A 576716-nucleotide genomic window follows, 5' to 3' on the forward strand; every position below is an offset into this window, starting at 1 on the left:
CAGGAGAGGAAGGAGCTTCAGAGAGAAGCTCCTTGGCTGTAGGAGCTGGTTAGACGGGTCCTGAGGAGAGGGTGTGAGTGCAGACAGGGAGAAGGACACAGAGGGACCAGCCCTCTCCCGGCCGCACTGGGTGGCTGTTCACTGTGGACCGCAGAGGGCAGCTGTGTCTGGCGTTGTCATTGCACCATGCCTTGGAGACTGTCTCAGTCTCAGGGGCTGGCATTTCTCTCTGTGCATCCTTCCACTGTGCATCTTTCCAAGGGGACCCATCTCAGGTCATCCTCACAGCTAGACTTTGGCCAGACGCTCTTGGAGGAGACTCACTCCCCAGACTCACCATCCCTAGCCAGCCACACTCTTGTGGCTTGGCGTAGGCTTGCCTGTAAGTGCACATGCACATGGGCAGTGGCTGAGCTCCTGCGAATGTCTCAACAGTGAAGGTGCCTTGGTCCTCCTGCCCTACAGGGCTCCCAAGAGGGTGGGGAGTCCAGGTGCCCAAAGGCCTGGAGCAGGCCCTTCATCAGCCCAGGGCACCAGCGGTGGATGCTGTCATGCTCTTGGAGAGCATCCCACAGTGCTGTGCACAGGACAGCACCACAGCTCCCTGGGCATCTCTGGGCTGTGGCTGCCTGCGGGGGGCAAGGATGCCTCCCTTGGCCTCTGCCTGCTGGCCCAGCTCCGTCCTAACCCACCCCAGCCCACACTTCCAGAAAGAACAGCCTGGGGCCACTGTGTGCTTAGAGCAAAGAGCACTGGATCTGGATCACGAAACCCAGTGTTTTGCATCTGGGACAATTCTTACCTGTTACCTCCGAGGTTTCACTGGATTTGAAAAAAATCACTCCCCTAGGGGTATGTCTATGGGAATCTTGCTGGAACGAAGGGGGTGGTCCCCCAGGCAGGGTGTGTTTGCTGAAGGGTGGGTATGAGCTAGCTGGTTCAGGGGGTGGCTAGGGAGGGTGGTGCTGCGGGAGTAGCATCCCAGGCAAGGGCCTCAGGTGGGCCAACCCCGAGCAGCATAATTGCACCCCTCCCTGCCCGGTGAGATTCCTCCTCCCCTTGGCAGCCAGTGGCTCATGGGCCCAGCAGAGAGCAGAAGCCTGCAAGGCCAAGAGACCTGGGGCATGACAACCCTGCTTCTCACAAAAAGTGTGATTCAGGCAAATTGTCTAACCGCCAGAGCCTCTGGGTGTTACTCTAGTACACTGAACTCAGACCTTCTCTTTCCCAGTGATCAAGGGGTCTAGTCACAGCAAAACCCCAATGAATGGAGGCTGCTGAAATTTTCTGAAATTCTCCTGGGCTTGGGGACAGTGTCGGGTACATGGAAGAGAAGTTACATTTCTATAAAGGGCCTCACCTCCTTCTATGACACATTCAGAATTTCGGAAGCCAAAAAATGGAAACCAGGGTCATGAAGTGCAAGAAATGAGAAATTCAAGTAGATCTCTTTGCAAAAAATCAGGGAAGGAGACACAGCACCATATTCATATTTCAAAGATGTTTTGGGCTACTTTTTCCATAGAAAATTTGCAATAAGACCCCATGGATTTGAGTGCTTGGTGACAGCTGAGGTCAAAGCTATTGGGACTGGGACTCACCTATGCCCAGCATTCATAGGACACCAGGCTGGCTATCCCAGCAGGTGTAGTATAAATATATCAGATGTGGAGCAGGCTCTCAGGGGGCAAACTCTTTGGTTGATCAGCAAAAAATTCCAACTCCTTTGCCCATAAACCAAGACTCAATGTATATGTCCAATTGGGCAGAAAAAGGCCTGTTAATTGTGGGTGTTTGGTGCCTTAGAGGTTGGGCTATGGGAATGGAAACCATTGCCTAATGCAAGTTCATAACAACTACTTCTATGTTTTCTTCAAGAGTTTTATAGTTTTAGTTCTCTCATTTAGGTTATTGGTCCATTTTATTTTTTGTATATGTATATATTGTACATTCTTCGCATGTGGACATACAGACTTCTCAGCACCATTTGTTGAACAGACTATTATTTCCTCCATTGGATCATCCTGATGCTCTTGTTCAGGGGTGGGAGAACTTTCCATGTTGGAAGCCGCATTGATCTAGCTGTAATGAAATAAGGCCTCATTCAAGAAACTTCAATTAGATATGCTTAAAAATGTATGTTATTTCGTGAAAAATCTACCATGTACTTAATTTCAAAATATGAAAACTATTTGTTCATTTTAAAGTTAAGTAACCTTTTAATGACTTTGTTGTGTCTGCTTTTTGTTGGAAAGCATTTGAATATTTGATTGCAGCATGGAGGTCTGCAGTTTCAGTTGATCCTCTAGATGGGTATCAGTCATCTGTGACCTTAAGGGTGTCTTGATTTGGGTTAGGTCAGAGAATGTAGATTTAAAGCAATAACTGGTTGAAAACCAAGAAAGCATTTTTTGGGCGTGTTGCTGAAGGCCTGGGTATTCTGCATTTTTCCATATTTCAATTGCATCTTTATTAGCATCAAACAATGACTTTAAAATGTCATCTACTGAGAGCTCAATCAATTCCACCTGTAGTTCTTTAGGTGCCTTGGTGATATCAACTAGGTGAGGCTGAAATGCTAATTTGAGTGTGATGTCATGATTTTCAAAGTCAGTGAAACTTTCAATGTATTCACCAATTATTAGGGCTATAACAGCTGCATATTGTTCAAATGATTTGCATATATCATCCTGCTCATCAATGACTTTTGGTAATTAGGGTCAATGTTCATCCAAAATTTCCTTTTAAAGAGGAAGTGTTTTGAAAAAAGACAGCTTTTTTTCTGAAATGCATGGATTTTTTGCCACATAGCATATATAGACTTAGTTTTACCTTGTAAGGAAATATTCAAGTCATTTTGATTTGCCATGATATCACGCAGAAATGCTGCATTCCTATATGAATTTTCTTTCAATAATTCACATTGCTAATTCTGTTCTTCATAAAATTTAATTATCTGTTCTCGAAGAGATAAAATTTTGGCTAACACCTGGCCCTGCCATACCCAACACACTTTAGAATGATACCACAAACCCACACTGAATACCTCATCATTCAACTTTAGCACGTTCTGAAACTGAGGATGCCTGTGTTGCATTTGCACAAATATAGTTAACAGTACTTATAACTTGTTGCAAAATGTCACTTAAAATAGCTTTAGCACAGAGGTTTTGCTGATGCAAGATACAATGAAAACAAATGAGAGCATCTGGATCTGTTAATACCTTTTTTTTCTTTTCTTTCTTTCTTTCTTTTTTTTTTTTTTTTGAGATAGAGTCTCACTCTGTTGCCTGGGCTAGAGTGCTGTGGCCTCAGCCTAGCTCATAGCAACCTCAAACTCCTGGGCTCAAGTGATCCTCCTGCCTCAGCCTCCAAGTAGCTGAGATTACAGGTGCACACAACCATGCCCAGCTAATATTTTTCTATTTTTAATAGAGACAGGGTCTCGCTCTTGCTCAGGCTGGTCTTGAATTCCTGATCTCAAGAGATCCTCCCACCTCAGCCTTCCAGAGTGCTAGGATTACAGGAATGAACCACAGTCCCTGGCCAATATTTTTTTTTTTTAATCTGTGAAATAAATTCTTCATGTTTTCCTGTCATGGAAGGTACAACTTCTACACATAGGCTCACTAAATTTACTAAATTCAGTCCAACTTCATGACATGGAAGATATCTATTCCCTGTATCCTTTTCACAAGAGTGCCCAAAGTGAGTTACTCTTCATAGCAAAGAAAATCTTCTGTTATGATCTGAATGAAGTATAAAACCTGAACTGAGTCAGTAGTATCAGTTGATTCATCCAAAATGATTAAATAATATATATTTTCCTTTTGAAGTATTGCATGAAGTTGTTCTATTAGGTTGAAGGCTAATTCATGCTGCTGGTCAGTTATGGTTTTCCTTAAAAGAGGCAGTTTATTTTATTTTATTTATATGAAGGAAGTGAGGAGGGTGGGTTCAATTTCCTTTTTTTTTTTTTTTTTTTTTTCTTCTCTGGACAAGAGTCTCACTCTGTTGCCCTGGGTATAGTGCAGTGGCATCATCGTAGCTCACTGCACCCTCAGACACCTGGGCTCAAGTGATCTTCCTGCCTCAGCCTCCCAAGTAGCTAGGACTACAGACCCACACTATGATACCCAGCTAATTTTTCTATTTTTAGTAGAGATGGGGTTTCCCTCTTGCTCAGGCCGGTCTCGAGCTCCTGAGCTCAAGCAATCCTCCTGCCTCAGGCTCCCAGAGTGCTAGGATTACAAGTGTGAGCCACCGTGCCTGGCCAGAGGCAGTTGTTTGTACTTTGAAACATTATCAGGGTCTAAGCATCCTGCAACTTCAATGATGCATTCTTTCACAATTTCTACATCACTGAATGGCTTCCCTTCCCACCCACCCCTCCACCCCCAAGTATATAAGCTACTTTATAAGTTGCTTCAGTGACATTTATTTCCAGGTCTTACTGCTGCTTGAAAGAATTGTCTTTCCTCTTGCTTTTCATCTTTTATTAATAATTTCTGCAGTGCAAACTTTTGTGCCTCTCCCTCTAATTTAAAATATTTGTGGTCCTTATGAGTGTTATAATGCTGATGAGCATTGGATTTCTTTAATGTTGATACTGGAGTATCACAAAACAAGCAAATCATCCATCTTTAGCAGAAACAAGATAATACTGCAATTCCCAATCCTCATTAAAAAATCTGTTTTCTTCCTTCAGCGTTCTCTTGGTCTTCTTTGACATGATGGGCTGTTAAGCAGACAAAATTAAAAAATACTGTCGAGCTATGAAACCATTCACAAATTCCACTTCAAACAGAAACACAGTGCATTGCTGTCAAAGCTGATGACACACTGGCAAACTCAACCCCCACTAACTCTCCATCCAGCCTTGTGTTGTAGTGGCACCAGTCAGGTGGGGCAAGTTAGAACTAAATCATGAGCATAGCAGCCATCAATTTAGCCCTTTTGGTTTACTAATGCTCTAATTGTACCAGTCAACCTGGGAAGATTATTTTGTTGAAACTTATTTTATTCTTTGGTATTTTAAATATATTCATTTAAAAAATGAAATAAAAATATAAAAGATTAACAAAAATGTATTAATAAAAATAAAAGAATTTGTTCTGTAAAATTTGGATTCAGTTAAAAGGTCGTACTTTAAGGACCTAGAAGGCCACAGGTTCCCCACCCCTGGGGATTTTGTTAAAAAATCAATTGACTATAAATGTAGGGGTTTATTTCTGAACTCTCAATTAGATAGATTCCATTGATACATGTCTATATGTCTGTCCTTATGCCTTGATTATTGTCTTGATTACTTGATTACTCCAGTTTTGTAAACAGCTTTGAAATTGGGAATTGTGAGTCTTTCAACAATGTTCTTTTTCAAGATTGTTTTTGCTGTTCTGGGTCTTTTGCATCTCCATAAGAATTTTAGGATCAGCTTGTTAATTTCTGCAAAAAAAAAAAACTGGTGAGATATTGACAGTGATTGCTTTATATCTGTAGATCAATTTGGGGATGAGCTATGCATTTGATTGTATTATTGAATGTTGTCAGAAATAAGTTGACTTTTGAAATAACAGATTATCTAATTAGAAACAAGCCTTGTGGAATAAGGAGAAAGGAGTTTGTCGATAATAGTGCATCATTTAGTGGAGGTCTTTGAAAGTCAGACTAAGGAGTTTGAATTTTATTAAAGAGATTTTTATCACTTTTCCCCTCAAAATTGATTTGTCAAAATTTGATTTATATAGATGATTTAATTATTATTTTCAGCACTATTGTATTTTCTACAGCACTAAAGAGGGCTTTTTGTGTTTTCCATACACAAGTGGATGCTTTTACATCAGTCAAAAAGTATTTGAATGCCTTTCCTGATAAGGACTATGGGAAATTCAGAGTGACCACTGCTAAGCACTCTAGGAAAGTAAAAGAACTGTAACACATACACACACACACACACACACACACACACATACACACACACACATTGTAACAGCTGGCTCTTGCTCTCAGGTACCCTAAAGTTTAATGGGGATTATGTGTAAGGAAATGACATCTGTTATTTATCCTTGTTTGCGTAGTAAGGTCTTGAAGAAAAGTACTAAGAGACCAAGATCATGGGTGATTTCTAGAGCAATACCCTGCCAAAGACTTGGCCCTAACTCCAGCTTATTATGTAGAAAAAGTATGTCACACGCAAGTGGGATGGCTGTTTTAGTGCAAATTCACCCATAACCCTCACTTGGGAAAAAATCCAGGGAGAAATGCCTTACTCAATAGTGCCATAGTTTTATTTTGAGAAACTTTATTACCTATAGCACTGTTAACTTTAAAGAAATCTTTCTCTCTTTTTTATTTCAAAATATTACAGGTGTACAAATGTTTTTGGTTACATTGATTGCTTTTGTAATGCTTGAGTCAGGGCTATAAGTGTGCTCATCACCCAGATAGTGTTCATTGTACCCGTTAGGTAGGTTTTTGCTCATCCCCTCCTTCCCTCTCCCCGCTGCTTGATTTCCACTGACTTTTACTTCCCTCTGTGCACATGTGTGCTCATCAGTTAGTTCCAATTTAATAATGAGTACATGTGGTGTTTGTTTTTCCATTCTTTAGCTACTTCGCTTAAGATAATGGTCTCCAGTTCCATCCAGAAATCTTTTTCTTAATTTTTATAATTTTAATGTTTGCAGTAGTATAAATTAAAATTATTTTAAAATTTGGCTCTGGTAACTCTGTGTCCTAGGCAAGGAGCTCCCCATGGATAGTAGTTGTGTGTGTGTATTTTAATGATATGTTTTGAAATAATTTCAACAGGTAAGAAAAGTTGCCAAACAGTGCAAAGTACTCCCATGTTCCCTTCATCCAGATTCCCAAATAGTTAACACTTTATTCCATATGCTCCATTGCTCCCTCTGTGTGTATGTGTGTGTGCATGTAGCCCTTGTTATTAGTCTTCTTTCAGACCTTTTGAGGATTAAGAGAGCAAGCTGGAGAGACAAGGTCTCATCATTCCTAAACAATCCAATGTATGTTTCCCCCCAAATGGGGACACTCTTGTAAATAACAGCAAGCAATCTTCCACATCAGGAAATCAGTATCAGCACAATATTACCATACAATTCACATTTTGTCCATTGCCCCAACAATGTCTTTTTCCTTTCTGGTCCAGAATTGTTATGTATTTTCAGACACCTTTAGTCTGGAACAGTTAGTTCCCAGACTTTCTTGTCCTTAACAGTTTTTAAAGAGTACAGGCCTTAGATTCTATAGGATGGCCCATAACCTGGGTTCCTCTGATGGTAGCAATACCTTAAAAAGGATGCTTTGTTTTTCTCAGTGTGTCTCACCAGGAGGCACACAATGTAGAGTCCTCCCAACACTGGTAATGTTAACCTTGATCACCTGATTGGTTACTTTGATTCACTGTTTTACCCTCTGTAATTGGTTGGTGTTCCATAGGGGAAGTATTTAAAAATCACGCCAACATCCTATTCCTCATCAAATCTCCACCCACCAGACTTAGCATCCATTGAAGACTCCTGCCCACATCATTCACCTCAGTAGCTGCCAAATGATAATTCCCTATTCCCATCATTCACTCTAAACTTCTGGATTGGCATTCTACTGTAAAAATAGAGCTTTCCTTTTTCTCCACTTATTTATATTGTGGGACAAAGTATTAATAGCAAATGTCTGAGCCACATAGTCAGCCCTTGCTGGCTTCACATGGCTGTGAAAAAGCCATTTTTACTCCTTCTGCTTGTCAGCATAACTTCACAAACTCTTGACTCAGTGACTGGGTGCAGCCCTCCAGGAGAATGCCTTGAAGACAATAAGGATAGAACACAAGTTCTCATGTCTCTTGTCTGAATCCGCATTTTTAGAAAAGTTCAGTGATCCTAACCCTTGCCTTTTCCTATACATAAGATGTCTGACAGGACTAATGATTATGCCTCTGTAATCTACAACCAGATGTACTCTCACACCCAAACTTTGATGAAATTTTGCTCTAATGTAACTTCTAATTTTTCTCTAATGTACATGCAGAACCTCCAGCACCTGATATATAAACTGGACTTGGCTTGGCGCAGTGGCTCACATCTGTAATCCTAGCACTCTGGGAGGCTGAGGCCAAGAGGATAGCTTGAGCTCAGGAGTTTGAGACCAGCCTGAGCAAGAGTAAGATCCCATCTCTACTAAAAATAGAAAAAATTAGCTGGGTGTGGTGACGTGTGCTTGTAGTCCCAGCTACTTGGGAGGCTGAGGCAGGAGGATCCTTTGAGCCCAGGAGTTTGAGGTTGCTGTGAGCTAGGCTGAAGCCACGGCACTTTACTCAGGGCGACAGAGACTCTGTCTCAAAAAATAAAAAACAAGCCAAAAAAACTGTGGACTAAAACACTGCTTTGGAGCAGTCTAACAGAAACTCTCTGAAAGACTGTCCTGGGTTGCAATCTTCAGTAAGACTCTGAATGAAACTAACTTCAATTCTTTATAAGACTGATTTTTTTTTCCGTAGTTGACAATATCAATGTGGACTTGCATATCCTCATTTCATTCAATGGACTGTAATCTATTATTGTCATTGTTTGTTTTGATGCTCAAATTGTCCCTGATTTGGCCAATGGGAGTCCTTTCAAGCTGGCTCTTAACAGTGGAACATTTTAAGGTATGTCTATTGCTAAAAATTCATCTATGTTTTGCGTGGCTGTTGTTCATTCATTTTGACTGCTTGTCTTAATAATATGTCTTCTTTATTTTTGAGGGGTCTCATTTTGTTGTCCAGGATACAGTGCAGTGGCCTCATCAGAGCTCACTGCAACCTCAAACTCCTTGACTCAAGCAATCCTCCTGCCTCAGCTCCATCAGTAGCTGGGACTACAGCTACAGGCCTGCTAATTTTTTTTTTTTTAATAGAGATGGTCTCACTCTTGCTCAGGCTAGTCTGGAGCTCCTGGCCTCCAGCGATCCTCCCACCTCAGCCTCCCAAAGTGCTAGGATTACAGGCGTGAACCACCACACCCGGCCCTATTTTGTGAATATGCCACAGTTTATTGATTCATGCTTCTCTTGATGGGCACTTGGGTAGTTTCCCGGTTATTGCTACTGTATTTTGCTATTCTAACTCTTTGATGTTGAATTTTGAATGCATTAAAGAATTGCATTAACATCATGTACTTCAAATCTCTTTATTCTACACATATTGAGAACCTAGAAGCAGCACCATTTTCGGGCTTCCTTTTTTAATACTGTCTTATTTGCATTTTTCACGGAGAAAGATTTAAATGATCTGTTTTCAAATACGTTTAATACAGGCTTTTTTCTTTAAATTCCCTTTAGGTGTTTTTCCCTCCTATTTTTAGAGGAATATTGAAATAAAGGTCGAGAAAGCAAAATCGAAAGGTGGAAACTTCGTACTGAACCCAAACTCTTGCCAAGGTAAAGCAGCATCAGCAGAAAGAGCAGCCACCCGACGCGCACGGTCCGCAAGCTCGCGCGGGCAAACTTCCCGCCCCGCAGCTTCTCCCTGGGCGCAGGCGCAGAAGTTCGCTCGGCGACCGCTCGCTCCTCCTGCCCCGAAAACGTCATCGCGAGTCTGGAGTAAACCCGCCGCAACTGCCAAAAACGAAGTTCTCGCGAGAGGTAATTGGTTGCTATAGTTGCGAGAAACACATCTGTGGCTGCCTGAGGTAAGACGGTTGTTATTCCCCTCGGAGAACCGTTTGTCTTCCCGGCCTCCCTGCCCGGGTTCTGCGGCCGCGCTGCCCGCCGCCACCCCAGTCTGCTCTCTCGGCTAAGGCCAGGCTGGAAACGAGCGCGGGCCCGAACGCCGCGGGCCCCGCTAGCTGCGGACTCCCCGCCAACCCCGGCCCACCCCAGAAAAGCGGCCGTAGCCCTCCCTCAGGCAGCCCTCGCTGCTCCTCTGTCCCCACACCAGAGCCAGTCACCTCGCTCCCTCCGTCTAACCTTTTGCTAATTGGACTCGTCCCTTGCAGCTGCTTCTGAGTAGATGACAAGAAATGCGTGCCTTGGTGGGGACGAGAGCCCCCGCCTAACTGCCCTGACCCTAACTTGTAACTAGTCCGATTTCTTGCATTCATTATTCAAACACAGCGTGACCGCCTTTTGTGTACCAGGCATGGCGCCAGGCTCTCAGGGGCCGTAACTATATGAGTAAGACAGGTTCCTTGTCTTCAAGGGTGTAATCGAACTTTCAGGAAAAGCGGTGCATATTAATAATGCCATTTGTGCAAGTGCTTCATAGCTTAGAGTGTTGCTATTTTAGGGGATGCTCACAACAAATGGGAAACAGTTCAGAAGTTATATTATTCATTTTATAGAAGGTGAAACTGAGGCTCAGAGAAGTTAGGCATTTGCCCAGAGTTACATAGTTATTAAGTAGAAAAAGTCTTTAGGATCCCCATATTCATAAATAAGACAGCTTACATGCCACAAGAAAAGTATAAAGTGCTAAATGAGTTCAAAGGGAAGGCAAATGCTTCTGACTGGGAAGCTTTATGGACTAGGAAGCTTTTTAGCTGGATCTTAAAGGACGAGTAGGATTGCCCATGTAAAGATGGAGTTGGGAGGAAGGGAGCGATCATTCCAGGAGGAAGAAAAAGTGCAGAGGTTCAAAAGTGACTAAGGTCAGGGAATCTTTGAAAGTACTGAGCTAGATGAGGGAAGTTGTCTGGCATTGCTAGATCCTAGAAGGCCTTGAATATAGTGTTCCAGTTTAACTTTCTTTGATAGGTGACAGGGAATAAGACAGTGATATGATCAGATCTGTATCAGATCTGTAACACTTTAATAAGGTATTTATCTCTCTTCAATCTCATTTTCTCCTTATTCTCACACTATGTTCCAAGTGTACTAATCTACTTGACTTGCTGGGCTATGTTTTTGTTTTTATTTTCCTCTGAACCTTTTAAATCTGTTCCCTTTGACTGAAATATCCTTCACTTTATTAAGACATAATTCCAGGTCACCTTTTGCAAGGAGATTTCCCTGGCAAGCACACCTACACGTGTACTCTCAAATACAGCTAGGTTCCAGCTCCAGCACTTCCTTACTATATGACTGCTGGTAAAATAACAAACTTCTCTAAAGCTCAGTTTCCTTTTCACTAAAATGGAGATTTAAGAATAACCTGGAAGCCAGGTGCGATGGCACACGCTTGTAATCCTAACACTCAGGGAGGCCGAGGTGGGTGGATTGCTTGAGCTTAGGAGTTTGAGACCAGCCTGAGCAAGAGGAGACTCTCTCTCTCTACTAAACATAGAAAAATTAGCCGGGTGTCATGGTATACGCCTGTAGTCCCAGCTACTCAGGAGGTGAGGCAGGAGGATCACTTGAGCCCAGGAGTTTGAGGTTGCAGTGAGCTATGATGACCCCACTTCACTCTACCTGGGGCAACAGAGTGAGAATCTGTATCCAAAAAAAAAAAAAAGTCACCTGTAAGGGTGGTAAGCTAACAGATGTAAAGCACACTTAGCACACCGGTGCACAGTAAGCTATAATTAAAAGTTAATTTTCTCCCCCTTCTTCCCTCCTATTGCTCCACCCTTCCCCTCTTTCCTCTAACAGAGCACTCAACACACAGATTATAAAACTCTTGGTCTACTTACATGTCTTTCTTCCTCACTAGATTTTAAATTACTTGAGATTAGGGAGTTCACATCTTATCTCTTGAATGCTCAGCACCTACTGTAGTGCCTATCATAATAAATGTTTGTTCAGTGAACAGTTCTGAGAACAGTTCTGACAGAAGTCGGTTGGATTACAGTAAGAAGAAACTGGAGTCAGACCAATTAGAAGGCTTTTGTAACAGTCTAGCAGAAGGGTAGTGAAGGCCTAATTTATGTTGTATCATTGAAACAAAAGAAGACAACTGGTACAAAAGGGTATTTCCAATGCACACTTGATAAGGAAGTTGTCAGTGCCACTTAGGCCCTAAAAAAGCCCAGAGACATGGTGTTGAACAAGTGATCTGAGGCTTTTAGATGACTGGAAAAATCAGGGAGTGGCCGAGAAGAGGCAAAATAACTATAAAATCTGAAGGCTGAGAGGTGTCATATTCTTTTCTGTATCTCCTCAGTAAATGTTTGAATTGCATAGATTGGTTCTGCTTTGAATTGAGTTAGAAAACACCTTTTTTTAAAGAACAAATATCCAATTTACTTTTGAAATTATTTGTATCCTTAGTGTTGTAAAATAATTGGAAAATATATCTGACTAAATAAGAAATGTGTCAAGACCTGTTCCAATATACTACCATTTTATGTGGCTGCTTTTTTCTTGCTCTCAAAATATATTTTTGTAAAACTGAGAAATAAACTTTGAGAGGAGTTTTGCAGATTAAAATAAAAGTTTTCAAAGAATACTGTGAAGGATGTGGAGGATGGGAGGTGGGGGGGATGGCATTCCTACTCTCTTTGTTTTGTGATAATTTGTGCTTAATGGTTAGTTACATGTATAACAATCTTTTTATCACTAGCCAGGGGAGTCATCCTTCTGACCAGCTCCCTAAAACTGCTTATTCAGGAGCCAAGGTTGGATAGGGGGAACAAAACAATGCTAGACTCTGGCATTTCCTTAGGTTCTTCCCTGGTATTGGTTATGATGTAATGTGGGTACTTGTGCAGCTATGGTATGTGAGGGGACAGGTTTATTCATTCTGTTTACAGAGACCAAAGAAAACGAGGACTTTGCGCAATTGCTGATATGGAGCAGGTGCTATCAACGGGCAGACCCGTGCAGATCACTGTGACAGATGGATATGATTTGGTAAAGTCGTTTTTGGAAATCCAGAAAGTCCCTAGTTTGGAAGCACCGGCAGGAGGAAGGGAGCTTGCATCATTCTGTATCTCCAAACCTCCTCGCTTTACGTAGCAGTGGCCTTCCTCCTCATTGTTTCTTACTGTTAGTCTATAAATAGCAAGTCGCATTACTGTGTATCTAAAATACCTGGCAATCTGAATACTAAATTTAACAGGGGTGAAAGAAGTGGCTTCAGTTTTTTAGACAGCAGTTCCCATATAGTTTGGTTTTTTTTTTTCTTTTTCCTAAAAGGATCTGAATTCTTCCAGTTTCCCTTGTGATTAATTTCACTTGATGAATTTGAATAATAAAACTACATTATGATGGAACTGTTAAAAATTAGAATTCTGAAGCAGCAAAATATTCAGTATTATGAAGTTAAAACAGCTCATTCCAAAAGAGGATATAATGAATGAGCTCCACTTTATTTTAAAATGTATATATAAAAAATATATATGAGGGGGGGCACCAGACGTGTACGTATACTCACAGCAAAACACTAGAAAATATATTCTAAAATGTTAATAGTGCTTACGTGTTAGAGTAAAATTACATGTAATTTATTTTCTTATGTGATTTTCAAATGTTCCACGATATACTTTTATTATCAGGTAAAACACAATAAATGTTATTTTTCAAAACTCCAACATAATGGCATTTAAATGAAATGTTGCATTTAGCTACAAGTAGATTTGTTTAATGATTTTCTACCTACCCCTTTTGTATTTGTGATGTAGCTTGTTAGGAAAAAACTGGAAAATGCTATTTACCCCAAGTCAAAGTGGTTTGCCAGATGTGTAGGAAAATTCTCTATTTGAGTAAAATTATAAAGTGATATGTTTCTGCCAACAGAAAGGTTCTAAAGGAGATACTCCAGTTACCTTTATTCGTGCAGAATTCAATCAAGTGGTTCTGGGAGACTCTGCAAAAATTACTGTTTCTCCGGAAGGAACTGCAAAATACAATTTCACTTGCAGTTTTGAATTTAATCCTGAAGGAGGAATCACTTTAGATGACCTCGCTCGCAAACCTGTGTTCTGTAAGTCCTTATGGTTCTAAAAAATGATAGTTATGTGAGTATGTTATGAGGAGATCCTGAGGTATTTAGTGGCTGCTGTTGGGACAGTTGAACACACCTTGCCTCCTTACTCTAGGAATAATGCAGTACACTTTTGAGTCCTGCCTGCTTCTGGCAGCAGTCACCATGTCCTCCTAATTTTCATCAGTTTGTACCAAACACCTTTTGACATATAACTGAGATTTGCAGCCTTTATCCCCTAAGCTGAGTTGGGAGCTTTTTTTTTTTTTTTCTTCCTGTATTTAGGGTTGCCAGATTTAGAAAAAAATGAAAAAAAAAAAAACATAAAATTTGAGGCATACTAAAAACTTATTTGTTGTTTGCTTGAAATTCAAATTTAACTAGGCTTCCTGTATTTTTATATTTATTTTTGGAGATTGAGGGGGTCTCTTATTGTTGTCTAGCTAGTCTTGAACTCCTCGGCTCAAGTTGTCCTCCCGCCTCAGCCTCCCCAGTAGCTGGGATTATAGTCGTGTGCCACTGTACCTGGCTCTTATATATTGTCTGGCAACTATATCTGTACTTTTGTATAATCACCATACTTTATAGCGATTATTCATTTGCTTCTTCTGCTAGAGAAGGGGCTTCTTGAAATCAGGAATGTATTTTATTTATTTCAGAATTTTTAGTGCTTAGAAATATCTGGGATATATCAGGGGCTCCGAAAGTGTCTGTTGAATAAATGAATGGATGGTTTCTCTATCCACACATTTACAGTTTCTACATACACAGTATTATCCCTAATGTAATTTGTTCCTGCGCCTACATACTAGGCTAAGGCTTTTTTGGGTTTTAATCTATACTCTTTAATTTTTGTTTTCGTGTATTTATTTATTTTCGGACAGGGTCTCACTCTGTTGCCCAGGCTAAAGTGTAGTGGTGTCATCATAGCTCACAGCAACCTCAAACTCCTGGGCTCAAGTGATCCTCCTGCCTCAGCCTCCCGAGTAGCTGGGACTACGACATGTACCACCCCACCCAGCTGATTGTTTTTATAATTTTTTAGTAGCACATTTCCTAGGGTACCTGCCAGAAAAACCACAGAATCCACAGTCTTAAACCCAGACAGGCAGGACCTGGGAATTTATTCAATATTCTAGATTGTATAGTATTCTAGTCCCGTGCCTTTTTTTCTGTAAGAGTCACTTGGGGCTCTGAGATCCAGTTTTGGGGTCCCACCCCATGCCACCAAATTCACAATTGCCAGAGTAGAAGCCTAGGCAATTGTGAACAAGAGTTTGGACCTTGCACCTTGGAACAAGAGTTTCAGATGGCTCCTAGGACACTGCTCCATAATAGTGATTTCTAGCTCCGTCCTGTCTGGGAATTGGTTACCTGTGGAGGCATCTATTTGACTCACACTCTCTTACTACCTCCTTCTTCTTCTCCCTTTTTTGTTCTTTGCTTTTCTGTTACCCAGAATAAGAGGAGTGTATTGATTGTCTTCTTCCCTACAGTGTTGGGTGGGAAAGGCAGAACTGAAACATTATTTTAAACATGATATTGAGGTCATGAGAAAGAAAGGGCAATATCTTTGTTCCCAGAACCAAAGCAGGAACTGAACCCTGGAAATCTTGAACAGCTGCTATTGGTGTATATGTGGTAGTGGTGGTGTGTGGGGAGACGGCAGTACTCCAAAACCTAGGAGCTTGGGTTTTACTGTAGTTCTGCAAAACATTACCATTGGGAAAACTAGGGTACAAGAAAACTCTCTATATTATTTCTCATAACTGCATATGAATCTACAATCATCTCAAAATAAAAAGGTTAATTTAAAAAATTAAATAGATTCTTAAAGGGGAAAAAAGCATCTTTGGTAGGAGTGAGAAAGATCATGAAATCCACCACCACTTGGGTGCTCAGTGCTACAATGCAAGGGCATCACTGTCTGCTTAGGAGGGAAGGAAAGTACACACATTTATGAGTCTATCTAAAGCCACCCCTCCTCTGCATGAAACCTACAAACTAAACTGCAAACTGTGAAAACAGGAAAAAATCTTTCTGGAGACCATGGGTACCCCCTGAAGTGTAGAGTCTGTCATCTTTCCCTTGGTTTCTTCTTGAGATAGACTACTTAATGCAGAGAACTTCTGTTCAATTCATCAAAGATTAAGCTATATAAAAGAAAGGTTACTCTTTGTTAGTAGGATTTTGGTAACAGTGCATAAGTCTTTTGGGATGGTAAAAGAGGGCTCAGACCACCTCATTTTTGAAGCTCTAAGTATATTAAAGAATGAAGACATGCCAAACATGGTTACAAAACTGTGGGGTTTTGTTTGTTTGTTTTTTGAGACAAGGTCTCACTCTGTTGCCCAGGCTAGAGTGCAGTGGCATCATCATAGCTCACTGCAACCTCAAACTCCTGGGCTCAAGTGATCCTCCTACTTCAGCCTCCCCAGTAGCTGGGACTACAGACAGGCATATGCCACCTGGCTAATTTACAAAAATGTTTAATTATAGTATATTTTAAAGGTTCATCTTTAATAAATTGATGCTCTTGACAAACATAAAAAGATTAAAAACAAATGAATTAAACATTCAATTTCAGAAGCTAGAAAAATAGCAGGGTATCTCAAAGAAAGTGTCTTATAATTAAGATGAGAACAAAAATTAATGAAGTGGAAAACAAGCAGTAGAAAGGATCAACAAGGATCAACAGGCACATGCCTGTAGTATTGGGAGCCTGAGGCAGGAGGATTGCTTGAGCCTAGGAGTTTGAGGCCAGACTGGGTAACATAGTGAGATATTCATCTCTAAATAAAGAGAGAAAGAGAGAGAGAAAGAGAAGAGAAAGAGAGAGGAAGGAAGGAAGGAAGGAAAGAGAGAGAGAGAAAGAGAAAGAAAGAGAGGAAGGAAGGAAGGGAGGGAGGGAGGGAAAGAAAGAAGGAAGAAGGAAGGAAGGATGTATCAACAAAACAAAAAACTGCGTTTTTAAAACCTTTATTTAACTTTTGTGCTTTTTATTTTAAAATATTAAGGAGGTACAAATGCTTTAGGTTACATGGATTGTTTTTCTAGTGCTTGAGTCCTGGCTATAGGTGTGCCCATCACCCAAAACCTGTTCATAGTACCCATTAGGATGGTTTATTTCCCTCCCCTCCCCTCCCACCCCCAGTTGCTTTCCACTGCATTTTACTTCCCTCTGTGTACATGTGTGCTCATTAGTTAGTTCCAATTTAATAGTGATTACACGTGTTTTTCCATTCTTGAGATACTTCACTTAGGAGAATGGCCTCCAGTTCCATCTAGGTTGTTGCAAAAGGTGTTAATTCATCATTTTTATGGCTGAGTAGTACTCCATGGTGTACATTTACCACATTTTATTAAATCCACTCATGAACTGATGGGCACTTGGGTTGATTCCACATCTTTGCAATTGTGAATTGTGCTGCAATAAACATTCAAGTGCAGGTGTCTTTTTGATAAAATGACTTCTTTTCCTTTGGGTAAATACCCAGTAGTGGGATTGCTGGATCAAATGGTTCTTTGTGGAATCTCCACACTGTTTTCCATAAGAGTTGTTCTAATTTTCAGTCCCACCAACAGTGTATATGCATTACTTTCTCTCTGGATCCACACCAACATCTATTGTTTTTTGACTTTTTACAAATGCTATTCTAACTGGGATAAGTTGATATCTCATTGTGGTTTTAATTTGCATTTCCCTAATAATTAGTCACATTGAGCATTTTTTATATGTTTATTGGCGATTTGTCTTTCTTCCTTTGAGAAGCTTCTGTTCATGTCTCTCTGTTGCCCAGGCTAGAGTGAGTGCCGTGGCATCATCCTAGCTCACAGCAACCTCAAACTCCTGGACTCAAGCAATCCTTCTGCCTCAGCCTCCCAAGTAGCTGGGACTACAGGCATGTGCCACCATGCCTGGCTAATTTTTTCTATATATATTTTTAGCTGTCCATATAATTTCTTTCTATTTTTAGTAGAGACGGGGTCTTGCTCTTGCTCTTGCTCAGGCTGGTCTCGAACTCTGAGCTCAAACAATCCGCCCACTTCGGCCTCTCAGAGTGCTAGGATTACAGGTGTGAGCCACTGCGCCCGGCCTGTTCATGTCTTTTGCCCACTTTTTAATAGGGTTGTTTGTTTTTTTCTTGCTAATTTGCTTGAGTTCTTTGTAAATTCCGGTTATTAGCCCTTTATCGGATATGTAGCTTGTGAATATTTTCTGCCATTCTCTATGTTCTCTGTTGATTGTTTCCTTAGCTGTGCAGAAGCTTTGTAGTTTAAACAAAGCGCATTTATTAATTTTCGTTGTTGCCATGATTGCCATTGGGGTCTTTTACATCAATTCTTTGCCTAGGCTGTTACCTAAAAGAGTTTTTCCTATATTTTCCTATAGAATTCTTATGGTTTCATGCCTTAGATCTAAGTCTTTTATCCATCTTGAATTAATTTTTGTGAGTGGTGAGAGATAGGGGTCCTGTTTCATTCTTCTGCGTGTGGCTATCCAATTTTGCCAGCACCATTTATTGAATAGGGCTTCTTTTCCCCAGTGTATGTTGTTGTCTGCTTTGTCAAAGATCAGTTGGTTATAGGTAGATGGTTTTATATATGAGTTCTCTCTTTTGTTCCATTGGTCTATGTCTTGATTTTTGTACCAATACTATGCTGTTTTTGTTACTATAACCTTGTAGTATAGTTCGAAGTCTGATAATGAGATGCCTCCATATTTGTTCTTTTTGCTTAAGATTGCTTTGGCTATTCAGGCTCTTCTCTGGGTCCAAATGAAGCATAGAATTATTTTTTCTAGATCTGTGAAGTATGACTTTGGTAACTTGATGGGGATTGCATTGAATTTGTAAATCACTTTGAGTAGTATAGATATTTTAACAACATTGATTCTACCTATCCGTGAGTATGATATGTTTTTCCATTTGTATTCTCTGTAATTTCTTTCCTCAGAGTTGTGTAGTTCTCCTTGTAGAGATCTTTCACCTCCTTGGTTAAGTATATTCCTAGATATTTTATTTCCTTTGTAGCTATTGTGAATGGTATTGTGAGTCTTTGATTTGACTATCTGCTTGACAATTATTAGTGCATGGAAATTCTACTGATTTATGTACATTGATTTTGTATGCTGAGACTTTGCGGAATTTATTTATCAATTCCAGGAGACTCTTGGTGGAATTTTTTCTAAATACCAGATCATATCATCAGCGAAGAGTTATAGTTTGACCTCCTCTTTCCTGACTTGGATACCCTTAATATTCTTTTCTTGCCTGATTGCCCTGGCTAGGACTTCCAGAACTATGTTGAATAGGAGTGGTGACAGTGAGCATACTTGTCTTGTTCTAGTTCTTAAGGCGGAATGCTTTCAACTTTTCCCCATTCAATCTTTTCAACATATTAACAAATAGACAAAACTCTGGCATGATTGAGCCAAAAAAAAAAAAAAAGGAGAAGAATAAGAAGAGGAAAAAAGTGGCACAAACATTGCTAGGAAGAAAATAGACCATAACTACAGATACAGTTTTAAAAATTATAAAAGAATATTCTTTCATTACTTTTGAAAACTTCAATTAATGGATGATTTTTTAGAAAAATGAAAATGGAAATATCGAAAGAGATGGATGGGGGAACCTATAGAGTAAAAGAGACATCAACTCATTACAATATGTGGACCTTATTTGGATTCTAATTCAAACAAAGATCACAGAGTTTGATAATATACTGTGGAGGCAAGAGTCTTATCAAAATGTATTATCTTTGCTTAAAATGCTAAAGGAGAACCTTTTTGTGGGAAACATAGGGATTGAGAAACAAGCACCATGAATGGGGGGTAAAAAGGCAAATCCAGAAAATGTAACATTCTACTGTCCTGGTATCTTCAACAAATCAGTGTCACTGAGAAAAAATATGTGGAAAGGAGGGACTGTTCCGAATGAAAAGAAACATAAGAAACATGACAACCAAATGCAACATGTGGTCTTTGAGTAGATCCTGGCTTGAGCAAACCAGCTGCAAAATAAATTTGGGGATAATTGGGAAATGTTAAATATAGACTGGGCATTAAATGAATTAAGGAATTATTAATATATTTAATGCTATTGTCACATACTTGCTAGATGTGATAAAGTTATTATGGTTTTATGGGAAAATGTCATATTTTGGATTTGCATACTTTGATATTTAGGGATAAAATGCCATGACGTCTGTAATTTATTTTAAAATTCAGCGAACGAAGCAAATATAATGAAAATATTTCAGTAAACAACAATATATATGATGAAGCAAATACAGCAACACATTAATTATTAAATCTCAGTGATGATTATATGGATATTCATTATTCTATTCTTTTTTGTATATTTGAAATTTTCATAGTAATTGTTAAGCACACAAACAGAGTAATGCTACAGTGAAAAACTTTGGACACACTTTGCATGCTATGGGGATCACTCCAAGGTTTGCTAAGCCCTATGTTAGGCAATATGGAAGGATCTAGAACAATGTTTTTCAAAGTTCAGATTATGACTTTTTAGTCATTCCTAAAATCAGTTGAGGAGGATTATGACAAGTAATTTCTATATGAAATAGAATAGAAAATATCTAAGGATTTGATCTAGTGAGGATTACTATTACATGAAACTTTGTTATCATATAATCATATATCAGTTACTTTTATACATATGCATGTAGATGATTATGATGTAAAATCCATTTCTTATTATAACTTTCAGGCAAAAAGTTCAGAAGTCACTGAAGTGGTCCAATATTTTCCACCAGAAGTTACTGCTGTTGGTGCCTTCTCTGGTTTCAAGTTCATTTTTCTTAAATATCTTTGATAATACTTTCTTTGCTTGTTGCACTTCGGTTATCTGATAAATGAATTAGAAACATTCTCATTTTCTTTGTTTTGATTTATCTAGTAACCATGACTGAAGTTTTACCAAAAGAAAGGAAACTAAAAGAGGAGAAGACCTTAATTCTTGGTCAAGCTGTGGTGGACCTTCTTCCCTTATTAGCAGGTCAGGTATATGATTTTCCCAAGAGAAATAGCAAAGCTTATAAAATTTAGCTCCAGAGAAGTACAAAAAATGAGCCTCAATTAATTTGAGGGATTTGAGAGAAAAAATGAGAACATTTATCTCTGCCTCATTTATATCTGTTCTTTTTTTTTTTTGCGACAGAGTCTCACTCTGTTGCCCAGGCTAAAGTGCTGTGGCATCAGCCTAGCTCACAGCAACCTCAAACTCCTGGGCTCAAGCAATCCTAATGCCTCAGCCTCCCGAGTAGCTGGGACTACAGGCATGTGCCACCAGTCCCAACTAATTTTTTCTATATATATTTTTAGTTGTCCAGCTAATTTCTTTCTATTTTTTTTAGTAGAGACGGGGTCTTGCTCTTGCTCAGGCTGGTCTCAAACTCCTGAGCTCAAAGGATCCGCCCACCTTGGCCTCCCAGTGTGTAGAATTACAGGCGTGAGCCACCACGCCTGGCCAATCTGTTAAGTTCTAACTTAACCTCTTCTTTGCCTCAACTTGGCCTTCTTTTTGCAGGAGAGACTTCATTTGAAACAACAGTCCCATTGCATCCTGTGCAGGGCTCACTTTTAGAAACTCCTCGATTAGGTGCTAAGGTAATCTCAACATTTCAGCCTGCCATTCAATCTAACAAGTCTTGCTGTTATTAAGGTTCAGTTCAGTTGAGTCTGATTCATTAAGCACCTTCCTTTCACAGTACACATAGTGTTAGATTCTGAGAAACAAAGATGAATTAGGCAGAGTCCTACCTTTGAAAAGCCTACAATCAACATATCATGGATTATAACTCAGTGTGATTAAATGATGGAGTGGGGTGCATGGGCACAGAGCAGGTATCAGTTACTTTGCCCAAGGGTAGATGTAGGGAAGGCTTAATGGAAATGCCTCTTGATCTATGTCCTGAGCGAGCAAATAGTATATGAAAGCACTTACTATACTTTCCAGCATGGTAGCCTGCCTCTGGCTGAAGACTTATTCAACAATTCCAGCCCAGACCCTTCTCCTGAATCCCAGATTGTCAGACTTTATAAGCACCTACTAGATTTCTCTATAATGATATCCTATAGGCACCTAAAACTCAATGTTCCAAAACTGAACTCAGTATCCTCCCCAAAACCTACTCTTGGTTATATCTTTGTTATTTTGACTAGTGGCATCACTCATCCATGAAAGCACAGACCATAGAACCAAAATTACATCCATGACTGCTTGCTCCCACCCTAGCTACCTCTAATCCCTAAATCCTCCTTTCACCAAATCCAGCCTTTTCTTTCCTCTAAGAGTCTGTAAACCCTTCTTCTTAGCTTCATTCCTATTCTTTATTGCCTCATCCTCACTCACATCCTCACTCACAAGTTGTGACAAGTATCCTCACTCACAAGTTGTTACAAGTATCCTTGTACCTACCCTTGTCTCCCTCCAGTTCAGCCTTCCCACAACTTGCACAGTGACTTAAAAGTGAATTTGATCATACCTCTTCCTCTACTTAGAGTGTGGTTCATGGTTTCACCCACTGCTTACACATTAAGGTCAGATTTCTTAGCAGGCATATAACATCCTTTATAATGAGAGCCTCCTGCTCCAACCTCATTTCCCAGCACTCCTCTTCTTGTACTTTATGTTCTAGAATCCTGAACTACTTACTTATACGTGAACTGAATATACTATACTGTTTTAGTCCTCTTTTACATAAACTGTTCTTTTTATCCATAGTTATTTTCTCTTTCCTTGCTCTGCTTATTCAGGTTGTAAATTTCTATTCATCCTGTAAAAGTGAACTCAGATGTCACCATCTCTTACTCCTTCCCAGCCTAATAATTAATTATTCATTTCCTCCTTGATTGCAGCATTTTGTACAGGTCTCTATTATAGCATTTATCATAAATCATGCGACTGTAACATGAATTCCATGATGAAAGGGACCATGCCTCCTTCATCTTTATATCCCCAGTGCTGTAGTAAAGTGCCTAGCATATAATTAGCAATCAACACACATTTTATATTACTTTATTTATTTATTTATTTATTTTTGAGACAGAGTCTTGCTCTGTCACATAGGCTGGAGTACAGTGGCCTGATCTTAGTTCACTGCAATCTTGAACTCCTGGGCTCAAGCGATCCTCCTGCCTCAGCCTCCCAAAGTGTTGGAATTATAGGCGTGAGCCACTGTGTCCAGCCTAGTACATTTATTTCAAGCCATCCTCCTGCCTCAGCCTCCTGAGTAGCTAGGACTACAGGTGTGTGCCACTACACCTGGCTAATTTTTTTTTTTTTTGTAGAGGCAGGGTCTCACTATGTTGCCCAAGCTGGTTTTGAATTCCTGGCCTCAAGTGATTCTCCCGCCTTGGCCTACAGTACACGTTTTACACCTCCTTTGTATTGTATCCTGTGTGAAAATATCAGTTATACATGTCTATTCCTATTTATACGAATATATACAGATATATTTGAAAAATATTTTCTTATTACAAAGCATTACATTTAAATTACAAAAATAATCACAAAATATAGACAATAAAAGCACCTAATCTCACTTATTCATGTACAACTACTATTGACATTTCAATATAGAATCTTCTAATTCCTCTTCTATATGTATTTGTGTACACACTTTACTTTAGTATGGTGCAGTGGGAAGTATTCTAGTTTAGGGGTAAGGTTTTCTTTTTGGCTCGATCTCCAACTCATGAATAATTAAGCTTCATCTTCTTATCTTAAACAGTGGTATGAGATTCAAATGAGGTAATTCAAAACAAGGAAGGACTTTGGCAATCTTCAAAATGCTGCGTAATTTTATTCTTTTACAGCAGTGCAGTCTTGAAGTTAAAGTATTTGCAGCAGAGCCCTTACTGACCGCAGCCCAGATGTCAGGGGGCAATCTACTGAAGGTCACATTGGAGGCTGCCTACTCTGTGCCTGAATCCTTTGTTCCAGTAGGGACCCTGCAGAACTACATGGTTGGTCTGCAAGTTCCATCGCTTGGAGAGGTACAGCCCTACTGCCAGATTTTATGTAGATTCAAACATGTCTACACTCATATGGCCATCTCTTCCTCACCTGCTAAGATTTCATTCAAAACATTGCTCTGCTAATGGCTGAGATTTATTTTAGGCTTGAAAAATAAAGTTTATTTCTGTTTTATAAATTTTGTTTTATATAAAGATTTTTGTGGCCGGGCGTGGTGGCTCACGCCTGTAATCCTAGCACTCTGGGAGGCTGAGGCAGAAGGATTGCTTGAGCCCAGGAGTTTGATGTTGCTGTGAGCTAGGCTGACACCACGGCACTCTTGCCCGGGCAACAGAGCAAGACTCTGTCTCAAAAAAAAAAAAAGATTTTTGTATTTATAATTTATATATTATATATAATACATTAAGTATAATTTATATTAATAAATGTATATTTATGATAGACAATATGTAAGACATTTAAAATGTCCAGTTTTTGATATGTTTTTACAGAGATTATTTTTATGCATATGCAAAGGGACTTTAAAAAGTTCATGGAATAATAGAATTAAAAGATAAAGATGAAAAATATAAACTTTATTTCTCAACATAGGCTCTATCAGGGTCAAGACAATTTTTTAAGTGATGATAACAGCCATTTAGTCCATCCCTAAAGAACTGAAGGTCCTGGGAATTTAACCATGCCAATACAGTCTTTTTTACTTATTAACTGAAGAAAAATGGGTGCCCTATACAGATTTATTAAGATTAGGAAATGAAGTTAGAAAAAGGAGCCAAATCAGAACTGAAAAGTGGATACCTAATGATTTCCCATCAAAACTGTAACAAAATTGCCCTTGTTTGATGAGAGGAATAAGCAAGAGCATTGCCAGGGTAGAGAAGGACTCTCTGTTGAAGCTCTCCTGGCCTTTTTTCTGCTAAAGCTTTGACTAACTTTCTCAAAACACTCTCGTAATAAGCAGATATTACTGTTCTTTGGCCCTCCAGAAAGTCTACAAGCAAATTGCTTTGGCTGGACCACTTCCAACTCATGGTAGCCATTGCTTTGATTGTGCTTTGTCCTTGGGATTATACTGGTAAAGCCAGGTTTCATCTCCTACTACAATTCTTCAAGAAATGCTTCAGGATCTTGATCCCATTTGTTGAAAGCTCTGCTTTTGTCTACAGCTGCTCTGGGCACAGCAGTTTTGGTACCCATTGGGTGTCAAGTTTGCTCAACTTTAATTTTTCTGTCAGAATTGTGTAAGCTGAACCAATTGAGATGTCTGTGGTATTGACTGTTGGTTCTACTGTTAATCATTGGTTCTTTTCATTTCAGGCACAAAGAGAATTAATTTTTTCCTCAAAACTTGATGTGGATGGTCTGGTGCTATGGGCTTCCTCTTCAACATTGCCTCTTCCCTTCTTTTTTTATTTATTTTGTTTTGTTTTTTAGAGACAGGTTCTCACTCTGCTGCCCAGGCTGGAGTGCAGTAGTATTATCATAGCTCACTGTAACCTCTAACTCCTAGGCTCAAGTGATCCTCCTGCCTCCTGAGTACCTGGAACTATAGGAGCATACCACCACCAAGCCCAGCTAATTTTTCTAGTTTTTTTGTAGAGACAGGGTCTCGCTTTGCTCAAGCTGGTCTCGAACTCCTGACCTTAGACAGTCCTCCCACCTTGGCCTTCCAAAGTGCTAGGGTTATAGGTGTGAGCCATGCAGCACCTGGCCATGTCATCCCTTTTTAAAATGAGTTTACAACTGCTGATTTTTGGGGGGCATTGTCCCCCAAAACTTTTTGTAAGGCATCAATGATTTCACTGTTCTTTCACTCAAGCTTTACCATAAATTTAATGTTTGTTCTTGCTTAAATTTTAGTGGAATTCATGTTGCTCTGATAGGGACTCTTTTCAAACTGATCTCTTATACTTCTTAGTGCCTCAAACTCTAGATACTGTGGAGACATGTTATTACAAGTTAGTATGAGTTTACTTTGATACAAAAAACTTTTGAAATCCATGCATGGTTTTTTCATAATATGCATTTTCCATGAGCTGTTTGAAATAATCCCGTATTTTGTAGATTTTGTACTATGTACTTTACTATACAAAACTTTCTCTTCATTCTAGGTTATTTTTGTAGGCCAAATTTCTAGATACAAGAATGTTCGGATAGGGGTTTTTTTGAGGCTTTTTTTTCTTTTTTTGAGACAGAGTCTCACTCTGTTTTGCCCGGGCTAGAGTGCAGTGGCATCATCATAGTTCACTGTAACCTCAAATTTCTGGGTTTTAAGTGATCCTCCTGCCTCAGCCTCCCAAGTAGGTAGGATTGCAGGCATGTACCACCATATCCAGCTAATTTTTTAAAAAATATTTTCTAGAGGCAGGATTCTATTTTGCCCAGGTTGATCTCAGACTCCTGGCCTCAAGTATTCCTCCCTCCTCAGCTTTCCAAAGTGCTGAGATTACAGGCATGAGCCACCATGCCTAGCCATTTTTTGAGGCTCTGATAGAGATTTCCAAGTTACTTACTAAAGCCTTGTAATCAGTTAACACTCCCACCTGTCATATTTTCAGGGCCACATATGTGAATGACCCCCTAACTTTGTATAGGAACTGTTCAGTTTGCTCTGGACTTAAGAAGTTCCTGGGACACAGGACTTTCAGTACTAAAACTGGGACAGCCCCAGGCAAATTGGGTGGTTGATCACCCTTCCAAAGGACAACCTACATAACTATCACTAGAAGAAAAATTAATAAGTTCGAGCTGGGACACCAGCTTTTTCCTGCCTTCAGACTAGAACTGAAATGTCAGCTTTTTCTGTGCCTCAAGCCTGCTGGTCTTTGCATTGGAATTTATACAATCAGCTCTCCTGGGTCTCCAGCTTACCAACTCACCTTTCAGACTGTGGGACTTGTTAGCTTCCAAAATCACATAAACCAATCCCTTGTAATCTCTCTCTCGCTCTCTCTCTCTCTCTCTCTCAAAAAAAAAAAAATTAGCCAGGTATGCTGGCAAGTGCCTGTAGTCCCAGCTACTAGGAAGGCTGAGGCAAAGAGGATCGCCTAAGCCCAGGAGGTCAAGGTTACAGAGAGCTATGATTGTGCCACTGCACTCCAGCTTGGGTGACAGAGTGAGACCCCATCTTAAAAAAAAAAAAAATAAGGCCAACATCTATGGTTCTTGACTTTTTAATAATGGCCATTCTGGCAGGGGTAAGGTGGTATCCCATTGTGATTTTAATTTGCATTTCTCTGATTAATGATGTTGAGCATTTTTTCATATATTTGTTCATCATTTGTATATCTTCTTTGGAAAAATGTTTGTTCATGTTGTCTACTTTTTATTGGGGTTATTTGGTTTTTTTCTTGCTGAATTGTTTGAGTTCTTGTAGATTCTGTATATTAGTCCTTTGTCAGTTCCACGGTTTATAAATATTTTCTCCCATTCTGTAGGTTGTCTATTTAATTTGTTTATTATTTCTTTTGCTATGCAGTAGCTTTTTAGTTAGGTCCCATTTTTGTTGTTGTTGCTGTTGCATTTGCATTTGGTCTGATTTGTAATTCTTTGCCTAGGCCAATCTACAGGCGCTATAGTAACCAAAACAGCATGGTACTAGTATAAAAGTAGACACATAGATCAGTGGAACAGAATAGAGAACCTGAAATAAAGCCATATACTTACAACCAACTGATCTTTGACAAAACAGACAAAAGCAACAAAAGCATTCACTGGGGAAAGGGCACCCTATTCAATAAATTGTGCTGGGAAAATTGGATAGCCATATGCAGAAGAATGAAGCTGGGTCCCCATCTCTCACCATATACAAAAATTAACTCAAGATAGATTAAAGACTTATATGTAAGACCTGAAATCATAAAAATTCTGGAAGAAGACCGAGTATGTTTTTATTTAAATGTTGGATTTTCTAATTTCCTCTTCTGTAAATTGCCTATTTATATCTTTTATCAATTTTTCATTGTAAATATAGTTTATATAAATTGTAAGATGTGAAAATGGCTATATTTTTATCCCCTTGTGAGATTTTAGTGTTTTTAAAGAATAACTTTTAAACAGGTATAATCATGACTCCATATAAACATAAATGACAGTTTGATCAAAGATTTTATTTAACTAATTAGTGAGGGAATCAGTAAGATATGAAAACCAGTTCAAGGGAGAATCTGAAGAAGTGACCCATATATGGCCATCAAGACTGCTGAAACGAATTTACTAATAATTCGAAACTTGTCATTAGCCCCAGGGCAATAATTGGTTAGATCCTTGTTGGACAAAATATATTTGCATATTTATGAACAATAATAATTTGCATTATTATCAATTTTTTATAAATTACAGGGTTGTAAAATAGCACAAAGACCATCAAGGGCATAGTACCTGCTATAGAATTATATAATCACAGAAGAGTATGTTTTACAACACCCAGCATTCCACTGAAAAGACAATTCAGTAATCTTTTTGTCCTTCACAATTTTTCCTGACATATGGTATTCATTTCTGTAGAAGGACTACCCCATTTTATTCAAGAATGGAACTCTGAAGCTTGGAGGGGAAAGAGAACCTGTTCCCCGGCCAAAAAAATGGCCTATTGCCAACATTCTGGCTCCAGGAGCTAATAACATTCCTGATGCATTCATCGTTGGTGGTCCTTATGAGGAAGAAGAAGGAGAACTCAACCACCCTGAGGTGAGAGAGAGTCTGAATTATGCAGGTTTTTGTGATAAACTCAGTGTACTGACATATGATAAAACATTTTGTGAATTACTAATTTACATACATCTGTCACCTGTCAAAATAAACAATTACTTGGCAAAATAAAATACTTATTCATCTAATTCTGATGAAAATGCCTTTGGACTTCTTAAGCCCAACAAAATAATTTAAATCAAATTTGCTCCTTATTTTATTTTAAATTTATTTATTTATAAATATATAATAATCAGTCACAGTTCAAAATAAAAGATTAAGATACACATGGTGAAAGTCTCCCACCTACCCATGTCTTTCCTTCCTAATTCCTTCCCATTTCATTACCCTAATAGTCACCTTTATTATAGTTTCTTGTGTTTTATTCTAGATATTTTATGCATATAAAAGCAAATATATGAGGGGTGTCTGGAAAGTATCCAGCCATTGTATCCATGTGTCCAGTATCCATAGCTGGATACTTTCCAGATAGCCCTGGTATAAAGCCAAAGGAAGACTCTGAGACAGAAGCATTTAGAAAAGTAAAGAAAAAGTTTCCTTACAAATTGTGAAAGGGAATCAGACTTCAGAAGGACTGACTCACCAAATAAAAACTAACAAGTACAGTCTTCTCTCCATATACTGAGTGGATTGATTCTAGGACCTCCTGCGTATACCAAAATCTGCACATACTCAAGTCCTGCAGTGGGCTCTGCAGAATCCATGTGTACGAAGAATTGGCCTTCTGTAAATGCAGGTTTCACGTCCCACCGATACTGTATTTCTGATACACATTTGGTTTAAAAAAGATCCACCTGTAAGTGGACCTGTGGAGTTCAAACCTGTGTTGTTCAAGGATCAAATATACTTAAAAGACAGCAACACAAAATTACCAAGGTTACCATGTTTACATTAGTCTGTTCATGATGGAAAAGCTGTAGTTTTTTTCATTTGATTCTCAGATTTCAAATGTCATAAAATACCTTCAGACATCAGCATAGTAAAAGTCAGGAATAAAAGTAATTACTTTTATTCCTGACTTTTACTTCACAGGAAGTTTTCAAATCTTTGTTATTTTTAAAACTAGAACCTATCAGGAAGACCCCGCTATTTTTGCTTTATCTTAGGGTATAAAGAATTTTTGTTTTTTGCTTTTTAAACTGAGTATATAAAGTGCTCAATCATACATACACACACTAATACATATATACATATTCTTTTCCCATCATATCTTTCCACAAATTTAAAGGTGTACATACTTGCATACACTGTTATGCAACTTGCTTTGTTTTACTTTATAGTGTGTCTTGGAGATTTTCCACATTACTACATAAATAGCATTCTCATTCTTTTTCTTTATCTGTACTTGCTGTATGATGTGGCATTGTATGGACACACTTTAATGTAATACTTATTATTATTTACTAATTAATATAATTAACCAGTCTCCTTTTGGTGGTTTTTAAAATTACCCTCTTCTTTCTTAAACCTATTTTATTACAACACAAATTTGTCTTTCCTTCCTTCCTTCTTTCCTTCCTTCTTTCCTTTTCCTCCCTTCCCCTCCCTTCCCTTCCCTTTTCAAAGCCAGGTGTGGTGGTACATGCCTGTAGTCCTAGCTACTCAGGAGGCTGAGGCAGGTTTTGAACTTGTCAGGCTGGTTTCGAACTCCTGGCCTCAAGCAATCCTCTGCCTTGGCCTCCCAAAGTGCTAGGATTACAGGTGTGAGCCACCATGCCTGGCAACAACACAAATTTGTGAAGGGCATAGGAAATGGTGTAAATATACTTGGAGATGTTTCTTAAATTAGCTGATAATCATTGGTGGAAACATTCAGTAAAATAATTTGTAAAATGATGGTCGTGAAATTATTTGTCATTGACTCTAAATATTTAAAATAGTACAGGCTAGGTGCGGTGGCTCACGCTTGTAATCCTGACATTTTGGAAGGCCAAGGTGGGAGGATTGCTTGAGCTCAGGAATTCGAGACCAGCCTGAGCAAGAGTGAGACCCCATCTCTATTTAGAAAAATTAAATTTAAAAAAATAAAATAGTATAGATAAGGCTAGCGATATTGGAAAAACACTGTGCAGTATCATTGTGATTAGTGAAAATTCATACTTTCCTTAGATTTATCTTTTAATCAGGGCAGACATTTTATTTTATGTATTTATATTTCATATTTTAGTTTAGATCATTAATTCTCACCCCTGATTGCACATTATAATCACCGAGAAAGCTTTCAAAACAGTAGCAATGGCCATCCCTTAACCCAGATAATTATATAAGAATTTACTTTTAAAAAATGTCAGTGCCCATCTACCTGTGAAATTAATACCTGCAAAAAAATATCAATGCCCAGGTGTTGATTTTTTGAAAGGTCCCAGACGATTTTAATATGCATCAAGGGTTGAGAATCACTGATTGAGGTTACATGAGTGAATATTTGGCACTTAGTACTGGATTGATGTAAGGGTTATATACATAGTTTATCCTGTATACTTTATTAACAAAGTACCTATAGTTTGAAGGTGGTGATAGTAGTTGCAATAGTAGTCATACTTACAGTAGTAATAAAAGTATTGTGATCAAATCTATTAAAAGGATGCCCCTCAGGTTGAACAGGATGAAACCATGGCACACACACAGAATAGAAGTTTCTGTCTTATTATTTTATAGGACAGAGAATTTAGGAACCAAGCAGAGTGCATGAAGAAAAGGATTATTTGGGACTTGGAAAGTCGCTGCTATCTTGATCCTCCTGCAGTGGTCAGGTAGGGAGAGGAAGGGAATGTGTCTAACCAACAAAGGCTGTAGGTGGGAAGAAGTATTACTTTTGTTAATTCTATTTATATTTGAGTTAAGGTGATCTGAGACTTTTTCTTTTACCACAGCTATATCAGACATTGTGTTCATCTGTTAAAATCAGTGACATCAAGCCGGGCATGGTGGCTTATACCTATAATCCCAGATACATAGGAGGATCTCTTGAGGCCAGAAGTTTGAGACCAGCCTGGGCAATATAGCGAGACCCCCAGCCCAAAAAACAAACAAAAAACAGAGGGACCTAGTGATGGTGGCTTAACAAATGTGAATGCTTATTTCTCTTTTATATGAAAGAAGTCCAGAACTGGTTACACAGTGTCATCAGTTGTTAAACAGGCTCAATCTTTCTTTTGGTTCTACCTTCTTTAATACATTCCTTCTTTCTACAAGGTTGTCTCATGATTCAGTGATGGCTGCTGGAGCTCCAGCCTGCATACTCAAATTCCTGGGGGAAATTTGGAAGAGGGGACTGGTTATGGGTAAAAAAGGACACATGATAGCTGTCTTAGCACCTCTTATAGAACCTTCCTGGAAATGGCAACCTCTGTTTACATCTCAGTAGCCATCTCAAGATGCAAGAAAGTCTAGAAAATAAAGCATTTTAGTTGGGGACATGTCACACAGGCTAAATCAGGATTTAATTGCTAAAGTAGACCAGGGCAATGATATTGTGTAGGTAACTATCAGTCTCTGTCACAGTGACCTGCTGATTAGGTAGAGATGACAAACAGGATTATCAATATATGTATAATCTGAATGGATAGCTCTGATTTTTAAAAATTAATAGATTATTTTTTAGAACAGTTCTAGATTTATAGGAAAATTGAGCAGATATTTTAGAGAGTTTTTTATATGCTTGGTCCCCCACTTGGTCATGGTGTGTAATTCTTTTTATACATTGTTGGATTTGATTTGCTAGTATTTTATTAAGGATACGTTATTGCTATTATTACTTTGAACACATAGTTATCTATTAGATCAATTAAGAATAAGAAACACTAAAAAATTATTTTATATTAATTTGTGACTTTTTTTGATGCTCTCTTCCTTTCACTGTGTGGATCTGAGTTTCTGACCCATACCATTTTTCTTCTCTCTGAAGAACTTTTAGCATTTCTTACAAGGTAGGTCTACTGGCCATTTTTGTTTGTCTGAGAAAGTCTATTTCTCCTTCACTTTTGAAAAATAATTCCAGAGGGTACAGAATTTTAGGTTGGTGGGTTTTTTCTTTCAAATCTTTAAATATTTTACTCCACTCTCTTCTTGCTTGTATAGTTTCTGAAAAGAAGTCCAATGTAATTCTTATCTTTGTTACTATAAAGTTAAGGTGTTTTTTTTTCTTTCACATCTTTCAAGATTTTCTCCTTTTTTGTGTGTTTTGTAGTTTGATTATGATATGCCTAGGTATAGACTTTTTTTTTTGTATTTATTTGCGTGGTTTTCTTTGAATTTCTTGGATCTGTACTTTGGTGTCTGCCATTAATTTTGGAAACTTCTCAGCCATTATTTTTTCAAATATTTCTTCTTTTTTTTCTCCTTCTGGTATTCCTGTTAGTCCTAGTTAAACCTTTTGTAATTGTTCCACAGTTCTTGGACATTCTGTTATGATTTTTTTTTTGCCTTTTTTTCTCTTTCCATTTCAGTTTGGGAGGTTTCTATTCATATATGTTCAAGCTCGCTGATTCTTTCTTTCAGCTGTGTCTAGTCTACAAATAAGCCCACCAAATGAATTCTTCATTTTTGTTAATGTTTTTTATTTCTAGCATTTCCTTTTGATTCTTTCTTAGATTTTCCATCTCTCTGCTTACATTACCCACTGTTCTTGCATGTTGACTACTTTTTCCATTAGAGCCCTTAATATATTAATCATAGTTTTTTTAAAATTCCCTATCTGATAATGCCAAAATCTGTGTCATATCTGAGTCTAGTTTGTATGCTAGCTGTATCTCTTTAGACTGTATTTATTCTTGCCTCTTAGCATTCTTTGTAAGTTTTTATTGATAGCTGGACATTATGTATTGGGTGATAGGAATTGAAGTAACTAAGGTTTGTAGTGTGAGGTTTTATGTTAAGCTGGTTAGAAGCTGGGCTATGTTTAATGTTTGCTGTAGCTGTAAGTGCCAAAGGCTTCAGTTTCCTGCCCCCACCCCCTGTTGTCTGTGGGTTTGCCTGAGAACTCCTTCTTTATATAAAGAATCTGTGTTTTGCAGCCTTCTCAGTTGTAATCTGCTGTTTTTATGTTGGAACCCTGTTGATACGGTGGCAAATTGTTGGGGAAGGGAAGTGTTCTATAATCCTAAGATTAAATCTCAGTATTTTAATGGGTTTGAGTCCCCGTGCTGTGACTTTCAGAAGTGTTTCGTAGTCTTTTATTCTTCTTCTCCTTATATGAGACAAGAAGTCTAGAGAGCTGGAGTTGTCTGATTGCCATTCCCTCAGATCAGATAAGGCTCTGGTAAGGTAGTTCTCCATAAAGGTCAGGCCTTTGATATTGTCAACTTAAAATCTTGAGATGTACACATTTAGAAAGGAGAGCTTTATTTCTTATAAAGGATTGCAGAAAGCTTTATTTATTATAAAGGGTTGCAGCCTACAGAGACCAAAAGTAGGCACTTCAAAAGACGAAGAATGAGACAGGAATTTATGCTGAATGGGATAGCTAAGTATACATATCCAACAGATTGTAGGAGGACCTATGAATATTCACAAAGTGGGGCACACGCATGTGTAGGAGGCAAACATGCATGTTCCCTACATCCCATGTTCACTTTGGGGTGCAGATTTAACATCTAAAGGCAGTAAACTTAGGCTATGTGCATCAAAAGGTGAAATGAAGGACACAGAGGCACCCTGCGCGCAGCCTCTGTGCACCAGCCAGACCAGTGTGTGGTTGATGGTCACTTATCAGGAAGGAATACCAGTCAGTTGTTGTGTTGAAACTGCAAAAAGGGAGGGGAGTCTGGCCGCAGTGTCAGGCAGTGGGTTAAAATCAGCAGTGGAGCAAGTCTTTCAAAAGGGCTGGTTTATGTTTAACTCTTAGGAAAGAAAATCTAATGACAGTTATCGAGGGGGCGATATAATAAGGTATGTCCAACCTCTGATCCCATCATGGCTGAGAACTCTGTTTCTTTCTTTCTTTTGTTTTCCACAGACAAGGTTTTGCTCTGTTGCCCAAACTGGAGTCCAGTGGCACAATCATAGCTCACTGCAGCCTCAAACTTTTGGGCTTAGATGATCCTCCTACCTCAGCCTCTAGGCATGTACCACCATGCCCTGCTAATTTTTTTAATTTTTTGTAGAGATGGGGTCTCACTACATTGCCCAGGTTGATCTCAAACTCCTGGCCTCAAGCCATCCTCCTGCCTTTGCCTCCCTAAGTGCTGGGATTATAGGCGTGAGCCATTGCACTCATCCAGAACTCAGTTTTCAAGGTTTCTCTTGTGTCCCCTTGGCCTAGAAGGTATTCCATTCTGTCAGTTGAGGGGCTTAGGATTTTTTTTATTTCACAGTATGGAGAATCCTATGGGCATATTTCAAAATAATTACATTTTCCTTATCCATGCCCAAAACATGAAGGGATATTTCTCTTATCTCCACCACAAGAACCTGGTGGGGCTCCTGGATTTAAAACCCACGAAAGTGTGAGGACCCTTAAGACTGAGCCCCCTGGAGTTTTTAACTCCCTCCTAGTCCACACTCGGCCTCCAGCAATTTGTCAATATTAGCATTAAAGTATTAATATTTCTACCAGTTACCGGCTTCAGTGGCTTCTGCCATCTTTAAGCTGATTGCAGCTGTGATCCTCTGTATTTGTCTGTCTCTCCAAATTTCAGGTTGGCAGTTTGCCCTATGACTTCAATTTTATGATGAATCTAAGAAATGTTGTTGATTTTTTATTTCACCAGCTTTTTTCTTGTTGTGAGAACAGGAGAGACTACTTTAAAGCTGTGTCAGAGTTGAAACTGGAAGTCCCACTCTATTTTCACAGTAGAAATAAACATATTTTATACCATTTGCAAACTTGTCTATTTCTTTAGAATAAATCAATAGAAGTTGAATTTATGGTCAAAGATTATGGAGATTTTTAAGGCTTTTGATTCATGCTGCCAGATTGCTCTCAAAAATGTGCAATTTTCCTCTCCTAGGAGTCAAGTAGTATTATTTTTAGAATTTTATAAATTTTGGAAGGTTTAAAAAACCACCAACCTAATAAAAAATTATATATATAGATGTGTATTCCATTACTTTCTATGAAGAAGACTATTTCCCTTTAACCTAAATTATACTGACCCCAATTTTACATATCACGTTAATGGGCTGATTTTTTGATTTGCAGTTTTCAGAAGCGAATTGTTGATTGCCGGCTTTGGCCTGTAGAGATCACAAGAGTTCCTCTGGTTGTTGTACCCAAAGGGAAAGCTGGCAAATTTGATAAGGTAAATGTGTTCACTCAAAAATATTTGTGTAAGAAATGCAGTATCAAACCCAACCTGTTATTCTGCTTCTAGTTCTGATACCAAAAGAAAATGTGAACTAATATTACTGTTCTTCCTAGAGTGACCAAATCATTTGCCCTAACCCTTTCTGGTTTCAGCTCTGAATGTCTCATGTCCCAAGAAACCCCTCTGTCCTGGGAAAACCAGGATTATTGGCCACCCTAGCTCCCTGTTACTCACTAAAATTTTTTCAGGCTTTATTCCAAGATAATTCTATTTCCCTTTAGTCCTTCATTATAGTTTTACCATAGGTAAAACCATATGAAATAGTCATTTAGGCAAAACTATATGAAATAGTCATTTACCTAGGTCAAAAGTGGTTGAATATTGGCAATATAGTTCAACCCAATACATTTTTCTAAATTTCTTTTAGATTTAGCTACTTAAAATGTTTTTGTCTGTTAATTAATGTAATGGGGTTCATAGACATACTACTATTCTGAAAAGATATAGCTTGGATGAGCCTTGACTATGTTCTCTGTTGTTTCACTTGTGCATGTCTGGTCTTTCCTGCTTGTTTATAAACTCCCTGAGGGCAAGGGTGTTATAGTACTGCTTTGTGTCTTCCACAGTACTAGCATGATGCATGGCACATAGCAAGTACATAACAAGTATCTAAATTAGTTGATTGATTTTTAAAATTGATATTTTTGCCTAGTAAAATTACTACCACCATATAACCATTTCTCCCTTTGTAGTGTATTATATGTATTGGCTAACTTTCTTTAGGTTTCTAGACTGCATAATGTTATCACATGAACATAGGACTTTTTAATCTAGTTTCTAATTATTATCATTGTAGGTGAAATCAAGGAGATTACTTTTAAGCTTGGAATTAAATGTGTTTTCATTCAGCAAATTGATTTTTTCCCTATAAAAATTTTCTGTGGCAAACCATATAACCATTAAAAATGATGTTAAGATATTATTTATTACCATGTTCTTCATCTTTGCAATGAGAATTTAGGTGAGATCCAGTATGGCAAATACATGATTGTAGACTGTCCTTTGTCCTCCTTCATCCATGGTAGATATTGCTAATCAGCCAAAGCGCTCTTTCCTTCTGAGCCCAGACAAAAACCCAGAATCTTTCTCAACAAAGCATTCTGAAGCACCTCCACCAATTGATAAGAATTTAGGCTTAAGTTAAAGTGTATTTTTCATCATTGGTCCAGATAATTTGTAAGGCCTCTTTCATTCTTATGAGTTTGTAAACTAAAGCTAAAAGCCACAACTTCTGATTTCTTTGAAGTTTTTGTTGTTATTGTTTTTTGTAAAGCATTTCTCCTAAGAAGTAACATGGTGAAATAGACCTTTTGTTGCATATATGTATTTGAAATTAATTTGAGTATGTATTGATACCCAACTACTGCCATTATTATTCATTAACACTGTTTATGTGCATTATCTCAGTGATCATGGTATTATTAAACCCATTTTGAAGATAAAGAAACTGAGGCCCAAAATGTCTATGTAACTGCCCCCAAGTCACATAACTAGTTAAGTAGCAGAGTTAGTTTCTAAAACTGGTCTTCAAACTGCTGAGTCAGAGCTCTATACCTTATGGTACAGTACTTTTTAGCACTAACTATTCTCTGATTTTATTCCTTTAGACTGAGGATGAAGGTCAGCTTTCATTTCATGGAGTAGCTTACGTTAATATGGTCCCATTGCTATATCCAGGTGTGAAGAGAATTCGGGGAGCTTTTCATGTTTATCCTTACCTAGACACTATAGTCCATGAAAAGGTAAGAAATATTTGCATAAAAGTTATCATAATTTATCCTTTATATATGTGTATACTTATATCTTTAGCACACACATCTTTGCAGTTCATGTTTAGAACCAGTTGATATACTGTGATATTAAGTGTACAGCTTCCTGTCATTCTACCATTGGATTTTAGAAACTTCAGGGTAATGAAAAGCCAAAAACTGGAAACAACCCAAATTGCCATCAACAGGTGAACAGAAAAATGAATTGTGCAGTACATGTATACAATGGAATACTACTTGGAAATAAAAAGGAATGAACTAATGATACATGCAACAACATGGATGAATCTTGAGATGCATTATGCTAAATGAAAGAAGCCAAACAAAATAGAATATATACTACATGATCCCATTTATATGCAATTCTAGGAAAGTAATCTATACTGACAAAAAGCAGATTAATGGTTGCTTGGGGACAGGGATAGAGGGAGAGATGGATTACAAGCTGCTGAGAGGAAAATATTAGGGAAGATTGAAATGTTGGTTATCTTGATTGTGGTGATGGTTTTGTAGGTATATGCATATGCCAAAATTGATGAAATAGTATACTTTATGTATGGTTTGTTGTCAATTTTGTCATATTGCTTCCCAGGAGAAAGTGAGGCTTTGTAAAACACAACAGGAGCAGCAACAACAACAAAAACATAGTATTATTAGGAGAGCTGTTTTTCAATAATATTATAGATTCATGAAAGCCCAATCATCTATTTGCATACCAACTGAGTAGTAAACTAACTCTATAACAGTATCCTTTGAACCAGAAATCACACTTTTAGGGATTTATCTTAAGGAAATTATTTAATAAGATCAGAAACTTGATACTCAAGGAGACTTTTTGGAATCTACAATAGCAAAAACTAAAAATAAGATTAAATGTATAATATTAGAGAAAGGCCTAGTAAATTATGGTAAATAAACATGATGGAAAGGCTGGACATGGTGGCTCACGCCCCCTACCTTTTCTTTGGTCTGGACTTTTCATTCAGCATAATTTATTTTGACAGTCATCCATGTTGTTTAATTAAAAAATTATTGTAAAATTTCTTTCCAGTCACTTATCTGTTGTTTGAATTTTTCTGTACAAAGGTTTTACTTTGAACTTTAATCTTGCCTTACTCTTCCAGTTGTAACTAATAGGTTAGTAGTAATTAGATAGATACTGTTTCTTGAATAGAAGTGAATTCTACCACTTAAAGTTAATTTGAAATTATGTGTCAAAGATTAAAAGCATTCTGATGATAAGAGTTATGGCACACCAGAATTAAGCCAACTTGTAAAGTCTTTTCTAAATCTAAATAATAGGTCAGGCAGCTAACTTTCTGTGGTGGTTTTACCTGTTCTAGAAGTAGGGGAATACAATGAAGTTTTTCAGGTCCCTTTTCTACCTGCAATTGTAAATGTCGAAATTATCTTTACAACTAAATGATAAAAAAAATAATGTGAATTTCTTTCAAGTATGTCTCATTTGCCTGTGATTCATTTCATTCTTTTGTCTCTTTTCAGACCAAGTGTTTATTTAGCTTATTCCGGGATACTGGCCATCATTTCATTCAAAATAATAAAATAGGAGGAATTCATTCTCCACTTTCCAAACAAGTTGTTTCTAAGAATCTGAGAGAAGATAAAACAGTCAAAGAAAAGGACATAGATGGAAGGCTTAGGCCTGGGGATGTGGTAGGTTGTTGAGAAGGTGATGGTTTTGCCTATTTTATTACATTCCAGAGGCTTACACTGACTTCTAATTTGGTGAATTGTATTAACATAGTTTGCATTTTGATGCAGTATAAGTGTCATTGTTCCTGCCCTTATGAAAACCATGTAAGAATTCAACTTTTGAGGTATGTTCATTTTCTTTCAGCAAGCATCTAGTATAAAATCTCAGAGCTCAGATACACCGTTGGAAGGTGAACCCCCTGTAAGCCATAATCCAGAAGGACAGGTAACTGCATATAGTTTTGCAAAATTGAGTTTAATTTCATAAGACCTGTAATGATCAAGGCAGTTAGAGTGGAAAATGCTCAGGGCAGGATATAAGTTCCCATCCGTATTTGCTCATGACTAGTTTATGACTTTGGACAAAGTTGTCTTGTGAGGATTCTATAAAACGAATTGGTACCAGGTTCACTTTAAGGTCCTTTCCAGCGTTAGAGTTTTATGTCTTTTATTAATTCTACCATGTTAAGCACTATGACAGATGCAAAGATACACCAACTGCAACATTTATTCATCTGTCCTCAGGACACTCAGCCATCTAGTAGGAGAAACATACATAACAAACCATAATACATAATTTTGATGGGTGCCGTAATAGCGGTGCAAATAAAAGTTCTGTGTGGACTCAGATGAAACAAAGATTAATATCTATTAGGATGGGGTAGTCTCAGGGAAGGCTTTTTGGAAGAGGTGGTATCTGAACTAAGTAGTGAAAGATGAAGAGAACTTTTCGCCAGATGAAAATGGAAGGAGAGACAGTTCAGGGCCAGGGAACAGCTTTAGTCAAGGCACAGAGAGAATTTGCAAGGACAGAATTTAGGGTACATCTATTAATTCAGTGTATGGTATATAGAGGAATGAAAAGAAAGGAGAGATTCGAGAAAGAGGTGAGAAAGAGTCAGGTTATAGAAAGACTTGTTAAAAAGCTTGGGCTTTGTTCTGTAGCTGTTGGGGAAACTCTCGAGCCTCTTCTTAGAGACTCACATCAAAGGTTTTTAAGTCACATAGAAATAGGACCTTATATGTACTTCAGGCCAGAATTCTTGAAAGAGTGTTGAAAAAGGAGATTGAAGGTGGAATAGGGCTACAGGTTTTTCTTGTAATACAGATGAGTGTTGATGACAGTTTGATTTAGTGCAAGGGTAAAGAAAGCCAGAAACCTGCAGAAGCTAGGTGTTTGGAATTGTGAAGCTTTGGGTGTATTGATGAAGAAAATTTAAAGATAATTCCACTTTCAAGCCTCACTTTCTGGAAGGATAGCGACTCCATTAAGAGGAAAGTCAGAAGAGAGGTTGATACTGGGAAAATGAGAAGTTCACTTTGGACACATTGTATTTAGGATGCTGGCAAAAATCTGAGTAGAAGTTTCCAGCAATTAAAGTTGGTAGATGGTGGTGAGGAGACTGACTGGGAATGTAAGGTTATAAAGAAAGTATTTTTGCAGGACCCACAAAAGAGGGTTGCTGAAAGAAAGAATGAATTCACTTAAAACAATTCTAAGGACAGTATTATAAACAAGTTAAACAGGGCTTCATCGGAGGTAGAAGTTTCCAAGAATAAAACTGAAAACCCTTTCCTCTAAGAGATAACCACTATTGCGGTATTTATTTCCAGTTATTTTTCTATATAAAAATATTTTAACAGTTGAAATCATACTATATATGTAGTTATATCTGCAATTTTCTTGCATTATGTTGTGAGCATTATCTTATGTTATTAAATTTTTTCATAGTATCTTTTCTCTGGAAATAATAAATGAGAAAAAATGTTTTTACAGCAATATGTAGAAGCAGGGACATACATTGTGTTGGAGATCGAGCTGGACAAAGCCTTGGTTCCAAAACGAAAGCCAGAGGAGCTAGCCAGAAGGTATGTAGCAACGGTTCTCATACTTGTTTTGCATAATTTGGGTATAACTAAGAGGAAGTCAGTTTTTCCCCACAATTGTAATTTTCCCTGGGATAAGCAGCAGTTTACTGGTTTTTTTCCAGATGAAGTTATTGTTGTTGTTGTTACTGTATTTCCTTACTACAAAAGCATTGTATGCTCATTACAAAAAATTTTAGAAAATGGTGATAAGCAAGAAAGTATATAAAAACATCCAAATTTCTACTCACCTAGTGATAACCACTTTTAATAGTTTTATCCTTCTGGAGTTATTTTAAAGCCCCTGTATTACACATACACACAAAAACACACACTCCCATGTCACATATACATATATATAATTATTTAAAACAACTTATATTGTACCATAGTGCTTTATTTGCTTGTGTGTTACTAGGAAGTTGTGCATTTTATCTAAGTTGTCCAATTTGTTGGTATATAATTGTTCATAGTATTCTCTTATAATCATTTCTATCCCTATAAAATCAGTAGTTATGTCCCCACTTTCATTTCTGATTTTTATTTATTTATTTTTTTGAGACAGAGTCTCACTCTGTTGCCTGGGCAAGTGCTGTGGCGTCAGCCTAGCTCACAGCAACCTCAAACTCCTGGGCTCAAGCAATCCTCCTGCCTCAGCCTCCTGAGTAGCTGGGACTACAGGTGTGCACCACCATGCCTGGCTAATTTTTTTCTATATATTTTTAGTTGTCCGTATAATTTCTTTCTATATTTAGTAGAGACGGGGTGTCACTCTTGCTCAGGCTGGTCTTGAACTCCTGAGCTCAAATGATCCACCCACCTTGGCCTCCCAGAGTGCTACGATTACAGGTGTGAGCCCCCGCACCTGGCCTCTGACGTGGTGAGTGCCAGGCGCACTGTCTGGAGAATGGACACACTTGAGGCTCTGACTCAGGAGGATGGGCGGGACACAGACAATGTATATAACCTGAGCTTTTGTACCCCCATGAAGAGCTGAAATAAAAATAAATAAATAAATAAAAATAATAATTTGAGTCCTCTCTCTTTTTTTCTTAGTCAATCTTGCCAGAGGTTGGTAAATGCTGTTGATCTTTTTGAAGAGCCAAATTTTTTATTTTGTTGATTTTCTCTATTGTTTTTCTATCTCTGTTTTATTTGTCTCTATTCTAAGCTTTATTATTTCTTCTGCTAGCTTTGAGCATAATTTGCTTTTCTTTTTCTAGGTCCTTAAGGTGTACAGTTACATTATTTATATGAAAGCTTTTTTCTTCTTTAATGTATGTATTTAGAGCTAAATTTCCCTCTCAGCACTGCTTTCCTGGTATCTCATAAATTTTGGCATGTTGTTTTTTGTTTTCATTTGTTTCAAGGTTTTGCTTTTTCTAAAATTTCCCTTGTGATTTATTCTTTGACTCATTGGTTGTTTGAGTATTGTTTAATTTCTACATATTTGTGACTTTGCCAGTTTTCCTTCTTTTCCTGTTCCTGTTACTAATTTCTAATTTTATTCCATTGGGATCAGAAAAGATATTTCATGTTATTTCAGTCTTTTTAAGTTTATTAAGATTTGTTTTCTGGCCTGACATATGGTCTGTCCTACAGAATGTTCCATGTGCACTTGAGAAGAATGTTCTGTCATTGGGTGGAGTATTCTATATATGTTTGTTCTGTATAATTGGTTTATAAATGTTGTTCAAGTGATTTATTTCTTTATTAATCTCATGTCTGGTTGTTTTATCCATTATTGAAAGTAGGGTCTCTTTTATTACAGAACTGTCAATTTTTCCCTTCAATTCTGTCAATTTTTGCTTCATAAATTTTGGGGCTCTTTTGTATATGTTTATAAATGTTATATTTTATTGCTGTATTGAAGCTTTTATCAATATTTAGTATCCTTTTTGTCTCTTGTAACTTCTTTTGACTTAAAGTTTATTTTATCTGATAATAATATAGCCACCTCAGCTGTTTGATTACTATTGGCATGGAATATCTGATTTTATCCTTCAACTTTTGACCTCTTTGTGTCCTTATATCTAAAAGGAGTGTCTTGTAGACAGAAGATAGATGGATTCTTTGTGGTTTTTAAAAATCTAATCTGTCAATCTCTGCCTTTTAATAGGAAAACTTAAGCCATTTAATGTGATTACTGATAAAGAAGGATTTCTTTCTGCCATTTATTGATTTGTTATCTGCATGTCTTATGTTTCTTTTAATTGACTTTTTATTTTTTTAGAGAGAGGGTCTTGCTCTGTTGCCCAGGCTGGAGCACAGTGGTGTGATCATAGCACACTGTAACCTCAAACTCCTGGGCTCAAGTGATCCTCTTGCCTCAGCCTCCTAAGTAGTTAGACACACACCAACATGTTCACTAATTTCAAAATTTTTTGTATATATGGGGTCTCACTTTGTTGCCCAGGCTGGTCTTGAACTCTTGGGCTCAAGCAATCTTTCCACCTTGGCCTCTGAAAGTACTGAAATTACAGGTGTGAGCCACCACACCCAGCTATATGTTTTTTGTTCTTTTATTACTGCATTTTTGTATTTAGTTGATTTTTTGCAGTGTATCATTTGGATTCCCTTCTTCATTCCTTTTCTGCATATTTTGTAGTTATTTTCTTAGTGATTACCCTGGGGACTACAATTAACATCTTAAACCTGTAAAACTTAGTTTGAATAGTACTAATTTGGTTTCAATCCTGTACACTCTGCTCCTATACATCTCCATCTCTCTCCCTTTATATTGTTACTGTCACAGATTACATCTTTGTACATTGTATGCCCACTAACATGGATTTATAATTATTATTTTATGCATTCATTTTCTGAAAAAAGAGGAGTTACAAACCAAAAGTACAATAATAGTGGCTTTCATGTTTACTGCATTCTTTATTTCTTCATCTGGCTTTGAGTTACTGACTAGTGTCTTTTTATTCCTGCCTGAAGGACTCCCTCTAGCATTTTTGGTAGGATAGGTCCTGGTAACAAACTCTCTTACTTTTGTTTCTATGGGATTGTCTTAATGGTTTGTTCATTCTTGAAGACTAGTTTGCTGGATATAGAATTCTTGGTTGATAGGTTTTTTTTTTCCTTTTAGACTTTAAATATGTCATTGCAGTACCTTCTGACCTTAATGATTTCTGATGAGAATCAGCTTCGATTTTTTTTTTTTTTTTGAGACAGGGTCTCACTCTGTTGCCCAGGGTAAAATGCAATGGTGTCATCGTAGCTCACTGCAACCTCAAACTCCTGGGCTCAAGCAACCCTCCTGCCTCAGCCTCCTGAGTAGCTAGGACTACAGGCGTGTACTACCACACCCAAATATTTTTTATATTTTCTGTAGAGATGGGGTCCTGCTATGTTGGCCAGGCTGGTCTTGAACTCCTAGACTCAAGCGATCCTCCTTCCTCTGTGGAGAGGGACTCTCCCAGCCCTTTGTCCGAGCTTCCAGCAGTGGCCTGGGTAATAACCCAACAATCCACACAGAGATTATCCAACAACGGCTTGGACTGTGACAAACACAGAACAGCTGCATTACAGGCTTGCAGTGCATTTGCCCCTCTCTTGGTGAGTCAATCATCTGGAGTAGGTCACAAAAGCACCGTCTAGGGACCTTTTCTTCTTCTCACTAAGTAGGAGAGTTCCCAGCAAAGGAGAACAGGTGCAGTGGAAACCTGTCTGCCCTGAGCTGAGAGAAGAGGTTTCAGTTGAGAAGAAACCAGAAAAAGAACTCTGACAACATGAAAAAATGAGCTAGTTCAACATGCCAAAAGGATCACAGTAGATCTACAGCGATGGACCCCAACCAAAAGGAAATTGTTCAAACATCAGAAATGGAATTCAGAGTATGGATGGCCAATAAGATGATTGGCATTGAGGATAAAGTTGAAAACCAACACAAAGAAGCCAAAATATATTTCAGGACTTCACAGAAAATAAAAAAGTTGCTAAAGAGCTAGACAACATAAGAAAGGATATAACAGAACTCAAGGAAATGAAAAAGTCATTTAGCAAACTTCAAAAATACAGCAGAAAGCTTCAACAACAGGCTAGCCCATGCAGAAGAATCTCAGAGCTTGAAGACAAGGCTTTTGAACTAACCCAGTCAGTCAAAGATGCAGAGAGAACAATAAAGAAGAATGAACAATGACTCAGAGAAATGTAAGACTACATGAAATGAGCCAGTATGTGAATTATAAGTATCTCTGAAGGAGAAGAAGAAAAAGCAAAAAGCATGGAAAACCTATTGAAGGGAATTACTGAGGAAGACTTCCCTGGTATCACCAGAGGTTCAGATGTCCAGATACAAGATGGTCATCAAACATTAGGAAGATTCATAGCAAATAGGACATCTCCAAGACACATAGTCATCAACCTGGCCAAAGTCAAAAAGAAGGAGAAAATTCTACAAGCTGCAAGATGAAACCAACAACTAACCTACAAAGGAAAACCCATCAGGCTAGCAGCAGACTTCTCAGCTGAGCCTTTGCAAGCCAGAAGGGATTGGGGCCCCATTTTTAGCCTTCTTAAACAGAACAATTGTTAGCCAAGAATTTTGTGTCCTATAAAACTAAGTTTCATAAATGACGGAGAAATAAAGACTTTTCCAGACAAGCAAATACTAAGGGAATTTGTCAATACTAGGCCTGCCCTACAGGAAGTACTCCAAAGTACTTGACTTCAAATTACACTACATGGCTATAATATCTGAAACAGCATGGTACTGGTATAAAAGTAGAGACATAGATCAATGGAACAGAATAGAGAACCCAGAAATAAAACCATATACCTGGCCGGGCGTGGTGGCTCACGCCTGTAATCCTAGCCCTCTGGGAGGCTGAGGCGGGTAGATCGCTCGAGGTCAGGAGTTCGAGACCAGCCTGAGCGAGACCTCGTCTCTACTAAAAATAGAAAGAAATTATCTGGCCAACTAAAAATATATATATAGAAAAAATTAGCCAGGCATGGTGGCGCATGCCTGTAGTCCCAGCTACTCGGGAGGCTGAGGCAGTAGGATCGCTTAAGCCCAGGAGTTTGAGGTTGCTGTGAGCTAGGCTGACGCCACAGCACTCACTCTAGCCTGGGCAACAAAGTGAGACTCTGTCTCAAAAAAAAGAAAAAAAAAAACCATATACCTACAACCAACTGATCTTCGACAAAGCAAACAACAACATACACTGTGGAAAGGAAGCCCTATTCAATAAATGGTGCTGGAAGAACTAGATAGCCACATGCATAAGAATGAAACAGGGCCCCTATATCTCACCACATACAAAGTTAATTCAAGATGGATAAAAGACTTAAATGTAAGGCAGGAAACCATAAAAATCCTAAAAGAAAAAGTAGGGAAAACTCTTCTGGACATCAGCCTAGGCAAAGAATTTATGACTAAGACTCCAAAGGCAAATACAGTAATGACAAAAAGAAATGGGACTTAACTAAATTAAAAAGCTTCTGCATAGCAAAGGAAATAATCAACAGAGTAAACAGACAACCTACAGTATGGGGGAAAATATTTTCAAATTATATATCTGATAAAGGGCTAATAGCCAGACTCTACAAATAACTTAAACAAATCAGCAAGAAAAAAACAAACAACTCCATTAATAAATGGGCAAAAGACATGAACAGAAGATAGACAAATGGCCAAGAAACATATAAAAAATGTTCAACATCATTAATCATCAGGGAAATGTAAATTAAAACCATAATGAGATACCACCTTGGACAGAGATATCACCCCTGTCAGAATCGCCATTATTAAAAAGCCAAAAAACAATTGATGCTGGTGTGGATGTAGAGAGAAAGGAACACTTAAACACTATTGGTGGGACTGCAAATTAGTACAGCCTCTGTGGAAAACAGTATGGATGCTCCTCAAAGAAATAAATGTAGACTTATTATTCGATTCAGCAATCCCACTACTGGGTATCTACCCAAAGGAAAAGAAGTCATTATATCAAAAAGACAACTGCACTTGAATGCTTATCACAGCATAATTCACAATTGCAAAGATGGAGAGTCAATATAAGTGCCCATCAATTCATCAGTGGATAAAGAAAATGTGAAATATATATATATAAAATATATTCCATATATATGCATATATGTTCTACATATATATTCTGTATATATATTCCATATGTATATTCCACATATGTATACATATATATATTTGGAATACTACTTAGCCATAAAAAAGGAATGAAATAATGTCTATTATTGCAACTTGAATGGAACTGGAGGCCATTACACTAAGTGAAGTATCTCAGGAGAAACAAAAACCACATGTATTCACTAATAATTGGGAGCTACACCATGGGCACACACAGGCACAAAGGGATGTAAAGGATAATGGAAACCAAGAAGGGAGTGGTAGAAGGGGAATGAGGAGTAAAAACTATTGGGTACAGTGATCACTATTATGGTGATGGACACACTAAAAGCCCCAACTTAAGTATCCATGTAACAAAAATATTTATACCACCTTAATATTTTGAAATAAAAATAATAATAAAAGAAATTCAAATTAAAACTACCCTGAAATACCTTGTTTTTTAATTGCTGAAGATCAAAAAGCCTTGATAACTAATTGTGTTGTGATGAGGACGTTTGGAAATAGCTCCTCTCATACAAATTGCTGGGAGTGTAAATTGGTACAACTCCATTAGAGGGCAATTTGGTAATAGCTATTTAAATACAAGTTCATGGATCTTTTAATCCTTTACTCAGGTAATTCACTTCCAATAATTTATCTTCAGATAAATGTTCTCATTAAGGTCTCATTTTGACTTGTTATCAGTGTTTACCCAATCTTCCTTGAGGTACTTCTCTTTTCCTGGTATTCAGGACCCTAGACTCTCTTGGTTTTATTCCTCCCTCCCTGGCCTCTCCAGCTTCTAAGTGTTGGAGTCCCCCGGAACTTAGTCCTTCCCTTCTTTTCTATATATACTTACTTTCTTGGTTTCTATCAATTCACATGGCTCTGAACACCATCTATATGCTGATGGCTTGCAAATTTATATTTCAAGCCTGGGCTCCTCTCCTGAACTCCAGATTTTTCTATCTTATTCTCACAAATTCTCTGGTCAGAGCCATAGTAATCTTGCACTGTTCTCCCCGCATCTACCATTCCACCCTTCAGTTTCTTCTCCTTTTTTAAAATAACAGCTTCATCAAGATATAATATAATTGACATATTATATACTTCACCCATAAAGGGTACAATTCTATGGCTTTTAGTATATTCACAGAATTATGCAGCCACCACCATTATCATTACCTCTAAAATTGAAACCCCATATACATTAGAAGTCACTCTCCATTTCCTTCCAACCATCGTGCCAACCCCACCCTTCCCTCCAGACCTAAGCAACCACTTACCCACTTTGGACATTTCATATAAATGGAATCATATGCTATGTGGTGACTGGCTTCTTTCATTTATTACAATGTTACCATGGTTCATTCATATTGTAGCATGTGTCAGCACTTCATTTCTTTATTGCCAAATAATATTTCATTGAGTAAATATACTGCCTTTTGTTTGTCCATTCATCACTTGATGAACATTTGGGCAGTTTTTCCTTAAGACAGCATTCTCAAATGATTGTATTAAAATGGAAGTCAACTCATGTAACTCCTCTGCTCAGAAACTACCAGTGACTCCCCATCACACTCTGAGTAAAAGTCAGACTCTCTACAGTGGCCTACAAGGGCCTACATATTCTGCATATACTTTGCCCTGACTTTTTCATTCCATCCGAACTGGCATCCCTGCTATTCCTCACACATGCCAGGCACATTGTTGCAGCAAGGCCTTTCGCATGCGGTTTTCTTGCCTGAAATGTCCTTATCCCAGATATCTAGATGATTTGCTTCCTCACTTCCCTCAGGTCTTTACTCAAATGTCACCATCTCAGTGAGGACTTTCCTCAGGAAATATGCTCCTACTTTCCACCACCCACAGCCCCCGGCATAGTTTATCTACTCTTCTGCATTATTTTCCTCCGTGGCACCTATTACTAGCATATTTATCCCAATTATGTATATTGTTTATTGTCCTCCTTTTCCTGCTAGAATGTCAGCTCCATGAGGGCAAGAATTTTTGTCTGTTTTGTTTAACGCTGCATCCTCAGACCTGGAAAAGTACCTGATGGACAATAGGCACTCAGTATATATTTTGCGTGAATGAATGAGTGAGTAACACTGTCTCTGGAGAGGAAACGAGCAGGCTGGATAACAAGGTTGAAAGGAGATATATTTTGCTATATTTTGTTTTATACCTTTTAAATTTTGAATCCTATAAATATGTTACCTATTAAAATAAATAAAATTAATGTGAACAGAGGCTTATAATTACATAGGTCTTAGTAAAGAAAAATTGATTTTGTGAGTTTGATTGCAGACTTCAAGGCAGTCCAATATATTTAGCAAGAATCTGAAATTATAAGACAGACAAGCTGTAACTTAATTCCTTCTAGGTTCTTGTAAGGTCTCCTGAAAATGAAAGGTGGTTTTGGCATAAATAGTTTGATAGTGACAAAATGTGTTTTTTTACTCACCTTAAGGTTTGATAGCATTATTGTAATTTAATGCAGTCCTATAAAGTATGGCCAAGATTACATTTTTTGTCCTAGATGGAGGGGAAAGAAAAGCTTTCACTTGTCTATACCACCCAGATTTCCAAATCTTTGTGTTTTCAGAGACTTTACTGAGTGCCCCCAAAATCATGACACCCATTTCTTTCCAAACCCCTCATCAAGCAACAACTTGTGTACAACAAGGTTTAAAACAATGTGTAAAGGTAAAGCCAAATTAGCCAAAAGTACAACTTAGATACTCTCTGAGCAGCTGCTTCCTGGCTTTCCCCCTACCTGGTCCATAGCCGTGCACTGTGCTGGTGTTCACATCTAGGGTTTTACACGAGAGAACAACACAGTGCTCAAGTGCGATGGAGGAATAGACCTCAGATCTCTCCCACCCAGACTCTTTGAAGGTTGGATGTAAGAAAACATAAGTCTGCAGACAATAAAGCGTTTTTTTGGTTTTGTTTTTACTGATATAGGGTCAAGGAAATGATTCCTCCAAGGCCACCTCTTCCGCGTCGGACAGGAGGAGCTCAGAAGGCAAGTGCCAAAGCTAAGGTGAAACTGTTAAGTAGTAAGATGTTGAGTGCACGCATTTTAAAATTGCATGAACTCTTTAATGTGTCTTCCAGTTGGGTGCAAACTTGTTTGAAGCTTTATATATTTTCATGCTGGTTCCATTGTGATCAGTGGCATATAGTGAATACCAGATAATGTTTAATCTTTGGCTGATGGTGTCTGAGCTGGGAAAAAAAGGGCACTTTAGTCTAAAGAATTATTGAACATAAAAACCCAGTCTGGTTTTAGACTTCCAATCCATGGTCTTGACCTCTTTGAGTCCTCTTTACCAAATATTTTATACTTTCCTAGGCAGTGAGTGACTACCACTCACAGATCAAGAACATTTCTAGAGCCATTCTGGATGAGTACCACAGAATGTTTGGAAAACAGGTGGCCAAACTGGGGCATGATATAGATAGTGAAACCCTGGAGGAGCAAAAGTGCCAGCTCAGCTATGAACTTAATTGTTCTGGAAAATACTTTGCTTTCAAAGAACAACTCAAGGTAAAACATTCATTTATTTAATTATTCCATGGGTTTTTATGGAGCGCCTTCTCTACATACCCAGTAAACGTTTTTGGTTTTTTTTTTTTTTCTCTGATTACATTCAGCTGCGCTCTTAACCTTTCTTGCTGTTGGTGCAAAGAGCTATGTTCTCTATGATAGAATGTCAGCAGAAGCTCTGTTCTTGCAGTCTTGGAAGGGTTTAGTATTCATCTGAGTGTGAGCTTTTAAGAAACTAATTCTTCACTTCAGGCTAGGCCAGATTTTGGTCCAGATTTCACTGTTGCTGTAGGAGGCAGAAACTCTGTCTGGTACTAACTCCATAAGTAATTCTCTTTGTCTCCCATTCATATCTCTCTCTCATCCATAGAATCACTAAGATTTGGGAAATAGTTAACGTAATAGTAATTTTTTGAATGATAATGGCTAATATTTACTGAGTGTTTGCTGTATCTAGGCAAATTTGTCAGTGTTTCATATTTTACTAATTGAATCCTTATAGCAACCCTATGAGGTTTCATTTCCCCATCTTACAGATGGGGAAATGAAACATTTGTTGGTTAAGTTATTTGCCCAAGGTCACAGAGATAATAAAGGTCAAAGTCAGGATTCAAACTCAGTAGTCTGGCTTCAGAACTCATACCCTTAATTGCTACACTACACTACCTCTGTATGCACTTTTCCTATGTGTCCTATACTGTGCTAAACAGATACAAAGAAAGAGCGTGGAAGTAATAAAGTGAAAAACAACTGAGACTAATAGAGGCAAGAGTGTATTCTCAGCAGGTGGCGTAGCCATATCTCGGCTTGATTCCTGGTTCTATCTTTACTAGCTGAGTGACCTAAGGCATATAATTTTATCTTTCTGTGCCTCAATTTCTTTATCTAACAGTGAAGGATAATAGTATCACATGGGGTCATTATAAGAATTAAATCATATAATACATGGAAAGTACTTAGTGAAAAATCTGGCAATAATGTTACTTTAGGGAGAAAAAAAAAAAAGCAGCAGCTATCCTGGCCATAGCAATATGCTATGTTTATATTTGTACAGCATTTTAAGCTTCTACATCTGATATTTCTCTTGCTTTCTCAATCATCTTCAGAAATAAGATAATAATACCAGAACTACATATCCACTTTAACAAATGAGGAGACTGAGGTACCAAAGTGTAAAATAATTTATGAGGTTATACAGGGGCAGCATTAGAACTAGAATTCCATTCTCTGGACTCTCAGACCAAGCCTTCCTCCCTTTCTCCCTTAAGCTGTATGGCCACCATGACACAATGCTTAAACCTCATGCTAAGGTTTTCTTCAGCTCTATGGCTCTCTTCACATGGTATGAGTCCTGCATTGCACCTATTAGTGATAATGATGATGTCAAGGCAAGAAGAAGTCATACAGAGTATGTTGATTGGAGGAAAATCAGGGAGCCAATAGTCTAGCAGCCACCAAGGGAGAAATCAATCACCTTCTGAAGTTCTGATCAGCCTTAGACCAGAAGCCCTATAGAGACCTGTGCCGTCAGCCGGCATTAGACTGCTGTCAGATGGACGATCTGTGTTTCTTGCAGCATGCTGTGGTAAAGATTGTAAGAGAGAAATACCTGAAGACAACATCATTTGAAAGCCAGGAGGAACTGCAGACATTTATCAGTGAGCTCTATGTGTTCTTAGTAGATCAGATGCATGTGGCCGTAAACCAGGTTGGTGTCAAGGACTGAGAGCCCTTTCTTTTCTCTGTAGAACACCAGGGACTCCTATGAATGGTTCCTTCCTTCCTTGCTTCCTTTCTTCCTTTATTCAAAAACTATTTATTGAGGTATCTGCTCTGTGTTAGACATTGAAAGCACAAAGATGAATAGTAGAGATTCCCTAAATTATAAGACTTAGGGGGCCGGGCATAGTGGCTCACGCCTGTAATCCTAGCACTCTGGGAGGCCGAGGCGGGCGGGGATTGTTTGAGCTCAGGAGTTCGAGACCACCCTGAGCAAGACCAAGACCCCATCTCTACTAAAAATAGAAAGAAATTATATGGACAGCTAAAAAATATATATAGAAAAATTAGCCGGGCATGGTGGCGCATACCTGTAGTCTCAGCTACTCAGGAGGCTGAGGCAGGAGGATTGCTTGAGCCCAGGAGTTGGAGGTTGCTGTGAGCTAGGCTGACGCCACGGCACTCTAACCACAGCAACAGAGCAACACTCTGTCTCAAAAAAAAAAAAAAAAAGAATTGTCAAAAATAGATTAAATAGGCTATGTAAATTGTGAAATGAAAATTATCATTCAATTTATTCTGAAAACGTGTACGATTCTCAATTCTTTCTTCAAGATAGCAAAAACAAAGAAATACTATGAGTTTTCAGATATTACCACCCACATGATAGTGACACTTGAAACATTCCTTTTCTGTTTGACTGGCAATCTGCTCTCCACTCACTTGTCTTTTTATATCTTTATTTGTACAGCTTGTATCTTGCCTTCATCTGCTTATTTTTGTACAATTTCAGTTGTGATTTATTTGAAAATAATGACAAAATCCATTTTTTTGTCCCCCTGGTAGTCTCTAACTAGCTATGCTTCTCAAAACCTCTATTCTGTTTGCTCTTTCCTTCATTATGGTTTTTCTTCTCTACCACCATCACCATTTCTTTCACTCTGTTCAGGCTTCCTGGAAGAGATAGGAAAGGAGTGTCCAGTATCATGAGTTTAAGAGAACAGTCCTGCCTTGGGCATGGATGATTTGGATGATTTGATTTGGACAACAGTTGAGAGTTGAGCATGAGCAAAGGAAGTTTTAAGTTTTGAGGAAAAACCTCAGTAGCAGCGGGAGCAATAAATTAAATTATTTTATACTGGGGTATAGTACGAATTCAGGCTTAAATTTGCTAAAACACTCTGATAACAGTATGGAGGATGGCTTAGAAGTGGTAAAACTGGTGATGTTAGCTGTAGATGGTTATTGCATAATAAGGAGGAAGAAGAGTCAAAGATTCTTAAGTTTAAGGTTCAGTGACTGGGTAATTGATATTAACATTAACCAGGACATGGAATACATGATTACATTTGTTGGCCAGCAGGTAATGTTGAATTCAGTTTTGGCTCCAGTGGGGTTTTGTTCAAGAGAGAGATCTGAACTAGAGATGGGATTTGGGGAGCCATGACATATGGGTGCTATGATCAGAAATGAGACTGCCTAAGAAAAACATAAGTAAAGAGAGGAAAGCTGGCAGTAGAGCCCTAGGAAACACCAACATTTAAGGGATGAATGAGTGAAAGAGTTGAAGGAGACAAATGGAATTGTTAAAGAGGCAAAAAACCCAGAAGACAGTGGTGTCACAGAAACCAAGGAAAAATAATTTTAAAAAGAAAAGGTGGTCAACCTTGTCAAACACTCCTAGGAATTTAAGAATAAAATCTGAAAAGTTTTCACTGAATTTGGTAATAGGAGATTATTGTTAACTTTTACATAGCAATATCATTGGGCTAATGGTGGGATTCAAATAATAATGAATTGAGGAGTAAATGAGTGATTAGGAAACATATGAATATAAATTCAAGAAGTTGGACAAAGAAGGAAAAAAGTGATCAAGTAATACCTAGAAATTATAGAGATTTTCTTTTTAAGATGGAAAAACCTTGAGTACATCTACAGGTTTGGGAAAAGGAATTAGCAGAGTGGGAGAAGTTGAAAATTGAGGAAAGATAGGAGGGTAATTGATGGTAAACCCAGGATATACAACTGAGGAAGAACCAAGAATTTAAATGGAAGGATTAGCCTTGAAACAGAGAAGGTTGGAATGCCTCTTCCTCTGAGACTGAAAGGAAAGAGATACAATAGATGCAGAAATAAATAATTTAGCTAAGGGATTTAAAAATTGAAGAATTTCTTGCCTGATGATTTCTATTATCTCTGTGAAGTAGGGTCTTTACTGCAAGTGAAGGGGATAAGGGTTGAATGAAAAGCTTAAAGAAAAGAAAATTTGGATACTGCATAACATTATGGAATATGCTGCTGAATAAGGACAAATACATAGATTTCTAAGAGTATTAAAGGTTTTCAACTAAGACTGAATCCAGTAAGAGTCTGGTGGCTTAGATATCTCTGTCTCTGTACAGTTCTCCTTAGGACCAGTGAGTGTTCCTGTTTAAGAATGAAGAAGTCATAGGTAGTAGAGTTTTCAGGACAAGTGCAGGTGAAGGACAAGGATGCCTGAGATTTAAGTATGCTGGTGGGAGAATATTATCAGTGGGTAATCATTAGGTCTGATCCATTATGCTAATCATTAGGCTGATCCATTTGGAAAATAATGGGCTTATTGGATATGAAGAAAATAAAGTCACAGAGCAGTTTTAAATGACTAAGTGACAAAAAGGTGGAAGGCTTGGAATGTTGGTTCTGGGAGTGGGATATTAGAGGTAGGCTGGACGTAGAAGTGTATTGCTGAAGGGATTTAGAGGTCAAGATCATAAAAACTAAAAAAGAACAAAGAACAAAAGCACTAATAAAGTGATTAGAAACTCTCTTTGGCCCATCTCAAATCTGGCTTTACACTCCACATTCCCTAGCATCTGTACTTGTTAAAGTTACTGATATTATTTTTACTTCTAATTAAAGAATTTTGTGGGCTCTTTCTTGGCCATAGCCTCTGACCCAGGATATTACTAATTACACCAGACCTGCTCTCCCAGTCTGGGTGTGTAGGATATATTCTTTTTCTGGTTTACTTCCTACCTTTCCTTCTGTCTCCTTTGTAGGGTCGATCAGTCTATATATCCCCCTAAAACTATAGATCTGGCTTCCAAAGCTTTACCTTTAGTCTCTTGCTTTCTCCATGTTTAAAAACCTTGGCTAGTGCTTGCCAACCTTTTCATGTCATGGTACCTAAAAAATGGAAATATTTGTCCTATACATTAGAGAAAATGAAGGAAGCTGTTTGAGGTCAGAGGTGATCTTCATGGGAACTCTGACTACCCTGAGGGTTGAGGAGAGTTATTTCTGCCTTAAACAATTTTTACTCACTTCCATGAGCTCAGACTGGTGGTATTTAGATACCTGAGCTTCTCTCTCACCCGTGATATTTCTCCCTTGGTTCACTCTTTCTCTTACTGTATTGGCAAGACTGTAAGAAACATCAATATCATTTTAGATGGCATGACTGGGTCTTACATCCAATTTATGCTTATAAAACCTCTCTACCTGTAATTGCTTTCTTTTGTCTGCTTAACATCTTGACGTGGACAAGACCATGCCAGATGATATCCAAGACACTACTTCAACCATTTATAAAAGCAATGAACAGCTTCGACTCTTTGCATTTGAAGCAGAAGTCAATGAGAACTTTGAAATGGCAGCAGTGTATTATGAGGAGGTAATTAAACATCTTCCCAGTGATTGCAATTACTATTATTTTTGAAATATGGGTATAAGTAGTAATTTTTGATAGTTTAAAATCAAACTTTATTGGTGAAAGGATAGACACATAGATCAATAAAACAGAGAGTCTAAAAATAGGACCACATAAATTAGGTCATTTGATTTTTGACGAAAGTGCACAAAAAAGTCCAATGGACAAAGGACAATCTTTTCAATAATGTTAGAACAATTGGTTATCCATTTGCAAAAAGAAATGAACCTCAATATAAACCTTAAACATTTTACAAATATCAATTCCAAATGATTCTTATATTTAAATGTAAAATATAATACTATAAAACCTTTAGAAGAAACATAGGAGAAAATCTTCTTGACTGGAGTTAAAGAGTTCTTAAACATGATACCAAAGCACAATTGACCAAAGAAAAATATGGTAGATGAAACTTCATAAAAGTTAAAAACCTTTATGGAAGACATAAGAGAAAGAAAAAGTACAGATTAGGAGAAGATATTTGCAAAAAATATATCTGACAAAGGGTTTGTATCCGGAATATAAAGAACTCTCAAAACTCTAAAATGTTTATACATAAACATTTATTTCAGTACCTGTTTTTAATTATTTTGGGTATATACCTAAGAATGAAATTACTGAGATATATGGTAATTCTATATTTAACTTTTTGAAGATTTTGAGAGTTTTCACTGGGATTTTGATTGGGATTGCAGTATATCTAGATTGCTTTGGGTAGTATTGACATTGTAACAATATTGTCTTCCAATCCATGAACATGGGATATCTTTCCATTTATTTATGTCCTCTTTAATTTCTTTAAGCAATTTTTGTAGTTTTCACTCATCATAAGGTGTTTTTTTTTTCAAATTTTTAGATTAACATATTTGCCATTTCAAGATTATGGCAGAAATTATTATAAATCGTTGATATACCATAAAATGAATCTTTAGGTTCCCCAATTATTAGATGAGTTTAGAGTAACCAGAATACTGACACTAGGAAGAAATGGCTTGATGATTCAGTTTTTAAATTAGTTCATCAAGTGTTTTTTGACCACCTACTAAAAGCAAGAACAGTGATTATGCTAGCCATTTGGGATTCAGTGGTAAGCAAAAAAGAAGTCATGGCGTTAGCTTTCATAGAACTTACAGTATTTATAGAATGTTTACTGTGTGATGTTATATGCATAAAAAATAGTACATAGTGTCACAATAACCTTGGCCTTCCTGATGCTTTATGTGCCTAGAGGTTGGTTCGTGACCCACAGAACCTTGATCACTGGCTGGACTATGGTGCCTTCTGCCTTCTAACTGAAGACAACGTCAAAGCACAAGAATGTTTTCGGAAAGCCCTTTCCCTCAACCAGAGTCATATCCACAGGTATAGGTGGAAGGGAGATGAGGATGAGTAGGAACAGATAAGCTTCTACATGAAATTGTCTTGGTTTTATGAATGTTCCATGCAATCATGTTGTTAACCATGTTAGTGGTCTCTTTTCAGCTTACTGCTGTGTGGTGTCCTGGCTATTCTGTTGGAGAACTATGAGCAAGCAGAAATTTTCTTTCAAGATGCCACTTGCTTAGAACCAACCAATGTTGTAGCCTGGACTTTACTTGGTATGGTATTTTCCTGTGATCTGAATGTGGAGGGTTTTTTTTCCCCATTGTAAGAGTCTCTCTTTTCCGTTCTACTCTTCAATGACTCATCAGGTAGTTCTTAAACTTCGTAGAAACATGGGACAAATAAGTGAAATGTTACAATTCTTCAGTATATTATGGTGGGAAATTAGTCATATTTCAACATCTTTCTTTCCTTAGGTTTGTACTACGAAATTCAAAACAATGACATTCGAATGGAAATGGCATTTCATGAGGCAGCCAAACAGCTTCAGGCACAAGCAACAAAGCAAAAGAGCACTGACAGCATACAGTATGTTGAAGAAAAAGGGAAAATAGGATCCAGTTTAGGCCCTTGGGGACCCACAGGTGGTTCTTCTACAATAGCAATCAAGGCAGAAGCCTCAGCAGGTAGGGCCAGGGAATGGAGAAGATGAATGACTATGGGGAAAATTACTGGCCTTAAGAATGGGAGCTGGCACATAGTGAGCACTCAGTAAATATTTGTTAAGTGAGTGCGTACGTGGACTTTGAGTTATTTTAGGGATACCAGGAAAGACTCCTTACTTCTGAATATTTTCTCTTTTGTACAATTGGCAGTCTACAGCTTCTACTGTTGAGATTCAGTTTTTTTAATCTTAGGGAATTTACTGTCTTTATAAATATTCCTAAAAGGGGCACGTCTCTTGGATAAATACCTAGGAGTTGAATGGCTGGGACCATGGATTATTTAGCTGTGTGCATTTTATTTTCTGAATATTTGGGGATTTTTCCAGATATCTCTGCTTTTGATTTCTAATTTAATTTCATTGTGGTTAGAAAATGTACTTTGCATGATTTGAATCCTTTTAAATTCATTGAGACTTGTTTCATGGCCCAGCATATGGTCTACCTTGGTAAATATTCTGTCTATACTTGCAAGGGATATATATTCTGCTATTGTTGAATGGAAAGTTCTATAGATGTCAGTTAGGTCTAGTTAGTTGATTGTGTTCAATTCTACTATATCCTTTGTAGTTTTGTCTTAGAAGCTCTTTCTATCTCAAGTCACATTTTCTTCGATTAATTTGATAACAATTTCACATTTATATCTTTAACCTATAAGGATTACATCTTTGAATGTGATGCTAGGTGGGCATCCAGTTTGACTTTTCTCCATATAGGGATCTAGTTTTCTCAGCGTCATCTATTAAACAATCATTGTTATTTCCCCTTTGATTTAAGGCATATAACCTTAAATTGAGTTGTTTTCAATACTTAGCTTGATTGGCTATTATTGATGTAAAAGATACTTCCCAAAGATAGGTAGATCCATGTGTTAAAGCAGTAAAGAAAGATAAAAATAAAAAAGAACAATAAACCAAAGGTAGATACAGCCAAATGGAAGAAATGAATCATGATGTTCAGTTTTCAAACTAATCGACCAATTATGCAAAAGTTTTTGTGGAAATGCATCTGATAGATTTATTTATTCCTGATGCTAGTTGTTCCAACAAACTAGTTGGAAGGTGTTACATTTAAAAATTATTAACAGGCTGGGCGTGGTGGCTCACGCCTGTAATCCTAGCACTCTGGGAGGCCGAGGCGAGTGGATCGCTCAAGGTCAGGAGTTCGAGACCAGCCTGAGCAAGAGCGAGACCCCATCTCTACTAAAAATAGAAAGAAATTATCTGGATAACTAAAATATATATATAAAAAAAATTAGCCGGGCATGGTGACGCATGCCTGTAGTCCCAGCTACTCGGGAGGCTGAGGCAGTAGGATCGCTTAAGCCCAGGAGTTTGAGGTTGCTGTGAGTTAGGCTGACGCCATGGCACTCAGTCTAGCCAGGGCAACAAAGTGACACTCTGTCTCAAAAAAAAAAAAAAAAAAAAAAATTATTAACAAATGAGTTCAAAACTCACTGAAATTCTTCTTTCAAAGATTTTCAAATAGTGAGAAAAGCGTACTTCTAAGTTTTTAAATGGTCAGATCTGGGCATGTAAAAAGTAGCCTACTGACTTCATTTTTTATTATAAAATTACATGATCACATTACCAAATATTAATAAATACTCATCTTCAAAATGCTCTCTCTATATTATAAGTTCCTGTCACAAAGCAACTACTTTCTGTCATTGCTGGTGTCACCACAACCTTGAAGCAACAAAATATTAATACACGTGTTTATTGTTTTTAAAATATGTTTTAGGGAGCGTACTTTTTTTAATGCCTGGCTGTTTTTAAAACTTTTTTATAGAGACAGGATCTCACTATGTTGCCCAGGCTGGTCTTGAACTCCTGGCCTTGAGTGATCCTCTGCTTCAGCATCCCAAAGTGCTAGGATTACAGGCGTGAGCTACCATGCCCAGCCAGGGAACACACTTCTAAGGGGACTTGTCCTCACTGATAAAAGAGTAGAATGTTCAGAGCCCTTCTCCTTTTTATAAAAGGAAATTGCTCAACTTGTTTTAAAGTTTAAGTGTTCTGCAACAAGAGAATAAAAAAATCTCTGTGTGGTATAAAGGATGTTTGTAGTCACTACACATCTCATTCAGACTACTGTTAAGATTCTACTGTGTTTTTATAGCCTTGTTTTTATTAAAATTACCAAATTGGTGATATCTTTTAGCCCCGAGGATACTTCTAGCTTCAACAGCATTGATGAAAACTTGGCTTTTTAATAATTTAATGAACTCATTTCATCTAAAGTATTACCTATATAACCTTACCTGTGAATGCCCTTTTGTGTATTATTCAAAGCAACCACTCCATTAATGATTACATTTACACAACTCTTCCTAAAATCTTTGAGTTTATTAAGAATCCACCCACTGTTGAAAATAAATCTTCTTTGTGTGGGTTTTCCTTTATTAACTCAAAATCATTTCTTTAGGTATTCCTGTTTGAAGTTTCCAACCATAATTATGTGTTTGTCTAGCCCTTCTTTCTATTCCATCAGTATTTGCTTTATGTATTTTGAAACTCTTTTATTAGGTACATATGTATTTAGGATTGTTATTGTCCTCTTAATGTATTGGCCCCTTTATCATTATTTAATATCCCTCTTTATAACTGGTAATATTTCTTGGTCTGAAGTCTACTTTTTGTGTTACTGAATTTAGCCACTCTACCTTTTTATAAATTACTGCTTTCATGGTATATCTCCTCCCATCTTTTTACTTTTCACCTATCTATGTCTTCATATTTAAAGTACGATTTTTTTGTGGATAACATAGCCAGTCCTGCTTTTCTTTCCAATCAGTCTTTTATTTAGAATATTTAGATATTTGCATTTAATGTGATTATAAATATGGTTGGATTTAAATCTACCACCTGATAATTTGTCCCATTTGTACTTTGTTCTTTTTTCACTTTTCCTGCTTTTTTGGATTAATTAGGTTCTTTTTATAATTCTATTTTATCTCTACTACTAGCTTAATAGTTACACTTCTTTGTTTTACTTTTTAGTGATTACTCTAGAGTTTACAATATACAGCCTCAAATATTATACCTCTTGAAGAATAGTGGTAGAACCTTATCACAGTATATTTCCATATCCTCCTTCCCATCTTTAGTGGTATTATTGTCATACATTTTAATTCTATGTATGCTTTACCCACCTCCCCTACAAAGCATGCATGTTTCCCTTTCCTCTCCAGCAGCAGTTGGCTTTTACTTCTGCTCCTATCCCAGAGATGGTAGCTCTGTGCCCAGGACCAGGGAGCAGGAGAATTGCTTATCTCCTGTGTCCCCAGAAGCATAGGACTTTTGATTCCTATGAAAGAAGAACCTGTGAAGCAAGTGGAGTCCACACCTGTGTGCTACAGAAGGGAGAGCTCTCCTGGGTCCCCAATCTTTTTCATGAGCACTTGGTGGAGGCTCATACAAAAGAGCTGGGGACTGAGTATGGGATCCCCTTGGGTCTGGAGTTTCAAGGGATTCTAAATTGTCATACTAGAACCACATTTGACCCTTAAGAATTCATTAAAATTTCAGAAATTTCCTCCCTACCTGCTTTTTTGGGCAACCTCTTCTTTCCCCCATATGCTACCAAAGGTGAAAACAGTTCATGTGTCTTGTTGCTGATCAGACAAACTTCTCATTCCCTGGAATTTAATTAACCTAAATATGTTGATTTGAGACTTCAGCTCTCTAATGGAGTCAAAAATATTTAATGACTTTTTAAAAATCTTTAGGCAGCTTTTTCTCATTACTTAGGGAGGCAGCAATGAGCTCTTGTGGCTTTCAATATTCTAAAAAGAAGGGAAATTTTTGTGGTATTTCTTTATTGAAATAAAATTTAGGAATTATCATAAGCTGAAACATGTTAGACATCTATACTTCCATCCAACTATATAAAACACCTCTTACACTGAGCAAGTCCTTACAATAATTCTTGCTTCAAATCTTAAGCAGTATTTTCTAAGCATCATTCAACAATTTTCAGTGTTCTTTTCCTGACAAATGAATGCATCTTAGTATTTTTTCCATACTGTTTTCTATGTATTTCATCCAAGAAGTCAGAAAGTATTTCCCATGGTCAGGAAGTATTTCCCAATAGTGTATGGCTTTTTGTCTTTTACTATTACATAAGAAACCCCAAAAGAACTATTATTGCATATGTATCATTAAATTTAATAAAATTTCCTAACAAATAGGATTGATTTTTCATGACTTTAAACATTGCTGAAAAACTGGAGAGACCTGTCTTCATGTTCTGGATGCTTATTTTTTTAAATACATTGATAAATGTGACAGTTTTATAACCACTAGCTAGAATCGAAAAGTATGATATACATTTAGAGGGAGGTTCACCTTAATGATTGTGGATGTAAATTCATATTCCAAATAGTCTTCTTTACCAGCTTTCCCTCTCTTTTTTTTAACCAACTTGTAGTCAGATCTGATTTGATTGTTATTGTTCTTGTGACATGGCTGCCTAATACATCTTATTCTGGGAACAGAATTATCCTCCTACTATTTATGTGTGTGTGTGTGTGTGTGTGTGTGTGTGTGTGTGTGTGTGTGTGTGGTTTGCTTGTATTTTACATTTCAGTATTATTTTCAACCCATGGCTTCTTTTTAAGCTACTTGTCTACTTTGTGAGGATTATTTTGTAATCCATAAATCCATTAATATTTATTATGGTTTGTCTCAATATGTTAAAAATGAATGAACAGAAGCCTAAGGGTACCATTGTTAGCTTTCTGTGTGGTTGTAACATCCATTCTGCCCTCAAGATACATCACATCGGGCATGAAGGTGCTAGTTTCCATTAAATATTAATAAAATTAATATTTTGCTTATTTTGTGAATTGGAAACTAAATATAAGTCCAAGTATGTTCTTCCTGCTCCCCAATGGGTCATCCTTAGGGATCTCACACCCCATGTAAGAGAGCATTAGTGTAAGAAAAATAGTGGATGCTTCATACTTAGTTGGTCTTAATTAATGCAAATTCTCCCTCCTGGGAGATACATGCTTGGAGAAAACATTGGGATATCATTGTAGGGGAGAAAACCTAATTTCTCCCCCTCCATTTTAGGTTTTCAGTCGAGAAACTTCTGAAAACAAAAGTCCAATTAACAAAAGAAAAAACAAGCAAAAGCTTATTAATGTGTGCTGTACCCATCACATGGGAGAAGCCTCAGTTTAAAAATATTTCTCTCTCAAGGCAATGGCTTAGGGGCCTTGCTTAAATAGCATTTTAACAAAGTGCCATAAATCCTATAGGAATACAGAGCAGTTCTAGTCTTCTAAAGGACAGGAAAATGTGGGAAGATAGTAAAATCTGTTCCAGATCCCTCTGGTGCCTGCTGGTGCCTTCTCTGTGCTGATAAGCAAGTGCTGTCTTCAGTAAGGAAGGATTTATGTCCTACCATCAGGCAGAGAGAGGCTAAGGCAGAGTGTTCCTCTGCATTTTCAGTGTCTTTAACTTAACAATCCTCAATATTTGGGGGAGAAAAATTTTGTTTTCCTTCATCATCCAGTCCTCACCTCTCTGGTGGATCTCAGAGGTTTATTCCTATAGGCAGAAGACTCAGGGAAGAACAAGGAAAGGGACCGACTCAGGGGGACATTTGGGAACCTGTGAGACTGGACAAGCTTTGTGTTATATGAGTATGAGGGCCAAGGGATGGGAGTTCCTCACAAGGCCGTAAGTGTGGGGATTACCATCAGCAGAATCAGCTCACCCAAGTGTTCTTGAAGGCAGACTCTCCTGAAAAGGAGGGAAGAGGATTCTGATGAGAGGGCCCAGGCTTCCACCCAGGACAGTCTGACCCTAATAACAGCTATCTTTAGCTGACAGGAGCCATGCCAGTCCCATGCAGCCATGGGCATCTGTTAGATTCCCAGCAACATACAGTGACCTTTACTCTAAAAATACTGCTGTCCTCTTTTCTAAGTGTTCTCTTAAAAACGAAGTTATTAGAGATACTGCAGCCAAAGCCACTGGCCTGGTACTTCTGCATCCCTAGATGTGACAATGAATATTGCTTGTCTTGCCTGTGACTTCTGGGATCTGGATAAACTCCATGGGCTTCCTCCTCTATCCTCTTCCTTACAGAGGGGATGGAAATGAGCCCTGTGGTGCTTCCAAGGGGAAGCCTGACAGAGAATCTCTGTGCCCACACAGGAACAACTCTGTGGATCCAGTTGCTGGTCTGTGTCCTTTGATAAAGCCACCCAGGGAAAACCTCTTTCAGGCAACAAGCGTCACCCGCAGAGCTTTTATTGGCCCTAGCAGTCCTATGATGTGTAGGTCGCTGCCTCCTCCCTCCACCCCACTTAAGAGGCATAACTGAAATAATGGCTTTCATGTTATACCCCAAAGTGAGCCAAAGTTTGGAAGCTCCTGCTCTTATGATATGACTTTCCTCCTGTTTTGAATGGTCTCCTTTGACTAACCATAAACCAAGCTACCAATCAACAAAAATTTAGTGAGCTCTAACTATTTCATTTTATCTCAACAAACAGGTTTTTTTTTCAGAAATTTTTTAAATTTCAGAATATTATGGGGGTACAAACATTTTGGTTACATATAATGCCTTTCTTTGCCTTGCCCAAGCCAGGGCTGCAAGCATGACCTTCCCCCATACAGTGCACTCCACATCCATTAGTTGTGAATTTACCCACCCCCACCATCCCCCTCCTACCTGACCGGCACCCAGTGAATATTACTTCCATGTGACCACCTTAGTGTTGATCAGTTAGTACCAATTTAATGGTAAGTACATGTGGTGCTTGTTTTTCCTTTCTTGTGATACCTCACTTCAAAGGATGGTTCTCAAGCTCCATCCAGGATAATATAAGAGGTGCTAGTTCACCATTGCTTTTTGTAGTTGAGAAATATTCCATGGTATAAATATACCACATTTTATTAATCCACTCATATATTGATGGGCAGTTGGGTTGTTTCCACATCTTTGCAATTGTGAATTGTGCTGTCACAAACATTCGAGTGCAGATATCTTTATTATAGAATGTCTTTTTTTCCTGTTGGGTAGATGCCTAGTAGTGGGATTCCTGGATTAAATGGTATTTCTATTTTTAGCTCTTTGAGATATCTCCAAATTACTTTCCACAGGGGTTGTACTAATTTGCAGTCCCACCAGCAGTGTAAGAGTGTTTCTATCTCTCCACATCCACGCCAGCATCTCAGTGAGATGGATAATCTGGATGGTCTCATACCAATGAATGAAATTGAATTTATAGTTTAAAACCTTCTGAAAAAGAAATATCCAGGCCCAGATGCCTTCACTAGAGAATTCTACCCAACATTTTAAGAAATAACACAAATTTTACACAATGCCTTCTTGAAAAAAAGAAGAGAAAGGAACACTTCCTGATTCATTTTATGAAGCCCACATTACCCTGATACCAAAACCAAACAAGTGTATCACAAAAAAGAAAACTGTAAACCTATATACTTCATAAACATAGACAAAGATATCCTCAACAAAAAAATTAGTAAATAGAATCCAGTAATATCTAAAAAGAATTATAGACCACAACCCAGTGGGACTTATTGTAGGCATATAAGACTTGTTCAATATTTGAAAATTTATCAGTGGATTCTGCTGTATAAACAATCTGAAGACTAAGAATCACATGATCATATCAACTGAGGCAAAAAAAATTTGATAAAAGTGAACACCTATTTACAAATAAAAACTCAACAAAGTAGAAATAGAGTGGAACTTTCGTAAATGCCCCTAAAGGACAGGATATAAAAGTGTATTAATCTTCTCATCTGTCCAGGCGCAGTGGCTCACGCCTGTAATCCTAGCACTCTGGGAGGCCGAGGCAGGAGGATCGCTCAAGGTCAGGAGTTCGAGACCAGCCTGAGCAAGAGCAACACCCTGTCTCTATTAAAAATAGAAAGAAATGACCTGGACAGCTAAATATATATATAGAAAAAAATTAGCTGGGCATGGTGGCACATGCCTGTAGTCCCAGCTACTCGGAGCCTGAGGCAGGAGAATTGCTTAGGCCCAGGAGTTTGAGGTTGCTGTGAGCTAGGCTGATGCCACAGCACTCTAACCTGGGCAACAGAGTAAGACTCTCAAAAAAAAAAAAAAAAAGAATCTTCTTATCTGGATTCTTGAGATTCTGGATTTATTAAGTGACTTTTAAAATAGGGATCTATTTGATATTGTCATGACTTGGACTAGCATCAAGGTTGTACTGGGAGGTAACAGTGATGGAAACTGTACTGTCAGTTTAGCTAGTATTCTTTAAATTATGCAGAAATACTAACAAGTCTACTAAACAAATCTGTCCTTCGTGCAATATTTGAGGAATATGTTTCTTAGGCTTTGCAAATAATCTTTTAGTACCCAATATAGGAAGGATTTTTTTCATTAAAATTTAATCTATTTAACCAGGAGCTGCATTATCCATTCTAGATGACTTTCTTGACGAATCTTCCAAACTTCAGTCTGATTCACGAGAACCCATTTTGACTACAGAATCTCAAGATCCAAGTATGGGCCCAAAACTATCTAACATGTTTCTCAAGGAAATACCAGCAAAAAAAGCTAACCAGAAATAAAAATTTTCACTTGGAGGAGGGGCATAAACAAACTAGACAAGGATGAAAACTCTTATGGTTATAAAAGTGGCCATCCTGATTTGTTTGAAGTTGATTAGTTTATCTGTCATATTGCCCAAATTCCTTCATATTAGACTCGGCTCTGAAATCCAGACTCAGTGCTGTAACTCTTTCAACATGCAAGCAGTGTATATTTAGCTCACAGAAGTAGCCAACTACAGACCTATGGTTTTCTAACAATTCTTCATTTTTAAAATATCCACAGTTGTGTTTCACATTAAAGGAGATCTGAATATTTTTTAAAAACCCTTTTATTTGGTTGTGACTTGCATTTGGAACCACTAGTAGATTCACCTGAAGAACATTTAAGTTCTTCTCTTTGGGGACCATTGCTAAAGAGCAGTCTGTTTCTTTTCAGATTATGATCCTCTCATGTATTAGATCAGAATACTCTCCCTGCCATGCTAGTGTGTCTGAACTTCTGACATTTTTTCTATTACATCTAATCTATCCTTTTTTTTTTTTCCAGAAGCATCAAAATGTCAAGATTCAGCAGATTTCCTGCATCCTGTCTATTATGGTGCTTCCCAAACTCCTCCTACCACTATCTTCATGGAGACCATACGTTTCTTGATGAAAGTTAATGCTGTGCAGGTCAGAATATTTGGAAAAGGGCAAGTAGATGGAAAGACTTTAGCGGACTGCTTATTCTATCCATAATGGTATTTATGCAAGTTTAGATACATGTGAAGTAGAAATCAAATATGCTTTTAAGAGCACACCTGAAGCCCAGTAGGAAGAACCTCCAAACATAAATCACTCTCTGCAGATGGCATCAGAAGACCTCACTGCAAGTCTGCTCCCTGTAGAATATCAGCAAAGTCAGATTCTAAGTCATATGTTGCCTGATGTTACTTTGTTATGGGAATTCATATTATCGGTTGTGGGTTCACGGGAGCGTAAACATTCCCTTCTTCCCTTCCAGGTTCCAAACCAATTGGAAACATACACAGTGCTATATTGGGGGGAGGGATAAAAATATTAAAACTGGCCAAAGAATGTAACTGGCCCCACATTTGACTTACCCATGCAGTAGTAACAGGTAGAGCAACTGAAGAATTGAAGCCTCCTCCCATAGAAGAAGAGCATCCTGTGAGGTCTTCCTACCACATGAGAAACAAGAAGCATATCCAAGAGCAAGCAGTAGGAGAGAGAGCAAGGTTCAGGAGCTAAGAGTGTTGGCTCTGATTGTACAGAGCGCTTGCCCCATTTGAGGGCAGGCTAGCTCAGGAAAGGGTACTAATTACAAAATGAGTGGGATTAGGCCACATTAAACAAGAGCCTTTAACACATTAACCCTTCCCCATAGAGAAACAGGCTTCTCACTACCTCCCAGGTAAATAAGTCATTAATTATCCCCCCAGGTCAGAGAGCCGGAGGCAGGCAGAGAAAACAGCTGCAGCTACATTTGTTCCCTCTAGTATTTTCCTAAGAAGGCGTAAGTGTTAGTGCAAGTATCTATATTTAGGCTGAGATGGAAACAGAGGGAAAAGAAAAGAAGGATTTCCCTCAGCTTAGCAAGTACATCTGACTTTGTGAAATTTGTGAGTAAAACAAAAGTTGGCCCAAAGTATAAAACTTGTAAACAAATGTTTGGAGGTTCATCAGAAACAGACCTTTATGTTTCCAAGATCCTAAGTCTAGAATTTTAGAAGGATAGTTTTGCCTCACTGTAAGTTTCCTTACAATGATAGTTGCCTGAAAATATTACCTCATGTGTAAATGGGGTGGTTGATGATGTGCCTTTGTCTGCTGCATAATACAGTCTAACATTCACCTAGTGTGATGACCAGCAAGACCAAAATTGTGAGATACTGCAGGTTATTCACTTGGAAATGTCTTCATTTGGTGACTAAGTGAATAGCTAGTAATGGAACCATGAAGTGCTGAATGTTTGTAAGTCACTCCTAACCTTTTGAAGTTAAGGACAGTCATTTCACTCGATAATATGTTCCTTACTATTTATTGTCAGAGACAGAATCCTTCAACTTTGAAAGCCATGGGACTGACACAGTCTAGCCCTTTACATGTTCCTTATAATCTGATTTTCCTTGCAGTATGTGCACAGAGTGCTTGCACATGAGCTGTTATACCCTCAAGGCGGCCCCAGCTGTGAGTATTACTTGGTGCTGGCCCAGACACACCTTCTCAAGAAGGACTTTGCCAAGACAGAGGAATACCTTCAACAAGCAGCCCAGATGGACCACCTGGTAATGACTTTTGCTAGAGCCTCTTGAGTCCGGAGAAGGGGCGAGCAGTCTTTATTAAAGGTGGTGATGCCATATTCCTGGCAGATTTATGGTCACCAGCAGTGGGGGTCTTCAGCTGTCAGTAGACTCATCTGTTCCATTTGTTTTTCTTAAGTAATCATGAGTTTTGCAAAGGGCAGAGAAAAGAATAAGGACAGCTTTTTAGCAGATAGTGTTTATCTATTTTAAGTTTTCTAGACTTCTGGTTTCTCATTGTGAACACTATTATGGTTATGCTTGGAGCTTTTTTTTTTTTTAATATTTACCCCAAAGGCAAAATGGCTTTGAAGAATGCAAGAAATAAATGAGAGAGCAGACCTAGAAAAATATTTCCCAGTGCAATTAAATGGTTCTCTTTCTAACTGAGTGCTATTAGAAAAAGAAAATGGATTTGATCTAAATTTAAATGTTAAACAAAGGTCATTAATGTATTTTAAGTATCACGTCATCCCACATACTACTTGTTCTTCATGTTCTCAGAACCCTAATGTCTGGGGTTTGAAGGGCCATCTCTATTTCCTAAGTGGAAATCATGCTGAGGCCAAGGCGTGCTATGAGCGAACCGTTAGTTTTGTAGTAGATGCTTCTGGGATGCACTTCATCTTCCTGCGACTGGGGCTTCTCTATCTGGAAGAGAAAGAGGTAAGGGATAGAGAATGGGGAGTATCCATGTTAATCAAGCTATGGTCTGGGACCTAATTGTAGTTCAAGCATTAACATCTATCTGTGTGTATGGACTAAAAATAGTAATATGACAATGACAATTTTACATCTGAAGAAAAAGTGACTTGCCCAGCATCAGATAACCAGTAAGTCATGGAAGCAGGATTCAAACCCAGGTAGTCTAAAATCAAGAGTGTGTGGTTTTAACCATTATGCTACTAAAAAGTTATTAAGAACTCAGTAAATTAGTTCTATTTTAGCTACTAAATTTTAGCTGAAATTTTATTTTATCAGCAGTAGTAGAAACTTTATTTTCAATAGTAGAAACATTCTTAGCTTGACTTAACTAACAAAGTGTCATGGGCTTCAAAACGACTTCTCCAAACTTCCTACTCAACAGGAAGGGTTATATTTAATCTAGCTGAGGCTAACCTCATCTCGTAGGGCACTCTGACCTGGCTATAGAAGCAATCCCTCCATATATTTTGGGAAATATGCCAAGGCCTTTGAAAAAAAACCTTTCTCTTATAGAAAATTTCAAATAAATACAAAGTAGACAGAATAGTAGAATGAACCACCATGGACCCACCCTCTCACTATAACAATTATCTACATTCTACCTAAGACCTTTTGACTCCCTGCTTTTGTTTTGACTTTATTCCATTTTTCCCCTCAGAACACCCAACTCTCTTTTTATTTAATATAAAAACAACAACAGCAGGCCAGACATGGTGGCTCATGCCTGTAATCCTAGCACTCTGGGAGGCCGAGGCGGGAGGATCACTCAAGGTCAGGAGTTCGAGACCAGCCTGAGCAAGAGTGAGACCCCGTCTCTACTAAAAATAGAAAGAAATTAGCTGAACAACTAAAAATATATAGAAAAAAATTAGCTGGGCATGGTGGCACATGCCTCTAGTCCCAGCTCCTAGAGAGGCTGAGACAGAAGGATTGCTTGAGCCCAGGAGTTAGAGGTTGCTGTGAGCTAGGCTGACGCCATGGCACTCTAGCCTGGACAATGAAGTTAGACTCTGTCTCAAAAAAAACACAAAACAACAGCAGTAAGAAGTTACAATGCCTTATAACGTAAGTGGGAAGGCTCACATAGGCTTAAGAGAAATCACTATCCCATTGCAGTGAAGTACATAAGGAAAAGTTTTCTTTCTATTGTCATTATAAGCTGCATCTTCAGAGTGCTGTTGCCTTAAGGACTCACTAGGTAAGTAGTTCTTAGGCTGTTTGCTGAGGCAGAGCTATAGATCCATTTCTCACATTGGAGAGACAAGACAATAAATGGCCCCTTCAGGGCTACTTCTTTTGCAAATTTGCTTTTTGAGTTTTTCTAAAATTCTAAGACCTTTTACAACAAAGGAACAGATTCTCAGAATGATAAGGCTATATCAAGTATACCTCTTAATCCAGAGATTGTCTGTCATCCTACTACATGGTAACACATTGAAGCAAAAGAGGGCAGTCCATAAAGTCTAGGTGGGATTCAGATAATCATTGTGGTCACCCAGAGTGTTCAATGTAACTCCTTGCCTCAACTCTTACAGAGACTATAAATGTCTTTGGAATTGCTTCCAGGTAAAACTCTGCCCTTTCATTTGATCTATTCATCTCCCCTCAACCAGGCTTCTTGTGATAGCTCCCTTAAAGTAAACATGACAATTCAAGGACTCACTTAACTTAGGTTGTTCTGGAGTGCACCTATGAAGAGGTCCCATGATCATCCTAGCAATACAGTGTTTGAAGCTTCCAGAACAGTAGCTTAGTGGTGCTTTCTTTCTACAGTATGACAAGGCAAAGAAAATCTACCTGCAAGCTTGTAAGAGATCGCCTTCATGTCTTACCTGGCTAGGACTGGGAATCGCCTGTTACCGGGTAAGAGGAGGAAGGTTTGAGACTAGGCCTGTGCATACAGCTGACCTTGATTCCTTAGTCTTGCAAGAACCCTGGGGTATTTTGGTGACCAGGGAAGTCTGCTCTAATAAAAAGTTGCTCTTCAGGCTGGGCATGGTGGCTCACATCTAGCATTTTGGGAGGCTGAGGCAGGGGGACTGGTTGAGGCCAAGAGTTCAAGACCAGCCTGGGTAACAGAGCGAGACCCTGTCTCTATAAAAGAATAGAAAAATTAGCCAGGCGTGGTGGCGCACACCTGTAGTCCTAGCTATTTGGGAGGCTAAGGCAGGAGGATCGCTTGAGCCCGTGAGGTTGCAGTGAGGATAATGATGCCACCCAGGCAATGATGCTAGCCTGGGCAATAGAGGAAAATAGAGCACCCTAGAGTCTTTGAATACTGTATTGATTGCTCAGGATTGGGCTGATAGTAACTGATATTAGGGGAACAAAACTTTCTAGACAATAGTATTTTGACAGGCAAATCGGACTTTAACCTCAAGAAAGGAATGTACACATACTTTGGTTTCTCTTCAGATCATATAAATTTTTTGCCTTTTACTGAAGATTTCCATGGAAAAGAAAGGGATGAACAACGTAAAGAAAAAACCTAGAAATGTATCTGACAGACCACTGTATATGGAGAAACTGCTGAATGATGTACACATGGTGGGCATTCCTAAGGATTTCCAATCCTGGTACCTGGAGCTCCATGGTTTATAGATGCCCTGATGAGACTGCTGTAGAGGGAAAGAGGAGGAGAGGGGTATAAGCTGGGAACTTATTGGGCAGGGCTCCAGATTCCTCTGCTTGGATTTTTAATCAGAGATGTTCCACTTTTAATTGGTTCACATATTGAACGACCACATAAGATTTTGTTTGAAGAAACAGTTGTGATGCCAAAAATATAAAAACCATTGGTATAGGTCACATATATCAATATTACTTGAACATAGTGGTTTCAGCTAAGCCTACTCTAGCTGGCTAAAGTGAAAACTGCTTTGACTTACAACTCACACGTGTCATGTGTCTCTTTTCTGTCAAGCTGGAGGAGCTCACAGAGGCTGAGCATGCTCTCTCTGAAGCCAACGCATTAAACAACTACAATGCTGAAGTATGGGCATATCTGGCTCTGGTCTGCCTGAAAGTGAGTGTTTATTATCCTTACACATTGCCCTTTTAGGCCACAGAGGTGGGTATTAAGTAAGCCAGAAACAGCAGATTGCTATTAATGCATAGTAGTTGAAGTTTCATGAGCTCTAGATTTGGTCATTATACTGATGACAAAGGAGAGGTCAAGTCTGGGGAGCCTCTACTTGGCATGTGTTTAAAAATCGTATAGGTCTGTTTTTCTGGAAAGGAAGTTCTAAAAGTTGGAGCAATATTGTACCAGAACATAAACCAAGTCAAGGATTAGTGAAGATGCTTCACTAGTCTTTCTGCATCATTTCTTCCTGTTGTAATGCTGGCTGAGGGTGCTTGTCCTTGATTGAAATGGGAAATTGGGTGGAGGTATATTGTGGGAGTTCATGATAGGTACCTGTTTTTACCTATTAAAAATAACTCTCCCATAGTTAGACTTGAATAACTTGCATATCAGTCTAAGATCAAACTGGAAATAATGAGAGTGGCCCTCAGTTTTACATTGGCCAACATGACCCCAAATTGACAAAGGAACTATTATTATTATGAGAGAAATGAACAAAATAAAAATTACTGGATTTTCTCTTTGAAGTAAATATCCCAAATGTCAATAGGAGAAATACCTGAGTTCATAGCCCAGCTCTGCTCCATTGAGCTGTGGGATCTGGAGCAAGTCACTTAACTTTACTGGGCCCAGTTTCTTCATCTAAACTAAAAGAGTCAATAGGGAAGATCTTACTATATTAATACTTCTCTCAGAAACTGATAGACCAAATAGGAAAAGAATAAGGATATATACAGATGTATATAACCCAATTAAAAGGCTTGAGTTCAAACACCAATGTAGAACTTTGCACTTAATAATTAGAGGACACATATTCTTTTCGAGAACAAATGAGTTATTCATAAAAGTTGACCATGTGCTAGAACACAAAGAGAGGTTCAACAAATACATACAGATCACACTGTAGTGAAATTATAAATCAATAACTAAAATATAGACCAAAAGACTCATATACATTTGGAAACTTAAAACATTCTTGTAATTAATTCATAGGTCAAAGAGGAAATCAAATATGAGGTATTATGCTAGGTAGAATTCTGAAGATGGCCCCCCTCCCCTAAGATTATTCCATCAAACACTAATCTAGGTACTGCTGTGAAGGGATTTTGCAGATGTAAATAAAGTGCCAAATTAGTTTACCTTTAAATACAGAGATTACTGAATGGGCCTGACCCAATCAGGCAAATCTAAAAGCAGCGAGTTTTCTCTGGTGGGGGGCAGAAAGGAAGTCAGAGAGATTTGAAGCACAGGAAGCATCCAACACACCATTGCTGGCTTGAAGATGGAGAAGGACCACATGTCAAGGAATGTGGGTGGCATTGGGAAGCTAACAGCAATCCTTGCCAAGAGCCAGAAAGGAAATAGGGACCTTCATCCTACAAGTACAAAGAACTGAATTCTACCAACAACTTGAAGGAGCTTGGAAGTAGATTCTTCTCCAGAGCCTCCAGATAAGAACCCAGCCCGAATGACACCTTGCCTGTGGTATTATGAGACCCTAAGCAGAGAACCAGTGGAATAATGTCGGACTTCTGACCCATGGAAACGTGATATGATAAATGAGTATTGTTTTAAGTCACTAAATTGGTGGTAATTTGTTATATAGCAATAGAAACCAATACAGGCCTTATAGATTTTTATAGTAATGGCCTCCACTTTCATGTCTACACTCTTTGCAATGTGATGTTGCCACTCACTCCCATCAAGAGATGGCGTCTCTTTCTTATTTCTCCATCCCCTTGAATCTAAGCTGAACTTGTGACTTTCTTTGACCAATGGAATATGGCGGAAGGGACATTGTGTGAATTGTCAGAGGCTAGACCTTTAGAAGCCCTGAGCTACTGCTCTTGCTCTCTTGAAATTCTGGGACCACCATGCTGTGAAGAAGCCCATTTTAGCCAAAGGAGGCTTGAAGTGAACGTGGAAGAGAAGCAAATAACGTCAGTCAACAGCCAACATCAACTTCTATTTGAGTAAGGCTATCTTGGACCTCTAGCCCTAGATCAGATGACTACAGATGCATCAGTAACCTCAGGAAAGACCAGCAGAAGAACAGACCAAACTGCCCAGAGAATTTTGGAGCAATGATATATTATGTTTTAAGCCAGTAAGTTTTGAGTTGGTTTATTATACTTCAATAGATAACTGAAATGAAACTGAATAAAAACAAAGCCATTATATATTAGAACTACTGGATCAAATTAAAGCAATAAATAGAGGATAATTTATATCCTTAAATACACATATTAGGAAAAAAAGATTGAAAATCAATGAATTAACTATTTAAACCAAGAAAGTAGTAAAGGGAAATCAAGGAAACTCAAAGAAATGATATTTGAGAAAATTAAAAGGAGTAGAAATAAATGAAATTTTTAAAAGGACATAACACAGAAGATTAACAAAATCATAAGCTGGTCTTTTAAAAAGACTAGCAAATAGCCAAACTTCTTGCAGGACTAAGAATTTTTTTAAAAAAAGAAGGCACACAGTGGAGAGCAAAAGAAAAAAGAAGGCACAAAAAATATTAGCAAAATGGAGACAATGAAAATCATTGGCTACAATTCAATACCCATTCAAAATGATACTGAAGATTTATCTTCCAAAATCCATACCATTAGATGAAATGGTGAAAAGTTAGAGGCATTCCTTTTGAATTCAGGAACAAAAGTACCTGTTATCATCACTTCTATTCAACACTATACTGGAGGTTCCTCAAGGCAGTAACACATGTACATACATACATAAAAGAAATTGGAGGTAAAGGATTAGGTAGGATCCCAAACAAATCAACAAACTGAAAGATGTAATAAAAAGGTTCAATACTGAATGGGTAGACAAAAATGAATGATGATTACTAATCAAGGCAGGGGTTAGGGAATGGGGTGTATAGGGAGAGCTGTGGAAGCAAAACTTCTTGAGGTATACCTTATTATATCCTTTTGATTTTTGAATCATATAAATATATTCAATAAAGAGTAACACAAAGAAATGGAACAACCAATTTGAAAGTCTAATTTTAAAAATCCCATTCAAGACCTGTGTGGAGAAAATCAGAAAACTATATTGTAAAGAAGGTCTAATAGTTAGAGAGGTAACCCATCATGTCCATGGGCAGGAAGTTTTGATAACATAAATATGAAAATTTTTCCTAAATTACTATCTAAATTTAATGCAATTCCAATAAAAATTATAACATAGTTTTTAAGGAACTAAATGGGATTGAGGTGAATCCTAAAACTCAATTGGCTGAATAAAGGCCAAAAAAAAAAAATTAGTTATCACAATATGGAAAGAGGAATAAGGAGGGAAGTCTTTCCTATTAAACATCAAGCCTTATTATGAAGCTCTAACAATGAAAACTAAGTGATATTAGTATAGAAATAGATAAGTGGAACAGACTTGACAGACAGGAATAGACAGACCCACCCATATATATAGCTACTTAGGTTTTGATTACATAGTATTTAAAAATAATTGGATTTTTCTAGGAATGTACCCTGAAGCCCTTCCTCCAACAATTCAAAAATGGGTGTCAAAATTAATAATTGCAGCATTATTATTGCAATTTCAAAGTAATGGAAACAACCTAAATGTCCCTACATAGGTGAATGTTTAAACTATGGTATATGGAATACTATACACCTGAAAAAATGATGAGGAAGATCTCTATGAACTGATGTAAAATGATTTCAAGAATATATTATTAAGTGAAAAAGTAAAGTACAATATTTTAGCACCTTTAAAAAGGACAGATTTCTCAACTGAAACTTTACAAGCAAGAAGAAGTTGGGGCCCCATTCTCACTCTTCTGAAACAGAATAATGCCCAGCCTAGAATCTTGTACCCAGCTAAGCTAAGTTTTCTATACGAAGGAGAAATTAAGACATTCTCAGATAAACAAGGACTGAGGGAATTCACCAAGACAAGACCAGCCCTCCAAGAAGTACTCAAAAGAGAGTTACACACGGATCAGCATAACAAAGACCCACGAATGTAAAACCACGCAAGAGCTAAAGATCAAATTCCAGCCACCACAATGGCTCAAGAGAGAAAACATAGCAATGAAGTTCTACCCAACAAGATGAACAGAAATCTGTCCCACTTATCAGTTCTCTCACTAAATGTCAATGGCCTGAATTCCCCACTCAAGAGACATAGACGGGGCCAATGGATAAAAAAACAAACCAAGTATCTGCTGTCTTCAGGAAACTCACCTAACCTGCAAAGATGCATTTAGACTGAAAATAAAAGGATGGAAATTGATATTTCAAGCAAACGGTAGCCAAAAGAAAGCTGATGTGGCAGTTTTAATTTCCAATAACTTAGTCTTTAAACCAACAAAAGTAATAAAAGACAAAGGCGGTTACTACATACTGGCGAAAGGCACAATTCAACAAGAAGACATAACCATACTTAATATATATGCTCCCAACCTAGGCACACCCAGATTCATAAAGCAAACCCTACTTGATCTGAACCAAATGATAGACAACAGTACTGTAATAGCTGGAGACTTTAACACCCCACTGACAGCACAGGACAGATCCTCCAAACAGAAAATAAGCAAAGAAATAGTAGATTTAAACAGAATGCTAGAACAAATGGGCCTGACTGACATCTACAGGACATTCTACCCGAAATCCACTGAATATACATTCTTCTCATCAGCTCACGGGACATTCTCTAAGATTGACCATATCCTAGGGCATAAAGCATGTCTTAAAAAATTTTAAAAAATAGAAAGCATACCATCCATCCTCTCAGATCACAGTGGAATAAAAGTAATAATGAACCCTAACAGAAATTCTCATTCCTACTCAAAGTCATGGAAGCTAAACAACCTTCTCCTGAACAACTATTTTGTAAAGGAAGAAATGAAGTCAGAAATCAAAACATTCTTTGAATTAAATGACAAAGGAGACACAACTTATCAAAATCTATGGGACACAGCTAAAGCAGTCCTGAGAGGAAAATTCATTTCCATAAATGCCTATTTCAAAAAGACAGAAAACTTACAAATAGACAACTTAATGAATAGACTCAAAGAGCTGGAGAAAGAAGAACAGACTGACCCCAAACCCAGCAGAAGGCAGAGAAATTATTAAGATCAAATCAGAATTAAATGAAAAGGACAACAAAAATACTATAAAGGAAATTAATACAACAAAAAGTTGGTTCTTTGAAAAGATAAACAAAATAGACACACCACTGGCTAGACTAACCAAGAGCAGAAAAGAAAAATCTTTAATAACTTCCATCAGGAACATGAAAGGAGAAATCATGACCGATGCCACAGAGATACATGACATCATCTATGAATTTTACAAAAATCTTTATGCACACAAATTGGAAAATGAGGAGGAAATGAACAAATTTTTAGAAACACACAGCCTTCCCAAGCTCAATCAGGAAGAAATAGAATTCCTGAAAAAATATATATGAATCTTCTCTTTTGTGCAAAAAGAAGCACAGGAAGGATAAACCAGAGATTAATGAGAGTAGATTGTACTGGACATGAGTGGGCATGGGTAGAAGGAGGGAGGAGATGGGGGGGTGACATTCTGTGATTTTGCCTTTTTATAGAGGGACCATGCTAATGTTTCATTTAAAAACAAACAATCAGTAAAAAATGGGGAAAGCACATAGTTGAATATAAATAAAACTATTTCAAATGAGTGACATACTGACAGGGGAAAAACAACTAACTCAGGATACTTTTGAAAACATTCTTTGAAAAAATATAGATATACATATATATATTATGTATCAGGCTAAAGAGAAAAGAAAAACCTTTATAAAAATTTTGGAATCTTGTAGGCTTCTTTTTTGCAGAGGCATGAGTTAGCATTTCTGAAATTACTAAGTATTCTGTAACTTACTTATTAGTAATTATATTATGGATAATGGAAGCCACATTTTTCACTGTCAGAAAAGGAAGTTACAAATATGGAAATGAGAAGGGTAAAATGACCTTGTACTGGTAGATTAGAACTGGAGATATTGATACAAGCTCATGGTTTGATAAAGTCAATAGACACAGACATAGATAGATACATAGAAATATACACACATATATAGAAATACATACCTATGTCTGTATATATCTATATATAAAAAATGAATGAGGGGGAGCCATGAGCACATCTGGTGCTCAAGTCTTGAATTGTAAATCCATTATAAGGAACTAATGGATTTGTCCAGTTTAGAGGGGAAAGAGGTGGGGGAAAGACAAGAGGCTTCTTGGAAAATGGCTGACAATTCCAAAACTGGTGCAAAGAAAGTAAAAGATGAGTCTGGAATGTCTTATTGAGTCAAAAAGTAAAAAATGTTAAAAGAAAGATTGGGACATGTCAAAAAGACATGGGGAAAAAATTAAAGACATAGAAACTAGCTCAAAGGGAGCTCCCACTGGCCAAATCTGGAATAATTTGGGCATCCAAATAAATAAATATAGAAAAGGATTACAAATAAGAATCTATGATCCAGGCTGGGTATGGTGGCTCACTCCTGTAATCCTAGCATTCTGGGAGGCTGAGACGGGAGGATCACTTGAGCTCAGGAGTTGAAACCAGCCTGAGCCAAGAGTGAGACCCCGACTCTACTAAAAATAGAAAAAATTAGCCAGGCGTGGTGATGTGCGCCTGTAGTCCCAGCTTCTCGGGAGACTGAGGCAGGAGGATCACTTGAGCCCAGGAGTCTGAGGTTGCAGTGAGCTAGGCTGATGCCATGGCACTCTAGCCTAGGTGACAGAGTAAGACTCCATCTCAAAAAAAAAAAGAAAGAAAGAAAGAAAGAAAAAGAAAAAAAGAAAAGAAAAGAAAAGAAATATATAAAGAATGATGGAATTAGAAAAATCACAATTTGGAAACCATCATAAGTGATTCAGTGAATAGTCATTAATGTATGTTAAAATTATGGGTGAAACTTTAAGGAGTAAGAGAATATTTACACAGTCTCAAAGTATCTCTTATTAATCTACTTATTAATTACAAAGGGGAAAATGCTAACATTGTAATAGAGAAACCTGACAGATAACAATCTAAATAAATGATCAAAGTTAACATCACCAGTATTGGGATAAACAGTTTGTGCTTCCTGATATGATGCACTGAGAACACATCATTTTGTGATATTCCTGCCAAAAGTTTATAACATGATATGACCATGGGGAAACATCAGACAAACACAAATTGAGGAATATTTTATAAAATAACTGTTCTGTACTTTTAAGAAATACCAATGCCATGAAACACAAAGACTCAGGAACTATTCCAGTTTAAAGACATAAATAATGAATACAATGCATGATCCTGGATTTTATTTTGCTTTAAAGGACATTATTAGAACAATTGGAAAAATCTGAATAAGGTCTATAGATTCGTTAATAGTATTCTATCTATATTAATTTCCTGATTTTGATGGTTGTACTGTGGTTAAATGAGAGAATATCCTTGATTTTAGAAAACACACACTGAGATATTAAAATTGCATCATGTCTACAATTTACTCTCAAATGTTCAGGAAAAGTTAAAGTATGCATGTATATGTGTGTGTGTGTTTATATATACAGTAGTGCCCCCTCTTCCCCTGGGGATACATTCCAAGACCTCGAGTAGATGCTTGAAACCAAGGATAGCACTGAACCATAGATACACTATGCACAAATTTCTTTTTCCTTCTTCACAATTTCACAGAAGATTCGTTCCTTAACATAGATTTTAGCAACCTCAGCATACGATTTTTTTCTTTCCTTATTAAGTCAAGAACTTTCACCTTTTCACATAAAGGAAACACTTTATGGCTTCTCTTTGGCATAACCCAATTGCCAGCATTGGTACTCTTGTGCTTTGGGGACATTATTAAGTAAAATAAGGGTTACTTGAACACGAGCACAATAATACCATGACAGTTGATCTATATATAACCCAGAGGCCTACTAGGTTACTAGCTGATGTGTAGTGCCTACAGCACGGAAACACTGGACAAAGGCATGATTCACGTCCCAGGCAGAACAGTGGAAGATTTCATCATGGTACTCAGAACGGCCATGTGCAATTTAAAACTTATGGATTATTTCTGGGATTTTCCATTTAATAATTTCAGACTGTGGTGGACCAAGGTTGAGTCAAACTGCAGAAAGCGAAACCACAGATAAGGAGGACTACCGTATACATTGGCATATGTATGTGTATGGGGAGAGAGAGAGAGAGAGAGAGAGAGAGAGAGAGAGGGAGGGAGGGAGGGAGGGAGGATAGAACTGCTATTGTAACTTTAATCTGAAATTATGTCAAAAACATTTTTAAAGATACCTCATCAAGATAATGCAAAGTGACACTATGCTAACACAGCTACTAGAATAGCTCAAATCAAAAATAAAATATGCTGTTAAAATTAACTCCATCTGTTTCTTTTCACCTTTTTAATGTGGCTAAGAGAACATTTAAAATTGCTACGTGGCTCCCACTATTAGACAGTGCTGATTGAGCCCAATACTCTTTTATTACAAATGAAGAAACTGAGGCAGAGAAGCACGATGGCAGCTCTTTGGGGATGAATTCCCTCTTCCAGTGTTAGGCTTTTCTTGTTGCCATAAACCATCCTGTTAAAAAAAAAAAAGGATAGCTTAAATCAAAAAGACAGACAATACAAGGATGTGGATAAACTAGAACTTTCATACACTATTAGTAGGGTTGTAAATTGGTACAATCACTTTGGAAAACAGTTTGGCAGATTCTAAAAGAACTAAACATATATTTACCGTATGTCCCAGCAATTCCACCTCTCCATATCTAGCCAAGAAAAATGAAAACATAGGTCCACACAAAGATTTGCATGTGAACTTTAATCACAGCATTTAGTAATAGCCCCAAACTGGAAACATTGAATGGGTAAACAAAATGAGGTATTTTTACACAGTGGAGTGCTACTTAGTAGTTAAAATGAAATTCTGATTCATGTAACAATATGGATGAACCTCAAAAACATCATCCTAAGTTAAAGCAGCAAGGCACAAAATACTATATTTCTATTATATGATCCCATGTATTTGAAATAAAGAAAACTATAGAGACAGAAAATAGATAAATGGTTGCCTAGAGCCAAGGGTGGGAATGGGGACTGACTGCAAACAGGCATGAAAGAACTGTTTGGGGTAGTAGAAGTCTTCTAAAACTGAATTGAGGAGATGATTACACAACTGAACCCCCAAATTAGTGGATTTTGTGGCATGTAAATTATACCTTAATATAGCTATTTTAAAAAGACAACATAACATCCTCCTAAATGAGGAACAAATGGGACTATTCAATAAATAGTGATGAGGGGGGCCGGGCGCGGTGGCTCACGCCTGTAATCCTAGCACTCTGGGAGGCTGAGTTCGAGACCAGTCTGAGCAAGAGCGAGACCCCTGTCTCTACCAAAAATAGAAAGAAATTATCTGGACAACTAAAAATATATACAGAAAAAATTAGCCAGGCATGGTGGCACATGCCTGTAGTCCCAGCTACTCGGGAGGCTGAGGCAGAAGGATTGCTTGAGCCTGGGAGTTTGAGGTTGCTGTGAGCTAGGCTGACGCCACGGCACTCTAGCCCAGGCAACAGAGCGAGACTCTGTCTCAAAAATAAAACAAAATAAAATATCAGTAAATTAACTATGTAAAAGTTAGAAACTCATGGATAAAAAGGACACTAATATAAAGCTTAAGGCCTTTATTATAAATATTTGCAACATTTGTAACTAGTAAACAATTAGCATCCAGGTTATATACATAGTCCCTATAATAAGGGAAAAAACTCTAGGAACAACCTGATTTAAAAATGAGCAGAGGATAGAAAAATGCAGTTTGCTGCTGTGGAAGTTATAAAAGTCAATACATGTATGAAAAGAAGATCTGTGTCACTAGTAAGCATGAGCAATTTAATGACGTGGCAGAAATTGACTGCCATTAGATTGGCAACAATTAAAGCATGGTATTACCGACATCGATGAGGAGTCTCATAATTGATAGTGGATGTAAATTGGTACAACAACTTTTAAGTGCAATGTGGCATTATGTAGTCACATTGATATCTATAATTTGGCAATGTCATATCTAGATATAATCCTAAGAAAAATTCAGGAAGACATGTACGAGGATTGTTTACGGCAGCAATGTATATAATAGCAACAAATTATTATTTTTCAAAATTGTTTTGGCTATTCTGGATCCTCACATCATTTGGGCCACTGCCTCCTTATGGCAGGAGGGAAACAAAGGTGGTGGTGGTAGGAAGGGAATGTGTGCTGGAAAATGCCCCTGGCAATTCAGTGAACTTCATACCATAATGTTTGTGACAAGTCATCATCACCAGCTGCTGTACTTTTTTCAGGCTGGACGGCAACTGGAAGCTGAACAGGCCTACAAGTATACAATGAAGGTATGACACAGACACCTCTATCATTTGTGTGCACCATACTGAGGTTGGGAAACTGGGAGGAAGGTACTGGCTTAATTCAGGACTTCAGAGCATTGCATGACGCGAGTATTTTTCTTGAAGCTTTTCTTAACCATCTTTGCCCTTATCACAGAATTGCTGGGTTTGTAATAATAACCTACATAGTCCATGGGTGATCTTTCTTCCAGCTCTTTAGAGAGACTATGGTTTAAGAGAAAGACAGATAGCCTGAATCAGTTGACCTGAATTATGGTTCTGGTTTTGCCATTAACTTACTGTGTTAACCTTTCTGGGCTTCATTTTCCTCATGTGTAAAATGTAGGGGGTTGGTCTAGTCCAGGGGTCAGCTATCTTTTTCTGTAAAGGGCAAAATAGGAAATTGTTTAGAGTTTGCAGGCCAAAGTCTCGGTTGCAACTACGAAATTCTGCACTTTTAAGTGCAAAAGCAGCAATAGATAATACATAAATGATTGGCTATGTTTCAATACAGTTTTACTTATAAAAAACAGGTGGTGGGCAGCATTTGGCTCATGAACAACCCCTGGTCTATTTATTAGATATGAATTGCAAGTAATTGGACCTGACAAGTAATAAGACAATGGCTTAAACAAATTTATTTTTTTCTTACCTAGTGAAAAGTCCAGGGTTGGTACCACAGCTCCACAGTGTCATCAGGGACCTAACCTCTATCTTTCTGCTCTGCCAATTGTAGCACGCAGTTTTCATCCCTTATAGTTGCAAGATAGCTAATGTAGCTCCACCTACCAAGCCCATGTTTCAGGAAAAATAAAGGGAAAAGGAAAAGGGGGCCATGCTATAGCTATTTCACTTCCCTTTATTTTATTTTATTTATTTTTTTGGACCCCAGCTCTGTGCCCAGGCATAAGAGACAAAGGCCCTCACTTCCCTTTAAAGGGCTTTTCCCAGGTGTCCCATCCAGTGACTTTAGCTTACATTTCATTGGGCCACAGTTGGTCGTATGACTACCAATAGATGCAAGGGAGGCAGAAAAATGTGACTTTTTAACTGATTGCATTGCTGTCCTGAAAAAAAATCAAGATTTTGTTAATAAGAGAGAATGGGTATTCAGTAGGCTACTAGATGTCTCTACTACACATCTAGATTCTAAAATTAAATCGAGATCTAATAAAAGCCTGTGATTCCTGTGTCTTTGATTACTTGCTGTCACTTGCCAAATGAGAATACTACACATTAGCCTAGAGACGTTGGTGATAATATGAACACTTTAAAAAATAAACATTAATAAAGTTATTTTACCAAAAAATGTATAAATCATGAGTGTTCACATTGCTTGATGAATTCTCACAAAGGAACCATATCCATGTAACCAGCACAATGTTCTAAGGTCTTTTAATGGAGCTTTCATGAAATAGGGAATATAGGAAGAACCAATTCCATCCCAAGGAACTATGTTCTGTAGCTGTGGTCCCACAAATGAAGGGTCTTCAAAGCCACATAGGTACATCAGGTATGACATGTCCTTCCCTTCCTTCCTCTCTCATGTAGCTGAAATTGAAAGATGAGGCTCTGCTTGCAGAGATCCGCATGGTACAGGAAATGGTTGGCTTTGGAAATCCATCTTTCTGACATCCTTCCAGCTGAAGAATTTCCTGTGTGGGACTCTGAGCTGCTTTCCTTCCCAGAGAAAGTTTCACCATATGAAGCCTGGAGCTGGAAAACAAAAGAATCTTCACCATAAACAGAAACCCATTCATTTATTTCCATCGGCTATGTTACTAGATGTTTTACTGGTTGACAGTAAACTAGATCACAATAAAAAATTGAAGTAAGAGACTCAAAATTCATCAGTGTGGTTCTGAAGTTAATTAATGTATACTGAGTATATGTAATTTTATATATATTAAAAATTATATATAGTATAGCTACTCTATACATTGGGGTCACTATTAGGCTTTCTGATGAAAGCTTATCAGATCACTCCTGGAGGAAGTCAGCTGCTAAGTGAACCCTAGCCAGGTCCACCTAACTGAAACTTGGGAATTAAGGCATCATTTTCAAAGGTGGGCCTATGGAAGACAGCTAGACTTGGTCACTGTATTAGGGCAAAGAGCATACTATTAAATAGTTGTGGCCAGCCCCTTTGGAACCAACAGTGAACAAAAATGCTGAACAGAGAGGTCTTTGCTGAAGGTGGAGGTATTGACTCCCTCTAACCAAGCACAGGTATCTTCACAGATATAAACTACAAGGGCTCCATGAAGACACCACTACCCTATAATATAGTTGTAAAAGCTTTCACCACTGAGGCCGTATTCTAGGGTTAGAGATAACAAGTCATTATTTCACCCCTGCCCTCCTGGATCACAGCACCGCAAAAGCAGGAGTAAAGATTCCTTGTGCTTTATTTTTTAAGGCTTGAATACCACTTTGGGGGTGGGAGAATAGGTGGGAAGGTGAGAGGCAAATTAGTTACCAGAGAAGGAAAAAGTAAACTCTACAGTCATTTATAATCCTTCCCCCAGGCCCGGCCCTAACGCTACCTGCTTTGTGAAGTTTTCCCGAGGAAGTGTCAAGCGTGCCCAGCCCCCGCACTGTGTACAGGCCGCCCTAGCTCCTCTGGTCCAGCCTCACCGTCTCCCCACCAGACTGAGCACCACTGGGGCAGGAACAGCGCCCTTTCATGGCTGCGTTCTCAGTTCTGCGCCTCGGCCCTAATGGGTGCTCAAAAAACGTTTGCAGGATGCATGGATTCATAGAGAATTCAGCACTTCTCTTGGCGCGCCTCGGATTCCACCAGGGCTCCTCACTCCAGCAGGAACTCAGCCCAGTGAGGGACGGCACCGAAATTCCCACGGGACACCAATCGGAACGCGCCCCTTTTGCGGCAGTTTAAGGCCCATCAGTCGTCACCGCGTTGCATTATGGGAAGTGTAGGCGCGGAAAGCGGAAAAGGCGGGGCGAGCGGACAACCCGCTTCCGGAACTGAGGCTTTCAGGCTGGGGTGGTCCCGCGGTGAGGTCCACTGGTGGGCTGCGTCGGGCGTTTGGGTTCGGATCCTCGCCCCGCCAAGGCCGTGGGGCCGGTCAGTGCAGGCAGCGGGAAGCCCCGGGGAGCCGCTCGCCGGCCGCACCATGGTGCACCTCAGTGAGTCATCGGGACCCCGCGAGTCCTTCCGGGCGTTCGTGGGGGCTTGGGCATTCGGGACCGGGTGGAGCGGCGCTCCAAGGCGTGCCGGAGGCAACCTGAACCTGAAAGAGACACACTGCCTCACGTTTGATCTTTGTTTTAGTTTTTCTCCCACTTAATTGTCGCTGAAATTCTCATTTCATTTTACAGATGAGGCAACGGAGTCTTCAGCACAAGGTCATAAGAGCTAGTAAACGGCAGGTCTATGCGGAGTAGACCTGGATGAGGAGGAGGGCATTTCTGGCAGTAGATAAAGAGGGGTTTCACAAAGAAGACGATATCTAAGATAGATTAACAAGGATAGATTAGAAGTGAGGATATTTAAGTGGAAAAAGGGAATTGTTCCGTCTACCTCATTTTGCCCGTTTTGCGTCCTTATTTCTTGTGCACTAACCAGCGATTTTTCTACAGCTACCGTCTTCTGCAAGGCCTACCACGGGGGCCACTTAACCATCCGCCTTGCTCTGGGTGGCTGCACCAACCGGCCTTTCTACCGCATCGTGGCTGCTCACAACAAGTGTCCCAGGGATGGCCGTTTCGTAGAGCAGTTGGGTTCCTATGATCCACTGCCCAACACCCATGGAGAAAAACTCGTTGCCCTTAACCTGGACAGGATCCGGTATTGGATTGGCTGTGGGGCCCACCTCTCTAAGCCTATGGAAAAGCTTCTGGGTAACTCAGCTCTGGTCTTACCTCATTGAGGGGTTTTAAACTGAAATCAGCTCAAGGATAATGAGAATGAAGAATGATTTTCATTCCTTCCAGGCTGCTCAGGACTTGAATGGGAGCTTAAGTTGTGATCTAATTGCCATTTTGAATCTGGAGGCCCTTTAATAGACTCCTTTGTGAGACTTTTTGGGTGACTAGAACTTTTTGCTAAAAATGGGAATAGTGTGTATTGATTGGCCATCTTGTCACTTTAACTTTTTTTCAAGTCAGGAGAATAGTGTTAGTAAGTAGACATCATCCACTGTCTCCTTGCAGTAAATCAGGGGGAGAAGAGGAGGTAGTACAGAGTTTGGCAAGTGAGCATGGTTTACCTTCATGCTCTGGGTCAGGTCTCAGACCTCAGTTCTGTGAGGCAGAGTTCCCAAGGAGACTGGCTTGTACTGTGTTATAATAAATGAAAGTTCTTTTGCTTTTAGGTCTTTCTGGCTTTTTCCCTTTGCATCCTATGATTATCACAAATGCTGAGAGACTGCGAAGGAAACGTGCACGGGAAGTCCTCTTAGCTTCTCAGAAAACAAATACAGAAACTTCAGCAACAGAAACAAGCTGACTGCCGTGAGCATAGCCGTGGGAATAAGGTCAAGGTCCTCTTAAAACACTTGTGCAAAGATCTTAAAATTGTTCAGTTTGGAGGTCAATAAATGGAGTTCTTTGAGTCATCTATTCTCTTCTGACCTGGTCTGAGCAAGGCCCAGGGAGAGATTTGTTCATGTATGACATAGAGCTGAGTCTAGGTACTAAATAACTTTTCAGCCTTTGTCTTGGGAAAGACAGTGACTGTGGGAGTATTGGACTTTGGGTTAGGCCCTGGGTCTCTTGGACAGCTTTACGATCTGCTGCCTTCCAAGATCTCCTGCTTCAAAGCCCTCAGCCAAAATGTTCATGGCATATTCAAATCGTTCTTTAATCATTTATGATCAACCCATAAGTGTAAGAACAGTTAGGTTGCTTATTGATTTTGTAATTAGGAGATTTATATTGTTTTGCTTAACACATATTCTCAAATTTGCAAAGGTAGATTCATTATGGAAATCGCTTTTGGGCTGTAATAACCTGCCTTTTAAGAATGAGAAACTGGGTCGGGCCTGGTGGCTCACACCTGTAATCCTAGCACTCTGGGAGGCTGAGGCTGGAGGATCATTTGAGGTCAGGAGTTTGAGACCAGCCTGAGCAAGAGTGAGACCCTGTCTCTACTAAAAATAGAAAAAATTAACCAGGTGTGGTGGTGCATATGGCTGAGGCAGGAGAATCTCTTGAGCCCAGGAGTTTTAGGTTGCTGTGAGCTAGGCTAACACCAGGGCACTCTAGCCTGGGTGACAGAGCGAGACTCTGTCTCAAAAAAAAAAAAAAAAAAAAAACTAGAAGAAAGCTAATATTGTAAAATACCTGTGTATATCCTAGACCATTTACATGCAAGGTTGTTCTGGAAGATTATAAGATATCATGAAGGAAGGTAGGACTGTCTCCATTTTACATATGGGGAAGCTGAGGCTTAGAGGTGGAAACTTGCCCAATGATATAGGATTCAGACTCCAGTATGCCTAGCTGGAAGTCCCTTTCCAACATATGTTGTCTGGAGGGTGGAAAAATGAGCAAAGATTTAGGCATTTTTAAGAGTCCAATTAGAAAGTCAGTCATAGAATCATATTTAGGTATCATGAGTTTGATAATATAAATTGATTGGTTATGCCAAAACAAAATATCACATTGCTCCACCAAAACTGCAGGATTTTACAACCATAATTGTGATTTAGATGGTCTTAGTGTACACTCTGGATAATGTAGACTTCAAATTCTGGCATAAGACTAAGATACAGGACATTTATAGAGGTTATAAAGCCCTATCGATGTACCAGCTTATTTTATTCTCCAGGTTTTATGTTCTGAGAACAATTACTAGCCACCCCAAATTCCAGGGTCATCAAGGCTCCTCTGGAGTTGTTGGTGACTGGCCTCCACTTGCTTTGAGGATACTTTGAAGCCAGGAAAGGTCTACAGGAATTGACTGAGTTTGATCTTGGATCTGGCAAAGAGAAATGCTTTGAAAACCATGACAACTCTTGGAGGTTTAAAGATGTTACTATACCCTGGAGAGTTTGAGGCTTTGCAGAAACTTACTGGCAGAGCAGAATGATTCTCAAAAGTTAAGATCAGTGAAGGGAATTGATGTGAAATGGGTTAATGTAAAAAGTTATTTTGAGCCACTAAATTTATGCCAACCCAGGTAATCACTTTGCATTCTGGTTTATCCTTTGTCTATGATCTATATAAACGTATTTCCTGGGTGAGCTTATCCTCTCCCTGATTTCCAAAGTTTTCTCCAGCCTTAGTCTTGCTTTGGATCTCTAGGCTGAAGTTTCTCACCATGTATGTCTTGGATGTTTGCTCCAGCTGACACTGTTACCACTTCAGATACAACATGCTCAAACCCAGCAATGAACTTAACAAAGCATTAAAAGAAAGCCTTTGCTTCAGCAGCTTGTTTATTAAGATGAGGGTTTGGGTCATGTTATCTCCACCAATGTGTAAGGTGACTCGGGAGCAGGAAGGTGCGTGAAGATGATTCTGTAATAAACGTCAAATCCATAAGCCCTGTCAAGAGTTTATAGAAGACTGGTGTTTTGTGGGTTTTGTTCAATGTAGCCTTTTTCCTGCAGAACTCGAAGGAAAGTACCCCAGCAGTCCCCCAGCAAAATTATCTGGGTGTACGGCTCTACCTATTGCTTTCAGGATCATCGTTGGAAAAACAAATCTGTTAGGTTGAACCATGTGAAATTGCCGAATGGTGATGTTTGGCCGTTTTCTACTTTTTTTAAAAAGCCAGCAATTTATAAAAGCCAATATATGGACGTTTCATATATATTATTGAGTAAGCTTTCTGCCCTGGGATACTGGGGGTAAAACAACTGGTGAGATGCCAGGTTGTCAGCATTAGGGGAGGGCCGCACAGGAGATGGTGTTGTGGGACCGAGCGAAGCTCCGCCGCAAGTAAGGTGTCCCCGGGCGGGCGCCAGCCTGGCCACGCCCTGTCTGCGCGGCCGCCGTAAAGCGCGGCTGCGGAGCGTAGCCCCGCCCCTTCCGCCCCTCTTGTGACGCGGGTGCTGTGGGCTATTTGAGCGGGAAAAAGCCGACCGGAGCTCTAGTCCGTGAGTCTGTGACCTGCTGTTTTCGTGGAGGTTCCCCGAAGCCTAGCATGGGGCTGCTGGAGCTATGCGAGGAAGTGTTCGGTACCGTCGACCTTTACCGGGTGCTAGGCGTGCGGCGCGAGGCGTCGGACGGCGAGGTCCGACGGGGCTACCACAAAGTATCCCTGCAGGTGCACCCGGACAGGGTGGGCGAGGGCGACAAGGAGGACGCCACACGCCGCTTCCAGGTATGCAGGTCGCCGCCCCAAAGCGGACCGTCCTCCCTGGCCTCTCCCGGTCTTCTAGACACCTACCCCCGCTGCGGGGAGTGTGCTCACTTTGGCTTGGCGCTTTCTCTTTTTCTCGAGGCGCGGTTTCAGTGGGGTCGGGGGTGCCGGGGTGACTTTTGGATACTCTTTTCCCGCAGATTCTGGGGAAAGTCTATTCCGTTTTAAGTGACAAAGAACAGAGAGCAGTGTACGATGAACAGGGAACAGTGGACGAGGATTCTGCTATGCTCACTCAAGACCGGGATTGGGAGGCATATTGGAGATTGCTCTTTAAAAAGGTAGGAAACTTTGGAGGTTTCTTTGTGACTTACTATTATTCAGTCAACAAACGTTTATTCAGTGCCTTTGAGGCCTTGCATTTTTGTGTTAATTTGTATGAATGAGAAATTTGACTTTGGTCTTGAAATATAAAACAGGCACATTTATTGAAACAGCCTTTGTTTTCCTGTTGATATAGTGAGATTGTTACAGTGAAAAGGGAGGATTTATTTTTTTACAGGATGTCCTTTATTTTACATATCTAAACGTAAGTCTTGAATGTTTATCTCTGTCTCTTCCCTACTTTGGAAACTTTAATTGCCCTTCCCTGGTCCCTAGTTTAGCAGTTGTGAGGTTGGACCAGGGAGAACTCTGGAATAGCTTAGGCATAGAAAATTTGGTTCCTTGCAACAATATCTACTCAAGCAACTGTTGTATATGGGGAGAAACATTTCAATTTCTGAGTCTCTAGTTTTACTAGTGTACTTCACTTCTTATTTAAAATAAAATTTTCAAAGTATCTCTCTCTTATCAGATATCTCTAGAGGACATTCAAGCTTTTGAAAAGACATACAAAGGTTCTGAAGAAGAGCTGGCTGATATTAAACAGGCATATCTGGATTTCAAGGGTGACATGGATCGGATCATGGAGTCTGTGCTTTGTGTGCAGTACACAGAGGAACCCAGGATAAGGAATATTATTCAGCAAGCTATTGACACCGGAGAGGTCCCATCCTATAATGCCTTTGTCAGAGAATCGAAACAAAAGATGAATGCAAGGAAAAGGAGGGTAAGATCTGGAATGCTATTGATTATTCATGTCTTGACTGATTCCGAAGAGGATTTGAGGGTATTTATAACAATGGAAGTATACACAAAATACTGAAGTGAGGATCAGGGTTAATTTCATCTATATCTCTCATCTAATAAAATGGGTATACCAGTTCATCAAGAGAAACCCTTTTTTCTAGTATGTTGTGCTCAAGATGATTTTACAGAATGGATTGTTTAAATAATATCATCTTAAAGTAACACTAAAATATTTTTCATATAGGCCAATTCTTGTAGCTTTGCAGAGGCATTCCTCAGCATATAAAGTAATGGAGTCTGGGAACATAAGACAGACAGTGGTCTTCACTCAGTTGAAGGATGGGGTGAAGACAGCAGATACTGTCTTGTTAAAAGTGTAGATTCTTGAGCCTTTGCCCAGAGATTGATTCTTGGGTTGGATCCAGAATATATTCTTTAAACAAACATTTTAGCTCATTCTGATAAAGGTGTCTTTCTGACTACACTTTGAGGAAGGAATACTTTCTTGATTGTCAAGAATCGAGGATTATGGCCTGTTTGTTCTTTACACCCATATTAAACTGGGGGAGTGAGGGAGTGACTGTAGCCCAGAAGGCTGGCTGACTCATTAACAGGACTCAATACCATCCCAGGTGTAAAACAGGTTCTTCTGCCCACCCATTTTACACTCCTGATTTCAAGACCAAATAAAATTGGGAGAGTGGGTTCCCATATTCACACTCTTGGAACCCTGTTTCCTAGCCCTCTCTAACATTTCTAATTAAAAAATGGTTAAATTCCTGGAAAGAAAAACAAAGTAGGAGTCCAGAAGCCTTGGATTTTAATCCCTGCCTCAATTAATGCTTTGCTATGTAGCCTTAGGTAATCCACAGGAAACTCTACAGGCTTGTTATTTCAGCTACATAATACAAATATGAGAATAAAGGAGAATATCTGAAAAAAATAAACTGGGGAGTAGGGAAGGGTGGGGTGATGGCAAAGGAAAGGTGCTTAAGACAGAGTTCAGGGAAGGAGTGTATTCAAGGTAGTAAACATTTGTGTCTCTGGTCTTTTGGGAAAGTTGTCTTGGACTTGCACCAAAGTAACCATTACCTCAACGTGGCTTTCATAATAAGAGCTCCAAGGAGAGAAGACAATTTAAAATTTTGCATCTCTGGTGTGTATTTGAGGTGCCTTAATTTTATGTGGCTGAACTGGGGGGTGGGGAGAAGTCTCCAAGTTTTAGGTAAATGAGGCACATACAGAGTAAACTGGCCTTTTTGGTTTGGTGAAAATTTAAATGGACCTGTTTTTCCTAGAAGGCCATGCCATCTCTGTGTTGAGCTGTGGGGAGAAGTGGAATGCATACAAGATCATCATTTTGGTTCATAGGCTACATCTGCTTAGACTCAAACTGACAGTTTTTCCTAAGTTGTTAATCATTTTCTCAGGTGAAACTGAGCACAGCTGCATTCAACAATAGGCTATTAGCTTGAGAAACTTCTCTAGAGTTTGAGGGAGAAATGGCATAGTTTTGAGAGACTGGCAAACTTAGAAGGGATGCTAAATTTAGAGAGATAATTTGAATACAAGGAAACTGTGTCTCTTTATTAGTATAAAGAAGTCCTAATGTATCATCATTCCCAGAATTATTTGTATACTTTGCCACTTAGAAAATTCACAAGGGGTTAGGACCTCTTATAGTTGTTGCCCTAAGGTATTGTATTTTGGAAACAATGCCCTAGGAAAATTCAGCAAATGAAAGTGGCTTTGAAATCAGGTAAAGAGAGGTTAAAAGTGAATTTATTACTGTTGTTTCTTCTGCCTACTCAGGAGAAATCATTTTAAGCCAGGGTTGATCACAAGACTGCCATGAGTCCCATGTAGTAAATTCAGTTTCCAGAGGAGGAATCTGAAGTGCCTGGAGAACATCCTTGGTTAAGTGACCTTTCCTAGCTCTCCTAGCACATTTTTCTTTTCTGTCACCATGTCGTTTATGAGTGCCAAAGTACTTGCTATCTCTAGCAACTAGACATGGGGATAAAACAGAATTGCTTATTGGAATCAGAGGATCTATTGCTTGCTCACAGGAATGTTGCCCTTTAATGAATGACATGATTTATGTAATTTTATTCATTTAAAAAAATTTATTCATCTTGTCTATTTGTTTAATCTTCAAATTGAAATGTCTTATCACAAATTTGTTTTTAGGAAAGAGGATGTATTTTAAGCATTTACTAGTTGCCATGGAGTCTCATGTGAGTCTCTGTTTCAGGCTCTGGAAGAGGCTAGAGAAGCAGAAATGAGCAGGAAAGAGTTGGGGCTTGACGAAGGAGTACATAACTTGAAAGCAGTCATTCAGGTAAACTTGGCAGGTTGTCACTACTTATGTTCTGATTCCTACTGCTAATATTTTCTTTGGAGTGTATGTGTGGTAGTATGGGTATTTTGTTTTCTTTTAAGATGTAACTTATATACCATCTGTCCTTTTAAAGTGGTTTAAATTCAATGGTTTTTAATATATTCACAGCCATCAACACTAATTCTAGAACATTTCACCACTTGAGAAAGAAACCTCATACCCATCAGTAGTCATGCTCTATTCTTCCCTTCTCCCAGCCCCTGGCAACCACTAAGTACTTCCTGTTTCTATGGTTTGAAAGCTTATGTTTTAACTTCTCAAACAGAGCAGACAAAAGGATCGGCAAAAGGAAATGGACAATTTTCTGGCACAGATGGAAGCAAAGTACTGCAAAACTTCCAAAGGAAGAGGGAAAAAAACAGCTCCCAAGAAATAAAAGAAATAATGGAATTTTTCTCTTCAAAGGACCTTAGGTGTTAATTGGTGTCATTGTAGGCAAGGTGTGGGCAAAAGTCAACCCAACCCTTAGAGGAGTTGTCTTTTCAGCCTAAATTATTCCAGTTGACTAAACCAAGAAGAATCTCTCAACTTAATTTTAGTATTTCCCAGAAATCACCTGACATTGTGTGAGTCTCCTATGAAGGAATTTGGTGATGATAGTTGGAAAGGCAGTATAATTCGTGACAGCACTTGCTTCCTTGGATCTTCTGTACATGGAACTCTGTCTGGAACGGGGTCTCTCCATACTGTTTTCTGTGATGTGCATATCTATTAGAATTGGTACTCTGCCTAGCAAGAACACTTTCAAAAAACACTTTGCTGAACAGCTGTCTTCCAAATAACTGCCAATTTACATTTGGTCTTAATGATCCTAAATAGATCCTTTCTTTTTGTTTTATTCAGTCAGGTTCTGTACTCTATGCTTGAAGTATAGGAAAAATAGGTGTTCAGATTACTTCAAGCATTTTTCTAAGACTTGTATATGATTAAATAAGTATAAAATGACGTTAAGTCTGGGAGCTTTTTAAATGATCCCAGTGATCATTTAAAATGTGATCTAGAAAAACAATATGTTCTTTAGGATAGAGAAGGGAAAAAAATAGTCCTAGTCAGTGTTATAATAGACAGCCCAGTTTAAATAGCATAAAGAGATGTGTGTTATAGTCTTGCCTCTAACTGCTGAATTTCCTTGGTCAGGTCACTGAGCTTGCCTGAAGTTGTTTCTTCATTTATAAAAATGAGTGAGATCTAAACTCATCAGATCGTATACCTTAAATATGTCCAGTTTTTTTGTAAACGAAAAAATTTGCACTCACTTTGAATGAATACACACACACAAAGGGTGAGGGGATTAGGCTAAATGGCTTCTTAGAGGCCCCTTTCTGACTCTTTAATTTTGAAAGGCAAACCATACTGATCCAATCATTTGTTAAATTACACTTACCGTATTGGTTTGCGAGAACAATACAGAGATTTTCACTTATATTTCGATGAGGTGGTATGTGTTCTTTAGAATATACAGAATTTTTTTAGGGACTGTTCAACTTAAAATCTCTGATTTGTGGACTAATATATTCAACATACTATATGCATAAAACAAGCCTTCTCTTGCTATTGAGCTTTATGTATCATAATTTATCTAAGGTAAGCAAGCACATGACACATTTTCAGTTTGTGATTACAAACAGGTTAAAAAATACTCTTTAATTGTATTAAAAATATAATTTAACGTGGGTTGTCTGAAGCATCTGTCTTTGTATGATAACATTAGAACAGCTTGGTATGATAAAAAGTTATCCCAATTTATGATCATTTGAATTTATCCACTCTGAAAATTAACAATTACATTTAAAACTGATATGATAAAAGATTAGTGTTCAGTGAAATTTAAATAAAATAAAGCCATAGTTCAAACCATTGCTGCATTCATGAGTGCCCTCAGGAAAAGGCCTGTGGTAAAATAAGAATGCTGAACCTCTAATTCTGCTGCTCTTAGGACATGTTTGTGCTGGACTGCCAGGGTTTCATAAATTTTTAAGGAATTGTACCTTGGTGGCTCACTAATAGACCCTACAAATTATTTTTTAATTGACTTTCTTAGAGCTATAGGAGAAAATATGGCAAGGTGAGTTTAATATTCGGAAAAAAAAAATATGACCAGTAATTTATAGAGAAAATAAGCATAACCTGATATCAGACAGGCATTGTAAGGTTCAGTTGTCCTATCTGAAAAAAAAATATGCAATATGATTTATTACATAAGTTATTTTACACCAGTGTTTAATATTTATGTCTTTAATTACTCACCCCTTACATTTTTATCTGCTGATAGGATTGGACATGTAAAGAGAAAGCTATGGAATGACATCTGTTGATGAGTAGGTTGGATTTTTGACAGCACCGTCTCTTAAAAATGACTTAGAACTTAGTTACAGCTTTCCAGAAATTAATACATGCAGAAGTATTCTAAAGCCAATAATATTGTTATCAAACAGTCATTTGCTGCTTTTCATGTATGTGTAATCTCCTAGAAACCTATAATAATTGAACTGGTCATTGTTTAACAGACAACATGAGCAGTGATTTGGGTATTTTCCATTGTTACATTTTTGGATACAAACTTTACTGTCCAGTGGAATGGGTTAATTTATGCTGCAAGAAGACAGTAACTGGATATAGAAACAGTATCCGTGTAATCTTTGGCGGATACTTTGTTGTGTTTTTCACAGTCAGTTGTACCAAAATAACTCTTCATGAAGATGGTTTCAAGTTGATCTTGTATACAAGTTCTACATCACTCCATGACTGAACACTGATTCATGAATTCTTCCCACGTGTTCCGTGCAGCCTGATGCGTTCTTCTCATTTCCCTATCGTCCCTGCCTGTTTCTAGAGACTGGTCCACCTCTGCTTTGAGATTTTGTAGACCCATGTAACTGAGGACCTGTCAGACACAGATGACATCATACAGTAACATTAGTAGACAGCCTAGGTTTGGTAACCCCAAGTTCATATCTCAGGGCTTTTTTGCTCCAGTTATCTGTTATACTTTAAATTTGGAAACTGGGACTAAGTAGTACAGTATATATTTACCAAGGCAATAGAAAACATGTTTATATATTTTATCCTGTAGAAATAAAAAACTTATATTCTGTAGATATGACAGCATAACCTAGTGTTGGAGAAGAACCCACTAACTAAAAAGGACTAAGGGCCAGGTGTGGCTCACACTTGTAATCCTAGCACTTTGGGAGGCCGAGATGGGAGGATTGCTTGAGGCCAGGAGTTCAAAATTAGCCTGGGTAACATAGCAAGACCTCATTTCTACAAAAAATGGAAAAATTAGCTGGCCACGTGGAGTCCCAACTACTTGGGGATGTTGAGGCAGGAGGATCACTTGAACTCCGGAGTTTGAGGTTGCCGTGAGCTATGACTGCACCACTACTCTAGCCCAGGCGACAGAGTGAGACCCTGTCTGAAAAAAAAAGGACTAAGATGTTTCACTCACCTAAATGTTAACATTGGTTACACCTGACTGTCAGTGTGGCTGAAACTGTAGCTCAGAGGCAGTAATGCTTCTCTATGAGGACTGAGCCAAAAGCAGAATCTGGTGAAAGCATTTAAAAACTACCAGCCAGTGCTACTAGGAACTGAACTAAGAAATCACTAGGACTACAACGATGGCTTGGGCAGATTAGTTTTTTCTGTATTGCTGATTAATCCTACCATTAACAGGAAACACTTCAGCTGCCCAGTACTTGCAAATTTGCCTACAAAATAGTAAGAATGACTCTGATGGTGGTGAGAAGACTGTCATAGGAAGAATTAAGACAGCCCTAAATTTTCTTCCATCACTCCTTTTTTAATATATCTACAGAGTGTAATTTAGAGATAAAAAGTTAATGGGCTAGAGTCAGACTCAGCATATCCTGACATTTAAGAGTTTTCCTTACCTTGGCCTAACAGGTTAACTGACCAAAGCAGTTCAATCCATAGGAGTATCAATTTTTGCCTACATTGTAAAATCCATGCCATGTTCTTAAAGACTATTTCAAATGTTATGAAAATTATTTATTTGGCTTAATTTTTTTAGATTCAAAAATAGTAGTTTACCTCAGTAGTGAGAGGTTAATTTATATGGTATAAAAACAGCAGAAATCTGTAACTTTTTGGCTCTGAGCAATAGAACTCTTCTTTTTATTATACCTCATGTCCCAAAATGAATTTGAGGTGATTTACAAAGATGTGTGAAAACAAAATAAATATAAGAATATCTGGAAGAAAGGAAAATAAGTGTAGGAAAAAAAAAAAAAAAAGACAAAACAAAGGTAGGGTCTTAACATATCCACCCGTGGTAAAATAAGGGCCATGGCCCGACGTGTACCTGCAGATCCCCTACCAGGTCGGGCCTGATGAGGATACTCGGCTGCACGTGAACGATGCTGCTGCGTGTCCAGCTAAAACAGAAGAGATGAGATACAGCTTTAAATGCAACTTCTCCCAAAGGGTAATACTTGCTTTACAAAGTTCACGGAGGAAAACCTTCAAATTGACAGCAATGTAAAAGGCATAGTCTACCGACCTGAGGGGACAGTTGACTGAGTGTGCTGTGCTGAATTCCAAGTAGAAAAATCCCAAGCCAGATGCTGACAAAGCCCTTTGTTAACTCGTAAAAATTACAAATTCTACAACTTTATTAATATGCTTTTGAGAAAATCTTACCATTTATAAATAATCCATACAGCTTAATATTTCAGTTAGATTCCAAGGGAGTGTTGTCTGATTTCTATTCACTGCCTACTGACTAAAACAGAACCAGCCTTTTCAGCAACAGTGAAATACCCATAGTGAAATAGTGAAATATAACTCTACATTTACTTTTCAGTGCCTTTTTTTTTTTTTAGACAGTCTCACTCTATTGCCTGGGCTAGACTGCAGTGGCATATTATAGCTCACTGCAGTCTGAAACTCCTGGGCTCCAGTGCTCCTCCTGCCTCAGCCTCCCAAGTAGCTGAGAGTATAAGCACAAGTCACCATGCCTGGCTAATTTTTCTATTTTTTGTAGAGATGAGATCTTGCTATGTTGCCCAGGGTGGCCTCGAACTCCACGCCTCAAGCAATCTTCCCACCTTGGCCTCCCAAAGTGCTAGCATTATAGGCATGAGCCACTATGCCCAGCCTACTTTTCAGCTTTATGAAACTCAAACATTTCAGAATTACCTCAAGGAATTTAAAGATGTAAAGATATGACTAAAATGTTAAATTGCAAATATCCAAGGCTAGGCACAGAGGCTGCAGTGAGCTATGATTGTGCCACTGCACTCCAGCCTGGACAACAGAGTGAGACCTTGTCTCTTAAAAAAAAAAAAAAAATACAAATATCCAATAAAAAGCTATGTATGCTATCCTGTTGGGGCTTCTGAATAAAAACATCCCTCAGTTCCCTGTCAGCACTCAAATTGAGAGATTTAAGGAATGTTTTTTTTCTAGTGAAGCCCCGATATTCCAGAGATCAGGGGTCAGCAAACTTATTTTTTGTAAAGGGCCAGGTAGTTATTAGGTTTTGTGAACCATATGGTTGTTGTGAGTACTCAACTTTGCTGTTGTTGTATGAAAGTAGCCATAGACAGACAGTACATAAACAAATGAGCTTGGTGGCTCTGCTCCAATAAAACTTTATTTACAAAAACAGGCAACAGGCTGGGTAGCCCATGAATTGTAGTTTACTGACCTTTATTGTAGATGAAAACACCAAGGAGCAGAGTGGTGCCAGGACTCAGCCAGCACTCTTAGATTGAGCTACTAGGTATCTCCCTTTTTATGACAGCAAATAGGGAGAAAAATGGCTATGGTAAGTAATTTTTACCATTTTTAATTGTTATTGTTATAAACTTATGAAAAATGGAAACTTTGAAATGTTTTATGCGTTTACTAAGGCAACGAAAAATAAAATGTTAGGAGAGAGTGCAGCTATAGAATATAATCAAGCACTGCTTAACAAATATCCTGGATTGGATTATGAGAAGACAAATTCAATAGAAGTTCTCAAACTTTCCAGGATTCACATGCTAAACTCCAAGAATCAGAAATGCTCACACATTTCCTTTTTGCCCTTATTTTTGGTGAGTTTCCCCCTAAATCAAGCTTTGTGAGGTCTGCTGTGTTGAATAGTCTTCCCCGCAAAATTCATGTCCAGTTTGAACCTGTGAATGTGACCATATTTGGAAATAGGGTCTTTGCAGATGTAATCAAGTTAAGGTGAAGTCATACTGGATTAGGGTGGGCCCTACAGTCAATAAGTAGTGTCTTTGTAAGAGGGAAACATGAACGCAGATGTACAGGACAGAAGGCCATGTGATCAGAGGCAGAAATTGGAATGATACAGCTGCAAGCCAAGAAACACCAAGGATTGCAGGCAACCACCAGAAGCTAGGAAGAGGCAATATTTCCCTAGAGACGGCAAAGGGAGATGGCTCTGCTGACACCTTGATTTTGGGCTTTTACCGTCCGGAACTATGAGAGAATAAATTTCTGTTGTTTTAAGCCACCCAGTTGTTGGTCATTTTTTATGGCAGCCCTAGGCAACTAACACAAAGCCCCGTTCATTTGTTCTCACCACTCTTCTAGTAGAAGAAAGATTGTACAGTGCTTTAGGCTGATTTGGTTCAAGGTTCATGAGTTGGGATAAGAGAGTTGCAAACACTAACTAATACCCTGAAAACTGGTGCAGGATCAGGGGCCCTAGTCAATTCCTGAGGCTCTCCAAGCCCTCTTGCCACAAAGCAGATGAGGTGGGATTGAGCTGCTGGCCTATATATAAATGGGGAAGGGTGAGTGCATGATGTCCAGTCTCCCAACCAGGTTTGGCTTAAAAGTAAAAGGGCTAGTAAATGGGAAGGCAGTGTCCAAATTTAAAACACCAGTGGGAAAAGTCCTAAACTGGGTGTCCTGGTGCATACCTGTATTCCCGGCTCCTCAATAGGCTGAGGCAGGGGGATTGCTTGAGCCCAGGAGTTTGAATCCAGCCTGGGCAACGCAGCAAGACCCCATCTCTAAAAAAAATTAAAGTTCTAACTCATTCATCACCAGTCCTTATAATCTGATACCACTTTTGATGCAATTCCATAAGAGCAGGGTTAGACAGTGAAGTTATGCTGATCTGATATGCATGGGAGTTTAACATTTTTGCTTGAACTGAGAAATATCTAAACTTAAATTGTTTAGAATTTGTGATTTCTGTGTAAGGCATTTTACTGACAAAAGAATGAGTGGCAGGGACATTCTACATTTTGTAGCATTTCAACAAAGTGTACTTATAACACTTTTTATTGTTAGTACCTCAACTTTTATATTTAGAGTTGATTAAACCACCAGATAAAGTCTTAAGTCTGCTAAAGTAGTAATTTTTTTTCCCTTTTCATTCCCCAACTATCAGGACCATATTAGGAGGTATGTCACTCTACCAAAAATGACTGCGTTGTGTTGGGCCTGGAGAAAAAGTCAGGTAAAAGGAGCCTCTCTTGGGGGTGCTGATAGTTGGGTTCATCCACCACTGCACTTCGAGCTCGACTGGAATCACTATGGGGTTTCTGCAGAGGAGATAAAAATTATAGAAACAATTAAACTATTAGTAGTGGGAGCTGCATATGTCCTACATCAACCCTGGTAGGTGTGGTACTGCAGGCCAAGCAGCTCCAATTTCACCGTTATCATTTAGCACTCAGTTTGTACTTTTGTGGACAAAATACAGTATAAATCAAGACCAGAGTACAAATCCTACAGAATCACTGCCCACGAAGTATCACAGTAAGCACATGGAAAGGCAATATGAAAGAGACATACCGTTTGCTTTTGTGGCCCCACAGTGCTCAGATGTTCAGCTTCAACTGTGCCAATAGGTGGCAGCAGATTATTTCGACTCAGGGGCATCGGTGAGGGGGAGGAGAGTGAGTCGGCTGCCACTGGGCTGCAGATCCCACCAGAGAACACCAAGGTATGAAAGCATGAAGTTAATACCAGCAAACTGATTAGAAACCAAATAAATGAAGCAAATGAGTTGAGCAGTATTTTCTGATTTTTAAAAAGCTCTGTCTTGGGCACACAAGAGAAGTTGGCCCTTTCACAGAACTGGATGGTAAAACAACTTTCTCTGTCAATCTTGGATTTGTAAATTCACATCTGATGGAATTCTCCACATTTCTGGGCCTTCTGGTTGTCCTTTCCCTAATAACTGTAATTCTCAGGTAGAATTCCTAAACTTTCATTCCCTTCAATGGGATTTGGAACAGCTTTCAGTGTTACTTATACCTAAGACAGTAATTGAAATGGAATGAGATTTTCATGTTCTAGAAATAACAAAGCAACTTATTTTTCAACTTAGGAAAAATGTACTGTCAGAAAGAATGAGAGATTAATTATACCTCAAGACCACTCATCCCCAAATGAATGAATCTATAGCTCTGTTGGTATAGATATAGCTATAGCCACATAATAAAATAGCTGAGCAGGCGAGAAGAACGTTGGTGGCCTGACAAAGATTTTTGGTGGTTTGGGACATCCTTTTTTGTGAGTCTGTTGGGAAAAATTATAACAAGAAACTAAAAAATCAAGATCAAGAAACAGCATGTTGGGAGAGAAGTATGATGACTCATGCTTAACCTAGAAGCTGAATTCAATACACTGTTGTGTACTGTAATAATATTTTATACCCTTGGTTATAGTCTTAGAAATTGATTATCCTAAGATATTTTGTGAATCAATAACTAAAAGAATTCTATGTTAAAAATTAGGCCGGGCACGGTGGCTCACGCCTGTAATCCTAGCATTCTGGGAGGCCGAGGCGGGCAGATCGCTCGAGGTCAGGAGTTCGAGACCAGCCTGAGCGAGACCCCGTCTCTACTAAAAATAGAAATAAAAATTATCTGGCCAACTAAAAATATATATAGAAAAAATTAGCCAGGTATGGTGGCGCATGCCTGTAGTCCCAGCTACTGGGGAGGCTGAGGCAGTAGGATCGCTTAAGCCCAGGAGTTTGAGGTTGCTGTGAGCTAGGCTGACGCCACGGCACTCACTCTAGCCAGGGCAACAGAGTGAGACTCTGTCTCAAAAAAAAAAAAAAAAAAAAAAAATTGGCTTCTGGGTATTTTTTGCACAATGAAGCTCAGAGTGTTTAGTGAATGGAGGGTGAGAAAAGGAAAGATTATTTTTAGTGTTACCTAAGTGTTTCCTAAGAAGTTCTAAGGAATATTTTTCCTGGTATATAAGCAACTATTATAATACTCATCTGAGGTTTATAAAGTTTTCCTTGTCAATGGAAGAAGCAGATCCCAATGGTACAGAAAAACATTAAAGGAGAATTAACTATTATTTGGGGATGAATTTCACTCAACATGTTCCCACTAAGGAAAATGTGTAATACAATACACATATCCTTTCCTTTCATAAATCCCACTACAGTATTCTAACCAATATTTTATTTTTAGAAATGGGAATCTTTAGCCAAATCAACAGAAAGATTCAGTATTTACATTTCATTAAAATTTAACCCCATTTAAAAATTTTATATTGGATACAAACTCCATGGGTCATCCATCATAAGAATGATCATTAGTTTCCAGGCATAAATTTCAATCTTATATTTAATTCTCTATGTAAAATTTATTAGTTTTACCATAGTTTCCAGAAATTCTGCTTTTGAAACCTACATTCGGGATCCTCTGAGGAGCTCTTCCACAGGTCTTGGCGTTCCAGCACGTGAATGGCTTGTGCTAATGGGATGAAGGGTACGCGGCAGGGGATTGCGTCTCCTTGCGGACTGCACTGTATATGACAGACACGATGTGCTAAACTCCATGGCTCGATTTAGCCAATTTCGGGTTGAAAGGATGGTACTTGACCCAGGCCTCATAAGTAGCTTGTCATCAAGATCTCTAGTGGCTCAATCAGAAAACCACAATGAAAAAAATATCACTATGTACAGGAAGACAAGACTCATGGGGTAAAAAGCTTTAGACTATAAACTACATTCAGAGGAGGAAAAAATAAAAATAAAACCTTTGAGTAATTAATCAACTTTCCAGAAGGTAATCTAGCTCAGGCATGAGAATCTGCTCTTAAAAGTAGGGCTCCATTTCAATCATAATTTGCTAGAATGGAGATTTGAGAAAGCCAAGTCCATCACCTGCCATCACGGTCACTTGTTCAGTGAAAAGTGAAGGTAAGCCTGAAGAGACCTACTCCAAAGTGCTTTCCAAAAGCCTGCCACTGGGGCTGAGATTCGTATTGTATTTGAGGCATTCTTTTGTGCTGAAGAACTGTCACCAGAAAGACAATTGGAAGGCAAATATTGGTGTTTAGGAGCAGTTGTGGCACCAGTGTGGCTCCCACTGCAGAGATTCAAGTGTTGAGCTAGCTGGAGCCTGCAAAGGTAGGAGTGCAGGTTTGGGTTCCTTGGAAAGCTAGGAGTAGGCCTTGTGCTGCCCGGGACAGTGGGACCACAGTAGCCCAATTAGCATAAACAACTGAAACACAACCCTTTTCTTTTAGTCCTCTGATAAAGAAAATACCACACCTAAACAGTTCAGTAGGTTTAACACACTATGCTACAGATTCAGGGGGGGTTTATTTTTGTTTTTTTAAAGCAGATGAGAGTCCAGAGCTCCTGGGGGAAAAATAAAAAATAAATCAGATGAGAGGATGTTTGACTATTGTAAGACATCTAAGAGACAGTATTTGCAGAATGAAATGGAGGGGAAGTGAAAGAATAGAGCAGCTAAGTAAGCTCTGCCACTTGCTTCTATGCAGATTCCTCAACCTTTCAGGCCACTTTGGTGCTTTTAGTGCAAAACATGCCTCAGTGTTTGGAGGACTCTGAAGGGAAGATGCCCATCAAGGAATAGGACTAAACCTTGAGAATTACAAGAGATATTTCTGATTTTCCTACCTTCTTAACCATTCACCTTTTTTTGCATGCCCTAATTGCTTTCTAATTATAAAAGATTTAGGCATTAGCTGCCCTGTGTTCATCTTTATTTTTTCTGTAAACTTCTCATTCATAATTCTGGATTCGATTATCATCTCTAGCCAGATAACCTTTAGATCAGTCTCCAGATCTGACCTCTTCCACATTTCCAGCGAGATGGCCCATCAATGTAAACTTAACATACCCCCAAAGAAACTCATCTTTTCCCCCAAACAAGCTTCCCTTGAGCTTGAAATCTCAGAGCTGACTTTTATGTCTCTATTTCTATATCGTTTCATTTCTTTTACAGTAACTCCTAAAATAGTTCGTTCTTTTCTTACCCTGTGCTACAGCTTAAGTACAGACCCTGAGCAGCTCATGCTGGAACTCCTGCATTAGACCCCTTACCTTCAGTTCCTCCTTTAATCTAATCTATGGTCCACTACTATGAAATTGATATTTCAAATTCCTGATTTAAACATATGTGCTCCCCAATTGAAACTCATACATTGCTTATAGAAGTGTAAAATGGTACAACTACTTTAGGAAATTGAATGAGGGGTCTCCAAAAAGTTTATGGAAAATACATATTTAAAAATTATACATGGATTTCAATTTTTTTTGTACCAAAATAAACTTGTACTAACTTGTTATAACATGTCTCAATAGGATTTAGTTTGAGGCACTAAGAGATCGGTTTGAAAAAATGTATCAGAGTGGCCGGGCGCGGTGGCTCACGCCTGTAATCCTAGCCCTCTGGGAGGCCGAGGCGGGTGGATTGCTCGAGGTCAGGAGTTGGAGACCAGCCTGAGCGAGACCCCGTCTCTACTAAAAATGGAAAGAAATTATCTGGCCAACTAAAAATATATATAGAAAAAATTAGCCGGGCATGGTGGCGCATGCCTGTAGTCCCAGCTACTGGGGAGGCTGAGGCAGTAGGATCGCTTAAGCCCAGGAGTTTGAGGTTGCTGTGAGCTAGGCTGACGCCACAGCACTCTAGCCCGGGCAACAAAGTGAGACTCTGTCTCAAAAAAAAAAAAAAAAAAAAGGTATCAGAGAAACAGAATTCTGCTAAAATTGAAGCAAGAACAAATGTCAAATTTATGATGAAGCTTGGGTGGAAGAATGATGAAATCAATGGTGCTTTTTGAAAAGCTGAAAAGCAATGCCCCAAAGAAGTCAGCAGCTTACAAATGGATAGCTCGTTTTAAGAAGGGTCGAGATAATGTTGAAAATGAAGCCTGCAGCAGCAGACCATCCACATCAATTTTCGAGGGAAAAATCTTGTTCTTGTCCTAATTGAAGAGGACAGATAATCAACAGCAGCAATAATAGCCAACACCATAAACATCTCAATTGGTTCAGCTTACATAATTCTGACTAAAAAATTAAAGTTGAGCCAATGTTCCACTCAGTGGGTGCCAAACCATTGCACCCAGATCAACTGCAGACAAGGGTAGAGCTTGCAATGGAAATTTTAAACAAGTGAGATCAAGATCCTGAAGCATTTCATTGTAGAATTGTAACAGGAGATGAAACATTATACTGGCTTTACCAGTATAATCCTGAAGACAAAGCACAATCAAAGCAATGGCTACCAAGAAGTGGACCAGTCAAGAACCAAGGTCATGGCAACAGTTTTGGGCAATGCTCAAGGCATTTTGCTTTTGACTTTTTGGAGAGAATAACATATGCTTGAGAGTGTTCTGAGAAAGTTGGCCGAAGCTTTAGCACAAAAAAATCTTCACCAGAAAGCCCTTCTCTACCTCAGCAATGCTCCTGTTCATTCTTCTCATCAAACAATGACACTTTTGCGAGAGTTTTAATGGAAAATCATTAGGCATCCACCTTATAGTCCTGATTTGGCTCCTTCAGACTTCTTTTTGTTTTCTAGTCTTAAAAACTATTTAAAGGGCACCCATTTTTTTCTCAGTTAAGTAAAAACTGCACTGGCATGGTTAAATTCTCAGGACCCTCATTTCTTTAGGGATGGACTAAATGGCTGGTATCATCATTCACAAAAGTGTCTTGAACATGATGGAGCTTGTGTTGAGAAATAGTTTACATTTTTTATTTTTATCTTTTGTTTTTGAGACGAGGGTCTTGATAAATTACCCAAGCTGGTGTCAAACTCCTGGGCCCAAGGGATCCTCCCACCTCAGCCTCCCAAGTAGCTGGAATTACAAGCTCAAACCATTGCACCTGGTTTATTATTTTTATCTTTTAAATCCATTTTTTCCACAAACTTTTTGAAGTTCCCTCATACATGCACACTGATGAACTGATTTTACTTTCCCTTTATTTCTCAGTGATCTACTTACACTCTATAGTCTATTAAAATTTTATACTTCTTACAGGAGCTTGTCCATTAGAGAGAGATTTCTTGGCTGGAGAGGCATCCCATGAACCAAGAGACCATTCACATTTGGCTGATGACCACTTGCTTGACAGAGATTCATCTACATGTGAAAAGAAGATGTTAATCATTACTGGTTGGTGAAGATAACTGGTTTCCCAGCTTTGCTAAAAGTTAATATTTCCAATTTGGTCATCTATATATTTTCTCCCTGTATCTTAACTTTTATAACATCTTGGCCAGTAGCCCTGGCAGGGACCCCATGACCCAACTGTCAAGATGACAGAGTGCTTTCCTCCATTTGTAAATGACAGCAGGTGGGGGAAGGCTGATCAACCTGGATGACAGTAATTAACAGCCACTCTCTTAGGGGAGAGAGGACCTTTATTATTATTATTTACAATAGAAAAGAAAACCTAAGAAAGAAAATTCACAAAATATGGAACAATAATAGAAAAAATAAGGGTAAACTCTAACAATCTCTTTTTTCATCACATAATCCTGTAATCTGCACAAACTAATCTTTTCTCTTTCACTACCCATGGAGTAGTCAGCTCTCAGTGATAACCTGCATCCTGAAGATTATTGACTAGGAGTTAATCTTCCTTGTTCTAATGTTAGCAGGATTTAATCTTACTTGGATTGGTATTGCCACTTGAGAGACCTGCTTATTTTCTCTCTCAGGTCATCAGCCTTTCTGACCATCTCCTCTGCCACAGAATGTAGTTTCCTTCCTCTTTCTTTCAAGAATGTTTGAATTAACTCCTCCTTCCTTTGGTCACTAACAACCAGAACCATCTAGTTAACTGTTCAGAGCTTAGGCTACCTTAACCACAGCCAGAGCAGTTCAACATGCAGAAGTGTTTTATTACCACCAAAGGAACAGGAGTTTATCTGGTTCATCCCTGACGTGGTATGTTATGAACCTTGGTGATTTTATTTTTAAATATCCCTTTTGTAAATCCAGCTGTACAATATTTGGCCATATACCAACAAAGCTTATGACTAGATCTGGTAGCAAAACCCAGGGTTGATGAGCATGGCCCCAGGATTACAATCCTTTTTCTCTTTCTTTTGTCCCCCTCCTTTTTTTTTTTTTTTTGGGCCACAGTAACATTAGGAAACTATCATGTAGGTCCTGAGACTACGTAAATCATTACACAGGCATGAGACCACGCTCACCAGCCTCCTGCAACAAATGCTATCTTTGTGCTTGTTCAGACTAACTTGAGACAGGTTTTCTCTTTGCTTTGGTTTTATTTTCTACCTGATTTTTGAGTACTAAACATCCAAAAGGCAAAGAAAAAAAAAAAAGTCAACAAATTCAAATATTAAAAAAAGGCTGAGTGTGGTGGCTCACACCTGCAATCCGGCACTTTGGAAAACCAAGGTGTGAAGATCGCTTGAGGCCAGGAGTTTGAGACCAGTCTAGGCAACAGAGTGAGACCCTGTCTACAAAAAATAGAAAAATTAGCTGGGCAGCGTGATGCGAGCCTGTAGTCCCAGCTACTCGGGAGGCTGAGGAAGGAGGATTGCTTGAGCCCAGGAGTTTGAGGTTGCTGTGAGATACAATGATGCTGCTGCACAGTAACCCAGACAATAGAGCAAGACCCTGTTTAAAAAACAAAACAAAACAAAAAAAACAACAACAAAAAACCAGGGCAGGCCAAATTAAGAGAAAAAAAATAAGAAGTTAAAAAGGAGTTCAAAGGATAATGTTAAGACCATAGAAAATCTGAGATTAGTCCCTATTTTCATCATAAAGGTATCCTCCATTCCTCCCAAAACAGACTTAGACTGACCACATAGTTGATTCTAGATTGCACAATTTATGGATGCCTCTTCAAAAGAGTTGATTGAGAATTATTTATCAACCCTAATTTGCTATTAATTTTTTAAACTGAAATGGATCAATGCAAAGAGTCACTGGATTATAATAAATACATAACTACTGAAAAATATTATGTCAAACATAATACAATTAAGGCAAACAGCTCTGAGCAAATTTCCTCTGGCAAGAACAGCCCTAGGGCCTCCAATTGATCCCTTCTGGGGCTTACCGGATTTGAGGTGATGGACAGCACCTTAGACTGTGGCACTCTTGGCAACACCAAAGGGTGTGGTTCACTCAGCACACAGGGACTCTCTGAATCTGGCCTGGTGATTGCAACATTACCCTCTTCATCTGGGCAAAGGAATAGAGTCTATTATCCATGGATATCTTCTAATGCACAGCAACAGTACTGTGAAAAAAAATCTCCCTTAAGAATTCATAATCTCTTAGCCGGGCACGGTGGCTCACACCTATAATCCCAGCACTCTGGGAGGCTGAGGCGGGAGGATCGCTCGAGGTCAAGAGTTCGAGACCAGCCTGAGCAAGAGCGAGACTCCATCTCTACTAAAAAAATAGAAATTAACTGCACAACTAAAAATAAATAGAAAAAATTAGCCGGGCATGGTGGCACATGCCTGTAGTCCCAGGTACTCGGGAAGCTGAGGCAGTAGGATTGCTTGAGCCCAAGAGTTTGAGGTTGCTATGAGCTAGGCTGATGCCACAGCACTCTAGCCCGGGCAACAGAGTGAGACTGTCTCAAAAACAAAAAAAAAAAGAATTCATAATCTCAAGGCTTCACTCATTTTTGCAGCCCAATTTCATACCATCTGCATGGTTCAAAACACCCCTCAAACCAAGAGTAGTTGAAAGTAGTTTCCCAGATTGGTGATGCCTGAAGGTACCTGGCAGAAGGAAAAGGAAAGATTTCTAGAGCAAAGCTGTCTGACAGAACCTTTGGAATTGATGGAAATGTTTTACATCTGTGCTGTCAAATGGGGTAGCTGCTAGCCACATGTAGCTATAGAGCACACTTAAAATGTGAGTAGTGACTGAGGAACTGAATTTTTAATTTTACTTAATTTTAATTTTAACATAAATCGCTATCCATGCTAGTGACTATTCTATTGGATGTTGTATCTCCACAGGAACCATCAGATCATTAATCCAGATCTCAATTCCCACAGGTAAAGTTAGTTATGAGATTAGAAGCCACTATTAAAAATCACACAATCCACGAATAAACAAGGCACCTTGAAAAAGTGCAAGCAGAAACAAAATAATCAGATCAGCAAATACTGTAGAAATTGGAACAGATGCAGAATGCAAAACAAAAGAAGTGATTGAAAATATAAGAGCAAGACATAAAAAATGACCAAGCAGATTTGAAAAAGAACAAAATAAAACTACAAAAGAGAATTAAAATTACCTAAAATTAAAAACTCAGCAGTAGGTTAAAAGCTGAAATTAGAGGAAAAAATATGAAGAAATTATCCTGAATTCAGAGAAACAAGGAGATGGAAAATATGAACTGAACATTTTTAAAAGGATAAATTTTACTGTATGTAAATTGCACCTTAATAAATTTATACCTTACATACAGAAATTAAGAAAATGAGGAAATTAAACCACAAGAAAACACCCTTTGACACAATGACAAAAAAATTAAATATTGAAGAACAACAGTGAGTATTGAAACTATAAGCACAGGAACTTGTATACTGTTAGTGGGCATATAAACTAGTACAATCCCTTTGAACAATTTGGTAAAATTGATTGGAGACCAGCCTGGGCAACATAGCAAGACCATGTCTCTACAAAAATAAACACAAAAAAAATGAGCCAGGCATGGTGGCATGTGCCTTTAGTCCCAGCTACTAGGGAGTCTGAGGTGAGAGGATTGCATGAGCCCAGGAGTTTGAGGCACTCTAGCCTAGGTGACAGAGTGAGACCCTGTCCTAAAACAAAAAAAGAAAAAGATTATAAAAATAAGTTATTAATAAATGAGTACATTTACTCAGAGTTTTATACTTTGGGGCTACAATTCACAACCTTAAAATGTCCCAAGTTATCATGTAGCCCTATTGCATATATTGCACTCTAGCATGCAGTTTGGCTTTCTTCCTCACACAGAGGTAGAGAAAGTTGCTCTAGTGGTAGAGATAGGTTTGTACCAGCACCTGTCAGTTTGCTCCAGCAACAAACAACTAACCAACTGGTTCATGCCAAAGCTAAAAATGCAAAAGTTCTCTTTCCATACTTCCAAGTATTATAGTTTAACTAAAAAGTAATGATAATAGCTAACATTTATTGAGCTCTTATATATTCCAAGAACTGTACTATCTATATACTTTCATTCTTAACTCTGTGGAATAGATATTAGTGTTTTTATCATTTTATAAAGAAACTGAGGGACAGAGAGGTGGTGTCAGAGCCAGTGCTCGAACCCAGGTTGTCTGGCTTTTAACCATTATACTACACTACTTCTTGAAGGAATAGCATTTTAGAGCAGGGGTTAGCAAACTGGCCCATGGGCCCTTCTGGCCTGCTACCTGTTTTTTACTTATTTTGGTAAAATACACATAAGACTTACCATTTTACCACTTTAAAGTACAGTCATGTGTCACTTATCGAGAGGGATGTATTCTGAGAAATGCATTGTTAGGTGATTTCATCATTGTGCAAACATCATTAAGTCTACTTATACAAGCGTAAATGGTACAGCTTACTATACTCCTAGGCTACATGGTTTAGCTTATTGTTCCTGGGCTACAAACCTATATAGCATGATACTGTACTGAATACTGTAGACAACTGTAACACAATGGTAAGTGTGTATCTAAACATAGAAAAGGTACAGTAAAAATACGGTATAGGCTGGGTGCAGTGGTGGTTCATGACTGTAATTTCAGTACTTTTGAGAGGCTGAGGAAGGAGGATCACTAGAGGCCAGGAGTTTGATGCTGAGACAAGGATTGCTTGAGTCTGAGATATGCACCTGTATAGGGCACTTACCATGAATGGAGCTCCAGGACTGGATGTTGCTCTGGGTGAGTCACTGAGTAGTGAGTGAATGTGAAGGCCTAGGACGTTACTGTACACTACTGTAGACTTTAAGCACTGTATACTTACACTATACTAAATTATTAAAAAAAAAATTTTCATCAACAAATTAACCTTAGCTTACTATTACTTTTTTACCTTCTAAATTTTGTAATTTTTGTCTTTTTTACTCTTTTGTAATAACACTTAGCTTAAAACACACCTTATATAGCTGTACAGCTGTATAAAAATATTTTTTCTTTATATCCTTATTTTATAAGCATTTTCCTATTTTTTAATTTTTTTTTTAACCTTTAAACTTTTTTGTTAAAAACTAAGATACAAACACACACATTAGCCTAGGCCTACAGGGAGTTAATATCACTGTCTTCCACCTCCACATTTTGTCCCACTGGAAGGTCTTCATGGGCAATAACACCCATAGAGCTGTCATCTCCTATAATAGCAATGCCTCCTTCTGGAATGCTTCCTAAAGGACCTGCCTGAGCCTGTTTTACAGTTACCTTTTTTTTTTTTAATAAGTAGAAGAAGTACACTCTAAAATAATAATAAAAAGTATAGTATAGTAAATACATATTCCAGTAACATAGTCATTTATTATTATCAAGTATTATATACTCTCCATAATTATATGTACTGTACTTTTATATGACTGGCAGCACAGTAGGCTTGTTTACACCAACATCACCATAAACAATAATGAGTTGTGCTATAATTTTATGAGAGTTGTAACATCACTAGGTGATAGGAATTTTTGAGCTCCATTATAATCTTATGAGACCACCTCCATGCATATGTGGTCCAACATTGACTGAAACGTCATTATGCTGCACGTGACTGTATACAATTCAGTGGCATTAATTACATTCATGATGTGTGCAACCATTACCACTATCTAATTCCAGAACTTTTTCATCACCCCCAAGAGAAACCCTGAACCTGTTACCACTGCCTGTTTTTGTAAATAAAGTTGTAATAATAGTTTGTATATTCTTATTGCTGTATAGTATTCCACTGTATGAAAATATCACATGCTACTGTTGATGGACATTTGGGTAGTTTCCAGTTTATGTTTTCCAGCATATGGTGATATTAAGAACATTCTTGCATATGTCTTTTGGTAAACCTATTTAATGAGTATATAGTAGCATACATGGCAACACGCATCTATTTACGTATTGTTTACAGCTGCTTTCAGGCTAGAAGGGCAGAGTTGAGTAGTTGCAACAGAGACTGGATGCCTATCAAAGGCTAAAATATTTACTAGCTGGCTCTGTATAGACAAGGTTTGCTGACTCCTGTTTTAGGATATTTCAGTCAATCCACTGAACCAGTTAAGAGATCCTCCAGCTCCATTTCATAATCAGTGTCTTTTTTAGACTTTAAGCACTGAAAATTATAGTTATAATACAATGAAATGACCTAAATTTACGAATGCACAGAAAAATAAAAGGATATTCACAGCCCAACACTGGTAAATTGTGAAAGGTGAAATAAAGTTTTCTCTGATATCAGTGGTTAATACTGAACCCTGAAGGAGTTCCTTTACTTATTACCAGGGTTTGTTATGATAGGAGTTTGGATATGACTCTGGACTTTAATTATCATGTGTCCTCTTTCTCCAAAAACTTAACCTCACATAATATAAACCAATTCATTTTAAAGAGAGTGTTAGTCCTATTCTCTAATATAAGCTTTAAAAGAGAACTTAATACACATGCAATAGAGTGGCTTAAGAATAAAACAAACCCATAAAGACAGTAACAAGTGTGTCAAACATATGGAGCAACTGGAACTCTCTCACAGTACTGGAAATAGTGTAAGTAGGTACAACCTCTTTAGAAAACTTTTTGGCAGTATCCACTGAAGTTAGAATAGCATATCCTATGACCTAGCAATTCCAACCTTATGTATCCAATACATGTGTTCACCAAAGACATATCCAACAATGTTCATAACAGCATTATGTTTTGGAAACTACCCAAATGTCCATCAGCAGTAGGGTGTGATATATTCATAAAATGGAATACTATACAGCAACAAGAATAAACAAACTATTGTTACAAGCAAAACATAACTGAATATAACAAACATAATGTTGAGTAAAAAAAGCCAGATGCACAAAGGTATATACTATATGAATCTATTGTTACAAAGGTTTTTTTTTTAAATGAGCGTGACATTGTGAACATAATTACACAGTTTTAGAAGAGGGAAAATCTGTGACGTCAGAAATCAGGGTGGTGTTACTCTTGGAGGGGGAGAGGTTAAGTAACTGGCTGAGGGAAAGCATTTGAAGGGCTTCTGGAGTGCTGGTAGTGTTCTGTTTTTGATCTGAGTGCTGGTCATATATATATATTCAGTTTTTTAAAATTCCTCAGGCTTACTTGATGTAAACTTACTTTGTAATTTTCTACCTGTGTGTTATACTTTAATGAAAAGTTTAAAAAATGTATTTGCTGGACTTCTGCTCCCAACCAAGACGGAGTAACAAGTATTTACCCTCTTGCTTATAACCACCCATAAAACCATAAAACAATGGCTTTCAAGACACTGTACATCAGATAATGAAAGATAGTGAATTCTGAGATGATAAACAAATGAGACTAGCCCTACAACTGCCTTGAAAGAGTTTACAAGATACGGCACAAGGAGGGGAACTGAGGCAGAGCCTGGTGGACTCCCTGAATTGAGAGTCCAGAGAGACCAAGGCAGCTAGGATTCCTAGGATAGAGTACCAGAGAGGAGGAAAATGCACAGAAAGAGAACCCAGGATATCTGCAGAGGGTGAGGTATTCCTTGAGTATTCAAAGAGTACTGATTAGTGCATGTGTGAGAAGAAACTACCTAAGGCTAGGAAAAAGAACCAACTGAAAGAATTAGAGGGGAAAGTGCCTGCTGTTCACATGGGACCAAGAATAGTGCCTGTTCCCACCAGCCAGACCAGAAAAAGTGCATGGGGCTCTGGGCAGAGTAAGATCTTGCCTCAGTAGGTGAGGAATAATTAGCTCTAGGCTGAGCATTGCTCCAGACCTGTCTAACAAATCATAAAAGTACAACCAGAAAGGATCAAACTCTTTCCAAGTAATTTAACTGCTTTTCAGAACAAAGCTCAAGAAGATATACAAGAATAAAAAGAAAATGAAAAAAGAAATTCAGCCCTTAAAGTAAAACTATATCTGAAACCTAATCAAAGATTACCAGGCAGGAAATTACAACCCATAATGAGGAAAATTTCAATAATTGAAACCAACCTAGAATTAACACAGATGTTCAAGTTATTCCACATTTTCAAAGAATTAGAGACATGGAAGATATAAAAGTCACCAAAATCATATTTTAAGATGAAAATGACAATGTCTAAGATGAAAATTACACTGGATGAGCTTAACAGCAGATTTAATATTGCAGAAGATTAATGAACTTGAAGGCACAATAGAAATGATCCAGAATGAAATACAGAGAAAAAAGAATACTGAAGAAAATTTTAAAGCATCAGTTATCTGAGGAATTAGTGATTAAATGGACTAATATATGGAGGTAACTGGAGTCCCAAAAGACGATGGGAGACAGAAAATGTATCCAAAGAAATAATGACTGGAAACTTTCCAACCAATGAAAACAATAAACCCACAGATCCATGAAGCTCAACAAACTCCAGGCAGAAGAAACATGAAGAAAACTACATTAAGGCACATCATAATCAAATTGCTCAAAACCAGTGATAAAGAAAAAATCTTAACAGCAGCCAGAGAGAAAAAATATATATATATATACACAGGAACAAAGATAAGGATGACATCAGATTTCTTTTCAGGAACAGAGCAAGCAAGAAGAAAATGAACATCTTTAAAGTACTAGGAGACAAACTGTCAACATAGAATGCATAAAATTATCTTGCAAAAATGAATGCAAAATAAAGGAATTCTCATACCTATAAAATAAATAATTCATCACCAGCAGACCCATGTATAATATAAGAAATGTTAAAGGACACTCTTCAGGCTGAAAGAATTTCAAAAACTTTTTAATAAGATTCATGTAACATAAAATTCACCATTTTAACCATTTCAAAGTGTACAATTCAGTGGTTTTGGTATATTCACAATGTTGTACAATCATCACCACTATATAATTTCAGAAAATTTCCATCATTCCAAAAAGAAATGCTCTACCTCCCAATTTCCCTCTTCTTCCATCCCCTGGCAACCATTAAACTACTTTCTGTCTCTATGGCTCTGCCTATTCTGGATATTTCTTTTTTTTTTTTTTTTTTTGAGACAGTCTTGCTGTGTTGCCCGGGCTAGAGTGAGTGCTGTGGCGTCAGCCTAGCTCACAGCAACCTCAAACTCCTGGGCTTAAGCAATCCTACTGCTTCAGCCTCCCCAGTAGCTGGGACTACAGGTATGCGCCACCATGCCCGGCTAATTTTTTCTATATATATTTTTTAGTTGACCAGATAATTTCTTTCTATTTTTAGTAGAGACAGGGTCTCGCTCTTGCTGAGGCTGGTCTTGAACTCCTGACCTCGAGCAATCCACCCGCCTCGGCCTCCCAGAGTGCTAGGATTACAGGCGTGAGCCACTGCGCTGGGCCTGGATATTTCATATGAATGGAATCATATAATATGTGGCCCTTTGTGTCTGGCTTCTTTCATGTAGCATTATTTTCAACGTTCATCCATGTTGTAATATGTATCAGTACTTAATTCCTTTTTATGGCTGAATAATACTCCATTGTGTGGTATATTAGTCTGCTAGGGCTACCATAACAAAATAGCACAGACTGGGTGGCTTATATAACAGACATTTATTTTCTCACAGTTCTGGAGGGTAGAAGTCCAACATCAAGGTGCCATCAGGGTTGGTTTCTGGTGAGGACTCTGTCCTGGCTTGTAGGTGGCCACCTTCTTGTGTTCTTACATGGCCTCTTCTCTGTGCATGCGTGGAAAGAAAGATCTCTGATGTCTCTTTCTCTTATAAGGACACAAGCCCTACTGGGTGAGGGCCCCACTCTTATGACTTCACTTAACTTTAATTACCTCCCTGCTCTGTCTCCAAATACAGTCACATCAATGGTAAGGGGTTCAACGTATGAATTTTGGCAGGAGACAATTCAGCCCGTAACACATGGCCACACCAAATTTTGTTTTATCCATTCATCAGCTGATGGACATTTGGGTTGTTTCCACTTTTGGGCTATTATCAATAATGTTGCTATGAATATTCAAGTGCAAGTATTCTTTGTGTGGACATGTTTTCAGTTCTCTTGGTTATATACCTATAACCAAGTGGAATTTTCTGGGTCATATGGTAATTTTATGTTTAACATTTTGAGGAATTGCCCATCTACTAACTAAATGGGGAAGAAAAAAATTTAAAACTAAAATAAATTTTTAAAAAACCACCACATTTTGAGGAACTGCCAAACTGGTTCCACAGCGGCTGCACAATTTTTCATTCCCACCAGCAATGTATGAGGGTTCCAATTTCTCCACATCCTTACTTGTTATTTTCCCTTTAAAAAATAAAATTTAATTTAAAAAATATATACATATAACCATGTGGTTCTGATTTGCATTTTTCTAATGAGTGATGATGTACAGCATCTTTTCATGTGCTTACTGGCCATTTGTATATCATCTTTGACGAAATAACCACCCAAGTCATTTACTCTTTTATTTCCACTCTCCATCCCCGCCAGAGACTGGGTCTCACTATGTTGCCCAGAATGGTCTTGAACTCCTGGTCTCAAGCAATCCTCCTGACTCAGCCTCCTGAGTAGCTGGGACCACAGGCACAGGCCACCATACCTGGCTTATTGCCCATTTTTTAATTGGGTTGTTTGTCCTTTTATTATTGAGTTGCAGTTCTCTACTCTGGATACTAGACTTTTATTTTAAGACAAGGTCTCGCTCTGTTGCACTGGCTGGAGTGCAGTGGCATCATGATAGCTAAGTGCAACCTCAAATTCCTGGGCTCAAGTGATCCCTCTGCCTCAGCCTCCCAAGTAGCTGAGCTGGGACTACTGGTGCATGCCATCATGCCCAGCTAAATTTTTTTTCTATTTTTTGTAGAGATGGGGTCTTGCTCTTGCTCAGGCTAGTCTCGAACTTTTGGCCTCAAGTGATCCTCCTGCCTCAGCCTCCCAAAGTGCTAGGATTACAGGTATGAGCCACCACACCTGGCATCTGTATTCTTTTTATGTATATGATTTGTAAGTATTTTCTCCCATTTTGTAAGTTGTCTTTCACTTCTTTGATAATGTCCTTTATAGCATAAAATTTTTAATTTTGATGCAGTCCAATTTATGTTTTTTTCTTTTGTTGCTTGTATTCTTGGTGTCATATCCAAGAATCTGTTATCAAATCCAAGGTCATGAAGAGTTATTCCTATGTTTTCTTCTAAGAGTTTTATAATTTTAGCACTTAAGTTTAGGTCTTTGATCCAGTTTGAGTTCATTTTTGTATATGGTGTGAGGTAAGGGTCAAACTTCATTCTTTTCCATGTAGATATCCAGTTGTTCCAGCACCATTTGTTGAAGAAACTATTCTTTCCTCATTGAATCATCTTGACACTCTTATTGAAATTCAATTGGCCATAGATGTATGGGCTGATTCGGGACTTTTAATTGTATTTCATTGATCTATTTGTCTGTCCTTATGCCAGTTCCACACAGTTTTGACTACAGTTAGCTTTGTAGTAAGTTTTGAAATCAGGAAATATGAGTCCTCTAACTTTGTTTTTTTTTAAATATTATTTGGGTTATCCAGGGTTCCTTATATTTCCGTATGAATTTCAGGATCCGCTTGCCCATTTCTGCCAAAAAAAAAAAAAAAAAACGCAGGTGGAATTTTGATAGGGTTTGCACTGAACCTGTAGATCTATTTTGGGAGTATTATCGTCTTAACAATATTAAGTCTTCCAGTCCATGAACATGAGTCTTTCCATTTCTTTAGGTCTTCCCTAATTTCTTTCTACAATGTTTTGTAGTTTTTCAGCATACAAGTCTTATACTTCCTTGGTTAAATTTATTCCTAAGCATTTTATTCTTCTTAATGCTATTGTAAATGAAATTATTTTCTTAATTTCTCTTTTTGGGGTTTTGTTTTGCTTTGTTTTCTTTTTTTGAGACAGAGTCTCACTATGTTGCTCAGACTGGAGTATAGTAGCATGATCGTAGCTCACCACAGCCTCAAATTTCTGGGCTCAAGGGATCCTCCTGCCTCAGCCTCCTGAGTAGCTAGGACTACCAGCTACTAAATACCATTCCTGGCTATTTTTTTTTTTATTTTTGGTATAGATGGGGTCTTGCTAAGTTGCCTAGGCTGGTCTCAAACTCCTGGCCTCAAGCAATCCTCCCACCTTGGCCTCCCAAAGTGCTAGGATTACAGGTGTGAGCCACCACACCTGGCCTTATTTTCTTAATTTTATTTGCAGTTATTCATTACAGAGGCTGGAAGAATTTTGAGAAGCATGATAGAGAAGGCATAAATTGCCTTGAACAGACTGATAGTAGAAATCTAGACTTGGAGGATGCTGCAGGGGAGGGCTCAGAAGAAAATGAGGAACCTGTTATTGGCAACTAGAGGAAGGGAGATGCTTGTTACTCAGTGGCAGAAAGTTTAGTGAAATGGTCTCCTGTGGTTATACAGAAAGTATAACTTGTAAATGATGATCTTCCAATCCATGTGTTGAAAATGAAGCCTAATTTTTCTTGCTGCTTATAAAAAAATGCAAGATGAGAAAGAGAAATTGAGGGAAAAACTATAAAACAAAAAGAAACCAAGACTTGATCATTATGAAAATTCTCAGTATCTCTACAGGGCAAAAGATGCTAATATTAGACAGTGATCTAGAGAAAAAGAGTGTAACTATACAACTTTTTACTCATACCGCATAAAGATCAAAAGGTTATTCACTCACACAAAGAGCCCTTTCAAGAGATTAAGGTTATATCTCAAAGATGCTCTTAATCAAACCACAGAGCCTTTAGAAAGCTTAAGGGCACTGTGCCTCAGTCAGCCAAGTAGGAGCTCAAGATAGAGAAGAGATTACGCGAAAAGATCTATAGATGTGGGTTTTGTCTATGTGGTGAATCCCGCTGATATTCATAGGAGAGCCACAAAGTTTTTAAGAAAATTATTTCAGCAGAAACACTGCCAACTTCGACTAAGGGGACAGACTGAGTACAAAATGAAAAAAGGTTGTCAGATCCCCAAAATTCTACAGGCAAGACACAGCCTGATAAAACTAATTAGCTGCAAATACATGCTTTCCTGAAAAAAGGAAGCATGATTAAGAGGATGAAACCAGGAGCCTGGAGGATAGAGCAGTGAGCTAGAGAGGATTATTCCCAGGTCTTGAAACTTAATCAAGGAACTCCCAATATTTACCTAGCTGGATTTCAGAATTGCTGTGAACTCTTTTTTTTTTTTTTCAAACCTTCCATCCTCCTCCCTTTTAACTGTAATGTCTATAACTTATCCTTTGTTTGTCCTGCTATCGTATGTTGGGTGTATTGGGGTCAGACAACTTGTCTCTTCAGTTTCACAAGTCTACAGATAGAGAAAAATTGTGCCCCATGAGCTGTACTAAATGGATTACATCTAGGAACATAATCCACACCAGGACCCAATTTAGATGATAAGATTTTGGACTTTTGAGCTGATGCTATAATGGGATGACACTCTAGGAAACCTTAGGAGGGAGGAGAATGTATTTTGCATGCGGGAGAACATGTGTGGCAGACAGACTCTAAGATGGTCCCTGCATGATTCCCACCTCTTTGTGTTCATGCCTTTGTGTAATGCCCTCCCTTTGAGTGTGAACAGGACTGTGACTTGCTTTAGACCAATAGATAACAGTAGAGGTGATGGGATGTCACCCCATGATCATGTTGTTATATAAGCTTCTGTCTTGCTAGTTGACTAGCTCGTAGTCTTTCTTGCTGGCTTTGAACAATGAAGCTTCCATGAATACTACAGCTACAAAGAACTGTATGCTTCCAAGCATACACAAAAGGAGAAGTTCCCTAGTTGAGCCTCCACATGAGAACCCAGCCTGGGCCAACACCTTTATGGCAGCCTTGTGAAACCCTAAGCAGAAGACTAGCTAAGCTGTTCCTGACTTCTGACTCACAAATGTCTGAGGTAATAAATGTGTACTGTTTGAAGCCACTGTGATAATTTGTTGAGCAGCATAGTTAAATATATATCTAACCATATAACTCAGCCATTCCACCACTAGGAATTTACTCAAGAGAAAAAAATATATGCCCCCAAATTCTTTTACACTGGTATACATAATAGCTTTTCATATGATATCCCAAAGCTGAAAACAATCCAAATGCCCATTCACAGATAAACAAATTATGGTACAATGGAATACTTCTCAGCAATAAAAAGGAATAAATTATTGATATTATTATTGACACAGATAAATCTCAAAATCATTATTGAGTGAAAGCAGCCAGACACAAAGAGTACATATTGTATGATTATGTTCACATGAAACTGTACAAAATGCCAACTAATCTATAGTGATGGAAAGCAGGTAACTCTTTTTGGTCACTTTGGGGATGGGGGGCCAGGCAAAGGCAGGAGTGAGGGATTACCAAGGGCCAACTTTTGTAGGTGATGGTTATGTTCACCATATTGACTGTCATAATGGTTAATATATAAGTAATATATATAAGTAATATAAGTCAGAGCTTGTCAAATTGTACACTTTAAATGTGTCATTTATCACATATCAATCTTTAATAAAGCAGTTTTAAAAATGTACATGCCACTTGCACGTTTTTCCTCATAAGTCATTATATTCAAAGAAAGCGCAAGCTCTGACTGATCATCATAGACTAGACCTTATTGTTCATCCACTCTTCTCAAATATTTACTAAATACCTGTTAGTTTCTATGGGAAATACAAACATGAATCAGACCCACTAATATTGTGATATAATAATAAATATATATTTGGTCTCTGCCCCTGGCTCCTGGCACACAGGGTTTTAACTTGGAATATCCAAAGTGATAAGTGTCTTTTTGTATACTAATGAGATAACTGGTGGTTGAGGGATCCTGGATAGTCTCAGGATGGGGTGAGGTGGGTAATTGCCAGGGGAACCAACCATGTAATTAGAAAGTTAGAACTTTTTCATCCCTATCCTTTGACCTTTGACCTCTGGAGAGAGGAGAGGAGCGGAAGGTTGAGTTGATCAGCGTTGGCCAATGATTTGATCAATCAAGCCTACAAAATGAAGCCTCCATAAAAACCCAAAAGAACTGGGTTCAGAGAGCCCTAATTTATAGTTGGTTGGTCAAAAGCATAGGTCACAAAAAAAAAAAAAAGGAGGAAGAAGAAAGAAGAAGATGAGAAGTAGCACCGGTCACAAGTTGGGGCTTGCAACTGGCATCTGAAGTCAGGGAGTGGAGGCAGTCTTGTGGGACTGAGCCTTCAACCTGTGGGACCCGATGCTATCTCTAGGTAGATAGTGTTGGAATTGAATTGGATTAGAGAACACCCAGCTGGTATCCACTAGAGACTCTGGTGTCAGAATTGTTTGTTGTGTGGGGATAAAACCCTACACACTGGTGTCAGACATGTGGTGTGTGAGAATAGGAAAAAACACTTGTGGTTTTCCTTTTTCATATCCACCTTTTACACTAATGAAGCATATAATCTAACAGACTGGTTAGGGTTTGGAAATCACAAACAATTACTTTTTACATTGTCTTCACAAAGATCCTTACCAGAAGCAAAACCCTCCCAATGACTGCGTGTCAACTGTTCCATACAGCCCACAGCCTTGCTCCAGACAATGTCAAACACATAAGCAAGGACATCCTCTTTCATGCAGTAAAATGGAACAATGGGAGGATACCCTAATTTCTGTTTCTCTGTATCTGCTTCTGATTTCTCTCCATGAAACTCCTCTTCCCTGTAACAGAAACAAGAGGAAAAGACTTCATGATTATTCTTTGCTAAGTCTCCACCACTGTCCTTTGTACTTCTTAGGAGTGTGATTGTTGCCCCACCACCACAAGCCTCCTCGTTACTCAGCAGATGCAGCACATGTATGAAGCTGCCTTGTGAACTAAGGGAGTTCTAACAGAGGAGACTGCATTTTCCTTTTTACCTCCACCCCATCCCACTACTCTGCCAAAACATAAAGTGAGCAAAAGAAATCTCAGAATTATTCTACATTTTTTAGCTTTAAACAGATGAACATTGTCAGTTGAGCAATCAGCTATGACAATTAAACATACAGAAATAATCTTTTTGTCATAATTGGATAAAATTTAGATTAATATTAATGTGACATATTTAACAATGTATATCGAACTGTGATTATGCTGCATAATTATTTGAGGCAATGATTCATTAGAAAAACATTCCACATAAATTATTAAAATTAGTATACTTTTACTAAGGCAAATAAGCATTTGGTAAAAGGCTGGAAAGGAAAAAGAAGAAAATTAAACAGCACAGAAGCTCCTGTTTCTGTAACCAAGAAACTCTCAGTTAGCCAAGTGCTTCTCTGGCAAACAGCCAATAGTCCTAGGGTTCTGTGGGAAAAAAAATCTGATGGATAGATGTGTTTACTTATAATAGATATGTAAACTAAGACAAAGTAAATTCTGCAACTGGCTTGGGATAGGGAGAAATATCTCCAGACCTCTACGGTGAAAGTTACTCCTGGGCAGCAAAGATCTCAAGAACTAAATAGGAAACTGTAGGCAAGAAAGAAGGGTGAAAAGAGTCTCAGAAAAGCAAATGTTGAGAGAACTTGTCACCACTAGATGAGCCCTATAGGAAATGCTCAAAGATGTCTTATACATGGAAACAAAAGGTCAGTATTCATCATCATGAAACCGATTGAAAATGGAAAACTCAAAGATCTGATAAAATAATCACATAAAGGAGGAAGAGAAAGGGATTAAATGGCAACATGACAGAAGTTCAGCAAACCACAAAGATAAAAAGACAGGAAAAACAAAGAAAAAAATTATAAAACAACTAGAAATCAACTAACAATATGACAAGAACAAAGCTTCACATATCAATATTAATCCTAAATGTATATGGATTAAATCAGTGGTCCCCAACCTTTTTGGCACCACAGACCAGTTTCATGAAAGACAATTTTTCCATGGACTGGAGGGGTGGAGGTGATGGTTTGGGGATGATTCAAGTGCATTACATTTATTGTGCTGTCAAACCTCTCTGTTTAATGATAATCTGTATTTGCAGCCACTCCCCAGCGCTAGCATCACCACCTCAGCTCCACCTCAGATCATCCGGCATGAGATTCTCATAAGGAGGGTGCAACCTAGATCCCTCGCATGCATAGCAGGGTTCTCACTGCTATGAGAATCTAATGCTGCCACTGAACTGACAGGAGGCGGAGCTTATGTGGTGATGCAAGCAATGGGGAGTGGCTGTAAATACAGATGAAGCTTCGCTTGCTACCTTGCTGTTCATCTCCTACTGTGCGGCCCCAGTTCCTAACAGGCCACGGGACCATGCTCCACTTAAAAGATACAGATTGGAAGAATGAATTTAAAAAAACATGATCCAACTATATCCTGCTCACAAGAAACTGACCTCATAAAGACACATAAAAGACATACAGACTGAAACTAAAGGGGTGGAAAAAGATATTCCATGCAAATAGAAACTAAAAGCAAGGAGGAGTGCTATACTTATAGTAAAAAAAGACAAAGAAGATCATTATATAATGATAAAGGGATCAATTTAGCAAAAGGATATAATGATCCTAAAAATATAAGCACCCAACATTGGAGCACCCAGATTCACAAAACAAATATTGCGAGACCTAAACAAAGAGATAGACAGCAACACAATAAAAACAAAGAATTTTAATACCCCACTCACAGCACTAGACAGATCAAGACAGAAAATTAGCAAAGAAACATTGGACTTAAATTGGACTTTAGACCAAATGGACTTAACAGACATTTACAGAACATTCCACCGAACAGCTACAGAATATACATTCTTTTCATCAGCACATGGAACATTCTTTAAGAGAGGCCACATTTTAGGCCACAAAATGAGTCTTAACAAATTTCTAAAAATTGAAATCATATCAAGTATCTTCTCAGACCAGAGTAGAATAAAGCTAGAAGCCAATACAAAGAGGAACTTCAAAAACTACACAAATACATGGAAATTAAACAGCATACTTCTGAATGGATCACTGGGTCAACTAAGACATAAAGACAGAAATTAAAATTTTTCTTGAAATGAATTAAAATGAAAACACAACATACCAAAACCTGTGGGATATGGCAAAAATAGTGCTGAGGGAAATTTATACCATGAAATGCCTGCATCAAAAAAGTACAAAGATCACAAATTAACAATCTAACATTGTACCTCAAGGAACTAGAAAAACAAGAACAAACCAAACCCTAAGTTAGCAGAAGAAAAGAAATAACAAAGATCAGAGCAGAACTAAATGGAGACTAAAAAAACAATATAAAGGGATCAACAAAACTAAAAGTTGGTTCTTTGAAAATATAAACAAAATTGATAAACTATTAGCTAGCCTAAGAAGGGAAAAGATCCAAATAAACACAATCAGAAGTGAAAAAAGAGATATTACAGCTGACACCACAGAAATAAAAAAGATCATCATAAACTATTATGCTATTGTTAACAACTATATGCTCACAAACTAGAAAACCTAAAAGAAATGAATGAATTCCTGAAAACATACAACCTCCCAAGATTGAACCAGTAATAAACAGAACTCCTGAATAGACCAATAACAAGTCATGAGATTGAATCAGTAATAAATCTCACAAGAAAAAAAGCTCAGGAACAAATGGATTCACAGCCAAATCTTACCAGATGTAAAAAGAACTGGTGCCAATGCTACTGAAACTGATCCATAGATCAAGAAGGAACGAATCCTCCCTAACTCATTCTACAAAGCCAGGATCACCCTGATACAAAGCCAGAAAACGATGTCACAAAAAAAGAAACCTATCAACCACTATCTCTAAAGAACATAGATGTAAAAATCCTGAACAAAATACTGGCAAACCAAATCCCACAACAGCACCTCAAAAAGACAATTCACCACAATCAGGTGGTTTTTATCCCAAAGATGCAAGAATGGTTCAACATACACAAGTCAATAAATGTTAGTCACTACATAAACAGAATTAAAAACAAAAGCCATATGATCATCTCAATAGATACAGAAAAAGCATTCAGTAAAATCCAGCATCCCTTCATGATAAAAACCCTCAAAAATTTGGCATAGAAGGAACATACCTCAAAATAATAAAAGGCTATATATGACAAACCCACAGCCAACATCATACTGAATGGGGAAAAGTTGAAAGCATCCCCCCACAATACTAGAATGAGACACGGATGCACACTTTTGCCACTCCTATTCAACAAAGCACAGGAAGTCCTAGCCAGAACAATCAGGCAAAAGAAAGAAAAGGCATCCAAATTGGAAAAGAAGAAGCCAAGTTATCTCTTTTTGCTGATGATATGATCTTTTATCTAGAAAACCCTAATGACTCCTCCAAAACACTCCTAGATTTGATAAATAAATTCAGTTAAGTCTCAGGTTATAAAATCAATGTACAAAAATCAACAGGATTTCTGTACACAATGATCAAGCTGAGAACGAAATCAAGAACACAATCCCATTTACAATAGCTGTAAAAAAAAAAATTACCTAGGAATAAATATAACCAAGAAGGTGAAAGATCTCTACAAGGAGAACTACAAATCACTGATGAAGGAAATCACAGACAATACAAACAAATAGAAAACCATCCCATGCTTATGGATTGGAAGAATCAATATTGTTAAAATGTCCATTCTGCACTAGCTCAGACAACAGAGCAATACCCTGTCACAAAAAAAAAGTGGGCAAATGACATGAACAGGCATTTTTCAAAACAAGATATACAAACGGCCAAAAAAATACGAAAAAATGCTCAACATCACAAATCATCATAGAAATGCAAATTAAAACCACAATGAAATATCATCTTATTCCATTTAGAATGGCCATTATTAAAAAGTCAAAAAAACAATAGATGATGTCATGGATGTGGTGAAAGGGAACACTTATACACTGTTGGTGGGAATGTAAATTAGCATAGCCTCTATGGAAATCAGTAGGGAGATTTCTCCAAGAACTAAACGTAGATCTACCATTTGATCCCACAATCCTACCACTGGGTATCTACCTAGAGGAAAATAAATCGTTATATCAAAAAGACACCTCGGCTGGGCGTGGTAGCTCACACCTGTAATCCTAGCAGTTTGGGAAGCTGAGGCAGGAGGATCACTAGAGGCCAGAAGTTTGAGACCAGCCTGAACAACATACCAAGACCCCGTCTCTACAAAAAGTAAAAAAAAATTAGCCGGGCATGGTGTCATGCTACAGCTACTTGGAAGGCTGAAGCAGGAGGATTGCTTAAGCCCAGGAGTTTGAAGTTGCAGTGAGCTATGATAATGCCACTGCACTCTAACCTAGGCAACAGAGTGAGATCCTGTTTCAAAAAAATAAAAATAAAGACACCTGTACCTGTATGTTTATTGTAGCACAATTCACAATCGCAAAGATATGGAATCAACCGAAATGCCCATCAACCGATGAGTGGATTAAGAAAATGTGGTATGTATTAAATATATACCATAGAGTACTACTCAGCCATAAGAAAGAATGAAATAATGCCTTTTGCAGCAACTTGGATGGAACTGGAGGTTATCATCCTAAGGGAAGTAACTCAGGAACAAAAAAATAAATGCCTCATGTTCTCACTTCTAAGTGGAAGCTAAACTATAGCTATATAAGGGCAAACAGAGTGGTATAATGGACATTGGTGACTCACAAGGGGGGAGGTGGAACAGGGGTAAAGGATGAAAAATTACCTATGGGGGTACCTCAGTAGAGTACAATGTACACTACTCAGATGATGGGTACACCAAAAGCCCAGACTTCGCCACTATGCAATATATTCATGTAATGGAATTCAACTTGTACCCCCTAAATCCATTAGAATAAAAAACAAATTAATTAAATACAATTTAAAAAAGAAGGGTGCAAAGAGGCTTATGCAGGACAGCTACACTCTCTTCTCTGCCTTCCCAAGGAATACTTGGCCTGGCATTAAGTGGAGGAGTAAGCTGACTAATATTAATGGTATTTAAATTTATATTTCTTTTTAGAAGAGATACATTCATGTGATGAAAAAAATTCAAATTGTACAGGATGTTTAGTGAACAAGAAGTCTCCTACATCTCTATCCCCCATTACCAGAAGCAAATATTATACATTGTTCTAGAGAAATAGTTGCATTATATAGTATATTGCACCTTGTTCTTTATTTAACAATGTATCTTGGCCTTGATCCCTATCAATACATATCAGTCTGCCTCTTAAAAAAATTAGCTGCTGAGTATTCCATTTGATATACCATATGTCTAACTAGTCCCTTATTGATCAACCAATATTTTGCTCTTACAGTTAATACTGCAATTAATATCCTTGTTCTTTGGCTTCATAGGTGATTATGTCTGTAGGATAAATTCCTATAAATAGACTTATTAAGTTAATGGGCATATGCATTTCAATTTGAAAGATATTGCCCAATTTCCTCTAAAGAGATTATATGGCCCAATGATCAAAGAATATGCCTGTTTACCCACTTAAAGAAGTATCAAACTTCTGGATGGGCATGGTGGCTCACACTTATAATCCTAGCACTCTGGGAGGCTGAGGCAAGAGGATCCCTTGAGCTCAGGAGTTTGAGACCAGCCTGAGCAAGAGCAAGACCCCATCTCTGCTAAAAATAAAAAAAATTAGCTGGATGTGGTGGTCCACACCTGTAGTCCCAGCTACTTGGGAGGCTGAGGCAAGAGGATCACTTGAGCCTAGGAATTTGAGGTTGCAATGAACTATGATGATGCCACTGCACTCTACCCAGGGCAACACAGGAAGACTCTCTCAGGAAAAGAAAAAAAAAAAAAGAATTATCAAACTTCTTTAATCTTTTGTTCTCTGCCAATCTGACAAAGTAGCACGTTATAGTTTTAATATGCATCTTTAAATTGCAAATGAGGTTGAGTTTTATTTCATATGTTTAAAATCCATTTTCTATTTATGTGAACTGTTCGTGTCCTTTGCCTGTTTTTTCCTTAGTCTTTTCCTTATTGATGTACATATTAAGGAAAGTAACTCTTTGTCTATGAATAAATTGCAAATATCTTTGCCTAGTTTGTCATTTATTTTTTGACTTTATGAGTTTTTTCTATGTAGAAATTTCATCTTAGGTAGTTATTTAAGAATTTCTTATATGACGTGTAGGTTTTGTTTTATGGTTTAAAAGGTCTTCTCCATTCCCAAATTATAATTTTTTGAAAAAGTCTTCCATTTTTATTTTCTTCTAAACTTATATGATTTCATTTGTCCCATTTAAATCTTTTATACCTGTGAAATTTTTTTTTTTTTTTACTTTTCTTTTTTTGAGACAGAGTCTCACTCCATTGCCCAGTCTAGAGTGCAGTGGTGTGATCATAGTTCACTGTAGCCTTGAACTCCTGGGATAAAACAATCCTCCTGTCTCAGGTTCCCCAGTAGGTGGGACTACAGACATGTGCCACCACACCCAGCTAACTTTTTAAAAATTTTTTTGAAGGGACAGTGTTGACCAGACTGGTTTTGAACTCCTGGCCTCAAGCAATCCTCCCCCCTTGGCCTCCCAAAGTGCTGGGATTATAGGTGTGAAGCACCATGTGGTGGCCTGAAATTTATTTTTATGAAAATAATAAGTTAGGAACCTTATTTTTTTTCCAGATTTCTTTTCATTTGCACCAAAATCATTTGCTGAAATTATTGTATACCCTAATTTGCTAGAAGTCCTTTGGTTTATTTCTCAACCTTCAATCTTTTCAAGTACGAACATTTTAAAGGTCCAATTAGTCTGTCATTTTACAAGGTATCTTGGTAATATCTCTAAAGGGAAGGCTGCCTCCCTTCATTCCTTTCTTTCTCTTTCTCTCTCTCTCTCTCTTCCTCCCTCTTTCTCTGTCTCTCTCTTTCTTTCTTAGAGACAGTGTCTTGCTCTGTTGCCCAGACTGGAGTACAGTGGCGTGATCACAGTTCACCGTAGCCTTGAACTCCTGGGCTCAAGTGATCCCCATGCCTCAGCCTCCTGAGTTGCTGGAACTATAGGTTTGAGCCACCAAACCTTTCTAAAAATCTTCCCTGTATTACCTGAAAATTCATTTGGATTGACTATCAGAAAAAGGGAAAGAAATGCCCTGGGGATACCTGTCAGCCATTTTAAATTAGTTAAATCAGCTTTATTTTTTATAAACTGAAACCAAGGGAGAAGATGTTTGATTTGAGGAAAAAGAAAAGATAGAAAAATTTTGACATAGGCCAGAAGTGAAGGGGAATGGGGGCAGTCTTTGGAAAACCAGAAGAACCTACTTACCGTTCTAGCTCAGTAGTGTGATGTATGCAAACCTGGCTTGTGTTTAGCTTGCACTAGGGCTGTGTGCATTTGAGTGAACATGGCTCAGCAAGAAATGTAATGGGAAAAAGAGAAGTCCAGAATCATGTGACACAATGCTAACTAGACCTAACTACAGCCTCACAGCCTAAAATGAAATTCTCATTTTCAGATATGCTGCTGTGATTTTCAATTCTGGAACTTTTAATAGCTTAGAAGAGTATGCTCTATTTTAGACAAATCATTTAATCACTCTGATTCTCACCTATCCTATAAAGAAGATAAGTAATATCTATGTCATAGGACTACTGTTAGAATACAATAAGAATAGATATAAACAATAATTACAAAGTCTGTGCCAAGCGTAAGGTTTTAAATAAACTGCATATGCCTTTTGCAAACAGGATTTATGTAAACAGACTTCACACCTCTTCAAATGCTATTTTTAAAGGTTTCAGAGTTTCCACTCATGGTAATTTGCAAAAGGGTAAAATCAAACTATGTGGAAAAAAATTAACTCATTTTAGTTGGCGTGGATGCAGAGAGACAGGAACACTCACACACTGCTGGTGGGAATGCAAACTAGTGCAACCCCTATGGAAAGCAATATGGAGATACCTTCAACAGATTCAAGTAGACCTACCATTTGATCCAGCAATCCCATTATTGGGCATATACCCAGAAGAACAAAAGTCATTCTTTAACAAAGACACCTGTACCCGAATGTTTATAGCAGCACAATTTACAATCGCAAAGATGTGGAAACAACCCAAGTGCCCATCGATCCACGAATGGATTAGTAAACTGTGGTATATGTATACCATGGAGTACTACTCAGCTATAAGAAATAACGATGATACGACATCTCTTTGGTTCTCCTGGAGAGAGCTGGAACCCATTATACTAAGTGAAGTATCCAAAGAATGGAAAAACAAGCATCACATGTACTCACCAGAAAACTGGTTTCCCTGATCATCACCTAAATGTACATCAGGGAAGGATACCAACTGGATATCAGACTGGGATGGGGGGTGGGGGGAGGGGATGGGTGTATGCCTACATGATGAGTGCGTTGCACACCCTCTGGGGAATGGTCATGCTTGAAGGTGCAGACCCGGGGAGGTGGGGGGGGGAGGGGATGGAGGTATGACTACATGATGAGTGCCAGGCGCACTGTCTGGAGAATGAGAACGGACGCACTTGGGACTCTGACTCGGGGGGAATGGGTGGGACATGGACAATGTATATGACCTGAACTTATGTACCCCCATAATGAGCTGAAATAAAAAAAAAATTAACTCATTTTAAAATCTCTGATCTCAGGAAGAGGTAAATGATGTGTGAAACAATCAAATACACAAGGAAGTGTGGTATATGGGAGCAATAACTAAGAATATGAACTCTGGATACCTGAAGAGTAAATACCTGAAAATAAATAACAGAAATTGGCATAGATCTAATTATCGATAATACTGGTAGCATAGTTTACAAAAAACAGATATTTGTACATAAAATAGAAAGGGAGTAAAAAGCTTAAAAGACATAATACTAACATATCTGTGTGGTCGAATGCTAGGTATTCCTCAATTATTCCTTCCGAGATTATACAGTCTTCCTCTTCTCTTTCCATAGAACATAAGCTGGGGGATTTGGCAATGGAATATGCTTTATGAGCATAAGAAGATGAAAAGTGTAACTTCTTTCCTCTTATACCAAATCTGGGAGAGGAAAAAAGAAGCAAACATTAATTATATATAATATAAGCTGTTTTCACAGCAACAGTCACATGAGTTTTGGCTCAAACCCCCCTTGCCCTGACAACACCTGCCTGGACTATTCTAAGCCTTTAATAACCTACCATTCCTCAGAACAGGAAGATTAGATTCTGGCCATACACCTATTTTACCTAGGTGCATTATGCTATCTGATGCTGCTTGTTATCTTTTCAGATGCAAACAGCTATAACTATAAAATAAGTTTTTAAAAATCACATTCATAATTACATCTTTAAGGTACCTCAGGAGATTATATGCTTATTTCAGCAACTCCATCATTGCTCAAAATGCATGCTTCTTAAAGGCAGAAATCTTATTAATATTTAAATTCCTCTTCCTACCCAGGCATTCAATAAATATATGATGACTCATTCATTTCAGCAGGTTTACTTTGAAGAAAGTCAATCAAATCTGAGCAATATAATTTTTTAAAATGGCTCTCAGTTTAACCAAATATTAAATATAACCAGTTTATGCTTTGTATTATTCTTTATACTTTTTATGCCTTAAGTATTTTTTTAATGAGGAAAAAAGAATAAACCCATAGTACTTTTCAACAAAGCCAGTGGGAAAAGCTTATTCAAAGGCATTTGGAAAATATGTACTAAAAGCCTTAAATATACCTTTTGATTCAATGGTTTCATTTGTAGAGATTTCCTTTAAGGATATGACCTATAAGATTTAGCTATAAGAATTATCATCACAGAATTGTTTATAATTGCCAAAAATAAAAACTAGCCAAACTGTTTCAAAATAGAGAATTTGAGGATGGGTTGCTTAAATCATGCTATATTCAAGCAAGGTAATACTATGAGGTCATTAAATTAATGTTAGAGACAATAGAAGATGTCCACAATAAAATGTTAGGTATAAAAAGATTACAAAATGTTTAATTTCACAAAACCGTATACATAAGTAGCAGAGAATGCTAGATGCCCCTCAATATCCATTGTCCCCTTCTTTCCTAGTAAAATCATTCCAATTTGATTCTGGAACATAATAAACCCACCTCAAAGACTACATTTCCTAGCTATATTACAGCCAGATATAGTCAATGAGATATGAGTGGAATTACTACATGGGACTCTGGGAAGGCCGTTTAAAGGGAACTGGCTTGGCTACAAGAGGTACCTTTCTGCCCTTCGGCCTTTCCTCCTTTCTGCTACCTAGAAAATGAATGTCATATTTGGAGCTCTATCAGCCATCTTAGACCATGAAGAAAACTTCAGAGAAAGCATGGGCCAGCATGGTAGAGCAGAAAGATGAAAGGAGTCTCGGTCTCCGAAAACACCATGCTACCACTTTACATTGCTTTCCTCCAGACTTGTTTTCCATAAAAAGAAATAAACTTCTCTCTATTTAAGCCATTAAACAAAGTGTAAGGGTCATAGGATGTGGCTGGAAAGCTACAGTGAGGCCAGACTATGAAGTACTCCATGTATTAACTTGGCTAATTTACAGCAATGGAAAGTTTTAAAGAAGAGGAATGGTAAGATCCTTGCTTTGGGTAGTGAAGAGGATAATGTGGTTAGGAGACTTCTGCAAAAGATGGAGCAAGAGCTGGTAAGCAAAAGCTATAATTTGTAATGAGTGACATGGGGGAGGCGGACTTAGGACAAACATTAGCAGCCATACAATATCACTTTAATGACTTTTTAAAAATCGGGGTGAAAAACATATAACATTCAATTTGTCATCTTAACCAGTTTTAAGTGTACAGTTCATATTCACAGTGTTGTGCAACAGATCTCTGTAACTTTTTCATCTTGCAAAACTAAAGCTAACACCCATTAACACACTGACTGCCACACTAGAAAAAAAAATTCTTTTCCTTGGGGACAGGGTGTTTTATTACAAAAATAGAAAAAAACTTTGAAAACAAAAAGGTCCTTTCTAACTTAATGAAAAATTTGTTATTTTTATTGTTTTCTGTGCATGAGTTACATGCAACTTGAAAAATAGTTATTGCAGCTCTCAAGGTAAAAAGACATGTGAGTTATATATGCTTCATGAGTCCCCAGGCTCAAAACTAGCATGAGTTAAATACAACTCACATGGCAGTTAATGTGTTAAACTCTAACTTTCCCTCTACCCAGTCCTTGACAACCAACTTTCTACTTCCTGTTTCTCTGATTTTGACTACTTTAGATGCTTTATTTGAGTGGAATCATACAGTACTTTTCCTTTTGTAACTGCTTGTTTTTCTTAGCATAATGTCTTTGAGGTCATCCATGTTGCAGCATGCAGTAGGATTTCCTTCTTTTATGGCTGCATAATATGCCATTGTATGTATATACCACATTTTCTTTATCCGTTCATCTGTCAGTAGACATCTGGGTTGCTTTCACCTCTTGGCTATTCTGAATGATGCTGCAATAAACTTGGGTGTTCAAGGGTCTCTTTTTGAGACCCTGCTTTCAATTCTTCTGGATATATCCAGAAGAGGGATTGCTGGATCACATGGTATTCTATTTTTAGTTTTTTGAGGAGTCTCCATACTGTTTTCTATAATGGCTGCACCACTTTACATTCCCATGAACAATGCACAGGGTTCCAGTTTCTCTGCATCCTGTCAACACTTATTTTCTATTTCTTTGAGAGTGGCCATCCTGAGGGAAGTGAGGTGTGGTATTATGGTTTTGATTTGTATTTCTCTTATGAATAATGATGCTGAGCATCTTTGCATATGCTTGTTGGCTATTTGTATATCTCTGGAGAACTGTCTACTCAAGTTCTTTGTCCATTTTTCAATTGGGTTACTTATTTTTTTGTTGTACAACTGTAGAAGTTTCTTATATATTCTGGATGTTAATCCCTTCTCAGACATAATTTGCAAATATTTTCTCCTATTCCATATGTTGCCTTTTCATTTTTTTGATTGTTTCTTTTGATGTGCAGAAGAGTTTACATTTGCGGCAGTCCCATTTGTCTTTTTTTGCTTTTGCTATCTGTGCTTTTATTGTTATATCCAAGAAATCAGTGCCAAATGCAATGTCCTAAAACTCTTTCCCTATGTTTTATTCTAGGACTTTTATAATTTGAGGTCTTACGTTTAGGACTTTAATCCATTTGGAGTTAATTTTTGTATATAGCGTAAGGTAAGGGTCGAACTTCAGTCTTCTGCATGTGGGTATCCAGTTTTCCCAACACCATTTGTTGAAGGACTATCCTTTCCTCATGTGTATTCTTGGCATTATTGTTGAAAATCATTTGGCCATATTTAATTATTTTTAAGGATTACAATTTTGCATATAGTCATGTACTTTAGCAACTTATTAGATCTTATAATTAGTTTTTTGTTGAGAGATGTATTTAATTGTAGACAAGCCCTTTAAGCCAACTTCAAACAGCAGAATTCATAGTTTTTTTCAAGTGAAAATGTCCTCAGACTCATCCTCTTTTGGCCTATGTTTCATCCATATGCTGTCACCATCTTCTATTGTGTGTGGTTTTTTCTTTTTTTTTTTTTTTCACAGAGACAGGGTCTTGCTATGTTGCCCAGGCTGGTCTCAAACTCCTGGGTTCAAGTGATCCTCCTGCCTTAGCCTTCCAAAATGATACGATTACAGGCATGAGCCACTGTACTCAGCCCATCTTCTGTTGTTTTAAGTTCTTGGAATTTCATTTTGACCTACACACTAATATTTGTTTTGATTGAGAACTCTGTTTTGCAACCATAATTTCAATTTATATATTAATTCATTTTGTGTATCACGTAAATATGGTATGCTTTTATTTAGTAAAAAAGAAAAGAAAAAAGAAAGTTGAATGCTAACCATGTTCCAGGCACTGTGCTAGCTATTAAAGATACAAAGGGGAAGATACTATATTATTGTGTTGATTATTGTACCTCCTTCCTCTGGCCCAAGAACTGAACCAAATACCTAGTTTAGTAGGTATTTGAGATCTGAAAGAAAGCCAGTGTTGGGAGAATTAATGAATGAGGGAAAGAATGACAGATAATAGAGAAGTAGGCAGGGGCCAGCTGATAATATAATTTTAGATTTTTATCTTAAATTCAATGAGAATCTACTGAAAGGTTTTAAGTGGGACACAGAAAGGATCAACACTGAATTTTTTTTTCTTTTCTTTTTTTTTTTTTGAGACAGGGTCTTGCTCTGTCACCCCAACTAGAGTGCAGTGGCATCATCACAGCTCACTGCAGCCTCAAATTCCTGGGCTCAAGCAATCTCCCTGCCTCAGCCACCCAAGTAGCTGAGACTACAGGAGCACGCCACCATGCCCAGCTAATTTTTCTATTTTTTTGTAGCGACGGCAACTCACTCTTGCTCAAGCTGGTCTTGAACTCCTGGCCTCAAGCAGTCCTCCTGCCTTGGCCTCCCAAAGTGCTAGGATTATAGGCATGAGCCACTGTGCCTGGCCTGAATTTTTTTAAAAATTTGATTTAATGTGGAGAACTGAGGTGGGACCTTTAGGAGGTGACTGGATCATGGGGGCTCTGCCCTCATGAATAGATAAATCCATTTATTGATTAATGGATTAATGGGTTATCATGGGAGAGGAATTGGTATCTTTATAAGAGGAAAAGAGACCTGAGTTAACACATTAGTCCCAAAACAATAAATGCTGGCATGGGTGCGGAGAGACAGGAACACTTATACACTACTGGTGGGACTGCAAACTAATACAACCTCTGTGGAAAGTAGTATGGAGATATCTCGAAGAGCTAAAAGTAGAACTACCATTTGATCCAGCAATCCCATCACTGGGCATCTACCCAAAGGGAAAAAAGACATTCTATAAAAAGGACATCTACACTTGAATGTTTATAGCAGCACAATTCACAATTGCAAAGATGTAGAAACAACCCAAGTGCCCATCAGTACATGAGTGGATTAATAAAATGTGGTATATTTATACCATGGAGTTCTACTCAGCCACAAAAAACAGTGGTAATCTAGCACCTCTTGTATTATCCTGGATAGAGCTGGAGCCCATTCTACTAAGTGAAGTATCATAAGAATGGAAACACAAGCACCACATGTACTCACCATCAAATTGGTATTAACTGATCAACACTTATGTGCACATATAGTAGTAACATTTATTGGGTGTCGGGCAGGTGGGGGGAAGAGGGGATGGGTATATTCACACCTAATGGGTGCAGTGTGCACCGTCTGGGGGATGGACACACTTGAGGCTCTGGCTCAGGTGGGGCAAAGGCAATATGTGTAACCTAAACATTTGTACCCCAGTAATATACTGAAATAAAAAATAAAAAAATTAAAAATTAAAAAAAAACCACTAGCACTCTCAGCCCCTTGCCATGTGATCTTCTGCGTGGCCAGCAAGACAGCCCTCACCAGACATTGCCCCTCAACTTCAGACTTCTCAGCCTCTAGAACTGTAAGAAATAAATTCCTTTTACTTATAAATTACCCAGTTTCAGGTACTGTAAGCAACAGAAAACAGACTAATACACTTGAGGAAATGTCTTACTTTTTTGAACAAAAAAATTATATAAAATTTTTTCAATATACACAAAGACTACGGCCATTCTTACAGAATTTTCTGTGCTTTACTAAATACCAATTAAGTTAGAAGTATTTTAATCCCTTAATAAAACTGATAGGATATAATATTCACATATTAGGATACTAAAATACATCACAGAATACTTACATAGTAGAATCTCTTTCTTGAGACAGGGTTGCTTCGTATGAAGCTGAAACAGAAGGGGATCTAGGATACAATCCATAATCTTCACTTGGAGCAATTATCTGCCTACCTCGAATCCTTCAAAATAATAAAACAGAGATACAATTTAGCACCTTCACCTGGCATACATACAAAATCTAGATATTTTTGGACTAAATTTTATGGCTCTATATAGAAGTTCTGTACACACTTGGACTGATAACTGATTAAGAATGATTCTTGAACTACTGCCGATATGATCAAGAGGAAAACTGAGGAGATTTGCCAGACTTTTAGTATCAAAAACAACTTTACTAAAGGGGAGGAAGCCCAGGGAACAAAGAGAACCACTGGTGTAAAGAGAAGTCAAATGTTGTGCCTGACACTGTGATACTGTAACACTCTAAGGTTGTTCCAAATACTAGTTGCAATGCACTGTTTATAAGTGCTAATATTAGACAAACAGTAGAACAATGTAGAAGCAAATCAATTGCATTAGTAGAATGTAGTCATCATTGCATGTGTACTTTGAGTACAGATCCCAAACCTACAGCTGACTTTCCTCTAGTATGATCAAATGTTTCTTTTTTATTTGCTCTGAATAAAACCGAACTGTGGGTTCTCTATGAAAAAAAAGAGAGAGAGAATGATTCTTGAGAAAAAATATGAATCCAGAGCCTTACTATAGGTATATCTCTCTTCCACAGAGTGGAGATGGAAAAGATAAAGCTATAGCCCAGGAGTTTAAAAAAAAATCCAAGGAAACTGAGCAAATGTTTATAATTTGCCTTTCATCCTCTATCATAATCCTCATTAAATCAGCCAAAATAGAATGAAGGCCCAGGCAAATTAGTGAAAACTATGAATTGTATTCTTAAGAACATGAAGCTTTATGAATTTTAAGGAAGTGGTATACTATTGTGGTTTCTGAGGGAAGCTCCTGAATAGCCTATGTCTGCTTTCAAGTATATGTAAGAATTTAATTGTAGACAACAGTGCAAACAAATACATTTTTTGACCATCTTGTTCAAAAGAAGGGGTCTTTGGACAACCAGGATATCTAGACCTCAGCTACTGGTATAGAAATATTTTGCTCAATTAGGATGACATATTGTAACTTATGGAAACCCTAAGAAACTCACCAACTTGAGGTTTCTCTCAGCTGAGGATTTACACCACATGATTCATTAAAACCATGCCCACAAAAGTTTCAGAATGCAATATTTTTGGAAATCCACTTTTTAAATTTTAGTATTGGTCATGAATATAAGTCAACTGTAGGGCTTCACTACCTGAGGTGAGGAAAGCTAGTTGTCCACTGTTGGCACTCTACTTGTAGAATCTTTGTATGCACACTCAACTTCTGCTCATATAAGAGCTCATCAATGGCTGTGAACATTGCCTGGACTTTTTCAGTGGCAGTTTGATCAAGTTCCTAGAAGAAAATATCCCCCAAAAAATATTTAGGTGAGTTTCAATCTCTGTTAAAAATTAGAAAGACTGAAAGCAATAATTTTTTTTTTTTTTTTTTTTTTTTTTTTTTTGAGGCAGAGTCCTGCTCTGTCACCCTGGCTAGAGTGCCGTGGCATCAGCCTAGCTCACAGCAACCTCAAACTCCTGGGTTCAAGCGAACCTCCTGCCTCAGCCTCCTGAGTAGCTGGAACTACAGGCATGTGCCACCATGCCCGGCTAATTTTTTCTATATATTTTTAGTTTTCCAGCTAATTTCTTTCTATTTTTTAGTAGAAACGGGGTCTCGCTCTTGCTCAGGCTGGTCTCGAACTCCTGAGCTCAAACGATCCACCCTCCTCGGCCTCCCAGAGTGCTAGGATTACAGGCGTGAGCCACTGTGCCCGGCCAATAAGATCTTTTTTGTTTTAAGTATTTAGTCCATTTAAAATACTGTTGTGTTTCCATGAAAGAAAAGTTAGTGAGATTTCATATCTCAGAATTTTCAGATGTCCTCTCTATTCGTATTTCAAGAAAATTTACAGACATATCTATTTTTGAAAAGTAACATTTTCTTCATCATATAAATATTGTGTTTATTGTAAACATTTTGAAAAATACAGAAGAGTATAAAGAAAAAAATTAAAATTACCTATAATTCAACCAAAGATAATAACTGCTAATTTTAGTAGATAGTTGCTTGGTTCCAGTACTTTTTGGAGCAAAAGGTAGACATTCTTTTATATGTTACTTTGTATTCTACATCTTTCCCTTAACAATCTGTGTTATGTCCTTGTCCTCTATAATCCATCCTTTAAGAGCAGTCAGAGGGATGGCTATACAATGCAAATCTGACCATGTTATCCAATTCCCTGCTTCCATACTGTATCTATATTTACATACTCCTTTACAGTCCAGTGGAAGAAAGGTGATACCTTCTTTTAAAAGTGTAAGATGAAAACTACGTATTTTCACTCTAAGAATGAAACTCAGCCTCTAGCCAGTAAAAGTTATATCTACCTATATAGGAATGTTTTTTAAAAAAATTTGTCCAAAGCTGGGCACAGTGACATGACTTTGAGTAGTCCCAGCTACTGGGGAGGCTGAGGCAGGAGAATCACTGGAGCTCAGGGGTTCAAGACTGTAGCACATTACAATCGCACCTGTAAATAGCCACTGCACTTCAGCCTGGGCAACATCACAAGACCCTGTCTCAAAAAAAAAAAAAAAAATTGTCCTTCACTTGATATACTTTTTCAACATGTCTGTCTTCAACTTTAAAAAAAAAAATGGAAATCACTGATCATTTCTGTGAATATTGCCTCTTTCCCATTCTCTTTCTAAAACTTCTTTTAGAAATACATTACAGTTTCTTAATCCATCTTCCATGTCTCCTAACTGCTCCTCACATTCTGTCTTTAGCTCTCTGGTTGTAGGTGATTTTCTTAGTTCTATCATTCAATTCTCTAGTATTCTATTTCACTGGGTCCAGTTTACCCTATCTATTGAGGTATTTCAAATGCTATTCATTTCCAAGATTTGTAACTGGTTCTTCATATCTGCCTGTTCTTAAATTAAAATCTTTACTTACTTTGTTTTAAAACCTCTAATAATTTTAATGGATGCTATCTTGTCCTATAACTCCTTTAGTATTTTAATTTTTTTAATCAACTAATAATTTACATAAAAGACACATTTTCAGTGTACAGCACAATGAGATTTTGACAAATGTATTCACCTAAGTAACTACCATTCCCTTCCAGATATAGAACATTTCTCCTCACACCCCTTGATAATTCACTGTTTTGGCCAAGAGTATAAGAAAACAGGCCCTTCCATACATCCCTGGTGGGACTGCAGATTGGAATAACTTCTCCAGAGGTCAGTTTAGCAACAGCTTTCGAAATTACAAAAACACATATCTTTTGACCAGTGAGTCCACCCTACAAATTTATACTTCCATATACTCATATTTGTGTAAAATAATATATGTGCAGGGTTAAAAATGCAGCATTCCTTTTGTATTAGCAATGACTATATAGTCATTAAAAAACAAGTTTTTATAATGTGGATATTCTTCAAAATATATCGTTAAGTGAAAATAATGGCACTGAACAGGGTGTATAATGACAACCTTTAAACATAATATAAATAAAATGTACAAAGTTAGCAAAGGAATCAATTAAATTTGCTAATATAAAATTCCTATATGGTTCCTATTTTGATTTTAATACTTTTTAGTATTTTGCAATTTAAACTGATATTTGCTATTTAATTGGTAAATAGTCTTCATCAAACTTCAAGGGTTTCCTTCTCCTACCTGATTCAGAATTTTGATAAGAAATGGTACTTTATCAAATACCTTATCAGCATCTCTTGGTTTGATCATATGTTTCCTTTAATTCACTGATATTAATTAATAAATTTGCAGATATTGATCCAGCTTTGTATTCATAGAATAAATCTTACTTGATTATTAAAAAAACAAAAACAAAATCAACCCAAAGTATATAAAATTAAAATAGGACAAAATTAGATCAGCTATTTTTATTGTTGGCTGTAAAATTTAAATAATAGATATATAAATAGAATAAAAAGGAAAGAGTTCCTTCACACCATTATGTTAACTTTAAATTTAAAATAATATTTTGAAAGAAATAAACCTAAGGATATAAACCCAGAATGATTATAAATAATAAATATATTTAGCAAAGTAGTAGGCCATTAATTAAATTGAGAGGAGACTAATTCCTATATACCAGTGATAATACAAAAACACTAAGTTCAAAAATAAGTAAAATGTATAATTAAATTCAGTTTTAACACCTATTTAACTCCCTTGTTACAGTAAATAATAAAATGATAATGAGGACTAAAGTAAGATCTGAATAAATGAAGACTACTTCTAACTAGAATTCTAAGGTCGGTTAAGATTAAAAAATGATTAAAACTTGTATATAAAGTGCTTAGCACAATAACTGGCATTATCCTCTACGCTTTTCTTTCTTTCTTTATTTATTTTTTTAGAAACAAGGTCTTGATCTGTTACCAGGGCTTGAGGGCTAGAGTGCAGTGGTGTCATCATAGCTCACTGCAACCTCAAACTCCCGGGCTCAAGTGATCCTCCTGCCTCAGCCTCCCGAGTAGCTGGTACTACACAGCTGCCCCACCATGCCTGGCTAATTTTTTTTATTTTTTGTAGAGCTGGGGTCTCACTATGTTGCTCAGGCTGGTCTCAAACTCCTGGCCTTAAGTGATTCTCCCACCTTAGCCTCCCAAAATGTTAGGACTATAGGCATGAGCCACTGCACCAGGTGAGATTATTATATTTGAATATTAAAAAAAAAAATCTGTTAGACAATAAATACCAAAAAGAAAGCAAGGGAATGGAAATATCTGTATGACATTTATAACTTATAAAGAGATGCTAATCACAATTTAGATGGAAATCTATAGTTAGTACACTGAATCGTCCTGATAAGGCATCAAATTAATTAATTAATTCCCTTAAAATAAAACATAAATTCTTTTTCTTTTCCTTTTTACTGATGGACAGTTTGCATAAAAATATAAATTCTCTACCATGGCCTACAAGGCCCTACATGATTTAGTCCTGCCTACCTCTCCATTCCCATTTGTGTTTTTTGCCCCTGGTTCACCATCCTCCGACCTCCCTGACCTTTTTTCAGTACCAAGAACACACCCCACTTTCCCTTAGAAACATGAAACTCTTCTCCTCCTAGGGGCTTTTGCATATGCTGCTGGTTACCTGTCTGGAAAGCTCTTTTCCTCACTCCTCACATGGATAGCTCTTCAATCTTCAAGTCTCAAATCTACCCTACCTGCTAACCCTATCTAAAGTAAATCCCCTATAATGTTCTATTTCAGCACCTTGTCATCTTCCTTAGAGCACGTTTATATCCTTTTGTATTTTATTTGCTTTTGTCAATCTCCCTCAATCTCCCACTAGACTACTGAATCATTTAAGGCTCATTCACCCCATATTTCCAGGGCCAAGTACAGTAACAACAAACATGTTCAATAAATATTTGTTGAATGAATGAAAAAAAAGTGAAAACTCAACTATTAGATAATAAGGGAAAGCTCCAAATATTAACCCAGGAAATATATAACTATTCAGATTGACAGGAATGGAGGTAGTAAAAGAAAATGTCTATATGCAATAATGGTAAATGAAAAAAGTAGACCACAAAATAGTATGTCCATGTATCATACAACTATGTAAGTATATATACATTTCAAAATGATTGGAAAATAAGTCATGTAATAATAAAAGGTTTTAACAATCAGCAGGGTTTCAGTAAAGAAATCAGGTGCTAATAATAATATTGTATAAAGTCAGAATTGTGGAAAAGTGCTTATAAAATGATATTAAGTAAAAAATAGAGCATAATATTGTATGTACACCATGATTATAACTAGGCCAAATTAAATACAGATTGAAAAAAGATATAGAAATAAAAATACCTATTGCATCAAGGTGGTAAAATTATGAATAAGACTTGTCCTTTAATTTTTTTAAGATTGTTAGTCTTGGCCGGGTGCTGTGGGTCACACCTGTAATCCAAGCACTCTGGGGGCCGAGGTGGGAGGGTCGCTTGAGCTCAGGAGTTCCAGACCAGCTTGAGCAAGAGTGAGATCACTGTCTCTACTAAAAATAGAAAAATTAGCTGGGTGTCATGGCATGCACCTGTAGTCCCAGCTACATGGGAGGCTGAGGAAAGAGGATCACTTGAGCCCAGGAGTTTGAGGTTGCAGTGAGCTACAATGCCACTGCACTCTACCCAGGGTGACAGAGCAAGACTCTGTCTCAAAAAAAAAAGATTGTTGGTTTTTTAAAAATAGTATTTTATAATGGGAGATAGCCAAAAATAAATAAATAAGTAAAAATCACTATATTATCACCTAATAAATAATGACCAAATAACATTTTGGGTAAATATCCTCAGTCCTTTTTCCATATATGTGTGTGTGTGTGTGACACACAAATATGCAAAATATATGTAAAACAAAAATATATGTAAAACAAAATTAGAATGATACTATACATACCATTTTTAACTTGCTTGTTTTCATTTAACAATATATCATAAACATTTTTCCAGCCTATAATGGCTTAACACTAAACTTTCAAAAACATTTTGAACAGCAAGGTAACATTAGTGGTGGAGACGCACATTAGTGGACTGAGAATGACAAAAGGAATAAATCCAGAGACCAGATCCATGCTAACCTGCAACTGTAAATTGAACACAAGCATCTTTAAGCCTCAACTATTTAATACTATATCCATAAAACAAAGCAAATACTGAAAGAAGATGATGATTGATGCTTCTTTACAACTATTATAAAGTGTAGTAAATGTAAGCATTAAAATGTAAAGCAACAATGCAGGGAAGTGAAGGAATGAAATATACTGACAAATCCTAACTCCCAGAATAGTCTCCCAAGCATTCCATCAGACCAATAACATACAACTCACACCATATCCCAAGGAGAAGTCCGAGCTGCCTTCAGTAGAAATCCCTGTGCCTGTAAAACTTGGAAAAGCAGACCTTGATTTCCCGGTGTTGGCTGATGTAAAAGGTGATTCTTGAGTGATGTCAGATTCACTAAATGCACGGTTTGGGAGGAGGAGAGAAAACAGAAAAATTCTCATATTTCCTCAAGGTTCTGCAGCATTAACTGCTCAGCAACTTACCAGGTGATAACCATGTATATAAATATATCCACAGAGGCAAAAATAAATGAAGAACTTGAAATTCAAGCATCACGAAAGAGTCCTATCTAATTCCTATAGAATTAGTAGCAAGCAGTCCAAATAATTCTAGTCATAGTTTACAATGAATACTTTAACATCCCACCTATAACTATACTCTTGACAAATAAAGATATTACAGAAATATTAACAGTAATATCTGAACTTATATGGCACTTTTATAGTTTACCAACCATTTTTAAAGATATTAATCTCATTTTATCTTTGTAACAACCTGGTAATGTAGAATACAATTAACTCCATTTAAAAAACAAAGAATCTGAGGTTTAGTTTCAGGTTTTAAAAATAGGTTTTATGATTATGTAATTTTTCTATGATAATACCTTGATTCTCAGAACCCTCTTTGAAGCTCTGTGAGACTGAAGAACAGTCTTCTCTCTTCTATTTCTTAAAATAATAACTGCAGCTATTATTTACTCAGCATTTACTATATACTAAGCATTGTGCCAAGTTTTATATACTTTATCTCATTAATATTCACAACCCCTTATAAGAGATACTATTATCAGGTGAGTAACTTGCCAATGTTACTCAGCTAATAAGTGACAGCACCAGGATTAAAAATCAGATGTTGGACTCTTCCTGAGTCCCTGTTCTTAACTACTTCATAATACTATTTCTCAGAGGTTATAAAAATAAGTATGATGTTGTTGCCATTAGCTGCTTCTGCATGAAAACTGAATGGTGCTGAAACGTGATTAAAAAATTCTTATTTTGTTTCACTAGCCACAGGCTTAATACCAATCCTAAACCAAAAACCAAAACCTCTGCCATTAGCAAATGCAACAAGCAAACAAGAATACTTTGTGTTATTACCTTTGAGAACTTGTGTCTTTTTCATGGTTGTCACTGGTAGAGGAAATTTCATCCAGCTGCTCTGGAGGGGGATGATGATTAAGACCATGTTTTGTTATTCTTTTCCTGTGAAAGATAAGACAAAGTTATATCTCCTATAAAGAAAATATATACCTTTCAGTAACTAGATCTAGAAGATAGTCACCTATTAATACTTCCTGCTGCTTTGGAACTTCACTGTTATGGTAGCCACTAGCAGTTAAAATGTGGCTAGCAGCTGAGCGCAGTGGCTCACCCCAGTAATCCCAGCACTTTGGGAGGCCAAGGAGGAAGGACTGCTTGAGGACAGGAGTTGGAAACCAGCCTGGGCAACATTGCTCAGACCCAGTCTCTAAAAAATAAAAAAAATTAGCTGGGCTTGGTGGCACAAACCTATAGTCCCAGCTACCCAGGAGGCTGGGGCAGGAGGATCACTTGAGCCCAGGAGTTCGTTGTTACTGTCAGGCATGATGGTGCCACTGCACTCCAGTCTGGGCAACAGAGTGAAACCCTAACTCAAAACTAAAGTGTCCACATTACAAAAAAAAAAAAACAATATGGCTAATAGGAATTGATTCTGTTTTAAGTGTAAAATACACCAGATTTCAAAGTCTTAGTACAAGAAGAATGTGTAATATCTCATTAATTATATTATCCTGACCACATATTAAAATGATAATATTTTGTATATATTGGGTTAAACAAAATATATTATTAAAAGTAGTTTCACTGCAAATTGAAAATACAGTAAGACATCACTACACACCTATTAGAATAGCTAAAATAAGAAATAGAGCTGCGCTGGGCGTGGTGGCTCACACCTGTAATCCTAGTACTCTGGGAAGCCGAGGCTGGAAGATCGATTGAGCTCAGGAGTTTGAGACCAACCTGAGCAAGAGTGAGACCCCATCTTTACTAAAAATAGAAAATATTAGCCAGACGTGGTGGTGCACACCTATAGTACCAGCTACTTGGGAGGCTGAGACAGGAGGATCACTTGAGCCCAGGAGTCTGAGGTTGCTATGAGTTAGGTTGATGCCACGGCACTCTAGCCTAGGTGGGCAACAGAGAGAGACTCTGTCTCAAAAAGAATAAAAAATTTAAAAATAATAGTAACGCTAACACGAAATGCAGCCAAGGATGTGAAGAAACTGGAAGTCTCAAACATTGCTGGTGGGAATGTCAAATGGTATAGCCACTGTGAAATAATTTGTCAGTTTCTAATAAAACTAAACACATGCATTTACCCAAACATCTAGCAGTTGCACTGTTGGGCACTGAGCCTAGAGAAATGAAAACTTATGTTCACACAAAAATCTGTACACAAATGTTCTTAGCAGCTTTATTTATAATTGAAAAAGAACTGAAAACAACTCAACTGTCCTTCAATGTGTGAATGGCTAAATTCTGGTATATCCACACAATAGAATATTATTCAGCAATAAAAAGAAATGAATGGTTGATATATGCAACAACTTAGATGTATCTCAAGAGCATCATGCTCAGAGAAAAAAGCCAAAGCCAATCAAAAAAGATTAAATACTACAGTTGACCCTTGAACAACACAAATTTGAACTGCGCAGGTCTGCTTATGCATGAGTTTTTTTTCAGTAAATATATTGGCAAATTTTTTGGAGATTTACAACAATTTGAAAAAACTCACAGATGAACCACGTAGCCTAGAAATATTGAAAAAATTAAGAAAAAGTTAAGTATGCCATGAATGCATGAAATATATATTGATACTAGTCTATTTATGTGTTAATGCACATTTTATGTTATTGGTAAGGCTTCCAGTCAACAGTAGACTATTAGTAGTTAGTTAAGTTTTGGGGGAGTCAAAAGTTACACATGGAATTTTGACTATACGGGGGTTGGTGTCCCTAATTCCTGCATTGTTCAAGGTCAACTATACATGATTCCATTTATATAACATTCAATAATGACAAAACTATACAGGTGAAGAACAGATTAGTAGTCGCCAGGGGATGGAGACAGGAGAGGATATTAACTGTAAAGGGATACACACAGGGGCCAGGCGGTGGCTCACGCCTGTAATCCTAGCACTCTGAGAGGCCGAGGCAGGAGGATTGCTCGAGGTCAGGAGTTCAAGACCAGCCTGAGCAAGAGCAAGACCTTGTCTCTACTAAAAATAGAAAGAAATGATTTGGACAGCTAAAAATATATATAGAAAAAAATTAGCCGGGCATTGTGGCACATGCCTGTAGTCCCAGCTACTCGGGAGGCTGAGGCAGGAGGATTGCTTAGGCCCAGGAGATTGAGGTTGATGTGAGCTAGGCTAATGCCACAGCACTCTAGTCCAGGCAACAGAACGACACTCTGTCTCAAAAAAAAAGAATAACAATATTAAAAAAAAAAGGGATATACACGGAAGTTCCTTGGTGGTAATAAAACAGCTATCTTGATAATACTGGTAGTTACACCAATCTACAAATGCAACCAAATCATACAGAACTATGTACATACATACACACACAGGAGGGGATATAAAAACTGGTAAAAACTAAGGTATGTAGTCTAGTAAACAGTTATCATACCAATGTCAGTTTCCTGGCTCTGAAATTATACCACAGTTACCTGAGATGTCATCATTGAGGGAAGTTGGGTAAAAGGTTCATAAGACTCTATGTACTATTTCTGCAACTTCCTGTGAGTCTATAATTATTTCAAAATAAAAAGGTAAAAATATAATTTCACCTGTTTTTTATATGGCCAGCTGAAAATTTAAAATTACATATGTGGCTTATATCATATTTCCCTTGAACACTGCTGCTCTGGAGAGTTCAACATGTGCACTGGAATAAACTATGGGGTCAATTATTACATGTTCCAGTCCTTGAACATCTACAATAGACTTTCCTCTCCCACAAAAACCTGTATTCAAATAAATTTAAGAAACACGATAGGTTAAACAAATTTACACAGGTTTCTTTACAAGAGGTCTTCCCAGGCCCTTTAATATGCAAATGTATATCATAAATCTCTAATACTCTTATTTCACAGGAAAGGAAACTGAGGCATGGAGGGATTAAGTATACTAGTTAAGGTCATATGGTTAGTAAGTGATGGAGCCAGGATTCAAATCTAAGTAGTCTGGCTGTCCGAGGAAATCAAGAGTTTGAGATTTTGGTGAATTGTATCATTTTTGAACATAAAGATAAACCAAACAGCCTTGTCAGGGGGGCTTACACTTTATTTTTCTAATGCTGGAGACGGACTTGGGCAGAGCTATCTGTACTTCTCTCATTCAGTGATCCTACAACAAAGAGCTTGTCTTTAAGAAAGTGGTAGGGATAAGAAATACGTATCCCAGCCATAAAATAGAGACTTAAAATATTTTTTAGTCTGGCAGGGAAATCTGACTATGAAGTGACAATTAGATAACAAAGAAATATTATTAAATTTGATAATAGCCTTGTGATTACATAAGAAAATGTCATTAATTTGTAGAGATGCATAATGACAGATGTAGGGGGAAAATGATAGTGTCTCGGGTTTTGCTTTCCTTCTTTTTTTTTTTTTTTTTTCTTTTTTTTTGACAGGGTCTCACTCTGCTGCCTGGGCTAGAGTGCAGTGGCATGATCATAGCTCGCTGCAACCTCAGACTCCTAGGTTCAAGCGATCCTCCTGCCTCAGCTTCCCACGTAGCTAAGACTACAGACACACACCACCATGCCCAGCTAATTTTTCTATTTTTTGTAGAGATGGAGTCTCACTATGTTGCCCAGGTTGGTCTTGAACTCCTGGCCTCAAGTGATCCTCCCACCTCAGCCTCCCAAAGTGCTAGGATTACTGGCATAAGCCACCATGCCTGGCCTGCTTTCCTTATTTCAGAGAGGCACAGAAAGGACAAGAAAAAAAAAAATAAAGAAGACAGATGAAGCAAATATATTAAAACTTTGGTTACTGTTGAATGTGGGGCGATGGGTAGTTCATTATACTATTCTCTATAGGTTTATGGTTAAGAATTTTCATTAAAAAATGTTAAGCTAAATGGTATAAATTGCTCTTTTTCCAAACTCTTTTCAGCATCTATAATTTACAATTGTTAGGGAGAAAACTGAAGTTACCATTTCAGAGTAGATGTTTATTGTACCAAGTAAAAGTGGGAACAAAGAAAACACCACTTACTGAGGACCTACTATGTGTCAAGCCCTATGCCATCACTTTAGATATGCTTTTAGATAAGGTCTTATTCATATATTACAGAAATGAAGGCTCTGAGACTTAGTAATTTGCCTAAAAGTCATATGACTGGAAAAGAGCCTAGCCAGAAACCCCAGTGTGACTCAAAATATCATGCTTACTATTACCATGTATAGTTAATATTTAATTAATAAATATATGTTTGCTAAAATTACATAGCTCAGTGAAGGCAAATAAAACCCTGGGATTTGGTTTCAAAAACCCCAAGCTCAAATCCTGACTGTATTGGCTATTTAATCTTAAAATATGTAACATTTCTGATATAATTTCATCTTCTCAAAGACTGAAGATAATCATACTCATCTTACAGTTGTTATAATGATCAAAAAGTGAAAGTCCTTTTGAAAGTATAAAGCATTAATAAATCTAAGACATTATCATTAACTTGCTAAATTACAACACTTCACTAGGAGTGAGGAGGTGGTATTTCCTTTCTAAATCTCAAAAGCAAAACTGGTCCTCATGGATTCTGATGCTTAATTGCAGAGGTGGGGAGGCAGGGTGTGTAATGGTTATGACCACAGGCTTCAGAATCAGATGGACACCAGGTTTGTACCTCTCAGTCCCACCACCTTCTGGGAATGTGATCTTTGGCATGCTACAATCTTTAAATTTGAAATCTTTATCTGTAGAATGTGCAAAATAGTAGGATAGCTTTGCGCAGTGTGGCACTAGATGTATTCAACTTTATTGTAGCACTCTGCTATTAATAACTTCTCTAGTTGTTAATGGCCATTGGCAGTGGGGCCTGAAGTACTGCGCAAACTATAAACGCTCTAAGAGACCCCGTCCCTGAGTTCAGGAATTACAGCCCAAGAGGCTAAGTCCCAGGATAGCACAGGTGACATGCCCTCAGCTGGAGATGGAGGGACAAGGGGCAGGGCCGAGAGGAGTGAATTCCGAGGAAACATTTCTCTTCCCAACCCTGGTAAAGAAAAGGAGCGAAGGACTGGTCAAAGAGGGTCCCCAGAGAGCCCGCGGCCCGCCTCCGCCTCCCCCGGCCCGGCTGGGGTGGCTGAGCGCTCCACTCACAGCTCCGAGCTCTGCGGCACGGCCTTTCGAGTGTATCTGGAGATCATGCTCCTCCTCCTCCTCGGCCGCGGCCGGGGACCGTACGCCAGGGTGGGAGCCTCCGGGCCTGGCCCTCCCGCCGGCTCCGGCCCGGCCCCCTCCCGCCACCTACCGGCCCCGTCTCGCCCCGTCGCGCCCCGTCGCCTAGACTCCGGACCGCCACCGCCCCAGGACCCCGCCTCCCCAGGCCTCCGACCTCCCAGCTTCCCCGCAGGGACGGAAGTGACGAAGGCATTTGGGCACCCGCCAGATGCACCCGCCGACACGCAGCAGTGACGATACCCAAGGTTCCGGGGACTGAGCAGGTTTCAGACTTTCTCCCAGGGCTTCCGCAGGCCTCAGGTCCCAGGCGGGCGTTGGGACAGAGCCTGACCCAGGCTTTGGCGGCTGGTGGCAGCTCTCAACCGGCTGAGAGGGGCGGCTGAGGAGAAGTGTAACAGCAGAGACGCGCAGGAGAGCCCGTAGGATCGTAAGAGGAACTTGCTTAGTTTTGTCAGATGGAAGGAGGGAGCCTGGTCTGAGTAAAGAGCACTAGACTCCAAGTCAGGCCCCTGCTGCTTGGTCCCTTCTCTTTCTGTGCTCTCAATTGCCTCATTTGTAGTGTGGTGTTAGCCTAAGGAATCTCAAAGTCCCTTCCAGTTCTGACACTATAAATTCTGCATGATGAGGTGTGTTTGGCGTTTGGGGGTGGGTGGGTAGAATTATTGTCTGTACCTCTGGGTTGAAGGGCAAAATGATGATTTGGATATTAGTCTGTTAGAAAGCCGAGTAAGCTTGAGAAAAGAATGCTGAGTTAGGGTGGCTAACCATTGTAGTGCCTTCCTTTACCAAGCATCACCTGACAGCAATAGCAAACTCGTACTCTTATTTGTAAGGAAAACCTTTAGGAAATAAAGAGATATCTACCACCTGTGAGTACATCACAGGTGTATAACTGTGACCTGAAAACGGAGCAAATTTAGGAGAAATAATGGTGGGATCAAGCACTGTGGGCCGATTATTTTGTGATAAGATGATAGGACATGAATGTTTTGTAGTTTTGAATTCCCCTATGCCATGCAAAGTTTGTAAAAGAGGGAGATTTAAATTCTGCAGAGCAAGAGAGGTTGCTCTTTAGAGTGTTTAAATAACAAAATTTTAAAGCTGGGAGGGATTTTAGAGATATTAGGGTAACACTCATTTTAAAATTAAGGAAAAACCCCAGAAAGAGAAAGTGAAGTGCCTCAAATGGCACAACTAATTAGTGGCAGAACTAGGACTTTTGATAGTATTTAAACAGTGGATGTTAGTGCAGTGTTTCTCAAAGTGTGTTACACACACCACTTCTAGTACAAGGGCAAATGCTTAAAATTTTTTACATAGTTAATTTGGGAATGTGATACTGGATTTCCATTCACTGTATATCAAGGTTTCCTTTTAACATAATTTTAAATGTAAAGAGCATAGTTTTAAGTATAAAATATTAAAAGAATAATATTAAATGTTACTATAGGTGGTACATAGTCAAGGCAAAAACCAGAAGAATGTGGATAACTGAATTTTTGAAAACTCAGTGTTAATAGAGTCACCTAGAAGAGTGCAGGGAATGGGATGTAACTTCTACATTGTTCTATGTGGTTTATATTTTGAAACATTTAAATGTAGTTTTCAAAGAAGAATGGAGGAAACTATGAAGCTTGCTACAGTGGAAGACACTGTGGAGTACCACCTGTTCCTGATACCAGATGAATCAAGGGACTCAGAAGAACACAAAGAGATTCTTCAGAAATATATTGAGAGAATAATGAGCCAGTTTGCACATATGTTGGCCCCCTATATCTGGCAGAATCAGCCTTTTAATCTGAAATATAAACCTGGGAAAGGTAAGGCTCTTTTACTTATTTTGATTAGTGTGACTTAATGTTATTCTGACAACAGTGATGTGTAATAGTCTTTACATCATTCAGTGTTGTTAGGAAGAGATTATATCCTCAACTTTTTAGATTAGTGATGTTTATCTATATTCAGTTAAGCCTTCAACTTAAAAAAATTTTTTTAATTCATATTAATGAAAACTTTCTAATATTCATTACCTTAGGAACTAGCATATACTAAGCATTATTAAATGCGTGGCTATTCTTTTGAATTTTAGTTACTGTCCTATGCCATAATGTATCTAAGTACCTACACTAAACAGGTTCAGGCATCTGGCTTCCTTAATCAAAGTTCCTTTTGCTGTTACTCAATGTTCTTTATCTTGGTGATGTGTTTAGTATTCTGCCTTGTTTCACATAGTTGTTTGGGTGAGGATCCAAGAGTGGCTCTGCTTGGCTTATGAAGAGAAATAATTGGGCTTTATGACTATTACTTGCCACTCAAAAGCATTTTGAGGTTCCTTCACCGCTTCCCTGTGTTGTCAGTGCTTGAGATCTGATCTCTGGAAAAATGTGGCACTCTGTCCTGTCATTTCTTGTAGCTTTACAAAAATGAGTCATGGATAGGTGACCAAGGCTCTACTCACATAGAGATTTATGTGGAGTCTTGTTAGGATCAGGAGCATGGTATCTTGGGATGGTATCACAAGTATATGCCACAAGTATACATTGCCACGATACTCTCAATTTGGTGCTTATCTGTTATCTTTTGGCTAGCAAGTGCTAAATGTCTTCCATACTGTTAATTTTATTGAGCTCTTATTCTCTGATAAACGTGATATTTTTTGGCAAGAACACTGTCATATTAGTGCAGCACATCCAAAACCAACCCTTTATCTCCCCTCCTGAAAGTTATTTTTACCACGTTTTCTCACCTTACTTAATGGGATTGCCATACACCTAATTACCCAAGCTACTTAGTAATTCAGAATCCTACTCAACTCTTCACATCACCGTGTTCACTTAGGCATTAAATCCTAATTACTTCTAAAATATGACCTCTTCTCTACATCTGTTTGGCTTCAGTGCAGGCCTTCTTTATTTCTTCATCTGGAAAACTACAATAGCCTCCTAACCCAACTCTTTGGTTCTAGTCTCTCCACTTCCTCATACTGTTGCCAGTTACCTTTGCAAAACACAAATTTGTTCATGTCACTCTTCCACTCTCCTGCTTCACATCCTTCAACAGTTCCCCATTGCTTCAGATGAAGTTTAAATTGCAGTCTAATATATGAGGTAAATAAAAATAGATACTCTTTTTTTTTTCTTTTAAAGAGAGAGGGTCTTGTTCTGTTGCCCAGGCTGGAGTGCAGTGGCATGATCACAGCTCACTGTAGCCTATAACTCCTAGGCTTAAGTGATCCTCCCAGCTCAGCCTCCTGAGCCTAAGGCTACAGCCTGGCTAATTTTTTTATTTTTTATGTTTTTTAGAGACAGGGTCTCACTGTATTGCCCAGGCTGGTCTCGAACTCCTGACCTCAAGTGATCTTCCTGCCTTGGTCTCCCAAAGCACTGGAGTTACAGACATGAGCCACCATGCCCCGACAAAAATAGATACTCTAATTGGAGTTCTCTAGGTGAAGAAACTTGCAAGATCTGGGGAGGGGAGAAGAGTTGAGTGGGCTGTTCTTCTTACCTGTTTTTTGCCGTGGTAGCTCTTGAGACACTTTGAGATATGTTTGACCTTCATTCTGCTAATATGGTATATTACTGTGCATTGATTTTCTCATGTTGAACCATCCTTGAATTCCAGGAATAAATCTCACTTGGTCATGGTGTATAATCCTTTTAATTGCTGTTGAATTTGGTTTGCTAATATTTTGCTGAGGATTTCTGCATCAATATTCATCAGGGATATAGTGGTCTTCAGTTTTCTTTTCTTGTGTTGTCCTTGTCTGGCTTTGGTATCAGCGTAATGCTAATGTCATAGAATGAGTTTGGGAATGTTCCCTCCCCTTCATTTCTCTGGAACACATTGAGGAGGATTGGTATCAAATTCTTCTTTAAATGTTTGATACAGTTCTCCAGTGAAACCAACTGCTCCTGGGCTTTTCTTTTAATTACTGATTTAATCTCCTTATTAGTTATTGGTCTGTTCAGATTTTCTATTTCTTCATGATCCAGTCTTGATAGGTTGAATGTTTTTAGGAATTTATCCATTTCTTCTAGGGTATCCAATTTGTTGGGATACCATTATTTGTAATATCCTCCTGTAATTCTTTTTATTTCTGTGGCATAGGTTGCAATGTTCCCTCTTTCATTTCCAATTTTAGTTATTTGAGTCTTTCTTATTCCTAGTTAATTTAGTTAATAGTTTGGCAATCTTTTAAAAAAAACTCATTTTTGTTGTTTTTTCTATTCTCTAGTTTATTTATCTCTGCTTTAATCTTTTTTTCTCTTTTTAAGATAGTCTCACTCTATCATCGAAGCTAGAGTGCAGTGGCCTCATCACAGCTCTCTGCAAACACACACTGCTGGGCTCAAACCATTCTCCTGGCCTCAGCCTCCTGAGTAGCTGGAACTATAGGCGTGTGCCAACACACCCGGGCTAATTTTTTTTTTCTATTTTTTATAGAGATGGGTCTCACTCTTGCTTAGGCTGGTCTCAAACTCCTAGCCTTAAGCGATCCTCCTACCTCGGCCTCCCAGAGTGCTAGGCTTACAGACTTGAGGCATAACACCCAGACTCTGCTTTAATCTTTATTATTTCCTTCCTTCTTCTAACTTTGAGTTTGGTTTGTTCTTTTTCTAGTCCTTTGAGGTGTGAAGTTAGGTTGTTGATTTGAGATCTTTCACAACTATAAACTTCTCGCTTAGCACTACTTTTGCTGAACCCTTTAAGTTTTGGTATGTTGTACGTGCATTTTCATGTGTCTCAAGATATTTTCCAATTTCACTTGTGATTTCTTCTTTGATTCATTGATTGTTTAAAAGTATATCATTTAATTTCCACATATTTATAGACAGTGCACTTTTTTGAAAATTTCTGCTTCATCCAAATCTGGCTTCCTGGTGTTTCCAGAATATTGTCTGTCAAGCCTCTGTGCCTTTGCACATGCTGTTCCCTCTTTCTGCTGAGCCCACCTCTGGTCATTCTTCCAGATAAGCATAGCTCAGATATCATCTCCTTATGCTCACATAGCCTTTAGTGCATATCTCTGACCTAGAGTTCATCTCGTTTTGAGAAGGTTTGGTTGTCTATCTCTTATTTTAGCCCAGGAGGTCAGGGGCTAAAACATCTTGTTTAGGATTGCAATCTCAGCTCCCATTATAGTATTAAATACCTGGAGCATAGTCAATGAATGTTTATTCAATTGAATGATGACATGTATTTTTATTTGCCATGACAAATTTATTTGGTTACATGGTTGCTTTTCTCTTGTTTCTAGGAGGTGTTCCTGCTCATATGTTTGGCATGACAAAATTTGGGGATAACATTGAGGATGAATGGTTTATTGTTTATATAATAAAGCAGATTACAAAGGAATTTCCAGAGTTAGTAGCAAGGTATTGTAGTTATTTTAATTATTCTAAAGGAATTTAATTATTGAAACTAAGTAACTAGATTTTTATCCTTTTAGTAATTTTTTTCCTGTACTCTGATGGAAATTGTACAAATCTGGGACAGATTTAAAAAGTGACTGTGTTTTCTTTCTCTTCTCTTATGACTTCGTTTTCTGGAAAAAGAATTAAAGTTGGAGAGTTCAACTTCCAAAAGATTTCAAACCTACTTATTTTAGGTTTTATTTTTTAATATTCTAATTATGAAAGAACAAGTAAATATGGTAAACAAAATTCAAACAATACAAAAGGTTGCACTGCTCTGGCTTCCCAGAAGTAATCACCATTAAATTTTTTACGGATCTTTGGGGAAAAAATATTCATTCATATACATATGTACATATTTCAAAGATTTCTTTTATATGTCTTCCTCTACTAGACAATAGCTATATTTTTTGAGAAATCACACACAGAAGCAATTGAAAGAGAAGTCAGTGAACAATTGTATAGAAAGCAAAGTAGGTATCACTGCATTGTAATTGTTTTAAAAAACAGAAACTGATCGTTCTCTGCAATTACCAAGTATTACCAGAAGAGGGCGTTTTACCCACTTATTATATTTTGTCCTAGCTTTCCTAGTCAGAACCCAAATTCTGATCTTTTTCTGTCCATGCAACCTCTTTCTCAGCAGAAAGAAAAGAGAAGTGTAAAAAAAAGAAATCTCTGAAAACGTATTATTTAAATTTTAAACATTAACCCACACATACCTATCACCCAGCTTCAACAATTATCAACTTATGGTCATTATTTCATCTATACCATTCCCCTACTTATTATGCCATTTGATCCTTAAATATTTCAGGATGTAAATCTAAGAGATAAGAACTCATTTTATTCTTATTTTAAAATAAGTTTATTTAAAAAAATTTTTTTTTAATTTTTATTTATTTATTAATTTTTTCAGAGATGAGGTCTCACTATGTTTCCCAGGCTGAACTTGAACTCCTGGGTCCAAGTGATCCTCCTGCCCTAGCTGCCCAAGTATCTGGGACTACAGGCACAAGCCACTGCAGCCTGTTTATTTTTTTAATTGACAAATAAAAATTACATATATTTATCATGTATAACATGTTGTTTTAAAATATGCATACATTGTAGAATGGCTAAATTGAGCTCATAACATGCAATACTTCATGTACTTATTTTTTTGTGTGTGATGAGAATATTTAAAATCTCAGCAATTTTTAAGAATACAGTACATTGTTATTAACTATATTGTACAATAAGGAAATCTTATTTTAAATACTATTACCACACATAATAATTATCAATAATATTTTCAATAAATAATAGATTTATAAATGAACACATATAAAAATATTAGTTTAGATCTTTATAGAGATAATAAAGAGAGGGCAATACCTTTTGTGTGCAGATTCTGATATTCATAAAATGATGGTTCATACTTACACACCATGTCTATAAAGCTCTTTAAATCCTAGGCATCCATTGCCTTGTCAGGTTTTTTTTTTAAACATTCAAAAAGACAGAAGCATTTCTCCTGTAACCCAACCAGGTTAGATAAGATTAATCTTCCTAAAGCAGAGCTGTAACCATTTGACTACCCTGCTCTAAAACCTTTAATTCCTTTTCTTTGCCTGTGAAATTAAGCATATTCTCATTGATTCTGCCAACACTTAATGTTCTTCACAAAAATGATATAACTGTGCCTTTTTAGTCTTGTTGTTTACTAGGTATCATCCTCTAAATAGCCACTTTAGTTGCTACCTCCGTGGTTTTGCTTATGCTGTTCCCTCCCAAGAACATCTCTCCTTTCTCCTTATAGACACTACCCATTAAAAGTACTGAGCTAGATGGTATATAATGGCATATAGAATATGCTACCTTTTGTATAAAAAAAGGGAGGAAATAAGAATATATTTTCCTGTTAGCTAGATTATGCATAAGCAAGTTCTAGAACGATGTATAAGAAACAGCAGTGAGGCCGGGTGCGGTGGCTCACGCCTGTAATCCTAGCACTCTGGGAGGCCGAGGCGGGTGGATCGCTCGAGGTCAGGAGTTCAAGACCAGCCTGAGCAAGAACGAGACCCCGTCTCTACTAAAAATAGAAAGAAATTATGTGGACAACTAAAATATATATAGAAAAAATTAGCCGGGCATGGTGGCGCATGCCTGTAGTCCCAGCTACTCGGGAGGCTGAGGCAGGAGGATTGCTGTGAGCTAGGCTGACGCCACAGCACTCACTCTAGCCCGGGGAACAGAGCGAGACTCTGTCTCAAAAAAAAAAAAAAAAGAAACAGCAGTGAGGGGGGTAGGAATTGGGCAGATAGGAACAAAAGCAGGAGGAAGACTTTTTATTCTGTAACTTTTTATATATTTTTTAAAAATTTTAACCATGTGAATGTATTACCTATTCAAAAATTTAAAGAAAGTGATGCAATTGAGGCAAAAATAATTATCTTTTAACACCCAGTAACATCTCCTGCATAAAGGCTTTCCTAATCTTGACTATATATGATTTTTTTTCTTCTTTTAGAACCGTATATTACTTTGTATATTTTCATATTTTGGTCTAATATTATTTATTTATGTGCATTTCTTATTTTCTCTTCTTATCATCTCCCTTTAACTCCTGCATACAATCTTATAGTCTCCTTCAGTGCTTAATGGTATCTTAATTATTTTGCTTTCTCAAAGCCATCTGCACATAGTACATACTCAAATATTTACTAAGATGAAGAGGAAAATGTATTAGAATAAAACTGCTTTGATTACTAGCAAATATATGCTTGTTAAATGCAAAATTGGAACTTTTCTTACATTAGGATTGAAGACAATGATGGTGAATTCTTGTTAATAGAAGCTGCTGACTTTCTCCCTAAATGGTTAGATCCTGACAATAGCACCAACAGGGTAAGTATACCCAAGTTTTGAAAATTGACAGAGATGAAATCATGCTGCATTATTTTTATATGTATTAGAGTTTGCCAGTGCTCACAGTGAAAATTAAAATGTACCATTTGCAGGTGTTTTTCCACCGTGGGGAATTGTGCATTATCCCTGCACCAAGGAAACCTGGAGCAGTATCTTGGTTACCTGCCACACCCCCAACAATCCCACAAGCATTGAACATAATCTCAACACACCCAGAAAAAATTGTGGCTTCAGAATCTATACAAGCTGCTGTGAATAGGCGCATCAAAGGGTAATAAAAATATCACTTTCATTGCTAGTTGAGGAGTCTTTTGGTTTAGTGCTGCTTGTCTTTCATTGATTATAAAATGTCTTGCACCTAGAGTAATGCTAATTTTTCATTTGGTCTGCATCAAAATTACTAATAAATTTATGGATTTTAAAATTCAGAAACATACCTTTTAATTCCAATTCAAAAGTGTTATAATCTAGTATCAATATTTTTGCATTTGTTTACCTTAGATATTGTGGCTAAGTATTATCTATCTTCATGGATAAAAAAATATGACACCTTTAAAAGGGAAACCTAAGGGAACACAATGTGCTCAGGTTTTTTCTGTGGTTCTGGGGCTAGACATAGTATTCTTTGATCTATGTGGAACACTTTAGGTTTTATTTAGAAGAAAAGGTCTTGGCCTACTAACATATTAGTTCAGCCATTCAAATAGAGTACCTGTTAATGTGTAGCACCATTCAGTTCTTAACAATATAAAAATCTCTTTTAGCTTTGTTTCAGTACACTTTGTACCATTTTTTCAGAAGAATAAACTGATTTTATCTTTATTCCAAAGTATAATGGATTTTTCTGGTTTTTTTTTGAGACAGAGTCTTGCTTTATTGCCCAGGCTAGAATGAGTGCCGTGGCATCAGCCTAGCTCACAGCAACCTCAGACTCCTCAGCTTAAGGGATTATACTGTCTCAGCCTCCCAGGTAGCTGGGACTACAGGCATGCGCCACCACGCCCGGCTGATTTTTTCTATATATATTTTTAGTTGTCCAGATAATTTATTTCTATTTTTAGTAGAGACGGGGTCTCGCTCAGGCTGGTCTCAAACTCCTGACCTCGAGTGATCCACCCGCCTCGGCCTCCCAGAGGGCTAGGATTACAGGCATGAGCCACCGCACCCGGCCTTTTGTTTTGTTTTTATTGAGCTACCATAATCCCTTTTATTTTTCATTTCTTTTCACTTTCTCTTTTTCCCTATTATCTTCCCTGCAGTTGCAAGTGTATATTGTATCTTTTTTCATCTCTCCTGTCGCTCTACACCTTGCTCTTGATGAACCAAGACAAGATGTTAAAGGGAAAGTGAATGGTATAAGAATTCTAGATACTTCTGTACAAAATCCCACAGAAAAAATATTTTTTAAAAAGAAAAAAAAGAATTCTAGATATTTATATACCATAAAATAAAAGTAATTATGTTAACTGTCATAGGTACCCAGAAAAAATTCAGGCCTCCCTTCATCGAGCACACTGCTTCCTTCCAGCTGGCATTGTAGCAGTGCTAAAGCATCGCCCTAGATTGGTGGCTGCAGCAGTCCAGGCATTTTATCTGCGAGACCCCATTGACCTTCGATCCTGTCGTATTTTCAAGACATTCTTGCCTGAAACACGAATAATGACATCGGTAAGATATCTCTCTTGGTCATTTAGTTTCTTTCTCTAGAAAAGGAGTTGAGACATTATTGTAATTGTTCTCTAGAAAAAATTGGAAATATTCTGTTTTCTTACAGCATGTTAATACAGGTTGATTATCCCTTATCTGATATGCTTGGGACCAGAAGTATTTCAGATTTCATATTTTTTTGGATTTTAGAATATTTGCATGATACTTGTTAAATATCTCAAATCTGAATATCTGAAATCCTGAAATGCTCCAATGAGCATTTCTGAGCTCCTCTTGGCACTGAAAAAATCTTAGATTTTGAAAGATTTTGGATTTTCATATTTGGAGTGCTCAACCTGTACACATTTTTTTCTTTTGTCATTTCTCCTACCCAGTGGAGGAAAGTTTCAATAGACCTGACCCTGTATTTTATATCTTAATGTTTTCTAGCTATTTTTGACCATATTTTCCCTATTTTTATAATTCTTTCTATTTTTTTTTTTTTTTTAAGACAGGGTCTTACTCTGTCGCCCTGGGTAGAGTGCAGTGGCATCATCAGAGCTCGCTGCAACCTCAAATTCCTGGGCTCAAGTGATGCTCCTGCCTCAGACTCCTGAGTAACTGGGACTACAGGCATGTGCCACCATGCCTGGCTAATTTTTCTATTTTTTGTAGAGATGGGATCTCACTCTTGCTCAGGCTAGTCTTAAACTCCTGACCTCAAGAGATCCTCCCACCTCAACTTCCCAGAGTGCTAGGATTATAGGCATGAGCCACTGCGCCCGGCCAATTATTTCTTTCTTAACAATAAAACATTTCTTCTCTTCCAGAGAATTAAGAATTAGGTGTGGTGGCTTGAACCTGTAATCCCAGCTACTTGGGAGAGAGGAGGATCTCTTTAGACCAGGAGCTCAAGACCAGCCTGGACAATATAGCAAAACCCCATCTAAAATTTTAAAAATTTATTCTTTATCTTCTATCACCCAAACTGCCATATAATGAATGTAACTAATGATAAGAATTCCACGAGTGATAACTAAAAAGTAGGCAGTAAGGTGAATTTTATGGTATGTGAGTTATATCTCAATAAAGCTGTTATTGAAAACAAGTAGACAGTGAATAGGTTGGATCTTCTTTACATTTCATATGAACATGAAGCTCATAGTGGACTTATTATTATATTTAACTATGAAATGATATTCAAAATTTTAATTGCATGTATTTTGGGTCTGTGTGCCTAGGTGACTTTCACTAAATGTCTGTATGCACAGTTGGTGCAACAAAGGTTTGTGCCAGACCGGCGCAGTGGATACAGGCTTCCTCCTCCATCTCATCCCCAGTATCGAGCCCATGAACTGGGCATGAAGCTGGTAATGTTGAGCAGAAAATTTTATTTTCTTTCTTTATGTAAAAGGACTCTTAACAGAATAATGGCACAGCACAGGAAGTCTAGAAATATACCTTATTTATGTGAGAATGTAGTAAAATGTGGCATTTCAAATGAGAGGAAAAAATGAATTATTCAGTAAATGATAATAGGACAACTATGATGCCATCCTAAAAATTAAAGTTGATTCCCTCACACCTATACTAATATAAATTCCAGTTGGATCAAATATTTACATGTAAAAATTGAAACTATAAAATTTGAAAAAAAAAAAACATAGGAGAACTTTTTATAATCTGAGTAGGAAAAGCCTTTCTAAGCATGACTTGAAACCAGAAGCTATAAAAGAAAAGATTGATAAATTCTATTGTGTAAAAATTAAGCATTTCTGCATGGGAAAGAAAATCCATAAAATCAAAAGATAGCAAATGTGGAGAAAGTGCTATATTTTAATCTAGATGAAAAAGAGCTGATTTGTCTTTTAAAGTGTTCCTTTAAGTCAATATGAAAAAGATAATACTAACCAATTAATTTAAAATGTTCAGAAACTATAAGCAGATGGTCCATAGAAAAGAAACTACAAATGACCTTTAATTTAAACATATGAAAAATGTTGACCCTTGCTCATAATAAAAGAAATGCAATGTAAAGCTACAAAATAGTGTTTTTCACCATTAGATTGGCAAGAACCAAAAAGTTTGACAATATATACTGGGTTGGTCAAAATGTATAGAGAAAAAAATACTCTCAAACCTTTTTGATAGGAATATAAATTGTTTCAATCTCTTAGGAAAACACTCTGGCAATACAGATGCTTCTCGGTTTATGATGGGGTTACCTCCTGATAAATTCATCCTCTGTATATATCATAAGTCCAAAATGCAGTTAATGCATTTAATCTACGAAACATTATAACTTAGCCTGGCCTACCTTAAACAGGCTCAAAATACTTACATTAGCATATGTTGGGCAAAATCATCTAACACAAGCCTATTTTATAATAAAGTGTTGAACATCTCCTGTAATTTATTGAATACACTGTAAAGTACTGTATGTATTCTACATGATCATGTGGCTGACTGGGAACTGCAGCTTGCCGCCATTGCCCAGCATAACAAGAGAATATCATACTGCATATCACCAGCCCAGGACAGATCAAAATTTGAAGCAAGGTACTGAATGCATATTGCTTTTACTCCATGGTAAAGTTGAAAAATCATTAAGTTGAACCATCATAACTCGCGAACTGTCTGTATGCATCAACATTTAAAATGCTCAACCCTTCTGCTCAGCACTTTGACTTCTAGAAATTTATTCTCTCAATATTTTACATGTGCTCAAAGACGTATATACAAGCATACTCATGACAGCATTGTTTATAGTAGCAAAAGCTTGGAAACTACTTAAGTGTCCAGTTGGGGCAATGCTAGATAAATTATGGTCTATCCATGAAGTGAGGTGGATAAATTTGTATGTGCTCATATGAAATGATCTCCAAGGTATATGATTAAGTGTGAAAAGCATAGTGTGCACGCTGCCATTGAATGACAAAAGGGGTGGAGTAGGAAGCTATACATACACAGACACACATGTCTGCTTGAGTGCATAGATTATTTCTAAAAGGATGTGCAAGAAATCAGTAGCAGGCTCCCCTAGAGGAATCAGCGAAGCTCCCTGTTTGAATTATTTTTCAATGTGCATCATTATATTTTTTAATCAAAGGACTCTTAAAATGAAGTAATTCTCTCCCTTTGCTATGTCTAAGATCATGCTCAATTTATTTATATTTCTTGTTAGACAAGAAACCTTTTATAAACCTTTTCATAATCAAGAAATAAATTTAAGTTTCTGGTTTTGTAATCAGCAGTAAACAGTATCTTTTTGAAGAGAATCTTTTCTTTACCTTTATGATTTTTAGCATGCTATAGAGATTGAGAAACTTGAAAATAAATCAAAATTTTCATAAAATTCAAAAAGTGTTATAAAGGTCCACATGCCCATGTGTCCAGTCAGCTAGTTCTTGAGTGTAACTAAATGGAAAGAAAACATAATAAAATGATACTGAAAAAAGCAACTTAATAAGAATTCTGCCTATCTCATCTAGGCTCATGGATTTGAGATCTTATGTTCCAAATGTGGCCCACATTTTTCTGACTCCAAGAAATCCCTTGTGACTACCTCACCACTCTGGGCCAGCTTCCTTGAAAGTCTGAAAAAGAATGATTACTTTAAGGTAGGACTTAAATGTTTTTGTTTTTTGTTTTGGGGGGATTTTTTGGTTTTATTATTTGGAGACAGAGTCTCACTCTGTTGCCCCGGCTAGAGTGCGGTGACATCATCATAGCTCACTGCAATGTCCAACTCCTGGGCTCCACTGATCCTCCTGCCTCAGGCTCCCGAGTAGCCCAGACTATAGGTGTGTGCCACCACGCCTGGCTAATTTTTTCTATTTTTGGTAGAGACCAGATCTTGCTCTTGCTCAGGCTGGTCTCAAACTCCTGAGCTCAAATTGTTCCTCCCGCCTCAGCCTCCCAGAGTGCTAGGATTACAGGCGTGACCCTCCATGCCTGGCCTTGCAATGTATTTTTTAAGTGTATATTCCAGGGAAAATCAAGCCAGTGATTTAAAGTCCTATGGTCCATATTTGCATGTGTAGAAGCTGGAGTTAAAGGAGACCTTTCTAGTTCTGTGACACTCAAGGTCTTGGAAGATGGTAATGAAAGGGTGTTTATGAACTGTTTCCAGTATTAGAGAAAAACTAGTACTATTTGTATTAAGTGATAAAAATTATTATTTGTATCAGATGAACAACTTGCAAAACTTGATAAAGCAAATATGAGACACCAGATAGGAAAATTAGCAAATGTGGATGAAACAATTACAAAAAGGCAACTAATAAATTTCTCTTAAAATATTCAGCTTCACAAATAGTAAAGATATACATATGAACACAATAATGAAGACTATTGTTATTGTCTGTATAAAAGGATATGAATGATATTCTGTGCTGTTAAGAGTATGGTAAAATTAATACTCCTGTACATTGCTAATAATACTGTAAATTGGTAGAGAACCTTAACTAGAAAATAATTTGGTTGTGTCTTCCAAGGGTTATACAGCGGTTCAAACTCAGAACCTTTACTTCAAATATTCTTTTTAAGGAAATGTCCAAGAATTAGAAAAGTCCATAGAAATATGATTAGTATAAAGACTGTGCAGCAACATGAAAAAGTGCTTATGATATTATAGTTTATTTTAAAAGAATATAAAATGTTTTTAAAATGTTAAATATGATTACCACTTATAAATATGCATATAGAAAACAGAAATGAGGCTGGGTGTGGTGGCTCACGCCTGTAATCCCAGCACTTTGGGAGGCTGAGGTGGGAAGATCACTTGACGCCAGGAGTTTGAGACCAGCCTGGGCAACATAGTGAGACCTCATCTCTACAAAAAAAAAAAAATTAGCTGGGCATGGTTGTGAGTGCCTGTAGTCCCAGCTACTCAGGAAGCTGAGGCAGGAGGATGGCTTGAGCCCAGAAATTCAAGGTTACAGTGAGCTATGATTGCACCACTGTACTCCAGCCTGGGCAACAGAGCAAGACCCTATCTCAAAAACAAAAACAAAAAAGCAGAAATGATAGTTATAGTGGGATTATGCCATTTTGAGTTCTATTTGGTAAACTTTCTGTACTTTGTTTTATGAATTACTAATCAGTTTTGGGTTTTTTTTTTTTTCTATTTTTAGAGACACATCTCACTCTGTCCCTCAGGCTGGAGTGCAATGCACACTCATAGCTCACTATAACCTCAAACTCCTGGGCTCAAGGGGTCCTCCCACTGCAGCCACCCTAGTGGCTAGGACCTCAGGCGTATGCCACCACACCTGGCTAATTTTTTAAAAATTTTTTTGTAAAGATGAGGATCTCACTGTATTGCTCAGGCTGATCTCAAACTCCTGACCTCAAGTGATCCTCCCGCTTTGGCCTTTCAAAGCGCTGGGATTATAGGTGTGAGCCACTACACCCAGCCATCGGTGATATCTTAATAAGTAATTAAATAATAGAAAATGGTAAAAAAAAAAAAACTCAAAACTGGAAATATGTTCTTAATGGTGAAAAGGATTAGGAACCACTACATCTAGCCTAGTCCCTGCATTTGAAGAAACTGGAGCTCAAACAGGTACATTAATGACAAAATAGGGACTAGGACTTGGGCCTCTTGATTCCTGAGCAGTACATTGTATCATACACCGCCTCCCTGAGAGTTGCTGGGGAACAGGTTATTTTAATGACACCATGTAAGTAATGTTCTGATAGACTATTTTTTTTTAAGGGACTGAGAGAAGGTTCTGCTCAGTACCAGGAAAGGCTAGAAATGGCAAAGAACTATTTCCAACTCTCAGTAAACCGGCCAGAAAGGTGAGTTATAGTTAAGACGTCTACCACAAAGTAAGATAGATTGGTAATTGGGTAGTTCTTTATAAATAATAAAGTTTGTTTTTTGTTGTTATGAAAATAATATATTCATTCAGTGTTACAAATACAGAAGATGTGAGAAGGAAAAAATTTATATCAGAGAGACAAATACTATTTATCATTTTGATTTATTGCCTTTCAGGGGTTTTTTCCACTTGATTTTTTTATATTTATAAAAATTTGAGGCTGGGCTCAGTGGCTCACGCTTATAATCCTAGCACCCTGGGAGTCCGAACCAGGAAGATTGCTTGAGCTCAGGAGTTTGAGATCAAAAAATGGAATCATACTAAACATGTTGTTTAGCAATTTTTTTACTTTGTATGACTTGAAAAGCTTTCTAAGTCATTACAAAATAGATTTGCTGCATTAAAAAATAATACAGCTAAATTGTATTCCCAGAATATGCTGTAATTTAATTAATCACTTCTTTTATTTTGCCTTTTGTTATGATTATTTGGGTATTTCTTTTCTCTCTCCTAATAATATTTACACAGTATGGAGTAGGGACAATTTCCCATCACCCATATGATTTTGCAAGGGATGCAAACATTTATTAAATTAATGTCAGTCCTTTACACAACTAGATTTTCTCCATTCTTAATTGTTCAGATGGAGTTCCATCAATTTATGTAATAAGTCATGTCACTATCATAGAATAACTCACTCATCATATAAATAATCTCTGTGCATATCTCTTCATCATTTTATAGTAGAAGCAGCACAAAATAGCAGGAGACTTGATTTCAAGCCTTTGCTCTGCCCAACTAATGACCTTGCAGAATTTATAGAACTTCTCTGGACTCTGGTTTTCTCATCTGTAAAACAAGCTTACTATTACCTTCTCTTAATAGTATTAATAATTAGAGGAATAAATAAGAAAATGTATTTAAAATGCTAGCATAGAATATAATATATGCTAGATTAATTTTGATTCATACTTTCCTTCTGGGTCTTCTTTTCCTCATATGAAAAATATGTATAAATTGAAAGAGTTGTACTGGGTCAGTAGTTTCATAAGGGTGTTCCATAGAGCCTGCTGCAGAGCCAAAGGGGAAGGCAAATTGGTAGATCTCTGAGTCTGCATCCTCCATTTTAATCAAAGCCATTTTTCTTGGAACTGTTCTATATTTTAAAGTTCCTGATAGAATTTTATTTGAAAAAAAGGGGCTGCAACCTAAAAAAATGTTTAAAAACAAATTAGAGCTGGGCACAGTGGCACGTGCCTATAGTCCCAGCCACTCAGGAAGCTGCAGCCGGAAGATTGGTTGAGCCCAGGAGTTTGACACCAGCCTGGGCAACATAGCTAGACCTTGTCTCTAAACAAAAAACCGAATTAGATTAGCTAAAATGCTATGTTTTTATGATTACTATTCTGGGTTCTTTTATAAAGAAATAATCATGTCTTTTATTTTTTTATAGTTTTCTTGCCATGAGCCCAGGTGAAGAAATCTTAACCTTATTACAGACAATACCACTTGACATAGAAGAGCTTAAGAAAGAAGAGGCTAATCTTTCCCCAGAGGATGGTAAGTGAGGGACCAAGAAAGAGCAGAAAGATTAAAAAGAATTAAAACATTCCACTAAGTCTCACAGGGTCCTTTCCCAAGAGTACCTATCGTGTGACTGTAGAACGGCAATATCATACTTTCTCCTTTTTCAGACGACCGGTGGTTAGATCTCTCACCAGATCAGCTGGACCAGCTACTACAGGAAGCTGCTGGCAAAAAAGAATCAGAGCCCATTTCCAAGGAAGAGAAGGAGCAGAACTATGATTTAACTCAAGTCTCAGAGAGCATGAAAGCTTTCATATCCAAAGTCTCAACTCACAAGGGAGCAGAGCTGCCTAGGTAATTTGTGTTAAAGTATAAATATATAGTTAGAACCCACATGTTGAGGTCGTCTGTCATTGCATTTCCACTCATTTTTTTTTCTTTTGAATAAATGATTTTTACTGCGTTCTCTTTTTTTTGTGCCTAGTATGGTGATAACTGACTTATCCAAAGTCAGATTTCTAGTAGGCTGATCCTTTGCGATCCATGAAGTAAGCCAGAAACAATACTCAACAGACCTAAAAGCCACCATCTAGAACCATGCAGGGAAACCCTGTACTTTACTCTTTAGATTTTTACTCAGAGCCTTACGTGCTCAACGTTAGCTTTCAACAAGCTCAGACTTTTGGTCTCCACCCCGCCACAAGAAGATTGGAAACTTCAAACTCAAAAGAAGAGGATAAAAGGATTCATCAGAGGCAGAAATAATAACAGAAGAATGTGAAGTTACATTTGGCAAGTAACAGGAAAAGAAGGTAGAATTGTTACTTGCACAGCAAATACATTTATTAGTGTTAATCTTCTAGAGCCTAATGAAAAGAGTAAAATTTATGTTTGGTTATCTCTTTAAGAAAGCAGGGATAAGGGAAAGTATGTCTTATTTATTTTTTAAGCTTTAGTTCTTTAAAGTATAAGCTTTATTTAAATTAACTCAGATAAATAACTTTTTGCTAATGCTGGATATATCTTGAAGGGTAGAGAGTAGGTAGGTCCCTAAATCAGCCTCAGTTAACTGTGCATAAACAAGGTATGGTTTTTACTTTTTTTGCATCAAACTGTCTAATTTCTATTGCCCTTCACAGCCAGTAAGCACAGGATTTTTAAAATTGAAACTATAATTTTCCATGTTGTGCCTTCTTTGAGATTGTATCTTTGGTAGTTTTCCTAAGAATGGTACCATTTTTGCATACAGGATAAATTGTCTTTTTCCTTTAATCTTACAGAGAACCTTCTGAGGCTCCAATCACTTTTGATGCAGATTCTTTTCTTAATTATTTTGATAAGATTTTAGGTAAGTTACAACGTGATGTTTACTTTCATTTTGAAACTGTAGGTAGTATAGCTGTTGCTAAAGCATTGGAACATTAGATAACTCAGAAGCCAAAATATTTGCTTTGTCTTCATGGTTTTGAGTTGCTTTCAACCATGAATTACTGCCCTATTGAATGATTTTGTAAAGGCTGCCTAGCTCAGTGCTTGACATAGTAGCTATTCATTAAATATTTGTTGAGTAAATGAATGTTGTGTTTAGATAGGGTTTTAACTTGGCTCCTATATTACATTTTTTTTCTTTTTGAGACTTAGTGTACTTATAAGTCAATAAGAAAAAGACAAATAGCCCAGTTAAAAAAGTCATATATATGTACAGAACTGCAGAGATAAAGTTCTGGATACCCATCAAACTGTTAAAAGATGCTTACCTGTGGTGAGAGAGTAAGACAATGAGACAATACTTCTGTATGGCTTGAATGTTTACATCAAAATATATTCATATATTATGTAGTTTTTTAATTTTTTAAGAAAAATATTTTAATTAATTTACTTTTTTTAAACCTAAATCTTTTGGCTCAGACTGTGCACTTTTCCACAAATATCTGCCAGCATTACCATTTGTAGAAGGGATTTTTGTGAAGTAGATTGATTATGTATATTAGTCCTTTTCTGTGGGTAACATTCTAATTCTTTTGAGACATGTAGTCACTCAAAAAAAAATGTACCAAGTGGCTCTTTCTTGTTGGGGTCTGTGTAGGGCCAAGGCCTTCTGAGTCAGGCTCTGATGATCTGGATGAGGAAGACTTTGAATGTTTAGACAGTGATGATGACTTGGACCTAGAAATGCAGGACTCTGGCAAAGAGGCTTCTCTGAAGGGAACTCTTAATAATCTCAAGTCATACATGGCCCAGATGGACCAGGAACTGGCACACACCAGCATTGGCAAAAGTTTCACCACCCGGAAGCAAGTGGTATGTATGTTTTTAACCTTTTTCCCTTTCTGATTCTATTATATTGGATAGCTAAAACCATATTTTATCATAGTTTTTTTTCTTTTTTTTTTGATGTATGAGATTTAAAATAAGAATGCTAATGTTTTCCTAACTCTAGTAGGATGAAGAATTATAAAGTTAATTTTCCTAAACATAAGCTATATTATATTACTTGTGCAATGTTATCTATCAGGATTTTAAATAAAAATTCATGTAATGTGCTCAAATTAGTATGTGGTTGCATACTACTACTACTAACAGCTTACTTAATGAATTTTTAAAAAGAGAGAGATCTTAAATATCCAAATAACTTTCAAATCTTAATAGTTTTATATATTTATATTTCTCTAATTTAGAGCCAAATTTAGAATTCATCTTCCACTTGTTTTCATGCTAGTTTTTATGCCACTACTGTCTAACCCTAGACAGAGCCATTATGGAAAGGGCATGGACCCTAGAGTCTTATGGGTTGGGGTTTGAAATCCAGCTCAGCCATGCACTGTGAATGTATCTATTAACCAGTAATCCTCATGTCGTAGAATTAACATAAGAACCAAATGAGACAACAGTAAAACCTTAATGTTAATTGCCCTTCCTTTGATTGTCTAAACCACATTTGAAACTATATTCAATTTCAGTATTGCCAAATGTAATAGAAACCATACATTAGATTTATCTAAAGCAGTATTTCTTAAATTTTAATGTGATTATAAACCACCTAGGATCTTGTTACAATATAGATTCTGATTAAGCAGGTCTAGGATAAACCTGAGATTTTCTATTTCTAGCAAGCCCCAAGTGATGCAGCTCCTGCTGGTCCATGAACTACATTTTGAGTAGCAAGGATGTAAAATTCCGTAGATCAAGCTGTAATCTTCCAAATCCTTTCCCAGCCTGTGATATCAGAGGCCAAAGTAGCAATTCAGACTCTTTGTGGTTGGATCCACAAAGCCTCATGTTTTTACTTTAAGCTTTTTTGGGAGGCAAAAAAAGAAATCTAGCTTCTTTCATTTAGAGGAAAATTTAGATTCTTATGTCTTTTTATGTTCATTTTTATATTTCTTTTAAAACTCTCAGCAAGTTATAAATGTTCCTTCGTAATTCTGGTTATCTCCTTTGGGCTAGTTCAAAATAGAGACAAAATCCATTCAATTTCTAGAAATTTTTCTTGGAAAGAAGCGTGTTATAATCTGTAGAACCAAGTTTTAATATGTGTGTTAAATCACATAGTTTATTAGACTGCATTTCCACTCTATATTTCAAAGGATAAGAAATTTCCTTTTTAATTTGGAATTCAAATTTACATTGTTGCTTAGTTAGCTTTTTACTGTAACCACCATCCAACCTAATGGTAATTATCCCCTGATCTTTTCCTTCCATTAATAAGGAACGTGTATCCCAGACTACCAATAACAATTCAGATGAGGAAGATTCTGGTACAGGAGAATCTGTTATGGCACCAGTGGATGTCGACCTGAACCTGGTTTCAAATATATTGGAATCCTACAGCTCCCAAGCTGGACTGCCAGGACCTGCTTCCAACCTTTTACAAAGCATGGGAGTGCAACTGCCTGATGACACCGATCACAGACCCAAAAGTAAGCCAACGAAAGATTAACCAGCACATCCAGCTTCTCTTTTTTTCTTTTTAAATAAATATTGAGTCTGATTCTGTTCATTTCCAGTTAGTGAAAATGTTTCTTCATTACAAGTTTCACAGGCTGACTTCTCCTCCATGAGCCCCAACTGTTGCCCTCTCTGCACAAGTCTTTGTGATCTGAACTCCAGAGTGCACAAAGAATGGTTTTGAAGTCAGCAGGGTATAATCTAGCCCCTAGACAGCTTCTGAGATGAGAGTTATACACTCCACGTTAACAACATAGCCTGCCACTACACCCTTGGTGTAATTCCGGAAGTTTAATTTCTTCCTTACCTCTATTCATTCTTCGGTCAAAATTCCAAGTTGGCAAATTTGGATTTGATAACTTATTTGCTTTTTCTTTCTAATTTTTAATGAGGAATAACATCCGTATAGTTAAAGTACACAAATCTTAACTGTACAGTGAATTTTTGCATGCATGTGCCTAAACCAAGATATAGAACTTATTTACTTTTTTAATAACAGCTATTTTTTTTGTTTTGTTTGGTAGAGACAGGGTCATGCTATGTTGCCTAGGCTGGTCTTGAAGTCCTGGCCTCAAGCAATCCTCCCACCTTGGCCTCCCAAAGTGCTAGGATTACCACACCTGGCCAATAACAGTTATTTTGAGATATAATTCACGTACCAAAAAAATTTACTCTTTTAAGGTATATAATTCAGCGGGGATTTTTTAGTATATTTATAAAATTATGCAACCATTACCACTAATTCCAAAATATTTTCATCACTCCACAAAGAAACCTTATAGTCATTAATAGCTTCTCATTCTCTCCTCCTCTCAGCCCCTAGAAATCACTACTCTACTTTCTGTCTCTATGGATTTGCCTATTTTGGACACTTCATACATCAATACTGTACTTAATTATTTTAATTAATTAGTTGAGGTTTGATATTTAATATAACTGATGTATTACTAAGATGAAATATGTTTTTTTCTTAAAATTATTCTCATATTCCTCCTAAAATGAATCAAGTCTTATCTATAAACAGCTCCATATGCTGACCATGTTTTTATAATCTAGGTCTCTTGTTTTTCCTTTACCGTGACTGTATGCAGCAGAGAGAGGCCCTTACTGTATCTTACACTATGAAAATAAGGACAGTGGAAGTGATTCCGTACTTCCCCCTCTCCAGGGACCAAGGGAGGACTTGGGAGAATGGTATAATAGAGTTCCTATTTGGGAACCTACTATCACAAACTGATAAAAACTAAATATGCTCTACCGCCACTCCAGTCCTTCCTCTTCTTACTTTTACCGTGATGTTCACTGAAATGAGCTAAGGAAGAGGGAAAGTGTTACACACTGGTTAAAGAAATGCATAGGGCAACATTTTAAATAATGTTAATTTAAATGTTTTAAATATATACATTCTTATTATTTGTTTTGAAGCTATATTTCACATGTTAAAAATGAGGTTCCAGAATGCTATCCCAACTTGACTATGAGAAAAAGTTTTCCCCACAATGTATTTGTGGTACATTAAGTTTATCTTCACTGAGAAGTAAATGTTGGGTAGAGAAAGGGCAGTACACGGGCAAAAATAAGAAATGAATGAGTTGTTTTTTTATTCCAGTTACCAGGGTAACTGACCTTCAGTCAGGCTCGCTCTGGTGACAAATTTGTTTTACGATTTTACCTGTTTTTGCTATTCTGCATCATGGACCCAGCTGGGTTCTATTTATCCTTAGCACCTTCATAATTCATTGCCACATATATATTCTTCAGCCACGTAAGCCCTGTACCAAAGTTTCGGTTATGTATTTGCCATTTTCAGTACCCCAACCCTGGCCTCTCCTGCCTCAACTTTCAAATATCCTTGTAGTTCTACAGCAAATCCCTCTTCCCACTCACTGCTGGAAAACAAAGTTCAGTGTTGTAGCTCCTCGTATCCTCTCATCTTTTCTTTCCCAGAAAAACACATTAATCAAAAAGCAAACAGTTACTCCATGGTAAGTTTGAGAAACTCATAACCAGGAATCCTGCACACTCCCCTATCAGTATTTTCAGATTGGGGATGTGTACACATGTGCTCACAAACACACCCACATAGAGACAGAAAAGATTGGGAGATGGTAACACTCATGGACCCTGAACTGTTTTCTTCTAACTGCAAGATATGAAGAAATCTCAGGACCTCTCTTTCGAGAGTGCTTTTTTCGTCTGCATACTAGGTTCAGCCCAGGTAAAGGCAAGCTGCCAATCTAACAAGACAGTCCAGTCCCATCACATATTATCTCTCAGCAATTCCCAATGGAGGCTCATCAATTTCCCCAAAGCAATGATGGTTTGCTGGCCCCTTTGGGGTCAAAAGGAAATTCAGTGCTTTAACTTTTCTAGTTCTAGTATCTTTTTTGCTTAGTCCTATGAGACTTTGATGTGTGAATAACCTAGGATCTCTGGGGCTTGTGTCTTTAATCACAAATTAGTGCACAGAATCTTCTGAAGGTAGGATTCTTTCCCCAGCCATTCCTCTTTTTAACCAGACCTCTAACAGTAATTCCTCTGCACATTACTTCAGTCGTTCACAGACTAGGAACCTGGACTTACATGTTTAATTGTCATACTAGATAAAGAGATCCCCTCCCCCACCCCGAAGTTCTCACTTTCTAAAATTTTCTCCATTCATAGGACAGAAAAATACGTCCAAACAAAGGTGTGGAAACATATTTATTTCCCCCAGATAAACTCTTCTCCCTTATGACAAGGTATAGAATGGCATATGTGAATGATGGAAAATCCTAAATTTACTTTATCCCATAAAGTTGAAGAAATAGCTCAGATTTGGCATTTGCTTATCTTCACTAATCCCTTTGTTACAGTTAATCAACACTTAGTGGGCGTGCAAATACCAGCAACTGTTTAATGTTTGGGAAAAACAGGCATGAGGAAGTGATAGTCTTTTCCCTAAGTCACAAACTGGGTAAGTAACAGAGCTGAAAATAGCAAAAAAGATTTCCCATCTTGAGTCCCACTGGAATTCAACTCCCTCAACAGAGCCTCATTGCATCTGACTCATTACACAGTATTCTGAGGTAGACCTTAGCTCTCACTTTCCTTATTCCTTCCAATGACTTAAATATGACCTTTATTTAACTACCACGTACAAGAATGTACCTGTGCATGAATTCAAAACTGTTATATTGTGCTATTTGTCTTAATTCTGTGAGGATGAAAAGTAACTTAGTAGTGACTTGAAATTTGCTGTACATTTTCAATAACAACGGCCTACATCCAAACTAATGCTTTACCCTTCTCTCTGATTTATTTTTATTTTTTTATTTTTATTTTTTTATTTTTTGATAGAAAGCATCTCACTCTGCTGCCCAGGCTAGAGTGCAGTGTTGTCATCATAGCTCACTGCAACCTCAAACTCATAAGCTCAAGCGATCCTCCTGCCTCAGTCTCCCAAAGTGCTAGGATTACAGGCATGAGCCACCATACCCGGCCTTCCCTCTAATTGTGATGGTTGACATCTCATCAGTTTTTCTTCTCACACTGGCATTTTTGATTGCTCATTAGTAGGAACTTCTTTCATTGACACTACTGATAGAAGTGTCCCACTGTAGGCTCACCTTCTGCTCTGCCTTATGAGGTTGGCCTGGAGCTGGCCTTTGGCACTTCCCCTTTGTCAGTCGATCTCTGGTATGCCCCTCAGGCATACCGAGGAGAGGATCTAGGTGACTTGATCTGGGCTAAGCAGGCAGAGAAGAACGGGTCTGTTTTTCTACCCACTCCTTAATCAGTTGGTGGGCAATGGCTAATTTGGGGGGCAGCCAGAATGGGAAAGTCTCATTCTGTTGCTCAGTATACGGGCCTTTCCTCCTTAGGGCTGTGGCCACCTCGTCATGACTAAACCAGGCAGCTGCCTCTAATTCTCTCAAGTTCACGTGGATCTGAAAGACATAAGGAAGAAAAGGATGTAAGATTAGGAGCTACAAAATTTAGAATACTATTATGACCAAAGGTGACATACTAACGGTAGTATACTAATATGACCAAGGGTGACAAATGGCTCCAGAATTAATCAATCTTAGAAGATAATACCTGGCATCTACAGGCTAGGTAAAAATCTGTTCTAGATATTGCCCAGAAGCAAAAGAGACATAATTAAGAGATAAGAATTGGCTGGGCTCGGTGGCTCATGCTTGTAATCCTAGCACTCTGGGAGGCTGAGGCGGGTGGATGGCTCAAGGTCAGGAGTTCGAGACCAGCCTGAGCAAGAGTGAGACCCTGTCTCTACTAAAAAAATAGAAAGAAATTATCTGGCCAACTAAAATATATATAGAAAAAATTAGCCGGGCATGTGCGGGAGGCTGAGGCAGTAGGATCGCTGAAGCCCAGGAGTTTGAGGTTGCTGTGAGCTAGGCTGAAGCCACAGCACTCACTCTAGCCTGGGCAACAGAATGAAACTCTGTCTCAAAAACAAAAAAAAATAAGAATTAAATATATTTTTAAAATAGTAAAAAAAAAAATGTAAGATACATTAAAAAATCCTGGAAGTACAAATACTAAAATATTAAGTGGTTAACATTAAGGGGTAAATTATATATCATATCTATTTTTCTTTGTGCCTCTATTGATTATATAAATCTTTCAATTAAAAAAGAATGTACAAAAAAGAATGAAATCCTGCCATTCGCAACAATATGGATGGAACTGGATAACATTATGTTAAGTGAAATTAAGCCAAGCACAGAAAGACAAATCTCGCATGTTCTGACTCATATGTGATGGGAGCTAAATAATAATCAATTGATCTCATGGAGACAGAGAGTAGAATGATGGTTACCAGAGGCTGGTAAGGGTAACCAGGGGTAGGGGGATAAAGTGGGAATGGTTAATGGGTGCAAAATATAGTTAGATAGAATGAACAATATTTGGTAACACAATAAAGTGATTATAATCAATAAGTTAGGGTATACTTTAAAATGACTAAAAGTGGAATCGCCATGTTCCTAACCCAAAAAAATGATAAATGCCTGAGGTAATAGATACCCCAATTATCCTGATTTGACTAATTCACATTGTGTGCCTGTATCAAAACATCACATGTCCCTATAAAGATATACAACTATTATGTACTACAATAATTAAAAAGAATATGTAAATTTGCCTCTTTTTTTTAAAGGATAGGAGTTAACAATAATCAAAAGTATAGCATCTTTTTTGCAAAGAGTTAAGTCATGCAAACTTTGTCCACAGGAAGCTGAGACAGATTAGATATTCTATAAAAACCAAAGCACATGACAGGCAGACTTTGTCAGGCAGGGACCATCTGTCAGGGATGCTACAGAAGTGCAAGATGAGGTTGGATATCTAAGTCTCTTTCAGCCAGTTCCTATAATTTTATATCATTAGTCTTCAACATCCTGACCAGCTTGACATCCTGAAATCAATCATTGAATTTGATGTATTTATCGTGTGCCTACTGTATGTAAGATACTCTTAAGTCTTGACAATAAAAGATAAATTGTATCACATAAACAGTGTTGGGAAAATTGATATTCACATGCAAAAGAATGAAATTTGATCCTTATCTCATACTATGTACAAAAATGAACTCAAAATAGATTAAAGACTTAAATGTAAAGCCTGAAACAATAAAACTTTTAGAAGAAAACATAGGGAATAAACTTCTAGACAATAGACTGGGCAGTGATCTCTTAGATATGACACAAAAAGCGTAGGCAGCAAAAGCAAACATAGACAAGTAGGATTATATCAAACTAAAAAGCTGCACAGCCAAGGAATCAATCAACAGAGTGAAAAGACAACCACAGAATGGGAGAAAATATTTGCAGACCATATATCTGATAAGGGGCTAATATTCAAAATTTATATTGAACTCCTACAACTCAATACCAAAAAACAAATAATCCAATTAAAAATGGGCAACTGAGCCAAGCGCAGTGGCATACGCCTACAATCCTAGCACTCTGGGAGGCCGAGGTGAGAGGATTCCTTGAGATTAGGAGTCAGAGACCAGCCTGAGCAAGAGTGAGACCCCATCTCTACAAAAAAAAAAAAAAAATAGAAAAATTAGCCAGGTGTGGTGGTGTGCCCCTCAGCTACTCAGGAGGCTGAAGCAGGAGAATTGCTTGAGCCCAGGACTTTGAGGTTGCAGTGAGCTATATACCACTGCACTCTATACAGGGTGACAGAGCGAGATTCTGTCTCAAAAAAAAAAAAAAATAGGCAGCAGATCTAAATAGACATTTCTCCAAAGAAGACATACAAATGGCCAACAGGTATATGAAAAGGTGCTCAATATCACTAATCAGGGAAATGCAAATCAAAACCACAATCAGATATTACTTCATACCTGCTGGGATGACTATTATCAAAAATATAAAGGACAAGTATTGGCAAGGATGTGGAGAAAAGGGGACCCTTGTATACTGGGTTGGAAAGAATGTAAACTGGCGCAGCCACTATGGAAAACAGTATGGAGGTTCTTTGAAAACTTAAAAATAGAATTACCATTTGATCCAGCAATCTCACTTTTGGGTATATATCCAGAAGAATTGAAATCTGGATCTTGAAGAGATATCTGTACTCCCATGTTCACTGCAGCATTACTCACAATGGGCAAGATATGGAAACAACCAAAATGTCTATCAGTGGATGAATGGATAAAGAAAATGTGGTATATCCATACAATGGAATATTATTCAGCCTTGAAGAAGAAGGAAATCCTGCATTTTGCACAAGATGGATGGACCTAAAGGACATGCTAAGTGCACTAAGCCAGACACAGACAGATAAATACTGCATGATCTCATTTATATGTGGGATCTAAAATAGTCAAACACATAGAAGCAGAGAGTAGAATGGTGATTGCCAGGGGCTGAAGGGAGGGCAGGTGTTAGTCAAAGGGTACAAAGTTTCAGTTATGCAAAGTAAGTTCTGGGGATCTGTATACTACAGTGCTTATCATTAACAATACTGTATTATTTACATAAAAATTTGATAAGAGGATAGATCTTAGGTGCTCTTACCACAAAAGAAAAAATAAAAAAGGGGGTGAAAGGAAACTTTTGGAGGTGATAGGTAAGTTTATGGCATTGATAGTGGTGATGATTTGATGGTTTCAAGGGTATATACTTCTCTCCAAATGCATCAAGTTGTATATATTAAATATCTACAGTGTTGTTTACATCAGTCATACTTTAATACAGCAGTTTTTTTTAAAAAAGAAACATTGTCTCATGATTGAGATACATGCAAGGGAGAATGATGATTATTTGTTTCCTTTACTAGATTGCAAATTCCCTGAAGGTATAAATCATATTTTACACATCTTTGTATAATCTAAACAGTGCTGGACTAGACAAGTGCTTAATAAGTACTTGCTGACCAGCAGATTGGATGAAGCAAAAGAAACATCACAGCATAAGGGAAATAAGAACTTACCTCTGTCTGCCCTGGTTTCACAGTTGCATGACAAGCAATCATGAGTGAGCTATTGGGAAAGGGCCAGTGCTGGGATGCAGAGTACTGCAGACTTTCCACCTCCAATCCCACCTCTTCTGCAACTTCCCGCCGGACAGTCTCTTCCAGACTTTCACCTACAAGCACTCAGGTTAATTCAGGAAAGCCCTGTAGCAGGAAGGGTACACAGATAGCCCATGTGTGAAAGGAGCCCAAAACTGGCTCCAAAGTTTCAATGAAACACTCTTGGGAGTGTCCTAAAATTCTGAGTCTTTGCAACAATAGGACTCAGGTCCAGAGTTGGATGTTGAACTGCAGTGCTTTAAGCTTACTAGGTTAGTTATAATGCAAAGTAAGGGTGGTGGTGGGAGAGAGGATAGGTGCCCTCAAGCTTTAACAAAACTCCACTTTTTACCAATTGCAAATTTTACCCCAAAAGACTGAAAAAAGAAAGCAACTTGGGAATAAATATTGAATTCTAGCTAATGTTATGTGTGTTGAATATTTAGAGTAAAGTGTACTAATTAGGGTCTGGGTGCAGTGGCTCACACCTGTAATCCTAGCACTTTGGGAGTCCAAGGTAGGAGGATCACTTGAGGTCAGGAGTTCTGAGACCACCCTGAGCAAGAGTAAAACCCCCCTTTCTACAAAAAATACAAAAATTAGCTGGGCACAGTGGTGAGTACCTGTAGTCCCAGCTACTTGGGAGGCTGAGGCAGGAGGATCACCTGAGCCCAAAAGTGTGAGGTTGCAGTGATCACACCACTACTCTATCCCAGGCACCAGGCAACAGAGCAAGACCCTGTCTCAAAAAAAAAAGATGGATTAATGGATGGATAGACGAATAGCTAGATGAACAGATATGTGATAAAGTAAACATAGTAAAAAATCATAGAATTTAGGGGTGTGCTCAGAGCACGGGGCCTGAAGAATGGCTTCTCTGTTTATAACACACCCAACAGGAATCTGGGGTCACTATGATGAGGGACACAAAACTTGTGGCCTCCCTACGAACAAATGCCCTACATGTGAAGAAGAAAAACAGTATATAATCTAGGTGGTTGGTGTATGGGTGATCACTGTATAATTCTTTCAACTATATTGCATGTTTGACAAATTGCTTAATAAAATATTAGAAAATTATAATGCCAGAAGGCAGTTTTCTGGGCATGATAGGAAAGAGTTTAGTTGAGATTCAAAGCACTATGGCAATAAGATAGAGAAATACCTATGATTAGTAAAATTTTATATCCTCCAATGTTACCTGTAAGTTCCCAAAGTTCCTTACCTATATCACAAAAACCTGCCAAGGCAGAATACATTCCCTTGGGAAAGGAGCTCTGACGGACAAGCAGGCATCGGGTCCCATCTGACACCAGAGTGATCACCACAGGAGCCACCTAGGAAAGGAGGATGGAAACTGAGATGCTGGCACTTTGGGGCCTGCTATTTTAGCTAAGGAATAGATAATTGAGGAAAGCCTTCCCCAGGACAGAGTAGTTGGTGCACAGTCTTCTCAGAGTACTGTCCTCTTAAAGCAGTGCTTACCTGTGGGTAATAGATGATATTATTGGAAGGGCACACACGCTTGCTGCCAGCCGTGTTCTTCTTGGTGGGCTGCCCACTTCTGCTGCAGAACTGGTGTGTATGATGCCAATGGAGAAGAGCCTGAGCCTTGGAATACAAAGATGGGCCTGGTTTTGTTTGGAAAGAATGCAGGGTTCACCTTTACCGGCACTGAGCAACTCACAGGGAAATGCCAATCCCTTTCCAGCTCACCTACTCTAAATGGTTACTAACTTTAAGATAAGGAAATTATCTGAACATATTCCTCTAGCATCTGAATAAAAGAAAGCATATTTTTAAATATACTATGAATTATTTGAAACATATACAATATATAAACACCCATATACTCACTACCCAGCTTAAAAAGAAAACATTTCCAATATGGTTGGACACTCCCACATGTACTCCTCCCCAGTAAAGACGAAATTTTTCTTTTGCAACCTAAAAACGTTCAGAGATTTCTTTTTGGATTCTTTTTTTCATGGACACTTCTAATGCCATAAAAGGTTTCTTTTTAAAATAAGTGGACAATCAAAACACTGTAGCAAGCAAAATATAAAGCTGTGAGGGCAGGTCATTAAAGCCGTGTAAACAATTTCTGATAGGAAAAACATGATGATGTATATGTCACGTTGTGGTTGTTAAAAATGTTTACAAGGATGATAGATCTATTGCTGTAGATCTGCATGTCCTTAGGAGAAAATGGTCTTGACAGTGGTTCTGCCAAAAACAAGGGGAAAAAAAGGAAGAGTAAGCAATCTTCCTATAGCACATCGTCCTGCCAAAGTTTGGAGGAAGGACTATGATCTGCAAAGGAAGAAATCCAATGTCATCCTAGCCTTGTGTATGTACACAAGGATTCGCCCATATGTACTGCTTTACTAAAATCCCTATGGAGTTGAGAAATAAAAATCTACCGTGAAAAGCAAGGAGGCATCCTTCACATCCAGGTGAAAAAGAGCCTTTCTCAGCTCAATGAAAGACCCCTTGAGCTTTGCCTCCATTTCAGGTTTCTGTAAGGAGGCTAGAAAATTAGAAAAGAGAATGGAATTAAACAAATGTCAAACTTTGCCTCAGGGCCCCTCTCCAAGTCTATCCTGTTAAAACAATGTTTCCCAAACTTGCATAATAAGATTCAACTGGGGAAAGTAAAAAATTTCCAGGTTCTCAGCTGGGCACAGTGGCATGCACCTGTAGTCCTAGCTACTCAGGAGGCTGAGGCTAGAGGATTGCTTGATCAAGGCTATAGTATGCTCAGGCCTGCACTCTACTCTGGGCATCACAGCGAGACTCTGTCTCATTAAAAAAAAAAAAAAGGAAAGAAAGAAATCCAGGTTCTCAAACTGCTACCTGGAGATTCTGAAGCAGCAAGTGAGGAATGACACCCAGAAATCTTTATTTTTTTAACAAGCACCAGATGATTCTTATATTCAGGCCAGTTTGGAAAACATTAGCGCATAGTATTTCTCAAGATCCTCTTCAGAGCAATAAGAACATTTGCATTAGCCACATGCTATTCCTGGAAAAGAGATGAAATGGGATTCACAGCTCCTACGTGACCCTCATTTCAGCGTGGTTACACTTAGACCCAGACCCTTAAAGAGAGAAGGAAAGCCCAAGCCTATAGCAAAAGTGGCTCCTAAAGATAGGAGCCATAAGCCTATAGCAAAGTGCTTCCCAAATGCAAGTCTGAGAACCCAGAGCTACTCCAAGGAAACATTTTTTTTTTTTTTTTTTTTTGAGACAGAGTCTCACTTTGTTGCCCAGGCTAGAGTGAGTGCCGTGGCGTCAGCCTAGCTCACAGCAACCTCACACTCCTGGGCTTAAGCGATCCTACTGCCTCAGCCTCCCGAGTAGCTGGGACTACAGGCATGCGCCACCATGCCCGGCTAATTTTTTTTGATATATATATTTTTAGTTGGCCAGATAATTTCTTTCTATTTTTAGTAGAGACGGGGTCTCACTCAGGCTGGTCTTGAACTCCTGATCTCGAGCAATCCACCCGCCTCGGCCTCCCAGAGTGCTAGGATTACAGGCGTGAGCCACCGTGCCCCGGCCCAAGGAAACATTTTTATTTGCCTCTATTGACAAGAGAAATAAGAATAATGTTATGAATTTTAAAACATTTCTTATGAAATATTTGAAAAATATAAAATGTATTAATGTACAGAGAATAATAAACATCCGTGCACCTAGCATAGAAAGCATTAAAATATCCTTTATTTTCTTTTAAATTATGAAGATAATAGATGATAGTTTTTTTATATCCTTACTGAAAAAAAAACATAGAAAATTGATACCCTTTTTGTAGTCCCAAACTTTTCTTTGAAATTTTACTATGATGTGAAATCCCAAAGTCTGAGAATGACTGGGAAGTACTCGGTAGGAATAATGTTCTGTACCACTTAGGGAAGAGGAGCTGTCCAGACCTAGATCCAGAGCAAACCATGCTTCATGCTGTTCAGAGCATCCAATGAGCACAGAATCTTCTATTCTTTGTGCATCCTGTCCAAATTTACCCAGGAGCCCTTTCAACTCTAAGAAACAGAAAGGAGAAGGGAAAAAAGCAAAAAGCAAAGGTTTCAATTAAATCACTACAGCCTTATCAGACTTAAATGAAATCAGCTACTTCAGCTTAAAGTGGGTATACTTGGCTTCCAGTCGCTGCCCTGCAGCTCATTATCTTTGTAACCTTGGTCTAATCACTTAACCTCTCTAGGCCTCAGTTTTCTCATCAGCAAGCAAAGAAGGAATTTTAACACTGTATTCCTCTACGATTGTATCATGAAAGGAATATATCCCCTAGTGAGTAAGATCCATGATATTTAACTTATTAAAGCATTGAAAAAAATGTCACACAAAATGACAGAGACCAATCTAGTTCTATAATTAGCCTACAGATTGTGCTGCTTTTGTGGGCCAAAGTGGAATATTCATCTGAGATCCTGGTCTGTAAAAGACAAGTGCTATCTAGGGAGAAAACCTGTATTCTTGTTCATGAAGAACTCATATTTGTTCATAATACAATATGATGTTGCTAAATCTCATAGTAATGTTTATCGTCTTCTGATGAAGTCCTCATATTCTTCTGCACTGCCAGAAACTACCTATTCATGTACTCCAGCATGTGACCTATGGGGGAAACTCACTGGCAAAATATATATATTTTAAAATTTTTTATTTTTAATTACTATGGGTACATAATAGTTGTATATTTTATAGGGCACATGTGATGTTTTGATACAGACATACAATGTGAATTAATCAAATCAGAGTAATTGGGGTATCCATCACCTCAGGCATTTATCATTTCTTTGAGTTAGGAACATTCCAATTCTACTCTTCTAGTTATTTTAAATTATACCCTAAATTATTGTTGATTATAGTCAATTTATTGTTACCAAATATTGTTCATTCTAATCTAACTATATTTTGGTATGCATTAACCATCCCCACTTTATCCTCCTACCCCTCGCTAACCTTACCAGCCTCTGGTAACCATCATTCTACTCTCTGTCTCCATGAGATCAATGGTTTTTAATATTTAGCTCCCACATATGAATGAGAACATGTGAGATTTGTCTTCCTGTACTTGACTTATTTCACTTAACATAATGCTCTCCAGTTCCATCCATGTTGTTACAAATGGCAGAATTTCATTCTTTCTTATGGTTATATAACATTCCATCGTGTATATGTACATTTTTTTTATCCATTCATCTGTTGATGGACACTTGGTTGATTCCAAATCTTGGTTGTTGTGAATAGTGCTGCAATAAACATGGGAGTGCATGTATCTTTTCAACACATTTAATTCCTTTCTTTTGGATATATACCTAGCAGTGGCATTGCTGTGTCATATGGTAGTTTCATTTTTAGTTTTCTGAGGAACCTCCATACAGTTCTCCATAATGGTTGCACTAATTTACATTCCCATCAACAGTATACAAGGGTTCCCCTTTCTCCACATCCTCACGAGCATTGTTTATTGCTTGTCTTTTTGATGAAAGCCATTTTAACTGGAGTGAGATGATATCTCATTGTAATTTTGATTTGCATTTCTCTGATGACTAATGGTGTTGAGCATTTTTTCATATACCTGTTGGCTGTTCGTATGTCTTTTGAAAAATATCCATTCAGATCCTTTGCCCATTTTTAAATTGGATTAGTTGATTTTTTCCTATTGAGTTGTTAGAACTCCTTATAGATTCTTGTTATTAATCTTTTCTCAGATAGGTAGTGTGCAAATATTTTCTCCCATTCTGTGGGTTGTCTCTTCACTTTGTTGATTGTTTCCTTTGCTGTGCAGAAGCTTTTTAGCTTGATGTGATCCCATTTGTCCAATTTTGTTTTGGTTGTCTGTGCTTTGGGGGTACCACTCAAGAAGTCCTTGTCCAGATCAATATCCTGAAGTGTTTCCGCAATGTTCTTTTTTAGTAGTTTCATAGTTTCAGGTTTTATATTTAAGTCCTTAATCCGTTTTGATTTTTTTGTTGTTTATTTGTTTGTTTGTTTTGAGACAGAGTCTCACTCTGGTGCCCAGGCTAGAGTGCCGTGGCTTCAGCCTAATTCACAGCAACCTCAAACTCCTGGGCTCAAGCAATCCTCCTGCCTCAGCCTCCCAGGTAGCTGGGACTACAGGCATGTGCCACCATGCCCGGCTAATTTTTCCATATATATTTTAGCTGTCCATATAATTTCTATTTTTAGTAGAGACAGGGTCTCACTCTTGCTCAGGCTGGTCTCGAACTCCGGAGCTCAAACAATCCGCCCGCCTCAGCCTCCCAGAGTGCTAGGATTACAGGCATGAGCCACGGGGCCCGGCCCATTTTGATTTTTGTATATGGTGAGAGATAAGGGTCTATTTTCATTCTTCTGCATATGGATATCCAGCTTTCCCAGCCCCGTTTATTGAAGAAACTATCCTTTCCCCACTGTATGTTCTTGGCACCTTTATTGAAGATCAGTTCCCTATAGATGTGTGGATTTACTTCTGGGTTCTCTATTCTGTTCCATTGGTCTATCTGTCTGTTTTTATGCCAGTACCATGTTGTTTTGGTTACTACAGTTCTGTATTGTAACTTGAAGTCAGGTAATGTGATTCCTCTAGTTTGGTTCTTTTTGCTCAGAATGGCTTCGGCTATTCTGGTTCTTTTGTGGTTCCACATAAATTTTAGCATCATTCTTTCTATTTCTGTGAAAAATGTCATTGGTATTTTGATGGGGATTACATTTAATCTGTAGATTGATTGCTTTGGGTAGTATGGACATTTTAACAATATTGATCATTCCAATCCATGAGCATGGAGTATCTATTTTTATGTGTCCTCTTCAATTTCTTTCATCAATGTTTTATAGTTTTCATTATAGAGATCTTTCACTTCTTTGGTTAAGTTTATTCCTAGGTATTTTATTTTATTGGTAGCTATTGTAAATGAGATTACTTTCTTGGTTTCTTTTTCATATTGTTTACTGTTGACATATAGAAATGCTACTGATTTTTGTATGTTGATTTTGTGTCATGCAACTTTACTGAATTTATCAGTTCTAATAGTTTTTTTTGTGGAGTCTTTAGGTTTGTCTAGATATAAGGTCATATCATCTGCAAACAAGGATAATTTGCCTTCTTCCTTTCCAATTTGGATGCCTTTTATTTTTCTCTTGTCTGATTGATCAATATATTTAGCAGCTAGTCAGGACAGAGTAATATCATATAAAACTGAAAGTTAGAATTTTGAATGCCAAATCCCAATTGCTTAGATATCTCTAGGTATATAAGCTAAGGGAGTTCTCAAAACAAATTCATTTTAATTCACTGTTAATTTTGACCCTTCTAGTAAAAATGAAGTTATGATACAAATCTTAAACAGTACAACAGTGTGCAACTCTATGAAGGCTGGAAATCACTGCCCTAAGCAGAGGTTTGCAAACTTTTTCTGTAAAGATGGCGGGGCAAGGTGGCTCATGCCTATAATCCTAGCATTCTGGGAGGCTGAGGTGGGAGGATAGTTTGACCTCACGAGTTCAAGACCAGCCTGAGCAAGAGCGAGACCCCATCTCTACTAAAAATAGAAAAAAATAGTTAGGTGTGGCTGTGCGTGCCTATAGTTCCAGCTACTCAGGAGGCTGAGGCAGGAGGATCACTTGAGCCCAGAAGTTTGAGGTTGCTGTGAGCTAGGCTGATGCCATGGCACTCACCCAGGCAACAGAGTGAGACTCTGTCTCAAAAAAAAAAAAAAAGATACCAAATATTTTAGGCTTTATGAGTCATACAGTTTCTGTCATAACTACTCAACTCTACATTGTAGTGCAAATAGCCATAAATGATTTATAAGTGAACTAGTGTGGTTATGTTCCAATAAAAATTTATTTACAAAACAGTCAGCAGATCCAATGTGGACAGCAGTTTTGCCAACCTCTAGTTTAAGGTGTTAGTGGTTCATATCATCACCAAATAATATTTGAGTGGAAAACTAGAGTTTACACACTAAATTATTAGTGGGCAGAAGCAGTTACACAGATTAAGACTAAAAAGCTGTTTGAAAAATCTAGACTCTAAAGTTCAAGAATCTTTCTCAGAAATTCAATATGGACTGAATTCTATTTAGTAGCCACAGACTAGTCAATGCCACTGGTCCACTTTCGACTTACCTAACAAGCTATGCCGAGGGGCCAAGTATCGATGTGCTGAAGTCTGAAGCAAAGGAGCCAGGGTATGAAAGAGGTAAAATGCTCCTGTCTGCTGGGCTTGTTTACATGCATCATCATCTTCCTTCAGTTCAAATAAATACCTGTATTTGGGAAATAATCAAACCTTTACAAAACCACAGTTACTCATACTCTGAGAATTCTGCTCCTGCATCCTTCTCCTACCACGGTTGTTTCCCTTTATTTATCTACATCCTAATTTGCTCTAAAACGTATCTGAGGTGGCTACAGGAAACCATTCATTCCCTCTTTTGTCCTACTGCATACATTCTCATACTTCTCTGGTTGCACTATTGCATTATTTGTTCATTTGTGTGTCTCCCCTGAAAGACCATGATCTCCTTAAGGGCAGGGTCTGCCTTACTCAGCTCTATATCTCAGTAATTAGCATACTGAATGGCTCGATTCAATAAATATTTACTGAATTGAACTTCAAGGGTAATAAATATTTACTGAATTGAACTTCAAGGTACTCTGCCAATATTATACTGTGAGGCAAGAATGTACATGCAGTGAAGTGAAAGGAAAACAAGTGCATTGATAAAACATCAACCACAGAATACCTAGAGATGCGAACAGACTTTATTACTGCAGACAGAGAGCAAACACTGTGTCTTCAGTAACACTCATTCAATCCAGGGAAGAGAAAACACATTTTACCTTCCACGTACCCTTGTTTCAAACATCTAGCTCCCAAAGTGGCCACTGTTAGCTCCTCACCTCTAGTGAAGGGACCACTGATGAAACTTGTACTTAAACAATTTAACAAGGATAACATTTTCAGTAGCCCAAATGAAATACGGAAAAAGAACATCCTATTACTGGTTTCTCAAAGAGATAGTAATGGGGCAAGTTCTAGGCTTTTCCAGTACCTTCCTTCATTAAGGGTGGTCTGAGTCTAACCCTTTAGGAGCTTTGGGAATCAAATCAGGGTCCTTGTGATTCTGCAGAGACAGAATGTGTATTCTCCTGGGGCCTTAGGGTTAACCATTTTTGCCTGTCAAAGGCCCTAAAACAGACTCTTAAATACACAGCACATTTTGTCACTTAAGTGGGAAAAATAGCTTATAGATACTTTCTGTAGGATCTGGGAACTTTTGTTAACACCAGTAGGCAAAGTTGGCTCAACGGGAAAATACAAAGCAAAGTAACAAATGCACCCCAGTGTAATCTGTAGGAACCTATTCTGATGGTGTGATAAAAGGGGTTACAGTGAGCTCTTTATAAATAGATGACAAGAGAAACCTGATCTTTAAGACTCATGATATTTTTAAACTTATTGTGAGTGACTGCAGCCTCCTGGGGCAAAGACTCAATGTATGTCAAAACAGAGGCATGTGTCACTCAGAAGTTACCAAATATAAACAATAGAACAAACACAGCTGCCTTCGTTAAAGAACAGCAGGAGTGGTACAACCTGTGCTTTGCCCTAATGACCCCAAAAAGCAAAACATCTACAAAAACACCCAGGTTAAGGTCTTAAACCCAAGGCCTCACTGGAACTGGAATTGACATCCAAAAGTTCCTTACACTCCTCTTGATCAGGAACTCTCTTTTTTAACAATTCATTTTCTTCCTTTAGTTATGATAGCATGAAAAACACTACATTAAGATTAACAAGGCTGAAAATATTTAGATTATTTTTAAACTTATCTGTTTTTTCTAACAGTAAAAATATAGTCATTCTTTAATAATCAGAATATACAATTATCAATTTTTTAAAAACAGACAATCCTGCCACTTGGGGATGATCATTATTTTTATACTTTGGAATTCTCCAAACTATTAATATTATGCATCGATACATACATAAGTATATTTAGAATCAATTATACCTACTAATTTGTAGCCTTTTTTTCTTATACATAAACATTTTTTCTACATCATTCTATCATAAAATATTCTTTTGTTGTTGTTTCTGGGTGTGTGTATATGTTTTGGTTTTTGAGACAGGGTCTGACTCTGTTGCCCAGGCTGTAGTGTGAGTGCAGTGGCTTGATCATAGCTCACTGTAACCTTGAACTCCTGGTCTCAAGGGATCCTCCTGCCTCAGCCTCCTGAGTAACTGGGGCTACAGGTGCACACCATCTCATCCAGCCAATTTTTCTGTTTTTTGTAGAGACAGGGTTCCCTATGTTGCCCAGGCTGATATCAAATTCTTGGTCTCAAGCAATCCTCCAGCCTTGGCCTCCCAAAGTGCTGGGATTACAAGCATGAGCCACCAGACCCAGCCAAATATTCTTTATTGATAGACTTTTATTCTTTTCTCATGATTTTGATTCTGGTTGCTTTTTGGGTTTGTTTGGGGTTTTTTTGCCAAAACCCAGGAACAAACCAATTTTTATTCATTTTTAAATATATTTAATCACTTCAACATACTTAATTTTTAGACTATTCAATAATTGTTATTGTTCTTGGAGTCTCAGTCTGAGAAGTATAAGCAACATAAATGTCCAACAATATCTAAAACAAGTATTACAATTTTGTTGTTTGTTCACTCTTAGTCATGTAGGATTATCGGCTAATGTGCCTCTAAATTTTGCACTGGGCACTCACGTTTGGCAGGGCTTTCTATGTAGGAAGCCCTGGTTGTGAGTATATCCCTCCTGAGGAGTTTTACATTTGCATTTGCATGTGCCCCAGGGGTATTATCAGTCCAAGATTACTACTTAAATTCATTTCTTAAGCTGGAGTTTCTAGGACCACATCACACAGATGGTATAAACTCCAAAACTGTATGACATCAGGTTAGTGATTTCAGATTTCTCCAGGCTGAGACAAAAAAGTCCTTTATCACCTTCCTGTGCTATTATAGATTTTTTTCTAGTCTAACCTTTCCTTGAAGTTAGTTCTGGGAGGGTGGGGTAAGGGTAGGGAGTGGAGTTATCTACCTAATTTTCAGGAAACATCATGAAATATTATTCGATATAATTTTTTTTGTTTGTTTCTGTTTTGTTTCTTGAGACAGGGTCTCACTCTGTTGCCCAGGCTGGAGTATGGTGGCATCATCATAGCTCACATAACCTCAAATTCCTGGGCTTAAAGGATCCTCTTGCCTCAGCCTCCCAAGTAGCTGGGACTACAAGCACACATGACCACACCCAGCAAATTTTTTTTAGAGTTTTTGTACAGACAGGGTTTCACTATATTGCTCAGGCTGGTTTCAAATTCCTGGCCTCAAGCAATCCTCCTGCACTGGCCTCCCAAAGTGCTAGGATTACAGGCATAAGCCACCTCTCCCGGCCTGCATAAATTGTTATCACACATCTTTAATTCTCAATATGGGATCTTAAGATGTTCCGACTTTACGCTTTAATGGGCCAAAGATGGAATAATCAGAGTTCAGGTTGATCAAAACTCACCGTGTCTTAGTCACGTAGGTTGACAGCAGCCTATAGCACCAAAAAGATTTTCTCCTGCAAGCTATTCCACAATACACAGACATTGTCAGGTCCTTAGAGAAAAGAGGAGTCTAAAAAAAGTCATAGTATGAAATTTAAAGCAATCAATTGCCAAGAGGGTTATATTTTAAGCCAGAATAGGATCACTTTGTGATATTAAGGAAAGAGAACTAAATAGGAGTCCAGTGATCTGGCTTCTAAATTGCATTTCTACCACTAGGTATGAGATCTCAACTTTTCGGTACTTCTTTCCTAATCTACAAATTGAAACCTGTTCTACCTACCTAGAATGAGAATGAAGTAGGAGGAATCCTGTAGATAAGAAAAACATAAAATCACAGCCATTAGGAAAATATTTCAAAATGCAGCTATGCAAATTCACAGGGATCCAGACATTTTCTATTTTTTGTAGCTCATTGGGTAAGAAAAAAAAATTCTGAATCTAAAGATCCATTCTGCAGAATATAGTCCCTTTTAAATTGTATATCCGCAAATATTTTATTCCTCATGAAAAGTACCTTTCATATTAGCAGTAAAAAATTCAAGAAATTCCCCTGAAAAAATGAGAAAATCAGTACAGTTAAATAACCAACCACCCTTTTAACTGTGCCTGGGGAAGAAAGCTTTGACACTAAACTACCCAGGAACATCTAAAGTTTATGCCTACTTCTTGGTTGCATAATTATGAATCACTGATGACTAATCCTTGGACAGTTTTGGCTACAATCTGTGTCCCAGCCAACGGTAAAATATATTTAGTAAATGACATTCAACAAAGTATTCAGTACTGACTTTGTTCAAGGTCTCTTAAGGAACACAAAAATGTACAGGATGAAACTTCCTGCCCTAAAGGAACTCTAGAAGGAGAGAGAAAACAAATATATAACTAACTTTCACAAAAGGCAATATGTGATATGTAGATTACAAAGCACTCTTGTAGAGTATTAAAGGTGTAATGCCTATTTTAATAACCCAAGAACTAGTGTGATATACTGGAAGAAATGTATTTAAACTCAGTATTTCTGGATCATATACAACTCTGAGAATGTAAATTGGTAAAGTATATTTGGAAGTTAATTTGGGAATATCTACTAAAATGTTAAACATCCCTTTCACCTAGCAATTCCATGTCTAAAAGTTTATCCTAGGAAGGAAAGGGTATCTACAAGAATGTTAACTGAAAATTACAATAAAATGGAATAATACACAGCTGTGAAAAATAAATGGAAAATAGAACAGTGAAAAAATACACATATAGTAACAAGGAAAGATATTCAGAATATATATTAAGTAAAATAAGCAAGGGGGTTTTGGGACTTCCTGGGCAATGGGTACAAAGTTTCAGTTAGATAGGATGAGTAAGTTCTGGAGATCTATTGTACAGCATGGTGACTATAGTTAATAATAATGTATTATACACTTACAAAATTACTAAAAGAGGCTGGGCACTGTGGCTCACGTTTGTAATCCTAGCACTTTAGAAGGCTGAGCCAGGAAGATTACTTGAGGCTAGGAGTTTGAGGTTGTAGTGAGACCAGCCCCAAAGACCCCAACCCCACAAAATAATTTTTTAAAAAATTAGTCAGGCATGGTAGTGCGCACCTGTACTCAGGAGGCTGAGGCAGGAGGATGACTTAAGCCCAGGAGTTTGAGGTTGCATTGAGTTATAATGATGCCATGGCACTCCAGCCTGGGCAACAGAGTGAGACCTTGTTTCAGAAAAAAAAAAAAAAATTACTAAAAGAATGGATCTTAAATGCTGTCACCACACACAAAAAAAATGTGTAAGTATGTGAGGTGATGGATAGATATGTTAATTAGTTTGATTTAATCATTTCACAATGTATACATATATCAAAACATCACGTTTTACAATGTAAACATATACAAATTTTTGTCAATTATACCTTAATAAAGCTGGAGGAAAAAATAAGAAAAGTAATAATTAGTTGGTTAGCATAATTAATTTATAAAGAAAAGGACACATACATATACATACTGGTATATATAAATTAGATATGTACTTATTTATATTTTTCAAATGACTAGAAGTCATTTGTTAAGAGTGACTAATTTGAGAGAGTGGGATGGAGATAAAGATTGAAAAAGTATTTGTAATTTTTACTTTAGTCATTTCTGTATGTAAAAAAATTTTTAACCATGTGTGTATATTCCTTTTAACATAAAAGAGAGTATAATAAAATAGTAGTTTCTGGGACTAACTGCTCAATAAGGCTATTTCCAGGCCGCTGTTCCCAGAAACACCTCACCATATTCCCTCTGGGCCAAAGGGAATTCCTTTGGTGAGTGTAGTGGATCCTGGGAACTGCAAGAGCTGTCTGGTTGTAGTTGTGATTTCTGACTAATCTGTATGGCCCATTGGACTTGACTGCCTGGTTTTCCCTAGTTTCTGCTGCTAAATGAACCTTAGCCAGTCATGGATTATCATGGCCTGCTGATTCATGACTTGGTGGTCACAGAGCTAGAGCTATTTTTTTTTCCCCCAGAGTCCCACTTTTTTTCTTTTAATTTTTTAAATTTTTTTTATTTGAGCATATGGAGCTATTTATGTTTTTAAAAGTACAAAGTCTGACAGAGATGAAAGGTAATATTATTTTTATCAAAACTATTGGCAGGGCGTGGTGGCTCATGCCTGTAATCCTAGCACTCTGGGAGGCCAGGCAGGTGGATTGCTCGAGGTCAGGAGTTCGAGACCAGCCTCAGCAAGAGCAAGACCCTGTCTCTACTAAAAAAAGAAAGAAATTATCTGGCCAACTAAAAAATATATATATAAAGAAAAAATTAGCCGGGCATGGTGGCGCATGCCTGTAGTCCCAGCTAATGGGGAGGCTGAGGCAGTAGGATCGCTTAAGCCTAGGAGTTTGAGGTTGCTGTGAGCTAGGCTGACGCCACGGCACTCACTCTAGCCCGGGCAACACAGTGAGACTCTGTCTCAAAAAAAAAAAAAAAAAAAACTATTATATGATGAGGCAAGGTCCATAAGATTTACAGTTTCTCTGAACCCTTTGTAATAAATGATTCACACAATTCTCATCCTCTTCATCTTTCCAGAAGAAAGATTAATTTGCAAAGCACTACACTATAATAAAAAAGCCCATCTTAAATCTAGTGATTACTTCCATGGAGAAGAGGCTAGATTCAGTAGCATTTGAGAGAGCTCTTTTGAAAGTCCATCGCTCCATGACTGTGGACCTCAGTGGGGGTGGGGAAATGTGCAAAACCGAGGAAACACTGGGATACAGATTTCAAAGTCTCACTGACCAGCTTTATGGTTTGCTTTCTAAATAATAATTTTTCCTTTCTTAAAATGAGGGCACAATGTTAACAAGTTCCACTTTTCAACAACCCTCCAAAAAAGTCTCAAAAATTGATTAGCTGTGGTTAATGAGATTGCTCCATAGTTATGGTACAAAAGTGGTCATTCCCCTGGTTTCTGCAAGAAGGAAAAGAGACTAAGCTAAATCTGTAAAATGCTGTGACAAACAGCTTTTTTCAAGTTCTGATTATGCCTCCCTATTAAGTCCTTCCTGCACTTACTACCTGAATAGGTTTCTGTTTCATTGTACTCACTCTGAGTTCTTTTGGGGGTACCTTCCTAGGCCTCAAGAATCAGCAGAAACCAGGAAACTCCAACTGTCCAAGTTCCAATGGCTTCCCTTCCCCAAGGGACCATTGCAGCTTCTGCCACACTTCCCAGAATCCTCCTAAAGATGCACGCTGGGAAGTGTAGTTTAATCCCCATGCCAGCTGCTAAATCCTCCAAAGTTAACTACGGCTGTCAAAAGCATACTTCTGCCACACTTTCCATAATCCTCCTAGAGATGCACTCTGGGAATTATAGTTCAATATCCAGGCATGCTGCTGTGTCCACCCACTGCAAAATTAACCATGGCTATCAAAAGCATGATCTTAGAAGATCTTATTACCAAGAGAACTGTGTCTTTGAGAAAGTAAAATAGTATTAGATCCATTTTTAAATAACAAAATGATAAAGTCATTAAACCTACCCTCATACACAGAAGGCCTATATTCTGAGGGTGGAGGTAGGATGAAGGGGAAGTGAGAATCAGATAACTTTCAACATTTCTGTATCTCCAGTTCTATCTCTGCCCACTTTAGAACTAGCTCTAAAATTTCATGAAATTCTGCCCGTTTAAAAGGACAGAACTCTGTCTAGATATGTTTGAACTTACAGAAGAATTCATTCTTTGATCAATGAGGAAGAGCAGCATTCCATCTGACTCAAAGAAATCTAGCAAAACTACTTCGGGCTGCCCTCTTCTCTTCTTACTACTAAAGTTACTTGCCTATGTGAGAAGATAGTTTTGAAGACCATTCATTCAACATATATTTGATGAGCACCCAATGTGTCTGGGACTCTTACAGACATAAGATACAGCAGAGAACAAAACATGAAAATCTCTATCATCTTATAACTGACATTCAAGTAGGAGAAACAAACAAGCAAGTAAATATACAATGCATCAAGTGGTTATAAGTGCTTGGGAGGAAAAATAGGGCAAGATAAGAGGAAAGGGGCACATTTTCTCAGGACTTCTTGAGGCTATGTGCTCTGAGCCATGGTCACACATATTTGGCTCAGAATAAACCCCTTTAAATTAAAAAGGGGGGCTCGGTGTGGTGGCTTATGCCTGCAATCTCAGTGCTTTGGGAGGCTGAGGTGGGAGGATCTCTTGAGGCCAGGAGTTTCAGACCAGCCTGGGCAACATGGCCAGACCCCAACTCTACAAAAAAAAAAGAGGGATTATTTTGCTATTTTATACAGTATGGTCAGCCTCGTTGTTAAGGTGATATTTAAACAAATACCCTGAAAAAGGTGACAAGGAAGCCAAGTTGATATCTACAGGAAGAGATTTGGAGGCAGAACAAAATGAGTATATGCAAAGGCCCTGGGGTGGGAATGTGTCAGGTTTGAGGAAAGACTAGAACAAAGCATGGTGATTACAGATGAGATCAAAGAGTAGCCAAGTGTCATATCACATCACATAGGGCCTTGCAAGTCTTACAATTCTTATAAATCATTGCAATGCTTTTGACTTTTACCCAGAGAGGGATGGGATGTTATCAAAGAATTTCAGCAGGAGAGTGAGATGATTAGACTTATATTTTAAAAGAATCATTCTGTGTGTGGAGATTAGACTGTAGGGACTAAGGGTTATTAAATCCTGAATGTCATTGTTAATATGTACCTAGATTACAGGGGAAAAAAGAGCAGACCTGGTTAGTTGACCAGCCATTCCCTTTGGATGTCTTCCATTAGCACATGAGCTCAAGCTTTTTTTCTTTTCTTTTTTTTTTTTTTTTTTTTTTTTACCAGGTTGGTTCATTATCCTTAAGGAAGACACAGAAAATTTGAGAGAAACAAGTTGTAAAGTCAATGAATTCCAAAGAGATGGGGAAGCATGCTTAGGGAAAAATTGGGGCTCTAATAATTTAAAAAGTCAAAATAACTATATTTTTGGGTAATTAAGTGTTAAGTGCTATCACAATAAAAATAGCTAAGACTGAGCATTTACTGTGTTCCAGGCACTCTGCTAAATGCTTCACATAGTTATCATTAATCGTCACATCATATGAGATATGACATATTATTTGTACCTTATAGATGAGAAAAAAGAGGCTAGAAAAGTTAAATAATTTGTCCATATTTACACAGCTAGTCAGTAGAAGGGCAGAGATTTTAACTCAAGCGTGTCTGACTCGAGAGAAGCTGTGCTTTTAACCACCATAATGTGCTATAGACCTGGATTATATCTGGGTGTTGGGCAGTGAAACTGAACATAAATATTGGAAAACACTGGAATGATGGAAAGAATCCCATGTTCATAGATTAGAAGGCTTAATTTTGTGGAGATGGCAATGTCCCCCAAATTGATCTACAGATTCAATGCAATCCCTATCAAAATCCCAGGTGGCTTTTTTGCTCAAGCAACAAAAGAAAAAATAGGATTTTGTCAAAATTAAAATCTTTTGTGCTATAAACAGTACCATCAAGAACATGAAAAGACAACCTGCAGAATGGGAAACAATTATTGCAAGACAGGAATCTAATAAGGGACTTGTATCCAGAATATGTAAAGAACACTGGCAACCCAGTAACAAAAAGATAACCCAATTTTAAAATGAGCAAGAGCCGGGTGCACGTGGCTTATGCCTGTAATCCCAGCTACTCAGGGGGTTGAGGTAGGAGGATCCCTTGAGGCCCTGAGGCCAGGAGTTTATGACTAGCCTGGACAACATAGTAAGACCTGCATCTCTAAAGAAAATCTTTTTAATTAGCTGGGTGTGGTGGTGGTACCAGCGCAGGCACGGGGGCTCTCTATGAAATAGAAATTAACAAGAGGCCAAATGGGAGTCACAGGCAAGGCTTCACTGGGGCTCATATTGGAACATAAGGGAGACAGCACAAAGGAAAAGGTCCTCAGGCTGGCTCCCTGAGGGGGGTTCAGGGTGGATGTTATAGAGGCTTAGGCAGGAAAAGATGAAGTGTAAGCATGTAGAGGTGGAGAATTTCTTGCACCTGCATAGTTCTATCACATGCTTCTTCATCGGTCGTATGTCTGATTAGCATGTTAAATCTCCACCCCTTTGTGTGATTTTTAGCACTAAAATGAGATTATAATGAGGGAAAAGGCAAGGTAAGGTCAGTGTGAGGGTCCTTTCTGGCTTGAGGTGGTTGGATATGGACAGGTCTGATTCTTTTGTAGCCAAGTGCTTCATCAGCCTATGTCTGTATCTTGCTCCAGTGGCCCTGAAAAACATTATTGACAAGGTGGTGCTGCCCCATGCTGTCTCCCTTGATCAGAAGTGAGGCCCAAGTCCTGCCCTATACTGCCTCAGTGACATGTGCTTGTAGTCTTAGCTACTCAGGAGGCTGAGGCAAGAGGATCGCTTGAGCCTAGGAATTCAAGACCAGCCTGGGCGGTATTAAGACTCCATCTCAAAAACCAAAACCAAAAGAAAGTAAAAATGATCAAAGGATCTGAGTAGACATTTCTCCAAGGAAGATACAAAAATAACCAATAAGCACATTAAAAGATGCTCAACATCATTTGCCATCAGGGAATGCAAATCAAAATCAAAATAAGATACCATTTTATACCCACTAGGATGGCTATGATCAAAAAGGCAGATAATGACAAGGAGTGGTGAGGATGCGGAGAAACTGGAATCCTCATACACAGCTGGTGGGATTCTAAATGGTGCAGCCGCTTTGGGAAACAGTTGAGCAGTTCCTCAAAAAGTTAAATATGGAATTACCAAATGACCCAGCAATTCCATTCCTGGGTGTATATACCCAAGAAAATTGAAAACATGTGTCCACACAAAAATTTATACATGAATTTTTGTAACAATGTTATTCAAAATAGCCAAAAAGTAGAAACAACCAAATGTCTATCAGCTGATAAACAGGGAAGCAAAATTTGGTGTATCTATCCATACAGTGGCATTTTATTTGTCAATGAAGAGAAATGTTTCATCCATATTGAAAACATTATGCTAATTGAATAATTCACTCACAAAAGATCACATATTGTATTTATATGAAATGTTCAGAATAGGCAAATCTGTAGAGACAGAAAGTAAATTAGTGGCTGCCTATATGTGGGGGCTGAGGGCAGTGTTCGAAGATAATGAATGAGGAGTGACTGCTAATGGGAACAGGGTTTTGTTTTTGGGGGGCTTTTATCAGAGTGATAAAATTGGCTGTGTTGATGGTTGTTCAATTCTGTGAACCTACCAAAGATCATCAAATGGCACACTTTAAATGGGTAAATTGTACATTATTTCAATTATATCTCAATAAAGCTATTAAAAATGCTCAACTAATTCATTAATTATATTAAAAAATTATAGTGCATGATTAGGCTGGGCACAGTGGCTCATGCCTCTAATCCTAGCACTTTGGGAGGCAGAGGCAGGAAAATTGCTTGAGGTCAGGAGTTCGAGACCTGCCTGAGTGAGAGCAAGACCCCATCTCTACTAAAAATAGTAAAAAATCAGCTGGGCATAGTGGCACGTGCCTGTAGTCCCAGCTACTTGAGAGGCTGAGGCAGGATGATCGCTTGAGCCCAGGACTTTGAGGTTGCTGTGAGCTAGGCTAAGGCCACAGCACTCTAGCCCAGGCAACAGAGCGAGACTCTGTCTCAAAAAAAAAAAAAAAATGATAGTGCATGTGCATGATTAGTAAATACAGCAAATATGGCATAAACAACTATAAGCCTCATTGTTTTTATAAGTCATGAGGTAAAAATTGTCTTTCCTCAGACATGCTTAACTTCAAAGCAATGAGATTTATTCAGTCATGTAATAAATTAACACTGTACACACTTTTAAGGGCACAAAATTTGTCTCAAGTCATTTAATCCCAGCATATCCCTTTTGTGGTAGAAGTGAGGTAATAGTATATTGAAATACATGTGTGTATTAATTTATTAAACAGATATTTATTGTAAACCTATTATGTGCCAGTCATTATGCTAGTATTGGGAATACAATGGTGAATAACTTAACAGTCTCTACCATCAAAAAGCTAGTTATGCATATTACATGTGATGGGGTGTGTGTGTGTTCATGAGCATGCAAGCATGTGAGTCAACAGCCCATTTATTCAGCCTTTGACCAATTACCAGAATGGACATTAGGATGTGCATACATTAGCAAACTTGAAGAGAAATTAGAAGTTCCTTCTGTAAGCAGGCTTGTAGTTGAATATTGTCTTACTTCATGTAGGACAAGAAATATATCTTAGCAAATAGGAGTGGAAGGGGCTCAAATAATAAGCCACTGGCAAAGAGACCTGTCCATTTTCAAAGCCAATGACTCCATAAACACTGGCAGATCTTTATGCTTCTATTTAAAAGCAACGTACAATAGGTTTCCCTCCTCTCTATCTTCCAAACATGTAGTAATGCTGAACACACAGCAGTGAATAGAACTAAGACTAGAGGCCATACTCAGCTGGAAGACAAAATAAAAAAAAAAAAAAACAATCAAGGCACAACAACGTCAGAATTAATTTGAACACATGATTTTATTAGTACAACGCAAGCACTAGACCGAGCAAAGGTTTCTATTTCCTGTTAATTGACCTCTTCTTCTATTTGCTTTTCCTCTCCCTACATAGACTTTTCTTGTTTGTTTGGTTCCTTTATGACTGCCTGCAGGCTATTTTATTGGAATTACCAGAATTCCATCAGAAAGTTGGCAGAAACTGAAAAAGTTATAAAATTGTTGGTTTCATTATTAGCTAAAAGCTCTGGCAAAAGTATTTCAATAATGGATTAAAACCATAGCTAACTTACACTTCTGTAGTGTCTTGTATAATTTAATCTTTATCCCAATGTCCAGATGGGTTCTGAGTATTAGACAACGTATACACTGTGTGTGGTTATATTTCCAAAGCAGATATAATTTTTCTGTTACCTAATCTGGTGATTAATTAATGTTTCACTTTTCTGGGCCTCAGTTTAAGACATCTCCAAGTCTCTAATATTTTATAATGCAAGGATTATCCAAATATATGATCATTAAGTTTTCAATGTTGAATGAAAAGAATTTGGAGATTTCCCTGATTTACATTATCCGTACTCTATTCCTACATTATAGTAGTAGCTTAGGAGGTATCTGTTATCAGTCATCTGTTGTAACAATAATGCTTCATAAAAAATCCACAAAATCACAGAGGCATTCAACAAGTGTTTATTAATCACTTACCTGGGATGGTTGGCTAGTGATTTTGCTAATCCTGGTCACACTCCTTTACATGTCTAAGAGTGAGTATACCATTGGATAATCGAAAATTGTCTTGGCTGGGACAGCTGGGGTGAGTTGGCTCTACTCTACATGTTGCAAGCAGACTAGCATGGGCATATTGGTTTAATGGTGTGACAAAAGGCAAAGGCACAAGTGAAAATATGCAAGTCTCTGTTTGCATCGCAGCCAAAGCATACCATATGATTAGACCTAGAGTTACAATGGAAAGGTATTACAAGATTATATGGCAAAAGGTGTTGTAAGGGGTTTGGGCCAACTACAAAGTTAGAGGAAACAGTCCCCTGAAGAGAGCACCCTCACTTCTGATACTAACTGCAAGTTTGAGGGATTCCCAAAACCACCCTCAGTTTCAATAGAAGGACTCACAGAACTCACTGAAAGCTACTAAACTCATGGTTATTGTTTATTATAGGGAAATGATACAGATTAAAGTCACCCAAGGGAAGAATCACATACGGCAGAGCCTGGGGAAGCTTCACCGCTACGTGTGGAACTTCCATTGTTCTCTCTGCATGGAGTCAGGATGCATTATTTCCCCAGCATTGCTGTGTGACAGTGCACACAGGGAAACTCACCCACGCCTCTGTGTCCAGAGTTTTCATTGGGGCTCCATAACTCAAAACCTCCACCCTAAATCACATTGTTGGTCTTTCCAATGTGGTCAGCCCCCATCCTAAATTACATTGTTAGACTATCCAGTGTGACCCAAGGCCCTCAAACAAACAAAGATACTCCTATTGGGCATGAGATTAGCTCCCGAGTACTAAGGACAAAGGCTAGACCTCTTTTGAGGCAAGGTTAAATTTTTTACTACATAGGCATGGATTCAGAAAGTGGGGAAGAATTGAGACTATTAATGCAATCAATTTACCACTCACAATAGTTCTGTGAAAAATGTTCCTTAAATTGGTATAGGATATGAAGCAGTGTTATTTCATTTCTGGATTGACTTGAGAACTGACTTTTCTCTTTACCCCTTGTCCCCATTAAGTTCTAATTATTTCCATTTCATAATTTTTTTCAAAGTCATTGAAACAGGTATAAAGCTCATCAATTTTGACTCTGTTATTTAAAAACAACAAAATAAAACCCCACACAATTCTATGCCATGTAGCATCCAATGATGATTACTCTTTTCACTATAATACTTCATACTTTTCCAAGAACTTTCAAAATAACTATAGCAATTGATTTTTATGATGTTTTTGTGTGGTTGGTAGGACAAATAGTATTATGGCCATTTGGTTAATGAAGAAATTTTGGCATTAAAGTTAAAGCAATTCATTCAGGAACACCCTAATACACTGTTAATGGTGGACTAAAACTTGGGTTCAGTTTCCATCAGTGCTCCTTCCAAATAAAAAGTTATTATTCTTCCTACTAGATACTACAATTCTGTGACTGAATGAACTCCAGGTTCTAAACTCTGAGTCTTGCTTCACCAAATAAAGCTGCAATTTCTGGCTGTCTTGCCTGGTTTTTTTGAGCTCTTGACAAGTTCATTTGGATGGAAGAATGCATGGACCAGCCAAGCTCTACAAATCTTTCAGATAGCCAAGTCAGATTCTGTTTGCTTATACACAGAAGCATTCTTCTGAAATAAAACTTATTGTTTTCAGTAAAATATTTCTTAAATTTGCAAACATTTTCTGTGCTTGATAGAATAGCTGTTGGATATTCCCTTGCAAATTATAGAACTTGAAAATATTTACTATACAGGACTCGAACTATTTATATTCAAAGGGTAATGTACAATAAACAAGAAAAGATACCAGAAAATGGAAAAGGAGCAAATGGAGTCTGTTACACATGTCATGCTATTCATTAGTTTTCACAAGCCAAAATTAATAAATAAATATACCTTATTCACCAATATATTTCCAATACCTGATACAATGCCTGGCACATTGTAGGTGCTCAACAAATATTTGTTGAATGAATAAACAAGTGAATAATTTAAATAGGCTTCCTTATTACAACAGTTGCTTGGTAAGGTAGTATTCTCCTGACACCATTGTTTTCCCTTTGGAAAACAGGTACATCTTCTTTAGGAATTATAAATTTGATTCAAAACAGAACAGTTGAGAGCTGAGTTTGCACTTTCTCTAAAATGGATCTTAATACTAAGTACTTAATACTTAGTGCTAGAGTTCTACATTAGGTAAGGTTAGTTTATTTTCTTGCAACTGTGATTTGAAAAAACTGAAATTTAATATGCTTAAACAATAAGGGAATTTATTAAGTTATATAACTAAAATGTCTAACTTTAGTTCAGGCTTCAGGTACCGCTGGATTAGGGTTTTGCTCACTTCCTCTGAGCTCTGACCTATTCCATTCATATTGGCTTTGTCCTCAAGTTGGCTTCCATCGTGGTAGAAAAATGGCTTCCAGAAGATTTTAGAGCTACTGAGTTCGCTATTCCTATCCAGATCACATGTCTGCCCTCAGCAGTGAAACAAAAGTATTGATCTTCCCTCTATTTGGACCAATTTAGGTTATAATCCCCCTTTCTGAGCCCCTAACCAAACAATTCCTGAGGTTAAAGGAATTCCACGAATTTATTGTTTGTGACCTGGGATAAGTGCCCATTTCTAAATCATGATGGAAAGAAAGACCGTCACATTACTGATGTGAATTAGGCATGTTTGAGTGAGGAGGGCATGAGTAAAGTGAGTTTCTTGGACCTGTTGTTTGATGTCTTTCATTATTTTTGGAATATTCTGTCATTATCTCTTCAAATACTTCTAAAGCCCCATTTCTTCGAATGATCATATGTAGGATTATTTGGTATTGTTCCACAGCTTTTGGATGCTTGGATGTTTGTTTTTGACTCTTTTTTTCTCTGTTGTATATTGGTTTGGATGATTTGACCTTTTCTCAGCTGTGTTGAGTACACCAATGAGTCCATCACTCGTATTTTGATATCTTGAATAGCATAGGATTTTCCCCTAGCATTTTTATTTGACTCTTTTTATGTTATTTTGTTGTTGTTGTTGTTGTTGGTTTTTGTTCGTTTGTTTTTGTTGTTGTTGTTGTGACAGGCTCTTGGTCTTTTTCCTAGGCTAGAGTGCAGTGGTATGATCACAGCTCACTGCAACCTCAAACTCCTGGGCTCAAGCTATCCTCCTCCCTCAGCCTCTTGAGTAACCTAGACCACAGGTGCACACCATCACACCTGGCATTGAGGTCTCACTTTCTTGCTCAGGCTGGTGTCGAACTCTTGGGCTCAAGCGATCCTTCTGCCTTGGCATCCCAAGGTGCTGGGATTACAGGTGTGAGCCAGTGCGCCCGGCCTATTCCACCAGTTTAAATTACATCTGCAAAGTTCTTTTGCCATATGAAGTAACATATTCACAGGTTCTAGGCATTAGGATGTGGAAATCTTTGAGGGACCTTTATTCTGCCTACCACAGCGAGCACCCCTATTTGAAGCCACATGATGTGGGTGGTCTGGCTACCTCAGTGCAGCCATTTGTCCCAATGCCACAATGCCAGGATGCTCATGACTAGAATCATTTCCAGTTTCAGTTACATTCTAGAATCCTTCATCTCTTGACTTTCATGTCCCTACTCATAAGCAAGGAGGAAGTCCCTATCACTTTTACTCTCAAGGCCCATCCCCATGTCCAGTGACATGTCATCCACAGGAAAAGCCCTCCTCTTACATTGTGTTTTTGCTTTGTTATAGGTAAGTAACATAATGTTATTCCACTGCTTAAAACACTTCAATGCCTTCCCACTGGATTTGTTACAGTACTTAACAGGCCCTGCGGGATCTAGCCTTTACACATCTTTCCAATCTCCTCTTGCTTACTGCACTGCAGCCACACTAAATTTCTTTTAGCTCCTCAAATGTACCAACTTTTGTTTGTTTTTTGCTATGCAGTCCTCACATATACAGGACTATTCTCTCTCTTTAGAATGCTCTTATTCACACACTTCCTCTGGCTAACTTAGGTCTCAGTTTAAATGTTACTTCTCCCTTCCAAGGACTAACCAGGCCCAACCCTGCTTAGCTTCCAAGATCAGATGTGTTCAGGGTGGTATGGCCATAGACTACATGTTCCTTCTTTGGTGACACTCTCCTTGTGTTACCAGTCTAAACCATGTCCTTCTGTTATTCTTCCCCATAGCACATTTTCCTTATTTTCACTTGTCAAAAAGTGTGTGTGTGTGTGTGTGTGTGTGTGTGTGTGTGTAGATTTTTTTTTTTTTTTCGTAAGTTGTAGGTTTTCTTCCAAGGACTCCAAGTTCTATAACAGCAGGAATCATCTACCCAGCACTTAGCATACTCTGGCTCATGCAGGCAAGCAAATATTTATTGCATAAATAAATTCCCATTGCCACAGTATAGGTTTTAGTTCTTTCCAGTAAAGATTGTAAACTCCTTAAAAGCAGAGTTTGATCTTCCACAGCCCAGTAGGTAGTGTCTTGGACACAGTAGGTAGGTGTTCCATAAATATTTATTCAATGAATCTTGGATTACTAATCTAGACTCTACTTTCTTTCTCTTCTAATTCACATAGCATAAAATGTGATTGATTAAGCTTCACAATTCCTTGTTGATAATGTTATATCACTTTTTAGGATTGTCAAATTTGAGAAAATTTCCTATAGGTCATTTAATATATGACTTAAAAGAATTCAGGACATATCAGTTTTCTTTGATGACATGCTTTAGTTTGTTGTGGATGCCCTCATTAAATTCTGAGAGAAAATTTAAAATAATTTTTGGCTAGGTATTGAAAAACACTAAATCTTTAATTAAAATTTTACACAACAGTGCTGGGCACAGTGGCCCACACCTATAATCCCAGCAACTTGAGATGCTGAGGCAGGAGGATTGCTTGAGGCCAGGAGCTGCAGAACAGCCTGGGCAACACAAGGAGACCCTGTCTCTAGAAAAAAAATTTTTACACAAACAATAATTGGAAAAATTTCCCATAGATTAGCTTTAGGTTCCCTAAATTTCAACCCTGCTTCCACTCTTCACATATTTTTTGATGCCAGAACATTGGACACATTCAAATAACTATAAGAGGTCTGGCCCTGCACCTTTCTTTGTTTTACAGTGCTGGGTGGGTCAGCACAATGGGCGATAGAAGTATACTTGGAAGCCACTGGGACAGCTGGCGATATTTTAACTACACATGGAAGTGACTGTGGGTTACAAAAATATATCCCAGTAAACTCAAACCAAATGTATCCCTAACTCAACTTCCCTTTAGCTAAATTTCAGAAATGTCTGCTAGCCACTCCAACATCACTAGAGAAGGGAAACATGGAGGAAGGAAGTCACTAAGGACTAAAGACTTCAGTTAAAACACTTTACTTTTGTGCATTTTACCAAAGCATATCACTGTGTGAACAAATGGCTAGGGCCTCTTCCAGGGACTTGGAAAGGGCTAGTGCAAATGAGAGCCTCTGGAGCTGAAACCTCTTTGGCTACACAGTAAATCTGCCTCAGAGTCTAGAGCCATTTTAATTACCAAGTAAATTGTCAATTTTCAGAGTCAGCTCTACCCAGGGCCAGTGGATATGTTGATTACCGCTCCATGTGAAGCAAAGATTTTCTAACAAGAAGATACCGTTGCCTCTTACGTCAAAGGGCTCCCCGCTCTTTATTTAGACTAGTGGTTCTCAAACTCTTTGGTCTTATGACCACTTCACACTCCTAAAAAGTATTGAGGACTCCAGAAAGCTTTCATGTGGATCATGTCCATCAACATTTACTGTATTAGGAATTAAAACAAAAACGTGAAATATTTATTAATTCCTTAAAAACAACAATAAAATCTGTTATATATTAACATAAATATTTTTTAATAAAAATATCTATTTTCCAAAGCAAAAAAAAAATTTTAGTGAGAAGAGTGGTATTATTTTACATTTCTGCAAATCTCTTTGGTGTCTGGGCTAAGAGAAGATTTTTATATCTGCTTCTGCATTCAATCTGTTGCGATGCCACAGGACATGTGGTTTCTGAAAACCCCACTGGATTGTTATTAGAGTGAAAAAGGCAAATAAGTCTTAGTACGAAATTTTGACCTTGTGGACCACTGACTTAGACATGACTGTATTTACTTTTTAGTTGCCTGGGGCTCCCAAAGTACCCCCTCTCTGACTCTTTCTGTAGCTGTATAAACAAATTCACCTCCTAGATAAGAGTCAAATGTTAATTATTGCTGCATTTTTTTACCCCACATGGAAAACTTCAGAAACAACAATTTTTAACAAATAACAATTCTTAGGGAAGTCATTTTTCCCTTTCACTGACAAGGGAAAAATTATTTCCTTCATTGTCTGCACCCTAATAGTAATGCTTTCCTCTTTTGGGAATACTGTATACTTGAGGCAAATCTTAGATTAAGACCAAACACAACGTTGGGTGCTTTATATAAATTATTCAATGCTACGGCAGTATTTAATATTTACTAAGTCCTTTCTGTGTTCGAGGTATGTGTTAAGTGCGTTATATATATTATCTCATTTTATTCTCACAATAATCCTACAAGATGGGTAGTACTGTTATTTCTATTTTATAGGTGAGTAACCTGAGAGAGGCTGTTGATGCCCCATGTTATACAGGACTGAACCAGGATCTGAAACCAGATAATCTGACTCTGGAGCTCTCCAGTCTATTATATAACGATAAAGTATAAAGGTGAGAGATAGAGTGAGATTAGTATAAAATGACTGTAGTGGTGTGAGAGGGAGGTTAACAAAGCAAAAAGCCTTTTAGGGCCAAGACTACTGAGATACAAAGACTGAATGCACTGTATTATTTTCCCCCCGCAAGAAAATTCTGCTTTATTTTCTACACTCGCATGTTTTATTTTTTACACTCTCATGTTCCTCGTCTCATTTTTAACCCATTTCATTGCTGGTGGCTCCGTTGCTCAGGACAGACGCTGACCCTGAAATTAAGGAGCGAAACTCAACAAGACCTGGTGGCGGCGAACGAACGGGAAAAAAAAAGAAAAAAAAAAAAAAAATCCGGGTGGTAACCACGGTAACGCTGGCGGGGCGAGAACCCTGCGCAGGCGCGTTACATCCCAAGCCCGCTTGCCCACCCCTGGGCTGCCGGCCCGAGCCCCTCCTCTCGGCCTCAGACTCCACGGGCGGGCCACGATGGGGGCCGGAGGGAGGCCGGGACTTGGCGCCTGCGCAGTCGCTGGGGCGCTGGTGTGATCGAGCTCACGTAGCGAGGGCTGCAGTCGCCACCTCCGCGGCGCTGCCGTCGCGGCCTAGAGGTTATAAAAGGGCTAACTGGCTCCCTCTGCTGCCCAGTCGCGCCGCCAGCGGGCTGAGGGGAGGGAGTAGGTAGTCGGCCCGAGAGTAGGCGACACGGGACAGAAGAGCGCGCCACCCTCCCGTCCCACTTTACAGGTGAGACGCTCCCTCGACCTTGGAGGCTGAAGTCGAGGCCCTTGGGCAGCTGTGGTCTGTCTCGGACGGCTGCGGCGATGCGGACCTCCCCGCCCTGGCGGGATGGCCGGGGGCGGGGGTTCTCCAGTTCACCACAGCAGCCTTGGTACCTTTCGCTCCGGAGACTCGGCCCCTCGCGGGCGCCACGCGACTCCGGGCTCCGGCGGCCGGGCTGCCGGTCCCCTCCGTGCTCCCCTTCCCACCTCCGCCCCCGCTGCGCCTCCGACCTTTGGGGCTGAGGCAGCCTCCGTCCCCGCCCCAGGGACCAGAACTTTCTTGAATTTTCCTTCCCGGGGAGGAATCACCCTGTTGATTTTTCCAAGCTCCCCTCGCACCTGGTCCTCCCACGAAGCCGAGGGGAACGCCAGGGCGGGGCGTGGTTTTTTTGGCTGCCACAGCCGCAGATGGTTAGCGTGCGGCAACGGAGAGTGGGCTTTAAGGCTTAGAGCTCAAGCTGGCACACTCCAGGCATCTTTGCCCTATGGAAAAGTCGTGGGTCGGGGAAGTGGATCTACCCAGAAAGTTCTGGCTGAACTCAGCTGTTGAACGCGGCGGTGCTTCCTCAGCAGCTAGACGTAGCCTGGAGCGCCGAGTTTCGGGCTGTTCGCGCGGAGGAAGTTGGCTGTCAGGTTACCTAGTTGTCGGGGAAGCGGGGCTTCTTCCTTCCTTCTTCCACGCAAAAATGTTTAAAGGCTCCTCGCTCTCTCTGTCTTTTGCAGCTTTTAAAAGTCCACATCAGTCAAACAAATTCCATGGTTGAGAATTTTGAGTTAGGATTACAGGTCTGGCCCCCGATGTATGTTTCAAGGCGGAGGGGGGCTGATGGTACGAGACTGTTTTTCCTAAATAATCCAATGTATGAAATATAAATCCAGTTTTTAGACGCTAACATCTTAATGCATTCCGGATAGAGTGGACAAGACTCGGAATTTTGCGCTGTTTTCTTTAAGAAAGGGTTGAAGAAGCAGCTAGATCCCCTTTTAGGAATTGATCTAAAAGGCCAAAGGGACTTGCCAGTTTCAGACAGTTCCACTTAACTGTTTCTGGTTTCTCCGAGAGCTGTGGTTCTTGGACTTTTCCCCTGGAATGCACTCCGAAGGGATGAAACAGCCACTACGTGAGTGGGGGAGGGGGAAAGACGTGGCAGCAGTGTTTTTTCATCAACCTTTTGGTTAATTTTTTTTTAAGGGTCTGGGAAGAAACGTATTTCCCCTTTTAGGTTTAGATGTAGCTTATGAATGAGGTTAGTCTTTTCCTAAAATAATCAGATGAAAAATTGAGTCTGCATAGCAGGAACATTGGAAGTTAACTTTAAAAACATTTTAAAGGATTTTCTGATCAAATTTCTATGGATAAAATGGATACTTTAAGCAGTAAATATTCAAGAAGCTGAAAGTGAACAGTCTTGAATATGTTTTGTCTTGATTTGAAATGTGAATAGACATTCTGTGATTTTTGTCTAATTTTGGCCTTTTGCCTGTGAGTGTGATTTTAGGATCTTAAATATGAACTTCAAATTTTACCTTTTTCTTTCTGTGGGAAGCATAGATTTTATAACTTACTTTTAAAAGTCATGTCAGTTTTGGTTTTAGAACATTGTGCCTTAAGTCCTGCCATTGTCTCTGATAGCTGATGGCAAATGCTTATTTGATTTTCATAGACTCACTAGGAAAAGGATCACTTTGTCCCTTTTAGATGGATAGTGCTGTCTCCATTGACAGCTTGAAATGAATTTTATTTTGAGGTACTGAAAGCAGGACTTTGGTAAGAGGGTAACTACATTGGCCATTTTGTATTTTGGTAACTTAGGTGCTAAAACAGATGAAAAATGTGTATAGCTTTTAATTATTGCAAAGAAATTTAGACACTGCAAAAGGCTATTAAAAAAGAAAGTTTTGTATCGGCTGTGTAGGCCAGGTTGTTGCAGTTGAGTCTTGGCTGTTGGGTAAGGAGTTGTTAACCTTTTCTACTGATAAAGTAGAAAGGTAGGTTAACTTATTAATAGAAAAGAGTAATTTGTCTACTGATAAGCAGTATTTTTCACAGGACAATTAAGTTCAAACTCCTGCTTTTATTCCAGGGTTGCAGCAAGAATTGCAACAGCCATAAAGCTTATGAGCCTTCATTTCTGTGGAAGGAATACCTTATTTTATTTAGCAACTAATTATCAAATAGGATATAATTACTGCTCTTAGATTGATCTGTGAGATATATAGTAGTGGTTCTCAACCTATTTTTTTTATTTCAGCATATTATGGGGGTATAAAAGTTTAGGTTATGTATATTGCCCTTGCCCCTCACCCCCAATCAGAGCTTCAAGCGTGTCCATCCCCTAGATGGTGCGCATAGCACTCATTATATATGTATACACCCATCCCGTCCGCACCCCTCACATCTGCCTGACACCCAATTAATGTTATTCCTAGATGTGCTCTTAGGTGATGATCAGTGAAACCAGTTTGATGGTGAGTACATGTGGTGCTTATTTTTCCATTCTTGGGATACTTCGCTTAGTAGAATGGGTTCCATCTCTATCCGGGAAAATACAAGAGGTGCTATATCACCATTGTTTCTTTTTTTTTTTTTTTTTTTTGAGACAGAGTCTCACTCTGTTGCCCGGGCTAGAGTGCAGTGGCGTCAGCCTAGCTCACAGCAACCTCAAACTCCTGGGCTCAAGCAATTCTCCTGCCTCAGCCTCCCGAATAGCTGGGACTGCAGGCATGCGCCACCATGCCCAGCTAATTTTTTCTATATATTTTTAGTTGTCCGGATCATTTCTTTCTATTTTTTTTAGTAGAGACGGGGTCTTGTTCTTCCTCAGGCTGGTCTCGAACTCCTGAGCTCAAACGATCCGCCTGCCTCGGCCTCCCAGAGTGCTAGGGTTACAGGCGTGAGCCACTGCGCCCGGCCCACCATTGTTTCTTATAGCTGAATAGTACTCCATGGTATACATATACCACATTTTATTAATCCACTCATGTATTGATGGGCACTTGGGTTGTTTCCACATGTTTGCAATTGTGAATTGTGCTGCTATAAGCATTCGAGTGCAGATGTCTTTTTCATAGAATGTCTTTTGTTCTTTTGGGTAGATGCCCAATAATGGGATTCCTGGATCAAATGGTATGTCTACTTTTATCTGTTTAAGGTATCTCCATTGCTTTCCACAGAGGTTGCACCAGCCTGCAGTCAGTCCCACCAGCAGTGTATGAGTGTTCCTATCTCTCTGCATCCATGCCAGCATTTATTGTTTTGGGAGTTTTTGATAAAGGCCATTCTCACTGGAGATAAGTGATGTCTGACTGTGGTTTTGATTTGCATTTCTCTGATGATTGGAGATGTTGAGCATTTTTTCATGTTTGTTGGCCATTCTTCTGTCTTCTTTTGAAAAGTTTCTATTCATGTCCTTTACCCACTTTTTGATAGGGTCATTTGATTTTTTCTTGCTGATTTTTCTGAGTTCTAAATAGATTCTAGTTATCAGCCCTTTATTGGATGTGTAGCATGTGAAAATTTTTTTCCATTCTATCAGTTGTCTGTTTGCTCTTGTGACAATTTCTTTGGCTGTGCAGAAGCTTTTTAATTTAATCAGATCCCATTTATTTTTGTTGTTGCTGTGATTGCCTTTGGGGTATTCTTCATAAATTCTTTGCCTAGGCCAATGGATATAATTACTGCTCTTAGATTGATCTATGAGATACATAATAGTGGTTCTCAACCTATTTTTTTTTTTTTTTGGAGACAGAGTCTTACTCTGTTGCCCGGGCTAGAGTGCCGTGGCGTCAACCTAGCTAATAGCAACCTCAAACTCCTGGGCTCAAGCAATCCTCCTGCCTCAGCCTCCCGAGTAGCTGGGATTACAGGCATGCACCACCATGCCCGGCTAATTTTTTCTATATATATTTTTAGATGTCCATATAATTTCTTTCTATTTTTAGTAGAGACGGGGTCTGACTCTTGCTCAGGCTGGTCTCGAACTCCTGAGCTCAAACCATCCTGCCGCCTCGGCCTCCCAGAGTGCTAGGATTACAGGTGTGAGCCACCGCGCCCAGCCTTCAACCTATTTTTTTATTTTGTTTTTTTTTAGAGACAGTTTTACTCTGTTGCCCTGAGTAGACTGCCATGCCATCAGCCTAGCTCACAGCACCTTCGAACGCCTGGGCTCAATCCATCCTCTTGAGTAGCTGGGACTACAGGCGTATGCCATGACACCCAGCTAATTTTTCTATTTTTAGTAGAGACGGGGTCTCACTGTTGCTCAGGCTGGTCTTGAACTCCTGATCATCTCGCCTCGGCCTCAGAATATATAAAAGACAAGCCAGGGTGGGCACAGTGACTCATACCTGTAATCCTAGCACTCTGGAAGGCCAAGGCGTGAAGATTGCTTGAGCTCAGGAGTTTGAGACCAGCCTGAGCAAGAGTGAGACCCCATCTTTACTAAAAATAGAAAAAATTAGCTGGGTATGGTGGTGTGTGCCTGTAGTCCTGACTGAGGCAGGAGGATCGCTTGAGCCCAGGAGTTTGAGGTTGCTGTGAACTAGGCTGACGTCACAGCACTCTACCCTGGGCAATAGAGCAAGACTCTGTCTCCAAAAAAAAATAGATAAATAAAAACCTTTTATCAGTAGTTTATTCTTCCCCCTAAAAGAATCTTCTAGGGATTGGATTGAGCTCTAAAAAGATTTGGAAAGTCTTCCTATATAATCTACCTGATAACAGAGCACTTTATATAGTATATAATTTGATCCTTAAAATAATCATGTGAGGTAGTTTTATGTTATCCCCATTTTACAAATGAAACTGAGGCCCAAAGAAGTCAAGTAATTTGCCCGAGAACACAGTAAGTTGCAGAGGTAGGACTTGGATTCAGGTTGTCTATTTTCTGATTTACACTTCATATTACTTCATCATTGCTAATTGTCTAGAGTAACTGAGATAATAAAAGGAAAAAAAAATCAGTAACATTTACCACTGAATTAGAAATATTTTCAACATCTAGAGTTGAAATAAAGTAGGGTTCCTGGTTAGTAGTAATTAAATTAGTCATTCTACTCAATGAACATTTTAAAGACATTTATAATGTGCCCAGTAGACTGGGAGAATCAAAGGAGTAATGAGAAACATTTTATAGGAGAAATACAACATGAAAGTTACTTGATATACCAGCATGTTCTAACATTTACTCAGTATTAAATCTGAGTTAAGTGCTGAGTGGAAATGCATATCTAGATTCAGATTCTCTGCAATGATGAATTCATTTTTCCCTGTTCTAGTATATGTGGTCTTATTTTGTCTATCTTTATCTCAACTTGAGAACTTTGAATCTGGCATTAGAAAAAAGAAGGAATTGCAGGGTAGAAAAAGAGGTAGACTGGAATTTGGACTGAATAGCCTTGGAAGGGATTAAGTTAAGATCAAGTATACCTGGGGCTCCGAGCAAAAATCCATATAGTAGGAGGAAAGGGGCTGCTAAAGCCAGTTTGGGGTATTTTACTCTGAACTCATGAGCCTTGAACAGTATATTTAACCTTTTTGTGTTAGGAATGATATTTGAGTAATACGGTGGGTACATTTGGGAATTTGTTCCTTATCCGTGCAGAGTGGGTTAAACAATCATCTCTAGATGATTCCATTACAAGAATCAGAGTTACTTTCATTTTGGGACTTCAGTAAGACCCAAGAATTAATAGTCGACAACCACAAGTCATAAAATTAAAAGGCATTGGAACATTGTATGAAGCGTCAAATAGAGGAGCAGTATCCTGTTATCAATGTCTGCAAAAATGGACTCTATAACCATATTTTTTAAATTTTGGTGCTTTTTGTAAGGGTTCTGGGGAGTAAGTAATAGAAATGGAAATTTGTAAAATTTTAATTAAAAAGTTTAAGATGTCTATTTTAATCTATTTTCTGAATATGTAAGATTCTTCACCTCACTACCTAGCTCTATTGTACTATTGCCCAAATAATTTCTCAAGCTCACCAACTATGAATTTTCTCTGAAATTTTTTAGAGACAGGGTCTTAGCTCTGTTGCCCTGGCTGGAGTGCAGTGGCATGATGATAGCTCAGTGCAACCTTGAACTTCTAGACTCAAGAGATCCTCCTGCCCCAGCCTCTTTTTTTTGAGACAGAGTCTCGCTTTGTTGCCCGGGCTAGAGTGAGTGCCATGGCATCTGCCTAGCTCACAGCAACCTCAAACTCCTGGGGTTAAGCGATCCTACTGCCTCAGCCTCCCCAGTAGCTGGGACTACAGGCATGCACCACCATGCCCAGCTAATTTTTTCTATATATATTTTAGTTGGCCAGATAATTTCTTTCTATTTTTAGTAGAGACGGGGTCTTGCTTTTGCTCAGGCTGGTCTCGAACTCCTGAGCTCAAACGATCCACCCGCCTCGGCCTCCCAGAGTGTTAGGATTACAGGCGTGAGCCACCTCGCTTGGCCATGCCCTAGCCTCTTGAGTAGCTGTGACAACAAGCATGTGCCACCACGTCTGGCTCATTTTTCTATTTTTGGTAGAGAAGGGGTCAGGCTCTTTCTCAGACTGATCTTGAACTCCTGACCTCAAGCAATCCTCCTGCCTTGGCTTCCCAGAGGGCTAGGATTACAGGCGTGAGCCACTGCACCCAGCCTATTGAGTATAATTGACATAAGTTGCACATATTTATAGTGTACAATTTGATAAGTTTGACAGAATATCTGCTCACAAAAATGTCAACACAATCAAGATAAGGAACCTATCCATCACTCTTAAGAGTATCTTCATGACTGTAATCCCTCCTTATTGCTTTCACCTCATCCCCAGGTGATCATTGATCTCTTTCTGTCACTTAAGATTAGTTTGTATTTTCTAGAATTTAATAAAAATGGAATCATGTAGTATAGACTATTTTTTGTGGGGATGTAACTGCTTCTTACATTTAGCATAATTTGAGATTCATCCATGTCGTTACTTGTTCATACCTTTTTATTGCTGAATAGTATTACATTGTATGAATATAGTATAATTTTATCCATTTACAAGATGAAGGACAATTGGGTTGTTTCCAGTTTTTGACTATTATAAATAATGCTGCTATGAGCGTTCATGTACAAGTCTTTGGGGGGACATATTTTCTCTTGGGTAAATGTCTAGGAATGGAATAGCTAGATGGTATGTGATAGGGAAATATTTTTTCCCAGTTGCTGGCTTGTCTTTATTCTTTTAACAGTGTGTTTTGAAGAGCAATCTTTATTCACAGATAACATGTCTATGTGGAAAATCCAAAAGACTATTCAAAAAGGCTCTAGTGAATAAGTAAATTCAGCAAGGTTGCAGGATAGAAGGTCAATATATAACAATCAATTGCATTTCTATATACTGGTAATGAATAATTAGAAATTAAAATAAAAAATTCTAATATTAACTTTATAAAATATGTTTGAGATTTATACACTGAAAATTATAAAACACTGATTATACTATGTTCATGGATAGAAAGACTCAATATTAAGATATCTGTTCTTCTGAAACTGATCTATAGATTCAATGCAATTAGTTCAGATCCCAGCAGGATTTCTTATAGAAACTGATGAGCTGATTCTAAAATTAATATGGAAAAGCAAAGGAACTAGAAAAGCTAGAACAATTTTTAAAAAGAACAACAAAATTGGAAGACTCACACTACCTGATTTCGACTCACTTTAAAGCTACAATAAGCAAGACAGTGTGGTACTGGAGAAAAGATAAACATACAGTTCAATGGAACAAAATAGAGAATCCAAACATAAAAATAGTCAATTCATTTTTGGCAAAATATAAAGGTAATTGGGTTGAGAGAGGATAGTCTGAAACAGTTGGATGTCCATATGCAAAGAAGAAAAAAAAGAATGTTTTATTTGGATACCCAGTATCCCCTGTTGGACACTGGGCAGCACCCTGGCCAGGAATTTATATAATTGTTGGGGAAAATGACACAGAGGCACCAGTGAATATGAAATTAAGATTATGCACACAGCAAAAGGATTCCTCAAGGACAAGGGCTTACGTTTAGTTGAGAATGAATCAAGATTGAAACAGGGTGGTTTTTATTTGTGACTAGGAGGTGGAACTTGTGTGATGGTTCACATGTGTAGGATTTACCTGGTTTGAACTTCCCACCGACACCAAGGGAAGGAATGGCTGGGCTTTCTTACAGACTTACTGAGATATGGGACAGGGACAAAAGGAGGAAAGGGGTGGAACTTGAAAGCAGTCAGCCTTCAAACATCAAAATAGAAAACAGAATCTTTTTCTTTCTTTTTTTCCTTAGAGACAGAGTCTCAGCTGTGTTACTCAGGCTGGAATGCAGTGGCGTGATTGTAGCTCGCTGTAGCCTTGAACTCATGGGTTCAAATGATCCTCCTGCTTCAGCCTTCTGAATAGCTGGGACTACAGGTGGACCACCATACCCAGCTAATATATATGTATATATTTTTTGTAGAGATGAAGTCTCACTGTGTTGCCCAGGCTGGTCTCAAACTCTTGGGCTCAAGCAGTCCTACCTCAGCCTCCCAAAGTGCTAGGATTACAGGCATGAGCCACTGTGCCCAACCAGAATCATTTTCTTTATTACAGACTCACTGTGTACCTCACACTTTATGCAAAAATTAGTTCAGAATGGTTCATAAATCTTTGAGGGTAAAACCTACAGCTATAAAATATTTAGAAGAAAACATAGGACAAAAATCTTTTTGCCCTCAGGTCAAGCAGAGATTTCTTGGATATGACACCAAGATCGTGATGCATAAATGAAAAAGCTGATAAATTAGAGTTCATCCAAATTAAGAACTTGTGTTCTTCCAAACACAATGTTGGGGGAATGAAAAGACAAGTCACAGACTGGGAGAAACTATTCCCCTATCACATATCTGACAAAAATTAGACTATATAAAGAACTCAAAACATTCAATAAGTCCACAACCTAATTAAAAACAGCAAAAGGGGCCAAGCGCAGTGGCACATGCCTGTGATCCCAGCACTTTGGCAGGCTGAGGTGGGAGGATTACTTGAGGCCAGGAGTTTGATACCAGCCTGGGCAACATAGCAAGACCCCATCTCTACAAAAAAAAATTTTTAAAAAGCTGAATGTAGTAGTTCCAGCTACTCAGGAGGCTGAGGCAGGGGGATCACTTGAGCCCAGGAGTTGAAGGTTGCAGTGAGCTGTGATTGCACCACTGCACTCCAGCCTGGACAACAGAATGATACCCTGTGTCAAAAAAAAGAAAAACACCAAAAAATTTAGCAAAAGATTTGAGCAGACACTTTATCAAAGGTATATGGACATCAAACCAGCATACCAGGAGATGTTAAACATTTTCGTAATTATGGAATTGCAAATTAAAATCATAATGAATGAGCAGTTGCAGTGGCTCACACCTGTAATCCTAGCACTCTGGGAGGCTGAGGTGGGAGGATTGCCTGAGCTTAGGAGTTCAAGACCAGCATGAGCAAGAGAGAGACACCATCTGTACTAAAAAATAGAAAAATTAGCCGGGCATCACGATGCGAGACTATAGTCCCAGCTATTCAGGAGGAAGGCTGAGGCAGGAGGATCACTTGAGCCCAGGTGTTTGAGGTTGCAGTGAGCTACCATGTTGCCACTGCACTCTAACCCAGGTGATAGAGCGAGACTCTGTCTAAAAAAAAAAAAAATCATAATGAGATACCACTATATACCTATTGAGAAGATTAAGAAACTTAAGAAAACTAAGGGAAAAGCCCTGAAAATACAAAATGCTGGTGAGCAATTGGAACTTTCATCCATTGCTGATGGCAGGGCAAACTTTGGAAAAACGTCTGGCAGTTTTTTATGAAGGTAAAAAACTTTTATGTCACTTACCATATGACACAGCATTCCCACTCCTAGATATTTACCCAAGTAAACTGAGAACTTATGTTGATTTCTTCTTTATTTTTTAACAGCTTTATTGAGTAATAATTTATGTGTCAATTTATGCTTTAAAGTATATATTTCAATGCCTTTTAATATGTTCACAATCATGCAGCCATCATAACAATCAATTTTAGAACATTTTCATCACTCCAAAAAGAAATCCCAGACCCATTAGCAGTTACTTCCATTCTCCCTACCCCACCCCACTAATTTACTTTTTGTCTCTATAGATTATTTTACTTAGCATAAAGTTTTCAATGTTCATTTGCGTTGTAGCATTGAAAGTACTTCATTTCTGTTTATGGATGAATAATATCCATAGCATGGATATATACCACATTTTGTTTACACACTAATGGACATTTGAGTGATTTCCACCTTTTTGGCTATTATGAATAACATTGCTATGAACATTTATGCAAAAGTTTTTGTGTGGACGTGTGTTTTCATTTCTTTGGGGTATGTACCTATGAGTGAAATTTCTTGGCTATATGTTACTTTATGTTTAGCATTTTTGAGGAACTGAAGAACTGTTTTCCAGACCAGCTACATCACTTTACATTCCCACCAGCAGTGTACAAGAGTTCCAGTTTCTCCACATCTTTGTCAATACTTGTAGTCATTTTTTTTTTTAAGATGTGATCTTCACTGTGTCACACAGTGGTGTGCAGTGGCTATTCACAGGTGCAATCACGGTGCACTGCAACTTCCAACTCCTGCACTCAAGCATTCCTCCCGTCTCTCAGCCTCCCAGGTAGCTGGGACTACAGGCACAGTTACAGTGCCTGGCTTGTCATTTTTTTTTTTTTTTTTTTGAGACAATCTCATTCTGTTGCCCGGGCTAGAGTGAGTGCCGTGGCATCAGCCTTGCTCACAGCAACCTCAAACTCCTGGGCTCAAGCGATCCTCCTGCCTCAGCCTCCCAAATAGCTGGGACTACAGGCATGAGCCACCATGCCCGGCTAATTTTTTTTTCTATATATATTTTTAGCTGTCCAAATCATTTCTTTCTATTTTTAGTAGAGACGGGGTCTCGCTCTTGCTCAGGCTGGTCTCGAACTCCTGAGCTCAAATGATCCACCTGCCTCGGCCTCCCATAGTGCTGGAATTACAGGCGTGAGCCACCGCACCCAGCTGTGTCATTTTTTTTTTATAGCTGTTCAAGTGGCTGTGCAGTGGTATCTCATTGTGGTATTGATTTGCATTTCTGTAGTGACTATTGATGTTGAGTGTCTTTTCATGGACTTCTTGGCCATTTGTACATTTTCTTTGGAGAAATGTCTGTTCAAATGCTTTGCCCATTTTTTAACTGGATATTTTTATTGTTGAGTTCTGAGTTCTTTATATATTTAAATATTACTAAACCTTTAAGAGAAATATGATTTGCAAATTCTTTTTCCCCATTCTGTCTGTTATCTTCACTTTCCTGAAGCACAAAAGTTTTAAATTTTGGCAAAGTCCAATTTGTCTGTTTCTTTCTTTGTCTTCTTGTGCTTAAAGTGTTATAGCTAGGAAGCTATTACCTAGGTGTTATGCCTAATTGCCTAGTCCAAAGTTTTAAAGATTTATACCTATATTTTTTTTATAAGAGGTTTATTGTTTTTAACTTCAGAATGGTCTTTGATCCATTTTCAGTTAATTTTAGGGTAAATTTAAAGTTTTCTTAAGTTTATTGCCAGGTAATTAACTTATTGTTGCTCTTGCTGATGAGCTTGTTTTGTTTTTTATTGCTTCCAGGGACTGGTTATTATTTGTATAATAAAGGTCATTTTCTAAAGGGAATGCCATTTTTTTAAAAAAGGATCATTTTTCAAGTAGTATAACTGCTTCAAAAATTCAGTCTTGAAGTTTTATTGGCAATTTGTGCTTTTGGAGTCATTTGCCTTCACTTCGTATTCCTTATTTAAGTTTAAGAAATTTAAAATGCATAGAATAGAAAATTCTTTACTTTCCACTTGTATCGTTGGGGTGATGAAGAAACCAAAGTTGTCTTATTAAGATTTTGTTTAAATCAAAAGTAGGCAGAATTTGTTTTGGAGCAAGAGGGATTGATGGTGATACTATGCCAGTTTATAAAGTAAAGCTGTGTAGTTACCATTTGGGTTTTGCTAACTCTATGATTTGACTTAATCTATATACTTTGACTTTTGGTTTTTTAGCTTACTTGTTTATTTATAGAAATAGAAATTTTTTTAAATTAAAATTTTATTAATTATGTTAATTAAAGAAAATGTAAATGTTGAATGAAGAGAAAATTGTCTGTGATCCTACTTCTCAATTGTTAACATTTTTAATTTCTTTTAATTACTGTATAAAGTTTAAAAAATTTTATATATGTATGCAAATGTAGTCTTTAAACTAAGAAATTAGATTTTAAAAGTCCCGCACATATATAGTTAGCACTCTCCAAATTAGAAAACAAACCTAGTTTTAAGAGTTTAAAAGGATTGCTGCTTTTTTATGTTACTGCTGGTTTTTGGTTTACTCTATCTAACCAATATTTGTTTATCTGTCTATTATTATTTTTTGAGACATGTTCTCCCTGTGTTGCCCAGGCTGCTCTTGAACTTCCAGGCTCAAGCAATCCTCCAGCCTCAGCCTCCCGAATACCTGGGACTACAGGTGCACACCTCCGGGACCTGCTTCTAACCAATATTTATTGATATTCATGTTATGATATACACATAATTTCATTATTATAACCAGTTTATAAAAGCAAAAGAAGATATTGAAAGTTCTTTCATAAAATGAGAAGTATTTAGACTGTGTTGATATTTGGAAATACCAGCAGCTATAAGCAACATCAAGAAACATATGTATAATTTAATGTTCACTTCCTTTCTTTCCTCCCTTCCATTGCCTCTGTCCATTCTCTTTTCCCTGTCATAGTCCTAAAGTATAAAGGGTTTGCACTTGTCTTCTAATAGTCTGGGCTACTTGTTCCTCCTCACTGTCTTAGCCCAGGGCCTAGGCTTCCTACTTCTCCAAGTCTTTTTCTTTTCCATGTCACTTGAGACACCGTTGGCAACAAATCCAGCTATTCTTGAGTTCTTGCCCCACGTAGAAGAGTAATTCGCATTTCTTAAGTGTCTTCTATGTGTCAAGTATAATCCAAGTCACTTTCATTTATATTACTGCTTTTGGCCAGGCGTGGTGGCCCATGCATGTAATCCTAGCACTTTGGGAGGCTGACGGGGAGGATCACTTAAGGCCAGGAGTTTGAGGCCAGCCTGGGCAACAGCAAGACACTGTTTATACAAAGAATTAAAAAAAAATTAGCTGGGTTTAGGTGTGGTGGCATGCGAGGGTAGTTCCAGCTACTCGGAAGGCTGAGACAAGAGGAGGATCACTTGAACCCAGGAGTTGGAGGCTGCAATGACTATGATGATGCCACTGCAGTCTATCATGGGTGACAGAGAGAGACCCTGCCTCAAAAAAAAAAAAAAAAAGAAAAGACAAAAATTGCTTTTAAAAAATTTATTGCTTTTTTTATTACTTGTTGGAGGTCACGTTTGGCTTCATATTTTGACACTTTACCTTTTTGCTTATTCTAATTCCTGTTAAAGGCACCACCGAGTCTTACTCATTTGGAGGGCTCTTAATATCACTGATGGTAAATTTTTAGATTTTCTATCCTGGGAACAAGAATCCTGACCTTTTGGAAATGTATGTATTTCTAACCTCAGGTGTTTGAAATAGTTGAGAGGTATATCATACAGTTTAAAAGTCAGTGAAGGCCGGGCGCGGTGGCTCACACCTGTAATCCTAGCACTCTGGGAGGCCGAGGCGGCAGGATGGTTTGAGCTCAGGAGTTCGAGACCAGCCTGAGCAAGAGCGAGACCCCATCTCTACTAAAAATAGAAAGAAATTATATGGACAACTAAAAATATATATAGAAAAAATTAGCCAGGGATGGTGGCACATGCCTGTAGTCCCAGCTACTCGGGAGGCTGAGGCAGGAGGATCGCTTGAGCCCAGGAGTTTGAGGTTGCTGTGAGCTAGGCTGACGCCACGGCACTCACTCTAGCCCGGGCAACAGAGTGAGACTCTGTCTCAAAAAAAAAAAAAAGAAAAGAAAAGTCAGTGAAGAATGGTACCATTTTAATAGTAATAAGATTTATTTCTTTCTCAAACGTCGTCCATTAGCCTGCATTATTTGTTTAGGGGAACCTGGCTTTTCCTAGTTCAAACAGAAACTTGAAACATTGAGTTTATTTAACTCCAAATGTGAATTCAAATTCTGGTTTAAATCTTTTAAAAAGTGGATTAAAATCACATTTATTCATAAACTCTGTTTCTCTGATATAGATGCAGGATTTATTCGATCTCTGACAATCAAGCAAAAACAATAGCATTGAGAAATATTGCATTTTGGTGATACGGAGTAGAGAGGGATAAATACCTAAGAATTATTTACCTTATTATTTATTTGACTATAAAACTATTACCTACAGGGTTGATGGGAGAAACTATATTAATTGATAATCTTGGGTTAAACAGAAACCCAACTCGTACATAGAGGAATTCATTGAATTACTGTGGGGAAAGGGAGTTGTCTTAAGAACTGAGGTCAGGAATGTGATTAGACTTGAAGAATAACTGGAATATCAGAACATTTTCTTCTCTCTTATCTTTTTTCTTTTGCGTATATCTATTTCACATTTTAATCTTTCCACATAAGCCTCATCCACTTTTTTGACCTATGTGACAAAACCTGGTCCCTAAGTTCGCTTGAGCTTTATTTATATAGTTCAATAATTCAAAGAGTAACTGCCATTTCTTTCTCAGTTTCATTTCCAAAATTTCCAGGAAAGAACTTTGAATAGCCACTTGATTAGAGAGAAGTATCATGCTGTATGTAACATGACTGCTCAACCTATGGGAATGAATTAAAGGTAGAATAGGATGGCAAAAAAGGTAAAAGGGAAGAAAGAGAAAAGGAATGGTGGCGGTGCCATTGGCAAAAACAGGTGTGTGTTTTCGACATGATCTTATCTTGAGGTTCTTTCTGACATGGAAAACTTAGGACTTTGGAAGAACTTCCCAAAGATGGCCCGTGTATGTAGCACTTTCCGTTAAGGGTAACATCTTGGCTTAGTGAAATGCTACTGAATTAGAATTATGCCAACAACTGGGCTCACTGCTCAGTGGGAAAGAAGCTAGCATGATTTCTGAGTTTTTGATAGAAAAGTTGGTCATAGCATTAAAGCACTTGTCCATCAGATCCTTGAGTACTAGACATGTATCTCACTCTCTTTGAGAGCAGAAGTATTACTGGAATTCATGGAGTTAAGTTAAATGGCAATTTGCAGAGGGATTATAGAGTTAGAAAACATAAATATAACTAGTTCTATCAGTAATCACTCATTTGTCTTGGAAGATACATCCTGCTTAGATGGAAAAGACATGGCCAAGTCTTGATATATAGCACATTGTTGTGTCCTGAATTAGAAGCCTGAATTCATGTTGGTCTTTTGTGTTGACTGTGAAAACTGTCAGAAAGATGAAAGTCTGAACACAGATGTCAGGAGGACCAGCGATTGAATAAGGGATCTGTATGAGGAAAAATAAACTTAAAGCTGGAACCTTCTAAAAGACAAGTTTTGAATCAAGTGTAGAAGGTGTGGAGAGGCTATTAAAATGACCATTGTGGAAAATTTTTAGCGAACATTTAGGTTAGAATATGAAGCATTCTTGGCTGATCTGAATGCAGTAGTGTTCACAACTAATTGATCATAACCTATTAAAAATTTCTTTGTTTCTTCTCCACTCCTACTGCTTTACTTAACTAGCCTTAAAAAAAAAATTCTTTAGTTGCCTTACAAACTTTGGAATGATTTGTCTGGGAAAAACAAACTTTTGAAAATGTTGCAACTTTTTCTTGGAAGAAAGATGTTAGACTGAAAGACTAGTAGAATTATTTGCCAGGTGCCCTGTTCTAGTAATTCATTGAGTAACTTGTACTTAAAATTCAATGACTCCTGATAGCTCAGTTTTGTAAATACAGATGTTCCTTGACTTACGAGGGGGTTACATGCCAATAAACCAATTGTAAGTTAAAAATGTTGTAAGTTGAAAATGCATTTAATACACCTAAGCTACTGAACATCATAGCTTAGCCTAGCCTTCCTTAAATGTGCTAAGAACAGAACACTTACATTAGCTCACTGTTCGGCAAAATCATCTAACACAAAACCTATTTTATGATAAAATGTTGAATATCTCATGTAGTTTATTGAATACCATACCGAAAGTGAAAAACAATGGATGGATGTAGGGTACTTGAGGTACGGTTTTTTACTGAATGCACCATTGTAAAGTTGAAAAATCGTAAGTCAAACTGTCATAAGTTGGGGACCATCTGTATTTGCAGTGTAGTAGAACTGTTTTAAGATCTGTTCCCAGGTTTGATTGACCTGTTGAGGGTATGAGACTGGACTTTCCTAGACGGACTGTAGGAAATTTTTGTGTTTGGATAAATAGTACACTTTGCATTTTATTTTTATCCAGGCCTACCTGAGAATATATTAATACTTCCCAGTAAGATTTCTTCCATACTGTTTTTTTTATAGTTTTAAAAATATAAACTGCATACCAAACATTATATGCAACATACATGTATGTTACAAAATTATGTAATAAACACTCATGAATCTACCATCCAACCAAGAACCAAAATATTATCAATAACTTATCCATACTGTTACAGCACTAAATTTTATTCCAGTATATAAATTATCTTTGGATCTTTGATGCTTGGGTTTTGTTTTCATTCCTTGTCTTCTTCTCTCCCTCCCTCTTTTGTCTTTTTTTTTTTTTTTTTTTTTTTAAATGAAGGCAAGTCTTCTCAGGGATGATGTTTAAGATTGCATCCACTTTGACCCATTTAAATTCTCTTTCAAGGTTGTTTGAAGATTTAGAACAGTAGGCATTTGTAGCTTACTATTCTTGATAAAGCCGTTATGTCTTTTGGGATAATACTTGATTCTTAGATGCTCTATAATGATTTGCTTTGCAAGTTGCTATCTGAATGAAGGTGCAAGTAAATGGAAGTGAGACATCATACGTAAGGAAACCATTGTTTTAAAAACCTGTGATTGATAAAGATGCTTGCCAATTAACATGCCACTTAAGGCTTCTCTAAATGAATGTGGGTAAATGAGACATAGTATTAGAGTAATTAGAAATTCAATTATATATATATATATTTTTTTGAGACAGAGTTCACTCTGTTGCCCGGGCTAGAGTGCCATGGCGTCAGCCTAGCGCACAGCAACCTCAAATTCCTGGGTTCAAGCGATCCTTCTGCCTCAGCCTCCCGAGTAGCTGGAACTACAGGCATGTGCCACCGTGCCCGGCTAATTTTTTTCTATATACAGAAAAAAATAGCCGTCTAGATCATTTCTTTCTGTTTTTAGTAGAGACGGTGTCTCACTCCTGCTGAGGCTGGTCTTGAACTCCTGACCTTGAGCGATCCTCCCTCCTCGGCCTCCCATAGTGCTAGGATTACAGGCATGAGCCACCACGCCCAGCCTAAATTCAGTTATATTTTTACATAAGATAAATTGAAGTAAAATCTATTTTACAGGGAGAGGTGATACCAAGGGGGTGTTTGTATCCAGTGGTTCTCAATGTGTGATCCTTAGACCAGCAGCATCCCATAGTGCTAGGATTACAGGCATGAGCCACCACGCCCAGCCTAAATTCAGTTATATTTTTACATAAGATAAATTGAAGTAAAATCTATTTTACAGGGAGAGGTGATACCAAGGGGGTGTTTGTATCCAGTGGTTCTCAATGTGTGATCCTTAGACCAGCAGCATCAGTATCACCTGGCAACTTGTGCAAATTATCTAGACTCCTCAGACCTTTAGGTGATTCTGATATAGCTAAAGTTTGAGAACCACTGCTATATAGGTCTGTCTTCGTTGTTATTAACTTTGGTTAGTATGGAGTAATGCTGTATGGGTCACTTCTATTGCAGGTGACAGAAATCCATCTTAAGCTAGCTTAAGAAAAAAGGAATTTACAGGCTCTCTTAGCTGGGTTGGGAGATTATTAGGATAGCTCACAGATTCAAAGCAATAGTTGCGAAGAATCAGGGCCCTAGGGGTTGGAACTGCTTGTCTCTGCATGACTTTGTCCTGTTTATAGATCCTAGATAAGTTGGAAGTATGGTCACAGGGCAGCTCCAAATTCACGCCTAGGAGCTTAGCAACTCCAGCAGGAGCTGCTTTCTACCACTCACAAGCCCATCCCTCAACCATTATGTTCATGGGGATGAGGCTCAATGACTGGTCTGGCCTGGGTCATATGCCTGTCCATAGGAGGAAAGGATGAGAAAGTGTGCTACTTTGGCAGTGTAGTTCACTACTAGATAATTGGGTTGCTTTCAAATAGGCTTAGGTATCTTTGAGAAGGAGAGAAAGAGAAATCTGGAGGTTTGTTGAGTTAGAAAGTGGAACATACTCAAACTTAACAGTATTTCTTAGTTACGTATTGTTAGAGAGTAGTTATCTTAAAAGATTTGGAGTGCCTTAATCTGAGAGTTGATGTTTTAGGTTTATTATTTTGTATGAAGTTAATTTTTTTTCAGTATAAAAATATACTACAGAACATCTGGAAAATATAGAGATATAGAAAAAAAATCACCTAATGTTCTGCTATCCAGAGACAATTACATTTTGGTGAATTTCCTCTGTATATTTTCTTGGATATTTTTATGGTCATATTATGATGTTATTTTTTTCTTTGTTTTGATCAGTATGGATTTATTTACAACTTCCTGTCAAGATAATGAAAACTTAATCTCATTCAGTGTAGAGTCCACCAGGGTTGTATGATGTTAATTTTTAAATCTTATTTTTTCACTTCATAAGTTAAAGGATATGTTTAAGTTTTTTGACGTATAACAACATCATTAGACAGTTTTAATTGTTTAATTGTTCATTTGATGGGCAAAAATGGTATTGAATTTTAATTTTTTATGTCATTAATTACTAATAAGTTTGAGCATTTTTTTTTGGTTTCACTATTTATGGTTTGTTTTTGTGACATTCCAAATTCTTTATCCATTATTTTAAATTAGCATCTTTAGTGTTTTTTTAAATATTGATTTGTATGAGCTTTTAAAAGAGTTCTGTTTTCTTTAGTTTCCTAGTTTATAGTTTACAGGGTTTTTTTCGACATATAAACTGAAATTATTTTGTATTTACATTCCATCTAGCTTTTGATATGTTGTTTTCTCATTTTTGAGTTTAGACATTCTCTGCTTTTAGAGATCCAATAACTTTTCTTTTGATGTTATTTTTTTATTTTGTTGATTATAACTGTTTAATCCATCTAGAATTTATTTTGAAGCATGATGTAAGGTAAAGCTATATTTATTCATATGATTAATGTTTTGAATTTTTATATAAGCTCTCTCATATTTAAAATATTTTCAAGCTGTTATACTTGAAGAAAAATGCATCTTAAGCTTCTTTTTAGTTCTTTCTTTCTTTCTTTCTTTCCTTCTTTTCTTTCTTTTCTTTTTTTCTTTTTTTTTTTTTTTTTGAGACACAGTCTCGCTCTGTTGCCCAGGCTACAGTGCCATGGCGTCAACCTAGCTCACAGCAACCTCAAACTCCTGGGCTCAAGCAATCCTCCTGCCTCAGCCTCCTGAGTAGCTGGGACTACAGGCATGCACCACCATGCCTGGCTAATTTTTTCTATATATATTTTTAATTGTCCAGCTAATTTCTTTGTATTTTTAGTAGAGACGGGGTCTCGCTCTTGCTCAGGCTGGTCTTGAACTCGAGCTCAAGCAATCCGCCCGCCTCGGCTTCCCAGAGTGCTAGGATTACAGGCGTGAGCCACCGCGCCCGGCCCTTTTTAGTTATTTCTGTAGGCTAATAGTTCTTGATTCATTGTGCAGTTTAAAGACAATGAAAGATGACAAACTTTAGTGACAAAATATATTTTAGCAATGAAAAAATAACCTCTTATCTGACAAATCTAAACTCTCATCAGAGTTAAAAAGTTTAGACAACATTTGTGATTTGCCTTTTGTTAGTACAGCAAAAACATTTGTATTTTCTGGAAATAGCATTTACTTATGAAGCAAATTATGATAGAAATCTGTTTAAACAGAAAATGCTAGACTGTTCAGACAGCCCAGCATTTTGAAAAAGCTTGTGCTTTGGCAGGAGCCCAGGAGAGGAAGTGTCTACATCTGCTATATTCTAGAAACCTTCCCAAAATCACTGTAAGGCAGCCAAGAGAGCAGTGTATTTCACTACTTGTGGTTCTGGAAGTATCTGGAAGTTTGCAGCTAACTTGAGGGAAGAGATTTAAGAGTACTTTCAGAAAGTCAGTTTTTGTGGTGATCTATTTTTATTGAGATTCAAGTTAGGGGGAAAGTGGGGTTATTTTTCAGCTTTTGTGGAATAAGGAGCTTTCGATGTGGACTTGAACCTGTTGGTTTAGCTCAAGTCACATGGCAAGAGTCCGAGGTGCCTGCTCAAGCCAGAGTTACCAATAGGATCCTGTTACTGGGGCAGACTATACTGTAATGTTAGCTTATTCTTCTGTAAGGTAATAAGAAAGACATAAAGTCCATGTTTATGGTGGAGAAGAAGGAGTAAGAGAAGAGTGCTAGCAGGGCATCTGGGAAAGTGGGGTAAAGCCTTTCTGTTGGTTAGTTGATATCCTCATCTGCCATGACAAATCCTCATTAGAAGAGACAATGCTACCAGGGACATAGAGAAAAAAGACAGAAGGGCTTTGCTGCCAGATTTTAAAAAAGGAAAAAATAAACAGCGACAGCCAAGTCTTAGGCTAAGATTTTTTACGTAGGACATAGTAGATAAGAAAACTCAATACTAGGTTCTTTGAGAGAAATTACTAGTTTAAATGGACAGGGCTATTTATTCATTTTGGATTCTCTACAACTTAAAAAAAAAAGCTGGGCACGGTGGCCTGCCTGTAGTTCCAGCTACTCAGGAGGCTGAGGGAGGAGGATCCTTTGAGCCAAGAAATTTGAGTACAGCCTGGGCAACTTAGCAAGATTTCCCCCTTCCCCTCCAACAAAGACAAAAACAAAAAACAGCATTATTGAGACATAATTCATATACCATACAGTTCACCCATTTAATATTCATGGTTCAGTGGTTTTCAGTAGTCTCTCAGAGTTGTTCAACCACAGTCTATTTTACTTTACTTATGTGTTTATTTTTTAAAAGACGGGATCTTGCTTTGTTGCCGAGTCTAGCCTCCAACTCCTGGGCTCAAGCCATCCACGTCATGCTCTGGAGTAGCTGGGACTATAGGCCGGCGCCACTGCACCTGGCCAGTTTTAGAACATTTTCATTGCCCCCACATCTACAGCTTTTAATTGAATTTATTTTAATATTTAAAGCCATATAGAGAAAAGACGGAGCAATTTAGAAGTTTTAAGGATTAAACAGAAACCTCTGAAATCTTTTTACTTTAACACATACTATAACATCTTTAAAATGCATTGGTGGGCCAGGTGGGGTGGCTCATGCCTGTAATCCTAGCACTCTGGGAGGCCAAGATGGGAGGATTGCTGGAGGTCGGGAGTTCGAGACCAGCTTGAGCAAGAGGGAGATCCCATCTCTACTAAAAATAGAAAAAATTAGTTGGGCAGCTAAAATAGAAACAAAAATTAGCTGGATGTGGTAGCGTGTGCCTGTAGTCCCAGCTACTTGGGAGGCTGAGGCAAGAGGATCCCTTGCGCCCAGAGCTCGAGGTTGCTGTGAACTAGACTGATGCCATGGCACGCACTCTAGCCAGGTCAACAAAGTGACACTCTGTCTCAAAAAATTAAATAAAAAATAAAATAAAAGATAAAATACATTGGTAATATTTAACAAATTGGTATATTTTTATGGGAAATTGATGGTTTGGATCTAGATCACAGAGAAAATTATTTTTCAGGTTGTACAAAAGAGCCACTATTGTTCAGTTACTCTAATTTTAATAGTAACTAAGGAGAAAAACTCAGCTTGAATTTTTAAGCATAAATTATCAGGTGATAAACATGCACATTTTTCTCTAATGTGAAATATCAAGGTAGTACTCTATATGAAGAATAAGATAGTAGCTATTAAATTATTAAATAATTTATAAGAATTAACATTAATTCTATGGACAACCTTGGAGTCTGACTTTCACTTTGTTCATAGAAAGAATAGGTAAAGAACATCCCCCCCCCCTTTTTTTTAAGTAATGGCTGTATTTCTCTCTTATAGGCGTGTGAACCTGTAAAATTAAATCTTCCAGCATGATCTGGTATATTTTAATTGTAGGGATTCTACTTCCCCAGTCTTCAGCACATCCAGGCTTTTTTACTTCAATTGGTAAGTCTTACTATTTTTTGGTTTGTGTTGTTTTTGTATTTAAAATTTTCTATTTTTTTATTGATTGATTGATTGATCAGTTGAGACAGGATCTCACTCTGTCGCCAGGCTAGAGTGCAGTGGCGTTATCATAGCTCACTGCAACCTCAAACCCCTGGGTTCAAGGGATCCTTCTGCCTATAGGTGCATGCCACTATGCCTGACTAATTTTTCTATTTTTTGTAGAGACGGGTCAAGGTCTTGCTCTTGCTCAGGCTGGTCTTGAACTCCTGGCCTCAAGCAATCCTTGCCGTGGCCTCCCAAAGTGCTAGGATTACAGACATGAGACACTGCGCCCAGTCTCATTTTTAGTATTTTTAAATCTGTAAAAAAAAATACAGTGTATTCCCAAAGACTGAAACATTAGTTTACTCCCTGCCCCTATAAAAGGTCCTCTCTTTGTAAAAAAGAATTATTATTTTTTAAAATTAATTTTTCCTGGTTATACAAATGATACATATTCAGGTTATAAACTTAAAAAAGTTTAGGAGAACATATCAAAGAAAGTGAACAGATAGACAAATAACATGCTGGATATTATTTTCTAACCTGCTTTTTCCATTTAAGAATCTACTGTGAACACAAGATTTTTTTTCTATATCATAATATTTCTACATCTTTACAAGTATTATAAAAATAGCATATTGGTTAATGGGGAGAAAAAAACCAGCAGTACATAGAATTTAAGACCTTTCCATGTCCCCCTTCTCCCAGAATATTCCTCATACTTTGATATATATCTTTTTATATTTTCTTGTATGCATGCTTTATCCATCTTCAATGAGATGTTTTTCCTTCATTCTATTGACCAGTACTACCCTTGTAGAATTGTAGAGCTAACTAAAACATAAGTATTTTTTTATGACAGTGATTTGAGTATATAAAATGATGACTCTTCTTATCCTATTATAACTAAGTATAGATCATTTGAAGCTTCTTTTTAGTGTGTTTTTTGCTTATTGAATGAAAATTAAATTAGTTTCAAAAACAAAAAAAGGCGAGAGAGGAGTTGGTGAAGAACAAACATTGATCCTTGGAAAGTTGTTTTGTAATTTAAAAATAAATTTGTAGGTGAAAAGACAATTTGCAAACATAGGCTAAGCATGCAAAATTAAGTAGCTTGAAAATTAGAACTGGAACACTTGAGTAGAAAAGTTTTTGGCTTTATTTTGATTTACCTGGTGAAAAAAGGGGGAAAAAAAAGATGACCCTCTCCAATGTATCTGATTCATACCAGTTAAGTTCTCATAGAATGAAGCATTCTCAGTCATTCTTAAATTATTCTAAAATACTTGTGTTGATGAAAACGAGTATTTGGTAACCTTTTCTCCACTTCCCCTTCTAGGTCAGATGACTGATTTGATCCATACTGAGAAAGATCTGGTGACTTCTCTGAAAGATTATATTAAGGCAGAAGAGGATAAGTTAGAACAAATAAAAAAGTAAGCAAAGTGTTTTACTTATTATTACTGACTTTACCTGGATGTTTTCTTTTTCAAGCTAAAGTATTCTTTGAGTAGAGATGAAAGCCATCTTTCAGTCCTACAAAGCCAGCTGAAATGGCTAAAATAGAAGCACAGAAAACAAGAGTTAGGCCTCTGCCAAGGTTCATATTGGAAGAACAGGGATTGAGATAAGAATATGGATGGATATGGGGAGTTGACTGACAAATTTTAAAAGTGTTGCTAGTATTTTCTTCTGTCTTCCTCTAACCTCCCCAATCAAGCCTCCTGCTAGAGCAATTTTCCAATTCTATTTATCCTTCACTCCTGTGGTTCCATTGTAGAGATTATAGTGATAAGTGTGGTTAGTATTATTTAATTGATACAGTTTTTCTCAAATACTAATTTATTTTGTATTGACTGAGGTTCATACTTAATCCTGACCTGAGAATTCCTGTCTTTTATCTAATGAGTAGCTAAGTATTCAGTTTTTTTGTTTTAAAATGTAGTTTCTAGATACTGGATATAAAAATTTGGTATAAGTTGATGTAAATGAACATGTAACTGAATTTGGGTTGGGCTAATTTGTACTTTGTAATAATCAGTTATTTGGCCTTATGGACCTATGGGGAAATGAATTTTTAGACTTTTACTAGAGGGATCCAATCACAGCTTTACAAAGATAGGAAGGTTCCATTTACTGTAACCAATTGGGAGAAACAAAACTAAAACAAAAAGTCTTATGATTGTATTTTGATTCTGCCAAGTTACATTTTTAACCATAAAAGGATCTTGCTTTTTAAAGAACCTTTATAATTTACTTTTTTTTTTTTTTTTTGTGAGGCAGTGTTTCTCTGTCACCCAGGGTTGAGTGCAGTGGCGCCATCATAGCTTACTGCAACCTCTAACCGTGCTCAAGTGATCCTCCTGGCTCAGCCTCCAGAGTAGCTGTGTATGCCACCATGCTCACCTGATTTTTAATTTTTTGTAGAGATGGGGTCTCTCTGTGTTGGCTGGCCTTGAGCTCCTGGCTTCCAGCAGTCCTCCTGCCTCAGCCTCTCAAAAGTGCTGGAGTTACAGGCATGAGCCACACGCCAGGTCTATAATTTTACTTTAAAAAGAAATTGGAGTTATAGTTTAACTCAAAAACCTCTAGTCTTTTTTTTCCCCTGAGTATTTTTTTTATGAAGTGTATGTACACTCCATTTTTATGTTTTACATCTATAGATGGGCAGAGAAGTTAGATCGGTTAACCAGCACAGCGACAAAAGACCCAGAAGGATTCGTTGGGCATCCTGTAAATGCATTCAAGTTAATGAAACGTCTGAACACTGAGTGGAGTGAGTTGGAGAATCTGGTCCTTAAGGATATGTCAGATGGTAAGTCTGAGGAGACTAATGAGCCAAAAAAAGTAAAGCAATATTGCTATCACTTGTAGAAATGCTAAAATTGGGGATAGATACAGTTCCCAAAGCATCAAGTGTTTGGTGTTGTAATTGGATTATTGCATGGTTGCATTTGGTTTGAATAGAGTGAATTTAGTCAAGATTTTGAATTCTTTGATTAAAAAAGAAGTAGTTTCTGTTGTTGGTGACTAACACTGGTGCTTTTTGTTTTGAAATCTATAAAAGTGAATAGATTATTTGGCATATAGCTTCATTTCTGAGAGATTTTTTTGGGGGGTGTTACCTTCATACTTTAAAAATTTATGTATTATCTTTAATCAGTTTTTAAAATGTTGGGAGTGTTGCTATAAAGAGAAGTGTCAGCTTTGTTTTACCTACTATTTTGAAGCTTAGGTTTATTATACTCAATGTAGACAATAAATTAAAAAGCTGAGGCTGCAAACAGTGATAATGAATAAGTCTTTTTATGTGAAACAATAAAATTATAGTTAGAATGCTGAGATATTTTAGATATTTTAGTAACGGACATAGAAAACTAAGTCTAGAGTTTAAGGAGGTAAAGGGATTATGCTTAGTACATAGTAGAGGCTCAAATATTTATTGAATACAGGTGGAAAAAAAAAAAGAAAGGGAGAGAGCTGAGCTTGCTATGTAGATGAAATACTTTAAGGGTGCTTACTGGTGTTTGTAAGCAATGAAGTAAACTATTATGCATAGGATAGGAAACCTTGAAAAGAAAAATTAAGGCAAGTACTCGTGAATACTTGTTCACTATGAGAAGGAAATGCCTTTGATTATTTTCTCTACTATATAATACCCTGAGAACATATTTAAGGAAGTGTGGATGTATATGTATGTATGTATACGTACATATATCTTTTTTTCCCTCTTTTTATTAGAAGATTTAAGCAACTTTTTGGACTTTGGGGCATAAGAAACATTAGAGTCTTCTGTAAAACGTTAAAACTTTTTAAAATTTTTTATTTATTTCAGCATATTATGGAGGTACAAATGTTTAGGTTACATATATTGCCTTAAAATGTTAAAACTTACCAGTAAAATTCTATGTGGAGATTGTGACTGAAAGTTAGTATTAAAACTAAAAAATATGGTTAGAAACAGAGCAGGTCAAAACTCCCACATGCTGATCAGCAGTGGGATCACGCCTGTGAATAGCCACTGCACTCCAGTCTGAGCAACACAGCAAGTGTCTTCAAAAAGGGGGGAAAAGAAAACCACATAAAAATATGCTTAATAAGAACCGTAGCCCTGAGCCAATTGTTCATGTATATATTTCTATTAACATAAAAATGCCAGGTCTTTTGCTATTCAAAATACATATAGTTGATTATAAGTTAAGGAGAGGAGAGGGAATTCTCGTGTCTAATTTTTATTTGCACATGATATTAACACCTATATTAAAATTTTAAACCACTTTTTGGGTTTTTTCTGTTTGTTTCTTAAGGAGTATTTAGCATCCATTCTCCTTAGGGATTATATAGTTATCAGTAATTGCTTTGTTTGATTTTTGCTATACTTTATATAAAACCTTTTTAAGATTAGGTTTTATATATATGAAATCTTGATTGATGAACACTATATTTGATGAATTAAACAGGTCTAAATATATTTTAATAAACTAGCTGTTGATCTTAAATGTATAATTGACAACATCCCCTTCCCCTCAAAGAATTCTACCAAACTTTATATATTTACATATTTATATAATGTGTGGTACATAAAAGAAAACCTTTCTTTTATGCACAGATTTTACTTATCATCTGTTATATGAAAAATAATTGGTTTCCAATGTATGTCATTTTCAGATTCATAAATCTGTTCATTTCTCAAACTTAGTGTAGGCACTTTTTGTTTTCTTGCTATATTGTATAACTAAGAACTCGATTATTGTGTTAGTTGGTCTTTACCTACTAATAGAGATATAATTAGACCTCAGTTTACTTAAGCAACATTGGAAAGGGTTTGGGAAGTTTGAATAAGTTAGGGGTATATTAAGTCTCATTCAATGTATTTAATTTTTTCTTGTTGAGATGTAGAACTTTTGTGGTGTGGTGGAAATGATAATAAAATAGATTTGGAAAAATCCTTATAAAGATCCTGTATTAGAAGTCTATGAGGTTTTACAGTCTTTTTTTTTTTTGGAGACAGAGTCTTACTCTGTGATGGCTTACAGTGCAGTGGCATCATGGTAGCTCACTGCAACCTCAAACTCCTGGGCTCAAATGATACTCCTGCCTCAGCTTCCTGAGTAGCTGGGAGTACAGGCATGTGACACCATACCCAGCTAATCTTTCTAGTTTTTGTAGAGATGGAGTCTTGAACTCCTGAGCTCAAGCAATCCTCCCGCCTCGGCCTCCCAGAGTGCTAGGATTACAGGCATGAGCCACCACACCTGGCTTTTTTTTTTAATCATATTATTTAAAAAATTTTTTTATCCTGTTTCCACAGATACCATGGCGACTTACTTTTTTCCCTTCTTTTCCTTTTTCTTTTTCTATTTTAAGGCTTTATCTCTAACCTAACCATTCAGAGACAATACTTTCCCAATGATGAAGATCAGGTTGGGGCAGCCAAAGCTCTGTTGCGTCTTCAGGACACCTACAATTTGGATACAGATACCATCTCAAAGGGTAATCTTCCAGGTAAGATAACTCTTGCAGTCTGTAAAATAACTATCACTTGGCTTCTCTGTTGAGTTCATTAGGACAATGTTAATACAACATTTTGACTTTTGTATTTTAAGATTTTGAACTATGGTTTGTTTCATAGCCTTCGAGGATGAAAGAACCACCTTATCTTTCTCTTAGTACTTAATAGTTGTGGATATGCTTCTAGCTTGTTACTATGAAACCTTGTATTTATAGAGACTAACTTAAGTAGAATTTTAATGTGTAAGAGAAACTGTCATTTTTCCAAATGTTTTTCTTCAGAATACCTTATACTACTTTGAATGCTTTGTATGTATATAAGAGCTGTAAGAGTTCTGGCCAATTTAGTGACTCCTTGAAGTGTATTCAATCAAAATTTATTAAAGAAAACACCATTGTTGCTTTCTCCACCAGTTTCCTTTGTGATATTATCAGACACTTAAATGTAAAAGATTATATGTTTTATCAGACAAATATAGTTTAGTCTATGACTGATAGCTTCTTTTAAACGCTTTACTCTTTTAGAAGCATGAGTTCTAGTATAATATGGATTCAGTCTCAGAACTATATTTTCAAAGGGAAGTGTTAGGTATGTAGTATTTAATTTATCGTGTAATTTTTTGTTATTTTTTCACATACTTGTCATTGTCATTTGTTTTTTGTTGTTAGTGTTAGAAAGGGAACTATATGATTTTCTTTGTAAGGCATAAAAAGAGCCCTGGAGAACATGACTTTCTTCTTTTTGTTGTTATTTATAAAACTTCTTTTATTATGGAAAATGTCAAACATTACGCACACACACAAAAATAAAGATAATAACATAATGAGCCTCATGCATCCATCACTAAGCTTCAAAAGTTTTTTAATGTTTGTCATTCTTGTTACATCTATTCTCACTACCCATTCTTTTTGTTGTTTTGGTTGGAGTCTTTTAAAAGCAAATCCTAGACATCATGTCATTTTGTCCATAAATAATTCAATATGTATATATATCTAACTGTTCAGGTCTTTTTTAAAAATAACATAACCATTTACTATTATCCTGCCTAACTAAATTGACAGTATTTCCTTAATATAACTTAATACCAAGTCAATATTCAGTTTCTTTGGTGATCTCAAAGATGTTCTTTTATAGTTGCATTTTTTGGTTATGTCTCTTAAATCTCTTTTATTCCCCTCTCCTTTGTTTTTTTTTTCTATTTATGACATTGATTAGTTGAGAAAACCTAGTCATATGTTCTGTGGAATGTCCCACATTCTAGAGTTGGCTAATTTCTTCTCTGGTGGTTAACTTGTTCCTCTAATGCCTATGTTTCCTGCAAACTGTTTAGAGGTTGAGGCTTGATTAGATTCAAGTTAAGTTTTTAATTAATTCCATAGGTGGCACTATGAACTTTCTGTTGAATTGCATGAACCGACACCCAATATCTTGTCATACTTTTTGTGATGCTCATTGATGAGTAGACGTTCAAGTGGTGAGAGCCTGATCTCTCCATATAAAGTTCTCCTTCAGTTTCATCTAATGGTTTTGGGAGCCTTCAGTAACTGTAGTGGTTCATTGCCTAGAACCGCCATAACAGTTAGGGGTTGCAAATTGGTGATTTTTCTCATTCCATCATTCCTTTTCGTGTTAATAGCTGGAATTTATAAACAAGAATGTTCCTTCATGAACCATTTGGTTACCTTGATCTGTAGTTTATACAGGAAAGGCAGGATAAATCTATAATTATTCTTTTTTATCAATTTTCAGAGTAATAAGTTGATATCCTGACAACTTTCAGTAGTGACAAGTGATTTGTATCTGAAATATCAGGGATTTTTATATTTTTGTATTTCAATCCATTATATCATTATTTCTTTGATGCTTATATTATCCCATTTTAGGCCAGTAGGAACCTCTTCAGATTGGCACATTTGTCTTTTTGAAATGGTCATGTTATTCTTTGATAGCAAGGAAGTAGCTCAGGCTGGAGTACATTGCCTTTTCACAGGTGTGATCATAGTGCACTACAGCCTTGAACTCCTAGGCTTAAATGATCCTCCTGCCTCAGCCTTCTGAGTGGCTGGGGCTACAGGCACATACCACTGCACTAGGCAAGCCTGAGCCTTGATTCCTCTTAACAGGGAGTGACATTTAAGCAGCAGTCTGGCTAGGTTCTAGGGGTGTTTATTGCTATTGAGTTTGTCATTCAATGAACAGAGATAGAAAATCTATAAGTTCATATTGTTACTCCAATTCAGATTGAGACTACAGGGTTCATATTTAAATCTCTCTTGTTTTGAAAATCTTGGTTCCTAATGACAATTAGCATAATTACTTCATTGTATTATCTATAATATGCTTAAAATAATTTCAAAATAATAGTACCTATACTATTAATAACATTAAGAATAGTGAGTGCAGTTTTTTTGTACTTTTTAATCCTTAGAATATATCACACTAGATATGATCAGCCAAAATATTGTTTTAAAGATGCGTGAAGTAATTCAGTTCCTTGTGTGGTTATGCTCTCAACTTGTTAAACAGATAGGTTCATTTATTTCAGTATCTTTTCCTCAATTTTTAGGGATTTTTTTCTTTTGATTTATTGTTTTTAATTATATAAAACTTTTATATTCTTTCACAGTCCAAACTGTACTAATAAGGTACATTTATAGAAGTCTCACTTTCATTCCTGTACTCTTCAGCCTATTCCGTTCTTTTTCCTGTATGTAACCATTTTATTAATTTTTCTATTTCTAATTTTTTTGAAAATAAAAGCAAATATATATAGTCCTATTTCCTCTCAACATACACCCAAAATGTAGCATACTATAAATACTGTTTTGTACTTTCGTGCCTTAATTTATTGATATACCCCAGATATCACTTCATATCATATATAGAAATCCTCATTTCTTTTTATAGCTGCATGTTACTCTATTTTTTGGAGGTTCCAGTTTAACTAGGCCCCTTTTGATGAACATCTGGTTTGTTTGCAGTCTTTTGTTGTTAAAAAATATTGCTGTGATATACAGCATTGTTTGTACACAGGTTGTTTTATATTTTTGCTAAGTGTGGTCTTTGGGATATTTTTCTAGAAGTGGTGCCACTGCATTAAAGAGTAAATGAATAGATAATTTTGCTGATATTGTCCCAACTACCCTCCATAGGAGTTATCATTTTGCATTTCTACCAGCAATATATGAGAGTGCCTATTTCCCCCATAGCATCACCAAAAAAAGTCAAACATTGAAATTTTTGCCAATCTAGTAGTTTACTGTTCTTCAATTTAGATTGGCTTATATGTATACCAGTTTCTTTGTTCATTATTCTTTCTTGTACCTCGGACATTCCTTTTGGAATTTTCCTCCTTGAAACACATCCTTAAGAAGCCCTTATATGTACTTTGTTTGTTTGGCTTGGGATTCTTTATGCTTCCTAAATCTGAAGTTTCATGTGTTTAATTCTGGAAAAATTTCTACTACATTATCTCTTTAAATACTGTCTCTCCCATATTCTCTTCTTCTGGAACTCCCAAGTAGTCATAATTAGACTTTCTTTTTTCCTCTTTGTCCTTTATCTAACATTTCATATTTATCTGTCTGCTGCATTGGGTAGTTTATTCCATGATGATTTATATCCCATGATAATTTATTCAACTCTCTTATTTTCTTTTTAGTTGTGTCCAATCTACAGTTTAACCTAATGAGTTTTTACTGTCATTGATTATATCTATGATTTTTGGAAGTTCAGTTTTTTCCCCCCACTCAAAGCTACCTGATCTTTGTTAGGGTATCTTAATTGTTCATATTTTCTATTTTTTAATTTTGCGTGTGCGTGTGTGTGTGTGTGTGTGTGTGTATGTTTTTACCTAATCAGGAATCCAGAATAATTTTAATTTCTTAAACATTTTAGGCCAGGTGCGGTGGCTCATGTCTATAATCCTAGCACTCTGGGAGGCCGAGGCGGGTGGATTGCTCGAGGTCAGGAGTTCGAGACCAGCCTCAGCAAGAGCGAGACTCCATCTCTACTAAAAATAGAAAGAAATTATCTGGCCAACTAAAATATATAGAGAGAAAAAATTAGCCGGGCATGGTGGCGCATGCCTGTAGTCCCAGCTACTGGGGAGGCTGAGGCAGTAGGATCGCTTAAGCCCAGGAGTTTGAGGTTGCTGTGAGCTAGGCTGACGCCACGGCACTCACTCTAGCCCGGGCAACACAGTGAGACTCTGTCTCAAAAAAAAAACCAAAAAAACCCAACATTTTAATTATAGTTATTTTGTATTCTTAATCTGATAACTCCAGTACCTGAAGATCCTGGGGGTTGTCTAGTACTGTTTTTATTAATATTTGCTGACTTAGCTCATAGTGGCTTATTTCATTACATGCTTTGTAATTTTGAGTCGTATGTGCTTTAGCTGGTATCATCTGTGGGAATATTGCAAAGCCTGGGGCAAGGGTGCATTTTCAAGAGTATAAATGTTGCTTCTGCTAGATGCCCTATAATATTACCAACCTAGGACCATTTTAAGTTAATGTCTTGGCTTTCGTTTCCCAGACCATGGAGACAATGTAAATTTAAAATCAAAACCTCCGTGAGGACATGCCTATGGAATTCTATAGGGTTTTTTTTTTCCTACTGATAGTATAGACTGAGAAAAATAAATTCTTTTGTTGTTTGGCTTTGCCAGCTGACATATTTTTTTCTAGTTCATTCTTTCATTTAAGCTGTAATTCTTTAAAGGTTTACTTTATGTGGGGTTCTCAGAACCAGCTTGTTACTTTGCATGGGCTGGAGGCTTTATCTCTTGTCCCCTGCTTGGTAGTGAAAAATCAAACCTCTAGGTTTCTGATTCTGGTGACTGCCTCCCAGGCAGATGCACCTTCATACTTGGCTTACTTCTCTGGGTTTCAAGTTCTTTTTTAGTTTTAGCTCCAGGAAATTTAATTTTTGTGAACTTGGCTATAGAATAAATGGATAATTATTATATTTTACCTAGCATATCTGTTTCATATCAGAAGCTTTCCCCCCATAATTTCTGAGCCAGAAATAATGTTCTATTACTTATTTAACATGGTATATAAACTGAAAACAATACAAAATACTCAAGTCCTTAAAAATCTCCAAGTAACTCATCTCATAAAGATGGAATGTTGTATGATTGCTATTCTGTGTACATCATTCAGAGTTATGCTTTTTATTTCTTTCTAGTAGTTTTTTCATATTTTTCTTTGTTCTTATAGAAGTAATAAGGGTAACTGTACAATATTTGAAAAGATAAAAAGGTATAAACGTTTAGGAAACAACTTGTAATCTTCACACCAAGGTAACAATTTAACATTTTGATATAGTTCTGTCTAAATTTTTCTGGTTCTTCTATATGGCATTTAAAATTATCTTTCTTAATGAAAAATACTATTATGTTGATGTACTTGGTTATATATTTCCTTGCTTTTACCTTATTATAGTTTTTTTGTTTATTTGGTTGGTTGCCCAGACTGGAATGCAGTGTGATCACAACTCACTGCAACCTCCAATTCCCAGGCTAAAGCCATCCTCCAAGCTCAGTCTCCTGGGGTCGGTAGCTAGGACAACAGGTGCATGCAACCATGCCTGGCTAATTTTTTAAAATTTTCTTTTAGAGATGGGGTCTCATTCTATTGCCCAGGCTGGTCTTGAACTCCTGGGCTCAAGTGATCTTCCTGCCTCAGCCTCTCAAAGTGCTGGGATTATAGGCATGAGCCACTGGGCCCAGCCCTTATTACAGTTTTTAGCTATAATATTTAGTTCAGCTACAAAAATCTTTTATACAAGAAGGTATTCTCTCCAACCCACAGTATTAAATCTCAAGGAAATAATTGAAAAATAGTAGTATTAAATCATAAGATATAAAGTTTTTATTATTATCTTATAGTGCTAAATTTCCTCAAGGGTTCAATAAGTGACAAATGGCTGAAATATAGGAAGACCTCAATAAATACAGACCATTATTTTAAGGTATTTTTCTTCATAGTGGTTTTAATTTCATATTTCCTCAGTGGTTCATGAAGCTAAGTATTTTCCCAAGTGTTTTGGTTTTCTATTTGTATTTTATCAAATGTGAACTGTCAGATACCTCTTTTTCTTAAAATAGAAGTTTCACTTCAGAAGCCAGTTGACATACTAACACCAAGAACCAAGTGATAAAAGAGTAATAAGTTAGACTCCTTGAAAATTAAAATTTTGTGCTTCAAAGTATGAATATACCATCAAGAAAGTGAAAAAATAACCCATATTATAGGAAAAAATATTTTAAAATCATCTGAATGTTAAGGGATTTGTATCCAGAATATCTAATGAACTCTAACAAATCAATAATAAAAAACGAATAACCAGATTTTTTAAATAGGCAAAAGATTTGAATTGACAAATTTCCAAAGAAGATCTACAAATGGACAAATAAGCGCAGCAAAAGATGCCCAACATCATCAGTCCATAGGGAAATGGAAATCAAACTCACAATGAAATATCACTTCATACTCACTAGACTGTGTGTAATAAAAAAGAAGGATCATAATAAGTATTGACAAGGATGTGGAGAAATTGGAATTTCATACATTGCGGGTGGGAATGTAAGGTGGGATAGCCACTTTGGGAAACTTTGGCAGTTCCGCAAAATGTTAAGCATAGAGTTGCCATAGGACCTAGCAGTTCCACTGTTACATATATATTGGAGAAATGAAAACATATGTGCTCACAAAAACCTGTATACAAATGTTCATGGTGGCATTATTTATAAAAGCCAAAAAAGGAAACAACCCAAATATCTATCATCCAATAAACAAAATGTAGTCTGTCCATACAATGGACAATGAAAAGCGTGCTACAATATGGATGCATCTTGAAAACATGATGCTGAGTGGAAGTGGTCAGGCATAAACAACCACATATTGTATGATTCCATTTGTATGAAATGTCCAGAAGAGGCAAATCTATAGAGACAGAAAGTAGATTAGTGGTTGTCTAGGGTTAGGTGGGATGGGGGAGATAATGGGTAGTTAGTGACTGTTAATGGTTACAGAGTTTCTTTTGGAATGATGAAAATGTTCTAAAATTAGATTGTGGTGATAGTTGCACAACTCTGTAAATATACTAAGAACTATTATAATCTTTAAATGGGTGAACTTTACGGTATTTAGATTATATCTCATTAATGCTGTTTAAAAGAAAGAAACCAGTTGACAGGTTGGCCTCTCCTGTACACTCATCTCTTGCCTAGATTGTTGTTTAGGAATGAGATAGATATATATCACATGGTGCTTCCTACTGTGTTAGAAAATAGCATATTTCAACTTAATTGATGTTGCATTTTGGTATCATGACTGATAATTTAAGTCTTGGGTCCTCTAGGTCCCAGGTGCTCTCTTGCCAGCTGTGCAATTCTTCTCATGTTACATTACCTCATAGATTATTCCTTTGTGCGTAAAATTAGGGTAATGTTTGCTTTTCCTACCTCAAGATTATTGCGAAGTTCAAATAAAAGTGAGATAGCATTTTGAAAGCTGTGTAGTCTTAAGTAAATGTACAGTAGTATTAAGATTCCTAAAGTTCTCTGTATTTTCTTTTAATAGGAGTAAAACACAAATCTTTTCTAACAGCTGAGGACTGCTTTGAGTTGGGCAAAGTAGCCTATACAGAAGCAGATTATTACCATACAGAACTGTGGATGGAACAAGCACTAAGGCAACTGGATGAAGGCGAGGTTTCTACCATAGATAAAGTCTCTGTCCTAGACTATTTGAGCTATGCAGTATACCAGCAGGGAGACCTGGATAAGGCACTCTTGCTCACAAAGAAGCTTCTTGAACTAGGTATGTTATCGGGGCCTAATTTAAGCCTATAGTTATATTGGGGGATATATAATGTATTATCTATGTGCCTCCATCCATACACCTTTAATACTTTTTATTTGTTAGAAGTCAGGAACCTTCTCTGTCAAACATACTTTATCCTCTCCCTGTTTATTCTCAAAGTAAATGGCAATTGATTTTTCTCAGTGAATGGTACTACAACAGTGGCTGTGTTTCTCTTTCTCTGCTCTGTATTCTCCGGGAATTTCAAAACCTAACCTAGCTAACTCTGTCAAAAATGTTTGTTTATTTCAAATGTTAATCAGTTTCATCTGAAGGATGTTTTGGTTTATTGCATTTTATATTGAAAAATAAAGTGATTTAAAATAAATAGACTGAAATATTTGATTGTCACTTCAAATGTTAGAAAATGTAATACCTCATGAGAGAATTTTATCACGATTACTTTGAGAGGTACTGTTTTTTCAAGTATGGTCCAAGGACCACGTGCATCAGAATTACTTGAGGCCGGGCGCGGTGGCTCACGCCTGTAATCCTAGCTCTGGGAGGCCGAGGTGGGTGGATCGCTCGAGGTCAGGAGTTCGAGACCAGCCTGAGCAAGAGTGAGACCCCGTCTCTACTAAAAATAGAAAGAAATTATCTGGCCAACTAAAAATATATATACAAAAAATTAGCCGGGCATGGTGGCGCATGCCTGTAGTCCCAGCTACTAGGGAGGCTGAGGCAGTAGGATCGCTTGAGCCCAGGAGTCTGAGGTTGCTGTGAGCTAGGCTGATGCCACGGCACTCACTCTAGCCCGGGCAACAGAGCGAAACTCTGTCTTAAAAAAAAAAAAAAAAAAAAAAAAAAAGAATGACTTGGGTACTTGTTAGAAATGAAAATTCTTTGTTCTCTACCCCAGACCTACTAAATCATAATCTCTGAAGATGGAGTCCAGAATTTATATGATAAGTTCAGGCAGCCATTGGTATATAATGAAGCTTTACAAACTTTTAAAAATTAATTATTTTTATGAATAGGAAATATATGTATGTTAGAAGAATCAAACAGCTCAAAAGGATTGATCATCTGAAAATGAGCTTTGATAATGGGTTATTCCTTAGTTGGGTGAATTCATAAATTGATATGTTAGTTCAAGGAACCTTTATTTTCCTTTCAGTATTTTCCAGTGATTTTTCCTCCTGATTTAAAACATACTTTGTATTCTTTTTTTTTTTTTTTTTTTGAGACAGAGTCTCATTCTGTTGCCCGGGCTAGAGTACTGTGGCCGTCAGCCTAGCTCACAGCAACCTCAAACTCCTGGGCTCAAGTGATCCTTCTGCCTCAGCCTCCCGAGGAGCTGGGACTATAGGCCTGCGCCGCCATGCCCGGCTAATTTTTTGTATATATTTTAGTTGTCCAGATAATTTCTTTCTATTTTTAGTAGAGTCGGGGGTCTCGCTCTTACTCAGGCTGGTCTCGAACTCCTGAGCTCAAACGATCCACCCGCCTCAGCCTCCCAGAGTGCTAGGATTACAGGCGTGAGTCACCTCGCCCGGCCTGTACTTTGTATTCTTTATAGAAAATTTATCAAAATGGAAAAAGATACAGATGAGTCATCCATAAGCCAATCGCTCAAAGATACCTACCCATTTTTGTTTCCTTGTAGTATGCACTCCCCCTCCCCACGCACATACACTTTTCCCTTTCTTTTATAAGATCAGGCTTTTATAGTATATCATAACATATACTGTGAACAGTTTTTGAAGGACAAGAAATATTTTACAATCTAGGGCTGAATTTCCTGAGCAGTTATTGTCACAAGTAAAGTTTCTACATACCATTCTGCCTTTTTTATTTGTTTGTGTGTGTAGTTGCTTAGATTTTTTCCTCCTAGATGGGCAGTGTAATCTTCTTTTCCCCTACTAAAAGGTAGTTAAAAATTATGACTGGCAATTATGAGGCATTTAGTGGATTCTAGCTTTTTTGAAAATTATATCTTTAGCTTCCTTTTTCCTTCTTACCTAGAAATTTGGGACTGAAATCCATTCAGCCCTCAGAAGTAGGCTACATTTATAATGCATTTGTGGTAAAGGTTGCTTTTGAACTACATATGCCCTGTTTTCTCTGTGATGAATACTTTCTCAGTCTCAGGAAAATCTTTTCCATTGCTTAAAATAAGTAGAATGAGCAAGATTTAAAATTCATTTGACATCATATGGAACATAGTTCCTTTGGCTGATTAGTAAATTCTCAAAGTGGAAGCAGTATTTGTTACCTTGAAATAAATGGCTGTTTTTTTCATCTCCAGAACTGTTTTTTTATAGGGTGATATTTATATAGGGTGATTGTATGTCCTTATTTACATGGGGGCAGTACTAGTTTACACCTGTTGTTTTGGTATAATAATTTTTATTAGTGCTTCCTTTCACAAAAACAGCCTGGTTTGGAAGATAAATTATATGGTTACCTGTTTTTATTTTTATGTATTTATTTATTTATTTGGAGACAGAGTCTCACTCTGTTGCCCGGGCTAGAGTGCCATGGCGTCAGCCTGGTTCACAGCAACCTCAACCTCCTGGACTCAGTGATCCTCCTCCTGCCTCAGCCTCCCGAGTAGCTGGGACTACAGGCATGCGCCACCATGCCCAGCTAATTTTTTCTATATATTTTTAGTTCAGCTAATTTATTTCTATTTTTAGTAGAGACGGGGTCTCGCTCTTGCTCAGGCTGGTCTCAAACTTCTGACCTCGAGCAATCCTCCCACCTCGGCCTCCCAGAGTGCTAGGATTACAGGCATGAGCCACTGTGCCTGGCTGGTTACCTGTTTTTATATTACTGTATTCTGATGCTTAAACAAGTGTAGACTTACCCATGGACATGCTTTCTTTCTCTTCTAATAGATCCCGAACATCAGAGAGCTAATGGCAACCTAAAATATTTTGAGTATATTATGGCCAAAGAAAAAGATGTCAATAAGTCTGCTTCAGATGACCAATCTGATCAGAAAACCACACCAAGGAAAAAAGGGGTTGCTGTGGATTACCTGCCAGAGAGACAGAAGTACGAAATGCTGTGCCGTGGGGAGGGTATCAAAATGGTAAAGTGGAAAAGCCAATTGTGTGTGTGTGTGTGTGTGAATGTATTTATGTATTTGTACATAGTTCTAGAGAGAGAATCACAGTTCATTTATATTTAAGCCATGTGATAAAAATCAGAATGACTACATAAACTGTTTACAGTATATACCACATTACCTCAGTGTGGGTATCACACTTAATATGTTCCAATTATTAGTAAAATAGCTTTGAAATATAGCTTGCAAATCATGTACTATCACATGCATTTTTGGTAATATTACCCTTTTCATAGATCAAAAAAGGGTTATTTTCCAGGGTGAAGGATAAAATAAGTTTAAGGGAAGTGATAATTTTTCTTATATTTAATGCAAAAAAGATTTCAGCAGTCTTAAGTAGATACAGTACACTATTCTAACCTATCTTATGAGACATAACAGATTCATCTGAATAATAATCTTTTGTGATACTGCTTCTAGTCTATTTAACAAGATTCCTTGGTGAAATTAGTGAAATGTTTTAGTCTATTTAAGAAACACTCAAAATACAGAAAGACTTTCAACATATTTTGTCTTTAACATTTATTTTATTTAATTTATTTTTTTAGAGACAGGGTCTCGCTCTGTTGCCAAGGCTGGAGTGTACTGGCCAGATCATAGCTCACTATAACCTGGAACTCCTGGGCTCAATTATAGCTCATTTTAACCTCTAACTCCTGGGCTCAAGCAACCCTCCTTGTTCAGCCTCCCAAATATCTAGATTGGCCTGGTGGCGAATTTTATTTTTATTTTTGTAGAGAAGGGGTCTCACTACATTGCCCAGGCTGGTCTTGAACTCCTGGCCTCAAGCAATCCTCCCATCTCGACCTCCCAGAATGCTGTGATTATAGGTGTGAGCCACCACACCCAGCCAACATTCATTCTTTAAAAGACCCAAATATTTCTATAAACCTTCCTTTGTTATATATATTTGTATTTATGTCTTTATAACTCAGAATGCCAGTTCTTCAGGATGTTAACAGATATAAGGCCAAAAAAAAAGAAAAAAGATCCAAGTCGGGGAAACATTTGTTAAACAAATTTGAACATAGGTTTTTGTTTAACCTCAGGACTTCTCAGAGCCGTTTTATGATAATGTGCATTATGGATATGGTATACATTGTTTTCTAATATTAATTGATTATGGAACCTTTTAAAAAAGCTTTTAATCAGAGGAGTATCATGTGGTAATAGTGTTCAGTTGAAAGCAGGCATGCATAGAAGGAGTTAGTGAATTTTTGGAGCAGGTGCTTTTAAGCATAAACATTTGAAAAGTGTTTAAATTTTTCTTTATTGCTAGTAAACTCAAGTTGAGCTTTACATTTTGATATTGATGTCTGTTGACAGCTTAACCACTAATAGCAAGTAAGTATATAATATCTGTGTTAACACTTTGATAGCTAGGTTCATGGAGTCCTAGGAGGACATGCTTGCTTTTACTTTGGGAGCTAATGAGTAAATATTAATACAAGGATAGTGATACTTTGTTAGACTCATTAAACATTTTCTTTTCTATTTCATTTCTAAATATTTTAGTATATATTTTTCAAAGATAACAAGAAAAAAAATGAAATTAAAAAAAACTCAGATTAACTACAATACCATTATCACACCTAAAAATTCACAATAGTTTCATAATATCATCAAATATCTAGTTAGTATTCAAATTTCCAGTTGTAAGCAGATTTTTTTTATTGCCGTTAGTAACTCTTAAAGAAGAGAGCAAAATAGAACTATAGATATAAAACAGGAGTCTGCTTATTTGCCAATTTATTGATATGACACACGTCAACTGTGCCTAAGATCAAAGGAACATTCTTTTTCATGGAATAGTTAAATTCATTTCATCATTATATAAAAGACTTACTAGATACAAAGCCTTGGATTTGATTCTAGATAAATAAAGTACATGGAGAATAAACATGAATCATTATTTGTTTTAATATGTTATTAGTATAATAATTAAAACAAAGTAATCATATTCCTTCTTTGTATATGACATACTTGTTCAATTAAGTAAAGAATCAGCAGTGAAATAACTTATTAATATAATACATAGATGGTTAATGGGAATTTGTGTGTTTTGTTGACCGCTCTATTTTTATACTCCCTAATAAAAATACTTGGCTTTTTTGTTTAATAACTTATTTTCTATTTTTCAGTGGTACCCATTTTCATAAAGTCTTTTTTTTCTTTTGCCATAAGCATTTAACTGTGAGGTATTTAGGAAAACCTAGATTGGTTTGTTTGGTTTTTCCTTCTAGAAACTTTCTTTCTGGATGCTTTCCAGTTACTCTGTGAAGTTCAGAGCAATGCTGGGCATTTATTTAACATTTCATAAATATTTCATGTTTCTTTCATATTTATAACACCTGAACTTTATTTTGATGAGAGAAGGGTTAAAAGGGAAACCCTACCTTTTTTCTTTCTCTTTCTTTTTTTTGAGACAGAGTCTTACTCTGTGTCCAGGGGTAGACTGAGTGCCATGGCATCAGCCTAGCTCACAGCAAGCTCAAACTCTTAGACTCAAGTGATCCTCCTGCCTCAGCCTCCTGAGTAGCTGAGACTACAGGCGCTCACCACCACGCCTGGCTCGTTTTTTCTATTTTTAGTAGAGACAGGGTCTCCCCCTTGCTCAGGCTGGCCTTGAACTCCTAAGCTCAAGCAATCCTCCTGCTTCGGCCTCCCAGAATGCCAGCCCATTTTTTTTCTTATATAAGGCTTCCCATCTCTCTTCCAGAAACTAATCATTAATAAAATTTTAAAAATATATTTGCAGAGTACTGCTTCTTTTGTATATTCTTCCAGAGATACTCTTTATGTATATGTAAACATGATTATTGTTTCTTATCTGCATAGGAATAGGTATTAAAAATATTGCTAGGCTTAGTGGCTCAGATCTGTAATCCCAGCTCTTGGGAGGCTGAGGCAGGAGGATTGCTTGAACCCAGGAGTTCATGGCTGTAGTGAGCTTTGATTGCACCACTGTACTCCAGCCTGAACAACAGAGCAAAACTCTGTCTCTTAAAAAAAATAAAATAAAAAATAAAAATATTATTATTCTAATATATTTATCATTTTCTTAACTTTATGTTTAGACTCCTCGGAGACAAAAAAAACTCTTTTGCCGCTACCATGATGGAAACCGGAATCCTAAATTTATTCTGGCTCCAGCCAAACAGGAGGATGAGTGGGACAAGCCTCGCATTATTCGCTTCCATGATATTATTTCTGATGCAGAAATTGAAATTGTCAAAGACCTAGCAAAACCAAGGGTAAATAATTTTTTTTTTCTCTTCAGTTTAATTTTTTCTTTGTAAGATAATGGAAAGGATAATTAATATGGTAATAACTCCACAGATAGTTTTAGATACTGTCACCTCAAAGTAATGGAGTTGTTAATAAATCTTTCTATGCCAGTTTTTCTCAGTATACCATCAACACAAGCAGCATACCCTGCAACTGGGTTTTAAGCACTGAATTATAAAAATCATAAATGAGATTTTTATTTACATTTAACAAATTCATATTTCACCACCTTTCTGAAAACCTTTTCTATATATTTTGAAGTCTTTTAATCTCAGAGACTACTCAAAACCCAGCCTTTTCATATCTTCTGTATTTTTATCTGAAAGAATACTTGAAGTATTTTTATTCCCTATTAGGCACATTATCACTGGAAAGATATAATTGGGCATAAACATCATGTTAATGTAAAATGGTGACATCACACCATTTATTTTAATAAGAAAAATAATCTAATGTAAACTCAATCGTATAAACTTAGTGTTTAGCATAGCAACCCTCCTTTAGTGAGAATGGGGGAAAGACTACCCTTTACGTACTGGCCTTTTTCCCCATCAGCTTGTTCTTAAAACAGTTTGGTTTTCTTGATAGTAAAATACAAACTGCCATCACTTTCATAAAGAGATTGTAAATAAATGCTAGGTGTATTTTTGTTTTCATTATATAGGAGTTGGCAAATTTTTTCTGTAAAGGTCAATAGTAAATTCTTCTTTTTTTTCCCCTTAAAGAGACAGTGTCTCACTCTTGTTGCCCAGGCTGGAGTGTACTGGCACAATCTTAGCTATTGTAACTTTGAACTCCAGGCCCCAAGCGATCTTTCTGCTTCAGCCTCCCGAGTAGCTGGGACTATAGGCATGTGCCACCACACCTTACTGATTTTTTAATTTTTTGTAGAGATGGGATCTTACAATATTACCCAGGCTGATCTTGCACTCCTGGCTTCAAGTGATCCTTCTGCTTTGGCCTCCCAAAGTGCTGGGATCATATAGGCACCAGCCACTGTGCCCGGCTTGATAGTAAATATTTTTTAGGTTTTGCAGGCCATATGATCTCCGTCACAACTACTTAAGTCTGCCATTGTAGTGCAGAAGCAGCCAAATATGTAAATGAACGAGAGTGACTATATTGTAATACATTGTATTTCCAAATACAGGCAGTAGGCTGAATTTGGCCTATGGGCTGTAGTTTGCTGACCCTTGTTATATCATAAAAGTTTGAATTATCTGGATATCTGTACTGCAAAATAAACTTAGATTTTTTTTAAAGTTTTACTACTTTTCCAAATTGGTACCTTTTTTTTTTTGAGACAGAGTCTCACTCTGTCGCCCAGGCTAGAGTGTAGGTCACTGTAACCTTGAATTTCTGGGCTCAAGAAGTCCTCCTGCCTCAGCCTCCCAAGTATTTAGGACTATAGGCTTGGACCACCGTGCCTGGCTAATTTTTCTTATTTTTTGTACATATGGGGTCTCACTATGTTGCCCAGACTGGTTTTGAATTCCTGGCCTCAAGTGATCCTCCATCTTGGCCTCCCTCAGTGCTGGGATTACAGGCGTGAGCCACCACCACTCCTGGCCAGTACTTTTTGTTTTTTTACCAAACAGAGATTACATTATAAATGCAAAAGACTTGTCTGATATTAATATGTATGGATGTTGTCCAGGGGAATTCTTATAAATCTACTGCCAAACAGAATGTTACCTGTGATTACATCAGATTCTGTCATTCTCTTTTTTTAATTCCTATTTTAGTCTTTTATTTATGGTCAGTAAACCTAGTAAATCAAAATCTCTTGATAGAATATTAAGAATCATGTCAGCTTGGAGATCAAGTCTTACATCTTTGGGTTTGAAGGCCTCAGTCTTCAAAGAAGATTCCTCAGTTTGGATTGTTTTTGATCAATAAATTTAAAGGCAGTAAAATTTCATGCTGTTTTTAACCTCAGAATCATCCTTCCATTTTTTAAAAAAAGTTTGAAGTTATTATCCAGCCTGTCACCCTTTTCTTACTATTTTTAATATTTATCAGTTATTTTTGTCTGCCTTTGTGCTCAGTCCAAGATTATTTCACTGTATATGTTACTGAGTGGATATCTTGAAGGAAGAAAAGATTGACCTTAAAATGAATTTTAAACAGCATTAACCTTTGCAAACAGTTCCATCACACACAGAAAAAAATAAAATCAAAGTTTTTGGAATAGATCATTAACTGCAAATAGCCATTCTTATAACTATAAATTAGACTTCATATTTTAGATATTTCTCTTTTTCTCATGTCATGTCCTCTAACCATCGAAAGAAATTTACTTTCCAAGCTCTTTCATTTGTGCATAAATGCAAAACAAAAAAATAATTTTTTAAAAATACAAAAACCTAAAAAAACAACTGGCTTTCAAGGCTCGGCACAAGGTGACTGGAAGTGTGTAGAGTTATTTTCTCTTTTCAGCCTCCTTTGTAAAAAAAAAAAAAAAACAACCCAGAATTCTGTCTGGTTGGATAAATGTGATTCATTTTTTGTCTTGTAATGCAACTATTTTGATGGTTGGCTTCACAGCTGAGGCGAGCCACCATTTCAAACCCAATAACAGGAGACTTGGAGACGGTACATTACAGAATTAGCAAAAGGTAAGAGATGTGTATGCTGCATATTTTGCCCTCTAATGAGTGTTTTGTACATCCTACAGGAATTATTCATTTAAGGGAAGTAGGTCATTTTCAGTCTCCAGCTCAAGTCACCACCCTGTATATAAACAGGATAACGCATGGATAAACTGCTTTGTGTTTCACAGGTCTTTCCCTTTAACTAGAAGTTCTGTTTTTAATCTTTAATTGGTACATTATTTTTAGAGAATTAATATGCTTTGTATCTTTTTTCAGATCATGTATCAGATAGCCCAGAAATGGCCTGATACTTGTTTTCTTTTTCACTTTTGCAGCCTGGTTAATTTTGCTTCTGCACTTGTCTCACATTCATAAATGCTGCAGTGATTCGCATCATCCTTCATGTTGATTGCGTTGGCATTTGTTCATATGTCTTACAAAGTACCATTGTCATTGTGAAGTAATCCGTATTCCTCTTGTTGGAGTTTTTTATTTGAATAAACTCGCTGACTCAAAAGTTGGCAATAGAAAGAACAGAGCTATGCTTCTGAGCTCAGTCTTCCAGAAATTACTTGTGAACTTAGTTGCTTTTTATTTTGCCAGAGAGATTTAAAAACAGTGTTATCTCAGAGTTTAAAAAAAAAAAGAATTTTGGAGGACTATTAATTTTTTTTCAAAATATTTAAAGAACATTAAACTTCTAGATCTGAGAAAGCTCCTGTGAAACCCAGTGCTATAAATCATTTACATAGAGCTTGAAATGATTTTTTTAAAAAAAGTGAAAGGACAATAAATCTATAACAAAAATTTGTCAACCATTTCTCTTGATTTGGAAGTGGCTGTTCTTGTTGCCACATTTCTAAATGTTTTTTTGTGGATTTGAAACCATTACCTACCATCCAGACCAATCTGAACCCTTCCAATCACCTGTGGCTTGGCAAAACAAAACAAACAAATCCCAAAATTGCCTGCTACTAGAGTAAGTCCTTGTCCTTTCTCTTTTTTTGTAGCTGAGCCGAGCTACAGTACATGACCCTGAGACTGGAAAATTGACCACAGCACAGTACAGAGTATCTAAGAGGTAAGGGAGTAATGGACAGAACTTTAATCATATTTGGACCATTTTGTTTCTTGGGACTCTAATTTTCTCAAAACCCATGATATGATTTCTAAGACCTAAGTCGTTAGGCATAGATAACTTGATGATATGTGTGCTTGAATTTTCATGATGGACTAATAAACAGATATGGTTATAGGGCAGTTAATGGAGGTTTTCCAGAGTAACTTGTTAAATTACAAAATGTCTGGTGAGGTTCCCCAAACCATACCCGATAAGTGAAGTTGTGTTCTCATATTGAAGTAACAGAATTTCTTGAAGACCTTTCACAGAAAAAGGCTTAATTTGGACTCTAGTAAAGCAGGGGTTTAAAAAATCTTTGGGTCTCCTAATATCTGTAGGTATTAAAAAAGTAAGTGCCTTGAATGACTACATAACAAAGTCTTTGCAAGTCAATCAGTTCAAATTCCATGCTTTTGTCAATGTTTAAAGAGAATTCAATTAGGTTATTAGTTGATAGATTAGCAAAATAATTTTTTAAAATAGGTCACTGTGTAACTTAGGTATATAACTTAAAAGGAGCTCACAGAATTGAGTGACATTACTCCTACAGAACTCCCAGCTCTTATGAAAATAGAAATATCTCTGTGCTGAATTCTGTCTTATTCTAACAATAAGTGATGTTTATCCACAAGTGTAATAACTAATTAGATATAACAAACAAACATAGCTCCCATCTGTCTCATTAGGAGTGTTGTAATATATTTTCACTTTTTATATTTGATAATGATTATTTAAATCATGTTATTTAAATTAATGTATATGAATAATAATTGTAATAACTCAATCCAGAAGATATTTTTAACAAAGACTTTTATATTATAGGAAATTTATATTTTTATAAATTATATAAATATTTTTTACTATAGAGAAGTATAAAAAGGTGAGGAGTAAAAGGCTTTCAGGCATAAAAATGTATTACTCTAGGACAAGGTTTCCTAACCTCAGCACTGTTGACATTTTGAATCAGATAATTCTTTGTTGTAGGGGGCCATCTTGAGCTTTATAGAATGTTTAGCAGCATCTCTGGCCCCCACTAGATGCTAGTAAGCACCCTTCCTTCAGTTATGACAATCAAAAATGTCTCTAGACATTGCCAGATGTCCCCTGGTAGGAAAAATCCCGATCACCACCTCTATGATTCTACCACTCCATGCCTGTTGAGAATCACTGTTCTAGGATAAGAATAGAATGAAAATGTAAGATCAAGAAAGGGGAAAAAATGTAAAGTTTCCAAGTATTAAAAAATACTTTGTTCATGTATTTTTTTTATTTTTTTTGAGACAGAGTGTCGCATTGTTGCCCTGGCTAGAGTGAGTGCCATGGCGTCAGCCTAGCTAACAGCAACCTCAAACTCCTGGGCTTAAGTGATCCTACTGCCTCAGCCTCCCAAGTAGCTGGGACTACAGGCATGCGCCACCATGCCCAGCTAATTTTTTCTATATATATTTTAGTTGGCCAGATAATTTCTTTCTATTTTTAGTAGAGATGGGGTCTCTCTCTTGCTGAGGCTGGTCTCGAACTCCTGACCTTGAGCGATCCACCCGCCTCGGCCTCCCAGAGTGCTAGGATTACAGGCGTGAGCCACCGCACCCGGCTGTTCATGTATTTTTTTAGTGGATGTTGGTTGACATCAAATCACTATGGTATTTAGATTCCACTTGGATACATTTAAAAAGTATTCATTTTCCAGAAATTGCCGGTATTTTCAGTATGACAAAATTAAATAATGTGAAACTATTTATTATGAAAAATTTTAATTGTCAACTAAAAAAACTGCAAAGAAGTACTTAGATTTTAATAAGCATTTTAAGAGGTACTCAAAAAAAATTTTTGAAGATTATTGCTGTCATACCAAAAGTACTATGAAGGCTGGACAGAGAGTTGATTCAACATTTTCTTATTCTTTTTGGGGCAAAGCCATATGTCTTTGATATGTTAACCTTAAACGTCACCATGCACATATCTTGGTTTTCTAACTGTCCTTATATACCACCACTTGCCCTTTTGCCCCAGTAAGTGTAGGGGAGAAGAAGTTTTTTCTTTGCCCATCACTAGGCTCATGGCTGAGACCCATATAACAGAAGGTTAACAAGAGAGGCCGGGCGCAGTGGCTCACGCCTGTAATCCTAGCACTCTGGGAGGCTGAGGCGAGAGGATAACTTGAGCTCAGGAGTTCGAGACCAGTCTGAGCAAGAGAGAGACCCTGTCTCTACTAAAAATAGAAAAAACTAGCTGGGCAGGCATGGTGGTGCGTGCCTGTAGTCCCAGCAACTGGGGAGGCTGAGGCAGGACGATCGCTTGAGCTCAGGAGTGTGAGGTTGCTGTGAGGTAGGCTGATGCCATGGCACTCGCCTGGGCAACAGAGCAAGTCTCAAAAAAAAAAACCCAAAAGATTAGCTAGAGAAAAGCATACAAACTTATTTAATATAAATTTTATATGACACAGGAGCCTTTAGAAATGAAGACCCAAAGAAACAAGAAACCTGTGTGTTTTTATGCTAGGTTTGATGAAGAGTGGACAGGCAGAACTATGATTAGACAAAGGGAATGTGATCTAATGGTAATAAACTGGGGAGAACTTAGCAAGGCCTGTTTGTTCAGATACTTCTTCATGTCTCTGTGCCTTTAAGGGTAAAAGAGGTTCCTTTCATCTGGGTATAAGGATGGTACCCCTGGACAGAAAGTCTTATGACCTACTTTTAGAGGAAGGTCAGAGAACTCTTTTGTGGCCTGTTTAAGGGTAGAAAAACCAGAGAAGGTCAGAGAGAACTTCTGCTTCTGCTGTTTTCTCAAATGCTAAGATGCCATATTTTGGGGTAGAGTGTCCTGAACCCCATCAGAAGACATGAAGAAAATTTAAATTTGCTATGATTTTTTTTAAAGTAAAAAAGTTTATTTTATCTTGCATGGGGGAGAGAAAAAGAGAAAGAGAGAAAAAGGGGTGAGGGGAGGAGAGCAGAGAGATGGCGTGGCATCCCAAAGAAAGAGAAGGGAGATGCCAGCCTATGGTATGATCTTGATTTTAATCATAGGAGCAATTATCCTTAAGGAACAGTAATAGATGGTAAGAATTTGCAGAAGCTAATTTGAATAGACATATTTTCAGTTATGATTTATACTGCTTCTGAGCATTATAGTTAACCCCAATTTTAAGTTAAGCTTAAGCTAATTTTCCATTCTATTACAGAAACTTATTTATGTCTTCTTTTAAAAAAAGATAAACAAGTTATTAAATATTTTGTCAGATTATTGCATGGTTTTAGACATTTTTACTGTCATAAAGTTTGTAAGTATCTCAATTCTCCAGATTTGGGTGCTTCTAGGAAGCATATAAAACAAAATTTCATGAGATCAGTGTTTGAGAAGACATTTTTTGGAAATTTTATATGTACACATGTATCTTTTGAAGAAATATTCAGCCCACAGAGTCAGTAGACTCTTACCAGCAAGTCAAAATACTGTTGGAAGGTTATCTACAAAACTTATTTTTCTTAAAAATTAAGTATTTCTAAACATTTCAAACTTATTTTTTAAGTATTCTGGTTTTATAGCTCTTAGAAGCAGCTTCAGGATTTTTAGGAAATGCACAACCATACTTTATATTATATATTATAAATGGCAGCATAAAGCATTTAGTCAGTAACATTAGAAGCATTGGAACACTGTGAGTAAAACCAGAATAAGTTCAGTCTTGGCAAAATATGCAGTGTGTGTGTATGTATATGTGTGTGTGTTTAAAACAACCTAGTGAAAAAGGAATTCCATAGAACAGTGACTTTAGTCTTCTAGAGAAAATTGCTCAGCAACACTTTTATTAATAAAAACAAAAAATATATATTGAGAGATGAATCTTAACTGTTAAAGAATTTGCCCCATTAAATATGTAGCATATTTTATATTTTAATAAATAAAAAGTTTTTACTATTTTGAGATTTTTTTTTTTATTATTTTTTATTTATTTATTTATTTATTTATTTATTTTGAGACAGTCTCGCTCTGTTGCCCGGGCTAGAGTGAGTGCCATGGCGTCAGCCTAGCTCGCAGCAACCTCAAACTCCTGGGTTTAAGCGATCCTACCGCCTCAGCCTCCCGAGTAGCTGGGACTACAGGCATGCGCCACCATGCCCGGCTAATTTTTTCTGTATATATTTTTAGTTGGCTAGATAATTTCTTGCTATTTTTTTTTTTTTTTTTTTTTTAGTAGAGACAGGGTCTCTCTCTTGCTCGGGCTGGTCTCAAACTCCTGACCACGAGCCATCTACCCGCCTCGGCCTCCCAGAGTGCTAGGATTACAGGCATGAGCCACCGTGCCTGGCCTATTTTGAGAATTAAATAGCTATGTTGAGACATTTTCTGCCCATCACGGTAAATCTCAATTTGAAGACTCCCTCAAGTGAAATAAACGATTTATGTTTCCCTTTTAAATTATAAGACAATAAGAAAAAGGCATCTCAAATGCAAAAATGGAAGAAAATTTGCATTCTGATATTAGTTAATTTAATCCCTTTTAGTCTGGGAACATCTGTATTTGGAAAGATTCAGAAGGGAATTTCAAATATCTGTATTTTGAGAAATTTCTGAAGGGTTACATCATCTTTTGTGGGAGTAAAACTTTGTTCCAGCATTCCAGCAAATAGAATTTTCTTTGGCAAAATATGTGTGGAAATCCTTTACTGTTTAAGAAAAGTTTTTATTTGTGTTATTGACCATCTGTTAACTCTTGGCAAGTTGTCTCTGTTTTTTCCAACATTAAAAAGAAACAAAATTTACTATAATTTGTTGATGGAAAAACCTAATAATTTTGGCTAGATCAGAGAAATGGAATTTTAAGTTTTTAAAAGGTAAACATTAAGTTTTGTGCCTTAAGACAGTTTAGTTTGGTAATATAAATAATGACTTATGCAAATAAACAATAATTTGTTGAGATGGTAGAAAAAAATTCTTTGATTCTGGTGGGGAAGTGTTTTTCATTTTTTTACTCTGAAGTAATGATTTTCTATAATATGGTATTTATGATATCATAAATGTAATATGTTATTTACAATATATTTATGCTTAAGATTTTACTTAGCCATGTTACTAAGGAGCAAATTAGTATTAAAATATAATAACATTTTTATAATATATAAACAAATACAAATAGTTTTGATTGATTTCAGGGTTTTTTTTTCTTGAAATGGGATCTTGGTATGTTGCCCTAGCTGGTCTCAAACTCCTGGGCTCAGGGGAGATACTCCCACCTCAGCCTCCCAAGTAGCTGGGATTATAGGTGTGTGCCACCTGTCCTAGCTCAGTTTTTTATTCAGTTGGCATGACTTTTAACAACACTACCCTCTAATTGGTTGAACGGTGGTTCTCAGACTGAGGTAACTGAAATGGATGGATTTATACTGTTACTGCATAATTATCCCACTAAGAAGCAAAGGAACTGGATAAATTCCCTGTCTAGATGATTAGCCTCTGTTAACCATCAAGCACTTAAAAAAGAATTATTGGAAAATTTGCCCTCTGGCACTCTGGGCTCTGAATTATCTTTGTAAAAAAAACACATAGTAGTTTTATATTAGCTAATTGGAAAATGTTAATTTTTACATCTGTGTTGTGTTAGAAGAAGGTAGTGATAGTATTCAAATTATATTACTGATACTTTTCTTTGGAGGTTTTATTACAGTCTTCAAAACTTACAAAATGGTATTGCCTATTTACTTGAACATGACTTCCTTACTCATGTATTAGAAATACCGTCATGCAGTGTGAGGCTGCTGTTCCTTACTCAAAGCATTCCAGTGGTATGTTAAAAAATCATGTTAAAAGAATAATAAAGTTTTTTAATAGTTTTTTAATTAAACAGGCAAAAAATGTGTGAAAAAGTACATATTTTGGGCTATTTAGCTTTTAATGGAAAAAAGGGACATACATAAAGTTATTTGAAGAAAGAGTTCTTTTTTCTCCTAGCACTAAATGTGTTTTATGGGAAAAATATTGTATAACTTAGTTGACATTTTAAATTATAGTTGTACAAAAGATAAATGATTCTCAAATGATTTTTCCTATTGAAGTAAATGGTATAACTAACTTAGTTAAAGCACCAAATACTGGAAGAAAGAAATCCTGATTTCTGATGATTTAATTTAATGCAGGAATAAAACTTCCAGGTCCTAGAAGAATGGACAGTAAACATATTACAGTGTAATTATCACCACTGAATTTTTAGCAGTGTTACAACAATGTTAATTTAGAGCTAAATTCATGGACTGCCTGAAAGGTCTATGATAATGTCATTGAAGACAGATTAACAGTAATGGTTTGTTAAAGATGGGATCTAGATGAATAAAATGTTATAAATGAATGTAGTTCTTAAACTAAGAAGAGTCTAATTTATTCATTTATTGTGTTGTTTTTAGAGACAGGGTCTTGTTCTGTTGCCCAGGCTGGAGTGCAGTGGCACAATCATAGCTCACTGTAACCTCGAACTTCTGGGCTGAAGTGATCCTCCTGGTTCAGCCTCCCAAGTAGCTGGGACTACAGGCACACATGACCATGGCTGGCTAATTTCTTTTCTTTTCTTTTTTTTTTAAGAGATGAAATCTTATTATGTTGCCAGGCTGGTCTCAAATTCTTGGCCTCCAGCGATCCTCCCACCACTTCCTCCCAAAGTGCTGGGATTACAGGCATGAGCCACTATGCCCAGCAGAAGACTCTTACATTTTGGGGAAGTTTTTACATGAAAGTAAAATTAAGTGAAATAACTTCCCATGTATCAGACTTCATTTTTCCCTGTAGTGAGTACAACAGAACCACAATTAAGGTAACAGGCTTTTTTTTAACCTACAGTAGTCAACATTGGCTTTAACTGCTAAGCCGCAAGCCCTCTACTGAGATCTTTTATGATATAATAAGTGCAAATTAAAACTTAAAAAAAAATTTTAAACTATTGAAATTAAAATATTTTTGCCTCTAAGATTAGCAAAGAATAAAAGGTTGATACTGGCAGAGATTTTTATGAAGTAGGTAGGTATAGGTCAATGCAACTTTTTCAGAGGGCAGTTTGACATCATTTATCAAAATGTAAAAGTCATCTAGCAATTCTGCATCTAGGAATTTATCCTAGAGAGATATTCCCACAAGTGTGCAAAGATAGAGATACAGAATTTTTGTTAAAATATTGTTTTTAATAGGGAAAAACCAGAAATAACCTTATTTAACCAGTATTTTATTGATGGACTTTCATGGTCATTCCTCGAACTAAAGGTATTTTATTTTAAAAAGAAACTGCAGTATAAAAGGCAGTGAGGAGTCTGGGCACAGTGGCTGGTGCCTGTAATCCTAGCACTCTGAGAGGCTGAGGTGGGAGGATCGCTTGAGGTCAGGAGTTCGAGACCAGCCTGAGCAAGCAAGACCCCGTCTCTACTAAAAATAGAAAGAAATTAGCTGGACAGCTAAAAATATATAGAAAAAATTAGCTGGGCATGGTGGTGCATGCCTATAGTCCCAGCTACTCGGGAGGCTGAGGCAGGATTACTTGAGCCCAGGAGTTTGAGGTTGCTGTGATCTAGCCTGATGCCATGGCACTCTAAGCCCAGACAACAGAGCAAGACTCTGTCTCAAAAAAAAAAAAAAAAAAAAGTTAAACATAGGGTTACCCTATGATGCAGCAATTCCACTTCTAGGTATATACCTGAAAGATTTGAAAGTGAGAAATCAGATACTTGCACATCAATGTTTATTGCATCATTATTGACAATAGCCAAAGGGTGGAAGGAACCCAAATGTCCACCATCAACAGATGAATGGAAAACATGTGATATATACAGATAATAGAATATTATTCAGCCTTAAAAAGGAATGAAATTCTGATACTTGCTATCACATGAATGAATCTTGAAAACATTATACTAAGTGAAATAAGCCAGACATGACAAATGTTACATGATTTTTATTATAGGAGGTACCTAGACTAGGCAAACCCATACAGACAAAAAGTAGAATGGAGGTTACCAAGGGTTGGGGGAGGGGAGGGAGAGATAGGGAACTGTTCAGTGGGTACAGTGTTTCTGTTTGGGATGATGATAAAGTTCTGGAAATGGATAGTGGTGATGGTTGTACAACATTGTGAATGTACCTAATACCACTGAATTATACAATGAAAAATGGTTAAAATGTTAAGTTTTATGTCATATATATTTACCGTAATTTAAAAAAATAGTTAAAATGGTTAATTTTATGTTATGCATATTTTACCACAATATTAAAAAATGACATAGTGCTATATTGGATTGACTTGGAAAGAAAGTGTATATGAATATGGAAGTAGGAGATTGGAGAGTGGGTAGATTACTTTTTTTTTTTTTAGAAAAATTATCTTTGTTTATACACAAGGAAAAAATGTTGAGAGGATATATACATACTTGTTAGTAATGTTTATCTGTGAGGAGTGGGACTAGGGAAGGGACTTCATATACTTTTATATTTTTTGAAGTTTTTATAATAAACATTTCTTTTTAAAAAAAAATAGCGTTATTGAGATATAATTCACATATTATACAATTCACCCACTTGAAGCATACGGTTTGTTGGCTTTTAGTATATTCAGAGAATTGTGTGACCATCATCACAATCAGCTGTACAACATTTTTATTACCCCAGAGAACATTTTTATCACCCCAGAGTGAATGGTACATTGACCTACCAGGAGCTCGGTCAGGATTGGGAGAAATAAGTTCCTGATATATTTATCAGCCATATTCTTTACAATAACATTCTTTGTTTCTTCCCATTTCTGTTACACTGAGGGATTCTCCTCAGCCAGTCCTGATAAATTTGGAGGAGATCACCAGGCAAGTAATTTTGGTAAATTAGGATAAATCTTAGATTTGTTCTGAGAAGTCTTTAGGATTCATTCATTCATTCATTCAGCAAATATTTGGTAAGTATCTACTATGTGCCAGGCATTATAGGTTCTACACATATAGTAGTGAGTAGAAACAGGCAGAATGTATATATGTATTTGGAACTATTAGTATTATAATAGTCAAATGAAAGTGGCTTACTGTACTCAAATAATGTATTAATGTAAAACTATCACTGTGATATATGCTACAAAGGAAGGATATATAGTACCGTAAAAGCATATTAGGGGCAATTGTCTTCGCCACATCCGGGTGCTCAGAGGTGGTCTCCTCCTGATGTGCTTCAGGCTGCAGGCACTTGCCAACTCTGAGATTCTTGGAGGGCTGTGAGAAGCCCAGGACAGCTCTGAGAGTGTAGCTGTAACCATCCTTCACCCTCCTGATCATTAGGTTGATTCCTGTAGTAGCATCTAGCAGCTGGTTCGATCCTGTCACATATACAAAGCTCAATTACTTTCATGAAGAACATCTTATTTCCTTACATCAAAGAAAACATTAAGAGTATCTGCAGACAAAGATACTTCTTCATTTTTGAAGGACATCAATCCTTTGAGGAAATAGGCTGAAGAGGATTCTCACTGGGATGGGGCTTTTCTGATCCCTGCAGTGGGGCAGATGACCTGCTACAGGTGGCCCAAGCTGTGGTAGATAACTCTGGAGGATGTCTCTGGACAGAAAGACCATGGTGCTGAAACAGCTTCAGGGCCACAAGTGGAGGGCAGCATTCACAGCTGGGCACATAAAGGCAGCATTCTTTGAAGATGTGGTTCCAGCATTCAGGAAATAGAGAAAGGCTGGAATGAGGGTGTATATCTATTCTCCAGGGAGTGTAGAGGCACAGAAACTATTATTTGGGAATTCTACAGAGAGTGAGATATTCTTGAGCTTGTTGATGATTACTTTGATACCAAGATTGGGCACAAAGTTGAAAGTGAGAATTAATGAAAGATTGCAAACAGCATTGGGTGTCCAACCAACAATATTCTGTTTCTGACAGACACTCTAGAGGCAAGTGCTGCTGAGGAAGCAGGTGTGCACATTGCTGTGGTGGTGAGACAGAGCAATGTGGGACTAACAGATGATGAGAAGACTATAGTTTCATTGTATCCTTCAGTGAACGGCACCTGCCCTCTTCAACCCTGAGGATTTCTAAGGAAGACCAGACTTGCTCAGGGTTGTCTCCGTAGTCTAGTTTTATTCTAACAGTAAAAGTAACTTACTTTAAAAATACACATACAGTCGTTTCTCAGTGTACATGGAGGGATTGGTTCCAGGACTGTCATCCTTACATACTCAAGTCCCACATTTGGCCCTGTGGAACCCACATCTAGGAAAAGTTGGCCCTCCGTATACGCAGTTTTGCATTCCAAGATTTCCACATATAAGTGGACCCACACAGTTCGAAGTTTGAACTTGTTCAGGTGTCAACTGTATACATACAAATATGTATGTAAGTGTATATATGTGTATTTCACATTACCTTCCACAGGTACATAAGTGGAAGAAAGATCTTAGTGAAGTGGAAATTAATTTCAAAATCTATTACCTGTACACGTTAAAATTGTTTAAAACTCTATCACTAACTCTTATTGAGGGCAAAGTGTAGTCAATAGAAGAAAGTACTAACACACAGATCAAATGTGTCATGTTTATGAGCTTATGTATCAAAATGGAAAGCTAGTTTTGAAAAGTTATTCAGAAGCCTTGCTATTTTAAAAACAAAGTATTTAAAGGATTACTCCTAATTATAATTAATTGCATCTGTTTAATTGTGAGGAAATAGAAAATTACAAAGCTGCATTTCACAATATTTTCCTACCAGTATACAGAAGACAAAGATACTATTAAATATTTGCTTGTACTCAAAAAGAGCAAAATCGGAAAGAAAATTTACTTCAGTCTTGAACAATTGAGTATATGTTATTTAAGAAGAAACTTGAGAATCATTGTTGGCACCGCCAGCAAAAAATTGCCTTACTAAGGAAAAAGGTTCATTGATGTAATAGCTGAAATAGAGATGTGGTTCTTAATGTTTCATAAAACAGTACAAATCCTGCCAGTTGTTATCCATCATAGATTTTATATAATTGTTGCCTTTCTGTCAACTTCTTAGCACAGTTTAAGAAATTGTTGTTATTTATTATTTTAAAAAATGGTTTTACTGAAATCATTCCACAAGATCAAAAAGGACTCAAATATATCTTTCTCTAAAATGGATGTGAGATGCATTGTAGGATGTTTAGTTTCAAAAAAAGAAAGAAATGGATGTGAGAAATGTAAATGTTATAACAGTATTATTCTGGTTTAATTCTAATAGGATATCATGTCAGTTTCATATTGTGATTAGTATAAAAACATTCTCCACCTCCGCCACCTCCTCCGTCTTATATATATATATCTTTTCTTTTTGAAAACTAAATGTCCTACAATACATCTCACATCCATTTTAGAGAAAGATATACTTGGGTCCTTTTTGATTTTGTGGACTGATTTCATTAAAATCATTTTTTAAAATAGTAATGTGTGTGTGTATACACACACACACACACACACACACACACACACACACACACACACATATCTATTTTCTGTGTAGAAGTGCTAAGGTGATATTCAAAGCCTTAACTTTGGAAAGTGAAAAAGAATACTTTGGTCAGAAAGAAGAGCCCTAGTTTGTTAGGGCTAGAGGAAACATGTTCTTGAGGAAGTGGGCCCTGAGGGGAGGCAGAATATAGTGGTAGAGACTATAAAGGAGACTGAAACAAAGCGGCCAGAGACACTGAAGGAATACCTGCAGAATGAGTGTTTGAAGAAGGGAGTTTCCAGAAGGATGAATGTTTGTGATACGGTATTTTTTTTTTTTTTTTTTTTTTTTTTGGAGACAGAGTCTCACTTTGTTGCCCGGGCTAGAGTGAGTGCCATGGCGTCAGCCTAGCTCACAGCAACCTCAAACTCCTGGGCTTAAGCCATCCTACTGCCTCAGCCTCCCAAGTAGCTGGGACTACAGGCATGTGCCACCATGCCCGGATAATTTTTTCTATATATATATTTTTAGTTGTCCAGATAATTTTTATTTCTATTTTCAGTAGAGACGGGGTCTCGCTCAGGCTGGTCTTGAACTCCTGACCTCGAGCGATCCACCCACCTCGGCCTCCCAGAGGGCTAGGATTAGAGGCGTGAGCCACCGCGCCCGGCCTGTCATACGGTATTGAAGGAACACATACAATGAGAATTGGAAAATGTTATTGATTTAGTGCACAGTAGGGTTATGAGTGATTTTGGTAGAGCAATAATGGACTAAAGCTAGATTAGAATGGGTTCAGAGAGGAGGAGTCTGTAAAAAGTTGGCTTGAAGAGGGAGGAGAAAGAGCTTGGTAGCCAGAGGGAGAAAGAGTTGAAGGAAAAAAATTTAGTTTTTATTTATTTATTAGGAGAGACTTAAGCCTAGTTAAAAGCTGTGAGGAGAGTTAGTAACAGAGGGAAGCTGATTATATAAGAGAAAGAAGGGCTAATCATTGATTGATGGTTCCTGAGATGGCAGAGGATAATGGAATCTAAGGCAGAGGATTAGCTTTAGAAAGTGGAGAGAAATCTCCTCTATAGGAACTATTAATAGAATGAACTAGAAGGAGCAGATAAATGCAAATGTAAGTAAGATGTATGATGCTTATTTTCTCTATGAAGTAGGAGATAATATTATCTGCTGAGTGAGGGGCAGGCTGAGGTGGATTAGGGTGCAGAATAGAAGAGGAAGTAATGGTGAGGGCCCATTTGAAGTTGGTGTTAATGAATTTTACATGGAACATATCTGCCCTATTTTGTGACTCTCTTCAGTAGGGTTTGATGATACAGATACAAGCTTGGAGCAAAGAGATTCATTCAAGATAGTGTTTTTGCTAGACAGTTGAATTTAGGCTTTTAGCAAGAATGTTGTTAAAATGATGAACCACAAAATCAAAGCTTAATGAGAGGAGGAAATGTAGAAAAAAACAGGCTGATAGACTAAGGAAAAGCATAAGTGAAAAGGGGGATATAGTTGAATTTGGGGGTGCCTTTTAAAATTGAATATAGTTCCCATACCATAAAATTCATCTTTTTAAATACATTTCAGTATACTGAAATCTTTAAAAATCTTTTGTTGTGCAACCATCATCAATATCTAGTTCCAGAACATTTTAGTTACCCCAAAAAGAAATCTTGTACCCATTAGGAATCATTCCCCATTTCCCCCAACCCCATCCCCTGGGAACCACTACTCTACTATCTATTGATTTGCCTATGCTGTATATTTCATGTAAGTAGAAACTTGTAACATGTGGCCCTTTGTATCTGGCTTCTTTCACTTAATACGATGTTTTTAAGGTTCTATCCACGTCATAGCATGTATTTATACTCATTCTTTTTTATGGCACAATAACATTCCATTTTATAGATATATACCATGTTTTATATATCTATTCATTAATTGATGGACATTTGGGTTGTTTCCACTTTTTGGCTATTATGAACAGTGCTACTGTGAACATTTCTGTACAAGTTTTTGTGTGGACATAGATTTCATTTCTCTTGGGTATATACCTAGAAGTAGAATTGCTAGGTCATTTGGTAACTATGTTTTAACATTTTGAGGAACTGCCAAACTGTTTTCCAGAGTGGCTGCACCATTTTACATTCCCACCAGCAATGTATAAGGGCTCCAGTTTCTTCATATCTTCACTAACACTTGTTATTGTCCTCCTTTTTTTTTTTTTGTTTTTGTTTTGGTTTTTGGTTTTTTTGGAGACAGTCTTGCTCTGTCACTACAGCTAGAGTGCAGTGGTGTCATGATAGCTCACTGCAACATCAAACTCCTAGGCTCAAGAGGTCTGATCCTCCTGCCTCAGCCTCCTGGGTAGCTAGGACTACAGGTGCATGCCACCATGCGTGGCTAATTTTTCTATTTTTTGTAGAGATGTGGGTCTCACTTTTGCTTAGGCTGGTCTTGAACTCCTGACCTCAAGCAGTCCTCCTCCTTCGGCCTCCCAGAGTGCTAGGATTACAGGTGTGAGCCACTGCACCTGGCCCCATCTTTTTTATTATAGCCACCTTAGTGGGTATGTTTGGGTACCTTTTAAAACCTTTTATGTAAACAAGTAATAAATGAAGTTTTTTTTATAAAAACTTCTTATGGTTTCTTATAAAGTATTAGCGTTATGTAGTTCAAGCTAAAGACCCTATGACCTCCACTCTAATCAATTCCTATACCTTACCTGGAAGGAACAGTTGTTTTCAGTTTGGTATGTATTTTTCTAGAATTTTCAGAAATTCTCAATGTAGATGGCCTTAACACATTGACTGCCATGTGAGTTATATTTAACTCAGGCTAGTTTTGACCCTGGGGCTGCATGAAGCAAAACCCTGCAGTTGGTTATTAAAATCTTACTTGTTCATGTTCTTATTGTTACAATTAATATTGACAATTTAATTCTAAAAACATGGATTGTGTTGCATATAATTCACAGAAAACAATTACAAATAACAAATTAGAAAGGATCATTTTGTTTTAATAAAACACCATGGCCCTGGGAAAATTATCTTTTTTTCTAATGTGGCAGTCAGTATGTTAAATAGCCTCCTTATATTAATCCAACTGTTTTCACAGAAGCTCTATAATAAATGAGATTAGTTTTTTTTCCATTCCACTGTCTAATTATAGAATGTGACAACTTTTAAAAACTACAATATCAGTTAGTAAAGATCATATCAAACAAAAAAAGCAACTAAATGCCTTTAGATAAAGGTTTATTGCCCTATATATTATGGCTTTTAAAATAACAGCTATTAGTCTTAATGTAATGAAACATTATCAGTAAAACTAATATTATCTTCTTAGTGCCTGGCTCTCTGGCTATGAAAACCCTGTGGTGTCTCGAATTAATATGAGAATACAAGATCTAACAGGACTAGATGTTTCCACCGCAGAGGAATTACAGGTAGGTAATCACATTATCCTTAAGTTAATTTTCCACTTCAAGAGATGGTTCCCATGAGATTTCCTGACACTGAACAGGCAGTCCTTGATTTGCATGGTAGTTGAGACTGTAAAAAGTAACCCTATAAGCTGAAACCATGGAAAGCGATTATAATAATCAGTAGGAAAAATTATGATTATTCTGTGACCTTTAAATTTTTTGTCAAAACATGAAAAACTCTTACTATTGAGTATAAACATACAGAGAAATGAAAAAATATGCAGCTCTAATATTTATGAAGTACACTATAATTTATTTTCCTTCCCCCAGGCTTCAGTCTACCTGTCATGTGGCGAGGGTGGATTTTTGTTTTTTAATAATTTGTTTTTTTCTTTTCATTTTCTTAACAGTTTCTCCTATTTGTAATAATGAATCAAAGGACTACTTTTTTTCATCATTTCTCTTTTGCTACTGCTATGTCAATAAATTATTCGTCATAAAAAGCAGCTGTCCCATGTAATTATTTTCCACTCCATCATAATCACAACTTGACTCAAAATATCTTCAGTAAACAGGCATATATAGTAATGTTAGTTATAAGGAATAAACATAAAATCAACATGTAATAATCTCATTTATTTTCAGTAGTAGAAAAATAAGCATAGGCCCATAAACCAGAGAAAATAGCTTAGCCTTCAAGCTATGTGAAACATTACTTGCTATTTGTCAGTCTTTTCCTATAGAGAAATACTTTTAAAAATATTTGAGTCCTATTTTTGTATTAGATTTTTTTAAATTTTCAAAATGTGCACTAAAAAATCCCAGTTATGGCTGAGCGCAGTGGCTCACGCCTGTAATCCTAGCCCTCTGGGAGGCCGAGGCGGGTGGATAGCTCGAGGTCAGGAGTTCGAGACCAGCCTGAGTGAGACCCCATCTCTACTAAAAATAGAAATAAAAATTAACTGGACAACTGAAAATATATATAGAAAAAATTAGCCGGGCATGGTGGCGCATGCCTGTAGTCCCAGCTACTCGGGAGGCTGAGGCAGTAGGATGGCTTAAGCCCAGGAGTTTGAGGTTGCTGTGAGCTAGGCTGACGCCATGGCACTCACTCAAGCCCGGGCAACAAAGTGAGACTCTGTCTCAAAAAAAAAAAAAAAAACAAAACCCAGTGCCTTTATCATAGTCTTTCTGATTGCAAAATTCTAACACAAATGCAGTGAATATGCAAGCTTATAAATTAATAAGATAATTAGAAGATGATATATACTTTTGCATCTTTTCAACTTTAAATAATATACTCTCAATTTATCAAAAGACCAAAACGTATTGTTATTTAATGCTAGTTAATTCCCTTTTTCTAGATAAGTTTTTTGTTTTGTTTTAGTTTTTGTTGTTTGTGTGCATGTGTTTTACAGTGATATAGTCTGATGCCATCCTACTCCATCTTTGTCAGAATACATGGTCTTCTCCTTTGTTTTTATTGATACATAATTATACATATTTATGAGGTACATGTGATATTTTGATATATGCATACAATGTGTAATAATCAAATCAGTAATTAAAGATATCCATCACCTCAAACATTTATCATTTCCTTCTGTTGGGACATTCTAAATCTTCCAGTTATTTTGAAATATATAATAAATTCTTAGTAACTACAGTCAGCCTACTATGCTATAGAACACTAGGGCTCATTTTGAACTGTTCTAACTTTACTTTTATATCTATTAAACAATTTTGTCCATTAACCATTGAGATGATCATATGGGTTTGTTCTTCATTCTGTTGATGTGTTGTATCACATTTATTGATTTGCATATATTGAACCATCTTTGCATCCCTGGTATAAATCCCACTTGGTCATGGTGAATGATCTTCTGAATATGCTGTTGGATTCAGTTTGCTAATATTTTGTTGAGGTTTTTTGCATCTATGTTCATCAGGGATATTGGCCTGTAGTTTTCTTTTTTTGTTGTGTCCTGGTCTGGTTTTGGTATCAGGGTAATACTGGCCTTATAGAATGAGTTTGGGAGAATTCCCTCTTCTTCAATTTCCTGGATGAGTTTGAAAAGAATAATTTGTATTAGTTCTTCTTTTAAAATGTGGTAGAATTCAGCAGTAATGCTATCAAGACCTGGGCTATTCTTTGATGGGAGACTTTATTACTATTTCTGTCTTGTTGCTTGTTATTGGTTTATTCAGGCTTTGGATTTCTTCCTGGTTCAGTCTTGGTAGGTTGTATGTGTCTAGGAATTTATCCATTTCTTCTAGGTTTTCCAATTTATTGGCATATAGTTGCTCATAGTAGTCTCTATTGATCCTTTGGATTTCTGCAATATCAGTTGTAGCATCTCCTCTTTCATCTCTGATTTTATTTGTGTCTTCTCTCTTTTTCTCTTAGTCTGGCTAAAGGTGTGTCAATTTTATCTTTTAAAAAAAAATCAACGTTTCATTGATCTTTATATTTCTTTTTCAATTTCATTTATATCTGCCCTGATCTTTATTCCGGTACTCATTTTGGGTTTGGTTTGCTCTTGTTTTTCTAGTCCTTTGAGATGCATCGTTAGGTTGTTTATTTGAAGCTTTTCTAGTTTTTTGATGTAGGCTATAAACTTTCCTCTTACTACTGCTTTCTCTGTATTCTATAGGTTTTGTTGTGTTTTCAGTTTCATTTGTTTTGAGAGCTTTTTAAAATTCCTTCCTAATCTCTTCATTGACCCACTGGTCATTCAGGTCATTCATGTTTAATTTCCATGTGTTTGTATATTTTCCAGTGTTCCTCTTGCTACTGATTTCTAGTTTTATTCTGTTGTGGTCAGAGAGTATACTTGGTATGATTACAGTTTTTTTGAATTTTTTAAGATTGTTTTGTGGTCTAACAAATGGTCTACCCTTAGAATGATCCATGAGCTGAGGAGAAGAGTGTGTATTCTGTAGCTGTTGGATGAAATGTTCTGTAAATATCTATCAGGTCCATTTCGTGTATAGTGCAGATTAAGTCCATTGTTTCTTTGTTGATTTTCTGTCTGGATGTTCTGTCTAGTGCTGAAAGTGGAGTGTTGAACTCAGACCAAATATTTCTCTTTACTTCCTTTTGTTGTCTCACACATTGTCATAACTACCTGAAATTATTATTAGGGCCCTTCAGCAGGAATAATTAAATTGGTGATAACTTCTTCCCTTTTTCACCTTAGCAGGGAAAAAATATGTAAGAAAAGAGATTTTATTAAAGTAGATTGGGCATTTGCCAGCATTTGGGGCTTTGGGAAACTTTTTTACTTAAATCCCAAAGGAAACTATTTAGTGAAAATAAATAAAAGACATCTCAAATTTTAGTGTGTTATGTATTAGGAAAAAAATGTGTCCCCCAAACATTTGCTAAAGAAAAGCATATTAACTAAGGCTCTTATTTATTTATTTTTATTGTTTCATCTTTGCTGTCCATTATGTGTCCTAAGGGTTCTAAACTAGCTCCTACTAGCTATCCGTACTATTCATCCTGTTTTCTTAGGAACTCTTATTGATTTTAAATACTTTGCTTTTCATTCATATATAGGTATCATGTATAAGAGGCCAAAAATGGGGCTCTAGATTTTTTGAGTAGGTAACCTTCATAGTTCTTTCATTTATACTTTGTTTCTTTCCTTCAGGTAGCAAATTATGGAGTTGGGGGACAGTATGAACCTCATTTTGACTTTGCACGAGTAAGTAAAAGAAATGGAGAATGTAAGAAATCTGCTGAAGTTTAGGTATTATTAATACATTGTTAAAGAAAAAATTATTCATGATGCTTGTTAAAGATGGTAAGTCAGGCTTTATTCAAGGGGGGTGGGGATATTGTGATAGGTATAGGGACCACTGCAACAGAGTTTTGCAGTGAGAGAAAGCGATTAAGCTCAGCTCCAAATACAACAAGGAACAGTGGGAATTTATAGCCAGTGAATACAGGTGGAGGGATCAATAGATGGAAAATTGCTAAGAGGTAAGGGGGGATTCTGGCTAAACTGACCTAACAGGATTCTTGTGGAAGTCAGGGAAGGGTGATCAGACATCACCCCCAAGATAGAGGAAGATGAGGAACCCGATTAGATATTGTGGGGGGGGGGGTGGATCACATATCAAGGATGGGGAATTCTGGCCAAACTGACTTAGAATTCTTGATAAAATTGGACAATGCAGAGACGAACACAGAAGCCCAAAAGTCAGGGCCAAGTTGAGAAGAGAATTCAGAGCCTCCTGAGTAGAGTTTGGTCAAAGAGAAAATCTTTGTCAACATATTAATTCTGTTCTTTAGCATTAAAATTTCATACCCTATTTGGAATCTGTGGAAACATGGTATAATCATAATAGATATCCTGTGAAGCCTTTTTAGCAGTAAAAGAAACACCTAGATACCCAATAAAAGTATTTAAGATACTTTCAAATGCATTGGTGAGCCTGGAAGAAAGTAAAGGATATTCCCAAGGGCACAGCGAACAAAGATAGAAAACTTAGGAATAAACCTAGAGAGTTAAGGAGGACAAAAAAGCAGAGGCTGGAGGCATGTGCCTCCAGGAACCTAGAGCTTTGGGGATTAACAGCTCTGTGAGAGGACCTGCCATAATGTAGATAGCTGAACCCAAGACCCCTGCATAAAACTTAAATCTCCAGAAGGATTACACCTTCAGTGAGATAATGGGTCTGAAAATAATCTGCTTTGAGGCTGGAACCTTATAAAGAGCTGTTTCCATCCTGGCTGGGGTGTAGTAGGTATGGGGAACTGCTTCTGGGAGTTTTAAAGCATGGGCCTGCCTTCACATAAATCTGGAATTTGAATTTTTACTACCCTGGAAGAAGAGAAATTAATTTAAAGTGGTACAGTTTGGTGTAGTGTTCCTTGATACCTGACAGAAACAAACCCATACCCTCCCTGAAAAGAAACATCCTATTTCTACACCTCAGTTAAATATGAATTCATATTTTTAAAAAATTACTAACTGGTAATAAGAAACCGTTGGTGAGACTGAAGCAACCAACAGATTTAGACATCCCCAGGATTTTAGAATCTGAAATTATCAGATAAAGAATGTAAAATAACTATATAATATTTAAAAATAAAAAATGGGACAAAAATAACCTCTTGAAATGATTTGGCATATTCGAAAAATAAGCAAAGGGAAGTGCTAGGCAGAAAAAATTGTTGAAATGTAAACTGTAATGGTTAACTTAGAAACAGACTGGAGTAGTGAATTGGCCAATAGATATGAAGAAGTTACAAGACTGCATTTTGAGAGACAGGAAGATAAAAAATACAAAGGAGATGTAAAGAGACTGGAGAGTAGAAAGCTTAGAGGATAGGTAATATTAAAGCAATTCGTAAAAAGCGTATGCTTGCCAAGTCCTCTTGGCATAAGACTAATAATTATTGGTCTCTTTTTTATATCTTTAATATATTCAGCTATAAATTATAGCATTACCAAATCTTAATTAACTTAAACTTTATCATAATTACATAGAACTCTAAGGAATGTGCTATATATCTCCACAAAGTTCTTAATCTATTACCGTTATTCAATAAGGGTGTTCTTTTGAATGAAAACATTGACTGTATTGTATTACAGCTCTTTGCTGGCTTAATTCCAAAGTTCTAGACTCTTTTTCTATTTTCAGTCTCTTTTCCTTCTTTATTCAGTTATTGAAAAAAAAATGTGAGAGGGTCTTTAATGATGTGAAAGACCGTACAGTTAAAGCCCTAACATTACAAAATGAAATTGCATTTTTTTTAGCTTTTGATTTTGAAGTAATTATCAATTCATAGAAAGTAGCAAACAAATGCACAGAAAAGTCCCATGCACCTTTCACCTAGTCTTCCCCAATATTAATATCTTGCATAACTACAGGACACTATCAAAACCAGGAATTTGGCATTGGCACAATCCATAGAGTTTATTCATATTTCACCAGGTATACTTGCACTCCTTTCTATGTGTGGCTTTGTGCAGTTTATTACACATGTAGCTTCTTGTAACTACTACCACAGCCAAGATAGACCACTGTACCATCACTACAAGTTTCCTTTGCAGTACTGCCTTATAGCTGTATTCAGCTTCCTCCTCCTGTTCCTGCTAGTAACCAGTATCTGTTCTTCTTTGCTATAATTATATTATTTCACAAACATTATATAAATAGAATGATATAGTATGTACCCTTTTGAGATTTTTTTTTTTCACTCAATATCCCTTGAGGTTCATCCAAGTTCTTGTGTCTATAGTGTATTCTTTTTATTGCTGAGTAGTACAGATTGAGTATCCCTTTCCCAAAATGCTTGGGAGGTCAGGTGCTATGGCTCATGCCTGTAATTCTGGCACTTTGGGAGGCTGAGATGGGAGGATCACTTGAGGCCAGGAGTTCAAGACCAGTTTGAGCAATATAGCAAGACCCTATCTCTACAAAATATTAAAAACATTAGCTGGGTATGGTGGTGTGCACCTGTAGCCCCAGCTATTTGGGAGGCTGAGGCAGGAGGATCACTTGAGCCGAGGAGTTTGAGGTGTCCAGTGAGCTATGATGATGCTACTGCACTCTAGTCTGGGCAACAGAGTGAGACCCTGTCTCAAAAAAAAAAAAAAAAACCCAAAAAGCAAAATAATTGTGAACAGAAGTGTTTTGGATTTAGGATTTTTTTAGATTTTGGAATATCTGTATACATAATGAGATATCTTGGGGATGGGACTCAAGTCTAAACAGAAAATTCATTTATGTTTCATGTACACATAGCATGAAGGTAATTTTGTACAATATTTTTAATAATTTTGTGCATGAAACAAAGTTTGTGTCAAGTACTTCTGTGTGGAATTTTCAACTTGTGTCATGTTGGCAGTCAAAAAGTTTTTGGCTATTACAAATAAAGATGTATGCAAACTTCTGTGTGAAAAATACATTTTCATTTTTATGGGATAAATGCCAAGAGACTATATTGTATTTTAATTTAGATTTAAATATCTAGATATGAATTCTCTAGCCTTACTAAAGTGCTGACTGTCCAAAAGACAGTCATAATAGCAATAAATACTTGAATGGTTCGTGAGTTCAAAGTAAAATATCAAGGCAAGTTTTTTACCCACAGAGAATAAGCTTCATGAATGTAGCTAAGAGGTGGCTCTCATGTCCTGCTTTTCGGAAGCAAAAAATTACAGGTGTTGATTTTTTAAAAATCTGTACTTAGGAGATATTGGCTCTCATTTGTTCAGGCTAACAAATCTGTTTTTTTACCCCCAATGGTCTTTTCAAAAATATCTGGTATACAAGTTAATTCAACAAGCTTTTGAGTGCCTGGTGTATATAGTACACTGGATATTATTAGGGAACATTTTGGGGCTGTTTTTGACATATTTTTCAACATATTACTACTGTGTATAGTTGCCACTGGAGTATTTGCATTACTGAATTTTACACCATTGAATTCATTGTGTTTTATTCACAGAAAGATGAGCCAGATGCTTTCAAAGAGCTGGGGACAGGAAATCGAATTGCTACATGGCTGTTTTACGTAAGTTATGGCTAAAATTTTTATTTTAAGTTGGGACTTGATCACATAACTTATTTTGATGTGTTCAGTTAAGTTTGTTCTGTGTAGCTCTTATTTAGCATCCTAGTTTAAAGTTTTTACAAGTAAAGGTGTTAAGAATATTTTTACATTTGTAGCTTTTTCAGATTGTAATATAGATGTTCATTGTAGAAACTTTTTTAAAAAAAACCTGAAGAAAATTAAAATTATTGAATTCTACTTGGATACAATCATTAATATTTGGGAACATGGACTGTTTAGTCATATATATGTATATAAGAATCTCTATAGTTTTATTTGAATTTCTATGTGTATATACACATTATTTTAGTAAACTTTTCTGAATTAAATTTTTATTGAAGTATATCACATATCAGAAGAGTGCACAAATCATAAGTATATAGGTTTATTGATTTTCACAATGTGAACAGATCTGATGTAATCAGTACTCAGATCAAGAAATAGCACAACACCCCAGAAGCCCTATCAAAAGAAACCACGCTCATTGTTTAAAGTTTCAAAACAGTATTAATTTTAAAAATTGTATATTTATACATACAGAAAAAAGTTAGGTTTTGATCATAATATTTGTTCAGTTATCTATTGCTATGTAACAAATCTCCCCAAAACTGAATGGTTTAAAATAATCTTTTAAAATTATTTCTCATAGTCATGAGGTTGACTGGGCTAAACTCATGGTTCCTGCTCCAGATTTGTCATATATTTGCAGTCAGATGTCTGGCACTGGGGTCATCTTGAAGGCTGAAGTTGAGGCTGGCTATTGGCCAGAATACCTAAATTCTGGCCAATCCATGTGGCCCGCGCTTCCTCACAGCATGGTGACTGGTTTGCAAGAACAAGCATCCCAAGAGAACAATGCAAAAAGTACATGGCATTTTTATGACCTACCCTCAGAAGTCACAGATATCATTTCTGCTGTATTCTGTTACAGCAATTATAATACAAAGTTCTGCCCAGCTTCAAGGGGAGGGCATATAGACTGTACTTGACACAAATGTCAGTATCAAGTAAAAAGAGCATGTATGATGGGGCATATTGAGATGTATTATATTTGGAAAATATAGTCTACTGTAATGTTTTAGCCTTTGTTGACTTAAAAAGATGTATTTTATATCTACACTTAATTTTGCTGATTTCATTTATCTTTCCAACCCTTTCCCCCAGTTGAATTATATAAAACGGTACCTCTTTTTCCTATCTGTAACGTCTTACTCCCTACCAATGTCTCTTTACTCAGTCTTTTTCTCTCCCTGCCACCTTCCATTTATCTTTTCTCCATTCCTCTTTCTCAAACCCTTCCCTTTTTCCCTTCTTCCCTTTTTCCCTTCTCCATATCCATCCCTCCGTGTCTCCAACCCACCTTCTCACTCTCCTACCTTCCCTCCCTCCCACCTGCCCTCCTCATCACTCTTCTTCCTTCTTCATTTGCATCCCTCTCACAACTCCATCTTGTTTCCAAAAGGATGTAAAGTACATTACAAAGATTCATATAAAATAAAAATGAGAAATACCACAAAGGGAAATGCAGGAGAGAAGTTGGTACAGTATACATACAGATTCATGCTGTGAAGGCTTGTGCGTTTTCTAGTGGTGAGCTCTCCATAGAGGTGGTACCAATAAGTGTGATATGTTTGTGAAATACGTTTGTCAGACTTTTTGATCTGTGCATCTTTCACTTATCAGATCAGCACTTATTGTGGCTTTAATTTACATTTCTCTTATTAGAGAGTTGAGCATCTTTTCAGATGTTTAAGAGCCAGTAGTGTTTCCTTTGTTTCTGTATTCCTATGTTTCTGTTTCTCATATTTCTTTGTGAATATTAATGCTATATTATTTGGTCCACTATCCATATATGTTAGATTATTTGACTGTTAGATTATTTACTATTTCCCCTTCTTAATGTATCCTTCCTGTTTTCCTGAAATAGGTAGCATTTTAATTAAATTAGTATTCATTTTTCCAATATTGAAATATGATTCCAAAATGGAATATAGTATATTATATAGTATTATGTATATAATATGTAGTATATATTATAGCTCGACTGTGTGCTCCATTTATATCCATAAAAGTCATGCGTAACTTTTAAATTTCTCCAAAGTTAATGTTTTCATTGCTTAAAAGCTCTTAGCTCATTATTATTTATCATATATTTATCATTGTAAAATGCCCGTCATCTCATTTAATGCTTTTTATCTTGCTTTAAACTGTCTCTCATATTAAGATCATAACTCTGTTTTCTTTGGGACAGCATTTGTCACAAATCTTTTTGTTTTCAGTGTTTATAAGTCACTTGTTTTAGATGCAACTCGTTGATACACCATATGGTTGGATTTTGCTTTGTGATATGATCTGAGTCTTTCTATACATTCTCCTCATGTCACTTTTTAAAATCTTCACTGTATGATCTGTTTCCCTTGCTTTGTTTTGTGCATGCGCTTCTTCAGTTAATTTAGGTTTTTATTCTGGGTTACTTTATGAATGTAACTTTATGTAATTCTTTAATCTTCTCATTTTTAGTTAATAGGTATTTATTCTCTACCATGAGAAATGATAAAACTTATTTTAGGTTATTTTTATTTTTCTCTTGGTGTTTATTTTGTGTAGATTTATTTAAATATTTATTGAAAATATTTATCCCCATTTCCCTTCCTTTTTATTAATCATTCCTTTGCTTTTTGTAGTATCTTACTTACATATATAAATGGCATTTTGTTTTATTTTTGAAAAACTGAGTATTATGCACAAACCCTGCTATGTAAGCACAAGTTCATATGTTCCTAATATTCTAGTAGTCAATATCACATCCTCCTTACAATAGCATGTTGTACTTTGTTCTACCAGCACTTTTGATAATACTCTCTGTGTCTTATAGATGAGTGATGTGTCCGCAGGAGGAGCCACTGTTTTTCCTGAAGTAGGGGCTAGTGTTTGGCCAAAAAAAGTAAGCTTGGTTTATTATTTTTATTTTTTTGGTTTGTAAATTTTTCCCCTGAGGAAGAGATACCCCTGTATTTCATGGTCTAATTAATTATATTTTTAAAGGTAGTATTCTCAAGTACTACATTATCTCTAGGTAAAATTTTGGGTATTTTCATGGCACAGTTTACCATGAGTACTTAGAGGTGATGAGCAACCAGGGATTAGTATTTAAACGTTTTCATTTCTGAAATGGATTCCATATGATGTTTGCATCTGGACATTACAAGATTTTTTTGCTTTGTATTGGCGGATACTCTTTTTGTCAAGGAGTTTTGTGGTATTAACTTTTTCACATGATCAAGAACAGTTTTTAAAATGATATCACATTTTAAAAATTATATTAGAGGAAAATATAATACTAATACTGCCATACAAGAGTCCTTCAGCAGGAACAGAAGAAAATTTAAGTACTGCAGAAAGCAATAACCTGACATTTGGGGATAATTTTGAATTGTTCTCCATAGGGAACTGCTGTTTTCTGGTATAATCTGTTTGCCAGTGGAGAAGGAGATTATAGTACCCGGCATGCAGCCTGTCCAGTGCTAGTCGGAAACAAATGGGGTAAATATTTCTTGTATGAATAGAATTTGTGGTTTTTGTCTCATATTTTGAAACTATTATAATCTACATCTTAAAACAGCTCCCCCAGATTTGCATAATATGACTTTAACATTGTATGGGATTCAGCCAAGTTTCTGATGTTAATATAAATTTGCATTCAATATATCAGAATTTATGACATTTTATTTTTAACTCTGTTTCCACTTATTAAGAAACATTGGCTCAAAATTGAATGAGACAATTTTCTTCTCAGAGGATTAACAATCTGATTGAGACATACTAATGGATAAATTATAGTGTAATACATATTAATACAAAAACATACACAGAAGATAGTGACTCCTTAAGTTTGGGAAATCTTCAAAGCCTAATTTTTAAATTTGGTCCTGAAGATAGAACAGTCGTTTTCCAGGCATGTTAGGGACCAGGGCCAGGACTAGTGTGAGACTAGAGTGGCACCTAAGGTACAAAATTTAAAGAGGCTACTCAGGGTCATGCAAATGCAGGATAGGCCACATTAATAAATATTAAAACTCATTTCAAATGTTTCTTTTAACCTTTTTTTTTAATTAGCTCCATATGTCTATTTCATTGTGTTTCTAGCCATATTGCAAGTGCTTAATTAGCCACATGTGTCCAAAGGTTACTGGATAGGACATAGCAAGATTAAGGAGTGAGTGAGGGCTGATCAGCTCCTCTGATGCTAATAGATTCAAAAGACATTTAAGAAAATAGACGGGATTTGGTGAATAAAGATTGCATGCAAGGGTTGAAAATGGTAAAAGAGGAGTTAAGGTTCCTACTTGAGAATTTTGTATCGGTTGATGCCATTGATTGGGTTCTATGATACTAGAAATGAAGGAATAGAAAATTAATTTCTTTTGGGATATATTTTACATGGGATACATTTTTTAAAAGCATCTTGGAAACAATGAGCATATAACATCAGTGACTAATCACAAAGTTGCTCCATTAAGAGTGGAGAGTTGGTGTTCATTATTGAAATGTCTTTGTATGTTGGGAATTGTACTTTGAAAACAGATAAAATGATGTTCTGCTATCTCTGTACCTGTATCTTAATTCTATTTATGTCTCATTTCAAGCCTCACATTGAACATTGGAAATTTAAGAAATGTACATAGACTTTTAAATATACATACACATGTTGACAGAAACACTTAGTCAAGTTTTTAAGTAGCATCTGCCTTTATCTGGTTTTGGTCTTGAACCTTTAGCCTGTGTTGAAACTTTGTTATAGATCTATCTTTTAGAAGCTAATTAAATAGTAATTAGATTGAGGGGAATTAATATATTTTTTTTCTCTCATAGTATCCAATAAATGGCTCCATGAACGTGGACAAGAATTTCGAAGGCCATGCACCTTGTCAGAATTGGAATGACAAACAGGCTTCCCTTCCTCTCCTGTTGTTGTACTCTAATGTGTCTGATACACACATTTCCTAGTCTTAACTTCCAAGAGTTTACAATTGACTAACACTCCATGCTTGATTCAGTCATGAACCTCATCCCATGTTTCATCTGTGGACAATCACTTTGTGGGTTTTTTTCCTTTTAAAAGTAACATTAAATCACATTATATATATAAAACCTTAAAGTTCAGTTGTTATCACAGAAGACAAGGCAGAGCTTAAAATGAGGAATTTTTGTGTTATATTTTAAAGAACTTTTTGGTTGGATAAGAAATATAATGTAAGCATCCAGTTTTAGTATTTCACTACATCTCGGTTGGTGGTAGGCTAGAATGGGCCATGTGATAGGAAACACATGCCTTACAATGTATATCTAGGTATTATGTTTACCTAGCCTTACTCTGTTTATTTTCTGGATCTGCCTGATAATCTAGGACTCGAATCTGGGTTCCCTGCAATGTTTGCTCTTCCATACGATATTCTAAGTTGATTTTTTTTTCTCCTAAGTCCTTTTTCAAATTTACCAGTCCCTCTCTATTCTCTCAGAGCTCCTCTGTGGTGAATTTAACCTGTTTGAGTTAAAATACTTCAATTTAAAAAAAATTTTTCTTTTAACAAAGTCCTCTGTAACAATACTGGGCCTTCTTAACCAAAACACTCATCACTTAATCTGTTTCTTTCACCTTTTTGTCCAGAAATTTTGCCGTTTTTCTTAGTGCTAATACCTTGCCTCTTATTCCTGCTACAGCAGGGTGGTGATATTGGCATTCTCATTAAATAAATATTGTGCCTTAGGAGACTGGAAGTTTAAAAATGCACAAGTCCTTTCAATGGTCCCTTTCAATGATGAGGGAAATTGATTTTTAAAAGGTAGTCTTTTACTTAAGAAGCCAAAATGTTTGTTTTTTTTTAAATTCTGAAATGTGTTGTGACAATAATGACCTATTTATGATCTTAAATCTTTTTAAAAAAATGTTTTCCGTGTGGTGTTTTTTATATTTAAATCAATGTATGACGTAGAAATAACGGGTTAATTCTAATTTATGTTATTTTTTTACCTAGGACTTAGGTTTATACTGTTTTCACTCACACTAATGTCAGTCACGTGGTTAGAGAAGAAAAATTTAGGGTCTCTGAAGTTTCAGATATTTAATTAAAATGTGTTTCCTTCAAAGAGCCTATAATTACACTATGGTTTGGGGGGTTATTACAATAATGGTACTTAAGACTGTCTCCTATTAAAATATATGGTGTGATATAAAGCTGAACTTAATGAAGTATGTTAATTGATCCTTTAGACTAACTTTTTACATTATTTATGGTGAATCCTAGTTCACATAAGGGCTCTTTACCCTTTGTGCAGTATTTAAATTTTTAAGGAAGAATTTGGCTTATTCTCTGGAAGAGTAAATATTTTTACCTTTTTTTTTGAGACAGGGTCTTACTCTGTTGCCTGAACTGGAGTTGCAGTGTGTCATCATATCCCACTGCAGCCTCAAACTCCTGGACTCAAGCCATCCTCCTGTCTCAGCCTCTGGAGTACCTGGGACTATAGGAACACACCATCACACCCAGTTAAATTTTTTTTTGTAGAGACAAAGTCTTGCTATATTGCTGAGGCTGGTCTTGAACGCCTGGCCTCAACAGATTCTCCCAAAGTGCTGGGGTTACAGGCATAAGCTACTGTACCAAGCCTTTACCTATTTTTAAAATGAACTGTGAAGTCCTTTTCTTCCAACCACCCTTTGTTCCAACACAGGTATTTTAGAAATACTTCCATTCACTCAGATTTTATGACCATAGTTGTTTTTTTTTTTTTCCCCCACTTTCGTGAAGATTAGATGGAAGCAACAAATTCAGAAGTATAGAAAATGGGGGTTCAAAGGATGGAAAATAATATTGCCATATGTTTTAACAAGTAGAATAAAAATAGCTATTTCAGCAGGAAATTACACATTTCATAATCTTACAAATTTCTTCTTTATATTCTACCTAGAACCTCACATGGGAAGTGGTAAACTCTTCAGAGTTAGATCTTATAGAAGCCTCCAAAGTTGCATAATCACCAATGATTTTTCTTTCCAAATGGAAAGAGGGTGGTGGAATCCAATATGAAGCTTTAGGTCCAGTTGTTGCGATTTTTTTTTTTTTTCTTTAATGCTGACCTTTCAAGTAAGTGAGGGCTGGAACTACCCTGGAAAATGTGGAAACTGGTTTCCTCACCAACCCTAAGTCTTTCCTTCAAGATTGGAAGTTCCATCATTCACTAACTTTAAATATGGAGTTACCTGAAGTGCCCACCAGAACATCCTAACAGTGGGGTAATAAATGTGATAACTAGGCAATAACCTAGTAACATTATAAAAAGAAAAGCGAAGGGACTTAAGGATTCTTTGAAAAGCTAAATGGTAAATGCAATGGTGAAAGAAGCAATAAAACATCTATTTCGGTGAACATACAATAAAGTGGTTAATACAGTGTGAGAAGGTTGAAGAATTATAAATAGTAAATCAGCACATATGTCATATAAACTAGTGTGTGTGTATATATATGAATGAAATCTTATTGCTGCTTAGGAGAATTTAAATATCTTTACATAGCCATGGGTTGACTGCTATATGTAAATCCCATACCACTTAAGTCCATATAGCTGACAAATGAACAATTTATGTGCCAGAGCCCCATGGGCTAAAAACAGTTGAATGGGTTCCTGTTATTAAGAAACTTACAATATACTACCAAAACACAATCATGATTTAATAATTATAAGTCACTGAAGAAGAAATAGAATTATGAAATAAAGATTGCTAGGAGAAAGCAGAATGGAAAAATGACATCTTAGTCCAGATAGCCAGCATAACAAGGATCAATCTCTTCTCTTGGCAGCACTTATTTCTACTATAGCAAAAGTTGGTGTTTTAGAAGGAATATTGGGTAACTTAGGGAAAAAGGAATTAACAACAGAGTACCATAAATTACCAGATTTGTCAGAATAAAATAGGTTTCATATTCCTGTACTCCTAAGGTCCTTGGTTATTATTCCACTACATTGATGGTGTTTTGCAAAATTAACTGTAGTAGACCAATAAAGTTCTTGGCTGCTTGCTTTCTTAAATTTGAAGACTTTAAAGATTACTTTCTTTGTAAATGTAGCCTTCAGTTAATTGTAAATTTTGAAGCAGGAAAACTGATAAGGCTGCTTTACTGTTAATTTTTAAAAACAATTCTCAAACTTAACATCTGCTTGTACATATGTTAAGTAAAAGAAACCAAAAGAAGTAGAAATCCTCCTCCTCCTGCTTTTTGAGGCCTTGTTGCACTTCCAGTGCAGCACTATTCTGTTGAAATTAGTTATGTGTCACTTAACAACAGAAATGCGTTGTTAGGGAACATCATAGAGTGTACTTACACAAACCTAGATGGTATAGCCTACTGCACACCTAGACTGTATGGTCTAGCATATTGCTCCTAGGCTATAAACCTGTACAGCGTGTTACTGTACTGAATACTGGAGGCAATTGTAACAATAAGTGTGTATCTAAACATAGAAAAGGTACAGTAAAAATACAGTATTATAATCTTATGGGACCCCCATCATATAAGTGGTCTGTCACTGACTAAAATGTCATGCAGCACATGACTGTCGTGTTATACAAAGCAGGATAATCACATATGAAATAAGCTATAAAATCTGAAAAACGAAAATCCTATTTTATCGTTTGGTCTTTCCAATTCATAATAAGCCTATTTCTAATATAAATCTGTTTTAGGCTGAGCACTTTTAAAAATTCAGGACATTTTAAATACGGAGTGATGTGTATTTTTAGGGAGGATTGTGTCTCAAGTCAGCCTTTTCTTAGAAAAGGCATTCACTTACAAGTTCACAAAGCATCAGAATTATTGTAATATCTACTTTTAAAGTCATAAGTGGAGTTGAACATTGCAATGTAGGTTTTACATGGGTTTAGATACATCATGAGTTAAATCATGTCATGTCAAATAACTACTACATGATGGTTAACTTCTAATATCTTTTGATACATGTATAATAAATTGCATTGAAATTAAGTCTTAGAAGGTGAAAAAACTTACATGATAGTTGAATTTAGTTATGTTCTATTTTTACTTCTAACAGGCAAAAAATTGAGGTTCTGTGACATGAAACACCTTTCAGATTTATGAGATAGCACTATCTTTCCCATGTCCTTTTTTATGTTTGCAACTATGGGGAAAATAGTCCATGGAAAGTTTAAGTAAGGTAATAATAAAAGTGCTCTGAAACAGTGTGAGTTGTAGATGAGCTGCCATGGGTTTTCTTATTGGCCCACCATGAGATAAAGAGCTTACATCAAAAGGAAGATATCAATTAAGTACACATTATTTAGTTGACTTTTTTCATAGCAAGACTTTCTAAATAAAGGAAGCAGTGTATTATTTACCTTTTGGTACAAACTCCTTATCTCAGTGAAAACCAGAACTTTTAGGTAGTGTTGCTCAATTCCTTCCCTTGAACTGGAATGAACAGAGCGGAACTTACTTCCAACGTTCCACCTTGTCTGGGGGCTGCCTGAAGGACTGGTCTGTTTCACCTAACTCAGAACTCAGACAGGGAAAGGAAACATAGCTGGGGAAGGCCTGCAAGACTTGAAGCCATCGCCTCAGGCTGGTGGTACTGACCAAAAAAGCTATAAGACATACAGAAAACAACAAAATGACAAAGGAAGTCGTTCCCTATTAGAACACATCTTGATAATTAGTGAAGGAAGGTCATCCTTGGCATGGGGCCAGTCTGCAAAGACTGAGAGAGGTAACTTTTGAAATGCCTAATTTTCAACCAGAAAAACCACAAGGCGTACAGTGAAACAGGAAAACATGACCTATTCAAAGGGAGAAAAAGCAGAAACCATCTCTGAAGAAACATAGGCCTCGGAGGTACTAGACAAAGACCTTGAAACATCCATCTTAAAAATGGTCAAAGAGGTAAAAGAAAACAATAAGGAACTAAAAGGAAGTCAAGAAAATGATATCTATGTGAACAAAATGAGAATATGAACAATGAGAAATTATAAAAAGCCAAATTCTGGAGCTAAAATATACAGTAACTGAATTGAAAAAATCACTAGACTAGTTCAATATCAGGCTAGAATTAGATCGTTACAACATTAGGATGTTATGTAATCCCCACGATAACTACAAAGAAAATACCTATGAAATACACACAAAAAGAAACAAGAAGGGTATCAAAATGTTATTGCAAAAAAAAAAGTCAACACAAGGAAAGCCCGTAATTAAGGAAATGAGGGACAAAAAAAAAAAGCTATTATACAGAAAACCACAAAATGGCAAAAGAAGTCCTTCCCTATCAGTAATGGCTTTAAATGTAAGTGGATTAAACTCTCAATCAAAAGATATAGATTGATATAATGGATAAAAACCAGAACCTAACTATATATATTGTCTCACTTTATATCTAAAGACAAGAAGTTGAAAGTGAAAGGATAGAAAAATACATTCCCTATGGAAATCCCAGTGAGGGTACTATGGTTTGAATGTGGTTTGTTCCAGTGAAAACTCATGTTGAAATTTAATTGCCAATGTAGTGGTTTTGGGAGGTGGGGCCTTTCAGAGTGATTAGGTCACTAAGATGGATTAATGTCTTTCTCATGAATCATCGTGAGAGACTCTTACAAAAGCAGATTGTTAAAAAGTGGGTTAGCCTCCTTTGTCCCATCTCTTCCACACACTCTCTTCTCCTTCCACTTTTCCACCATGCTATTAAGCAGCACAAGGCCCTCACCAGACACCACCACCATTCTCTTGGGCTTCCCAGCCTCTACAATTGTGAGCAAGACACCTGTGTCTAAAAACAAAACAAAACAACTTATGCAAAGCTACAGTAGTCAAAACAGTGTGGTACTGGCATATAATAATACATACAGACAATTGGAATAGAATAGACAGCCAAGAAATAAATCCTTGTAATTCAACTAACAACAACAAAAAACTACCTAGTTAAAAAATGGGCAAAAGACTTAAATAGACATTTCTCCAAGAAAGATACACAATGGCCAATAAAAGCATGAAAAGATGTTCGACATCACTAGTCATTAGGGAAATGCAAATCAGAACCATAAGATATCACATCAGGATTACTATTATCAAAAAATACAAAATAGCAAGTATTGGCTAGGATGTGGAAAAATCGGAATCCTTGCATTGCTAGGGGGAATATATTAATAAAATGGTGTAGCCACTGTGGAAAAGGATACAACAAATTCCTTGAAAAATTAAATATAGAGTTCATGAATAATCTAACAATTCCACTTCTGGGTATATACCCCAAAGAAATGAAAGCAGGGACTGGAAGATGTATTTGGACAGCCATGTTCATTGCAGCATTATTCACAATAGCTGTAAGGTAGATGCAAGTTGTCCATAGATAGGTGAACGGATAAAAAAATGTGGTATATACATACAATATTATGAATGTTATTCAGCTGAAAAAGGAAAGAAATTCTGATGCATGTGTAACCTTGCATGCATGAACTTTGAAGACATTAAGGTAAAAGTGAAATAAGCCAGGCACAAAAGGACAAACAACATTTTATGATTCCACTTACATGACATACCTAGAGTAATGAAACTCAGAGATAAAGATGGCAGCCTGGGGATGGGGGAGAGGGGGATTTGGAGTTAGTATTTTAAAATAGTTTGGAGTATCAGTTGGGGAAAATGAAAAAGTTCTGAAGATGAATGGTGATGATTGCACAGTAATGGGAATGCATTAATACTTAGAGCTGCAAAACCATATAATTTAAAATGGTTTAAAACTGATAAATTTTATGTATATTTTATCACAATAAAAAAGGTGGAAGAAATTAAACATAGAATTACCATATGATCCAGCAATTTTATTTCTTGATATATATCCTAAAAAACTGAAAGCAGGGACTTGAGGTATTTGTACACCCATGTTTATAGCAACATTATTCACAATAGCCAAAAAGTGGAAGCTATCCAAGTGTTCATCCACAGATGAATGGATAAATGAAATTTTAAAAGGTGAAAAGTGGGATAATTTTAAAAATAAAAATTCAGAAATAAAAGAAATTTAAAAATAAAAGAATTCAAGAAAAAGTGACAAACACTGAAAATAGGCAAAGAAGATCTAACATAGATATATAGGAATTCTAAAACAAAATCAAGGGAACCAAACAAAGCTTAAAAGTTGTGTTTTGATTGAAGAAGATGGCTGACTAGAGATATCGGTCACCAGATTGTCTCAGAAAAGGAAAAGTTTTAGATGAAAAAAAAAAAAAAAAAAAGCTCATATGTAATTCTGAAGGGAAAGTGCCAGAACCTACCAGAGATCCCATGGGAAGAAATTGCAGAGCAAAACAAGAAGGAGCAAGATATCAGCAGAGATCAATGCCTGAGAAATGTGGAGTCCTGTGGAAAGGGTAAGTGGGGACTTTATTTCTCCTTCCCTCAGCAGCCTCCCAAGATGCTGAGAGCTTTTCTACCCTTATGAGCCCAAAAGCTGCTGCCATCAGTGAACTGAAAGCTTCTTGGGGGGGGGGGGCACCAGGTGGAAGCCCCTCAGGGTTGTTTCCTGTCACTATAGATCTGAGCCGAGACAGCAGGCACCATACTGCTTCTCCACCCATTGTGTGCCTTTGTCCTCCCCAGGGAGCTTCAGTCCTTCAGTTTTCAAGTCACTTGCTCCCACAAAACATTTCTCAACCCTGGCCCAGACTGCGGTGGCCATAGGGGCCAGTGGGTCTCAGGGGATCCGTGTGATCCCAGAGCTTTGACATTCCAGGTGGGCTGTCCCCTGTCTTATGGGGAGAGGGACAAAAATGACCATAGTGCCAGCTCCCCTCCATTCAGATTCTTTTCCTCCCACTCCCCTACCCTGCCCACTGCTGCCAAGTGGCACAAATGCCCCAAGGGACAATTGAGCTGAGACACTCAGGAACAGCTTCTTCCCCACTGTTAGTGCATTCACTACATTGAGGCTCCCACAGAGAGTGGGCTCACACCTTTCCCCTCAAAGGCTTGCAGTGGACCAAGGGGTGCTCAGATAGTGAGGTCCCTGCTTGCCAGCCCTCCCTGGTGCTGCTTGCCTGGCTGCTCCAGCAGAGCAGAGCATATTCTTAAGTGGAGGGACATTAAACCTACTTGAGCACTCCATGGGCAACTCAGGACCAACACACTTCTCCCTGGCATGGTCAGGGATTGATCTTCAGGGACCCAGGTTCAGGCCCGCAGGCCAGATCCCATGCCCGCAGGACTTGATCATGTTGCTCAAGGGGATGGAGGGGAGACTTGTGAATTAATCTCAGGAGGCAAGGGAATCCACATGGGCAGAACTGAAAGGAGAGTGCAGTGTGGGTCTGAGTTGCAGCACACTCAGGAAGCATCCCTCTCCCCCAGAGGAATGGCACATTTTCAGTCCCAGGTGAAGTAGGTGGAGGAGTGAGAAGAAGGAGTCCCTCCAGGAGTTCCAGGGCCCCACCCACCACCTGGGGCATTTGAGTGGTTCTCCTGAGGGGCTAGAGCCAGTCACAGGTCCCAAAAAACATTGTAGCTGGTTCTCACAAGCACCACCTACTGGCAGGGAGATCAATTTGTACAGCCCTTTATAGCATTTACTGACTCAGTCATATAGGGTGTGGCTGATTCTTACCCACCGAGAACCACATACCATATCAGAGATTAAACTGGGCATCCCAATATATTAATAATTCACACTGTTATGAAGATGACAGGGCTGGGGAAAGAGTAAGGATTTCAAAGACCTCCATCTTCCTCATCAACAAGAAACAGAAAATCTGTACGCACACATAGTATGCCACCACTACAGTCTACAAATAACTAGCAACTGAGAAAACCACCATATGAAGGATGTCTATAACCAAGATATCCATCCAGAACTTAGACCCCCATCAAAGTACCCACAAGCAAAGCCAAAGGTACTTACCCAACATTGCTACAAATACACCCTTAAGAGTATGGGGGGAGAAGCCCCATCTAAACAAAAGAAAATCCCAAAACAAGAAGCAATAGCTGCTTCACATGAGAAGGAATCAGTGCAAGAACTCTGGAAGTATGAAAAATCAGAGTGAAAGGGCACCCCCAAAGGAGCATACCAGCTCTCTAGCAATGGATTCCATCCAAAATGCAAATATTTAAACAAAAGATAAAGAATTCCAAATACAGACTGTAAGGAAGCTCAATGAAATCCAAGAGAAAATGGAAAACCAACTCAAAGAAACCAGAAAAACAATTCAGGAAATGAATGAAAAATTTACTAAAGAGATAGACATATTAAACAAACAAACAGAACTTCTGGAAATGAAAAATTCATTTAAGGAAATACAACAATAAACTAGACCAGGTAGAAGAAAAAATATCAGAGCTTGAAGGCAACTCTTGAATTAACCCAGTCAAAAATAAAGAATAAAGAAGAATGAACAAAGTCTATGAGAAATATGGGATTATGTAAAACAGCCAAATATAAGAACCATAGGCATCTCTGAGAGTGAAGAACAAAAAGCACAAGGTATGGAAAACATATTTGAGGAAATAATTGAGGAAAACTTCCCTGGTCTTGCTACAGATTTAGACATCCAGATACAAGAAGCTCAACAAACACATAGGAGATTACTTGCAAAGTGGCAATCACCAAAATACATAGTCATCAGACTGGCCAAAATCAACACGAAGAAGGAACTCCTGTAAACCATGAGGCAAAAAAGACAAGTAACTTACAAAGGAAACCCCAACAAGCTAACTGCAGACTTCTCAGCAGAGACCTTATAAGCCAGAAGAGATTGGAGCCCTATCTTCAGTCTTCTTAAACAGAACAACTGGCAGCTTAGAATTTTGTATTCCAAAAAACTAAATTTTATATATGAAGGAGAAATAAAGACTTTTCCAGACAAGCAAACACTGAGGAAATTTTTTATGACCAGACCTACCCTGCACAAAATATACAGAATTGCATTGGATACATATATGGATCAGCACAATAGATCCCTACAAGTGTAAAATCACCCAACACCTAAAGCTCACAGCTCATATAAAATAGCACAAGAATGAAAACAAAGCAATAAGGTATACCTAAGATGATGAACAGAACAGCATCCCACATACAATTCTATCTTTCAACGTTAATGGTCTGAATGCCCCCCTCAACAGACATAGGCTGGCTGAATGGATGAAAAAACACAATCCAAATATCTGCTGTCTCCAGGAAACACATCTAACCCATAAAGACTCACATAGACTCTATGTAAAGGGCTGGAAAAAAATATTCCACACAAATGGAAACCAAAATGGAGCAGGTGTAGCCATTATCATGTCAGATAAAATTGACTTTAAATTAACAATGGTAGAGAAAGACGAAGATAGTCATTACATAATGGTAAAGGGAGCAATTCTACAAGGAGGCATAACAATCCTAAATATGTATGCACCTAACACAGGAGTTCCCAGATTCATAAAGCAAATTCTAGTAGATCTAAGCAAAGAGGTAAATAGTAGCATCATAATTGCTGAGGACTTTAACACCGAAAGGTGGAAAGACCATCAAAGCAAAAAATAAATAATAGATTTAAACAGGACTCTAGAACAAATGGAACTAATAGACATTTACAGAACATTCTACCCCCAAAATACTGAATATACATTCTTCTCATCAGCACATGGGACATTCTCCAAGATTAATCATATTGTAAGCCACAATACATGTCTCAACAAATTTAAAAAAATTAAATCATACCATATATCTTCTCCTACCATAGTGGAATAAAATGAGAAATGAATTCCAAGATAAACACTCAAATCTATACAAAGTCATGGAAATTAAACAACCTGCTGCTGAATGATTATTGGGTCAGTAATGAAATTAAGATGGAAAGCAAAAGATTTCTTGAACTGAACAACAAAGGTGACACAAACTATCAAAATCTATAGCAGTCAGCAAAAGCAGCCGTTTTCATAGCCTTAATTACCTACCTCTAAAAGACAGAAAGACCACTTTGGGAGGCAGAAGCAGGAGGATTGCTTGAGGCCAGGAGTTCAAGACCAGCCTGAGCAACAATGAGACCCTGTCTCTACAAAAATTAGAAAAATTATCTGGGTGTGGCAGTACATGCCTCTAATCCCAAATGCTCAGGAGGCTGAGGCAGAAGGATGGCTTGAGACCAAGAGTTTGAGGTTACAGTGAACTATGATGATGCCAGTGCCACTCTAGCCTGGGTGGCAAAGTGAGAGCCTATCTTAAACAAAAAAAAAAAAGACAGGAAGATCACAAATTAACAATCTAATGTAACATCTCAAGGAACTAGACAAGGAAGAGCAAACCAAACCCAAAGCCAGCATAAGAAAAGAAATAACAAAGGTCTGAACCAAACTAAACAAAATGGAAATAAACAAAAACAATACAAAAGATCAATAAAACAAAAAGTTGGTTTGTTGAAAAGATAAAATTGATAGACCTCTTGCTAAATTAACCAGGAATAGAAAGGACCCAAATAAGCTAAAGCAGAAATTAAAAAGGAGATATTGTAACTGATAACACAGAAATATAAAATATCATCTGTGAAGACTATGAAAATCTCTATGCACATAAACTAGAAAACGTAGAGGAAATAGACAAATTCCTGGAAACACATAACCTCCCAAGACTCAATCAGGAAGATATAGAACTCCTGAAAAGACCAAAAAGGAGCAATGAGATTGAGACACTAATAACTCCCCCCCAAAAAAAGCCCCAAACCAGATGGATTCACAACTGAATTCAGCCAGATCTACAAAGAAGAGCTGGTACCCATACTGCAAAAATTATTCCATAACATTGAGAGCGAGGGACTCCTTCCCAACTCATTATATGAAGCCAGGAAAGGAAACAACAAAAAAAGAAAACTACAGACCAATATCCCTTATGAATATAGATGCAAAAATCCTCAACAAAATACCAGCAAACCAAATTCAACAGCAAATCAAAAAAATAATCCACCACAACCAAGTGGGCTTCATCCCAGGGATACAAGGATGGTTCAACATATGTAAATCAATAAATGTGATTCACCACATAAATAAAAAGCAAAAATAAAGATCATACGATCATCTCAATAGGTGCAGAAAAAGCATTCGAAGAAATCAGCACGCTTTCGGCCGGGCGTAGTGGCTCACGCCTGTAATCCTAGCACTCTGGGAGGCCGAGGCGGGTGGATTGCTCAAGGTCAGGAGTTTGAGACCAGCCTCAGCAAGAGCGAGACCCCGTCTCTACTAAAAATAGAAAGAAATTATCTGGCCAACTAAAATATATATATAGAAAAAATCAGCCAGGCATGATGGCACATGCCTGTAGTCCCAACTACCTGGGAGGGTGAGGCAGTAGGATCGCTTAAGCCCAGGAGTTTGAGGTTGCTGTGAGCTAGGCTGACGCCACAGCATTCACTCTAGCCCGGGCAACACAGTGAGACTTTGTCTTAAAAAAAAAAAAAAAAATCAGCACGCTTTCATGATAAAAACTCTCAACAAACTAGGCTTAGAAGGAACATATCTCAAAATTATAAAAGCCTTATAATACAACAAATCCACAGCCAACATAATACTGAATGGAGAAAAGTTGAAAGCATTCCCCCCACTAAGAATTGGAACAAGACAAGGGTGCCCACTGTCACCACTTCTATTCAACATAGTACTGGAATTCCTATCCAGAGCAATGAGGCAAGAGAAAGAAATAAAGGGTATGCAAATCAGGAAAGAGGAGGTCAAACTATGGCATTTTGCTGATAATATGATCTTGTATCTAGAAAATCCCAAAGACTCCACCAACAGACTTCTGGAATTGATAAATTCAGGAAAGTCTCAGGTTATAAAAATCAATGTACATAAATCAGTAGCATTTCTATATACCAACAACAGTCAAGCTAAGAGTCATATCAGAGACTCAATGCCATTTACAACAGCTACAAAGAAAATAAAATACTTAGTAATATACTTACCCAGGGAGGTGAAATATCTCTACAAGGAGAACTATGAAACACGATTGAAAGAAATTGCAGATGACACAAACAAATGGAAAAACATATCATGCTTATGGATCAGTATAATCATCATTGTTAAAATGTCCATACTGCCCAAAGTAATTTACAGATTCAATGTAATCTCCATCAAAATACCAATGTCATATTTCACAGATCTAGAAAAAATAATTCTATGCTTCATTTGGATCCAAAAAGAGCCTGAATAGCCAAAGCAATCTTAAGCAAAAAGAATAAATATGGAGGCATCACATTACCAGACTTTAAACTATACTACAAGGCTATAGTAACCAAAACAGCATGGTACTGGTACAAAAATAAAAATATGGACCAATGGAACAGAGCAGAGAACTCAGATATAATACCATCAACCGGCAACTAACTGATCTTTTACAAAGCAGACAGCAACATACACTGGGGAAAAGAAGTGCTATTCAATAAATGGTGTCGGGAAAACTGGATAGCCACATGCAGAAGAATGAAACATGACCCCTGTTTCTCACCACTTACAGAAATTAATTCAAGATGGATAAAAGACTTACACATAAGGCATAAAACCATAAAAATTCTAGAAGAAAATGTAGGAAAAACTCTTCTAGACACTGGCCTAGGCAAAGAATTTATGACTAAGACCCTAAAGGCAATTAGAGCAACAAAAATAAATCAATGGAATTTGATTAAATTAAAAAGCTTCTGCACAACAAAGGAAATAATCAACAGAGCAAATAGACAACCTACAGAACAGGAGAAAATATTCACAAAGTATATATCTGATAAAGGGCAAATATCTAGTATCTACAAAGAACTCAAACAAATCAGCAAGAAAAATAAACAACCCCTTTAAAAAGTCGGCAAGAGACATGAAGAGAAGCTTTTCAAAAGAAGATAAATGGCCGATAAACATATGAAAAATGCTCAACACATCACTAATCATCAAGAAAATGTGAATTAAAATCACAATGAGATATCATCCTTGCCTTGTCAGAATGGCATTTATTAAAATGTCCTAAAATAATAGATGTTAGCATGGATGCAGAGAGAAAGGAATGCTTTATGCACTGTTGATGGGACTACAAATTAGTACAAGCTCTATGGAAAACAGTATGAAGATTCCTCAAAAAGCTAAAAGTAGACCTACCATTCGATCCAGCAATCCCACTACTGGGTATTTACCCAAAGTAAAAGTCATTATATCAAAAAAACACATCCACTCTATGTTTATTGTAGCACAATTCACAATTGCAAAGATGTGGAATCAACCTAGGTATTCATCAATTCAGGAGTAGATTAACAAAATGTGGTCTATATAGATATACCATGGAGTACTAATCAGCCATAAAAAGAAATAAATTAATGTCTTTTGCAGCAATTTGGATGGAACTGGAGAGTGTTATCCTAAGTGAAGTATCTAAAGAATGGAAAAACAAACACCACATGTACTCTGCAATAATTTGGAACTAATCAGTGAGCACACATGGGAACAGAGGGAAGTAAACGTCATTGGAAATCAAGGGTGGGGGGATGAAGGGAGAGGTAAAAACCTACCTAATAGGTACAATGAACACTATTTCAGGTGATGGGCACACTAATAGCCTTGACTTAAGCATTATAAAAACTATCCATGTAACAAAAACATTTGGACCCCCTTAATGTTCTTGAAAGAAAAATATTTAAAACTACATATTGAAGAGCATACTGTATACCCGAGAATACTAAGTCAAAACATTGATCCTGGTAAAATTACCAGATTTTAAAGAGGAGGAAAATCCTCTGGGGATTTAGAGGAAAAGAACATACGACCTTTTTTAAAAGAGAGATAAAATTAGATTATCATCAGATGCTCGCAGCAATACTTTATTCCCAGAAGAAAATGGATTAATATATTTAAGATAGTCAAGGAAAGAAAATGTGAACAAAGGATGTTATATCTAGCATAACTAACCTTTATATAAAAATGGCACAGATGAACGTATCAACATGCAGGAACTCAGAAAATAGTGTTCCTGTTAATCCCTTCCCAAAGAATCTACTGGAGAATGCACTTCAGATACCAGAATGGAAATTATGAGATAGATATGAAAGACAATGAAAGCAGTCACTAGCTACCAAATGTGTGGGATACCTCAGTAGTTACAGGGGAATATGTAACTGTAATGTTTATGGCATATACCAAAAAAAAAATTTTAAATCAGTACATTCAAATTAGAAAAATAGAGAATGCCTCGATTGAGGAGGATGGAAATAAGCAGTGCTCAGAATAAAGTTTATAACACTAAATACCCATGTTAGAAGAAAGGGCCACATTTAACTATTAAGTTTCCACCTTATGAAGCTAGAAAAACCATACAATGGAATGTTATTTGATAATAAAAAGTGAAGAAATAAGTCAGTCACCAAGGACCACACAGTGTACGATTTCATATATATGAAATGTCCGTAACAGGCAAATCTATATAGAGAGAAAGTAGTTAATGGTTACCTGGGAATGGAGGGGGGTAGGGAGGGAAACTGGGAGATAATAGCTAAGGGATAGAAGGTTTCTTTGGGGGTAATTAAAATGTTTGAAAATTGTGATGACGGATGTACAACTCTGTATATAGTGACTATATTGACACTAAAAGCCACTGAATTGTATACGTTAAGTTGGTGAGTTGTGTGGTATGTGGATTATATCTCAATAAAGCTGTTTTTCAAAAAGTTAACAAAAAGATCAAATTAAACCCAAAGTAAGTGGAAGGATGGTAACAGTTTAGAGCAGAAATGAAAGAAATAGAAAATAGACAAACTATAGAGAAAGCCAATGAAACCAAAAGTTGATTTCCTTTTTTATATTTTTATTTTTTGAGACAAGCATCTCGCTCTGTCACACAGGCTGGAGTGCAGTGGCCGGTAGCTCACTGTAACCTTGAACTCCTGGGCTCAAGCAATCCTCCCATCTCAGCCTCCTGAGTAGCTGGGACTATAGCAAAAGTTAATTTCTTGAATAGATTGATGCAATTGTTAAACCTCTATGTGAACTGGTAAGGAACAAATAGAGAAGAAACAAATTGCTAATATCAGGCATGGAAAAGAAGTCATTACTGTAGAGTCTACAGACATTAAAAGAGTAATAATGGAATATTATTAACATCTTTATACCAAGAATTTTGACAACTTATATGAAATAGACAAATTTCTTGGAAGAGACAAATAACTAAAATTTACTAAAGAAGAAACAAAGTCTGAATAGCCCCATATCAAGTAAAAATATTGAATTATTAATTAAGAATATTACCACAAAGCCAAGTTGAAGCCTAGATGTCTTCACTGGTGAATTGTATCAACTCTGTAAGGGAAAATACCAATCCTACACAAACTGCTTCAGAAAATAGAGGGTGGAAAGTTTCCCATTCATTTTAAGAGATGAGCATTACCCTGATACCAAAACCAGACAAAGGCATTTAAAGGAAAGAAACTACCAGTCAATATCTCTCATGACCACAAATGCAAAATACCTTAATAAAATATTAGCAAGTCCAGCAGGGCATGGTGGCTTACACCTATAATCCCCACATTTGGGAGGCTGTGGCGGGAGGATCGCTTAAGCCTAGGAGTTTCAGACTAGCCTGGGCAACATGGTGAGACCCCCAACACTACAAAAAATTTTAAAAATTAGCCAGGTGTGGTGGCACATATCTATAAGTCCCAGCTACTTGGGAGGCAGAGGCTGGAGGATCATTTGAACCCAGGAGTTTGAGCTGAAAATCAGCTAGGATCACACTTTGCTAACATTTAAAAGTTCTGCTCTTTGAAAGACACTCAAGAAAATGGAAAGACAAGTTGCAGACTAGAAGAAAATAGTCACCATACATATATCTGAAAGAGGATTTGTAACTAGATTAATAAGAAACAGTTCAATTTTAAAAGGGCAAAAGATTTTAGTTGACATTCACCAAAGAAGACACATTCTACAAAGCATACGGAAAGATGCTTAGGGTCATTGGTCATCAAGGAAATGCAAACTGAAATTATAACAAGATACCACTATACACCCACTAGAATGACTAAAATTGAAAAGTCTGACAATGCTTAGTGTTGGTGAAGATCTAAAATCACTGGAACTCTCATATACTGTTAGAGGGAATGCAAGATGGTACAACCACTTTGGCAACCACTTTTGCAGATTCTTATGAAGTTAAATATATAATTGACCCTTGAACATCATAGGTTTGAACTGCAAGAGTTCGCCTCTGCACAGATTCTTTTGAACCAAACAAAAGATGGAAAATACATATTGGCAGGATACAAAACTCAGTTATATAGAGAGCAAGCTTTTCCTATACGTGGGTTTTGCAGGGCCCACTGAGAAACACGAGCTTGCACAGATTTTGGTATGTGTTGGGGATCCTGGAACCAATCCCCCATGAATACTGAAGGACGACTGTATACTTATCATATAATCCAGTGGTCCCCAACCTTTTTGGCACCAGGGACTAGTTTCGTGGAAGACAGTTTTTCCACAGACCTGGGGTGGGGGTGCTTTCGGGATGATTCAAGCGCATTACATTTATTGCACAGTCAAACCTCTCTGCTGATGATAATCTGTATTTGCAGCCACTCCCCAGTGCTAATATCACCTCCTCAGCCCCACCTCAGATCATCAGGCATTAGATTCTCATGAGTGTGCAACCTACATCCCTCACTTGCGCAGTTTGCAGTCGGGTTCATGCTCCTATGAGAATCTAATGCCACCACTGATCTGACAGGAGGCGGAGCTTATGCAGCGATGCCAGCGATGGGGAGCTGCTATAAATACAAAGCTTCACTTGCTCGCTGCTCACCTCCTGCTCTGGGGCCCAGTTCCTAACAGGCCATGGGTGTTCCATGGCCCAGGGATTGGGGACCCCAGATATAACCCATCAATTCCACTCCCAGGTATTTACCTGAGGGAATTGACAACATACATACATAAGACTTGTATGTGAATCTTCATAGCAGCACTATTCATAACAGCCCCAAACTGGAAACAACTTGAATTTCCATCCATGGTGGAATGGATAAACAAGTTGTGGCATATTCATTTAATAGGGTACTTCTTAACAATAAAATGAAGTAAACTAGTGATATATACAATGATATATATGAATCTTGAAACATGCTGAGTGAAAAAAATCCAGGCACGAAAGAGTGAATACTCTATAGTTACATTTATATGGCACTGTAGGAAAGAAATTTCATCCATAATGACAGAAAGTAGGTTGCTGGTTGCCAGGGGCAACAGTGGGGTGGGGGTTGACATGAAAGGTACACAAGGGACATTTGGGGTGATAAAATCTTCTGTATCCTGGTGGTTGTTAATCAGGTGTATACATTTGTCAAAACTCATTTTATAGTATACTTAAAATGTGTGAATTTTATTCTATATAAATGCTAAGTCTATTTTTTAAAAATTAGCAACCAACAAGGCAATGTAAACCATAAATCAAAAATATAATGCCCAAGTACCATTTATTCCATAGATGGTTCAATATTGAAAAACATCTGTTAATGAAATCCACAACAGTAACAGATATATTATTAAGGAAAGCTATTTGACATCCATTTATGATTTCTAAAATAAAACAAAAAAAATCCTTAAAAACTAGTGGAAGCGAAACTTCTTAATCTGATTAATGGTATCTACCGTAAGTTTCCAGCAAATACCACATTTCATTGTGAAACTTAGTTTGAACCATTCTTTTTTTTTTTTTTTGAGACAGAGTCTCACTCTGTTGCCCGGACTAGAGTGAGTGCCGTGGTGTCAGCCTAGCTCACAGCAACCTCAGACTCCCGGGCTTAAGCGATCCTACTGCCTCAGCCTCCCGAGTAGCTGGGACTACAGGCATGCACCACCACGCCCGGCTAATTTTTTCTATATATATATATATTTTAGTTGGCCAGATAATTTCTTTCTATTTTTAGTAGAGACGGGGTCTCGCTCTTGCTGAGGCTGGTCTCGAACTCCTGACCTCGAGCAATCCACCCGCCTCGGCCTCCCAGAGGGCTAGGATTACAGGCGTGAGCCACCACGCCCGGCCAGAACCATTCTAATTAATGCCAGAAACAAGGGCAGAATGCTTGCTAGCACTTCCACTCAATGTTTCTGGAGCTACTGGTACACATAAGAAAAAGAAAACAGGTGCCTGGGTACAATGGCTCATGCCTGTAATCTCAGCAGTTTGGGAGGCCAAGGCAGGAAGATTACTTGAGGCCAGGAGTTTGAGACCAGCCTGAGCAACACAGTGAGATTGTCTTTACAAAAAATTAAAAACTAGAAATTAGCCGGGCATGGTAGTGTACACCTGTAGTCTCAGCTACTTGGGAGGCTGAGGTAGGATTGCTTGAGCCCAGAAGTTTAAAGCTACAGTGAGCTGTGACGACACCACTGCACTCTAGCCAGGGTGACAGAGTGAGAACTTGTCTAGAGAGAGAGAGAGAGAGAGAGAGAGAGAGAGAGAGAGAGAGGGAGAGAGAGATGTGGCAGATAATTTACAAAGGCTCACTCTGTCCATTCCAACTCTGATTTCCCTGTATCAGAGAGGCTGAAAGCTCAGCTATTTGCAAGCTTCCTGGTCTGTAGGAGTCCGCCTAAGTCTCATCAGGCAAAAGCAGCTGAGCGCAGTATGTGGCAGTACTGGCACGTGGGGAGACTGGACCTTCTGGCAAGTCTCATGGTGGTGGCATCTGGTTCTTTCAGGGCTTCTATGACCCATTTTCTGGCATCTAGTCCTTAGTGTCATAAATACTGAGTGGCAGAAGTGATGGGTTGTGCATTCTCCTTGCTATTAATATATTGCATCCAAGTTCCACACTCCTGTAGATTTCGTGACCTAATTTAATAATTTTTAATAAACGATTTTTTGCTTAAATTGTTTAAGCAGCTAAGAGTCTTGGCCAAGGAAAGGGATAATGATTAGACAAGAAAAAAATAAATTTTTCTTTATTTGCAGATTATAGGATTGCATAAGAGAAAATCTGAGAAACACACTATATATAAAAACTATAATACCAGGTCAAAAGCATATTATGAAAGTAGAGATAAAATGCTACTTATGTTCAGAAGAGAAAGACAATTTCTAGCTTTGAGAACCTTGCGGTGGTGGGAGGAGGCTGAGGTGTGGTAGGGGGCAGGGATGTTCAGGGATCAAGTCTCCCTGGAATAAGCGACAGTCAAAATGTAGATCGGCACTGGGAACTGAAGGGAATGCATGGGGACAGGCAGTTCAAAGTCAGGCATAGTGGGGCGTTAACATTGATAAGCACATAGCACAGGAAGGGAAACAATGGGAAACGTGATTGAAAAGGTAGATTACGAAGCTGCTTGAATCCCAAATGAAGAAGTGTGACTTGATTAGGTAAGCAATGGGGAGTAATGGGAGTTTATTGAGCAGGGGTTGGGTAAGAGAGAAAGAGGCAGGGGGGAGAGAGAGATTTAGGGCTCTAATGGCAGTTCATCAACTGAGCTGGGGGAGTAAAAATACAGCTAGAAGAGTGCGATAGGGGTAGAGATGTCCCACTCACCTGCAGAGGTCACCTTTCTTTAAGCTCACCCTTTCCCCAGAGTCTCTACAGACATAGGCAATTTTTAAAATAAACATCGGTCTTTTTTTTCTTCTATCATGCTTAATTTGCCTGCAAAAGGCATACATTACCTTAGTCCTTTTAACCAGAGCAAGGGAGCCAATGTTTTCAGTCTCTGCACTGCTTCATGATGATGTCAGGAAATCACATTGAACACTAAGTCGATCAAAATCATCAAATACATATCCAGGTCCTAACTTTTCTTTGGATGCTCCAAAGCCTGGACTTACAAATAACCCCAGAGATAATGCTTTCAGGACTTTTCCCCAGTTATGCCTTGACAGGGCTACCTGTTAGGGCTCTCCCCTCGCCCTGCAGCCGTAGCATCTCCAGGGGACAGTGGACCATTGCACATAAAACTACCAGGTTTGCCTTCTACCATCAGAAGGTAGTGGAACAAAGCCTGGCAAGTCAGTAAGGCGGGTTTGTTCGAAGCACCCACTTCACCCAACCCCATGCTGAATATTATCATGGGGACAGAGAGGAGTGACAAGACTTAGAGGACATGTCTACCTCATTCGAGAAAAGACATGTGTATATGTACGGAAGTTCTCACTACAGTAAATATGAAGAGTAATGCCAAAATGAGTGCCTTTGTTTGCATTTCCCAGCAGCAGTCCCTGAGATGAGAGTTTGGGTGCCATCAGTTTATTTGTGAGGTGGCCTGAGGAGTGGGACGGTGGGGAAGTGAGACAGGGAAGAGAGGGAAACCCATAAACAGTGTGGCCACCATGTGCACCTGGACCTTAATCCAGCCAGGGAACTGTCAGTAACGGTGTAAAAAATACGCCTCAGGATTCTCTCTCCACTGCCCACGGCAAAAGGTACCAGGTATTTATACACTAACGTCTGTCATACATTTGTTAAGGGCTGCTCCCAGGGGAATTAGTTCCCTGGGGTATTTCCAGCCAGCTGTACCCAGATATAGCAGAGTAGGCTCAGGGAACCAGAGAAAGCCTTCAGGCAAGGATATGAAGGTGCTGTTAGTTTAAACTCTGAGGCATAACTAAACAGTATAGCAGAGGGTGAGGCACTGGCAGCGTTTGCTATCACGGAGGATACAGACCACATGCTTATACAGGAGTTAGGAGAACACGTGATCCATGGAATGCAATATAGAGCCCATATATATATGATCAATGATTTTGACAAGGGTGCCAAGACTGTTCAATGTTAAAACAGGACTATCTTTTCAAGAAATAGTACTAGGAAAACTGGATGTCCACATGCAAAATAACGAACTTGATCCCTTTCCTTATGCCACATACAAAAATTAACTCAAAATGAATCAAAGCCCATACCAATTAATTAGAATTTCTAGCGGGGGAGGCCTGACATCATATTTTTAAAGCTAAGTGATCCTAAAGTGAAACAAGGTGAACACCACCAGATTTAGATCCATGATCAGTGGAATAAATAGCACACGCAGCTCATAAACTAGTTCTCAAACAACTTTTTGAGCTATTTTTCGCAATGACAAGACTGGGATCATTGTCTAAGTTCCCAAGTTGACTAACTTGGAAGGTCAATGTTCGTTAGCGGTATACACTGTTGATGAAATGGTCTCATTATTTTTAATCCTTTCTCATGCAGTAAAGGTTTCCAAACATTTCAATATGGAAATAAAAGAGGGAGAAAAAATTTGTAAAAGGATAAAGAGACTTGGAATCCAAGAGTTTGATGAAAATGGATGGAAAGTGTAGCTGGAATTCCTGTAATTGACATTGAGAATACTCTGTCTCTTCACTATATTTCTACCCAAGGTGTTGTGTTCAAATACCCATGGTATGAAAAGGCTGATTTCTAAAATAAGCTATTAATTTAGGTAGCCAAAGCTGGTTGTCACAGAGAGAAAAGCATTTTGTAAATAAGTGACTCAACTTTTCTTCATCTGCTCTAACAATGATCTTCTATTTCTCATTAATAAAAACCTGTAGCATCTTTATTCATGAAAAAAAAAAAAAAGAATGATGTCATGTCAGCAACTGCAGAAGCCAAACCTTAGAATCCAGGTAGAAACAAGTCAGAAAAGAAAGAAGGATGTTATATTCAGGAATCCCTTTGCTTTATTCTTTAAAATTTTGAGGAAAATATTGGAAGTCACAGTATGCTAAATTTTCCTTACATAAAGAGAAAGCACATTTAAATTCTCAAACTAACAAAAATGATCACTCCGTGCTTACACATTAAAAATGTGATGGCTAAGTCTGAATCAACCTAGAAAGCTGAGCAGCTTGGGGGGCATCCACATCAGAAGAGCTATTGGACAGGATGAGCCTTCATATTCCTGCCAACCCAGAAGATCCATAATTCCAAAGAAAAATACTCAGACCGTAATCTTAGCAACATAAATAAAGCTATTATTTAAAAAAAATGGATCAAAGATATAACATAAGAGCTAAAACTATAAAACTCTTAGAGAAACCAGAATCAAGATCTTCATGATCTTTGGTAAAATCCTTTGACCTGGATTTGGCAATGCTTTCTTGGCTATGACAACAAAATCACAGGCAACAAAACGAAAAATAGATAAATTGGACTCCATCCAAATTTAAAACGTTTGTACATCAAAGGACACTATTAAGAGAGTGAAAAGACAACCTACAGAATGAGGGAAAATATTTGCAAATCATCTAATAAGAGATTAATATCCAGAATATATGAAGAACTTCTGAAACTCAACAACAAAAAACTACCCAATTAAAAAATGGCAAAGGACTTAAATAGATATTTCTCCAAAGAAGATATATAAATGCCTCATAAACACATGAAAAAATGCTTGCCAGCATTAATTGTTAGGGAAATGTAAGTCAAAACCAGGTATCACCTCACACCCATTAGGATGGCTATTGTTAAAAATGAAAAATAACAAGTGTTGTAACAAGCAAAGAGGTGAAGAAATTGGAACTTTTTTACATTGGTAGTGGGAATGTAACATGCTATAGCCACTGTGGAAAACGGCATGATGGTTCTTCAAAAAGTATGATCCAGCAAATCCAACTCTACATATATGCCCCAAAGAACTGAAAGCAGGCCATGATGACCAGGATTTAAAAAAAAAAAAGAATTGAAAGTAGGGACTTGAACAGCTATTTGTATACCAATATTCATAGCAGCATTATTTACATTAATGAAGGATACATGCAACATAAATAAACTTGAAAACATTATGCTAAGTAAAATAGACACAAAAGGACACATATTATATTATTCCATTTACATGAGGTACCTAGAAAAGGCAAATTCATAACAGAAAGCAGAGTAGTGGTCACCAAGGGCCAGAGGAAGAGAGGGATGGGGAATTATGTACAGAGTTTCAGTCTGGGATGATGAAAAGTTCTGGAGTAGTGGTGACAGTTACACAACATTGTACAATTGTTCTCAATGCCACTGCATTGTACATTTAAAAATGGTTAAAATGGTAAATATTACATACCACAATAACAAATTTTAAGGTACCAAGAAATGGGTAAAAATACTATTAACAGCTGTAGTAACAGTGGCATCAGTAAAAAGAGCCTTCTCAAAATTAAAAATCAAATATTACTTGTACTTGCTAAGAGCAACTGACATCATTTACAACTATATTGATTTAAAATGAAGTTGCTAAAAGTATTAACCTAATAAATGAATTTTCAGAAAGGCAGTCAGAAAGATCTTATGATCAAGCAAAACATCACATATTAAAAGTATTATGTATTGTATTATATACAATCATGACACCAAAAATGTTTTTAAAAATTTGTTTATATTGATATTAATGTATCATCACTATTACCTCTATTATCTTTTACAAACTATAAAACATTTTTTAAAAGCTTTATATTATTGCAATGGCATTTTTTACTTGCTTTTTGAAAAGGAGCTCTGCATTTTTGTTCTGATTGGACCCCACAAACTGTGTAGATGGCCCTGGTCCCTGCTTTACCACAGATAGCCCCTCCAACTTTGACCAAGTCATTTAACCTCTGCCTCGGTTTTTCCACCTCTCAAATGGAAATGATATTTGCCCTGCTTCATAGAATTGATGTGAATATTTGTGTGTGTCTATATGAAAACAGTTTGAAAAAGTACAGGTGCTTTAAAATAATTGGGTGGCATTGTTAATATGAGTAATTAAGAAACAGGGTCTTGCTATGTTGTCCAAGCTGGTCTCAAACTCCTGGCCTCAAGTTAGTCTCCTACTTCAGCCTCCCAAGTAGCTGGGACTAAGGTGTGAGCTACTAGCCCTAGCTAATTTATTTTATTACTTTTTTTGGAGACAGGGTCTCACTATGTTGCCCAGGCTAATAATTTTTAACCACTACCATTCCTGGAGTCTGAGTTGTTAGCCAAACACATTTCTTACCTGAAATGAGGAAATTTAATCCATTTAATTCAGTATTTTCCATAGAGCTTTCCAGCCATTTGAGAAAGAAGCTAAATGATTCATTTGGTCCATAAAGGTATCATTTTTCTAGACTATTGGTTTCATAGATGATATTTCTTCACATGACTGAAAGCAAAGTATAAACTAAAAGTGATGCCAAACACTAGACTGCAGTCAACAATCTTAAAAGCCTAACATCTCAAATAGGCTTTCTATTTGATAAACCCCCTCAAAGGAAAAACAACACGAGGAGGGCCAAGCGCCCCCAGAACCGTCCTTGGACCATCTGCAGATCTTATCTTCTGATCCAACCCTGCTGAGTGTAAACAGACACTGCTGTAAATAGCAGCAGAAATGCCCCAGATGGCTGCGTGCAGGAGCCCTGCCAGATTAGAGCATTTATGGGTCTGGGAGCCAAGGAGGGACCAAAGCAGAAGCTGAGGTCTGAGATTGGAACTCCTACTTAACACAGCTCAGAGCATACTCTGACAATATCCTGTAAGACCGACACTGTCAACTCTCATCGTTTCCTGAGCCTTTTATACACCCTCCTGGCTCTCCCTAGAGACTATGCGTAGGTGACGGGCTGAAGGGTGTGGCCAGGACCTTGGCACAAGCTCTTGTGTCAAGAGGCTGGCCCTGCAGAGCCACACTTGTAACTGATCAATAGGTTAACAGGCTGGTGAGTGGCAGGATTCTGACTGCTGCCCGCACCCCCGAAGCTGGCCAACGTCTCCTTCCTCCAGGATCGTGGAATCCACTCTGAAGTGCCCCCTCTCCACGGCCATCCCTGAGACAGGCCCTCCCACTGCCTAAACTTTGCCCTCTTTCTAATTGCCCTGACCTCATCCCCACCTCCACAGCTGTGTTTAAAGTCCACCTCTAGGGAACACAGATTGAATGTTCCAGATAATCCCTTTCCCAGTCCTGCCTGACATCTGGTCTGGGGGGTGTTTTTTACCTGGACTTCTTGGGAACCGGCTGGAGTTCAGGAGAGAACTCTACCTACCTGGCCGCAGGATGAAGCTGGCCACTGGCTTCTTGATTTTGTGGCTCAGCCTGGGCAGTGGCCTGGCTCAGAGTGGCACCAGCCCGGAGGCTGAGGAGTCCTACTCCGACTGGGGCCTTCGGCACATCCGAGGCAGCTTTGAATCCATCAACGGCTACTTTGACTCTTTTCTGGAGCTTCTGGGAGGGAAGAACGGAATCTGCCAGTACAGGTGCCGATACGGTGAGTGTGCGCCTCTCTTCCCGTAAAAACTGGCTCCAGGGGACCTGTGCGCAGCCCCAGCAGGGTCGCAGTCTGCCATGCACTTTTCCTGTTGTCCACCTCTTAGGGTTGCCAGAGTTGGCAAATAAAAATGCAGGATGCCCAGGGACATTCAAAATCCAAATAAACAACAATTGGGTTATTAGTCTAAGTATATCCAATGAAATATTCGGGACATGCTTATCCTGACAAATCGGTCATTGTTTATCTTACACTCAGATTTCACTGAGCTTCTTGTACTGTGTCTGGGAAGCCATCCCCGGGGCCATTTTAATGAGTTTGTCATGAGGCAGGTACTTAAGGACAGGCAGGGTGAGGCATTCCTAGGGATGACAACCGAAGCTGAATATTCAGAGAAGACTCAACCATGGGGTGAAACAGCGTCCTCAGTGGCTCTGTGCTCAGCTAGAAACAAATTCTCCTTTCCCCCTGGTGCAGTGCACACCTTCGCCCCAGAAATGTCAGTCTCTGATTGGCATCAATGTGCCTGATTCTCCTGAGGGACTGTCCCAGCGCGCTGCCTCAAGCAGCAATGGCAGGCCAGGTGTCCAGAGGAACAGACGTAGGACTGTGAGCAGGTAGGAGCACCGATCCCCTGCCTTGCCGGATGGTAAAGAGGGGACACAGGAAGAAATGCTACCTACTGCCACAGTCAAGTCCCTGGTGCCAGTTCTTCCTGCACTGAGCGCTCAAAGTTCACACGATGGGAGCAGCATGCAGAGCCTTGGACCTCGGGGCTGGGGGCGCCGTGTAATTTCAAAAGCGGATGAAAGTGTTTTCCAAAGCTCCACCATCATCATGTAGCATTAGTTTTATGGTTTATCAAATGTCCCACCGTAGGATTAGAAGTGAAAATGATGAGTCCGTTTAGGCTAGCAAGAAAACACACTTAAGAAACATCTCCAAACACTCAAGAGATAAAACTCAGCTTTCAAGAGAGACACACACACAAAAAAGCTACGCGCAGACTCACCCCGCAACTCTCTCTCTCCCTTTTTATCTTTGAGCAGGCAAATCACTTCCTTATGCGCTAGAGTGACCAGGAGATAATGGTTAATCATTGCTCCAGAACCAAGTGTTTTGCAGCATGGAAGTTTTAACCACATACAGATGTGGTTAAAAAAAAAACCAAGGACACTGCATCTTCTTTGTGAACATTTCATAGGGTAAAAAGCCTGGTCTGTTAGGACCCACCTGGACCCCAAAACCATGTATTTGTCTGAGGTGGGTTGACAAATACAGAGGCCTTGTCACTGGACTATGTTCACCTAGTTTGCATGGATGGGGCAGGAAAGGGGTTAACTCACTCCAGGCACTGGAATCAACACAGGTGTTCTCCTTCCTAGCGGCAACAGGAGACTAATGTCTGTGGTTTAGCAAATGGATAGCAGCAGGAATGTTTTAGGAAGTCAAGAACCAAACCCTCTTCCTTCTTCTGCAGCAAAACAGCATTTCAAGATTGCAGCAAATTTTAGCTGTAGAGCCTCTGACTGGGCAGGGTGGATGTGAACCGCCACTGGTGGACCAGGAATAGTCAACAGAGAGATGACAGCAAGGCAAACAACGCCTCTCCCTTTGTGCAAAGCAACCTGCTCAAGGAGGGGCCTGGAAAACACTTAGGAAAACAAGGAGTTAAGCCCTGTTACCTTTGGAACCCGTGGAGCCAAGAACCCGGAGGCTTTGCCCAAACAAGACAAAATATCTTCTCAAACTGATAGTGAATCAAGCAATCTTTTGAACAGATAACACCTAATACCTAACTATGTCTCTGTTCTTTTTTAGTTTGCTTTACATCACATCTCTCTTTAAAGTAGTGGTTCTCAAACTCACCTGTGCATCGAAGCCCCTGCAGGGCTTGTTTAACCAGATTGCAGGGCCCCACCCCTAGTGATTCTGATTGGCAGGCTGGGGTGGGGCCAGAGGGTTTGCATTTCTGAGAGTTCCCAGGTGGTCCTGATGTTTTATCAGAAGGAACATTTTAGCAACAGTCTACAGCTGGGGTCCCCAACCCCCACCCCTTACCAGTCCTTGGACTGTTAGGAAGCGGGGCGGGGGGCATCACTGCCTGAGCTCCGCACCCCCCCATCCGTGGAAAAGTTGTCTTCCATGAAACTGGTCCCTGGTGCCAAAAAGATTGGGCAACACTGTTCTACAGGAAAATATTTTACATTTGATAGGTCCTTACCACTGTTTAAAGCTGTGGCTCTCTAACTTGACTACGTGTCAGAATCACGGGGGTGGGGGTGGGTGCTTTAAAAACTCCTGAAGCCAAACGAATTAAATCAGAATTTCTGTGGGTTGGACCCCAGACAGCAGTATTGTAACATCTCCCAGGTGATTACAAAGAGCAGCCAAGGTGCAGGAGAACTATTCTATGCTGTCATTCTTAGAGAACTTCAGCCCACAGGTTAAATTACTCAGTCAGGCAAAACTGGGTGTGTATGCGGGTAGCCCACAGTAGTGTGTCAACATTGCTTCCCATGCTCCCCATATCTAAAGTAATTTGTTCTCATGTCAACACACAAAATCTGTACTTGCCAAAGGTTTGGGCTGTAAACAGGATATAAATATTCAGTGTGTCAATGGCAGCTGGCATTAAGGAGTCTGCATGGATGCGAACAAGATTCCCTTGAGAATCTTTTTTTTTTTTTTGAGACAGAGTCTCGCTCTGTTGCCCGGGCTAGAGTGAGTGCCGTGGCATCAGCCTAGCTCACAGCAACCTCAAACTCCTGGGCTCAAGCGATCCTACTGCCTCAGCCTCCCAAGTACCTGGGACTACAGGCATGTGCCACCATGCCCGGCTAATTTTTTGTATATATATATTTTTAGTTATCCAGATGATTTTTATTTCTATTTTTAGTAGAGACAGGGTCTTGCTCAGGCTGGTCTCGAACTCCTGACCTCGAGCGATCCACCTGCCTCGGCCTCCCAGGGGGCTAGGATTACAGGCGTGAGCCACCACGCCTGGCCAAGCTGCACTTTTAACAGGTGGTCCTTGAACACAACTGTGAGGACTACTGGAAATGGAAAAATCATGGGTTTGAATCTGGAGGGAGAATCCCATTGCTGGTGATCTCTGACAAGTTACCTAACACTCTCAACCTTCGTTTCCTCATATATAAGAAAATAATGTTGATAAAACCTACCTTGCAAGGCTGCTGTGAGCATTAAAGATAACATACATAAAGAATTAGTGGTACACGTGGAGCACAGTAGGTACCAAACAGATTTTATAAATGTTATGAGAAAGTCTAGTGAACAGGTTAACTGCATTCAGATTCTCCCAGTTCTCTTTCAACACAAAATGTAAAAATCCCAGAAATCCCAGTGGTTGGACAATAGCCCCTCAGCTTCTGGGACAATGATGTAAGTGTTCTCTGCCTTACAAAGGTCTCTGGAGGAGGATCTCTGGAGCAGAGTTTGCGTAAGAATTGAAGACACTGTCCACACCGTCACACTTTAATAAGAGGACCTTGTGATGAATTTCTTCTTGGGTTTAGTTGCAAGAAAAAGAGCATCTTAAAAGTATCTTTAAATATCAATCTTTTTTTCTAAGAGACCCTTTAGCTGTCTGAAATCTTAGAGCAAAATTTTATGAACCTATGAGTTTGTATATTTCTGCAGGGAAAGAATTCACAGCCTTCATTAGATTCTTGAGGGGATCCCTAGCCCCCCAAAAGAAAACAGCCACCGGCTTAGAGGCAGATAGATTGTTCTCATATTAGGGTGACCAACCTCCCAGTTTGCGGGGCCTGAGGGAGAAGGTGGGGGTTCCTGGGATGTGGGGCTTTCACTACTAAAACAGGGACAATCCCAGGCAAACCAGGGACAAGTTAGCCACCCTGCCTCATGCAGTAGGTTACTCTGTTTTAGTGACTGAAACAGAGTTCATTGCTTCAGTAAAATTGTCACTGTTCTGTTTTGTTCCATCAATGTGTCATTGATGCTACATTTGAGTATTTCTGGAGGTAGATAGGGTGTAGATTCCAAATAAAGCATGCAGACTCCTTGCCGAACTAGCTGGGTGCAGAGAATGGACACACCCTCCCCCAAAACATAACTGTTGACCTGGGACATGATGCCCCAGAAGTTTTTACTGCTCTTTCCTGTGGCAAAAGAGAAAAAAGGGTGGGCCCAGGAGGCAGTATCCACGGCCGGCAGGTAGAACTCTTGGGTTTCATGGCTAACTCTTCTCCTCAATCTCCCTTCAGTGTGGCTTCTAAGTGTTTTATGGTATTTCACTTTATTCAGAAGGTTTGGAGTTTTATGAGATGAAATCTGTCAGTCGCATCCTTTATGGCTTCTGAATTTTGTCTTGATTAGAAAACCATCCTCACATCTAGATTATAACAATATTCTGCTATTCTGTGACAGCCATAGCTAATACATAATAAATGAGTGTGGTTGTGTTCCAGTGAAACTTTTTATGGTTACTAAAATTTGAATTTCATATAATTTTCACATATTATCCTTGTTTTGACGCCCCCCACACCCCCAAACCATTTGCAAGCGTAAGAACCATCTCTAGCTGGCAGGCAGCGGGACAGACTGGGCCACGGGCCGGCGTTCGCCAGCTCCGGAACTGCAGAATCAAGCTGTCAGCTTCTCCCGCCTGTGAACAGCCAGCCAGGACATAAAACTGATGTGTGGACATGGCACATTATCGATGCCCAGACTTAAAACACCAAACTGTAAACTACTCAAACTATAATTTGAGGACATGGTATCTTCAAATGATTTATGTTCCTGCCTAGACTCAAGCCATCACCTTTTTTCTTAAAACTTACACTTCAAGTTTAATTTCTGAACAGCCTTTTTTTTTTTTTTTTTTTTTGAGACAGTCTCGCTCTGTTGCCCGGGCTAGAGTGAGTGCCGTGGCGTCAGCCTAGCTCACAGCAACCTCAAACTCCTGGGCTCAAGCGATCCTCCTGCCTCAGCCTCCCGAGTAGCTGGGACTACAAGCATGCGCCACTATGCCCGGCTAATTTTTTTCTATATATTTTTAGTTGCCCAGCTAATTTCTTTCTATTTTTAGTAGAGACGGGGTCTCGCTCTTGCTGAGGCTGGTCTCGAACTCCTGAGCTCCAGCAATCCTCCCATCTCGGCCTCCCAGAGTGCTAGGATTACAGGCATGAGCTACCACATCCAGCCTAAAACAGCATTTCTTTAGTTAACAAAAAAACATTAAATAAAATAAAGAAAAACCTTCACCACAGCAGGCTGGATAGACGTTCTATTCAATTATCTTTCAAACGGGAACATCAGAGTTTTATCTTGTGTGAGTTACCAAGTGCAAAAAGGGCAAAGAATAACCCAAGGAACGGTACTGTACCTGCTGCAAATGCCCTTTTCCAGCACAGCTGTTAAGAAGAAGTTTCATTATCAAATTTAGACATTTGTTTCTTCATTTAAAATTTTTTCCCAATGTCTATAAAGGTAGTGTATGTAGGACATTTGTAAAAGAACAACGTGAAGGGAAAAAAAATCATCATAATCTTACCTCCAAGAGACATTTAATAGTATGGCAGAGTGTGGTTATTTTCATATGTGTAATTTGATTACTAATATTATTTAATCCACTCTACCCATTCCTTCATCCCTAGTGCTACACACACACACACACACACACACACACACACACACACACACACACACACACACACACACACAAGCTAGAATGAAATAAAAAGAAATCTTCAAGTTCCAGAATGAAGAGAAACTAAACGCCAAAAGTGGAGAGCCGCTGCTGCAGTGACCCTCGGGGTTTCCGGTTGGGAATGTCTGTAGACTCCAGGGACTGAGGATGGGATTTTCATGCACATGCAAAGAGACGGAAAGTAACCTTCACCTGTAAGAACTGGGAAGCTGGAATTGAAACGGCCCCATAATGCTCAGAGCCTGAGGAGCTGCCGAGTCTGTTTAAAAGGGATTAGAAAAGTTCTACCCAGTATTCCCAGGAAGTAGCAAGGACCCTGTCCATCTACCTGGGGCTAAAGGGGGAATAAAGAACAAGGACCCAAAAATCACCACCCAGGCATATTCTACACATAGGGGAGGGATTTGAATTTACACAGTCAGCCTGGTGTGAGTGTCCTAAGCTGAGCAATAAACACAAATACCAGTGTGTCAAGTATCTTGAGACTCTAAGAGCCACAGCAAAAGCAATGGAGAAACTCCTCTGTAGTCACACGACCCAGGGCACAGGAACGTCCTCAGAAAAACAAGTCCTACTGAAGACGAGCTCTTTCTAAGAAATTACACACCAGGTGAACAGATAGTCCTCTACGAGGGAAAGTCAGTAGACAAAAACGAGAGACTTAGCATCCCAAGGACTGGAGGTAATGAAATAATATAACAAGAATATTGCAAATTATTAAAGAAATAAAAGGAGGAATAAAAACATAATTTTTTAAAAACCCACAACTCAATGGAAAATGGAAGTACAATTTAAAAGAAAAGCCAAATAGAATTCTATGAAATGAAAATTATAGTTGTTGAAAGAAAAACCTCAGTGGATAGGTTAAATAAATAGAATCTAGAGAGAATTAGTAAAATGGAAAATATTAACAGATTTGATGAAGCTTGCCAGAATTCAGTACAGAGAAAGGAAAAAATGAAAAAGTTGAAAGAGAAGTGAAGATACACAAGGGGCCGGATAAAAAAGATTCCACATTCAGTAATAAGAGGCCCAGGAGAAAAAAAAAAAAAGATAAAGAAAATAAGGAAAAAAGAATATTCAGACAGTGGCTGCAAATTTTCCAGAGGTGAAGGAACCCAAGTCTTCAGATTGCCCCAAGCAGGATAAGGGGAAATAATCCATCTAGATGTACTGGAGTGAAACTGTGAGGATGAGGAGAATCTGAAACCCTTGTGCGCTGCTGGTGGGAACGTAAGATGGTGCAGCTGATATGGACAAGTTTGTGGTTTCCTCAAAAAGTAAAACGTAGAATTAACATCTGATCCAGTGATTCCACTCCTTATGTATACACCTAAAAGAACTGAAAATAGATATTTAAACAATTGCTTGTACACATTTGTTCATAGCATCACTATTCACAATAGCCAAAAGGTGGAAACAATACAAATGCCTATGGATGGATGGATGAATAAACAAACTGTGGCATATCCCTAGAATAGAATATGAGTCAGCCGTACTGATACGTAGTACTACCTAGATGGACCCTGGAAACGTTATGCTAAGTGACAGAAGGCAGTCACAAAATGTTACACATTGTATGATTCCATTCATTTGAAATGTCCAGATAGGTAAATCCATAGAGACAGGAAGCAGATTAGTGTTTGCCAGTGCTTGGGGGAGGGAAAGTTGGGAGTGTGGTGGACTGTATGTTTGTGTCTCCCTGAAATTCGTATGTTGAAACCCTAACCTCCAGTGGGATGGTATTATCAGGTATTACCTCCCTCATTACCTTTGGGAGGTAATTAGGTTTAGATGAGATCTTGAGGGTAAGGCCCCCATGATCAGGCAGTAATCACTCTTTTTTATGAAGAGAAAGAGACTAGAGCTCTCTCTTTGCCTTGCGAAGACACAACAAAAAGACTGTGGTCATCTGCAAACCAGGAGGAGGGCTCTCAGCAGACACTGTATCTGTAGCACCCTGACTTTGGAATCGCCAGTCTTCAGAACTGTGAGGAATAAATTTCTGTTGTCTAAGCCATCCAGTCTATGGTATTTTTGTTATAGCAGCCCAAACTGACTGAGACAGGAAATGACTGCTTCATGGGCACAAGGTCTACTTTGGGGGTTATGAAATGTTTCTGAACTAGCTAAAGGTGATGGCTGCACAACATTGTGAATGTGCAATTTAAGTTGGTTGATTTTATGTGAATTTCACCTTAATAAAAATAGAAAATAGACACATCACCAAGAAAGTGAAAAGACAACCCACAGAATGGGAGAAAAACATATTTGCAAATATGACAAGGCACTTGTTTCTAGAATATATAAAGAACTCTCACAACTCAACAGTAAAAAGAAAATTCAATTATAGAATGGGTAGAGGATTTGAATAGACATTTTTCCAAAGAAACTATATGAATGGCCAATAACCACATGAAAAGATGCTCAACATAATTAATCATTAGGGAAATACAAATCAAAGCCACCATGAAACACTTCACACCCACTAGGATGGCTATAAATCAAAGACAGATAATATCCAGTTAGTGTGGATATGGAGAAATTGGAATCCTCATACATTGCCGGCAGGAATGTAAAATGGTGCAGTCACTTTGGAGAACAGTCTGGAAATTCCTCAAAATGTTAAACAGAGTTACCATAGGATCCAGCAATTCCACTTTTTGGAGAAATGAAATATATGTCCACACAAAAACCTGTATACAAAGATTTGTAGCAGTATTGCTCATAATAGCCAGAAAGTGAAAACAATACAAAGTCCATCGAATGATGAATGGATACACAAAATGTGGTATGTCTATACAATGGACAATGAAAAGAACTTAAGTACTGATATATATTACAACATGGATGAACCATGAAAACAGTACACTAAATGAAAGAAGCTAGACACAAAAGGCCACATGTTGTATGATTTAATTTATACGAAGGGGCTCCCTGGGGCTGGGGAGATGAGGAGTGATTACTAATAGGTATGGGGTTTCTTTCTGAGATGACAGAAATGTTCTAAAATTAGATTGCAGTGATGGTTGCACAACTCTGTGAATACGCTAAAACAATTGAATTGTACACATTAGATGAGTGAATGTATGATATGAATTATAGCTCAATAAAGCTGTCATAGAAAAAGATGTAATGAAAAAAGAGATCCAATCATAATAATAACTGCAGTAGTTACATATTATTGAATAACAAGTTAGCCTGAAGCTTAGCTGCTTAAAATAGCAAACATTATACCCCACACTCCAGGAATCCTGGAGTGGCTTTGCTGGGCAGTTCTGGCTCAGAGTTTCTCATAAGCTGAGGGTCAGGCTCCCAGCTGATGCCGCCATCTCTGCAGAGATGCCGGGGGCTGGAGGATCTCGTGTTCAATCCATTCGGTGTTGGCTGGAGGCTTCAGTTTTTTGCCACACGGGCCTTGCCATCGGGCTGTTCATGACAAAACTTCCCCCAGAATGAATGATGAGAGAGAGAGAACCCAAGACAGAAGTCACAGCCTTTTAAAGCCTAATCTTAGAAGCAACATACCTCCACTTCTGCAGTATTCTCTTGGGACAATACTCGAGCATATGGATACTAGGAACTGGGGGTCACTGGTGCCATCTTGGACCACAATCTCACATCGCATGTTGTATCACAGTAACAAATACCCAAATGTACTGTGGCAGAAACTGTTTATTGTCCTGTAATGTCAATTCTTCCCCTTTTCTATAGTAATAAACCCCTCCTTCCAGTTTTTAGCTGGGCTCTTGGCTGCCTACTTCATTTCCTAGCCCACCTTTGCAACTAAGTGTTGCCATTTAATTAAGGTCTGGCCAAAGGGAAGTAAGAGGAGGTGATGTACACGCTAGAGTGTGTTTGTTGAAGAGAGAGGCTGGACCTGTCTAGCTCCTTCCATTCTCCTGCTGGTGATATAGATGTGTTGATCTTGGACCAGGAGAGCCAGGGCTATAGTCTAGGGCCGGCAGAGCTGAAAGCTCGAAGCAGCCTGGGTTCCAGAAAAGTGAGGATTTGCCATGGCAGCCTTCTGATCCTTACTTCTGGATTTTTATGAGATAGTCTATCTTGTTTAAGGATCTGAATAATATAGGTATATAGGAGATATAATATATGGGGAAAACTGCAACACCCTATTGAAGGATATCCAGGAAGACCTAAGTAGACACTATGCTGTGCCCACATTTGGGGAGACTGAATATCCTCAGGAAGGCAGTTTTCTCCAAACTCATGTGTACATTCAATGGATTTTCAATCAAAATCTTGACAATATTTCTTGTAGAATTTACTAAGTTGACTCTAAATTCTCATGCAAGAGTAAAGATCCAACAATGATCAAGACGATTTTAAGAAATAATAAAGAAGGAGGACTTTCACACATAAACTTAGTATCTAGATATTAAAGATGGGGTGCAAAGGGGCTTCAACTTTCCCTGAACCTGAACTGTAACATTTAATTAAATAGAAAAATATTTATAGCAAGTTTGGCAAATGTTAACATTTATTATGTTTGCACAGTGGGTACAAAAGTTTCTCTGACTTTTCTTTAGTTTTGAAATATTTCATGATACAAAATAATTAAAAATAAATACCTGGTAGAAGAAGATTAAAGGAAAGGAAGAAAAGAGAACTTCCTGGTGCCTCACTCTGTGGATTAATTATTCTCAAGATAGTTCCCCAGTTTTATGCTAGGTCTTGCATCTCCTAAACAGAGGCAGAGATGTGGTGAAGGAACATGGACTTTGGAGACCAACAGGAAATCTGAATTTGTATCCTATTTCCCCAGCTTACTGTATGATGGTAGCAAGTCACACAACCTCTTAGCTCCATTTTCCTTTTCTGGATAATGGGATAAAATACCCAAGGCGGATGACTGTCCTGTGGTAATCTCAGGTCAAGGTTATCTTCACCTATGATGACTGCCATTGATACAACTGACAAAGCTTGTCTCTACACTTTGTAAGATCATAAAACCAAGAAATGCAAAGCTTTTCAGATTCTTTCTGCTTAGTTCTATGAGAGAAATGCCTAAAATATTGCATCAGGATGTTTTCTTTGCTCTTTGGTCAATAATGCTTGTCTACATTTATGGAACCTTATTTGTTTTTGTTTTTGTTTTCTTTTTTGCTGTAACTCCTGCAGCATGGAATCTTGTTAAACTTCCTTCAGGTTAATCCTAAACACGTTTGTGGCACTGTAACACTTCCCATTCCTTAAGTGTCTGAGCAGATAGTTCTGCTCGTTCTGTGTGAGGTGTGTGGTCTTACAGTGTTCAGAGGAATGAGGAACCTTGAGTTTCAGTTTGGTTTTGCAACGGCCTTTAGCTTCAAAGTAAGGCCCTTAAGAAGTGTTAGAACTGTTAGTAAATACATGCTCGTGGAATTCTTTGTGATTAGGAGAAAAATGCCAAGCTTGTCTGAAGGTTATTATTCTGTTATGACATCATCATCATCATCATTGCCTCATTTGTATGTGAGGAACAGTGACTTTTAAAGGAAAAATGGAATATGCTTTTAGAAAATTTTAATTTGATGAATGTTCCTTAGTGCTTGATTTCTAAATATTTCTTCCTGCTTCTCTTTCTCCTGCTAGGAAAGGCACCAATGCCCAGACCCGGCTACAAGCCTCAGGAGCCCAATGGCTGCAGCTCCTATTTCCTGGGTCTCAAGGTACCGGAAAGTGTATGTACCACCACCATTACCACCCTGGTTGATTGGTTTTAACTAAGAGTAATCAGAGAGTCATCACTGATGGAAGTGATAGTTTATGGAATCTAGTTGAACAATATAATTAGGGATTTTATTAATAAATTGGATACGGGGGAAAGGAGAGAACTTTCAAAGAAATATCTGATTTCCTTTTCTTAGAGGCAGCTGTCCCTCAGTTAAGCCCTTAGTAGTGGATCAGAACTTTGAAATCACCACTGAAAACATCATCCAAAATTAGGGTATCAAAACATAACTGAATTTGAAATAGATCTGACAAGCTTGATTTATCTGAATTAATGAGCTATTCCAGTGATGTGCTGGAGCCGGCTGGGACTGGCCAGTGAAAGCTGATTGTTATATGGTCATGACTTTCGCAAGTGGCTGACTTCACACTGACAGCATCAAATCAGCTATGTGTGGAGTATTGACATCACAGAATCTGCAAACACACACACACACACACACACACACACACACAGCTGCTTCCTGCTTCGCACACCATGGACCCTTTCTCAAACTGTTGGCCTCTGCTAAAAACAAGTAATGAATTAATTTAAGACTTCTTAGAAGCCTTTTTACCTTCTTCACTTTAGAAAAGAGATTTCATTTAAACGTAGATAGTTAATTCAAAGCCATATCTAAGCTCTAACTTTGAATTGTGTCTTAATAAGACTAAACTTCACTCTTCTGCTGATTCAAAGATCTTACTTTACAATAAGTTTCTAAGCGGCACAATGCTTATTCTTCTAATTAAAATACCACTCACTCATATGGCATTTTTTGTGCAAATTGTAAAAAGAGTCCCCTTTCCTCAAGATAATTTTCTTCCATCTGTCAGAAATGTATCTTAATCTACTTATTTTGTTAGGAAAAGAAACTTGACTGTCATTGCTGGATATTTAAAATAAATATGTAAATCTATAATGTCTTGGGGGAAGGTGATACGTAATGTCTTAGATGTGGTGCTCTTGTGCATTGCACAACCTTCCCAACTGTGTGCTTCACCTTGTCCATATCATCAATGTGTGGATGGGCACAGAAGAAAGATAATCCTTTCGACTATGTACCTATTTTAGAGAAACCACATATTTTCAGGCAATATATTTTACTTTATATCAATTTAGTAGCTATGGAAATGATATGCATTCTAATACTTAGAACCACAACAGTTCAAAAATTTCTGGTTTAGTTGAAGTGAATAAGAGCTCAGTGAATTCTCAGTTGCCTCTGTTGTGATGTATTCTTAGTTTTGGGGGTGAGAAATAGGCAAAATAGTTTAGGTATTCCAGATTCTGGCAATTTACCCAGAATTGCAGAGCCCAGGCTTTTGCCTATATTATCTCTTAATATAATAATGTTTTCTTGCTTAAAAGGGCATTTTAAACTGCTAAAGTTCATATTCTGCTTTAGGTGGCCTTGGAATAAAAATTTAAATAACAGAATACCTAAGGACACCCAAATGGAAAGGATCTATTAATATAATCAATGGTTAATCAATTCCTATCCATACTCTGAAACCAGATTTTTACAGCTTCCATCCAAGTCCAAGTCTATAGAATCAGCAAAATTGCAAAGGACTCTAAGATGCTCTACCTACATCCAGGCCCACTGTGTTCCCATCTATTTTATATACCACAGAATGATTACTCTTCCTTAATCACTGTTTTTATCATCTCCCTTCCTTGTTCAAGGTTCTTTATCAAATCTAACCAGTTACTTTGGAAGTCAAGGCCCTTCTCCTTAATTAAAAAAGTTATGCAAACACACACACATATACACATAAATGTTTACGTGCTTATATATTCCCTAAGACCTTTGAAACTAAGCAAATTGACTTGCTCACATATGATTTGCTCATTATTTCCTTTCTCTATCTACTACATTCTAAGTCTACCCTCCTTTCTACTAATCTTCTCTCAATCTTCTTCTAAAACACTCTCAGAAAAAATGTCTATTTGATAACTCTACTTGTGGCATTCTATGAACTTACTCAGTTTGTGCCACAACATTTGCAGTTGCTTATAGAATGATGAGTAAGCATGCGTGTGTGTGTGTGTGTGTGTGTGTGTGTGTGTGTGTGTGTGTGTGTGTGTGTGTGTGTGAGAGAGAGAGAGAGAGACAGAGATGTGGTTTGGTTTGACCATAGTCCCCTTGTGGCCAGGAACTGTTGTGTTCTACACCCCACCCTCCTCCCCGACACACCCAGACACATACACACACCCTGAAAACAGTGCTGTGTGGGGTGCTGGTGATCTCTTGATGAACTGAGGCTGAATTTTTTTATACTTCTTAGCCTTGGAATCCTTTGCTCAAATAAAATTCACATGGAAATATTAACTTAAGTTTTAATTGAATTTGGAACTCCTGTAGCTCTGCCCTCTTGACTACCCTTCTGGTCTCTACTTTCTTTATTGTAGCAGCCTGCAAATTTGAAAATTACTAAAATCTAAAAAAAAAAAAAATTAGAAACAGACCAGAGTTACTAACACTAATAACTAAATAACAACTAAAGCTTAGCATCCTGTGACCCTCAGTCTGATGTATTATTCTACAGTCACTGATGTTTCTGAATTGATCTGAATATGCAACAGGAATTTGAGATTGGCTACTTATTACTAATAACTAGGTGGACAGGGTTGCCTAAGGTCTTAGCCTGAACGTGGCATTTTCTTCCCTTCCTTTTCCCCCCTTCACTCTTCCCCAGATGGACTTGGGCATTCCAGCAATGACCAAGTGCTGCAACCAGCTGGATGTCTGTTATGACACTTGTGGTGCCAACAAGTATCGCTGTGACGCGAAATTCCGATGGTGTCTCCACTCAATCTGCTCTGACCTTAAGCGGAGTCTGGGCTTTGTCTCCAACGTGGAAGGTAGGTATCTTAAGGGCACGTACTTGCAAGCAGGGAGTTTTGTTCCTGTTTTCACACAGAGCTGTAGCCAGAGCCCCTTTATTCAAAGAGCTCGTCAGAGCTCACTGGCCGTTCCTTATGGAACACTGTGACCAATGCAGGAAATGGGGGAGGAAGATTCTGGGCACTTTTCACTAAAGTTCTTGCTGTCCTGCCCATGAGAGGCTGGCATCACTCCCGATGGAAAGGACCACACCAACGCGTTCCCAGAGAAATAAAAATCTATCCTTGAAGACTGGGGAAAGAGTTGCCCAACTGGCTTGGGTCATCCATTCCACGGTTAAATAATTTTCCGTATCAGGAGTTATTCTGTATAGGACCACTTGGTTCAGCTTAAGCCCTTTTTTCTTATTTTGTTTTCAGTCACAGTAAGAATTCAAAAAACCTCTTCTGTTTTTTTTTGTGCAAAGGTCTGTATACACTTGATTATAATTATTTTAAACAACTGCTTTACTACCCAATTTTTAGCACGGCCTCTTTAATCTCATTTCCCTATTAATAATTTACCTTAGGAATAGTTTTTAATCTTTCAGCTTCTGAAGCCAGAGTATTATATCCTTGCATTAGCATTTTATATTTTTAGATGGTAAAAGTTAAAATTCAGTTTTATAAAAAACTGGCTCCTCGCCCCAGAGAGTATCAGCAGCAGAAAGACTCTTGGACCTTGTTCATAGGTCAATGTCTAGAGTGCCGTCCTGAAGCGCAGGCGTGAGGGCTTGACAGTGTGGCTGACTCACGGGGCCCTGTCAGAGGGGGCATCATTCTGTTCTGTTTCTACAAAGGGTGAAAAAGTACCTGGTGCTGATCGAGGGTCAGGTCAAGGTACTTCCTCCAAGCAATGCCATATTGATATTGCTCCTAAATATCTCTTTGATATCCCACTTGCCTGGTTACTGTAAATGAACCCAGTCTCTGTGCTCCACCCAATCTATCTCCCCATTGAGACCAGATGTATTTCTACAGAAGTTTTATATGAATCTGATCATCTCCACCCTCAGTTTAAATTACTCAATAGATTCCTCCTCCTTAAGGATGAAATCCAAAATCCGTAGTATGACATCCATGGCCCTTTCTGATTCAGCCCTAGCCTAGCTCTCTGGTGTCATCTTGGTAATTCCTGATTTCTCTCCAGACTCCTGCCATTCCAAATTTCTTGGGTTGATAGCCCATACCTTCCTGCCCCTGCAGTTCCCTCCGCTTGGAGCACCCTGATCATTCATTTTGTTGTTGTTGTTGAAACAGGCTTATTGAGCTACAATTCACGTACAATTCACCCATTTAAATCCTTTTAAAACATGTTCCCAGCTAAGCAATCAACCCCACTATCAACTTTAGAACATTTTCATCACTTCCAAAAGGAACTCCATAGCCATTAGCAGTCCCTCCCCGAACCTCCCCCTGCCAGCTCAAGGCAACCACTAATCTATTTTTTGCCTTTGTAGATTTGCCTATTCCAGACATTTCATATAAATGGAATCACACAATATGTGGTCCTCTGTGATTGATTTCTTTCACTTAGTGAGGTTTATCCATGTGGTAGAATGTATCAGTATCCTTTTTATTGTTGAATAATATTCCACTATATAGCTGTAACATATTTTCTTTATTCATCAATTGATGGATATTTGGGTTGTTTCTACCTTTTGGCTATTAAGAATAATGCTGCTATGAATGTTTAGGCACAATTTTTTGTGGGACACAGGTTTTTATTTCTTTTGGGTGTATAGGAAAGGAAATGCTAGGTTAAATGATAATTCTATGTTTAACTTTTTGAAGAACTGCCAAATTGTTTTCCAAAGTAGCTTTATCATTTTACATTCCCACCAGCAATTTATAAAGGCTCCAATTTCTCCACATCCTCACCAACATTTGTTATATCTGTCTTTTTGATTATAGACCCTGGTGCATGTGAAGTAGTATCTCATTGTGGTTTTGATTTGCATTTCCCTGACAGCTAATGATGTTGAGCATCTTTTTATGTACTTATTGGCCTTTACATATGTGCTTGGGAGAAATGTCTTTTCAGATCCTTTATCTTTTTAAATTGGGTTATTATTTATCTTTTTATTATTGAGTTGTAAGAGTTCTTTATAGTCTAGATGCAAGTCCTTTATCAGATATACGATTAGCAAATATTTTCTTCCATTTTTTGGTTGATTTTTCACTTTCTTGGTGGTACTATTTGTAGCACAAAAGTTTTAAATTTTGATTAAGTCCAATTTATTTTTTTGTCACTCATATTTTTGGTGTCATACGTAATAAGGCTTTGACTAATACAAGGTCTCAAAGATTTACTCATGTTTTCCTCTAAGAGTATAATTGCTTTAGTTCTTACATTTAGGTCTATGATCCATTTTGAGTTAATATTTGTGTATGGTGTAAGAAAGGAGTCCAGGTTCATTCTTTTCTATGTGGATGTCCAGTTGTTCTAGCACCATTTGTTGAAAACCCTGTTCTTTCCTACATTAAATTGTCTTCGCACCCTTGTCAAAAAATCAATTTACCATAAATGTAAGGACTTATTTCTAGAGTCTCAGTTCTATTCTATTGATTTATGCCAGTACCATACTGTCTTGATTACTGTCATTTGGTAGTAAATTTTGAAGTCAGAATTCTTCTTTGTCAAGATTGTTTTAGATATTCTGAACCCTTTACATTTCCATACGAATTTTAGGATCGGCTTGTCAATTGCTACAAGAAATGGCAGCTGGAATTTCAAAAGGGCTTTTGTTGAATATGTAGACCAATGAGAGGATATTGACATCTTAACCAAATTATGTTTACATGAATGGTTTTCCATTTAGTTAGGTCTTTAATTGGATGACCGCTTTTTTGAAAAAGCTTCTCTGAAACATATGCTCTTCCTTTTAATTCTGTATTTGGACTACTGTCTCTGCTTTCCTCTGGTATCATGTCATTCTTGGAAATACGTTGCCTCTTCAAAATTACTCAGTGTTAACCTTTATATTTCTTTTCATCTTTTTCAAGTAGCCTGTGATTCTCTGGCTGACACTGTGTTCAATACTGTATGGACCTTGGGCTGCCGACCCTTTATGAACAGTCAGCGAGCAGCTTGCATCTGTGCAGAAGAGGAGAAAGAAGAATTATGAGGAAAAGGTGATTCCTTCCTGGTTTTGAGTGACAGCACAGCTGTCAGTCTCAGAGATGGCAGTGTGACGGGTGTCTCATCTTTTCTTCCATCAGTTTGGATACCACAAAGCAGGTGAAAGGGAACACCGTTCTACAGCTGGAAAGGGAGTCCTATCCTTGGAGGAAAATTGAAGAAAGACACAGAGTGATTTGAAGGCTACCCTTCACTTTAACACTGGTCTCTCCAACCAAGACACGTTTGCCTGGAAATTCAGTTCTTAGCTTAAAGACTAAAATACAAGCAAACCCTGCAATTCCTGGACCTGACAATTATATTCATAAGTGACATTTTGGGGAATCCAACCATTTGGGAGGAATGACTTTCCTCTGGCCCATGTTTCAGTTGCCAGCCAGTAAGCATCTCACATTTAATAAAGTGTACTTTTTAGAACACTTGAAAAGAGATGAATGAATTCCATGATCACCATATGCTTCCATTTTACTTAGAAGAGACCAGAACCCAACCTGGTTAAGTTCCACTGATGACAACAATTATTCCCACTGGTGCTGAAGAGAGAAAAGCCGGTGGACAAGGTCAGAGGCTTACCTGATTAAGGCCAATGGAGGTGAAGGTTGGATGGAATTAAGTCTCTGAGATTCCATTTTTTCCCTCCAGTGACCAACCCCTGTTGGTATTCCCAGTAACTAAGTAGTGTTAGAGTCATGCTCAGATCTGAGACACACTCGGTGAGAGTTACCAGTGTCGATAGCTAGGAAAAGTCCCTCCCACCTGCAGGGAGTGAGAGACAAATGGCCATTCCCTAATTCGTGCTTCTCAACCCTGACTATGGCTTAGAATCACTTGAAGACCATTCAGAAGAAACCAATAAAGAATCTCTGTGGGGGTGATGCCTGCATACTGGTATTTTATAAATGCTTCTCAGGTGATTCTGATGCACAGCGAGGGCTGAAGGCCACTAATCCAGATCAGGAATTGGCCAACTAAGTCCTGGGGGCCAAACCCAGCCGAAAACCTGTTTCTGTGAAGGTTTATTGGAACACAGCCATGCTCACATTTGTTTACATACTGTCTACGGTTGCTCTTGCACCACAACAGCAGAGTTGAGTAGTTGTGACAAAGACTGTATGGCCCCGAGAGCCTGAAATGTTTACCACTTGGCCTTTTGCGGAAAAATTTGCTGACCTCTGATCTAAATAATTTTCTCCTTTCCCTACCTTTTGTTAATTTCACTGGTACTATTAAGAATTGTCAACTGTAGCAACTTTTAAAAAGAAAAAGAGGAAAGACTGTTTTTCTGATCTTATGTACAGCCATAAAATTAAGTGGCATATTAAGAAATTGAATTTAGCTGCAGATAAAATCTATCTTTGTTTATTATATTTATTTCAATAAAATTTATTAAGCACCTACAAAATAGAGTATGGTAAAATTTTATACTTTTTTCTATTGTCTTATTGTTCTGAAGACATAGAATACCAAATAACAGTGTATATGATACCAAACTTCAATTTTGTTACAGTTTAGTCATTGAAGCACTTATATACATGTCAATAAACTTATTCATATTTATTAAGTGAAAATATTTCACTTAAGGCAATATAAAAATATCGAAAGAAAATGTTATGCAAGAGAAAAACAAAATTTAATTTTTAATTACATACTGTTTTATTTATAAACTTCCCAATCTAGTCTGTATTTGAATTGAAATTTCAGGGTTTGTTTTTTACATATTTAAGGTATCACTGGGTATTTAAAGTCATAATTTCAGTAACTACTTTTTCTTAAGGTTTCTAGCTTGAAATATTATATCCAACTTCTGATTTTAGTGGTCCTATGACATCATGCACGAGGTATTTATGGTAGGAAAGAAATGAGGGAAAAGGGATAAGCTTCCTTCTGAGTGACAGCTTAGCTTTCACTTAGGAGGGTGAGACCCCACCCAGGCCACGTTGTTCAGCAGTGCTGTGACCTGTGCCGACCTGGTGGACCAGAATCAGAGTGAGTCGCTTCTGGGAGTTTGTCCAAACTCACAACGTGAAGTTTAAAGAGGTTAGGTGCTCCAGGAGGTTGGCTGATGTTCTCAGAGGACGTGGGGAGGAGCTCCAAAGAGGGGGGCCACTGGAAGCTGGCTAGAGTTGTTAGGATGACCTAGTCCTCCCAGTTGATGCTGATCGGGCCGCCAGTCAGCATCTGGCTCTGTAGACCAGCAGGGTCCTCTCCTACTGCCTCACGACGCATTCGCCGGTGGCAACCCTGGGCACAGCGGGAGCGCTCGTCCAGCATTCCACAGACGAGAACCCGGCAGTGCAGAAACACTTCCTGGAGAGATGATCGTGGTCATTAATAAAGACAGTGTTAACAGCTGTCGCTCATGGGGCACATACTAGGAGCCCGACATATGCTAAATGTTCCAAGGCATCATCTCATTTAATTTTAACAACACCACTCTGAGGTAGAGGTTACCATCCCCATTTTACAGATAAGGAAACTGAAGCTTAGGTTAATGAACTTGCCCAAATTCACACATTTAGTGATAATGTGGCAAAGTTGGAATTTGAGTCATGCAGGTGATTTAAAAATCCACATTCATAACTTTTGCGTTGTGCTGGAACAGAAGAGATCTTTGTGAAGCAACATCTAATAACCTTAACATCTTCATTCTTCACATCAAGGTTGGGGAATTACATTGGCTTCTATGCACTTGTGTTGGAAAGTAAGTTCTTCCTCCAAGCACCTTTCGATAAGTAACTGCCTAGAGCTCACTCTGCCTAGTTGAGGGAGATCAGGATTAGTGATCCTTAGCAGTTGTTCTGGAACAATGATATAGCTGGACAGGACAGGACACACTTAAAGGCAGTGTGGAAAGAATGAAAGAAAAACTTCCTTTTGTTCAAATGTTTGTTTTAGCAACTATAACAACAAAAACTTCCACCTTATCTCACTATAGCCTTTTCTCTATGGCCCTGTATAACCTCTATCCATGTGTATACATGTTTAAATGTAGTATATTTAATATGCATGTAAATTGTTATAATAATTTTTATGTCTGCTTTTCCCATATTTATCATTTTAATAACTGCTCAAAGCAGAACAGAGGCTATGGAAGTTGGAATCTGCAACGAGTGTGTAACAACTCACCTGCCAAAAACCAAAGGAAAAAAATTATACTGTAGCTCTTAGCCCTGTTTGTTTGGGGGCTTTTTCTCTTGCCCCCTAATAATAATGTTCTACAAACACTTTCAACACATCTTGTTTTTTGTTTTGTTTTTGACAAACTGTCGGAATTTGAATTTTTAGGTAAAAGAATATGATGATTTTATGATGATTACATTTTATCAGATATCTTTCCAGAAAGTATACCAATTTATACTGCTACTGTATACTTCTCCCTATAACCTTATAAGTGGTATAATTTATAATTTTTATAAATTTAATATGTATAGTCTTATAATTGTTTTAACTGGCATTTTAAGCACTATTTTCACTGAACATTTCACTATTTATCTTTTCTGTGAATTTCCTGTCCATATCCTTTGCCATGTGACCAACCACTGTACTGGCTTTTTCAACCATATCTGACCACAAAGATTTTAAATTATGATTTTATAGTATTTTCTTTGAACAGCAGTTATTTTATGGGAGGGGGCAGATAACTGTGACATGCATGAAGGTGTTAAGTAAATACAGTTTCTCTGTATTTTTCCTAGAGGTCACGCAGATCCTAACAGTGGGCTCTTAGAATGTCAACGCATTGGGATATCAAGAAGGAAGGCTCAGGTCCTGGAGTTACAGGGTAAAGATGTTCAGCTCACCTTGTGGTCTTTGCCCACAAACTTGAAGACAGGGACCTGGAAGTGCTTTGCTAGGTGATCCCGGGATGTGTACTGCTTTACCGAGTCATCTGAAACACAGCTGAAAGTAGGACAGATAGCACGTAAGACTTGATTGTTTTAACAGAGTGGGGAAACAATTCAGTCCAGTATGTTAGGCCCGGGGAGAGACAAACTGGGTGGAGGAGGCTGGGCTGCACTCAAGCTTTTTGAGAATGAAGGAAAAATAAAATTCCCTTCCTGTGAAGGCCTCTTCACACATAGCCCTACTCACTAGCAATGTCTGACTCTTCTACCACTCGCTGTACCCACAAACTGGGAACAAGGACTTCCTGTTAAGTTAACGTATTTAAGTATTATCAACAACAACATGTATTTCAAAGATACCTTTTGCTGGCAAGGCTGTCTTTTCATTTGTACTATACTGTAGGAGTTCTGCTTTCATGTACTTTATTATTGGCTTGAGAAGGCTTTTCTTTAATTAAATAAATATTTTTTGGACTCCTAATAGAAACTAACCACTGAAGGGGACACAAAAGGGAGCAAGCCAGGATTCGTGCATCAAAGTGCTACACAAATATCTAAGTTTCTTAGAGAAGAACTGTTTCTATTGGATAAAAGTCATTCACCTTCAAATTGTTTCCATTTCTCTTTCCCCAAATTTAATGCTAAATTGCAGTTTGATAGGGTTTTTGGGTTTTAATCTCATGTCTGATGCTTAAAGTGAAACTGCCAGGTTCACCTGAGGGGCAGCAGGGGCCCCAGGGCTCCTGATCCTGGACACTGAGCCTGGTTCTGGGTACTGATGAACCCCTTCTCCTTACAGGCCCAGCATCACCCTCAAGTCACCTTTCCCATTCTATATCCTAAAGGAACTTTTATTTTTCTGGACATAGTTGCCTTTTAATGGATACCTCATAGTTTCTGTCTGCTGGGCCAGGAGAAAAGTGGGGGTCAGATATAAAAGCCTGTGAAACTGGGTACTTGCTCCACGTGCTTACAGACCACTGTCTAGTTCATTGCTAACTGCTATTTCGGCGCTCTTGAAAAATCCAAAAACATTGTTTAAAAATAAGTCCTCTTGGCCGGGTGCAGTGGCTCACGCCTATAATCCTAGCACTCTGGGAGGCCGAGGCGGGTGGATCGCTCGAGGTCAGGAGTTTGAGACCAGCCTGAGCAAGAGCGAGACCCCGTCTCTACTAAAAATAGAAACAAATTAGCTGGCCAACTAAAATATATATAGAAAAAATTAGCCGGGCATGGTGGCGCATGCCTGTAGTCCCAGCTACTCGGGAGGCTGAGGCAGTAGGATTGCTTAAGTCCAGGAGTTTGAGGTTGCTGTGATCTAGGCTGACGCCAGGGCACTCACTTTAGCCAGGGCAACAAAGTGACACTCTGTCTCAAAAAAAAAAAAAAAAAAAAGTCCTCTTGACTTGTATGACTGCTAGTACCTTATTCCACCAAACTGAAGAGGATCTAAACATAATGTGGTTTCTGTTATTTCTCATATTTATTTACTCATTTTTATTTTCCTGAGGTAAAATTAATTTATACCATCTTCTGATTATATTCTATAATAAGTGTCTACTGCATACCTAATCTGTGCAAGACACTCTGCCGGGCACTGCAGAGGATATAAAGATGAATAATGTGGTTTCTGACGTCAGGAGTTTATAGCCCAATATCTATGATAATAGTAACACTTGATATAAAAATGGTACTTTTTATCTAACTGCCTCAGCATTGTCAATTTACCTTTATCTAAAACTACTTTTATCTTTCTTTAAAAGAGAAAACGAGGCAGAAGGAGTTATTACAAGGTAACACATTACAGAAGAGAAACCAGGACAAATGTTGGCTCTTGATTTGGTGTGATTCAGACAATGCTACTTCCAACAACTCCAAGTTCATGTGCTAAAAGTAAACGACGATGGTATAGGAGAATCCAAAATAATTGTTTATCAGAAAGTTGTTCAGTACTTGATTTTGGAATTCAATATGTTTCTTTTTCTGGATATTAGCTTTTGAATTATATTTTGCTTAGGCTAGTATTAAATTATTTTGCATTCTCAGAGCACATATCAACTAAAACTAGAAAGAAGTGAATTGGACACATTCAATAGCAGGGGACAATAAGCCTGATTTAAATTTAAGCTTAGGACAATGAAAAAAACAAAGAAATGAATCATCAAACAATTTATAAATATAAGTAAAGTGAGTTATGTTTATTTCAGGTTTGTGGACTGCCCTAAATTATTATTATAAAGACTTAATTAATAATTTACTTGGCAAATACTTAATGACGCTTACTATAGGTACTGAGGAAGAAGGAAAAGGAAGGAGGATTTCTAGTTCAGACGGAAAGGAATCAGGAAAGGCTTCACGGAGGAAGTCAACCCTGCTGAATTTTGAAAGATTAGTAAGAGTCAGACAGGGAAAAATGGTGGGGAAGGAGATTTCAGACAGAGGAGACAGCATGTGCAAAGTCAGAGGCTGTTTAGGAATGACAGTTTGGGAATTGTCAGTAATTCCCTTTGGCAGGAGCAGAAACGGGAGGAAACTGAGGTCAGAGGGTGAGGGCCCAGTTAGCCAAGCTGCACGTCAGATTATGTCCTATACACCATTCTCGCACAGTGCTATAGATGGCACTATTTGCCTGCTTACAAATTAGGGCCATACTGCCATGGTTTTCGAGTTCTAGTATATATATTTTTCTCTTTTGTAAGTGCTAAGGGCTGGCAAAATAAATAGTACAGCTTCTTAGAACTGTCTAAAATAAAACAGTCCACTGAGAGTCTGAATAACAAGTATATAAATAAATTTCACAAGCTTTATTGAGATTGCAGGTTACATGTTTTCCCAGTAAATGAGTTATAATTATATATACTTATTTTTGCAAAAAGTGAATATGAGGGTCAGGAGAAAACTTATGGGGTGAGAGAATTGTTCATTATCTTGATTATAACGATGGCTTCATGGGTATATACATCTGAACTTATCCAACTACACACTTTAAATATGCATAGTTATTGTATGTGAGTAGGACTCCATTAAAATTGTAAAACACAGGGCCAGGAGTTTAACCCCTTTATCTTTTTTACCTTTTATTTACCAACCAAGGGTCATAAAGATAAAAGGTTTTCAGCGGGGATGTGCAAGATCGTATTTTCCTTCCGAGAGGACTGCGGGAGGGGCGTCTGGGGACCCGGGATTTGAGCGGTGGGGCTTGGGAGGCTGCGGGAGGAGCTGCCCTGTTGTCCAGGTGAAAGACCACGAGGGCTGGAATTAAGACCACAGGAGTGAAACAGAGAGGACGGGGTTCGGGTATTACTATTTTTAGAAAAACCTTCCCAGTGATCCTCATGTGCACCAAGGGTTGAAAAATCACGGTGCAACAGATTGGTAGCAGCAGGTGAAGGTTGCCTGAGAGTCAAGGAGAAGCAAAAGCAAAACAGAAATTTCCAAGAGCCTACAGGCCGACCAGCAACGGGCAAGCCCCGAGGCACCCCTGAGCCACCGTACTGGCACACTTCCCCGTCCCACCTGAGCCTGTGTCCCACCTGACATTTAGCACGAGGAAGAAACTCATGAGATACCACTATGAGCTTCGGGTTTGAGTGTAATTTTCCCAGCGGAAACTGTTAGATTTCCACGGACACCTCAAGACACCTACAGATCTCGACCCAAGGATCCTTAGGAAACATCACAGAAATCGCTGCATAAAACAAGCACAAAAACAAACCACTACATTTTCCTTCTCGACCTACCAAGTATCTCTTCTCTTTCCTTCACTACCAGGCTTCTCCAAACAGGGCCCACGCGTGCTCCTCCCGCCGCCTCCTCCCCCCGCGCAGGCGCCGACCCAGGCCCCGCCCCCACGCACCCCGCCCTTCCGACCGTCAACAGGGGGATCCTCTGCCTCTCACCGCCAGCCCCGACCTTGCCCCTGAGTCCGATGCGCATTTCTGGCCGCCCACTGAACTTCTCTCCCTAGGTGTCCTGCAGGCATTTGGAATTTTAAATCATTCTATTCTTTTGAATGATCAGATTACATCTCTCTACCTCTAATCTGCTTTTCTACGTCTGTCTTTTCATCTTGGGTAATGCATCGAGTCAGCCACCCGAGCTGGACACTTTGGAGTCATTTTTGACTCCCCGCTCGCTCACCAGTTTTTACCTCCAAAATGTCAGTAAATGGTTCCTGAACTGCCGGCGCCGGCAGAGTGTGTGCAGGTTTGGGAAAAGCCTGAGTACGCCTGGGGACCCGGAGGCCGGGCGTGGACGGGGAATCGGATCGTGAAGCTGCTCCCACGGCAGAATTACCCGTCCCGGATGAGGTAGTACTTCAGGATCTCGTCCACCTTGGAGGTGGGGGTGGCGAAGCAGCTCTCCACCAAGCTCTCCAAGCCGCTCACGTGCACCAGGGGCTCGATGCCGAAGTAGAGGGAGTCGCGGAGCTTGAGGGTGGGCAAAGCTTCCCGGTAAGGCTCCTCAAACTCGTTGTCCTTGAAGATCTCCAGCGTGAACGGGAAGATCCCGTGATTTCGGCCCATGATTTCCAGCGGGGAGTTTCGAAGGTGGGGCACGTAGCCCTCGGAAATGGTGTACAGGCGTGGAAACTCGCAGGTCACCGGGATCAGCAGTTTGCTGGTTCGGATGATGACGTCCCCGCTGCTCCCCGGGGTCTGCTTGGGTAGACCTGTCACAAGGTTGCTGGCCACGATCTTGTCATTCACCACCTGAGCCAGGCCAGGGCAAGGAGAAGAAGGAGATTTTCAGGTTATTTCCCCCCTACCCCACCTTAACAGTTTCTGAATTTCTGCTCATATCAAAACACATTAGAGATTTGGTTGCCTAAAACTGAAGGTCTTGTTTTTGCTTTTGCTTTTTTTTCCATTGCCTTTCTCTTGGGAGCAAGACATCCTGGCTGTTAAGAATTTTACATACTACTTCTTTGTCAGCCCACGCATTCCTTTGGAGTTCTACTCATAAAACCTGATCTATGCAGAATCAGCATATTCAAAGCTCTGGTATTTTAGGAAAAAATGGCTTCCATATGTTATTTTTTTCAGGAGTCTGAGACTTGGTGATCCTGCAGCATGACCTTGTGCTGAACTCACCCGCACTCAGAACTTCAGCTGTGATATTTATGCAGATGATTTTCAGCTCTCTAGCGCCAGCTTCATCTGCTCTCCAGTGCACCAGAGGGCGATGCCAGCCTATTACGGGGCATTTCCATTTGATTACCCACAGACACAGTCAATGCAACTTGCCTAAAGTGGGGCCACCTGCTCCTTTAATAGCTGCCCCTTTTCTCATCCCAAGTCTAATTAGCTTTCTGATTTTCATTTAGCCAAATTTGTAAATAAATCTTCGTTTAACCAAGTGCTCGCACAGGCCTCTGCCCTGAGCTGCATGCAGGCCCTCTGCTCTCTCCACCGTGCACACTTCTGTCGGCGCTTTCTTCGCCACGGTCCCTGCTTTCCCCATTTCTGTCGGATGAAGCCCAGACCACTCACCCCAGCAGACAAGGCAGCCCTTTGGAAGCCGTTTGCCTCATCTGCTTTTCCAGTTTCAGTTTCCAACAGGAATTCCTCGCCAGTCAGCCTGTACTGCCCATTCATCTCAGCACAGCCCTGAACAGTCCCCTCTCTGAGACTTTGCTCACTTGTTTCCCTGTGAAAGGGCCTTTCTTCTCCTCTCTGCTTATGTAAACCACACACGCCACCTGGATCCAAGTCCCACTTTTCTTGACTGCTCCAGTGTTTGTCCCTTTACTGGGACCTGTCATCTGTCTCACTGTTCATGCCTTACTTATATTTTATGTGTCGTCATCTCAGTACTGTTGTGTAAGTTCCTAAAAGGCAGCATTTCATATATCCCTCAGACACTCCAGCCTGGGGCCGTGTGCAGACTTTGGGTGAAAGTATGAACCTTTTAACTCAACCTGGTTCAATACTTGAACTCACTCACTGTATCATAAATGAACCATCATCTATATTAGTTGCTTTCTTCAAATAAAATAAGTGGTCAGAGGGATGTAGTCTGCTTCCCGGTACTACCGGTGCTGATGCAATCAGGAAAATGTCTGTGCATACTGGAGAGATGGGGGCTATTCAGAGACAGAAATGACAGAATTATTCTTAACTCCCTATCCTCACAAATGCCAGGACCACAGCATGCTCAATGCTCCATAACATGTTTGTTAAATGAATGACATAAGATGTTTTGAGCTCAATTCTTTCATGTGTAAATATCTCATCTATGACACAAGCCACACCGCATACCTCTGTCAACTACCTCCCAAATAAATGGCTTTTGGTCATTCCCCAAGTGTCCTCCAGGAGGAACCTACATCGACCACTGTGCCGCACGTCTTGAGAGAGAAGAGGATGTTGACGTGGGTGCCATTGGACACCCCTCGGCAGGAAGTGTTGGTCAGGAAGAGCTCCAGGCCGCCAACCAGCTCCCTGGGGACGCTCACTTCAATGGTGTTCGACTTGCACAACACGGGGACTATGGTGAAAAGGGGCTACTGTTAGAACCAGGAAACCTGAATCAGGAGGAAGTCTAGGAGAAGTAATTTACCATCATGTAACCTGAGCTTTTTATTTTATTCTCAGGGAACTCGATGGGGCTCAAAACAAGCTAGAAAATTAAACCAGTATTCCTAACTCCCAAGACTGTGTCAAATAATATTCCTATATATATGGTTCCCTGAATTTGGAAAAACTGTGTTCAAGTTTCAATTCAGCAAACGTTTGTTTCAAAGTGTGGCTAGCATAACTCCATGAATTGAAACACTCAAAGGTTTAACTTTTAGCACAAACACAATTTATTGACAATACAGAAAAAGTACTGGGTATGATATAGGCTTGAACTACCTAACAATACTGCTTTGACTTTACCATTAATTACTGCCCCATAAAACAGAGGTAATAAAAACGGTGTTAGTGCACTTGGGGAAGGCTTCCAAATTGTCCTTGCATTGCCCAGTAAGCCATAAACTCTGACTGTAAACTCCATTTTAACTTCATATAAAAAAGATTTCCTTAGCATTCCCATGCTCACTTCTCCTACAAATACCCTAAAAGGTATTTTAGGGCAGAGCACTGTCAGAGTCCAATATGTCAGGACATATCATAACAATGGTATAGTGTAAAGAAATCAGAAGTAGGTGTTCATTAAATATTTGTTGGATTAATGAATTAATATTCTGGACATCAAGAACTAGATTTCCAGAAGATAGTTCTCAGAGGATTGTAAATGCTCATATTGTAAGTGTAGGAAGAAGAATCTGTTCCCTAGGGCTTTCAACTTAGTTTCACTTAGTTTCAACCCAGTTATCTTTCAGGAAGAGAAGAACTGCATCAGTGTCTTATACTTCCAAATTGAGTACTAGTCATACAACTAACCATAGAAATTAGAGAAAAATCAAAGGTAAACAGCAGAGCAAAGTTAGCTTTTTGGTAATCTTTTTAAAGAGCTCTTCTCTTTTGAATGGCTCCAGAGTGATGATTCAGGTATACACACTACTCAAAGAGCTGGTGTTTTAAAAGATGAGAACTATGACATGCTGGAGGGAGGAAAGCAAGGAGTTTCAGGGAAGGAAGAAGTCAGTCAGAGCAGAAGTGAAGCCCATCCATGTACTACCTTGGCAAGTGTGGTTATCCTCGGAAAGCACCAAGCCCCGGGGACATTCGCACTGGTATCCCTTCTCAGATCCAAGGCAAGAATGGCTGCAGCCACCATTGTTACTGTGGCATCCTTCAATGTCTGGCGTAGAAACCAACAGAAAAGGGAATTAGTTCGTAACCCTCTACCCAAGAATTCTGGCACTTTGCATCAGAAATTATGCTTAACTCATGACAGTATCCCTGGTGCCTGACCCCATGACTGAGACAGGTAGGCAAACCCACAAAAAATGTTTCCTAAATGTTACAGCTACAAAGAGCAGTCTTCCAACATCCATAGCCCAATTAAGCTGGGCAGGCATTTTGTAAAATGTCCTTCAATTTGAGTTTGTCTGATATTTTTCTTATGGCTAGACAGGGGTTATGAGTTTCTAGGAGTAAGATCCAAAAGTCATTTCTTAATTGCTATAACCTTTATTCCACCCAATTTGAAATTTTATAGAGCATTACTGATGTAAAAGGGACGGACAGAATATAAACTCAGCTGGATGGGCTGGATGGACCAGAGTTGTTATGGACTGGCTGAATCACACGGCCCTCTCCTCGAATCTGGGAACAAGAGCACTGGGGACAAAGGGTGTTGGGCTGACAGCACCCTATAAAAATGAGGCCTGGACAACATGATAAGAGCGTACATTCAACTGAACTCTTGGTGACATTCCTCTCATAAGGCAGTTTTTTAAAGATTGCTTTTTATAATGTTTTGCATTTTCAGAAAGCATACTCAGTCAAATGGACAAAAAGGAAAAAATATTCAGCTGGAAACTGAAGAAACTACCATGTGATTTCAAATTTAAAAGAGGAAAAATAATGACCTTTGTGAGACTTGGACATTATCAAACTCTAACCTGCTATACATTGTTATAAATAAACTTTTATTGGCACACAGCCATGCCTATTTGTTTACCTATTATCTATGGCTACTTTCTCACTACAAGGGCAGAACCAAGTAGTTTCTACTGATTCAATATGGTCCATAAAGCCTAAAATATTTACTATCTGGCCTTAGAGAAAAAGTTTGCTGATCCCTGCTTTAGGTTAAGATAATGGAAGGAAATGTTTTCAAATCATCTCAGATGCTCAGGGAAAGCTGTCAGCTGATTTCCAGTGATAGCTATAACTCTCAGTTCAATAATAGTTTTAAAAAGTTAGTTCTTAGGAACATCAGTAAATTAACTTGCGATGAATTAGTTTTTGTGAAATTTGTATAGAGAAAAAACTTATAATGAGTCAATCTTTGCAAAATTTAAAAGAGTAAATGTCACTTGTTTATAAATCTGTATATTTAAAAAGGATAAAAACACACCTCTGGGCTTTTGAAATAGCTGAAAAATAATATATAACACTGTGGAAGAAAGCATAAAAATATGCTATGAGATATTAAAGTCAACATTAATAGAATTTTTTTCTAAACTGAACTTCCTTAAGTCATTTTATTTCTCTGAGTCACAATTTCAATATTTATAAAATGAAGAGGTTGCACTAAATGTTCACTAGGAATATTTCCAGGTCTAAAAATGCAAAGTACAAAATAAACTGAAAGTCTAAATTATCCTAAAAGATTTAAGTGTGTCAGGAAGATATGCCAAAATGTTTAGAATGGCCATATCTGGCAAATGAGATTGTGGGTCATTTTAATTATCTTCCTTTTACTTCTCTGTATTTTCTTCTATACTGCTACAATAAAACAAAATAATAAAAATTACCTAAAATTAAAAAGAGCTGTTTATTTTTTAAAAAAAGAATATATAATTATCTAATAGCCTAGCTAAAGAAACATATATGTTTGGATTATCAATAAAACTTAAGGGTTATAAGTAGGAATATTAATCCTAAAGCGTAACTCATATAATTTTCATCTTCTGCTAAAATATTTTTTCAGTTATGGTTATTAGGTTTTAAGATTATATGAGAATTAACTATAATATTTCCAATAAAGTATTAATAAATAATTATAAATGGTCTTCAGAGAACATTTCATTAATATTCAAATATGCAAAGATTACTACATAAAGTAAGATTTAAGGGGGATTTAGGATACCACTCTTATTCAATAAAGTTTAAAATACATTTAGTCTTGTTATAAGGGACAGTAGTTTAGTATTGTGGTAAATGGTCCCTTAGTTAATAATGCAAAATTTGTTGCATGAAATAAATTGTGGGTACTAGCCATAATTTTTCCTTTTGGGGTAGTGTTTTATTATTTTGAATATAACTAGAATAAAGTGAGCTCTTACAAGCAGTACTATAGCTCTATTATTCCACAAACTCAATTATCCTAAGGAACAGATCATATGACCTCTGTAAATAATGATAAGTCATTTACCTGTCCAAATAATCTGCGAAGAGTGTAAGAATTCAGACTTATTAAAGGAGAAGTGATGAAATTTTAGTTGTGATAATTTGCAAGAGTAAATGTGCCTTAGAGAAAAGACATTATCTAAGTTTCATATAATAATGGTGGACAACGCCATTTCAATTATTTGATATACATTATGAATTCCTTTTTGTCATATAAAATGTACACGGCATCCCTGCTATTACAAATAGATCCTTTTATCTCCAAAAAATGTATTCATCTCCAATAAATACAAAGCATATGAGAAGGAGGGCAGAAAGGCTCCATGTAAACCAGTTTCCCAAATTTCCAAGATGGTAAGAATCACCTATGGAGCTTGTTAAAAACAGAAACTGTAAGGCTCCATCCTCGCCCCTCTGAAGCAGAGTCTGCAGGAGAGAGGCCCAGCAGGGGCTAGGCGTAAAAGCTCCCAGGCGATTGTCAGCAGCAGGGAAGCTTGAGAAACACTGCTATAACCAGGTGTTATGCTACCTGTCTATACACTAGTCCAGGTGTGCTCCTTAGACTGGCCTCATAGGTGTCACCTAGAAGTTATTTAGAAATGCAGGCTGGACGCGGTGGCTCACGCCTGTAATCCTAGCCCTCTGGGAGGCCGAGGTGGGTGGATCACTCAAGGTCAGGAGTTCAAGACCAGCCTGAGTGAGACTCTGTCTCTACTAAAAATAGAAACAAATTATCTGGCCAACTAAAAATATATATAGAAAAAAATGAGCCGGGCATGTTGGCGCGTGCCTGTAGTCCCAGCTACTCGGGAGGCTGAGGCAGGAGGATCGCTTGAGCCCAGGAGTTTGAGGTTGCTGTGAGCTAGGCTGACGCCACGGCACTCACTCTAGCCCGGGCAACACAGTGAGACTCTGTCTCAAAAAAAAAAAAAAAAAAAAAAAGAAATGCAATATCTTGACCTGATCCCAGACCTACTAAATCAGAATGTGCATTTTAACAAGATCCTAAGTGATTCCAGAGCACATTAAAGTTTGAGAATACCCTAGTTTTATTTCCCAAATAAAAATATGACTTTCTGCCTCTTGCCAAATCCCCTCCTGTTAAATTTTGGAGACAAAATCAACACTGAATTCCGTCCATAACAGGAGCATTCTCAATGATAACAAACCACTTTTGTTATTTCTTTACACAGCCAAACTCACACTCTAACACTAAGGCAGTTTCCTGAACATCAAAGAATAAGCCAATGGCTTCCTGTGGGTTCCCGAGTTGCGTCTCTTCTTACCCATACTCACCTTCACAAGTCTTCCCGTCACTTCTCAGCACACGGCCAACCCCACACTCACAGCGGTAGGAGTTTTTCAGGTTCACACAGATCTCACTGCAGCCGCCATTGTTTTGATCACATTCATTTTCATCTGTAGAAGAGAAACCACACCATTTCCATATTCCTGAGCAACTCTTACCTTTCCCCAAGTCCCTGAGCAGAATCTCTGCATCTTTTCAGGTCTTGTTGATTCTACAACCCAACTTCCCACTGTGATCTAAGCACTTCTATCAACCTGATCTCAACCAAGTTGTTTGTTCATCTGCCCTCTACTGAGGAGAAGGCACCTAGTTGCTTGCCAAAACCCTCCTCCTAAGGGCAAAACTTATAGGGAAATGAAGTCCCTTTTGTGTCCTGGATACACCTATTTATTTGTATTGGTGAATTTCACTTTCTGCAATGAGTTCCCGAAAAGTTGCTAAATAAATACAAACTTACAAGGTGCGTTGTGTTTTAAGTCATGAGAGGAGCTTACAGTACAGAATGAAATATCTTACAAAATATTTTATGAGGTAGTCTTCTGTCATAACAAACTACTACCCTCAAAAGCTATTTTTAAAACTGGAATATTCTCACACTGTACTTAAGCAATGATTGCTAACATTTTTAAGAATCTGATAAAAGATATGGACTCTTGCCATAAAAAATGCACAATTGTCAGGAAATGTCTACCCTCTTCCTTCTACAAACAAAGGGAAGACTGGGAGCTAAATTAGTCATGGGCCTCAGGAATAACAGACCTGGACACAGGACATAAAAGGGGTTTAAACCATGAGGTGACAAGAGGCATGACCTTGTCACACCCCACCCCAACCCTGAGAGGAGATAAACTTTACCTGAAACCCTGCTTAAGTCTAGGACCCCAGAAACTGTACCCCCTCAATGAGAGGAGGAGTGGAAGAACTTTCCCCAGCGGGCCAGGGAAGCAATAAGGAAACTCTCTGCCTGAGGCTCTAGGAGAGAGAAAAGCCTTAATAAACAATGGAAACCCCAAGCCAGGGCCCTGCCATGGATGCAGTACGGATTTATACTTTCCCATGTGGGGTGGGGATCTTGAGGCTGAGAAATTGATGTAAAATTTGGCCTGGACTGGTAAAGCTTCTGTGATGGCTGACAGAGCACTGAAAAGTGCTCTGTGGTAAAACTTCCTCACACCAGGTGTTATGGTCTGGAGAGCTGCCCTCTCCGAACCTCATGTTGAAATTTGACCTCAATGTGAGAGGTGGGGCCTAACGGGAGATGTTTGGGGTCATGGGGGTGGGTCTCTCCCGAATGGCTTAGTGCTGTTCCTTGGTAATGAGCGACTTCTCACTTTACTAGTTCCCACTTTACTAGCCTGGCACCTCCCCTTCTCCCTCTTGCTTCCTCTCTTGCCATGCGACCCCCTTCCACCACGAGGAGAAGCAGCCTGAGGCTTTCACCAGATGCCCAATCTTCCAGCCAGCATTTTCATGGGCCAAATAAACCTTTTTCCTTTATAAATTACCCAGCCTCGGCTATTCCTTTACAGCGACAATAAACAGACTGAGACACCAGGTGATAAGAGCCCCGCAGAAAAACAATTCCAACAGGAGACGGTTTGCCGTCTACACATGAGGAAGACACTGAGGTAGCCATGAGGAAATGATCCACTGTGAGAGAGCTGGCAAGATAACAAATGGGCATCTGAACTGGAGATAACAGAATAATCCAGAAAAATCCATAATACAAATATTTTAAGAATGACTAAAAAGATAAAAGATAGTAACCAAAAGAAGTATGTAAAAAGACAAGGCAGAATTGAAAACAAACGTATAGAATTTGTAGAAACGAAAAACAGAGTTGATAAGATGAGAATGTTAATTGGGGTCCCTTCTTTCCCTTCCCTCATTATACTGCCTGGAAAGTGGATGGTTAGAGACTAGCAGCCCTCCTGGACCTGGACGTGGTCACATTTGTGTTTGGGTTTCCTTGGAGGCCTCTGTTCCAAGCCTGGACTGCTTACCTTGGGACTGATATATTTTTTTTTTTATGTGAGGGAAAAATAAACTTCTACTTATTTAAGCCATTGTTATTTGAGGGTTTATTATTTATTACAGCCAATTTAGATACTCTATGCCCCAGCAGTTCCATCCTTATGGTACACCCTAGAGAAAATCTCACACACCGAGTAATGTATCATTTTTATGTTAATTTTAAGAACACATAAAACAATGCTATATTTTGTTATAGCTACATACATAAATAATAAAAGCATAAAAATAGGGACCAGAAGAACACATGCTAACTTCAAAATAGTGATCACCCATGGCAGGTGAAAGAAGAAAATGGAATGGAGTGTGATAGCTTTACTTGTATCTGTAAAATTTTATGTAAATTAAAAAAAAAAGAGGAAAGAAAATTTAACTATAGTTAAATCTGGGTACATGGGTGTCTGTTGTACTATTTTCTTGTACTCTGCTCTGCCTGAAAAAATTGTATAATTTTAAATAAATAATTAAAATTATGTTACATTTAAAAAAAAACTAAAGGAAAATTGACATGTTCACATAAACACAGAAGTCTGCTTACAATTTCAGAGGATTCATGATCTCCCTGAAGCCCACAGACCCCCCAGGTAGGAACTTGGGGCTTTGATAGACAAAGATGTCCAAGATAAATTAAGGAAAAGATGTGTATACTGTCTTAGTCTGTTTGTGTTGCTATAAATGAATACCTGAGACTGGATAATTTATAAAGAGGTTTATTTTGGCTCATGGTTCTGCAGACTGTATAAGAAGCCTGGTGCTACTGTCTACTTCTGGTAAGGCCCCCAAGAAGCTTCCAATTATGACAGAAGGCAAAGGGGGAGCAGGTGTGTTACATGGTGAGAGAGGGAGCAAGAGAGAGGAGGAGGTGCCAGGCCCTCTTTAACAAGCAGTTCTCACTTGAACTAACAGAGCGAGAACTCACTCATTACCTCAGCATGGCACCAAGCCATTCATGAGGGATCCACTCCTATGACCCAAACCTCCCACTAGGCCCCTCCACTAATAGGGGATCAAATTTCAGCATGAGATGTAGGGGACAAATACCCAAAGTATATCATATTGTTTGCTACCCTTAATGTAAAAAAAATGTCAATAAATAAACATGTACATTCACATTTTTGTATCTGCCCGAAGAAACCCCAGAAGCACACATGAGAAAATAATACAAGAGTTTCCTTGGATGGAGTTGGGGAAGGAGGAAATGGAGCAAATGGGCAACGGAGAGCTGGACAGCTTACTGTACACCTCTTCAAGCTGTTTAGTTTGGGAATCACTTAAATGTATTACCTATTCAAAAGTTACATTAAAACAAAAGCAAAGAAATGAACATACAACTCCTGGCTTAAAATGAAGCCAAATATTTTTCAACAGATACATGTGTGTGAAGTGTCGGGGGGAGATTATGGGAACCACTATCACCCTTACTCCAAGCCATTGAGCATTAAACCACATAGCCAAGATTGGCCGTGTGAGGCCCCTAACAGCCCTAGGATGGGGCCTGCACATGCTCCATAAGACGGTCAGTGGGGTTCACTTGGGAGATTGAAGAGCAAAAGCTTTTCTAAAATAAGAAGCCTTTTATATCCCCTTCACCCTAATCCCCCAGCCCATCCTGGCCATTAATATTTTTCTTGGAGAGATGAGAGTGGGACAATCCTCCTCTTTCTCTCTAGACTTGTTTTACATCTATTTGAGTCTGAATCCAAAAAGCTTCATAACATTAAAGAGAAAGAGAGATGATCTTCCATCTTGAGTTTTTCATCTCTGTTCTCTTCCAGTTATAGACAACAAAACATTACGTACAATTCAACAACTCTAGACTTCCTATAAACAATCTGACTTCCTTTCTTGATACTCAGAGCAACCAAAATTACATTAGTGAAGCTATAGGATATGTCCTTAGATAATTCCAGACCACTGTTGTCTAATAGAAATATTAAACAAGCCACATATTTAATTTCAAATTTGCTAGTAGTCACATTAAATTTAAAAAAAAAACTAGCAAAATTAATTTTAATAATGTTTTATTTAACCCACTTATATCTAAAATATTTTCATTTCTATATATAATCAATATTAAAATCATTGAGATCTTTTTCATTCTTTATTTGTATTAGTCTTCAAAATCTGGTGTGTGTTTTGAACATATTTTTAAATGAATTTATAGCACATCTCAATTCGGATGACAAATTTTCATCGTAAATACTAGATCTGTATAGTATTTAGAGTCATAAAATTTAATTTGTCATGAGATTAATTAAATCAAAAAAGAAAAAGTAAATGGATAGAGTTATAAAATTTAGTTAGTTACTTAAGTTGTCCCAGATATTTTCAGTTTTCCAATGACTGAATCAAATATCAGTTTTTAAATTAAAATTAAACAAAAATTTCAAGTGCTCCATAGCCACATGTGGCTAGTGGCTACTATAGCAGAGAACACAATTCTCTCTTTTTTTTTTAATTGGCTTTCACAGGGATGCTGTGAAGACACAATTCTTGACTGTCCCAAATCACAGTATAAATTTGGCTTGAGGCTTTACCCTGGGCATAAAATAAAAAGGCAACCATCATTCCAAGTGCTCAGAGACACAAACTGGGAAAATGATGGCACTGGGAGGCAGGAAGAGTTTTTGATTTGTCCCTTTGATCCGAATGGCCTGTTTCTACCTCATGATTAGTTTCTTACCAAAACAAGTCTGTCTGTCCGGGCCCAGCATAGTTCCAGGAGAGCACGTGCACTCGCTGGTTTCCAAGCAGCTGCCGTGGCAGTCCTCATCGCAGATGTCATAAAAATCTGTGGAAGAATAACAATTACCTTTCATGAGAGGAGAGGACAAGAAACACTCCCATGTAAAAACAAAAAAAATTTTTTTTTTTAGAGATGGGGTCTCGCTCTGTCGCCCAGGCTGGAGTGCAGTGGTGCAGTCATAGCTCACTGCAGCCTCGAACTCCTATGCTCAAGCAATCCTCCTGCCACAGCCTTTCAAGTAGTTGGGACAATAGTCATGCCATCACACCTGGCTGAGAAATTAATTTAAGAGTATTACTGATATCAAGTGGCTTCTTCCTATTATATATCATTTTTAAAAATCAATGGATTCTAAGCACAATGCTACCATATGAATGTCTGATTATCTCTCTCTCTACCTATTTATAGACATAGAAATCTTAACAAGGGGTCCTCTGTACTCAAAAAGGTTGGAAATCCACTGCTTAGATAACCTAAATGATCATTTCATTTTCTAATGTTTTGTTTGAATGGAATGAAGACAAAATAATAGAACTGATCAAAATCATGAGTACTTTCCCTTTCTATTTCTTCAGGAATTTTTCAGAAATTCTAAGAACAGATCTCAGAAATCACAATCTGGAGGTATCTTTGGGCCCAAATCAATGCTCAGACTCTGAGATAATACTGTCACATAACTGAATTTCCTATGGCACTTTTCTCTCTGAACCTACCTGTGGCCTTATCAGGGAGAAAAAAGCACAGGGAAGGCACTCACGGCCACAGTAGACGTGGAAGCAGACGCTGGGCTTGGTCAGACGATACACATAGTAGCCTCCAGGGCAAGCCTTGATCTCCACCGTGGTGTTCCAGAGGCAGCAGTTCCCATTGAAGCTGGCACAGGCCTGGCGTTGCACAATGCCGTCACCTTCTAGCGGGTGGCTGCCATTGAGCCAGACAGGCGCATGGGTTCCGCAGTGGTTTTCCGGTATGCAGAAGGTGGGCATGGCATCTCCCGCCATGCCTGTGAAGCGGTACCACTCCCCATCCACGTGGTTGTCACACAGAGGAGGACCTTGGGACTCATCAAATTGGTGGTCAGTGTTCCTCCAGGGCTCATTCAGACTGATGTAAGCAGAACAAGGATCTAGGGCTAGGAATGAAAATGACACCTCAGAAGCACCTACTGCTGTTTCAGACCACAGTGCCAACAGCCTGAGTCTGCCTTCTTGGTCTTGCATTTTGGCTTGAGTTCAAGAAAGAAATTATCTGAGGTCCAAAAATGTAGCTGTTTAAGGTTCGTCAAGTTGATTTAAACATGTTTCATAAATGTTCTTTACAAAATTGTTTCAAACCTATGTAAGGTTTAGTGTTCACAGTGGACTAAACTTTTTATCCAGAGACATCATTTAATTCAAGGATAGTGGTTCAGATCAAGGGAGGTTAGGATTATAGCCTCATTGAACTCTGCACTGGCCAGACCATATTTTGAGCATTATCTTCACACCTGGAAGCTGTATTTTATGAAAGTAATTGACAAACTTGTCCAGACAAAGTTGACCAGATTCAGAAGGGGGCCTAAAAATTATTTACTGGAGAAGAAGCTGAGAACTATAGTTTGGAAAAAAGACTGAAGAAAACTCATATCGATTTTTAAAAATCTGGACTAGATTTGAGGAAGAAGGATTAGCTATTCTGTGACAACAAGAATAAATTGTTACAGGGAAGCACACGACAGTTCAGCTATCCAGTCATGGGAGAGGCTGTATCACAGTGTGGTTAGCTCCTAATCTTTGAAAATTTTCAACGAAGTATTTGGATGGCCATTTGTAAAGAAGATTATAGGTGGAATTTTGCATCAGTAGGAAGTTTGACTTGATCAAGAATGTGTAAAGCACTGAAAAGGAAAAGGCCTCAGGCACATGCCACCCACTTTGAAACACCCAGTACACTGGCATGTAATTACCAGAGCTATTCAAAGTGAATTTTGGTATATATTCCACCAAATATTGAAAATATCAAGAACTCTGTGTATTCACAATTAGCTGACATCACTATCCTAGCTATCATACAGCAAAATTTGTCAAGCATGCATTTTTAGTGCATGAATTGCAAACACAAATAAATATCTCATCACAAACATTTTAATGACTGAAGACATTGCTATCTCCAATATTCTCATTGCTTCCCTCAATTTCAGGGAACCTAATTAGTGAATTAACGTAGGTAAATTGTCCTTATAAAGAATCTAGGAAACCAAGAAATTCCAGAAAGGAACACTGGCCGGAGAGTACTATCCTTCTTAATGTACATGAGGCTGACTTACCCAATTAATTGACACTATAGGCAGGGAATTCACATTAGGGCCAACACACTTTGTGGGCAGGGAATTCTGTATTAGCAAACACCGCACAATAATTAAATGTGAATGGGCCATGATCACCAAATCTAAATTGTCTAAAATATTTTGGATTGTCCCAATCTACATTTCAAAGTCAAGTTTACTCTGTAAACTTCAGTCACATGTAGAGGAAGGTGTCGTCTAGTGCTAATGGTCCCAAAGAGAATATGACAACTTGAGAAAAGAAATAAGTGGGATATTGCATTTTCTGGAAATAACACATTAGCAGGGTTGCGAAAGGCAGGAGCAACCTTCTTACTTCTTCCAAATGTCCTTGATGTGTCTCAACTGAGCCCTCGCCCATAGTCTCTAGAGGGGAGGAAATGTCCTCAGACTCTCCTCTCTCAAAAGGGAAAAATTCCCTTTTCTGCTCTCCCAGCTGTGGCTCTCTTACCAAGCAAGGTTTCCAGAAGAATTTTGCAAGTGATTATACATTCTTAGAAATATTTGGTTCATCTCCCTGGCTCCAATTTTATAAGAAATGGTTAGGTACTCAACTTTTAATGGCTTCTACAGAAATTCCTAACCTTCCCTCAATAACTATTTCAGGATTTATAAAGTTTTCCCCTAAAGTTAACTGTCATTTCTTGTGCTATTTGCTAATAGTTCACTTCCTCTGCTGCTGCAGGGGAGCTAGGGCATGAAGAGGAGAAATGTATGCACCATCTTCTGTAAATAATACATTTTTTTTAAAAAAAAGTTAACCATTCAGTATTTTCTGACATTAAATGTACCCATCTCACACGACCCCCTTTAAAGGCAGCAATTCAATCCATTAATAACCTGGTCACTGTTTTTAAATCCGATTTGCAGCCTCTCATTGGAGCCCAGAACTTGGTATTGTTTATATTCATCCTGAATTGCTGGCATGTACTTCTCTATGGGAGGACTTCGGAAAGAGCAGCGCTGGGGTTCCTTCCTGCCTGACAGAAGCTGCTCAGCCTTTTACCAGGACTCCGGCCTGTCAGCTGCCCCCTCCCACCTCCCTTCTTGGGGACCACACTGAGGGCAGGGAGCAGATGTCTGTGTCTCCACCCTTTTGTCCTGCAACCCTCCAGGCCCCCCAGCCCTCCAGGTCCACACTGGCACTCCCTGGGGGATATAGAGCTCACCCGACCCTGCACCCCAGTGCCTGGTTCTGGTTGGGAAGCGGCTCCTCCCTCCCTCCCTCCCTCCCTCTGCTTCCGTCTTTCCCGTGTCCTTTCCTTTCCCCTCTTTCTCCCTCTTCCCTCACTTCCCCTCTCCTCCCAGGGCAAGGCCCGTCCCAACCCCCAAAGTTCCCCCTTCATCTTGCTTGTGGCATTGAGCCTAACATCCTAGCAGTTCAAGGGGAAACAAAAAGGCTGGGAAGGGTGAAGGCACATAGGAATAGGAGGATACAGAAGGTACTAGAGGGAGAGTAAGCAAGGAAAGTGAGTGAGCAGAACGGGAGTGGGGGTTGTCCCAGGACACATTTCCCTCCGCGACTCTAGGCTAGTTATTGGCAGCAGATACAGGGTGGTTAAGGACAGGAAGCTCAAGTCTATTTTGGGGGAAGAGTTTTGGATTTACGGCATAATTGGGAAGATAGCACAAAGAGTTCCCACACGCCCCACACCCAGTTCCCCCTAGTATGACACATCATACATGAGCATGGTACCTTTGCTGCAATTGATGAACCACTGCTGATACATTACTATTAACTCAACTCCATAGTTATCCAGATTTCCTTAGTTTTTACCTATATCTTTCTCTGTTCCAGGATCCCACACAGGACACCATGTTACATTTAGCTTTCACGTCTAGGGTCTCAAGTCTATTTTTAATGTTTATCCTTAAAGGTGCTTGGGCAAGATCCAAGTTACCATGAAGAAATAAATCAGTATCAATTAAATACTGAGCTACTTAAAGGTGCCAAGAAGGATGGTTCTTTTCATCTCACCCTCTTCCCTTCCAGTTAGAATTCATATTCTACTGGAAAAAGAAGTGAGAGACAAATCTGTTAGTAAACGGAATTGCAACTTTCCTCTGCCTGGTTGGCCAGTTTTGTGCCAAGCTCTCCCCAGAGGGACAGTTTAAGATTCACTTAATCTGTACAAAAAGTCATATTTTCAGATGTCAAGACTAACAAGCTTGGTTTATCCAGATCTGTGCCCTTCATGGGGACAGAGCTTTCGGTCCCTTGCATTCATTAAAGAAAAACTATATCCTCAACTTTAAAAATCATTTTTTTTTTGCTTTTAAAATTGGAACTATAAAAGTGCCTAGAAAATAAAGAGGTTAGAATTCCTTACACATACTCTAAGAAATATTTAGCTAGTGGAAAGCTGTTGGATGTGGCAGATCCATGGAAATTTTGGATGCCCAGGCAAGAGGCTAAATGGAAGAAGTAACAGAAATTTTCTGAAAATACATTTTCAAACGTTATCAGTGACTTTTCTTACATGATCCTAGAGCCAGTATTTAAGGTACTAGAATCTAATTCTTAATAATATGTACACAAAAGCAAACAACAACGAAAAGTGCATTGTGCCAAGTTCTTGACACCAGGCTCACCTGTTGATGACACCGAGGGGACCATGATGAAGAGACAGAGAAGCAGGAACTGAGGCATCTTTCAGGACCAACTACCAGAAACAGACTGGAAAATCCTCTTGATACCAGTGTGCCTTTGTCCTCTTCTTTTTCAAGCACTTTTTAAAAAGGCCTCTAGGTTCTTATGAAGAAAGACTTTATCAGCACTGGTGGGGCTTTATCAGAGGAAGAGGGTGAGTGGGATAAGGTGTCCATTGCTCTGGCCTTGACCCCAGATAGAAGCACTGCTTTATGCTGTCAACACGGTTATTTTATTGATATTTTTCTTTAGGAAAAAAAACCTCACAATTCCTCATCCTCCTATTGTTTTCTCTCAAGAATTCCCTGCAATGAAACCTCCAGTATCTTATCCAGAAGGGAACTCTAAATGAGGGACATCCCCTCACGTCAAAATCTTGTTTTGTGACTTCTAGGAGTTGATTGTATGATGTTGCAGCCATAGCGTTGCACAATTAGAATGAGATAAAGCCAAATTGCTGGACCTGGTCATTAAGAAATATCTTGGTCAGATGGTCAAGGAGTTTACAATAATGTATTAAAAGTAGTAAAGGCAGGTATGGAATGGGGACAGTATTCTCTTGAAGCAACTTCCTAAGTCTGTTTTATTATGATCTTTGGTCTCAAAACTTCCTAAACAAACAAGGTTTAAGTTGTGTCTGTACCAATTCAAGCAGTAGTACCTTACGTTTTTTTTCATAGTGTCTTTCTTCCCCCAAATTTAAAATGGTTTCATGTTATTTATTTCACTAATTCTCACATTAAGAAAGGGTAGCAGCTTAAAATTAATACCACTCTGGAAAGTTAAATGTCAAAATTTACTAAAGTTTCACTTTTAGATAAAGGAAGGAAAACGTAGGACCTGTACATGACATGGTGTCAGACATAGTCTTAGTAATTACAGGTTTGGAATTTGCTAGCTCCCTGACATCCTACAGAGCAGTGGGCACCTGAGAATTAGCAAGCATGCTGTGAAGCAAGAATTAACGAGATAATGTGAAGGGGAAGGATAAAAAAGACAGGGAGAAGTTTTTTAAAAATACTATATTAAACAAGAATCTGAGGCAAACCAAAAATTTTCTCTCCCAATCTTTCCTAGACCTGATGCTTTGGGCTTCTATTATTCCTGTATTTGCTCTCATCTGTGTTACTTTTTCTAATAACCAAATTTCTACTGTTTGGGATAGGAGTACTATTTTTGGGAAGTAGTCCTGAAACTTGTTTTCCTAATCTCTTAGCACACTTTTTTCCCCAGAGACAGGGTCTTGCTATGTTGCTCAGGCTGTGCAGTGTCTGTTCACAGGCACAATCATAGCGTACTACAGCCTTGAACTCCTGGCCTCAAGTGGTCCGCTTGCCTCAGCCTCCTGAGTAGCTAGGACTACAGGTGTGCACCACTGAGCCCACTCAGCTTCTTAGCACAATTTTTTACTAAACTCGGAAGCATTCAAATTATCACGGGCTCTTTCCTCTAAGGGTGTCAGTTCAACGAAACAGCACTTACTGGGGGCCAGGTGTATGCCAATCACTGTTTTTTGACAACAAATAAGGTAAAAATGGTCCCCGCACTGAGTTTACAGTCTAGCAGGGGTTTCCATTGATCTAAAATTAGTTACTACAATTAGCTACTTTATTACTAACATTAGTGTAACACACTATTAAGTTGTGGTTTGACGGCAGCAATGGGTGACTTTGGGACTGCCTCATTACAGGGTAGTGCTGCTAAGTGTCAGTGCTTTTAACTGAAAAACAAAACCCCACAATTTCCTGTCCCTGAGAAGCCATCTGAATGCTTCGCATGTGTTGCAGAGAAACAGAGGACGTGTGCATGAGATAAACCCAGATTTGCTGCCAGGATTGATTGCTGGAGTCAAGGACTTTTACCAGATAGCCCTTTGGTTCTGTAAACAAGAATTCCCAGGATGGTAGGACTTTTTCCCCCTTCTTTCTATTTTTTCCTTTTTAGTTGGCCTGCCCTTTCACTTTTGACTTTTTATAATGAAAATTTCAAATATATACAAAAGCAGAAAGAATAATGAACATCCAGCTGCAATAATTATTTTTTGTCAATCTCATTTCATTTATATACCAGTGTGCATTTAACATATGGGTTTTTTACATAATCAGGATGCCATTATTATAACTATGAAAATTAGTAATAATTTCTTAATATCTACTACCCAGTCCACATTTAAATTTTCCCAAGAGTTTCAAATATTTTTTATTGCTGGCTTGAGTCAGGATTCAAACAAGATTTATATATTTGGTTGTGTCACTTAAATTTCTTTTAATCTATAACAATCTTCCCTCTCCGCTCCCATTTGTTGAAGAAACCCAATCATTTGTCCTATAGAATGCCCCACACTTTGGATTTGGCTAATTGCTTCTTTGTGGTATCTTTTAGCCTCCCTTCTCTGTATTTAGTGTTAACATTTGTTCATATTTTCTAATTTTTCTAAAGTATGTGCTATTAGAATTTAAAAACAAAAATACTCTAGTGACACTGAAGGAATTTAATGTACAGAAGGCAATGCTGGAAACAGATCAGCTAGGAGGTGGATAAATCAGTCTGCTGTTTAAGAGAGGGCTGAGTTAGAGCAGCAATTTGAGAGCTACTAACATATAAATGGTAACTGAAATGGGGGAGTGGGTGAGAATACACCCATGGAAAATGGGGTTCAACATGGAACCTTGAGGAAGATGTGGGCAGAGGAAGAGGACACTGTAAAAGAGACCAAGAAGTAGTCAGAGATTTATGAAAGGAAACCCAGGAGTGGTGTCAGAGGAGCTAAGGACAGTTTTGAGGAGGAGGGGTTGCTCAGCATGATGCATTTATACAACATAATAAAAATTTATAAAGTGGGTAATTTTATATTCAGTAGGATTCATTAAAATTTAACCTATACATCTGTCCTAAGGAAACAACCACAAAGTGCATCATGGAAGACAAGTTTGGACTTAATGGGAAAGCAACGAACTAAAGGTTGTCGGCAGTGATGAAAACAAATTATAACTCTTAACTGTTTTGGTGAAACTGAGTTTTTTCCATTTTTTTTCTATGAAATCTTTCCAGATAGGTCAAAAAATTCAACCTATTTATATTCATTTTTGGAAGCATCTACTGTGTGCTTACCACGACACCCTTACAAGCGGGATATACATTAGCATGCAACATCATCTCTGGTTGTATCTTTTCCTTTTTTTTTTTTTTTTTTTTTTGAGACAGAGTGTCACTTTGTTGCCCTGGCTAGAGTGAGTGCCATGGCGTCAGCCTAGCTCACAGCAACCTCAAACTCCTGGGCTTAGGCGATCCTACTGCCTCAGCCTCCCGAGTAGCTGGGACCACAGGCATGCGCCACCATGCCCGGCTAATTTTTTCTATATATATTTTAGTTGGCCAGCTAATTTCTTTCTATTTTTAGTAGAGACGGGGGTCTCGCTCTTGCTGAGGCTGGTCTCGAACTCCTGACCTCGAGCGATCCACCTGCCTCGGCCTCCCAGAGTACTAGGATTACAGGCGTGAGCCACCGCGCCCGGCCTGGTTGTGTCTTTTCAATTTGCCATATTCACCAATCCTCCAGTCACTCAGTCTGGTATTTGATCACAGGATTCCCTGATGAGTTGTGACACAGATGCCATCTCTGTGCCTCAGTTTCCTTCTGTTGAAAGCACTAGTTTGACTAGATCAAGAGTTCTCATCAGAATTATCACGAGAGCTTATTGAACACAGATTGCTGGCTCCACTCCTAGTATCTGATTCAGTAAAGACCAGAGAACTTGCATTTCTAACAATTCCCGGGAGGTGACATGCTGCAACTCCAGGGATCACACTCTGAGCACTCTTTTACTTTTTCCAGCTCTAAAAGTCTATGCTCCCTGAGCAGCACTGCTTTACCTACACTCCGTAATAGATTAAACACTATCCCTTATCTATCTCTAATGAAAATTCACTATGCCTTTTTTTTCTATTGTGGTAAAGTCTATCATTTTAACCACTTTTAAGTGTACAGTTTAGTTGCACTGAGTACATGCACATCGCTGGGCAACCATCACCACAACCCATCTCCAGAACTGTTTCATCTTCCCAAACTTTGTACCCATTAAACAGTAACTCCCCATTCTTCCCTCCCCATAGTCCCTGGCAACCATCATTCTACTCTGTATTTCTTTCTATGAGTTTGACTACTCTAGATAGTGCATGTAAGTAGAATCATACAGTAATTATCCCTTTGTGACTGGCTTACTTCACTTAGCATGTCTTCAAGGCTCATCCCTGTTACAGCATGTGACAGAATTTCTTTCTTTTATGGCTGAATAGTAGTCCATTATACATACATAACAACATTTTGTTTATCCACTCATCTGTTAATGGACACTTTTTGGCTGTGGTGAATAATGCTGCTATGAACATGGGTGTACAGATATCTGAGTCCCTTTCAGTTCATTTGGACATACACCCAGAAGTGAAATTGCTGGATCATACGGTAATTCTGTTTACCTTTCTGAGGAACTGCCATACTGTTTTCACAGGAGGTGTGCATCATCTTATTAATACATTCCCATCAGTGGGGTAAAGGGTTCCAGTTTCTCCGCATCCTCACCAAGATAACAGCTATCCTAATGGGTGTGAAGTGGCATTTCATGGTAGTTTTGATTTGCATTTCCCTAATGATTAATGATGCTGCGCATCTCTTCATGTATTTATTGGCCATTTATATATCTTCTTTGGAGAAATGTTTATTCGTGTCCAGTGTCCTTTTTTTTTTTTTTTTGAGACAGTGTCCTGCTTTGTCACCCTGGCTAGAGTGCCGTGGGCATCAGCCTAGCTCACAGCAACCTCCAACACCTGGGCTCAAGCAATCCTTCTGCCTCAGCCTCCCAAGTAGCTGGGACTACAGGCATGAGCCACCATGCCTGGCTAATTTTTTCTATATAATATTTTAGTTGTCCAGCTAATTTCTTTCTATTTTTTTTTTTTAGTAGAGACGGGGGTCTCGCTCTTGTTCAGGCTGGTCTCGAACTCCTGAGCTCAAATGATCTGCCCACCTCGGCCTCCCAGAGTGCTAGGATTACAGGCGTGAGCCACTGTGCCTGGCCTGCAGTGCCCATTTTTAAATCAGGTTGTTTTTTGTTGAGTTCACTATGCTTTAACATAAACTTTAAATTGTAAGCTCCTTAAAGACAGAAATCATATGTTTTTATTTTCCTTTAAAATAATACTCTGCAAAGCTTAACAAAATGTGTGGAAAATGTAGATATTATTTGTTGAATGCAAACAATGGCTTAACATTTTCAATCTTGTCTTCTTACACCTTACACATATCTCAGGGTTGTCTGCCTTAGGCTGCTGTAAGATGCTAGAAGGCAGGATCACAGCTATGGGGGCTCTTTGAAAATCACCTTATACTGCATAAAAGCACCAGACATTTAATACATGTTTTTTAATATGCCTTAGGCAAACTTGGCAGCATGTAATGTTCTTCCTGTTTGGCAATCACTATAAATTCGATACAACCTCTGAAAATAATGAATGTTTAATCTTGGTTCATCCTTGAACAATTTTCTTCAGTCTAGGAGCCCACACTGGGCAATCAAGGTGGTCTGATACAAGGGAGATTCTTCCTGTCAATCAGGAGATAAGGAATCAATCTCAGTGCTGCTACTGACTTTATTTATGGTTTTACAGGTCACGCAACCTCTTGGTGGCTCTGGGATATTAGGAAAATACTGACCATTTTAGGTTCAGAAAGAATTACTGAAATGCCTATTTTTGAAATATAGGCTCTGGGAACAAAGCTTAATTTGATGGTGATAGTTTTATAAAAAATAATTTTAGAAGTAAAAAGCTTCCTATCTAGAACACAGGAAAATAAGTGGGGCTTTTTTGGGGTATTGTTTTAAAAAATGAAGAATGCTATAGTTCAAAAATTGAATAAGTATTTATTGTTCCAGAAGGTACATTGCTTTTTATACATATTTCATAAATGATACAGGATTTTACACATGTTCAATATTTTGCTATTTGTTTAAAGGATTTTTCTCCATGTCCTCCCTCCCTTGCCTCCCACACACCCCGAGAGGATTTGCTCATTGCACTGTGCTGTTTCTTCTTAAAAACCCTGTGCACAAACAGGATAAATGGTTTAAAAATAATTCACACAACTTAACAAAAATAAATGAGGGAAGGGGTTGACCGACTGGGGGTGGGAGGGGGAAGGAAGTGGGCGGAGGGCTGGGAAGTGGAGACATGCATCCTTTCATTCCGTCATGCCAGTGAAAGGGGCGGTGGCAGGAGCAGCAGCAGCAGCAAGCCTGGCTGGCCTTCAACCTCTGCAAGGCACCTGGAGTCTGGGTTTGTCATTTAAAGTTTTTCTTTCCATACACAATGATCCCAAAGGAGGAAGAAAAAGAGAAAGAAACCCCTTGCCACAATGAGGAAGGATGAATCAATCATGTGAAAGAAAAAAGCTGATCAGTGGCGTGGCGAACCCCATCATCCTTTCCATTCTACCCCCACCGTAGTTAAAAACAGGATATTAGACACACATGCCTTTGACTCTTCAAGTGCAGATGTCATCTGGAAATATGGTAGAAAACATTTTGATAGAATATAAGATTAATTCTTCTTTCTCTCAATTTAAGATAAGAAAAAATAGGGTGAAGAAGGTAAGCTGAAGGAAGCCATAGAAATGTGTTCCTGTATAAAGATAAATTGCACCCTTTGAGATCCACACACTTGATTTACAACACTGAAGTTGTGGAGGCGGGAGGGCTCACAAACAGTGTGGAAGTGTGTGTCCTTCGAGATGAACAAAGCCTCCAGACAAGGCAGTGCCATCTGGCTGGCCTGGAATGCTGTCACACACGCAGATTAACAGCAATTAAATTATTCTGGTTCTGAAATGGCTACACAGCCATGATTTTTAGCCAATTTGTAAACTTCACATCTTCCTGATTTGGTAATACAGCTGAACACTCCCCCTCTGACTTAAGTTGTGGAGGGAGAGGGGATTATCAATGGGATAGGTATATAAAGGAGGGGAATTTTTCCTCCTCTGAAAGACTACTTAGTAAAAACAAAACAATAAAACCTCATGCAGTGTTGCCAACGATTTCTAGATACTGATCCAGAGCACTGGGATATATAGACATTTAAGAAGGTATTAAGGGATAATACAAAGTGTCAATTATTAAACAGTCATAAGTTAGTTCCAATTAAAATTAGTGTAGCAGGTATAGGTAGTCAGTAAAGGGCTACAGGAGGGAGAGATTCTTGGTGACTTTGCAGAGAATGGGTCCAATTTAAAATAGATGCTAATGATATGGGTTCAGACTGTTTGCCACCCACATATCATGAGGATTTGCTTTTCTGGTATATTTATTTACTCCTATGTCAAAAATAAGAAAAGATAAATAAAAAAAATTAGAGCTGAGTAGGGTGCTGGTGTGTTACTATTTTGCTGACCCTGCAAAGAAGATGCAAGAAACAAACACCCCCAGCATCATTTTTTCTTTGTGAATCTCTCAACTATATAATTGCATCATTTCACCCAGAAACTGTGAGATGCTTGATTAAGACAATATTCACTAAGCCCTTTGAGCTTATATTCCACAATGCCTGATCCTTAGATTTTAACATTCCTTTCTTCCCCAAGATCCTTTTTGTTTTTGTTTTAGAATTAAAGGTAAAAACCCTCTACCCCCACATGGCTCCCAGCTTCCACCTGCAATGCTTTAATTAAAAAGGCAAACAGGTGTTCTTTTTGCCAGGATTCAGAGGCTCTCTGCAGATCAATCTTTTTCACCAATTTGTCGGAGAGGCAGATGTACTTGCAACGGGTCTCTCAGTCTCTTAAGGTCCATTTCTGCCTAAAATAGAAACAACAGTTAAGAACAACTAGCTAGTGAAGCTTTTGATATTACTGGTTACTGTGAAAAAGAAACTGTCTTTCCTCCATTACTATGAGCCAGAGAGATCATTTCAATTACTCTCAAAATAAGAGTGCATCAGAAGACAAAAGAGCTTTAGCCCAGGGCATAGGACCACAAAGGGTGAACCCAAAATGGAAGCCTGTCCTTGGCAGATCCAGCTGTCAAAGCCTCTAGAAAAGGCAGTGTTATCAACAGGCAGGACTAAGGGGCCTAAGAATGTAGGGAGCATCTGACATGTACACCTTGATGGCATTTCTCCATTAAGAAGTCCTTTTACAACCTTTGCCTGGAGCCAGAACTTTAATTTACACTACTCAAGACTGTAGTTATTTATCTAATATCTTTCAAAGTTTTTTTCACTTAGTCAATTTTAAAACAGGGATGGACAGTCAACTGCAGCACTTTCAAAACACACATGCTCAGACCTCACCTCTGAGGAGCTGGATTAACAAGCAAGCCTAGGGGCCAGGTGTGGTGGCTTATGCCTATAATCCCAGCACTTTGGGAGGCTGAGGTGGGAGGGTTGTTTGAGGCCAGAAGTTCCAGACCAGCCTGGGCAGCATAGCAAGACCCCATGTCTACAAAAAATAGAAAAATTAGCCAGGTGTGGTGGTGCGTGCCTGTAGTCTCAACTACATGAGAGGCTGAGGCAGGAAGATCGCTTCAGCCCAGGAGTTTGAGGCTGCAGCAAGCTATGATTATGCCACTGCACTACTACAGCCTGGGCAACAGAGCAAGACCTTGTCTCTAAAAAAAAAAAAAAAAAAAAAAAAAGCAAGCCTAGGACAAGACTTAGGCCAAGACAGGAAAGTGGATTAAGTCTATTGAAAGTACAACGCCATCACCAAGAAGAGACAGAAAAGGCCGAGATGGTCCAGGGAAGACCAACTAAATATTAAAAAGAATGGAAGAGCTTCTAGAAATTGTTAAAAAAAAAATCTCTAAAGTCACAAAAGACTATAGAGAATAGGAATGAGGACATATTCACCAAAATCAAAGATATCACAGTGAGGGGGGCACATCTAGAAATTTGAAAGAGGTAGCTTTTATAAAAAATAAAACATATCCATCTTTTAAAAAGCATCTTCTAGTTTAATAATCTCTGAACTATGCCTAGCAAAGATTTCTAGTAATCTTCCCTCTTACCTGGATTTTACTTTTGCCCCACTGTTACCACACATTTAGGTGAGAAATCTTAGGTCAATGGTTGTAGAAAGATTAAAAAGAAGAAAGAATAGTAAAAATAGATGATAACTGTAAAGAAGTAAAATGAAAACAAAGTAAAAGTACGTCTAAAAATTTCAATGTGCTAGTGTTAATAGCATTGATAGGACTCACCATCTTCTCATTTGCTTATGTTATAAAACTTTCTAGAGAAGTATCTATAGCTAAAATAGTCATTTTGATCATCTGAGGAATAACTTATACAGGAGGAAAGGGGTTGGATCATTCTTTTAATTTACTCACTTGAAGTACTATGGTTATGGATAAAAATAATACCATACAAGATGGGACTGGGATTTATTTTAATTTTTGTAAAACTTACCTGAGCAATTGCATCCTTGAGTTGATTGTATTTCTCTAGGTCAAAACGTGACTTTTTGGCTCCTTTATGGAAAAATAATAAGTATTGTCTGTCTCTGGCTTCTGGATAAACGTATTCCTACAAAATTAAAGGAAAAATTGAATTCTTAGTCCTTAGTTTACTATCTTCATAAAATAGGCATCTACTAACTGCTGAATAGATTCCACACACATATACTGAGATGTGTGTCACCATGTACTGTGTTAAATATTTAATTACTTCTTAAACATTTTTTACCGTGAAATATATAGAAGATACACACAAAAAATGTACATCACCATGAATCATCACAAATGAACATGCTAATCATCACCAGACTGAAAAAAAAAATTAACACTGACAACAACCCAGAAACTCCCCTCCTTCCCCTTCCCAGTTACTAATCCCTCTTTCCCCCAAAAGTAATCACTATCTTGACATTTACGTTGTTTTTCTTGCTTTCTTTATAATTTTCCTCCTTAAGCACATATCCCTAAGCTCTACAGCTTAGTTTTCCCTGTTTTTTGAATTTTATAAAAATGAAGTCATATAGTATATATTGCATGTGGCTACTTTTGCTCAATGATGTTTGTGAGAGTCATCTTTTGTGTGCAGCTGTAGTCCATTAACTTCCATTGCTATGTTATATTGTATTGTATGACTATATCACAATTTATCCATTCTACTATTGATAGACTTTTGGGTTGTTTCCAGCTTTTGGCTATTATGAATAATGCTGCCAAGAACATTTCTAGATTTATCTCTTCTGTTGCGTATAAACTCAGGAGTGGAAATCCTAGATCATAGGGTATGCATGTGTTCAAATTTCAGAAGTAATGTTAAACATGTTTCCAAAATAGTTGTACCAATTATACACCTATCAGCAGGATATGAGAGTTACTATCATGCCACGTCCTTGCTGTTACTTGCTATTGCCAGTTTAAAAAATGTTCGCCATTCTGGTAAATGTGAAGTAGCACTATCTTATTTTTTAAAAACAGATTTACTGAGATATAATTCACATACCATACAATTCACCCATTTAAAGTATAATATTAAATGGTTTGTAGTATGGTCACACACTTGTACAACCATTACTAAAATTTTAGAACATTTTCAGAACATTTTCATCACTCAAAAAAGAAACCCCATACTGTTTAACAGTCAACTCCCATTTCCCCCAAAATCCCTAGTTCTAGAAAATCTACTTTTCTATCTCCATGGATTTGCCTAGTCTGGACATTTCATATAAGTGGAATCATACAACATGTGGCCTTTTATGTCTGGCTTCTTTTATTTAGCAAAAGGTTTTCAAGGTTCATCCATTTGTAGCATATATCAGCATTTCATTTCTTTATATTGCCAAATAATATTCCATTGAATAGACACACCACATTTTATTTATCCATTTCACAGCTGGTAGCATTTGGGTTGTTTCCACCTTTTGGCAATTATGAATAATGCTGCTATGTACACCTGTGTACAAGTTTTCATTTGTACATATGTTTTCATTTTTCTTAGAGATATATAGCATTTTCCTGATCACTCATGAGGCTGAGGCCTTTTCAGTTCATATATTATTGGTCATTTGCATATCTTCTTTTAGAAGTGTCTATTCAATTCTTTTGCCATTTTTTTCTATTGGATTATCTATCATCTTCTTCTTGATTTGTACGATTTGTTTATAGACTCTAGATATGGATCCGTTGTTGGATATATTTACTGCAAATATCTCCTTCCAGCCTATTCACCCTCTTCATGGTGCCCCTCTAATAAACAGAAGTTAATTTTAATGTAGTTTAATTTATCTTTTTTTGAGACAGGGTCTCACTATATTGCCCAAGCTGGCCTCGAACTCCTGGGCTGAAGTGATCCTCCTGCCTTAGCCTCCGCCTCCCAAGTAGCTGGGACTACGGGTGTGCACCACTGTGCCTGGCTTAATTTATCATTCTTAAACTTTATGGTTAACACCTTTCATTCTCTGTAAGAAGTTACTCTCTATGCCACAGTCATTAAGATATTCTCTTATATTATCTTCCAGGAGCTTTATTGTTATCTTTCATATTTAGATATATGATCCATCTGGAATTTTTGTTTATAGTATAAAAATGGGGTTGTTTCTTTTCTTTTCTTTTCTTTTTTTTTTAAACAGAGTCTCATTCTGTTGCCCAGGCTGGAGTGCAGTGGCATGATCATAGTTCACTGCAGTCTTGAACTCCTGGGCTTAAGCGATCCTCCTGCCTCAGCCTCCCGAAGCTAGGACTACAGGTGCACGCCATCATGCCTGGCTAAGTTTAAAAAATTTTTTTGTAGAGATGAGGTCTTGCTACATTGCCCAGGCTGGTCTCAAACTCCTAGGCTTATGCAATCCTTCCACCTTCCAAAGTGCTAGGGTTATAGAATTGAGCAACTGCTCCTAGCCCATGTTTTTTATTTTTTAATATAGATATTAAATTGTCCTAGCACCATTTATTTAAAAAAAACTTTCCTTTCTTTGCAGTGCCATCTTTTTATAATCAAAAGTTTATTTACACTGGGTCTATTTCTATACTCTTCTATTGGTCTGTCCTTGCACCACTGTCATATTTACTAAAGTGTAGTCTTCATATCTGACAGAGCAAATCCTCTTACCTAGTTTGTCTTTAAGAGTTTATTAGCTTTTCTTAGTCCTTTACATTTCTGAACAAATTTTAGAAGTAGCTTATTCAATCTCTTCCCCAATCTCCAAATCTGTTGGGATTTTTGACTGAATCTAATAGATCAGATTGGGTAGAACTGATATTTTTCTGCATAGAGGTCTCATACATCTTTTACATAATTTAGTTCTAGGTATTTTAAAAAGTAATTTTAAGTTGTATCTTTTCAAAAATTTTATTTTAACAGTTTCTTGCTGGCATATAGACATGCAATTGGTTTACATACATTGACCTTGTATACAGTAATCTTATGAAACTCACTAATCAATCACCTGTACATTTCTTCTGTATTTTTTTTTTTTTTTTTGAGACAGAGTCTCACTCTGTTGCCCAGGCTAGAGTGCCGTGGCATCAGCCCAGCTCACAGCAACCTCAAACTCCTAGGGTCAAGAGATCCTCCTGCCTCAGCCCCCCGAGTAGCTGGGACCACAGGCATGCACCACCATGCTCAGCTAATTTTTTCTGTATATATTTTTAGTTGTCCATATAATTTCTTTCTATTTTTAGTAGAGACAGGGTCTCGCTCTTGCTCAGGCTGGTCTCGAACTCCTGAGCTCAAACGATCCACCTGCCTCGGCCTCCCAGAGTGCTAGGATTACAGGCGAGGGCCACTGCGCCCGGCCGCCTTCTGTATTTTTTATGTACAAAATCGACAGATGTCAGTTTTATTTCTTTCTAATCTTTTTCTTGCCTTCTGTACTAGTGAGGGCCTCCTGTTCAAGGTGAATAAAAATGGTACTTTTACCTTATTTCCAACACAATGAAGGGACATTAGAACACTAAGTCTTTTACCTGCCCCAGATTTAGATGTCATTGTTATTGCATATATTAATTCTCCCTGTATTTTAACTTCCATAAAAGTTTATTATAATTATTTTATATATCTAATATTTAGACCCACTCATAGATTTACCACTTACACTGCTCTTCATTCCTTCCTGCTTTTCTGTCTTTCCAACTGATAATCTTTCCTCTGCCCAAAGAATGTCTTTTAGTAGTTCCTTTAGTACAGATCTGATGGTGACAAATTCTCTTTTTGTCTGAAAATATCTTAATTAATTAATTTATTTTTTCTGAGACAGAGTCTTGCTCTGTTGCCCGGGCTAGAGTGCTGTGATGTCAGCCTAGCTCACAGCAACCTCAAACTCCTGGGCTCAAGTGATCCTCCTGCCTCAGCCTCCCGAGAGGCTAGGACTACAGGTGTGTACCACCACACACAGCTAATTTTTTCTATTTTTAGTAGAGACAGGGTCTCACTCTTACTGAGGCTGGTCTCACTGAGGATCACTGACCTCAAGTGATCCTCCCGCCTCGGCCTCCAAGAAGGGTAGGATTACAGGTGTGAGCCACCACACCCGGCCTATTTCACCTTTATTTTAGAAGGATATTTTTTGCTAAGAATAGAATTCTAAGTTAAGTTATTTTTTTTCAACACATTGAAGTTACCATTCCACTGTCTTCTGGCTTTCACTTGTTCCTGCCTTTGGTTGCTTTTAAGATTTTTTCCCTTTGGTTTTGGCTTTTGAAGTTTTACTATTGATGTGTCTAGATGTGGATTTCTTTTATATATATATATATATATATATATATTCATTGGTATTTGTTGAGATCCTTAAACCTGTAAATTGATATCTTTCATCATTTCAGCATTAACCCTTTAAATATTATTTCTTCTCATCCTCCTTCTATTCTCCTTCTGAGGCTCCAATAAAGTTAAATACATGATAGGCTTTTTCACTGTATCTATTGTGTCTCTTACCCTTTCCTGTATTTTGTATCTTTTTGTCTTTCCATACCTCATTTTGAATAGTTTCTTTTGACTTATTCCAGGTCACTATTTCTCTCTTTAGCTATGTCTGATCTACTGTTAAACCCATTCATTGTATTTCATTTCTAGAATTTTCATTTGGTTCTTAAAAAAAAAAATCAAGTTATCTGCCAATATTCTCAACCTTGCCTTTTATCTCCCTGATTATAGTAAATATAATTATTTTAAAGGCTATGTCTGATAATGCCAATATTTGGAGCCCCTGTGTCTGCTTCTAATGTCTATTGTTTCTGTAGGTATTGCCTGTGTATCTGCTTATTTTTTTATTGTATGCCTAATTTCATATTTGCAAAATTATTTATAGAAATGATTTAAGGTTTAGGATAATGTTTTCTCTTCCCAGGGATGATGTGTTTGCTTCTGCCTAGAACCTGTGAGCATTAGCACTCTGGGATTATCAGTATCCTAGGACTACCTCAATCTAATTTATGGGATTGAGATGAATGGAAAATGAGCTACAGTCACTGAAAGAACCTACAACAGTTTCCTCCTTATTCTACAATAGTAACCTTTAAAGGTTCCAAACCAAAGCAAGAGTGTCTCACCTACTTTAGTGATCCCTGAACATCAATCTCCATGGCTTTGGTCCTTCTAGGTTAGCAAATATGGGTCAGCCTCTGGGCCTCTCGGCCATACCCTCCTTTATCAGCATAAATCCCCAGAGGAAAAGGCATACCTAAATGCTAGGCTCATCTTCCTTGGATTCCTCTTCTTTTGATCTTTGCCTGTCCATGTTTTGCTATTTTGTTAGCTCTCTAGTGTCATTAGGCAGATGTATATTATGTTTCGTCTAATAATTCTAACTTTTCCTAATGCGAGGAATGGTCCAATTGCCTAGTAGGCCATAATTAGAAACAAAAGTAAATATTTAATTACTGATGATGACAGATATTGGGTGAATGATACATAAAGGGTCTGTGGAAGCCTTTTAAAATGGATAAAATTGAGGTCTGAATCATTAACATTGACTAAAGGGATAATTGTTGCATTAAGAACTTGAGGGAATTCACGTAAATTGCTCTTACTAGGCTACTTACCTATGTTTACTTAGGAGGTAAATGTACACTAATTAAATTTATTCAATCTATTCTTCCTTTTGGAGGCAACAAGCACTGATTAAGCAACTATGTGCTACACTCTATTCTAGAAAATTTTTGATTTGAAACTAAGTGAGAACAGATGCAGACAGCTTGGTTATGAAGGAAAGAGAGAGGGAGAGGTTGAAAACACAGGGAACACCAAAAATAAACTGGAATAAGATACTAGAAGGAGGGAATGGGAACATAGTGGAGGGACTAGCCCTGACTAGGAAAATGCCATCTCTTCTTTGAGCTTGAAGGGAAATAATGTAAAAGTAGGTACAGATACCGTTAAATTCACAGAGTTTTGGAATCAGAAAGCTTCTATCTGTTAACTTCAATTTTTTAGAAGAAGTAGGAGGCAAGGTTAAGGGTGGGACGGGGTGCTTGATGTGAAGTCTCAGAATAACTACTGTGGGGGTATGAATAAGGAAATATAATTAGAAAGAAGCAGCGGCCCATTCCAAACTATCATATGATTTTTCTCTAGCAATATTTAGTATTCTGGATATAGAATAAAGGGCTAGATTAATCTAAGATTAGGAGTTTACAGAGTACATATGGTAGAAAGACAAAGGGGCAAAGTATAATAGTAAGAAGAGAATGGCAATATGGTCTAAATTGGATAGAAAAGGAAGCAATACAGGAGGAAGGCAAAAGTAAAAGTTAAGAGAAAGACGTCAGCATCCTCAAGGTCTTGATGAGGTCAAAGAAAAGAATAAGTGAATAAAAGTGATAGAAAGAAAAGAACAGAAATTGTGGCTAAAATTAACATACTAATTTATATTAGAAGTGGGACAGTTCTAGGAAAGAAAACTCCAAATGGCCATTGAAGTGGTTTGCTAGAATAGAATATAAATCATGGGTGTTATAATTGAGAAGTTAGGTCAGTGTTTATCAACCTTTTTTTTATTATTGCCCCTCCAAGTTGCCCTTTTTAGACATTTTCTTCCTGATTTTTCCTCCTCCTCAAAGAAGGGTTAATAGCACAGACATACTATATATGTTTATGTACTGTAATATCCAAGGTGTTTTTTATTCTCTGAGAACCAATTTTCACCCCTGTGGAGCAACATTCCCTCTGTTGAAAATTTGTGGGCTAGATGGTAGATGGGCGGTACACATGAATGCTGACATAACTCTGACTGGCAATTCTTATCGTAAGGTTCCTTTCTACACAATAGAAATTTGTACTCAGGTTTCATTAAAATATTAGTAAAATTTAACATTCCATTTGATTTTATGATTTCAAGGAACTTGCTATCTTATAAAGATTCTTTGGTACTTAATCTACTATCGGGATACAATCTATTAATAGATTACTAACAAATGCGGCATTTCATTGTAATGACAGTTTAGAAGAATTTAAGTGCTGTTGAATAAGCATTTTGTTTCATGGGCTTTAATTATGGATATTACAATAGTTAGGCACAAGAATATTTAACATGAAAAGCTCTATGTATTAATACATTTTACTTGATCTGTGTTTTCCTATTCATAAGTAAATAGTGACTAGATTATTTACTACTGCTATTTTGCAACTTGTCACTTGGGGGCAGCAAGAATGTTTTGGGAATCACAGAAGTAGAACATTCAACTAGCAGGACAAAGAGGGTATTAAAGATCTCACAACATAAGGAGAAGGAAAAAAGTAACACTATGTTCAAGTCTAAAACCTGAATTAATCTGTAGTTCAAGAAAACATTTACAAAACATAGCTTTTTGTAAGCAGTAATTATTTCTCCAACATGTTTCCATTTCTATTCTGTTTCTAGATTAATTGTGGTTTTCAGAAGTAACTACTCATAAATGAAGTCAACAGAAGGCAGCATGATAATTGAGTAGAAAGAAAACATCCTACAGGGCCAGACAAATTTGTGTTCAATTCCTGGTCCTACAATTTACTAGATGTAATGCTTGGGCTGATTACTTAGCCTCTCTGAGGCTCAGTTTCCTCATCTATAAAATGGGAGTATATATTTATAGGGCTGAGATTAAATATGTGAATATATGTATTTATGTTACTAGATGTAAAATATCTGACACATAATTAGGCTTAGGAAAAGGTAGTTAATAGGCATGACCAAGAAAAAGCATGGGCATTTCATGTAAGTGGAAAGAATGCTTCACCTTTTTAGTAATCAAGGAAATGCAAAATGGTACTACCATTTTGTACCCAGTTGACTGGCAAGAGCTATACCAAGGTTGGTCTCTAGGTCCAGGGTATAACTGGAAAAATACCTGCGGTGGGCTGAAGGCATGGCTACCATTTATTTGATATGTTCAGTTCAGTCAGAGCCTTCTATGTTACATGTGCCTTATATCAAAGGAAAATAAAAATTGAATAAAACTGAATGCCTAGCCTCAAAAGATATTATAGTCTAGGAGTGGGGAAAAGACATTGCATAATAATTATAATAAAAGATAGCTTGGGGTGAATGGAGAGGCATAATTTGTTATAAGAATTTAGAAGAGGAGGACAGCAAAGTCAGCTGGAGGGGATTGGTCAAAGGTTCATGAAAGATAGCATTTAAGTAAACTGTGAAATATGACAGGTAGAGATCAACAGGGAGAACTTGCCCAGTTGAAGGAATGATGTAAAGTAAGGAATAAAGTAGTGGAAAACTCAGGACATTGGTGGGAATAGAGAATGTAATTTGGCTTATTTAGAGCACACAGTACATACCCAGGAGTGTTGGGTGTTATTTGGAAAGGACAGATAGCAAGCAGTTATGAATACCCAGGCCAAGGATTTTGGACTTTAATTGGAGATAGAAAAGCCATTAAAGGTGTGTGTCAATGAGAGAGAGAAAAGAGATAGAGTGAGAACAAAGACACACACACACACACACACACACACACAGAGAAATATCACAGATAGATGTAAGCCATGTCCAGAGCTGTGATTAGATAAGACTGATATGGCTATTTAGTTCTGTTCACACAGTGACTAGTATGAGCCAGATATGGGACTAGATGCTGGAAACTCTGGGCAAGCAATCATAGGACATAAACAGTTTACTTTCTTCTCTAGTAGACATGTTTGGGAGGCTAAGAAAGCTTAAATAACATTCTTGTGCTTTCATTTTCCCACACATAAATAGGCCTATGACCACTGATCTAACAACAGAAAGAAAATGTCTTTGTTTAATAGCAACCACATGAAAATATGAGAACCAATGCTCAGCTTTCTTCTGTTACCTAACAGAAAAAGTTTCTAACATATCTCAGGTATTTGAAATATTTATTATTCAAGGGAGTGCTAGGTTGGATCTGTGGTGGTATCACATATATAATAATTAGTGTTAAGTGATGATAAATCCTTCATACTTCCTAAAGAGACACTATGGATTTCCAAGATACTTGAAATAGTATTGACAATAAAAATTAGTTCTAGACACTAATATTTGATAAATGAGCCTTGGTTGATAAATAATAGACTCATATTACCCAAAGCAATCTACAGATTCAATGCAACCCCTATCAAGATATCAGTAACATTCTTCATAGAAATAGAAAAAATAATCCAAAAATTCATATGGAACCACAGAAGATCCTAAATAGCAAAGTAATCCTTAGCAAAAAGAATAAAGCTGGAGACATTGCACTGACCGACTTCAAGATATACTACAAAGCTATAGTAACCCAAACAGCATGTTACTGGCATAAAAACAGACACATATATCAATGGAACAAACAGAGCACCCAGAAGTGAATCCATGCATTTATAGCCAAATGAATTTCAACAAAGATGCCAAAAGCATACATTGGGGGAATGGACAGTCTCTTTAATAAATGGTGATGAGAAAAATGCATATCCATATGCATAAGAATGAAACTAGACTCCCTATCTCTCACCATACACAAAAATAAACTCAAAAGGAATTAAAGACTTAAATCAAAGACCCAAAACTAAAACTACTGGAAGAAAATATAGGGGAAACAATTCAGGACACTGGTCTGGGAAAAGATTTTTTGGGGTAATACCTCAAAAGCACAGGCAATAAAAGCAAAAATAAACAAATGAAATAATATCAAACTAAAAAGCTCTTGCACAGCAGGGGAAACAATCAGGAGAGTGAAGAGAGAACCTACAAAATGGGAGAAAATGTCTACAAACTATTTATCCCACAAGGGATTAATACCCAGAATATACAAGGAACTCAAACAACTCAACAGCAATAAAACAAATTATTCAACTTAAAAATGGGCAAATGAGCACAATTCACAATTGCAAAGATGTGGAAACAACCCAAGTGCCCATCAATACATGAGTGGGTTAATAAAATGTGGTATATGTATACCATGGAATACTACTCAACTACAAAAAACAGTGGTGATCTAGCACCTCCTATATTATCCTGGATACAGCTTGAGCCCATCCTTTGAAGTGAGGCATCATAAGAATAGAAAAACAAGCTCAACATGTACTCGCCATCAAATTGATACTAACAGATCAACACTAAGGTGCTCACATGGTAGTAATAGTCACTGGGCACTGGTCAGGTGGGGGTGGGTGGGTAAACTCACAACTAATGGAGACAGAGAGCACTGTATGGGGGAAGGGCATGCTTCTAGCCCGGGCTTGGGCGAGGCAAAGGCATTACATGTAACCAAAATATTTGTACCCCCATAATATTCTGAAATAAAAAAATGCGCAAATGATCTGAATAGATATTTCTCAAAAGAAGACATACAAATGGTCAACAGGTATATGAAAAAATCCTTAACATCACTAATCATCAGGGAAATGCAAATCAAAATCATAATGAGATACCATCTGACCCCAGTTAAAATGGCTATAACAAAAAGACTAAATAAGAAATGCTGGTGAGGATGTGAAGAAAGGGGAACTCCTATATACTGTTAATGGGAATGTAAATTATTACAGCCATTGTGGAAAACAGTATGGAAGTTCTTCAAAAAACTAAAAATATAAATACCATATGATCCAGAAATCCCACTAGTGGGTATATATCCAAAGGAAAGGAAATCAGTATGTCAAAGAGATATTTGCACTCCCATGTTTATTGCAGCATTATTCACAACAGTCAAGACATGTTTTCAACCTTAGTGTACATCAACAAATGAATGGATAAAGAAAATATGGCATATATACACAACAGAATACGATGCTGCCACAAAAAAGAATGAAATCCTGACATCTGCTGCAACATGGATGGAACTAGAGGTCATCATGTTAAATGAAGTAAGCCAGACACAGAAGGACAAATATCACATGTTCTCACTCATGTGGGAGCTAAAAATGCATATAAGTTGATCCCATAGAGGTAGAGAGTAGAATAGTGGTTACCAGAGGCTGGGAAGGATTGGGGGACAGAAGGGATAGGGAGACATTAGTTAATGAATTCAAAATTATAGTTAGATAGGAAGGATAAGATTTAGTGTTCAGTAGCACAATATAGTGACTATAATTAACAATAATTATTTGTGTATTTCCAACTAGAAGAAAGGATTTTGAATGATCCCAACACAAATAAATGATAAATGTTTGAGGTGATGGATATGTCAATTACCCTGATTTGGACATTATGAATGTATACATGTATACATTACACATGTATACATGTATCAAAATATCACATTTACCCCATAAATATGCACAATTATTATGTATCAATTAAGTTTGAGACCTGCCTGAGCAAGAGTGAGACCCTGTCTCTACTAAAAATAGAAAAAAAGTTAGCTGGGTGACTAAAAATAGAAAAAAATTAGCCAAGTGTGGTGGCACATGCCTGTAGTCCCAGCTACTTGGGAGGCTGAGGCAGGAGGATTGCTTCAGCCCAGGAGTTTGAGGTTGCTGTAAGCTAGGCTGACGCCATAGCACTCTAGCCTGGGCCAGAACAAAACTGTGCCTCAAAAAAAAAAAAAAAAAGGATAAATGAGTACTTAAAAAGGACTGGCCTTAGAAAGAATATGATAGAAAAGAGAACTACTTTGACAACTAAAACTTTATTATTACATCATGAAAATTTATTTGAAGAGGACTTCTTACCTGGCGTGTCATTACAAAATATGCATACATTGCCATAGCACTTCCATAAGTGATGAAGTAGGTGACTGGTTCCATGATGTCCCAGGAATATTCCCACCAGGTAAGCCGGGCCAAAATGCCAAACTGTGTGGCCATGTAGGCAAGGCCACCCCATAGCACCAAAGTAGTCCTCTTCTCGGCCTTTCTGCTAATCTCAATTCGTACCTGTTAGGCACACATGATCAATCGTAAGGCAATTTGACATAGAAACAACTTAAAACTCTTAAATTGTTCTGTGTTCACTAAAGAAGCAAGGTTCATAATCGAGACAAAAGTCTTAATTCTAGTAAATATAGTTTATCTTCCTAAATATTATAGTATCTTATCTGTAATTTTCACTAGATAAAATATCTTAGAGGAATAATTATTTTTTAGGGCATTTATTTTATGTTTCACCCTAGAAGTGGCGGAAAATATGGTGAAAACATGGTAGTGAATAACTCAGTTTCAACAGCTCTTCACCTAACCATAAGATTACCTTCTTTGAAAGAGGGAAATAAAAACATACCAATATTTTCTCACTGTTGTGTACAAGATTTAATCCATTATTAGTGTTTAACTCAAATGGTATACTAGAGGCAGAACATGAACTCTGGATTCAGAACAGCTGAGTTTAGAGCCCTGCTCTGCAAATCACCATTAACTTCATTAGAGTTGTTCTGAGGATTAAATAAGAGAATACAGGTAAAACACTTAGCATAATTCATAGCCCATGGTAAAAACCTGATAAATGATAATTATTTTTATAAAATCAGAAAATGTACAATATTAAGAGTATTTGTTCCTCTCTCTAATCCTTACCATCTAATTTCTTAAATGGAAACAATTGCATCACCATAAAAAAAGGTGACATATGTTCATTGTAAACATTCAGAAAAGTGTAAAGAAGAAAAATCAATCATAATCCTACTACTCTATTAGAATTTTGGAATATATTCCTTCTGATATTTTGTGTATGTATATATAAATGTGTATAGCTTTATGCATAACACATTTAAAAACTGGATCATAGTATGCACAGTTTTATAATTTACTTTTCATAATATATATTTTCTACAGCAAATTAGATCCATATAATCATTTTTAATAGCTGCATAATACTCCACGGACAGTTATCCCTCGGTATCTGTGGGGGATTGGGTCTAAGACCTCCACAGATATCAAAATCTGTGGATGCTCAAGTTCCCTATATAAAACGCTATAGTATTTGCATATAACCAATGCATATCCTCCCATATACTTTAAATTATCTCTAGATTACTTATAATATAATGTAAATGCTATGTAAATAGTTGTTGTATTATAATGGTTTTAAAATTTGTATTATTTTTTATTGTTGTATTTTTTTTTTGAATTGTTTTTCTCTCCCAAATGTTTTTCATCACAGGTTGATTGAATCTGTGGTTGTAGAATCCATGGACACAGAGGGCTGATCTCATATTCATTCTTACCTTGGCTAAAATCGTTATCTACTATACTCGAGAACCTTTCCTGATCAGCAATTATTCCAATCTTTATTTTAAAGGTGGTAAATCTGGTTAAGGGAATATATATATATTTATTTATGAGAGACACAGGTTTATTATTAGGCATTTGGCAATGCATAAAAATTAATCTCATTATTGCTTTCATCCCCCAATGGAAATGGTATCATCATTAGTTTTTCCTTCCCAGGGCAGTATATTTAAACCTCAAAACTTTAAGTTCATATCAAGGCTCCAAACTACTCCTTTTAAAGTCTTTTTTATTTTTATTTTTATTTTTTTTATTTCAGCAATTATGGGGGCACAAAAGTTTAGGTTACATATATTGCCCTTATACCCTCCTCCCCACCGAATCAGAGTAAAGTCCTTTCTTTGCTTTGATTGAACTTCAGGTTCAGTACTATAAACTAGTGGACTAATTTGATTGACATGACTCAACTGCATAAACTTAGAAGAAAAAACAGAAACACATATGCTCTGGAAAAAATATAGGTGATAAGAAAAATCTGAGATTTGAATTTTCACCTTTTCCAGGGGAGCCAGTTGTTCTTTGAGATCCTCTAATCTTTCAATAAGCTCCCTTTCCTTGTTTAACTGGTGCTGCTCAATGCACAGTGTGGTGTATAGCTGCTGGACCAGTGTCTTTACATCATTCAGCGTTGCTGCATTTTCGTGGCTTAAGAGGTCTGAAAAAAAGGGGTTACACTTTTAAAAAAGTATGCCTTAAATGAAGCCTTGCTATTCCTGAGACTACTAGACAATAAGAACAAGGCAGATTCATCCACTATATGTATCCCACCTTCAGTGTTAAGCTGAGGGAAAGTAATAGTTTTAAAAAGGAGTTATCCACACATTTAGAAAGTAAATTCATACTTGGGTAGCTTGAAAATTTTGAAACCTATATTCACTATTATATTCTTAGAAGTCTAAATGCTATAAATGAGGCTATGATTAAGGTCAACACTAAGAAAAATGATACAAATAATAATAATCTTCATCAGATAAAGACAAAAAATTTAACTGAATGTTAAAAACTAGTAGGGAGGTTTAAAATAAATCTGATTATCTTGCTTATTAAAATGTTGATCTATAATTTATCTGTGGTCCTGCCATTTTATTAATAATTGATTTTTTTCTCTTTATAAACTTCTGAGGGAAAAATATGCAGTTATTTCAAATTTGCAAACACAAAGGTATAAATAAAAATACCATCATCCTAATAATCTTAACTTTCATACATATTCCCCCTAGCATACCAACTTTTTATTCATTCCTGTTGAGGAAAGCATGTTCTAAAGGGTATGAAGTTATGAGAATGATTGAAAAGGTGGAAGATCAAATTCTTTGATTCAATATCCTCTACTGTGAGCACCATGTATTTCTAGAAATCTAAAAATTATGTTTTGAGACTCTAATAAAAATTCTGCTGATCTCAGCTGTCTAAGAATTTTTTTTTTAAAAAGCACCACAAGTAAAGCTTTTGTTTTAGAATATTATTTGCTTTAAACGTGACATTTTGTTACGTACAGCATAAGGCCAGACCTCTTCTAAATCAAAATGAGCCAGAGTTAGAATTAATCAAATATTTCAAATATTCTTCAAGGATGTCCTTTAGTACAGTTGTCACAGAAATTCAATTAATGAAGAAATTCAAATAAGGGCAGCAAATTGGATTAGAGAAGAGCACATACACTGAAATGGGATATAGCACCCAGCACAGTATCTTGAATGCTTCACTAAATGTATGCCAGATTAATGGAAACAGATAAAACCAAGAATACTTTGAGTTCCAGAAGTAATCTATGTCAACAGTGTCATACCAAAGTTGCAGCTCACATTTGCATAAAGCTTTAAACTTTCCAAAGTTACCCGAAGAGGAAACTGCACTCTAGAAGGCTGAAGTAACTTGTCTAGAATGTCAAAGTAAGGGATAGAGTTCATGTCTTCCTGATTTCCAGGCCTGGAGCTACATTATAATGCTTCTAGTATACTAATATTAACATTTCTCCTGCAAGCTCAGTCCTCTTTCAAAAAGATAATTCTTTAAGTAGGTTTAAATTATCTAAGGTTAACAAAACCCTCTCATATATATTAATATTATCCCATGTTATTCTCAAGATAACAGCATGAGGAAGCTTGGTGCCCACAATTTATAAACAAGGAATTTGAGTCCCAGAGAGGTAAGACTGACAAACATTTCTATACTAGGTGCTGATGTAGCCACTATAAAAGGAAAGAAAAATCAAATAATAGACAATTCCTCTCCTTAATGAGGTATAGTAATGATATTCACAAAGTCACAGAGTTAGTAAGGAGCAGAAAAGCGTCTGGCTGGTGGTCCAAGGACTTTTCTGTTCTGTGCCCTTTCTGTTTCCATTTCAACATTCAATACTGTGATTATACTACATTTGCTTAGAAATCCAAGGAAGTAGGGAGGTAAAGGAGGGAAGGAAGAAAGGAACGGAGGAATCAAACTAAACAGAAACTCTCCTCTTTTCCTAATGAAGCATGGACATGTTCAAAATGACCAAATATGAGTAGACTACTACAACCCGAGGATCTACATAATTTGAAATCAGGTTTGGTGTGTGTTTTACAAAAAAAGTAAGTTTCTATTTTTTTGCTACATATACTTCCTAAGTGACATGCATTCAAAATTATTTGATGCTGCATATAGACTATAGCAAAAGATGAAAACAATGCAAAAGTCCATCATTAATTATAAAAAATAAGCAGTTAAGTGTATAGTGATATACTGCACATTGTATAATGTACAACATTGAAGTTGTGTAAAATAATGGGGAATTCTTTATGTACTAGGTATGCTAAGATCTTCACAATGTACTATTAGATGAAAAAAAAGTTTGTTTAATGGTTTTATACTCTGTCAATCTGCTAAACTGGAATTGTTTCCCAAAATATTCTTCCCTGTATTGTTCTGAATTAGAGTTAAACAAAAGAGAAATTCAAATGAGATTTTGGAAGGTGGAAAGTGAAGCAGAAGGCTTTATGCTCTGAAGGTGATTGCAGTTAATAGTGACACAGATGGACAGGCATGGTGGCTCATACCTGTACTTCTACTACTCTGGGAGGCTGATGTGGGAGGATTGCTTGAGCTCAGGACTTGGAGACCAGCCTGTATAAGAGCGAGACCCCCGTCTCTACCAAAAATAGAAAAATTAGCTGGGCATTGTGGCATGGGCCTGTAGTACCAGCTACTTGGGAGGCTGAGGCAAGAGGATCACTTGAGCCCAGGAGTTTGAGGTTGCAAGGAGCTATGATGATGCCCTGCACTCTACCCAGGACAACAGAGCAAGACTCTGTCTTGAACAAAAAAAAGAAAAGAAGAAGAAGAAGAAGAAAAAGACGAAAAGAAAAAAAGAAAATAGTGACACAGATGCAAAAGTGCCTGCAGGTCCCAGCTGTGCCTGCTCTCCTCTGCTCTGTGTATGGCTCTTTTTCTCAACTGCCACTTCTGTTGATTAACAGCAGATCTAGGACACAACAGGATGCAGCCTTTTTTTTTTTTTTTTTTTTTTGAGACAGAGTGTCACTCTGTTGCCCGGGCTAGAGTGAGTGCCGTGGCGTCAGCCTAGCTCACAGCAACCTCAAACTCCTGGGCTCAGGCAATCCTCCTGCCTCAGCCTCCCGAGTAGCTGGGACTACAGGCATGTACTACCATGCCCGGCTAATTTTTTCTATATATATATGTTTTCAGCTGTCCGTATAATTTCTTTTCTATTTTTAGTAGAGACGGGGTCTCGCTCTTGCTCAGGCTGGTCTCGAACTCCTGAGCTCAAACAATCCGCCCGCCTCGGCCTCCCAGAGTGCTAGGATTACAGGTGTGAGCCACTGCGCCCGGCCTAGGATGCAGCCTTCTAAAGCTGCACTGTCCCTTATGGCAGCCAGTGGCCACATGTTGCTATTTATTTATCTTTAACTAACTTGCTAATTCTTTTAAATTGGCAAATAAAAATTGCATATATTTATTATGTACATGTTGTTTTTAAATATGTATGCATTGTGGAATGGATAAATCAAGCTAATTAACATATGCCTTCCCCCACTTATATTTTTGTGGTGAAAACACTTAAAATCTACTCTCTTAGCACTTTTCAAGAATGTAATCAATACACTGTTATTGGCAATAGTGACCATGTAGTCCAATTGATCTCTTGAACTTATTCTTCCTAACTGAAATTTTGCACCCTTTGACCAACATTTCTGCAACGCCCCTCTACATAGTGCTATAATAATTTAATTAAAATTAAATTAAAAATTCAAGTCTTGGGGCAGGCAAATTCACAACTAATGGAAGCGGAATGCACTTTTTTGGTGGGGGGGGGGGAGCGACTGGGTTAATTCAAAAGCTTTGTCTTCAAGCTCTGAAATTTTTCCTTCCACTTGGTCTACTCTGTTGTTAAAACTTTCCACTGTATTTTCTAATTCCCTAAATGATTCATTTCCACAAGTTCTGTTATTTTTTAAAAAATATTTATTTCTTTAGTGAAGTTTTTATTCCTTCCCTGAATTATTGCTTTTGGTTTCTTTGTGTTGGTTTTCAACTTTCTCATGGATCCCTATGAGCTTACTTGCAATCCATATTTTGAATTCTATATCTGACATTTCAAAAATTTCCTTTTGCTTGTAGGCCATTGCTGGAGACCTAGTGTGATTCTTTGGGAGTGTCAAAACAGCTTGTTTTTTCATACTGCCAGAGTTCTTATGTTGGTTCCTTCTCATCTGGAACCTTTTCCCTTAGCTCAAAACATACCTTTGCAGCTTGTCTGTTCTCTGCTGGGAACTCTGCTGCTCAGTGTAGAAAGGTAGAGATGCACTGACTTTTGGCTCGTGTAGATAAGTAGCCATCACGGCATTGCTGGCAATTTGGGTCAGCTGGACCTCAGACCCCTGAGAGAGTGTTCAGGTGCCAGCAGTGGTGGACTAGGTTAGGTAATTCCCAGTCCGTAGGCCCCTGGATGCCATGCTTGAGTCCTGGGGGAACCAGACCAAGACTGAGCTGAGTTCAGGTGCTGGCTGTGATAGAGAGGAGCAGGGTGATCTCCCGGTCTGGAAGAATGCTCAGGCAAGAGAAGGACAGATGCACTGTGAGCCTGCCACAGGATGGGCAGGCCCCTCTTGGTGAGATTAGCAGAGGCAAGCAGCTAGCTGTAGGGCACACAAGCCGCTCTCATCTCCCTATGCTGGCAGTGACTGTGTTCTGTCCTTCAGGGGCACAAAAGCACCCAGATATCCAGCTCCCACCCTAGCCCAGCTAGAGCAGTCGTGGTGGAGGCAGCTCAACCCCACTGTGCACTGGGCTACCAGAATGGCTGTGGGCTGTGGCTGAAATGCTCAGGCGAGGGGGTGGCGGTGGCAGTTATGTCACAGATTTGCTTCCAGGCAGGGCAGGCTTTTCCCAATAGAGGCAGGCAACTGGAGGCAAGGACTGCTCACCCTTCCCTCCCTCAGTGGAGGTGGAAGTTTTTGTTCTTGGGTTACTCAAAAGTGTCCCAATTCCCAGCTCCCGTCCTGGGCCAGCCACAGCAGAGGTGATGGAAAAAGCTCAGACCATTGTGTGCTGGGCTCCCAGAATGCCTAATGCCTGGGGGCTGCCATTGAAATGCTATGGTGGGTGGGGTAGGAGTAGTTGTACCAGGGATTTGCCTCCAGGGAGGGTAGGCTCCTCTCAGCAGAAACAGGCAGCTTGGAAAGAGAACTGCTCACCCTGCCCTCCCTCAGCAGAGGTGATAGCTTGTGTCTCGGGGCACCCAACAGTGTTGGAATTCCCAGCTCCCAGCTCCCAGCTCCCGCCTCGGCCTCCCAGAGTGCTAGGATTACAGGTGAGAGCCACCGTGCTCAGCCTTAATATTGCATCTTTATATTTGTTTATATTTCTTTCTGTGAATGGCACTATGTACAGTCTATAAGTGTATGGGTAAGTTTTGATAAATTTTAACTTTTTATAATAGATTTGTATATATTTTATGGTAGTAAATGATAAAAGATTAATATCTACATATATTTTATGCATTTATAACATACCTAACTTTTTAACTTTTTTGATATTTCTAAGCTATGCAGTTTGTCTTTGAGTTCTTTCAAATTGTTACAAATCTCAAAAACATTTTCCAATTTCTTGGAAAAAATCTGTGTATAAGCGGACCCATGCAGTTCAAACCCCTGTTGCTCAAGGGTCAAATGTATTTTAAGAATATTTTTCCATTCTTACTATTTAAAGGATACTTTTCTATATCCTTTTCCCCAGCTAGCTACTTCTCAACAACCTATTGGCCTCTGAACAACCAAATGCTACCCAGTTAACTCATTTAATTCACTCAATAGAGAATGAATCAATGGGGAATACAAAATAGCAGTGCCCTCCCCCAGAGCATTTACAAAGAAAAGGAATAAGCAGAATTCAGAGAAGAGATTAATCACTTCTGTTGGGTGAGAGTCAGAGAAAGAAGAAGAGGATCATTAAAAGCTTCATGGAAGTGCTAACACTGATGATTTTGACATGAGGAAATACGAGGTAAGGGAGGGAGGGAAAGGTGAACAAATACTGAGATGGCAAAGAATGAGGCGTAGTTCAGGAAATCACAAAGGAATACACGGTGGAGAAAAAGTAAGGAACATGCAGGAGAAAAAGACAAAAATTTAAAAGGTAGATGTGGACCACATTATGGAGGCATTTAATACACAGGCCTTCGCTCAGAACTTTTTCTATGTTAGACCCAATTTTTAAAAGCAAGATTGAAAAGGAATGTCCTAGGAGGCTGGTAGAGGGAGGGGTTGTAGTGGAAGGAACATTAACAACAGCAGTAACAATGAATATTAAGAACAAAGAGAGGCCGGGTGCAGTGGCTCACGCCTGTAATCCTAGCACTCTGGGAGGCCGAGGCGGGAGGATTGCTCGAGGTCAGGAGTTTGAGACCAGCCTGAGCAAGAGTGAGACTCCATCTCTACTAAAAATAGAAAGAAAATAATCTGGACAGCTAAAAATATATAGAAAAAAATTAGCCAGGCATGGTGGCACATGCCTGTAGTCCCAGCTACTCGGGAGGCTGAGACAGAAGGATTGCTTGAGCCCAGGAGTTTGAGGTTGCTGTGAGCTAGGCTGACGCCATGGCACTCTAGCCTGGGCAACAGAGCAAGACTCTGTCTCAAAAAAAAAAAAAAAAGAACAAAGAAATGTGGCCAAAAGAGACACAACTCAAAATGCTGTTTTAGAGGGCTATTTAGCCTTGTACCGTGCAGAGCCAGCCATACTGGAGCCTGGGATGAAATGAAAAATTAGTAATACTGACTCTGTCTTAATTTTAAATTTTGATATTGTGTTCATTATAGATTTTTTGCATTAACTTTGGTTTTTAATAATAGTGCATTAAAACAATATTTATCTTGATTACTGAATTTTTTCTCACCGTCTTAAAATATGCACCTGAGGTGAGCACCTCACTTTGCAGACAAAAGCATATATGTCAGAAATTCCTAAAGACTGTAATTGTACAATAATTGACTTTTAGACTGCTGACCTTGAATCATCAGGAAAAAAAGGGGGGATTAATACCTGTTACAATGTTTAAAAGAATAGGGAAGCCCACAGTTTATTTTAAAAAGATTTCTCCTTGTAATGTTATTAAAATAATACGACTTTTAGCCTACATGGAGGGAAGGACCTTAAGTTATATAGGACTGCAATCCCCAAACCCCAGGTGGCAGCCAGTACCTGTCCATGGCCTGTTAGGAACCGCGTGCACATCACCACCTGACCTCCAACTCCTCCACCCCCCCAACCCCATCTGTGGAAAAACTGTCTTCCATGAAACATAGGAACCAGGCCACACAGCAGGAGGTGAGCAGTGGGGGAGTGAGCGAAGCTTCACCTGTATTTACAGCTGCTCCCCATCGCTTGCATCACTACCCAAGCTCCACTCCCCCACCTCTACCACGGAAAAACTGTCTTGCATGAAACTGGTCCCTGGAGCCAAAAAGGTTGGAGACTGCTGATGTACGACATTTAATTATGTGAAACAGAGTAACAATGTCAGATAATAAAGCATTCTGGTATCTAGGTCAAATCTATTAATAAATGGTTTTAGTCAATGTACTAGCCAAGTACCAGGTACTCAATGAGCTCTTCAACTGAAATAGTGCTTATCTGTATGTAAAACTTTCAGTGTTCTTTCAATATTGACTGTCTCTCGGGGTTACCCAGTGAAAACTAAATTTCTTTACAAAAGCCCTCTCCACGTTTCTGTGACCTTATCAAGGCTACTTTTTTACCTCTTTTTGGTGGCCGTACATGATATGTTAAGTCATTAATGACCAGCTTAAAGTCATCAAGGAGGAGGAGGTCGATTCCTGTTGAGGCAGCAACTCGAACGCCATCTGTGAAAATATTAAATGAAACTTGTCATATGTCCATAATTATTCAAGAATGATCAGGAAAATGCAATCTTCAAAATCGTTTTTAAAAATTACTGCTTCCTTTTAAATTATAGCTAACTTTTTGTCTCATCCCCCAGTTCTATGCTAAACAAAGTTTAGATTGTCTAAAGCTCTTTGTTTTTAGGCTTCAAGTCTGTGAACATTTAACAACACGCTTTTCTGGCAGAATTGTATAAACAAGAAAAATAATTACTGGTCATAGATCGATAGGTGTCGGTTGGAAATCTAGGGTCACTGACAGAGCTGTATGGACTTCTTACCTTTGTCTATGATGGAAGCTGGTTGAGTGAAAAAACAATATTTTCTAACATTAGTACTTTTCAATATAGTCACTGATTAGTTGCTAATAGTTCAGTAGGGACAGATGATAGGGTTAGCAAAGTACACCATGCTGGTCTACTAATTATGTTGCTAGATGATTTGGGAATTAAGTATACTTAAACTACTTAAAGCATAGCAATGTGACAATTGTTAAAAATTGGTAAATCTAAGAGAAGAGTAAATGGGTACTTACTGGACTAATCTTTCAAGTTTTTTTCAAAGTAAAAAGGCACTTAAAATATAAATAAATGAAACAGATGTTATATCAAATGGGAATTTTAGTGCCTTTTTATATATTTTTCAAATCATATACATCTTTATTTTGGTAAACTTTTATGTGAAAGACATGAGAAGATCTAAAAAGAAGTCCTAATATTTCATATCTCCAGAGATAAGGGCTCAAGTACTGGAAAAATTTATTCTACACCGGAAGTAATGATAGAAGGTCTTAATAATATAAAATGTGATTGGGCATTTTATCCTTGCCCATGCATTATATGTGAGTTGCTTTTGAATGAGATTCCCTATGAAGATACATTTGCCAAAACTGAACAACTGTGTTATGAGAACCACTGGGAAAGAAATTACTTTCTCTCCTGGCAGTTGCTAAGTTAAAAAATATTTTCTAAAGTTAACTGTATAGGATTCTTTTACAGTGATGTGTGTATGCATACATGTTTCGAAATGGTTTTGGGGGAAATGAGGAGTGGGAGGGAATTAATAATGAAGGTGACTATACCTGGTGAATAGATGGCAACTCTGTCAATTCCCCGATCCTCTTCTTGTAATTGTCGTAAAAACACACCAACAGAGTCACAGATAGGTTTGAGTGTGAACTGGCAGCGTTCACGCCGGGATGGTAGCCTCACAGATATCACAGGTAACCCATTTTGATAAACCACTGTCACATCTGAATGAAAAAGATCCACGAACGTATGATAATTAGATTCCATTGTAAGTTAAAGCCACATTATTACTATTCTTACATGGGAGTCTACTATTATTATTAGCATGGTTTAAAAATGTTTTCAAAGAAGGTTTGGGAACATGCCCTTTTGCTTTAGTTGAAGGTTATTCTGGGAACTGGCTTATGGAAGATCAAATGGATCATATAACTCATTTTTCAGGTATGAGAAAAGAGTCAAGGCATTATCTTCTGAGAGGGTCAAGGAGAGGCTTTCCTAGGAATATGAGGTAAAGTTCTTGGTATTGGTGAATACAAACTCTGCTTTCATTTAGTAAGATTTTTATTAAGTAGCCAGAGATTGCTGGACTAGACTCCAAGCCTGTAGTAGGTGGCTCTTAGAATTCAGAGCTTTCAAGAATCCCTGGGGAATGACATTTTCTTAAAGTATACTAATAAGTGAGACTCTTACTTCAGGACAGTCAACTCATATATATGTACATATAGTACTAATACTACATTATATCCAAGGTGATAAGTAAGCATTCTATTATACAGCATGGACATATCATGATATAATCAAAATCAATTTTTTTTTTTTTTTTTTTTTTTTGAGAGAGAGTCTCATTGTGTTACCCACACTAAAGTACAGTGGTGTCATCGTAGCTCACTGCAACCTCCAACTCCTGGGCTCAAGCGATCCTCCAGGCTCAGCCTCCCGAGTAGCTGGGACTACAGGGATGTACTGCCACACCTGGCTAATTTTTCTATTTTTTGTAGAGACGGTGTCTTGCTCTTGCTCAGGCTGGTCCTTTCATTTTCTCTTGAACATCTTCCTGAGCTTAGCTAGAAGCCAAAGCTCAATTATGATTTTATAACAAAATGTTATGAAGGGAAACATTATAATAAACAATACAATTGATGGGATCTTTTATGACAATATGGCACAGAGTTCTGAATTTCCTTATCTTTTTCCTCTTGATTTACAGAGCCTTAATCAGTAAAATAAATGTCAGAATAACCCTCTTTCAGAATAATTTTCAAATGAATTCTGTAAATAAATAAATTTTTAAATCAAAAATTTTTACATAAGCAACTAAGCATTTAAAGATGATGTTAGCACTGAAGAAAGACAACACGCTTTGGAGTCAAATTTGGGACTGAATCCTGGCTTTGGACATATGCAACTTCTCTGAGCCTCACTTTTTCATTTTAAAATGGGTTTAATCTCTAACTCATAGAGCTCTTATGAGGCATAAATGAAAGATACAATTTAAAACACTTAGCATACTGCCTGATATGTAAGTGATAATGTTTCTTTATTATTGTCTTTTAAGAGTCAAAAGGTACATTCTATTATGCTTCTATGGATTCATATCCCCCCTATTTAAATAGTTTAGAAGAAATGTGTGCAATTAATGTTCTGAGAATTTCAAATGCATCAAACTTTCCATAGTTGTAGTCATTTACATCTTATTTCCTTGACTGTTCCAGTAATTTGTAAGGCCTACAGTGTATACAAAAGCTTCACACTAAAATCTTTTATGATTTGAAAAAAAACAAAACACTAATTGAGGCATAGTTTATTATTTTAAATGGAAATTTGATGAGTTTTGATACAAGATAAAGAATATTTCCATGATTCCCCCAAATTCCCTGAGCCCCATCCCAGTTAATCCCTGGGTAACCACTGATCTGATTTTTGTTACCATAGATTATATTTGAATTTAATGCACAGCATGCATGATCTAAAGCTTGCAATATCTAAAGATATGTGAAAAACCGGTCCTTAAATTTTCCTTCTCTTTTCTAAAAGAATCCTTAGCAATTCATCCACTGTTTCCTTGAAGTCAGAGCCACTAACATGAATATTTCTATCTCTTTCTACAGGGAGTAATGATGATGGGATCATAAAATTAGGTGATTAACTTATTCACTTGGTATTCTTACCCCCCCATTATACCTTTTCTGTATGTGAAAATGAGCAACTAACCACAGATCTCAAGAAGTAGACAGAATTTAATTTAAATAAATGATAGGAATCTGAGTCTGAAACACATAACATTTGAAGGATTTCACTAAAACATCAGTTTCACAGGTAAGTGCTTAGGGGTTATTGTTTGTTTTAAAATAGCTGAGACAAAGTCAACAGAGAAAATGAAGGTCTTTCATACCTAGCTTACCTTTTTCCTTTAGAGAGCATGATGCCTTTCAAGGGAATGAAATATGAAAGCTTTGAGAAATTCTACATAAAATAACATATTTCTGAGCTGATAAACTTTTATTATAATATTGCTTTTGAAATAAATTCCTAGGTTTCCTCCTTTCCCACATACTATATTGTAATGTAAATGTTAGATTTCTTGGTTTGCAACTCAGGTAGAACAATTACCAAAGTTCCTCCCTTAAGTTTAACAATATAAACAATACAAGGCTTCCAGTAGCGAAGTCAGATGGGCATTTACAAGCTAATGACAGCTGTCAGCTACTATTCTCTAGAGACAAAATATTCTTTTAATGTGTAAACTTCATCAAATGGCTCTTTGGGATTTTTTGCTCTTTTGCTTTGACTTCTGTATCAATAAAATTAGAAATAATCTAAGTATGTCCTATAGCAGTATTCCTCAAAGAAACCTAGAAATTATGGGACACTCAATACGAACACTCAGAGCCAGAACATGACAACAGATTTAGGCATAAAAACAAAATACCATGGAATTGTGCAGACTAAAAGTAGTGCAGGAACTACATACATTTGGGGTTGAAAAAGGAATAAATTTTTAAAAAAGCCTTTGAGGCATTAGGAGTTGAAAAAAAGTCATAAAAATGCTTGTTATTTGGTCAAATGTTTAAAAAATGCTTGTAAAATACATACAGGAGGCTGGTTGGTGTTCAAAATAATGGGTAAAATCTCCACTAAAATATATCACCTTATAAACATGACTGTCTGTATCTTGAGGACTTACTACAAAAGGGAACTGGTGAAATAAGGAAGCACATGTGGGGTGTTTTCTGCAAAGCTACTTGGAGCTGAACTTCATATGACAGATTATTTCAGTGGCTTATAATTTTGTTACTGTCTGTTTCTTTCCACTTTCCTTTCTGTAATATTCTGTATCACAAATGTGAGATATAGTCATAGAATTTTAGTGTTGGAAGGCAAGAGAGATCATATAAACACCTTTTGTTTTTTACAGCTAAGAATAATAAAGTCCAGTAAGGTTAGATATTTGTAAGGTCACCCAGTTCAACCCAGTGCAGTTTGGATCTCATCATCGGATTAAGAAATCATTTTCTTCTAGGTCAGAAAATTACCTGTTATCCCTGACTATTCTTTTTTTTTTTTTTGAGACAGAGTCTGACTCTGCTGCCCCAGCTAGAGTGCAATGGCGTCATCATAGCTCACTGCAACCTCCAACTCCTGGGCTCAAGCGATCCTCCTTACTCAGCCTCCGCAGTAGCTGGGATATATAGGTGCATAACACCACGCCCGGCTAATTTTTTCCATTTTTAATAGAGATGGGGGTCTCACTCTTACTCAAGCTGGTCTTGAACTCCTGACCTCAAGTGATCCTCCTGCCTTGGCCTCCCAGAGTACTAGGATTACAAGTGTGAGCCACCATGCCAGGCCCTGACTATTCTTAGAGCTAGAACCTGACATTCCTCACACCTAATCAATCATTATGTCTTTTTTTTTTTTTTTTTTTGAGACAGAGTGTCACTTTGTTGCCCTGGCTAGAGTGAGTGCCGTGGCGTCAGCCTTGCTCACAGCAACCTCAAAACTCCTGGGCTTAAGCGATCCTACTGCCTCAGCCTCCCGAGTAGCTGGGACTACAGGCATGCGCCACCATGCCCGGCTAATTTTTTCTATATATATTTTAGTTGGCCAGCTAATTTGTTTCTATTTTTAGTAGAGACGGGGTCTCACTCTTGCTCAGGCTGGTCTCGAACTCCTGACCTCGAGCGATCCACCCGCCTTGGCCTCCCAGAGTGTTAGGATTACGGGCGTGAGCCACTGCATCCGGCCCATTATGTCTTTTAATTCTATTTTTAAAACATTGGTAATCCTTCCAATTCTCTCTACTACCACCATCCTATTCTAGGCCACTACCACCTCTTTCTTCTATCAGCTACATTGTAATTGGAGTCCTTATTTTGTTATAGCCTTACTCCAGTTTAATTTTTCACACCAAAGCAGCGTGATCTTTCTTTCTCCTAAGGAAATCACTATCCTAAAGTTAGCAGTTGGTATTTATCATTCCCATCCATTATATATACATACATACAAGCAGGCAGGCAGACAAGACACAAATATGTACATACATATATCTCAACACACAATATATAGTATTGTGATAATCAGCCTCCAACATGGTTATGATCCTGACCTATAGGTATTTGCTATGGTTTGATTGTCCCTTCCAAAACTCGTGTTGAAATTTAATTGCTATTGTAACAGTGTTGAGAGGTGGGAGGTAATCAGATCATGAGGATTCTACCCTCACAAATGGATTTTTGCTGTTATCAGAGAAGTAGGTTAGTTATGATGGGAGTGAGTTCTTGATAAAAAGGATGAGTGCAGCTTGATTTCCCCTCTCTGTCTCCTGGGCACACTTCCTTGCCATGTGATGCCTTCTGCCATGTTATGACACAGCAAGAAGGCCCTCACCAGGTGTGACTCCTCAATCTTGGACTTCCCAGCCTTCAGAACTGTGGCTCAAATAAATCTTTTCTCTTTATAAATCACCAGTCTGTGGTATTTTGTTATAGCAGAAAGAAAATGGATAAAGACAGTTCAGATGCTTCTCAACTTACAATGGTGTTACATCTCAATAAATTCATTGTAAGTCACAAATGCATTTAATATCCCAATAAACCCGTCATAAAGTTGAAAAATCGTAAGTCAAACCATCTTAAGTCAGGGATCATCTATACTCATGCCCTTATGTAGTCCCATCCCATATCAAATCAGGGCTGGTCTGTATAACCAGTAGAATACAGCAGAAATGACTGTGCATAACTTCCAAGGCTATGTCATAAAAGACTTTGTAGCTTCTGCCTTGTTCTCTTGGGTCACTTGCTCTCGGGGAAGCCAGTCGCCACATTGCGAGGACAATCCTACAGCCCTATGGAGAAGCCAACATGGAGAAGAAGTGGTGCCTCCAACCAAGAGCCAGCTTGAACTTGTCAGCCATGTTAGTGAGTCACCTTAGAATCGGATCCTCCAGGCCCAGTCAAGCCTTCAGATGACTGCAGCCCTAGCTGACATGGGATTGCAACCTGCATTTTATGCTCATCACTCCTTTGAGATTTATCCAAGTTGAATCATATTTCTGGATCATTCACTTAAACTCCTACAGAGAATTTCATTGCATGAATACAATTACACTTTGCTTAATGATGGGGATATATTCTGAGAAATGGATCATTAGGTGATTTCACCACTATGCAAACATCATAGATTGTACTTAAACCTAAATGGTATAGCCTAGTACATAACTAGGCTATGTAGTCTAGGTGTGTAATAGACTATACCATCTAGGTATCTAGGTATTGCTCCTAGGCTACAAATCTACAACATGTTATCATACTGAATACTGTAGGCAACTATAACACAATGGTAAGTATTTGTGTATCTATCTAAACGTAGAAAAAGTATAGTAAAAATAGAGTATTATAATCTTATGTGACCACTGTCATATATGTGGTCCATTGTTGACTGAAAAGTTGTTACGCAGTGCATGACTATACACCACAATTTATCTGTCCATTGAAAAACCAGATTCACCCCACCATTATAAACCAAAAGAAGGCTAAGAGAGAGTTAGCAGCACTACTCAATGTTTTTAGTTTCTGATGTAAATTTTTTTTCCTTTTAGAACTTTGTGTTTCACCTTTTACTCCTTAAATCATTTGAAATTTACTTTGACAATGTAGAGAAGTCAACTGTAACAGCACCATTTATTGAACAGTGTGTCCTTTCTTTTCTGATTTACAATGCTAATTCTATCACAGGTCACATTTCCATATATGAAAGGTTTTTCTAATCTGATCCAATAATCTTTCCTACACCAATATTTCACTGTTTTAATTATTGTAGCTTAAAAAATATGACTTAATATTAATATGTGCTTTTTCCTCATTAGTATAGTGGTGAGTATGCCCCCCAAAACAAAACAAAATATGAACTTTAGGTGAATCATGCCTCCTTGTTTTCCTATTGTAAATTTTCTTAGTTGTTTGTACAGTTTTCCTCTTTCATTTGAATTTTTAATTAAGTTTATCAGTTCATGTTGGGGCTTCGATTAGTATTGCATTGAATTTATAAATTCATTTGGGGGAAATAGACAATTTACAATGTTGTCTTCATATCTATTTACATGGTATATATAACTCTGCATTTATTCCTACCATCTTCTATGTCCTTTGATAAAATTTATTCTTCTCAATAAATATCTTACATATTATTTTCACTAGTTTTATGCCTAGATAGACAAATAATTTATCTTTAATAATCACTTCTATATTCATAAGCACAATTCCAGAAGTTCATATAATTTTTTGTTAAATTATGATATGTTAGACAAACATATGATTATCATTTCAATAGAAAAAAGCTAAATATATACTTTGGTGACAGTAAGGAGCTTCCTTATACATTATGGCAAAAATATCCTCAAGATATCTATTATTAATATGTGTAAACAAAATGTGCTTACTTCACAATAACCTCAGATAAATCTACTTAAATATGTAAAAGAATTAAATTTCTCTTTAAATTATTCATAATGTACCAATAAATTGAAAACACTAAATCTGTCACATATTATCATTTGAAAAATAATCATTTTGAAAAGCTCATGTAAACAATTAGGTACAAAATATCTTTCTATATCAATACATGAAATGCCAATTATCAAATCATCTTGATTTCAGTAGTTTGATAAATCCAGTCATTTGAGTTTCTAACCAGTAATACAAATTAATCTTAACCAACTATATGTCATTGTGTACTACAAGTTAACTAGTATTTGTACAACTAAATCTCTGTACTCAAAAACTATTTTCATGAAGTTATTGTGAGGCTTCATTGATAAAAGCTGTAAAACCACTTAAAGTTAAAAATCATTTTTTAATATACAGCGTTATTAGTCTTCTGTTAAGTAGCTTACTGCGTACCTTGTGCTAATTTAAAATCAGTTTATGAAAATAACTAATTTTCCATAAATGTCAAAAGCCTTTGTGCTAAGTAAAAGGTCATCCCCTCCCTTCCTTCCGTTCATCTACTTATTCTACTGATACTTAAAGATTTTACTTTGGTTTCGTAAAAATGAAATCCTGTCCTAATATATTGCTCCAATTTTTTTCTTTTAATAATAATGCTTTTGATGGTGCCACTGTGAAAATAACCTTAATAATACCTTGACTCTTGACCCACTTTAATTTCTGGGTGGCAAAAAGCTGAATATAATTCTAAACAGCGAGAACAGGAGAAAAAGTTATGAGTATTAAAATCTCAGATTTGGTAGTACTCAATTCAACAAGAAGGAGACACCCTGAATCTACGGGCACATTACTGAATACAACTGAACCTCAGTTACCTCATCTATAATGCAGGAATACTAATCTTACAAGGTTATTGAGAAGATTCAATGAGAGTACACAAAAATGCCTGATTTAATAGTTTCTCTTGCTTTTCCTAAAATCCAGAGTCTAAAAACTGAGTCTAAAATGATACAACACATACATGAGAAAACTTCCAATCATCCCGAAAAATGACTACTTCTACTGAGGTCAACAAGGGGAAAAGAGTGTAAGTTAAATGCTAAATGCTAGCAAGGATGTGGAACAACAGCAACTCTCATTCATTGCTGGTGGGAATGCAAAATGGTATAGTTACTTTGGAAGACAGTTGGCATTTTCTTACAAAACTAAACATACTCTTATCAATCATGATCCTTTGTATTTACCCAAAGGAGTTGAAAAATGTTGTCTACACAAAAACCTGCACACTGATATTTATAGTACCTTTACTCATAATTTCCAAATCTTGGAAGCAACCAAGATATCCTTCAATAGGTGAATGGATAAATAAACTGTGGTACATTTAGATAATAGACTATTATTCAGTTCTAAAGATCTATCAAGACATGAAAAGACATGGAGAAAACAGATTAATAATTGCTAGGGGTTAGGGAAGAGGAGGGGATGAATAGGTAGAGCACAGAGGATTTTTAGGGCAGCAAAACCACTCTGTGTGATACTATAATTGTGGCTATATGTCATTGTAAATTTCCCCAAAACCTATAGAATATAAAACACCAAGAGTGAACACTAATGTAAATGGGTGATGATGCTGTGTCAATATAGGTTTATCAGTTGTAACAAATGTACCCCTTTAATGGGAGATGTTGACAATGGGTAAGGCTGGGCAAGTGTGTGGGACAGGGAGTATATAAGATATCTCTGTACCTTTCACTTGTGCTGTGAAGCTAAAACTGCTCTAAAAAATAGTTTTTAAAAATAAATTTTAGTTACACAAGTTAATTTGGTGTCTTTTAGTATTTTGGGTTAATTGATCTGTTTGAGAATCTCATGGACTTCTCCCTTAGCTCTGTTTCCTAAAAAATTCCAAACAATTTATATATAAAAATTTTAGATGTAATTTACCTTATTGCATTGAAAATGGATTTTCTTTATATTGCCACACTTTAAAAATAAATGTTTATAAAAACAAAGCATTTTTCCTAATTTTTAAGCCAAAATTAATGGCCATTTTGTTTTTTAAAAAAGAAATAAAGTACACAAATTACTCAGAAAATAAATTTTAGTTCTATATGAAACAACATTTCAATTAGAAGGCTGCTATTGTTTGGCTTGAACAAAGAAGTCACATACTGGTCCTGGTTTTGGAACATGGTTAGTTGAATATCATATTTGATATCCAAAAGGTTGTGCTTTCAGTTTTGATGAAAAGAAGTAGTGAAAACTCTGGAGAGGTACGTGGTTACAATTGATCACAGCTCACTTTGCCAGATGATGCCAGGGTAGGCTTGTGCAAGGAACCTAAGAATTCTCTATGACTCTTAGAATTGAATTCATATCACTGTTTGATGTAATATGACAGGTGAAAAAATTACAAATTCCAGTTTCAATTTTGAAGTTTTCTGAGTGGAGTTAATCTTCAAGAGCTCTGAGTTTTTCTAAATGTCTGCAGAGAAACTGATAAAACTTTTCATTCATGACTAGCCTACAGTGTTATTTCCTCCAGTACTGGAAAATTCACATGGTTGTCCATTTCTAACCACTTCACTCAGAGCAACAGCCTGGCTAAAAGGATTTACAATTTTTCTGCCAAATCCCTAATGATGACTATTAGGTCTTGAATTAGAAGATTATACTCATTTATAAAGCCCCAAATATCCCTAAGTAAATCAAGCCATGAATAAACTTCTCCTTGTACTAACCTTTCTTTTCTCTTAAAAAGCAAAACTCCTGCCAAAAGCTTAACCAAGCAAAGGAGAATTTTATATTTTGATCCTTCTTCTTGATAAAAACCTTCTCATGAAATTGATTACTTCTGTGGTAGCAGGCAAGACTTCTTTTAGGCCTGCTAGAAGAGTCTTCAATGCCATTATGTGCTAATGAAAAAAAGCAATGCCTTTTTACAATGGGTGGGCTGCTTTCTCCTCTGAGGCAGTGTAAGTATGCACATTGCTAAGTTTGGAAGATGCACCATCTGTGCAGAGAGCACCAAAATCTTCCTTACAGTCAAAAAAACTTTTTTGGTGATTATTTTGGCAAAGAAATTTAACACTCTTTCAAAGATGTTTACTGCCATTAATATTAATAGTCTTTGCAATTTTCACAAGAGACTCACGTATTAGGGATTTTCCTTTGACCATGTCAACATGCTTATTAATAGACAAAAACTAGGAACTAACTGCTTAGAGTAGTATCACTCATTTCATCAAGTTGCATTCTGGAGAAAAATGGTATAGTTTCCAATTCCCTCAAAATTTACACCAAAATATTGGAAAAAATCATAGCAATCCTGGAATGGATGACATCATCTGAAATTTGACATATATTTGCTCCTACTCATAAAGCTTAAAGGTCTTTCCAATTTCATTTGGCTGCTTTTCTTGGCAATGTGAAAAGTCAACCTTAAAGAATCCTTCAAGAAAAGGGTCCCGTGGGCCGGGCGCGGTGGCTCACGCCTGTAATCCTAGCACTCTGGGAGGCCGAGGTGGGTGGATTGCTCGAGGTCAGGAGTTCGAGACCAGCCTGAGCAAGAGCGAGACCCCGTCTCTACTGAAAATAGAAATAAATTATCTGGACAACTAAAAATATATATAGAAAAAAATTAGCCGGGCATGGTGGCGCACGCCTGTAGTCCCAGCTACTTGGGAGGCTGAGGCAGTAGGATTGCTTAAGCCCAGGAGTTTGAGGTTGCTGTGAGCTAGACTGATGCCAGGGCACTCACTCTAGCCCGGGCAACAGAGTGAGACTCTGACTCAAAAAAAAAAAAAAAAGGGTCCTGTGAAGGAACAAGTTCATCCACATTTTGGTAAAGTTTCATACCGTAACTTCTACTTAAAAAAACAGTCCAAACTGTCAGATATATTTTTTAAATGGAAAAACATAAGGTGCTTCAGTTTTCCTAACTTTATATTTGGGGTGGTGAGAACCCTGGCACATTACAATACTGAGGCGCTGTGTCCTATCATCTTTGGTGATTAAGTAGCTACATTACTTTCATTTCTTTTTTGTTATCAAATCTTTTTAAAGTTAGAATGAAAGATATATAGTGGTGAGGTATGTTTGTGTCCTCGATATGATTATGACAATAAATATAGAATTTCCAACTGTGTACAAAAGCAACTATTAATAATACAACTTGACTAAAAAAAATCTTCTTTCCTTTCCCCCAAAATGGTTTTTAAAAGTAACAGGGAAAACTCTAGACTATATAAAGAACTCTTACAACTCAATAATAAGAAGACAGTCACATTTTTAAAATGGGCGATAAGTTTGAACAGATACTTGACTAAAGAAAATATGTGAATGGTTAATACGCACATGAAAAGATGTTCAACATCATTAGCCAACAGTAAGATACAAAGCATTAATAAAACCACAATGAAATAATACTCCACATCCACTAGAGTGTCTATAGTCAAGAAGATTGATCATACTAAGTGTTCAGGAGGGTATAGAGAACCTGGAACACTTATGCATTGCTGGTTGGAAAACAGTTTTGCAGCTTATTAAAAAGTTAAGCATTTACTAACAATATGATACAACCATTCCATTCCTAAGTATCTACCCAAGTGGAATGAAAACATGTCCACACAAAGACTTATGAGCAAATATTGGCAGTAGCATTATTTCTAATTGTTCAGAATGGAAAACAATCCAAATGTCCTTCATTTGGTGAAGGAATAAACAAAACATGCTATTTCTATATACTGGAATACTATCTAGCAATAAAAATAAAAGAACATTAAGAAAGCATTAGACTGTGTAAAAGAAAATAGATGCAAAAGACTACATATTGTATGAGCCCATTTATATGACATTTTTGGAAAAGGTTTAACTATGGAGACAGAAAGCAGAATAGTGGTTGCCCAGGGCTGAAGGTGGAGGCGAAGACTGGGAACAAGGGAGCTTTCAGGAGTGAAGCAAGTGTTCTAAACCTGCATTGTCATGATGGTTGCACCATGATTGCTGAATTTTATGGCATGTAAAATATATTTCAATAAAGCTTTAAAAAAATAGTAATAGGATAGAAACCAAAGAAAAAAACTGGAGCATATATCTGGTTCCCCAAATCACTCATAGATCTTAGGTTAAGAACTGTGTATTATCTATACTTGGGGTGACTACACAGATGATTGTTTATTATTAAACAGGAATTTTTGAGCTCAGGAGCTTAATGTTACAGTGAGCTATGATCATGCCACTGCACTGCAGCCTGGGTGACAGTCTCCTAAGAAATCAAGAACTGTTTGAGGGAAAAATTAAATTAAAAAAAAAAATTAAAAAACAGGAATTTTCACTAACTTAATTTGCCCTCAAACTGTCCCCTCAACTGGAGTGCAGTGGTGTGATCATAGCTCAATGCAGTCACGAACTCCTTGGCTCAAGCAATCCTCCTGCCTCAGCCTCATGCCACCATGCCCAGCTAATTTTTTGTAGAGATGGCATTTTGATATGTTGCCCAGGCTGGTCTCAAATTCCTGGCCTCAAGTGATCCTCCTGTCCCAGCCTCCCAGAGTGCTGGGATTATAGGCATGAGCCACTGCATCTGGCTTCAAATGATTTTTGTAAGGAAATCTTGTATCTTTTGTTAAGTGCAAAATAAACATAACAACTCTCTAGCACAATTCTTAATACAGGGGTAATTGAGTAGGATTCCATTTCTGGATAAAGAAATGAAGGCAGCTAGATGAGGCTATTTTCCTTGCTTTTTCTCTAGCTCATCTTTTGCACTTTCCCTCTAGCTCATCTTTTGCACTTTCCCTGTACTTCCTGGTTTACCTTATTAAAAATTATCAGGACAACTGGCTTGCCTTGATAATTTTTAATAGCACCCCCTTTCACTCTCAAAAGTATCCTGGGTTGGATGATAAATTATACAGTCAACCTGTCTATAGCAGAATTACTCTCATCCTTAACTTTCATTAACATGAAGGAGAACTCCTGAAGGCTTTAAAGACTTTAAGGTATAAGCCATACAATCATAAAAAATTTCTATTAATTATTTTACAGTTGAGGATCTGGGGCACAAAGAAATTAAAATGAGAAGCCTAAGACCACATGTTTTATTAATAGATTAGGGATCTTTAACACTGCCACAACCAGCCTTATAAAGTACTATTTCTATAGGTTTAAGGACATTTTTCTCTTGGAGGTGGTAGCTATTACTATCTTCATTTTACAGATGAAAGAACAGGTTTTGAGAAGTTAGTTACTTGCCTATGGTTACAAGGCAGTTAAGTGGTGGAACTGGGATGCAAACCTAGGTTTGTCTGACCCCAAAGCCTGTACCCTTGGCCAGCTGTGGTGGCTCATGCCTGTAATCCTAGCACTCTGGGAGACTGAGGTGGGAGGATTGTTGAGGCCAGGAGTTCAAGACCAGCCTGAACAAGAGCAAGACCCTGTCTCTACAAAAAATAGAAAAGTTAGCTGAGCGTGGTGGCATGGCATGTGCCTGTAGTCCCAGCTACTCAGGAAGCTGAGGCAGGAGGATCACTTGAGCCCAGGAATTTGAAGTTGCAGTGAGCTATGATGATGCTGTGCCCTCTAGCTGGGGCGAAGGAGGAAGACCCTGTTCCCCCCACCCCCTTCAAAAAAAAACGGAAGGGAGGGAAGGAGGAAGGCAAAAGAACAAAGCTTGTACTTTTAACTTCTAAGCATAATGCCTCTCATGAAAGGGAACATGGGTGTGAGTATGGGTATATGAGTGTGCACTGTGTTCAATGTATCTGAAACAGTTCTCAAGTTGGAGTCCATGAATCTAGGGATTCCATGGTTTGGTCTGAGGGAACCTGTATCACTACGAAATTGTATGTAAAATTTCCTATGTGTATATATAAATTTTTCTAGAGAAAGAGCTAGAGCTTTTACTAGGTCCTCAAAAGTAGTTATGATATAAGAAAAATTAAGAACCTGTTAAGATTGCTTTGGTAGGGAAGTTAAACATTTAAGATAATCTGCATATTTTCTTATCAGTTACTATAGTCATAACCAGAAGATTTGCCAAAAAACATAATTAACAAGCAATTACTGAGAGGCAGTATATACAGGTATATATGCTAGGTATATAAATATCATAATTTCATAATGTGGTATTTTAGACTTGGTACTTTTAGAAGATGAGGGTCAAGCCCTTATTAGATACTGAATGTGACCCAGCAGTCACAAGGAATAGCAGTGAATGATAGTAGAAATGTCTGTTACTGGTGATTAAACTCTTATTTATTGGAGTAGCTGTGTATTGAGTGAAGTTTTCTCATATGCTATACTTACTTAAGGTAAAATTAACTTAGAAGTATAAAATAAGAAAGATGTATACGTTGGGGGGAGTAAGGACATCAAGCTGCAGTAAATCAAACAGCTTTGTGCTCCTATTTGTTGATAACTAATATGAAGTGGTTTTCTTAAGAAGGGCAAAAAGTATTGGCAGGAATTTTGGGAGACACTCATTTTTTTAAAGTTGGTATCCTTTTAGCTTTTTAAAAAATATTGCCTTCAAACCTTCATGCAACATACGGACAACCTACTAACATTTATGTCCTGGGATAACATTTAGCCAGATATCCCAGCACAATTGTTGAATAAGTGAAATATCTCCAATATGGACTAGTATGTAGGATAATAGTGACTGTAATAAGTGGCAAAATTAATATAAATTCCAACATGCTTCATATTTGGCCATGAAAAAAATAAAAAAAAAATTAAAATATAAATTCCAGTATGAATTCATTAGTTCAAATTAATTGCCATTGAACATCATAACAACCACTGGTACATGAGCTTCCTGTTGTAGTATGACTTGATGTTAAATGTATATAACATACTGAATATATATTGATTTATACTGACATTGAATATATAACAATTTCAGATAATATAAAGGCTGGAAATTTTTGAGTGAAATACTGTTAGTTCAGCAAAAGCTGAGAGGATTCAGTACCATGAACAATTTTTTTTACATTGAGAGAAATTCTCTTTCTACTGAAACTATCTAATGTGGGCACCCTGCAGTGGTAATGGAGTAAGTCAGCACTTGGGAGTGGTGCTGGCATATATAGATATGAGCAGCCCCCATTTGGGCAATGTCAGGGGGAAGTGAGATATCCACTCACTGCTCTGAAGGGGCTTACGGAGGGAAAAGAGTAGGCAACATGGGCAGGTGACATTATGGTCCTCTGGCTCTTGGCCACATGGCAAGTACTTAGTATCTGGGTACATACTGAGTCTTGACTGGAGGCAACACACCTATCTGGCCTCTGGCTGCAACAAAGTGCTAAGTGTTGCTTTTTAATTTATACATTAATTGGTACTACTTTACATTAGCTTTTCATATCTTTAAGAGACAGGAAAAAGAAAGCCAGCTACTGTTTTCCGTGTTTTGATTCTGACCTATTTTTCCTTTTAACCCTTCCATACCACAAATGAGTAACCAACAATGGATTTTCCTCCAAGTTTAGAGGATTTAGCAAATATGAGCCCACTGCCTGTAAATACAGATACCTAAACAGATTTAGGGAGGGGATCCTGACAACACTGCAAATATCTGTAAATATTAATTTTAAATTAAATATTAATACAAGATGGGTGGGGCAAAGACAATAAATGTAACCTAAACATTTGTACCCCTATAATATGCTGAAATAAAAAATTAAAAAAAATATTAATACAAGGGATTCTAGTATTTCCACAATTCATCTTCTGGGCTTCTTCAGTTTTAAGTGTCCTTGTAAATTTGCAGGATGCTCTTTCAGTGGTTGCTATGCCAATGAATTAATGTTTATAAGGTTGAAATTAGAGTTCTATCAAACTAAACTTTACACAGAGGAAACATTTTTAACAGGCAACATCTAAGCCAAGCAACCCAAATTATAAATGTACAATATTGAGAGGACTGACAATAAGGGTTGTAAACACATCTCCCTCCACGACTGTAAAAACAACCAAAGCTTAGATTCTGTTCCCAGTTTGTAGCATCATGGACATTTACAAAGGATTATATGTGGTCCCCAAGCATCTGTTCATCCCTTCCCACATCAAAGAAGAATATAATAATCCTAAGCCTTAGGGAAGAAAAAGACAAGCCGAGGACAGGAAGTCTCAGACTTTGAATTACTTCTGTCTAAGCATCACAAAGGACCTGGAGAACTTGATCATTATTCATAATGTGAAGCCTCAAATGATTAGGAAGTGATGGTGCTTATGTGATCTTCACATTAACTACGTCCAGTTTTAAAACATCAGTAGTAAACATTTTGTCATTTATGAAGACTTTGATAGGTCTATGAGTGTTTCTTCTTGGTTTTTCCTTTAAATTCACTAGAATCCTCATCCAAATCTTATTTTCCATCTTTAGCTTCCTTTTTTCTTTCTGATCCCCAAACCTACAATGGTAAGAGTATGGTTTGTAAATTTATATATATATTTTGTAGAGACGGGATCTTGCTACATTATCCATGCTGGTCTCAAAATCCTGGCCTTACGTGATCCTTCTGCCTCAGCCTCCCCAAGTGCTAGGATTACAGGCGTGAGCCACCATGCCTGGCCCCTACAAATTTTTCTGTTAGGTAGAGGATAGGAAACACTGAATTAAGGAGCGGGGGGGGGGGGACATAAAAAATGAATTTACCAAAACTCACCATCAGAGGGCACAACAGTACTGCAGTAAACAACTCTCAAATTCTGCCAGGAAGAGAGCCTCTGGTGCACCTAGAAAATACAAAAGACACATCTACTGTCAGGATAGAACAACAAATGTTACATATGTACGTATATGTATATAATATTAATAAATAGTGTTTTTATTACTTAAGTAATATGTATCTTTATAGAAAATCTTAAAAATACAGATAAAAGAAAATGAAAGTCTCTCAAACTCCTATCATCTTAAAATAATAATGGTGAACACGGTTATATTTTCAAGATTATATTTTAAAACATTTACATACACACATAAGTACAAATGTTACATTAAACATAATTACAATTCTACCATACAAGTAATTTTTTACCTGCTTTTAAAAACATTTAATATTGGTTTTAAGTGCTATCAAGTCTTTAGTTTACTTTAGTAAACTTTCTGGCTTCTTTCTCTTGCTAGCATTTAGACCCACATTTCCTTCCTATCTCTTACCAGGTATAAGACAGTTATTAAGTAACTATATCATGAATTTAATGTTATTGAGTAGGCATCTGGTCTTTCTGTTCACCCTCTTTTTAAAAAACTTGGACAGGCAACCTCACTCCTTGAGTCCTTAATCTTTATCTCTTCAGGGCGTTAGAAGGAAATCACTCACACTCATACTCACTTTTACTACTTCCTCAAAGAATGATGTCACTGTGGATGTGGGTCTGGAATTTAGGTTCCCATAATGAAGCCAAGTTTCAGAAAGAATATTGAATACATTTCTAACTTGCCAAACGCTTTCTACCTTTCACTTTCCCGGTCACAAAAAATATAACAGGAGGAAGAAAGGAAGGCATTGACTGACTAAAATCCAATGTATTAGCCACAGAGCCTGATATATTCTACTCCATCAGCCCAAAGAAAAATTATTTAGGACTCTACGACAATATATCTTAACACAACTATATATGATAGACTAACACCTGTCGTGTGACTATCATTAATCCCCACCTTCTTCCAACCTATGAGAGAATGCAGAAATGTAACAGTGACATTTATTTAAAAATGTAAATAAATCATTTAAAAATTACTTGAGACTTATGTCATAGCTAGTTTAGTTTTTCAGGTTTAAATCTTTGATTCATTAGGAATTAATTTTAGTCAACAGTAAGTAGGAATCCATCTAATGACAACACAGCTGTCCCATATAGTGAATAATTCATCTTTTCCTCACTTACTTGAAACGTTATCTTTATAATCTTCCGAGTACCTGTATGAATTTGGATCTATTTCTGAACTTCTGTTCAATGATTTGTCTGCTCATGCCTTAGTAACCACATTGTTTTAACATTCTAGTTTTATAATACCTTTTAATATCTGGTGGGGCTAGTTTTCCCTTATTATTATTATTTTTTTTAGAGACAGGGTCTCACTCTGTCGCCCAGGCTGGAGGGCAGTGGCATGATAATAGCTTGCTATAGCCTCCAACTCCTGGACTCAAGTGACCCTCCCTTCTCAGCCTCCCAAGTAGCTGGGATAGTGTCACCATGCCTGGCTAATTTTTGTATTTTTCATAGAGACAGGGTCTTGCTATGTTGCTCAGGCTGGTCTCGAACTCCTGGCCTTAAGTGATCCTTCTGCTTCGGTCTCCCGTAGTGCTGTAATTACAGGCATGAGCCACCATGCCCAGCCCAATTATTATAATACTTTTCTATAAGAATTTTCCTGGCTATCCTTGCTTATTTGTTTCTCCATATGAACATTAGAGTCAGTTTATCTAGTTAAACACACACACAATCCTATTAGTTTCAAGAAACAGTACTGTGTAGTGGTCAAAAACACAGAATGTGAGTTTATATTGTGGTTCGGTAACTTACTCTAACTGCAACCTTGGGCAAGTTCATTAGTCTCTTTGTGCCTTGGTTTCCTTACTGAAGAATGGACAAAGAGTAATACTAATATTTTCCACATAAAGTCATTATAGTGACTAAATGAGTAATACATACAAAGCACTTAGAACAGTGCCTGGTACAGAGTAAATGCTCAATAAATGTTAGCTAGTGTTTTGTTTTGAGATCATATTAACTCTATGGATTAACATAGGGGAAACTAACATCTTAAATAATTTTGAGTCTTTTTACCCAAGAACCTTATAAGCCTTTCCCTTTAAGTCTCTATTCGTATCCCTGAGGAGCATTTTAAAGTATTCATGCAGAGCTTGTATGTCCTTTTTCCTCATGTAATGTTTTTTGTACTGTCTTGTCCAATATTAAGATCATGACAGGAACCTGCAGCCTCAAGGCCACATGTGGCCCTCTAGATCCCGAAGTGTGACCGCTCGACAGAATCCTTATTAAAAGGATTTGTTCTGTAAAATTGGATTCAGTCAAAAGGCCACATTCAAGGATCCAGAAGGCCAGATGTGGCCCCAAGGCCACAGGTTCCCCACCTTTTTTCAGGTATCAAACTTTATGCCATGCTTTCTGTTGTTATTGCTTTTTCTTCTTAAAAATAGTTTACTAAATGGTTTGTGCTTGCTTTGTTTTAGGTATGCACATATTCCTTCTGATAATATAAATGGTTTACTTTTTGTTCTAGTAGTTATTTCAGAGTAAAAGTCAAAGTTCTTTTAAAGGCCTGTAAAGTCCAATATTATCTGATACCCTATTATCTCTCTGACTTCAAAGAGACTCCTACCACTCTCCCTCTCAATCACTGTACTTTAGCCCTTTTAGACTCACTCTTCCCTGTTTCTTCAACAGCTACAGTTTTGCTTCAGAACCTTTGCAATAACCACCACTTCTGCTTCGAATACTGTTTCTCTAGATAACTATCTGGCTCCCTCACTCTCCTCAAATATATCTTTGCTCAAATTTCATTTTCTGAGTGAGGTCTACTCTGGCCACCCAATTTAAAACAGCAATCCCATCAATTGGTATTCCTGATCCCCTTTATGCTGTACTTCACCCACATATATTAATACCTCTTAACAAATTATTTACTTACTTATTTATTATGTTTATAATTTGTCTCCCCCAACCCATGAAGCAAGAATTTTAGTCTGTTTTGATCACTGATAGTGCTTGGCAAATAACAAGTCCTCATCAATTACATGTTAAGTAAAAAAAATCTCATATAACTTTGTATAAAATATACTTTATGGCCAAGTGCGCTGGTTCACACCTGTAATCCCAGTACTTTAGGAGGCCAACGTAGGAGTTCAAGACCAGTCTGGACAACATAGTGAAACCTCATCTCTACAAAAAATTTTTAAAAATTAGCCAGGCAATGGTGGCACATGCCTATAGTCCTAGCTACTTGGGAAGCTGGGCAGGAGGATGGCTTGAGCCCAGGAGTTTGGGGTTGCAGTAAACTATGATCGCTATACTCTAGCCTAGATGACAGAGGGAGACCCTGTTTCTTTAAAAAAATATATATATATACATATATACTTTATATTAAAATATAAAAATTCTACCTCTATTATGAGCAATGATGAACTAATACAGTTATGCTGTTTTCTTCCCCTCTACCATCCAGTTTATTATTTCTCTTAGTGTTTACCTTTTACTCTATGTATGTGTCTATGTATCAACCATCTATCTACTTACATACTCCCTTTCCAACTCAATATTTAAGCCTTTAGTGGATTTATTGGTTTTAAATTACATTACTTTTTTTGAGACAGAGTCTCACTTTGTCACCCCAGCTAGAGTGCAGTGGTGTCATCTGAGCTCACTGCAACCTCAAATTCCTGAGCTCAAGCACTCCTTTGGCCTTAGCCTTCCGAGTAGCTGGGACTATAGGTGCAAAACACCACACCTGGCTAATTTTTCTTTTTTTTTTTTATTTCAGCTCATTATGGGGGTACATAAGTTCAGGTCATATACATTGTCCATGTCCCACCCATTCCCCTGAGTCAGAGTCCCAAGCGCGTCCATTCTCATTCTCCAGACAGTGTGCCTGGCACTCATCATGTAGTCATACCTCCATCCCCTCCCCCCACCACCTCCCCAGGTCTGCACCTTCAAGCATGACCATTCCCCAGAGGGTGTGCAACGCACTCATCATGTAGGCATACACCCATCCCCTCCCCCCAACCCCCACCCCCCATCCCAGTCTGATATCCAATTGGTATCCTTCCCCGATGTACATTTAGGTGATGATCAGGGAAACCAGTTTTCTGGTGAGTACATGTGATGCTTGTTTTTCCATTCTTTGGATACTTCACTTAATATAATGGGTTCCAGTTCTCTCCAGGAGAACCAAAGAGATGTCATATCATCGTTATTTCTTATAGCTGAGTAGTACTCCATGGTATACATATACCACAGTTTACTAATCCATTCGTGGATTGATGGGCACTTGGGTTGTTTCCACATCTTTGAGATTGTGAATTGTGCTGCTATAAACATTCGGGTACAGGTGTCTTTGTTAAAGAATGACTTTTGTTCTTCTGGGTATATGCCCAATAATGGGATTGCTGGATCAAATGGTAGGTCTACTTGAATCTGTTTAAGGTATCTCCATATTGCTTTCCATAGGGGTTGCACTAGTTTGCATTCCCACTAGCAGTGTATGAGTGTTCCTAACTCTCCGCATCCACGCCACCATGTGTTGTTTTGGGAATTTTTGATAAAGGCCATTCTCACCGGAGTTAAGTGGTATCTCATTGTGGTTTTGATTTGCATTTCCCTGATGATTAGGGATGTTGAGCATTTTTTGATACGTTTTTTGGCCATTCTTATGTCTTCTTTTGAAAAATTTCTATTCATGTCATTTGCCCATTTTTTGATAGGATTGTTTGATTTTTTCTTGCTGATTTTCCTGAGTTCTAAATAGATTCTTGTTATCAGTCTTTTATCTGATGTGTAGTATGCGAAAATTTTTTCCCATTCTGTAGGCTGTCTGTTTATTTTCGTGACTGTTTGTTTGGCTGTGCAGAAGCTTTTTAATTTAATCAGGTCCCATTCGTTTATTTTTGTTGTTGCTGCGATTGCCTTAGGGGTTTTCTTCATAAATTCTTTACCTAGACCAATGTCTGTAAGAGTCTTTCCTACATTTTCTTCTAGAATTCTAATCTATTTTTTTTTTTTTTTTTTTTTGTAGAGACAGGTTTGTGCTCTTGTTTAGGCTTATCTCGAACTCCTGACCACAAGCAATCCTCTCACCTTGGCTTCCCAGAGTGCTAGGATTACAGGCAGGAGCCACTGCACCCAGCCTTAAATGACATCTTTTGACAGCCTGTTATAAAACATGACTTCGCATCATTTCTGTTCCTCACATTTCCAACTTTCATTAGTTAATACAAGTACCACATTGTCAAAGTCTGAAAGATTCATTTTCTGGTCTGTAAACCTAATTTCCACATTTGTTTTAGTCTTATTTCTGTAGATCAATGGACTCTATGCTCACTGCCAAAATTTTAGCTGTAGTTTCTCCTTTCATTTCTTGGTTGGCTGAACTTCTTCCTGCAGAAGTAAGGCTCATGAGGGCTAAATTTCCTGAAGCTTGGCATGTTAATTCCTAAATTAATCTTTCTTTAAGGACTTGGTAGTTTACAGTATCAACTTGGAATGCTGCTTTGGAGTAGTCTGAGGCCAGCAACTTCCTTTAGCGAACGGGGCTTGCTGCAATCTACATCCAGAGGTATATCTCTCATGGTCTTTCCACACGCCTATCTGACCTTCACTGGATCTGGCAGCCTTTCCTTAATATGCTTTAGACCCGCAGAGATCTGGTTGTGCGGAAGATGGAGTTTATATTTCTGTTTCTTATTGTCCTTCCTATTCTAAGGTGTGAGAAGATAACGGAGAAACTGCTGCTTTTAATGGGCCATTATTTATCTAGTAACTTTTTAACACTGACATCTTCAAACATACACAGAAGTAGAGAGCACAGTGTGAAAAATCCCACGAACCCATCAACTGCTTCTATATTTATCAAAATTTTGTCAAACTTGGTTCATCTTTATCCATCTGGTCCCCTGCCATCCCGAGTACTTTAAAGAAAATTGCAACCATCATATCACTTCACCTAAAAATAGTTCAGGATACATTTACTGGGCCATTTTAAACCAGTAAGTCAACTGGGTATGGTGGCTCATGCCTGTAATCCTAGCACTTTGGGAGGCTGAGGCAGGAGGATAGCTTGAGGCCAGGAGTTTGGGACCAGACTGGGTAATATAGTGAGACCCAATGTCTTTAAAAAAAACAAAAAAAGCCCAAACCAAGAAGTCCTCTGTCCTCTATAATTTCACAAATTCTCCCTAACAATAATAAAAGATGGTTTTATAGGACAGAGAACCACATCAATATATGGTTGCTTATGAATAATATTTGCTAGATGCTATAGAATATGGGTTGGCAGGCTGACAGCTTGTTTTGTAAATGAAGTTTTATTAGAACATAACCCAGCTCATTTATCTACCTATGCTCTATAGCCCACTCAATCTACTTTCCCAACAGCAGAACTAAATAGTTGGGGTATGGATGCAAGAGAGATAGTTGAACAGTTACAAAAGAGACCACATGGCCCACAAAGCCTAAAATATTTGCCATCTGGTCCTTTAAGATAACGTTTGCTAACCCTTGCAACAAAGTTTCCGTAGTTTTTGGAATAATTCACTCTCCCAAAGTCCTACCCAGCCCACTTCTATAATAACACTTGCAACCACAAAATACTATTTATTAAGTATTCACACACACAGATAGGTCCTTTTCTTTCTTTAAACCTTCCAGTAGCTTATAGTCTAGTAAGAATAACAGAAACAAAAATGAATTCGCTCTTGCCTTTTTTCCTTGAAATATGGCAATCACAACAAACAAACAAAAACAAAACAAAACAAAAAACCAAGAAAGGGATTGTAAGTGCTCAAGGTCAAACAGCTATTGACATTCTAAACTGTGTTCCATGACTCCCCTAAATCGAATATATTTCACGGTTTAAATTTTGTATTCTTAATATGTCACAAGAAAATAGCAAGCTCTTAAGACTTTTTTCTTTTACTTTTAATAGTAAGCTTTTAAGAAATATTTGATGCTAAAAGTTTTAAAAATACGTCAAGAAGTTAAAAAAAGTCAGCAAAAACATTCAGGCAAACGGTATGTAATACTCACATATTTAAATTTCATAGGCAGAAAACAAGATTAAGAAAGTATTTAGAATGTACAAAAATTATCAGACAAATCTCTAGGCAATATTAATGCCAATGAAACAGGTGATTTGGTGGCACCACAGTCCCTTGAAAAGAAAATACAAGTTTATACTTTTGGTACAGGACAGTCTATATCTTTAATACATAAGTTGAAAACTTCAAGGAAAAGCAGGGGCTCATAAAGGAAAGTGTAAGGTCTGCCCTGGTATTATAATCATCTTCCTTTAATCTTAACCCCAGGATAAGAAAAATGCTAGCATTATCCATTTAGAGTGAGACTATAAAGCACTGTAACCTTATTTCCCCAAGTCATAAGATTTAAGCCAATCAAATCAAGCTTTAGTATTATAAAAAGACATTTCATGCCCTCAGAACAAATTACTAAATTCAAGTCAAAACTGACTTTTAAATCCTTTACTACTATCATAAATTATGCAACTATCTCTACATTCACCTTTCATAGTTCAAAAGAGCAAACTCAGCAGTATGTTCCTGCCAGCAACTTGAGAAGACTGTCAAGTCTAAATAACCTGTCAATACCCCCAAAATATTCACAGCCAATTAGACATCAGACTAAAGGAAGGAAGGTGAGGGAGACAGACAGAAAGAAAGAGAGAGACTGAGATTATTTCCTTATTAAACAAGCTCCCTTTATATCAAATAACTTTAGATGGAATAACTATATATATTTGTCCACGGCTAAAACCTTATTATAAATAGCCTCATTATGCCTCAAGTTTAGATATGTCAAATTATATCTCCCTGTTAGATTTCCCTTAGTATAAAATAGAATGCTTAGAAAAATGAACCCTTTTCAATATAAAGTTTCTTTTCTAAAACGAGAGTACCCATGCTTCAACAATTTTCCCAAACTTATCTCCAGAATCCAGTGCTTATAAAACCATACTATGATTAACAGTGTAAAACTATTTCAGCTGGTCTAAAGCAAGACACACCTATAACTGCTTCTACAACTTGGGATCAGTTTTATCAATATCCCTGATATAATAAAATTGTGTAAGCATCATATCAACAATAATTTTTCACTATTTCCAATCTATCAATCTACTAAAATAAGCACTGTGGCTTCAAATCCTTGAGCTCTGATAAGAGGGGGAAAACACTGGAGTTAGAAAACTTGGGCCCAGTTCCACAACTCACTATCTTGAATTTCAACTTCTAAGTCTCAGTTTCTTCATCAGTTAAATTAAAAACAACAACAAAATGGACATTTTCATAAGGCTGATTTCATTCAAGGATAAGTGACAGGGCAGGGTATGGTGGCTAATGCCTGTAATCCCAGCACTTTGGGAGGATGAAATAGGAGGATTGCTTGAGGCCAGGAGTTTGAGACTAGCCTGGGCAACATAGCAAGACCCCATCTCCACAAAAAAAAAAAAAAATTAGCTGAGCATGGTGGCTTGCCCCTGTAGTCCTAGCTATCTGAGAGGATCATTTGAGCCCAGGAGTTTGTGGTTGCAGTGAGCTATGACACCACTACACTCTAGCCTGGGTCACAGAGTAATACCCTGTCTCAAAAAAAGGATAAGTAACAATGTAAACATGATAAAACTTAAATGACCAATGTTCTACAGAAAATATAAACTCAAAACAAACTTTCAATCTCCTTAAGGGGTTGACTCAATGTAAAGAATTTAATAAGTAGCATTTCAAAAGTTACAACTATCTCTAGTAGAGATAATACACAATATAAATACCTAATGACATTAAAGGTAGAAACCTGAGGTTTTAAAAGAGCATCTCTTCAGATAGCACCATAAAAAAACATTTTAAGAGTTAGACTAACTACAGGGCATTTTTTATTCTTCTTTCAATAACATACCAAGGAAACAAAGCTTCTGATACAGTTTAAGTGAAGGTCGTATTTGTATTTTGTGAATTACATTATATTTGTATTATAGTTTAATATTAGAAAATCATTTTCCCCTTGAATATATTATTTAAAATGTTTGCTATATCTTACTATAACATGGGCCAACATTTCCCCCACTAGAATACATTCTAACTTTATAATGGAAGTCATGATTCAATTTATATACCTTTAATTTCCAAGAGAATTTCACATCTATAAAACAAGACCATATTTGAAACTTTTTGTTGCATGTTGCAATTATCAGTTTTCCAGTTAGGATATCAAATCTAGCCCCAAATTATCAATAAGGTTATTTAAAAATTAATACTTATTTACCTAACAATACTTTGTGAGGATCAAGGAAGATAATGTATATAAAAGCACACCTTTATTATTATATTATATATTTATAGCAAGACTAGCCATAAAATTCTTTACTACTGCTAATCTACCAATAGAATAAAATAATCACAGACCTCAAACCTTAACTATAATTAGTTGTATATCATATTATTCAACATAATATGAATTGGTGAATTGTCATATTTTTGATGCTAATAAATACAAATTTTATCCACCTAACTGGATCAAGAAATGCTCACTAAAGCCAAATTCTCTTACATTAGGTTTTGAAATCAATAAACAGGTTCTAAGACTGAAAAAATTATTGACATTTTCAGCATGTCACTACTTACAAAGTTAATTTGTTATAAATTAATTTCATTGATAAACAATGTTTGTATTTTAGATTTTGGTATCACCCCAAAATTATAACCTGTGGTTGATACTATATAAGAAACAGAGTCCACTATCTACTAAAACTTCATTATATAGTCTAGATTCCTAGTCCAACATTTGGAATGTGTTTATATCCTGATGGTTGTCACATTTTGCTTAGCAGATATACCTTTACTCTCTTAGGTCTCATGACAGATATGTTAATGATACCACAGCAAGAAATTTCTACTTTAAGTGACAACTTGCCTTCCCCATGCAGAACTGGAAAATTCTTCTCTATTTCATTCCTTTCATTTAAGAACCTACTATTCACAAGGAAAAGTGAAAACTGTACTTAGTGGCTCTTTTATATCATGCTACCTGTTTTTTTACAACTATTTTTCTTATCTAACAATCTAATATTTTATTATGAAACTTTTCAAACACACAGCAAAACTGAAAGAATTTTGCAGTGAACATCCTTACAACTTTTACCTAGTTTTTACATTTTCACATATCTACCCATCTCTCTATTTTACAGAAATTCTTATTTTCCATAGTTTTTTATACTTTTAAATGTATTACATTCTCCAAATCCATTTTCTTCACAACTTTCTCCATTGCTTCTAGATTTTGTCTATTATCCTGAAGACTGCATTCATTTCTTTACATATTGGTACCCTCCAGAAGACTAGGAGAAAGTAGAAACTTAATATTTATTTAACTGAGTTGTTTTCTTTGTCTTCTTTATGCCTCAAAATCTTTGACAAGTTTTATAACTTTGCTTTATGTTTCAATTTTCCCCTGGGGAATTATTGCTGATTTGTTATTTTACTGCTAAACTACTCTGAGAAATAAGTGAGTAGTTATGATTTCTATAAGCATTTTGGGACATATTCAGAGAGCAAATTTCTTCTCATATATATTAAATGTCTGTTTTATTTTTGAATGCTGTAAGTTTAAATGCATTCCATGTTGTGTTGAGTTGTTCATTAAATGTATTGCTAATTGTGTTTTTTGTTTTTGAGACAGAGTCTCACTCCATTGCTCTGAGTAGAGTGCCATGGTGTCAGCCTAGCTCACAGCAACCTCAAACTCCTGGGCTCAAGCAATCCTCCTGCCTCAGCCTCCTGAGTAGCTGGGACTACAGGCACACACCACAACACCTGGCTAATTTTTCTGTTTTTAGTAGAGACAGGGTCTCGCTCTTGCTCAGGCTGGTCTCGAACTCCTGAGCTCAAGCGATCCTCCCGCCTCAGCCTCCCAGAGTGCTAGGATTACAGGCGTGAGTCACCACGCCCAACCACTAATTGTTATTTTTAAACAACAAAAAATCCAAATGCAAAGTTCTTACCTTAGAGGACTGTCACATAAAACCTATTAATTATACATTTCAACAATAATTTGTGCAATTCAAAGCAGCATATAGATTTAGATATAAGGGAATAAAATCAGAATGTAACTCCATGGGAACAGGAATTCTCAGTAAGTACAGTAGTCTCCTATTATCTGTAGGAGATATGTTCCAAGACCCCCAGTGGATGCCTGAAACCACTGATAGTACTGAACCCTGTATATGTTTCTTCCTATACCCATATGTCTACGATAAATTTTAAGTTATACATTAGACACAGTGAGAGAGTAACAACAATAACCAATAACAAAATAGAACAATTACAACAATGTACTGTAATAAAAGTTATGTAAATGTGGTCTCTCTCTCTTGAAATATCTTACTGTACTGTACACTGCACAAAGGGATGATTCATGTCCTGGGTAGGACAGACCATGACAGCGTGAGATTTCATCACACTACTCAGAGCAACATACCATTTAAAACTTATGGATTGTTTATTTCTGGAATTTTCCATGTAATATTTTCAGAACGCAGCTGACCTTGAGTAACTGAAACAGCAGAAAGCAAAACCGTGGATAAGGAAGGACTACTGTACTATATCTGTTAAATGAACAAACACAGGTGGCTTGAAAGATGATGCTTTTATGGGACTTCATTCACTTGCTCTTTTTGATAGACAGTTTGGTTTGGCAGTGGTTGTTTTCTTTTTTTTTTTTTTTGAGACAGAGTCTCACTTTGTTGCCCGGGCTAGAGTGAGTGCCGTGGCATCAGCCTAGCTCACAGCAACCTCAGACTCCTGGGCTTAAGCGATCCTCCTGCCTCAGCCTCCCGAGTAGCTGGGACTACAGGCATGAGCCACCATGCCCGGCTAATTTTTTTTTTGTATATATATATATTTTTAGTTGGCCAGATAATTTCTTTCTATTTTTAGTAGAGACGGGGTCTCACTCTTGCTGAGGCTGGTCTCGAACTCCTGACCTCGAGCAATCCACCCGCCTCGGCCTCCCAGAGCTAGGATTACAGGCGTGAGCCACCGCGCCCGGCTGGCAGTGGTTGTTTTCATTACCTGAATTCATATTTCCTTCCATAGTATCATTAAAGTCTGTGGAATCTCAATATATTTGTTGATATACCAATACTGGGGAAATAGACAATTGTATTTGTAAGTCAACATACTAGGATAAAACTCCCTTCTTGAAAGTGCCATAAGAGCTAGGAAAATACAAAGAACTTCTCAAAATATTTTATTTTGGCTTGATGATTGGTAAACAAGTATTAGTTATACTATTCTCTATACTTTAAGTAACTGAAATATTTTATAGTTTTTTAAAAAGCTTTTTTCTACTTTGTTGATACCCTGGGGCTATGAGAATTCTGTGCGTGTTCTAGATAACTGCTACTCAAAATGTAGTCCACGGACCTGCAGCATCAGCATCACCTGGGACATTGTTAGAAATGCAGATTCTCAGGCCTCACCTAAGGCCTACTGGATTAGGATCTGCATTGTAACAAAGTCACTAGGAAATTCACAGGCACATTTTACTACAGTTCACCCAAATGATATTCAAGGGGATACCTTAGTTGGCTAGGTACAGTATTCTCAGACCCTTCACCATTCTCATTAAGATCCCAGCATAAGCAACTAGGGTCATAGAGAGGCACCACGACATAACAGAAAGAACAATGCATTGAGAGTTTGAAAAGCTAAATTCTAGTCTCATCTCTAGTTGTGTGTCCTTGAATCTTAGTTCTCACCTGCAAAATGAAAATAAATACTAATACATTCTTTCCTGATACATAAGACACATACTACAAAGTAGTTTAGGGAAATGGTCCAACCATATGTGATATTTCAGGAAACTGGGCCTATGTAATGCTATGGGGCCTTGTATATCAATTACTTTATATTTATTCAGGTTTGAAAAAAGTCAACCTCTATCTTTTGTTTTCCCACTTGGTTTCTGGAAGATGCATAGTGGTGAATAACTTTAGGAAGTGGGTGGCTGCTATTAATAATACTCCTCCACTGCTTCCTTTGTTCTTGAACACTGATAAAGAATAGGTAATAGACAGGATTCCAGAAAAATTAAAATCAGGTTCTGTATTTTGTACAAGAATAAGAAAATGTTATTGTTCTTAGAAAAAACATTGCTGAAATATTTAGAGGTGAAGAATTATGATGTCTGACATTTACTGTCAATGGATCAGGAAACAATAAACTCTAATAATGTGCATGTGCGTACGTATACATATGTATGTAGAGATATAAAGCAAATGTGGCAATATTAAAAACTGATGACTCCAGATAAAGTGTTTAAGACTGTACAGTGTACTCTTTCCACAATTTTTCTGTAGGTGTGAAATTTTTCAAAATACAAATTGGAGGGGCTGACACAGTAGCTCACTCCTGTAATCCTAGCACTTCAGGAGGTGGAGGTGGGAAGATTGCTTGAGGTCAAGAGTTTGAGACCAGCCTGAGCAACATAGCAAGACTCTTGTCTGTACAAAAAAGAAAAAATGCAAAAATTAGCCAGGTGTGGTGGTGTGTGCCTGTAGTCCCAGCTACTTGGTAGGCTGAGGCAGGAGGATCACTTGAGCTCAGGAGTTTGAGGTTACAGTGAGCTATGATCATACCACTTGCTCTCAAGCCCAGGCAACAAAGTTAGGCCCTGTCTCTTTACAAAAACAAAAAAACAAAAAGGCAAAACTTGAGGGAGAAAAAGAAATATAAATGTCTACTGACCCCAATATGCCCTGTTGTATTCTTTTCTTTTTTAGAGTAAAATATATTAGATTTTCTTTTTTCTGTAACCTTTAAAAGGCAACAGCAAAGCTAGGATAGAAGGAAAAGAAATCAGCATAAAGAATTCAGTAACTTACACTCCATTCCCACGTTGCTACTTCATTTTAACCTTAACTTACAGACTTGCTTAATTTTTTTTCTTAGGTAAGGCTAAAATAAAAGGAGGGAAAGAAATGGTGGGTCATCTCACATCTTTACATTAATGAAGTAAACAATTTCAAACCAAAAAGTAAGCTTTGTGTGATTTTCATTTTTGGTCTAGCTTCAGCTAATAATGAAATAGAACGTGGTTACCACTCATAAATATAAATAACTACAGTCTTTCTTATTCCCCTTCAATGAGAGGGACACAACAGCTGCTATAAAAATCACTCTCCAGTCTCCCATGTGTTGTGTGAGTGTAATAGACTTACACCACAAGAACAAAACATAAAAAAAAACAAGTTATAGCAAAGTAGTTGGTTTTGTTTCAGAATTCCTTTTCCATTTAAGTTATTTTACCTAATTAAAAACAAAATAAACACGCTCCCTGCATTTCCAGCACAAGTCCTGCTTTGTTAGAAATCTCAAAACTGTAATAGGAGTAATAGAATAATGTACCCGCTGACTAATAATGTTCCTTCAGTCCTTCCAGACTTTATACAATAGGGATACCATAAGAACAACAAATCCACCTTCAATTAATTGGAGATTTTAAGGTATTCATAAGTCTTACTTGTCTTTAACACTCTGGCTTCATATACATGCATAAATTTTGATAACCTCTTTTCCTTCTCTCTACCTCTAGCTAAAAGGATTTAATCTGCCTGATTTTTTAAAAAATCCTTAACAAAGCCATTTCAAGATGTAACTTCAGATTCAGTAATGAACACATTACTTAAAATTAATACCAAAGAATAATAGTCATGAAAAGTCTTAGTGCAGTACAAAGGGGAAAATCAAATAAGACAGTTAAGATGATTTCCACATATAATTCAAAACTGAAAATGTTCAACCCAGAATGGTCCTCAGCTCACTCTGCCTGTGATTCTAGCTAATTTCTTTTTTCTGTTTAGGGATCACATGGGGACCAGTCTCTTAGCAAGCTATTCTAGTCCCAACTTTATACAGTGTGACCCCGGCAGATCCTTATTTGTATGTAAAGAAAGAGTCCCATCACTAACATCACTACCATCCTCTTCATTTTTCTAAGCATGCGCAGGGCCTTATATTTCAAATTATTTATCGCTGATCTGTTCTACAAAAAATTTGAAGGAACTACAACAAAAACACATACCATAAAAACGTGGTAACTTTTAAAAAATTCTGAAATAGAGATTAAAAAAAACAAGGGCCAAGAAAAATAAAAATTCAATTAGAAAACAAAGATCGGAGAAAAAGAATATGTGGGCCATCAATACTTTCATGATTGCTACATAAAATTCCATATTTAGCTCTAAGCCTCTGTGGTAGGCAGAATAATGGCCCCCCAAAGATATCCATGTTCTAATTTCCAGAATCTGTGGATAAATTCTGCGCAAAGGGAAATTAGGATTGCAGAAGAAATTAAGGCTGTAAAAAACTGAGTTAAAATAGATTATTCTGGATTATCTGCATAGGACCAATGTTATCACAGGGTCCTTAAAAACAGTTAGAGGAAGATGTGACTATGGAGAACCAAAGAGACAACAGCAGTGTGAGAAAGACTCAAGGACTCTGCCCAGTGTTGCTGGAGGAAGGAGGCCATGAGCTAAGGAAGTGAGTAGCCTCTGAAAGCTGGAAAAAGCAAGAAAACAGACTCTCCTTTACAGTCCCCAGAAAGGAACACAGTCATGCTGACACCTTGATTTTAATCCAGTCAGACTTGTATTGGACTTTTAACCTACAGAAATATAAGATAAAAATTTCTGTTGTTGTAAGCCACTAAATTTGTGGTAATTTGTTACAACAGCAATAGAAAACTACTGGCCTCCAAGACAAAAAGACAACATAAGCAGTCAACATTCTCATTAACAGAAGGGAGGAAGTACAACACTTTGTCAGGAAAGGCAAATATTTTTTGGCACAAAGTTCTAGAAGAAATTTGTGATGTAGCACTTTATATAGGAAGCACAGAGTAACACTGGATATGGATTCCCAATAATATTCTGAATGTTAAATAAGAGATTTCACAGAACTGTTCCTTATAGCACCCTTTGATAAAATATGAGAACATATTAAAATACAATTAAGTAAAGTCAATCTTTGAGTGGGTAAAATAATACAAACCAAGTATTTTTTCTGGCAGGGTCAACTTGATTTCAAAAGATTAGAACTCAGAATAGCATAAAAATTACTGATAATTAAGTGTAGTAATTCATATAACAAAGTTCATTTAGAATTAAAAACTATTAATACATCTATACTTGGATAAATCTCAAAAACAATGTAGAGTAAAATATACAAATATATACACATTATTGTTTTACCCTTCATATGTATGTCTGTATATATACATATACAATATTTAATATATTAAAGTATATGGGAAGAATATATCATTTAATGATAATTATTATTTTATGGTAATTATCTCTGGGGAGAAAGGGTTTGGGATTGGGGATGAAAACAAAAGTGGCTTTAATGATATTGTAATGTTTATTTTCTTAGCAAAAGAGGTCTAAAGCAAATACAACAAAGGTGAATGGTGAATAGATGGATATCTGTTATATAATTCTCTGTAATTTGTTTTACAAATATTTCCAATTTTTTTAAAAATAGTCTGTTTATCCTTTAAATAGTTTTTTTTTTTTTTTTTTTGAGACAGAGTCTCGCTGTGTTGCCCGGGCTAGAGTGAGTACCGTGGCGTCAGCCTAGCTCACAGCAACCTCAAACTCCTGGGCTTAAGCAATCCTACTGCCTCAGCCTCCCCAGTAGCTGGGACTACAGGCATACGCCACCATGCCCGGCTAATTTTTTTCTGTATATGTATTTTAATTGGCCAGATAATTTCTTTCTATTTTTTTTTAGTAGAGACGGGGTCTCGCTCTTGCTGAGGCTGGTCTTGAACTCCTGACCTCGAGCAATCCACCCGCCTCGGCCTCCCAGAGTGCTAGGATTACAGGCGTGAGCCACTGCACCCGGCCTAAATAGTCTTTTATAAACATCACTTTTCCAGTTAGGCTTTTCATGGGAGCTAGAAAGAAAAAAGTTGGAGATTCCATTTTCTGATAAGGGTCTAGACTTTTTATAAATAGAACCATACAGCATTTATTAATCTGAGTTTGGTTTTTGTTGCTCAACATTGTATTCATCAGATTCATCCATGATTTTGAGTATGGCAGTAGTTAGTTCTTTTTCATTGCTGTATACCTATGCATATATTAAGTGAATCCATTGCATGAATATTCCAAAATGGACATTTGGGCTATTTCCAGATTTGGCTAACAATGCTATGGTGAACATTCTTTATATGTCTTCTGGTACACATATATATGCATACCTTTTGGCATATAGTTAGGAAAGGAATCGTGGAGTCATAGGGTATGCATATGGTCAGCTTTAATAGATACTATCAGTTTTGTAAAGTGGCAGGTATGAATTTATACATCCACTAGCAATGTTTGAGAGTTCCAGATGCTCCACATTCTTGTGAATACCTGACATTGTTAGGTTTGTTAAATTTTGACCATTCTCTTAGGTGCATAGTGTTATTTCTTGATGACTGATGAGGTTGAGATCCTTATCATATGTTTATTGATGGTTTGGGATATCCTTTCTTGTGAGTATCCATTCAAGTCTCTTGCTCACTTTTTGGTTAGATTGTCTGTTATTCTTATTGATTATTAGAATTCTTAATATAGTTGGGATATGAGCACTTTATCAGTTATATATATTGTGAATATCTTTTCCCATTCTGCAGCCTATTTCTTCTCTTTCTTTTTCTTTTTTTTTTGAGACAGGGTCTTGTTCTGTTGCCCTAGGCTGGAGTGCAGTGGAGCCATCATAGCTCACTGCAACCTCGAACTCCTGGGCTTAAACAATCTTCCTGTCTCAGCCTCCCAAGTAGCTAGGACTACAGACATGTGCCACCATGCCCAGCTAGCTTTTATACTCATTTTGTAGAGATGAGGTCTCACTATGTTGTCCAGGCTGGTCTCAAACTCCTGGCCTCAAGCAATCCTCCTGCCTCGGCCTCCTAAGGTGCTGGGATTTATAGGCATGAGCCACCAAGCCCAGCTTTCTTCTCTTTCTTCATTTTTTTTTTCTTTTTTTTTTCCTGAAGACTCAAGCATAAGACCCACTTCTCTTTCTTAATGGTACACGTTGAGGAACAAAAATTTTAATTTTTAATGTAGTCCAATCAGTAATCTCTTCCTTTTTGGTTAATGATTTTTGTATTATGTTTGAGAAATCTTTTTCTACCTCAAGGTCATAATGATATTCTCTTATGTTTTCTCTAACAGGCTACATTTTTTTACCTTTCACATTTATATCTATATTTTACCCAGAAGTTTTTAAATCTGATATGAGTTGGGTCCAAGATTAAATTTATTTTTTTTTATATGGTATCAAATTGACCCAGCACCATGCATTGAAAAGACCATTCTTTCCCCACTGAATTGAGATGGAGTATTTGATATAAATCAGGTAAGTGGGTCTTTTTCTATACTTTCTACTTTGTTTCATTTGTCTATTTGTCTGCCCTTGCACCAGTTCTACACTACTTTAATTATTATAGCTTTATTAAGTCTTAATATGTGGTAGAGTAAGTCTTCCAATTTTGTTTTTCTTCCAGATTGTCTTGACCAGATGACCCTGTATCAGATTAAAGGAGCTCCCACCTGTTCCTAGTTTGCTATGAGAGAGTTTTTGCAGTTGTTCAGATCCTTTGCCTATTTTTTTGATTGGTGTTATTTGTCTTTTTATTTTCAAGTTCAGTGTTGGTTTTTGGTAAGTCATGTTACTCTAGGAATTTGTCCATTTCATGTGAAATTTTAAATTTATTAGCATAAAGTTGTTCAGAATACCCTCTTAATTTTTTAAAGACTATAGAATCTGTAGTGATATTTCCTTTTTTTGTTCCTGATATTGGTAAACTATGTCTACTTTTTTCTTGATTTGTTGGTCTTGGTTGTTATTCCCTCTTTGATGCACATTTCAAAAACTGCAAGATTTTCCAGTGAAAATGTAATGATTTCTAGCTTAATTTCGCAGTGGTTAGAAAACATACTCTGTATGATTTCAGTCCTTGGAAATTTTTTAGGACTTGCTTTATGGCCTGTGTGTAAATTTTGAAAAATGCTTCACATGTACTTGAAAACAGCAAGTATCCTACAGTTGTTGGATGTGATGTTGCCATGGGCTTTTAATACCAGCAGAGTTAAAGTTGACATTTTTTGTTTGTGACAATTAAAGGGCTTAACTTTGTTTCTTGACTGGCTAGAGAGCTATTCTATCCCTGCAAAGTCAAGATTTTCTTTAAGAAACTGTTGTGAGGAACTTTTTAAATATATATGCTGCCACCCTAAACACTGTTAAGTTAATGTCAAGAAGAAAAGCATGTTTGTGTTTCTTTTTGATGAGGAGACCAATTTCAATTTCACACCCCAGGCATGTATATTAATCATATTAAGACTAGAAAAAAAGATCACATTGGGTCATTTTCATTCTCTGGAGTTATATAACCCAATTGGTTTTTAAACCAGTTTTCTAGAAGGAATATACATTCTTCAAAAAGTTTCTCACATATAACTCATAATATTTAAGCACCAGATGAAATTTAAAATTAGCTGACTACCTCACTACATTTTACATGAAGGGAGCACTTCATTAGGAAAATGTTGATCTTCATATTTCATGCAGGTGTTGGGGACCAAATGTTTTAGTTTAAAAAAAAATTTAAGTCCTATAAACTGCTTTGATTTTCATCACAGGTCTTTGTTCCCTTTCTAGTCTGTTTCCTACAATGTAGGAACCCATCACTTCTCTTAGACATGAGTAATGATTAGGAGGAAGTTAGAAAGTTAACAAAAACGGCACAACACTTTAGAGATAAAGCAAAAATCAATTTCAGTTGGCAGAATGCTCACTGAATCTAGGAACAGAATTTGATGTACTAAGTTCAAGTTCTGGTCTCAATACTGAATTGTTAAAAGGCAGATTATTGTGTGGAATCTAGTATCATGTTACCATTTTTAAAAAAAAAAAGTAACCGAGCCTGGGCAACATAGGGAGACCTCCGTCTCTAAAAAGCAATTTTTTAAAATTAGTCAGACATAGTGGTGTGCACCTGTACTCCTAGCTACATGGGAGGCTGAGGCAGGAGGATCCCTTCAGCCCAGGAGTTTGAGGTTACAGTGAGCTATAATTGTTCCACTGCACTTCAGCCTGGGTGACAGAGGGAGACCCTGTCTCTAAATAACAAACAAACAAAAAACCAACAACAGAAAGGGAACATGATGGGATGTTGGGATGTGGTAGGTAATAACTATTAACCAAAACACTCTTAACTTCATGTTGTTATCCCATTAAAAAATCCTAAACAAATGACTGAAGAAGTCCGGAAGGGTATCTATGCTTCTCCTTCAAAGCAAAGCCAGAGCAATTGTAACAAATAATCACCTAAATGTTTGCCTTCAAGCTACTACAAGCATGCGGCCAAAAGTAAGACTGAGAAATACCAAAAATATTTATTTCCTTCCAACAATTAAGCTGGACAGTTCATAAGTACAGCTTGTAGAACAGAAGAATGAGAAAAATTATTAAGAATCAAATCTAATAGTTCCTATGGTACCTGGCACCCAATACCTTATTTCTTACAGACAAAATTCTCTAGAAATGTTCATGAGCAATAGCAACAAAAACAAAAGGTATGTAAATATATATTATACACATATGCAGCACAGATGAAATATTCTTTGAAACATAAATATAAAGTAAATGGATCATATCTTTCAACACATTCCCATTGATGAAAGATGCCCACTTCAAGCATGATTATTACTTCCTGCCCTGTAAAAGATATATATCACTCAATTTCACAGAATAAATGGTAGGTACACTTTGTTCTCATACTTATCTTCAAGGGGGAAAATATTTTCTTCATAGAGGTAAGCATTAAAAAAAACCAAAATTTTTCCTTGGGTCAGCAATACTATCTCACTGTATTTTTTGAAAACTATATTAGTTAACAGTATTGTGTCAATGTTAAATTTCTTGAGTATAATAATTATATCATGGTTATATAGAAGAATGCCATGTTCTTAGGAGACACATACTGAATGGATGAAGTGTCTCAATGATGTCTCAAAAGGCTAAGTGCAAAAAAAAAAAAGTAGATATATTAGCAAAATGTTAACAACTAGTGAATCTAGGTAGAGGGAATTTGGATGTTTATTGTACTATTCTTTCAAATTCTCTATAGATTTGAAAAATTTCAAAATAAAAAGTTAGAAAGGAAAGCATTTATTAAAAATCCAAAATTGCTAGGGTTGATGAGTTACTATAGCTTAGGGAACTACAAGTGACAAGTACTTAGAACACTGTAAGCTCCTTGAACATAAACACTTTCCTATCTGACTCCCATTGTATATTTAATGAGTACTCTGTTATCCAAACTTACTGATGAGTATTCAGCATGCTGGGGTGGAGGGAATGGTGGGACACAGCAATAGCAACAATTAATGAAAGGACTATCAAGTTGTGTCTTAATTGGGTATGTGTGTCTGTTCTCACCTCTTTTCTTTCTTTCTCTATTGCCTCTCCGCCTTCCCACCAAAATGTGAGACTTCCAGCAAAAACTACTTCCTCAAAGTAGTTCTTCAGTTAAACTGTGTATGACTTGCAAGTTATAAGGCTGTTCCTGCTCACCCAATTTGTCAAACTAATGAAAATTGTCACCCTCTGCTATTGATTTTCAGAGATGCTGGTCAATTTACAGACACCATTCTCCCCTGAAATTTTCTAATGTCATCCCACAAAATATCTTAAATCTTTGTCTGCCTTGGCCAGCAGAAGCAAACATAATAGAGATACTACAGAGTAAAAACTAGCATAATAGGAGGATTAAGAGCATTAAGAGTTAAAAGTAACTTTTATTTCCAGTGTATAACACTGAATGCCAATACGTTTACTGTCGTTGAAGAGCATCATTAAAATAATGCTCTGAATTATTATAGTACTGTTTTTATTTAGTATATGTCTTGACAAACATAAGCTTTTTGAGGATGGCCAGAATATCACCTTCTTCCTCTTTAGATTCAACACTACTAAATAATTCAATAATTGATCTTCAGTAACAACTGCAATAAATAAAAATTGGTCAATTCTATATACAATCAGAGTGTGTTAAAGCTTCAGTGGAAATCACAGAAGTCAAGAAGGCCAAAGAACTTTAGTGGCTTCTCAGAATAATATTTTCTGCTTCATTTTCAGAAAGTGAGTTAGCAAAACACTGTGAATATCATTATTACCACAACAGAGCAATCAAAGTTTGCTCACATTTAGCCTATCCCCTCCCATTAATCCCACCTTTGAAGCACATGAAAATCTGAAAAGTCACAGAATGTGACCTAGATGGCCAAGAGGAATCTTTCATTCTAACTCACATTTTTTCAGTGCAATATAGCCAGAATAGCTGATTAATTATAAGCTGTTTAAGCCTTTTAAGTTTTCTACTCTATTATTTTCCTATCATCTAATTCTTTTCCAAAAGGGAAACTGAATACTATGCAAGTCAAAATATTATCCACATTTAGAGGTTGGAGTTAGTACTTAATTGGATTTTGTTAAAGTACTCAGTATATGCAAGGCCACTCAATAAATGCTAATTTCCTTTGGGACAAAATCTCAGAGTTCTCTGGGTCACTGAAGTTCATTAAAGTCTCTACTACTGTTTCCTTATCACTTTTCTAAGACAAAATAAGATACTTCTAGGTTTATTGACATTTAAAATACTTGTCAAACTAGACTATAAGCCTTGTGAAAACAGAAACAGTGGCATGTACTTCTTTTAATGCTCACTTATAGTCACCACTTAATAACTATCATCTTAAAGACAATAATTCTAATACTCGAGGACACTGGTCACTGCAAAGTCTAAAGAAGAGAGTCACATGCTTATCCAAAATAATATCAGATTTCCTTATATCATATAGCAAACCAGCATACCTCTGAATACTATTAAGGAGGTGGTAAGGTCAATAAAACCAATTATTGGGACTCTGCAAGGAAAGGATATGTGATGAGACGGAACTATTAATACCTAGGACTAAAGGGGCCTATTACTATATTGTGTCAATGGCGCCAGGGAGAAGGGTACGAAATAAACATACTTGAGGAGAGTTTACCCTCTCCAAGGCAGAAGCTTGGCCACTATAAATACTCTACTTGGAATGTACAGGGTATTTGCTTTGCAATGTAGAGGACTAAGATTTGATGCCATAGCAATTCTGGAAAAGTAACAGAAGTTGAAGGGAGACAAAACAACCAAAAAACTATTCTCCTGGATCCTTCTGGATCACACGGGAGGTGTATGAAGGAAAATGACCTCAGTAAGTAATTATAAGTTACTAGTAATGAAAAATAGAAACATATATTAGTAGTAAATTTGATGTATGATGTTTTTTATAAGTCAATTAAGTTGGGAAATGCAGCTATTTAAACTGCATTTAAATAAATGATATTGTTACCATGCCTCATCACATTTATATGAACTTGCTTGTTTTCCTGGCTGCCCAGATGATTCTTTTGTAATCAAGTTCAGTAACCTCACTAGGTTATATCTTAGTTTTAATGATTCTATATTAGCTACTTAAAAGAACATGTTAACTGGCTATAAGGGAATAGCTTTCAGTTACTGAAGTATAGGAAGCCAGAGGAAATTTCCTTTCACTTAAATGATTACTAAAAGTTCTACTGTATAGCCGAATAAATCTTTTATTTTTTGCCCATTCCAGCCTGTTATTTTTAAAGCATTTTAAAGTTTTCATTGAATTATACAAAGAAAAAGAATCTGATGTAAAATGAAGACTTGCTAATGAGTATTGAATCATATGGCGTATCAGTTCCTAAAAGATCCCTCTAGAGTTTTAAAAAAAAGATTATGAAAAATATTAAGAGATTGGCACAATTTTTAGCCATGTTCAACTTTAAGGAGTATTTATTGATTCCTTGTTATGAAGGAATGACTTTTACACTTCTGTTTATCCTCTTTCCCCACCTGATTTGTTAGTTATGTTATTTTCACAATAGCAAGTTTTATAAATTTATAATCTATTCTCAAAGTATAATTTCCACTGAAGTATATTAGCTCTGTGATGAAATGAAATTTAATTTTTATCACACTATTTTTATCATGGTTTATTTTTGAATTCAGATTCATCTTTTGATTAGGTAGATTTTATCATGATGTAATTTGTTTGAAAAAGATCTTATGGGTATTGTATTTGTTGAGTTTTTCCATGCTAGAGCACACCCATGTGTTATATTTATGCTTAGAGTATTTGGTTGGTTAAAAAAAATCCCGCGTTTACCTGAAGACGTGGTAGACATGCCTTTATTGTATTCTCTTTCTTTCTTTCTTTCTTTCTTTTTCTTTCTTTCTTTCTTTCTTTCTTTCTTTCTTTCTTTCTTTCTTTCTTTCTTTCTTTCTTTCTTTCTTTCTTTCTTTCTTTCTTTCTTTCTTTCCTTCCTTCCTTCCTTCCTTCCTTCCTTCCTTCCTTCCTTCCTTCCTTCCTTCCTTCCTTCCTTCCTTCCTTCCTTCCTTCCTTCCTTCCTTCCTTTTCTTTCTTCCTTTCTTCCTTCCTTCCTTCCTTTCTTTCTTTTCTTTCTTCCTTTCTTCCTTTCTTTCTTTCTTTCTTTCTTTTTCACTGTAACCTGGAACTCCCGGCCTCAGTGATCCTCTCACCTCAGCCTTCTGAGTACCTGGACTCCTGTTTTCTAACATTGTTTTTTGCTTAAGAGGAGGCTAAGGTAAACCCAAGTTCTGCCCCTCATCCCACTACCTAAATGTCTACTGAATTCTATCCTTATCCTTCACATTCTACAACTTCATCAAGACATGCCTTGATTTCAATTGTCCTATTATCAATTTTTCCTGGGCCACAGGGTAGTAATTTTTGATTCAAGGTTTACATTATTTCAGAAAAATTTTTCCATTATACCTCTAAATTTATTTCAGTTCCATTTGTTGTTTTCTTCAAGAACAGAGGTCAGCAACCAAAAGCAGGCAAAATTCAGCCCACCACCTGTTTCAGCAAATACAATTTTACTGGAACATTGCCATATATATAAAGAATGTAGGGCTGCTTCTGCACTACAAGAGGCAGAGGTGAATACCTGCAACAGAAACTGTATGGCTTCAAAGCCTTAAATATCTACTACTGAGTCCTTTATAGCAAAATTTTGCTGACCTCATGCATATGTTGTATCTCCTTTGTTTTCCCATATCTTCTCTATATCTTGTATTTTCTTAAGTTTACATAATTTCCTCAAGCCTCTCAGCCATGTCTCTGATTACATTTATTCTTCTGTTGTTGTTGTTTCTAATATGGTTTTCATTTCTCTAATCCTTTTCTTTTTCTTACATAGTTCTTCTTGAGGTTTGCCCACTGGTTCTTCATTATTTCCTCCTATTGCTCTATTATCTCTTCCTTTTTGAGACAAGGTCTCACTCTGTCTCCCAGGCTAGAGTGCAATGGAGTCATCATAGCTCACAACAACCTCAAACTCCTGGGCTCAAGCAATCTTCCTGTCTCAGACTCCTAAGTAGCTGGGACTACAGGCATGTGCCACCATGCTCAGTTAATTTTTTAAAATTTTTTGTAGAGATGGGGATGGAGGGTCTCATCCAGGCTGGTCTCGAACTCCTGGCCTTAAGCAATCTTTCTACCTCAGCCTCCCAAAGTGCTAGGATCATTCATAGTCTTGACCCACTGTACCCGGCCTTTTATCTCTTCTTTTTTTTTTTTTTTTTTTGAGACAGAGTCTCACTCTGTTGCCCAGGGCTAGAGTGCCGTGGCGTCAGCCTAGCTCACAGCAACCTCAAACTCCTTGGGCTCAAACAATCCTCCTGCCTCAGCCTCCCGAGTAGCTGGGACTACAGGCATGCGCCACCATGCCCAGCTAATTTTTTCTATATATATTTTTAGTTGGCCAGATAATTTCTTTCTATTTTTAGTAGAGACGGGGTCTCGCTCTTGCTCAGGCTGGTCTCGAGCTCCTCACCTCGAGCGATCCTCCCACCTCAGCCTCCCAGAGTGCTAGGAGTACAGGCGTGAGCCACCACGCCCGGCCTATCTCTTCTTAACATTTGAGAGGTTCTTAAAATTATTAACGTACTTTTCTAACAGTCCATGTCTATAATTTCTTTGAATCTATGAAAAACTAAATATCAGAGTTCTAATAAAGTCTCACTGGTTAGACCTTTAAAGTAATAGAACATTTTTAGACAAATCAGTATACTGCTTGGGATTCCCAGATGGGGTTCAGCATCCTTCTGTATCTGGTCTAGATTTCACAGTACATATTTGGAAAGTTATGCTTCATTATTTGTATTTGGGGCTTAGACTTGTGTCTATTTTCACTAAGGATAGATTTCTTTTCTATTTTCCTGTCTTCTTGTCTTTAGTGAGTTTCCAAGGAGAGGAGAAGAGAAGCAGTTCCTTACTCTGCTACCTTTAACTGAAGTTTCTTCCTCACATTATATTTTAAGATGAGCTCATCTTTAAAGTAATAAATTATAGGCCTGATAGGTTTTAATGCATCAGGGAATGAAAGATTTTTAAAAAAAAGGAAAAAGACAACATCAGCAGTGTGAAAGAATTGCTCACAAGAAGCCAGTGCCAGGAACAACATTTGTTTGGAGATCCGTTCCAGCAGACGAGCCAAATCAGTTGTATCACTTGGATTAAAAGTAGCTGCAGAATGCTGTACTATAAAAGACTTCTGTGACATGCTTACAATTGGGTTTTACCAGTTTACCAGTTTTACCTGACCATCACTGAAGTCCCTTGTTGGACTCTTCCATTTGATTTGGCCCTCATTTGTTGACATATGTATGTAACTAACTACCTCTCCTTTTCTATCCTCTGTCACTTGGGTTCAAGTATCTCCTCCAACTTCAGAAGGTTAGATTAGGTGACTTTTACGGTTTAAAATTCTTTGGGTCTAGGTATTAAAATATCATGCCATTTAGTTACAATATACATTGTGTAGCAGGAAGATATTTTTATGTTTTAAAAATATCTATGTATAGACTAGAAGGACATACACTAAGTAGATCTGTAGGTTATTTCTGTATAGCTTCCAAATTGTTTACAATAATCATGTGTTATTTCGCAATCAGAAAAAAACTACAAAAACATGCTATTCATGGTGTAGATATCATGAGAGATGGTATTCAAATTAATACTTCCTCTTACACTTTTTCCTAAGTTTTGCCTGATTTTTTAATCACCTGAATAATTCAAGGTTTGAGTTTTTACAGTTTTCAGACTTGTTCACACAGCTCTGGACCTTATAGTACATTGCTGGTTGTTGCCTTTGCTCATAAAAAAATACCCTATCTCTCAATGTTACTTTCCAAGTTGGCTCATCAGTTGCTGACCACGAGCAGCCTTCCACAGCTGGCTATATCATTTGATTTTGTGTTCCAATGGGTTCTACCCACCTTGCTAAATGTTGCCTCATTTAAGCCTCCTGTGGGGAATCTGTTTGGACTATTACCATGAGTCATCCTCATGGCATATACAAAAAAAATCCAGAATGTTGTGCTTGGACACTGGACTAGGAACTAGACTGTGTTCCAAATGCTGTGTTCCAAATAGGCTTCATGCTATTTAATGTTTAGTGTGGCTTCGAAAAGACAGTGACGAAAGTGGTCCAGGAATCAGATGTGACAGTTAAAACACATTTGAATCTCTAAGCCACAGAAATGATTAACTTGTCAAACTGCATATTTTAAGTTTACTTAGGGGCTAGATGCTCCTTCTCCACCAACCTCCCACAAGACACTTAAATAAAGAGACAACATAAAACCTAGGCATTTGATAAAACATTACATAAAACAGCAATGAGAAGAAAGCTTACTTCTTCTTTATGCTGCTTTGCAACAATTTGGTTCAAACTGCAGTGAACAGCCCCTCATTCCCAACCCTGTTTTTAAGCATATTTCAATAATGAATACTACAATTTATTCACTAGAGGACATCCCTGAAGTTCCTTTCCCTTTTGCATCATGTATCAACCACTGAATCTCTTTATAAAATTCTGTCCTCTCTCTCTGGTCACTGGGTCAGAGGTCCCTTTTCTTCCTTTTGTCTTATCTCTTGCTCTGCCCACTATCTCCACCTCATATCAATAATGAAGTATAAACCTTGGAATTACAAATTAAAAACATTATACTTTCCATGTTAAAAAAGCACTATAAACATACAAAATGATAAATATAAATAATATTGTTTCCTAAAATAAGTTTTATATAGGAAATTGCTTTCAAGTGCATCTAGTACTTAAATGTTGAGAAACTTGAGCTTGGCTGAGAGAAAAAGAAGGAAGGCACAGGGAAATGTTTTCAGTTATATCCGTGATGAAGGAAAGACAGCCTTCAGAATTCTACAGGTACCAAAATAAGAATGAAAAAGACAGTAGGGCCTTTTGGTAAAATTCTTCTCAAAAAAACATTTATGTTATCTTGCGAAATTATCATTTGTCTTCAAAGATAGGTTAATATGAAATTTATTTTTCAAAAATTCAAAACATTATCATTACTTGGTCTCTGAATACAGAGATAGAAGAAAATCATTAAACAATAAGCTCAAAGATAATTTATGCATTTTAATTAACAGAGGGCCTTTCTACCAAACTAAACTGAGTGAAAGATTCCTTTCTTCCTGCTCTGGAATTCTAATATGTTCATTGAAAGAAATATAAAGAGGGTTTGGGTGGCTGCCTAGTTAAGAAATGAAAATAAAATCCAATTGTAAGAATAATCTGAAAGAGCCCCACTGGTCTTACAAAACAAATCTTATTATCTAGATTAAGGGAGGATCAAGCCTATTGGTTACATTGGATCTCTCCTAACCAAATAACTATAGCGGAAAATGTTTATCGCATAAAAATGCCAAGTCAGTTTAGCAAAAACACATGAACACATCAACGAGATCTCAACAAATTTTATTTGGGCTCATTGAGTCTAGAATGCAAGTTTCCTTTAACATCATCAATAACCTTTTCCTCAAACAATAACCACCACAACAAAACTGAAAATGCAATGTGGATTTAAATCTTATCAACTATTTTATGGCCTACCTTTCCTACATTATAAATTATGCATTTTTGTTTTGAGAAACTGGCAGTTCAAAGATCTAAGTTTAAACTATCTTGGTTTAAAGTGTGACCCGAAGGGATAAACTAATAAAGCATACACTGAATAGCTGTCTCTAAAAACATGTGCTGAACAGCTTCAAGGTTTCTTACTGGGTGTAACAAAAGAAGCTACCGAGTCTGCAATAGTCTCCATCATATCCAGGCCTATCCTCCTTTCTCCATTAGCCTCCCTACTCAATATAAGCCTTATTTTAATTATATTCTCTAGCATCTTGGCTTCCTTGACCTCCCAGACCCACCTTGTCAATTGTTACTTTCTGGTAAATCCATTTCATTGACTCCTAATGTGGGATGGGGCAAGGCCTATGACAAAAAGGCAATATAATTGTCTTAACTAATGCCACAACAAAAATCATGTTATCCAACTTTAGCTAGATGAGGCGGTTTTCTCACTAAATGCTTTCACACATTTCTAGTGGACCCTCAGATTTCTTTCCCACATAGGCTGTTCAGAACTGCTTCCTATCTCTTAGCAAATGATCTTACCTCCTATTTTACTGAGTCTGGTAAAATAGGAAATTTCTTCTGAAATTCACTCCCACAACTTCCATCTTCTCCATCACAAAGTTTCTCTCAATTTTCTTTTTTTTTTTTCTCTTTTATTTTATCCCAGGGGAAGAAGTATCCCAACTCCTTTGCAAGGCTAATCCTTTTACTTCTTCAGTTAGTTCTCTTACATATCTCCAACTTCAATGGTTCTTTTCTCCAGCCTTAAATGTGTCTACGTCTCTACTATGTCCACCACCATACACACACATACACCACGACCTCCACGGATCCTGCTTTCCACCCAAACTAGTTTTCACTTTCCATTGGCATTTTCTCATTTCTCATATTATTATGTCTTTTTGGAAACATCTGATACTGCTGACTACCTCCTCCCTCTTGAAATTCTTTTATTTGAATTCTACGGCATTCTAGGAATTCCTAAATTTACTTCTTATACTAGTGTATCTTGGACCACTTATGACTCCTTTATTGACTCTTGCTCTTCCAGCTATTCCCAAAATATTTCTCAAGGCTTATTCTTTGCCCTTGTCTTTTCATACTTCATTCTGCTTGGAGAGCTCAGCCTTTCATAGAACTTCAAGTTGTTATCTCAGTGGAAATAATGTCTTGAGTTCTTTCTATACTGATTTACAGATTCAAATTTCCAACTGCTTATTAGACAGCTCTATTATTAAATATACCTCCAGTTCCTTACACTAAAATATGTTCCCAAACCTGTTCCACTCCTGCGTTTCCTATTTTGATGAATTGTAACTCCAGCCTTTGGGTCAGTCTCTCAGGCTTTAAGGCTCATAGCCATCTTAGAGTCTTTACTTCCTACTCTCAGCCAATTCCCTATCTTATCAAGTCTACCATCACCCTTTTAGCTTCTTTTTATTCCTTCTTTTTTCTATCAACATTGGTATAATTCAGTGGTTAAGAGGACAGGCCCTAAAGTCACAAATGGATTTGAATCCCGGCTCTCTCATTTTGTGATTTTGAGCAAATTCTTCTGACTGCATCAAGCCTTAGGTTTCTGTACTATAAATCCAGATGTTGTGAGATGTCAAAGGGCTAATGCTCATAAAACACTCAGCACTATGCCTGGCACTCAAAACAAAATTTGCTGTTGTTACTACTACTGCAATAGACTCCAATCTTTTGTCCTTTTAATATATCCATCAGAGTGTACCAGTCACCTTCCTAAACAGAGATTGGATGATACTATGCTTTCTTCAAAACACTTTCACTGGCTCCTCATAGCTTAAAGGATAAAGTCAAAACTTACGATTTCCAAGGCTCTCTCCAGAAAATAAACCAATCCCAATTCTCCCTCAGTATACTGAAAGGATACTTCCTTCTAAAATATGGCCTTAAAAATGTGTTGCTAGAATCTTATTTCCTTCACCTAACAGCTATCTATCCCATGAATATGAAGAATTTGCCTAAAATTTTAATAAAATTTTATGGGAACTTCATTCTTGAGTCAAAATTATAAAATATTTCTTAGGATACTGCAAGCATTATACTTTCCATTGAAGTTAGTGTTTCAGATGCCTGTGATTGTTTCTGCCTCACAAACAAATTTCTACAGTAGACTCATCTACTTTCAGGGCAAATATTTACTTGAATCCTTTCTCATTTGGCTGGTAATGAGCTCTGCATCAGAAGCCAAAGACAAGAGAAACTGGCTGAGTTTCAAAGATAGCAGGTGGAAGAAAAGGTAAGCCAACTGCTGAATGTAATGACAAAAGAAACCTATTATCCATTAGTGCTGATAATATGACTATTCTTTAAATTCAGGTTATTCTTCTAAGTGTTCCTTACAGAAATAATCCATCATCAAGTAAAATAAGCTTGCCAATAGACTGCTATAAATTTTCCTATTTCATGTTGCTTATTGACTAGATTGCATTTAAGTGACTGTTTCTATTTGGAAAAGTAATTAGATGCTTAAAGTAAGTAAACAGAATCTGGATAGAAATCAATGATTCTCCTTTTAAGTTTTTTTTTTCTATTTCCTGCTAATAATTTGTAAATATATGTTAACAGAATATGTTATTTTATTAATAATACATGTTCCTGGGTGAGAAAAGGGAAAAGATTTTTACTGCCCTATCTTCTGTTGGCTACTCCTTAGAAAGGTAGTCAATACTTAAGTATGAAATCCAACATCAGGTCTATTTTCTGAGCAAAGTTTATGTGTGTGGGAGATGATGGCAGAGGGGAAAGACATGTACATATATGTGGGGATAGGAGTAAAAGGAGGCAGAACAAAGTATTAGATTCCCTGTCCCAAGAATTTACAGTTGAGCTACTTGGGAGCTAAAATTTAGACTTTAATTACATCATGATGACTAGCTTCCTTTTCTAATAAAAATGAAAAATAAAAAAGAACTCACTGAACTTAAGCAATTATCATTGGTTTTCTTGCCTTACACTACAAGTTACCATTTCCAAGGAGAAGTACCTTAGCAATTTTTTAAAAAAGATTTCATAAGAAGTGCATTTGGCACAATGGGAAGTCATTAAAATGTTATCATTAACCTTAGATTAACCTTAGGTAATGTACTTCTCAAAATTCTTATTTAAGTTTTATGTCAGGTAAGTTACTGTCAAAGCGTCTTCTTTCCCCTGTAACCCTACAGATAGATGTACCGCCTTATAAGGGTATTTGATTGTGGCCAAAGTCAGGCTTTTAAACTCACCTACACCTCCAAATAATAAATGAAAATGCTACTGTGTATGAAAAGCAATACAATAATTATTGTTACTCGGTGACTTAAGAAACCACACTAACTACTAAAGCAAATGTCAGTCTTTAGAGCTGTGTCATCCAGACTATAAAAAAGCACAACCTAGATAAAGCAGAGTAAGCTACGAAAAACTCACCTACATGTTTGTGTTTTACACTGTATTAGTGACTAGAAGTTCTATGCAGCTAAGTGACATCATGATACACTGTACAAATCCTCCATATAACTTCAAAAAAGAAGAAACAAATGGTAGGAAAATTGAATCATCACATCACACATAGTAATGTGTTTATGCTGAACTCAAAAGACTAAACAGTGGTAAATCACCACCATATTCATATAACAAGTTGGCCACTTAATTTTAACAAAACATAATCAATAAAATTAAGGCCACTTCAATTTTACTAGTTTTATAAAATGGTTTTATAGCTATCCTGGAGCTATATGCCTCTCCCACCATACTTTGTACCTCTGATATCCTCACTCCTTATGTACCACTCCAATGTTTTCTTATAGTTTCTTCAACTGGCTGACCTTGCTCTGGCCTTATGGCCTCACATAATTTCTTTTCTCTGACCGAAATATTACTTCCACAGATTTTTCACATGATTGCTTCCTTCTCATCATTCAGGTTTCACGAAACATTCCCTCCTCAGAAGGGTCCTCTCCATTCAATCTAAAGTAGCTCAACAGTCACTCTGAACACAAGACTCTGACTTATTTTATTCTTGGCACTTCTCACTATGTGATTCTTTCTTTCTCACTAATTTGTTTGTTTCCACTTTCTTCCCTCCTGTTAACACCATCACTAGAATGCAAGGTCCATGACTGATTCTGTATGTTCCCGGCACCAAGAAAAGTACCCAGCACATAAGAGACACATTCACTCAAATAATCACTGCATATCTGAAGGAATTAATGAATCAAAGGCCTCCACATAGCTGCCTGCAAAGCCCTTCATGGCCTGTTCTCTACCTATGTCTTTGATTTCATCTCAAACCCTTCTCCAGCCTTCTCCTCACTTTCTGTACTTTAGCCACACTGGCTTTTTATAATCCCCTAAATTCTTCATTCTCCTCTGTGGGCACGTGGCCTTTCCCCATTCTGTCTGGTTAGAGAACAACATTGGTTCACTCCTTTATCTGGTTAATGGCTACTCATTTTTACAGACCTCATTCAATCACCACCTCCTCGATAACTGGAATAGGTCAAATCCCCTTATGAAATGCTCTTAAGTTCGTCATATCTCTCTTCTAGCTCTTATGAAACTATAATTCTGTATTTAATTGTGAGATTATTTATCAGTGTCTGTTCCTCTGCTAGATTATTGCTCTAGGAAAGCAGGAACCTTGTCACCTTTACAGTGCCCACATATAACAGACTCTCAAATAAATATTTATTAACTGGATATATGTCTAGAGAATGATTAGCAAATTCTATAGAGAATTTCTACAGCACAAACGAACCGGTTTATTCAACAAATAAATGGCATAGGGAAAAAAGGGAAAAAATTTTAAGTAGAGATTTGGTTCTTACTGACACCTTGTCAAAATGGAAGTTCTCTTTTGTCATAGAAACACACTGGATAAAATGCATATAATTATAATGCATCTTACTTTTTTAAAAAAATTTTTGTTGGGAATCCCACAAACTAGAAATGATGCTCTTCTGTTTGTACTTATAGTACAATCACTGCAACTGTGTGTGAATTTGCTAGTTTTTTGCATCCAAACTGTCAATAATAAAAAACAAATTTCAATCAACTATGCTAGAGAAAAGGCTGAATTAGTTTTATTCTCTATAGAAAATTAGAAAATCTTTGTAATATGAAGAAATGACTAAAGAATATGAAGGCAAACAAAATGTAGGAATAAAAAGTATTATAGAGTGTGTCAGGAAGTTAATTAATAAAAACGTTTTGTTGTTCTCCTGGATTTTGTGGTGTTTGAGGTATTTGTTGGCTTAAAAAATGTGTGAATTGTTGGAGTTCTTTTGTCATTCTAAATTAATATTTACTTAATTAAAAAAATCAGAAGGGCTAGGTGTGGTGGCTCATGCCTGTAATACTAGCAGTCTGGGAGGCCAAGGTGGGCAGATGGTTTGAGCTCAGGAGTTCGAGACCAGCCTGATCAAGAGCGAGACTCTGTCTCTACTAAAAATAGAAAAAAATGATTTGGACAGCTAAAAAAAAAAAAATATATATATATATATATATATACATATATATATATATATTAGCCGGGCATGGTGGCCCATGCGTCCCAGCTACTCGGGAGGCTGAGGTAGGAGGATTGCTTGAGCCCAGGAGTTTGAGGTTGCTGTGAGCTAGGCTGATGCCACGGCACTCCTAGCCCAGGCAACAGAGTGAAACTTTGTCTCAAAAAAAATATATATATATTTATGAGTGACTCAGAGCTAAATTTTTTGGTCTCTCCTTTCAGTGAGACTACTTTAAAAATAATCCAACACCTAAGATTGTATATTTTATTGTATATTAACATGTCAATTTTTTTAAAAACATGCATGCTGGCAAGGTTAAAAAAAGATCATTGAAAAACAATTCAATTCAAAGATTTCTTTAGGAAAGTACAACTTTCTCTTTCATTCAGTACTCTGTCAGAGGATGTTTGCTTTTGTTATCAGCGATTCTCAGCCTTTACAATGAAGAGAATAATTAAGAAATTGTGATTTTTAGACATGTTTTTTTGAAGATACATGGACTTATTAAATCATTTATTAAATACATCTTGACTTCTGTAATCCTAGCACTCTGGGAGGCCAAGGCGGGCAGATCGTTTCAGCTCAGGAGTTCGAGATCAGCCTGAGCAAGAGCAAGACCCCATCTCTACTAAAAAATAGAAAGAAATTGGCTGGACAATTAAAAATATATATAAAAAATTAGCCGGGCATGGTGGCACATGCCTGTAGTCCCAGCTACTCGGGAGGCTGAGGCAGGAGGATCACTTGAGCCCAGGAGTTTGAGGTTGCTGTGAGCTAGGCTGACGGCACGGCACTCCAGCCAGGGCAAAACAGCGAGACTCTGTCTCCAAAAAAAAAATACATTTTGACTTCCCAATACATGAACAAGAAACTTTTATATCTTTTTTGAACTATGGGTTTAGTATCCCTTTTCTGAAATGCTTGGGACCAGAAGTATGTCAAATTTTAGATTTTTAAATTTGGTAATATTTGCATATATGTAATGAGATATCTCAGGGATGGGACTGAAGTCTAAACACAAAATTCATTTATGTTTCATATAGATCTTATATGCATAGCCTGCAGGTAATATTATAAAATATTTTAAATAGTTGTGTGTACGAAACAAAGTTTGTATACACTGAACCATGAGAAAGCAAAGGTTTCACTATCTCAGCCACCCATGTGGACAATGTGTGCTTGTTTGGCATGCTCATGATGCAGTGCTTAAAAAAGATATATCACTACTAAAAGGAGCTAGAAAGGTCTTTTTTCCCTTGGGGGCACTGAATAAACCATGTCTTGTATGCCTGCATTTTGACTGTGACGTGTCACGTGAAGTCAGGTGTGAAATTTTCCACTTGTGTTATCATGTCAGGACCCAAAAAGTTTTGGATTTAGGTGTATTTCAGATTTTGGATTTTTGGATGAGGGATGTTCAACCTGTATTTATCAGACTGATTATAAAAAAATCATAAATAATAATCATCTAACCAAATGTTAGAAGTCTAATATGTTTCAAAAGCAATGTATTATTCACTTATAACATATTATTTATAATCCTTAAGGTAAGAATAAGTGATTCATTAAAGAGGAACTACAAATGGCCAATAACCTGAAAAAACATTCAATCTTAATAATGACGATTACTAAAAACAATGAGATGAGTTTGGTATTTTGAGGTTTTTTTCTATCAGATTAGAACAGATTAAAGAGATTTAGCAGTACCTAATGTGAGCTCTTAGCCCTAACAATTCTGCTTTCAAAAACATACTAAACCAGGTGTGGTGGCACACACCTATAATCCCAGCTACTCAGGAGGCTGAGGTGGGAAGATGACTTGAGTCCACAAATTCAGAGTCCAGCCTGGGCAACATAGTGAGACCTTGTCTCTTAAAACAAACAAAAAAAAAGTTCTGTACTGAAATTATCACAAGTATACAAAGATATGAGTACTTACTTCAAAACAGCTTCATGAAGGCTGGAATTTAGTTCTGTTTACCACACAGTGTTTTCAACACCAAAAACAGTACTTGGCATATGGTGGGTACTTATTAAATACTTACTGAATGAATGAATGTTCACTGTAACACTGTTAATTATAGTGAGTATCTGGAAACAATCTAAATAGATTATGATATATCAATATAATGAAATACTACATATCTATTAAAAAGAATGAGGTTGATCCACATATACCATCGATGAAAGTATATCATGGAGATCTTAGGTATAAAAATTAGCTTATAAAGTTATATATAGTCTCATTTTATATTCATGTTAAAATATATAGTATGATCCTATATTTGAGCTTAAATTATACCCACATGTATGCATAGGGAAAAGTGTAGAAGAATCTATATCAAACTATTAATGGTATTATCCATAAGGAGAGAGGACTTTCACTTTTTACCCTGTAATACTCTGTACTAACTTACAAATATCACATATTACTCTAGCAAGAAAAGATTTTTTTAAAGTAAAAAAATAAAAAATAATTAAATGCACCTAGAAAAAAGTGCTGAGAGGATGCATAAAAATTCAGTGATTATTTTTTGGTATTGGGATTATGGGTAATTTGCCTCCTTTATACATTTAGTTTAGTAAAAAAAAAAAAAATGCCACTCTAAGTAGTTTTTTCCCCCTTTAAGCATTATGGATAGTCTTCTTTACCTTTCTATGCATTATAGGCACCATTTTTTTCCTTTATGAATTTATGTATTATCCAAAATGTATACACCATTGAGTATGTATTACTTTTGCAATTAGGGCATAATAACTTCATTTTTAAAATTTAAACCTCAATATGTTGAAGTATGTAATAGTACTGTTTTATTGTCAAACTGAAGCTCATGGAGGTTAGATAACGTACAAGGTCATACGGCAATTAAGGAGATATCTAAGGCAACACCCTGAGAAGTATGATTCACAACTAAGATATAATTATGAATATTGATATACCAAATAGCAAAGCTGTGTTATCATAACAGCAAGATGAAACACACAGAAACATACTAGTAACAGGAGACTCACTTCTTAGACCATCACAGTTCATGCAGACAAAAATAATAAAGAAGAGGCTACTTAATCTAGTTAATAACCTAGAATATTATATGTGTGTAGGTATATTCTATATCCTGAAATTTAAAAAACAAAACCCAAAAATCTTACCAAATGTCCATGTAACATTTATGCAAAATTACCATATTAAGTCACAAAAGAAACATCAATAAATCCCAAGAAATAGCAAAAATAAAGAAAACATTTTCTAATCATATTGCAATAAAACTAGAAATTTTTATCAAAATCAGAAAATAAAAAAGTCATTCCACCTGCAAATTTTTAAAAACTCTTAAACAGTTCTTGGTCAGAGAGGATATAAGATAGTTTAAATTTTCTTGTTAAAGCTTTGGCCTTATATTATTAGATAAGATCCGATATCTCTTTAATTGTTGTTTTAAAGGTTTTTAACTGAGAAATATTAAAGTACTATACGTAGTTTAGCACAATGATTCTGGGAGTATGGACCTGACTTTCCCAGTGTTTTGTGAGAAACTCTTGGTGGATCAATGAGCTCTAATGGTTATAGAGGGGCATTTTTTACTAAATTGTTCATTTGTGCCAAGAAATGGACACCGCATCATAGGTACCTCATCAGAAGTCAGCATTTCTAGTCATCAGGAGCTGTGATCAAACTGAGGAATGAATATGTAATAATGTGCCAGGTGTTACTTAGTGTTTTAGGGGAAATTTGGCACAAATCCCTGGAGTGTATTTTTCTTTTTCTTTTTTTTTTTAAAGCCAGTCAAATAGAGTGTATTTCTCTTGGAGTTAAGGTAGAATGCATTTTAGTATTATGATAAAGAAATATACTTACTATATAATAGAATTAAAAAGTATGCAAACTTCATATGTAAAACATGGGATTTCAAAGAAATTTCACACTTGCCGAGGATCCTGAGAGGTATACTTCTCACTCTCATTAGTTAGGGTACCTTAGGAGAATAGTTTGAAATTCACCGTATAGTGACTTTTTTGTAATGATGCTAGGTGAGATCCAGTAAAGTAGACTATGAGGTAGCTCTTGTGGGAAAACAAAATAAGCATAAGTTAAAAAAAAGAGAGAGAGACAACAACAGTTTCAGTGCACAACTACAAATGACTAAAAGTACCATGATGTCTTATTTGCTTGACACTGTCAGAAAACAGTGTTCCACATAGCTGAGTATTCCAAGAAACTAAAGCCCACCCTTTTAAACACAACATTTTTTTAAGTTTTAACTTTCTTTCCTCGGAAGAACTACCAAAGTATTTTTAAATTTTTACTGTGGAAAAATTTAAATATATATAAATATACTGTATAATAAACCCTCAGGTACCCATCATGCAGATTCAGTAATTACCAACTTATAGTTGATCTTATTTCATCTGTACTCACACCCCATTTCTCCCACTAATATATTGTTCTGAAGCAAGTCCCAGAAATTATATCATGCTATACACTAATATTTCAATATCTCTAAAAGATTATTTTTAACAATATCACAGTATCACACACACCTACATTTTTGAAGGAGCACAGAGAATTTCACCCCAAAATATGGCTCCTTGGTATAATGAGTAGTTTGAATTAAAATCCTTAGAGATCAGCAGGCTTTGGAAGAGACTTTTCCCCTAACTACATAAAGACAGGACAGACCTATCAAGGAGAACAATTGTCCTTGTTCCTCTGTTATCTCATCATACATTATGGGAAAGAAGATCAAGATTGTAAACATATCTGAGCAGACCCCTTTACTTGGACTATCCCCAAAGATCTTTAAATTCTAAGAAAACTATTTACAAGTTAAATTCTGTTCCCATCGAATCATTCTCCCTGTTAGTCATTTATTGTCCCTTCTATAACCTGTTTTACCAGGAGCTAAGCCCTCATTCTTTCTGTAACCTCTAGATCCTCTGGATCCCACTGGGAGATCTGGCAATCACTGTAATTCTCCCCATGTGCATGATAAATAATTTTGCAATCCCTTTCTCTTGTTAATCTACCTTATTGTGAGTTACTATTCAGTGAACTTTCAGGACCTCCCCCCCACAGCCTTAGTCCCTATATTTTCAATTTTTAGCAATTTTAATGGAAACTTTTCTAAAATTTATTCATTTTTCTTAAAGTATACTGAATGTAAAGCAACTTTTTGATAATCTACAATCAATATTCCTGGAAATGGGATGCTGCTATATCAAAACCCTAAAATATGTGGAACTGACTCGGAAATGGAGTGGTAGGTGGAGATAGGGTGGGCCTGAGGAAGGTATTGATGAGGGCTTACAGGAAAATGAGGAAAATTTTATTGGAAGCTAGAGTGGTAGAAAGTGTGGCAATATTGTCACCTATGTAATGCAGAAAATAGGAAATATACCTAGTGAACTCGATAGTCTGGCTTAGGTGCTGCTTGTCTTCTTCTAGCTGCCTATAGTAAAAACAAGTGGAAGAGATATGCTATTAAAACAAAAAACCTGTCCATTTTTTCAAGGAAAATTTAAAGGAAATATAAATAACTGATGATTTGCTGGGTTTGAAAAATAAAAACATTTTTTCATTACTAGTCACTCCACAAGGCAAACTATTCTCAAATGAAGAAATGTGTTCTGGGCAAATAATCAAATACAGAATGAACTTTTGAGATCTTTTATGAAGACCTCCAAAAGATTTACAGTGCTGCTTTATAGACCCTTTCAAACAGAAAAAAAATAAAAAGCCTATCAAAAGATGTTAAGGGCATGCCTCACAGACACCATTACACAGGTTTCTAAGAATCTTAAGGGTGTTGCCCCACAGTAGTCTCACAGGGAGCTCAAGACATAGAAGAATTATCTTTAAGAGATTTTTGGGTGTGAGTTTGCCTAATGAAGTGAATTGATAAATTGGTTCATAAGAAACCCACAAGAGTGTTGCCTGGGCTAGAGTGCAGTGGCATCATCATAGCTCACTGAAGCCTCAAGTGATCCTCCTGTTCCAGCCTCCAGAGTAGCTGGGACTACAGGTGTGAGCCACCACATCTGGCTAATTTTTCTATTTTTTTTATAGAGATAGGGTCTTGCTATGCTGTTCAGGCTGATCTCAAACTCCTGGCCTCAAGTGATCCTCCAGCCTCAGCCTCCCAAAGTACTAGAATTATAGGCGTGAACCCCACAAAAGTTTAAAAGAAATAGTATCAGCTTGGACTGAAAAAGACAGAAACAGAACAAAATGAAGGGGGGTTTTCGGATCTCCCAAAGGTCTACAGATAAGAAATAGGCCAAGAAAACTACTCAGCTACAAAAACCAGGCTACTTTTATGCAAAAGAAAGGATGACTCAGCAGAATGAAGAGCCCAGAGGGCAAACAACCCCACAGACAGAAAGACTGAGCCCTAATCAAAGAACTGGCAACATGTGTCCAGATGGATTCCATAACTGCTATTATTCAGTTACTCCTATGAATCTCTTGTTTTCCCTCTTTTTGAATGGGAAGGTCTACAGTGGTTATCCTATGCTTGTTTCACCATTGTATGTTGTATGAGGGGCAGATAATTTATCCCTTTAATAACAGGTCTTCAAATCAAGAAGAATTGCTCTCAAGGAGCTGGTCAAGGACTTGCATCCACACATGGACTTGATTTAGTTGATAAGACCCTGGACTTAAGAGTTGATACTGTAATGGAATGCAAATTAGGAGTATTGGTAGATGGGGTTTAGTGTAATTTGCCTATGTGAGGGATGTGAATTCTTATGGCCAGGGGGCAGATTTTGTTTTCTAAAGATGGCCATCACAGTATATCCCATCCCATATGCTCTTCTCACAATATGATGAAACTGATATTCCTCCATCAAGGAGTGGGTCTACGATTACTTGAATCTGAGTAGGCCTATGAATATGAAAGAATTGATAATATGTAACTTCTGAGGCTAGGTCATAAAAGGCAACACAGTTTCCACCTGGTTTTTTTGGGATGTTCACTTTTGAAACCCAGCCACCACGCAGTTAGGAAATCTAAGTCACACAGAGAGACTACATTGAGAGAGTCACACAGAGAGATGACATTTCAGCCTATAGCCCAAGCTGAGATTCCAGCTAATAGCCTCAGCCAGACATGTGTGAGAAAGTCCCAGCCATCATCTGATTATAAGCACAAGAGGTACCCCAAGCAAGAACCACTTTGCTGGGCCCAATCAACCCACAACACTATGACAGACAATAATGATTGTTGTTGTTTTAAGTCACTAATTTTCATTTCTTACAAAGCAACAGATAACCAGAACCCAGTATATCCCTGCTTTAATAAGTTAAACCCTCATGGCCACAATGGCATATAGGACTGTTTGTCTATATAATAATTGGTCCCAGACTACTGAGCTTCTACAAATATCTTTTAATAGTTCCTCCATCTCTTCCTTTTGTTGGTTGCTCTCTCTTTTTAAGCATTCAACATCTGGTTTCCCATCTATTATTTTATTTTCTCTGAGGCAGGCTCTGCCTCACCTAGCTATATTATCGCAGTAAGCCTTGAAAAATGGCAGAATCATCACTGCCTCCAACATCTATCGGGCACTAGCCATACAGTGCACTACACCTTATGTGCACTGATGTCATTTAATCTACAAAAGAAACTCCTGAGGAAGTATTGTTATTATTGTCATATTTACATGGAGATAATGAGGGGCTTAAGTCAAGGTCAAACAGCTAGAAGGTGGCAGAGACAGATTCAAACTTGATTTGAAAAGCCCCACTCTTTAATTACTATACATAGGGCTTCTTTTGATAAAGGAAACTGAGGTAGCAATCTCTTCTGGATAGAATCATTTAAAATGTTTACTAGCTTTTGGCATTTAGAAACAATTTTCTACATAAAAGAAAATATGTTCAGAAGGAAAAAATTAAAATAAATTTATGTAATTTCATATTCTTATATAAAGGTGCAGAGATAATTTTACAACCAGTATACCTGCACTCAAACAGTTTAGTTGCACCTGGTGATTGTGGCATTTCAATAACTATGGGAAAGCACATTGGGCTGACAAGCTTCCTGATGATTAAAAAAATAAAAATAAAAATAACTTCTCCTATATCTAAATTGGCAATGTAATTAAGATGAAACTTCAAAGAAAGAAAGAGAGAGAAAGGCATACCCTTTTAAGCATTGTTTTTAAAAAGAGAAACATTCTCTAAAAAGAATTCATCCAAGGACCAGCATAAAAACCATTCCCTGAATGGGGTATAGTTAGGGATGTTGTGAAGAGAATGAAAAATCAGAAAGAAGTCAGATAATGAATACTAATGATTATGGTTTGTCGTCTTTACACAACTAAGATTCTATTTTGTCCATTTTGCACAACTTTTTAACTACAATAAGAGACCGCCAGCCAGCAGCTGAGCTTTAGACTTACATTTGATTTTAAGACATTAAGTCATTTTATAATTAATAAAGGATCTAAAATGCTATAAGACCCATCACTAATTTGACACTGTTGGGAACAAGGCAGGACAACAAAGGCAAAATGTGCCACCTCATCTTAGCTCTCAACGAGGAGAGGATCAATTCACTTTAATACTCTTGCCACCCCTTGCCCAACTTCTAAGACTATCAAGAATATATCATATGAACTATTCCTTCTGGGGAGAATCAATCACTCTGAAGAGTATCCACTAATTATATACCACATCTTTCAAGATTTTGAAATGTCTCCAAAACATCTGATCTTTGTCAGATCACAATATATTTTTTTCTTATTTCTCTATAATCAAAATAAAAAGCACTATTATAATTTAAAATATATACTGGATTTGAGAGCCTAGGATTTGAGAGCATTTCAACTGAAGTGCTGTTATTCACAAAAGTACTTCTGCAATCAAAGTTTTCTGAATTTAATAGCATACAGCATGCCTAGCAAGCTGTTATTATGTAGCCTCAGACTTCCCTAGATACAAATCTATAGTAAATAAATACTAGGGAATCTCAGGAATAACCATGGTTATTTCATCAAGCAGAGATTCAATTTAATAGGAATTTAATATTTCAACTCTATACCTTTTTAAACCTTTATTTCTATTCATCTGCAAAATAATGGAATTCAAAAATAAAACACATCAGAATTATCTTGCAAAGTCTTCTTTTTAATACCACAATTTCTAAGAGGAGTGCATTTGATTCATCTTGGATTTCACTCCATTAACAATTTTTATATGTTTGATTAGGCTTCTGAGAGGTACAGAACATACACAACACCCCATGTAGCTTCTCCCCACTCCTCTAAGTGGGGTGGAAGAAGGAAGATAGAAGGCACTGTAATTTCCTAAAAATTGTTTCCCTTCTGTTTCTATGGAAAAAGCCAACATTCACTGGATACAGGTTCAGGGACTATCTTTTCCCTCATCTCCTTTGCTGAATTATGCAACATGAAAAACAGATACCAGGCCTAGACCAAAATGCTGGTGTTGGGACTGCGATGCTGCAGGGTTAAGAAAGACCCACAGAGTTCAAAATTCTAATGTGTACATCTGCAGTTTAAGTGATCTATGACGTGCATGGCATAGAACAGGTTCCAATAAAGTCTGATGAATCAAACCACTGTCCAACTCAGAACCAAAGCCAGAAATATGAATACATCAGAAGTGTGTAACCAGAAATGGCTGGAGGGCTATGTAGTAATAAGAGGAACTAATATTCTTGTGAAGATCTCTAATTATGCTAAGTGGTTTTCACATTTCTTTTCCAGTGCTCCATATTGTATGTGTGATTTAAGTGGCTTGTTGAAGTCTCAAATGTCTTTAAAAGAGGATAACTACTTTTGTGCCATGACTGGAAATATGAATCTAATTTCAGAATCCTAAGAAAGTTACGAAGATTAAGATACTGATAGTCTTTTTCTTGGGTGCAAAATTCTCTTGGGGGAATAATGAGGGAAGAAGTCTTAACAGGACTTAATGGTAATAAAAGGGTACACTAGGAATCCTGGAGATAAACTTCACCAATCTTACATGTTAGAGAAATGTGTTGGAGAAAAATGAGGGAACAGGTCTTAACAGGGATTAATGGAAATAGAGTAAACTAAGAATCCTGGAGATAAACCTCACAATCTTACATTTGACGTGAGCAGAAGAGCAAATCCTGTGTGTCAAATACAGTTTAATCTTATTTAATCTGGATATAGTATGAAAATAGAGCAGTTCCCCCATAAAACAAAATCAGAGCTCAAAACAAGATGATTATTAGACCATAAAATGATATGAAGTTAGTATTATAAATCCTTATAAGTTCCGGTACTTACTTGACATGAAGCTAATGTAAACGTATCTAAACATACCACAGAAACAACAGACATTTTGGGAATGCTGTATTATAGCTAATACATAACAGCAACCACTCAAATTCAAGCCATTTGACTCTTTTAGATCTTAACTGGTAGACACACTAGCAACAAGAAAACTTGAATTATATAATTTAGATCTAAAACATTTTACTACCTCTTGTGCTAAGATTATATTCTTAAGTACCCTTAAGTACCTTAGATCAGCAGTCCCCAACCTTTTTGGCATCAGGGACCAGTTTCATGGAAGACAATTTTTCCACGGCTAAGGCGGGGTGTAGGAGGGATGGTTTTGGGATGATTCAAGCACATTACATTTATTGTGCAGCTAAACCTCTCTGCTAATGATAATCTGTATTTGCAGCTACTCCCCAGCACTAGCATCACTGCCTCAGCTCCACCTCAGATCTTGATGCATTATATTCTCATAAAGAGCATGCAATCTAGATCCCATGCACACACAGTTCACAGTAGGGTTCAGTCCTATGAAAATCTAATGCTGAAACTGATCTGACAGGAGGCAGCGCTTATGTGGTGATGCGAGATATGGGAAGTGGCTGTAAATACAGATGAAGCTTCACTGGCTCATGGGCTGCTGCTCACCTCTTGCTGTGTGGTCCGGTTACTAACAGGCCTGGTCTGGTTACTAACAGGCCATGGACCAGTACCTGTCCACGGCCAGGGGTTGGGAACTGCAGCCTTAGATGTTTCTAAAGTCTCTGGCCATTCAACCCCATTTTCAGAACTGGTCGAGTCACCCAAAGAAATGGTGAGAAGTTTCAAGCTGCCTGTCCTCTAATTTTTACTCATCTAATGCCCCAAACCTATTCCTTACAAGCTTCAAGGAGTAGGCATAATAATCATTTTAGAAAGCACAAATGATCAAAGTTACAGGAATCTAAATATAGTCTTATTTTTTCACTTAGGGAAAAAGATAACAAGACATAAGAGATTCAAGAAAACTGTAAAACTGGCTCCAAGACATCACACTCCATTCTAGACTGTTGTCAGAGGAAGGAATTCAGACATATTCAGCCCTTGGTTCTCTTTAGTCCTTACTTAGAAAATGTGAGGTTGATTCCAACAAACCACCTGGTCCACTGCAGTATCTTTTAAAATAGGACATGTTAAAGACTAGCAAGCAAGTACTCTGTCATGAATCAACTACTCATGATGTGCTTCTGGGTGACAATGCAAAATACAAAATGATTTTTAAAAGACATTCTTCTTTACCCATCTCTTAGCATTATGGATATGGTATAAAATTTCCAAATAGAATGCACTAGATGAACTTTACTCATCACTAGTTTTTATATACAACCATTTATACCAGCCTACCTATGTGTTTTCACTACAATCCCATCATTTTACTGATATACTGGTAAGCAGTCACTGAGTTGTTTAACCAACGTGAGTCATACACTCAAAGTCAACAACTATTTGTTTGGGTAAGGGCTGTATACCTATTGAATGAATAAGCCAGAACTTCCCCTACAGACTGGAATAAAGAATAGAATCTGTTCTTGTTTCCTGACAATTGTTAGTACTTTCCTCAAGTACAGGTATAAACTCAGCACTTATTATGTACAGAGCATCAGTGAGGCATTGTCAGGAAAATAAAGAATTCTAAGACAAGGTCTATGATAACTAAGAGGTTACAATAATAATTAGCAAGTCATGATACAACCAAAAAAATGGAAACACATTGTTTTACACCAATGCTTAAATGCCAATAAGAGGTAAACCCAGTGAAATTTATATAAGCAAAAGAAATCAAATTTTCAATGAGGAAAGATTTCGTGGGCTGGAGTAGCCAGAGAAGGCTTTTTAGATATAAGCACTTAGCTGGATTCCGAAGGACATGTTATAAGGTACAAAGGCAGCAGATTTGTCTTTCAAATTATGCTTTGTTTAGCTTAATATGAAAATAATTTTATATTACATTATTAAACTGATAGAAGTTTATCCTTTTAAGTTTGAGATTAAAATACAGTCCTTGAAAAATTCCTACCTCCCCATATATATATATATTTTTGCTATTTTGCTATTTGACATTTGGGATGTAAAGATTTGTAACAGAGTGGAAAAGCACAAATTTGGTGATTTGCACAAGAACAGGTGCTGTGGGAAATACCTAAAACTTCAAATTCATATAGTCTCCCAATGAGAACATGTTTCCTGGAGGATTGAAATTAGTGACAAAACTGGGGAAACAATGTTTTTGTGCTTCAAAATAATTTAATCCCAACAAATCTGTGAATTAGTAACTATTATGCCAGTTCTTCTAATGAGAAAACTGAGCTCAGAGAAGGCAAAGCTAAGAATTAGCACAGCCAGCATTTGAAATCATACATATCTGATTCTAAACTCATCTCTTTCTACTTTGTGACTCATTTTTATGCAACAAAAACAGTGGCTTTTCACTCCATGTTGATGTGTTCAAATACCAAACAAGACAGGATAGAACCATATTTTAAAAAACAAAAACTAGCCAGAATCCCACAAACAGCTAGACAGAACTACATTAACCAAACTGGGTGACATCGCTGAACGCCAATCTTACATCTAATGAAATGATCTCTGTGGCAAATCAGTCCATCATATCATCCTATTCCTGAAATTTTACTACTGCACAGCATAATACCTTATTTCATACAGTCTTCTTCACTTACTGTTCCACGGACAACTTTCACCTCCTCAAACATCTCATAGGAAAGGATGTGTTATTCTTCTTTAGAATCTCTTAAATGCTCAATACATTCCCACAGTATACAGTCAGTAAACACCTATTAATTAAGAATTGCTGAACAACACTCCTTTGATTTCTATAATATAAAAAAAATCTCCTTTCTAAAAGGATCCTCTTCATTTTTACTATTACATTGACAACTGATACTAAATTAAAATAAGTGGCTGTACATACATGATAATGTTTTTCTTACAAATAAAACCAATGTGAATGCTGCTACCCTATTAAGGGTCTTACTACAGATACAAGTCAGAAATAAAGTAAACCTTTATTTCCATGAAATGAGCCAGTAGAGAATTTTACATGAACATTAAAAGTGAATAAACTTGCAATTCTGGATTATATGCCAACACACAAAAGAAGCTCATTTCAATCTTTCAGATAAATGCCTACTCAACAAGCATAACTTCCTAGAATATATTTGGCTATTTTATATTCTGTTTCCTTAATCTGCCACTAACTGTGACAATCACAGGATATTTTTGAACATTGGGATATATACTATTATGCACATTTAAAAAAATCTAAAATGTGTTTTAAAGAGGCATGTCTGACTAGTCTCTCTGCATACCATAGGCAAGTTTATTAACCTAAGCTGTGGAAGCAGGCAAGAGGGGAGAAGGAAAGATGGGGAGATGGATAGAGGCAGAAAGAGAGAAGAAAGAAAGTTGTAGCTTCAGGAAACACAACCACTGACCTTGCTGCAGAGACACCAAGGTTATTAGAAAACTGCTGGCAGTAGCACCACCAGGTTTTTTGGAGCAGCCACCACTACCATTTGCTTCGCTGACTGTGTAATATACATGGAAATTGGGGAGAGTCTCCTGCTGGATCATGAAACTGCATCTGCATGCTAAATACCTAGAGGCAGGAAGAACCCTGGGTAAAGGTGAAGAGCAACCCCTGCACTATGTGGAATCCCAACTCCATTGACAACAGCAAAATTCTCCTTGAACAGCTCTATCAACATGGTAGGAATTGGTTGATTAGTGTTTTAAAATCATTGCCTAAGTGCTTTTTGCTCCTCACTCCAACAAACGCATTATCATTTTTGAGCTGAAAACACATCAGCATTTAGGAATTTCCTAAAATTCTCTGGGTAGTAGGGATTCCCCACACCCCAAGCCTAAAAAGGCAAAGCTCCTGTGAAGAAGCATATTTCACCCAGAGAGACAGAGTGTACAGCCAGCCCTCACCCACACGCCTACGCATACCTAGGGAGAGGCTTTCCCCAGCATCGTGCACTGAAAATCATGAGCTTGCTCCCTTGCCTCCCTGCACAGTGCCACATTAACATTTATGAGAGCTACAGGATATACAGAAGGCTTTTCCTGACAGACAAGGACATCCAGAGATCTAATCCCTGCAGACAACTACTTTGCAATTGCAGATATGCCAGTAGGCAAGCAAGTTTACCTAAATCTACTCTTTAGCCTCTCTTACAACTAAATGTAGCAAATTAAAAATTGTACTTGCCTTTGACAAAATGTTCAGGAAAATTATGCATTGATATAGGTGGCTTGATTTTAAGTAAAAAATAAATCACATTTATATTAGCTTTAAAAACCACAATTACTATCTGCATAAGAGCCATGCTTCCAAGAGATCTATTAAGAAAACAGAGCAACATTTTCCAAATGTGACAAAATTAATTTTAAAGAATCTAAAAAACCAAAAGCAAAATCACCAAGAGCCTTTGTACTTCCCTTCTAGTCAAATTCAAAGTAATCTCTTTCTCTCTCTCTGAATTAGGCATACTCCACATTGGTTCTCAAGAGTAGAAGGAAATCTTTTGGAAAATGTTGGGCTCTTATAGATACAGGTAAATAGGCTATTCAATTTTGCAGCAAAACATAAAGGGTTAAGCAAGGAGATATGCCATCCAGCAGTCCCTGGTCTTCCCCTGGCTTCCCTTGAATCAAAAAGCAGGGTTAATTATGTGGAAGAGCCAAAAAGGTACAGTAATTGGATATTGACTTTTGGGGGCTGGTAATTTCTACAATGCCTATGGCTCTAGACTTCCCAATAAGCTTTTCCTTAACCTGCCTTTGAAATTAAAGAGTCAAGGACAAAATAATTTTTTAAAAAAAAGAAAAAAACAAGCAACTTTCCTCCCACCCCAACATTTGGAACTAATCATGGGAAAGATCATTCCCACATGGATTTGTTTTTTGAGACAGAGTCTTACTCTGTTGCCCGGGCTAGAATGCCGTGGCGTCAGCCTAGCTCACAGCAACCTCAAACTCCTGGGCTCAAGCAATCCTCCTGCCTCAGCCTCCCGAGTAGCTGGGACTACAGACATGCACCACCATGCCCAGCTAATTTTTTGTATATATATTTTTAGCTGTCCATATAATTTCTTTCTATGTTTTAGTAGAGACGGGGTCTCACTCTTGCTCAGGCTGGTCTTGAACTCCTGAGCTCAAACAATCCACCCGCCTCGGCCTCCCAGAGTGCTAGGATTACAGGCGTGAGCCACTGCGCCCGGCCCCCACTTGGTTTTGATTTTAAGGACTTGCCCCATTTTCATTCCCCACTCCACCCCACCCTGTGTATTTTTCTTGGCATGATCTCTGCTCTCTCCCTTTCTTTGAGAAAATAAACTGTATTTGCTCTACACTAACACTTGGATACAACATCTAATCCCCTCCCCAAATCCTCTATCCTGGAAGGTTTAACTTGACATATTTTTCCCTCAGAAGAAAATGAGCTAGAAACCCCAACATTGTACCACTAAGCAAGCTCTCCTAGGAAGAGAGAAGTCACACAGTATATGCAAAACCTCCCAGATGCCAGACAGACTCAAACCAGCGGCATGTGGCAGTTCCGTACCTGAGTCTAAATCATATCCCCTTCAAAGAGCTACTAGTTTGTTTCTACTATACCTTTTGTCCTAAATAATATTCTAAAATGAATAGTATCACACTTGTTTTGGACACGAAGGTGGTGAGAGTGGAGGGGTGGGAAAGAATTTAAAAACATAATCTATTCCTTCAATATCTGGAGGTTCTGCATAGAACATACCCAGATGGTATACCTATGGCAGGTAATAAAATCCAGTTTGAAAACAGTCTACACATTGATATTCTCTAGTTAAGGTGGAGCATGTGCAACACAGTGGTTTCATTCAAACTATTCAGTGAGGTACTTAGGGTGAATATTGATTATGCTTAAAGTGCACTCAGCAAAAACTTCAAAGCTACTGAGTTATTATTTCCTTTTTTATGGCTGGGAACTCCCTTCACACTTTCCTATAGAACTATAGGCTTCAAATTGCTTGGGTTTGCCTTAAGTTCAGTGAAAGACATCACCAGACAGAAATATTACTAAATTCCTTGGATTCTTCTGCAGGATGTTGGCTCATAGACATCTCCACTACAGTCATAGTAACTTAGGCTGCTCCTGGCCTTGCCAGCCAAGATACAAATAATACATGGGCCCTATATGGAAGGAACTTACAAATTAGTAAGAGAAACTAGACATACATCCTTGTAAAGTTAAATAGGAAAACAAAAGTTAAAATGAGTTCCACAGAAGAGGTAAAAATTTAGTTTGACTTTAAAAATTAGGTAGGATTTAGAAAAATGGAAAAGAAAAAGAGAGCGTTTGGAAGAGCAGAGTGAAGCAGTACACATAGTGTAAAGATAAGAATGTCCTGGACACTCAACAAGAGGAAATGAACAAGTTTAGGTATAGCTATCTCTCTACAAGCATTACACAATGGAGTTTGGGGGCAGACTGGGGAGGGACATGGCATTCCTTTATATTGTCAATTGTGTTCCTTCCACCTGAATGTGTGGTCAGGGTATTTTTTCAGGAATCAGCAATGGTGAAGGAGGGTTCTGGGACATAGTATAGAGCATCATGATCCAGAGACTATAGACAGGAGTCTGCAGTGTCCTGGCAGCACCAACTGGTTTCTCTCATGAAAGTGACCCCCCATATACCTGATAAGAATGAAAAGGGGTTTCCCCTTTTTGTAGCCTATGCATGGCCAGAAATCACGGTGTCTTTGCTCTGTTATAACAGGATTGATTGATTACTTGGATCTTCTATAGAGATCCTATCACTAAAATGGATTCCAGGATCATTATCCCTTTGGCCAAGGTGGAAAGACCCATATCAAAAGGAACTGACATAAAGTAGGTTCCTATTTTTCTGAAGAGTATTTGGGAACTAAGCTACTTGTCATTCTCATTCTTCACCCAGGAATTAGCTCAGGTTAAGCTCTCATGTTTAAGTCTCAATTGATTTTCTGGAAAACAAAACATTTGCTTATGTATACCACATGACCATCTACTTCTGAAAACAACCATAAACACCCAAACCCCTAAAGGCTTGTTCTAACCAAAAATGGAATAAATGAATGATGCCTCACACAATGTATACTTCCTGTGTGTTTTGCTTTGGGAAATCCTCACTACCTATAACCTAACTAGTACTTAAGTGTTGACTTTAACTCTACAATGATTCATTTTAAATTAATAAATATAAGATACCAAGGAGCCGTATCAGAAAATAAGGTGTCAGAGGCAAAGTATCCATGGGGAAAAATTCTGACAGCTTACAGCCCAAGTTAAGAATATGATTAGTTTATACATCCGAATAAAGAGGTCCCTACTGGCTCCAAGTAGCCTCAGCCTCAACAATTTCTTATTCCCAAACTCCCTGCCTGCCAAATTCAATTCATCAAATTTTTCCTGATTACCAATAACCAGATACCAGATTCTACATCAAATATTTCCCTATCTAAATTTTCTCCATAGTACCATCCCCCTTGTCTCCAGTTAAGTCCTCCAATTCTTAAAAATTATATTAAGATGGCAAAAATACTCCAAAATAAATATTAATTGAATTAATGTCTCTGCATGTCAGTCATACCAATTAAATGGGCATCATAATGTCTCCAAATTAAAACACCATTCTGTTTCATTATATTTGTCTTATGTTTCATTTGTAGAATGATTTTAATTCATGAAGAGTCCTTTCCCATCTAAAACTTCATTTGACTCTCATATTAAGCCTGTGAGTATGAGGAAGATATTAACATTGGAGAAAAGCAGAGATGCAGCTGACATGATAAAACCCAGACATCACTCCTCCAAGTCTTTTCTTGCTAGACCTTTCCACATGATGGGAAGGTTGGGGTACCAGGAGAGAGCAGGAGAGAGGTTGTTTGTAGTTTCATCTAAATCAAGTAGCCTGATGTTTCTGCTAAGGTAAGGAATTATCGTAAATTCGTTTTAACAAGTAATGCCAAAGTATCTTTCCTCCCCTCGTCCCAATTCATCCAAAACACACACACATACACACATGCTCACACGCACTAGCTAAGCAATATTTTAGAATATTACATTACTTTAAAAGAACTGGCAGGCTTAATTTTTCATTTCCTTCTTCCACAGCTATTTTTTTAAAATGCTTTTGATATAATTGACATACCATAAAATTTACCCTTTTAAGTATACAATTATTTTTAGTATACTCATAGAGTTACACAACCATCAACGCTGTCTAATTCCATATTATTTTCATCACCCCAAAAAGAAAGTCCATACCCATTAGTAGTCACTCCCCATTCCTCTTTATCTAGCCCCTGGCAACCACTAATCTACTTTCAATCTCTATGAATCTGACTACTCTAGAGATTTCATTCAAATAGAATCAAATAATATGTGGTCTTTTGAGACTGGCTTCTTTCATTTATCCAAAATATTCATAAAAATGCTCAACATCACTAATCATCAGGGAAATGCAAATTAAAACCACAACGAGATACCACGTTATCTCTGTCAGAATGGCCATTACTAAAACGTCAAAAAACAATGGATGCTGGCATGGATACAGAGAGAAAAGAATGCTTATACACTGTTGGTGGGACTACCAATAGTACAACCTCTATGGAAAACAGTTTTGAGATTCCACAAAGAAATATTAATAAATATAGACTTACCATTTGATCTAGCAATCCCACTACTAGGTATCTACCCAAAGGAAAAGAAGTAATTTCATCAAAAAGACTCCTGCACTCGAATGTTTACTGCAGCACAATTCACAATTGCGAAGATATGGAATCAACCTAAGTGCCCATCAATTCAAGAGTGGATAAAGAATATGTGGTATATGTATACACACACACACACAAACACACACACACATACATCATGGAGTACTATTCAGCCATAAAAAGAAACGAAATAATGTCTTTTGCAGGAACTTGGATGGAACTGGAGACCATTATCCTAAGTGAAGCATCTCAAGAATGGAAAAACGAACACCACATGTACTCTCTAACAACTGGGAGCTAAATGATGGGCACACATGGGCACAAGAGATGTAAAGGACATTGGAAGCCAAGAAGGGGGCAGGTTGTGAATGAGGGGTAAAAACTTACCTATTGGGTACCATGAACACTATTCTGGTGAAGCGCACACTAAAAGCACCAACTTAAGCATTATACAAGGTATCCATGTAACAAAAACATTTGTTACCCCCCTAATATTTTGAAATTTTAAAAATTCATAATATTTTCAGGATTCGTCTAGGTTAGAGCATGTGTTAGTACTGCACTCCTTTCTATGGCTGAAAACTATTCCATTGTATGGATATACCACATTTTATCTATCCATTTATCAGCCAACAGACATTTGAATTATTTCCACTTGTGGGCTGTTACGAATAATGCTGATATGAACGTATGTACATGTTTTCATATAGACATATGCTTTGATTTCTCTTGGTTATATTAATATATCTAAAAGTGGAACTGATGGGCATATGGAAAATATATATTAAATGTTTTAAAGAACTGCCAAACTGTTTTCCAAAGTGGCTGCACCATTTTACAGTCTTGCCACCAATGAGAGTTCTAATTTCCCCACATCCTCAAAAACACTTGTTATTTTCTGTCTTTTATTATTACTATAGCCATCCTAGTGGGTATGAAGTAGTATCTTGTGGTTTTGATTTGCCTTTGCCTAATGACCAAGGATGTTGAGCATCATTTCATGTGCTAATTGGCCATCTGTATATCTCCTTTGTAGAAATGTCATTTCAAACCCTTTCCCAGGCTGGGCGTGGTGGCTCACGCCTGTAATCCTAGCACTCTGGGAGGCCGAGGAGGGTGGATCGCTCGAGGTCAGGAGTTCGAGACCAGCCTGAGCAAGAGCGAGACCCCCGTCTCTACTAAAAATAGAAAGAAATTATCTGGCCAACTAAAAATATATATAGAAAAAATTAGCCGGGCGTGGTGGCACATGCCTGTAGTCCCAGCTACTCGGGAAGCTGAGGCAGTAGGATTGCTTGAGCCCAGGAGTTTGAGGTTGCTGTGAGCTAGGCTGACGCCACAGTACTCTAGCCCGGGCAACAGAGCGAGACTGTATCTCAAAAAAAAAACACCCTTTCCCAGCTGGGCGCAGTGGTTCATGCCTGTAATCCTAGCACTCTGGGAGGCAGAGGTGGGATGATCGCTTTAGCTTAGGAGTTCAAGACCAGCCCGAGCAAGAGCAAGACCTCGTCTCTACTAAAAATAGAAAAAAATTAGCCAGGCGTAATGGTGTGCGCCTGTAATCCCAGCTACTCGGGAGGCTGAGGCAGGAGGATTGCTTGAGCCAAGGAGTTTGAGGTTGCTGTGAGATAGGCTGATGCCACGGAACTCTAGCCCAGGTAACAGAGGGAGACTCCATCTCAAAAAAACAAAACAAAACAAAACAAAAAACAAAATCTTTTCCTTTTGTTTTCTGAAATGGAATCTCCCTCTGTCACCCTAGGTACAGTGCTGTAGCATCATCATAGCTCACTGCAACCTCAAAGTCCTGAGCTCAAGAGATCCTCTTACCTCAGCCTCCCGAGTAGCTGGGACTACAGGCCCACACCACAATGCCTGGCTTGCCTGGCTAATTTTTCTATTTTTAGTAGAGATGGGGTCTTGCTCTTGCTCAAGCTGGTCTCAAACTCCTAAGCTCACGCAGTCGTCCCACCTCGGCCTCCCAGGGTGCTAGGATTACAGGCATGAGCCACCACACCCGGCCCCTTTCCTATTTTTTAATGTTTTTTTTTTTTCCTCTTTATTTTTTGGTTATAAGAGGGTTTTTTTGTTTTTGTTTTTTTAATATTCTGGATGCAAGTCCTTTATCAAAGACATGATTTGCAAATATTTTCTCCCATTCTGTGGGTTGCTTTTTCACTTACTTAATGGTATCATTTTGTAGCATAGAAGTTTTAAATTTCAATGAAATCTAATTATTCATTTTCTCTTGTCACTTGTACCTCCAGTTTTTTATCTAAAAGATCATTTGACTAATCCAAGACCATGAAGACGTATATCTGTTTTCTTTTAAGAGTTTTATCATCTTAGCTCTTACATTTAGGCCTTTGATCCATTTTGAGTTAAATTTACTCTATGATGTGAGGATGAGGTCCAACTTCATTCTTTTATGGTATACAGCCAGTTATCCATATATCATTTGTTGAAAAGACTTCTTTCCCCCAATGAATTGTCTTGACACCGTGTCAAAAATCAATTAACCATAAATGTAAGCATTTATTTCTAGATTCTCAATTCTGTTTCATTGTTTATCCTTACACAAGTTCCACACTGTTTCCATCACTGTTGCTTTGTAGTAAATTTTACATGTGAGTCCTCCAACTTTGTTCTTTTTTAATATTCCTTTGGCTGCTCCGGGTTCCTTGAATTCCCATATGAATTATAGGATCAGCTTATCAATATATGCAAAACAAAACAAAGCAGGAATTTTGAGAGCAATTGTGCTGAATCTGTAGAGCATTTTAGAGTATTGCCATCTTAATAATATTAAGTTTTCTGATCCATGAACGTGGGATATCTTTCCATTTTTTAGGTTTTCTTTCTTTCAATGTTTTATAGTTATCAGTATACAAATCTTTGTACTTTTTATTAATTCTATAGTTATTTTGGTCACAGAAAAACAGTAGAACTGACATTCGTGACTAGGTATGTTAATGGTCCTCACTGTATTAGTATGGATGTTTATACACAAATTTATTTATTCTCTTTATTTTTATTTTTCATTCATTATACATCCACATAATTTGAAACTTTATGTGATCTGCAAACTTGTAAAAACCAGCAATCCATGACCACCATCCCTACCCCTAACCCCTACTTCACCTCTTATTAACCCCCCACAGGTAATCATTCTAAACTGATACTTCTGGTATTTTCTTTCATATCTCCAAATAACACATTTACAGTACACTTCTTGACTTTACAGCTTCATGCATTATCTACTGACTTTCTACTACAGGAAATAAAGCAGAGCTCTCTTTTCTATGTACACATCCTCAACTGATTCCACTCGACCTGTCCTCTCTAAATAGTTATGTCATAATTTGTTTTCATCATGTTGACTATGCAAATGTTATTTATAGCTCATCCACATAGTATATTATGATTACTTTTTCTTCTCTACACAATTTAGTTTCCCTACTTTTTTTTTTTTTGTCTGTGTATTTAAATCGTCAATTCTGGGCTGGGTGCAACGGCTCATGTAATCTCAGCACTTTAGGAGGCTGAGGCTGGAGGATCGCTTGAGGCAAGGAGTTTGAGACCAGCCTGGGCAACATAGCGAGGCCCTGTCTCTACAAAAAACAGAAAAATTAGCCAGATGTAGTGGTGTGCTCCTATAGACCCAGCTACTCGGGAGACTGAGGCGGGAATATCACTTGAGCCCAGGAGTTAGAGGCTGCCGTGAGCTATGATTGCGCCACTATATTCTGGTCTGAGTGACAGAGCAAGACTCTATCTAAATCAATCAACAATCAATTCTGCCCCAAATTCTCTTCCACTTACATAAATCTCTTCAATACATCCAAACATATTAGGTATTCTACCAATCTTTTTTCTTGAAGAAATCTCTCCTAAAGCTTTCTGAATCACTCTAATCTAGACTGGTCACTCTCTAGGCCTGATGAATAGCTCTCACTTCATGATGTACATTTCCCATCATTTTGAAGACCTTCTTTCCCTCAACGATTCAATATCCTGTATATCATCTCCTTCTAGGTGTACTTTTTCATTTTGGTAGAGCACATGTTCCAGTAGCTTCCTGAAAAATAGTGCTTAAGAGGAAAAATTAGAAACCTTACATGTTTCAAAACTTCTTTAGTCTCCTTCACCTTTACCTCAAAGTTTGGCTAGGCACAGAATCCTAGATAAAAAAATATTCCTTCAAAATGTAGAGGTTATTTCTTCATTGCTTACTAGCTTCCACTGTTGAGAAGCTTGAAGCTCTGATTTCTGATCCTTTGTATGAAACTTGTTTTTTCTCTTGAGTTGTATATATGATTTTCTTTTTATCATCATTATTACGAAATTTAACAAAGATGTCCTGGATCTGAGTCTCATTGTGCTTGGCAATTGGTGGACCATCTCAGTTTAGAAACTTGTCTTTCAGTTACAGGAAGTTTTCTTGAATTGTTTCTTTGATCATTCTTCTCCATTTTTTCTCTTTTCTCTTTCTGGGACTCCTATTACTTAAACCTCTTTTAGTTATTGAACCTGTTCTAATCATCCTCTAATTTTCTAATTTTTCTCTCCTAAGTTTTATCTCTTTCTTTTAGTTTTATGTTCTTAGCCATATAAAAATTCTTATGGAGTACTTTATTTGTCATCATGTTTTTAATTTTTAAGATCTCTTTCTGGTTTTCTGAATGTTCCTATACTGGTTTTAGGATGCATTAATGTCTCTTTTTGTCTCTGTAGAGTATCAGGGATAGTTTTTTAAAGTTTTCCTTCTTCCTGCCTAAGCTGTTTCCTTTAAGTTGCTGTTTTCTATTTGTTTTCATTCTATTATTCATATTAAAGGTGTTCCAGTCATCTTTGGATGACTGCTCATATTTAGAGTAGAGGGGTGTGGGTGGCTAAAAAGTTTATTGGAAGCTTTATGCAGATGGTCTTCAAGTAGAGTGATCTGGCTAGATTATTTCCCTAGGAAAACCCCAATGATCAATATCTTTAGATCTTTTCTTTTCAATTAGGTTCTCCAGAGAAGAATAACCAATCTGCTCTAAGGGTAAAAGCTTATCTGCAAGTGTTCTTGGAGCTAAATGGGGAAAGAAGGCTAGAAATATCAATATTTAACATGTCAATTTCCATTTAATCTTATTCTTTCACTGTAGTACCCCTACCCTTACAATGTCTGGGGTCCCTCATTCCAGAAAACTTCTGTTTCATTCTTTTTAGAGACTAAGTTTTCAGTTCTTTTCTGAGATGAAGAAAGGGAATATGGGGGACTAACTGCCATGTGAGGAGATTTTTAAAGAATCTTTTAACTAATTTCTCCTATTGTTAGCTCACCCCCATCAGAGGTATTGGGGGGGTATTATAGGGAAAGGCGGGCTCTCAGTTTACATCATTGCTGACTTATGATTTGGGTTTGTTAAAGAGGTACTTCTTTTCAGATTCCTAAATCTAAAATTTCCTTTCCCTTCCATTTTCCTCCCCCTTCCTTTGTCTTTTTGGTCCTCTTGTCAATTTATGCCATTTTAATGGAGTTTTGGAAAGGAGTGAAGGTAAATCTGTGTGTTCAATCTACCATCTTTAACTAGAAGCATCCATATGTAACCGGCTTCATGAAAAAATTTAAATGACCCCTGTATGGTTTTTTTTATAATCCTCTCCCTTAACTAATTACTTTACCCTTTGAGTTGTTTCCCAAAAATGGCAGATTTTCTGCAAGACAAAGGAGATTCTGAAGGCCCCTGGGAAGCCCTCCTGACTGCCAAGACTCACCATCCCCCATAACCTGCCCCCAATGCATGTAGCCCCTCCTTTAAAAGCCCATGATCTCCATTTGTCAGGAGATGGTTTTGAGGCAGCTTCTCCTGTTCTCCTAACAAGATGTCTTTCATATTAAAAAATTCCTTTCTTCCTTGGCAATCCTCATTGTCTCAATAATTGGACTTTTGTGTGACGAGCAACTGGACCTAGACTAAAACCCGCTTGCAGTTTCAATAACACATATTTGTTTAAATCATATTTGAAATCTAATATTAAGATCCAGGGGCAGACCAAGCTACAGAATTCCAAAAAGTTATCTGGTAATAAAAGTAGTAACAAACTTAAGATTACTATCTCTCAAAGCCTTTAAAATTTGTCACAATGCCAAGAAGTAAAAAAGTATAGAATACCAAGAGGCATTAGGGGCTGATAGTCAATGGTAGCTGGAATCTCTTACTTCAGGATTTTGTGATATTTGTATTTCTATTGTTGTTTTTAAGAAATAGTAAAAGTAATGGAGGTGGGGAGACATAAGAACAGACCTAGGGAAAAGCAAATTACTTCTATTCAGAAGTTATTTTTCTAAATATTTTCCACTGGATACTATTTCCTTATTGTCTTTAACTTCCATAAAGAAAATCTAATTAAACTAGTGAATTAATAAAACCTTAATAATATCATTTTTAAGAATTTCTTAATACCTATTCTAACCTCATTTTTAAGAGTTTCTTAATACCTATTCTAACCTAACCCCTTACAATGCATGCACACATGCATGGTGGAACAGTATTCTAAGAAAGTGAACTTAGAAGTGCATGGAATAAGGAAAATCTGGCATTGTTTTCCCTCAAGACTTGGGCTTCTATCAGCAAAGTAAATCAAATATCTCTAAATTATAAAAGACAAATAGGTAGAGAATGGATGAGGGACTGGAGGACAAATAGGTAGAGAATGGATGAGGGACTGGAGGGACCTTACAACTTTGATTGCTTTTTTTCTTAAAGCATCTTGTCTACTTCCTCTGGCATGTGTCAAGTAACAAATCCCGGTCTAGATAATGACTACATAAAACTTGCATGCCACAAAGAACTAGGAGTACAAGTAGGCCCAACTGATTTTCTTCTCGTAAAGTAGGTTAAAAGCATGAATGACATAGCACTCCTCAAAGTAAAACAATTTTTGTTTCACTACATCACATCAAGAATAGAGAGCACATTCTTCCCCCATACCCCTCACCAAATTGGGAAAGCACATAGAAGAATATTTTTCTCATATACATGCTCTGTCACTTATTTTCCTTCTTTCAATGTGATATAGTGCTATAATAAGAAATACACATGTGGTTTCTGCCTCCGGTTCCTAGCACAGCTCCTAAAACCCTTGAAGTGATGAGTGTCATATATGCTAATGAGATGACTGGTACCTAGCAGCCCCTAAATAGCTTCAGGATAGGGGCTGATCACCAGAAAGACCAAGGCATGATTCAACCCCATCCCTCCAAACTTTGGGGAGAGGAAAGGGACTGAAGGTTAAGATGATCACCAATGGCCAATGATTTAATCAATCTCATCTATGAAGCCTCCATAAAAACCAAAAAGGACAGGATTTAGAGAGCTTCTGAAACACATAGAGGTTCCTGGAGGGTGGCACACCCAGTGAGAGCATGAAAGTTCCATACTCCTTCTTACAGACTTTGTCCTATGCATCTCTTCCATCTGGCTGCTCATTTGTATTCTCTGTAATATCCTTTATAATAAATGGGAAATATAAAGTGTCTCCCTGATTTCTGTGAGCTGCTCTAGCAAATTAATTGAATCTGAGGAGGGGGTCTTAGGAACCCCTCATCTACAGCCTGTCGGTCAGAAGTATCAATGAGAACCTACCACTTGCAACTGGCGTCTGAAGTGGGGGGCAGCCTTGTGGGACTGAGCCCTCAATCTGTGGGATCTGATGCTATCTCCAGATAGATAGCATCAAAATTGAGTTAAAGTACAGGTCACCCATGTGTGGGGAAAAAACCCACACGTCTGGTATCAGAGGTGAAGTGTTGAGTGACCATGTAAGAGAGTACGTTAAAAAATGGTACTATCATTTAGTTGTCAAAACTACGAAGGTGGACATCATTCTTACCACCTTTCTCCCTTCTTCCCACCTTCATTCAATCACCAAAGACTGTAGGTTCTAGCTCTTAAATAGCTGTTAAATCCATCCGTTTCTATATCTCCAAGTCTGGAGTACACCAGCCCTGTGGTCCCTGCCTCCTATCTATCCTCCATATGATAATTAAAATTATCTTTCTAAAATACAAATCTTTTCAGGTTACTCCCTTGCTTAAAACCCATTTCATTAGCTTTAAGACTTTTTAAAATTCCAAATATTTAAGGAGACGAACAAAAGCAGTAACAGATTTTTGAGAGTCAAGCGTCATGGGTGCATACTTGGGAAAAAGGCCAAAAGAAAAAACACGGGATCAGCAAAATGCCAGGAGGAAAGAGAACAGCAGCAGTGGGGGCCGGGCTGTGATTAAAGCCAATTCTAAAATTAAAGATGGCATAAAAATTATTTTTAAAAATGAGTAAATTACCTTTGTAGAACATTAAAAACATAATTTTACTTCACACAATCATTTATATTATGATTCAATAAATACTTTTTCAATTCAATAAATACTTAACAGGACTCCTACTATATGGAAAGCATCGGATTATCTCCTTACTTCTAATAAGCCTCCATTACAAAGAGTTACATAGTATTTATGGATGGAATAATATAATGTCTGTAACTAGCTTTAAAATAATTCTGGGAGAGGAGATCATGGGGGAAGGGAAAAGATAAAATAAGATTGGCAAAATGTTTTTATGAAGCTGGCTAATGGGTGTATCAGGGTTCATGGGTTAATTATACTATTCTCTTCAACTTTGTGTATTTTTTTACTTTGTATTTTTGAAATTTTTCCATAAAAAGTAAACCAAAAGAAAAAAAAAACCCAAACAGAAAACATAATTATAAGAAAGAGTAAACCAGTGTTTAAAATACAATGCTTTTCTCACTCAATTTCTCATATAGGATAGGGAGGTAGATTTTCATGTTTCAGGCATCACTTAGATATGATCTTGAACCATAACTGGAAAGGTTTGTCTTTCAAATTCAATTGTGGAACAGAAGGATTTATACCAAAAGTCAGAGATGCTGTAAAGAGATATCAAATAAAGTTAATCTTCTTAGGTAACAGTTTCTGCAACTAAGATGTAGAAACTGTATTTGCTTTAAAGTCATAGCATGTACTCCAGGAAACTTGAGTAGCACCATATTTCCATTCTTTTGTTCCAAGATTCATTAGAGAAAAAAATTTCTATAAGTTAGTGTTTATTTCACAAATACTTGATTTTAAACAGTCCTAATCTATATTATAGGGCAAGCTGAAGGGCATTTTGTACTTCTATTAAGAAAACTTTTATGAATATGATCATACTGGTCTTTTTATCTCTAAAACTAACGAGGTTAGTTACTTCGTCCTATAGCATGATTTCTTAACTTTGGCACTAGTGACATTTCAGGTTGGATAATTCTTTGTTGTGAGGGGGCTGTCCTGTATTAAGGTATGTTTAGAAGCATCCCAGGGTCTACTCACTGATGCCACTAGCACTACCCTAGTACTGCTGCTCCCTCATCGGTTGCTGACAACCAAAAATGTCTCCAAACATGGCCAAATATCTCTTAGGAGGCAAAAGCATTAAGCAATTAGACAATAGGATCAATTTTAGTTTCTCCATTTAAAAAAAACACTCTAGCTTGGTTTAACTTCATACTTTTTCCTAGTCTAAGACAGTGAGACACTCTGAAGCATGTGTATAAGCTTGCCATCATTACTTATAGGAACAGCTTCCTAGTCATAGAATCATGGAAAATCTTAGTGGTCCAGTTCAGTGTTCTGCGTAGAGATCACTGCCCAGGTCTGTGGTTATATATTCAAGAGTTTAGGAGTTCTTGATAAGAAGTTTTAAATTTTGTGTCTTTGTCACTGATAACCTTTGAAAGTTTGGATAATCTGAAAGAATACTTTCTAATAGAGTACTGCCAGGATATTTAGGTTTATCAATGAAAGAAGTCATCAGTTTCCCTCACTTTTCTAAGTTAATGAGAAAAACAGAGAGGCAGACAGTACAATTAAGCCAGTGAAGGCCAAATGATATGCTGCACAAAGTAAAAGATTTAAAATATTTTAATAGAAACAAAGTGGTAGAATTATCATCTTATGTGATATCTACTTCCACTTAATGAATAGTAAATATATTTTCTCTGTTATTTTCTTAATAATATTTCCTTTTCTCTAGCTTACTTTATTGTAAGAATATAGCATATAATACATATTACATAAAAAACATGTTATCTGTAAGGCTTCCAGTCATTAGTAAGCCATAAATAATTCAGTTTTTTGGGAGTCAAATGTTATACTTGGATTTTCAACTGTGTGGGGCATCAGCACCTCTAACCCACACATTGTTCAAGGGTCAGGTGCTTTTCACCATCTGCTAGCTCATACCCAAAGGCTTTTTTTTTTATTATTATTAATACTTCATTGCATTCTACATCCAATAACGGTCAAGGATACATGGCTATATATTTTCAGTATCTTCAGTTCTAAAGGCACTTTGGGAAACAGTGAACTCTATACTCTTTCAACATGTGCTGTATGTTCTTCACCAGCTCACAACATATATACTAACAAACAAAAACCCTAAAAAAATTATTGAGGCTTTTCCCATCTTGCACTATCCTGATATTACTAAACTTTTGTGGTGGAGGTAGATAAAGAAAATAATAAAGCATCAATATACTTTATATGGGTTGTATTATCTAAGTTTTTTAATAAGTTGTAAAAAACTTTAGATACTATCAATCCATTTTTCCTTAGGCCAGTCAAAGCTGTAGTAGTACTAGCAACATGGCTTAAATTGAATTTCAACCCTCTTTCTCCCCTGTGGCAACTACCTAGTATCCAAAAAAGAAGATACTGTGCTTCAGGAAGAGTTCTTTAATCTCAGGATTTTAAAAGGCATTGCTACCTCCTTGACAAGAACTAGCACTAGTTTGTATATGCAAATGTCCTAATTTAGATCAGGGAGTACTTTTGTTCTTACCAATACTTAGACAATATAAACTAAACACTATTTTACCACAGAACATGGCAAAATGCTGGCTAAAAATTTAAAAAATATCCTTTAAAGCAGCAGTCCCCAACCTTTTTGGCACCAGGGACTCGTTTCATGGACAATTTTTCCACAGGGCAGAGGGAAGGGAGACAGGTGGGGGTAGGAGGGTGGGTGGGGATGGTTTCGGGGTGATTCCAGCACACTACATTTATTATGCACTTTATATCTAGTATTATTATATTGTAATATATAATGAAATAATTATACAACTCGCCATAATGCAGAATCTAATGCTGCTGCTGATCTGACAGAGGGTGGCGCTGAGGCGGTGATGCAAGCGATAGGGAGTGGCTGGTTATAAATACAGACGAAGCTTTACTGGCTCACCCACCGCTCACCTCCTGCTGTGCTGCCCAGTTCCTAACAGGCCATGGACCAGTACCGGTCCATAGCCCACAGGTTGGAGATCACAGCTTTAAAGTGCATAGCAGAGCACACAAGAAAATAAGAAAAGTCCCCATGGGCCTATGAGTGAAATGAGAACTAAAAACCAGAGCCCTGGACTGGTAATCTACAGCTTTGGGTTTTTAAAACAGGGACCCAAATAGATATTTGTACACTCACGCTCACATGGGCATATTCACAATAGCCAAAATGTGGAAACAACCCAAATGTCCAACAAAAGGTGAGTAGATAAACAAAACATGGTATATACATTTAATGGAGCATTATTCACTTTTTAACAGGAAGGAAATTCTGACACATGCTGATTCAGCAACATGGATGAACCTTAAAAACATCATGCTAAGTGAAATAGGCCAGACATGAAAGGATAAATATTGTATCATTTCACTTTTAAGAAGTAGTTAAAATAGTCAAATTCATAGAGCAGAAGGTAGAATAGTGCTTACAAGAGTCTAGGGGGAGGAGTAATGGGAAGTTATTGTTTAATGGGTATAAAATTTCCACTTGGAATGATGAAAAAGTTCTGGAGATAGATGGTGGTAATAGTTGCACAACAATGTAAAGGTATTTAATTGTCAGCAAACTGACAATTAAATTAAAAACGGTTAAGATGGTAAACTTCATGTTACAGACATTGTTTTTCTTTAATAATTTTGACCAGTTATAGTCATTTTGCTGGGTAGATGGTCCACAGAGCTCTTCACATTGCCATTCTAGAAGTTGTCTCCATTTATATTTATTTTTACCATCTTTTTTATTTTTTAATTACCACACTATTTCTATGCTTTCTTCTTATGCTTTTCTTCTTTCCTGCTTTTCTTCCTGAAAATGTGTTCTATATGGCCATTTTCCCCTCTTTGGGTTTAGAAATTACATATTCTTTATGTATTCTATTAATATTTACCCTTACAATTTTAACATGTATTTCTGGCTTAAAGTCTAAAGTTAATCTATATCTCTACCTTCCTTTCATAAAATTCAGAAACTTTAGTATGCTTTTTACTTCTATCTTTCCTTCTATTATACAAACTGTTTCTTTTATATAGTTTTTAATTTTACTTTTTATTCTTCCAAATTAATTGTTGCTGTTGTTTTATATAATGTTGGTTTAGATTGATCCCAATCTTTGCCGTTTCTTTGTTCACCATTCCTTTTAGGTTCAATTTTTTATTTTCTGAAGTACAACCTTTAGTAGTAATTTCTCTGAGGATATATTTATACTAAATTCTCTCATCCTTTGTTTTTGTAAAAATGTTTTTATTTTCTCTTACCCTTTAACAATAGCTTAGTTGCATACAGAATTTCTTTATCTCAGCCTTTTAATAATGTAAGTCCATTTCGGAATGATTAGACTAGTGTCATTTTAGTTACTATATCTTTGAAAGTCATCTATATTTTTTCCAGTTTTATTTATTTTTATTGTGGCAAATATATATATATATATATATATAAAACATGAACTTTACCATCTTAACCATTGTTAGTTTGTCAGTTTGCATAAAGAATAAATGCATATCTATTAATTTAAAAAGCAATGGCATAAAACAATATGTATATAATATGTATTATTAGGTCTGTAACATTTAGGAATGTAATATATTTGGAAATATCAGCATAAAGAAAGTGAGTAAAAGCAAAGTTGTACTGAAGTAAGGAAATAACACCAAAAGGTAACTTGAATTCACAGAAACAAATGAAGACAACTAGAAATGGTAAATAAGAAGGTTAATATAACAAATTCTATAAAAATATATTTGCTCTCCATTATCTCTTGGCTTCTTTAAAAGGCATAAAATTATACAAAGCAGGAATTATAACACAGTTAGGTTTGTAACATATATATCTATAATATGTATAATAATAGCATAAAAAGTAGTAATAGCACAAGAGAGGTAGAAGAAATATAGCTAAATATTAATAGAACATTTTAATACTTCACTTGAATTAAGTTAGTATAAATCTGAAGTGAATTTTGGCTTTAAGATGTATATGATAAGCCCTGGAGCACCCAGTAAGAAAATAATTTATAAAAACAGTAAAAAAAATCATTAGAGGAATTAGAATGTTAAACTAGAAAATATTCATATAATGCAAAAGAAAGCAGTAAAGGAAAATAGAGTAATAAAAACATTAGATATCACATGCTAGGCCCTAAACAAGCCTCAATAAATTTAAAAGGACTGAAATCATAGAAAGTATACTCTCTGACCACAATAGAATCAAATTAGAAATCAGTAACAGTTGGGGACTGTTACATTTTAGACATGTTTTAGAATTATACAGTGGTATTCAGCTTTCTGGGTAGAGTGTGAATTTAAAGTGGTGTTCTATGGGTATCTTTCAGGACAGCATTGAGGATTGTCATATGAACATTTTTGCTTTTGGTGCTAAACAAGAATTGTGTTTTGGGATTGGTTTTTTGTTTGTGTTATTTTGTATGAATAGAAAAAAATATCACAATAAAAAATCAATACAGAAGGAAATTTGGGAAATTCGCAAATATATAGAAAGTAAACAACACACTCTTAATAACCAATGGAACAAAGATAAAAATCATAAGGGAAAATAGAAAACACTCGGAGATGAATGAAAATGATGACACAACGTAACAAACCTTATGGAATGCAGCTAAAGTGGTGCTTGGATGGAAATTTATACTTGTAAATGCCTATATTAAAAAATATCTCAAATCAATAATCTAAACTCCTACCTTAAGACTACACAATGTATGATTCTATTACGGAAATATCCAGAGTAGGTAAATCTATAGAGACAAAAAGTAGACTAGTGGGTGTCTAGGGTGGAAGGATTGGGGGGAAATAGGAGTGACTAGTAAGCATGTGGGGTTTCTTTTGGGGGTAATGAAAATGTTCTAAAATTGATTGTAAAACTATGAATATACTAAAAACCATTCAGTTATACATTTTAAATGGGTGAATTATATGGTTGGTAATTATGTTTCTATTTCAATAAAGCTGCTAAAACCAACATACTACTAGAGCTGGGTGTAATGGCACACACTGGTAGTCCCAGCTATTTGGGAGGCTGAGGCAGGAGCATCATTAGAGCCGTCCAAGAGTTCAAGACCAGCCTAAGCAACCTGGTGAGACCACATCTCAAAAAAAAAAAAAAAAAAAAAAAAAAAATCAACCCATTACTAAAAATAAAAAAATACAGTATATTTCACCAATATTGAGACCTTTTTTCTCCCACATTTTAACATCTATAAAACAAGATGCATCTCCCTTCCCTTCATCTTTGCCAAAAGACCAAGAAGCCATGCATCTCCCTTCAATGGAATTTCTGACAGCAAAGCAGCAGTTGTGACATAGCTGTCACTGCCTGTGCAAGCAAGAACTTGGTTTTCTTCTTCATGGCATAACTGGTCAACTGCAACCTTTTTATTTCCTTCAACAAACCACTTAATGTTTATTTTAGGAAGAAACATGAGTGCTGTTTATTGTTTGAACATTCCATTGTCACTAAGATCAAGAATGTGCCAGCATCAAACATGTCAGCAGCTTGAAAGAAAATTCTCTTGGAAGAGAAAAAAGTAGTACATTTTCTAAAAACACAAGATGACACTCTGTGGGAAAACACAGATATCCGTAACTCTGGGTTAAAAAAAAATGATTCACAAGACTTTGGCTCTGAATATGAAGAAGTTTTAGGGTTACCTTAAGCAATCCATTTCACTTATATATTCCTTTTTATGTGTCTAAGAATATGTAATTTTTAAAAAAAAACTTAAGTTTTTCAATAAGCATAAAATATAAATTTGCATGACAAAGCATTGTTTCATTTTAATTGTGTTTTATTATTGCTACATAAAATAATGGTATGTCTTACAACTGATGGCATTTAAAAAAAAATTTTTTTTTTTTTTTTTTGGACAGATTTTTGCTCTGTCATCCTGGCTAGAATGCAGTAGCATGCTCATAGCTTGCTGTAGACTCAAACTCTTGGGCTCAAGCAATCCTCTCACGTCAGCCTCACAAGTAGCTGGGACTACAGGTGCACGCTACCATGCCTAGCTAATATTTCTCATTTTTTGCAGAGACAGGGTCTTGCTCTGTTGCCTAGGCTGGTCTCAAACTACTAGCCTCAAACAATTATCCCTATTTGGTCTCCCAAAATGCTGGGCTTATAGGCATGAGCTACCTCGCCTGGACTGATGGCATCTTAGAGGCAATGAAATACAGTAGAGTATATTAGTAATAACAATCAATGTGAGTAAACTAAACTCACCATTTAAGATAGGTCAAAATTGATGTCTTGCTGACTTAGCTCTATGCAACATTCTGGGCCTTATTACAATCACTATATATATTTACACAATATTACAAAAGTGGTTTGATATCTTCACCACTTAGCATAGAGTTTAAGACTGATTTGTCCAATCCTCATTCACTGGACTTCTAACATAAATATTAAGTGGTAAATTCACTGAGACTTTATAAAAGTTTTTAAAACAAGAAATGAATTACCAGAATCATGTGTATAAAAGTTCTTCAGCACCTTATTATTATCAACTATAAAGCAGATTTTTAAAGACATGTCTACCTCATGACCTGGAAAAGGGGGTTAATTATTAAAATGCCAAAATGACTTCATAGCCAAGTAGTTTCACCTAAGAGGATTCCAGGGACTCCAGAGATAAAATTTAAGAAAGAGGCTGTGGTAATTTTATTTTATGCACAAATAAATGCAATTTTAAAAAACAAATTTATGTCATTTTTATTCTTTTCTTGTTTTCTTCTCCAGTTCAAAGATAACTGCTATTTCATGATCCTCTTTTTCCCCCCTGGAAACTTTTCACCCTAATAAATAGTACAAGTCATTTGAAGAATCTTGACATTTTCTATGTTCTCTTAGAGACTATTTTTTCAAGTTGATCTGATCATCTGACATCTGCCTAAATTAAAAGTCAAGAGCCTAATGAAATGAAGATGAAACAACCAGTACAATCTCTCCCAAAATTAAGCAAACTTCTCTGTCCATTCTTACAGTCTCTTTCAATTCCTATAAGAACTCTAAATTTTTGTTTCATTTACAGATCAGAAAACTAAACTTCATAAACCTTAAGTGACTAAAACTTTTGACCAAAGTCACTAAAAAAAAAAATACACTCAGCATTCAAACACAAATCTTTTTTTTTTATTTCAGCATATTATGGGGGTACAAAAGTTTAGATCACGTATATTGCCCTTGCCCCTCTCCCCGCCCCGAATCAGAGCTTCAAGCGTGTCCATCCCCTAGACAGTGCGCATCGCACTCATTATGTATGTATACACCCATCCCCTCCTCCACCACATCTGCCTAACACCCGATTAATGTTATTCCTAAATGTGCTCTTAGATGATGATCAGTGAAACCAATATGATGGTGAGTACATGTGGTGCTTATTTTTCCATTCTTGGGATACTTCACTTAGTAGAATGGGTTCCATCTCTATCCAGGAAAATACAAGAGGTGCTATATCACCATTGTTTCTTATAGCTGAGTAGTACTCCATGGTATACATATACCACATTTTATTAATCCACTCATGTATCGATAGGCACTTGGGTTGTTTCCACATCTTTGCAATTGTGAATTGTGCTGCTATAAGCATTTGAGTGCCGATGTCTTTTTCATAGAATGTCTTTTGTTCTTTTGGGTAGATGCCCAATAATGGGATTCCTGGATCAAACGGTAGGTCTACTTGTATCTGTTTAAGGTATCTCCATATTGCTTTCCACAGAGGTTGCACTAGTTTGCAGTCCCACCAGCAGTGTATGAGTGTTCCTGTCTCTCCACATCCATACCAACATTTATTGTTTTGGGACTTTTTGATGAAGGGCATTCTCACTGGGGTTAAGTGATATCTCATTGAAACACAAATCTTAAACCCTTAATCTCCACCCTTTATAAATCAAAATCTAATATACCAGAGACAAAAGAGCTGAAATGAGCCAATCTAATACTAAAACCCACAGATATAGTCAAATCAAAGTATTTTCATTCCCCTGGTAAGACTGCCAGCTGAGCTCCTATTTCTTTTTCATTTTTTTTTTAAAGAGCCTGTTTCCTAGGCTGGAGTGCAGTGGCATGATCATAGCTCACTGTAACCCCAAACTCCTAAGCTCAAGCGATCCTCTCACTTCAGCCTGTCAAAGAGCTAGGACTATAGGCATATGCCACTACATCTGGCCAATTTTTGTATTGTTTTGTACGGACAAGGGTCCTGCTATGTTGCTCAGGTTGGTCTCAAACTCCTAGCTTCATCTTCCCACCTACGCCTCCCAAAGTGCTGAGATTACAGGCATGAGCCACCAGGCCCACCCAATGAGCTCCTTTTTCAACAAGCAAGAACTCACATGGTCCTATATAATCTCTGAGGTTATATAATATTTGTGTCTCAGTTTTCTTAACTATAAATTGCAGGTAATATCCTTCCAAGGCAACTTCAGAAATGAGAAGATCATTACAGAGAGCAGAAGAGAAATTGTTTTAATTTGGAAACCTCTAAAGTCCTAAACCAAAATAATCCATTAAAATAATAAAAAGATACAGAATAATAGTTTAAAGTACAGAATACTTTTTATATGTAGAATCTGAAACTAATCTGTAATGACAGAAGGCAAATCAATGATAACTTTTCATAGTGGCAGAAGGAAACTTTTGGGGTGATAAAAATGTTCTATTTGATTGTGGTAGTGGTTACATAGATGTATACATTTGTCAAACTTATTACTTACACACTTAAAATAGGTTGAATTAATTATGATAAATTATACTTCATTAAAGTTGATTCTAAAAAATCAAAAGATACAAAATCAAGGCTATATCCTATAGAAGAGTTCCCACCACAAGAACAATCTCTTCTGAGTATCACTTTCACACCTAATGGTCTTTGGGAAAGTGTATAATGAAGCTTATTTAAATCAGAAGAAATAAAGAGTTGTTAATACATAGTTCATTTGAAGAACCATAGAGTGTAAATAACCTGACTTTCAATTATAATAAATCAATAAGTATCAGAAATACAGGACCAGAAGGCTATGAAGTATCAATTTTACAGAGAAAAAAACAGAAGTACCAGGAAATGGGCCATGACCTTGAATGTTCAGTGTTATTATCCTAGTCACAAGTTTCTACAATCTCCTAAAAGTACATATCAGAAAAGAAAAATTTTTAATTAAAGGTAAAACTGAAAAATACTGAAGGGTTTTAGTAGTCTAAGCAGTTCTAAACTACAGATTGCTAATTTATAACTACTGTAATCTAAATGTAATGAATAAACATAGGTCTTCTATTGCATATTTTGTACTTAGCAATACATAAAGTCCATCAAGAAAAAAAAAAGCTCATATGTGAGCTGCAGAGACCTAGGTAAATCTTGATTTTACCATAAATTAGTAATGTTAATTAATGGCTGAAGTTGGGTTTAATCTATTAAATCAAGAAAATCTAGTCTTGTTATACTTTTCCTATTGAACAAAAAAAGGAAAACAGCTAACACAAAAAGTACTTGAAATTTCCAACTTTCTCTTAATTTTATGCCAATTGGTATAAACTTCAAGAAATAAAAAATATTAGTCTGTTTTTATTCTGGAAAATTTTAGAGCTACTGTAACTCACTAGCGAGAAAAACGATTTCTTATTCTTGATGGAGGTATTTGTCTTAATAATACCTACAATAGAAAGCCCCACAGGTTATTAAAATAATAATCTTTGAAATATAAGACATGACCTAGAAAATAATGACTTTACAGGAGGAGCTGGCATAAAGCAGAACAAAAGGCTAATAAACTTTTCCCTCCTACTCATTACCTTCTTCCATCTCCCTTTTCATAGTACTTCTAATGAAATCATTTGCAGATTTTGCAACATTTTATAGGCAAAACTTTTAATTAATATACTCCTAGGCCGGGCATGGTGGCTCACACCTGTAATCCTAGCACTTTGGGAGGCCGAGGCAGGAGGATCGCTTGAGCTCACGAGTTCCAGACCAGCCTGAGCAAGAGTGAGATCCCGTCTCTACAGAAAATACAAAAATTAGCCAGGCATGGTGGCATGTGCCTGTAGTTCCAGCTACATATCTCTAAACAGATAGTTATAAATTAGCTATACTATGCTATCAACAACTGAATTCTTATAGACTAAGGTTATTGGGCAAACACAATGTTTTCAGTAAGACCCTTGTTCTATATGTTCTACTATCTAATTCTTTCTAAAGGCAAAAATCACATCAATATAAGTTGCATTTTTTTCCCCATTCTACAAACTTGTGGTCATTAATGAATCTATAGAGTGGCTTTTTCAAATTATTTACAGTGAACTTGTGCTATACAAATTCAAACCATCCCCTGATAAATGCCATTCTCTTCATACAGCCAAAAAGTCATGTAAATTTACTTAGAACTTCGTGGCAATTACATTACTTAGTTACTCTGAGTAGACTGTGGCCCATATCTCAATCAGAAATATTAAAATGATAACCCCAAATCTGTTTAGAGGAATGCAATGTTTTAAATTCAAATCATAAATATTCCCTCTACTGCACAGTCTTCCTAATGAAAAGGTATAATCAACATTTAAACATTTTATAGTTTAAGCAGCATATGTAAGAACTCTTAATTTAGCTATTAAACAGAAAATATTTGGGCACATGTACTACAGCATGTATGCTACCTTTTAGGTACTGCACCAACCACAGATTCATCTTTCAAAATAGCTGGAATTCCTAGCTATTCAATACATTAAAATGTTGCATAGGCCGGGCGCGGTGGCTCACGCCTGTAATCCTAGCCCTCTGGGAGGCTGAGGCGGGTGGATCGCTCGAGGTCAGGAGTTCGAGACCAGCCTGAGCGAGACCCTGTCTCTACTAAAAACAGAAAGAAATTATCTGGCCAACTAAAAGTATATATAGAAAAAATTAGCCGGGCCTGGTGGCGCATGCCTGTAGTCCCAGTTACTCAGGAGGCTGAGGCAGTAGGATCACTTAAGCCCAGGAGTTTGAGGTTGCTGTGAGCTAGGCTGACGCCACGGCACTCACTCTAGCCAGGGCAACAGAGCGAGACTCTGTCTCAAAAAAAACTGTTGCATAACCACAAGAAAAAAATGCCAGGTCTACATGTAAATTCCAATCTCAATCAGCAACCATCTCCTCTAATTTTTTTTTTTTTAATATCTTCAAGTAACAAGTTCCTTCTGTGGCCAAGATTACACTGTCCATTAAAGTGAATAATGGACTATTTGGCAAACCAGAAACTGGCTCCATCACCACAGCACAACGAAGGAGAAGAAAGTAAACTGGAATAGACTTCTACAATGCCCTGATTTCTTAAATCATTTAGTAGAATTGAAAGCCACAGGGCAGGGAAAGGCAAAATATGTGGCCAGTCAACATTATGTAAGTGTAGAGTGAATGCCAAAGGGGAAAAAAGCTTGCTCCTAAGAATGGAAAATCTAACAGTTCAACCTAAACTGTTTTGCTTACTTACTAATGGCAAATGGCTACTTTTAGAGAAGAAAATTAAGAATTTAGGGTGACTCTCTACAAAGTTCCTTCTTTCTTTTTCTGTGTGTGTGAGGGAGGATAGTGTGAATGGGAGAGTATTATTATTACCTTACATCTCTCAAACCTTTCTGTATTTTCCTATCTCAGACAGTATGACTCAGTCACCTAAGCCAAAAACTTAATCAACTGAATTATATATAAAGATACCTGAACTATAGTAACAGCCTTTTCACTGTCTCTTTACCTCCAGTCTCATTCCCCCTCCAGACAGCTGAAAATGATCTACATAAAGTGAAATCTAATCAAGTCACTCCCCAGTTTCAAATCCTTCAATGTCATGCCACTGTCTATAGGATAAACCAAAGCTCTAAAGCATAGTCCCTCTAAAATCAAATCTTTCTCTCTATCCCTATCTCTTCTCATTCCATCATCTTATACTAAATTTTTAACTAATTTGTGGTTCCTTCAAATATAAAAATAAATTTTAAAAGCTATTCTTTTTCACACTTCCATATATACTCATACAGTTCCCCGTAACTCAAATACTTTTCCCCTCATTCATCTTGATTCCCACCAACCAGCAGCAAACTCTTCATACTTCACCCAATTTGACGCTCCGTTGATCTGCTCCTGAAAATTTTTCCTGGCCCCTGAACTGGGTTAGGTGCCAGAATCTTCCCTATTTCACAGTGATTTTTTAATCACTTAAAATCAGAAAAGCTTTTCCAGCTGCAGAGAACCAGAGAGATGGCAGCCTGAGAGGAACTGGGCCCACCATTTCTAGCACTGAAGATGGAAGAAGAGACCATGAGCCAAGGAATGTATGTATCCTCTAGAAACCAGAAAAGGCAAGGACACAAATTCTCCCCCTAATGGGTCCAGAAAGGAACACAGCCCTACTGACACCTTGATTTTAGCCCAGTGAGACTTCTGTCAGACTTCTGACCTCAGAACTGCAAGATAACAGGTATGTTATTCTAAGCCACTAAACTTGTGATCATTTGTTATAGCAGCAATAAAAACTAATACCCTTGGGAACAGTTTTATGACATTATACTATCACTGTGTCTGTTCCTTGACTGAACCCTAATATAAAGGAACACTATCTTACATAAAATTGCATTCCCAGTACCTAGAATAGTTACTGTCCACAGACATGCTCAATACTATTTTAGAACTGATACATGCTCATAATTTAATTCCAAAGATCCTATTACTATAATTAAGACATTTTTCTTCAATCCAGAATCTTAACTGGAAATATGAATTTCTTCTATTCCTCATCAGTCATTCCAGTTTACTTCTCACTTGTCTCCTTTTATTAACAGGACAAATACTCACTATGACCTAGTCTTTCCATAGAACTTCAAAGAGTGCAGTTTTTTAAAATCTATCCTCCTGTTTCATATCAGATACCACACATTTTTTAAAATCATAATATATATTGTCATTAGGAACATCTTTTTAGTTCTATCAATTCCAAGATCCATTAAGAACTATTTTATTCATCCAAAGTGCTTTTAACTTAGGTCCTCTGAATATCTGACAAAATAAATTAGTACTGGAGGTTCATCCCCTGAAACAAGGATTTAGAAATATTCAGAATGTCCCAAAGTACCATTTCATAACGCTCTAAAATTGACATAATTTTCCCCCTTCAGAGGCAGTATAGTTCACAATGATACCAGCTAACATTTTTTGAGGGCATAATCTGTGCACATCTCTGTGCTAATTAAGTGCTTTACAAGCATCATTAATCTTTATAATGACCCTACAAAGTTGATTCTATATATTATCCCAATTGTGGTGGGGATTCAGAGGAATTAAGTATCTTGCCTAAGATTAATTTGGACAGCTCAAAAGTAATGGAGTTGGGAATTCAAATCCAGAGTCAATTAAAGAGTAAAAAACTAGTAAATTTCTTAGATCAACATTTGTATAGCTTATTCTACTAACCAAAACTGGAATTGGGGAAAGTCAGCTTTGGAGTTAACAAAGAACTTTCAGTGTGACAGGTACCCACGAAGGCATGGCAATGACTATCATAAAATACCCAAAAGTACCATCATGTGACAAGGTGAGAAAAAGTATTCTGGCCATAACTTCATTTTCTTTGTACCTTAAAATACGTTTTCCAAGATGAAGATAGATTTGTAAATCATATGCCAGCCCTGTGTCTTTTTTTAAAATCAACTGTTACTTTCATTCTTCAGGAGACACAAAGTAGAAAGATTCTAAATTCAGGCTCATTCTGTGACTTAAGATCGGTTCCATACTCAATTCAAACTTCTTTTTCAACATCTTCTGATGCCTTTCATTACCAATTGTTAGCATTTATACAGGCTTACAAATGAACTGCAAAACATTACCAGTATTGATTTTCACACTTCATTAATTAACTCTAATCCTAAATCACTTCATTAACTCTCTGGTCCTTGGTTTTCTCATCCATAAAATGAGAGAAGGTCTGATTAGATGAAGTCTAAAATTCTTTCCTATTTCTAACATCCTAAGATGGCTTTAACTGTTTCATCCTGCCTGGCATTCTACTGAGCCCAGTACAACTAGAAGAAACAGAAGGAATCAGGGCATAATTTAAAACTTCTGAGGGACTATGTTTGGATCTCAGTCCTATTACCTACTAACTGTAGAAACTTGGGCAAGCCTTAGCTGACTTGCCTATAAAACAGGGACAAATATATCTGTGACCTAGGGTTCTTGTAAGAACTAAATTATAAAATACATTTTTAAATGCATCCAGAATGAGGCCTGGTGCTGAGTACGTACTCACTAAATAGTCCTTTCTCTTAAAGTGTGACTTTTAAGCATTATAACCTGGTTTTTTAGGGATCCATTTCTTGAATTATTAATAAGATTCAGAGTTTTATAGGATTTAAAGACAATTTATCGGCTGGGGGCGGTGGCTCACGCCTGTAATCCTAGCACTCTGGGAGGCTGAGGCGGGTGGATCGTTTGAGCTCAGGAGTTCAAGACCAGCCTGAGCAAGAGCGAGACCCCATCTCTACTAAAAAAACAGAAAGAAATTATATGGACAACTAAAAATATATATAGAAAAAATTAGCCGGGCATGGTGGCGCATACCTGTAGTCCCAGCTACTCGGGAAGCTGAGGAAGGAGGATCGCTTGAGCCCAGGAGTTTGAGGTTGCTGTGACCTAGGCTGACGCCACAGCACTCTAGCCCAGGCAACAGAGTGAGACTCTGCCTCAAAATAAATAAATAAATAAAGATAATTTATCAAGAGTGTCTTAGTCTTCTCAGGCTTCCATAACAAAATACTAGAGACTAGGTGGCTTACCAAATATCTGTGAGAAAATATTCTCACAGATCTGGAGGCTAGAAGTCTCAGATCAATGTATGGGAGGGTTGGCTTCTGGTGAGGGCTCTTCTTGGCTTGCAGACATCCACCTTCTCAGTGTTTCCTCACATGGCAAAGAGAAACAACTCTGGTATGTCTTCCTCGTAAAAGGGCCCCAGGCTTACCAAATTAGGAACTCACCCTTATGACCTCATTTAACCTTCAGTTTTAGGTCATTAAATACAAAATGTCCAATTTCAAATCAAAAGTTTATTTTGAGATATTTTATTATATCTCAAACAAGAAGCAGTACAATTAATCAAAGTATGTCCCTAAACGTCATTAAATACAAAATGTCCAATTTCAAATCAAAAGTTTATTTTGAGATATTTTATTATATCTCAAACAAGAAGCAGTACAATTAATCAAAGTATGTCCCTAAACTATTGACACAGTTTTGCCATCTTAATGGTAGCTTGTTTACACCAGCAGCGAAGAAGCCTGGAGAGCGAGTGGCGAGGAAATTGCATTTCCACAGCTTGTTAAGAATTGGATATTTTTTCTTGCAAGAAGTAGTCTAAAGTCCGGAAGAAGTGGTAGTCAGCTGGTACAAGGTCTGGTGAATACGGTGGATGACAGAAAGCTTCCAAGTCCAGCTTCTGTAGTTTGAGCAGTGTGTTTGCGTGACATGTGGTTAAGCATTGGTTGTCTTGCAAGAAGATTGGCCTGTCTGTATTGACCAATCTCAGATGCTTAATTGGAAGCATCCTCATCATTTCTTACAACTGGTTGCAGTAGACATCCGCTGTAATTAGGTGACCAGGTTTCATGAAGCTTTAGTGGATAATGCCAGCGCCTGACCACCAAACAGACACCGTTAGCTTTTTTTGATGACTGTTTGGTTTTGGACTGCATTTAGGCACTTCATCTTTATCCAACCATTGTGCTGAACACTTGCTATTGTCAAAAAGAATCCATTTTTCACCACACGTAACAATACGGTAATGGTTTACACCTTTATGGTATGACAGCAAAGAAAGGCAAGCTTCAAGATGATTTCTCTTCTGACGCTCATTTAATTCATGTGGAACCCATCTATCCAGCTTTTTTACCTTGCCAATTTGTTTCAAATGGTCCAATATTGTTGGAATAGTAACCTCCAACCTTGCTGCTAATTCACAAGTAGGTTGAGATGGATTAACTTCCACTATAGCTTTCAGCTCATCATTATCCACCTTGGTCTCAGGTTGCCCACGTGGCTCATTTTCAAGATGAAAATCACCAGAATGGAACTTCTCAAACCATTGACGTGCTGTGCATTCATTAGCCACATCCTTCCCAAACACTTTGTTGATATTTTGAGCTGTCTATGCTGCGTTGGTTCCATGATAGAACTCATATTTGAAAATAACACGAAATTTTTGACTTATCCATGGTTTCACAAAAATTGCTCTAAAAAAAATTTGAAAGATAATCACAAGCCAAACCATGCATTTGAAAGACTGAGGACGTACCTTCACAATAAATTAAAATAAGAAGTGTCAAAGCGAAATGTCAGAGATATCAACTGTCAAACTTAGTACTGAAGGAAATCAGATATTTCATACTTAATAACCTAAATATCTCCTCTCAATAGTCACATTGAGGGTTAGGAATTCAACATATAAATTTTGGAGGAAGACAACATTCAGTTTATAACAAAGAGTATCACCTTATTTTTGTACTGAGAGTTTTTGGTTTTAAAGCAAATTTTATAGATTTCATTTACAACTCATGCTAAGTTTCTACTATGAATACATGGAGTGTTGAGGAACAGACATGAAGAGGTTAAGCAACATCATTTTTTTTTTATAGACGGGGGGGGGGGGGCGGGGGGGGGGTCCTCACTCTTGCTCAGGCTGGTCTCGAACTCCTGACCTCAAGCAGTTGTCCCGCCTTGGCCTCCCAGAGTGCCAGGATTACAGGCTTGAGCCACCACGACTGGCCTCTAAGCAATAGAATCTTAATAATATACCTGAATAGATGCATAGCTACAAACAGAATTTGAGCCTTTTAACTTTGAAGCTCATCCTATTAAATACTGAATTTTAAAAACTTCTTTTTCTAAATGTATTATCACTGTCCTCTCCCACATTACTTCTTAAATCTGTCTTAAGATTCTCTTTTCAGTAGAAAATTTAAGTAATATCATGGAAAAGGGAAATTAGAAAAAAAAACAGCCACTCAATTTCTCAGAGCCAAGAAAATAGATTAAACAGACCCATGAAAACCAGAGTTTAATTAGCCTTATGGTGTGATTTCTTCTAATTTTAGGAAAAGCCAAAAAACTGGCACATTCAGCAAAATCACTGGCTTATTTCTTGACCAACACTCATCAATGAGCAGAATCCACCCACAGGCAAGCTGAAGTTAGATAATTATTTCCAGTAACTGAAAGTTGCCTATTCGTGCTTTCAGAAAAGAGGAATAGATTACATTAGTAACTATATTTCACCTTTTCTGGGTGGCAATTTCTCTGAGATTTTATACACCATCTCTTTGTGCACCAATATGCAACTATATCTGTGGAAATGATATAGCTCAAAGGATTGCAAAGGAAACCAAAATGTCATTCCAAAACATGGCTCTTTGACATAAATATTTCTGCACTAACGCCAATTAAGAAGCTGGGCAGGGTGGCATCCCAGCTACTCCACAGGCTGAAGGGGATGGATCATTTGAGCCCAAGAGTTTGAGGCCATCCTGGGTGACATAGTGAGATCCCACCTCTAAAAATAATAACAATAATAAATTTAAAATTAAAAATAAAGGCAATTAAGAAGCAGCAAATAGAGGAAAAGCTCTTTCTCCCCACCCCTCTCCTTTCCACCTAAACATATAAATTCTACTTTACTGGAGACAATTCTTACCAGCTCAGATATGGCACAGGAGGAATTACAAAAAACCTTACTCCATTAGTTTACACCTATATGTTTACCTTCCCTTCCCATAGTTTCTAGGCTTTGGAAGCTTAAACCTGCTTTAGTTTGCCTTGTCACTTTTCTAAAATTTATTGTTTTTTGTTGAAGATGCTATATAAGCAAGAGTTCTAAGCCACTGCTTTGAATTACCTTTCACTGAGGTTTCTTCTGTGTTATGTGTACTGTATATGTTAATAAACTTGCTTGTTTTTCTCTTATTAACCTGTCACTTCTTACAGAGATCTGTCCTAACTATGAACTTCCGAGCATTGATGAAAAATTATATTTCCTCTCTAATAGTTTCTTCAAAGAACATTCTCGGCTGGGCGCGGTGGCTCACGCCTGTAATCCTAGCACTCTGGGAGGCCGAGGCGGGTGGATCACTCGGGAGGTCAGGAGTTCGAGACCAGCCTGAGCAAGAGTGAGACCCCGTCTCTACTAAAAATAGAAATAAATTACCTGGCCAACTAAAAATATATATACAAAAAATTAGCCGGGCATGGTGGCACATGCCTGTAGTCCCAGCTACTCGGGAGGCTGAGGCAGGAGGATCGCTTAAGCCCAGGAGTTTGAGGTTGCTGTGAGCTAGGCTGATGCCACGGCACTCACTCTAGCCCGGGCAACAGAACGAGACTCTGTCTCAAAAAAAAAATAAATAAATAAAAATTAAAAAATAAAAATAAAAAATAACAAAGAACATTCTCATGGGGAAGAAGGCCAGAATTCTTTAGTGGGGGGAAAACACTGGCTGATATTTGGTGGGTATTACCAAATACCTCTTCAAATTATCTCTTCAGACCACTTTAGCTAGCTAGGTATAAGTTCTTTTCCTCTCTTGAGAGATTAAAAAAATGTAAAAACTAGGTGATGTTATTCTAATTTTTATGATTTTTTAAAAAACTACTTTTAGCCTTTAGCACTGACATGCAGGTTGGCACCTCTTAGAAAAAGTAAAAAGCTTCCTATTCAAAAAATAGCAATTTTTACACAGCTCTCTGTACCTTTTTTTCAGAGGGGATAGTGGGAAGATGGAGATGAAACACATTGTACTTGTCCTCATCCAATCAAAATACCTCTTCTATTTCATTTTTTTCTGAAACAATGTTTGTACTCCCTGTACCATAATGTTGTACCTCCCTGTGTTTCTTCAGCTGGAAGAGGTGGTGCTGGTGACTTCCTGTTGCTAATCTCTAGATTACCTCATCATCTATTTGGCTCTCAGCTCCTTCACTACCTGTATTATAATTTTCCTGCACCAAATTCCTTCTGTTATAAATGTCTGAGATGGTTTCAGTTTTCCTAGTGAGACCATGACTGATAAAACCACTTACTTGACAATGTACTGAATGTTTTTTAAAATGTTAATTAGCTTTTTAATATATTTATGTGCTTTTGTATGGTTCTTTTACAAGTAAAAAACATAAGCTTGAGTTCCTGAACTCTGAGATCAAAACTCTAACTTCTCAGTGCTGAAATGAGGATGGGGAGTAGGGAAGGGAGAAAAACTAGACAGGGATGGTCAGGGAACAAAATAGATGTCAAAAACTACTTAGGTAATATAGTAGCTGTGCCAAACTAAGGGCAAATCAGAGAGTCTCTCAGATTGAGCTGTTCTTTGAATATAGCAAAAGTACTATTAAAAACAGCTCAGGTGTACTGACCATGAATGCAGGAAACAATGAAAATGCTATTACAGCTTTCAAGAGCCAGGAACGTCCTTTCATCCAGTGAATTACGCAGTTTCTCCTGAGAGGCTCCCCAAATTGGCTAATGACCCAAAAGAAATTTTTTGTGTATAAATAATTGTTAGTGGCTATAATCTAGAGCAATCTACCAAAAATGCAGTTTTTAAATGCTAACAATCCACAGACTGATATCACAACACAGTACAAATATTATAAATATTATTTTCCAAAAAAAAAAAAAAAAAGAATACCATATGGTTGTGCAAACCTCTTTTAAGAATTGGTTTCAGTTGGGTTAGTATCCTTAAAGAAGTACTTTGGCATAATGTTTGAAAACTCTTATCTGGCACCAAAAAAAAAAAAAGTCCCAAGAGATACCATAGTTAGATGATCATTTACGTTTTAGCAATTCAAATCACTTTGAATTCTGTGCTACAGGCACAAGCTCATAATGGTGTAATATGAACCACAATAACAACAACAGCAGCTAGCACTTAAACAGTACCCACTACAGTTTATGTGCCAGGCCCTATTCTAAGTGCTTTATATATTTAACTCATATAGTATTCACAACTCATTGGAATAAGAACTATTGTTCCCCCCTCCACCCCTAACATTACAAACTAGGTTTAAAGAAAGTAAATTGCCCGAGTTCACATAGCTAGTAAGTAAAAGCTAGAATTCGACCCCAGGTAGTCTTCTAGACTCTAATATAGTCTTAACCACTATACTTACTATATTCTGTCCCTAACTTGGTCAAGGTCATACAGCTAACTAGGTGGTGAAGCTAGGAATTCAATCCAAGTTTTGAGCCAACAGTTAAGTTATGAGACATATAAGGTTGTAACTCTGAAGTTTTAACTCTGTAGCTCAACCTTTTTAAACCCTAAAAAGTCTTTAATATTATCGGCAAAAAAGCTATCTGTAGAACTGGGCATTGGGCATGGGGTAGGATGGGACGCCTGCTTCACCTGTAATTCAACCAACCTGCATGGTACATAACAGAAAGAGAAAAACGTTTGTGGTCAGAAATCTTGAGTTGAAGTCTTAGCTTTATTATTAACTGGCAGTATGCTATTAAATAAAGTACAAGCTCTGGAGTCAGACAGACCTGGACTGAAATCCTGGCTTTAAGATCTTTGGGTAGAGTGGCTCAGTTTGTGAATAGTACAAAGACACCAAGGGAGCAAAATAGGGCTGAAATTCTCCCCACATTGAGCTCACTAAGCCATCCACCCTGGAGTGAAGTCTACCAGTGCCGAAAGAAGTGGCATCTAACCACAGGGCCCCAAGTTACTGCCTACGGTGGTGCGTCCTACCAGAGGAAGTTAGGCTTCCTAATTGGTTCACCACAGGAGTTAACTTTTCTAATTCTTGTTTGATCTCTCATAGCTAGTGGTGACTCTGCCTACTCCACTTCTTACTATTAGCAATGTAATCTAGGGCAAGTTACTTAACCACTCTAAACCTCAATTTCCTCATCTGGAAAATAGTACTTGCCTCATAATACGGTTTTGAGGATTACATAAAATGATGCAAGTGTTTACTACAGTGCCACGCACTTAATAAGTTCTCAATAAATTGTAACCATTAGTATTACAATCTCTCTGAGCCTCAGAGTCCTCCTGTGCTAAAATGAATACCATCTACTTCACAAAACATTTATGGCAATGTTGAATTAAACTTAACAATGAGTAAGCATTTTATAAACTATAACACACAATGTAACAATTAGTAAATACAAAGAGTTCTCGGCAACTAGCACTTAATAAATGTATGATGAAAGTTAAGTAATATTGTTGCTGTTAGTATCAGCAACTCATTTAAAGATTTTACATCATATATTCTTGTTTTGAGTATTTATTTTAAGGAAGATAATCATGCTCATAGATCACTTTAAATTGTGAAATAAAAATTATGTCATTAGAAATATCTATAAACAATACAAATCTAATAGATCTAAGAGGAAGGGGTATGCAGTCCAAGAGAAAAAAACCAACACTATATTAGGTTTGGGCTAAATTTTTTAAAAAAGAAAAGTTACCTCAAACACTGAACCTTCTTGCTTAAAATTAGGGCCTTTCAATAGAAAAAGACTGTGTTTCATAACCATATACCACACAAAACCCACAAGATTTACACATATTGGCATAACTGCATTTTCTCTGCACTTGGAAACAGCATTGTTCAGAAGCTGCCTGTTGATTCATTTCAACTTTGAAATAAATATTTGACCTTGCTCCCTTAAGAAGAGCTCCTTCCACTCTTTATTGCAATTTTTGGGATATTTAAAGCTTTTATTACCATAAATTCTAAGCTTATAGTCTCACAGCAGCCATAATTCAGATTTAAGAAACACACTCTTACCACAGGCCTACAAACTAGAAGATTTAGTAGGCCTCCAATTCTGTAACTGAATGATCCTTACTGTGACCCATGCAGCAAGCAAGACCCAAAACAAAGACCAGTATCCGATCTTATATTTCCTTCATGTCTCTCTGTCTTCCAAATGTGCTCTCAAGTTTTGTTGTTGTTGTTTTGTTGCTAGTCACATTACCACCACCAAAAAGCTAGCTACACATTTACCAATACAGCACTAAGGGAAGACTGTTCTCTCACTTCATTAATGTCTGTATCGTCTTAGCATTTAGGCATAAAGCACCTTCTATATTTACTGTGGGTTATTCTGCCCATTCAAAAACATTTTGGTGGGATGACACCAAGAAGCCCTGGATGCAAACCTGAACTGTTTACTAAATAGTGTTGTGTCCTCAGCATGTAATTTAACCTCTGTGGAACTCCTGAGATAACAAATGAAAAGGAATTTTTTTGTTATAAAGTGATATACATATGGAATTATTTCTGCCAATGCTAGTCAGACAAATAGATATAAAAATCCCTGCTTAGTTACCTCAATGCACTATAAAGGAAAAGTTGTGAAAGTGCTTTCATTTTTTAAACTTATTTGTTTATTTACTATTTATTTACAGCCCAGAAAGGTAAAAATGAAAGTGCTTTCAAGAATAGAAACATTCTACAAATGCAAGGTAAACACCTGCTAGAGGAAATATACACAAATGGTTCAATCAAAAGGTAATCATCATCTGGGCATAGTGCCTCCTGCCTGTAATCCCAGCACTTTGAGAGGACAAGGCAGGAGGATCACTTGAGGCCAAGAGTTCAAGACCAGCCTGAGCAACATAGTGACACCTGTTTCTACAGAAAAGTTAAAAATTAGCTGTGTGTGGTGGTGCACACCTGTAGTCCTAGCTACTCAGGAGGCTGAGGTAGAAGGATCACTTGAGCCTAGGAGCTCAAGGCTGCCATGAGCTATGATTGGGCCACTGCACTCCAGCCTGGGTGACAGAGCAAGACCCTGTCCCATGCCCTCCCCCCCCCAAAAAAAAAGAAAAAAGAAGAAAAGAAAGGTAACCATCATTTGGAAACTTCTAAAGCGTAAGTATTGACAGTTGGGATAATCTGCTTCATTAATAACATCTGCTTAGCAATCCTTGCTTTTTTGGCTTGAGTAGCATTTTATGCAGCAAATGCTACTCCTACAAGGGCAGTAAATTTGGAGTTCCAAGTCTGCCTATCTATTCTAACATCTCTCAGGGGTACTTAGGGAAAGAGGTATTATCTCTACTTAATAAGGAAAGCGTGGGCAATCACCTAAACATATGGGATTAAAAAATGAAACCAGAAATAGAAAAATAATAAAAAGGCTAAATTCATTGCTCTTTCCCCTAGATGCACTGCCTTCCTTGGGGCAAAGCAAACCTCCAAACGGAAACTTCCCAACCCGTTCTCCCAGGTTTCTTTACTACCTGTCTGAGAAACCTACATAACACAGCACAAGAAACAAAAAGTTTGTCTCACAAGGAATTTCAAGAGATTAACTTCATGAAATATTTGGTTTCCACTTGGCAGCTTTACAAACTATATATAACCTGACCTCCATTAAGATCAAGGCCAGACTCATGTGACTCAAGGTGCTCCATTTGGGAAAGAAACACTAGACATCTGGCAAAATAATCTGTCAAAGACAAGGCTTCCTATATCATGATCAGGCAGATGAACAGGGTGCCATTTAGCATAATACTAAATGGCTACTGATAATGTATACTTACCACATTTACAGAGAAATTATTTTCTTTATTTAATATGCATTATTACTAAATTACAACATTGGATATGGTATACCCTAAAGTTAAAACTGGCTGCTCATCCAGACATGAGGTGTAAAGATGAAGTACATGCTGATTTTGTTTTAAAACACTAAATGTTTCAGCTGCTGAAATGTATCACCAACTTGAATTTACACAGAGAACACATTCAGTCCATAAAATAGATCAAAACAGTGTGCCAACTTTCAGAAGGCAGAAAATAAGGAATGATTCCTGAAGCAGGAAAAACAAACCAAGGATTCTTGATATCATATCACAGGCCACTGAAAGGGTTTTTTGATGCAAGGACAAATACTTCAAACACCTGATTGCATAGAAAAAGTTTAAATTTGGCCCTAAGAGCTGATTTTAAATAGAAAAATGAGTTAAAGGTATAAACAGGAAACTCATGGTAAAAGAAACATAAAAGCTAATAAATATAAGAAAATGCTCAATTTCACTCAGAATCACGAAAATGATTTAAAAGACTACAAGATTCCATTGCATACCCATCATAGAGATAAAAAATTAAAAGTCTGAAAACACCAAGTGTTGGAAAGGATACAAAGCAGTGTAAACTCTTATAACCTGCTGATGAAAAAGTAAATTGGTATGCCCACTTTGGAAAACACCTGTAAAAGATATGGAAACCCTACACCCTAGCAATTCTACTCTTTGGCAAATACCATAAAGAAAGTCTGTCAGGTGTACCCAAGAAGACCTGCACAGGAATGTTCACAGCAGCATTATAGGAAAAAAAAAATGGAAATATAAAAGCTGCATGACTATCAATGGGGAATAGAAACATATGTTCAAAAACTGCTGAATGAATGACACTGATTAGTAACAATGTCTCGAAGGAGGCCAGAGCCTCACGAACCTGTGGGACAATACCAAAAGGTATAACATGTCATTAAGAAAATAAAGAGTATGGTGCAGAAAAAAAATGTGAAGAAACAGTGGCTCAAAACTTAACAAATTTGGTGAAAGACAGACTGTACATCCATATGTTGGAATATTATGCAATAAAAAGGAAAAAACTATTGATACATGCAACATGAATGAACCTCAAAGGCATTATGCTGAGCAAAAGAAGCCAATCTCTAAATGTTACAAACTATTTGATTCTATTTCTATGACAGTCTGTAAAAGGCAAAGTATAAAAACAAAAGCACAGGTTGCTGGGATTAGGGATGGGAGGAGGGACTGAATACAAATGGGCAGCACATGAGAATTTTAGAGGTGATGGAATTGTTCTACCTCCCAATTATGGAGGTGCACGTTCCATCTGGGGATCTGACATATTACGGTCATTTAGCTTCATTAGAATTTGGCATATAGCCAAATCTATACAGGCATTAAAATTCATAAAAATGTATATCAAAAAAGATCAATTTTATTAGAGATAAACTTCAAAAGTCTGAAAAAAAATCAGTATCTCCCTCAAAATGATGTATATCCAAGACCCATGGCATCACATATATCACATACCTTCCTCCTGAAAATGTAAAAGGCTACCAGATAATGTAGTTAGACAGCCATCCACATAAATATTATGACATTTCCCTCAAAAATCGATAACAAAAAGCTTAAATAAGGGTATAAACATAAATCTTAAATCTGTAGGAAGAACTGCTGGTGTGAATCTTCAGCCAAGATGATTGCACTGGGGTCTGATTCAATCCAGTCTTGCCCAGGGGCAGTATTAGGAAGGGAGTTAAGTGAGAGATTTCAAAAAAAAAAAAAAAAAATTCTCTTAAAAATCAAATATGTAGTCAATGACTTACCACAAAGTTTCTTGGAGAAAAGTGCTCGTTGTTTTGGTACCTGTTTTAGGCATTTAATCTAGAATTTAAAGATACTAATACTGCACAATTAAAAGGAAACATTCTTCTGTCACATTGGTTTCATACATGTAAAACCTTCTTGCAGGGGATGGCAGATATTGTCAGTCTGTTAAATTAAAATTCTTCATCTTTTACTTCTCATTCGACCTCTCAAGTTCAGTGTTTCCCTGAATAAAAAGTGTTCGCGAACCAGGCGCGGTAGCTCACGCCTGTAATCCCAGCACTTTGGGAGGCCAAGGCAGGAGAATTGCTTGAGCCCAGGACTTTGAGACCAGCCTGAGCAACACACTCAGACTTTGCCTTTACAAAAAAATAGAAAAATTAGCCAGGCGTAGTGGTGCATGCCTGTAGTCCCTGCTACTTGGGAGGCTGAGGCAGGAGGATCACTTGAGCACAGGAGTTTGAGGTTGCATTGAGCTATGATAACAGCACTGCACTCTAGCCAGGGCAACACAGCAAGACCCTATCTTAAAAAAAAAAAAAAAAAGCATTCTAACCTCTGAGATAAAGGGGACCTCACCGACAGATGAGGAACTTAACACCAATAACTTCCATGACTTCACTTTCCATAGCCTACCAGGATTCCCAAAAGAGAAGGTAGCAAAGCTCAAACAGTGCCTTTTAACTAGGGTGACTATGTGTCCCAATTTGCCTGGGACAGTCCAGTTTAACACTTGCTGTCATAACATAATTATTATCAGCACCCTCTTTCACTCAAAAGGTACTGGAATTTGGAGACGAATTATATGGCCACCCTATCCACCCCCGCTTTAGGAACCTACCTCACAATCCCTATCTATCACCAAGACATAGAAGTAGTCCTTACAAAGAGAAGTCCCTACACTAGGTCAAAAAAGGCAGGAAAAATTAATGTGATTAACCTAATGTGTTATATTTATTTATTTTGTAATTATAGCTAATAAAATTCTCTTCTTTGGATTATATAATTGTACATAAATAGCATCACACTCTAGTAAATCCATTCCCTAATACCTTAGAAGAAAAGCTCCTGTCACATTGACGAACATTAAATCACCTATTTAAAATCTCTACCCATGCCCCCATTCTCAAGTTTTAAAGCTATTAAATAGTGTGGAATAGTAAGTGTTTTTTGTTCCAATTTAGGATGCTGTATGCCAAATTCTAATGAAGCTCAATGACCCTAATATGTTAGATCCCAGATGGAAAATTTACCTCCGTTTCCTTAAAGTGAATCATAGTCAAGGAAAGAACCGGTTTCAAACTCTAATTCTTTCTGGAGTGGTAACTAAGTAATGTAACTACTCATGGTTAACAAACATGTAACAAACATGGACCAGGATGTCTTTCCTTTATAATTTGTCATTTTAAAAACAATGAACTATTTCCTCAGAGAATAGACTACCCAGACTCCTTAGAATTCCTTCTTGACACCCACTCTTTGGATAGTTCACTTGATAGGAAAAATTTAATATTTGCTATTATTCCTTGGTGATCATCTAGTGGAGAAAAGAGAATAAAATGACAAACTTACACAGTACACATGCCCGCCACTAGTCACACGATCTATTGAGCACCTGAAATGTTTCTCATCCTAATTAAGATGTGTAGTAAGATTTTTAAGACTTAGTACCCCCCAAAATGTTCATTTTCATATCAAAAACATGTTGAAATATTTTTACATTATGCTAAATGAAATACATTATTCGATTTAATTTCTCCTGTTGTCTTTGTTTTTTTTAATGTGGCTACTAAAAAGTTTTGGATTAGGCTGGGCACATTGGCTCATGACTCTAATCCCAATGCTTTGGGAGGCGGAGGTAGAAGGATCCCTTGAGGCCAGGAGTTCAAGATCAGCCCGGGCAACACAGCGAGACCCTATTTCTACAAAAAAATTTTTTAAAGTTTAAAAAATCAGCCTGGTGTGATGGCTAGTAGTTCCAACTACTCAGGAAGCTGAGGTGGGAGGACAGCTAGAACCCAGGAGTTTGAGGTTACAGTGAGCTAGGATCGTGCCACTGTGCTCCAGCCTGGGTGACAGAGCAAGACCCTGTCAGTCAATCAGTCAATCAATCAATATTTGGCCATATTACATTTCTATTAACCAGTCCTACAATAGAATATGTCTTGACATGTTTACAAAAGAATTTTTATAACAACAATAGCAATTATTATAATAGTTACTTATTATTGAGTCATTTATAAACTCTTTGTGGTTGCAGCAAAAATGCCAAAGCAACAAAATTATCTATAATAAGAACAGTCCTTGTTACTTCTAGCAACAAGCACCATGGTTCCTTAATAGATTTTTTAAAAGAACAAAAAGAAAAGAAAACCGATGCAAAAACTCAGAATGTTTTTAAAATGCACTACTCCTCACTTTTTTGGCTGGGATGGCAACAGGTATTCTTAATGCACTAAGAATTTATTGAGTATCCACTTAACATTTGTACAGATATTGTGCAAGCCCTGAAATATCTCAAAACAACCCAACAGTGGATTTTGGAAAACCACACTGACAGCTTGGAAAACCCATGGCAACAGAGGAGAGCAATGGGGAATGAGGAAACAAAACAGACACCCTGAACACAGACTAAAAGCAGCAAGCAGGAGAAACTAGAGTTAAAACAAAAATACACACTTCTGTCCTGCATCTATTCCCCAAACCTTTCCTTATATTTTTAGCTATAGTTTTAGCTGGTTTTGGTCACATCTCCAGGGTTAGGCTGAAAAGTCCTAAACAGTTTCATTGTTAAACTCAGAATTACATTTATATTTCCAAATTTCAAATAGGCTAAATTCATGCTTAGCAACCTACCACTAAGTGTAACAAATTTCTAGATAGAGATCACAAATCAATCATGTCCCCGATTGTCTAGAGAATGACTACTGGTCTTGATATCTCAGAGCAAGCATTAGAAGATCCAAACAGGCCAGGCAAGGTGGCTCACACCTATAATCCTAGCACTTTGGAAAGCTGAGGTGGGAGGATCACTTTAGGCCAGGAGTTCAAGACCACCCTGGGCAACATAGCAAAACCTCATTTCTACAAAAAATAGAAAAAAATTAGCCAGGCATGGCGGTACACGCCTGTAGTCCCAGCTACTCAGGGGGCTGAGGCAGGAGAATCACTTGAGCCCATGAGTTTGAGGTTACAGTGAGCTATGATGATGCCACTGCCCTCTAGCCCTGGCAACAAACCAAGACCCTGTCTCAATCAATCAATCAATCAATCAATAAAAGAAAAGAAGATCCAAATCCTTTTTCCTGTATCCTGGCTGACCTTACATGGAAGTAATTATAACAAATTTTCCATTAAGTTTACATTTCAGATGACTGCTGAACATTACAATTATACAATTAACACAGAATCCCCAAACACATAGAGGCTACTATAATCTCTGTTTGGGGGCAATTCCAGATATTTCATTACATACCCTAGAACTAATAGGAAGCTTGCTGCTTAGGACAGACACTGCCCCGGTAGATACAATTCAAATGCTTTAGAGGCAGATTTATCTGATTTCAAAAGGAGGTAATATTTATATAGATATAGGTGACATATACGTCTCTTTGAAACTTAAAGTGAACTAAGTACTGGGACATTTTTACAAAAGATTTTTTTCTTTTTTTAACAACCATGAAAAAAACTCGATTCTCCAGGTATTTGATGAGAGACTTGGAGCTTCTGCTCAAGTATTTTTTTTCTTTTATGCCTGACCATAAATCAAATATTTTATGGAGTCTTTTTCTTTTTGGTTTTTGAAAAATTATAGCAATGCTAGTGTGGCTGGTATCAAACAGTCCTGTATTCGAATACCATAACAAACAGTTTTTACCATTAGGTTCTATGCTCTACTGTAAACACAAAAGGTGCTCAACAAGTATTTGTTGAGTGAATAAATGAGAAGAGGAGAACTATGTTTACTATTACTGGACTGCAAAGAAAAACTGGATCCAAGGAAACAAAATATAGGCAGAACCAGGTGGGATGACTTTCCATGTTTATGGGATAATGAAGAAGTTCTGGAGTGGCTGAATAATGCTGATGGTTCACAACTATATGAATGTATTTAATGTCACTGAACTGTACACTTAAAAATGGTTAAAATGGTAAATTTTATGTTATGTATATTTTACGACAACAGAAAACCTTTTTAAAAATAGCTACTTAATCAAATGTGACTACAGACTTTCACAGGAAGACACTAAGGCTACAGTGAGAAAGTATGACCATGTAAAATATTATGGTATGTTGTAAAGGAAAAAAAAATAACCAAAAAGGCTCTCACTGAAAAAGTTGTATTGTAAAGATGTTCTATTTAACAAAATATTTGTGTTTGCCACATCCCTGTGATGAAAGTAGCATGCTATAGCAGCTGTCTATGTACAAAATACTGAATAGTATTCCACTGGAAGAAAAACTAACTTTAGGTAAAAATAAAATTTGAGCTGTTAGAAATAAACCTGCTTGCTTAAAAAAGAAACAGCCTACATTATGTAAAATACTGATAGAATCTTTTTATGAATCCAAGAAGTCTTTGCCTATTAGATCTGGAAACCTTTTCTCTAAGAACCATGCTCTTCCATCTCCCCACTGCCACAATTAGATTAAAAGGATCTGTCCTGACAGCTAATTAAAAGACATAACCACACCTAACAACAACACACTGGCTGCCCCAGTAAAGTATCTGTTGGTTTGAACTCACCCTTGTACTACCCTTTATGGTCTCACTGAAATCAAAGTCAGAAATAAAGAAAACAAACTATATGCAAAATATACACAGGAATGGGAGTCAGTCAGAAATCAGAAATAAAGACAGAATTAAAAATCACAATTCTAAAGCCTGGTGTTCAAGATGTTCTAACAAAACTGATAAATAAGAAGTCTGATTTTGGGAAAATCATTTCTAACAGAATATTCTCTCATTTCACTGCTATGCTCAGACACGAATTATGGAGAGTCCTATTTTGAGATAACAGAGGAGTAAGCTTTACACTAGAAGGAGGGAATCACCATGAGAGAGCACTCTTTTCTAGCTGGCCACAAAACAGTAAGCAAGAGAGCTATTAATCAATATACAGTACAGTGAAAAGACACTGACTGATCAGATCAAAACAGAGGAACAGAATAAAAATCTTAATTTTCTTCACTGGCTAACTTCATATGAAGCCTACTTTTAGAGGAAAGAGGCTGAATAATCACATATCCCCAAACCCTACTCCAGCAAAAAGCCAGACTTTGGGAACATAAGAAATTGGCTTTCTTTAAAATGGAAAATGCTTCTCTGTTTCATAAACAGAAAAGGCTTGAAGGACTACTCCAAGGAAGGTTATTAAAACACTGAATTCACCTACAACTAAAATTAACACTTTTACGCTAGAATTAAAAAAAAAAAAAGGCATATATACAGTCTGACTTATCACCTAATTCCCAACACAGGATTTTAAAAATCCTATTTGAAGCAATACAATTTAATGAGATTCAAATTGTGCTAAACATAATTCCAAATGTTATTTTTAAAGTATATAAAAAGGAATGATCTACCTCAAATTTGAATGTGAGCTTCACAGTAATGTATACTGGTCATTCCAGCCTTTTCTTTTTTGGGGAACTAGTCACTAGGAATCAAAAAATTTTAAAGTAAATTACACCTAGACTCTCCCAATTCAAAGTTTCTACTTCAGTTTAATTTAATTTAATTACAGTTTACTATCCATCTGTTATGTGCAGCACATCACATCACTGTGACATGACTTTTAAGCCATAGTATTTACACAGTATAAGTGCACATAGTATTTGCCTTCCAACACATACCCAAACATATTTTTTGGCTCTAGCTTAATATAATAATGAGAAGAGTGTCTTAATAATAGTATAAACTTTAAAAGGGTTGGGGCCTGAGAAATGACTAGCATTTTGACCAGTAGAAAAGGACCAGGAGGACAACCCACACAAAAACGTGAAAAAAGAACCATAAGGTATCTCTCAAGAACCTAGCACAGCAAAAGCCCAGCCTACAGAACGGAAAGAAAAAAAAAAAGAAGAGCCTGGAAGGCCAGACTGAGTTCAAATCATGAAGGGTTTGCAATACCTAAGCTAACAGATTTTAAGCTTTATTCTTCTCTAGGCAACAGGCAGCAGAGGATTTTAAGCAGAGGGGTGACCATTAAAAACTATGTGCAAATATAGAATTTCCACAGATAAGAAATTGTAAGTTTCACATAACACTTCCTTATGCTTTGCTATTTATAACCCTTGTTATTTATATTGAAATATAAGGCTAGGATATCAACATCATGGCTATCGGCACACAACGTTTCCTTTTTCAAGACAATTAAGAATCCACATTTCCTTGCTTAGCATAGACTTTCTAAAAAGGCTCATAGTCTTTCTGCCTCATTTTATCTAAAACAAATAGCAAAAAGCAGAAGAAAAAGAGTCTTACATTTGCTCAATCTAAAACCTAAATCCAGCATGTAGGGTACACTTAATTTATTACTATACATGATTGACTCTGTTGTTCACTCCAGGAGGCAATTTTTGATTTGTTGGACATAAAACTGAGGGAAGACTGGGAGGAATTTCTCAGAACCCCCAGGGTACTTATTCTTATTACTTTTCTCCAACTTCCCCTCCACCTTCCTCAAATAAGTTCTTTTGGATTACTATAATTATTAACTTTATTATATTAACAGAGTTAGAAAGCTTTTCCAGTGATTTTTATTTATAACAAACTGTAAATCTGTCCCCAGTTCCCATCTAGGTTTTTTCATTCTCTTAAAATATTTCTCCAGCTGCACTAACTCCCTGAAGCCTGTAAATCCTAAAGACTAATAAAGTAGCAACTGTATCTAAAAATAACCTCCCCATCCATACCACCACTCATCCCTGCTCCCACACCAACTTAAAAGTAGGAGAATAATATGGAGTTGCTATGGATATAATAGACAGCTTGCTGCCCTGGTGCCTACATCCAGGGATAGCCTACTCTTCAACTTTAGGTCAAAGGTAAGAAGCAGAAAAAGGGGAAACACTGCCAACTTGCCTTCTAAAGAATTCATACAGGGTTGCTTCCCTTACCCCTTTCCTTTAAATTTTAAATTATAAATCCCTTACAACTATACTATATGCTCTTTGAAGTCTGGGGCCAAGGCCTAGCAATGCGCCTTTTATACAGAAGGTACAGAATAGTAAGTTTTTTTAAATAATTATTTCTTGAATTGAGGTTTCATCTCATCAATATTACCACTTTTGTTCCTATATTGCTCTAACAAAAAGTTTCTGCTATTACATTAGTAATTACCATTCTTTATTTGTTTTCTTAGATACTCAAAGATACTCATTAATGCACCCAAGAATGCAAACTCATGAGTGGAGAGTTTGAACTACACAACTATTATTGCACCAACAACTACTGTTATGCCAAACGAAGAATTTCTGAAGTTTAGAAAAAGCAAGTGAAGAGTCATTTTCAAGAAAAATGTTTGCAGCCATTTAAAGTTTAAATCACAATTCATATGCTCTACAGACTTTACTACCAAGACCAAAAAGCATTTGGGAACACTGTAGTGAATTATAAACAGAGTCTTGTAGAAACTTTTTATAAACATTGAAAGCAACCAGCCTGTGAAAGCTCTTGTACCAAATGCTAACACATTTCTCCTGGCACTACCATTTCAAACACCAAAAAGCTTTATGTTGGCAGCAAGCAGCAATGTCCAAGATTGTCCACCATTTAGATTGCTAACTACTGGCCTAAAAAATCATCAAAAGAGCCTGTTAAGCTAAGGCAAAGGAAGTATATTAATAAATCTCTTCACTGATAACATGTTACAGATTTTAAAATGAGAGAACTACAGCATTTAAATAATCAAAATGCTAAACTAACATTTAGTGACAAAGATAAAAAGGGAGGGAGGAGGTGTGGCTCAGAGTTTTTATTTACAAACTATTTACTTAAGCAACTTAGCAACATTTCTCCTAAACATCTCTAGGAGGCAAGTGTTGGTCATAATCCTTCTTTTCCAATAAGCATAAAAGGCCAACCCTTAGTCTCTGGGGATATAACAGAACCAACTGAGGGAAAGCAAAAGATGTATGGGTTAGAAGGAAATATTTTCCTAAGAGAATGCAACAATTTTTTCCACTCTCTTTTCCTTTTAAAACTAACAGCCTTTAGACAATATTGGGATAATAGGCAGCAGCAGTTCAAAGGGAGGAAATGAATCACAGAAATTAGTCAGGATCTTACTATCTAGTTATCTAATAATCCAAACCTGGGGCCTGAAGATAATCTGAGCATGCAGAATGACCTGCTAAAGTCCAACCAACTTTCACTGTCACCATTGAGAAAACTACAGAAAGAGTAAAAGGGAACATTAAGCAAATCAGTCTTTCAAAGACAAAAAAAATCCACAGATCCAATCTCCATGTGTATACGTACCTGTCAATACATGCAAAGGGTTTTAAACACTAAAGATGTTTATATTAGTTTACTAAGTTATTTTTGAAAAATTTTAAAGTATTAATTTGTGATTTGCAAAACAAGAGTATTTGTATATGACTTTTTTAATAGAGTAATATATATTCCTTGTAAAAACTAAACATAGAAGTACATAACATGGAAAGTGACAGTCTCCTGCAATCCCATCCCCCAGAGACAACCATTATTAACACCTTAAACCCCAGTATTCTGCAATGTTCTATGATTACAAAATCTCAAGAGTGAGGATGCACAAAGGTATTTTGTGTAACCAAGCACCTTCTTCACCCCTGTACCCACAACTAGTGCTACTAAAATACTCTCTACAGTGTTCCTACCAAGGGTCATTCATCTAGTCTCTGCATAAACAAATCCTGTGACAAGTAGCTGATTACCTCCTAAGGCAGTCCACTCCATCTTACAACAGCTTTTACTCTATTACTGAGTGGCTATTACCTTCCCATCAGATCATCCTGGTTTCTATCTTGAATATGCCTCTGTTTTTAAATGTTTGCCCTTAAAATAAGGTACTAGACATGAACAAAGTACTCTGGAACAATCATAGTCCTCATTCTGGTCACTATGCTCCTATTAATAGAACTCAAATCATACCATGGACTCACATTGAACATGCTATCAAGTGAAACCCTCCGGATATTTTTCATGTTACCTGCTATTAAGCCATGTCACATCCATCTATAATAACACTAATTTTTGAATCATATGTGGAATTTTACACTTATCAATGTTTAATACATCTTAATCAGTTCAGTCCATCCTTTCAGTTTGATAACTATTTCCAATCTCTATTCTAAAAAAACAATATTTCAAGTATACAACTTATATGGTCAGTTCCAGGGCTTATGTGGGTTTGTGAAGCAAGTCATTAATATTCTATCTATGTCATTAATAGAAATGCTGAACACTGAAATACTACTCAGCTATAAAAAAGAAAAAAATTCTGATACATGCCACAACATGGATAGACCTTGAAAACATTATGTTTGGTGAAATAAACCAGACACAGAGGACAAATATTGCATGATTCCTCTTACATATGGTACATAGAATTGGTAAATTCATAGGGATGGAAAGTCGAGTAGAGATTACCAAGTCATGGGGGAGAGTCATTGTTTAGTAGTTACTGCTTTTGTTCAGGATGATGAAAAAGTTTTAGGTATAGATAGTGGTTATGGTTATACAACACTGCGAATGTATTCACTATCACTGAATTGTACACTTATGAATGGTTAAAATAAATATTATATGTATTTTACTCCAATAATTTTTTTAAGGAATGAACGGTTGATACGCCCAACTTGGACGAATCTCAAGGGAATCATGCTGAGGAAAAAAAGCTAATCTCACAAGGTTACATATTGTATGATTCTATTTATATAACATCCTTGAAGTGACAAACCTATAAAAATGGAGACTAGATTACTGGTTGCTGAGGTTAGGGATTAGGGGAGGAAAAAGATGGGTGTGTTTACAAAAGGGCAAGATGTAAGATCCTGTGGTGATAGAACTGTTCTGTATCTTGACAGTGGTGGTGGATACAGGAGCCTACACATATGACGAAAATGCATAGATATAAATATACACACACACCCACACACAATAAGTATAAGTAAAACAGAAAACAAGATCTGTGGATTATACCAATGCCAATACATTGGTTGTGATATTACAGTTTAACAAAATTTTACTCTTGGGGGAAACTGTGTAAAGGGACAAGATCTCTGCAGTATTTCTTACAAGTGCCATGTGAATCTATCATATCAAAATTAAAAATTTAACTTAAAAGATAGGTAATTTCTTAAAATGCTGAACAAAAGATGGCAAAGCACACTGTCTGACACATTGCTACCATTTCCCACTGTCTTGCTGTTATCATGGTCACTACCATTAGAACTTCCCACCATTAGACATCTGTATGCTTTTTACTAGAATTCATGAGGTGTTTGTTCAACCAATTATAAGTCCATTTAATTTAAAAATGCACAGTTCTTATATCTTAACTTTAAATTTCCAAATTTTTCAAAAATGACTTAGTAAAAATTACTATGCCTAAAGCACACCCCTGTCCAATAGAAATATAACGTGAGCCATATGTGTAATTTTAAATGGCCTAGTAGTCACATTCATAAAAAGAAAATTTTAATAACACTTAATGCAATATATAGAAAATTTATCATTTCAACATGTAAACAATCTAATGTGTATTTTACATTTACAGCACATAGCTATTCAAATTAGGCACATTTCAAGTCACACGTGACTAGCGACTGACTACCATACTGGGCAGCATGGTTATAGCACTTAACTTGACTACTAGTTTCACAACCCTATTCAGAAAGAAAATTTGGGTACTCTGCAACTATCAATTCCTCAAGAACACTTACAATTTTTTTTTTTTTAAGAGACAGAGTCTTGGTCTGTTGCCCAGGGTGGAGTACAGTGGCATGATCATAACTCACTGACGTCTTGAACTCCCGGGCTCAAGCAATCCTCCTGCCTCAGCCTCCCAAGTAGCTAGGACTACAGGCACATGCCACCAAACCTGGCTAATTTTTTTTAATTTTTTTGTAGAGACAGCTCTCGCTACATGGACTAGGCTGGTCTCAAACTCCTGGCCTCAAGCAACCCTCCCCTATTGACATTCCAGAGTGCTGGGATTATAGGCACACACCATTGTGCCTGGCCCAATACTTATAATTTTTAAAATTCATTTTTAATCATCTATTCTTGAATCCTGCCTATGTCACTAGTCTCTCTTCAGTTTGCAAATCCACTTTCTTCTCTTTTTTCCGAAGACCTATCTTCAATTTTCCATTATTTCTCTCATTTTCTGAGATTTCTCAAAGACACAATCTCATATGCAAGTTCTACGTACTGTAGAGTTTATTTTTTCTAGGATAACTCTATCTATAAACTCCTTACAGACTCTTCACCATTCCCACATTAGGCTACCCTGTATTATTATTATATAGACTACATTATTATTATTATGTACCATCAATTTCAATCCTTCAAGTATTAATAAAAAAGTGTCCTTATCAGAAATGTGAATAAGAGGTAAGGAATTATGCTTATGCTTTCACTGCTATCTGTTTTAACATCACTGAATATAAACAGTGACTCTCTCTTACCTTATTCCTATTACTCCACAGTTTAAAAAAAATGTTTCTGTTGTCACAATAATGTCTAGATGGACTGTCTCATTTTGAGCCCTTTCTGATAATAATCTTAAGTCACTCTTGATTGTAGAGCATGCCATTGGTCTTTTTAAAATGCTCATTTTAGATCTAAGCAAGGAATTTCTTTTGTAGTATTCATCAGTCTTTATGGAATCTTCAGTTCTTACTCATAACTTCCAATTAAATCCATTGTTTAATTCTGAGGGACTTTTCATTCCTTCTTGGACTACATTTCCATTTAAAGCCTCTGTTAACAAACTCCTACCTTGTTCTGAATTTTTAAAAACATGACTTTTAAAATAATTTCTCAAATTTTCTTCAACAGCGTATTTTTACCTTTTTTTTTCTTTTTTGAGATAAAGTCTTGCTCTGTCACCCCGGCTAGCATACAGCGGCATCATCACAATCACTGCAACCTCAAACTCCTAGGCTCAAGTGATTCTCCTGCCTCAGCCTCACAAGTAGCTGGGACCATAGTAGGTGTGTGCCACTATGCCCAGCTTATTTTTTGTAAAGATGGGGTCTCACTTTTGCTCAGGGTGATCTCAATCTCCTGGCCTCAAGCAATCCTCCCACCTCGGCCAGCGAGAGTGTAAGGATTATAGGTGTGAGCCACTGCACTGGCTCATATTTTACCATGATAATAAAAAGTTAATTCTTTAAAAAAAAAAAAAAAAGCAGATCCAGGTTTGCTTTATCTACCTTCTGTGAAATTAAATTACCAGAAAGGCTCATAAAGATTGAGTAGATCCTCCAATTTAAGCTACAGAAGATTACCAGAATTTTCCTAAAATATATATATTTGAAATACAATGTATAGCAGGTACCATCAACAGTAATGTCTGCTATGTGCCAAGCACTAGCCTACATGCTTTTCACACATTGGCTCATTTTATCTTCACAACAACCTTACAATTTTTATTTTTTTTTAGGGACAGAGTCTTGCTATGTTGCCTAGGCCAGCCTCAAACTCCTGGGCTCAAGTGATCCTCCTGCCTTAGGACAAGACAGATTTTTATCCATCTCATTTTATAGATGGGAAGACTGAAGTTTAGAGAGATTAATATGGTTTGTCCAAGGTCACCCAAAGAGGAAATGGTAGTCAGTCAGTGAAACTCAACCTGGCACCAAAGCTTGTGCTTTTTCCAACCCTCTCTACCTTTCTTTCAGCATTCTTACAGATATCCTATTTGTTTATTTTTTCCATTTAATATTAATAAAGTATAAAAGCTCTTATTAAAAGATTACAGCCATATTAACCTCACAAAATGTAGAAAAAGCATTCAAAAGGGCTATTTTAGTCACATGGACACTCTCTCCTATCATTTTATCAAACAAAGAATACATTCAATAGCCTTCATTTGCTGTAACAAAAGACAGTACACATGATAGATGCATAAATCATTCTAATGATCTAGTTAAACCAGTTATGATTTCCTTATATACCCAAATTCCTGATAAGGGAGGGTAAAACAAATACATAATCAAAATATTATATACAAAACCTTGCAATGCTAGGTACAGGTGTTGAATTCCTGATGAGGAAGTGTGCTTAAGGAGTGTACCAGCAACCAACAGTAGTTGTTTGATACATTCAGCAGTTGTGGATTCTCTGCTCAATCAGATTCCATAGGAATTCTAGGGATTTAATTCAGTTCACAAGATCCCATCACGTTTGATCTACATTAGCAGTGCTTTATAATTTCTTCCACTTATCTGTCTTTGTACATTGATCTTCATTTCAATTTCTTAAAAAATTATGACTTAATCTCTTGATGACTAGCATTTAAAATAACTGAATGACAGCCTGGGCAACATAGCAAGACCCTATCCCTAAAAAAAATTTTTTTTAACTTGGTTGTGGTGGTACACGCCTATAATCCCAGCTACCCAGGAGGCTGAGACTCTTCCCAAAAAAGAGTCTATGAATTATCAGTTTAATAAATAAATGAATGGATGCTAGATTCATAATGAAGTAAAAAGGAGCTTAAAAAAGACATCCTTACTCACAACTCAACAACAGAAAGACAAACAACCCAATTTAAAAATGGGCTAAGGTTTTGAATGGATATTTCTCTGAAGATATACAAATGGCTAATGAGCACATGAAAGTATGTTCAACATCATTAGTTATTAGGGAAATGCAAATCAAAACCACAATGAGATACTATTTCACATCCACTAGGATGGCTAAAAAAAAAAAGACAAGAATAAGTGTTAATAAGGATATAGGGAAGTCAGAACCCTCATACATTTTTGGTGGGATAAAAATATGATGCAGCCACTTTGAGAAATAGTATAGCAGTTCCTCAAAAAGTTAAACATAGAATTGCCCACGACTCAGCAGTTCTACTCCTAAGTATATACCCAGGAGAAATGAAAATGTATGTCCACAAAAAACTTGTACACAAATGTCCATAGCAGCATTATTCATAATAGCAAAAAAATAAAAAAAACCAAACATTTATCAACCGAAGAATGGATAAACAAATATGTATGTCCATCAACAAAATATTATTTATCAATAAATAGGGATGAAGTACTAAAACATTCTACAACATGAATGAACCCTGAAAACATTAAGTGAAAGAAACTAGTCACAAAAGGCCATGGATTGTACATGCCATTCAAATGAAATGTCCAGACAAGGAAAAAATCCATAGAAATAAGAAAGACTAGTGATTGCCAGGGGCAGGGTGTAGAGAGGAATGGGGAGTGACTGCTAATGGGCATGGGGTTTTTTTTTTTTTGTAGTGATGAAAATATTCTGCAATCAGATAGTGGTGATGGTTGCAGTTACAGAATTCTGTGAATACTCTTAAAACTACTAAGTTGTATACTTTAAAAGGGTGAATTTTACACTATGTGAATTATATCTCAATAAAGCTGCTATTTAAAAAAGAGAGAGATTCCAGATAGGTACAGTGGCTCATGAATCCCAGCACTTTGGGAGGCTGAGGCAGGAGGATCATTTGAGACCAGGAGTTTGAGACCAGCCTGAGCAAGAGTGAGACCATATATCTACAAAAAAATTAGCTGGGTGCAGTGGCACACGCCTATATTCCTCAGCTACTCAAGAGGCTGAGGCAGGAGGATCTCGAGCCCAGGAGTTTGAGGTTGCAGTGAGCTATGATAATGCCACTGCATTCTACCCCAGGCAACAGCGGGAGACTGTCTCAAAAAAAAAAGAAAGAAAGAAAGAAAGAAATGAAAAAGAGAGAGATTCCTATCCTTTGACATTGAAGTTAAGAACATTCACAGCTTTCTAAAATCCATACCTTGGGTGCTCGCTAACAGGAATACCTAGAATAAAATGTCCTAAGCCTGAACAAGTGAAGTTAGTTTTTATTTTCTCACAGGCTTGTACTTCGTGCATTCTTAATTTTTTTTATCTGGCCATTTAAAAAGAATGAGGCAAACGAATTTTTCCTTTTGAATACTCTGCAGAGTATTCCAGTAAATTGCAAACATACCATTAAAAGAAAATCATAGATGTTTTGAGCTCAGAAAACACAAGAATCTCTGAGAAGGGGTGAAAGGAAAGTTTTAAAGACAGAGAAAGCCTCAAAGAAAAAGAAAAACTAAAAACTATAAATGACTAATAGAGCCCTAAAATGAGATTTCAAATGTAAAATATTCAGCATTCATAAAGGGGCATAATCCACAAGTATTAAATATTGCATTCAAATAAAGCTGTGTGTTCTATATGAGACCTGAAGTAACTCATTCCGAAGTCCATTTCCCAGAAGAGAAAAGAGGATCAGTATGATTTTTATCCTGATTCTAAAAACAGAAAATAAGATAAGTTCCAGCAATTATTCCAAAACACCACTACCATCACCTACCATCTTCAGTTACAAATAGAACGAAACAAACTCAGTGGTTTAAACAATAGGGAAATGTATTGTCTCTGGAGGACCAGAGAGGTAGGAGTGGGCTTTCAGGCTGGTTAATGCAGCAGTTCCACAATGCCTCCAATGACCAGGCTATGTCCATCTTTAGTATCATCAACTGTTTCTCCTTGTGGTTTTAAGATGGCAGCCGTAAAAATTGAATTTCCAATCTTCTCTGTACTCATGAAGCAGAAGAATGAAGGTTCCCTTATCTAAAGTTCTTGCCTTCAGGTTGACTGGGACAACTTAAATCATATGCCCATTCCAAAATCAAAAACCCCCCACCAAGCAAACTTCATGTACACACTGACTTAGACCTGGGTTCCCAAATCAATCACTGGCAAGGATGGAATTATCATGATTAGCTTAGACCAGTAACTTTCTAACTTTTTCAACTAAAAGCCACAAGAAGAAATAAATTTTATAAGACAGTACACACATACATACACACAGGTAAGTGAAACATTATATGAAAATACTTATCCTTATTATACATAATACACTCTGATTTTTTAAAATTACATTTATTTTTAAAATGTTGGTTGACATTCTACTAAATTGATTTTATGACCCTTTAATAGAATGTATCCAGTAGTTTCAAAACAACTGGCCTAGGCTAATCAGAGCTCATACCTGAGGCTAGGGGTCACCTTTAGAAACCATACTGCTGCTACACTACGGCAAAAAGGCAAAATAGTTGTTGCAGAATCAACTAACCATTGCATCACCCACAGTGCACTCTTGCATATACAATCTTATTTGATCTTACAAAAGTAAGTGTAGTGTTAGAAAAATCCAAATTATATCCACTCAGGAAAAAAGGTTTTGTCTTCTCATTTTGGGTTTTCTTGTTTTGTTTTGTTTTGAGACGAGGTCTTGCTCTGTCACCCAGGCTGGAGTACAGTGGCATGATCATAGCTCATGGTAACCTCAAACTTCTGGGCTCAAGCGATCCTCCAGACTCAGCCTCCTAAGTAGCTGGGACTACAGAGGCATACCACTATGCCTGGCTAATTTTGTTATTTTTTGTAGAGACAGGGTTTTGCTATGTTGCCCCAGCTGGTCTCAAAAACCTGGCCTGAAGTGATCCTCCCATCTTAGCCTCCCAAAGCACTGGGATTACAGGAGTCAGCCACCATGCCTGGCCTGTCATCTCATTTAAAACTATGTTAAAACTTTCTGTATATTTAGGGTAAAAGGGTCATATTCAGAGACTGTTCACATGTATGAATTCTCTGCAAAGCACCTACAGGGTATAGCCATCAGAAGATATTAGAAAGGACAAATAGAATAAATTTTAAAAGAAGGCCAAAGAGATACAGTTAGAACAATGGTTCTCAACCACAGGTGATACTTGGCAACATCTCAAGATATTTTTGGCTATCACAATTGGAGAGGCAAGTGCTACTGACATTTAGTGGGTACAGGCCAGGGATGGTGCTATAACATTACAAAGCCCAGGGGAGTCTTCCAACCACAAAGAATTATCTGATACAAAATATCAGTAGTGCCAAAGTTGAGTAAATGAGTAACTATTACCACCTACAGTTCTGTTAGCTCACCTGAAGTCCAAATACAATACGAAATATTAAATAAATATGGACTATCTGTTCTAGTTTGAGTACCTCATTTTCTTTCTTTTTTTTTTTTTTTTTTTTTTTTGAGACAGAGTCTTGCTCCATTGCCCGGGCTAGAGTGCCATGGTGTCAGCCTAGGTCACAGCAACCTCAAACTCCTGGGCTCAAGCGATCCTCCTGCCTCAGCCTCCCAAGTAGCTGGGACTACAGGCATGCACCACCATACCTAGCTAATTTTTTCTATATATATTTTTAGCTGGCCAGATAATTTCTTTCTATTTTTAGTAGAGACACAGTCTCGCTCTTGCTCAGGCTGGTCTCGAACTCCTGACCTCGAGCAATCCTCCCACCTTGGCCTCCCAGAGTGCTAGGATTACAGCAGTGAGCCACCGCGCCTGGCCCTGATTTTCATAAATGAAAAAGAGTGAGCAAGAAGCAGAGCCTACTATATTCAGAGTGGTAACTGTTCTGTATTCCAAAAGTTAATTTATCTCACACTTGTTTGTGGGATTGATTTTTCAAAAACAGAGTCTAAAAAGCAGTTTTCTATCATTTTACTACATAACGCAATTCTTTAATAGCAAAGATCTATCAGTATACATTTTGTGTTGGAGTCTTTTGTTATTCTGAAGCAATCACAAGAGCTAGCACTATACAAGTAACTGCAATCATAATATACTGTTCCTGGACATCAAGGTAAGAAGAATAAAGAAGTAATTTTCTAGAAGGCCCACAAGGTTGGGACCCTGGAATAAAAATAGAAGGCTTCAAACCTCTACTCACTGGAAACAGTCTTTCTAGTATTTCTTATCTTTGCTAGATTCCTTGCACTGTTCTCTTCCTAAACAGTACACAAATAATTTTAGTTAGTTACTCCATGAAATCCAATAGCTCATGGGTTTAATAACACACAAATGCCTTTCTTGTCTCTGCACCTACAATTACATCTCTACTCTCAACGGGACATCTCAGAGGAGGAAAAAGGAAATAAGTTGAGTGTTCTCAAACTTCTGTTACGAAACCCTCTCTCCTATGTTATCTCACACTACACTCCCCCCACTTACACACTCCAGCCACATCAGCCATCCTGCTGTTCTTTCTTGCTGTGAGTCCAAGCTCATATAACATCCTATGCCCCAACCCCTACCCCATCCCAAACCAGGAGCTTTTCACTTGTTCCCCCTAGTGAAATACTCTTCACTCATGTCTTTACATGGATTTTTCCATCATGTAGGTCTTAGCTTAAGTATCATGACCTCAGAAAATCCTTCCCTGACTGCTCAGATCTAAATTAACCCTCCAATCACTCTCTATTGTATCAAATTTCCCATAGTTTCAAACTATTCCATACCTTTAAACAGCCTTCCTTGTTTGGGGAATTTCTAATCTCAGAAATCTTACCTGCCCAAAATAAAAGTCAGAAATTCACTTTCCCAGCCTCTCTTGCAAACAGGAGGCTGCAAACATAAGTGACCTATGTTCTGTTATTCAAACACATCTACATGATATGTCAATTAGGAAGCAAATGATATAATAATGGAGACACCATGTGGAATCCATTCTAAAGAACATTTCAGAGTATAATTAGCTTTCTTTCAGAAGCCGAATAGCAGAGGTCCAAGCAGTTGCATCTCATACTCAGCATAGACAGTGGAAGTTCTAATACCTGTTTTCAGCAGCAAAAGCAAGTAGAATCTCCAATGATTTAGTCCAGTGGTATAATTTGTTCATTGTTCTGGTTAAGTAGACTCCAAAATTGATTCTCTGGCTTCCCTGAAGACTCTGTAAGCTGCCTAATATCCTTTTTTAAAAAAAAAAAATTTTCTGCTTAAATTAACCAGAGTGGGTTTTGACATTTGCAACTAAGAGATTTGATTCATCCTTCATAAATGTTTTCATTAGATTCTTACTTTCTGATATTTTCTTGTTAATTATTTATTGGCTGTTTCTCCTCACAAGAATACAAACTTCATGAGGACAGGAACATTATCTGTTGTGTTTATTCCTATTAACCCAGTATTTAGAATAGTGTTTCGCATATAACAGGCACTAAAAAAAACTCAAAAAGCTTTCTACTGGTACACAAATACATACTTTTGAACTAGTAGAAAGAAATTCAAAATATTGGTGCTATAGAAGTTAAAAGGGAAAAACAGTCAATGTGGACTAGACAAGTCAAAGATGCTTCATGAAGGAGATGACGCTTGAGTGGAGTACTGAAAAGAGATTGTAATCAGGAGTGTAGAAAGGGAGATATATGCTTTCCAGAGGATGAGAGCAAATATATGGCAATGGGAATGAATGTGGCAAACACAGAAATGTAGGGTTAAGGAAAAGTATATTGAGCCCGGTGGGAAATACCAGACATGCAAAACGAGCAAAATTATGAATGGCTCTGAATGCTAGGCTTGGGGAATGCTGTATTTGATGTTTTAAGAACACTAATCCTCAATGACTATTTTCATCTGTTCTTTATTCTAGATGTTATCTGTTGTGTAAAACTACAACAGCTACCCACACATTTTCTACAGTGTTCCCTCTCTGCACATTGGTGCACTATATTTATCTGTTCAAACTGAGAGACCAGAGAAAGAGACTCTTATAATTAATCCTCTTGCAACCAAGTGAATACCCAATTTAAAGACAAAAATCTACTGCCAAAATGACCTTTATTTCCCATCCCCATCCCCAAGGTGACATTTTAAAATTTGTCTCAGCTCTATTTACCTTCTAGTCTATTAGAATACTAAATTTGTTCCAGGTACATAGAGTTCTGATGAAACTGTTTTATTTTGTATCAAAGTAACACAGTCACTCAGAACACAGAAAGATCATTAATTTTATAAATATAACTCTTTAGATAAAGTCTTTTAAGAATCCAGAAAATCCTTAAGAACTATAAAAAGGGTATTTAATTATATTTTATGGTTTTACATGAACCAGAAGGGACCTTGGAAAGACTTTTTAGTTAAGAAAAGTAACTTGGCAGCAATTATTAAATACAGGTTGAATATCCCTCATGTGAAATTTTTGGGACCAGAAGTATTTTGGATTTTTTCAGATAAGGGATATTCAACTTGTATTATTAAATATGCACATGTCATATGTATATATCCTTTGAACCAGCAATCCCACTCCTGACTATTTATCTCTTAAAATAAATGTACCAGTATGTGAGGATATATACAAGATGCTTACTACAATGTACACAGTGACAAAAAATGAGAAATAAAGTGAATGTCTACCAGTAGGGGATCAGCTAAATAAAGTACATCTGCATCATGGAATAATTCTATATATAATGGTATATTATACAGCCATTAAATTAATAACTTAAAGCTATACTAGTTGACTTAGAGGAAGCTCTACTATTTATTACCATGTGAGAAAAACAAGACGCGGAAAAAAATGCATAAAACAAACTATATACAAGCGTGTGCGCACGTACACACACACACACACACACACACACACACACACACGTGCCCAGAGAAGTTTGTGTGCGCTGATAGACAGGTAGACAAAAAATAGATAGGATGGAGCTGCCTTTAGTCCCAACTATTCTGGAGGCTGAGGCAAAGAATCACTTGAGCCCAGAAGTTCAAGACAAGCCCGGGCAACAAAGCAAGATCCCCTCTCAAAAACAAAAAAAAAGACAGGATGGTTATTCATGTAGAAGGAAAAATATGGAAAGCTATATACTACATGGTTACTCTGGAGAAAAACAGGAAGAAAAGGAGAGAGAACTAGGTAACAAAGGAAAAAAGAAATAAAAATTCAGTTATATAAAAGTCAATATGTATAGATACAAAAGTTAATCTTTTTTAAAATAACAATGGTATGCAAATAAAGGCAGTATGAAAATAAAGTTAATCCAACCTTCCAGGTAACCCAAAGATTCATTTATTCAACACTAAGTGCTTATTTTGTATAATGAACTGGGAAAAGGGCTGGTATCTCCTTTCCAACAACAGATCTAGTAACAAAAATCCATCTACTTCCAAGGATACCTATTCCATTTTGAAGTTGATCTAACAAGAGAAAATTTTTCCATATGTTTAGCTGAAATTTGCTTCTCAATAAGAAGAATGAATCTAATCTAATCTTCATCCACACAATTGTCTTCAAATATTTTCAGAACTATTATGATTGTATTCACTTAGCAACGTTTACAGGTAGTTCCCTACTTTCATACATAATACAGCTCTCAAAATGTGCCTCAGGCCAGGCGCGGTGGCTCACGCCTGTAATCCTAGCACACTGGGAGGCCGAGGCGGGTGGATCGCTCAAGGTCAGGAGTTCGAGACCAGCCTGAGCAAGAGCGAGACCCCCGTCTCTACTAAAAAAATAGAAAGAAATTATCTGGCCAACTAAAATATATATAGCAAAAATTAGCCGGGCATGGTGGCACATGCCTGTAGTCCCAGCTACCTGGGAGGCTGAGGCAGTAGGACCACTGAAGCCCAGGAGTTTGAGGTTGCTGTGAGCTAGGCTGACACCACGGCACTCACTCTACCCCGGGCAACAAAGCAAGACTCTTGTCTCAAAAAAAAAAAAAAAAAAGTGCCTAAGAGTTGAATGTGTAGACTCAGACTTAAGGGACTTAAAATGTTAAAAAGTGACAAACTTGGGAAAAAAATTGCAACTCAGATCACAAAGGATTAGTTTCCCATACACACTAAGAGCTTCTATAAATCACAAAGATCAATATCACTGTAAGGGTCAAGGAACATGACCATTAGCTCACAGCAAAAAGAAATACAGTACTTTAAAAAGATGCTCAACATCACTCCCACAAAAAATGCAAATACAATCTACACTGAGATACCATTTTTTCACCAGTCAGAAAGTTTGATAACATATTGTGTTGGCAAAGATGTAAGCAGATAATAATTCTCATTCCTTCCAGTTTTAGGAACACATTCTATAAACTCATACTTGACCAATAATGAACGTACAAGGTTATTCACTGGAACAATGCGAATAACAGCAAAAGACTGGAAACAACATAAATGCATGACAGAGGGAATGGATTTTTTTAAAAATATAGTAAATCCACACACCTATATTAAAGAATTACAAGCTTATTTTTTAATATCCTTGGTTATCAAATATATAGACAGAAGGATGGGCTTTCCAATTCTTCTTCCTTAGAAAAATCCAACAATTTTTATTGAAATGGCAAAAGAGTTCCCGAGGATGGCGTCTAAAATAGATGGACTTTAAAGATGCTCTGAATAACTTTATATTGTAATTTGTGGCTGTTAATTGAGTATATAAGAACATGGTCAAGGCAGTAACCAATTTCATATACATAGCAACACAGTACAAGAGCCATCAGGTGAACATGGGGAAAGAGTGTTTATCTTTAACATTCTCTAATATGCTACCAAAACAAAAATTTATTTTGAAAAGCATGTTGCAAACACATGGATTGGTACAGCCACTCTTTGGAATACTACACTGCCATTAAATGTATATGACATGTTTGTTAAATATTTGGTAGAATGCTAAGCAAAGGGAGCAATATATAGTTACACGATTTTATGCTGTATATAAAGATGAACTAGTCTTTTATTGAAAGTGTGAAGAACCCCACAAAAAGTGTCTGTAAGGAAATACATATAAAGGTTAACAATGGTTGTCTCTGAGGAGTATTTTTCTTCTTTCTTCCATTTTTCTGTGTATCTCAACTTTCCTATGATAAAATATTTAATACTTTTACCATAGAAAAAAAGCTAGTAAAAATGGATGATTCTGAATATATTAGAAAAAATAAGAATAACAGCATGATATACATGAACAAGAAACTAAGTTTATCATTGTCCTTTCTGACAAATTTGTCTGCTAATTTTTAAAAAACTTAGTTGTAAAAAACCAAAAAAAAAAAAAAAAAAAACCCTGAGAAGATAAACATTTTCTAAAGACAAAAAACGACAGAACAAAGGAAATTAAGCTTTGATAAGGGAAAGGGACTTTTTCTCCTATGTCCAATAGTCTTAAGAAAATAAAAAATACAAATTTCAGTTAAAATATCACTCAAGAAAGTAATGCAAGCTCTCATAAAAAAAATAAAAAAAAAAAAAAACAGGCAGGGCGTGGTGGCTCATGCCTGTAATCCTAGCCCTCTGGAAGGCCGAGGCGGGTGGATGGCTCGAGGTCAGGAGTTCGAGACCAGCCTGAGCGAGACCCCGTCTCTACTAAAAATAGAAATAAATTATCTGGACAACTAAAAATATATATAGAAAAAATTAGCCGAGCATGGTGGCGCATGCCTGTAGTCCCAGCTACTCGGGAGGCTGAGGCAGAAGGATCGCTTAAGCCCAGGAGTTTGAGGTTGCTGTGAGCTAGGCTGATGCCACAGCACTCACTGTAGCCCGGGCAACAAAGTGAGATTCTGTCTCAAAACAAAACAAAACAAAACAAAACAAAACAAAAAAACAGATGTTTTCTCTGTTTCTTAATCATCTTCTGAGAAGAAATGGCAACTTTCAGTACCAGCTACTCTCTGACCTCTGAATCAAACCCAGGACCAAAAATGGGTTATTATTACGGTTATCCCTGGAAGATTAATTTTTTTAAAAAGTAACTCTGGCTATCATGTTTTCAACTCTGATTATACTGGAATTTTACTTGTAAAAAGAATTAAGTGGGGAAAAAAAGGAAAAAAAAAAACACCCTGGCAATAACTACAACTCAATCTTGCTACATCATTGTAATATTGGCTATGCCTAAACTAAGTCAAGTGGGAGGTTAAAGTCCCTTAATAAAATAGAAATAGAAAAAAAAGGGGCAGCAACTGAGATCAAGGGGAAAAGGCAGCATCCAGTTCATGAGAAGTCATACACCTTTTTAATTACAATAAAGCAGTATGGTATACTAGCCTATATATTTTAATATTTATACAAAAATAATTCTTCATAAATCCAATTTGCTCTTTCTTCAAATAAAATGTACAAATTCCATTTTCTCATTACTTAGCACAGATCTTCAAACTGACAATGATGTTACTGTGAGAACAACATATTACCAAATATACACTTAACCACACTGTTGAGTTCCTCATAGGGAGTTTAAGTGAATAGTTATTTCAAGTTGCAATTATCAATAACAGATCCAAACTGATTTGTTTATATGTATCACAGATACTTTCATTTCAACCAAATGAAATGCTTCTTTTTCAGTCTTGACAGCAAAAATAACCATTATACCCACCCACAGACAACACTGCCTAGAAATAGCAGTAATGCATCACTACAGCAAGGCATTAGACAAGTACAAAAACACTGTAGTGTATATTAGAAATCATCTCAGAACAGCCAATAAAGTAAAAATTTTATGGAGGGAGATTATGGAAGACCTTACTGAGAATACAATATTTGAGTAGAGGCTTGAGAGAAATGAGAAATGAGAAAACCTGCATGTATTCAGAAGAGCATTCTAATCAAAGAAAACTGCAATTGCAAAGATCCTGTGAGTTGGGTGCATTTTTGAGGAAAAGCAAGGAGGTCAGTATCACAAGAATGGAGTGGGCAAGAGGGCAAGTGGCAGCAGATGGAAGTCAGACGGAGAGCCAAATGTTCAACAGTGGTGTGCTGAAGCTGACACCGGATAGAGAGCAAATCATTATACATAAGAGAACTTTGAATTAACCAAAGTGGGGGTAATTATACCAGGAAAACGGACAAATGCAACAAATCAGAGCTTTTCCTCCCCTAGATATTTGGTTTATCATCACTACCTGTAGGCCACTTGAAAAATTTTGTCTTTTACTCTAAGTGAGATCATAAGCTACCAGACGATTCTTATACCTGATGTCATCACTCCCACTGTTGAGTTCTGATCATAGAGAAAAAAAGACAAAAGCATGGAGACCAACTTGGAAGCTGTTAATATAAACTAGGTGAGATATGTTGTTGGCCTGAACCATAGAGCCAATGGTGAGACAAGGAGAAGTAGTCAAACTCTGGACAGGAAGAGCTGTTTTGATTTGAGTCAGTATGTGCCAAAGTTACCAAGTTTCCTTGTCTACAAATCAGTATCTAACTCTAACCTAAACATGTCATTCCTGTTGGACTTATGAAGTACTTCAAGAAGCTCAAAGAACCAGGAGTCTTAGATGCACATTACATATCTTCTGCTATTATGGGTTCTACTATCATTTCAACTGATCAACACATACGTTTATTAAACATCTATTATACATAAAGCAATGCAGAGAATACAAAAAATCTGTAACCCAAGACCTTTCCTCAAAGGGGTTATAATTTAAAATATAAGCTAAAGCATTCACATATAAAAAGATACAGAATCCAGGCAATGACAGTACAAAATGTGTGGTAGAGCTAACGAGTATTCTCTAAGTTGGAAAGAGGGAGGGAGAAATCACTAAACAGATGGGACTTGAGCTATGCCTTTAATGACAGAGTAAGATTATGAGAGAGGGAAGAAAGGAGCAAGTAAGAGCCTAACAGGGAGCAGATCTGCAAAGTGAATGAGCTAAGACAAACATGGTAATGCACTTGGTGGTTAAGGAGTAACCTACTCAAGGTATTCAGGAGCATGGGGATATATAGGGGTTACAACTGTGGAGTATGCAGACATATGTATGAACTCCTAATTCCATCACTTATTAGCTTGGCCAAATTATTTAGAACCCTCCTTCCTTTATTTCCTCAGCAGTGGCAATTATAGTAACTACATTATAGGACCATGGCTCACAATAAATTAAATAAAATCATACACGTATGGTACATCACACAACCTGGAAATTAGTAAGCATCGTCAGTTATCAAAAACAACATTTATCATTACAGATGGAAAGATCAAACAGATTGGAACTCAATTATAGAAGGCCTATATCTTATCATATCAGACTAAGAAATCTGCATTAAGTAGTATAGGTAGTGGCAAGTCAAAGTTCTGTGTAGGGAAATGAAGTGGTAAGTGAGGTTTTAAAAAGATAAATCTTGCAGGAAGATGCAGAATGGATTGATTGCTGAAGAAACACTGAAAGTTGGGATGCTATTTAGACAAAAGTCCAGACACGTGATAAGAATCTAAACAAGAGGACAGGTGGTGACAATGGGAACATAAAATGCAAGATAAATGAGAAGAGAGAAAGGTAGACTCCAACCAGGATTTAATTACTAAATAAAAGGGTGAGATACTCAAGTGTACACGAAAAAATGGTTAAGATGGTAAATTTTATGTTATGTGTATTTTATAATTTTTAAAAAGGGGGTGGAAAAGGGTTGCAAAGGAAAAATAAAGAGCCAAAAATTAACTTTAACTCAAGTAACTGGAAAACCAAAGGTACCAATAAGAAAACTCACAAAAAGGGCTTCATTTGGGAGAGGACTCTACATGCTGGTTAGGTATGAAGTGATGCCTTGAAAGTCAAAATAACATGTAAAATACATAGAGATGCAAAACTGAAGCTCACTCAGTGACAACCAGTGGGAAAGAGAACATATCAGCACTCATAAATACATAATATACCTGAGTCACAACTACTTGGTTTATCAGTCTTTACTGTAGTAAAAGAATAGACGCATGGTATGAGTTGGTGACTCTCTTAACACAGACCAAAAAGAAAAGATGTCCTCCTCTGAGGCATCCCAAAAACCTGATTACAATAAAAAGAGGTCATTAAAACCACCCACTTTATTTACCTTATAATACAAATAGGACTGTAACAGCTCCAATAACACAATAGTACCTTGATAATCCTATATTTCTGATACCATATATTCTAAAATAAAAGGTTAATTTGTTCAACTTGTTCTCCATATATCTCCATAAATGTTAGCAGTGAAATTTTGTGTGTGAGGTTTTATATCCAGAATTGCTAATACTTCTAGTGTACTTTTTTCCCCTTGAAGAATAACATGCATATGAAAAAATATATGTGATAATTTTTTATAAGGTGAACATATCCATGTAACCAATACCTAAACCAAGAAACATAACAATACTAGAATCCCAGAAGCCCCTTTCATTCCCTATTCCAAATACTTCCTCCAACCCCCCACAAGTGTAATCAATCTCCTGACTTCTGACACCACAGATTAGTTTTATCTGTTTTTGAAATTTATGTAGATGGAATCATGTACTGTTAGCGTCTGGCTTCTGTTTTTGCTCAATAAGGCATTTGTAAGGTTCACACATTTTTATAAGTGGCTGTAGTTTGTTCATTCTGATCGCAGTTTAATATTCATTGTGTGATTATGTCACAACTTATTTACCGATCTACTATTGATAGGCATTTGAAAATTTCCGGTTTGGACTATTAGTCCTGCCAAGAGCAATTTTTTGTCCATGTCTTTTGGTGAATGTACACATAATAATTTTGTTGTGCATAAACCCAGGAGTGGAACTGCTGAGTCATAGGGCATGCATGCGTTCAACTTTAGCAAATAACTAATGAACTTTTAAGGAAAAAATATTTTAAGGTCTTTATAGGGAAATATGAATGATTAATAGATTCAACAGAAGGTGCAGACTTCAAAAACTACTTTCGGAAGGATAAACATATTGAAGAGAGTTGATCCACATCATTCCCAAAGGAGGCAATTTACTTTAGAATATTTTCACCAGCAATTTAGTATATGACATTTAATAACAGCTGCAATTAACCAAGTTTGTCTTGTTCTTTCTAAAACTGAATATGCTAAAATTTAGAAGCAAACAATTACTATCAATAAGGTCAAGTAACCATTTTTTTCAATGTATTACAGGAGAATATAAATGTAAGTCAGAATTTTGCAGCAGTTAAGTCTGTACTGATTTAATTGGGCTCTTGGAAACAGAAAGGGACTTCAGAACTAACCTTCAGGTGACCATATAAATGCTTTCTACTTCAATGAACATGCTAATAAAAATTCATTTAATCCTAGAACAGAATAAGGACATTAGGCAAAAACTAAGGGAATCTGAATAAAGTATTAACATTAGTTAATAATAATATGTCAACATTGGTTCATTAATTTTAATAAATGTACCACAGTAATGTAAGATATTAATAATAGGGGAAGAGAGGTGGGATATATGGGAACTCTATATTATCTTTGCTATAATGCCATTTTTCTGTAAATCTAAAACTGTTCTCAAATAAAATATAGTTGTAAAAGTCCATTTAAAACTCTGCAACATAATCTGCAGATTGTAATACACCTGCTAAACTCTTTTCAGAATGCAGTCCAGATGCACTTTAAAAGCTGTTAGACACACACACCCATGTACCCACCCACACATATACTTTCCATCTATGGGCTTAGATACATAGATGTATGAAGGAAGCATTCTATCTATGCCAATTTTGGTTTGCTCCTAGCTATAAAACCATGAACAAGACTCAGACTTCCTTTTTTATTCCATGTAATCTAATCTTTCTGGGTATATACCATAACCGCTTAAAGATTCATTAAGAAGCAATTCCTTAGGTATCTTCAAATAATAAAATAAAAGCATCCAAACCCCAAGTAAATTCGGCACTCCAACAATTATATCTTTGAGTTTAAATCATCAAGTCTTTCTTTGCTTTTACTTCAGGGGGAAAGAAGTAAGGAAAGAAGGAAGGGAGGGGGAGGGAAGGGAGAGAGAAAGAAAGAGAGAAAAAGGGAGAAAGAGAGAGAGAGAGAGAGAGAGAGAGAGAGAGAGAGAGAGAGAGAGAGAGAGAGAGACTGTGCCTTTCAACTGGTAAGGAAAATAAACAGCCCGTAAAATGATGTGAGACCTTGTGGAAAGAACCCTAGGAAAAGAGGCAGGGGATCTAGCCACTAGTTTCAGCTCTACCACTAATTTGCTTTGTGGTCCTTGAACATCTCCGGCCTCAGTTTTCATGATCTCAAGTCTATTTTAACTATAATAATTCTTTCATGAATCAGGAGGTCCTTTCATTATCACTTCTTGGCTGTGCCAGATATCCTAGTTAAATCTTTCATCCTTATCTGTTCTATAAAACCTTTAGAGAACCTAAAATAATAATAACCACCATCACTGGATGAATGCCTACCCCCAGTGAGATAGCGAAAGAGACAGAGAGAGAGAGAGAGAAGATGATGTTGGACTACCACCATAGCTTTCCATTAACCTTGTAGTAGCAATCATATCACTATACAGACTGCAAATATTTACTTGCTAGTCAGCATTATAACACAGGTCTTGGCTTTCTTAGTTTCTCTTTAGATGCCTATTTGAAATCAGCTGTGGTTCTAGTAAGTTTATATCTAAATACAATTTGAAGTTTGGTTCTTCTGCAGTAGGAGTTGGCAAACTTCTTCATAAAGGGCCAGATGACAAATATTTTAGGCTTTATGGACCATATGGTCTCTGTCATAGTATCTAAACACTATTGTTGTGGTGCAAGGGTAGCCATAGACAATGTGTAAATGAATGGATCTATGTTTCAGTAAAACTTTATTTACAAAATCAAGCAGAAAATTCTAGGTTATAGTTTGCCAACACCTGTTCTACAGCAATTGTGGGGGTCGGGAGGGCGGGAAGAAAATCAACTGGCAAGATAGATTTTGTAAAACCACATAAGTTCACACTGAAATGAACTGTTTGCTTTGCAGGGAGAAAATGCTTATGAATCATGATCTTCACATACCTGAGAATGTTCAACTTTCCCCTGCGTGAACAGGTCACATCACCAATACCTAAGATAGAGCAGGAAAACACTCTCCCTTACATGGTTGTTATGACATAACAGTGGCTGTGTTAATTTATATAGGCAAAATTTACAAGATGACCTGTAAAAGTAAAATACCAGGTTTAAGTAACTTTAGTGATAAACACAAAAATCCAAATCTAATCAACCATCACTTCTTCCATATATTAAGCCAAATTAGTTAAAATAAATGTCAAGGCCATTAGCTTTCCTAGGAAAGCTGTTCTGTTTCCATGCAACCCAGTTGGTAGAGACCAGCAGACCCCTGGTCACCTATAACCTGTAAAATTTCCAGGAGACCAGAGTAACTACCTTTGGAGCTAACATAGTTCTGATTTATACAGAGATGGGACAGGGGTTGTTCACCAGTATGGTCTAATCAGGCCGAGATCAGATCTATCATCCCTCAGTGTCTACTATAACAAAAATGTTCCATTATGCAATAGTCACCTCACTAAATTCAGCCCCATGTTAGCTACTATGTGTTCAATAGCAGGCTGGAGCAAAGAGCCAGCCCACAAGGATCAAGCAAGTGCCTTTTTAAAAACTAATCTTAAGAAGGTCCTCTACATGGCTTTGCAAAGTAAGCAAAAACCATGCCAAATAGTAAAAAAGGCACTTACTTGACTCCCACAGGCCAGCTCCACACTCTAGCAGCTAAGATGTCACTGGCATGGTACATGGAGAGTGAGGTGGAAACGATATCTTGCCAACCACTGTAGGAATGGTAGTGAAAGACCTAAAAGAATAGAAAAAAGTAAAGTCAATGTCAAAGGTAAAGGCCCTCCTGAGCCTGTTAACATGGGTACCTCAGTATATAATGCCAAAGAAGAAAAGAAAGTCTAAAAAGACCTTATTTAGGTCATTCTTAGCTGCTAGTTATTACAGCGACCCTTAGGACAAGAGGGCACTTTTAAAAGAATATGAGTTGTAACCTAGAATATATCTAGATTGGCTATGAGAAACTGTGTAATTTTTTTCAGGGAGATAAAATATTAAATCTTTGGTTACTACAAGGTAAGCTCAAATAGATGTAAAAATTGGGAATCTAACAGGACACAGTGGTGCACACCTTTAGTCCCAGCTACTAGGGAGGCTGAGCCCAAAGGATCACTTGAACCCAGGAGTCCTGTCAAGGCCAGCCTGGGCAACATGGCAAGACCCCATCTCTAAAAAAAAAAAAAAAAAAACAAAGGGTAAAAATTAGAAATCTGAAGCAACAACTCATAAACCAATACTTTTAGAAATACTTTTAGATTAAAGAAGGAAAATATTTTTCACCCCATCTCTGTGCTTTCAGAATATGAAAAAAACCGACAGAAACTTAATAAATAATGAAGAAATAAGAAATTTTTTAAAATTAAATAAGACTCAAACTATCCAGGTTCATTCAGTAACTTTCACAAGTTTCAGAAACAAGTTTACAAAACTTAGAAATATTGGTAAATAAAAAATATATATATCCAATTCATGTGCCTAGATATACAACTCTCTGGTTTACAGGTTCTGTTTGAAAATGATAGGAGATCATTCCAAAATGAGAACAACAATAAAAAAGCCCTTTCACATACCACTACCTCCTCTCCCCATATTACACTTTTCATGGGTAAAATAATTTGTGGGGAAAAAAATAATTTGTGTGATTAGCAAGAAAAATAGCAACAATGAAAAAACAAAAACAATTCTTAATTAGCAATACTCTCTTTTCTCCTGCCAGCTAATCATTTCTACATGGAAAAAAAAAAAAAGTCTCCTCTATTACTAGGGGGTCCATTCAGCACCCTTTCCCTCAGAACCATGGAAGCAACAATGAAAGAAATAGTCAGCTGAGTTTAATCATTCTTGAGGCACTGGAATCTATCAAATAAAAATTGGCAAAGAAGTGTTAGCCAAAAGACCATTCTTGCATGACCTCTAATTCTAATATGCTTAAAAATTGGTCACCTTTTTAACAATCTGGTGGTTCAAATTGCCCAGATCCCAATTAATTTAATGAGAATGAGATATTCACTGTTAATAGCATATCTGGCCAGACAACATCTTGGGTGCCTAACTTTTTCTTTTTAACTTTGGCTTGTGTTTGCTTTGTCTTAACTACAGTCCCTGGAAAGCATCCCATTTATTAGTGTTTCCCTTGCTGCCTCAGCAATTCTGATTAATGCACTATAGCAAATCATTTGGAGGGACAACCTGAATGAAGCGCTATACTGTGTATTCTGCAAAAATGCTCAAACCATTATCAAGAATGTTACAAATGAAAGACAACAACATGAAAGTGAGAAGATAAAATTTATCAGAGGTTGTCTTTTTAAAACAATGACTACAAAGTAAGAATATACATCAACTAATATATAAGATTAAAACAAATATTTATTTCACACCAACTACCTGTCAAAAAAGAAGTACCTCCCCTTATTTTTCTTTTGCTTGCCCCATAAAACCATAAAAGAATTCAAGAACAGTCTTGTTACCACAAAAAGCACATATCCTTTTACAAAATAAAGCAGATAGTCCCCAAATTGTAGATAATTCCAAACACACAGAAAAGAAACAATGAATTAATGTCAACAAGTTTCCATCCACAGCTTGTCTGTACTTGAAAAATCTGAGAATTTTTAGTAGAGTAAACCAAGCTTTTGCTGCAGCAGCTGAATCCCTCATGAGCTTGCTGTATTATGACAGATGCTGTTCTGCATTTTGCACAAGATATGTTCATCTGTGTAATAAAACATTATTCTTCGCCTTCTCTCAGGAAGTACAAAGGGTTTTCCCAGGAATATGATAAACGAGGACATTCCACACCAAAAAAGGAAACTGGCTTTTCTGAAAGGCAAAACAACCCTCCCAAGTCTAACTTTAAAAATGGCATAATAGATTCCTCTTTCCTGTCCCCCAAAATATTCAGCTAAAAAGACTTTCAGTCAACAGGAGATGTTTAAATATATGGAATAGAGACAGCAATGCCACAAAGTAGTCAAAAATGAATGAAACAGAACTACATGTACCAACTAAATAAGCATTTTTAAGTATTAAGCAAAAAGAACAAATTGCAGGATATATATAGTGTAATACCTTCTAAATAAGGTTTTAAAACATGCTTACAATATTATATAAGGTTTATAGATACATACATATACAGCAAAAGGATAATAAACACATGCATGGGATGATAAATACCAAACTCGAGAGAACGTTACTTTTGGGAGAGAAGACTGAAAAGGGTACTTGGAGGCAGCAATTATAGTGTTTAATTTGTCAAGTAAAAGATGTACATATTATTCTACTTGTTTTTATAAACATACTTCATGATTTAAAAGAAAAGACTTTTCCCCTTGTATGTTTAACTGAACACAATGTAATTTCCTTATGAAGGACCCCTCCCCCCCGCAAAAAAAAAACCTCTGGTGATGGAATGGCCCTTCCAAGTGAGCTCCTTTGAGAGCGATAGCATCAATAGTTTATCTTCTATCTTTTCTTAAACTAGTGCTGTGACTTTCTGATGCTGGCTGTGATGTGACCTTTGGATCTACAATTCAGGGTCTCAGCTTGTCTCTACTTTTAATCTTACAAAGAATGCTCATTTTAGGCAAGAAATCTACTATAGTTCCCTTTCCTTTTCCTCCTTTTACTGCTAAAAGCTCTAGTAATCATTAAAAACAAAGCCATTATATATTTAAAGCTCACCCAGCTTTGTGTCACTTGGCCAGGCTAACAACTTGAACTCATTCTGAATCAAACACCAATGCAGCATGAGATATTAAAATTAAAGAAAGCAATGACTGGAGTTCAGCTCTCCATTAAATAAATGAATATTCAAAAATCTTGTAATATGTTATACTAAAATTCTGTTTTACCATCTCAACTGTGTTTAGACAACATTTTCAGGCTTAAGTCAGAGCTGAAAATAAAAAAAAATGTTTTAAGATTTCATTTTCTTCAGGGTTAAAACAAGAACAAAATAAAACCAAAGTATTACTATGTATACATACAATGTCACATATTCACACAAAGTATACCCTTGGAGCCCCTCAAAAAAGAAAAAAAACCCGATCACCACCAGTTTGTGACTAGAAAATTTATTTTTCCTGTCTATTCAGCAACTTTGAGCACCAGCACCCAAAGATCAGGAAAAGAGAGGCAAGAGAGAAACTAACAGATCGAGACAGACATATAAGCTGGTATTCCTCTGTTTACAAAAAAAATGTAATTCCATCAAAAGCAAATCAAAAACCTTCAATCTTCTCATTAGGTTGTTACTACTTCTTCCACTCCACTGAATCTATCTTTAAATATGTCTTTAAAGTAGTCTGACATCTGTACTCTCTTTTCAAATGAAAAATAGGTTTTTATCACACTTGGCCACTTGCCACAGCCCTGCTTCATGGCAGCTAGCAGAATTCTGGCAGTGCAAGATACAGGATACGGTGGGGGCAGAATGGAAATACAGAAGATTTGTTCTAAAATAAACACCTCCAAAACTCTGTCATCTTTGGAAAAATATATATATAAAGGATCTATAGTTGGCAGTATCTCTTTCAAATAGTTCCTTTCTTCTGCAGTGTCCAGAATGGCCCACCTCCCACCAATACATGCCAAGTAGATGCCATTGTATCAATTTTGCAAATTACTTTTTGAATTAAAAATCTTTTTCCATTACTATTTTTACTTAACATTTTATATAGCCCTGCTTGTTTCAGTACAATCTGTGAAGTGTTTTAAGAATATTAGCTACCGCATGAATCAAAGAGAAGTCATTCCTTCTTGACATTTCTATAATTCCCATCATTGTAGTATTCGACACAGAGAATAAGATGATCTACGCTGTTACCCACAGGGTTGAGACTACTAATGGTCTCTCTAGGACTGTTTAACTCACTCTCAATCATCCAACACTGACTGAATGCCTATGTTTTTGACAATGTACTAGGCTCAGGTCACAGAGCTGGAAGAATATATGGGCTACTAGTTGCCTATAGACTACTATAGTCAACTAATCACTTGTTCAGGTTTTCATACTTAGGATTCCTAAAGTGTAACTACAAAATAAACAAATATTTTCTGTTTCAGGCTGGCAAGGCCATAACTCTGAATTTATAAATTACTACTTCAATACTCCAACCTTAACTGTTTTCCTTCTCCCAACTCTCCAACTTTCTGGGATTCCCAAGACATCTTTCCCCCTTCCTCCACTCCCCTAAGCAGTTTGAACTGCAGAAAAGAAGACAAAGGAGAAAGGTAAGACTAAAGCCATAATGAACTGTTTAAGGGGAATACAAAGTAAACTGCTCGTCAAGGTGTCAGAAGTACTTATGAATACTGCCCTTAAAAAGGGACTGAAGGCTATTTTTCTTCACTTCAAGCTCTTGACCCTTGTGAGAATAAGCAAATATATGATACCTGGGTTTATGATTTTATGCAGGCCACCCAATGAAATAATAAGTATTTGTAAAGCATTATATAAAAATGAAACATATCTTATAATTAAAGTCCTTTAGGTTCACCTAATCAAGCATCCTTATTTAGCTGACAAAAATATTAAGACCAAAGATGTTAAGTGACTTGTCCAAGATTAAATAAGTTAATGGAAGAGAAAGGAATAGAACCCAGATTCCTGACTATCACATGGCACCAAACCCTCTTCACTCACTTTTATTTTGGTAGGAAATACATACATACATACACACACACACACCCACACACCACTCACCACTACCACCTCTTCATTTACTTAACTATCTCAAAACTAATAAAAATATTTTGTGATGGTACAGTAATCCTTTGCTCCAATAAGATTTCAAAGAGCTCACCAACAACATTGCAAACATAATCTTTTCTGGTAGATTACATATTGTAATGTCTCTAAAAAATTGTCATAGTTATCAAAGAAATAAATACCTACTTTTATGTTGTGATACTTAGAAGACAAAGGAATGTGTGCTTTCTAAATAAGGCAATCCAGTAAGATACCTAGTCAACTTAAATGGTAGAGAATCACTCAAAATAATTTGTTTTCAATTATATATTTTTTATTTTTAGACCTCCAGAGAAACTGGGGTGGCAGAAGCAATAGGAATCTCATATATATCTACATTTCTAATGTGGAAAGGAAGATTGCTTAAAATTTTACTAATAAAAGGTTTCATGCTTAGGAATAAATACTTAAAAAAAGAAAAGAAAAAGATAAGACCATCATATGCTCACCATTACATAAAAGGGAATCAAAACAAGTTAAGGCCATTAAAGAGCTCTTTATCAACTCATATATTATAAAAATGGAAAGTTGGGCCTGGCCCAGTAGCTCACACCTGTAATCCTAGCACTCTGGGAAGCTGAGGCAGGAGGATTGCTTGAGTTCAGGAGTTTGAGACCAGCCTGAGCAAGATCAAGCCCCGTCTCTACTAAAAAGAGAAAAATTAGCCAGGCATCATGTTGCTGCGCCTGTAGTCCCAGCTACTCTGGAGTCTGAGGCAAGAGGATCACTTGAGCCCAGGAGTTTGAGGTTATAATGAGCAAAGATGACACCACTGCACTCTACCCAGGGCAACAGAGCAAGACTCTGTATTAAAAAAGAAAAAAAAAGAAATTCAAAGAAAATTGTTTAAAAGTATTCCTCTAATTAATGAGTACAACGTTAAGAGCTACTACACAAAGCTTTGAAAGAGCATAATACATGGAATATACTTTTTCAACAAAGATTTGCTTATTATGCTGTGTGTACCTTTTCATACTGCTATGTAAATCTTTCAAATTCTATGAGGAAAGGGAGGGGAGGCAGGCACATGAGAATAAGGTGGGCATCTGATTTGATATACAAATTTTAAAATCCCTTAAAAATAATTAAAGCAGGTCAGCACATTTTAAAATACAAAATTAGAGGCATAGAAAAGACAAAGAAGCATATTTAACAGATTATAAAAAGGAACACTCAAACGAAGGTCAAGAAATAAAGTTTCAGTGCCTGAGTAATAAAGTCTGACAGACGAACTGAATTGCCTTTCCACTGGTACTAGCTAAGTGATAGCCCACATCCAATCACCAGGTTCTATCAATTCTACTTCCTAAATCTCTCTCCCCTCTATTCCCTTTTCTCCATCCCCAATGTTACTGTCCTAGTTCAGGCAGCTTTTGCTTGGTCCATTGAGATGCCCCTTACTGATGAAATCTGTACCTCTCTGGTCCCAACCTCTCACCCAGTCTTCACACTGCTGCCAGAGTGACCTACCTAAAAGCACAAACCTGCTCATCTGATTCTTCTACCTGAAATTCTTCAGAGGCTCTCCTATTGACAACTCCTATTGACAAGCAATATTTTTCAAACTGTGGCTTAAGTTGTAAAATCAGTTTAGGTGGGTACCAATCAGTATTTCTTTAACAAAACAGAACAGAAACTACATATGCCTCATACATAGTAAAAATATTTTTTCATGAAACTTTTCTTTAGTTTTATGGGTGCACAACATGCACATATAACTGGGTTGTGATATAAAATATAGTTCTACTGTGAGAAAACACACACACACACACACACACACACACACCACTGACCTACAGAATAAAATTTCAACTTCTTCACAAGTCCCTTCACAGACCAATCCTTCACTTATAGCAGGCTCTGGAACCAAATTGTCTGGGTTTATATGCCAGGTGTGCCATTTGCTAGCTGTGTGACTGTGGGCAAGTCATATACCATGTGTCACTTGGCAGCTGTGACCCAGGCAAATCACTTAACCAACTGAGGTAACCAATTTTACTATCTGTAAAATGAGGATAATAACAGTGCCTACATCACACTGTATCACAAGAATTAAGTGAGATAATCTATGTAAAGTGCTTGACACATGGTATACATGAAAAATATTAAATCTCATTGGTATTACTACTACTATCCAGCCTAATCTCCAGTTATTCTTGCCCATGCTCTGGTTGTAACAAACCACTGGCTGCTTGTCAGATACATCTTGCTCCCTCATCCTGTTATGTCAGATCTTGGTGCTGCCTGGAAGGACCATCGTACTTTTCTAGTCCCCGACACATTATATTTCCACATGTTCCATCTCAAGCAAGACCTCCTCTGTGAAACCTTCCCCAGCTCTCACAGGTAGGTCTAAGTGCCCCCACTGAACCTTGATTAGGAAAAAAAAAAGGGCAGTCAATTACAGTCTGTTTGTACCATGTCTCCTGGCCAGGCCATAACCTCTTTTAGGAACACACCACAAAGGCATCTCTCTCCCCAAAGCCCAGCACAGTGCTTCACAAAAAGTAGGAATTCCATAGACATTCGACTCCAGGTTATTTAACCTTTCTAAATCTCCATTTTCCATCTGTACAATGGGATTAAGTATTTTGCCTAAAGGAGAATTTTATAAAAGCAACTGGTATAGAAGCAGCACTCAATTATCAGGTTTACTGCATGGGACACTTTAGAAACCCAAACTAAATTACCAAGATCCCCAGAAGGCAAATACCTTAGGCTCCTACCAGCTAATACCTGGAGGAGAGCTTGGGGAAAGAAATTTAAGAAATGCAGTCAGTAGGAATGATGGTGAGATCTCTTGGAAGAAAACTGCATGCTTGAGAAGGAACATGGCTAAAGGAGAAGATGAAAATGAAGTAGGATCCACACTGACACTCAATACAGTAGTTTCAATTCTAGCCAGACCTAGAATTAAATCCAAAACATCTGTCTTGTCCATACTTGCAACCCTAGAACTAAAACAGTTTATGACACTTAGGAAGAAGTGAGACTGTCTCACCCTCAATTTCTTCATCTATAAAACTGGGATAATAATAACTCTCATAGGGTTAAGGTGAAAATTAAATGAGATAACAATGCCCTCAGATCTTAAGTGCTTTCTTCTATATCTATTCTTCTATTTATAAAGATCAGGCAGTTCAAGCTAACCTATTTACTCTCTTATTATTTGACAAATTATCAGTTACATTAACTTTCTCTGAACTAAAGTTTAAAGTAGACATTAATACAGTACTCAAACATCCTGTAACATCAGTTACTATAGATAAGTAAGATGTACAAGGTAGGCCTGTCTGAAAAGGCAAAAAAGAAGTTTAAAGGATCTTGTTACCTATAAGGCAGTACAGTTCAGGACTGCACATTTCTAACTGTCCTCTGGACAGTCTCATACACCTAATGGGCTCCTCAGCAATTTTCTGGTGATTATTACAAATACTTTCCAAACAATAAAATGAATAATAAATTGCAAGAAAAACTATGTAAAAACTGAAAACTTTAGTAACAAAGCATGAAAGAAAAGTAAATACCAATTCCTCTAGATTAATAAATATTATTAATGTCATTAAAGAACTTTTGGAAAAGGCTCTTCTTTTTAAGAGTGATGTCAAAATGCAATGTCATATTACCCAATTATTCTAGAACTGCATTAGAAAAAGTTCAGCTTTAGGATCCTATTAGACCCAGCTGGTGATGTAATTTGCTAAGTTATATTTTTATCAATGTAAACAATTCAAGCCTGTGTGCAGTGTATGGGCCAATAATTCACTAAACTTATTAAAAGTAATTTGCTTGAAGTCAATTTTCATTTTTACGCAGGCTATCTCACTGAAAGCATTTAACAAAATGCAATGAAATAAATAAATGGTTTCCTTTTTTGTGTTGAAACTAGAGGACAGGTTTTTCAGCAGGTGTTGTCAAGCTTGATCTAAGTCAAATAGTAATCATTCGAGACTGAATTTAAGTACTTACTTTAAGAATTTGACCCAAATTCACTTTTTAAAACCAATCTCAGCTTAACAGTTTTTTTAAATGAAACACAGAATTGTGTAATTTAGTAGGAAAAGAACAGAATGGTAAAAATCAGATGATGTGTGATCCATTTTCAGCTTTGTAATAACTTGCTGGGCCACTGAGGAAAAAGCCATTTCACCATTCTTAGACTCTTATTTCCTCAATATTAGGTATTATTGAGCTCTAAATTCTAGGATTTCTAAAGTACACATCTTCCACAATGACATCTTAGTTTTCCTAATAACGTATTATTCTAGTAAGTTTAAAAATGACTAGAATGGCATTAATCAGTCAAATAAAGAATAAAGGATTCACAGCCAGGGCAACATAGTCAGACCCCGTCTTCACAAAAAAAATTTTTTTTAATTAGCTGGGCATGGTGGTGCACACCTGTAGTGCCAGCTACCTGGGAGGCTGAGGCAGGCAGATCACTCAAGCCCAGCAGTCGAGGCTGCAGTGAGCTATAATTGCGCCACTGCACTCCAGCCTGAGTGATAGAGTGAGACCTTGTCTCAAAAAACAAAACAAACAAACAAAAAAAACACATAAGAATAAAGGACTGAAAGGCTGAGACCCTATACTGAAGGCAATCTTGACCTTAATCACAGAAAAACAAATAGCAATTTTTAAGAAAACCTGTAGGGACACAAAGCTTAAATGTTAGAACAAATAAAAACAACATCCCAGCAGCTGACAATGTGGAATAAAAATAAAATCCTAACCCCCACTCCCCAAGTGAACAGACCCCTGTTGGCCAAGGAGACCCCAGAAAAACTTTAAAAACTAAGTTTCCCAGCCATGATGAGATGGGAGGTTGGTCACACCTCAATATACCCACTTCCTCACTAACCATCACCAGATTTTTTTTTTTGCTTAGAGTTAAATAGAAAAGAGCCCTGTAAAACAAAGAATGGAAGAGTTCCCTGCTAACTTCAACCAACTGTCTAATGCTGAGGCTGGACTCAATTTCGACAGGATAACACATTCCTTCCTGATAACTGACCACTGACCACAGTCTGGCTATGACCGTTTACAGAGGATGTGCACAAAACACCTTTGTTTCACCTTTTGACATACAGAACCTAATTTTAATGCATTTTAATGTTAAGTCTCCACCCCAAAGTAAACATGGGACATATGTAACATATGTTTGCTTACCACATATGCAATGTGACCCTTCTTCATGAATATTCATAGCTCCTCCTATAACCCATTAAATATGTATATTTAGTCAAACCATTTAGCATAAAACTCCTGTCCCACCCTTGCTCCAGTGAAGTGCCTGTTTTCTGTCTCAGCCAGAGGCTCCTCTTATGACCCTGCAGGTTGCAACCCAGCATAAGAAATAAAGTTCTCCTTTCCAAATTTATAGATCTCATAATTTTAACTTGACAATAGCAAATCATTTTTGTTTTAGGGCTGCCTCATGTTTGAAGTTGAAATCAAGGAGTGGTCATGGTCTTCTGCAATAGCACTTTATTCGCATCATTATCTGAAGGATTTGCTACCAACTTGTCTTTTACTTACACCACTCTTGATGCTGAGTTCCATGAAGCATAAAAGAGAGACCCTTGGGACTTAGAAAAGTTCAATAATCAGAATTTCAATAAATCCAAGTCACTCATTCAAATATTTTATGAGTTTCAAAATAAGCAAAATTTTAAGATAAATAAAAGAATGGTTATTTCCTTAAAAAACAAGAGAAGTCTGTTCTAAACATATTTATTCAGAACCCTCAAAATCTTAATGTTTGGCCAGGCTCAGTGGCTTATATCCTAGCTCAGTGCTATAATCCTAGCACTCCAGGAGGCCAAGGCGGGAGGATTGCTTGAGTTCAGGAGTTTGAGACCTGTCAGAGCAAGAGCAAGACCCCGTCTCTACTAAAAATAGAAAAATTAGCAGGGCATCATGGCATATACCTATAGTCCCAGCTACTCAGAAGCCCGAGGCAAGAGGATCACTTGAGCACAGGAGTTTGAGGTTGCAGTGAGCTACGATGATGCCACTGCACTCTATGCAGGGTGACAGAGCAAGACTGTCTCAAAAAAAAAAAAAAAACTTAATATTATAGCACAATAAAAAAAAATTTGGAATCTGATTCAAACATGTATTTATAATAATCTGGGTAGTTGTCATACTTTTGCTGGCTATGGACAGAAAGCTAGTGACCACTGCAGAGCTAATCCAATGGTATCAACTCTTTCCATCAACCCACCATAATGAAGTGTAATATACAACCAAAGATAACACTGGCAATATCAAGCTTAAAGCAATTACCCAAATGTGCCTACCTAAGCAATAAGCTATTAAGCAAGTCAAACCTGGGGTACAGAGGATGGGAAGAGTAGAAAAAGAGCATAACTTTTCCCTGGCAACCAGAAAAAAAGGGTGCATAGCCAATTAATGATTGTCCCAGTATCACCTATATACCTAGCACTGTGCTGGAGTCTATGAGAGAAACAAATGTAATAAAATACACATCTTTGCCTTTTTGTCCCCAGTAAGACAACATGCCCACAAATGAAATATTTAGAGCAGTGGTCCCCAACCTTTTTGGCACCAGGGACCAGTTTCATGGAAGACAATTTTTCCACGGAGGTAGCAAGAAGGCAGAGCTCAGTCAATGATGTGAGCAATGGGGAGTGGCTGTAAATACAGATGAAGCTTCGCTACCTTGTCTGCTCACCTAAGTTTCATGGAAGACCATTTTTCCACAGACAGGGGCTTGGGGGCAGAACTCTGCATGTTGGTCCCTAACAGGCCAAGAGTTGGAGACTGTAGATTTAGAGAACAAGTGTGTGTCAATTCAATCTGTGTCCTGAAGATAATAAATCGTCTCAGAATTCAGAGGGCAGAACAGAACAACAGAAAGAGATTAAGAGCCAGGAATTACACAAATTAAGATTCAGACTAAGAATTCTTGAATCCACCTCCATTTAAAGGAATTTCATGTCAGGTATAGCAGAGGTGGTGAAAAAAATCAAAAGGAAAAAAAAAGGAATTTCAATCTGAGGTCTGCTGGTAACCACAAACATAACCTAACAAGTCACTTTCCTCGGTTTCTGTTAGGTTGGTTTCCTCGTCTGTAAAGATGTTAGATTCAAAAGGAGTTGTAGGTCAATCTCTAACCTGAAATGCACCTTAGAGGTTAGAGGAGTGACTGGGAGTGATTAAGGCTGAAATTCAGCTACAAAAACTGCATAAAAGCTTAATATGGATGTACGGAACATTTGGGGACAGTACAGAGAGTGGCTTAAGTACAATGGAGTAGTATTTGTGCTGGAGTGAATCTGGCAAAGTAAGATTGGGCCAGATCATGAGGAACTCAGAGAATTAGGACTTGCCTCTGTGGCAGGCAATGTAACCTCTGTTAAAACTTTCAGGTTAGGCTGAAACAGTATCATTGCCAAAGAACTGTAATGTGTAAAGTAGAGAGAGACAGCCACAAACTATCACAGTACAATGACAGACTTAAGTAAAAGATGCAGTAATTCAGCTGACCACTAGAAAATGCCAACAGTCAGGCTGTCATAATCAGAGATGAGACAGTTTGATTTAGCAATGGAATTACACAACTCACAATGAAAGGCAGTTCCCCTTCAAAGAATCATCCTTAAAAATAGCAGCCGCCTTCACTAACAGAAAGGCATGCAACAAACATTTTACATCAGCTTTGGTTACAGTCACAAGCTGGAGAGAAGGAAAAAACTACACTAGATAGTGCTGAAAATACTCAATAAGCCCCTGCACCTTTACTCCTATTCATTCAGCTGAATGACGTTTTAACAGGGCAGGGGGGATTTGTAACCTCACAACTGCATTTACTAATAGCTGAACTACTACTGTATTGCTTTAGACTCATTCTCCAAACTTGGAAAAGATGGATTTCTCAAGCAAAATATTAAGCAGTAATGTAATTGGTTATGCACCCCTGGCTCTAATTTACCATACCTACTACAACAGAACAAAAGTGGCACAAGCTGGACTTGTGATCCCATCCAATGCAGACTGCCATCTGCTGCACATACACAGGATGTCTCCTATGCAAGATTCAACCTTAGTGTCTCTCAGGGACCTTTATAAGAACACTATTCTTTCTGGCAAATTGTTTGTTCCAATATTCACCTAATACATGTGCCTCAAATCAACATCTCCTTAAAGGAGAATCCCTATTCATGGAGTTTTAAAAAGCCAATACTTCTCTAAGAGACAAAAGTAAATTTTATAAGGAACAGTTGCACTTCACAATAAAAATAACACAATAAGAGGGTCAGAATATCTGAGGTGGATGGGTATCCTAAAATTGTTAGGTATTACCTGCGTAACTCTGGCCAAGTCTCTCCCCTTTCTGGGCCTCAATACTTTTCACATTGAATGTCTTGCGAGGAATCACAGAATATCAGATGGAGAGAGCTGACATGATGGCTTTAGAGCAATCACAGAAAAATAAAAAATCTGTTTACATATTTTATATAATCATGTTCAACCTTTTTCAAGATCTTACAATTCTAAATTTATTTAGAAGTCACCATTCCATGAAAACACTTCTGCCCTTCAGAAATAACACTTCACTTTAATTGTGCTTTCAGTTACAAATTCAGCACATCACTTTTATCCACCCTAGAATAGCACAGAGAACACTTTCATGAAGTATTCCCACAAGGAGGACACTCACAGCCTGACAAATTTGCATAGTGGAAAGTATACATGGCACAAATAAAAATGCTAAATGAATACCACACCCAAACAGTCTTAAAAACAAACTGTGCAAAGTCACAAGATGTCTTATCAAAATACAGAGTTAAAGACAACTTGGGATGTCCTTAAATAGTTTGGGGGAAAGGGGAATGCAATCAGATTTTTCAGCGGCCTTATGTTTTTAAGAGAACAAAACACATAACTGGAGGCTACGAATAATGCAAATTAAATTGAACTGTGGAAAAGCACGGCTCTAGCCCAAAAGCTTCAGCAAAGCAATATGCCAGCATGCCAAACATGAAGAAGTACAATTTTCTCACAAGAATGAGGATAGCTTTCATATCTATGGCTAATAATAACAATACTATCTTGCATTTGCAGAGCATTCGTTCTTTTCATAGCTCTTACAGAAACAATTTTATGCTGTCATTGGTCTTGGAGTATCCTCTCTAATAGCTGCCGTTCAGTTTCCTCTTCAAAGCTGTATGATCTGAACAAGGCAGGTGATGTGTCTGTTGAGGGCTGAAAGTACTAGTTTCTCCTATCAGGCTGTCTGCAGTGATCCTCTTATTACCACACTGTATAACTCAGCCACAGGAAATTAAAGCTACACTCTTTCTCTCAGAGTTGGCCAAAGACCCACACGTGGGATACAGGTCTAGGAAGTCTAAGGAACGGGGAAACTCCTGACTTGTCAGGTCAAGAACTCCATGTCAAGTTGATCTCTTGTGATTGAAAAAAAGCTCTCTCACTCACACTCACACACACACCCAAGGCTGTTCAAATAGAAACCCCCCTTCATTGCCAGCCAATGAAACTCAGCAATAACTGGTTAACACAATCACCAAATCTCTGCCTCTGTGAACAACTTGTCATATTCCCTTCTCTTGTGCCTGCTGCCCACCATTCCTCCTTCAGGCACGCGCGAACAAGCTTATAAACCAACCCGGGAAAGAAACCACTGAAAGGACCTTTAAGGACCCGAGGGATGGAGCTTGCCTCCTGAAGCAATGCAGCATCCACCTCGAGGGACACGGTCACACACAACGCAGGAAGTCACAGAGAGGAATAAAGTTTGATTTCCCTTCTTGCCTGTTCCCAGGGGACCGAGAGAAAACGAGGAAGCGACCCGCTGGGGTCTTGGGTTGCTCTGCGGGGACAGTTCCCAGCAGCATGGCACTGCCACTCTCCTGACACATACAAGGCAGCCGCGGCAACTCAAGACACCCCAACCCGCCTGAAGGAGGAAGAAAAGGGGACAACTTGCACCGGGCTCAGTTCGGAAGCATTGGGGGAGAGCTGTTAAAAGCAAGAAGGAGGGAGGAACCGAGATTAGGGGCGGGTCAGGGAGAGGTTCAAGTCCCGTCCCTTCCCCGCCCTGGTGTCCCCGGTCCTGCGGGAACAACCCCGCCGTCGCCCCTCCTCCTCCTCTCGGTTTCCTCCCGCCCGCCCTTCCTTCCTGGTCGCCGCCGCAGGCGCCTGAAGGACACGGCCGCTCCCCGGTGCCTGGCAACCTCGGGAGCGGCCGGGAGTTGAGGTAACTCGCCCGCTGCCCGGGCGGCCTGCCCGCCGGCAGCTCCACACGCCAGCGCCGCCCCGCCCTCCCCGGAGCCGCCAGGCGCGCTAGCTCACCGTCCGGTGGTGCTGCTGCTGCCGGTGGCGGCTGACGCCCAGTCCGGGGAAGCAGCCGACAGTCAGCGCTCCACAGCCGCCGGCGCCCCCGCCGCTGCCCCGGGAAGAGAGGAGCAGCAGCAGCGATCTACCTGCGGCGGCCGCCATCTCTCAACTGGAAACGGCGCCGACCCAGGCAGCGCAGCGGACGGCCGGGGCGGAGCTGAGACCCGCCACTCACCGACGCCGGACCAACTGCCGCCCTTGACTGAGTTGATGAGGCGGAGCTTCCTGCCAGGCCCAATCGACAGGCGGGAGAACCACATTTGAGGCTGCCTGTCACTTCCAGAGTTACCTATTATGGGACGTAGTCAATTACGGGCAAATTCTAGGGAACCGGTAATTGGCGCCCGAGCCCCTCAAAATAGCAGCAATAGAGATGGCATGTTCGATTCAGCTAATCTTCACCAAAGTTAGAACTATGATAAGAGTAACTAAGGAAATAGTTGTGCAAAGCTTTGTTCTAAGTTTAGTTCTGAGTGTTCTAAGTTGGCAAAATAGGCACCAGATTAATAACCCTTAACTAGGTATGCTGCAACTCTCAACGACACTCCCAGAGTTATCATTCATAACTGATAGTATTTGGGTATGCTGAAACTAACCCTACATCATGGAGTGATTTAATGACTGTGATGTGTAGCATAACATAGGAGGGGTAGAATGATTACAATATCAAAGTCCCAGAATGAGTACATGCCATTGGAGTGAATTAACAGACCTGTACACATTTCAAATACTCAATTCATTTTTACATCACCTTTATACTGATATTCTTACAGTCTCCAGAAGGAGCACACGCTATTTTCACATATATGACCTTGTGTGCATTTATTAAACTACAGAAAAAAGGGGATAATATAATAAAAATCATGTCAAAGCTATTTTAGTGAAGTTTCATCATTCTGCTAAAATAGCCATTAGTATATACTTTGGAATAACTCTTAATCACTTTATCTTAAAAAAACAATTCTTTCTACAAGAAACAAGCTCACAATGGGGGCTCATTAAATACTGCTTATGAAAGGAGATTTGGGGTTCCTGTATTTCCTTAAAAGAGGATTTCCTTGCTATCTGTTCATTATTATGAGCTGATAAATTCTCACAACTCTTTTTAAAATCTGGAGCAGAAAAACAGTTTGGAAAGCAAATACAAGTATTATTCTAAATTTTGGAAAAACATCTTCTGTAGTGTAGCCTTGGGTGATAAGTTTTTTTAAAAACCTACAAAAATACAGAGAAAATTTTATCACTTGTTCTAATATTATTCTTTAAAGTTTGACTGAAATGGTACTTTCTTGTCCAAGAATAGCTAAATAATGAAGTGGAAGTTTTTTGGTTTATCCTTATGCCCTACCTACCCCAAAACAGTGAGATGATTGGCTTCTCCAGGTAAGAAATATGCCACTTGCCCAAAAAGCTTTATTGTCCAAGAAGTGGAACCCGAGAGCTCAGGAATGAGGCCCCACTCAACAGCTGCACACTGTAATCCCCCTAGCTGGAAATCCAAGACATTCCTGGAGCAACTTCACTTACAATCATTTTCCACTCATCTATATTTATCCCAGCTGCATTTTATGTATTTACTCATGCCGTGCCATTTTCCCTTCTCTCTCACCCCTTCATGCCTTCTTACTAAGATCACCATGGATTTTAGTTTTGTTTTTATTTTCTGTGCCTTTGCCAAGTCTGGCTATGAATCAGGATTGTTCCTTCCATCTCAACACTTTACACTTTGAGAAATTTTACTGGAATTGCCTTTCCCCTATTTTTCCAAGTATGTAGATATGCATCCTGCCGCACTGAGATTTAATCCAATGCATTTGCAAACGAACCACAGTAAATAGTTTTTCTTTTAAGTGCATAAACCTGAAACTGGAGGGACTATCAAAAGCTTTCTTCCTACCTATTTGCCAAAATGTGTCATCTTTTAACTGCTAAGATGAAACTACTGATCCACCAGAGGTAAGATGTGTAGGATCGACTGATTAAACTGGGTTCTAATAATTTAGGGCTAGCAATTAATCTAAGCAAATGTCAATTATCTCCGCACAGAGAAAACCTTGTCCGTAGCTGCAAATCACATAATTCATAGGAGCTGGTTGGCCAAGCCCCATGAGGAGAAAGTGTACACAGCTCAACAGAAAGTCATCCTCATACCTAAAAAAATAAATAAATAATTATATCTATATGTATATATAGAAAGGGAATTAACATTCATTGAATACTTGCCATGTGCCAGAGACTGTGCTGATCACTCTAGAGATACTACATGTATAAAGGATGGTAAAGCAACCACAGAAAAACTTGAAAAAGATTGCAACTCTTATGAGTAAGAAGTTGAAGAAAACCTCAGTGGCTTTCAATAGGGAATTGCTTAAATAAATTAGACACTAACCTTATGACAGAATATTACTCAACCATCAAAAAATTAAATTATTCAGCCAGGTGCAGTGGCTCAGGGCCCATAATCCCAGAACTTTGGGCAGGAGGATCACTTGAGGCCAGCAGTTCAAGACCAGCATGGGTCCATCTCTACAAAAATGAGACCCCATCTCTATAAAAGTTTTAAAAATCAGCCAGGCATGGTGGTACATGCCTTCAGTTCCAGCTACTTGGCAGGCTAAAGCAGGAGAATCACTTGAACCCAGGAGTTTGAGGCTGCAGTGAGCTATGATCAGGCCGCTGCATTCCAGACTAGGCAACAAAGTCTCTCTAATAAGTAAATAAAAATAAATAAATAAAATGATTCTATCTATACTTTTTAAAAGTAATACAGATAATACAGTATAGATGATCCTTCTAAAAGTAGTTTATATGTATATAATTTAGATAGATAGAAATTTCTGGAAAAATAAACAAGAAAATGTTTTACCTCTGGGAAGTTTTAAGGGGTAGCTATCCTTTTGAATGGTTTATATTGTTCGTGACTACATATTATTTTATAATTACAAAAACGTGGCCACTAAAACCTACATTGTTGCAGAATTATTTTCCGTGCCAATGCTTAAAAACAGGTTGATCTTTTTTTAAGCTAAAACTAATCAGAACAGGTTTCCTGGAGCATGAAACTTTAACTAGGTTCCTTGCTAAAATGTACACTGACATCAGCTCCTAAGTATGACTCAAGTCAGTGGAGTATTTGCCTAAATATTCCAGAATAGCTAGGGTGGGTGATACACACAGTTTATTGACATGAGCAAGAAAGCATGAAAGGAATCTGCTCAAAGGTCTAGGGGCTGTGTTCCACAGTTCATTGATAATGTGAATTATTATGCAAATGAAAGCAGCAGTTCTTAAACATCAGGTAAAAGTATGTGAAGAGGGAGGCCAAAAGGAAAAATTTAGTTTGCAAATATCCCGAACCACACAGCCTGGACCTGTTTCCTGGCTATTTTTGCTTCACTCTTTTTCCAGATGTCATTATTCCCATTTCTCTATACCTACCCATCTGCGGTTATCTCTCCATCACTACCACTCTTTTTCTCATGAATTCCTAGTTTCTGTGATCTTTTCTGTCCCTTTTCTGTCAGCTTATATGACTCATAAATATTTCTAGTCAGTGTAGAAGGGCTCAACTACTCTTAAGCCCGTATCTTTTCCTATCCATATCTATTCTCACTTGATATGCACACACATACTTTTTTCCTTCCTCATTTTTATTTCTCTTTTCTTTCTCCAACATGCCCATTTCCCCTACTCTAATATTGACTGCAACCCCACTCTAAGTCAGAGATATATTTACATACTCCCTATAAAAATTTTTGTGCAGCAGGAGGCTCATGTCCTAGTCTCCAAAGGATGACTGACTCCACATTCATTTTATAACTTAGTGATACTATAATCTAACATCAATCTGCAAGGTTTTTTTTCTGTCAGGAGCAGAACACCAGGAAAACAGAGTTGACAAAGGCAGAGCTTGTTCAAACAGGATTGTCTTTGTTCATGTTTCTCAGGATCTATCCTTTTTGTGTTAGTTTGGCTTGTGGCCTCCTGTAGCCTTTGTATTTACCAGAGTCTTGGATCTAGGAAGTCTTTTGTCTCTATCTGAAGTAATTCAAAGGAGCAGCACATGAATTTTACAGTCTAATAAGCCACACCTCCTAAATGGATAGGAAACCAGCTCATCCATTCTAGAGTATTCAAAAGTGCCAAAAGATCATACGAACTTTCCAACAGGGCTGAACTACAACAAAATCCCAAACTGGTAAAGTGGCTCCCCTTTCTCAGCAGTCTTCTCCTGAGATATGTAATCTCCATACTCTGACTGTGCCCTGAAACTTCCAACCTCCAATTCTTTGTTCCTACCGTCCCTCTCTTCTTTTTGAACACCAGCTCTGCTTCCTCTGAGGGTAAATGTCCAGGTAAAATTAAACTCTCCCTCTTACATGCTTTCATAATCCGTTGTTTGATTTTCTATCATAGTATCTGGATCCTGGATCTGAGCTGATCTGACTGTGAGGTCTGGCACATGCCTTCATTATCAGGCCTATCTAATTAGGCTATTTTGGCTGGCTGGTCCACAGTCCGCTTCTCTCACCATTCCGTGAGTATTTTGTATCAAAATCATTTATGTTACTATCTTTTTCCTACAGAGCTCTTTCAGGTTAGAGTTGCCAATCTGGCAAATTAATTGAAACTAACTCTAGATGATGTCAATTACTCCTTAGATTGCCTCTTTTATGCAAGATTTACATTTATAGCAGCTTCCAGTGCTGATATCTAAAAGAATTTCACAAAATACGGCAAGTCTAAAAAAATTAATTTGGTGTGAGATAGTCCCTTAAAAGTCTTCAAAGATTCACCAAATACCTAGCCATATTAGTCTGCCTACTTCAAGGTCAGATACATCTTTATATTATGCTTCGCTCTGCCCGAATTTCAGCTCCTATAAAACTAATTAACTGTCAAAATGTTATGTTCATTCTCAATTTTGATGGAATGTATATAGTCTTCATCAATACTTATTTACACATGAACACACAGAGTCTAGGTGGCTGTGGGTTGCAGTTGGTAGGAGGCAGGGGGTGGAGGAAACCGTGGGCGGGAGGTTGGTCATTGCCAGTTAACAACAGGTGTGAATGCTGCTCTTTAAATTTAGCCATTGCACTTGGCATCTTGTCTCTCAGACGTCACTTATGGCAACTGCTGCTGATTTGGAAAGGATCAAGGAAAGGATGACAGAAAGGGTCACATTTATTAAAAGGCAAAGAGAAAAAAGTTTTGTTCTCTTTTATTTAATAAACCTAGCTTAAGATATGAAAAACATGAGACTTGGAAAGTGTAAAGGCAACTTAAAAGAATGAAAGGGGGAAGAAAATTATTCAAAAAGATAATAATTAACAACAAATTATTCTTAATTAGGCACTTTAAAAGCCATTCCAGCTGCCAAAGTTGGGAGCAAAATCATCTCAAATTTGGGTGAAAGTTCAAAAAATAATTACTATTAATTCAGAATCGGGATAAGAGTAGGGGACTAGACCTAGATTAGCATTCATTCAGCCATTCAGTCAGTCAAGAAAAATATATTGAACAGTAGCTGCCAGGCAATCTATGCTAGGAGAAATTTTCTAAAATTTGCATTCCCTATTTCTTTTTCTAAAATAGACATTTAACCATCCTAACCTTAATCTTGAAATAGAATTGATTCTTCCCATAACTTTGCAGTCCAACATTTATATATCACTTAAAAGAATGAAAGATCCCTGAGTAATCTCAGAGCATTAACATAACAAATTTAAAACATAACTATCAATGTAGTAATCACCCCAGCCAACAACATTACTAAGGATATATGAAGAAATTCTAGTTTTTTGCTGTCAATGTATCGTAGGATACAATTCTATTTAAACAGTTTTGAACTATTTCACTGCCTAGGGTATAAACTAAATTTCAGTCTCAGAGAATTAGAAGACGTTGTATTATTTTCTTCTTGTCTTACTTTGCTAAGATGTATATAGTAGGTTGAAACGGCCTTTTGAGTTATCCAGCATCAGGGGGAATAGCTCAACTAATTGGCTGTTAAAATTTAAGCAGGGTTTATAGCATCTATAAACACTACTACTTTAAGGTCCTGAAGCAATTAGGCCTATTATCTATTTAATCAAAACACATTGTTTATTGTCAGGAAGAGAAAATTTTCACATAATACCACTAGATTATTAACCCAAGGCAGCAGGAGAAAGGATCCTAACTCAGAATTCTAAGTTAATTTGGAAATATCATTGTTATTAATATTTCCCATAATATACAACTAACTTAAGAGGATTTGAGAAAGATTGTAAAGATTTAAGTTTCTTTTGAAATTGGTCTTTGCTGCTTTCTTATGAATTTTGTGTTTTAGGGGGCAAAAAAATAGAAACATAGACAAATAACTTCTTGTTTGCCAACATAGGTCCATTAATAGTCCTGGGACATGAATGCATCTTGTTGAATCAAATTTTACATATAGGCTAGAAAGCAGACCAATTTTGAAAAGTGAAACCCTAGTTAGTCATTTCTGGAATGTACCTTTTAGGATGGAATTCTCAATCTTTGTTCCATCTTGGCAGACAAACTTTTTTTTTTTTTTTTTTTTTTGAGACAGCGTCTCGCTTTGTTGGCCGGGCTAGAGTGAGTGCCGTGGCGTCAGCCTAGCTCACAGCAACCTCAGACTCCTGGGCTCAAGTGATCCTCCCGCTTAAGCCCCCCAAGTAGCTGGGAGTACAGGCGCGAGCCACCACGCCTGGCTAATTTTTTGTTTCTATTTTTAGTTGACTAGCTAATTTTGTTCTATTTTTAGTAGAGACGGGGTCTCGCTCTTGCTCAGGCTGGTCTTGAACTCCTGACCTCAAGCAATCCTCCTGCCTCAGCCTCCCAGAGTGCTAGGATTACAGGCGTGAGCCACCACACCCGGCCGGCAGATAAACTTTTAACACATGCTCATCACAATAGTTCACTCAAAGCATCTGAATAAATGATGGACCTTGGCTTTCCACACAATTCCAAGTGTGTTAGCTGTAACTACATTGTGCCCAAACATCTCCCTATTAAAAGGATCTGAAATATTTCTTAAATTTAATAAAAGAATTCTCCTGCAACTACAGTAATGGTTATCCCTGAGTTCCAAGAAATTCATTCATTATTTAAACAAGTAATGTGACTTGCTTGAGTTACTGCAGCTAACAAAAGCTCTGGTCTGACAGAGCTTACCATCTAATAAAAGATAACGAAGCAGGAGAGCATTGTAAGAGGGCATCTAACCCAGATTTGAGGGTCTGGGAAGGCATCTCCCAGGAAGCAGTATTTGGTGAGATCTGAAAAATTATTAATAGTAGGAGCAAATGCCAGAGAGAGAATTATAAGATGTGATATCAGAGAGGCAACAAGAGCAGGTTAAGAGGATCTTATAAACCAAATTAAGAAATTTGGATTTTACCCAAAGGACAAAGGAAAATCTTGAAGGGTTTTACAAATGGGAGAGATTAGATTGGAGACTGGATAGACTGAGGCAGGGAAACAAATTAGGGGATCTAGGCAAGAAATGCCTGTGGTAGCGGTTATAGTACTGGCCATGGGAAAGGAAAGAATAGACTAATTTGAAAGATATTGCATATAAGTTGAATCAAAAGGTATTGATGATTATATTGTACAATATGTTGACTGTAATTAACAACAATATTCTTGAAAAATGCCAAGAAAGTAGTGCATGTTATAAAAAGTTATTGGTGATTGATAGGATATGGTGGAGGGGGCGTGGATGAAGGAAAGTAAGATATTAAGAAAGAGTTCTAGGAGTCTTGCTTGGGCAACTGGGTAGATACTAATGCCATATACTGTGAAAGAAAACACAGAAAATATTTGTTGAGGGAGGAGAATGAGTTCAGTTTCGAAACATTATATGTCAGGTGCTTTGAGGCATCCAAGTAAAAATATTCATTATACAGGTATTTGAGGCTAAGGCTCTGAAGGACATCTGGGCTATAGAAACATATGTGGGACTCATTAGCATATAGATAGTTGATAATTGAAGCCATAGGAGTGGATGACACTACCCAGGATGAGTATACAGAAGAAAAGAAGACCTAAGAAATTAATTAATGTAAATGTACTTTATGTAAAATATGTCCTTAATAAATATTTGATTTAGGTAAATGAATGAATGAATGAATAAAAACATGAATCTTAATAAAATCTAGAAAGCATTTTTAACACTTGCACAAGACTTTTTCAGGTAATGATATTCACTGCCCTCAGATAGTTTGTAGGTATAGATTGTTCAGTTTTCTGAATGTTCTGGGTTCCTGAAGAACTTTTAAAATCTATCTGAAAGATTCTGATTTTACTAAAATGACACTATGTATAAAGTTCCCAACCTAACTTCTAGTACTTCAGAAAGAAGCAAGCAGACATACCTGGCCCAGTTCCTTGTGCATAATTAATGCTCAATAAATAGGTACTTGGGAGGCTGAGGTAGAAGGATTGCTTGAGCCTTGGAGTTTGAGACCAGCCTGGGCAACACAGACTCTGTCTCTAAAAACAAAAACCAACAAACAAATAAATAGACATGTGCTTAAAGAGATTTGTGGAATGAATGAATAAATGCATGAATAAAATACATATTCCCCTCTTCTCACAGTAGGGAAAATTACAGGGCCTCCATTACCCTATTCTTGTTTGTTGAGGTACTACAACAAGAACAACATAGTAATTCAGTCCCTTGGGCCATTTAATCAAAAGAAGTATATTCTGAACTAGTAAGGCTGCTTGGGCATTGTAAGGTTTTTTGGATTGGCCGGCGCCAGAGAGAGAAAGACGAGCAGAGTTGTAAGGGATAAGTAAAGAGGCTTTATTGGGGCACTCCTGGGTGAGGGTAACGAGTCCCAAGAGAGGGACCTGGGTGAGATTTTTGGGTCCCGGGAGAGAGAGAGAGAGACCCGAAAAGTCGCATCGCCCAGAAGTCTGAGTGGGTTTATATATGTTTTTAGGGCTGGGTGTAGGGGTTTCTTTGTCGGGAAGATTTATGGTGGGGAGAGCAAGGAATTGTCCCTTGCAGTTTTAGGGCAGGTATTGAGAAATAGGAGGGGCCGGTGGTATGTGTGGACTCTAGGAACCGAGACTCTTATCAGGGTAACCATCCAGGTGTGGTTGTCCTTTAACTTAGCTGGGCCTTGAAGGCATTGTCCTTGGCAGGTCTCGTGGGCTTCTTCTTTTTCCATTAGGGAGGGGAGGGGTGCTTGCCACCAGCCTTACAGGCATATTGACAGATATCGCCAAGAACTCATATCCACATATACGAAGAACTTTTACAAATCAATAAGAAAAAGGCAGCAACCCAATAGAAAAATGGGTGAAAGACCTGAACTCATACTTCACAAAAGAGGTTATCCAAACAACCACTAAACATGGAGAAAGGTGCTTCATTACCCATCAAAAAAATAAAAATTAAAAATCACAATGCAATAGCACTTCAAGCCCACCAGAATTGTCACAATAAAAAAGATGAAAAATGCCAAGTATTGGCAAGAATATGTTGCCAGTGGGAATATAAATTGGTACAACCACTGTATCAGTTACAGTACAGTACAGTCAGGGGGCAGAAATCACACTGAGTATTTGAACAGAGATGATTTTATATAAAGAATTGTTAATAAGGGCCCCCTCTGTAAGTTTCTAAGTTTTAATAATTCCAAGTTTGTCCATTTCTTTTCTCAGCCCTAGGGGGTGCAGCTGCTTCCAGCAGTTGTTACTTCATGATTCAATAGATTTTTCTTTTTACCCTTTTAGTTACATAGTTAACATCTATATAGCCAGTTAACAATTGTTTGTATTAAATTATCTCTGTTCAAGTAACTAGTACGGCTTTTGTCTCCTGACTGATATAGAACTGGTACCAGGAGTGATCCAGGAAACAGATCCTCAAATACGGGATTTAAGGACAGTTTTGATAGAGTCTTTGGGCTTTAGTGCAGTGCTGAGCTCCTTGTCAATAAGAAACTTATGCTAGTAATCCATGACATGCAGTACATGCACATTTAATATAATTATCACCTGTGGGTGAATGTGATTAATTACCTGCTGAGGCAAGTGTCTTGGAAGCCCAAGTGACTGTTGCCTTTTACCACTATGGCAGTAATGATGATTTCTAGTACTGTCCTGTGGCCTGGGACCTAGGCATCTAAAGATATAAATTCTCATGTTACTGGGAGTGGATGTGTGGCACCAAGGATTTTAAGATTTAAATTATACAACTTTTGTACCCTGGTAGCCAGTAATCACCTTCCCACACAGCATGGGAGTAGGTCAGATTTAGAGATCTTTCTGGGGAACTACTCTATGTACAGAGAAGAGATAATTGAGTTATCAAATTCAAAACAGTCCAAATTTCTAAAACAAGAGTTCCTATTACAAACATAAAAAGATAGATTGAAAGATGGAGATAAAAAACACCTTGGAGTTACAACAGATTTGTGAACTCAGCCAAGCACAGTGGTGGCAGGGCCTAGCTGCTACAAAGAAGACATGTTTTAGACAATACTCCTGTGTTGGGCAAAAAAACTCGAGGACTGTATTTGTGACTAATAGTATAACAGGTTATTTTGGTTTCTGTTCTGTGGAAAGTGTAAAGCATTCCAACAAAGTGTTTTAATGTAGATTTTTTTTTTTTGCATCCATGCTGTTGATTGCTAAATGTAATAGTCTGATCATGACGCTGAATAAATGTGTCTTTTTTTTTTTTTCTAATGTGCTGTGTAAAGTTAGTCTACTCTGAAGCCATTTTGGTAAACTTCCCCAAAAGTATGAAGATAGGATTCCTTCAGGGTGATGCCAGGTTCTATTTGAAATTCATTTACAACCTGCTTGGGTGGAGAAGCCATTGTTTTCAGAAACCTTGGTGTAGTTGAACTGACGGTTACTGTTGTGACCTAAAGTTCACCATTAAAAGGGGTCATCCAAGGAAAATCATGGAATTATTGGTTATAAAGATGATTGTTGGCATATCCTATGCAACATACCTAAATTGAATGATGGTACCAGATAAAATTATAGATGGGAATGAAGCTTGTGTATCAACAATTATCATGTGTAATCAATAAACGATTTAATTCTCTTGAAAAAAAAACACCTTGGAAATAATCTAGTCCTATTCTCTGCCTGGATCAAAAAAATTTAAGGATACCTTGAGAAGTGAATGATTTGGCCAGGATCAAGAATTAATTTAGTAGCAGAGCTAGGATGAATAATGCCATTACCAAGTACTAAGGATGTGATAGGTACCAGGCATCATGCTGAGTGCTTTTAAATGTTTTAGCTCATTTAATCTTCTCACTAACATTACCACATAGGTACTAGTATTCCTCTTTTACAAATGAGGAAATTGAGATTAAATAATTTGTCCAAATTCAGTACCCAAACTCAGGAATGAAGGACTCTCACACCTACATTTTTAACCATAAATGTAATCTGCCTCTCTGGAAGTCAGCACTCTTGATATGCAGACCAATATAATTCTCTTAAAGCTACAATTTAGCATTGCTTTATTTCTCCCAGGCCATACAGTACGCAGTGGGAAAAAAGCAACATAGAAGGAAGGTTAGGGCTAAAAAAGATTTGAAAGATTCTCTAATTCAGTCTCTCCGTCCACAGTGGAGCCATTGAGGTCTAAGCACATAACTGACTTTCCCAAGGCCACAAAGCTATTTAGTGGTGAAGGCAGGACTCTAATCCAAGTCTCCTAACTCAAAGCATTTCTCTTCTCACTAAACCACAAAATTTGCCCCTCCCACATTCTCTTCCTTCAGAGTAGGTATAGAGTCCAAAGATCTTGTTGACTCTTTAAACGAACTGGCTGATATGGCACAGGAAGGATTGATCATTACATGTATACAGCTTCTATTTCCTGGCCTATATTCAATGACACCACCAATTTAACACATTAGCAGAGTGGGTAGGTATTATGTGCTGTGCTGAAAAGTCCCGTTTTCAAACTGCTTTGCTATATTAGCTTTGCCTTGATAACTCAAATCATTGCAGTGTTTGCTCCCTTGGGTTGAAACACTGGAAACCTATGTTAAAATGCCAGTGGATTGTTTAACTAAAGAAAGGTCTTGTCAATACCTCAGCTGAAATTTACTTAAGCAATTAGCACCCAGATAAGGTTCTGGAACCTGCAGTGGCCTTCTGATTTCAAGACTGTTCTTTTTTAAGCACCAAAGGAGTCAAGAAAAGCTTCATCTTTCTTTGCTGCACCCCTTTTAATTAAAGGATTTGTTCTGTAAAATTTGGATTCAGCCAAAAGGTCACACTTAAGGACCTAGAAGGCTGCATGTGGCCTTAAAGCCACAGGTTCTCCACCCCACTGCAGTGGGGGGTGGTCGTGGCCATGTAAAGCCACTGAGCACTTGGGGAAGATGGGAAGGAACTGAAAGTAAGCATTAGTGCAGAAACTGGTGGAGAATGGAGCACCTTTGTACAAATTAGAAAAAGAGGTACCTTTTTCGCTTCTTGGGGAATGGGGCACAGACTTGATTTCTACCCCACTGGTCCCTTTGCACAGCAGGTCCTGGAATAATGTCATTTCATTCAATGTCATTTTGTTATAAAGTTGATGAGAACAAAGAAAATTGATTCATGTCTGTGGCCACTGTCTGTATGGAGTTTGCACATTCTTCCCATGTCTGTGTGAGTTTTCTCTGGGTACTCTGGTTTCCTCCCAAACCCAAAGATGTGTATGTTAGGTTAATTGACTTTTCTATATTGTCTCGGTCTGAGACAGAGAGAGAGAGAGAGAGAGAGAGAGAAAGTGTGTGTGTGTGTGTGTGTGTGTGTGTGTGTGTGTGTGTAAGTATGCCTTGCAACAGAATGGCATCCTGTTCATGGCTGGTTCCCTCCTTATACCCTGAGCTGCCAGGATAGGCTCCAACCAACAGAGATCTTGAACTGGAATAAGCGGGTTGTAAAATGAATGAATACAAATTATTGTAAAATAAAAATTTGTAAAGCCAATGACAATAATACAAATGCACAATAATAAACAATGAGGTACAAAAGTGCTCAGCGAGCCTGCCATATTTGTTATTGCTTTTGAACTGTATGGCAGAAGGACAATTACAATTGTCCTTCCTTACAATTTTTGCTTTAAAAACATTTACTCCTTGGTTTAACCCACCACCACTCCGACTATCATCACTCACTGATTCACCAAAAATTGGGTAAATCATTATTTTGTTGTTATCAATCTTTCTTAAATGAATTTATAGCTCACATTTTTAATATTAGAAGTGTTTTGGATCTTTATTTAGAAGTTTGGTGATGGTTTTATGACCAGAAATATGCTGTAGGAACTTAACTATTGTTTATATCAATTAGCCTATGGCAAAATTGGTTTCATTATATGTCGATTTGCTTAAAGTTGCAGTTTCCAAGAATCTACTGACAGCGTTAAGTGAGGATGTACTGTACACTGAACAACCATCTGTGACAGCACATACATCATAATGTTGTTAAGGAACTGCCCTGCCTGCCACCCCTGCTCTTGCTACTTTTTTCTCAAGATAGCCATAGAAAAAGAGAAAGGACCTAATATTCACAGTGCCTAACTGCAGCTCTCATTGAATTTACTGAGCCCCTACTCACTGTCATTACAAAAAACTCAGTAAATTGTATATTATTATCCCAATTTTACAAATGAGAAAAATAATGATCCAAAGAGCTTAAGTAATTTCCCTAAGACACCTAACTAAGAAATCATTCGAAACGGCTAAGTATTGTATGCTCAGAGGAGTCAAACTGAGGTCTTCTGACTCATGCTTATCTTGTCTCACTACCATGACCCTTCACAGAAAACTGCTTCCTAGAGTTTGTGTAGTTGCACATTCTCAGTGATGCCAACCCTATTCCTTACTACACTGCATTGACCTTCAATGGTCTAATTTATCACAGGTAAGCTGTTGGCTTCTTACTTGTAAGTGGGCCATCTGGCAGGCAGCATATGGAAGCAGACCCTTTGACAAGATCAGGAGAAGGTTGAGTCTAGATTTAAAAGTATTTTTCTAAAATCTGAAAGAAAGAAATACTGTTATTGATAATATCGTGTGCTTATGCTCTATAAATTACATTATAACACCTTGTTTCATTCTCACAATATCCCTGTGAGGAAAATACTATACTAGCACCCATTTTTCTAATGGGAGAAATGTGACATTGAGAAGTAACTTGCTAGAGATCTCCTGGCTGGTAAGTCGTAGGGCCAAGAAATGGATCCAGGATATCTGACACCAGAGGCCACACTGAGTCATTCACTCTTCTACACTATTTCCTTTGATATGAAACACTTCTGGACCTGATGAGTATCTCAGAGTAAATCCTGTAGAATCTTAAACTGTGAGCTCAAAAGTAATCACTCTGACCCCATGGGGGTAGCTTTATGATAAAAACAGAAATAAAAAGGAGGCCAAGAATGGTGGCTCACACCTGTAATCCTAGCACTCTGGGAGGCAGAGGCGGGAGGATCACTTAAGGTCAGGAGTTCAAGACCAGCCTCAGCAAGAGCAAGACACTGTCTCAATAAAAAATAGAAAAATTAGTCAGGCACAGTGGCATGAGCCTGTAGTCCCAGCTACTTGGGAGGCTGAGGCAGGAGAATTGCTTGAGCCCAGGAGTCTGAGGTTGCACTGAGCTATAATCATACCACTGCACTCTAACCTGGGTGACAGAGTGAGACCCTGTTTCAAAAAAAATAAAATAAAAAGGAGACTTTGTGTTTGTAAAAATAATTTCTTTGGTACACTGATTTTTGGGGTAAGATTCAGTGTACTAGATGGTCAGCACTTTTTGGGTAAAGGCCATGTCCTAGACTTTTTCTGACTTCACTCACTGATTACGAGTGAACTCTCGTAATCATTATTGAATAGATGATATTGAGCCTTTAGTATGGAGAAGACAGTATAATGACTTTTACCAAACTTGGTGGGCAATAAAGGATACTCAAATATTTATTGAATGATTGGTTGGACAAGGCAGAGGCTTTTCCTGAAGTTCTCTAGATGTAGTTCCATTGAAATTAATCATTAATGCTTTTGATAATTTCATCATTGAATTACTAAGATAATATTCCATTGGGTAGAAGCTGAGTTAGAGTCTATGTTTAGTGTAACAACTTGTGAATTGTTGGTAGGCAGAAAATTTTCAATAATTATAACCTTTCTAGGGAGTAAGTAAATTGAAAATAATAACTGTTTCTTCTCTAAGATTTTAAAGGCTTTCTCTACTGAGAGCAATAGGCTACCCTAATAGCAGAAGTTTGCATCTCAGTTAATTCACTAGTGTCCCTCCAACTTGCTTTAGAAAGTATAGGAAATCCTTTATTTATAGCAAGTAACTCACTCAAAGTTCTAACATCAGGATTCTGCCTACAACTACCATATTGAATTTAGAGTACCATTGGTGAACCCCAAACAAACAGGCATATGGTGCTCAGACACTTTTGAAGAAATGTATTTCTACCTTATTGCAACAAAAAGGTATTCATAATCTGATATCTAACATCTATGCATTGCTGAAGGAATATACAATGAAAAAAATAGGGATGCAAACAAATATTCCTGCATCTATTTCGTTTTTGTTTTTTTTTTTTGAGACAGAGTCTCGCTTTGTTGCCCAGGCTAGAGTGAGTGCCATGGCGTCAGCCTAGCTCACAGCAACCTCAAACTCCTGGGCTTAAACGATCCCACTGCCTCAGCCTCCCAAGTAGCTGGAACTACAGGCATGCGCCACCATGCCCGGCTAATTTTTTCTATACATATTTTTAGTTGTCCAGATAATTTCTTTCTATTTTTAGTAGAGATGGGGTCTCAGCTCTTGCTCAGGCTGGTTGCATCTATTTCTTAAAAAGCCATCAAGTATCCTAAAGTTTATCTAGAAATTGCCTCAGAGTAAAAATCAAAATATTGCCATAGCATTCTCTGAAAAGATAACATGAAGGATATTGAAAGTGGTTTTGGAGACCTAGATTCCAAATCCAAATCTACTACGATGCAATCTGTGTGACCTTGGGCAAATTACTCAACCTTTGTTTCCCAATTTATAAAATGAGAACACTCAATTCTCTAGGTTATAAAGGTTAAAAAAAGAAAAAGATAAAGTACAGAAGCTATGTGGCACCCTGAAAAAAGTCAGTTTAATTACAATGAGGAATATTATGCTAAAGATGTTTCTTCATTTTCTAATTTATTATTTGAAAACTAAGGAAAGAGGCTGGGCGCAGTGGCTCACGCCTGTAATCCTAGCACTCTGGGAAGCCAAGGCGGGTGGATTGCTCGAGGTCAGGAGTTCGAGACCAGCCTGAGCAAGAGCGAGATCCCGTCACTACTAACAATAGAAAGAAATTATCTGGCCAACTAAAAAATATATATAGAAAAAATTAGCTGGGCATGGTGGCGCATGCCTGTAGTCCCAGCTACTCGGGAGGCTGAGGCAGGAGGATTGTTTGAGCCCAGGAGTTTGAGGTTGCTGTGAGCTAGGCTGATGCCTCGGCACTCTAGCCCTGGGCAACAGAGTGAGACTCTGTCTCAAAAAAAAAAAAAAAAACTAAGGAAAGAATTACGAAGGAAAGAGATCTTAGTTTGGCCCCTACCTTTCTGGAGCTCTGATTTACCTGAAAAGTTTCACTGTTGAGGAAGTCTATGTGAGCTCTATGTCCTTCATATCCCTTTCAGCAGGGCAAAATGCACAAGCCCTTGAAAATACATGTATGTCTGAGAAGGGTCCCAAGTGTCAGCTTGTATAATGAGAACTCGTCTCACTGTATTGCATCTCTTAGAATCTTTTTCAAATTTGGTGAAAAGCTTCTTGATTTCTGAATTATGACTGGTCTCATTCATCTACATTTGCAAGGTTAAGCAACAGATGTCTTAAATGTAGGACAAAAGATGGCCTCCCTCCTCCTCTTCTGTTTTCTCCTCTCCCCTAGTCTATTCTCAGAGCTTGAAATGGCCCACATTACCTTTCAGACTGACACAATGGACTAGCCAACCCACTGAAAAACAGCTCTCCAGCTTGCTGATTCACACAGCCTTTAAGCAAAGAGATGATTGTTTTTAACTTGTAATGTCTTTTTTTTTCTGACTCCTAACGAGCTTCAGTCAACCAAGATCCTTTTATATTACACAAGTAATAATGAAATAGAAGAAACAACAATGTCCAAAAAGAATTTCAATTTGAGATTCAGGCCCCCCCCCAGGTAAATAAAAAAAAGCATTATTCTGCTTATCTATAGTGAAAAGTTAACTGGACTAATGCTGGTTAGCCTCTTATAGCATTTTGCTGACACTTTTTGATAAAGTTCAATAATTTAGTCTTGCAGCTTAATGGCAGGATCAATGAACAAGGCAGTAGAAGTCTTGGACTCTATTTTCAGTTCTAGTTCTGGCTCATTACCATTACTCTGCCCTGACCATCTTCTATTGTTTCTTGGAATCTCATTTATGTTAGCAATGCAGAATAATCTGGAAAAAACACCCTCTAAGTTTACAAGAGGATACAACGGTTTTATTTCTGCAATTGAGGTATCATTGTGGTCTCAGGCAAGAAATTATCTAATTTGGTACCTCAGTTTATCTATGAAAAGGTGATAAATTATTTGTTCCTTTCCCTCCCCCCTCCCAGTTCCCTCACAGAAATGCAATAATAATCAGGGAAATGGTATCAATGCTATAAAAGATTTTTGATCTCTCTAGAATGTTTCTATATAAAAGAAATGTCCTTTCTATTATGTCTACTGACATTTTTAGGTACTCAGTTCTCCCTGAGTTTGAGCCAAATCAATTCTATTAGTATTTGGAAAAGATTACTATTTATACTATCATTCTTTTCAGAACCTTTGTAGAAATAGAATAGGCTACAGAGAATACACTTTTAAGAAAACAAAATTATTCCACAAGATTGCTGGCAGTTAAAAATTCTTCTGATTCACACCATTATCCCTAATCAAGAGGAAGCTTATTAATTCAGAGCCAGGTTGTCTAGGTAGCAAATACCAGCTAACAAATAAGGATACTACTCAGTTGATCCTAGCTATTCTAGGATTTTTGCAAAGTACCTGAGAAAAGTGTGTAGGTAGTGAGGGATCTTAAGATCTAACAATAGTTGACAGCTCTAAATCCATTTAATTTTGTGTGTGTGCCATACCTAAGAATTTTACAGAGATATTCACCTATCTCATGTAGATGGGTTGACAGATGATAAGTCCTATCCAATTGCTAAAAGAATTATTATCCTTACAATGTCCATTTTAATTTTTGAAGATTATGATGATAATGTATTTGTTATATAATCTCTTTGTCACATAAGAGTACTATTGGATTCAAAGCTCAAAGGGTGAAGGAAAATATTCTCAGACTAAGACATGAAGTGGTATCAATTCAAAGAAGGGTGTGAAAAGGAAAGATCAATTTATAATGTAAAAGGAATAGAGGAACATAAGTATCAAAAGTCCCAACCAATTAAGCCCCATGGTAATAGGGTTGGACTGGTAACTGATAGAGATCCTTGCAGGCAAGTCAGAACTATAGATGCCTGGCAACAAGTATTGGAAATTTGTCACTAGGAAACTGGAATCCAAAGGCAGGAAATCCAGTTACTTTGGTTATAAAAGGTATTTATAGAAAACTGATAAACTCCTTGAGGACAGATCATTCATTCATACAATAAATGTATATTAACCACCTGTATATGCCAAACACTATTCTAGACACTGAGGAATCAGCAGTGAACCAAACAGACAAAATGCACTGACTTTGCACAGCTTACATTCTATAATAGTTGAGAGACAGACAATGAATGAATAAATAAGTAAAATATATAGTATGTCATAGACCCATAGTCTATGGGTCATTACTAGTGTTTCTGGTCCTAAAAAAAGAATAAGGAAAAAAATAAAGAAAGAAGTCTATAGGGAAAATCGAAGTGGGGAATGCTGGAGTTCAGACAGTGGGGTTGCAATTTTAAACAAGTGGTTAGGGAGGGCCTACCTGAGAGAGTGTTATATAAGCAAAGACTTAGACAAGACAAGAGGGAGGGAGACAGTCAAGAAGATAGCTGGAGAAGAGTGGTCTAGGCAGAGAATACAGCAAATGCAAAGACCGTGAGGCAGGATACTGTCTAGCATATTTGGAAAAAGGTAAGGAAGCAAGCATATTTGTAGCAGAGTGAAGAAAGTGGAGGAGTAGTAGTAGCTAATGTCAGAGAAGTAAGGGGAAATGTCAATAATGTTGGGCCCTACAGACCATTTTAAGGACTCTGGCTTTTTTTTTTTTTTTTGAGACAGAGTCTCACTTTGTTGCCCAGGCTAGAGTGAGTGCCATGGCGTCAGCCTAGCTCACAGCAACCTCAAACTCCTGGGCTTAAGCGATCCTACTGCCTCAGCCTCCCGAGTAGCTGGGACTACAGGCATGCACCACCATGCCTGGCTAATTTTTTCTATATATATTTTTAGTTGGCCAGATAATTTCTTTCTATTTTTAGTAGAGACGGGATCTCGCTCTTGCTCAGGCTGGTCTCGAACTCCTGAGCTCAAGCAATCCACCCGCCTCAGCCTTCCAGAGTGCTAGGATTTACAGGCGTGAGCCACCGCGCCCGGCCGACTCTGGCTTTTATTTTAAATGAGATGGGAAACTATCAGAGAATTGAGCAGAGGAAAAGCACAGCACGACTTACAGCTTAAAAGGATCAGTCTGACTTTTGTTTTGGGACTAGACCAGTTAGGATAACTATTGCAATAGTCCAGGTAAGAAAGAATGGTAGCTCACACAGCCCGGTAATGGTGGAGGAGTGAGAAGTGGTTGGAATCTAGATATATTTCAAAGATAAGGCCATCAGGATGTGCTAATGGACTTGAAACAGGATATGAGAGAAAAAGTTGTCAAAGATGACACCAAGGCCGGGCGTGGTGGTTCACGCCTGTAATCCTAGCACTCTGGGAGGCCGAGGCAGGAGGATCGTTTGAGCTCAGGAGTTCGAGACCAGCCTGAGCAAGAGTGAGACCCCGTCTCTCCTAAAAAAAACATTAAGAAATTATCTGGACAACTAAAAATATATATAGAAAAAATTAGCTGTGCATGGTGGCGCATGACTGTAACCTTTGCTACTCTGGAGGCTGAGGCAGTAGGATTGCTTGAGCACAGGAGTTTGAGGTTGCTGTGAGCTAGGCTGATGCCACGGCACTCTAGCCTGAGCAACAGAGTGAGACTCTGTCTCAAAAAAAAAAAAAAAAAAAGATGACACCAAGATTTTTGGCCTGGAAAAATGGCTGTTTATGGACATGGGGAAGATTATGGGAGGAATCTTAATTTTCTTTGCAATCACCGTAGCCTAGCCCAATGCCAGACATGTTGGAATGTTCAGTGAATTTTGATAATCTAATCTGAATCTAGTTTCTACATATGTGGGATCAGAGTTGTTCTAGATACAAGATTGACTTGTTAGACTTACTAAACTAGGGTTTGGTTCCAGACTCTGAGGCAAGGTTAAAACCAATGGTGCAGGGCCGGGAGCGGTGGCTCACGCCTGTAATCTTAGCACTCTGGGAGGCCGAGGCGGGTGGATCACTCGAGGTCAGGAGTTCGAGACCAGCCTGAGCGAGACCCCGTCTCTACTAAAAATAGAAAGAAATTATCTGGACAACTAAAAATATATATAGAAAAAACTTAGCCGGGCATGGTGGCACATGCCTGTAGTCCCAGCTACTCGGGAGGCTGAGGCAGTAGGATCGCTTGAGCCCAGGAGTTTGAGGTTGCTGTGAGCTAGGCTGACGCCATGGCACTCACTCTAGCCCGGGCAACAAAGTGAGACTCTGTCTCTAAATAAATAAATAAATAAATAAATAAATAAATAAAACAAACCAATGGTGTGCTGGAGCTGACTCGTACAAGAACCAACTGCTAAATTTTCAGGATATTGCAAGCCAGGTATTAAAGACAGCCATTATTTAAAGTTAAATTATATAAATTTACAGCTAATAAATTAAAAACAAAGGTAAAAATACTTAAAACACATCACTTCCTAATTATTTCACTACATTTTACTATTGTCTAGGTTCTTGAGATTACTTACGTGTGTTATATCCATATGGTAGAAATATTATATAACGGTGTGCTATACTGTGCCTCTCTTTCCAACTCTGTTCACTGATGTTATGTCAGTAGGTTTAAACTGGCCATGGTGTGAGTATTTACTATACAGAAATTGGCAAATGCCTCAAATGAGGGCTCCTCACACCCACCCCCAGAGGGGTTAAATCTGTAAGTGGGAATTTAGTGGTCTCAGATTTGAAGGCAATGATAGAGGAGGAACAAACTGTTATATATTCTGTAAATATAAACATGTGCATGCACTGCACACAGAGTATTGTAGTATGTGTATATAGGAGGACTTCCCTGTTCAGTTGAGGGAGGGTTGGGGACTGAAGAAATAGTAGGAGAGAGACATACAAGAAATTTCCACATAGTGAAAGAAAGAAATATTGACCAGTGTAGGAATTGCTAAGAGAGATGAGCATCTACATTCAATCGATGCCTTAATAGAATTAAACTTATACCAAATTACAAACTGTTAACAGGGGAGATTAATAGCTTTAGACTGCTTATTTGCATATTTGATATTGTAGGGAATGAGGAGAAAACGGGGCCTAGTCAATGCCATGTGTAGTGACTGCATATTTGAGAGACTTTCCTGGTAGGCCTTTTAAAAAAGAAACATCAAGGATATTAAAGACACTCTAATTATTCCTGTAAGACAGCTAGAATAATAGTACAGTTTAGTTTTATAGTTTTTATTTTACAAAGGAGGAAACTGGAATCCAAGAAATATTAATGAGTTGTTGAGGAAAACAGAATGAGTGAGCTAATGGCAGAACTAGCGGGGTGGAGGGGCAGTAGGAAGTCTAATATCCTGGCCACTATAAGATGGACAACAATGAAAAAAATCCTAGCGTCCAGTGGTCCATTTTTCAGGAGAAGCAGGATTAAAAATATGTATATTACACCAGGAGGAGTGGTTCATGCCTGTAATCCTATCACTTTGGGAGGCCAAGGCAGGAGGATTGCTTGAGGCCAGGAGTTTGAGACCAGCCTGGGCAATAGTGAGATCCCCACAAAAAATCTCTACAAAAGATTTAAAAATTAGCTGGGAGTGGTGCTGTGTGCCTATAGTCCCAGCTACTTGGGATACTGAGGCAGGAGGATTGCTTGAGCCCAGGAATTTGAGTTGCAGTGAGCTATGATGACACCACTGCACTCTAACCTGGGTAAACAGAGTGAGACCCTGTCTCAAAAAAAAAAAAAAAGTATATTAATTACAAATATGGCAATTAAAACAATAAAAAGTTCAAAATGACAAAGGAAACTATGAAAAAACATCTTTAATCCCCAATTTCCTCCAAATCTCTCCACTTCACTGACTCGATGTTTTCAAAATCGCTCTGTTCTCATTTTCCTTGGATATATTCATTCTCCAACTCCCATTCTCCCTCACTGGTTTTCTGTTTCAAAGCTTTAATCTGTTTTACTTATAATATTTTCACAAAGTTGTTTCCCATAACTCATAAAACTTATGTAGCAGAATCACCTGGTTTGAGCGTTAGTCTTATTCCCTAGATGTATTTATGGATATGGGGATGTGGAATTACTAGGTCAAAGAGTGGAGGTTTATCAAGACTCAAGCAATTCATGATACGACCTGCTTATAATACCCTTGCTTATTTGATATAATTGTTTAAAATATTTACTAAATTCCTAAGTGAAAGCTGATGTTACTGTTTTAGTTTGCATTTCTTTGATTACTACTTAAACTGAACATTTTTCCTACATGTTTATACACGAATATTGTTTATCCATTTCCTTGAGGCCCAGTATAATTTTATCAATTTGTATGAGATCTTTATATAAGAAAGATATTAGCCCTTTAAACATAGTAGTTTTTGCAGATATTTTCCCATTCTGTTGTTGCCTATTCATTTTGGTTAATTTTTAAAAATCTGCTCATATTTTCTTCTGTTTTTTTTTTTATTGCTTCTAAGTATAAAAAACAATCACTCTCCAGAGGCTTATTACATATTCAATTCTATTTCTTCTGATTTTTCCATTGTTTAATATTTTATACCTACTCCTTAATTCATCTGGAGTTTATTTTTATATATAATGTGAAAGAATGATCTAAACTATTTTCTTCCAAATTGATAAGCATTTTGAATGATCCTTTCTTTACTGTATGAGATATTAAGTACATATATAATGGGACTATTTATGCACTATGCTATTTTTTTAACTTGCAATTCTGTTTTAATTTAATAGTTTTGGTATATTATTATATTCAATTGGTTAGTCCTTTTTCATAATAAAAAAGTTTTTTTCTCTTCTATTATTAATATTTGCATTCTTATTCTTCCAGGTCAAGCTTTAGAATCCTTATAGATAGTACAAAAATTTCAGTAGTAACAACAGTCCTTTGTTCTTTCATAGAACAATAGTTATTTCTGCAATATCATTAATTATAGTAACAATTACTAATTAAGTGAACAATAAGGAAAGAAGTATATAAAGTTGACTCATGCTATTGAATTCTACAGTATTATCAGAAACATTTCCAATGCCTCAGACTCTAATGGAGAAAGATTTTTTTTAAGACTTAAAAGTGACAAAAATGTCTATATGAAGTTCTCTCTGGGAAGCTATTTTATAATTTGGAAGAAGAAAGATTTCTCTTTGAAGTAAATAAATACAAAGAATATGAAACATCAAGAGACTGAAAATATAAATTTACATGCCCTTGAATGTATTATTAATATATATCTTGCAGTAAACCTTTCACAATGCTCCTGAAACTTAAGACAAACATTGTGAACAATTTAACAATAGAGCTACTTGTATTTATTGTCCTAATTCAAGTTATTTTCCACATACATTAATTTGCCTAAGAATCACTTAAAGCTTCTTAGAAATTAAAAAAAGAAAGGCTTTCTTTCTCAACTTCTTTTTCTTCAAAAATGATAAAATTCTTAGAAACCATATTGAAATCGAGAGCTTCTATTGTCTATGGTAAATATTTCTTGGTACTTAAAAAAGTGAAAATTAAATTCCATTGTCAACATAAATTAATAAGCTTTCACACTTTCAGATGGGGCTCTACAGGGTTCCACTGTCATCTTCTCTTCAATATGAGTACAACTCAGATAAAAGGTAGCAGAAATGTTCAATTTAAAGTATTTTCTTAGGATTCTGTGGCAATGATTTACAGTCTCATCCACAGTTGTTCCTAAGAATATCTTTATTCCTAACAAATTTCTTTAGTAGGGGGCAAAGCATTAGCTCTCCAAAAATAATCAGGAAACTGGACAATAACAACAGAGCTTATTTTTGTAAATGGGAAGCATAAACGGTGAGTAGGAACCCACAAAGAACAGCTTCATGTGTCCTATATCTCATTTTCAAAATGATTCTATCAAAGATATTTCATTATAATATTGGTTTCTGTTATAATTGGCTTTCATTTCAAAAGAAGCCTACCATATTGGAAAAGAATGTCTTTTGAGATATGACTTCATTTTTTCATCTTGCCTTTATAACCTCTGCCATGGTTTGAATATTTGTCCCCTCCAAAACTCATGTTGAAATTTAATCCTTAATGTGGCAGTATTAAGAGGTGGGGGACTTTAAGAGGTAAGTGGGGGCTGGGTGTGGTGGCTCACACCTGTAATCCTCACACTTTGGGAGGCAGAGGAACCAGAAGTGGCCCCTCAACTTTGGATGTCTTAGCCTCCATAACCATAAGAAATAAATTTGTTTTCTTTATAAATTGCCTAGTTTCAGGTATTCTGCTATAAACAATAGAAAATGGACTAAGACGACCTCCCTCTTGCTGATAAAACATATATCTTCTGCTTTTGATTTGTTATTAATAGTTTTTTTAAATTGAATATTTATGCTTTTTCTAGATCTCTGTTATTAGTTGATTTCCTGTTGCTGAGCCTTGTTTTGTTATCTTAATAAAGCATGAATAATGTCCACAGTGGAACTAGGTCTACTCATGCAACTGAATAGCCACACCCTCGTAATTAGAGATTGGGTAGTCATTCAGAGAGTGGTACAGTCAGCACCAAAATATTATGCCACAGGCAATCATGTAAACACTTTTTTGAATGAATCTGGAAACTACCAAGAAATTCACCAACACAATGTTTATTCTTCATCTCTATGAAATTAATAAGCTTAATATTTGGTAAAAAGATCTCATAGTTAAAAACTACTACTTTCTGTGTTTTCCAGAGTTCATAAAAGTCTGCTTCCTCCTTCCCCACCCAACCAGTAACCAGCAAATATTCAAATTATGCAAGGAAAATTTAGAATGAGAGGATTCTCAGGGGTAAGTGCATGAGTTTTGTTTAAAATAAGAAAAAAAAAAAAAGAAAAATACATAGTTCTCGTATGTATGTATGGGAGGACATATATCCAAAAGCTAGTGTCTGGAAGTTGAACTCAAGATAAGTTGAATTTTGTTCATTTTTTTAATTTTCTGATTTTTTTTTACAATCAGCATTTATTACTTTCATAATTGGACAAAACAAGAATATTTCTATTTAAAAAAAATAATAACTATGAGCTGTTTGGTAATGAGAAAACAGTCTTTCTCTCTCTCTGTCATCCTTATCTCTATCTTTTAATTCTGCTTGCGTCTGATAGGCTTGCTACTATATACAAGTTCCAACTCCAAGGTGGGAAAGATGACTGCACCCAGCTCCAGCTCCAAAACTGTACCCACAATTATCTTCAGCACAATAGAGACAATTTCCTTATTAGCTCTAGCAGAAAAGTCTCAGGGCAGACTGCTGTGGATCAGGAACAAGCAATGTGGTGGGAAGTGAGTGGGGTTAGGTAGGAAGTGACACATCTTGTTCACAAAATGTCCCTTATGGCCAGAGAAGAGGGAGTCTATCTTGAGTAGTTCCCAGCAGGACAGAGGAGTTTTATCATGTGAAGTAGGGAGGAAGAGATGTTGAAAAGACCTGTAATCCCAGTACTTTGGGAGGCTGAGGCAGGAGGATCACTTGATGCTAGGAATTCAAGACCAGTCTGGGCAACACAGTGAGACACTGTCTCTAAAAAATAAGTAAAAAATAAAACTAAGATAATAGATACATATTACAATATTCATTCTAGACTCTCATAATAATAATAAGAAGAATTTTTAAAAGGACTTTACACAGGGTTTTTTAGTGTTTGGGAAATGGAAGCCACCATTCAATATCTAAACCACAGTACTTTTGATAAAGATTCATCAAGTGTCTACCATGTGCCCTGTAGCCTATATCCTACTGGGATGAGCAGTAAACAAAAACCAAGCAAACAAAATATCCCCACCCTCATGGATCCTACATGTTCAGACATCAGCAACAACTCTAAAAAAATGAGTCTGGAATTGTCCTGTGGTTGGAAATTTTATTGTAGTAGTTGAGATAAAAGAAAATGCAATTTGGTTTTCATATAATTATTTTTTCACTTGTCTGTGAACACTATAGTAAGATCTTATTCTTGAAAGAAACCAAATTGAGATGAGTCATGAGATTTACAGGCAAGTGAGAAGAGTACTGGCTTTTGTGCCTTGATGTTAATAGAAAATTGCCTTATCTAGACACACCCAGGGTGTGTGCAGCTTATCCTTGAGCTTTCAACTTCTGTGTTACTTAACCTGCCTTTACAGTGTCAATGGGCAAACCTATCTTGGGTGCATATTTAATTTCAAGCAAAAAATATTTTTACAGTTGACTCATCAATGAGTAAATTTCTTTGTACAGGTCAAGAAGTTAAGGTACATGGATCAGAACAAGATAATCGTTTTGTGTCTTGTTGGTGTTTACTCTTGGTATAGCAAACACCTAACTGGATTTATAAAGCTTTAGAAGGGGAATCTAAAGCAAGTTTTGGCTAATGTATCTTTATGCTTTTTCTTTTTAACCATTAAGAACATAGCAATTATAATTCCCTACCATGGTGATTCTCAGCTTTGGCTACATGTTAAGAACCACCTTTTAAAAACTACTGGGATGGGGATGGAGGGTGAGGACTTGGCATTGGTATCCTATAAAAATCGCTACAGGTGATTTTATAATAATATGCAACTAGAGTTGGGAACTGCCTAAAGAATAAGACATTCTCATAGTGGAGATGGGAAAATGGTGTATATTGAGGCTAGAACACTTGGGTATAATCATTTTATTGTCAGTCTGTTATCAGGGAATCACTTAAACTTATCATCTATATACTTTTAAAAGAAGGGTAAATGATTCTACATCCATTCATCTTCTCTCCTTTCATTCTTTTTCTTTCTTTCTCTCATTTTCTTTCTCATCCATTCATTTAATCATTCATTTATTAAACAAGCATTTAATGAGAGTAAGTACTGTGCTAAGTGATAAGAACAGAGAAATAGAATTCATACTTTCATTCAAGTAGTACAGTATTAATGAGGCAGCAGACATAAATTAGTCATCCTGAGATTCTCACGTTAAGTTCAATTTTTAAAAAAATAGCTGCAAAAATTATACACCAATCTTCCCCCACTTTGTAAAAAATTGTGTTGGAAGTTTGAGTTGTTTTAGGCAAACATCAACATTCCTGACCTATTGTGCTTTCAATGAGTCATATAGTAAGCTATCCATCTGCCACAGTGTAATTTTCAATCTTTAACATATTGAATAAAAGAATATAATTGAAAGAGAATCAACCTGAAAAGAATAAAGTACAGCAGGTCCTTGAATAATGATATTCAATGTCATTTCCTTATAATAATGAGAAAAAAAATGCTTTTCAGCCAGGGCCACTGTCTGTGTGGAATTTTCATGTTCTCCCCATGTCTGTGTGGGTTTTCTCTGGGTTTGCTCCCACATCCCAAAGACATGCACATTAGGTTCATTGGCATGTCTACCTTGTCCCAGTCTGAGTGTGGGGTGAGTGTGCCCTGCAGTTGGAATGCCATCCTGTCAAGGGGCTGGTTCCCACCTTGTGCCCTGAGCTGTTGGGATAGGCTCCAGCCACCCCCAACCCTGAACTGGAATAATTGGGTAAATAATTCTTACTTGCTTTTGCTAATCTTTTTTAAAGGTATGTATAGCTCACATTTATTTCAATGTTGAATATTAGAAGTGTTTTGGTCTTTATTTAGAAATTTGGTGATATTTTTGTCACCAAAAATATGCCATAGGAACTTAACTCTTGTTTCTATGTTTTGTTATATGTTACAGTTTCCAAGAACCTATTGATGATGTTAAGTGAGGACTTATTGTAATTCTAGGTCTGGGGGTACTGTGGTCTGAATGTTTGTGTCCTCCTAAAATTTGTAGGTTAAAACTACATCTTCCCATTGCAATGGTATTAGGCAGTGGGACATTTGGGAGGTAATTAGGATTAGATGAGGTCATGAAGGCAGAACCCTTATGAATGTGATTAGATTCCTTGTAAGAGTACTGAGAAGTAGGACAGTGTCCATGAAAGCCAGAATCTGCTAAGGTGTATTTTTTCACCTTCTGGAAAAAATAAAGAAGAAAAAGAGAAAAAAGAGGCCTGAGAGCGCTTGCTTCTCTTTGCTTTCTGCTAATACAACTAGAAGAAGGCAATCTGCAGCCTAGAAAAGGGCCCTCACCAGAACCTGACCATGCTGGCACCCTGATCTCAGACTTTCAGCCTCTAGAACTGCGAAAAATAAGTTTTGGTTGTTTATAAACCACCCAGTCTACAGTAATTTGTTATAGCAGCTCACATTAAGACAGAGGTGCAAATGGATTTATATTTTTGAGGTATATAACCATTCAGTACTCTCCATGGATAAATTATTGTGGCCTGAGAAATAACATTATTACCAGTAATAGTAACAATAGCTAATAGTAATTACTGAGCACTTATTTTATGTAAGGCATTATTAGTGCTTTACATGCATTATTTTATTTAATCCTTGCAACAACTCTAATTACTATTATTACCATTTTCCCAATGAGAACAATGAAATTCAGAGAATTTAAGTAACTTGCCTAAGGTAACCCAGTTTATCAGTACTTAGGGGTTTGAAACCTAGACTTGCCTGACTTCAAAATCCATGCTTTTAATCATTGCACAATTTTCTGTCCTAATTTACAACTAGAGAGTATATAGCTACAGCCATCTGGCTCAGAGGGGCCTATAGTACCTTTTGCAACTACTCTGGGCCTTTTGCAATCTGTCACCAGTAATGTGCAAAGCTCTAATGGTGATATAGTACACTGGCAGGTAGTTGCAAATAGGAAGCAATTTGTAGCTGCTGAATATACACTATACAAAGTTAGGGGTTGCAACCCTCTAGTTGGGTACAGATGTGAAGCAGAAAGCAAAATCCATTAATATAGATTGTGGTAACTAATTATAAGAAAGAATATTGCTGAGACTGATTGCTCCTCTTTAAAAATAAAAGTTTAAAAAGTTATAGACTTTAAAAAACTTTGTTCTCCTTTTGTATTGAAAAGTAGTAAATACACACACACATCCAGGATTGTCTTAGACGCTGTTAATTTAATGGGGATGTTAAGTGTGTTGTGCTGAAGTAGCCTCCACTGGGGGTAAATTATGCTAGCAATGTGATAGGGAAGTAATTGATTTTCAGGAAATTTCTCTAGCAATACCACCTCTTTTATGTTGCACAGTGAGTTGACTTTAATTATGAGTTGCTTAAGACAGATTTGGTCCATGTTATACATTTCCATATGCTTTGAACAGCCTACATACATTCAGTGTAGGTCTCCATTCAACCTCTGAATTTAAAAACCTTTTTCTATTTTAAAATTCACCACCCATAACCTTGGGTTGAACATATTTCCATGATATTTAACTTCCATGCACATATTGGAATTTTAAAAATAAATCATTGAGTCAGAACGGAGGAAAAGAATTTTTGGTAATAAGTTTCAGGAGATATCAATATGCAGATGTGTAACTTGCTCTGGTAACCTCTGGAAGTATATATACCCAGACATTTCCAACAAACACAGGTAATTTTCAAATAATAGTTACAACTTGCATACCCTGTGGCGGCCATGGTGTCAGAAAATCCAGGGTCATGCCCCAAAGTTGATATTGTTGCTGGGTTCCCCAGTGGTGTAGTTGAATGAGTGCAAGGTTCCTGACAATGGTGTAGTTGCAGTGTGGTGATGCAGAGATAATTACAGTTTAACAGGGGCTTTTAGCAACTGCAAGAGATATGGAGCAGAGCTTCTCACACTTTATGGTGCATAAGAACCACCTGGAGAGATTGTTATAGCAGGTCACTTAGACTTTACTCCAAAGATTCTGATTTGGCAGGTCTGTGGTGGTGCAGGGAAATCTGCATTTACAACAAGCTCTCAGATGAGAATGGAAGCTGCCTATTGAGACCACACTTTGAGTAGCATTTCTCTAACAGTATCTGTGAATTTAAAAGCTCACAAATTCTGAACTTTTATCACATGCCTGTCTGAGCACATCTGGTGGCTACAGAAGGTAGACTCTGGAGAAAGTAGAAACTGGTAAAAGGTGTATATCCTTTGGCTGGATAGAACCATGATTCTTAGAATAGTACAAATCTATAAATGTTCAAGAGAGGGCCTCTTTGAAACAATTAAGAAAGGCTCATTTGATACATGGTGATGCTGAGATGATGTATATAGAAATTAATGGGAGTGTTGGATTGATAGGTTTTGGCATAAATTAGAGAAGTAATTCAGCTTGAAGCAAAATTCTGATTCTAAGCCCTTCACAGTAGTGATGTGATGTTGCTAGACCACCAGTATCAGCATCACCTGGGAATTTGTTAGAACTGAAACCCTAGACCTACTGAATTAGAAATTGTGGAGGTGAAGCCCAGCAACCTGCGATTGATTTATTGATTGATTGATTACTTATTTAGAGACAGAATCTTGCTCTGTTGCCCTGGGCTAGAGTTCAGTGTCATCACGTAGCTCACTCACTGCAACCTCCAGCTCCTGAGCTCACACAATTCTCCTGTATCAGCCTCCCAAGGAGCTGGGACTAGCGGTGCGTACCACCATATCCAGTTAATTTTTTCTAATTTTAGTAGGGATGGGGTCTCGCTGTTGCTTAGGCTAGTCTCAGACTCCTGGCCTCAAACAATACTCCTGCCTCAGCCTCCTAGAGTGCTAAGATTACAGGCATGAGCCACTGCACCCGGCCTACCTAGTCTCTGTTTATAATCTTTATCCATCTCCACTGCTTTATCTATCTCCATCTCCCAAGATTTTCTTTCCAAAACATAGATCTGATTTTTTCACTTCTCTTTAAAAAATTCTTTGAAGAGTTTTCTCTTATATACTAAATTCCAAATTCTTCATACATGATCCCCTGCAAAATCTGAACCCTGTGTACCTTTTCCAATCTCATGCCTTGCTACCATCCCCAATGTGGCACTCCAGTCACACAGCAAAGCAAACTACTTGTCATTTTCTGATATACCTTTTGGACATTTCATAACTCCTTTCCTCTTCCTAAATGTTCTTCCCTTTTATACTTTCTGGCAAAGTATTACTCATCCATCCAACCTCAGATCAAACATTGCTCCAAGAAGCCTTTCCCAGTCACCAAAATGCGTTAATCATTTTCTCCTCTGTACTCCCATAGCCCTTCTCACAGACCTCTATTATAACCTATTTATACGGTGTGGTGATTCTTTATGAGTCTATTTCTCACACAACTTGTCCTACTCATCTTTGAACCCTCCCTTTCTCTACCCACCTCCCACCCCTCAGCATATAGCAACAAAGTAACAGGCAGCTAACATGTATTGAGCACTTAGTCACTTAATAAATATTCATTGAATAAATGAAGGCATCACATGAGAGATTTGCAGAAGTCTAAGAGTTCCTACCTTTAGGATTTCCTGAAATCCTAATTATAGCGGTTTGCACAAAACATACTTGCAGGCACAGATGTGTGTATATCCTTATTTGTGGCTGATGACAAGACAGGCACATAATCTATATGTTCTATGTTGTCGTTCAGACAAGGCTATAACCTATGCAGACCTGAATACAGAGCATTTTAAAACTGGCTAAAATGTAGTCTCCCGAAAGCAGGAATTTTTATCTCTTTGTTTACTGTTGCATCCTCAGTGCCGGTTACATAGTAAGTGCTTGCATTAGTCAGGGTACCAACAGGAAACAGATGGCACACTGAAAATAGGATGATTTGAAGAGAAACCATTTATAAAGGTGTAGGTGGGGTGTAAGGGAACCACAAATGATAGCGAAGTAACCCAGGGCTTGTAACAGTGAAGAGCTGTTACCACCGCAGTAGGTCTAAAGGGAGACGTTATGTAGAGCAGACTGCCCTGCCTTGAGAAGAACAGTGACCATCAGCTGCAGCCACCTGACTGCCAGAATGGCCACCTCCATGAGTGCAACCTCAGTCCAAATCACAATGTTCAAAAGGATGTAGAAAAATTCAGGCTTACACGGCTAGCATGAATGTACAAGGAATCTAATCTAGCCTGGGGAATAAGCAGCTGTAGTCTCTGAGCCAAGGCTGGCGAATGTGTGGCATAGTTGCCATCATTCTTCCCTTCCACATTCCCCAACCTGGCCCCCAAGGCAGACTTTTTAAAATTTAATCCGATATGATTCTTTCCTAATTCACCCAGAAAAGTCCCTACAATACTCTCAACACAGTGCTCCAAGCAGTGACTACAAGTAAATTACTGTTGCCTGGTATAAAATCTATTTGCCAAACTGGCTGTAGTCAAATAAGGATACTAGTAGGGTTGGTAGAAACTAGTAGGGTTTCTAGTTTGAATAGGCCTGAGTTATCAGCTGGGGATACAGAGGTTGTGTCAGCTCCCAGGGAGAAGGGACAGCCAAGTGCTAAACTAAGCAGATTTTTTTTTGGCCCCAGATAGTCAAGTTAGGGTGCAAGTTAGGATTCTGGTCCTAAGGGAGGAAATAAGAATGCAAATCAGCAATCAAAGTAAAAATTCTACAGACTGGTCAAAACAATGAGAGTTGAGGAAAAGGAATACAGTAGGCATATGGGATATATTTAGCAGAGCAAGGTTGATTTCAGACTTGTGCTGGTAGAAATGATGTTTCTAGTACACTATTAGGCATGGTGTGGATTGACTCAGAAATTTGGTATGACTGAACTCACAACAGTGAGAAGATCTTAGGAACCTGCAGCTAAGCAGAACAAGATGGACAAAGGAGTAATAAGCTGCATTTCTTTTTCTCTTCTCCTTTTTTGTTAACTTTCTAAATTAAGCCAAAAGCTTTTCCTGTGCATACTTAACTAAGATAAGCATATGAGATCATAATAACTACCATTTACTCAGTATCTACTATATTTTATGCTTTAGATATGTTCTCATTATTCTGCATAACAACTCCATAAGGTAGATATAATTATACTTTACAGATGAGGAAATGGAAGTTTAGAGTAATAAAGCAATTAAGTTGCAGCTCTAGGGTTTCAAGCCAAGCTTATCTGGCTCTAAAACCTGTACTATTTCTGATGTGTCAGCTGCCTATGCTATCTTGTTGAGACCATGATTTCAATCAACCTCAAGTCTTGAATTTCTCAGGATCATCCTAAATGATGAAAACGAGCAAGCTCAATGTAGTAAGGCCATAAAAGGATACATATTAGTATATTACCAAATATTAGCATGATTAAGAATAACTAGAATATTTTATCCATCTTCACATTTTTTCATGTCAATTATCATACCTGCCATATTCAAAGTACTTTCTAGATGAAGTCATCTCATTCATGGTTCCTGATGGCAGGGCAATCTATGTATTGTATTATGTTATTTTTCTCTTTCAGTCTGCCCCTCCCTAGATGTGTAGTCCAGGGACAAGCACCTGTTCTAAGAGCTGTCAGTCCACAGGCTAGCCAAGGACCTCCCACAAAGCCTACCATGACAAAAGAAATTGAGCCAATTGTCTGAGATTTTGCTCACTCAGATTTGGAATTGGCAAACGCAGAGAATGTCAGGGAAAAAGGTAGAATTAAAGCCATGGTGGCTCATGGCAAACTGAAGCAGAAGCTGTGAGATTAAAAATAAAACAGGTAAAAACTTATATAGCCAGGCTCAGTAGCATGCTCCTGCAGTCCCAGCTACTCAGGAGGCTGAGGTAGGAGGATTCCCTGAATTTAGGAGTTCCAGGGTGTAGTGCAGCATGGGCAATATAGTGACACCCCATCTCTAAAAATAGTGTATGACTTGGGATCCTAACAAAAACCAAATGGCATATGCAAATTAGGATAAGTTAAGGAAAGTGTATCTACACAGGAACTAATTACGAATGTGTGGGCAGGGTGCAGGAAAACCACAAAGATAGCGAGGAACACAGTCAAGGCAGCAAGGGAACTATTGCCACCCCTAAACTTGAAGGAAGGAGGCAAAGGAGAGGGGAGAAGGGAAAGTTGTATGGAGTGAGCCATCTGGAGAGCAGCAGTGGCCTTTTGTTGAGGGATACAGCTGCCTAAAGTGACTTTCCAGGGAGGGAGCCAGGAGAATAAATATACTGACCTCATTCTGTTGATATAATCCACACAGGCCAAGCTTCCAGGAAAGGGAGCACTGTGGAGAAGGGCAAAGAGTGGATCAGTAGGGGTAGAATGAAGATATTTTAGGCACAGCAAGTTAAAAAGAAATAAAACAATGAGTAGAGGGAGGAGAGCAGAGGAGATGTGTTGAGAGGAAAAGGTGCTAGGTAAGAGAAAGAGAAAGAGAACATGCTATCTACAAGAGAAACTGAAATGGTAGCTCATTCCTAGAATTGTCTCCGATCCTGACGACTTTCCAGTTTGAGATCCTGTTCCAGTTTTAGTCTCAGTGTAGCTTTACAATAGACCCTCTTCCTTTAAAATAGTCTATGAGTAATTCTTTCTTTTTTGCAACCCCAAAAGCCCAATAAAATGCTGAGTACAATGAGAATAGTTTATTTCTATTAAGAATCCTTCAAGCAAAGATGTTTGAGACAGGTAGGCCACTTACTGAGAAAGAATTATAACACTCTCCTCAGCTTTTTGTAAAGTGTCCAAATTTAAAAATAAAGGTGCCAGTGTCCTGAAAACCACCCACTGTCAAAATAGAGAAATTATAAAACTGACCTAATTAAATGGGCTATCTTGGATTATGGGAAACACAGGCCATTCTTTGGAAGAATCACAGACAATTCTATGGGAAATTAAGATGATAGTGCATTTTTTTCTTTAATTGTCTTCTCTCACCCCCTAGCTTTACTGATTTGTTGATATACTAAATTGCACATATTTAAAGTGTACAATTTGATCAGTTTTGACACATGTATTTATTACCATCATGAAAGCATTTCCATCTGCTTCAAAAGTTTCTTTGTACCCACCTTAAAATCACTTCCTCCCTCTACTCACATCCCCAGGCAACCACTGGTCCATTTTCAGTCACTATAGATTAATTTTTACTTTCTAGAATTTTATATAAATGGATCAAATAGTATATATTCTTTTTTGCCTGTTTTTTTTTACCTCAGCATGATTATTCTGAGATTAATCTATGTTGTTGCATGTATAAATAGTGCTTTCTTTCTTATTGCTGAGTAGTATTCCTTATGTGAAAATATACTTCAGTTTGTACACTCATATCTTAATGGACTTTTGGGTTGTTTCCAGTTTTGGCTATTACACAACTGTCAATTTTAAGGTAGGAAAAGGAATGATATTTTTCTGGGTGATCAAGAGAAGTTAGAAGCAATTGCTTCATTAAATGGAAATTCCCAGCACTATGCCTGGACTTAGAAAATCTGGGTTGGTCAGTTACTGGCTGGGGCACTTGGGACCAATAACTTGTTTTTTTTTTTTTTTTTTTTTGAGAGTCTCGTTCTGTCGCCCTGGCTAGAGTGCAGTGGCCTCATCATAGCTCACTGTAACCTCCAACTCCTGGGCTTAAGTGATCCTCCTGCCCCAGCCTCCCAAGTAGGTGGGAATACAAGCCACAACACCAGGCTAATTTTTCTTTTTTTAATATTTATGTATTTCTTTATTCACATATGTCACAAATAGTCACTTTATTATTTTTTATGTTTAAATACAATAAAAATTGACTTGTTCATGGTACACCTCTAAAAGGTTGAACATATATACATTTAGATTTGTGTAACCACCATCATAATTAGAATTCAGGATAGTTCCGTCACTCCAGAAAACTTCCTCATGCTACTCTTTTGTTATCAAACCCTCTACCCTACCCCAACCCTTGGCAACCACTGATCTGTTCTTCATCTTTACAGTTTCTTCTCTAGAATGTCCTATAAGTGGAATCATACAGTATGTAACCTTTTGAGTCTGGCTTCTTTCACTTAGTGTAACACCTTTGAGATTCATCCAAGTTGTTGCATGTGTTCATAGTTCATTCCTTTTTATTGCTGAGTAGTATTCAATTGTATCGATGTACCACTGTTTATTCATTCATTCATTATTTTGTTTTGCTTTTTTAGAGACAGGACCTATTTTTAGTAGAGATGGGGTCTTGCTCTTGCTCAGACTGGTCTTGAACTCCCACCTCAAGTGATCCTTGGCCTCCAAGAGTGTTAGGATTACAGGAGTGAGCCACCATGCCCAACCATGGGGCCAATAACTTTAAACTTGCTGAACCTTGATTCCCTCATTTGTAAAAAGAAGAAGAAGAATCCCTGCCTCAGCCAAGTACTATGGTGCACACCTGTAATCTCAGCTGCTCTAGAGGCTGAGGTGAGAAGATCACTTGAGCTCAGGAGTTTGAAATCAGCCTAGGCAACATAGTGAGACCCTGTCTCAAAAACATAAAAACAACAAAAAGTAATACCTGTCTCCCAAGATTGTCATGAGGATTAAATAAGAAAATTCATACATAACAGTTTATTCAACTGTTACTACTATAGGAGTAAAGGGGAGAGTGTTGAGAAGTTAGAGAAGAACCTGTCTTAGTCTGCTTGGGCTGGCATAACAAAATGCTGTCAACCAGGTGGCTTAAACAACAAAAGTGTATTTCTCACAGTTTTGGAGACTTGGAAGTCCAAGAACAGGGTGCAAGCATGATCAGGGTCCAGTGAGGGTTCTCTTCCTGGTTTACAAATGGATTCCTTCTAGCTGTGTCCTCACATGACAGAGAGAGGGTGATTGTAAGCTTGTATTTTGGTGTCTCTTCTTATAAGGGTATTAATTCTATCACGAAGACCCTACCCTCATGACTTCATCCAAACTTTATTAAAGGCCCCATCTCCACATACCATCTCCTTGAGGGTTAGTGTTTCAACATATGAATTTCGGGTTTAGGGGGAATGATTCAATCCATAGAAGAACCCCTTTAATTTTTCTAGGCCTCCTTGTGGACTCAACAATGAGGCCCAAAAGACATTGTCAAATATCATGGCTCTGAGCAAAAAGATAAAATATGTTGGACAATGTTTCTTTCTTCTTGAGGGAAAGCTCCATTTTTTCTGCTTTCATATTGCTTAATATGTTATTCTTTTTTTTTTTTTTTTTTTTTGAGACAGAGTCTCACTTTGTTGCCCAGGCTAGAGTGAGTGCCGTGGCATCAGCCTAGCTCACAGCAACCTCAGACTCCTGGGCTTAAGCGATCCTACTGCCTCAGCCTCCCGAGTAGCTGGGACTACAGGCATGAGCCACCATGCCCGGCTAATTTTTTTTTGTATATATATTTTTAGTTGGCCAGATACTTTCTTTCTATTTTTGGTAGAGACGGGGTCTCACTCTTGCTCAGGCTGGTCTCGAACTCCTGACCTCGAGCGATCCACCCGCCTCGGCCTCCCAGAGCTAGGATTACAGGCGTGAGCCACCGCGCCCGGCCTTAATATGTTATTCTTGTATCAGGTACTTTACTCCATGAATCTTTATTGAGGTAATAATAAGTTCTTGTATAATGTTCTATAGATCTGTGGTCCCCAACCACTGGGACACAAACCAGTACCAGTCCATGGCCTGTTAGAAACGGGGCCACACTGCAAGAGGTGAGCAGCAGGTGAGTGAGCAAAGCTTCATCTATATTTACAGCTGCTCCCCGTCGCTTGCATCGCTGCATAAGCTCCACCTCCTGTCAGATCAGCAGTGGCATTAGATTCTCACAGGAGCTTGAACCCTACTGTAAACTGCACATGTGAGGGATCTAGGTTGCACACTTCTTATGAGAATCTAATGCCTGATGATCTAAGGTGGAGCTGAGGCAATGATGTTAGCACTGGGGAGTGGCTGCAAATACAGATGATTATCATTAGCAGAGAGGTTTGACTGCACAGAGACCATAATAAATTAATTGTTTGCAGACTCGTATCAAAACCCTATCAGTGAATGGCAAGTGACAGTTAAGCTGCATCTGGTGGCAGGATTTATAGCGGCCCATGAACATCTTACTTCAATTGTACAGCTGCATGTGGTGGCAGGCTTTAAGTCAGAATCCAACACTTATTTTAGTCCACAAATGGTCTGCCCGTTATTTTATTTACCATTTCCATCTGCACCTCTTTCCCACACTGTGGCCTTGTCTCAGTCACAGTTTTGCAAAGCCTACAAGCTAACCCTAGCAAAATGAGTAAAAAACAAACATTGCTGGAGAGCTTCTTTGAAAAGGGGGAAAGATCCAATGATGAGACAGCAGCAGACTCTAAGACTGCCAACAAAATGAAAGCTTCATTTAAAAGAAAATACCAAGAGTCCTATTTAAATTATGGCTTCATTGCAATAGGTGATTGACATTCTCCAAGCCCGCTTTGTATAATACGTGGCCACCGGCTATCCAATGAAGCCATGAAACCTTCAAAACTGCTTCACCACATGGAGACCAAGCAGCCTGCATTAAAAGAGAAGCCTTTGGAGTTTTTCAAAACAAAAAACAAAAACGTGAAGATGAAGAAGAACAGAAGCAAGTATTGAACAGAAGCACTTCATCAAATGTGTCTGCACTGAGAGCATCATTCTTAGTGGCTAACTGCATTACTAAAGCTAAGAAGCCCTTTACTAGTGGTAAAGAGTTGATCCTTCCTGCTTCTAAGGACATTTGGTGTGAACTTTTAGGAGAGGCTGCAGTTCAAAAAGTGACACCTGTTCCTCATTTGGCTAGCAACATAACTAGACGAATTGACGAAATAGCAGAGGATATTGAGGCACAATTTTTAGAGAGGATTAACGAGTCACCGTGGTACAAAATCCAGGTTAATGAATCTACCAATGTTGACAACAAGGCAACACTGCTTGTTTTCATGCGAGATATTTTTCAGGAAGATGTGCATGAGGATATGTTATGTGCAGTTTTGTTGCCAACCAACACCACAGCTGCAGAACTATTGAAGTCTTTGAATGATTGCAGATCAAGAAAACTGAATTTGTCATTTTGTGTTGGTATATGCCTGGGTGGAGCAGCTGCCATGACTAGATGGCTTTCTGGTTTCACTACTTGGGTCAAGGAGGTCGCTTCTGAGTGTGAGTCTACACACTGTGTCATCCATAGAGAAATACTGGCTAGCTGAAAAATGTCACCTGAACTAAACAACATTTTGCAGGATGTGATTAAAATTATCAACCACATTGAAGTACATGCCCTTAACTCATGTCTGTTTACACAGCTCTGTGAGGAGATGGACACAGAGCACACACGTCTCCTCTTATCCACAGAAGTGAGATGGCTTTCTGAAGCTAGATCACTGGCCAGAGTTTTTGAGTTATGAGAGCTGCTCCAGAGATTTCTTTTAGAAAAACAGTCACCACTGGCAGCACATTTCAGTGACACAGAATGGGTAACAAAACTTGCTTGTGTGACATATTCAACCTGCTCAATGAACTCAAATCTGTCACTTCAGGGGAGAACAACAGTGTGTTCAAGTCGGCAGATAGAGTGGCTGCATTCAAAGCCAAACTGGAATTATGGGGGCGATGAGTGAACATTGGGCTTTTTGACATGTTTCAAACATTAGCAGAGATTTTGAAAGAGACTGAGCCAGGGCCTTCTTTCTCCCAGTTGGTGCACGATCACCTATCTCAGCTTTGAAGAGTTAGGGCATTACTTCCCAACCACAGAAAACCCCATAACTGGGAAGGAATGGATCCGTGACCCCTTTGTGAATAAGCCAGGTGAATCAACTATGTCCTTGCTAGAAGAGGATCGACTGCTTGAGATCACAAATGATGGTGGCCTTAGAAGTATGTTTGAGACAACTTCAAATTTCCATACTTTCTGGATTAAAGTCAAGGTGGAATATTCTGAGATTCCCACAAAAGCACTGAAAAGCCTGCTTCCATTTCCACCATCCTGTCTATGTGAAGCAGGGTTTTCTGCAGTGACAGCAACCCAAATGAGATTATGGAGTAGACTGGACATAAGCAACACACTTCAAGTGTCACTGTCTTCCATCACCCCCAGATGGGACCATCTAGTTGCAAGAAAACAAGCTCAGGGCTCCCACTGATTCTGCATTAAGATGAGTTGTGTAATTATTTCATTATATATTACAATGTAATAATAATAGATATAGAGTGCACAATAAATGTAATGCACTTGAATCATCCTGAAACCATTCCCCCAACACCCCCAACCCCAGTCTGTGGCAAAATTGTCTCCCACGAAATCGGTCCCTGGTGCCATAAAGGTTGGGGATCGCTGCTATGTATTAAACAGTGCCTTTTCAGAAACATTCTCTCATTCAGACTCTCAAAGTTCCCCCAGGGAATTACAGATAGTAGGTAATGTTATCCCAATTACCAGATGAGGAAACTAAGGCTCAGAACTGACATAATAACCCAGTTCTTCAAATGCCAGCTCAGAGTATCTTCTACTTTGGCACACTGCCTGCCATATTCTCCATAGGATTCAGGTGAGCACTTTAGCCTCCAGTTAATATTAATATATAGTACCTTTGCAGAATAAAAGACCAAACTTTATTTTGAGAAAACTAACAGTGATATTTTGATACTTATACTGCAGTATATGGTTTTTTAGGGACCCACAGGAGATCTGAAGTTTTCAGCCTACAGTATTAGGACTGTAACTATTTACAAAATTTGAAATAGATATAATTTTTACTCTTCTTCCTCCTAAATGAAATTCTGAGCAAAATAGGAATTTAAATTTACTATAAATATTCCATAGCAGTATTAATAATTTTTAATACTATTGTTATCACAGGTATAATATCACTGGTATGGTACTCCATACAAGTAATAGTAATTTCTTTCTTGTATATTGTTTTTTATTTAACCAGTAAACTAAATATTGCCTGAGGATTAATTATTTCTCATTTTTTCTTTTCTCCTTTTCTAATCTTACTTAGAAAAGTTTTTTGACCTATTGTGAATGTGTAATAATAGACAGCACATAGTACAACTATTTTGCATTTTTATCTGTGTAGAAAGCTCTGGTGTTTCATTTTCTTTTGGGATAAACTTCCTTTCACTAACTCCCTCCTGGAAGAGAAAAAAATTTCTTTTCAGTAGATAAAAGAACAAGAAACAGTTGGTGACCCTTCTTAGATAATCACTCATTACTATTGCTTGCTCTTAAATTAGATGTTAGCTCACAGGATCTAAACTGGTACTTTTATGGTTAGCACATGACAAAAGGTTGAGCAAATGCACTCGGATACAGGATAAGCTGGACTGTGTTCTCTTCTTTTCATAATTAAAGCTCTGGATATTATTATAATTTCTTATTTTGAAAATAAAAACTATTTGTTTATAAAGCGGCACTTAATCTAGCTGGATTATAATAATTCTGGCTTCCTCTCCAGTAAAAATGAATTGTTAAAGAGATATTTTAAAAGGCCATAAAAATTTTGGTATTTTTAATTCATTTTCATATAAATGAGATTTCATATTTCATAGAATCTGGGTTTGTAACAAGATTTGTAATATTTTAGGTTTTCTTAAAATCTAGAAATACTATGAACCTAATGTTAATTTTTGGTTAGTTCAAAACTAAAAGCTCCATTAATTGAAGAATGCTAATAGTATTCAACTCCATAGACTTACTGGTAGTATTTTAAATGCACTAGATAATGTGCCTGTCTTGTTCTAGAGATTGATAAAAATTCTGCAATACAACAGCCTGGTTTATTTAAAAATGTATCAAACTACAATTGGTAGATTAAGAAAGGGAGATCTATCTATATAACTTAAAGCTACAAAGATAACTGCTAGAAGAACAAAACAACCAAAACTGAAGGGGAGAGGAGATAAGGAAAAGTTAATTTAAGTGTTAAATTCATCTTTCATAATTAGCCATCAATAGATATTGCTGA

General features: G+C 37.5%; 10 protein-coding genes, 1 long non-coding RNA gene and 1 other non-coding gene across 37 annotated transcripts; 7 read left to right on the forward strand and 5 right to left on the reverse strand.

Moving 5' to 3' along the window:
• The first annotated feature begins 9658 nt into the window (after window positions 1-9658).
• CFAP70 (cilia and flagella associated protein 70) lies at window positions 9659-85244 on the forward strand. Of its 9 annotated transcripts, XM_045569164.1 has the most exons (28): window positions 9667-9683; window positions 12681-12780; window positions 13666-13852; window positions 20776-20874; window positions 21406-21485; window positions 23697-23876; window positions 28363-28545; window positions 31225-31319; window positions 35708-35807; window positions 37481-37615; window positions 39146-39316; window positions 39501-39581; window positions 41133-41224; window positions 50286-50346; window positions 50677-50871; window positions 52448-52579; window positions 56120-56245; window positions 57510-57643; window positions 57764-57879; window positions 58081-58290; window positions 66748-66898; window positions 67442-67568; window positions 69032-69184; window positions 69704-69865; window positions 71678-71767; window positions 72828-72929; window positions 83357-83404; window positions 84950-85244. In XM_045569164.1, the coding sequence occupies exons 2-28, from the start codon at window positions 12718-12720 to the stop codon at window positions 85028-85030; spliced, it is 3354 nt and encodes a 1117-aa protein (XP_045425120.1). In that variant the 5' UTR covers window positions 9667-9683; window positions 12681-12717; the 3' UTR covers window positions 85031-85244. The 9 variants fall into 9 exon arrangements, 8 of the variants coding, with proteins under 8 accessions (XP_045425119.1, XP_045425116.1, XP_045425115.1 ...); XM_045569160.1 differs by lacking the exon at window positions 66748-66898 and having other exon boundaries at window positions 9664-9683; window positions 67444-67568; XR_006739326.1 differs by lacking the exons at window positions 66748-66898; window positions 83357-83404; window positions 84950-85244 and adding an exon at window positions 72320-72451 and having other exon boundaries at window positions 9666-9683; window positions 67444-67568; window positions 72828-72907.
• LOC123650357 lies at window positions 82799-86310 on the reverse strand. 2 transcript variants are annotated; one of them, XR_006739327.1, is made up of 3 exons: window positions 86036-86310; window positions 84051-85114; window positions 82799-83779 (listed from the first exon to the last, which is right to left on the reverse strand). It is a non-coding gene; the product is annotated as an uncharacterized LOC123650357 (long non-coding RNA). The 2 variants fall into 2 exon arrangements; XR_006739328.1 differs by having other exon boundaries at window positions 83761-83779; window positions 84377-85114.
• Window positions 86311-86350: 40 nt separating this feature from the next.
• MRPS16 (mitochondrial ribosomal protein S16) lies at window positions 86351-87978 on the forward strand. The gene is made up of 3 exons (XM_045569166.1): window positions 86351-86548; window positions 87002-87262; window positions 87736-87978. Exons 1-3 carry the CDS (start codon window positions 86536-86538, stop codon window positions 87867-87869), a joined length of 408 nt encoding a protein of 135 aa, XP_045425122.1. The 5' UTR covers window positions 86351-86535; the 3' UTR covers window positions 87870-87978.
• A 1580-nt stretch (window positions 87979-89558) lies between these two features.
• DNAJC9 (DnaJ heat shock protein family (Hsp40) member C9) lies at window positions 89559-107720 on the forward strand. Of its 2 annotated transcripts, none has more exons than XM_045569169.1 (5): window positions 89559-90692; window positions 90872-91012; window positions 91528-91782; window positions 94057-94143; window positions 107461-107720. In XM_045569169.1, exons 1-5 carry the CDS (start codon window positions 90513-90515, stop codon window positions 107473-107475), a joined length of 678 nt encoding a protein of 225 aa, XP_045425125.1. In that variant the 5' UTR covers window positions 89559-90512; the 3' UTR covers window positions 107476-107720. The 2 variants fall into 2 exon arrangements, with proteins under 2 accessions (XP_045425125.1, XP_045425124.1); XM_045569168.1 differs by lacking the exon at window positions 107461-107720 and adding an exon at window positions 94469-96060 and having other exon boundaries at window positions 89563-90692.
• Window positions 95803-151905, reverse strand: FAM149B1 (family with sequence similarity 149 member B1). The gene is made up of 14 exons (XM_045569167.1): window positions 151649-151905; window positions 146372-146476; window positions 145259-145388; window positions 139599-139741; window positions 138292-138405; window positions 132427-132591; window positions 123107-123294; window positions 109520-109644; window positions 107459-107562; window positions 103848-104072; window positions 101986-102109; window positions 101607-101732; window positions 98528-98600; window positions 95803-97087 (listed from the first exon to the last, which is right to left on the reverse strand). Exons 1-14 carry the CDS (start codon window positions 151693-151695, stop codon window positions 97014-97016), a joined length of 1743 nt encoding a protein of 580 aa, XP_045425123.1. The 5' UTR covers window positions 151696-151905; the 3' UTR covers window positions 95803-97013.
• A 36-nt stretch (window positions 151906-151941) lies between these two features.
• ECD (ecdysoneless cell cycle regulator) lies at window positions 151942-173061 on the forward strand. 2 transcript variants are annotated; one of them, XM_045569171.1, is made up of 14 exons: window positions 151942-152156; window positions 153332-153549; window positions 156990-157107; window positions 159948-160035; window positions 160149-160327; window positions 161532-161724; window positions 162945-163073; window positions 165195-165323; window positions 167426-167511; window positions 168988-169094; window positions 169229-169415; window positions 170342-170409; window positions 171148-171362; window positions 172771-173061. In XM_045569171.1, exons 2-14 carry the CDS (start codon window positions 153345-153347, stop codon window positions 172999-173001), a joined length of 1935 nt encoding a protein of 644 aa, XP_045425127.1. In that variant the 5' UTR covers window positions 151942-152156; window positions 153332-153344; the 3' UTR covers window positions 173002-173061. The 2 variants fall into 2 exon arrangements, with proteins under 2 accessions (XP_045425127.1, XP_045425126.1); XM_045569170.1 differs by lacking the exon at window positions 151942-152156 and adding an exon at window positions 152180-152355.
• Window positions 173062-176415: 3354 nt separating this feature from the next.
• NUDT13 (nudix hydrolase 13) lies at window positions 176416-193787 on the reverse strand. 9 transcript variants are annotated; one of them, XM_045569173.1, is made up of 9 exons: window positions 193757-193787; window positions 192116-192225; window positions 188697-188836; window positions 184448-184582; window positions 182963-183069; window positions 182025-182150; window positions 181765-181876; window positions 180459-180613; window positions 176416-176938 (listed from the first exon to the last, which is right to left on the reverse strand). In XM_045569173.1, exons 2-9 carry the CDS (start codon window positions 192196-192198, stop codon window positions 176738-176740), a joined length of 1059 nt encoding a protein of 352 aa, XP_045425129.1. In that variant the 5' UTR covers window positions 192199-192225; window positions 193757-193787; the 3' UTR covers window positions 176416-176737. The 9 variants fall into 9 exon arrangements, 8 of the variants coding, with proteins under 8 accessions (XP_045425129.1, XP_045425134.1, XP_045425135.1 ...); XM_045569178.1 differs by having other exon boundaries at window positions 192116-192176; window positions 193757-193767; XR_006739329.1 differs by lacking the exon at window positions 176416-176938 and adding an exon at window positions 181163-181278 and having other exon boundaries at window positions 180521-180644.
• LOC123650512 lies at window positions 181378-181506 on the forward strand. Its single transcript, XR_006739380.1, has one exon. It is a non-coding gene; the product is annotated as a small nucleolar RNA SNORA11 (small nucleolar RNA).
• A 15251-nt stretch (window positions 193788-209038) lies between the features above and the next one.
• On the forward strand, window positions 209039-283842 carry P4HA1 (prolyl 4-hydroxylase subunit alpha 1). Of its 4 annotated transcripts, none has more exons than XM_045569182.1 (15): window positions 209039-209362; window positions 231571-231678; window positions 233063-233159; window positions 234387-234538; window positions 237091-237228; window positions 244828-245067; window positions 247950-248146; window positions 251260-251436; window positions 255075-255145; window positions 269966-270065; window positions 273701-273754; window positions 277513-277578; window positions 280493-280561; window positions 281064-281160; window positions 282490-283842. In XM_045569182.1, exons 2-15 carry the CDS (start codon window positions 231603-231605, stop codon window positions 282558-282560), a joined length of 1605 nt encoding a protein of 534 aa, XP_045425138.1. In that variant the 5' UTR covers window positions 209039-209362; window positions 231571-231602; the 3' UTR covers window positions 282561-283842. The 4 variants fall into 4 exon arrangements, with proteins under 4 accessions (XP_045425138.1, XP_045425137.1, XP_045425139.1 ...); XM_045569181.1 differs by lacking the exon at window positions 255075-255145 and adding an exon at window positions 254018-254088 and having other exon boundaries at window positions 209158-209362; XM_045569183.1 differs by having other exon boundaries at window positions 209249-209362; window positions 231628-231678; window positions 282490-283841.
• Window positions 283843-308497: 24655 nt separating this feature from the next.
• Window positions 308498-326697, forward strand: PLA2G12B (phospholipase A2 group XIIB). 3 transcript variants are annotated; one of them, XM_045569187.1, is made up of 4 exons: window positions 308498-308847; window positions 320132-320220; window positions 322952-323117; window positions 326145-326697. In XM_045569187.1, the coding sequence occupies exons 1-4, from the start codon at window positions 308517-308519 to the stop codon at window positions 326264-326266; spliced, it is 708 nt and encodes a 235-aa protein (XP_045425143.1). In that variant the 5' UTR covers window positions 308498-308516; the 3' UTR covers window positions 326267-326697. The 3 variants fall into 3 exon arrangements, with proteins under 3 accessions (XP_045425143.1, XP_045425144.1, XP_045425145.1); XM_045569188.1 differs by having other exon boundaries at window positions 326148-326697; XM_045569189.1 differs by having other exon boundaries at window positions 320132-320208.
• OIT3 (oncoprotein induced transcript 3) lies at window positions 326023-351299 on the reverse strand. Of its 2 annotated transcripts, none has more exons than XM_045569186.1 (9): window positions 351095-351299; window positions 346937-347311; window positions 346117-346224; window positions 341390-341512; window positions 337752-337874; window positions 336454-336614; window positions 334422-334837; window positions 330081-330180; window positions 326023-326235 (listed from the first exon to the last, which is right to left on the reverse strand). In XM_045569186.1, the coding sequence occupies exons 1-9, from the start codon at window positions 351150-351152 to the stop codon at window positions 326218-326220; spliced, it is 1482 nt and encodes a 493-aa protein (XP_045425142.1). In that variant the 5' UTR covers window positions 351153-351299; the 3' UTR covers window positions 326023-326217. The 2 variants fall into 2 exon arrangements, with proteins under 2 accessions (XP_045425142.1, XP_045425141.1); XM_045569185.1 differs by lacking the exon at window positions 326023-326235 and adding an exon at window positions 327910-328587 and having other exon boundaries at window positions 351095-351293.
• A 5748-nt stretch (window positions 351300-357047) lies between these two features.
• Window positions 357048-534549, reverse strand: MCU (mitochondrial calcium uniporter). The gene is made up of 8 exons (XM_045569190.1): window positions 534380-534549; window positions 399845-399914; window positions 383283-383453; window positions 382058-382162; window positions 374294-374454; window positions 372246-372449; window positions 360609-360725; window positions 357048-358999 (listed from the first exon to the last, which is right to left on the reverse strand). The coding sequence occupies exons 1-8, from the start codon at window positions 534524-534526 to the stop codon at window positions 358922-358924; spliced, it is 1053 nt and encodes a 350-aa protein (XP_045425146.1). The 5' UTR covers window positions 534527-534549; the 3' UTR covers window positions 357048-358921.
• Between the last annotated feature and the right edge of the window lie 42167 nt (window positions 534550-576716).

This window comes from Lemur catta, chromosome 14 (assembly GCF_020740605.2).
Source record: "Lemur catta isolate mLemCat1 chromosome 14, mLemCat1.pri, whole genome shotgun sequence".
In the NCBI taxonomy this organism is placed as follows: domain Eukaryota; kingdom Metazoa; phylum Chordata; class Mammalia; order Primates; family Lemuridae; genus Lemur; species Lemur catta.

Coding starts and splice junctions, on each gene's coding strand:
- CFAP70 (XM_045569164.1), top strand. CDS start 12,718: ATGGAGCAGGTGCTATCAACGGGCAGACCCGTGCAGATCACTGTGACA. Junction 28,546..31,224: donor GAGAACTCAACCACCCTGAG/GTGAGAGAGAGT, acceptor ATTATTTTATAG/GACAGAGAATTTAGGAACCA. Junction 35,808..37,480: donor AAGCTGGCAAATTTGATAAG/GTAAATGTGTTC, acceptor TTATTCCTTTAG/ACTGAGGATGAAGGTCAGCT.
- MRPS16 (XM_045569166.1), top strand. Junction 87,263..87,735: donor GCCTATGGAAAAGCTTCTGG/GTAACTCAGCTC, acceptor TTTTGCTTTTAG/GTCTTTCTGGCTTTTTCCCT.
- DNAJC9 (XM_045569168.1), top strand. CDS start 90,513: ATGGGGCTGCTGGAGCTATGCGAGGAAGTGTTCGGTACCGTCGACCTT. Junction 90,693..90,871: donor ACGCCACACGCCGCTTCCAG/GTATGCAGGTCG, acceptor CTTTTCCCGCAG/ATTCTGGGGAAAGTCTATTC. Junction 91,783..94,056: donor TGAATGCAAGGAAAAGGAGG/GTAAGATCTGGA, acceptor TCTCTGTTTCAG/GCTCTGGAAGAGGCTAGAGA.
- FAM149B1 (XM_045569167.1), bottom strand. CDS start 151,695: ATGATCTCCAGATACACTCGAAAGGCCGTGCCGCAGAGCTCGGAGCT. Junction 138,406..139,598: donor ACTAGCTTTCCTCACCTCAG/GTAGTGAAGCCC, acceptor ATTATTTTGAAG/GATTCGAGGTAGGCAGATAA. Junction 97,088..98,527: donor ACCTGGTAGGGGATCTGCAG/GTACACGTCGGG, acceptor TGTGTCTGACAG/GTCCTCAGTTACATGGGTCT.
- ECD (XM_045569170.1), top strand. Junction 161,725..162,944: donor AAACACGAATAATGACATCG/GTAAGATATCTC, acceptor CTGTGTGCCTAG/GTGACTTTCACTAAATGTCT. Junction 165,324..167,425: donor AAAAGAATGATTACTTTAAG/GTAGGACTTAAA, acceptor TTTTTTTTTAAG/GGACTGAGAGAAGGTTCTGC.
- NUDT13 (XM_045569173.1), bottom strand. CDS start 192,198: ATGTCTGTGTATTGTGGAATAGCTTGCAGGAGAAAATCTTTTTGGTGC. Junction 183,070..184,447: donor CAGCTCCTCTTCCCTAAGTG/GTACAGAACATT, acceptor CTAATTTTCTAG/CCTCCTTACAGAAACCTGAA. Junction 176,939..180,458: donor TGAAACCAGGGCAGACAGAG/GTAAGTTCTTAT, acceptor TATGTCTTTCAG/ATCCACGTGAACTTGAGAGA.
- P4HA1 (XM_045569182.1), top strand. CDS start 231,603: ATGATCTGGTATATTTTAATTGTAGGGATTCTACTTCCCCAGTCTTCA. Junction 231,679..233,062: donor AGGCTTTTTTACTTCAATTG/GTAAGTCTTACT, acceptor TTCCCCTTCTAG/GTCAGATGACTGATTTGATC. Junction 270,066..273,700: donor CCACCGCAGAGGAATTACAG/GTAGGTAATCAC, acceptor TCTTTCCTTCAG/GTAGCAAATTATGGAGTTGG.
- PLA2G12B (XM_045569187.1), top strand. CDS start 308,517: ATGTTCCAGATAATCCCTTTCCCAGTCCTGCCTGACATCTGGTCTGGG. Junction 308,848..320,131: donor CCAGTACAGGTGCCGATACG/GTGAGTGTGCGC, acceptor TTCTCCTGCTAG/GAAAGGCACCAATGCCCAGA. Junction 320,221..322,951: donor GTCTCAAGGTACCGGAAAGT/GTATGTACCACC, acceptor ACTCTTCCCCAG/ATGGACTTGGGCATTCCAGC.
- OIT3 (XM_045569185.1), bottom strand. CDS start 351,152: ATGCCTCAGTTCCTGCTTCTCTGTCTCTTCATCATGGTCCCCTCGGTG. Junction 341,513..346,116: donor GGACAGACAGACTTGTTTTG/GTAAGAAACTAA, acceptor TCTCTTCTACAG/ATGAAAATGAATGTGATCAA. Junction 337,875..341,389: donor TGACGGGAAGACTTGTGAAG/GTGAGTATGGGT, acceptor TTTCTACGCCAG/ACATTGAAGGATGCCACAGT.
- MCU (XM_045569190.1), bottom strand. CDS start 534,526: ATGGCGGCCGCCGCAGGTAGATCGCTGCTGCTGCTCCTCTCTTCCCGG. Junction 383,454..399,844: donor TACTGTTGTGCCCTCTGATG/GTGAGTTTTGGT, acceptor TTTTTCATTCAG/ATGTGACAGTGGTTTATCAA. Junction 374,455..382,057: donor TGTACGGCCACCAAAAAGAG/GTAAAAAAGTAG, acceptor CCTTTTTTTCAG/ACCTCTTAAGCCACGAAAAT.